This window comes from Ambystoma mexicanum, chromosome 13 (genome assembly GCF_040938575.1).
Source record: "Ambystoma mexicanum isolate Mex_15411 chromosome 13, UKY_AmexF1_1, whole genome shotgun sequence".
In the NCBI taxonomy this organism is placed as follows: Eukaryota; Metazoa; Chordata; class Amphibia; order Caudata; family Ambystomatidae; genus Ambystoma; species Ambystoma mexicanum.
Window position 1 is genome coordinate 833,203,115 of NC_090938.1, and position 523,669 is coordinate 833,726,783.

At 48.9% G+C, this 523,669-nt stretch overlaps 1 protein-coding gene across 3 annotated transcripts; it reads right to left on the bottom strand.

Annotated features, from left to right (window-relative positions):
• Nucleotides 1-166,060: 166,060 nt before the first annotated feature.
• On the bottom strand, nucleotides 166,061-467,095 carry LOC138522087 (major histocompatibility complex class I-related gene protein-like). 3 transcript variants are annotated; one of them, XM_069635333.1, is made up of 6 exons: nucleotides 466,923-467,095; nucleotides 406,779-407,022; nucleotides 363,046-363,309; nucleotides 361,268-361,531; nucleotides 177,734-178,000; nucleotides 166,061-167,051 (listed from the first exon to the last, which is right to left on the bottom strand). In XM_069635333.1, the coding sequence occupies exons 2-6, from the start codon at nucleotides 406,834-406,836 to the stop codon at nucleotides 166,846-166,848; spliced, it is 1,059 nt and encodes a 352-aa protein (XP_069491434.1). In that variant the 5' UTR covers nucleotides 406,837-407,022; nucleotides 466,923-467,095; the 3' UTR covers nucleotides 166,061-166,845. The 3 variants fall into 3 exon arrangements, with proteins under 3 accessions (XP_069491434.1, XP_069491433.1, XP_069491431.1); XM_069635332.1 differs by lacking the exon at nucleotides 466,923-467,095 and adding an exon at nucleotides 439,897-440,094; XM_069635330.1 differs by lacking the exon at nucleotides 466,923-467,095 and adding an exon at nucleotides 423,278-423,987.
• Nucleotides 467,096-523,669: the final 56,574 nt, after the last annotated feature.

Here is a 523,669-nt window from a genome sequence, read left to right on the forward strand (position 1 = left end):
AGGGGCCCAATTTGGACACCTGCAGAGTTGGGACTGCCAGCAGCACGACAACAGGAGACTGTGGGCCGTGTGCCTTTGATCCTTTTGAGGGGAGTAAAGTCCCCAGAAGTACCCAGAGGTACTGAGCTGTTGTGACAACTTCTAGGAAAGAGTTCCTTATAGGGTGATTGCGGGATCTTGGATCTGGTCATCTAACCCTAGGAGGGACACTATTTGGGCAGACCAAATGCCATCTGGGAAAAGACCCACACAGTCCAAGTACAATTTAAGAAGTACTAAGGGAATGGCGAAAGCCAGGAACTCACCAAGTGAGGAAGGTGAGATGGATAAACCTAAAAAGAAAGCCAAGAACGATATCCCAGCGGATCAAGGTATGATTACTGAGTTCTTTCCACAAAATCCGCCCCCTGAAATAAATTCTCCTACCATTGAGGAAATAATTGCACCGGGTGCATGTGATGATGGCCTATTGAGCTCCTCGAACTGTGAGGACATTGACAAGAACTCATTATTGGAACTATGTTTGAACAACCAAAGAAATATGATGCCCCCAATCAGACGTAATGACAATTAATAGTACTGGAACCCAAGAAGATAAGCAGATGAACATACCCCTTGGGACGTCCACCCCAGTGGAGGGAATGGGTAGACTGTCAGTCTCACCAGATTTGGCTATGGCCTCTATGGAGGAGACGTCCCAGACGCTGAAATGGACTGCTTGGGCAGTCTCTACCCAGGGGCAGTCGAGATTGCAGAGATCCAGTCATCAGTAGCATCCTTGCAATTTGTCCTCAAGATTTTATTGCAGATGTCTGGGCGGATATTGGCCAATACTAATGCTTTACCACTGGACAAGAACAGGAGGGAGAAAGCCTGTGAAGCAGCTGGATCCAACCTCTCAGAAGAGATTGAAGAACAGCAAAACCAGGATGATGAATCAAACCAGGAGAGGGTCGCACCATTCTTCTGACGTAAGCAGCGAAGAATGGCCAGAAGAGCTGGAAAGAATAAACGATCTAGTGTCGTGGTCTCACCTAGGTCTGATGCAGGACCCGTGGGGCTGCCTTCTAAGGAAGCCAAGAAGAGGGCAGCAAGAGCTAAGATAAAGAAGGCAACTGGAGAGGGCCGCCTGACTAGTTGGTTGATACCTGACCAAGCGAAGATGAACGAACTGCAGGTGGTAGAGGGAAGAAGGAAGGTGGAAGTGGTAGGGGCAAGAAGAAAGTGGAGGTGGTGGAGGGAACAAGGAAGGTTGAGGTGGTAGAGGGAAGAAGGAAAGTGGAGGTGGTAGGGGGAAGAAGGAAGGTGGAGGTGGTAGGGGAAAGAAGAAAGTGGAGGTGGTGGAGGGAAGAAGGAAGGTGGAGGTGGTAGGGGGAAGAAGAAAGTGGAGATGGTAGATGGGAGAAGCAAGGTGAAGGTGGTAGGAGGAAGAAGAAAGTGGAGGTGGTAGGGGGAAGAAGAAAGTGGAGGTGGTGGAGGGAAGAAGGAAGGTGGAGGTGGTAGGGGGAAGAAGAAAGTGGAGGTGGTGGAGGGAAGAAGGAAGGTTGAGGTGGTAGAGGGAAGAAGAAAGTGGAGGTGGTAGAGGGAAGAAGGAAGGTGAAGGTGGTAGGAGAAAGAAGAAAGTGGAGGTGGTGGAGGGAAGAAGGAAGGTGGAGGTGGTAGAGGGAAAGAAGAAAGTGGAGATGGTAGAGGGAAGAAGGAAGGTGGAGGTGGTAGAGGGAAGAAGAAAGTGGAGGTGGTAGAGGGAAGAAGGAAGGTGAAGGTGGTAGAGGGAAGAGGAAAATGGAGGTGGTAGAGGGAAGAGGGAAGGTGAAGGTGGTAGGGGAAAGAAGAAAGTGGAGGTGGTGTAGGGAAGAAGGAAGGTGGAGGTGGTAGAGGGAAAGAAGAAAGTGGAGATGGTAGATGGAAGAAGGAAGGTGGAGGTGGTAAGGGGAAGAAGAAAGTGGAGGTGGTGGAGGGAAGAAGGAAGATGGAGGTGGTAGGGGGAAGAAGAAAGTGGAGGTGGTGGAGGGAAGAAGGAAGGTTGAGGTGGTAGAGGGAACGAAGAAAGTGGAGATGGTAGAGGGAAGAAGGAAGGTGGAGGTGGTAGAGGGAAGAAGATAGTGGAGGTGGTAGAGGGAGGAAGGAAGAAGGAAGGTGAAGGTGGTAGGGGAAAGAAGAAAGTGGAGGTGGTAGAGTGAAGAAGGAAGGTGGGGGTGGTAGAGGGAAGAAGAAAATGGAGGTGGTAGAGGGAAGAAGGAAGGTGAATGTGGTAGGGGAAAGAAGAAAGTGGAGGTGGTAGAGGGAAGAAGAAGGTGGAGGTGGTATAGGGAAAGAAGACAGTGGAGGTGGTGGAGGGAAGAAGGAAGGTGGAGATGGTAGGGGGAAGAAGAAAGTGGAGGTGGTGGAGGGAAGAAGGAAGGTTGAGGTGGTAGAGGGAAAGAAGAAAGTGGAGATGGTAGAGGGAAGAAGGAAGGTGGAGGTGGTAGAGGGAAGAAGAAAGTGGAGGTGGTGGAGGGAAGAAGGAAGGTTGAGGTGGTAGAGGGAAGAAGAAAGTGGAGGTGGTGGAGGGAAGAAGGAAGGTTGAGGTGATAGAGGGAAGAAGAAAGTGGAGGTGGTAGAGGGAAGAAGGAAGGTGAAGGTGGTAGGGGGAAGAAGAAAGTGGAGGTGGTGGAGGGCAGAAGGAAGGTTGAGGTGGTAGAGGGAAAGAAGAAAGTGGAGATGGTAGAGCGAAGAAGGAAGGTGGAGGTGGTAGAGGGAAGAAGAAAGTGGAGGTGGTAGAGGGAAGAGGGAAGGTGGAGGTGGTAGGGGGAAGAAGAACGTGGAGGTGGTGGAGGAAAGAAGGAAGGTTGAGGTGGTAGAGGGAAAGAAGAAAGTGGAGATGGTAGAGCAAAGAAGGAAGGTGGAGGTGGTAGAGGGAAGAAGAAAGTGGAGGTGGTAGAGGGAAGAAGGAAGGTGAATGTGGTAGGGGAAAGAAGAAAGTGGAGGTGGTAGAGGGAAGAAGGAAGGTGGAGGTGGTAGGGGGAAGAAGAAAGTGGAGTTGGTGGAGGGAAGAAGGAAGGTTGAGGTGGTAGAGGGAAGAAGAAAGTGGAGGTGGTGGAAGGAAGAAGGAAGGTGGAGGTGGTAGAGGGAAGAAGAAAGTGGAGGTGGTGGAAGGAAGAAAGAAGGTTGAGGTGGTAGGGGAAAGAAGAAAGTGGAGGTGGTGGGGGGAAGAAGGAAGGTGGAGGTGGTAGGGAAAAGAAGAAAGTGGAGGTGGTGGAGGGAAGAAGGAAGGTTGAGGTGATAGGGGAAAGAAGAAAGTGGAGGTGGTGGAGGGAAGAAAGAAGGTTGAGGTGGTAGGGGAAAGAAGAAAGGGGAGGTGGTGGAGGGAAGAAGGAAGGTGGAGGTGGTAGGGGAAAGGAGAAAGTGGGGATGGTAGAGGGAAGAAGGAAGGTGGAGGTGGTAGATGGAAGAAGGAAGGTGGAGGTGGTAGGGGAAAGAAGAAAGTGGAGGTGGTGGAGGGAAGAAGGAAGGTTGAGGTGGTAGAGGGAAAGAAGAAAGTGGAGGTGGTAGAGGGAAGAAGGAAGGTGGAGGTGGTAGGGGGAAGAAGAAAGTGGAGGTGGTGGAAGGAAGAAGGAAGGTTGAGGTGGTAGGGGGAAGAAGAAAGTGGAGGTGGTGGAGGGAAGAAGGAAGGTTGAGGTGGTAGAGGGAAGAAGGAAGGCGGAGGTCGTAGGGGAAAGAAGAAAGTGGAGGTGGTGGAGGGAAGAAGGAAGGTTGAGGTGGTAGAGGGAAAGAAGAAAGTGGAGATGGTAGAGGGAAGAAGGAAGGTGTAGGTGGTAGAGGGAAGAAGAAAGTGGAGGTGGTGGAGGGAAGAAGGAAGGTGAAGGTGGTAGGGGGAAGAAGAAAGTGGAGGTGGTGGAGGGAAGAAGGAAGGTTGAGGTGGTAGGGGAAGAAGAAAATGGAGGTGGTGGAGGGAAGAAGGAAGGTTGAGGTGGTAGGGGGAAGAAGAAAGTGGAGGTGGTGGAGGGAAGAAGGAAGGTTGAGGTGGTAGAGGGAAGAAGGAAGGTGGAGGTGGTAGGGGAAAGAAGAAAGTGGAAGTGGTGGAGGGAAGAAGGAAGGTTGAGGTGGTAGAGGGAAGAAGAAACTGGAGATGGTAGAGGGAAGAAGGAAGGTGGAGGTGGTAGAGGGAAGAAGAAAGTGGAGGTGGTGGAAGGAAGAAGGAAGGTGGAGGTGGTAGAGGGAAGAAGAAAGTGGAGGTGGTGGAAGGAAGAAAGAAGGTTGAGGTGGTAGGGGAAAGAAGAAAGTGGAGGTGGTGGGGGGAAGAAGGAAGGTGGAGGTGGTAGGGAAAAGAAGAAAGTGGAGGTGGTGGAGGGAAGAAGGAAGGTTGAGGTGATAGGGGAAAGAAGAAAGTGGAGGTGGTGGAGGGAAGAAAGAAGGTTGAGGTGGTAGGGGAAAGAAGAAAGTGGAGGTGGTGGGGGGAAGAAGGAAGGTGGAGGTGGTAGGGAAAAGAAGAAAGTGGAGGTGGTGGAGGGAAGAAGGAAGGTTGAGGTGATAGGGGAAAGAAGAAAGTGGAGGTGGTGGAGGGAAGAAAGAAGGTTGAGGTGGTAGGGGAAAGAAGAAAGGGGAGGTGGTGGAGGGAAGAAGGAAGGTGGAGGTGGTAGGGGAAAGGAGAAAGTGGGGATGGTAGAGGGAAGAAGGAAGGTTGAGGTGGTAGAGGGAAGAAGAAAGTGGAGGTGGTGGAAGGAAGAAGGAAGGTGGAGGTGGTAGAGGGAAGAAGAAAGTGGAGGTGGTGGAAGGAAGAAAGAAGGTTGAGGTGGTAGGGGAAAGAAGAAAGTGGAGGTGGTGGGGGGAAGAAGGAAGGTGGAGGTGGTAGGGAAAAGAAGAAAGTGGAGGTGGTGGAGGGAAGAAGGAAGGTTGAGGTGATAGGGGAAAGAAGAAAGTGGAGGTGGTGGAGGGAAGAAAGAAGGTTGAGGTGGTAGGGGAAAGAAGAAAGGGGAGGTGGTGGAGGGAAGAAGGAAGGTGGAGGTGGTAGGGGAAAGGAGAAAGTGGGGATGGTAGAGGGAAGAAGGAAGGTGGAGGTGGTAGATGGAAGAAGGAAGGTGGAGGTGGTAGGGGAAAGAAGAAAGTGGAGGTGGTGGAGGGAAGAAGGAAGGTTGAGGTGGTAGAGGGAAAGAAGAAAGTGGAGGTGGTAGAGGGAAGAAGGAAGGTGGAGGTGGTAGAGGGAAGAAGGAAGGTGGAGGTGGTGGAAGGAAGAAGGAAGGTTGAGGTGGTAGGGGGAAGAAGAAAGTGGAGGTGGTGGAGGGAAGAAGGAAGGTTGAGGTGGTAGAGGGAAGAAGGAAGGCGGAGGTCGTAGGGGAAAGAAGAAAGTGGAGGTGGTGGAGGGAAGAAGGAAGGTTGAGGTGGTAGAGGGAAAGAAGAAAGTGGAGATGGTAGAGGGAAGAAGGAAGGTGTAGGTGGTAGAGGGAAGAAGAAAGTGGAGGTGGTGGAGGGAAGAAGGAAGGTGAAGGTGGTAGGGGGAAGAAGAAAGTGGAGGTGGTGGAGGGAAGAAGGAAGGTTGAGGTGGTAGGGGAAGAAGAAAATGGAGGTGGTGGAGGGAAGAAGGAAGGTTGAGGTGGTAGGGGGAAGAAGAAAGTGGAGGTGGTGGAGGGAAGAAGGAAGGTTGAGGTGGTAGAGGGAAGAAGGAAGGTGGAGGTGGTAGGGGAAAGAAGAAAGTGGAAGTGGTGGAGGGAAGAAGGAAGGTTGAGGTGGTAGAGGGAAGAAGAAACTGGAGATGGTAGAGGGAAGAAGGAAGGTGGAGGTGGTAGAGGGAAGAAGAAAGTGGAGGTGGTGGAGGGAAGAAGGAAGGTGGAGGTGGTAGGGGGAAGAAGAAAGTGGAGATGGTGGAGGGAAGAAGGAAGGTTGAGGTGGTAGTGGGAAGAAGAAAGTGGAGGTTGTGGAGGGAAGAAGGAAGTTTGAGGTGGTAGGGGGAAGAAGAAAGTGGAGGTGGTGGAGGGAAGAAGGAAGGTTGAGGTGGTAGAGGGAAGAAGGAAGGTGGAGGTGGTAGGGGAAAGAAGAAAGTGGAGGTGGTGGAGGGAAGAAGGAAGGTTGAGGTGGTAGAGGGAAGAAGAAAGTGGAGGTGGTAGGGGGAAGAAGAAAGGTTGAGGTGGTAGAGGGAAGAAGAAAGTGGAGGTGGTAGAGGGAAGAAGGAAGGTGAAGGTGGTAGGGGGAAGAAGAAAGTGGAGGTGGTGGAGGGAAGAAGGAAGGTTGAGGTGGTAGAGGGAAAGAAGAAAGTGGAGATGGTAGAGGGAAGAAGGAAGGTGAAGGTGGTAGGGGAAGAATAAAGTTGAGGTGGTAGAGGGAAGAAGGAAGGTTGAGGTGTTAGAGGGAAAGAAGAAAGTGGAGGTGGTAGAGGGAAGAAGGAAGGTGAAGGTGGTAGAGGGAAGAAGGAAGGTGAAGGTGGTAAAGGGAGGAAAAGGAAGGTGACGCATGAAGAGAGGGTAAAAGACAAAAGGAGGAGGGGAGAGAAAGTGAAGGAGTCAGGAGAGGCATGGAGGCAGGAAAGAAAGAGGAGAAGGTCAGTGGAAAGAATGTAGTGCAGGCTGTGATGAAGTCCCCTGCCTGAGGTGGGGACATTCAGTGGAGTGACCAAAGGGGCTGGTGCACCCGCAAACTAGAAGAAGGACCTCAGGAGCCACATGAGGAGGACCCCCTGGTCACTCCCTCCCCATCCTAGATCTATGGCAGATGGCAGTCACGCGACGGCAACACCCTGTACTGGCTCTTTAAGAGGAGGCAGTCCTCAGTGATGTTCGAAAAGATGCAGCTCACCTCCTGGCACCTGGATCTCACATGCAGGTGAAGTAGCGCGTGTTTGTTCCCATGTTAGATGATGACCGGGCGTGTAGTGCCTTGGTCCGGGCTATGGAATTAAGTCACGCGCAATCAGCCAAAACACCTGAATCATATAAACCCGTTACATTCAGTAAATACTCAAATGCCACTGATGAGTTCATGCAGCTGCAGGTCCTTACCCCCATTCCGGTGCAAAGGGCGGGGCCATCAAGTTATGAAAGGCCCACTCACAGAGGCAGTAGGGTGGGTGTTAGGATGTGAAGGAGGCTGGGATTTGCAGCAAGTTGGTGAAGTGAGAGCACGAAGGAGAAAGCTTTGAAGAAAGAGGATGGCATTTGTCATGTTGACGTATCCTGGATAACGGGGGCGGGAGGGACCCGGGCGGGAAGAGAGGGGAAGTGACGCGGGAGGGGCGGGGCTAGTTAGTTGATGTCGGAGCATGAATAAAGAAAGAAGTTTGCAGCACCGCTCTGTGTCGGCCTGTTATTGCCGCGACTTGCGCTCGCTCCCTTACCCCGGCCTGGGGATACCACAATGGCGACGAGGATGGGATCCTGAGAGGCAGAGTCCCCGGAAAGCGAGAGAGACGAGCGCCGTGCATCTGCACACAACAGCGACGAGAACGCTTGCCGACCGACGCCCACAGCAGCCCAGAAGCGCGGGGTGTCGCCGCAGCACCGGGGCGTCGCGGAACCTGGCAGACAGGACGGGCAGAGAACGAGCCCGTCTAAGCTCCTCTCCGCTCAAGATCGAGCCACGGAGGGAAGATCCGGGCCGCGACGGTGAGCACGGAGAAGCAGGTGAGCGCACGTGCGCGCAGTGATACGCGGCAGGATACGGGGCGGGCCCAAACACAAGTGGCCAAGTGCTTAGCCACGATCAAGCCCTGACCCACGCCAAGAGAGGGAGAAGGCCCTCGCGCAGCCACAACCCAGGGCCTAGGACCAGGCCCGGCCCACGCCAGAGCGCTTCAACAGGCGTGGTGCTCCTCGATGGTGCTCGTGCCTTCTAAGGAGGCCATCACACCACGACAGCGGAATCCCGCGTAGGGAAGCCACGCTCCCAGCACCATGTCTGATCAGGATGCAAACCAAGGTGCGGGAGCTGCAGGAAATGGGCCCCCAGCACCCCTAGATCAAATGCATGATCACGTGCCCTACCAACTGCCGGACACACTGGCTGCCCAGATGCCTGGAGCCTTTGACGTGACGGACACGAGCAACATGGGCCCCAGGTGGACCAAATGGATTCGGGACTTTGACCTGTACATGGGGGCCACGGGGCCAGTGGCGGATGCAAGGCAAGTGTGTCTACTAAAGCTAGCGGTCGGCTCCGCCACCCGAGACATCATAGACGAAATGCCCCAAGACTCCATAGACTCCATACAGAAACTAAAAGATGCCCTGGCAGCATACTTCGCGCCTCACACCAACGTCGATTACGAAAGGCACCTGTTCCACACCACAAAGCAGGCAAAGGGGGAGACCATGGACGCATATGTAATGCGAATCCGCACAAAGCTCAAACACTGTGACTTTGCAAATTATTCGAACACTGAAGCCCTCAGGTCGCAAATAATATCAGGTTGCGAGTCCCAAACATTCCGCAGGAAATTGCTCCAGAAGTCCCGCACGCTAGAGGAAATACTGGCACTGGCCAGGGCCGAAAGAGCCATTGACTGTCAGGTGGAAAGTTTCGGGAGCACACCGGTGGGCGAAAATTTGAACAGATTACACCTAGAGAAAAGGACAGAAGAACTATTCTGCTACAAGTGTGGATTCGAATATCCCCATGAAGGGACATGCCCGGCCGTAGGACAACGCTGCACCTCGTGCGGTGAAGAAGGCCATTTCAAAGCAGTATGCAAATTGTTCAGGGAGAGAGAGGCCCCGAGACAGCGCCACCCGCTCGAGGAATCGATATGGGGGAACACCGAGCACGCACTCAACCCCAAGTAACACCTCCAACCCTCCAAGTCAACACGGAAGTGACCAGAGAGACAAGGACTCCGGCGACGACCGCCAAAAGCGGAGAGAAAGGAGACGATTCGTGACAAGGGTCAAACCCGAAAGAAGATCAAGACGCCACGTCCGCTATCTGGTCGAACAATCCCCCACAGAATCAGACCCCAGTTCCTCCGGGAGTGATCACAAAAAGAAGGCGTACGTTTACGCTTTAGGAAATCCCACAGCCATCGCTCATAGCCCCACCCTCATCATCAAGCTGCAGGAAAGACCAACGGAATTCCTCGTCGATACTGGCGCCACCGTCAACGTGGTGAGTGAACAAGTGTATGCCGAACTAACCCCGAAACCAAAGCTCCAGCCAGCCACCGTTGATATCTACGCATATGGTGCGAAAACTCCCCTCAAGTGCGTAGGAAGATTCAGTGGGCTATGCCGATACAAGGGGCAAGAGATGAAGGTCCCAATCCACGTCCTGGCTACCGAAACGGACAGCGGATGTGTCCTGAGTTTCAAGGCCGCCGCAGACATGGGCCTGATACACATCTTATATAACATCATGGTTCACAAGCACATCGACCCGATTGACATGATCAACAACTTGTATCCAAAAATATTCAGAGGGATTGGGAAACTCAAGAACCGACAAGTGAAATTGCCTATAGACGACTCCATATGCCCAGTGGCTCAGCCATACCGAGGGATCCCTGTCAACATCCAACAAAAGGTGGAGGATGAGTTAAAGAAATTGCTGGAACAGGACATCATTGAAAAGGCCTCGGGAGCAACCACTTGGGTTTCCCCCATCGTCCCCGTCCCGAAGAAGGGATCTGAAACCATCAGGCTGTGCGCCGACATGAGACGTCCCAACCAAGCAATCCGCAGGGAAAGATACCCTGCGCCACGTACAACGGACATGATACATCTGCTAAACGGAGCCAAGGTTTTCTCAAAACTAGACCTCCAGAAGGGATACCATCAGCTGGTCTTATACCCCGAAAGTCGCAACATAACCACATTTGTCACCCACGTTGGGTTGTTCAGATATAAAAGACTGAGTTTTGGGGTGTCGTCAGCCGCAGAGATCTTTCAAGCCGAGGTCCATAACATCATAAAGCACATTCCCAACTGCCTCAACTACTCGGATGACATTCTGGTGTTTGGGACTGACGTAAAGAGCCATGACGAAACCCTCATGAGGGTGTGTAAAGCTCTACACGATGCAAACCTCACACTCAACAAGGACAAGTGCGAGTTCCGGAAGAGCACGCTAAAATTCTTTGGCCACGTGTTCTCAGAGGTGGGGATGACCCCAGATCCGGACAAAGTCTCAGCCCTGAATGACACAGCAGCGCCACTCAATGTGTCAGAACTTCGCTCGTTTCTAGGCCTAGCCAGCTACTGCAGCAGATACATTAAGGACTTCGCCTCGGTCAGTGAACCTTTGCGGAAACTAACGCACCAGAACGAGAAATTCGAGTGGACCGGTGCATGTCAAGAAGCTTTCAAAACCATCAGGGAGAGGGTTGCGAAAGCGGAAAATATGGCCTACTACGACTCCAACCGGAGAACAGAACTAACAGTGGACGCCAGCCCAGTGGGATTAGGGGCCATCCTGGCTCAATTTGATCCCAAAGACCCACAACAGAGACACGTGGTAGCCTATGCCAGCCGCAGCTTATCCGCCACTGAACAAGCCTACTCCCAGGCTGAAAAGGAAGGACTAGCGGTGGTGTGGGCATGCGAACACTTCCACTTATTCCTGTATGGAAAGCCGTTTCAGGTTGTCACCGATCACCAGGCGCTACTGTTTCTCTATGGAAATCCCCAAGCTAAGATGCCCCCTAGGATCGCCCGGTGGGGGTTACGTCTGCAAGACTACGCTTTCAACATCATTCACAGACCAGGGAAGGGTGAAAACCCTGCTGACTTCCTGTCCAGGAGACCGAGGGACGAGAGCAGACTGGAACCGTCGGTGGCAGACCGCTACCTCAGATACCTGGTTCACCAAACCACGCCGGAAGGGGTTAACACAGAGGAACTGGCAAGAGAAACTGAAAACGACCCGGCATGCCGCATCATATGTGAAGGTCTCACATCTGGACAATGGAGGAGGGCTAAGGAGAGAGGAAAAGCGGCAGGAGGCCAAACATGGGAAGACGTGGAACGACTTCTCCTCGTGAAAGAAGAGCTAGCCGTATCAGAAGACCATCTCCTACTCAAGGACTGCAAGCTAGTGATCCCAGCAACCATGCGGGAGAAAGTCATCAACCTTGCACACGAGACCCACCGAGGCATTGTCTCCACACAGCGCATGCTGCGCCAAAAGGTGTGGTTCCCACAAATGGATGCCCGAGTGGAGGCCGCCCTGAGAACATGCCCCACCTGTTGCATCATCACACCAAACCGACATCCGGAGCCACTACAAACGTCTGAACTTCCGCAGAACATATGGGAAGCGGTGGCCGCCGATTTCTTTGGACCCATCGAGGGGGGAAGATATGTCCTTGCAGTAATGGACGAGTACTCCCGATATCCAGAAGTACAGATGATCTCGTCCACGGCCACGCATCACGTCGTCCCAGCACTGGACCACATTTTCTCTGCCTATGGAGTTCCCAAAGTACTCAAGACCGATAATGGGGCCCCGTTCTGTGGACATCAGTTTGCCCGGTTTGCGGAATACTTGGGGTTCAGACATCGGAAGGTGACCCCGCTGTGGCCGCAAGCCAACGGGATGATCGAACGGTTCATGGCCAATCTCAAGCGGGCCTTGCAGATTGCTCGCCTCACGGAACAACCATACGAACAGGTACTCAACCAACTACTGCGGGACTACCGGGGAACGCCCCATAGCACAACAGGGAAGACCCCTGCCGAACTCATGTTTGGGCGCAACCCCCAATTCCCCAAGCAGAGGCAAGTGCACCACGCCCGGCGATGGATGCAGAAGTCCGAGAGCGGGATGAAGCCGCAAAGAATAAAATGAAAGAATACACCGACGCCCGCAGAAAAGCCCAGACATCCCAAATAACCATAGAGATGTGGTGGCCGTCCGACAACCTTCGACTCATAAGCATACGCCTGCCTTCCGGGAAGAGCCCCTTCTCGTTACCCAGAGGAAGGGGTCGATGATCACTGCACAAGGCTCCACAGGAGCGATAACCAGGAACTCGTTCCACTTCAAGGAACTCCCACCGCCTGGAACAAGACGCCTGAGCGGCAGGGTACAGGCCCCACCAGAAGAAGAATACAGTGATCAACACGGAGAGGATCCGTGGGACGCCGACGAATCGGATCAAGATCCAGAAGCCGAGACGGCCGTGAGCAGACCGTCGCCAAGGGCTGAGATGACACGACCACAGCGAGTCCGGACCAGACCTCGCCGGTGGATCGAGGAGATGGACTAGAGACTCGCCAGATCATCGCCTGTTGCGAAGAGTGTGGTAACAGTTTAAAAAGGGGGGAGATGTCATGTTGACGTATCCTGGACAACGGGGGCGGGAGGGACCCGGGCGGGAAGAGAGGGGAAGTGACGCGGGAGCGGCGGGGCTAGTTAGTTGATGTCGGAGCACGAATAAAGAAAGAAGTTTGCAGCACCGCTCTGTGTCGGCCTGTTATTGCCGCGACTTGCGCTCGCTCCCTTACCCCGGCCTGGGGATACCACAGCATTGAGTCAGGAGAGGTTGGTTGGCAGCAAGGAGGAGGTGAGAGAACAGTTGAAGGAGGAGCTTCAGGTTAAGGGAAGGGCTGCCTTCAAGGGGTGGAGGAAGACTCTCATATTGAGGTGGAGGACTTTGTTTTGAGGAGGATATATGATATGAGGAAGTTTGGAGGGAGGACAAATCTAGGCCAGTTGGCAAAAACAGGAAAGCATAAGAAAAGGTCTTTTGCGATCTGAAGGGGCAGTGGCCAAATTAGGTGACGACATGATCATGTGAGGTGGCGCCGAGGAGTGTAACGAAAAGAGCAGAAGAGAGGTGCGGCCAGGCCCCTAAGACAAGGATGTGGCCAGAGACCCGCCAGCCTGCCTTTGGGAAACCGAGGAAGGCCCCCTGCCGTTGGCTTCACTGTGGAGTGCAGCAGAAGCTGCTCCTGGACCGGAAACTTGTGGCAGGGTTCAGCCAAGCTTCACTGATGACAGGAGGTGGTTGTATCTCTAGCAGTGAACTGTGTCATGTTGACGTTCTAGTTCTGGGACAACGGGAGGCGGGAGGCAGAGAGGGAAGAGCTATTGGGAGGCGGGAGGCAGGGAGGGAAGTGATATTGGGAGGCGGGAGGCAGGGACGGAAGTGATATTGGGAGGCGGGAGGCAGGAAGGGAAGTGATATTGGGAGGCGGGAGGCAGGGACGGAAGTGATATTGGGAGGCGGGAGGCAGGGAGGGAAGTGATATTGGGAGGCGGGAGGCAGGGAGGGAAGTGATATTGGGAGGCGGGAGGTAGGGAGGCAAGTGATATTGGGAGGCGGGAGGCAGGAAGGGAAGTGATATTGGGAGGCGGGAGGCAGGGACGGAAGTGATATTGGGAGGCGGGAGGCAGGGAGGGAAGTGATATTGGGAGGCGGGAGGCAAGGAGGGAAGTGATATTGGGAGGCGGGAGGCAGGGAGAGAAGTGATATTGGGAGGCGGGAGGCAGCGAGGGAAGTGATATTGGGAGGCGGGAGGCAGGGAGGCAAGTGATATTGGGAGGCGGGAGGCAGGAAGGGAAGTGATATTGGGAGGCGGGAGGCATGGAGGGAAGTGATATTGGGAGGCGGGAGGCAGGGAGGGAAATGATATTGGGAGGCGGGAGGCAGGGAGGGAAGTGATATTGGGAGGCGGGTTCACGCAGTTGTTGGAGACTGAGGCGGGTTAATGGCCAGGACGGCCATTACACTGGTGACGAGGGGGAATGACTGTGCGGATGCCCACAGTGACACGGAATGGAGCGGGTGTTGGATACACGGCCGCCTAGCACGTGGAAGTGCATACTGCGTCACAAGCAGATCCCGGGCCGCATGTGGGGAAAAGGTGCCCGCTCACAGAGGAACGCTCGTCTGAGAAAATACACAGCCCGGGCTACAGCGGTGACATTCTGCACGCGGTGAGTGGAGAGAATGCTATCGGTGGTCGTTCCTGGTGGCGGCCATTAAAGGGACAATCTACCCTGGGAAGGGACCCAGAACACCCACGAAAACACGGTGCTCGTGCCTCACAGGTGGCAGTGGGGAACAATTAGGCTGTAGGAAGCATCCACAGGCAGAAGGATGTCTGCCCAGGACGGGGTGCAGGCCCAAGATAGGGGCTAAGGGGTACTGATCGAGGGGCCAGCAGCTCCACAAGAGCAGGCCCATTATATACTGCCGGATTCTTTAATAGCCCAAATGCCAGGGGCTTTTGATGTTGCAGACAGTAGCAACATGGGACCGAGGTGGTCCCAATGGATGAGGGATTTTGAGCTATACATGGGGGCCACTGGGCCCATCAAGGAGGACAGGCAGGAATGTCTGCTCAAATTAGTGGTTGGACCGGCTATGTGTGACATCTTCAATGAAATGCCTGCAACATCTATAGGCTCCTTATAGGAACGAAAAGCAGCACTATCAGCCTATTTCACTCCACACACTAACGTGGACTATGAGCGACACCTGTTCTACAGCACCAAACAAGCCAAGGGTGAGACGATGGACGCCTACGTCATGAGATTAGGAATCAAAATGAAGCATTGCGACTTCGCAAACTTCTCCAACAACGAGGTCCTAAGATCACAGATCATTGCAGGATGTGAATCCCAGACGTTTGAAGGAAGTTATTACAGAAAGCTCTCACTTTGGATCAAATATTAACGCTTGCAAGGGCAGAAAGGGCGGTGGACTCGCAAATTGAAAGCTTTAACACCGCAACAACTGGAGAGACGGTGCATCGACTGCAGCAGGAGAGAAGACCAGATGAACCCTGCTGTTTCAAATACGGGTTTGAATTTCCCCACGAAGGGTCCTGCCCTGCGAGTGGGCAGCGATGTGCCACGTGTGGCGAAAAAAGGACACTTCAAGGTAGTCTGCCGATTCAATAGAGACAAAGGTAGGGAGGGACACTCCTCCAAGATACAAACCAGAGCCTCCACCTTCAACATCCCAATCATCGGGGGCAATACCACATCCTTCAGTGAGACTGATGGACCCTGCACCCAAAGACCGGGAATCTGGGGATGAGAGAAACAGGAGAGAGGGAAGGGAGAGGGGAAGATGTATAACCTGAGTGCGACCAGAGCGACGATCCCGCCACCATGTGTGATACTTAGTTGAGCAATCTCCGTCAGAATATGAAGTTAGCTCCTTGGGGAGGGAACACTGAAAGAAGGCAAATGTGTTTGCTTTAGGCAATGCAGTGGCTACGGAACACAGTCCCACGTTAATCATAAAACTGAATGAAAAGCCGACTGAATTTCTCATTAACACTGGGCGACAGTGAACGTGATCAGTGAGCAAGTCTTCGAAGAACTACTACAACGTCCAAAGCCATTACGGAGCCACTACGCCCCTCAAGATCACTAGACAGTTCGAGGATTCATGCTGATACAAGGGTCACGTTTTAAGACAGCCATCGAAATGGGCCTAATACTACAAGATCATGGTCCAGAAATACATAGACCCGGTGCACATGATAAAGAACTTATACTCCAAAATATTCAAAGGCATTGGAAAGCTCTGCAACAGACTCATTAAGCTACACATTGATGAATCGGTGCCACCCGTAGCCCAACAATATTGGGGAATCCCAGTGAACATTCAGAAGAAGGTTGAGGACGATCTGCACAAGCTTTTGGAACAAGACATTATAGAGCCAGCAACAGGCTTCACCACGTGGGTCTCGCCCATTGTTCCGGTGCCAAAGAAGGGCTCTGATGCAATAAGGCTGTGCGTGGACATGAGACGGCCAAACCAGGCAATCTGAAAGGGAAAGACACATGCCTCCACGTATCACTGATATGATACATCTGTTAAACGGAGCCAAAGTCTTCTCAAAAGTTGGACCCAAAGAAGGGCTATCACCAGTTGGTCCCGAGTCCAGAAAGTCAGAACATTAGGACGTTTGTCACCCATTTGGGATTGTACCGATATAAAAGATTGAGCTTTGGGGTCTCACCGCTGCCTGAGATATTTCAGACAGAAGTCCACAACATAATTAAGCACATCACAAACTGTCTGAACTATAGTGACCACATATTGGTCTTCGGAACTGATGTGGGAAAGCACAACGAAACACTGGCTCAATTGTGCATGGCCCTCGAAGCTGCCAACCTCACTCTAAACCAAGAGAAGTGTGAGTTCAGGAAAAACACACTATGCTTCTTTGGCCATGTATTCTCTGAAAACGGCATTACACCCGATCCAGATAAGGCAGCAGCGCTCAACGAGACACCACCACCGACCATCATCTCGGAACTCAGGTCCTTTCTAGGCCTGGCAAGCTACTGTACTAGGTACATAAAATACTTTGCCACAGTCAGTGAGCCCCTCCAAGCACTGACCAAAAAAACGCAGTGTTCAACTGGTTGGAAGGATGCCAACATGCTTTCAAAGTCATTTGAGAAAGGGTGGCAAGAGCCGAAAATACGTCATATTATGACTGAGACCGAAAGTCAGAGCTCACGGTAGATGAAAGTCCAGTGGGACTGGGTGCCATTCGGGCTCAGATCGACGAGAAAGACCCAACACAAACACACATCGTTGCATACACCAGTAGGAGCCTCTCTGTCACAGAACATGCCTACTCTCAGGCAGAGAAGGAAAGTTGCAGTAGTGTGGGTGTGTGAACACTTTCATCTGTTCCTCAACGGTAAACCATTCCGGGTTGTGACAGATCATCAGGCACTCCTATTCCTCTAAGGTAACCCACAAGCCAAGCTGCCACTCTGCTTTGCAAGATTGGGTTTTAAGACTACAGGACTATGCATTTTAGATCATCCGTAGGCCGGCAAAGGCAGAAAACCTGGCAGACTTTCTATCTCGACATCCCTGAGAGGAGTGCACACCTGAACCTTCAGTTGCGGACCACTACCTGTGTTACCTGATCCAACAAGCAGTGCCTGAGGTCATCGAACCATTGTGTCTAGCGCAGGAAGTAGATTTGGATCAGGACTGCCAAATTGTGTGCGAAGGGCTTCCGATTCGGTCAATGGACGAGGGCCAAGGAACGAGGCCGTCTTGCTTCAGAGGAGGTATGTGAAGAGGTGGACAGGCTTCTGCAAGTGAAAGAGGAATTAGCCCTCTCTGAGGACAGTCTCCTGCTAAAAGGTCACAAGGTAGTGATAGCCACCTCGTTAAAAAAGAAAGTTATAGAATTGGCTCACGGGGGTCATCGTGGCATGATCTCCACGAAGCGGATGTTGCGCCAGAAAGTTTGGTTTCCACAGCTGGACCCTATAGTCGAGGTGCTCCTGAAGCAATGCTCCACCTGCTGTATTCTTACTCCAAATCGCCATCCAGAGCCACTAAGAATGTCTGAGCTCCCCGGAGGGGTATGGGAGGCAGTGGCTGCAGACTTCTTTGGGCCTATCGAAGGGGGGGAAGTACGTACTGGCTGTCATGGATGAATTCTCAAGATATCCCGAGGCCCAAATCCTATCATCAATGGCAGCCCACCATGGTATCACGGTGCTGGACTGCATCTTCACGGCTTATGGAGTCCCTCACCAGGTGGAAACGGACAATGGGCCTCCGTTCAGCGGGCATAGCTTTACCAGGTTCATTGAGTATATGGGGTTCCATCACCACAAGATCACCCCATTGTGGCCTCAGGCCTACGGCATGATTGAAAGGTTAATGGCCAATCTGAAGAGGGCACTACAGGTGGCATGACTCACTGGGCAACCCTATGAGCAGGTGCTACACCAGCTATTGAGATACTATGGCAGCACACCCCACAGCACCACAGGGAAAACCCCAGCAGAGATTATGTTTGGAAGAGACATAAGGACTCTGCTGCTCCAGGTTTATGGACAAGAGGACCAGCCGCCAGCGGACACTGGAGTGAAAAAAAGGGATCAGGCCGTGAAAGAGCGCATGAAGGAATATGCAGACGGTGGACAGAAGACTCGACCCCCCAACTGGAAGTAGGGGATGTGGTTTCAGTAAAACAACCCCAGACTCATAAGCACACAGCCGCGTTCCAAGAAGAACCACTCATTATAACCAAGAAGACGGGCTCCATGATGACGGCCCAAGGAGACCGAGGTCTGATCACGCGCAACTTGTCACATTGCAAGAAGGTCCCCCAGTCAGGATCACAGCGTCTCAGTGGACGAGTGGAGATGACCATTGACTATGTGTCCGATGACCCCTACCAAGGGGACCACGAGGACATCGAAGGTGTAAGCCTTGCCACCTCATAGAGGAAATGGGCTAGTGAACAATGTTCCTGTGTATTCTTATCCCTGTTGGGTAACTGTTTAAATTGGGGGGGATGTCATGTTGACATTCTGGTTCTGGGACAAGGGGTGGCGGGAGGCTGGGAGGGAAGTGACATTGGGAGGCGGGGTCAGGCAGTTGTTGAAGGAGAAGGAATAAGAAGACGTTCGTACATGCAGCTCTGTGTCGGATCATTATTTCAGTGCTGTGGTGCGGTGTACCCAGGTCGGCCATCACAAACTGGAAACCAAGAAGAATATCTATGGACTTTGCACATAGACTGTGAGTGACTGAGGGAGGTGGGGGGGAACCCTCCAATCCATGCAATCTTTTGACAGAGCGTGTCCAGCGTTAGGAGGTGGTTGTATCTCTCTGGCAGTGCATGTATGCCCCGAGGAGAACTTCAAAAGTGCAGTTGCTTAAGTCTATGGCCTCATTACGAGGCTAATAGCACCATGGCTATCCCCTTACCGCATTCCGAGTCTGGGTTCCCGAAATAGGGACATACTTTGTCATTCCAACCTTGGTGGACCCGGTAAGTCCCCATTCCGGGAACCATTCCCCATTCCCATTCGAGCACCCATAGGGCTCAATGGGAATGCGGATGGAGCTAATAACGGCACCGCAATTTGCGGTACCGTTATTAGCTCTGAAGTCCCTTAACGGGTCCCTTCCTTAACACCTGGTCAGACCAGGTGTTGAGGAAGAGACCCGCTAAGGGAACTCGGAATAGGGTGGTAAGGGATTACCGGCACCGGTGTCCTTGTCGGTGCCGGTAATCCCTTACCACCTACCTCATAATGAGGCCCTATGAGTCACGAAAACGGGGAGAGAAGACTCCTTCAACTTTTTTGGGAAAGAACTTTTCCTTTGTTGTTGTGTTGACCCTTTTTCTTGGAGACTTAGCCATGAGTGGAAGAATCAGGGTGAGTAGAGCCAGACCCCCCCCCCCCACACCCCTCCCCCCAGAGACTTGCCCAGGTCTCCTGTTTCCCTAAGTCCAGTTCGTCAGTCACTGTTCTGTACTAAAGGCTGACCCTTCAAAGCCACATTTGAGCTAGTGAGGACTTTTGATCCTTGTCTCCTTCCGACAAGGCCCAAAACCAAGTAAGATAACAAATAGCTGAAGTGGAGAGGAGAGCTCGGGGAGGTTGGGAAAGAAGGGGGAACTGCGGGGTGGTGAGGATCCAAAAAGGGGAAAGACGAGAAGAAGCAGAGAAAGTCAGAGAACAAAAAAAAAGGGCAAAGAGGAAGCAGAGGAGAAACGCAGGATGAAATGAGGGAGGAAGAAAGGGAGAAAGAATGTGCTGTGTGGCGGTGCAGCGAGGGGGCTAGAAAGTAGGAAGGAGGGAAGATGTAAAGTGTCAGAGAGCGGGAAGGGATCGTGCCAAGAAGATACGAGGAGACATTAAGGGAGATGGAGGGGAGGAGGCAGAGGGCAAAGGGAAAAGAGAAACCATCCCAAAAGCCTGACCCCAATAAAGTCATCCAGTGATGGAGAGATACCAGTGCCCAAGAAAAGAGTGGGGCACTTAAAACCCCAAAGACTGACCAGTGCCACCACGCAACGAAGGATGACCCGGGCTTCCACGACAAAAGAGTGGGGCACTTAAAACCCCAAAGACTGAGTGGCTGTTTTGCTGCCAAGAAAACAGAGGTTATTTGGGGAGGGGGGGGGGGGCGACACTCACAGCCCCAAGGGAAGTTGGTGCTGATAAATTTATACCAGAATGCCACCCCATGAGCTCAGTTGAACCTAAGCCCTTGGGGTTGTGTGGCACCTCCTCACTTCTCGCTCTCATGCTTATTACTCATTTATCCCTCTCAGACCTCACTCATCTGCCCTCACTCTTCGCTCCTTCCACTTACATCTCACTCTTCCTCATTAACCCTCCTGGGCACTCACCCCACACACTACATTTTAGGATGTTTTTCTTGGTTCCTCTTTCCGCCTCTGCAGCCTCCTACGAATCTATCTGTTTTTATATTGAACATCGACTCTTAATATGAACATTTACTCTCTCTATAGATTTAACATGTTACCTGCCTGAAAGGGTCCATTCACTCTTTCCGAGTCTCAGCTGAGAGGGCAAGCACTGACTGAGCATGGAACACTCTTTCCGAGTCTCAGCTGAGAGGGCAAGCACTGACTGAGCATGGAACACTCTTTCCGAGTCTCAGCTGAGAGGGCAAGCACTGACTGAGCATGGAACACTCTTTCCGAGTCTCAGCTGAGAGGGCAAGCACTGACTGAGCATGGAACACTCTTTCCGAGTCTCAGCTGAGAGGGCAAGCACTGACTGAGCATGGAACACTCTTTCCGAGTCTCAGCTGAGAGGGCAAGCAGTGACTGAGCATGGAACACTCTTTCCGAGTCTCAGCTGAGAGGGCAAGCACTGACTGAGCATGGAACACTCTTTCCGAGTCTCAGCTGAGAGGGCAAGCACTGACTGAGCATGGAACACTCTTTCCGAGTCTCAGCTGAGAGGGCAAGCAGTGACTGAGCATGGAACACTCTTTCCGAGTCTCAGCTGAGAGGGCAAGCACTGACTGAGCATGGAACACTCTTTCCGAGTCTCAGCTGAGAGGGCAAGCACTGACTGAGCATGGAACACTCTTTCCGAGTCTCAGCTGAGAGGGCAAGCACTGACTGAGCATGGAACACTCTTTCCGAGTCTCAGCTGAGAGGGCAAGCAGTGACTGTGACTGAGCATGGAACACTCTTTCCGAGTCTCAGCTGAGAGGGCAAGCAGTGACTGAGCATGGAACACTCTTTCCGAGTCTCAGCTGAGCGGGCAAGCACTGACTGAGCTTGGAACACTCTTTCCGAGTCTCAGCTGAGAGGGCAAGCAGTGACTGTGACTGAGCATGGAACACTCTTTCCGAGTCTCAGCTGAGCGGGCAAGCACTGACTGAGCATGGAACACTCTTTCCGAGTCTCAGCTGAGAGGGCAAGCAGTGACTGTGACTGAGCATGGAACACTCTTTCCGAGTCTCAGCTGAGAGGGCAAGCAGTGACTGAGCATGGAACACTCTTTCCGAGTCTCAGCTGAGAGGGCAAGCACTGACTGAGCATGGAACACTCTTTCCGAGTCTCAGCTGAGAGGGCAAGCAGTGACTGAGCATGGAACACTCTTTCCGAGTCTCAGCTGAGAGGGCAAGCACTGACTGAGCATGGAACACTCTTTCCGAGTCTCAGCTGAGAGGGCAAGCAGTGACTGAGCATGGAACACTCTTTCCGAGTCTCAGCTGAGCGGGCAAGCACTGACTGAGCTTGGAACACTCTTTCCGAGTCTCAGCTGAGAGGGCAAGCAGTGACTGTGACTGAGCATGGAACACTCTTTCCGAGTCTCAGCTGAGCGGGCAAGCACTGACTGAGCATGGAACACTCTTTCCGAGTCTCAGCTGAGAGGGCAAGCAGTGACTGTGACTGAGCATGGAACACTCTTTCCGAGTCTCAGCTGAGAGGGCAAGCAGTGACTGAGCATGGAACACTCTTTCCGAGTCTCAGCTGAGAGGGCAAGCACTGACTGAGCATGGAACACTCTTTCCGAGTCTCAGCTGAGAGGGCAAGCACTGACTGAGCATGAGAGGGCAAGCAGTGACTGAGCATGGAACACTCTTTCCGAGTCTCAGCTGAGAGGGCAAGCACTGACTGAGCATGGAACACTCTTTCCGAGTCTCAGCTGAGAGGGCAAGCACTGACTGAGCATGGAACACTCTTTCCGATAACCCCTGCAGCCGTCCATTAGCCTTTCCTGCCCATCATTCCTTGCGCATGTACCCCCATGCATTCTTCCTTATCCCCATAAGTTGGCATGACACAGAATTTCAAATGGCATACTTGGCCGCAGTTTTTTATTTCCTTGACAACAGAATTATTTGTACACATTTGTGAACTTCATTCTGCTCGTGTGGCGCTTGCTTGCCGGATTTCCTTTGCTTCCCCCTATCCTTGGTATAGTAGGCCCCCAACTCCCCCGACCCATTGTACCTGTTCCTATCCTGCCCGTGCAGGTGTCCGTGGGTGGGGAGAGCGCCGTTTGTTTTGGGGGAAGCTGAGCCTTAATTGTCCCTACCAGACGCCCCCGACGTTTTAGGCCCCCAAGAGGCGCTGGTCCGGAAGAGCGAAGACCCATTCCGTTTCCTTCTGGCTCGTCCGGAGTCTATCCTCTGTGCTTGGTTGCCCAAACACCGCCACGCCAACCGGTGGGTTCCCGCCCACCGTGGCTCCCCCTTTCCGCCACCTTCTCACAACTCAAGTAGTTTGGTACAAATGTTCCAGAAAAATAGCTCCGTTCCCTTCCTGGATAGGTGCACCCCATCCGCCAAGAAGTACTCGGGCGCCTTCCCGTCAATCAGGCCGTGTCTGACCTGATGGAAACCTCTGCCCCTGCAGAATTTAGCCATGGCACCGTTTAGTTTCCTTCTTGATTTCTCCACCGCCGAATGGCTCTCTGCACCTCTCCATTGAGCCCTGGCAATCACCTCCGACCAGATGATCTCTGTTTCCCCCATTTGTGCTGATATCTTTTGCAGCGAGTTTGTAATGTCCTTTAGCAAAACTCCCCTCCCCAGGCTGGTCAGGTCATTTCCTCCCAAATGTATCACCAAAGCGTCCGGCCACCGCCGCCCGCTCAGCAGCCTTTGTAATTGCCCCTCCAGCTGGGCCCATTTCATCCCTGGCACCCCGTGCCACTCGATTTTGAACTCTCCAGCCGTCAAGACCTCCTGCTGTTGCGCCCAGCTCGCTTTCGCCCTCGAAATGAATGAATGCCCCACCACCCACACTGTGCGTGGTTTCTTTCGATGTCCTGCTGGGAAATGACATGGAGGGAACGCCATTGTTAACTTCACATTTTTTCCGGTCTCACATACCGTTTGTAACATCCAGAAGACCATCTACCCAGCTTCTTGATGTCTTCCGCCCTTAACCCCCCGACTGCCGCGGTGGTGGCGGCCCCTATTCGGAACTAATGTGTCCCAAACCGGCCCTCTGCCGATCCCATGTTAACCAAACCCCGATCCATCCCTTTTCTGAACTGAAAGCGGCTCATTGCGGACCCATCATTGTGCATGAGCCACGGCGCCTCTGCCCCTGAAGGCCGCCGCTGTTCCATAAAGCTTGCCGCCGCCGCCACTGGGCAGTCACTTGCTTGCTTGAATTGCCTGTAGGGTCAGCGCCGTCCCTTTACATTTCTGGTCTGTCTTTGATCTCCTCACAAAAATGACCACCTGACCGCTGCCCACCTGGACGTCCCTGACGCGCAGGAACCCCTTGCCCTTGCCGGCCTTGTTCTCTGGCACCAATTCGCTGATCCTGAGGGCCCCAAAAAATGCTACCGTAAATGCTGCCGTGAAGAGCACTCTCTCCGCCTCCCCGCTACATACTGTACCCAGACTTTCCACCAACCGGTGCAATTTCCCAATATCGATAGGCCGCCTATCGTCCGGCACTGCTATGGTTTGCCTGGCCCAGCCTCTCATGGCTAGCATGACGTAGTGCTCCTTGGTGGGGTCCTTCTCCCCTTTCACTTTTGCATAGTGTGCTATGGCAGCCAAGTGGTAGCCCACCCACGCCCGGGTCTTCCCCTTCTTCCAGCACCATCCTATAAATGCCCTCACCGGGTTTTCCCCTTGGCCACGTGCCAGCACCTCCTCCTGGAACTCCATAAAACGGTCCCAACACGCTCTGTACCTTTTGGCTGTACCTGGGGCTAAGGCAGTCTCTACCAGCGAGGTCAGGTCGCCCCAATCATCCCCCACCACTCTTCCTTGAATGGGGTCATCTCTTCCCTCGCTTCGGGGCAGCTGTCTCGGAATCGGTCCCACTGTAAACGAGACAGAGAATCAGCTGCCGTATTTTTTACTCCTGGAATGTGCCGCGCCCTGACCTCGATGTTCAGTGTTAACAGGCTTCTTGTGAGTTCCCTGAGGAGCCTCAGAACCCTCAGGTTGCTGGATGCCCCTGCGTTGATAATTTGCACCGCCGCCAGGTTGTCTGACCACAGGGCGACCCTCGCATTCTGTAACTGCCTTCCCCACAACTTAAATGCGACCACTATGGGAAAAAGCTCTAGCAGCGTAATGTCTTTCGTGACCCCTTGCTTGTGCCACTCCTTTGGCCATGCCCTGCCGCACCAGCTGTCCCCCAGGATTGCCCCAAAACCCAGTGACCCAGATGAGTCTGTAAACAGTTTGAGCTTCTGGCTGCTGGCCCAATCCGCCCTCCAGATTGCCACCCCGTTGGATTCCACCAAGAAGCTCTCCCACATCCGGAGGTCTTCCTTAACCTCCAAACCCAATCGGACGTGCTGCAGGCCCACAGTTTTTAGCTCTACGCTCCTGGCCAATGCTCTCCCTGCCGGAATCACTCTGCCTGCAAAATTGAGGTTCCCTGCCAGCGACTGCAATTCTTGTAATGTTGCCTTCTTCCTCCCCAGTAGCTCCTGAATCATGCCTTTCAATTTTTGAACCTTGTCCTGTGGGAGCCTGCACTCTCCCTTGACCGAATCGATCTCAATCCCCAAAAAAGTCAATGTTGTTGCTGGACCCATGGTCTTCCCTGGTGCCAAGGGGACCCCTAGCTGTCTCATTCGTTTTTGGAATGTTTCCATCAGAACCCCACATTCGTCCGTCCCTCCCCTCCCAATGAAGAGAAAATCATCCAGGTAGTGCATTACCCCCCCTCCTTTCATCCCTAGTTTAACCGTAAACTCTAGAAAGGAACTAAACGCTTCGAAGTAAGAACAGGAAATCGCGCAGCCCATGGGCAAGCATTTGTCGTAATAGTACTTCTCCCCCACTTTAAAACCCAACAAGTGGAAACTCTCCCTGTGGATTGGTAGCAGTCGGAAGGCCGATTCTATGTCCGCCTTCCCCAACAATGCCCCTTCTCCTGTCGCCTTCACCATTTGAATTGCGTCCTCCAGTGAGGCGTAATGTACCCTGCATTTCTCTTCCGGGATGCCATCATTTACTGACTGACCCTCGGGGAAAGACAGGTGGTGTATTAGGCGGAATTGACCTTCTTCTTTTTTGGGCACCAATCCCAGGGGTGAAACAACCAGGTCGCTCATGGGGGGTCCGGCAAATGGGCCTGCCACTCTCCCTAGTCCCACCTCTTTGTTGACCTTTCTTTCCATCACTTCCGGATTCTCCATTGCAGACCGTAAATTGGCCGCCTCCATCCCCCCGGGGCGCCCTTCCCCAGGATCCTGAAGCCCCACCTGAAACCTTGCCACAACAATTTTGCGTCGGCTTTGTTGTGGTACATATTTAGGAATGGAGTCATGGCACGCAAGCTAACTGGTGTAGGCAAGGTCCCTTTAATCACACCGTTGTCAAACCCCATATCATCAACACCGCCTTGCTTTGCCGGCATATCCATCACCCTTTCCTTACTCCTTCGTTTTACCCCCACCCCCGGCCTTGTTCCCCCCTGGTGAGGTTTTGCGGGGGCCTGCGCCACCGCCTTTCTGGTGCTTGTATCTGCATGCTGTTCCGTATGAACAGTAACCTTCTGCGAACCTCCAGCAGATATCTTGCTCCCCCTGTTGAGCTGCTGCTCGGTATACCCAGGGGGAGGGCCCGCGAAAGTAACCTCTCCCTTGTTGCGAGAACCCGCCCCTGCCTCTCCCCCCCCGGGGTCTTTCCCCTTGGGGTTTATCCTGGGGTTCCCTGCAGGGGACCACTTTGTCCATATATCCCCCTACATCCATTTCATCCCATGACATTGCTGGCCATATCTGCATTTTCAACCTAAAACCCTGGTCATAATCCAACCAACCCTCGCCGCCATATTTCTGGTACAAGTCATGCACATATTGCTCGTACGCAATCATCGCCAGTGCATCCTGCGGGTACCTCTCTAACATGACTGACATATACATCCTGTACGCTTTCAACCAGTTGTTAATGGAGCGCTCTACCTTGGTGCACTCTCTTTCCCTTTTCTCTTTCTCTTTTTCAGACAACTCCTTCAGGCCCCCCCCCCGTGGGTACAATCCCCAATAGGTCAAAGATTTCAATAAATTCTTTCCTCCACAACCTCTCTTTAACCCCCCAGGGGATGTGCCACACCAATGAATTTACCGTAGCTCGCATTGGTGCGAACCCCGGCATTGGTCTCCCATACTGGGTTGTTTGGCCCCATACACCCCCTGCCCCCCAACTGCTCATGCCCACCGCCGGCAGCGGTCCTACACCTTTCTGAGTAGCCTGCGCCGCCGCTGGTACCCCTGCCGTCGTCTGCTGGACCATTTCCTCGTTCCCAGGTGCCTTTGGCCCTTGGCTCCACCAGTCCTGTCCCCACGGCGGCCCCATATTCTGCGTCAGTTGACCGCCCCCCATCGGTGGGCCCACACTAGGCAGCCCGACTGCTGTGAAACCCCCGGGTGGGATCCCACCCCTCTGTGGCAGCTGACCTAGCCTCCCTGGCTGTGACCAGCCCTGACTCATGTCTCCGCACCATGGCCCCCCCGGCCCTTGCGGTGCCCCTGTTTGCGTGGCTATAGCCCCTTGAGACACTGTTCCCCCCAACATGCTAGCATCGGAAATACTGTTTGGCATTTGCCCACTCTTCCCCCAGGCCTGTATGCATTCCAGCACCATACCTTTTACCGTCTCCAGGGATGTGTTTCCTCCGTCAGCGACCTCCACCGTTCTGGTCACAGGAGTGCTTGGTGGGCACACCTGGTTCCCTGGAGCCTCAGCAGGTGTAGGAGCCGTCAAGGCCGCATCCTCCTGCGCCCTCCCCTTTTGCTGCGGTCTTTTGTTGCTGTTGGCCTGCTCCTTGCTCGCCTTGGCCTTGGCCGTCATTGTCCTTTTCCTCTTGCCCGCTTGGCTCCCGTCGTCCTCTTCCTCCTCCACGCCGTGGATCTCCGCTTCGACCACCGTGATTTCATCGCTGTCTTGAAACATCAGGGGGGAGCTCTCTACCCCTTGACTGGGCCCTTCCAGGCTCGGTTGGGCCACCATCTTTGTCATCCAGTCCGGACCATAGGTTGCCGCCGCCACCCTGGCCATCTCCATGAATGCTGCCAGATCCATTGTAACTGCTCCGCTCCTCTCTTTAAGCGGGTTCTTCCTTGGGGGCAGTGTGCCTGTGCGCTGCGCTGCCTGGGCCCTTGACCTTTCCTTAGCGCTGGGGTTGTTCGCCTGCTCTGCCCCCCGGCCGGTCGCTGTGCTCGTTCCCCCTCGGCCTTCGTCGCGCTTCTTCTCCGTTGGGTCAGCTGGGCTCTCCTTCGAACGAAATTCCTTCCACTTGCGGGGCGGCGACCGGGTTCCAGTGCAGGAGCGTGGTGCCCGGCACCCCGGTCCTACCTGCTTAAATCCAGGTAGCCCCGCCCCTTTTCCTTTGTTCACCTTTCGCGGGCTTCTGGCCCATCAGACCTTTTGGCGCCGCTGCCCTTCGCCTTTTTGACCCCGGGGGGGGGTTCCAGATCCCGGCGGCATGACCCAGCAGGGGATACCCTGCTGCCTCCTCCATTTTGGGCTGATTTTCCGTCGTCAGCTCCAGTCTCAGCTGAGAGGGCAAGCACTGACTGAGCATGAGAGGGCAAGCAGTGACTGAGCATGGAACACTCTTTCCGAGTCTCAGCTGAGAGGGCAAGCACTGACTGAGCATGGAACACTCTTTCCGAGTCTCAGCTGAGAGGGCAAGCAGTGACTGAGCATAGAACACTCTTTCCGAGTCTCAGCTGAGAGGGCAAGCACTGACTGAGCATGGAACACTCTTTCCGAGTCTCAGCTGAGAGGGCAAGCACTGACTGAGCATGGAACACTCTTTCCGAGTCTCAGCTGAGAGGGCAAGCACTGACTGAGCATGGAACACTCTTTCCGAGTCTCAGCTGAGAGGGCAAGCACTGACTGAGCATGGAACACTCTTTCCGAGCTGAGAGGGCAAGCAGTGACTGAGCATGGAACACTCTTTCCGAGTCTCAGCGGAGAGGGCAAGCACTGACTGAGCATGGAACACTCTTTCCGAGTCTCAGCTGAGAGGGCAAGTAGTGACTGAGCATGGAACACTCTTTCCGAGTCTCAGCTGAGAGGGCAAGCACTGACTGAGCATGGAACACTCTTTCCGAGTCTCAGCTGAGAGGGCAAGCAGTGACTGAGCATGAGAGGGCAAGCAGTGACTGAGCATGGAACACTCTTTCCGAGTCTCAGCTGAGAGGGCAAGCACTGACTGAGCATGGAACACTCTTTCCGAGTCTCAGCTGAGAGGGCAAGCACTGACTGAGCATGGAACACTCTTTCCGAGTCTCAGCTGAGAGGGCAAGCACTGACTGAGCATGGAACACTCTTTCCGAGTCTCAGCTGAGAGGGCAAGCACTGACTGAGCATGGAACACTCTTTCCGAGTCTCAGCTGAGAGGGCAAGCAGTGACTGTGACTGAGCATGGAACACTCTTTCCGAGTCTCAGCTGAGAGGGCAAGCACTGACTGAGCATGGAATCTCAGCTGAGAGGGCAAGCACTGACTGAGCATGCATTCCATACTCCCATTGTGAGTCTACTACCAGGGCTCCTAACATGTGTGTGGCACAATGACCCCGTGTTCAGGCTCAGGAAGCCGGCTATAATTCCTAAGAGGCCCATTCTCTGCAAGCAGTTACACACTAATAAGATGAGCAGTGCCAGACCTTGTCACAACATCTGCATTTGTTTTTGCGTGTCAACATTTCCCAGCAGTGCGTAGCCGGATTCCTGTACCTCTTAATGTAACAGTGCACGCACTTAACAGAGGTGACCGGCTTAATGGCAGACTGCCACCACGTGCAGGCAGTCTCAGCAGTGAGTCCAAGCAATGAAGGAGCACAGTGTTTCATGTCTCTCCGTACACGCCTGGAGAAGTATGGCACACGTCGTAATAGAGGGAGGCAAGCTGTTACTGCTCTGGGAGACTTCGGGTTACAGGGCTTTCACGCAGGCACATATCCTGGCCCTTTTCACTATGCTGTTGCTGTTTGCGCCTTGGCCTGTTTGCAACTATGGGACAAAGCCAGCCCTATGCCAGGTGCACCTTATACGTCACTGACACTGCCCCACCCCAATAATCCTCCCAGCAACACCTGCCACTTAGGAAATATAGTCCTGTTGGTCGATGCACCCGTTGTACTCATGTATGTTCCATTTCTGGAACTATAGCTGGGTGGAGTTTGCGCATGCTGCCAACGCTGATTTAACCTCGAGCTCACTGGTTACTCCCAGCTGAGCTAGCAAGGCCTTCTTGTCATACAGGTGGCGCTAGGTTCAGGGGTGCAGCAAATTGCGCAGCCGCGCTACTTTCTTACTTTGGTTTTACATACACTCAGTGTTGACTGAGCAGCACAGTAATTCACTTTTCAAAAGAGTGAGTTTCTATATTGATAAACCATATCCAGGCAGGAATGAGACAGCAAAGGGTGGCAGGCATCGTCCAACCCAGGAGAAACAAGGATAACAACCTTAACATGGGAAACAAAAGAAATCTGGAAGTAAGCCAGGGCAGTTCCATATTGGCTTACCTCTGCTCCACTGGAAACTTGTTCCATTTTAAAGGGCTGTGGTCCTCAAAGGAACATTTCCTAAATCTCTTTTTATGACAGATGCCAGTATGGTGCATGATGACTTGCATGTGGGAGGCCATGTCTGTTGATCCCGTGTAATCCAAGAATCAAGAATACTGGAATCCTCTAAAATGCTGAACATGGGATCTAACTTGTGGAAAGGTCTCAAGCCAGCAAACGGCAAAGCATTGCAGGAGCAGTTATTCTGCCAGCAGGGAGAGGAAGATGCCAAGCCTGTTGTATCCAAAGCAGAGGGCAAGGAGAGACAGACGGCAGCTATCCACCCAGTTGGCAATCATACATGTGTTTCCTTCTACATCCAGCAAACATGCCTGTTCAGTGCCAGGGCTGAGACCAGATGGGATAAGACACAGCTGGAAGATGGCCACTTGGAAAGGGAGCGTCCTTGCAATCATGCCTTCTGGCACACTCAATAGGCTAAGATGGCAAAGGTGTCCAAAATACCAGGCATTTCATGGTGGAGGACAACTCCTTCTCTGCGGTTCTTGTACTCTTTTAAAGGGGCAGTAACGTTCTACATTTGATGACAGTGACTTGTTGTCAGTCTTCAAGCGCATGATGGTTGAATGGGCAGACATTTTAAGATACCCTCTTACACTTTTGTGCAGGAAGGATGCACAAATCCTGAAATTGTGGGAGGGATGCATTGTAATAAGATATTTTAAGCCATAGTCCTCTTAATCTGGGGACCTTTCATTAACATCCCTGCCACCATGCGTGGCAGGCGACTGATACTCACCCATACTCGTACAGACTGGCTAATACATCTCATCTCCACACAGGATAGTTTACTCAGACGCTTTAGTTAAGTAGGCCTTTCACGTGACTGGCACCAGCCTATCCACACGGGTCTTTCAAAAGCACTGGACTATTGGGTCTTATTGGCCAACCAGTCAAACGCCTTGCTGCCCAGATCAATGTTTACCGTGCACGATCCAGGTTCAGATACCACTGATATAGTGTTTTGGGTTAATATACTGCGGTGAGCTGAGTGATCTCCCCATCCTTGTATGTGATAAGGGTGAGCCGCTAAGGACCGGGTTGCTCCAGCCGCTGCCCGATGTGTCTCACCGAGTGTGGAAGGTGTGGGATCCCGCGTCACACCACTCTCTCCAACGATATTGTTATATTTCCAGGAGTGTTGCAGGCACCTTCCTCAAAGGCATGCAGAAACACACCACCAGGGAACCCTGAAAATCTCCCAGTACAAAAGTATCATACATATTTGCGTGAGAGGCCGTTGGAATCCAACATCTGGAGCATAAGGAGAGCAACCTTTGTTAGAAGTCTCTGCTGATCAAAGCACAGAGGACAGCAGGCAGGCCAGGCTTCATCTGGCTGGCCTAGACTTTCCAAACAATGCAAATCTTGCACAGCAGCAGAAAATAAGTCCCTCAACTTACCAAGTAAAAGATAGAGGCAAATGCAAACCCTGTGGTTGGGCAGAGAAACTCAGATGCTGAGGTTTGCTTTCCAGCACCCTCAGGATGTGCGGGCGGAGGACAGACACTTGAAGGATTATAAGCCTGTGGCAATCTTATAAACCACATATACACTGCAGGAACACAGATGAGGGAAATCATCCAATTATAGAACAGAGAGAACATCTTTCAGAGGAAACGCAATTAAAAAGAAAATCCAACCCCCCCCCCTCCCCAATAAATGCATCGCCGACCCAGTGAGTCCCAAGGACTGAGTCTTTAGAAAGAGCTCAGTGGAACTATTAGAAAAGGGCAACAAGAAAAGAGAACGAGGACGTTTAGCGAGAAATCACTGGAGGCCGCTCTCTGGGAGGAGGCAGTGCTTGCTTTGATAACCTTGCAGCTGCTTTTGAATGAGGCATCCCGGAGACCTGGCCCACAAGAGGGCAGGATGAACGCAGGAACGGATTAGAGGGGGTCGTGCAAGGCAGGCAGTAAGCTTGAATCTGAAAGCCGTCCTAAAGCGTCTTCCAAGGAGAGACCGCAGGCAGGAGGGTAGCACAACATTGTCTGCCTGAAAAGGACCATGAACTGGTGTTGAGGAGAACTCATTTTCACTCAAGTGAATCCCGCAAAACCCATGGTCTGGAAGAGATCTGAATTGAATATTGAGTACCCCAAGGTCTAGGACCTTGCCACCCGTTAGCCCCCCAGTCTCGTTTCCTTTACAGTCAGTGAGCAAGTGAAAGTGGATCTAGGTCATGTGGCCTTAACCCCACCCACCCCGCCCCTTCCTTTCTGCTCTTAACTTTTAGATCAAGGGCATGTCTCGCCCGGGCATCCAAATTGAAGGGCAGATGAAGAAAAGGGCCATTCTTGTTTGGACCCGTTATGACCAGGAGGACCCAGGCCCCGGACCCCTGCTCAGACAACAGGTAAGCACGCGCTGACATGTATTTTCTCCCTCTGTCCCCAGAAGCCATCCCCACCAACACCAGGCAACGCCAACGACATTGCCCCTCCAGTAAGGCATGGACTCCTCAATGCAGCAACCTCACCCACATCAGCCTCAAGCCCATCAACACCACCTCCCCGTCCACAACACGGAGGTTGATGCTCACCAACATCTGCTCAGCTATCACCCATGCAGCAGACATCGCCAACCACATCACTACACATGACCATGACACCATCTTCACCACCGAGACCTGTCTGACACCTACCTCCACCCACAATCTAGATGTCATTGTCCCTAACAGCTACAGCATTCAACACAGAGACTGGCCTAACAAGACAGGCAGAGGCCTCGCTGTCATCCTCAAGACCTTATGGCCATGCACCAGACTTGACGTGGACAACATTGGCTCCTTTGAAGTCCTATCCTGCCACTTTCCCCTCTCCACGATGGACAGTCACCTCCCACATCCTCTACAGACCACCCAAACCCAACACCACTTTTATCGGAGACTTCACCAACCTAGTCCCCACCATTCCCCTCACGCATGCCACCAACATCTTCCTAGGGGGCTTCAACCTCCCAGGCAACAATGCCACCAAACTGATGAAAGAAGGTCTCCTCAGCCTTCTCGATACCCTCAACCTCACACAGCACACGAAAGACCCAATGCACAAGAACGGTAACATCCTTGACCTATTCATCACTGCACTGCCTTCCCAAAAGAGTCATCAAGAAACAAGAGAAATACTTGTGCAGCTTCAGGACTGCATCCAACCTGGCGCTCCTCAAAGAACTCTGAGTGACCTGCCAACAACTAATCAACACAGCAAAGGCCGCCTACTATCAGAACACCATAGCAGAAGCTGACAAAAAAGCAGAGCCCTCTTCAAAATGTTCAAGCACTGCGTCAACCCGCTACCCGACCCTGCCATACCACACTCCATCGAAAAATCCACCATCATCAATACCTTCTTTATTGACCAAATCAGCAAGATTCCCCAGCACATGTACACCAGGTTTGCATCCACAGACCCACCTCATGAAATCACCACACCCTGGACAACATTCAAGACACACTCTACAGGCGACCTGGTAGAAACCCTACACACCCTCCAAGCCACATCATATACAGACAACATCCTCCCAGAATCCATCCTCAAGGCTTTCCTTGCAGAAGCTCTACTTCCCTACCTGGAGATCATCAACAGCTCCATAATAACTCAAGACGCCTTCCCATCGACCCTAGAGACAGGACAAATCCTCCCTCTATTAAAGAAACCCTCTCTGGATCCCATCAACCTAGGTAACTATCGCCCCATTACCCATCTTCCCTTCCTAGGTAAGATCATTGAGAAAGCGGTAGCCATGTAACTGCAGCAACACATCGACACCAACAATCTCCTCCAAGCCTACCATTCTGGGTTCAGACCCAGATGCAGCACAGAGACAGCCACCATACAGGTGGTCGACAATGCCCTCAACATCCTTGATGACAGACACCCCTCCCTGCTAGTTCTATTCGACCTCTCGGCCGCTTTCGACACAGTAGAACACCAGGCACTCCCAGGCACCCTACATCTGTGCATGGGGATCAGTGGCCTGGTCCTACGCTGGTTCAAGTCCTACCTCACCCAACGCCAGCAGTTTGTTCAGATGGACTCCTCGATTGCCAATGCTACCGTCACCTGTGGAGTCCAGCAGGGTTCCATCCTCTCCCCAGTGATCTTCAATCAATACATGAAGCAGCTGGGAACCATCCTAGCCACACACAACATCCACATCCACCAATACGCCAATGACACACAGCTCTACCTCAAGATCGACTCCATCAAGGACATCCACAGGCTAAAAAACCAGCCTCTTCCTGATCCATTCTTGGATGCCCAGTGCATACTTGAAGCTCAACCCCTCCAAGACTGAATTCAAACTCTTCACCAACAACACCAAACACCCAGACATACAGACCTGGCTACCAACCAGGAACCTTGAGGGCTTCACACCCGAGATCACCTCCGGCGCCAAGTCCCTTGGGTTCCATATCGACAAAGACCTTGTCTTCAAGACGCACATAGCTAAGAAAACTCAGACATCTTGGTATCAGCTCTCCCTCCTGCCGAAAGTCAATCCCTTCCTCCTTCCACACAGCTTTAGATTCACTGTTCAAGCACGGGCCCTACCCCACCTGGATCTGGGTAATGCACCCTTAAAAGGCCTCCCATTGTTCTCCCTTGTGCCCCATAGAAGTGTCCTACACATGGCCACAAGCCTCATCAAGGGTCTACGTAGCTACAACCACATCACCCCAGCCCTCATTGATCTTCACTGGCTCCCACTGCACACACAAAATCACCTTCAAGTCTTGCTGCAGCATCTATAAGGCAGTCGCCCTAAAGTCACCCAGCTACCCCGCTGAGAAACTTAGCATCTCTGGAGGACAGCCCACCACCAGAAGTCAGGATGCGTGCAGACTTCAAATCCGCCGCTGCAAAAAGGAAAGGACCAGAAAACAAGCCTTCTCTGCTTACGCCCCAACATGATGGAATCTCCTCACTGTCGGCGTCAGACTCGCCCCCGCGCTCCTACAATTCAGAAAATAACTCAAGGCCCCCCTCTTCAAGGAGTCTCTCCTCCTCAACACCTAGGCCATCACATCGCCCCACCTGACTCGCTAGACGCCGTCCGCCCCGCCCCTCTGTACAGCTGTACCCCTCCTCTGTGCCCCTTGTATCCTACCCCCCTCTCTATATCTGTTCTGTTGTTGTTTATTCATTGAGCATGTGTTAAGCGCCTATACAACAAAGTAGTGTTTCCAGGTGCTACAAGGCAAAGGTGGGGAGGGATGAAGAGGAGTAAATAACAGTGCCAACAACAGTAATATACAATTGCGGTCCTACTAGGCCATGTGGCTTTCGGACGTGCAAGTGTAGTGAAGAGAAGTGCAGGAGTGGTGCGGTGGGGGGGGGGGGGTGAGCAATGGGCAAGTGCTAATGGGAGCCCAGGAGGGAAGTGCCAAGGGGTGCCAGGGTGGAAGGCCGCTGGCTAAATGCTAGGGTAAGGGAATCTGAAAGGTGCAGATGCATGGCCGTCAGGTAGTGGGTCTGCAAGGGCAGTGCTGAGGGGGGAGGTCGCTGGTGTTGACTGGGTAGAGGCCTGGTAACCTGTGAGGTACATGAAGGACCAGGGCGCCAGGCTCAGTGGCAGTGGGGTGATTAGCAGGGAAGGGAGAGATGGTAAGAGGTAGAGAAGAGCAGCGTTTTGAGGAGCTTCCGGAACTTAAGGAGGTCCGTTTCAATTCTGAGAGGGACAGGGAGGGTGTTCCAAAGAGAATCAGCAGCTGAAGAGGGAGATCTGCCCCCCTCTCTATTTGGAGAAGCGTTTGACAAGCATATAGTTGGAGTTAGAGGGGCGGAGTGCAATAGCAGGGCAGTAGTTAGGGAGAGAAAGTTGGAGATAGTGTGGTTCCAGGCCCTAGAAAGCCTTGTGGGTGACGCAGAGGGTCTTGAATTTGATTCTTGTGGGCCACCGGGAGCCAGTGGAGAGATGTTAGGGCTTGAGGGATATGGTCCCTGGGCTTGAGGCCAGGGATAAGTCTTGCAGGCCAGATTCTGGATTAACTGAAGGGGGCATCGGGAGGAAGGGGGAAGGTTATGAAAGAGGCTGTTGCAGTAGTCCAGCCCAGAGAGTACCAAGGCTCTAGAGACATTGAGCTTCTGGGGGAAGGTGAGGAAAGGGAGAATGTCTTGAAGGAGGTGAAGCTGGAAGTGGGGCTTCTTGGCAAGGTCCAGGATGGGAGAGGTGAAGGAGAGAGGAGTCAAAGATGACCCCAAGGTTTTTGGCCTCACAGGATGGTGAGGGCCCAAGGAGGATGGCCAGAGGGTAACAGGTCGCTGTTGCATCTCAAAGCTAGGTCTGTGCTCAATAATTACCATAATAATAAGAGAGATCTGAAATGAATGCTGAGCATCCCCAGGTCTGAAGGGAATGCTACATGACCGAGGTGAAGCCTGAAAAAATCAAAGTAGAAACCTTGGAGAGATCTTGAGTCATCATGAGAGCAGAGAGACGGAAGAAGTGTCCAGATTATGAGTAACCCCTGGGAGAGCTTGCCCAGCAGAGCATTTCTGTTTTGTTGTGTGAGATTAGGGTGGACATTTCAGAACAGGGTGGGAGGCTAAGGACTTGCTAAAATTAGGATTTGGAACTTAGTGTTCACTAACTTGTTGGACATTACTTGTTGTCTAGGGTCTCCACTATGCAATAAAGGACTCTTGAATTAAAGTTTAGAACTTGATTTCTTAGTCATTCATCTTTGGGGGTGCAGAACACCTAGAGAAAAGCCCCAGTTAGCGTTGTCTCATCCCTGACCTTGCTTTTCTAGGACAATGCTTATTTGTTAGAGATAGTCCACTGGTTCCTGTAGGCGTTTGGATCAAACCTCTACCCTTCCAGAACACTGAATAAAGCCATCTTCTGCTAAATGTGTTGTGTGCCAATGCTCAGCCTTACCACAGTGGAGGAGGAGGATTCATGTGTGGCAATGAGTGCACCTATGTGTGTCTGTGTGAGCATCTTCTCTTTCACTCCTTCTTTTGTAAATCAGTTTAAAATTCCATCCTCGATGACTTAGGCTTCCACTTCTGATCCCAACGCCATCCATTTTGTAATGTGGTCACAATTTTCAGAAAGGCTGCAATGTTTTATGTGTAAAGGAACTCTCTAGTGTTTTGATTATATATCCACCAACATTGTCACAGTAGAGGGCTGAAAAGATAATACATTTTACACCTGCACTCTGGGGCGGGAGGATAGCTCAGGGGCAACAGGTTTGTCTTGGAAGCAGGACAACGCAGAGCAAAAAAGGGTTGAGTCCCGGTCTTGGGCTTTGAGACTGGTCTCCGGTATTAAGCATGTTATAAAAGAATATTATATTGTATTACAGTGAATTCCCTTCTCAGTGGGACTAATATAGATGTAATAACAGCATTGCACTTCTCAGCAAGGACTCTGTTTTAGAAGGACTGTACTGACTGTTCTTTGCAAAGTGCCTACTACTATGCTTCACATGAGGCCCTAAAACCTAGCAGCATTGCAACTAGACTTTACATTTGAATGTACCAGGACGCATACATAGGGTTGTGGTGAATTCAGTAGCACAGTGTTAATGACCTCTTATTATTCTCAGAAGAGAGACCAAATATTGAATCTGCATGGAATTTAAGCTCCCTGGAGCTCATAAAATGCTATTATGCGCACAGGTGTGGGGCACATAAATCACACTTCTTGTGTCCTCCTGTTTGATATTTAACTAACATTGCCACTTCATCAGCAGTATTTCAAAACATGTTTGTATGTAACATCACAAGGCAGATGTTTTCTCGATGATGTCATGTATCTGTGCACAGAAGGAGAGCTATGCTCCTTGTGTATACCATATGCATACTCTTCGAGTACAGAGAACAGAGTGATGAATGTTTCCATCTGCCAGGAATCTGCCGCACACAGACGTTCTGTACAACTGACCAATGAAAGCAAGTCCCTGTATATGCTCACACCGGAGTGAATACAACGCTCTAGAGATATACGCCAGGAAATAGCTTGCAAGGATAACAAGGCTTAATTGTACATAATACAAAATATCAGCAAAGGACTCTGCTGCTCGAGAATGTTCTGCCAGGGTCTGCATAAACAATCTGTTATAAGGGCACACAGCATCATCAGTGACGTCATTACATACCAGTCGAAATTTGCAAGACTATGCATCCACCAGAATTACAAAATGGCGTTTCTAGGGTTATGCATCTTTTGTTTGCGCTATATTATATTTGCTCCGAGTTTCATAGCACGGTCCTCTCCCTACTTGTACACTACACGATTTCATATGGGTAAGCCTCACACCAAAGCGCCTCAGGGGGTGGGACGGATTCTTTTGCATCCCAACATTCACCCCTCCCCCTTTTGTTACTTCTACAGTAATGAATTTTTCTCCATATTAGCGCTCATCTTCTTGTCTCACTGCATCCTCATAGGGGGGAGTTCCCTTTATCGGCATCCAGGACCTACACACACGTCTCGAGCTTTCTCCTGCTCGTGCACGCATGCTCCTCAGGTGTGCATGTCACACAAATGCAACCCCCATCCCCGGCCAGATCAACCCATACTTCCTTGTAATTGTCGGGGTCAGGGCAGGGACAATGGTTGTGTGATACAATCGGTCACTTATATCTCCCAGTGGAAACTAGTGGAGCATCAGGAGTCCAGACTGTTCCTAAACATGAAACGGTATGAACACACAAGACCCACCGGAACTTGGACCATGCATCATGCAAAACCAGATTCCCCCAACACGTGTAAACCAGGAAGTTGGGATCAGCCAAGACACAGACGTTAGCGTGACAAAACCAAGGGCCCAGGGCCCCCTTTTGTTGGGCTCCGTTCTCTGGAATGTGAGGAAAATCTCACTGAGGGCCCACCACTCCCCTGCTCTTCAGAAGACCCCAGAACATTGAGCTGAACTAGCAAGACTTTGACTGGTGACTGAGCTCACAGGAGGTGTTGGCTGAGGAACAGCAGAAATTAGGTGAACCCGACGCCCTTTCCAGACAACAGTTCCCTTAGACCAAAGACATGCATTCCATGCACACCTACACAGGATCTGCCTCCCTATCCCAGACCCCAAAGACCATCACATGAGACTGTAGAAGTATGCAGGGAGCGCATCCGCAGAACACACTCCTCCCTTGGTCCCACACAAGGAATGGGTTACCCCTGGAGTGCTACCCATCTCCCGACATGGACTCACACTAACAAGTTGCACCGTTTTATCAACACCAGAAGGGTGTCAAAAGAGACCTTGCATGTCTTTTGACCATAATGGCATTAATGGAGGTTACAGTGGGCAAGCGTTCTCCATTGATGTTGTAGTTCAGTGGTCTGCAACCTTTGGCTATGCAGACGTTTTGCACTACAAATCCCATTAGCCCTAACCAGCATAGTCAATGGTGAGGGATCCTATGAGTTGTAGTCCATTACACTAGAAAAGGCAAAGGTTGGCTATTAGGTGGTGCTTTAGCGCTACCTGAAACCCGCAATGATTGTGTTAGAGGATAGCTATGGAGAAATGGCATATGAGCAGGAACACATTGAACTTGAAGGTGGCATTTGTATATTTACCCACCCATTGACTTCCCATCGCCATGCTAATCCCTATGGCCATTCCCACCCAGTTCCTGCCCCTCCCTGCCCAAAACACATCCTACTGGGAACTCTTTGAGCTTGCATTAATAAAGGCTTACCATCAAACTTTGCACTCAAAGTGCCTGCCAGTGTTTTTTCAAAGTTCTCTTGAGAGAGCCCCCCAGGCAGCCCCCCCAGGCTCTGTGTGATGTGCAGACCACTGGGGTCTGAGTCAAGCAGACTGGCTTCAGATCTCACCACATCTCTTCACACCCCCCCACCCCTATTTGGAAAAATGTTTTTCCTCCCCTGCCTCTGTTCATTGCCGGATTATTGGCAGTGCCTGGAAGCCAACATTGCCCGGTATTGCATACTCTGAATGAACTCCTTGATGTCATCCGTGTCGTCACCGTGGCCACTTGCTGCTATTTTGCCACCACGTCCAGCATCTGCATGTCTGTGCCCCTCTTTCGGGTTATCTGCATACAGTGCCCTTGCCCCGGAAATGCAACCACAGAGGTCAGAGACACCCTGCGAGGGAGACGCCTCGGGGTGGAGAGGACACACCCGCTGTCTCTAGGCCCCACCAGGGTCGGACTGGGACAAGAAATAGGCCCGGACAACAAAAAAAAAGTGGCCCACCCCTCGCCTCAAAAAAGTGGCCCACCCCTCGCCTCAAAAAAAGTGGCCCCTTTCGGGATACCAATGCCCCTATGCCCTCGACAAAGACACTGTGGGGTGCTTCCGAACTGCACACAGTCAGCAACAAAGGCTAGCTATCATCCGGGGTCAGACTGGGCCATGCAATTATCTCAGGCACCAAAGATAAAGTGGCCCGCAGTTGCAAATGGCTTTTCATTCCTTTTGTGATACTGTTTGAATAGTACCCAGGCGGAGCTTTTTGATAAAGTGACATGCAAATTGTATATTTTAAAGAATATTTATTCAGCAAGCAACACTGGTCAAAACTACTAGTCGCAGTGTGAATTAACTCATCAAACTGGCCCACATGGGCCAACAAGGGTCCCACTTTGGCCAATAAAACGGTCCCACACCAGCATTTTGTGTTTTTGGTTGGCCCTGGGCCTATAGTCCTACAGGCCAGTCCGAGACTGCTCCCAGCTCAACTGACTTTTCAGTGCTGACACTTTTTCCCTCATCTTTTCCCCCAGTTGCAACCCCTACCCACAGAAAAAAGTCATGTTTTACCATGGGCAGGGCCACAATCCATCTCTATCAAGGAAGCCTAAATGCTTTGAGAGCAATGTAGCAGCATGCAATACTCTTTACCTAACTATTCATGCCAATGAACAGGTACAGCCAGCTTCCAAAACGGATACGGTTACATTTCGCTCATGCCCACATTGCCCAACAAATACAACCAGCTCTGATGCCCAAGGAGCCGTACAGCATAACTGGTACAGCCTGCTCCCAGCTATGGTAAAGCTAGTTCAAACACAATCGGCTCCTGATCATTCTCTGTGAACGTTGCTGCACCCATTTAGTGACAGGTAGAGGAGCGAATTCCCACATATGTCAGGCAATAGATAGCGCAAGGTAACACCATTTCCAGTAACAGGGACAGCGAGCTACTGCTCACGTCCAGTATCCTTTACAACCCAAACTCCCCGCACTCATCACCAGAACTGGTACAGCTATAGCCTTCAACATGCCCAGCCCCACCCCACCCCCCTTAGCTCACAATGTCCATACTATAGGCTCCGTTTCGAAAGGCATGTAACACTGGAAACTGATGCGGAAAGGTAGGGAGACTAAGCATGAAAGCATGGCAGTAGGGCAATACATTGGCCCATGGCTGTGCCACCTAATTCTGACTGCTGCCCTCACCAAGAACAGCTGAGCTCAGTCTTGCAATAGACCAGTGAAAAAATTATGACATACTTGTCGGATGGTGGAAAAATAAAGCTTGTAACTGGATCAGCCCCAGACAGGTCCCCAGAAGCATAGGCCCCTCTGGAGTGTTCCCAAGTTCCTTATGGGCCAGTCTGCCACTGTCGGCCTCACTATAAGTATGGTGGTAACAGGTGGCATTCCAGAGTAGCGCCTATCTTGCCGAAACACACAATAATGGCCTTTGCAGCCCATGCATATGCTGCCTGCTTGTTGCCTCATCTTCAATGGAGGTCTTGCCCCATGCAGTATTACCACATGTCCCCAATGCAGTTCAATTGGCCTCAAAAGCGGGCAATAACTTGTACTGCACCAACCCTAAATCAGTTGTAGTATTATCGTAGCCGCATGCAGTAAGAGGAATTCAGTTGAGCGGTATTACCATAGTTGATACCGCCAAACTTACAATGTGGCGCAGAATTACAGAAACAGCTTGTCACATGATGGAAACAGAGTGTAAACATAGCAGAGTCCATGCTGGACACACACAAACATACACAACATTTGAGGTGTACAGAGATAGAGCCTGCCCTGGGGCACGAGAGAGACCAACAAGGGCAGGAGGAGAGATGGAGCCTGGGGAGTTGGGCTGGGGCAAGGCAGGCCAATAAGGGCAGAACCTGAGATGCAGCCTAGGGAGGAGGGTAAGTTCTAGATGGGCAAACAAGTGCAAAAAGAGCGATTGATGGGCCCTGGTGGGGGCTGGGGAAGAACACAGGTATGCTTTTGGCACTCAGGCAGGAGGCAAAAAGAGAGTGGGTGTATGCAGGCAGAGGAAGTGTACAGTAAGGGTGGGGTCTAAAGAAAAATAAGTAGGGATATACACAATGAAAGGAAATGAAATCATAAACAAACACTTGGTGACTTAGCAGGGTAGGAAAATAGTTTGAAATTGATAAATATTAACACAAAAGAGAAGGTAAAATTCGAAAAATAAACGGAAACAGAAGTTTGCAAGATAGGTTAAGGACAAAAAAAGGTGAGTCTGAAGAGAGAGAAATTAAAAGACGATGGAAACTATAAAAGGCAGGTGTGCAGAGGAAACTGAGTAACATTTGATGAGAGAAAAGGAAGAATATTGAACATTTTAAAACAAATGGACAGAAAGCCTTTGGTCAAAGAAGAAGGAAAGATGGAAAGACTTGAGCTGGAATTGGGACCAGGACTGGGGAATTACCCGACTCGGGATTTGTTCGGTGAGAGGGTAATAGAGAGAGAGGGGGAAGGGAACAAGGAGGAAAGGGGGGCTCCGGTGTCGGGGAGAGCCCCTGGGGCAGAGGTACCACCCCGTGTCAGGCTGCAGGGGTCTACTCTCTACAGAAGGTATACACGCGTGAACCGAGGGAAGGAAAGGGTTTGAGAAAGGGGGCTCAGAGTATGGGGCGAGCCCAAGGGTCTGGGGGAGCCCCATCCGGCACTTCAGGTAACGTCATGCACCATTGAAAGGAATGCGCTGCTTACGCCTACACATATAATGGAATGGTGACTAAAGAAAGGTTTGCGAATCCCAGGCTAAATATTAAGCTAAAGATCTGGGCGTTATGCGTTGCAATGTGTTTGAAAAACAAGTTGCTTGGAGCTGGCACCCAGCAAGCAGATGCAGCCGCACGACCACACCACACTGGAGCAGTACGAGCTGCTCAAGCGGGGGTGCATCACATCATTCCTGAATTTGGGATTCATAAGCCAATCAGAAACCTGTGTTATGTCTTGTTCTACTGAGTTAATGGGATCCATGTGATCGCATGATAACGTTTGCCTTTGGTGCCACAGAGAGGTTAGTTGCCTTTCTGCAGAGGGCTTCACTGTCTGTCATAATGCACATCAGTATCTAATAATTATTAAACAGCGTAGATGCACATCTTTTAGGGAGTGCTAGTGGCCTACTAGAGTGCCATTTTGCTAGGGATTGGCAACTGACCATTGACCAACATGTTGGAAGTCATGAATTGGTTCTCCAATTGCTTTGATTCTCTGTGTCCAAACCGGAGGCCGCTATTATGCATTAATCTCCGTGGCACGAGGGTAATGAAGAGGGATGGGTCTGCGGGATGTGTGAGTGCCGAGTGTGTGTGCGCATCACTGGCACAGCAGACCTGCACGGTAAACCCAGGATCAGAGCATCAGAGGCAGCAAGTGGGCAGCAGCAGTGCCTCTCACCTTAGCAGGGAGGTGTCCGGCATTAAGTGCTATGTAATAATACACATCATTGCCCTGGTCAACGGCACAACCAAACTCTATTTGTATTATGGAGGACACTGGAATTAAACATTGTGCAAAATAAAATAAAATATAGCTAAACCGAACGTGAGGCGTCAGCCGACACAATTATGTATCTCACTGCACATATGGTGACCATTGCATACACATTTTATGAAACGGGTATTTGTAAATCAAACCACATCTGGCAGGGATGTCAACTCATGTAGGGGTTGCCAGGGGTCTGCCTGGTGACCCCTGAAGCCTCCCTTGCTACCCCTGTGGTCTCCCTTGCTACCCCTAATTTAAAATTGGGGCTCCTAGGCTGTGGTCAGCAGCATGTGGCTCTGTGTTTCTTAAGTGGCTAGTTTTCTGATAGCTATAGCCGGTAAGATAGCTCAGTGGGTTCAGCGCTCACTGCTGCAATGTGCGTGTGCTCTGCAGGTTGCAGGTTCAGCTCCCAGAGAGAGAGGTCAGGTCAACTCAGCCTTTTATCCTCCTGAGGTTGATAAGTGAGTACCAACACAGGTTGGGTGACTTTGTAGGTATATTTGGTCTATATGAAGCTCTTACAAGTAAGTGCTATATAATAACACAACATTATCATTTGGCCTTGGACATCTGCTTGCATTCACAGTAATTTGGTAAATTGGCCCTTATGCGCTGATATTAATGATACATATGGTGATCCATTCTTGTATGAAATGTATATCACTTCACAGCAGACCTGCATGCACCCCCCACCCCCCACCCCAGGCACACTCACATGGCATGGCATGGCAGGGAAAGCCCCTGGAAAGGGACGGTGTATAGAGGCAGCAAGTGGGCAGCAGCAGTGCCTCTCACCTTAGCAGGGAGGTGTCCGGCATGAAGTGCTATGTAATAATACACATCATTGCCCTGGTCAACGGCACAACCAAACTCTATTTGTATTATGGAGGACACTGGAATTAAACATTGTGCAAAATAAAATAAAATATAGCTAAACCGAACGTGAGGCGTCAGCCAACACAATTATGTATCTCACTGCACATATGGTGACCATTGCATACACATTTTATGAAACGCGTATTTGTAAATCAAACCACATCTGGCAGGGATGTCAACTCATGTAGGGGTTGCCAGGGGTCTGCCTGGTGACCCCTGAAGCCTCCCTTGCTACCCCTGTGGTCTCCCTTGCTACCCCTAATTTAAAATTGGGGCTCCTGGGCTGTGGTCAGCACCATGTGGCTGAGAGTCCCTGATTTCTTCATTATAAACCCAGGACTAAAAGACCCAAAATTCAAAGTTAACTTAACCCCTGGACTAGCATCTCCGCCTGGAACGGGGCACATCAGCATGCATTTGTAATCGGGTCGCAGCCCGTTGGCACGTCAGCGGCTGCATATCACATGCTTCTTTCTGTTTATTTGGCCCAGGTCATGTGACACCCTATACATTCCAATGTTTCAGACAGGCTACAATCTCGAACCGTCTATAGCTGGTGGATGTACTTGCAAACTCTGCCCGCAAAGCCTCAACCAGAATGGCAGACTAACGGGTGGCAGAAAACGTACTGCTTTACAGATTAACTGGTTGCACGCTGCTGTGCCCTTAACGGTGCCTAATGAGGCGCCAGTCAGCGGCCATAGCTACTAAACTCAACCGCTAGGCTAAATGAATGTCGTTGAGTGCTTGCACTTAAATTGCACCCCTGCCTATCCGGTGCTCGCAGAGTCAATGCTAAACAACTGCAAGCCATCAGCAAGGCGCTCTGTCCTCCATGCCCCCCTCATTAAAATGAGATTAGTGGTCAGGCACTTAGCTCTTCAGTATTTAGGCTCTGAGAAACGTTTTGAAGAAACAAAGTAGAGCAGTGATATCCCCTTGAAGCATCGCGGTTCTGCACCAATAATTGAGCAGTTGCCAGGGTCATTAACAGCGTGGCTCTGTGTTTCTTAAGTGGCTAGTTTTCTGATAGCTATAGCCGGTAAAATAACTCACTGGGTTCAGCGCTCACTGCTGCAATGTGCGTGTGCTCTGCAGGTTGCAGGTTCAGCTCCCAGAGAGAGAGGTCAGGTCAACTCAGCCTTTTATCCTCCTGAGGTTGATAAGTGAGTACCAACACAGGTTGGGTGACTTTGTAGGTATATTTGGTCTATATGAAGCTCTTACAAGTAAGTGCTATATAATAACACAACATTATCATTTGGCCTTGGACGTCTGCTTCATTCACAGTAATTTGGTAAATTGGCCCATATGCGCTGATATTAATGATACATATGGTGATCCATTCTTGTATGAAATGGATATCACTTCACAGCAGACCTGCATGCACCCCCCACCCCCACCCCAGGCACACTCACATGGCATGGCATGGCAGGGAAAGCCCCTGAAAAGGGACGGTGTGGCTGAGACACACAGGCACTTGTTAGACTCTGCCCTAATGTTTACGTTGCTCAATGCTCACAGTAGTCCCACTCCAGTCCAGTCCTTACCTCAGTTGGCTGGCTGTTGGCTGGGCTGCTGCCTGCTGTCTGTGTGGCCGGCACTGGCACTGGGCACTCCACTGTCTGTCTGCTGGCCGGCTGCCTCAGTGCTGCTGTGGTCCTCCTGTCCTGTCACTGTCGGTCTCGAGGTCCACTGCAGACGGTGTGTGCTTGTGGGGCACTGGGGCTCATATAGCAGCAGCCCAGCCAGTAGCATAATGTATGCATTGGCGATTTCGCCGATTTGGCGGCAAATTGGGTGGGCAGGCACTGCCTGCCCAGCCGAATTTTCATTGGGTCAATGGGTCCGATCCGTCCACGGCGCCGGCGGCCGGGGGCCCAGGCCAGCCAGCCCCCAGGCGCACAATTTGAAGACAGTTGCTTTCAACTTTGCAAAGAAGTGTTACTTACTTCCTGCAGCAAAGTTGAAAGCAAGTGTGAAATGTGTCACTGTGTTTTACAGTGCCAGGCTCGGCCCCAGCTCAGCGGAGCCCCCAGTCAGCCTGCAGGCAGGCTGCACCCCCCAGGGTCAGGAGGACTCGGAGGGGAAGAGGGAGGCAGGTGTTACAATTGCTTTGTGTTTGCAATTGCTTCAGCCTGCCTCCCTCCGGCTCCCGAGTCCCACCACAGATTAAACAACTAAACAAGTTGTTCTCTCTGTGGCCGCGCCCGCCGCAGCCGCAGGCCAGAGGCTCGTGAGCTGACGGCAGGCGCACCGGCCCCCTGCAGTGGCACTGGGCGGGCGGCGGCATGCCGCCGGCCTGGCCAGGCCCCAGGCCCACCGGCCTGTGAATTATGCACATGCATCTGCATCTGCATGCATCATAAATTATGATGCATGCATGATGCAGATGCACTCATCAAAGCAAGGTAACTGACTAGTGTTACCTTGCTATGATGATTGTGCAGAGCAGAGCAGACTCTCACTCCCCCTCCTGGCTCCCGCCTCCCGCCTCCCGCCCTCCACTGACTGGCTGGCTCGCCCAGCCCAGGGCAGGCGAGGCGACTCACTCCTCCAGCCCCGGCCCCCCCCCATCCGGCCATCCCCTGATTTGGCCGCAGGCCGCGAATACTCGCAACGCCGCGGCTCGGCACACTGCAGCGCACACACACACACTAGGCCGGGCCCGGGGGGGCGCTGGCCCGGCCTCCCAATAAAAAAAAAAAGACATTTTTTTTTTTTAAAAAAACGGCCCAGAGGTGGCTGCCGGAAAACCGGCCCCAGGGGACCCCAAAGTCGTTCGGCCACGGGCCGAAAGACCGAAAGGGCCAGTCCGACCCTGGGCCCCACTCCATCCCAGTGGCATGCATGCATATGGCATGAACTCGCCCCTGCAGGCTTGATTTCTGTACTGTGATTGTGTGTGTGTTATTTCTGTTTGGAGCACAGCTGGGTGCTAAGGTTTCAACATTGCCCGCACACTGGTTGTAGCCCCTGAGCTTCTATCCACGGCTACAGCTAAAAGGCCCAGGGTTATAACCCCCTACCCACCCAGCACCAACCTAGGGACACCTCTGCCTCGCCCCCTCCCACACTCTTGTGATTTTCACTGTAGGGCCCTGAGACATTGCTAAGCACCTAGATTCTGTTCTCTCAGAGATTGGCACTGTAGAAGGTAAGTGACTTACCAGCCAAGGTGCAGAGGAGCAGTGAAGTGCGAAGTTCCATTACTTGAAGGCGTAAAATAATTCTCCAGCAGATGACAGAGAGGACAGAGAAATGGAAGTCAAGCCCCACCGGACAGACAGCACCTCCGCTGCTGCAGGATGTGGCCAGCGGCGGCCTTTACTCTGTGACAGCCCATCCCTCCCTCCCCACCCACACGCCTTCTGTGTGAGTCAACAAGCACTGTGTATCCCACTCCTGAAAGAGTGACAGTGGCTTAATCCCCCTCACTAACGTGAGTGGGGATTTAGATTATATTAAAGACACAGAGGCGAGTATTATGCATTAATCTTCTTCATCTACTCCTCCAGCAGCAAAGAAAAAATACACTGTAAAAAACTTTGTTAAGAGTACCATTAATAATTTCCTAATGAGAACATAAATAGAGCTCCCCAGAGAGCCAGGGTCATGACACCCATAACAGCAAATCAGCACAGGTCCAAGCCTATACAACCCCCTGCAATCAGACTCTCTTCCTCCTTCTTTTAGTGCTCGGAAAGTAATTCCTTTAATGAAACACCGTTTCCAGGAGATGAGAATCAAAACATCCAATAGAAAGACCCAGCGTCTCCTCCAAACTCTGTAACATCTCGACAGGTTCAGAAAACTGAAAAGGAGAAAACAAAGTCTCTGGGCAGTAGCAGTGAAGCTATATAGACCTTCCTACTTTATTTTACTAACAATCTTATGTAGTATAACAGAAAGAAACATGAGCCTTTTTAAGAAACTTACAGGCCGATTCATGGAATTAATGTGCGCCGAAAATTCCGGCGCAGAGGAGCCAAAACGTGCGATTTGCAGTAAAAGTGCGAAAATCGCACTGCAACTGCGAAAATCGCAGGGAAAGCAGCGCACATCGATTCCGTCCGTGCGCGAGAAAAATATTGGATGTGCGCTGAAAATGTGCGCGGCGCACGCCGGCGCACAGGTCATCCAACGGCGTACGCCACGGCCGCTGCGAAATCGCACATAGCGCGGCGCACATTACAAAAGTAGGCGGAACACGGGGCGTAACACTCGGAATGGGGAACAACGCGTGAAAATATGGGCGTCACGGGGGAAGTACAGGAGGCAAGTGCGCGGAACGCCCACACGCTCGCCTACAACTCGCATTCATGGAATCGAATAGGGCAAACCAGCGCACGGTCAAAGACGCGCACAGGGCCAAACAAGTATGCCACAAGAAAGCAGGCGGTAGTGTCCCTGCGCCTGAAATAAATGTGCGCCAAAATGTGCGCTAACAAAAAGCACCCATATACAGCTGTGATGAATGATCCATACAGTGGCCCTCTAGGACAAATGAGGTGTAAAGGAGTACCGACAAACACGGACACCCGCTGTGTGAAAAATAGCGTGTGCGTGTTTTACGGGGTTCGCGGGAAGTTCCACACGCAATTGGCCTGGGCACGTGTATTCCGGGGTGCGCGTGAAGTTTCCCACGCGAATTAGCAGGGTACGTGTATTTCGGTGTGCGCATGAAGTTCCACACGCAATTTCAGCAGGGTACGTGTACTCCGGGTGCGCTGCAAATTCCACACGCGAATCCAGCAGCCTACGTGTATTTCGGGGGTGTCGGGGAGTCCCACACGTGAATTGGCCATGTGGGTCCTCCCAGCTGTTCCCTGTACACCCTCCACGGCCCCTGCAGGCGGCCCACAACACAGGGGACTACCCTGCACCCCTGCACGTGTCCCGCAGGCAGCCCATCCACCATGGCCATGCCCCCAGCCAACCCACATGTCACCTTGCACTACTGCCCACCAACGCATGTCTCCAGGCACCCCCACCCCCCAGCATCCAGGGGCACCCTCCACCAGGCCCCCACTCATGTCTCCCCGCACCCCCACCCCCCAGCACTGTAGGGCACCCTCCACCAGGCCCCCACTCCTGTCTCCCTGCACCCCCACACCCCAGCACTGTAGGGGACCCTCCACCAGGCCCCCACCCCTGTCTCCTTGCACCCCCACCCCCCAGCAGTGCAGGGCACCCTCCACCAGGCCCCCACTCATGTCCCCCTGCACCCCCACCACCCTGCATCTAGGGGCACCCTCCACCAGGCCCCAACTCATGTCCCCCTGCACCCCCACCCCCCTGCATCCAGGGGCACCCTCCACCAGGCCCCCACTCCTGTGTCCCAGCACCCCCACCCCCCAGCACTGTAGGGCACCCTCCACCAGGCCCCCATTCCTGTCCCCCTGCACCCCCACCCCCTGCATCCAGGGGCACCCTCCACCAGGCCCCCACTCATGTCCCCCTGCAACCCCACCCCCCTGCATCCAGGGGCACCCTCCACCAGGCCCCCACTCATGTCCCCCTGCACCCCCACCCCCCTGCATCCAGGGGCACCCTCCACCAGGCCCCCACTCATGTCCCCCTGCACCCCCACCCCCCTGCATCCAGGGGCACCCTCCACCAGGCCCCCACTCCTGTCTCCCAGCACCCCCACCCCCAGCACTGTAGGGCACCCTCCACCAGGCCCCCACTCCTGTCTCCCTGCACCCCCACCCCCTGCATCCAGGGGCACCCTCCACCAGGCCCCCACTCATGTCCCCCTGCACCCCCACCACCCTGCATCCAGGGGCACCCTCCACCAGGCCCAGAGTCATGTCCCCCTGCACCCCCACCCCCCTGCATCCAGGGGCGCCCTCCACCAGGCCCCCACTCATGTCCCCCTGCACCCCCACCCCCCTGCATCCAGGGGCACCCTCCACCAGGCCCCACTCCTGTCTCCCTGAACCCCCACCCCCCAGCAGTGCAGGGCACCCTCCAGCAGTCCCCCACTCATGTCCCCCTGCACCCCCACCCCCCAGCATTGAGGGGCACCCTCCACCAGGCCCCCACTCATGTCCCCCTGCACCCCCACCCCCCAGCACTGTAGGGCACCCTCCACCAGGCCCCCACTCCTGTCTCCCAGCACCCCCACCCCCCAGCCGTGCGATTTGCCTGGGTATGTGTATTCCAGGGATGCGCGGGTAGTCCCACACGCGATTCCATCAGGGTATGTGTATTATGGGTCCGCGTGAACTTCCACACGCGATACCAGCAGGGTACGTGTATTACGGTGTTCGCGGGAAGTTCCAAACGCGATTGCCCTGGGTACGTGTATTTCTGGGTGCGCGGGAAGTTTCACACGCAAATTTGCAGGGTACGTGTATTTCGGTGTGCGTGTGAAGTTCCACACGCGATTGGGCCTGTGAGAGTGGGGTACGTGTATTCCAGGGGTGGCCGGGAATATTTACTCGCGACTGGGCTTGGGAGAGCGTGTTATGTGTATTCCTGGGGTGGGCGGGAAGATTTACACGGTCGCCTACAACGCGCCAAAAAATAAAAGGTCCAATCCTGAAACACGTACGCCAGCATGAAGCAGGCGCACGTCCCGCGCAGCTTAAAAGAGTGCGCAAACAACAAACAAGCTTAGACGCCAGGATGAATATACCGTTCCTAGCAGCAGTGGCCGTGGGATGCCGCAGGAGGAGGAGAGGGATAGTCAGGGCCAGAATCTTCGCACCCAGAACCAGCCTATTTGGTATGCCTGATGACCAGGTGTATGGGAGGTACAGGTTTCCACCACACATAATACTCGACCTGGTCAGTGAGTGGGAGGATGACCTCACATCACCCACCCTGTGCTCTCAAGCACTCAGCCCCCTGGAGAAGGTCCTCAATGTACTGCACTTCTTGGCTACCGGATCATTTCAGCGGACAAGTGCCATAGTGGGGGGGGTGTCACAGGCCACGCAGTCACGGTGCCTACACCAAGTGTTGGCCATCATCACTGCACGACCATCAGGATTTCTACAGGGTGGTACAATTCCCCAAAGTGCTAGGTGCCATTGATTGCACCCATGTGGCTCTACGTCCCCCCAGGGCATCTGAGCACATCTATAGAAACCGCAAGCACTGGCATTCCATCAACGTCCAGGTAGTATGTGATGCCAAGGGAATCATCACCTCAGTATATGCCAACTATCCAGGGTCCACCCACGACAGCTTAATTTACAGGATGTCAACCCTAAACGGGGACATGGAAGCTGGGCGGCATGACGATGCATGGCTGCTTGGTGAGTAGAAATGCCACAGCACACGCATGCATGACAGATACAGAGTAATGCCAATACCCCACTAATGATCCCCATCACCAACTCCCCAGGGGACAGTGCCTACCCTCTGAGCACACACATGATGACGCCAATTTGGAACCCCATCACGCCTCCCGAGGTAAGATACAACACAGCCCATATTGCAACACGGGGCATAGTGGAGCGCACATTCGGAGTGCTCAAGTCACGCTTTCGCTCCCTTGACTGTTCTGGCGGGCAGCTGTTATATGCTCCCCCAGTAGTGTGCAGGATCATAGTGGCAGCATGTGTCCTGCACAATGTTGCAACACGCCGGGGCCTGGCTGTGGACATGGTGGTGCCCCCACATCCCCAACCACATGCACGCCCGCTGCGCATGGGAGGGGAAAGGGCACGGGGTGAGGCAGCCCGTACACAGTGGGTGGCTAATTACTTCACATAGAAAGCACACTCCTGTGGAGTGCACACAGCCCTGGCACATACCATCTGACAATCAATGATGACTCAATCTGACAATTCTGATGAATTAAGGGACAGTCAACTGTCAGAACCATGGCAGCCTGAGATTGTTTATCTGGAAGTGTCACAATGTGTGCATCCCTACCTACACAAACACCACCAATGCAGTGTCATCAAAAGACACACTTCCATGCTGCAAAAACGAATACCCACTTGCAAAATACAACATGAGAACAGTGCCATGTCACCCAACCCCTCCCCGGCATGGCCACACAACACAGCATGGCATGTCATGCAATGTGAGAGCAAACAAATTAATCCCCACAACATGACCCAAGTGTCACCAACTACAGTGTCCCTAATGGAAACTGGCCACACATGAAATGGTCACAGTAATGCAGGACCAACAACACACATTACCAAATACTTACCAATAATACTAATCACCTACACAACCTCCAAGCTACCATAAACATGACAGTACGGACTTAAAAAATTGGTAGCCTCACTACCTGATAATGCCAGCACTTCGAACACTTCCAACTGTACAGTGTTAGCGCCACGCAAAAGTGTAGGTGCACTGCTTACAACATGGACTCCAGTTCCAAAGTAGACCGCCTTGTGAAGACATGAGAAATCGACCTGCAAATTAGGAGGATGAGATGGATGCAGAGGCACATATCAATACACCATGCAGTGTACAATACAACAACAATATGCACTAGGAATGTATACACAGTATTGACTACAGACTGCCCACACATCAAATGGGAGTCCAACGTCACCGTGTAAGTCAATGTCACTTGGGCACACCCTTTGCAAGCCCATGGAAACGGGAAGCAGGAGGGGTGTGTGTCACACAAACCCAAGCATCTGACCCAAATTCAGGACAAGCCTGCATGTGCCCAGCCACAATACAGCGTATGCCCACGGGAACCACACAAGGCAACACACTGTCCAAAAAATCAATAATCAAAAATCAAAAAAAAAAAAAAAAATCAAAAAACTAAAATGGCCATGCATGGGCCCGGGGGGATGGGGGAGGCCACCCAGGAGGTCCGAGGACAGGGTGCACACCAAACCCACCTGTGTGGATCTTGCGGAAAAAAAACACCTCCATGGGCTCATGGCCTGCACGGCTACCCTATTGTGGGAGAATCGCTGCTGTCGCTCTCCTCACCCTCTGCAGCTGCATCAGGAGCTGGTGGCACTATGGGAGGCAGCCCACGCAAAGCCCTAGTCTGTTCCTCCATGGCAGCAAGCATGCGGGTGTGGAAGGTCTGGTTCTGGAGGATAATTGTGCGGAGGTCCCCATGCAACAACTCACGGGATGCCCGGACCTCCTGCCTAGTTGCCTGCATCTCAGCTGAAAGCGTACGTGTGAGCCGCTCCAGCTGCTGTTCTGTCCTCGTGTTAGCTGAAGCCTCAAGCTCAACCAGAGTTGCCCTGAGCTGACGGAGTTCCACCCTCAGGGCTTCCCTGTGGCCCTGGGACTCAATAGAAATGGCTTCCTGCAGAGTCTCCAGTGCCGCCAGCCTGTCCCTGTTGGACGCCAACATGTCCTTCCTGTGTGACTGGCTAATGGAGTCTGTTGCCTGCTGTAGTTGTTCAATTAGCCTTTCTTGGGGGACAATGGAAGTGGCCACCCTATCCATGGCCTGAGCCATCATCTCAGTTGATGCTGCCTGTTGGTTTGCCATACCGTATATGGATTGCTCCCATGCGGTATTGCCATGTGGCGTACGGCCACCGCGTCAGCGGGCACCAAACCTGTCTGGGGCAAGGCGAACTGCGCCTTGCTGTGCCGGCACTGCCTGAGGCTGGAGGACTGCATTCCCCCTCTGATCTGCTGGCCCAGGAACAGGATCAGATGTAGCAGAGTGTGACCCTGCATCCGTAACCACCAAAGGCGTACCTACCAACACTGACATCCCCATTGAGGGTTCTACCCCTGGTGCAGGTGGGTTGGACAGTACAGAATCCCTCCCAGAAATACTTACCTGCGACGGCACATAGGTCTCATCATCCGAATCGACACCTGAATAGAGCTCGGGGGGGGGTGCACCCAGAGACACCCCTTGAGATGACTGTCTGCAGCAAGTGTGGGTTCTCACCCACCACCACACCACGTCCCTCACTGGTGCCCGGTCGGGCCTGAGACCCCTCCTGGGTCTGCACCATCTCCACAACCCCAGCAGTATCAAGTGCGTCATCCCCTGCAAAGACATGAAAGAAAAGAAATGGGAACAGGCATTAGCACCATGGAACACAATTAGGGCTGAGAAGCAACAGAAACAGTACTTCATTGACACATGTCCCACATGACTATGACCCTCCCATGCATGCACTGTCACTGCGTATGAAGGGGAGGCAAATGGCACACATTGATGACACCAAGATGGAAGACCAACAAATTTGCTGCATGCTGCCTAGCAGTGCCATCACACATTGGCCTGTGATTGGCATGTCCAATACACATACATGACACATGCCATCACACAGATGGCATGTACCCTAGCCATGTCACACATGTGACAATAGGACTGAGAAATGCCTAGTGAAAGTGGTGGAATGCAGACAATCAGCCTGAATGAACACAGAATAACATGCAACTATGTTGTGGCAAGATGACACTTCAAGGGCAACTGGCGTGAGGTTGGGCTGAATGTCTACCGTTGCCAGAAGGGATACTGCAACACCCAAATCCTGGTGCGCAGAATGTATTGGATGAAGCACATGGGTGACCCAAACCACTCAGGCACACACCCCCTCACCTGGCACTCAATCAGAAGCACTCACACACACACCATGCACATGGATGACACACACATGCATGTGCACTCACCGGACAATGCCTCGTAATCTGGCAGGTCTCCCCCGCCTTGGATCTGTTCCTCCGTGACGTAGGTCCCACCAACATACTCATGTGGAGTGAGTTCTATGTCCTCTGCCGGAGACCCACCTCCAGTCACTAGAGTTGCGGCATGACTTGAGGCCAGCTTTTTCTTTGCCCTGCGCTTAAGGTCATTCCAGCGCTTGTAGCAATCATTAGCTGTGCGCCTCACAAATCCAAGGGCACTTATGAGTTCCGCAATGGTCTGCCAGTGTGCCTGACGTTGTGCAGGTGTGGTCTTGCATCCTGCAGTAATCACCATTTCGCTGTCATGTGCGGACACATACTCCACAAGTGCATCAAGTTCGGCCTGATTGAAGCTGGGCTTCCTTGGTGGGCCGGACTGTGTAGCCGTGTCTGGGGCATCAGCCTGTACTGGACGAGCACTCTTCTTCTTCCGCTTGGAAGGTGGTGGTGATACTGAGTGTCCTACACCGCTCTGGACACTAGGGGCAGGAGCCCCGGTGGACTGTGGACTAGGAGTGTGGGAATGAACACTCACCATGGGACTTGGTGCAGGCATTAGCTGAAGTGTGATGTAGTTAGGGGGAACGTCCGCAGGATGGACTAGGACCAACACTGTCCTGGCTGGGAGACTCAGAGCTGGGGTGGATGGAGCCGCAGCTGCCCCTGCAGCCTCCCCACCCTGCCTACTCGGGGCAGCAGATGACATAGCTGCCCCTGATCCACGTGGGCTGGTGACACCAACGTGCACCGCCACACGTAGCCTAGACCTGCTGACCTGGAAGTCATCCATGGAGTCACCCTGTGCCAGGTCTGGTGCCACAATGGGCTGGTCCAACAAGGGCTGAGCAGGGATGGTGTCAGCCACGTTACCCTCAACCAGGGGGGGGGGGCATGGGTGTCCCTGACTGGTCACCCACACATGGTGGGCTAGGGGCACCCTGCAAGTCCTGGCCACGTCCCCTACCGTATCCACCACGGCCACCTCTTGTGGCTCGCCCACCTTTGCCACCCTTACCGCGTGCTCGCCTCCCAACCATGGCACTGATGTTGTTGTGTGTATGGGAGTTGCAGTAAACTATTGTCCTGGGCAATTGGGGGTCAAAGAGGTAGGGTACTAGATGGAATTCGTACCCTAGTGCTCTAGCAAGGCTGTATGTGACCCCTGGGGGAAGATGACGGGTCACGCAACGCACAGGCACCCCGAAAAAGGGAGATAATGTGCATGCAACCCCTCCTAGACCACGTGCGTGGAAAAAAAACCTGCACTACGCTGTGACACCCAGAAACACAAAAATGAACGTATGCGTGTCACACGCAGCCTAGACTGACCTCTGAAGGGTAGGCAACACACGGGGCAAGCACAGATGTCAAATACGTGCGCGACTCACCGTCTGCCAGGAAATATCGCGTGAAAAATACGTGCGTGTGCGCGTTGGCAACACCCCCGCCAAAAGAAGAATTGTATGCTGTCTGAGGAGACAGGACAACAGGAGAAGTGAACGCTGTTTGAGGAAACAGGCCCAGGAAAAAGACAAGAAGAGAAAAAGCTGTCAGAAGTACAGATTTCACCCACTCGCTCTCCACGAAAAGCACGTACAAGGAAATGGCGTTCTACACGTACCTTTTAAAGATGCCCACACGTCCAGCGTCACTTCTGCGTGTACGTGCTAAGGCCCCATCCTCCAATTACACGAGCTGACACTCTGACGTGCAGTCATTGGATGTGTAACATGCACCCGTGTACAGGGAAACGTCCACGCACACACGTCACAGACGCGCATACGCGCTGGTGGCTTTTGGGCCAATGAATTTGCGTACGTGTGCTGACGCGCATTACGCGCTAAGGCCCTTTCCTCGAATTACACGCAGACGTGCTGGATTTTCACATGCCAAATCACTCCGTATCAAGCTGGCCACGCGTAAGCACACGGAAGACCACGCTCCTGCCCAGAAGGCCGAATTACTGCCCCCCAGTTCCCCGAGCATGCTCCCACCTGCCATCTGCTGCTGCCTGATTGCCTGCTGCCCACGTGCCCTGCCATTTGCTGCCTGCATATCAGCCAGGGGTGCTGTTGCTGCGAACACCCCTGCTGGAACCGAAGATTCCCGACTGGGATTCCATCGCTCCACAGACCAGCCCCAGGAACCAGTTGCCCACCCACTCCTGCCTCTGGGGTTGTCATGTCGGGCACTGCAACATCTGGCACCACTGACAACCCCCGGCCAGAGAGGCAGAGGCGCACCAGCTTCACTGCCACCGAAGTTGGTGTCCTGGTGGAGCAAGTCCTGGGGCAGTATGGAAGGACGGACTCGGATCTGGACGGACATCGTGACTGCCATCAACACGGAGGGGGTGGCAGTCCGACTATTCCATCATGTCAAGAAGCGCTGGGAGGACTTCAGGTCCAGGCCACTTGTCGGACGATCAGATGAGGGTCCTGGAACACATATCCCCAGCGCTCCACGTCCAGGTCCTTGAGAGGCAGGCCCGTCTGGAATCGAGCGGTAAGTGTACATGCATCATGATTGTGTGCTGTGCGTGTGGTGATGTGCCAGTAGTGTGCAGGTTGCACATGTCAAATGCAGTTGTGTGGGCACACATGTTTGGATGAATGTGTATGTAAGTAGGCATGTTCGTGATGTCACACATGGATGTTGTTTTCAGCTACATGTATCAGCACTGTGTACATGTGCGTGTGTGTGTATTTGACAAGGGTGCAACAGTGATGCAACATGGATGCATGTGACAGCGGGATGTGGAAGCCTGATTGGCAGATGTGACATGGATGCCAATCTGAACACTGCCACAGTTGGCAGAGGTGTACACATGCATGCAAGTGTGGTGGTGTGTGTGCATGTGTAGTGCACTCCCTGTGTTGCATGTGATGTCTGGCTCACCTTTGCCTGCTCATGCTGTTGTATGTGTATGGATGGTGCTGGCTGTTGTGATATGGCTGTGGTATGGCTCATGTGTGCGAGTTGAAATGACATGTGTGTTGGCGATTGTGATGCCATGTCTGAGGTTTGCCAATGCCACTCATGTACAACTGTCATGTGTGTATGTGTCCATTGTACAGTGCCCTGATGCCTGTGTTTTATTTCTCCCTGTCTGCAGCGTCAACTGATGAAGAGGGCGGGGAAGGTGCTGTTGAGCACAGCGGCGGGGATCGCACCGCCAGCCGGAGACGCAAGGCCCCGCTCCCCTCCCAGGTTGTGATCTCGTCGGGGAGTGAGCAGTCCGGTGCCGCGTCCCAGGCCGCAGCTGCCGGGGGGAGGTCCAAGAGGCGGAGGTCGGAGTTGGACACCTCGGCAGCAGAAGGGGCAGCTGGGACCCCACAGGGCCCAACGGGGGAAGATGGCACGGTGTCAGAAAACGCTCCAGGTCTTGTATCACCCCTGCGGTTCACGTGTCTCATCCTCACCAAAAGCTTCTGTCCCGTTATACCACCATACAGAAGGCGGGCTTGCGGTATCCACGCTCTACGCACGGAACACATTTGCGTCGGGAACTGCGTTCCCGACGCCTCACGTGGAAGTTGCCATGGAGACTACGTCAGTGGACGCAGCATCTTCCACGTGATAGAAAACGTGTTGGGTCACGTGACCATCTTGGTGCCGGTACTACGTGATAGAAAACGTGTTGGGTCACGTGACCATCTTGGTGCCGGTACTTCAAGTACTTAATGATCTGGCGCCCACTTCTCGCTGCTTCTGATCCAATAGTGACAGCGGTTTTTTCTTGCTCAGATTTTGTGGTTTTGTTTGATCTCGGATTACGTTTACTGGATTGCTCTTGGATTATCCTTACCTGTTCTTGTATCTTGACCTCGGATTGTTTATGGATTATTCTTGCCTAGTGATTTGGTTTTGTCGAAATCGGACCTCGAAGCTTGGGAGACCTCTTACCTTCGTTCTTTCCTTCCTTCCTTTTCCCTCTCCAATCCCTTCCCTGTCCTTCCCCAGGGTGCTGTAGGCGTCCTCGTGCCGGCGGGTACAGGCTTGGTGCTGGACTAGAGACTTCCTGAGCACCTTTTAGGCGTCCTCGTGCCGGCGGGAATAGGTGGTTGCTGGACTAGTGACTTCTTACACCTTGGATTGTTTGGTCCACCGAACAGAGGGCAGATACCATCACACTGTTCCTACAGGAAAGAAGAAGGACTTTGCCAGGGACGTTCACTTCCAGGGAAAAAAGGGTAAGAAACCTACCTTTCCTTACCATTTTTTCTTCCACTCATTCTCTGGTACTGATTGTCTTTTCTCTTCTTCTGGTCTCCAGAGTACCCCAGTATAGAGGACATTCTTGCATGAAACACTTCTGGTTAAACCGTTTTCTGCAGGTTAGTCTGTTGAGATTTTGTTACGTGTTCTCTTGAAAGGGGTGTATTTGATTGTAATCAGTATAATATTCTGCAGTCGTTGGCTGGAACCTGGAACCATCATCTACCGGGAAGTTGCGGGCCGCTCAGCTCTACGATCCCAACGACTCTACACCATCTTCCGATCAATTGGATTCTTAGACTGTCCTTTCGTACTCCTGAGAATCACATTGGTAGGAAGAAATATATTCTTCACGACGGGTCAACGCGGAACCAGGTTCCCGGAATTCTGACAGAATCAGAAGCCTTATTATGGATGCCGCGAATGACCCGTTGGCCGTTTTGGTTCAGTTAGTGGCCGACCTACGTGCCGATATGACGGCCACCCAGGCTGACACCCACCGGCGCATTGATGAAATGCAAGCTGGTATCAGGGAAGTGGTTACAGGAATACCATCTTTGGCCTCCGCTTCCGCTTCAGGTCAGGCAGGGCCTTCGGTCAGACCTGATTCTACGCATGTGTACATGGCCGCTCAGTTCCCGCTTGCTCCCCCAGAAAGGTTTACTGGGGATCCAAAATCCTTTCGGACATTCATTAACCAATGCAGACTGCATTTCTTGTGTCGGCCTACCTCGTTTCCTGATGCGACTACTAAAGCAGCCTTTGTCTTATCTAACCTTGGAGGTATGGCCGCGGTTTGGGCGAATCCTTTGTTGGAACAAGGCAGTCCGCTGTTGTTCGACTGCGATGCATTGATCAGTGCTATGACGAGGGTGTTTGATACTCGCTACAAGACTCAGGCCACGGATCTGGAATTGCTGAATCTCCGTCAGGGGGACACTCCTTTATTATCGTATTTGGCTAAGTTCAATCAGTTGGTGGCTGAAACTGGTTGGCCGGAAGATAAGAAAGCCGCTCTGTTCTATAAAGGACTGTCGGATACGTTAAAGGATACCATAGCTACGGTTCCGGTGGTTCCTACGTCCTTTTCTGATTTCTTGGATCTAGTACTCCAGATTGATGCCCGACGTACCGAAAGAAAGGGGGAGAAGAGAATGATTACGGTCAATACCACTATATCCCCAATCCCTGTTTCTGGCGGTGACGAGCCTATGCAAATTGGGGCAGTTAGGGGCCCGCTAACGACAGAAGAACGAGAACATCGTAGACGGAACAATCTGTGCTTTTATTGTGGTTCCTCTACTCATCTGCTTAGTGCATGTCCAAAGAGACCCCGCAAGTCGGGAAACGCCAAGGCCCGGTCGTAGAAGGAACCCCTACGCCGAGCTCTTCCCTGCAGGGTTCCTCGTTGTCCACGCCTTTTTACATTGACGTCATGTTGAGTTACGATCAGGTCACTCCTTGGAGTTCTGCAGCTGTTCTTGACTCAGGGGCAACCGGTAACTACATTGATGCCCAATACGTTCGGAAATGGGGTATTCCCTTGTTGTCAAAAAGTGTTCCGGAGGTAGTCAATGCGGTTGACGGTTCAACCCTACTTTCGGGGCTTGTTACTGAACATACCATTCCGTTGTTGTTAACTATTGGCGCCGAGCATTCGGAAATCATCACATTTGACGTCATTATGGCACCGCAATATAAACTCATCCTGGGTTTACCGTGGCTCAAGCTTCATAACCCGGTCGTTAACTGGGAGACCGGGGTTATCGCTTTCAGTGCTCAGCAACGCCCTCGATCCTGCAGTTCCCTAGAGTCCATGTATGAAGTACCTGAAGCTCCTAGTCGGGCGTTGTTGAACTCTGTGGTTACAATCGGAGCTGTTGTTAACACCGTATTACCTGTCGAATACACAAGTTATAAGGACGTCTTTGACAAGGGGAAAGCAGAGATCCTGCCGCCTCATCGGCCCTATGATTGCCCCATTGTTCTCAAACCGGATGCCAAGACACCTTCGGGACGTATCTATTCCCTTACACAAAAGGAAGAAGTCGTCCTTAAAGAATATTTGGATAAAGCCCTCGAGTTAGGTTTCATTCGGCCTTCTCACTCTCCATTTGCTTCACCGCTCTTTTTTGTACCCAAGAAGGAGGGGGACTTAAGACCTTGTATTGATTATCGGGAACTCAATGCAGGTACTATCCGTAATCAATACCCGATCCCGTTGATTTCTGTCTTGCTGGATCAGTTAGGGTCTTCAGAATTCTTCACCAAATTAGATCTAAGGGGTGCGTACAATTTGGTCCGGATACGTCGAGGGGATGAGTGGAAAACAGCCTTTAAGACACGATATGGCCTATTCGAGTATTTGGTGATGCCATTCGGGCTTTGCAATGCCCCGGCCACATTCCAGAATTTCATCAACGACGTTCTACGCGACATGATCGACAGATTCGTTATTGTCTATTTAGATGATATACTCATCTATTCTCCATCCATGGAAGATCATGTACGTCATGTTTCACAAGTCTTACAACGCTTGCGGGAGCATCGTCTTTTTGTCAAACTGGAAAAATGTGTATTCCATGCGAGTGAGGTCGAGTTCCTTGGATATGACATCACCAATAAAGGAGTGCAGATGAGTAGCAATAAGGTGAAAGCTGTCTTAAACTGGCCTGTACCAACTTCAAGGAAAGAGTTACAATCATTTCTGGGGTTTTCGAACTTTTACAGGCGGTTCATTAGACAATTCTCTTCGATTGCTGCACCCCTCACCGAATTGACCAGTAACAAGAAACCTTATTTATGGAACGATAACGCCCAAATAGCGTTTGAGTCTTTAAAAGCCGCGTTCACTACAGCCCCGGTGTTGCTACACCCAAATGTCAAACGTCCATTCGTTGTCGAAGCTGATGCTTCGGATGTTGCGGTAGGGGCTGTCTTGTCCCAAACCTGCGCTGATACCAAGGAGTTGCATCCAGTCGCCTACCATTCGCGCAAATTAACGCCCTATGAACGTAACTACACCGTTACTGAACGGGAATTGTTGGCCGTAAGAGACGCATTTATGATCTGGCGTCATCATCTCCTTGGGACGGAATTACCGGTCCAGGTTTTTACTGACCACAGAAACCTGTTGGCGTTGCAGTCCCTGACGTGCACCACTGCGAGACATGCCCGTTGGCATGAATTCTTTTCCATGTACAACTTTAGTTTGACTTACCGCCCAGGTGTCTTGAATTCCAAGGCGGACGCGCTATCCAGAAGCCTGGGTAATGATGGTTCACGTCCACAGGATGGGTCTTTGTTATTACCTACACAAGTGGTCTGTAGTTGTGTTCTACAACCCACTTTGAAGTCAACGCTCCAGAACTGGGTTGATAAAGAGCCCACAGAACTGGCAGACTATAACATGGATATTCTGCATGGTCTTCCTTATGTCCAGGGTCGAGTTTATATGCCTGATCAGGATACCCGGTGTACAGCTATTTCTTTGTGTCATGACGCTGCTATCGCAGCGCATCCTGGTTCCCAGAAAACTCTTGAACTCCTCAAACGCTGGTGTTGGTGGCCTTCCATGCGAAGAGACGTCTCGCAATATATCTTGACCTGCGCCATCTGTGCCCAGTGTAAGTCCCATTCAGCGAAACCTATGGGGTTATTACAACCATTACCAGTGCCAGCCAGACCTTGGGCGATGATTACCATGGACTTTGTGGTGGAGTTGCCTTTGATTGATGGGTTTGATACCATATGGGTGGTGGTTGACAGCTTTTCTAAAATGTCTCTCTTTGTGCCTTGCCAAGGCCTGCCATCAGCTGCTAAGCTGGCAGAGTTGTTCTTGCGACATGTTTTCAGGTTTTTTGGGTTGCCTGAGATTGTGGTTTCTGACAGGGGGTCCCAGTTCACGTCGCGTTTTTGGAGGCATCTAATGTTCTCTTTGGGGGTAGATGAACGGTGTTCCACAGCGTTCCATCCCCAGACGGATGGTCAAACAGAGCGGGTTAACGCTACCATGGAGCAGTACCTCAGGTGTCTCATCCTTCAACATCAGGAATCCTGGCTAGCAGTTCTTCCTTTGGCGGAATTCGCGTATAATAATTCCAGCCATTCATCAACGGGAACATCGCCATTCTATGCCTTGTATGGGCAACACCCACGCACCCTTCCTCTTGATTGGAATCTACCTGAGGATTGTCCGGCAGTTCAATCTTGTATCAAAGATTTGTCTCTGGTCCGTGATAGGGTGCTGGAACATCTGAAACAAGCACAAGAACAGGCGAAGAAGTACGCGGATCGGAATCGCCGTCCTGCACCCGTCTACATTCCAGGTACACGGGTATGGTTGTCCACTAAGAACCTACGCATTCCAGGTCGACGATGCTTGTTGCCACGTTTTGTAGGTCCTTATGTTATAAAGGACGTCTTGAGTCCATTGGTGGTCAAATTAGAACTTCCGCACTCTTGGAAGATACATCCGGTTTTCCATGTGTCCATGGTTAAGCCTTGTGTAGACAGCACCAGGATACCGGCTTCTCCGTCTCCGATATTGGTTCAAGGGGTGGAGGAGTATGAGGTCAATTCCATTCTTGATACCAGGGTTTCTCGTGGTACCAGGTATTTCTTAGTGGACTGGAAGGGTTACGGTCCGGAAGATCGGACATGGGAACCGGAGCAGAATGTGCATGCCCCGTTGTTGGTTTCCCAATTTTTGGCCTCTCGGGGGCATGGGGGTCCTTTGGGGGAGGATACTGTCAGAAAACGCTCCAGGTCTTGTATCACCCCTGCGGTTCACGTGTCTCATCCTCACCAAAAGCTTCTGTCCCGTTATACCACCATACAGAAGGCGGGCTTGCGGTATCCACGCTCTACGCACGGAACACATTTGCGTCGGGAACTGCGTTCCCGACGCCTCACGTGGAAGTTGCCATGGAGACTACGTCAGTGGACGCAGCATCTTCCACGTGATAGAAAACGTGTTGGGTCACGTGACCATCTTGGTGCCGGTACTACGTGATAGAAAACGTGTTGGGTCACGTGACCATCTTGGTGCCGGTACTTCAAGTACTTAATGATCTGGCGCCCACTTCTCGCTGCTTCTGATCCAATAGTGACAGCGGTTTTTTCTTGCTCAGATTTTGTGGTTTTGTTTGATCTCGGATTACGTTTACTGGATTGCTCTTGGATTATCCTTACCTGTTCTTGTATCTTGACCTCGGATTGTTTATGGATTATTCTTGCCTAGTGATTTGGTTTTGTCGAAATCGGACCTCGAAGCTTGGGAGACCTCTTACCTTCGTTCTTTCCTTCCTTCCTTTTCCCTCTCCAATCCCTTCCCTGTCCTTCCCCAGGGTGCTGTAGGCGTCCTCGTGCCGGCGGGTACAGGCTTGGTGCTGGACTAGAGACTTCCTGAGCACCTTTTAGGCGTCCTCGTGCCGGCGGGAATAGGTGGTTGCTGGACTAGTGACTTCTTACACCTTGGATTGTTTGGTCCACCGAACAGAGGGCAGATACCATCACACTGTTCCTACAGGAAAGAAGAAGGACTTTGCCAGGGACGTTCACTTCCAGGGAAAAAAGGGTAAGAAACCTACCTTTCCTTACCATTTTTTCTTCCACTCATTCTCTGGTACTGATTGTCTTTTCTCTTCTTCTGGTCTCCAGAGTACCCCAGTATAGAGGACATTCTTGCATGAAACACTTCTGGTTAAACCGTTTTCTGCAGGTTAGTCTGTTGAGATTTTGTTACGTGTTCTCTTGAAAGGGGTGTATTTGATTGTAATCAGTATAATATTCTGCAGTCGTTGGCTGGAACCTGGAACCATCATCTACCGGGAAGTTGCGGGCCGCTCAGCTCTACGATCCCAACGACTCTACACCATCTTCCGATCAATTGGATTCTTAGACTGTCCTTTCGTACTCCTGAGAATCACATTGGTAGGAAGAAATATATTCTTCACGACGGGTCAACGCGGAACCAGGTTCCCGGAATTCTGACACACGGAGTCATCCAGGTTGGTGGGGTGTTTGGTGGAGGAGGAGGCCGTGCAAGCGACAGAGACGGGGTCTGGAGGTGGGGATTCCACTGGTGCTAGTGGTGCAGTGCAGGACCAGGGACAGGAGGCAGCACAGGCCGCTGCGGAGGTGCCTGTGTGCAATCCTGTCCCTGATCCTGTCACTGCATCATCTTGCACCAGCAGGGATACCTACGTCCAGACCCGTTTTCAGGCAGGGGATGAGCTCACAACAACTGGCCTTCCTCTGCCTGCGGACGTGGCTATCCAGGTACGGGTTGAGCCTGTCCTGACTGGTGTGGCGTTGCGTCAACGGGACATGCGAGGTGACCTGCAGTCTTTTCATGAGGAGACTGCACGTCATCTCAAATGGCTCGTTGACCACATCGGCATACTGGGACAGGTCACCCAGGCCGGATTGCTCCATTTGCTACAGCTTGCTCTGACCCCCTCCTCAACTGAACACACTATGCGCCAGTCGTCCTCCGTGCCATCTTCCCACCCATTTGTCACCTGGGTGCCCTGTGGAGCTGCCTCCGACGGTGCGGCCAGGCTGGTGGATGAGGCATCCCTGCCACAGTCGGGAGTCGGACGTCCAGCAGGGGTGGCCACATCAACGACTGCACGCCAGCCGGTGGAGGATGTGCAGGCAGCAGGAGCCAGGGCACGGGCAGAGGCACAGCAGCAGCAGCAACGAGGTGGGAGCCATGATGGCTCGGGGCCTTCGACATCGGAGGGGGAGGCATCGGCCGGAGGGCAGGAAGACCCAGGACGGGAAGTGTCTTCCGTGTGGCAGTGGTTGGGCTACGCCATAGATGCGGAGCGGCAGCGGGCGGAAGAGGCACGGCTCATGATGGTCAGGGTGGAGAACTCCATGCGGCGGGCCCTGAGGCGGGCCGAGTGCCTCGAGGCAATCCGCAGGGATTTGGAGGTGAACATGTTGTCGGCCCTGCGGACCCTCTGGGCCATGGAGGAGGACCGCCTCCGGGACATTGAGCAGGAGTTTGATGATGCCCTGGCCCGGAACATCCCGAAGTGAGCCGTCGGACTAGCCCGCTGCCCTTGTAAATAGTTCTGTAGTTAGTGTTAGGTTTCCTTTGCTTTTGATATTTTTTGGACCTTTTGGACAATGGGCCACATTTTTGTATATAGTTCTTTTTTATTAGGTAGTCTTATTGGATAGGTTTCATTTCTTCTGTTGGGATCATGGACCCTGGATTGTTTATCTGTATATAGTTGACTGTTGGGATTTTTTTTTTTCATTTTGATTTTACCCATTGAACAATGGTTTTTGGTTTTAATTTTCCATTGGATTTACTTTTGTGAACTGTGACTTTGGACACCTTTCCTTTGGATTATGATTTGTGGTTTTACATTATTTTACGGACATGCTGCTTTTTGTTTTTAATTCACATTTTCGTTTGTTTCTTTTTGATTCCATTTATGTTGCTTTTAATACATATTTTTTCATCATACTTCAATGTGTAGTATCGTCTCATTGGTTTCATGCATGTCATGATATGGGTTTTGACATTCCCTGACACCCATTGTGTGTATGTGAGGCAGATGTGTTCATTTACATACTTGCCATTGGGGTTGTATCATGTAATTGGCATTTCTAAGTGGGTGGATGCAATACTTGGGTGGGTGTTTGGCATGTAGCATGGAGGCTGCCCATAAGGGCCAAGGATCTAGATTGTGATGACGTGTTGGCTGGGGGACATGTGTGGGGGCCTGCTGGCAGGTGCCCCTGACTGGTGGGGGGTGGGGGTGCAGGGGGACATGAGTTGGACATGAGTGGGGCCTGGTGGAGGGTGCCCCTGGATGCAGGGGGTGGGGGTGCAGGGGGACATGAGTGGGGGCCTGGTGGAGGGTGCCCCTGGATGCAGGGGGGTGGGGGTGCAGGGGGACATGAGTTGGACATGAGTGGGGCCTGGCCGAGGGTGCCCTGCACTGCTGGGGGGTGGGGGTGCAGGGAGACAGGAGTTGGACCTGAGTGGGGGCCTGCTGGCAGGTGCCCCTGACTGGTGGGGGGTGGGGTGCACGGGGACATGAGTTGGACATGAGTGGGGCAGGGGATTGGCCAGAGCGACGGAGCCTCACGCCACGCGCACTTGCGGTTGCTATGGACGCCGTATTCTTCTATAACGGCACCCAGCACCCATGCATTCACCTGCATTGTGCACTCGCGGCCGCTTTTTCTCCAGCCAGACGGGGAGTTTCACTGCGCGCAACTGGACGTTTTTGAGCCAATACGCGAGGTAAGCTTTCTGTCAGCAATTACAGAATGCCTGCTCTTCTACTAGCACACACAGGGTGTGAGAATTGATGTGCCCCTAGATCAATCAAGCCACAACTTTTGTTCCGCACTCACGGCCACGAGGGCTTCCCCTATTAACACACTAGGGGTACAAGAGGGAGGCCTCTATTCCCTCCACATCTCAGCTATACACGATGTCACCAACGGCACTAACCTTCATTGTTAGCCACCATCCAAGTGCGTGCCAGTAGACATCACCCCGTACTCCGCTCCAAGGTCCCACACATGGATTACGCATGTAGCCCACACGCCCTACCTCCCCTGACCCGGTTACTTGGCTCCCTACCTCACACTGGGCTGCTCTTCTTTTCCCTTGTCCAGGGTTCCCCTTAGGACCACTTGCAGTAACCACGCCTGTTGCTGATGAAGAATCTCTGCGCCACCACTCCTACTCATCAACTACCAAGTGAACTTTCACATGTCCACCTGCAGGTACCATTGTTTGCACTTTTTTTCTCTTCCCTGCATTGACACTTGCCCGCAAGCCACTGCAGCCAGTAGTGTGGTCCATACAACACCCATAGTAATTCTATACCTCCATTTTTGTCCCCTGTGCAGCACAACGCTTTACCCCACGACTACTGCCCTGGGCCAGCCCACCTTACAACAGGACCTACTTGAGTATCCTCCCTTGCCCAGCCCCATCTTTGCCCTCTGGTGATTTGGATACCAAGTTTTTGGGATCACAGCACCGGCAGGTAAGCCACAGCCTCGCTGCATGAGAGACCAAACTATCTGTAACATATGCCAAATGACTATTGGCATCCCTGTAAAATTACTTACTCAAGCTATCTATACGCACTGCAGGGTCGCCCCTACGGAGCCCTGATGAAGGTGGATGCTACCTTAATGCACTTCCGCCGAAACGTGCCCACCCGGGAACTGCTACATTCATCTGTTCCCGTCTGAATCAGACCCTGTTTATTCAGTCTCTGTCACGTTGGCCACCAAGATATCTTATTCTCCATAGGACCCTGGAAACACATTATGCTGGAAAGTAATACCTGACTGAGTAACTTTCCATTTACAAGGTTATTCATAAAGGAATTTCTAACCTTGGGATTTTTTCACAAAGGACCTGTGTGTCCACATCAATTGGTTCACTATTATGCAAGAAAATAGAAAAGAAACCTCTGCTTAAGATTGACCTGTATATTGATAATACAGTACTCCTTGTTCACTTTGTTGTAAATACTGTACTTTTGTTCCTTGTTATGAATTTTTATTGATGGTATTATATGTTGTATTAACCTTTCATTTATGTATGTTGCACTTTTTTCAACATCTGTTCTCAACTTTTATGTATTGAATACTTATCGATATAATTAGCAAATAAAACTTTTGTCTGCTACTCTCTGGTTTGTCTTAGCTCAGTGAGAAGGCAATACACCTTTGACCTTAGGTTTGGATCTACCACTTAATAGACCGACCTACATATCAATTTGTGGGCAGGACCACCCTCCTGTACCTGTGAAGTACTATAGCCTTGAGCTTGTCCACTAGGAAGGGTACCCCCCTCTTTTCTACAGGACATGAGTTGGACATGAGTGGGGGCCTGGTGGAGGGTGCCCCACAGTGCTGGGGGGTGGGGGTGCAGGGGGACAGGAGTTGGACCTGAGTGGGGGCCTGCTGGCAGGTGCCCCTGACTGGTGGGGGGTGGGGGTGCTGGGAGACATGAGTTGGACATGAGTGGGGGCCTGGTGAAGGGTGCCCCACAGTGCTGGGGGGTGGGGGTGCAGGGGGACATGAGTTGGACATGAGTGGGGGCCTGGTGGAGGGTGCCCAACAGTGCTGGGGGGTGGGGGTTCAGGGGGACATGAGTTGGACCTCAGTGGGCCTGGTGGAGAGTGCCCTGCACTGGTGGGGGGTGGGGGTGCAGGGAGACATGAGTTGGACCTGAGTGGGGGCCTGCTGGCAGGTGCCCCTGACTGGTGGGGGGTGGGGGTGCAGGGATACAGGAGTGGGGGCCTGGTGGAGGGTGCCCTGCACTGCTGAGGGGTGGGGTGCAGGGAGACAGGAGTGGGGGGCTGGTGGAGGGTGCCCCTGGATGCAGGGGTTGTGGGCGCAGGGGGACAGGAGTGGGGCCTGGTGGAGGGTGCCCCACAGTGCTGGGGGGTGGGGGTGCAGGGGGACATGAGTTGGACATGAGTGAGGGCCTGGTGGAGGGTGCCCCACTTTGCTGGGGGGTGGGGGTGCAGGGGGACATGAGTTGGACCTGAGTGGGGGCCTGCTGGCAGGTGCCCCTGACTGGTGGGGGGTGGGGGTGCAGGGAGACAGGAGTGGGGGCCTGGTGGAGGGTGCCCTGCACTGCTGGGGGGGTGGGGGTGCTGGGAGACTTGCGTTGGTGGGCAGTGGTACAAGGTGACATGTGGGTTGGCTGGGGGGCATGGCCATGGTGGATGGGCTGCCTGCGGGACATGTGCAAGGTAGTCCCCTGTGGTGTGGACCGCCTGCAGGGGCCGTGGAGGGTGTAGAGTGAACAGCTGGGAGGACCCACACGGCCGATTCACGTGTAGGACTCCACGGCACCCCCGGAATACACATAGGCTGCTGGATTCGCGTGTGGAATTTCCCGCGCACCTTGGAATACACGTACCCTGCTGAAATCGTGTGTGAAACTTCATGCGCAACCAGAAATACACGCACCACGGACAATCGCGTGTGGAATTTCCCGCGCACCTTGGAATACACGTACCGTGCTGAAATCGCGTGTGGAACTTCCCGCGCACCCCGAAATACACGTACACAGGGCAATCGTGTGTGGAACTTCCTGCGCACCCCGAAATACACGTAACCAGGGCAATCGCGTGTGGAACTTCCCGCGCACCCCGAAATACACGTAACCAGGGCAATCGCGTGTGGAACTTCCCGCGCACCCCGGAATACACGTACCCAGGGCAATCGCGTGTGAAACCTCACGCAAACCATATGTAAGGACCCAGACATGGGGAACTACACAACCCAGGAATATGGAAGGGAGACATACGGACCGGAAAAAGAATCAAACGGGACCTGTATGATAGGCGAGTGGTGGGAACACACAGGTAAACCCAATGTACCCCGAACAGAGGATCTAAATGAGTGGGAGAACACAACAACAGTGCTTGGTAAGAACCCCGAACAGCCGACCATGGGTCAGCCCGTAGAGACGAGGTTCCCGAAACGTCCTCGCGAGGACGAAAACCCTGACTACACGGGCCGAGAGACAGAGAGCTGTGTCCAGCCGGAAAGGTCCTGCCTCGCCAGAGCGACACTGACGGCAAGACGGAAGGATAGCCGTTCCCGCTGGAACGAAGCCCTCAAGTTCTCGGAGCGAGAAGCAGAACGCCGAGTCCAGCCGGGGAAGACTCGCCTTGTCAGAGCGGCACTGACGACCAGCAGGAGGGAGGAAGGAAACTGTAGCCGCGATGAAGAGCTGACTACAACCAGCCACCAGATAGAAGAAGCCCAGTCTCCGCATGGAGACGCGGTCCGCGTGTATTGCAACCGCGAGCAGGACACCAACCACGTGTCCCACAGACTGGAGGAAGCCGGTCCGCTTCAGCAAAGACACAGACCCACAGGGGGAGTCCTATTACCGGGGATACATAGCCCGAACATGGGGGCAACCAAAACAGCAGACACTTACGTGGGCGGCAGCAGGACATTCAGGGGAACAGGGTCAGGGAAAAACATGGAGGGTGGCTCACCAGGAAAAGGGGGCGGGGCCTATGGGGGTTTTTATGCTCCAAGACAGGAAGTAGATCCTGATTGGCCCATCCTTACCTGCCTATATAAAGAGCCAGATAGTTGGAAGAGAGGTGCTCATTCTTGTTCTCCTTGCAGAGCCGATCAGACCTGGATTCCGGAACGACAGGAAGCACCTGGGCGTATGAGGACTAAGTGGAAGAAGATTGTCAGAGGTCCTTATAGCGTGCCCTACAAGAAAACAGAGGAAAACATTTGCTCCACAAAACGAACACCCAGAAGGACTCTGGGAAAAGAAATTTAATTTCTGCTAACCAGCATTATTTGGTTAAATCTGAATAAAGACCAATATTTTTCTTTCCCTTTAACCGCCTATTTTGTCTCAAAAACACACCATAATACACGCACCCTGATGAATTCGCATGTCAGACTACATGCGCAGCCCTGAAATACACGTACCCATGCGGATCGCACTGCTGGGGGGTGGGGGGGTGGTAGACAGGAGTGGGTGCCTGGTGGAGGGTGTCCCTGGATGCTGGGGGGTGGGGGTGCAGGGAGACAGGAGTGGGGGCCTGGTGGAGGGTGCCCCTGGATGCTGGGGGGGTGGGGGTGCAGGGGGACATGAGTTGGACATGAGTGGGGCCTGGTGGAGGGTGCCCTGCACTGCGGGGGGGTGGGGGTGCTGGGAGACATGAGTGGGGGCCTGGTGGAGGGTGCCCCTGGATGCAGGGGGTGGGGGTGCAGGGAGACAGGGGTGGGGGCCTGGTGGAGGGTGCCCCACAGTGCTGGGGGGTGAGGGTGCTGGGAGACATGCGTTGTTGATCAGTGGTGCAAGGTGACTTGTGGGTTGGCTGAGGGGCATGCCCATGGTGGATGGGCTGCCTGCCGGACATGGGCAGGGGTGCAGGGTGGTCCCCTGTGGTGTGGGCTGCCTGCAAGGGCCGTGGAGGGTGTAGAGGGAACACCTGGGAGGACCCACACAGACAATTCACGTGTAGTACTCCCCGCGCACCCCTGAAATACACGTGCCCTGATGGAATCGCATGTGATACTTCCCGCGCACCCCGGAAATACACGTACCCTGCTGAATTTGCGTGTGATACTTACCGCGCACCCCTGGAATACACGTGCCCTGATGGATTTGCGTGTATTACTTCACGCACACCCCTGATGTACACGTACCCAGGACATTTGCGTGTGAAACTTCCCGCGAACCACTGAAATACACGTTCCCCGCTTGGCGTTTGCTGTTTAGCAGCCCTGTGGACTGGTCCAGGGTTAGCGCAGATATTTGCGATGAATTGGGAATTTTGATGGCTTTTCCTTGCGCGAGGGCGTTCTTGGGGGCGTAACTGGCGCTGCTGCAGGGTCGCTGCGCCACTCTGCGCCACGGCTGGTTTTGGAGGCTAAAATCCATGAATCCGCTGTGCGATGAAATGGATTTTTTCGCACACGGCTGGCGCAGTGTATCGCACGGGGACACTGTGCGCCAGCCGCGTGCGCCACTTTTGTGTGAAATTCTATGAATTACCCTGTTAGTATCTTTCCCCCCACAGGTATTGAGACATTTTCCATTAAGTGTCTTAGAAGTAGGAATGAATTGTAATTAGCCAATAATCCAGTCAAGTATGAATAATAAAATTGGAAATAGTCAGCATAGAAAAGTCATGTTACCATCTTGGAAACATCCAAATAATTGAACAATATATCTTCGTTATTCATAGGAAGAGCAAATACAAAAAATCTTAATTTCTGATGCAAAGAAAATGAAAAACCTTAAAAGTTGCCTCTAGGCAAACCATGCATGTATATATATATGTATATTAAACAAAAGTATAAAAGAACAAGACATATTGTGAATGGAAACCTTAACTAAGTAATATTTTACTTTGATGGCGTGCATTATTCCCTGCACAAGAATGGTGCGGAAAGGAGCTCCTTACACTAATGCCACAGTCTCCAGCGGATCAACCTCTTCTTTCAGCCAGGGGAAAGGGGACGATCTCTTATAAAGAAACTCTGATCTCGTGGTTCTGTGCCAGACTTGGGAGCCGAGCTCTTTAAATCATACGTTTATGCACCCCGAGGATCCCAAGGGCCTACAAGCCAGTCAGTCACTGAAGAACTAAAGTAGTATACTAGATCCATAGGCAGGAATATATAAGGCGTTCTCAAACTTCCTTCAAAGCATCAGAATAATGGTGCATGAGAACCTGTTAGGGAAGGGCACAGGCTTTACTTTTATTATTATACAACTTTACACATTCAATTCAACAACATTCAATGCAACAATCGAATCAATCAAATTTAAGAAAAATACATATATACTCAAAATTGCATAAAAACATACATAACTTAATCATAAAACAGAATAAGCCAGGTTCTAGTTTATTCATCAAATCAAAAAGGAATCCATCTTCCCTAATCAATAGCAACCAAGATCTAATACATCATTTGGAACTGAGCTGGTCCAATCATTAGGGCATTGCCTCTCTAGGCCCAATGTCTTAATACTTAGTTGTTGATCTACTTAAAGGGTCATCGATTTTTGTCCTCGCAGGCTGTGCAGCAAATGACATTTTAAGGCCTTTGATGGTAAATATTTGTTCAGCTTCCATCCAGATTCTAAAAAGGGCTAAATGCAATCCAGGATTGAGGGTATTAAGACATTGCTACCAAAACTCATTGTCTCTTATGTGTTCAAAACAATGTGCAAACTTGTCAAGATTTTTACCATAACTGATACTCATCTTCGGACACTGAGTAAGTATATGTCTCGCCGTTTCCAACTCAGAGTGATTCTCGCAGATTCTACAGAATCTCTCCGTTTTGGTCAAAGCTTGCCCCAATCTGATGTTCTCTAATGTTGGTAAATGGTTAATCTGCATCAACAGTATAAATCGCCTAAGTGCAGGAGATGGGCACAGATCCAAGTACATTCGAGCCTGTTTATACGTGTACAGTACAAATGTCACAAACTTATACGTTTTTAATGTTGCTAAATGTACATAATTATTCTGCCAATCCCATAAATATAGGCGTTTATGTAGATGGTAAAATATAGATTCATTGTCTTGTCCCCACTGGGGAGTCCAGCAAATCTGTATAAAAACAGTGCTTTCATATCTTTCCCGAATCGAGACTGGATATTACTCCCCATATTGTCCTTTACGGACATTAATAGGGGATTCGTGGGGTTATTTTGGATTTTAATATACAACTCCGCTCTTTTCCGGAGCACCATAGCCTTTAAAGAATTTACATTAGAGCTAAAGCAGACCTTGGGAGGCTGGAAATACATATGAGGACGTAGATGGATGCCTACAGAACCTTCCCGGGTACATAAAGTCCCAAGTTGAAAACTGGATAGGGAAAGAACGTGCAAAAGAACCCCTCCACTTGGATGCTCTCTTGGGCATGGTGTGGACATTTGGAAAAAAAGTTGATCATTCTTTCCATTGGAAATGTAAAGTTGAAGAGAACAAGGAGACCCCTTAATGCTCATTATGAGATGATGGGATAAATACATCTGGCCACTGTTCACAAATGAAAAAAGGGGGCATTATTCAACCTCCTTTGGCAGGGAATATTTCAGAATAAGGGATATAATATTGAAAAAGGAGACAATGGGAACATTTCCCCTAAATCCAGGAAACTCCAACGAGATGCCTGTCCATGATATGAGAGTTTGCATTTAACTTGCCTGTTCTTTGGAACTACCAGCTCAACTACTAAATAATTATCACTGGGTAACTGAGAAAATATAAATGGCTCATCATACATTGACATCGACACTCCCTCCCCTCAACATTCATTAGAGAAACAAGACGGACGGAAGGCATGATGGTTAAAGCAGAGGAATTTTAGTTAACGCCCTGCAATGTCAGGTACTAGGGACACATATGCGAAAAGAAAAACTTTTTTGAATAAATAAATAAATAATCACCTTACTATCACTGAGGAAAACTAAGGGCGTATTTCGCTGATACAAGTGTAATTGCAAAAACAGGGCAACTTCTACTCTTTTTGAATGTATTGGGGATATAAACTGAGCGACTTGAAGAGAACAGAAAGAACCCCCCCACCTCCATAGCCCCTTCACTAAGTATTATGAAGCAAAAACCTGGAAACGGGAGGGCCTGCTGTTTAGGAGAAACACCTCCAAAAATGCTATTCCTTGTTCTTGGCAATACCCCAGGTACTAACCAGTAAGGTAAACCAGGAGGGAGGGAGGGATAATACTCACCTCTGTGTCTTTAATAGAATCTTAACCCCCACTCACGTTAGTGAGGGGGATTCAGAGGTTCATATTATGCAAGTTTAAAGAGTTATTAAAATCCCCAAAGACTATAACGGTGAGATGGAGAAGCAACATTACAAGGAGGATAGACACCCTTTTGCTTTCAGACCCCATCCTGGATCTCTCTTCTGAGCAAATCCCAGATGGGGATCGGTGGTGAGGCTTTGATGCTTTGAGAGCACCAGCATGAATTTTGGAGAGAGCTGGGAACTGTGAGCTTAAGGAGTCCCTTTCTTGTACACTGAGAGTGGGCGTGCTGCGTGTTAACATACTGTTGTATCATAATGGGCGGGAAGCTTGTACGTAACTGGTTCAGCTCTTTATTGTGGCATCAGTATCAGCAATGCAGGGCACATGAATATAAAAGTCTTGTCCAAGGGCAACTGGCCCCCCACTGTGCTGGGTGCAGTATTGCCCTAAAATCTGTAGAAAAGGTTTATTTCATATCCTAAGAGGAGCGCCGGGAGCACGGCTAGCTCCTTGTCATCTGCTCTCGCTTCTGGCACTCCACGCTCGTTTCACCCGGCTCTGCCGGGTTCCTTGCGAGATCCCGCGAGACCTAGCGTCATGCGATATCTCTACACATACTTCTCTGCCATCTTGCGAGAAGTGTTTAGGCCTCGCTCGAGCTTGAAAGCGCCTCTTTCATTCGTCGGTACCCACCACGTGGCTGACCTATGCCCTTGCACATGGGCTTGAGAAAGGAATGCAAACAGGGGAGTGCTGGGAGGGCACACTTTTACTTTAATAGATTTATATAGCTCGACCGCTGAACTGGAGGCTTAAGGGCGCTAAACAAAAAGGACAGAGTACAGCAAGGACTCGTACAAACCAGAATGTAAACAGAGTTTAGCCACCCTTTCTTAAGACCATTGTGGAGGTTGCTTCTCTCAGGTTGTGGGGAGAATGCTCCAGGAAGCAGGTGCTACAACATAAAAGGCTCAATTTTTCACAAAGGAAAAGGGAAAAAGGGAAACTTGAGAAGCGTTTAGAAAAGACTTCCAGGCAGCACACCTTTATCAATATGACTGCAGTCAGCAATCCCGGAGGACTTGCGCATTACAAAGTACTCATCTGCTGTGAGGAGCAGCAAAGAAGGAAGAGAGGCTGATTCTATGACAAGACAGGAGGCTCATATTATGCATTTCAATCTTTACTCTGAAACCACAGCAGCAAAGAAAAATCTTTTACAAACAAAAAAGTTGCAAAGCACAGAACTAAATAGAGTTCAATGTCAATGTAAGGGAGCTCCCCAATCCATCATGGAGGACAGGTCATGCCCTGCTGGAGACCAATGAGCAGGGACCCTTCCTTATATAAGTCCATTACTCTAATCCCAATTCCTCTCTCTTTGCTGCTGAAATACACAGCTAAGTCACTCCTCCTAGTTCTTGCCTTAGTGTTGAATTTATGGAGTCTAGAGTATTCTTTTCTGTTATTTATGTATATTGAAAGTGATTTATGGCACTGGGCCAGTGAAAGAGTCATGTATTTTCTTGTAGTATGAGTAATTGGCTGAGTACAGTGGGCAGCGTTTTTCGCCGTGTTCAGTGTAATTACAGTCACTTCGCCTGCCACATAAAACTTAGGCGGCGACGCGTGGAATTCTTTTCCCCTCAGGGGAAGTTTTTTTATCTTTGCGCAGCTGCCTCCAGTCCCCGGAGCCAGCATACATTGCCCACATGTTCTTAACATTTTTAAAATTCTTTCCCCTCAAGGAAAGTTTGTCTTGGTGCGGCTGCCTCCAGTCCCCGGAGCCAGCGCGCATTGCCCACGTGTACTTGTAATTTTTTCCCCTCAGTGGAAGTTTGGTTTCTCCTTGTGCGGCTGCCTCCTGTCCCCGGAGCCAGCGCGCCCTGCCCACATGTTTTGTTAGTGTCGCGCGCGGTCTGTTTAAGAAGCTCAGCTTCTTACCGACGTGCATCACGGCTGTAATGCAGCTCCGTGTAGTTTCATTTTCACTTCACACGGGTCACATGTGTGTTTTCTTTTATACGCTGTTCGCGTTTGAGGTCAGATACACACAGGCCAGGCCTGTTCTTGGGACCCGGCTGGGAGGCAGTTCGCTACGCCATCATTTAGTTGGTGTAGCTCTTTAAGGAGCATTTCTACTACGTGCAGCTATCCTCTCTTTTAATTTGAACGCCTTCATGTTTTTCTTTGTTTTGGGGCGACATAGCTCAGGGGGAAGGTTGCAGGTTTACCATGCAGAGGGAGTGTACACATATGGATGTGTATTTATATGTATGTGTATATGTATTTACATGTGTATATATATATGTATTTATATATATATATCTATATATAGATATATATATATTTAAAAATTGATATTTTATTTGGTGTTTTAATTTTGATATTTTCAGCTTATATTAACACCAGTTCGTCTACTGAAGAGCCTCATACTCTGCCATTCTTCTGTTTATTTATTTATTTATTTATTTAAGAGCTGCTCAGGGCATGGGTGATTTGCCTTCACTGTAGGTGCCATAACCTGTTTCGGTTTCAGGTTCTGCCTGAGTTCTATTGTGAGGTTAACCCCTCGTCTACTGATGATTTCCACACCCTACTGGGGTGAGCAGTTTCAGGTACACTGGCTTACTGTATTCCTCCCTTAAACTTGGCAGTTTTGTTTAAGTGCGGCTGGTGACAGATGTCATTATCCTCCCTGGAAAGGTACCGTCACCTGCTCGGTGGCAGGTTTTGCCTGTGTTTTTTTGCTGCGAGGTGGCCCCTCGTTTACTGCTGGTTCCACACTCTGCTGGGGTGAACAGTTTGAGGTACACCTGCTCAGTGTATTCCTCGCTTAAAGTCGGCAACTTTGTTTATGTGCTGCATATGGCTGTTTGTGTGCCATTACCTGCTCGGTTTCAGGTTCTGCCTGAGTTCTACGGCGAGGTTTCCCCCTCGTGTACTGCTGGTTATCACGCCCTGCTCGGGCGAGCAGTTAGAGGTGCACTTGCTCAGTGTATTCCTCCCTTAAGGTCAGCAGCTTTGTTTAGGTGCTGCATATGGCAGATGTCATTGTTTTTTCTGTAAGCCTGCCATTACCTGCTCGGTTTCAGGTTCTGCCTGAGTTCTACTGCGAGGTTACCCCCTCGTGTACTGCTGGTTGCCACAACCTGCTAGGGTGAGCAGTTGTGACACACTTGCTCAGTGTACTTTTGCTAAACAATAGGTTTAAGTGATGACTGGAACACATTTGCATTTTCGGAATGGTCAGTAGCCTGCATAACTCAGTAGGTATCGGCTTATATAAGGGCCGGGGGGGGCCGGACCCCTGTGAGGGCGTAACCCCTCTTCTTTGGATATTTTATATATTTTATTTTATATATTTTATATTATTTATTTATTAAATACTTTAAAGAAAAGAGTGTGTGGAGGTTGTTGTAACAAACCCATGTGATGGGTTGTACCTTCCTCTCTAGCCATTGGGTTGACCTTCATCTTTTAGTTAAATTCTGTTGCCCTTTACCTTAGTTAGTTTCAGGACAACTCAGTCATTTCCTTAGGTTTTGCTTTCCCCCCGATATCAATTGCTCCACCCAATACCGGTGCTGGTTAAGCTGCAGTATTTTCTCTCAACATGAGGAAGAAAAGATGATGGGTTATGCCTCTACTGAGGTATGCAGGGCTTGAGGCTCTCTTTAGTGGGTGGCGTGTTTCCCTTACTATTTGTCCCTTTGGACATTTATTATTCTATTGGACTATTGGTGGAGTCAGGGTCAGCTCGAGGGTAACTGTTCAGTTTTGTTGCATGGCAAGTTGAGCAACCATGCTCTACTTGGAGGAGGTGTTTGGAAACACTTGTTGGTATCAGATAGACGAGTTGCCAAATAATAGCTTTATGGCGCCTGCCCCATGGTTTTCCTCCCAAAACTTGACCTGTGGTTCAACTAACCGTCTAACAGTGTGTTGCACTTTCTCCTCTGCTCGAGGAGTTCAAGCAGGCTTCTGTACCCTCAAGAGCTTTGCTTAACCTCTTTTGTTGTATATATATAGACATATATATTTTCTACAGTGCACCGAATAGAGTGCTGGTTTTCACCTCTGTGCTGACCCTACTGATACAGGTTCCTAATTTTGGAAAGGTCTAAATCAGTCTTTTATCCTGCTGAGATCGATAAGTGAACACCTCACGCCACACACCGTTCGTAGTAGTGATATGCACCACTCGTATACCTCAGGGTTCGTAGTATTGTATAAGTACTGTTTTGCTATGGACAATGTGCTTAATTTTTTCCTCCCCCTGATTCCCTTAGTGGCCAGTCAGCCTCACACGAATACAGAGACTCAGACCTCAGGGTTTGAGGGGACAGTGGTACCAGATTTCTTTCACAACCTGCATTTACAAGGCATTGATAATTTTCCCTGAGTTCTTTTCCCCCTCATTCCCATGCTCGTCATCCCTGGGGGAGATTGTACCATGATATACACCTCTTGGAGTATCTCCCGATGGTTTTCTGATTTTCCTTGTGCAGGAGTTCTGGCTCTGGGCCAGTGCAGACTCGCACTGAGCATTTCCCTCCCGTCAGTTACTTTCCTTTGCGCTAATTCCTGGTATTTCAATAAGTTAAGCAGAGCCTGTCCACGGTTAGGGGATTGGTTAGAGGTGCAAGAGTGTATTTATTTCTCTTAAGAGTGTAAAGCGGGGCTTTAATGTGGTCCTCAGGGTAGCCTTCGTCTGGGTTGCAAGGTTTCTCCCTTGGATAAGTGGGGGAGGGTTCTCCCCCTTTGGGAAGGCTCAATATCCCTTGGTGGGATAGAAGGGTCTGGGAGTTATACTAATCTCCCATCCAAGTTATTACGACCCTCTATCACGGTGCGTTCCAGCGTCTCTGCATTAACTATCAGAAGGTGTCTGCCACTACGATTCCCGAGGGCTGGGATATTTATATTTCGTTAATGATTTGATTCTCCTTTGGGCTTTCACAAGAGTTTGTTTTTACAATAAGGTGCCAGCTCAGGGTGCTGTGAGCTTCAAGGCTCTCCACATTGACTGAAATAGAAGTTATACCTCTTCTGATGTGCAACTTCAGTTTGATTGTTTAGTGATCAGTTCTTTGCAGTTCAGAGTCTGGCTAAGACTTTGGAATTTAGGAGTCCTCCTTCGGTTAGTTTTGATCCTCTAGGGGATTTATCACCAGGGAGGAGGGAACAAGGTCCAAGCACCGGGCACATCTACAAGGGGGTTTAGATATCACTATAATGGTGGCGATTGGATGTCGGATACATTTTTTCTCCTTGCCAAGTTGGCCTCTTAAGGATCTGGTTTGTAAATATCTGCCTCTTGTCATGGTAGCAGAGTCTTTCTTTAAGAGTTCGGGAGGTCTGAAGGTCTCCATGTTGGCGGTTTGACAGGTTTAGTTTCTCAGGTGGGGCCCCTCTCTTCCATTCTGCTTCTGCCTCCAGAAGACATCCCTCCTTAGTATACACATATGTCTGAAGACAATTGTCAGACCCTCCAGCTTATTGCGATTTTGCGATCCCGCAAAATGCCGCGAAAACGGCCGTTTTGCGCAAAATGCCGCAAAAATGGCCGTTTTGTGCAAAAACAGCATCTTTTAAAAAAAAAAAAATTTTTTTTTTTAGTAATCTGCAAAAATTACTGTTTTGAAAAAAAGAATCCTCAGGGTGGCAGGTGCTCAACTTTTTTTTTTTGTTTTTATTTACACAAGAAATTAAATCACCTGCGCCCCAAAAATTGCAGCCCAATCCACAAGGGACACATGAATGGGCACATTTTATATGCGCGCCCATTCAGATGGCCTTTTTCACCTCCTTGATCAAATAAAGTGGCGTTTCTGTCAATTTAAAAGCACATCCCTCATTTCCAAGCAAGATGCACTTTTAAATGTGCAGAAATTGTAGGCAACCCTACGCGCACGGGATGTGGGGCTGCCACTGCATGACAGGGTCTTTCCTGACCCTGTCATGCATTTCTTTTAAGGTATGAACCGCTGCTGAGTCGCTTGCATTTCTGTTCCTCAAACAGGATAAAAATGCATTTTTTGGGTCACATTTTACAGCGGCAGGCACCTAGAGTGCCTGTCCCTGTGAAAGGCGCTGGGAGCTTGCAGAACACTGTCGGGAGAGTGATTCTATTCAAAGTACTCCCCATTTTGATGACAAAAATCTATCGAATGTTACAATTTGACCAATTACGTGCAGTACTATTCGATCGATTTTTATAAATACTGAACATGTGTTGCGGGGGTGTCACCCGCTCCCCTTGTTTAGTATTTTTGGTCTAGGGTGGTTGCAGAAGTGTTTTCCCCTTTTTCCTCAAAATTGGAGGCGGGGACAGAAAAAAAAGGAAAATAACGAAAAAAAGGACCCTGCAGAGTCGGATCCGACCCGCGTTAGAGGGACGGATCTGACCCGCGTTAGAGGGACGGATCTGGCACCGCAGGGTTGCAGGGGAAGCTGCAGCGACCAAGCGGTTAAGTAGGGGAGGGGGTCGGGTGGTGGTGAAAGGTACATTTTGGGTTGTTTGGCTGAAGTGCAAATCAATTTGCAGCAAAATTGACTACGGTCAATTCCGCCGCAAATAATTACACTTCGGTCAAACAACCCAGAACACCATTCAAGGCAGCTGCCAGCGCACAATTTGCGCTACAGCTCAAGCCTGTGGAAATGCGCCGGTCACCTTTGAGAATAAGGTGACCTGCTCATTTCCAAAAATGGGTTGTCTAAAAATAGCATATCCTCCGTTCTTTTTTTAAATGCCCCCTCATTTGAGGAACTGGGACAAAATCTACATTAAAAAAAAAAAAATAAAAATGGTTACACTATGAGAGAGAGGGAGAGTGATGGGTGAGATGTGAAGTGATGGGCAAGAAAGCAGAGGAAGAGCAGTGGGTCAGAGGAGGAAGTGCTGCACAAGAGAGCAGAGGAAGCAGTGATGCGGTGGGCCAGAAATCTGAGAGCGAGCAGAGGTACAGAAAGTAGAGGAAGCGGTTGGCCAGAAAGAGGCAGTGAGCTGCAGATTGGGAAAAAGGATGAGGGAAGAATGTGATAGAATGGGAGAAAAGATGCAAAATGCAGAAGCAGCACAAAAGAATGAAGGACTGTATATTGAGGGAGGAATTGTAGAGTGTAAGGTGTGAGTTGGGAGTATGATTTGGAGTGTGGCAGGGGCTGGGCAGTGCAGATTGTGACTTGACAGTGTGACATAGCACGTGAGTATTTGTATGACAGAGTGAGAGGTTAAGGAATGTAAGTTATGATGGAGAGTTGGTGAGATGTTTGTGGGTGTTTGGGGGATTGGAGAACATAGAAGGGGAATATTTTCAGCATTACAATTGATAATGATCAATTTAGTTAATACTATTAAATAGGCATGAACATTAAACCAGAAATGTAGCCAAATCAAACACTGTTCTGCCAAGCCAGAGACATCTGGGACTCTTCCTATTAAATTAATACAAAAGACACATAATAATGATACCCTGGCTCTCTTCTAGCCTTGCACTCTACCTATTTCCTACAATGTGGCAATCTTACAACCTCCAGTTAATACAAAATGTCCCGCAAAAATGCCGCAATAAATAAAGGTTTGTGCCGCAAAATTTGCCATTTCATGCCGCAAAATTTGCGATTTAATGCCGCAAAATCCTGGAAGGTCTGAATTGTGGGTTAAGTCTATTGCTTTTCAGCTCCGCTCAGGATGAGTCGTCCGTCCTGTTACACATTTATAAAATTACTTTTTACTCCCATTTTACCTCTTTGAAGATTTGTCTTTCCCTCTTGGTTCCCCAGTGTAGTTATGTGACATGCCCTGTTTCTAATGCAATATCTTCCTTTAATGCATGGGATGGAACCTACAAGACTTTCACCCCTATGGGGTACTTTTCTTTATCTTCAGGAGAGCTAGGTGCTTATTTTTCTTTAGTTTGCTTTCTAGGTTCCCAAAGATGGTATGAATTTAAGTGTTTTAAATGTTTGATTGGACAACGGAGACGTTTATTTCAGATGAGTTTTGTCCTAACCTATTAGTATAGGAAAACTTTGTTCAAGGATTTTTCTCCTCTTTAACCAGTTGGCTTTGGCGGCCTGTAAGGAACGCTGGAATTGGCACAATTTCCTGTTTTTCTTGCAGTGGATTTCACGATGCCTTATAAGACAGTTTTTCGGGCAACCTAGTCTTGGGCAATTCTCTTGCGGTCAGCTGATTGATTTAGTGAAAGCATTTAAAAAAAAAATGTTTTTTCCTTTCCTATTATTTTATTATATTGTTTTATTATATTGGCTCTATTGTATGGATCATGTTGTACTAATGAGATGCAAGGCTTTGAACTTGCATAATATGAGCCTCCTGTCTTGTCATAGAATGGCTAATCCCCCCCACTAACGTGAGATGGGGGTTTAGATTCTTTTAAAGACAAGGAGGCGATTATTATCCCACCCACCATGGGTATGATATGATATGACAATTGTGACACGCATGTACACAGGTGGTTCAAGAGAAAACATTCTTTGGTTTGTTGTTTTTCCCAACCACCCACCCTTCTTGCTTGTTGTTCTTACAGCCACGAGTTGAGGTTCTGATCAGGAGTGTGGCTCGCAGTTACAAGTTATGGAGTGCGTGGTTCGAGAGCTTCGCTGGATTTGCCTTCATCGTTTATCATCTGATCTGTGCAGTGGACATCTGGTTCAAGACAGCTACAGAAAGAGGAATTGGGATTAGAGTAATGGACTTATATAAGGAAGGGTCCCTGCTCATTGGTCTCCTGCAGGGCATGACCTGTCCTCCATGATGGATTGGGGAGCTCCCTTACATTGACAATGAACTCTATTTAGTTCTGTGCTTTGCAACTTTTTTGTTTGTAAAAGTTTTTTCTTTTTTCTTTGCTGCTGTGGTTTCAGAGTAAAGATTGAAATGCATAATAATCAGCTCCTTGTCTTTAATAGAATCTAAACCCCCATCTCACGTTAGTGTGGGGTATTAGCCATTGCAGGGGGTGGGGGGCGGGGGTTATAGACTGGGACCTGTGCTAATTGGCTATTATGGGGGTCATGACCCTGGCTCTCTGGGGAGCTCTATTTATGTTCTCATTACGAAATAGTTAATGGTACTCTTAACAACATTTTTTAAGTGTATTTTTTCTTTGCTGCTGGAGGAGTATATCAAGATTAATGCATAATATGAAACCTCTGGTCTTGACATAGAATCAATACAGGGAGACCCTCATTATTCCCACTGCCACACCTTCTCCTTGTGTCTACAAGCACCGTGTATCCTACTCATGAAAGAGTGACACTCACTACAGGGAGACCCTCATTACTCCCACTGCCGCGCCCTCACTGTGTGTCTAAAAGCACCGTGTACCCCACTCATGAAAGAGTGACACTCACTACAGGGAGACCCTCATTACTCCCACTGCCGCGCCCTCACTGTGTGTCTAAAAGCACTGTGTACCCCACTCATGAAAGAGTGACACTCACTACAGGGAGACCCTCATTACTCCCACTGCCGCGCCCTCACTGTGTGTCTAAAAGCACCGTGTACCCCACTCATGAAAGAGTGACACTCACTACAGGGAGGCCCTCATTACTCCCACTGCCACGCCTTCACTGTGTGTCTACAAGCACCGTGTACCCCACTCATGAAAGAGTGACACTCACTACAGGGAGGCCCTCATTACTCCCACTGCCACGCCTTCACTGTGTGTCTACAAGCACCGTGTACCCCACTCATGAAAGAGTGACACTCACTACAGGGAGGCCCTCATTACTCCCACTGCCACGCCTTCACTGTGTGTCTAAAAGCACCGTGTATCCCACTCATGAAAGAGTGACACTCAATACAGGGAGGCCCTCATTACTCCCGTTGCCACGCCCTCACTGTGTGTCTAAAAGCACTCTGTATCCCACTCATGAAAGAGTGACAATCAATACAGGGAGACCCTCATGACTGCCACTGCCGCACCTTCACTGTGTGTCTACAAGCACCGTGTACCCCACTCATGAAAGAGTGACACTCAATACAGGGAGACCCTTATTACTCCCACTGCCACGCCTTCACTGTGCGTCTACAGGGCCTGTCTATTCCAGTCATCAAGAGGCGCCAACCATTATTGGGAGAGTGCATTGCTCCCACCTCCAATCTCTATCCATCTGAAGAGGTGACAGCCACTACATGGAGGACACACCACTCACACTGCCACGCCTTTACTCTGTGCCTACAAGCACTCTCTAGCAATCTCAAGAGACAACAGCCACTACAGGGAGGACGCATCAGTCCCACTGCCACGCCTTCTCTCTGTGCCTACAAGCACTCTCTAGCAATCTCAAGAGGCGATAGCCACTACAGGGAGGACGCATCAGTCCCACTGCCACGCCTTTACTCTGTGCCTGCAAGCACTCTCTATCCACTACACGCACTCTCTAGCCCTCCCACTGCCACTATTCCGTGCCTACAAGCACTCTCTAGCACTTACAAGAGGTGACAGCCACTACAGGGAGGACCCATCATTCCCACTGCCACACCTTTACTCTGTGCCTACCGTGGGGTACATTTAAGGCCCTGAGCAGGAATCCCCTTCACCTAAAAAATGCATTTAAACATTGCCACGAAAAACACCTGTGCTTTGCTTCCCTGGCACATGTGTGGCAAGCATTGAACACTGCAACCCAAAGAATGGGCCTTGCTTTCCTTTCATCTGAGTAATGAGAAGTCATGACCTGGATTCAGAACGGCTCTGCGTGTACTTTATTCCATCTGAATGCCAACAAGTTAGGCAATACATCCCACAAACAGCCTTGTCTTACTGTTCATTCACATGAGGGGCAAAGATTTCACATGGCAGCTGACACAGCTTTGTTTTCCCTTTCATGTGGACGGCAACACTCTGAAACACTGCAAATAAAAGAAACCGGTTTTTAATTTTTCATCCCGTGTCAAATCAAAGAAACCCTGTGCAGTATCCCTCTGTGTCCATGAACCAACAGTACATGCTAACCCACTCAAGAGGTCAAACTAAAAGAAAATCCTATGACCTACAGAACCGCATTTAAACATTGAATGAGAAATACGGCTGCACACTTGTGAATTTTAAACATGAAGAAAAAATGATGTTTAAAAGCCAATGTCATATGGTGGCTTTTGCTTGCACAGAAATGCCAGTGTGGGTGGGGGTTTGACTACACATGCACATTATGTTCTCCCCCACAAGACTTCAATCACCTTGAGGCCCAGAATACTAGAAAAAACAGTTTTAGGCTCAGGCACAAGATTCAATTGAAAGCCTGGCCTCTCACTGGAAGTCACATTAATCAGTGAATCATTCCACAATGGCATGTGAGGTGGGCGAGAGTATGAGGATTATCTGCCCAGACTAGCAGGCAGTACTGGAAGAGGGGACAATGGAAGCCAGTGTGGCTAGGCCTGACCAAGAAGTTCGATTTCCTCCAGCACCCACTCTGAAGGATAAACTGTAAAACTTCAAATGGCATCATAAAAGTCTTTTGTTGCAAGCCAAGCCAGGAGGAGACAGGTTGCTGTGGGGAAAATGACGCACCGCCCCACATGTGACAAATCCTCCACATTGACATTAAAGGACTTCTTCATTTTAAGACATTTTTCTCAGCACTCCGAATAAGTAATAATTTTGTTTTATGATATTTTTCCATCTGATTTGTAGGTGACCAAGAGACCAAGTGCATGTTTCTCGCACTTTGTGAACTGAAATGGCCAGGAAAGACGTGTTTCTGGTTGATTTATAAATGGTAAAAATATGAAACTTGGGGGAAAGATGCAAAATGTGATTATGAACATGTGTAATCATTGGCAGGATTTTAACTGTTATGCAGTTCATGAAAAGGGCCAAAATGTGCCAAAGGGCAATGCTACCTCTCACAGAGTCAGTGATCGGTTTGTCCAATTACCTGGGACCCATTGAATCCGCATATCTACTTCTTATGGCAGTGGCTAGTATAAGTGTGGAGTTATGATCCATAACTCATTTTGCTAAAAAGTGGACTTGAGAGAACAAAGAACTGTCATAAATGCCAAATGGACAGATAGTGATCCCTCCCCTTGAACCAATGACGCCAAGGGGCGGGGAAAGGAATGGTTGGCTGTCCTATCCCAGGGTAGGAGTAATTCTAGAACACTGCCCCCTAGATTGTAAAATGAATGATGTCATTTGGGCTATATAAGGGGGACACAGAGAGATACAAGGGATCCACAGCAAGAGACAGAGATTCCAGATCCAGACAGACACAAGAATCCAGGGATACAGGAGAGGAGGGAGCGGATCCCATCCAAGAGAGCGCAGTGACCATACCCTGGCATAGCTGTCCAGAATCCCATCCAAGAGAGTGCAGTGACCAGGCCCAAGGCCTAGCTGTCCAGAATCCCATCCAGGAGAGCGCAGTGACCAGATCCCTTGCCCGAGCTGTCCAGAGTGACCACAGACCTTGCTGGCTTTCCAGAATCCCAAACCCAAGCTTACATTGTAAGTAGCAAATAACCCCAGTCCCAAATTGCATACCCCTCTCTTTTGAATCTTGCATCCCATTGGAAATCCCATTGAAATTCCCAAATTGCCAATATCATTAATTCACCTTTCCTTAGTAGAATCTGCATTAGCCTGTGTATGTTAGTGTTTTCCTTTGATAAATCTTTCATTTGTCTGTATAAATCCTTAGCATTATTTGAAGTAAATCAATGAATTCCCCTATAAGGACATTCCTGGTGTAAGCTGGTTAAAATTCAAAATGAACCCCCTTGCGCTTAGTGTCTTTCTTTAATAACTATAGTCTTTAAAATATAGTCAATAGAATTAGTCTGTGTAACAAAAAACGAATTTGCCCGTGTACTGTGTGCTATACCCCTGAATTCCGGTTTGCATCTGTCCCATAGAAAAACCCAAACTGTAGTCCCATTGAGAGCAATCCCTTTCTGTTAGAATCCTATCCTTTATGTGTACCTGTCCTTATCCTTAAAACCGATTTCCGATTTTGACAGCTAAGCCCTTTCCTTGGCTGCTTGTCATCACAAATCCTGTGTAAAAACGAATTCCCATTTGCTGTGTGTTTTTCTTTTGCATTTGTTTTCTTTCCCAAAATCGAATTTCCTACCTTGTGCTCATGTTGCCTTGGTGCCCTGTTTAGTAGTCTGTAAGCTTTCTTATCTCCTCAAACGTAGCGACACAAACTTCCTTTCTAGCTGTCCCTAGCAGTTATGCGTAACCAGGCGAGTAGCAAGTAAAATCTGATTATACCGTTTTGCTCATAAAAATCAGGTTTTCCTTTTCTAATCTGGCCTCCCATCTTGGGATGGTGGGCTATATTCCCAATGTATTCGATTATTCTCTCTTTATCCTCCCTCCTTGCCACTGCCTTCCATCCAAAAAGAATTAAGTTAGCTGAGGTCTGGAGGTGAGTGTTGCAGGGGGAGTGCTTAACCGTGGTGCTATCACATGCCTTAAAATAATTGTTCCTGTATTGCCAGTAAAGATTAATGTGAATTGTGGGGATTTTGAACTAATGGTGTGGTAAGAATCTTTGCATTTGTATGGCCAGAACATTGGTGGCTGCTGTCAAATTGTTTGATTTTGCTTTTATTTTCATTAAACCATAAATTAATAAATATCCTATTGATACACACCGGCCTGGTTCCTAGTCCATTTTGACACAGGGTGTTTGTGAAGGTTGGGTGCAATATGGGTTGGGGCCTACTGTTACACTATGGCAGCAAAGAGCTTTCTTACGAAGAATTTCCCGACCATGGAATCCGCTTTGGCATTGTTACAAGTTGCCTTGGAAACTGTTCAGGTCACGTAAACGTGCTAGTCAGCTGATCGGACGTGCTTCACTTACACGGACGCCACGCCCCCTTGTTCCTTAAAGTCTTCATCCGCGGGAACTTCGTTGCTGCTAATTGTACGTTACTACGTGCCTTTTCGTAGCCCTCTACGGCTCTGTTTGCCTTGCTCGGATTACCCTCCGTGAACCTTTGACTCTGAACTCTCGTTACCAGACCTCGGCTTTGTACTCTGTTTCTGCTTATCTGGATTACCCTAAAGACTTGTTGCCACGGTAGTTTTCCTTTAATGCCGTTAAACCGCAGGAGCCTCCTCCCTGAACCTTCAGTTCTACGGGCTCTGCAGCTCTTCACTTCCGCTCAAAACTGAACTCCAGTTCTCATTCATCTTGCGCTTGCACGAACGCCTTTGCTTTCCATCTGAGTTCCGGCTCTTCGATCAAGATCTGCTGAGATCGGCTTCAGCGCAACGCTACTTGGTCCTTTTCTTCCTGTTCTATCTGAATCATCTATTTGGAATATAAGACCATTCCTACCAGTGCTGCTTATCAAGGACTGCCTTTGCTCCAACTATCTGGTTAACTGTGTTTGCATACTGGGAGACTGTTGTTTTTTTTCTACTGAAGTGCATTTACGAACGCTTTCCAGGACATGCACCAACCCAGCACTAGTGCGTCCCTTGTGCCGTTCAGGTTGTCCCCCTATACTAACTTTCCCATTTTATTATTTTGTCCTGTTGTTTTCATCAACCATTTGGATTTTGTATTCCTTATTGAAACTGGTCCAGGATTTCCTCTTAGGTCTACACATATACACTATCTCAGGTACCGGCAGTTCTATTGTGTTTAATAGAATTAATTAAAAAGAAACAAGTTAGGCATAATACTCAAAACCTTTCTGTATCTCTTGCAGCATTGGTCTGGCGGTGCGCTCAATCCCGCTCTTTTGCATTATAGACTACTCTGCCTGTTCTTACATAAATAGCAGAGTGGTACATCATGAAAAAGAGCCCCTCTCGAAGAGGAAGCCTGATTCTTGAAATCAGGGGAACTGGGTTTTCGGAGACGTCTACAGCTCATCCTACATCTCGATCCAGGTTGGGGTCACGCACACCTTCCGGCTCGGTGAGTAACACCTACTCAAATAAAAGAACCCGTGGCTGATTAAAGATAGAAAGCGTTTTTATTGTGTGCCGCATTCAGTCGGGGGAAGGAGTCACTGGCTGGAGTGTGCCATGTTATAAAACGGTTACACAGTGGGGGCTTGTGCCGTGATTGAGGTTACAGTTTCTACCCTTGACAGTCTAACACAGCAGTCTAACCCATTAAAGGTAGGGTTACTTTCAGTGGTTAGGAAGCAGTGTTACAACCCAAAAATGTATACCCTAAGTATACCCTACGTATCAGGCCTGTGTCTCAAAATAAAGTATTATAACAATAAACTAGGCAAGAGCAGGGAAGAGATTTTGTCCTTGCACAGATAACTAAACAAAGGAAGAACACTCTTCATAATGAGCACTGTGGAAATTAACATGGGTAGGCAGCACCTTCTGTCCAAATTATGCATTAGAGGAGAATGGCGAGAGCAGTGGCAGGAGGCCTGGCTATCCAGCATGGTGCACACAGGTCACCTCCATAAGCATGGATGTGTGGCAGGACAGTGGCCTGTTACATCAAGCCCTGACTGAGTTCTATATGACCCACAACATCAAAGAGGAGCAGATTAAGATGGTCCAACTCACTGCGTACATGCACTTCCAAGAAAGTGTAACCTCTGGGCGAAATAAGTCTGACCTGTTAAATCAAACCCAGAGTGATATGATATGATATGGCATTTATAACGCGCCTATACACAAGTGTTTCAAGGCACGACGAGGCAAGGGAGGGGGAACAGAGGGAAGACAGACAACGATCCTACTAGGCCAGGTGTCATTCAGATCGCACAAGTGCAAGGGAAGGGGGAAAAGGAAAAGTGTGGGGGGGAGTGCAGTACATGGGATAATAAATAAACAAGATAAATAAAAGAATGGCCAGCAGGTGGCAAGTGCAGGGTGAGTGCAGGCGAAGTTCGGGTGAGGGGACTGTGGCGATATAGACAACAGTCCCCAGTTGCAGGGGTTGCCAGGGAGGCAGTGCAGGCGAGCAACTGGCAGAGCTTGGGCCCGAGATCGGAAGGGTGGCCAGGTAACCAGTGCAGTCTCAGTATCAGATAGGAATTCAGCAGGGGAGAGAAAGCAGAAGCAAAGAGGAAGGTTTTAAGGTGCTTCTGGAACTGAAGGTGGTTCTCCTCAAGTTTCAGGGAGGCTGTTCCAGAGGGAGGCCCCAGCCGAAGAGAGAGATCTACCAGCAACTCGTTGCTTGGAAAAGCGACTGACCCTGAGGGAGTTGGAGGCGGATGAGCGAAGAGCTCGAGTAGGAAGATATTTAGGAAGAGAGGTTTGAAGGTATTGAGGCCCAGGCCCTAGAAGGACTTGTGGATGATGCAGAGTGTTTTGAACTTAATCCTCGCAGCCACTGGACGCCAGTGCAGAGATTTCAGTCCTGGAGGCCAAAGACAAGTCTTGCAGACCTGTTCTGGATGAGTTGCAGAGGGCAGAGAGTAGAAGCAGGCAAATTTAGAAAGAGGCTGTTGCAGTAATCCAGCTTAGAGAGAACCAGAGCTCTGGGGACAGTGAGCTTCTGGGGGAAGGAAAGAAAAGGAAGAACACCTCTGAGGAGGTGCAGCTGGTAGTGTGACTTCTTAGAGACAGCAGAGATGTGGGGAGAGAGAGAGAGTGTGGAGTCGAAGATGACCCCAAGGTTTTTAGCCTTGCAGGTGGGAGCAGGAAGAGGGCCAAGAGAGGCCGGCCACAGGGTTACAGGAAAGGAGGGAATGGGCGTGCCAATGAGGAGGATCTCAGTCTTACTGTCATAAAGGCAGAGGTCATTGGCAGCACACCACTCCTGGATTGCAGACAGACAGTCAGAGATGAGGGACTGAGAAGTGGTGGCCGAAGGAAGCCTGAAAATGAGCTGAGTGTCGTCTGCATAGCACTGGAAGTTGGGGCAGAGAGCCGCAATTCGGTGGGCAAGGAGTGCCAGGTATTATTTGAACAGCCAGGGAGAGAGGTTAGACCCCTGGGGGACACCACAGGTAGAGAAAAAGATATCATAGAGGAAGGACCCAAGTTGCACCTGGGAGGGTCGGTCAGAGAGGAAGGAAGTCGGCCCCACCAGGGCCTGACCGGTGATACCCAGGTTATCACGGAGACATTTTTGCAGGATGAAATGGTTGACAGTGTCAAAGGCAGAAGAGAGATTAAGCAAGATGAGGACACATGGGGTGTTAGAGTCGAGGTAGGAGAGCAGGTCTTCACGGATGTTCAGGAGAGCAGTTTCCATGCTTCTGGCAGCTCTGAAGCCAGACGGTTTGTCATGAATACAACCAACAGATTCAGTGTGGAGATTAAGCTGGGAGATGGCCAGTTTCTCCAGGAGCTTGCCCAGGAAGGGAGTGCTGGAGATTGGGCAATAGTTAGCGAGGCAGGAGGGATCGGCAGAGGGTTTCTTAAGAAGAGGGTGCACAAGGGAATGCTTTAGGGGGGGTGGGAAGACTCCAGTGGCGAAGGAGTGATTGCAGAAGTCAGCCATGGCAGGAGACAGGGTGCCAATGTGGTCCTTGATGGTTTTGAGGAACAGGGGTGAACCTGTTTTGATGAGATTTTTCATAGATCGGACCTGTCTAGAAACCTCGTCTGCGGAGAACAGGGGAACAGCAGAGAAGGAGGGAGGAGAGGTGGCTGCAGCAGGGCCAGAGGAAGAGCAGGGAGTAAAGGGAGGGAGGGGAGAGGAGGAGAGTGAGGACAGGATGTCCTGAGTTTTAGAGATGAAGTGAGATGCCAGTGCCATGTAGAGGGCTTGGGAAGGGACATGAGAGGTAGAGACTGCGGCAGGATTGTCCAGTTGCTTGCAGATTTTAAAGAGTTCAGCCGAGTTGTTAGATGCCGCCGAGACGCAGACTTGGATATGACCTCTCTTCTTGGTGAGAGACAGAGAGCCGGTATTGCCTTTGGAGCAGGCGGCAGGCCAGTTTGTCAGAGGATGCACAAGAAGCACGTCATTTCCTCTCACCCACCCTCCACTTGCGTTTAAGGGTGACAAGGTCTGAGTTGTACCATGAGTTGCACCTGGCTCTGGACTTTAGGCAAATCCTCATGACAGGGGCAAGGATGTCAAGAGTATCAGATATAGCAGAGTGGAGCGTGGAGAGGGCTGTGTCAGAGTGAGAGTCAGCCAAAGGGGGAGGGGGGAGAGAAAGTGGTGGCGAAAGGCTCAACTGATATGGGCTTCATGGGTTGGATGACCGAGAAGGCGGGTGGCAGTGATGGAAGTGGCTTGGGTAGAGAGGGTGAGATGGGAGGAAAGGAGAAAGTGATCACTCCAGGAGAGAGGAGTGGTGAGAGGGACAGAAAGGGGAAGGTCTGAGGAGATCAGAACATCCAGGGTGTGCCCTGCAGAGTGAGTCGGGCCAGAGGGGAGAAAAGTGAGTGAGAGAGAGTTGCAGAGGTCGCAAAAGAGTCAGAGGGAGGACAGGAGGCATCCAGGTGGATGTTGAAGTCTCCAAGAAGGAGGAGTTGAGTAGTTGAGGCCAGGAGTGAGGAGGAGAGGTCCGCCCACTCAGAGAGGAAGGAGGAAATCTGACCAGGTGGCCGATAGATAGTAGCCATAGTAAGGGAATGGCTGGGGGAGAGAGAGAGGCTGCAGACGAGGCAATCAAAAGAGGAGTAGGCCTGCGTAGGAATGACAGAGGCATGAATCCACTCAGGGAAGATCAGGGCTACGCCCCTTCTGGAGCGGTTGGGCCTGGGCGCAGAGAGGATCTTGTAGCCGTCAGGGAGGAGCGTGTCAAAGCTTGTGACAGAGCTGGCCGTGAACCATGTCTCGATGAGACCGAGGACATCAAGGTCAATTTCTTCCAGGAGGCAGCAGATATTGGAGGAGTGTTTGACAGCTGAGCGAGAGTTTAGAGTGGCAATATGGAGAAGGTTGCTGTCCTTGAAAGACTTCCAGGAAGGGGTACAGATCAGTGGTACGCCATGTGTAGGTGTAGAGGAAGCCAGAGGGGGGGCAGAAAGGGAAGGAGCAGAGGGCAAGGTAGCCAAGGAGGAGCCAGCAGAGGGAGGCAAGGAAACCGTAGGGAGAGGAGAGGGGACAGCAGGAGAAGAAAGGAAATTGATGAGGCACGGGAAACGTCGATCAAAGAGAAGCTTGGCCTGAGGGCCTTGGACCCAGACGGTACCATTCGCAAAGACATTAATGATGACCTAAGAGGAGTGGAAGGAGTTCAGGAGGGCCTACCACCGGGTGCCACCATTAATTGGAGAAGAAGAGAAGGCGGAGAGCACAGAGACCATATGTAGGGTCCATAGGTCTGGTGAGGGATTGACAAAGATGATGTCAGTGAAAGTCTGCCTGGAGGAGGCACTAGTATAGGTGTCAGTGATAGGGAGGCCTGGGTTGGAGACCAGGATGTCCTTTTTAAACTTCTTCCTACCAGATTTAGTGAAGAGAGCCGTGAATTAAGGCAGGTAGAAGAAAAAATGCGAGAGAGCCAAAATTCAGAGTTAGAGTTAGGAAATCTCATCAAGCAGTTAAAGGAGGAGTTGGCAGTACAGCAACAAACTAATTCAGAACAGGAGGCCCAATTGTCTGCACTGAAAGAGGAGTGTCAGGAAAGGGTTGATTCCCTGAAAAAGAGTCAACTAAAATTGACCCAAATGTAACATATAATAGAATCTGCTTAGAAGACATGAACACTTTACAAAATCAGAACAAGAAATTGGAAGAGAATAATAACCTAATCATTAAGTCCAGTCCCAAACAGATTATGACCAGGAACGCCAGAAGTTAGGTGCTATAAAACAACAGAGAGATAACCTGACTGAACAGATTGGCATCCTGTATCAGGAAAAAGATACCCTATGCCAGGAAGTGTGCAACTTAAAGGCAGACCTGGAGAGAAGTGAGTCAGGTCTTCAGGAACTGACTGACCTAAAAGCAGAGTATGAAAATGTAAGGGACATATAAGACAAATAGAAGGTGATCTAGAACATACCACCCAGACCAAAAATGCGCAGATCGAGGAGATGAATCTCCTGCAACAAATATGGTCTGAGTGTTCCCAGACAATAAAAGAAGCACAAAAGGAAAATGAGGCCCTTTGTGAGGAGAACAGGGGACTCTAGAGCCAGGTAGTAGCACAAGGGAAGGTCATAGAGGCCAGTCAAGCCCTAATAGCAGAGCACAAGCCTCAGGCCTGTGCCTACTGTCGATAGATAGGGGCTGAGAAGGAGAAACATGAGAGGTTAGAAAAAGAGTGTGCTAGGTTAAATCAAGACTTGAGGGACCTTGAACAGTTAGAGGGTGGCAGGGCAACCCCTGATCACAGTGTGATGTCCTCTGTACCAAGGGCCTCAAGCCAACTTACCACCCTGTATGCACAAGACGCTGCTAACTTCATGTCTACAAATTCCCAAGAATCAGGAGCCATGAGGCAGCCAGACTCAATTAAGCCCAGTGTGATTGAACCAACAAGTCGGCGTCAATCAGAGATTGATGGACGTGCATCCCTGTTCAGGTTCAAAAGTATTATGGCCAATGTATCTGACCAGGAAGAATCCTTTGAAAAGAAAATCAGGGAGTTAGACTGTCGGAAACATCAGCTACAAAGGAACTACTTGGTTCACTTTACAGATAAAAAGGAGTCTGGGTTGAGGCCCCAAAAGAGTATTCTGAAAACCTCCACCCATCCAGGGAGAGGGGGAGGAGTTTCCCACCAACCCCGGAACAAGGAAGGAGTCAGATGAGTACTCCCCTGTGCGAAAGAGGGAGTCCAATGGAAGTGACACAGAGAGACCAAGGTACAACAGGGCAGAAGAGACTAGGCCCCCTCATTCTGGGAGAGACTCCCAAGCTCAAAGAATCAGGGAGCGCCTAGAGGATAGCGATGGGACCTCAAATAGTAGCAGCTCTGAGTCTGAGGGCGAATGTACTTAGGTGCAGCTGAAAAAGAAGGCTGCCAAACAAAAGAGAACTCTGGTGAAAGACCCCATTAGACAGATAAAAACCATTAGAAGCTTCATGACCCTGTACCATAAAAATGCCAAATATTCAGTCTGGGAGAATCTGGAGCTGTCTGACCAGATGATGACATCTTTTGAGGTTAAAAATGATCAGCGATTCTATAGAGTTTGCCAAATGGACATTCTCCCCAGAATACTCCTGCTTCTTTGCTGGGCTGGAGGATCAGAACCATTCAAGGTGGTCTACCTACAAGACGGCCATCTTGAAGCACTTCTTCACGCACATGAACCCCCAGGAGGCTCGCAAGGCAGCCTACAACCTGCAGTGCAGAGAGGATCAGGCCCAGAGAGAATTCAAGCAGGCATTTGCACAAACCACTAGGCGAGTGCGCACGAACAGTAGGGAGTTCAGAAATACCCATTTTCATGCACTCCCCAAGTACATTATGACGCAGTTGGTAAGGGACTTCCATGATGAAAGCACCCTGGACTGGGTAATAGAGCAAGCTACTCGGATCAATGAGGTCCAAAAGCCTGTAGAAAACAAGAATCCCCCAAAAACTCCAAATAAAACCAACACCCTCGCTGCTGCCAATGTGGCAGAGGAGAAGATTGCCCCCATTTTGAACTTAGAAATGGGGGGGCCTAAAAATACACCTCCCCCTAACCAACCAAACCAGAGGCAGAGAAGATGCTCTGACCAGTCACAAACAGGTGGCAGTCAGGCAGGGTTCCCCCACAGATGTGTCACCTGACTCTGCCAATTACATCAGCCCTGGGTACAAGGGGAACAAACCCATCTTGGGGTATGTGTGGACTGCCCCGGCCCAGGGGGGATCCAAACAGGTGAGTACAGCCCTAGGGAACTTCCCTCCAAGCTTCCCTCAGGAGGGCAGTAATCTTCCATCCTCTAATTAAGTTTCTTCCCCAGGTACCCTCAAAACCCCAACATTCAGGACAACCCTCCTTACTCTCCCCGCTTTCAGGAGTCTAGACCACCAAATCAGGGAGCGGGGAGGCCAAGGATGGAGGGCTACCAGGGAAACCCTCAATACCCAGGTTACTCCGGGAGAAGGGACAGTTACAATTCCCGATAGCAACCCAGATTTGACTCAGGACCCCCGTATCAGCCAGAGAGGGTGCGCCAACTGGAGTGCCAGGTCCAGAGCTTGACCCGAGATCTGAGTTGCGTGTTGAGGGTTCAGCAGAACACTCAGATGAACATGGATGCTCAGAACAGCTTGAACCAAGGGCATGGAACCCCGGAACAATGACGGTGAGAGAACCCCGACAACCAACAGGTTCCAGGGGAGGAGGCCCGGGAGGAAGGGGGATGCAAAACCCTAGAAGAAGCTTCCTTCCTCACCTGTGAAAAGCCCCTAGAAACCCCGGAACCTGAACTCAAATCTCCTACCCCTGAAAAACTGCAACCTAGGGAACAGAGGGTAAGTAGGAGAAACATAGGGTCAAGGAAGACCCATTTTGTGGAGGAAGTCAGTGTCCTCCAGTTTGAAGAGGAATAATCCTTGGAGGATTCTGGGAAGAAAGTCTTCTTTCAAGGATGGGGGGTTCCTCCCAAAGAAAAATGGGTCCCAAAAGACCATCACTCAGACTGGGTAGGTATGGGTTCTGACCTGGAATCGCCTGTCCCTGAACCCCATAAATGTCCTCCTGAGAATTTAGCAATGACTGAGGGATTCTCCCCACAAACCGATTAAAGTGACTGTCCCCAGGAAAAGGGGACAGCACAGAATCAAGGGAAAAAGGGTTTCCAAAACCCCACCAATCTCAGGATGCCAAATTTTATTTACAGATTCCCGAACTCCAAAATGAACTGCTCAGCTGACCTAAAATGCCCATTTCCTTTGCCCCATGGAGGAGAAAGAAGGTAGGTTTTATGCCCCCGTCCGGGTGCAAGTGCAATGTGCAATTTTAGCACTGGTGGACACTGGATCCCAAGCCACTCTTCTATCCAAAAGGGCCTTTGAGCAACTTAATTCAGGAAGGGGGAGAGCCACCAAATTCCCCACACCCATCTTCCTGGACAACTCCAGAACTTCAACGGGAATGAAATTCTCATCAAGGGGAATGCAAATCTGCAGATCAAAATTGGGCGACACAAGGTGAAACACCCGGTTACAGTCATAACTCCAGAGGGGACACCCCTGTCTCTTAGGGAATTACCTCCTTTGGAGGTTGTCTCCACTAATAGACTGTGTGAAAAAGGCCCTCTGGACGCAGGCTAACCGGCCAATAAAATGTAAACAGAGCAACAACTATGTCAGTCTAAATGGCACATGCCACATGGTTAAGCTACGATCTGACAAAATTGATTTCCAATTTCAGAACAATCAATTACCCGACATTACTGCAATTGCTGTAGGGCAACAAACTGATGATGGGAACTCCTCTCCATTCCTGAAAACCAACCTTCTTTCCAATTCCAAGTGGCCTTCCACACTGGAAGGAAATACCCTGACATTTTAGAATGAACCATAATTTGAAAACCCAAGTCCCATGATAATAAGTGATGAAAAACCAACTCAAAGCTTGGCTGATATTCAGTAAAGGGTAAATGGCTGTTCCTCCCCCATTCAGTTAAATGAGGTGAGGGAGCCTATTCTCGCCAGAGTACGCCTGAATAATGGAAAAAGCTTAATCAGCGAAGCGTTGTTCAGGAAACTCCCAAAAGATCAGATCATTCCCACATTTAAATTGGTTGATAAGTGGAAAATGGGCCTGGAAACTCCCAATTCCAAACATCTCCTGCCTAGCAGGTGCATGCTAAGGATTTCCATTGGTGATAAAAGCATAGAGCATAATTGTTGGGTCGTGTGAGATGTCCCCTCTGCATTCTACTTGGGCAGTGACAATCTCAATCAGTTTGCAATTAATTTGGACCTCATAAATTATAAAGTCTGGTCCCGTCTGGGGTGCAACCCCATGGGCTTTGACAATCCCGAAAAGGCATTTTGGTCAGCTCAATTGCTACCGCATGCAGTTGAAATTCAAATTAGAGAGGAGATCACCATCCCAGGATGGACCCGACAATTCCCATTCTCCCTAAAAATCAAGAGAGGACAGAAACTCCAAAACCAGGACGCTTATGTACATTTAAATCACCATCTCCAACAGCAGGGGTTGGGTTTGAACCCGACACCATTAGTTGACTTAACACACAACACCATTCCAATATTGGTGGATAACAACAACCCTAGGAGTACCACTCTGGGCGCAGACACCTTTATTGGATTGGCGGTTGATGACCTGCATATCTCCATGGACTTAGGCAATAAAATCATAGGACAAATCCCCAATGACTGCTATGACTGTGATGATGACTTACCGCCAGAAAAGATCTTTACCCGGCAAGGGTGGAATTTCTTGGTGTACTCTTTCTGCCCTTACGGGGGGAGGTGACCTGTGATATCAGGATGGATGAGGTGATATTCCAGGTCCTCAATGACTGCCTCTCCTACCAGAAACCTCCTGTTCAGATAGCACAGCGAGTAGATCGCTCGCTTTGACATCAGTGCAGAGCCTGCTGACGCAAGTTTGAATCCCGGCAGGGCCGAACTCAGCCTTTCATCCTTCCGAGGTCGATAAATGAGCACCACACACGGTTGGAAATAAGCAGCACTCAGATGCCTGAGGGTTCATAGTGCTATAGAAATAACAAAAACCAAATAAACAAAAACACCCTAAACAGAGATCTCTCCACATAGTTGGAGGATACCGCTGAGACTGCCAAACCCAAGGTCTTTCCAGGCTTCAGACAGATGGTTGAGGAACGGGTCAACCTCGCTGATGCCTGTGAGACCGATGAGCAAACGCAAAAGCTAAAGCAGGTGTTTTTAGATTTTCAAGAAATATTTGCTGTGGACTCGTACGACTGTGGTCGCACCGAGATACATTCTACCTCTATTCCCACGGACCCTGTGATGACTCCCATATTCGTGAAGCAATATTTTTTTTTTTATAACACATTTTATTGTATTTTCCAATTTAACATCATAAAACATACATTCTTCTTATGAACAAACAGCCTGTATGACCAGTGGAACAGTCCTTGGTCAGGTAAAAAGAAAACGTGAGAGAAAAGAGGAGAGAGAAGAAAAGAAAGAAAAGGAGAAAAGGGTCTTGCAGTGTCCGTTGTTTCTCACGCTACATGCCAGATTAGAGTACTTTTGCACATTGCACATTGTGTCTCACCATCCATTACTCAGGTTGTTGCAGTCACTAGGCCTCCTCCCATTTGTTCCATATCTTATCTGCTTTCCTCGGACATCCCCTGGCTGCATATACTCTCCTTTCCATCGCAATGCATATATTGACGTCCGTCACCCATTGTTCGTACTGTGGCGTAGTTTCCGAACCCCATAGTTGTGCAATGTTCCTTTTAATAATTGCTGAGGCCGTCGATAAAAGCAACTTCTCATATTTAGATGCCTCTCCCTCCTCCTCTATCCCGAGCAGGCGTAGCTTTGGGTCTCTGTGTATCGTTCTCCCCAGTACCCGTGAGAGTTCATCGCAACATTTTTGCCAGTATTGTTGTATATGGTTGCAGTCCCATAGTATGTGAAAAAAGGTTCCCTCCTCCCTCTTGCATCGGAGACAATGTGGGTCAGATGTCTTCCACCAACGATATAATGCCACCCTGGGGTAGTAAATTCTATGCAGAATTTTTAGCTGTACAAGTCTAAGTCTGGCCGAAATGGCCACCTCCGGAGGTTACATGAGGGCCCCCACCCAGTCCTCTGGCTGTATGAGTCCTAAGTCTCTTTCCCATTTGCCCCTTAGGCTGGTCAGTTCAGTGGTGGCAAAGGAAGTGATGACGTTATACATGGTGGACATTACTTTGGCCTCTATGCTTGCCTCCACTAGGTTTCTTTCGAGGGGAGTGCTTTCGGCCATGTCTTTAAGTGCCGGGAGGTGGGCTTGTAGGGCATGTTGCATCTGCGCATATTGGAACCGTTCGGTGCCTGGGAGGTGAAATCTGGACTCTAGGGTTTCAAAGGACACCAATTTGCCCCCTTCTACGATATCGCCCACCGTATTGATATCACATTGTGACCATGTACGCCATCTCGGCAGTTTGTTTACCTCGGGTAGATTTCTGTTGTTCCATAGAGGCTGTAGTGGAGTGATCTTCCCCTCCCATCCCAGGAATTTGTGCACGTCTGTCCATACTCGGGCGATGTGCGATAGCATAGAGTGTGGGGCTGAGTGACGAATCGCTTTGTAAAGGAATTCAGTTTGGGGTCTAGCGCGTTCACCGGCACTCCCCAGTCTATTGTGTGGCAACATAGTGTCCCCGTGCAGCAAGTCGTTGACCACCGCCATTTGACTTGCCCAGTAGTAGGACTGTAGGCGGGGGAGCCCTATCCCTCCTTCCCAAATGGAGCGTTGCAGAGTACCCAGCGCAATACGTGGATGTCCGTTATTCCAGAGGAGCTTCCTCAGTGTGTTTATCTTTTTAAACTCTCTTGCCGGGATGTGCAGTGGGGCATTTTGTAGAATGTATAGGAAGCGTGGAAGAGCCATCATTTTAAACAAAGCTGCCCTTCCCAGTAGGGTCAATGGGAGGGAGACCCAGTGTCTAGCGTCTTCTGTAAATCTGGTCGCTATCGGGTGGAGATTATTGGCCACGTACCTGCTCAGGTCGTTAGTGATTTGTATGACAGCCACAACTAGGTACCACGAGCTGTGGAACGGACAAGACACAACTAATCACCACACAAACGGAAGTATGGACACTAGCAGCTGCGCTAGTCATGTGGGGGGGTGAGGAGCATGCAAAGTTATTAAGGGAGCGGGCGGAGGGGACAGCTAAATCCTCAAACGGCCTCGAATCGAGAAAAAAAAAAAACGAGCACGTACCTCCTGAGGCACAGGGTGTACAAGCATCCCGTCGTGTAAGATTATACGAGGCCAACCGGCTCAATCCAGGATAGAGATGCCAACTAACCAATACCACTAACAACTTCCTTCTCTGCATACACCTCTCAAACTCCAAACCAAACACAACCACAAACCTCCAGCACAGCAAACCGCACGAACTTCACTACACTGCAACAACAAAACAAAAACACACATAGACTCGCACATCAGCACACGACGACTACCGGCCGCATACACCCCAGGCCCAGCCGACGGAACCACCGGGCTGAGGCTGCCAACAGCACATCACTGCAATCTTGCACTTTTCCAGCCTCCACCCACTAACCCACCCCTCCCTCCCTCTTTCAGAGCCGCCAGAGCGCCAGGGGACCACTCCGGTGGTGATAGTGCGCGGTACAAATGACCTTTAACATTAACATTAACATTAACAAGGTATTTAAACTGCTCGGTTTCTAGGCAGAAGGGACAGTTGGCTGGTGGAATGAAAGTTGTGGTGCCTATTGGGAACAGTATTGATTTGGGCCAGTTTACTCTTAGCCCGCTGAAAGTACTGTAGCTGTCCAGTATGGCTACAATCGTGGAACAGGCTTGGTGTGGGTCTTTTAAGTAAAGGAGCAAGTCATCCGCATATAGGGAGACCCTATCCTCATGGCCATCTTCCCACTGGATACCACACCAGGCCGGTGACGTTCTCAGTGCCTCGGCCAGTGGTTCCACAGCCAGGGCAAATATCATGGCGGAGAGTGGACATCCCTGTCTAGTTCCCTTCCCGAGCTTAAAGGTGTGCGATGGCCCCCCATTCACTCTCATTTGTGCCTCAGGGGATTCATATAGGAGTTGCACCCAGCTCAGAAACTGGGGACCAAACCCCATCCGGCCCATTATTTCCCAAATTGCCTCCCAGTATACCGAGTCGAAAGCCTTTTCGAAATCAATCGCTAGTACCGCCAGGGGGCCTCGGGTGGAGTGCGCGTTCTCTATTACAGTGTGTAGCCTATGAATGTTCATGCGGGTCGACCGTTTCGGCATAAATCCGCACTGGTCGGGGTGAATTAGTGTTGTGATGACCTTTTGTAAGCGGTTGGCCAGTACTTTGGCTAGTATCTTGGTCTCACTGTTGATTAGTGAGATTGGTCGGTATGAGCTACAGAGGTCTGGCGGTTTGTCTGCTTTAGGAATCACTATTAACGTGGCTTTCTGTAGGTCCGCCGGTAGGCGTCCTCTCTCCTTGCATTGTAGGAACATTTGCAGTAGGTGGGGGGCAAATTCATTTGTACCGAGTTTACGCCACATCTCAATCGGGAAGCCATTTGGCCCTGGTGTCTTTCCCGTCTGGAGTTCCGACATGGCCGCTATCAGTTCCTCCTCTGTGATATCTTTCTCAAGTTGAGCCTGCTGTTCAGCTCTTAGAGTGGGGAGGGCTATGTCATCTAGCACCGATCTATTGATGGGCGATGTGGACGGCCTGTCAAGTTCCGTATAGTAGGCTGCAAAGCCCTCGGCTATGTCGCGGTCGGTACGTAGGGGTTCAGCTCCCTCTGAGCTTAACGCCCTGACCTGGCCGCTGCCTATTTCACGTTTCTCTAGCCATGCCAGCATTTTGCCGGCTTTATCACCGGTCTCATATATTCTAGCTCTCGTCGTCATATGTGCCTGTCTAACGTTGTCTAACGCAACATTATGTAAACGTTTTTAGGCAAGTGTTAGTGCTCGATTTGTTTCTGGTTGGTCTAGTGCTAGGTGGTTGAGTTCAGCCTGGGTCACTTGTGCTTCGGCTTCCACCAACACCTGTTGGTGTTTCTTTCGGTGTGCAGCGGACCATGCTAAGATCTCACCCCTCAGCACCGGTTTAAGTGCCTCCCACAGGGTCTCCGGATCATCTACTGATCCTGTGTTTAACTCAAAGTAAGTTTTTGTCGTTCGTTGTATTTGCTCCAGAAAATCTGGGAAGCCTAAGTAGTAGTTATTTAAGCGCCAGGAGGGGGGCGGACGTCGCTTAGCCATGTTAAGCTCGATTAGCAGGGGGGAGTGATCTGATATGCCGCGCGGCAGTAGAGTTGCCTTTGTGGCCCTGTGAGCCTCTGGCCCGGGCAGAAAGAAGTAGTCTAATCGCGATAAAGAGGCGTGTGCCCCCGAGTGGAAGGAGTATTCCCTTGTGTCTGGGTGTAGGTCGTGCCACACGTCCTGCAGTCCCATGGCTGTGGTAAACGTCGCTAATTTGGTGCGAACAGTGGGGTTTCTTCCTCTCAAGTGTGAGCGGTCCATCCCCACCTCCATGACTTCGTTGAAGTCACCCCCAATTACTAGTAAGTCTGAGTTATCTCCCGAGATCAGAGGTGTAATGTCCTGTAGCAGGGTGGTGAGCAGTGTCGGTGGCGAGTAGACCCCGAGTAGGGCTATCGTCTGGTTCTATAGTGTTCCAGTAATAAGTGTGTACCTGCCGCCGGTATCTTGAATCACCCGTGTCATGGTCAGGGGTAATCATTTGTGTATTAAGATAAGCACCCCGCGGGAGCCTGTGGTGAACCCAGCAATTCTGTAGTTGGTGCGTTTAAATAGGGTACATGTAGTGCCTGCTAAGTGGGTTTCTGTTAGGAAGGCTATGTCTGGTGTGTGGTGATTTAGGAGTTGTGTGATAAGTCGTCTCTTGATTCCAGCTCCCATCCCATTAACATTCCAGGTTAGGAGTCATAGGGTCCTGGCATCAGTGTTAGTGGAGGCCATCTGGTAAAGGGTGCGGGTTGATCATCGGCTGATAGCACCGTGTGCACATGCCGTTTGCTGATAGTGTTGTGGTGTAGCGTTCTAGGTTTAAACTTTGGACCCTTTTCTGAACAAAACCATTATTAGACAAACTTCCCATCCCCCACCCTATACTCCTTCTAACTCGAAGCATCTGTCGCCCGAACATTCAACGAAACAAACCTCAGCCAACGGTGGCTGAGTGCGCCCGCTAACAAGTGAACAATTAAACTATTCGGGGTTGTGTGGACTCCGGTCGTGTCCCGGTACGGTGTCACACCAGGTGGAAGGGGGGGGCTTCCATCTGGGCTGGCCGCTTAGCTGTGAGTCTCTTCGCGGCTAGTCTGTAAACGTGTTCAGTAAGTATAAGGTTGTTATACAGTACCTTAGGCCCCGCACGGTCGGGTCTCGAGTGTTTCTGTTCGCATCTTTTCCGGGAGTCGGTGCTGTTATCCCTGCAGTTGTGGTGCGATACCCGGTGCAGGCGGTTGTTGATCTGGCGGTTCAGGTCCCGGTCGGGCGTGGTGTGTTCTGTTTCTCTGTCTGTTGCCCCTCATTGCCGTCCAGTCTCCCTCAATGTGTTGTACCGCCCATCTCCTCGCCTTTCTGGGGTCGGTGAAGTGGACTGTTGTGCCTCGATGGTAGATTTTAAGTTGGGCAGGGAACATCAGGCCGTATTTCACTTTGAGGGATTGTAGTAGTTTTTTTAATGGGTCAAACGATTGTCTAGCCTTCTGCACTTCCCTTGTTTAATCTGGGAAGAATGCTATTTTGGATCCGTTATAGGTGAGGGTGCCTTTTGCGCTTGCGGACTGGATCAGCGCATCACGATAGTCCAAAAGTTTGGCGATCACTGTGCGAGGCGGGGCGCCCGGAATTGGATGACCCGTCGGCACCCGGTGGGCTCGTTCAATGGAAAAGAAATTGGAGAACGTATTGTCTTCAAACATGTCTGTAAGCCACTGTTCCAGAAATAGCTCCATATGTGGGCCTTCCGCTTTCTCCGGCAGCCCCAGGATCCTTACGTTATTTCGCCTGGATCTGCCCTCGCTCTCATCCACTCGCTCCTCCATGGTTTTCAATCGTGTTGTGACTCTAGCCAGCTGCTGTTCTATGTTCCTTATTCCATCCTCCGCACCGGAGATGCATTGTTCTGCCTCGCCGGTGCGCGATGTCAGCTTCTGGAGGTCGTGTCGCAGGAGGGAAACGTCCATGCTGATGCCATCCATCTTCTGCTCCATGGAGGCGCGCGAGTCGGCTATGGCCGCCATGATGTCCTTTAGGGAGATCGTGCCCTCTGTAACCGCCATGGCGTCTGTTTGGTCATGTTCTTGTTCTGGCTGGCCATTAGCTGTTGGCGTAGTAAATTGATCGATCCTGCTCTGGGATATCAATCTTCTGGACTTGTCTTTGCCCATGCCGAATGCCAATATGTATCGCAGTCCGGGCTGCTGTAGAGGGGTGGCGGCAATATTTTTCCACCAGTCTCGGCACCGGGGCAGTCCTCTATGCCTCACTCGGCGGGGCCGATTCTCCTCGTTCGCCCCGGTGTGTGGTGGGCAACCAGTTCGCCTTCCCAGCCAGTTCACGGGTCCCTCTCCACCGACCCTGGCCCTGCCGCGCCGTGTGGGTAGTTTCTCGCCTTCGTCGTCCAGAGCCTCCCCACAGACCACACGGGGCTGCCATCCAGCAGGTTATTGATTTATGTAGGCGTAGCGTACAGGGCGTTTTGCCGTGCGGTCTGCGGTGGACAGTCGCGGTTCCCTCTCTCAGACCGCCTTCCCGCCGTCCCGCTTCACTCCGGCGAGCGCGGCCATTTTGATCGTGCGAAGCCGCGAACGCAGTGTCTCCTTTCCGCTGCTCCGAACTCGCTCAAATCGGTGCGTTTCGGCCTGGAGCTTTCTTTGCGTGTGCTAGGGGCACTTGCCTTCAGGAGGGTATGTATTTTGGAGGATTTGCCACTCGTAGCAGGCTATTTATTCAGGCTATTTGCTGCGGCCGCCGGAGCGCCAGGGGCTCACGTCCTCATCGTCCCGTTGCTGACCACGCCCCCCTCGTGAAGCAATATTGATTGCGTCTATGGTGTCCCTTACAGAAATCATAAAGAACCTAGAGTCCCGTGGGATAATTCGTCCAGTCCACAGTACCTTTAACAATCCGGTACTGGGGATTCTAAAACCTAATGGCCAATGAGACTATGCTCAGACCTTAGGGAGCTGAACAAACGGTTCAACATGTCCCGATGGCCTCTTACCTACATTGACCAGGGACTGGCCCAGATCTATGGGTCAAAGGTGTACACCACCATTGACCTGACCAATGGATACTGGACAGTGCCCCTAAGTAGGGAAGACCAGTACAAGCTGGCAGCAGTACACATGGACCCGAACTCCCTTCGGATATATAAACTCTGGCAATTAATTTTACATCTTTCTGTATAAGGACACGTCCGACTTGGGTGAAAGTGGTAACCTGGCCTATGTGGATGATGTCCTAATTAAAAGCTCAACTGTGGAAGAAAACATAGCAGAGATCCGTTATTTTCTGACCCAGTTGAAGGTGTACAGTGATGTAGGAACCATGTGAACTTCTTAGGGCATAAAATCACCCCTGAGCGTCTCTGTCCCCAGGTGAAAAAAGTGGAAGCACTACTAAAACTAAAAGACCCCACAACTCTGCGTGAACTAAGGAGCCATCTTGGACTGACTAATTACGATAGGAAGTTCATTGAGGATTAAGCAGAGATCACAAGACCTCTGGTCCATTTGTTAAAGCCAGGAGTCAAGTGGGAGTGGGGTCCAGAACAAGCAGAGGCAGTGAAACAACTAAAGAGAAGCCTCTCACAAGCGCCTTGTCTAGCTTACCCCATCAAAAACAAGGAGTTCTTCTTGGAGACGGGGTTCTCGAATACGTACTTAACAGCAGTATTATACCAAAAGCATGACAAGGTCAATAAAGTAATCTCCTATGTAAGTAAGACTTTATCCTCTGTGGAGGAAAAATTCAACGATTGTGAGAAGGCACTCCTGGCAACGGTGCGGGGATTGAAAAATTACCGACTGTTCATCCAGGGGGAGAACATCATTGTTGAGACTCCTCACCAGCCTTTGAAATATCTCCAAATTGACAAAATCCGGGCAGGGAATGTGAGTAAGTCCAGAATTACTTCCTGGATTCTGTCCATACAAGTTTTTCCTGTGGAAGTCAGATATGGCCAAAACAAGAAGAGTCCACTCGCTCAAAGTTTGGCTGACTTGCATGATTGTGCAGAGAAAACTGTCTCGAGGACGAAATCAAAACCCAAGACAACATGGAGGCATACCTGAAGGCACATGCAAGGGGATGCCCACAGTTTGTGGACGGGTGCTACTACCATGTTGATAACAACAGGGAAAAGGAACTGGTGGCCGGCATTGGGAATGCCTGGGTGAAATGATACCCCAGAGCCCTCCGCTTGGTACAAGATCAGCCCCTGCAGTAGTCAGGTGGCAGAGTTCATGGCAGTTCACCAGGCCATCCTCACTGCCGTGCAACACCGACTTCAAGAACTGGTCATAATAACTGATTTAGATTATGTCTGGAATGGGTGCGTGGAGCACCTGATTAATTGGAAAACCATGTTTGCCATGCTTGTGTGCAACCAAGCATGGCAAACTAATACATATACAGAACATTGATGATCTGGTCAACTCTAATGGGATGACCATCTATTGGAAGAAGATCAAGGGTCATTCCAGAATAGACGGACCAGACAAAACCGGAAATGACCTGGCTGATCAGTTGGCCAAAACCGGAGGCATCCTTGTGGATCTCCTGGAGACTGAGTCCCTGTTGGGGGAATCCAGGTTGCTGCTGTCACCAGGTCCCAAACACTTGCCCAAAATGAACTCTCAACTGGCCAGTGGAGTAAGGAGACCCCAGATGCTGATTTTATCACAACACAAAAAGGGGGTCCGATTATTGGGAAATGTTACCAACACATTGAGGACCCCGTGAATTTTCCTCTGACGGAAACCTATTACATCAGGAAAGAGGATCTCCGGGTGTTGATGAAGTTTCACAAAATGTTCCGAATCCAAGACGGTTTGTTGGTAAGGAGATCCATTTCTGGATGTGACCAGTGGGTGGTACCTACTTCATTCCAAAGCCTGATGCTAAGTCATGCCCATAACGCGGCCACAGCAGGTCATCAGGGGTTTCATACTACTTTGGAAATCTTGCGAAAGGTCGCATACTGGCCACACATGGGTCCAAACCTAGACAAATATTTGAAGAGGTGTCTTGTGTGTGCACAATTTCAGCCAAGTTCACTCACACACCAAGCTCTCCTCCAGAAGAGGAGGATGACACTTCCTTGGTCAGATTTACAGGTAGATTTCATCGGGCCTGTGATTCGCTCCTCTAGGGGGAACAAGTACATGTTAACAGTAACATGCTTGTTTACCAAATGGTTGGAATGTGTCCCGGCCTCAAATTGCAAGACAGAAAGAGCAGCTGTCCTGATGATCAACAACATCTTCTTGTGTTTTGGCCTTCCCCAAAAGAATTGAGTCAGACCGAGGAAGTCACTTCACCAGCAAAGTGATGACAAAGATGTGGGAGATACTTGGGGTGAAGAGAAAACTCCATATTGCATACCAGCTATCCTCTAGTGGGGGAGTTGAGAGATAAAATAAAACCATTGTGAGCATTCTTAAGAAGTCTGTGGCAGACTCTGGGCCTAGTTGGGACATCAGATTACTGCTTGTCCTAATGGTCATCAGATCTACACCATCCTCTGCGACCAAAATGCCTCCATTTGAGCTAATGACTGGACGAAAAATAGTTCTACCCCAGCATCTGCTCTATAGAACACAAGAGCAGACACTGATTAACACCTCCACAACACAATATGTTGAGAGTATGAGAAAACACCTTCAGCATGCTTTTGTGTATGCTCATTGGAATCTGGAGAAATCAGCAGAGGGGATGAAAACCCACTACGACTTAAAGACAACCAAAAAAAGAAGTAGGAGACAGGGTCTACTTGTACAATTTTCAGAGGAACCCGACCAAGAGGCGGAAATTCCTCCCATCCTGGCACAGTCCCTTTGACATTGAAGACAAAATTTCACCTGTCGACTATAAGATTCGCATCCCCAAAGGAGCTCTGTCAGAAGAAAAATGGGTCCACATCAATCAGTTAAAAAGCTGTCAACACAGACACACTTTGCAGCCGATTGATGAGCCAAAGGAAAACCAAGCAGAGGAACCATCTGGAGAATGAGAAGAAAGGAAATGAATAAGCAGAGGGAATTATTTAGATGGATAGGTATATCTATATACCAGGGAGTATTTTAGTTGGTGTTATTGTAATAAGAAAAAGATGTTATGAAAGTCAAGTTGCTGTCCATGTTCTGTGAAGTAATTTATTTGGCGATGGTAAAAATTGAAAGGGATGCATATCTTGAAAATTGTAAACAAGTAATCATGGTTCCTCTGTTGTAAATCTTCGGCAAACAAGGTCAGTAAAATATCCTAAAACTTGTTTTTATCTATCTTCTATTAGATAATTAACTCCATTACCACCTAGCCTGGTGAGGACCACCCCAGGGACCTGGAAGGAAAGGTAGGAAGGAAAGAAGGAGGGTGCCGCCTCATACCCTCCAACCTAAAGATGGTAGGGGATCCTGGAGTGCCGCTCCATGATGAAGGAGAACTCCACCGAATGAACCCCACTCTGCCCGACTCTCCCTCAACAAAAAGTAATGGGAGAGCAGGGGGCAGGGGAATCTGTGGGGTACATTTAAGACCCTTACAGAAACCCCTTCAAACAAATACCGAATTGAAATAATGCCACCAAAAACACCAGTGCTTTTCTTTCCCTGGCGCATGTGTGGCAAGCTTTTGAACATTGCCACCCAAGAATAGCTCTGCATTATTTTACCTTCTTTTAAATCAGCTGAATATGACCAGCATTCAAGACGGCTTTGCCATTTGTTCGTGATTTTATTTTTAAACATCACTAAGTTGTGCGCTTCATGAAAACACACCCCTACATGCCTTATTTCTTCCAATGGCAAGAAGTGAGGCAAAACAAGTCAAGAACAGCATTGCTGTGCTGATAAAATTCTGTTTCATTTTCAACACAGCTTCTGCACCCTTTTTACTGTGACCCATCACGCTCAAATTGTAGCAAAGGAAAGAAATGACAGGGAATTTCTCTTTCCATGTCAAAGATCAAAGAAATCGTGTGCGCAGCCTTTTGTGTCCATAAAATCAACCGCATATGTAAAATTGAAATGAAACTGCAGGATGCAGAAACCGCATTTGGAACGTGATATGAAAGAAAATGAACTCGCATGTAAAACTGCACTTTTGCAAATCAGGAGAATGCCATTTAAAAGTGAAATGTCAAATCACAGCCTATGCTTACAGAAATGTGATTAAATGTATGTGTGGGGGTTTTGCTATAAAATGTACATTATACTTATTCCCAAAAGACTTGGGGCCTAATTCACAGAAGCGGTTTATAATGGCAAAAACCCATTGAAAAACGCTCTGTGAATTAGGCCCTTGGTTTCTGTTGGACAAAAAAACTCTGAGACCAGCAGAACTGGTTTGGCCAGGCACTGAATTTCAGGATGCCCTGCCTCCCACGAAAAAAATTGCATCCACAAGTGAACCAGCCCAATAGGACACCTGAAATGATAATAGTGTGAAAAGTTACTCCCCTGCCAGACTGGCCAGCATTCCTGTAGAAAGGAACAAAGAACACAGTATTTCACTGAGAAGTGCGATTTCCTTCCCCACCCAGTCCCAGGACAAACTGCACAGCTTCAAACGGGTGTCATAAAAGTCCTTTGTGCAGACTGACCCAGGCAGGGGCAATTTGGCTGTGGGGGTTTGTGGGAACGCTCACACATGTGACTAATCCAACCCATTGACTGTAAAGAACTTTTGTACATTAAGACATTTCTCCCAGTACCCTGAATAAGCAGTAATTTGATATTATGCCAGTATTTTATGTGATTTTTAGACAAACGGAAATAAACTAAGTGCATTTTTCCAGCATGTGATGAACTGAAATGGCATGAAAAATGCATTTTGGGGTGAATTATAAATGGCACAGATATGAAACTGGGTGAAAGGATGTGAAATGTTAGTGGGCATATGTGTAGTTAATGGCAGAATGTTAAATATTATTCTTTTCATAACTATGGTGAAATTGTGCCAAAGGCCGATGCAACGTCGCACAGAGTCGGTAATCGGACTGTTCAATTCCCTGTGATTTGGGGAATCCACATATCTGCTTATTATGATGGTGACTAGTATAAAATGTAAGTTTTGCTTTATTATTTATTTTTGGCAAAAATTAGCTTGGAGAGACAAAGGGAAGTCATAAATGCACACACACACCTGATGTCATTTCCCCTCAACCAATCGGCCCAGGGGGAGGAGGGTACCGTGGTAGGCTGCCCTATCCCAGGAGAGGGTTAAGTCCATAGTACCCCCCACCCCAGATTGTAAAACGATGAAGTCAATTTGGCTATATGAAGGGGAGACAGAGAAACAAGGGACTGACTTGCTTCCTGACTTATTTTCTTGCTGGCTGCCTGACAATCCACTCAGGACAGTAGAGATACATCCATGTATCCAGATCCAGACACATACACCAGAATCCGGGGAGAAAGGAGGGGAGGCAGCAGATCCAATTCAGGAGAGCCCATTGACCAGATCCTTTGCCCAGCTGTCCAGCTTCCATCAAGCTGTCCACAGTGACCCGATCTTGCCTAGCTGTCCAGCATCCAATCCAGGAGAGTCCAGTGACCAGATCCCTTGGCCTAGCTGTCCAGAGACATCGCTGGCTGTCCAGAAACCCCAAATTCAAGCTTACTTTGTAAGTATCACATCAACCAGTCCCAAATTGCATATCCCGCTCTTTTGACCCTTGCACCCTACCGATTTTCTCACCTGTGTTCACGTTGCTCTGGTGCCCTGCTCAGTAGTCTGTAAGCTTCCTTACTTCTTAAGTGCAGCCACATGAATTTCTGTCCTGCCTATGCCACCGCAATTGCAAACTGATGTACCAGTAACAAGTAAAATCTGAGTATGCCATTTTGCTCCTAAATAAGGTTTTCATTTTCGTTTTTTGGTCTCCCATCTGGGGGTGGTGGGCTGAATTCAAAATCAGATTTTTTCCTCTTTAGTCTGACTCCTTTCCACTGCTTTTCATCCACAAAGAATTTAGTTAGCCGGCGTTTGGGGGAAGTGTTGCAGGGGGAGTGCTTAACGTGAATGCCATCTGTTATTCTGAAAAACTATTTGGCTTCTGTTTTCTATTAAAGGTTTATGTACATTCTGTTAGGAGTTGTAGGATTTTCTTTGCATTGTACTGCCACACAGTGGTGGCTGCTGCCCTAATTGTTTGATTTGTCATTGAATCATAACATAAATAAATATTTCATTGTTACACACCGACCTGGTTCATAGTCCATTGCGACATGGTGTTGTATTTATTTATTTGTATTGCGCGCCTGGCCCTGGGGCATCTGGGCACATTTCTTAAGAAGGTACATGAGTAACATAGAAAGGTACATGCACATTGCTTGAGCAGGTACATGAGTAACATAGAAAGGTACATGCACATTACTTAAGCAGGTACATGAGTAACATAGAAAGGTACATGCACATTACTTAAGCAGATACATGAGTAACATAGAAAGGTACATGCACATTGCTTGAGCAGGTACATGAGTAACATAGAAAGGTACATGCACATTGCTTGAGCAGGTACATGAGTAACATAGAAAGGTACATGCACATTGCTTAAGCAGGTACATGAGTAACATAGAAAGGTACATGCACATTACTTAAGCAGGTACATGAGTAACATAGAAAGGTACATGCACATTACTTAAGCAGGTACATGAGTAACATAGAAAGGTACATGCACATTACTTAAGCAGGTACATGAGTAACATAGAAAGGTACATACACATTACTTAAGCAGGTACATGAGTAACATAGAAAGGTACATGCACATTACTTAAGCAGGTACATGAGTAACATAGAAAGGTACATGCACATTACTTAAGCAGGTACATGAGTAACATAGAAAGGTACATGCACATTGCTTGAGCAGGTACATGAGTAACATAGAAAGGTACATGCACATTGCTTGAGCAGGTACATGAGTAACATAGAAAGGTACATGCACATTACTTAAGCAGGTACATGAGTAACATAGAAAGGTACATGCACATTGCTTGAGCAGGTACATGAGTAACATAGAAAGGTACATGCACATTACTTAAGCAGATACATGAGTAACATAGAAAGGTACATGCACATTGCTTAAGCAGGTACATGAGTAACATAGAAAGGTACATGCACATTACTTAAGCAGGTACATGAGTAACATAGAAAGGTACATGCACATTACTTAAGCAGGTACATGAGTAACATAGAAAGGTACATGCACATTGCTTGAGCAGGTACATGAGTAACATAGAAAGGTACATACACATTACTTAAGCAGGTACATGAGTAACATAGAAAGGTACATACACATTACTTAAGCAGGTACATGAGTAACATAGAAAGGTACATGCACATTGCTTAAGCAGATACATGAGTAACATAGAAAGGTACATGCACATTACTTAAGCAGGTACATGAGTAACATAGAAAGGTACATGCACATTACTTAAGCAGGTACATGAGTAACATAGAAAGGTACATGCACATTGCTTGAGCAGGTACATGAGTAACATAGAAAGGTACATGCACATTGCTTGAGCAGGTACATGAGTAACATAGAAAGGTACATGCACATTACTTAAGCAGGTACATGAGTAACATAGAAAGGTACATGCACATTGCTTGAGCAGGTACATGAGTAACATAGAAAGGTACATACACATTACTTAAGCAGGTACATGAGTAACATAGAAAGGTACATGCACATTACTTAAGCAGGTACATGAGTAACATAGAAAGGTACATGCACATTGCTTGAGCAGGTACATGAGTAACATAGAAAGGTACATGCACATTGCTTGAGCAGGTACATGAGTAACATAGAAAGGTACATGCACATTGCTTGAGCAGGTACATGAGTAACATAGAAAGGTACATGCACATTGCTTGAGCAGGTACATGAGTAACATAGAAAGGTACATGCACATTACTTAAGCAGGTACATGAGTAACATAGAAAGGTACATGCACATTGCTTGAGCAGGTACATGAGTAACATAGAAAGGTACATGCACATTGCTTGAGCAGGTACATGAGTAACATAGAAAGGTACATACACATTACTTAAGCAGGTACATGAGTAACATAGAAAGGTACATGCACATTGCTTGAGCAGGTACATGAGTAACATAGAAAGGTACATGCACATTACTTAAGCAGGTACATGAGTAACATAGAAAGGTACATGCACATTACTTAAGCAGGTACATGAGTAACATAGAAAGGTACATGCACATTACTTAAGCAGGTACATGAGTAACATAGAAAGGTACATGCACATTGCTTGAGCAGGTACATGAGTAACATAGAAAGGTACATGCACATTACTTAAGCAGGTACATGAGTAACATAGAAAGGTACATGCACATTACTTAAGCAGGTACATGAGTAACATAGAAAGGTACATGCACATTACTTAAGCAGGTACATGAGTAACATAGAAAGGTACATGCACATTGCTTGAGCAGGTACATGAGTAACATAGAAAGGTACATGCACATTGCTTGAGCAGGTACATGAGTAACATAGAAAGGTACATGCACATTGCTTGAGCAGGTACATGAGTAACATAGAAAGGTACATGCACATTACTTAAGCAGGTACATGAGTAACATAGAAAGGTACATACACATTACTTAAGCAGGTACATGAGTAACATAGAAAGGTACATGCACATTGCTTAAGCAGATACATGAGTAACATAGAAAGGTACATGCACATTACTTAAGCAGGTACATGAGTAACATAGAAAGGTACATGCACATTACTTAAGCAGGTACATGAGTAACATAGAAAGGTACATGCACATTACTTAAGCAGGTACATGAGTAACATAGAAAGGTACATACACATTACTTAAGCAGGTACATGAGTAACATAGAAAGGTACATGCACATTGCTTGAGCAGGTACATGAGTAACATAGAAAGGTACATGCACATTACTTAAGCAGGTACATGAGTAACATAGAAAGGTACATGCACATTGCTTGAGCAGGTACATGAGTAACATAGAAAGGTACATGCACATTACTTAAGCAGGTACATGAGTAACATAGAAAGGTACATGCACATTGCTTGAGCAGGTACATGAGTAACATAGAAAGGTACATGCACATTACTTAAGCAGGTACATGAGTAACATAGAAAGGTACATGCACATTGCTTGAGCAGGTACATGAGTAACATAGAAAGGTACATGCACATTGCTTAAGCAGATACATGAGTAACATAGAAAGGTACATGCACATTACTTAAGCAGGTACATGAGTAACATAGAAAGGTACATGCACATTACTTAAGCAGGTACATGAGTAACATAGAAAGGTACATGCACATTGCTTGAGCAGGTACATGAGTAACATAGAAAGGTACATACACATTACTTAAGCAGGTACATGAGTAACATAGAAAGGTACATGCACATTGCTTGAGCAGGTACATGAGTAACATAGAAAGGTACATGCACATTACTTAAGCAGGTACATGAGTAACATAGAAAGGTACATGCACATTACTTAAGCAGGTACATGAGTAACATAGAAAGGTACATGCACATTACTTAAGCAGGTACATGAGTAACATAGAAAGGTACATGCACATTGCTTGAGCAGGTACATGAGTAACATAGAAAGGTACATGCACATTGCTTGAGCAGGTACATGAGTAACATAGAAAGGTACATGCACATTGCTTAAGCAGATACATGAGTAACATAGAAAGGTACATGCACATTACTTAAGCAGGTACATGAGTAACATAGAAAGGTACATGCACATTACTTAAGCAGGTACATGAGTAACATAGAAAGGTACATGCACATTGCTTGAGCAGGTACATGAGTAACATAGAAAGGTACATACACATTGCTTGAGCAGGTACATGAGTAACATAGAAAGGTACATACACATTACTTAAGCAGGTACATGAGTAACATAGAAAGGTACATGCACATTGCTTGAGCAGGTACATGAGTAACATAGAAAGGTACATGCACATTACTTAAGCAGGTACATGAGTAACATAGAAAGGTACATACACATTACTTAAGCAGGTACATGAGTAACATAGAAAGGTACATGCACATTGCTTAAGCAGATACATGAGTAACATAGAAAGGTACATGCACATTACTTAAGCAGGTACATGAGTAACATAGAAAGGTACATGCACATTACTTAAGCAGGTACATGAGTAACATAGAAAGGTACATGCACATTGCTTGAGCAGGTACATGAGTAACATAGAAAGGTACATACACATTGCTTGAGCAGGTACATGAGTAACATAGAAAGGTACATACACATTACTTAAGCAGGTACATGAGTAACATAGAAAGGTACATGCACATTGCTTGAGCAGGTACATGAGTAACATAGAAAGGTACATGCACATTACTTAAGCAGGTACATGAGTAACATAGAAAGGTACATGCACATTACTTAAGCAGGTACATGAGTAACATAGAAAGGTACATGCACATTACTTAAGCAGGTACATGAGTAACATAGAAAGGTACATGCACATTGCTTGAGCAGGTACATGAGTAACATAGAAAGGTACATGCACATTGCTTAAGCAGATACATGAGTAACATAGAAAGGTACATGCACATTACTTAAGCAGGTACATGAGTAACATAGAAAGGTACATGCACATTACTTAAGCAGGTACATGAGTAACATAGAAAGGTACATGCACATTACTTAAGCAGGTACATGAGTAACATAGAAAGGTACATGCACATTACTTAAGCAGGTACATGAGTAACATAGAAAGGTACATGCACATTGCTTGAGCAGGTACATGAGTAACATAGAAAGGTACATACACATTGCTTGAGCAGGTACATGAGTAACATAGAAAGGTACATACACATTACTTAAGCAGGTACATGAGTAACATAGAAAGGTACATGCACATTGCTTGAGCAGGTACATGAGTAACATAGAAAGGTACATGCACATTACTTAAGCAGGTACATGAGTAACATAGAAAGGTACATGCACATTACTTAAGCAGGTACATGAGTAACATAGAAAGGTACATGCACATTACTTAAGCAGGTACATGAGTAACATAGAAAGGTACATACACATTACTTAAGCAGGTACATGAGTAACATAGAAAGGTACATGCACATTGCTTGAGCAGGTACATGAGTAACATAGAAAGGTACATGCACATTGCTTGAGCAGGTACATGAGTAACATAGAAAGGTACATGCACATTGCTTGAGCAGGTACATGAGTAACATAGAAAGGTACATGCACATTGCTTGAGCAGGTACATGAGTAACATAGAAAGGTACATGCACATTGCTTGAGCAGGTACATGAGTAACATAGAAAGGTACATGCACATTGCTTGAGCAGGTACATGAGTAACATAGAAAGGTACATGCACATTGCTTGAGCAGGTACATGAGTAACATAGAAAGGTACATGCACATTGCTTGAGCAGGTACATGAGTAACATAGAAAGGTACATGCACATTGCTTGAGCAGGTACATGAGTAACATAGAAAGGTACATGCACATTGCTTGAGCAGGTACATGAGTAACATAGAAAGGTACATGCACATTACTTAAGCAGGTACATGAGTAACATAGAAAGGTACATGCACATTACTTAAGCAGGTACATGAGTAACATAGAAAGGTACATGCACATTACTTAAGCAGGTACATGAGTAACATAGAAAGGTACATGCACATTACTTAAGCAGGTACATGAGTAACATAGAAAGGTACATGCACATTGCTTGAGCAGGTACATGAGTAACATAGAAAGGTACATGCACATTACTTAAGCAGGTACATGAGTAACATAGAAAGGTACATGCACATTACTTAAGCAGGTACATGAGTAACATAGAAAGGTACATGCACATTGCTTGAGCAGGTACATGAGTAACATAGAAAGGTACATGCACATTACTTAAGCAGGTACATGAGTAACATAGAAAGGTACATGCACATTACTTAAGCAGGTACATGAGTAACATAGAAAGGTACATGCACATTGCTTGAGCAGGTACATGAGTAACATAGAAAGGTACATGCACATTGCTTGAGCAGGTACATGAGTAACATAGAAAGGTACATACACATTACTTAAGCAGGTACATGAGTAACATAGAAAGGTACATGCACATTGCTTAAGCAGATACATGAGTAACATAGAAAGGTACATGCACATTACTTAAGCAGGTACATGAGTAACATAGAAAGGTACATGCACATTACTTAAGCAGGTACATGAGTAACATAGAAAGGTACATGCACATTACTTAAGCAGGTACATGAGTAACATAGAAAGGTACATGCACATTACTTAAGCAGGTACATGAGTAACATAGAAAGGTACATGCACATTGCTTGAGCAGGTACATGAGTAACATAGAAAGGTACATGCACATTACTTAAGCAGGTACATGAGTAACATAGAAAGGTACATGCACATTACTTAAGCAGGTACATGAGTAACATAGAAAGGTACATGCACATTGCTTGAGCAGGTACATGAGTAACATAGAAAGGTACATGCACATTACTTAAGCAGGTACATGAGTAACATAGAAAGGTACATGCACATTGCTTAAGCAGGTACATGAGTAACATAGAAAGGTACATGCACATTGCTTGAGCAGGTACATGAGTAACATAGAAAGGTACATGCACATTGCTTGAGCAGGTACATGAGTAACATAGAAAGGTACATGCACATTACTTAAGCAGGTACATGAGTAACATAGAAAGGTACATGCACATTGCTTGAGCAGGTACATGAGTAACATAGAAAGGTACATGCACATTGCTTGAGCAGGTACATGAGTAACATAGAAAGGTACATGCACATTACTTAAGCAGGTACATGAGTAACATAGAAAGGTACATGCACATTGCTTGAGCAGGTACATGAGTAACATAGAAAGGTACATGCACATTGCTTGAGCAGGTACATGAGTAACATAGAAAGGTACATGCACATTACTTAAGCAGGTACATGAGTAACATAGAAAGGTACATGCACATTACTTAAGCAGGTACATGAGTAACATAGAAAGGTACATGCACATTACTTAAGCAGGTACATGAGTAACATAGAAAGGTACATGCACATTACTTAAGCAGGTACATGAGTAACATAGAAAGGTACATGCACATTACTTAAGCAGGTACATGAGTAACATAGAAAGGTACATGCACATTACTTAAGCAGGTACATGAGTAACATAGAAAGGTACATGCACATTGCTTGAGCAGGTACATGAGTAACATAGAAAGGTACATGCACATTGCTTGAGCAGGTACATGAGTAACATAGAAAGGTACATGCACATTACTTAAGCAGGTACATGAGTAACATAGAAAGGTACATGCACATTACTTAAGCAGGTACATGAGTAACATAGAAAGGTACATGCACATTACTTAAGCAGGTACATGAGTAACATAGAAAGGTACATGCACATTGCTTGAGCAGGTACATGAGTAACATAGAAAGGTACATACACATTACTTAAGCAGGTACATGAGTAACATAGAAAGGTACATGCACATTACTTAAGCAGGTACATGAGTAACATAGAAAGGTACATGCACATTACTTAAGCAGGTACATGAGTAACATAGAAAGGTACATGCACATTGCTTGAGCAGGTACATGAGTAACATAGAAAGGTACATGCACATTGCTTGAGCAGGTACATGAGTAACATAGAAAGGTACATGCACATTACTTAAGCAGGTACATGAGTAACATAGAAAGGTACATGCACATTACTTAAGCAGGTACATGAGTAACATAGAAAGGTACATGCACATTACTTAAGCAGGTACATGAGTAACATAGAAAGGTACATGCACATTGCTTGAGCAGGTACATGAGTAACATAGAAAGGTACATGCACATTGCTTGAGCAGGTACATGAGTAACATAGAAAGGTACATGCACATTGCTTGAGCAGGTACATGAGTAACATAGAAAGGTACATGCACATTACTTAAGCAGATACATGAGTAACATAGAAAGGTACATGCACATTACTTGAGCAGGTACATGAGTAACATAGAAAGGTACATGCACATTACTTAAGCAGATACATGAGTAACATAGAAAGGTACATGCACATTACTTGAGCAGGTACATGAGTAACATAGAAAGGTACATGCACATTACTTAAGCAGGTACATGAGTAACATAGAAAGGTACATGCACATTGCTTGAGCAGGTACATGAGTAACATAGAAAGGTACATGCACATTGCTTGAGCAGGTACATGAGTAACATAGAAAGGTACATGCACATTACTTAAGCAGGTACATGAGTAACATAGAAAGGTACATGCACATTACTTAAGCAGATACATGAGTAACATAGAAAGGTACATGCACATTACTTAAGCAGGTACATGAGTAACATAGAAAGGTACATGCACATTGCTTGAGCAGGTACATGAGTAACATAGAAAGGTACATGCACATTACTTAAGCAGGTACATGAGTAACATAGAAAGGTACATGCACATTGCTTGAGCAGGTACATGAGTAACATAGAAAGGTACATGCACATTGCTTAAGCAGATACATGAGTAACATAGAAAGGTACATGCACATTACTTAAGCAGGTACATGAGTAACATAGAAAGGTACATGCACATTACTTAAGCAGATACATGAGTAACATAGAAAGGTACATGCACATTACTTAAGCAGGTACATGAGTAACATAGAAAGGTACATGCACATTGCTTGAGCAGGTACATGAGTAACATAGAAAGGTACATGCACATTACTTAAGCAGGTACATGAGTAACATAGAAAGGTACATGCACATTGCTTGAGCAGGTACATGAGTAACATAGAAAGGTACATGCACATTACTTAAGCAGGTACATGAGTAACATAGAAAGGTACATGCACATTACTTAAGCAGGTACATGAGTAACATAGAAAGGTACATGCACATTGCTTGAGCAGGTACATGAGTAACATAGAAAGGTACATGCACATTACTTAAGCAGGTACATGAGTAACATAGAAAGGTACATGCACATTACTTAAGCAGGTACATGAGTAACATAGAAAGGTACATGCACATTGCTTGAGCAGGTACATGAGTAACATAGAAAGGTACATGCACATTGCTTGAGCAGGTACATGAGTAACATAGAAAGGTACATGCACATTGCTTGAGCAGGTACATGAGTAACATAGAAAGGTACATGCACATTACTTAAGCAGGTACATGAGTAACATAGAAAGGTACATGCACATTGCTTGAGCAGGTACATGAGTAACATAGAAAGGTACATGCACATTACTTAAGCAGATACATGAGTAACATAGAAAGGTACATGCACATTGCTTGAGCAGGTACATGAGTAACATAGAAAGGTACATGCACATTGCTTGAGCAGGTACATGAGTAACATAGAAAGGTACATGCACATTGCTTGAGCAGGTACATGAGTAACATAGAAAGGTACATGCACATTACTTAAGCAGGTACATGAGTAACATAGAAAGGTACATGCACATTGCTTGAGCAGGTACATGAGTAACATAGAAAGGTACATGCACATTACTTAAGCAGGTACATGAGTAACATAGAAAGGTACATGCACATTACTTAAGCAGGTACATGAGTAACATAGAAAGGTACATGCACATTACTTAAGCAGGTACATGAGTAACATAGAAAGGTACATGCACATTACTTAAGCAGGTACATGAGTAACATAGAAAGGTACATGCACATTACTTAAGCAGGTACATGAGTAACATAGAAAGGTACATGCACATTGCTTGAGCAGGTACATGAGTAACATAGAAAGGTACATGCACATTACTTAAGCAGGTACATGAGTAACATAGAAAGGTACATACACATTGCTTGAGCAGGTACATGAGTAACATAGAAAGGTACATGCACATTGCTTGAGCAGGTACATGAGTAACATAGAAAGGTACATGCACATTGCTTGAGCAGGTACATGAGTAACATAGAAAGGTACATGCACATTACTTAAGCAGGTACATGAGTAACATAGAAAGGTACATGCACATTACTTAAGCAGGTACATGAGTAACATAGAAAGGTACATGCACATTGCTTGAGCAGGTACATGAGTAACATAGAAAGGTACATGCACATTACTTAAGCAGGTACATGAGTAACATAGAAAGGTACATGCACATTACTTAAGCAGGTACATGAGTAACATAGAAAGGTACATGCACATTGCTTGAGCAGGTACATGAGTAACATAGAAAGGTACATACACATTACTTAAGCAGGTACATGAGTAACATAGAAAGGTACATGCACATTACTTAAGCAGGTACATGAGTAACATAGAAAGGTACATGCACATTGCTTGAGCAGGTACATGAGTAACATAGAAAGGTACATGCACATTACTTAAGCAGGTACATGAGTAACATAGAAAGGTACATGCACATTACTTAAGCAGGTACATGAGTAACATAGAAAGGTACATGCACATTACTTAAGCAGGTACATGAGTAACATAGAAAGGTACATGCACATTACTTAAGCAGGTACATGAGTAACATAGAAAGGTACATGCACATTACTTAAGCAGGTACATGAGTAACATAGAAAGGTACATGCACATTACTTAAGCAGGTACATGAGTAACATAGAAAGGTACATGCACATTACTTAAGCAGGTACATGAGTAACATAGAAAGGTACATGCACATTGCTTGAGCAGGTACATGAGTAACATAGAAAGGTACATGCACATTGCTTGAGCAGGTACATGAGTAACATAGAAAGGTACATGCACATTGCTTGAGCAGGTACATGAGTAACATAGAAAGGTACATGCACATTACTTAAGCAGGTACATGAGTAACATAGAAAGGTACATGCACATTGCTTGAGCAGGTACATGAGTAACATAGAAAGGTACATGCACATTGCTTGAGCAGGTACATGAGTAACATAGAAAGGTACATGCACATTGCTTGAGCAGGTACATGAGTAACATAGAAAGGTACATGCACATTACTTAAGCAGGTACATGAGTAACATAGAAAGGTACATACACATTACTTAAGCAGGTACATGAGTAACATAGAAAGGTACATGCACATTACTTAAGCAGGTACATGAGTAACATAGAAAGGTACATACACATTGCTTGAGCAGGTACATGAGTAACATAGAAAGGTACATGCACATTGCTTAAGCAGGTACATGAGTAACATAGAAAGGTACATACACATTACTTAAGCAGGTACATGAGTAACATAGAAAGGTACATGCACATTACTTAAGCAGGTACATGAGTAACATAGAAAGGTACATGCACATTGCTTGAGCAGGTACATGAGTAACATAGAAAGGTACATGCACATTACTTAAGCAGGTACATGAGTAACATAGAAAGGTACATGCACATTACTTAAGCAGGTACATGAGTAACATAGAAAGGTACATGCACATTGCTTGAGCAGGTACATGAGTAACATAGAAAGGTACATGCACATTACTTAAGCAGGTACATGAGTAACATAGAAAGGTACATGCACATTACTTAAGCAGGTACATGAGTAACATAGAAAGGTACATGCACATTACTTAAGCAGGTACATGAGTAACATAGAAAGGTACATGCACATTGCTTGAGCAGGTACATGAGTAACATAGAAAGGTACATGCACATTACTTAAGCAGGTACATGAGTAACATAGAAAGGTACATACACATTACTTAAGCAGGTACATGAGTAACATAGAAAGGTACATGCACATTACTTAAGCAGGTACATGAGTAACATAGAAAGGTACATACACATTGCTTGAGCAGGTACATGAGTAACATAGAAAGGTACATGCACATTGCTTAAGCAGGTACATGAGTAACATAGAAAGGTACATACACATTACTTAAGCAGGTACATGAGTAACATAGAAAGGTACATGCACATTACTTAAGCAGGTACATGAGTAACATAGAAAGGTACATGCACATTGCTTGAGCAGGTACATGAGTAACATAGAAAGGTACATGCACATTACTTAAGCAGGTACATGAGTAACATAGAAAGGTACATGCACATTACTTAAGCAGGTACATGAGTAACATAGAAAGGTACATGCACATTGCTTGAGCAGGTACATGAGTAACATAGAAAGGTACATGCACATTACTTAAGCAGGTACATGAGTAACATAGAAAGGTACATGCACATTACTTAAGCAGGTACATGAGTAACATAGAAAGGTACATGCACATTACTTAAGCAGGTACATGAGTAACATAGAAAGGTACATGCACATTGCTTGAGCAGGTACATGAGTAACATAGAAAGGTACATGCACATTACTTAAGCAGATACATGAGTAACATAGAAAGGTACATGCACATTACTTAAGCAGGTACATGAGTAACATAGAAAGGTACATGCACATTACTTGAGCAGGTACATGAGTAACATAGAAAGGTACATGCACATTGCTTGAGCAGGTACATGAGTAACATAGAAAGGTACATGCACATTGCTTGAGCAGGTACATGAGTAACATAGAAAGGTACATGCACATTACTTAAGCAGGTACATGAGTAACATAGAAAGGTACATGCACATTACTTAAGCAGGTACATGAGTAACATAGAAAGGTACATGCACATTACTTAAGCAGGTACATGAGTAACATAGAAAGGTACATGCACATTACTTAAGCAGGTACATGAGTAACATAGAAAGGTACATGCACATTGCTTGAGCAGGTACATGAGTAACATAGAAAGGTACATGCACATTGCTTGAGCAGGTACATGAGTAACATAGAAAGGTACATGCACATTACTTGAGCAGGTACATGAGTAACATAGAAAGGTACATGCACATTACTTGAGCAGGTACATGAGTAACATAGAAAGGTACATGCACATTACTTAAGCAGGTACATGAGTAACATAGAAAGGTACATGCACATTACTTAAGCAGGTACATGAGTAACATAGAAAGGTACATGCACATTACTTAAGCAGGTACATGAGTAACATAGAAAGGTACATGCACATTACTTAAGCAGGTACATGAGTAACATAGAAAGGTACATGCACATTGCTTGAGCAGGTACATGAGTAACATAGAAAGGTACATGCACATTACTTAAGCAGGTACATGAGTAACATAGAAAGGTACATGCACATTACTTAAGCAGGTACATGAGTAACATAGAAAGGTACATGCACATTGCTTGAGCAGGTACATGAGTAACATAGAAAGGTACATGCACATTACTTAAGCAGGTACATGAGTAACATAGAAAGGTACATGCACATTACTTAAGCAGGTACATGAGTAACATAGAAAGGTACATGCACATTGCTTGAGCAGGTACATGAGTAACATAGAAAGGTACATGCACATTACTTAAGCAGGTACATGAGTAACATAGAAAGGTACATGCACATTACTTAAGCAGGTACATGAGTAACATAGAAAGGTACATGCACATTGCTTGAGCAGGTACATGAGTAACATAGAAAGGTACATGCACATTGCTTGAGCAGGTACATGAGTAACATAGAAAGGTACATGCACATTACTTAAGCAGGTACATGAGTAACATAGAAAGGTACATACACATTACTTAAGCAGGTACATGAGTAACATAGAAAGGTACATGCACATTGCTTGAGCAGGTACATGAGTAACATAGAAAGGTACATGCACATTACTTAAGCAGGTACATGAGTAACATAGAAAGGTACATGCACATTACTTAAGCAGGTACATGAGTAACATAGAAAGGTACATACACATTACTTAAGCAGGTACATGAGTAACATAGAAAGGTACATGCACATTGCTTGAGCAGGTACATGAGTAACATAGAAAGGTACATGCACATTACTTAAGCAGGTACATGAGTAACATAGAAAGGTACATACACATTACTTAAGCAGGTACATGAGTAACATAGAAAGGTACATGCACATTGCTTGAGCAGGTACATGAGTAACATAGAAAGGTACATGCACATTACTTAAGCAGGTACATGAGTAACATAGAAAGGTACATGCACATTACTTAAGCAGGTACATGAGTAACATAGAAAGGTACATGCACATTACTTAAGCAGGTACATGAGTAACATAGAAAGGTACATGCACATTGCTTGAGCAGGTACATGAGTAACATAGAAAGGTACATGCACATTGCTTGAGCAGGTACATGAGTAACATAGAAAGGTACATGCACATTACTTAAGCAGGTACATGAGTAACATAGAAAGGTACATGCACATTACTTAAGCAGGTACATGAGTAACATAGAAAGGTACATGCACATTGCTTGAGCAGGTACATGAGTAACATAGAAAGGTACATGCACATTGCTTGAGCAGGTACATGAGTAACATAGAAAGGTACATGCACATTACTTAAGCAGGTACATGAGTAACATAGAAAGGTACATGCACATTGCTTGAGCAGGTACATGAGTAACATAGAAAGGTACATGCACATTGCTTGAGCAGGTACATGAGTAACATAGAAAGGTACATGCACATTGCTTGAGCAGGTACATGAGTAACATAGAAAGGTACATGCACATTGCTTGAGCAGGTACATGAGTAACATAGAAAGGTACATGCACATTACTTAAGCAGGTACATGAGTAACATAGAAAGGTACATGCACATTACTTAAGCAGGTACATGAGTAACATAGAAAGGTACATGCACATTACTTAAGCAGGTACATGAGTAACATAGAAAGGTACATGCACATTGCTTGAGCAGGTACATGAGTAACATAGAAAGGTACATGCACATTGCTTGAGCAGGTACATGAGTAACATAGAAAGGTACATGCACATTGCTTGAGCAGGTACATGAGTAACATAGAAAGGTACATGCACATTGCTTGAGCAGGTACATGAGTAACATAGAAAGGTACATGCACATTACTTAAGCAGGTACATGAGTAACATAGAAAGGTACATGCACATTGCTTGAGCAGGTACATGAGTAACATAGAAAGGTACATGCACATTGCTTGAGCAGGTACATGAGTAACATAGAAAGGTACATGCACATTACTTAAGCAGGTACATGAGTAACATAGAAAGGTACATGCACATTGCTTGAGCAGGTACATGAGTAACATAGAAAGGTACATGCACATTACTTAAGCAGGTACATGAGTAACATAGAAAGGTACATGCACATTGCTTGAGCAGGTACATGAGTAACATAGAAAGGTACATACACATTACTTAAGCAGGTACATGAGTAACATAGAAAGGTACATACGTTACTTAAGCAGGTACATGAGTAACATAGAAAGGTACATGCACATTACTTAAGCAGGTACATGAGTAACATAGAAAGGTACATGTACATTACTTAAGCAGGTACATGAGTAACATAGAAAGGTACATGCACATTGCTTGAGCAGGTACATGAGTAACATAGAAAGGTACATGCACATTACTTAAGCAGGTACATGAGTAACATAGAAAGGTACATACGTTACTTAAGCAGGTACATGAGTAACATAGAAAGGTACATACACATTGCTTGAGCAGGTACATGAGTAACATAGAAAGGTACATACGTTACTTAAGCAGGTACATGAGTAACATAGAAAGGTACATACACATTACTTAAGCAGGTACATGAGTAACATAGAAAGGTACATACGTTACTTAAGCAGGTACATGAGTAACATAGAAAGGTACATGCACATTACTTAAGCAGGTACATGAGTAACATAGAAAGGTACATGTACATTACTTAAGCAGGTACATGAGTAACATAGAAAGGTACATGCACATTGCTTGAGCAGGTACATGAGTAACATAGAAAGGTACATGCACATTGCTTGAGCAGGTACATGAGTAACATAGAAAGGTACATGCACATTACTTAAGCAGGTACATGAGTAACATAGAAAGGTACATGCACATTGCTTGAGCAGGTACATGAGTAACATAGAAAGGTACATGCACATTACTTAAGCAGGTACATGAGTAACATAGAAAGGTACATGCACATTGCTTGAGCAGGTACATGAGTAACATAGAAAGGTACATGCACATTGCTTGAGCAGGTACATGAGTAACATAGAAAGGTACATGCACATTGCTTGAGCAGGTACATGAGTAACATAGAAAGGTACATACACATTACTTAAGCAGGTACATGAGTAACATAGAAAGGTACATGCACATTGCTTGAGCAGGTACATGAGTAACATAGAAAGGTACATGCACATTACTTAAGCAGGTACATGAGTAACATAGAAAGGTACATGCACATTGCTTGAGCAGGTACATGAGTAACATAGAAAGGTACATGCACATTACTTAAGCAGGTACATGAGTAACATAGAAAGGTACATGCACATTGCTTGAGCAGGTACATGAGTAACATAGAAAGGTACATGCACATTACTTAAGCAGGTACATGAGTAACATAGAAAGGTACATGCACATTGCTTGAGCAGGTACATGAGTAACATAGAAAGGTACATACACATTACTTAAGCAGGTACATGAGTAACATAGAAAGGTACATACACATTACTTAAGCAGGTACATGAGTAACATAGAAAGGTACATGCACATTACTTAAGCAGGTACATGAGTAACATAGAAAGGTACATGCACATTACTTAAGCAGGTACATGAGTAACATAGAAAGGTACATGCACATTACTTAAGCAGGTACATGAGTAACATAGAAAGGTACATGCACATTACTTAAGCAGGTACATGAGTTATAAAGAAAGGTACATACGTTACAGTTGCAGTCAATATAGTTGCAGTAAGGTGAAAGAAGTGAAGTAGCGAGACCATTCAGTCGCAATTGCAGAGTAGAGTATACAGTATGTGCATGAAGCAGCCAAGTCCTGCTCGTGTAGCCAGAGTTTGGTTTTGCTCTTGAATGAATGATAAGATGGTTCAGATCTGAGTGTAATGGGTAGTGTGTTCCAGAGTTTAGCAGAAAGGACTGGGAAGCAAGATCCCCCAGCTTATTCTGGGTATAGATAGTGAGTGGGCTTGTGCAGATCTCAGAGGTCGGGTGAAGGTGTGGGCAGTGAACCGGTTGGCAAGGTGTACCTGGGCGAAGTTAGCCTGGGACTTGTGAGTCAGTGCAAGGGTTTTAAGGGATATTCTGTGCACAACAGGTAACCAATGTAAGTTATGTCGAATGTCCGATATGTGGAGTTTCCTCAGAATGTTAAGGGCAGCCCTAATGGCATTGTTCTGGGTTATTTGTAGCTTGCTGATGTTTCTTTGGCTAGTCCCTAGGTAGAGGGCATTGCAGTAGTCACGTTTGGCCATAACGATGGTTCTAGCAAGGATGATGCAGTTAGAGGCAGTGAGGAAAGCTCTACAAGTAGTAATAAGTTTGCAGGTATAGGCTGAAGCTGATACCACAGCATTGGTTTGTCTCGCGAGCGACAATGTGGGATCCAGGTAGATGCCCAGCGTTTTTGTATCATTAGAGACCTTGATGGTGTTCCCATCAATAATGAAGGATTTGAAGGCAGGGTCCAGTCTATTAAGTCTGAGGTGTGAGCCTAGGATAAGTAACTCAGTTTTTTCATCATTTAAGCAAAGCCCATGATGCGCCATCCAAGCCTGGATGACTGTGTAAACTTCGTTAAGTGCTTTCGAGTCGGTTGCGTAGTCACCAGTGATAGGGATGAGTATCTGGGTGTCGTCTACGTAGTTCATGTAGGTGACAACCAGATAGTCAAGAATATCAAAGAGTGGCTTCATGAACACATTATACAAAGTGGGGGAACACACAAGACCCTTGCGGCGCCCCACAAGGGACAGGTGATGGTTCAGCAGAAGCGGAAGGTGAGAAGACCCTCATAGTTCTATTTGCCAAGAAGGATCTGATCCAAGAGTTGGCTTCATCTGAAAAGTGGGCAGCGGTTTTAAGGTGATGGCAGAGAATTCAGTGGTTGACCTAATCAAAAGCTGCCGATAAGTCAAGCCAAAGTATGAAGGCCAGCATGCCCTTATCTTTTAGGTCCTCAATATGCGTTTTTAGGTCAATAAGGGCAGTTTCTGTACCGTGTCTGGGACAGAAGCCCGATTGTCGAAGGCCAAGGAGTTTGTTGGATTCTAAATAATCCTGGATTTGTAAATAAGCTGCACGGTCCAACATTTTTAATAGACAGGGCACCGTAGTTATAGGTCCATCGTTAGAAGGGTTACTAGGATCGAGGGTAGGTTTTTTGATTAAGGAGATGACCCACGCATCCTTGAGGTTTTCCCTGATTTAAAGGAAGCATTTATAAAGGTGGTAATGAAAGGAGAAAGGTCATGAGCGGCCTCCTTGATGACAGGTGCAGGGCAGGAGTCACCTTGGCAATTGGAAGGTTTGATCTTCTTGATAATATTTTCAACTTCCCGTGCAGACAGGGGTGCTCCGGAGCGGGGATGTTGTGAGCGGCGGAGTTAGATACTGGATCTGAGAGTAGGTTACATTTTTGAGTATTCATTTTGGTTTGCAGATGGGGTGTTTGTTAAGGTGGGTGTGAGATGGGTTGGGGGCCTTCTCAAAGAAGAACCCAAGATAGATTGAAGATAAAAAGCATTTTTATTGTGTGCCACATTCATCGTCAGTGGAGAGAGTCCCTGGCTGGAGTGTGCCGTGTCATAAAATCTGAGACAATTCCCACATATAATACTTAATACTCCCCTGTTCCTTTGGGAACGTGTTCACCTTTACATACAGTTGCATGTCATTTACGTTGTTCTCTTTACATTCCAGGTGGCTAAAAGAGAAATCATTGCATCGCACCTCTGGAAACACAACTGTACGGGAGCTACCATCTTAGTGACGTCCTTCTTCAGGGACCTTACCAGGTCATCTAAGATTGATAGTGTGTTAAAATTCATCAAGTAGTCCAACACCGGCTTTACTTACTTCCAACATCATGGCGTCTGTCCAGATTGGGGTTTGTAGGAGCAGGTTTAGACAGCCGCAGGGCGCCCCAGTTGCCGAAAACCTGGTGTTCACAAACAGCACTCCGCTTGGGATTGTTTGCCAGAGGTGTGGTGATTACTTCCCCTAGGGGCCGAATAGGCCCAGGATCTGAGGGGCCAAGGCCGGTGGGAATGGCAGGGCACTACAATGCTTGCGGAGCCCCGACACATAGTGCTGAGACCTCCTCTACATCAGGGAGGATAGCTCAGGGGCAACGCGCTCGCCTTGGAAGCAAGAGGTCACGGAGCAACACAGGTTCGATCCCTGGGTCCGCGCCTAGAAACCTCTGGGGATTAAGCATGTTATAAATAACCTATCATATATCCAGAGGCACCATGGCCACAACGCTTGCTGTAGAGGTGATCTGGCTCACAATGGTTTGCAGGCATTGACCAGTACCCGGGTGGACACAACCCCAACCCCCCCCCCCCGAGCTTCGTAGTTGCAGATATGTCCCCAGCTGCCCTGACCTGCTTGTCCAACTGCCCCACAACTTTTTCCAGATAGGAATCCAAAGTGGTGGGGGGGGTCTTAGCCCCCTTTTTTCCTTCTGGTGATGCTTTTTGGGGACATTGCCTGGCTTGGCCCCTTGAGTCACCAAGGGGCTGGTTGTAGCTTTTCTTTTGACCATAATCCAACCTCGAAACTGCAATTAAAAATGTATATATTGTGGCTTATGGCTGTCACTTGGATTACTTGGGGGATAAGTAGATTCAAGTGTCCCCCCTGCCCAGCGACCTTGCCAGCAGTTACTGCAGCCTCCAGACCTTCCACCTTCCAGAGGTGCCGTAAAGCGCCCCTCCCAAGGGATCCAATCGTGTGCCCAAGTGGATGAGACACCTTAAAGAAGAATTAAGGAAAACCTGGAAAAGTCCTGCACAGCCTACAGAGCCACACCACTGCCGCAGCTTCCAACCACAGCCCCCATAAGAACAGCAGCATGTGGGGGGCAGCCCCCTCCTTGTTGTAAAGCCTTATTCTAGACCTTCAGGATGCCTCACTGAATCACAGACCAGCTTTAGTCTAGATTAGTTTCCAGGTAGACTTTATTTCACACATATGTACAACCTGTACATTTATCCTGTTACTCTTGTAGGTATTTACAGCAACTTGTACACACTGACAGGAACATGGATAGGTGTAGACCTTACTGACAAAGGAGTAGACCCACCGGCCATCCAGCCATCCAGCCATCCTCAGCTCCGGCCCCAACTGACACTCACAGAACATTCACACACAGATCCACCCAACATTCTCCTGAGCTGCATTCCTGCACCAACATTCTTACAGCAAGCAGCCAGGCCAGTGGCAAGACAAGACTACACCACAACATCTACCTTTCATACCAGACTCCCCACAGACTCAGCACAACATCTCCCCATCACCGAAACCATGTGACCATAACAAACACCTCCCATGTGGACCTGCCACATCCAGATACAGACCCTGTCACACTCTGGCACACACCATACACAACCAAGGGAAATCAATAATACATCCAGGTGGGGAACAAACAGGGGGACCACGCATTTGCCCCACTACGGACCCGGTATCACCACAACCGTGACACCAAAGTGAACTATAGTCCATACAAGTCTAACCTTCTCACAAACAAAAAGAGGTGTTGCCAACCCAAAACAACATTTGCAGAAGGGGTAACTTTGACCGCACTTCTTCCTCTTTACACCCACGCGTCACATCCAAACACATATCGCTCCCACTTGACTCCCTACAGACATCCCACAGATTCAAACCGACATATTTAAGTTATCACCCAACTTGAAGCTAACTGCAACCAGCCTACAGTGAACACACACACCTCACTCAGCTCACGCATCATCCATTCCAAACACCAGAGCCATGCCAAGACACCATATAACAAATGAAATGCTCCTGCGACCATCAATTTAATTTTGAAAAACATAACTATCATAACTATAACCTAGGACAACTCAAAAACAATGGGTAGCCTATCAGCCTATACAATATATAAACACCCAGAATATTCTTTACATTTGCATTCATCAAAACCATGCTAAATGGCTTAAAATCCTCACACCTTACATTTCCACTATCTTAGTGCGCGACTCGTGCCGCGCCACCCAACCTAAAAATGTTGGATGTCCCCATTTAACTTATATGTGCGCAACTCGTAACGATTGCTGCACCATCCAACCCCAAAATATTGGTGGATGTCCCCTCTAAACATGATACCAGCCACACTCGCAAAAACATGCAGTGTGGCCCCCAAAACAAAAAAGCAAAAGAATGAAAACAGCGTCATGCATTAAATATATATGAATTCCACTTAACCTTTTCTGTATTTATACATCTCACTATTACCTTTCCAGTAGTCACTATGCTGACAAACATTATATTGTAACTATAACCCATTAATAGACTGCACTACTATAAACCATTTGAGCCACACCATATACACATGCACAAGACAACGGCCCATACACACCTTCGGGTATTACCAACATTATTAGTTTCACATTATGAATTAAATGCACATTGAACATTCATTCCACCAATGATTATACTATACTGCACATTATCCTCACATATTGAATTCTAAAACTTGAATCACCATATATGAAACCTATTGCCTTTAATGTTACATAACTACTCAATAGTTCAGTGCATCTCACCATAGCATTTTCATTTGCGTGTGTGACCTAAGTACCTAGACATTCCATGACTACAATTGAAAATGTCCACCTAAATAAAAAAAACCATTAGCAACATTTATTAAATGATCTTCTACTTCAAGACATTTCAGCGCTGAACACCATTGGGCAACTCCACTGCTCGGATGGCAGCAAAGCGTCCCTAATGTGCTTGCACTGAAACTGCAGAGGCCTTCCCCAGTGCCATAGAGGGTCCCCATCAGCATGGCGTCCATGATGCACCTTACCCACTTGCTGCCAGGACGTCTTGCCATGAACATCCCCACAGCAGGAACGTCCTACACTCCATACCAGCTGCCAAGCCCGGATCCAGGTGGGCCTCCTCACGCGGCAACTTCCAGGCCCTGCAGCAGTCCATTTAATCCAACTCTGGCAACATATATGCTCCAACTAACGTGCATAGACGCCCACACGGCTCACATTCCATGCACATTGGCAATCCTCACCACAAAGTCACATCTATGTTGTCACTGCACTTATTATCCCAAACCGCCCCGGGCATTCATGCCGGTGTATTCAGTTTTTTTTTTTTATATAACCAATACAATTCTGCTTTTACTTGATAGCGAACATGGGGCGTTGGCGCCATCTCGTGGATTTCTGCAGGCAGTGCCCATTTAAACCTAAAAGTCTTATTAAAATTAAAAATGTGCGCATCAATGCGATGCCGTTGCAAAAGGGAACACCCCTCAAATGCACTCATTTCCATCGTTCCACACGTTCCAATGTAAAACTTATTCTCACGTTCTGCTGGGCAGGATGGTTACATTCAAGGCTTTGGGGAAACATCCCCATGACATTTCATTTGTAGCAGTTCCATAACTCATTGGGCCTCATTCCGAGTATGGCGGTAAGGGATAGCGGCCACCGCTAACGAGAGCGGTGGCGGTAATCCCTTACCGCCATACTCCGAGTTCCCTTAGCGCCATGGTGCTTTTAACACCTGCTTTTAGCAGGCGTTAAATACCATGGCGCTAAGGGACCTTGATGTTAATTACGCCACCGTAATTTACGGTGGCGTAATTGACGCCTTCCCCACTCCCATTATGCCCTATGGGGCAGGAATGGGAATGGGGAAGGGTAAATGGGGATTGGGGAATTACCGCCCCGCCAACCTTGGAATGGGGCGGTAATTCCGCCAACCACCAAGGCGCTGCCGGTCCGGGTACGGCGTCAACCAAGGCGTTAATAGCGCCATTGGTTAGCGCCGTACTCGGAATGAGGCCCATTGTATATGTTCATCTTCCTCTGTAGCGCCTTCTTTAATGGCACACGCTTTGCCATAGAGATCTCTGGGGCATATTTCCTTACTGGGGATCTCACTCCCAGAGTCCAGTGTCATTATTTCTTATTCTCACGTTATGCTGGGCAGGATGGTTACATTCAAGGCTTTGGGGAAACATCCCCATGACATTTCATTTGTAGCAGTTCCATAACTCATTGCATATGTTCATCTTCCTCTGTAGCGCCTTGTTTAATGGCACACGCTTTGCCATAGAGATCTCTGGGGCATATTTCCTTACTGGGGATCTCACTCCCAGAGTCCAGTGTCATTATTTCTTATTCTCACGTTATGCTGGGCAGGATGGTTATGTTCAAGGCTTTGGGGAAACATCCCCATGACATTTCATTTGTAGCAGTTCCATAACTCATTGTATCTGTTCATCTTCCTCTGTAGCGCCTTCTTTAATGGCACACGCTTTGCCATAGAGATCTCTGGGGCATATTTCCTTACTGGGGATCTCACTCCCAGAGTCCAGTGTCATTATTTCTTATTCTCACGTTATGCTGGGCAGGATGGTTATGTTCAAGGCTTTGGGGAAACATCCCCATGACATTTCATTTGTAGCAGTTCCATAACTCATTGTATATGTTCATCTTCCTCTGTAGCGGCTTCTTTAATGGCACACGCTTTGCCATAGAGATCTCTGGGGCATATTTCCTTACTGGGGATCTCACTCCCAGAGTCCAGTGTCATTATTTCTTATTCTCACGTTATGCTGGGCAGGATGGTTATGTTCAAGGCTTTGGGGAAACATCCCCATGACATTTCATTTGTAGCAGTTCCATAACTCATTGTATCTGTTCATCTTCCTCTGTAGCGCCTTCTTTAATGGCACACGCTTTGCCATAGAGATCTCTGGGGCATATTTCCTTACTGGGGATCTCACTCCCAGAGTCCAGTGTCATTATTTCTTATTCTCACGTTATGCTGGACAGGATGGTTCTGTTCAAGGCTTTGGGGAAACATCCCCATGACATTTCATTTGTAGCAGTTCCATAACTCATTGTATCTGTTCATCTTCCTCTGTAGCGGCTTCTTTAATGGCACACGCTTTGCCATAGAGATCTCTGGGGCATATTTCCTTACTGGGGATCTCACTCCCAGAGTCCAGTGTCATTATTTCTTATTCTCACGTTATGCTGGGCAGGATGGTTACATTCAAGGCTTTGGGGAAACATCCCCATGACATTTCATTTGTAGCAGTTCCATAACTCATTGTATCTGTTCATCTTCCTCTGTAGCGGCTTCTTTAATGGCACACGCTTTGCCATAGAGATCTCTGGGGCATATTTCCTTACTGGGGATCTCACTCCCAGAGTCCAGTGTCATTATTTCTTATTCTCACGTTATGCTGGGCAGGATGGTTATGTTCAAGGCTTTGGGGAAACATCCCCATGACATTTCATTTGTAGCAGTTCCATAACTCATTGTATCTGTTCATCTTCCTCTGTAGCGGCTTCTTTAATGGCACACGCTTTGCCATAGAGATCTCTGGGGCATATTTCCTTACTGGGGATCTCACTCCCAGAGTCCAGTGTCATTATTTCTTATTCTCACGTTATGCTGGGCAGGATGGTTACATTCAAGGCTTTGGGGAAACATCCCCATGACATTTCATTTGTAGCAGTTCCATAACTCATTGTATATGTTCATCTTCCTCTGTAGCGGCTTCTTTAATGGCACACGCTTTGCCATAGAGATCTCTGGGGCATATTTCCTTACTGGGGATCTCACTCCCAGAGTCCAGTGTCATTATTTCTTATTCTCACGTTATGCTGGGCAGGATGGTTACGTTCAAGGCTTTGGGGAAACATCCCCATGACATTTCATTTGTAGCAGTTCCATAACTCATTGTATCTGTTCATCTTCCTCTGTAGCGGCTTCTTTAATGGCACACGCTTTGCCATAGAGATCTCTGCGGCATATTTCCTTACTGGGGATCTCACTCCCAGAGTCCAGTGTCATTATTTCTTATTCTCACGTTATGCTGGGCAGGATGGTTATGTTCAAGGCTTTGGGGAAACATCCCCATGACATTTCATTTGTAGCAGTTCCATAACTCATTGTATATGTTCATCTTCCTCTGTAGCGGCTTCTTTAATGGCACACGCTTTGCCATGGAGATCTCTGGGGCATATTTCCTTACTGGGGATCTCACTCCCAGAGTCCAGTGTCATTATTTCTTATTCTCACGTTATGCTGGGCAGGATGGTTACATTCAAGGCTTTGGGGAAACATCCCCATGACATTTCATTTGTAGCAGTTCCATAACTCATTGTATCTGTTCATCTTCCTCTGTAGCGGCTTCTTTAATGGCACACGCTTTGCCATAGAGATCTCTGGGGCATATTTCCTTACTGGGGATCTCACTCCCAGAGTCCAGTGTCATTATTTCTTATTCTCACGTTATGCTGGGCAGGATGGTTATGTTCAAGGCTTTGGGGAAACATCCCCATGACATTTCATTTGTAGCAGTTCCATAACTCATTGTATATGTTCATCTTCCTCTGTAGCGGCTTCTTTAATGGCACACGCTTTGCCATAGAGATCTCTGGGGCATATTTCCTTACTGGGGATCTCACTCCCAGAGTCCAGTGTCATTATTTCTTATTCTCACGTTATGCTGGGCAGGATGGTTATGTTCAAGGCTTTGGGGAAACATCCCCATGACATTTCATTTGTAGCAGTTCCATAACTCATTGTATCTGTTCATCTTCCTCTGTAGCGGCTTCTTTAATGGCACACGCTTTGCCATAGAGATCTCTGGGGCATATTTCCTTACTGGGGATCTCACTCCCAGAGTCCAGTGTCATTATTTCTTATTCTCACGTTATGCTGGGCAGGATGGTTATGTTCAAGGCTTTGGGGAAACATCCCCATGACATTTCATTTGTAGCAGTTCCATAACTCATTGTATCTGTTCATCTTCCTCTGTAGCGGCTTCTTTAATGGCACACGCTTTGCCATGGAGATCTCTGGGGCATATTTCCTTACTGGGGATCTCACTCCCAGAGTCCAGTGTCATTATTTCTTATTCTCACGTTCTGCTGGGCAGGATGGTTACATTCAAGGCTTTGGGGAAACATCCCCATGACATTTCATTTGTAGCAGTTCCATAACTCATTGTATATGTTCATCTTCCTCTGTAGCGGCTTGTTTAATGGCACACGCTTTGCCATAGAGATCTCTGGGGCATATTTCCTTACTGGGGATCTCACTCCCAGAGTCCAGTGTCATTATTTCTTATTCTCACGTTATGCTGGGCAGGATGGTTATGTTCAAGGCTTTGGGGAAACATCCCCATGACATTTCATTTGTAGCAGTTCCATAACTCATTGTATCTGTTCATCTTCCTCTGTAGCGCCTTGTTTAATGGCACACGCTTTGCCATGGAGATCTCTGGGGCATATTTCCTTACTGGGGATCTCACTCCCAGAGTCCAGTGTCATTATTTCTTATTCTCACGTTATGCTGGGCAGGATGGTTACATTCAAGGCTTTGGGGAAACATCCCCATGACATTTCATTTGTAGCAGTTCCATAACTCATTGTATCTGTTCATCTTCCTCTGTAGCGGCTTCTTTAATGGCACACGCTTTGCCATAGAGATCTCTGGGGCATATTTCCTTACTGGGGATCTCACTCCCAGAGTCCAGTGTCATTATTTCTTATTCTCACGTTCTGCTGGGCAGGATGGTTATGTTCAAGGCTTTGGGGAAACATCCCCATGACATTTCATTTGTAGCAGTTCCATAACTCATTGTATATGTTCATCTTCCTCTGTAGCGGCTTCTTTAATGGCACACGCTTTGCCATAGAGATCTCTGGGGCATATTTCCTTACTGGGGATCTCACTCCCAGAGTCCAGTGTCATTATTTCTTATTCTCACGTTATGCTGGGCAGGATGGTTCTGTTCAAGGCTTTGGGGAAACATCCCCATGACATTTCATTTGTAGCAGTTCCATAACTCATTGTATATGTTCATCTTCCTCTGTAGCGGCTTCTTTAATGGCACACGCTTTGCCATAGAGATCTCTGGGGCATATTTCCTTACTGGGGATCTCACTCCCAGAGTCCAGTGTCATTATTTCTTATTCTCACGTTATGCTGGGCAGGATGGTTATGTTCAAGGCTTTGGGGAAACATCCCCATGACATTTCATTTGTAGCAGTTCCATAACTCATTGTATCTGTTCATCTTCCTCTGTAGCGGCTTCTTTAATGGCACACGCTTTGCCATGGAGATCTCTGGGGCATATTTCCTTACTGGGGATCTCACTCCCAGAGTCCAGTGTCATTATTTCTTATTCTCACGTTATGCTGGGCAGGATGGTTACATTCAAGGCTTTGGGGAAACATCCCCATGACATTTCATTTGTAGCAGTTCCATAACTCATTGTATCTGTTCATCTTCCTCTGTAGCGGCTTCTTTAATGGCACACGCTTTGCCATGGAGATCTCTGGGGCATATTTCCTTACTGGGGATCTCACTCCCAGAGTCCAGTGTCATTATTTCTTATTCTCACGTTATGCTGGGCAGGATGGTTATGTTCAAGGCTTTGGGGAAACATCCCCATGACATTTCATTTGTAGCAGTTCCATAACTCATTGTATATGTTCATCTTCCTCTGTAGCGGCTTCTTTAATGGCACACGCTTTGCCATAGAGATCTCTGGGGCATATTTCCTTACTGGGGATCTCACTCCCAGAGTCCAGTGTCATTATTTCTTATTCTCACGTTATGCTGGGCAGGATGGTTATGTTCAAGGCTTTGGGGAAACATCCCCATGACATTTCATTTGTAGCAGTTCCATAACTCATTGTATATGTCCATCTTCCTCTGTAGCGGCTTCTTTAATGGCACACGCTTTGCCATAGAGATCTCTGGGGCATATTTCCTTACTGGGGATCTCACTCCCAGAGTCCAGTGTCATTATTTCTTATTCTCACGTTATGCTGGGCAGGATGGTTATGTTCAAGGCTTTGGGGAAACATCCCCATGACATTTCATTTGTAGCAGTTCCATAACTCATTGTATCTGTTCATCTTCCTCTGTAGCGGCTTCTTTAATGGCACACGCTTTGCCATAGAGATCTCTGGGGCATATTTCCTTACTGGGGATCTCACTCCCAGAGTCCAGTGTCATTATTTCTTATTCTCACGTTATGCTGGGCAGGATGGTTATGTTCAAGGCTTTGGGGAAACATCCCCATGACATTTCATTTGTAGCAGTTCCATAACTCATTGTATCTGTTCATCTTCCTCTGTAGCGGCTTCTTTAATGGCACACGCTTTGCCATAGAGATCTCTGGGGCATATTTCCTTACTGGGGATCTCACTCCCAGAGTCCAGTGTCATTATTTCTTATTCTCACGTTATGCTGGGCAGGATGGTTATGTTCAAGGCTTTGGGGAAACATCCCCATGACATTTCATTTGTAGCAGTTCCATAACTCATTGTATATGTTCATCTTCCTCTGTAGCGGCTTCTTCAATGGCACACGCTTTGCCATAGAGATCTCTGGGGCATATTTCCTTACTGGGGATCTCACTCCCAGAGTCCAGTGTCATTATTTCTTATTCTCACGTTATGCTGGGCAGGATGGTTATGTTCAAGGCTTTGGGGAAACATCCCCATGACATTTCATTTGTAGCAGTTCCATAACTCATTGTATCTGTTCATCTTCCTCTGTAGCGGCTTCTTTAATGGCACACGCTTTGCCATAGAGATCTCTGGGGCATATTTCCTTACTGGGGATCTCACTCCCAGAGTCCAGTGTCATTATTTCTTATTCTCACGTTATGCTGGGCAGGATGGTTATGTTCAAGGCTTTGGGGAAACATCCCCATGACATTTCATTTGTAGCAGTTCCATAACTCATTGTATCTGTTCATCTTCCTCTGTAGCGGCTTCTTTAATGGCACACGCTTTGCCATAGAGATCTCTGGGGCATATTTCCTTACTGGGGATCTCACTCCCAGAGTCCAGTGTCATTATTTCTTATTCTCACGTTATGCTGGGCAGGATGGTTATGTTCAAGGCTTTGGGGAAACATCCCCATGACATTTCATTTGTAGCAGTTCCATAACTCATTGTATCTGTTCATCTTCCTCTGTAGCGGCTTCTTTAATGGCACACGCTTTGCCATAGAGATCTCTGGGGCATATTTCCTTACTGGGGATCTCACTCCCAGAGTCCAGTGTCATTATTTCTTATTCTCACGTTATGCTGGGCAGGATGGTTACGTTCAAGGCTTTGGGGAAACATCCCCATGACATTTCATTTGTAGCAGTTCCATAACTCATTGTATCTGTTCATCTTCCTCTGTAGCGCCTTCTTTAATGGCACACGCTTTGCCATAGAGATCTCTGGGGCATATTTCCTTACTGGGGATCTCACTCCCAGAGTCCAGTGTCATTATTTCTTATTCTCACGTTCTGCTGGGCAGGATGGTTATGTTCAAGGCTTTGGGGAAACATCCCCATGACATTTCATTTGTAGTAGTTCCATAACTCATTGTATCTGTTCATCTTCCTCTGTAGCGGCTTCTTTAATGGCACACGCTTTGCCATGGAGATCTCTGGGGCATATTTCCTTACTGGGGATCTCACTCCCAGAGTCCAGTGTCATTATTTCTTATTCTCACGTTATGCTGGGCAGGATGGTTATGTTCAAGGCTTTGGGGAAACATCCCCATGACATTTCATTTGTAGCAGTTCCATAACTCATTGTATATGTTCATCTTCCTCTGTAGCGGCTTCTTTAATGGCACACGCTTTGCCATGGAGATCTCTGGGGCATATTTCCTTACTGGGGATCTCACTCCCAGAGTCCAGTGTCATTATTTCTTATTCTCACGTTATGCTGGGCAGGATGGTTATGTTCAAGGCTTTGGGGAAACATCCCCATGACATTTCATTTGTAGCAGTTCCATAACTCATTGTATATGTTCATCTTCCTCTGTAGCGGCTTCTTTAATGGCACACGCTTTGCCATGGAGATCTCTGGGGCATATTTCCTTACTGGGGATCTCACTCCCAGAGTCCAGTGTCATTATTTCTTATTCTCACGTTATGCTGGGCAGGATGGTTATGTTCAAGGCTTTGGGGAAACATCCCCATGACATTTCATTTGTAGCAGTTCCATAACTCATTGTATATGTTCATCTTCCTCTGTAGCGGCTTCTTTAATGGCACACGCTTTGCCATGGAGATCTCTGGGGCATATTTCCTTACTGGGGATCTCACTCCCAGAGTCCAGTGTCATTATTTCTTATTCTCACGTTATGCTGGGCAGGATGGTTACATTCAAGGCTTTGGGGAAACATCCCCATGACATTTCATTTGTAGCAGTTCCATAACTCATTGTATCTGTTCATCTTCCTCTGTAGCGGCTTCTTTAATGGCACACGCTTTGCCATAGAGATCTCTGGGGCATATTTCCTTACTGGGGATCTCACTCCCAGAGTCCAGTGTCATTATTTCTTATTCTCACGTTATGCTGGGCAGGATGGTTACATTCAAGGCTTTGGGGAAACATCCCCATGACATTTCATTTGTAGCAGTTCCATAACTCATTGTATATGTTCATCTTCCTCTGTAGCGGCTTCTTTAATGGCACACGCTTTGCCATGGAGATCTCTGGGGCATATTTCCTTACTGGGGATCTCACTCCCAGAGTCCAGTGTCATTATTTCTTATTCTCACGTTATGCTGGGCAGGATGGTTATGTTCAAGGCTTTGGGGAAACATCCCCATGACATTTCATTTGTAGCAGTTCCATAACTCATTGTATATGTTCATCTTCCTCTGTAGCGGCTTCTTTAATGGCACACGCTTTGCCATAGAGATCTCTGGGGCATATTTCCTTACTGGGGATCTCACTCCCAGAGTCCAGTGTCATTATTTCTTATTCTCACGTTATGCTGGGCAGGATGGTTATGTTCAAGGCTTTGGGGAAACATCCCCATGACATTTCATTTGTAGCAGTTCCATAACTCATTGTATATGTTCATCTTCCTCTGTAGCGGCTTCTTTAATGGCACACGCTTTGCCATAGAGATCTCTGGGGCATATTTCCTTACTGGGGATCTCACTACCAGAGTCCAGTGTCATTATTTCTTATTCTCACGTTATGCTGGGCAGGATGGTTACATTCAAGGCTTTGGGGAAACAGTGGGTCACTTTACATTTCATTTGTAGCAGTTCCATAACTCATTGTATATGTTCATCTTCCTCTGTAGCGGCTTCTTTAATGGCACACGCTTTGCCATAGAGATCTCTGGGGCATATTTCCTTACTGGGGATCTCACTACCAGAGTCCAGTGTCATTATTTCTTATTCTCACGTTATGCTGGGCAGGATGGTTATGTTCAAGGCTTTGGGGAAACATCCCCATGACATTTCATTTGTAGCAGTTCCATAACTCATTGTATATGTTCATCTTCCTCTGTAGCGGCTTCTTTAATGGCACACGCTTTGCCATAGAGATCTCTGGGGCATATTTCCTTACTGGGGATCTCACTCCCAGAGTCCAGTGTCATTATTTCTTATTCTCACGTTATGCTGGGCAGGATGGTTATGTTCAAGGCTTTGGGGAAACATCCCCATGACATTTCATTTGTAGCAGTTCCATAACTCATTGTATATGTTCATCTTCCTCTGTAGCGGCTTCTTTAATGGCACACGCTTTGCCATAGAGATCTCTGGGGCATCTTTCCTTACTGGGGATCTCACTCCCAGAGTCCAGTGTCATTATTTCTTATTCTCACGTTATGCTGGGCAGGATGGTTATGTTCAAGGCTTTGGGGAAACATCCCCATGACATTTCATTTGTAGCAGTTCCATAACTCATTGTATCTGTTCATCTTCCTCTGTAGCGGCTTCTTTAATGGCACACGCTTTGCCATAGAGATCTCTGGGGCATATTTCCTTACTGGGGATCTCACTCCCAGAGTCCAGTGTCATTATTTCTTATTCTGACGTTATGCTGGGCAGGATGGTTATGTTCAAGGCTTTGGGGAAACATCCCCATGACATTTCATTTGTAGCAGTTCCATAACTCATTGTATATGTTCATCTTCCTCTGTAGCGGCTTCTTTAATGGCACACGCTTTGCCATGGAGATCTCTGGGGCATATTTCCTTACTGGGGATCTCACTCCCAGAGTCCAGTGTCATTATTTCTTATTCTCACGTTATGCTGGGCAGGATGGTTACATTCAAGGCTTTGGGGAAACATCCCCATGACATTTCATTTGTAGCAGTTCCATAACTCATTGTATCTGTTCATCTTCCTCTGTAGCGGCTTCTTTAATGGCACACGCTTTGCCATAGAGATCTCTGGGGCATATTTCCTTACTGGGGATCTCACTCCCAGAGTCCAGTGTCATTATTTCTTATTCTCACGTTATGCTGGGCAGGATGGTTATGTTCAAGGCTTTGGGGAAACATCCCCATGACATTTCATTTGTAGCAGTTCCATAACTCATTGTATATGTTCATCTTCCTCTGTAGCGGCTTCTTTAATGGCACACGCTTTGCCATAGAGATCTCTGGGGCATATTTCCTTACTGGGGATCTCACTCCCAGAGTCCAGTGTCATTATTTCTTATTCTCACGTTATGCTGGGCAGGATGGTTATGTTCAAGGCTTTGGGGAAACATCCCCATGACATTTCATTTGTAGCAGTTCCATAACTCATTGTATATGTTCATCTTCCTCTGTAGCGGCTTCTTTAATGGCACACGCTTTGCCATAGAGATCTCTGGGGCATATTTCCTTACTGGGGATCTCACTCCCAGAGTCCAGTGTCCTTATTTCTTATTCTCACGTTATGCTGGGCAGGATGGTTATGTTCAAGGCTTTGGGGAAACATCCCCATGACATTTCATTTGTAGCAGTTCCATAACTCATTGTATATGTTCATCTTCCTCTGTAGCGGCTTCTTTAATGGCACACGCTTTGCCATAGAGATCTCTGGGGCATATTTCCTTACTGGGGATCTCACTCCCAGAGTCCAGTGTCATTATTTCTTATTCTCACGTTCTGCTGGGCAGGATGGTTATGTTCAAGGCTTTGGGGAAACAGTGGGTCACTTTACATTTCATTTGTAGCAGTTCCATAACTCATTGTATATGTTCATCTTCCTCTGTAGCGCCTTCTTTAATGGCACACGCTTTGCCATAGAGATCTCTGGGGCATATTTCCTTACTGGGGATCTCACTCCCAGAGTCCAGTGTCATTATTTCTTATTCTCACGTTATGCTGGGCAGGATGGTTCTGTTCAAGGCTTTGGGGAAACATCCCCATGACATTTCATTTGTAGCAGTTCCATAACTCATTGCATATGTTCATCTTCCTCTGTAGCGCCTTGTTTAATGGCACACGCTTTGCCATAGAGATCTCTGGGGCATATTTCCTTACTGGGGATCTCACTCCCAGAGTCCAGTGTCATTATTTCTTATTCTCACGTTATGCTGGGCAGGATGGTTACATTCAAGGCTTTGGGGGAACGGTGGGTCACTCAAACGCTGCTCCCTCCCTCCCTCCCCCCCCCCCCCAACAGCACTCCTTACTGTACTTTCTGTTGCTGTAGCTACTTTACATGCACGCCGTACAGTCCTTTTCTCCATGTCCTTTATTATTTCAAGTTTATCTCGTCGCCAATGTTGTAAAGCCTTATACCAGACATTAAGCATGCATCATTGAAGCACAGACCAGCTGTAGTCTAGATTAGTTTCCGGGTAGGCTTTATTTCACACATATGTACAATCTGTACATTTATCCTGTTACTCTTGTAGGTATTTACAGCAACTTGTACACACTGCCAGGAACATGGATAGGTATAGACATTACTGACAAAGGAGTAGACCCACCAGCCATCCCCAGCTCAGGCCCCAACTGACACTCACAGAACATTTGCACACAGATCCACCCAACATTCTCCTGAGCTGCATTCATGCACCAACATTCTTACAGCAAACACTCAGGCCAGTGGCAAGACAAGACTACACTACAACATCTACCTTTCATACCAGACTCAACACACACAACACTCTTCCTCCTCCTCCTCCAGACACACACAGCAGGCGAACAGGTGAGGGCAGCCCCTCTTCCTCCTGATCACAGCACCCGCAGCAGTGCGCAGAGGGGGGGCAGCCCCCCTCCTCCCGATCACAGCACACACAGCAGCGCACACATGTAGGGGCAGCCCCCCTCCTCCCGATCATGGCACACATACAGCATTCTGCAGGTGGGGGAGCAGCCCCCCTCTGATCACAGCACACAGCAGCGCGCACTGGTCGAGGCAGCCCCCTCCTCCTCCCTTCCACAGCACACACAGCAGCGCACAGGGGGCTGGCAGCCTCCTCCCGACCCCTGCACACACACAGCAGTGCGCACAGATGGGGGCATCCCCTCCCTATCACGGCAGACAAAGCAGTGCGCACAGTGTTATGTCCGTATTACAGGTGCGCATGCGCTAGCCTCTTTCTGGTGGCGCATGCGGGTAAGAAATAAAGACGGCCCGCGAGGCAGTTGCCGCCGGGACCTTGGAACGATCAGACGTGCGTGTCCGAGTCATATTGCATGCGCATGCTTTTGTTCTAGTACAGGACGGCCCGAGGCACGGGAAGCCCCATCACACACAGGTGGGGTTTGCCCCTCCCGATCACGGCAGACACAGCAACGCGCACAGGTGGGGGCAGCCACTCCCGAGCACTGCACACACAGCAGCACGCACAGGTTGGGGCAGCCACTCCCGATCACGGCATACACAGCAGCACGCACAGGTTGGGGCAGCCACTCCCGATCAAGGCACACACAGCGGCGCACACAGGTGGGGGCAGCCCCCTACTCCGGATCACTGCACACACAGCAGCGCACACATGTGGGGGCAGCCCCCCTCCTCCCAATCACAGCACACACAGCAGCACGCACGGGGGAGCAGAGACCACGGCGCACACATCAGTACGCACGGGGGACAGCCCCCTCCACCCGATCACAGCACACACAGCAGCCCGCACAGGTGGTTTTTTCTAGTGCAGCATTTGTTTGGACCTTAAACTTGCCCCCAGTGGCTACATAGATATAAGTGAACCATAGTCGTGGGTAAGGTGTCCCTTCCTGTCTGTAGTTTTCCCATTACCAAAGTCATAGTCCTCTGACTTAGTATCTAACTCTTTGGGGTGCAGGGAGCTGTGGGTGAGCAGGGGGGGGCTCTGCAGCTCCCTCCTGAACCATCTTCATGTTGCTCATGGCTAGGGTGAAATTGCCCCATAGGGCAGTTTTCCTGGGCTGCCGAGTCCCCCTCTTCCTTCCCCCATGCCCTGTAAGGGAGCTAGGGGTCAGTTCTATTCACACACAGAGCCTCCCTGAAGGGGGGCACAGTGAGGGTCGTTTCCCCACCATCCTTGAAGCACCCCAAGGATTCCTATCACAAAGAGTTTCTAATCAATATCTACAAAGCCAGGATTGAAAAACTCCCCAGGACTGAGCAGGTCTTTGGGAGTGTAGTCAGTGCCCAGTAAATGGTGATTTGCTTCTTTTAATGCCCAATGCCAAACTCCTTAAGCCTCTCTTTGCAGTTGTGGAGACCAAATTCCCCTGCGTGCAGTGGGAGATTCAGTGCATCACCGGGGCCCGGAGCATGGAGACCCTGTGGAGACCAAGTTCCCCTGCGTGCAGTGGGAGATTCAGTGCATCACCGGGGCCCAGAGCATGGAGACCCTGGGGAGACCAAGTTCCCCTGCGTGCAGTGGGAGATTCAGTGCATCACCGGGGCCCAGAGCATGGAGACCCTGGGGAGACCAAGTTCCCCTGCGTGCAGTGGGAGATTCAGTGCATCACAGGGGCCCAGAGCATGGAGACCGTGTGGAGATCCAGTGCATCACAGGGGCCCAGAGCATGGAGACCCTGTGGAGACCAAGTTCCCCTGCGTGCATTGGGAGATTCAGTGCATCACAGGGGCCCAGAGCATGGAGACCCTGGGAAGACCAAGTTCCCCTGCCTCCAGTGGGAGATTCAGTGCATCACCGGGACCCAGAGCATGGAGACCCTGGGGAGACCAAGTTCCCCTGCGTGCAGTGTGAGATCCAGTGCATCACAGGGGCCCAGAGCATGGAGACCGTGTGGAGATCCAGTGCATGACAGGGGCCCAGAGCATGTAGACCCTGTGGAGACCAAGTTCCCCTGCGTGTCAAGAAGTTCCCCCCTTTTCACCTGGGTCCGGAGTTTGCCGGTGTCTTTGATCACTGCCTTTTTGCGAACGCTTCTAGTTTTGAACAGCGCTGCTCGAGTCTCGTCTGGTTCCAGGTTGCGTTTAGTTTCGGGAGCGCGGAGTCCAGGAATCCGGGAGTCTGGGAAAGGCTAGAAATGCTCATAACCAGGAAGGGGGAAAGGGTCAGGAGCGGGTAATAGCACTGGGACAAAGGAAACAATACCACGAGCTACGAACACACGTCTGGGGCTACTCTGCAATAGCATTGAGACGCGCGGAGCTGCGGAAGGCGTGGTCTATAAATAGATCACGCCGCGTTCAGCGCATGGAGCGAGCAAGGGCTTTAGCTCCGGACGGCCATGTTGGAAGTAGTACAGAATGTAAGCCCCATTGAGACAAGGACCAGGAGGTCCAAAAGGGGCATGATCTGAAGTTCATGACAGCATGCCTCCTCCGAAGGCCTTCCCCTCCAGGTTTGCCTTGGTGTATTAGGGGAAATCTTCTGAGCAACCGAGGAACCTTGATATTTGAAACAGGTTCCCAGGTCCTTTCGCTAGCAGGATATCCTTTCCACTCCACTAGGTATTGAAGATGGCCCCGCTTATACCTGGAGTCACAAATCCGGGACACCTCATATTCCAGTTGGTTGTCAACCAGTAGAGGAGGAGGTCTACTGGATTTTCGAGAGGATTGGATGTAGGGCTTCAATAGGGATGTGTGAAAAACTGGATGAATTCTTTTCCAGGAGTCAGGTAGCTTGATTCGATATGAGACAGGATTGATAATCTCCTTGATGGGAAATGGACCATAGCAGCGGGGAGCCAGCTTGTTTGGTCGCAAGTGTCGGGGGAGTAGTTTTGATGACAACCACACTCGGTCACAGACCGTATAGGAAGGACCTGGTCTTCTCTTGGAATCCGCATACCTTTTGGTCTGTAATCTGGCTTTCTCTAAGTGTTCTTTAGCCTCCCATTGAATGTTGATAAGAGTTTCGATCCAGGAGTCAACAGTAGGTACTGGTGTAGGGTAAGGAAGAAACGAGGGTAAGACCGATGGATGGAACCCCTGGCTACAATAAAAGGGGCTGGTCTGTAGCGCTGAGTGTTCGGAGTTGTTGTAAGCGAATTGCGCAACGGGTATCAGGAGAGACCAGTCATCCTGGACCTTGGTGGCGAAACATCGGAGATATCGTTCCAGGGTCTGATTTGCACGTTCTGTGGCTCCGTTGGTTTGGGGGTGATATCCTGAAGAGAGGGCATGTTGGATTCCTAGTACCCGACAGAGGTGTTTCCAGAATTGTGAAATGTATTGGGGACCCCGGTCAGATATGATCTTGGAAGGAAGCCCATGTAGTCGGAATATGTGTTCCAGAAATATTCCCGCTAGCTCTGAAGAGGAGGGTAGTTTCATCAGTGGCATAAAATGGGCCATATGGGTAAACAAATCTATGGTGACCATGATGGTAGTATATCCTCGGGAAGGTGGTAACTCCACTATGAAGTCTGTAGCGATGATTTCCCATGGTTTAGAGGGTGGAGTGGGCTGCAGAAGAAGACCCGCCGGTCTTTTGTTATCATGTTTATTTTGGGCACAGGTTATACAAGCCTGGATGTATTGCTGTACGTCAGACTTCATTTTAGGCCACCAGAATTGTATAAGACGGAGGGTGTTGGTGATACCTCGGTGCCCAGAATGGAGTGTGTCATGACAAAGGTTTATTATTTTTTGCTGTAACTTCCATGTAGGAATGAGTAGTGCATTGTCCTTGAATAAGTAGCCTTCCTTGGCTCTTAATTTCCAGTGATTTCGTGTTGAGATATCCTTCCATATTTCCGAGGATTGAGTTTGCGATCCGACTTCTTCCAGGAGATCAACTGCTTGGGCTACGAAGATCGTGGGAGAGAACATTTTAGGAAATGCCTTATCTTCAGTGGTCACATAGTCAGGACGGCGAGACAAGGCGTCAGCGAACATTACCCATGTTCCTGGATCACAGAACCAGGAACATGGGTAATGTGGAACTGATACTGGGCAAAAAAGTAGGCCCAACGTGCCTGACGACTGTTCCTGCACTCCAGAGACTGTAGAGTCTGAAGGTTTCGAAGATCAGTACGGACTTGGACAGGATGTCTGGCTCCCAGAAGTAGGTGTCGCCATTCAATGAAGGCTTGGCGAATGGCTAAGAGTTCCTTTTCCAGGACGGAGTAGTGTGTTTCACTAGGAGTTAAGGTTCTTGAAAGATAAGCAACGAGGTGTTCCAATTCGTCCTCCATCTTCTGCTTCAACACTGCTCCTATAGCGTAATTGGAGGCATCCGTTTCCACTAAAAAAGGTCGACTTGTATCGGGCTCAGCCAAAATGGGAGCTTGTGTGAACTCGGTCTTCAAACGCTGGAATGCAGTTTCTTGTAATGTTGACTAGACAAATGGGGTGTCCTTCTTTAGCAGAGCCACTATGGGTTGTACAATCTTGGAAAAGGTGGCTATGAACTTTCGGTAGAAATTGGCTAGTCCTAGGAAGGATTGGATTTGTTTCACGGACGTGGGAGTAGGCCAGGCGAGAATGGCCTTTACTTTTGAAGGGTCCATGCCAATCCCCTCTGGACTAAGGATAAATCCCAGATAGTGCACAGAGGTAACGTGAAACAAACATTTCTCAGGCTTGGCTAAGAGATGATGTTCCCGGAGTCTTTGTAAAACTGCCTTAACATGTCCTTCATGCTTCAGAGGGTCTTTGGAAAAAAATCAATGTGTCATCCAGATAAACAATGACGAAGAGAAACAACATATCAGAGAACACCCTATCCATAAAATGTTGGAATACTGCTGGGGCATTGGCTAGTCCAAAGGGCATGACCAGGTACTCGTAGTGGCCAAAGGGTGTTCTAAAGGCAATCTTCCACTCGTCTGCTTCCCAGATACGGATCAAATGGTAGGCACTCCTGAGATCCAATTTGGTGAATATTACGGCTCCTCTCACAGCTTCCAGGATATCCGAGATCAGGGGCAGTGGGTACCGATCTTTGAGGGTGCATTGGTTTAAGCCTCAATAGTCGAGACAAGGTCTGAGTTCCTTGGTATCCTTCTTCGGAACGAAGAACAACAAAGCACCCGCTGGTGATTTCGAGGGTCTTATGGTGCCGTTTTCAAGATTGGTGTCTAGGTATTCCCGAAGGGCCTTTTTCTCAGGTTCGGAAAGAATGAACATTTCGCCGAAGGGAATTACAGCTGAGGGATCTGTATCTATGGCACAGTCTTCGGGCCTGTGAGGGGGTAAGGCTTGGACTATGGCAGTAGTAAATACATCAGCATATCCCTGATAGGCCTCTGGAACTTGTATGATATTGGAAACCATGAGTGGTGTTTCTTGGTCTCTTGGTGGTTCTTTAGGAGTTATCGAGGAGGGGTCCAGGGATAGACAGTGGGCCATACAGAACTCTGAGCACAGGAATAATGATCCTGCTGTCCAATTGATATACGGATTGTGCTTTTGTAACCAGGGCATTCCCAAAACCATGGGGTAATGGGCTGACTTAATGATGTCGAATGTAATCCGCTCTTGGTGATGATTTATGGAAAGTTGGATCTCTTTAGTCTGCAGGCTTATGGGCCCTGAAGAGAGGGGTCTTCCGTCAATTGCTTCCACCGGCTGCATGGTGTTTCGTGTCTCGTACGGAATATGACGACTAACAACCCAGTCTTGATTAATGAAAATTCCCATAGCTCTGCAGTCCACCAAGACCAGAATGGGATAGGTCTGGTCTTTGGAGGGCGACAGGAAGGCCTGTAGTATCACCAAACTGTTTTGTCCAGGAGAGTTCAAGGATGGAATTGATGTGGAGCAAACATCTCCCGAATCTCTGCTCCATTTAAGATCAGGCGCCGGCATTTCCCGAACGCCGAGGAGGTGCCAGAGGACATTCCCTGACCAAATGTTTGTCTGAAGCACAATACATACACAAACCCGTATGGATCCTTCTCAATCTTTCTTGAGGTGATATGGGTCCACGAAAGGCTCCAACTTGCATGGGTTCAGGTTCTGCGGCTGGACTTGGGTTTGCGTCCGTTCTAGCTGTGCTCTCAAAGGACGTCTTGGGTGGGTTTCCCTTGGATTTCTTCCTTTCAGCCTTCCTTTCCTGTATGCAAAAGTCTATTTGCAAGGCCAAGTCCATTAGTGTTTGGAATGAATTTGGTCTGCCCACGCTGGACAGTTCATCCTTGATCTCATCGTTCAGGCCTCTCCTGAACAGGGTAAAACTAGCCTCAGAGGACCAGTCTGCTCCCTTAGCCAATTGTTTAATTCTGGTCACATAAGTGAGCATATCTTGGGAGCCCTGTTGAAAGTCCAGCAAGCGTTCTTGGGCAGTATAGACCTGCTCTGGACGGCAAACAAGCCTTTAAGGGCCTGTATGAACCCATCATAGTCGTCTAGGAGGGCATCGCCGGATTTAACAAGGGGTCTTGCCCAAGTTATGGCGTTGCCGGAAAGGTGGGATATGATGAAACCCACCCTAGCCCTAGGAGTCGAGAAATAATAGGGCTTAAAGGTAAAGTGGACCAGGCATGAATCCAGGAATCCGCTAAGTGTTTTTGCCGAACCATCATACTTGTCAACAATACCGCCCAACAGGGCACCCTCCTTTGTAGCAGAATCCCGGGATAATACCAATTGTTTGAGCGCAGCGTTTTCCGCCTTAAGATTTTGAACCTCGGTTGATAATTCTTGCATGCATCGCATTAAGTCCTGCACGATGGCTTCCATCTCGTTTTTAGGTTTGATCGGGTGGCGTCTCAAACTGTCAAGGAGTTCCCCCCTTCTCACCTGGGTCCGGAGTTTGCCGGTGTCTTCAATTGCTGCCTTCTTGCGAACGCTCCTGGTCTTGAACAGCGCTGCTCGAGTCTCGTCTGGTTCCAGGTTGCGTTTAGTTTCGGAAGCGCAGAGTCCAGGAATCCGGGAGTCTGGGAAAGGCTAGAAATGTTCGGAACCAGGAAGGGGGAAAGGGTCAGGAGCGGGTAATAGCACTGGGACAAAGGAATCAATACTGCGTGCTACGAACACACGTCTGGGGCTACTCTGCAATAGCATTGAGACGCGCGGAGCCACGGAAGGCGTGGTCTATAAACAGATCACGCCGCATTCAGCGCATGGAGCGAGCAATGGCTTCAGCTCTGGACGGCCATGTTGGAAGTAGTACGGAATGTAAGCCCTGTTGAGACAAGGACCAGGAGGTCCAAAAGGGGCGTGATCTGAAGTTCATGACACTGCGTGCAGTGGGAGATTCAGTGCATCACAGGGGCCCAGAACATGGAGACCCTGTGGAGACCAAGTTCTCCTGCGTGCAGTGGGAGATCCAGTGCATCGCAGGGTCCCAGAGCAGGGAGACCCTGTGGTGAGAGATGTGTTTGCTGATGCGGTCTGCAGAACATCGACAACCCACACTTGTGTACATCTGCTCCCAATAATCCACACCAATCAAATAAGGGAGTAAACCAAGGTGCACGAAGAAACCAGCTTTATTAACAAATTCGGCCGGGAGAGGGTCCATGGACGGTCGGTCTCCTGTCAGCTCAAGGGTTATAAACTAAACAAATCCACATCGTCATAATCATAAAAAACGAAATTCACAAGCTACCATTGGCTGCTGCACTAAGTGCATATATTACTCTATGCATTGCTACTCTTAATCGGACGGTCCGTATCTTCAACCATGCCCGGGGTCCGTCCATTATGCAAGACGTCATATACCTGGCATCATCGGACCGCATTCTAATTGGTTGGCACCGCCGCCTGCTGACACCACTACAACACTGGTGGCTGTTACTGCTGTTTGTTATAAAAGTGTTTGGCCCTGAAGATGGATTTGCATCTGAACTGCATTGGCTAGTAGACACTGGGCCTGTTTTTGTACTGCCTTTTATAGAAAGAAAAAAAAGACTGAGTCAAGTACATTGTAATTGTAATATTTGTGTGAAACACTTTGGAATGCACAAAGCTTTTTTAAATATATGGTTTGACTTAAAACCTGTTGTCAGGTGATCTACAGCAATCATTCTGGTAGGCTTAGAGGTAACTGCACCTTTTCTGGTGTGGGGTGCAGTACATATATTTATTTGTATTGTTTAAAGTGCGGACCTACCTCGAGAGCAGCAGAGCACTGTACAGGGTGTGGGAGCAAGTGTTTGGTCTGGAATCTTTTATCATTCGAGCAATGCTACGATGTGCGGTCTGAACGTCCATTGTGATTGGTTCTTGGTCAGGTGTTGTTGAAAAAAACATATTTTGATAGATTTGAGAAATCAGAGAATTGTGGGGGCCTTCAGAGAAAATACTGGGATTGGGTTCCAGAGGGTGGGTGCGTGACAAGAGAAGGAAAGAGACTAGACAATATTTATATACAGGAGGGACAATGCCCTTTTGATCACAAAGGAACCTATAAATAGATCAGAAATCTAATTTGACGTGAAGCAGTGAGCCTCTTACAATGGGGTGAGTTTGAATGACACTCTGACCATGATGTGGAGGGGAGTAAAACCAGAGAGACAGTTGGACATTTTTATAGAGAGAGATCAGAGTCGAGTTCAGGAAAAGAGAAGAAGACTTGGGTGTCGACCGCAAAGAGTTGGTACGAGAACCCAAAGGAGGAGATTAGTGCCCCAAGAGCAGAGGTGTAAATAGGAAGACAGAGCCTAGAGGCACACCAACAGTTAGAGGAGTGAGTCGAGAGATGTAGTTGCTCCAGGAGACAGAGAATTGGCGATGTGCCAGATAGCATTCAATCCCGGCAAGGGCTCGATCGCGAATCCCAAGAAAAGAGCGAGTCTTAAGGAGAGCAGAGTGAGGGACGGTGTCAAAGGCAGCAGACCGCTCCAGGAGAATTAGGATAGAGGACGGGTTGGAGTGCTTAGAGGCAAGGAAGGTGGAGTCATTCCTGAGCAGTGGTGCAGTGGGAAGGAGAGTAGGATGGGGGGGGGGGGTAGGGCCTGTTGGAGCTTGACCTTTGGTGTCCAATAATGGCACTAGATTCATCCCTGACAGAAGTTGCTTTAGAAATAAATAAAAACATATTCATAAATAGAAACATTTGATACAACTGTGCATGCAAATTCAATAAGATACTATTTGACCGACATCTCTTTGGAACTTGTTTATTTGTGTTATCCATGAATCATCATTTACACTAAAAGGCACAATTAAAACATAATTTCAATACTTTGAGCAGTTTCTAAACTCAATACACTTTGTAGCTGCCACTAATCACCTGGCTACAGCCACTTTAATTGCATCCAAGCATTGGCAAAGACAACAGGTTTGGCTTTTGTGTAGGCATGGGATGGGCATTTGCCAGGAACTGCCATAATGGCACTACCTGGCAATAACATGCGAGAGCTGCTGGAATATGGTAGGATTATCTCGGCATACGAGTGTCTGGAATATGCCTATTGCAGACCTATACACAGGCCAACACTGCTGACATTGCCAATGTTTGTTTAGAAAGGACCTCAGTGCAAGGAACAGATATGAATCAAGCAGTTGAAGGCACACTTGTTTAAGACATTTATATTACACTTGGGGCACATTTGCAGCTGCTATTAAGCCGATAAATATCAACAGACAACTTCAGAATAACACTGTATGGTGAAGGTTTGATGCCAATGCTTGAAAGAGCGAGCAACACATCTCAGGACAATGCGTTTGGGCCAGGGAGGAGCAGGTCATGGTTGGGAATGGCCATAAGGATTAGCATTGCCAGGGGCAGTCAATGGGTTGGTAAATAACTAAACACCTCCCCACAAGCTGTGCATCCCTCCTCACAGGTCATTGCCCTCCTAGCGTTCCTCCAATGCAATGCTCTCGCATTGCAAGAACCACCTTGTGGCCGAACCTAAAATGGACTGGAGTAAACTTACGGTAAAATCAAAGCTCTGTAGTCAGTTGCCCCTCTGGTTAATGCCCTCCCCCCGTTTCTTGGCTGAGGAGTTACTCTCATCTGGTCCTTGGCTCCCTGGTGAGTCACTGGAAAAAACAAACAGAAGCCGAAGCAAAACGCTTCCATTTTCTGTATGTTGCTGCTCTTTAAAGTGCACTTTGAAAGCTTCAAATTCCCACTCTTGCATGGTGTGTCCATGCAATCAGGTTTGGCATTGATGAGAAATATATGGTAACAACAGGCACTTCAAGATCACCCTACCCCCACCTAACTGTCAATACACCCCAGCATACAACCTAACAAAACAGGACATACATCTGCACGCACACACATGCACTATAAAAGATGCAATAACAGAAGAACAGGACATAGAAAAGAGTGTCACTCATTCTCCTGTGGGGAGTAACGTAGCATAACAGGGCATAGCAGAGAGTGTCACTCATTCTCCTGTGGGGAGTAACGTAGCATAACAGGACGTAGCAAAGAGTGTCACTCATTCTCCTGTGGGGAATATTGAAGCATAACAGGACATAGCAAAGCGTTTCACTAATTCTCCTACGGGGAGTAACGTAGCATAACAGGACATAGCAGAGTGTCACTCATTCTCCTGTGGTGAGTAACGTAGCATAACAGGACATAGCAGAGTGTCACTCATTCTCCTGTGGGGGGTAACGTAGCATAACAGGGCATTGCAGAGTGTGTCACTCATTCTCCTGTGGGGAGTAATGTAGCATAACAGGACATAGCAGAGAGTGTCACTCATTCTCCTGTGGGGAGTAACGTAGAATAATACATTTTCATGACTGCTAATGATTCTCCGTCACAGGTAGGCCACAGATTGAATCTTAGACGCATGAAAGCAGTTCTGTGCAGAGGCGATGGACATTTCGCCAAGTAAGGTTCCAGTGTGCGATATTTTTTATTGTTAAAGGGATTGTTCCTGAAATCACTGTTAGACTGGCCTACTTCTCGTGTTTTAATCCAGTCAAATTGGAATTATTTCTGCTTTGTGCGTGTTGGATTGCCCAACAAAAGATCCAATTATATGTCCGCTGCCGCCGGTATGTTTACAATGGTTGTTTTCCACGTGGATACAAACCTGTGGCTCGATGAAAGTAGCTAATATGCTTAATAGCATGTCTGACGTCAGAGCTAAAAGGCATTGTCTGCCATAGTGCCATAGAGAGAGATCAGTCCCATGCAAATGTGATCATAGCCACTGGTAAACATCGAGGGAGATTCAAGACACGCCTCCAGAACGTCCCTTCGATTTTCTGCCAGATGTTTTCACGGAAAACACTTTTGGTTTCTGCACCATATAACAAGATTGGTACAGCCTATTGGTTAAAGTAGGTTAAGACTGGCACACAAGAGAATTTGCCATATTTGGCAAGTAGAACTCTAGCTTGGGAAATAGCTTTGCACAACTTGCCCTCCACATCGGCTGGGTATGGAATGTCATGATCTCGAGCATTGATATGTATACCTACATATGAGTAATAGTGAATCAGTTCAAGCTTCGTGTCACGTAAGGTCCAGCGGAGAGATTTACTTGCCCCCCCCCCCCGTGTTCTGCCACAGTGCATAACCCTGGTTTTATCCAGGTTGATTAATAACTGATTTTGCTCTGCATAGGAGGCAAGCGCATCTAGTGATCTCTGTAAACCCTTAGGGGTTTTGATAATAGCACCAAGTCATCTGCGTAAAGCAGCTAAAGTATGGATTGTGTTCCTATCTTTGGTGCATCTGTCATGATGTTTAAGAATGTCTCCTTCAGGTCTGATATAAAGGAATTAAAGAGCGCTGAGGCAGGAATATAGCCCTGCTTCAGACCTCTGTATATAGCAATGGGTGTAGATAGAACTCCCTCCAATGTCAATCGTATCTGTATGGAGGCATCAGTGTGTAATGATTCAATAAGTGAACTGATGGACAAAAGGCATACGGCTTTGCATAATTTGGCCATCAACAGTTCTCTGGAGACGGACTCAAACGCAGAACGAAAATACACAAAAGCCAGATACAGCGGTAGTTTTTGGGCAAAGGCATGTGTTTTTATGGCAGTAATGGTCATAAGGTTGATCGCTGTGCCCAACTCGGCCACAAAACCTGTCTGGAAAGGGTCACGACTCTGGGATCTTATTGTCCAGTCATTAAAGTCCCTCAAGATGAAGCGGGCAAATATTTTGCCAGGCGCATAGAGTAGGGCAGTAGGTCTGTAGTTGGTTGGAGAGTTGCGGTCTCCTTTCTTAAAAAGAGGTACAATTATGGATTTTAGCCATGTTTTTGGAAGAGAATTCATCTCCAGAACATAAGCAAAAATGTTGTCGGGAATAGTAGCCGGGCCTTTGGATGCTCCTTGAACATGGCATTGTTTAAGCCATCAGGGCCCGGGGCTCTCGACCCACTTGATCTTTGAATATAGTACAGAGTGTCTTCCGCAGACACTTGAAGATGTGAATTATTGGACGTTATTTTAGTGGGTCCAGTAGAGGAAGGACTAGGGAGAGCATATAGGGTAGCAAAGCGATTCACCCATTGTTGTTCCGAGACACCATTGATCTCAATGGGAGTCTGCATCACACGATTGGCTCGATTAAGTAAGGACCATGTTTGAGCAAAGTTCTTGGAAGTGATTGCCTCCAGCATGGCCTCACCATCTCTTTGAAATAACAGGGCTCTCCAGGCCTCACCATCTCTTCGAAATAACAGGGCTCTCTGGGCCTCACCATCACTTTGAAATAACGGGGCTCTCCGGGCCTCACCATCTCTTTGAAATAACAGGGCTCTCCGGGACCCACCATCTCTTTGAAATAAGAAGGCTCTCCAGGCCTCACCATCTCTTCGAAATAACAGGGCTCTCCGAGCCCTTATCCAATTTTTGTATTTGGATTTTATCATCCTCAGTGCCACTGATCTTTTACACACAGAGAGAAGAGAAGCAAGTCTCTTGTCTCCGCAAAATGCTGTTTTTTAAATCCTTGAATTCTGCATCAAAGAGATGTTTGTTTTTGTAAGTTGCTCTGATTATTGTAGAGGAATGAAGTCTAAAGACATGTAGAGCAACTGTGCAGTGCTCACCCATGTAATTAGTGTTTTCATCAGAAAAAGATTGGCCTTGGATGATGTGCTCATTTACCTGTTGCAAAGTTGAGTCAGACCCTCGGAAACGGTTTCTTCCACCATTGAGAGTGGCTTGTCCCTGGTTTCTGGTCATGGGAGAGTGAGGCGGCGTGGACAGCCAGGACCAACTTAAGGTTAACATTTCATGGTCGCCGTGGGTTTGCTTCACAACTTCAAATTTGGGCGCATTGGCAAATAGATCTCCATCTATATAGATGTAATCAATAATACCCTCCTGGGTACCCCTGGGCCAGGTGCTCTGCGGAGGTAAATCGCCAGGGCACGCTCCATTACTCATTATCAATTGTCTCTCCCTCATGAGGGTCATCCATTTCCGACACGCTAAGTTTTCAATTGAGGCGTGTTCTGACCAACAGTGAAGATTCAAATCCCCCCCTAGGATGGTATGGGTAATAGAAGGAGTTTGGATGACAAGATCTAAAATCATTTCGAGATCGGCAAATAATTTGTTATTGGTAATTCCAGTAGGGTTCCTATAAACGTTGGTACGTGCTATCACTCTGCCTGCCAATTCTATTTGAACTAATTGGGTAAATTGACTTGGAGCAGCCCATGGTTGAATGGTCAAACCCGAGCTGCAACCGGGAGACCTGAGGTCAGCCTTCCTTAGCAGGGTATTTGAGCAGGGTGCAAGATAACCTGATGATCATCCCGTAATGGAGTTTCCAAGAGCCATGTTTCTTGTAAGGCTATAATATCAAAGGTGTTAAGGAGGTTATTAGAACCATTCATCAGGTGAACAAAACCACAGGTGTTCCAGCTTGGCAAGCAAACACAACATGTGTATCTTTGCGTGAGTTGTTGTGCTTGCACGTTACACCAATTGCCGGATGGATGTGAGTTCTCAGGTTTAGTACTTGTATATTGCGTTATATGTCGTCGCGTGTGATTTTAAAGGGCAACGTCATTGCCGGAATTCAAGGGTGTGGGATTTTGAGCAATTACAAATCCCAAGGGAAAAAGATACATCTTTGCTTTCCCGATAGCAATCGACTGTCTCATCTACAAATTTAACTTGATGGAGATCTGAGGATGTTAAGTCCTTAAGACTTGGAATATCTCTGAATATACTAAGAACACTAGTTTTGTTGAGATCATAAATTGTATAGGGAGAAGGATGACATAACAGGATGAAATGATGGTAATGTTGTTGCACGCTTTGGTATAGCTGTGAGATTCTGTCCGGCTCTTGGTTTTAATGTATGATTGGGATGGAACAGTTGATAGATTTCTCTCTGCATGTTGAGAGACATTCATACTAGGCAGCCATTGGTTGGGTTCTGCATCCAAAATGTCATCATTCACGCGTATTTGCTTGTGTGTATTTAGGTCTTTAGATACGGAGGAGGTAAGTTTATATTGAGAGGCCAAATAGAGATCTATTGATTTTTGAATCTCCATTCGTCTCTGGTCAAGAGTCGAGCAATCTTGACTTGGTGGCAGAGACCTGAATGAGCATCACAGAATGTGAGTTGACTTCAGACTCCACTCATGCAGGTCCCACCCCAAGGGTGTGCCCACAACACACAGTTCCTGGGAAGGCTCCAGTCAGTCTGACAGGAGGCAGCCCCAGAGCCATACATGGCATTTCCACCCCACAGCCAGTCAGGGAGAAAGGGACAGAGTCAGGGCCTCCCAGGAGTTTGGGAAACAAGGGGTAAAGGCAATAGAAAGCAAGAGGCCACAGGGGCCATCTTGCCTTCCTTCAGCAATCCACTGATTCTTATGGCAGGGCCTGGGTGTCCCAAAAAGGGAGGACACTCAGAGCCGCTGTCAAGTCAGCTTGTCACTGCCACCAACCCATGCGCTGCTCCGTGGGCAACACAGATGCCCAAAGACACACACAAGTTGTACAAGGGTGCACCCCCACCGAGAGGTGCCATAAGGGTAGCCCATGGGTGGTGTTCACCAAAAGGTCAAATGAAGAGCTGCACTGTCGGGGGTCCAGGCGGGACCACAGTGGCATAAAACAAAGAACACACAGAAGTGGTAGGCGAAGGACTAGGAGACCCTGTCCCTCCATAAGGCATTTCCAGCCTCACTACCAGGCTCACACACTGTGGCTTAACAGTGAAGCAGGGATTTTAACCCACTCTACAAATGTTACCAAATACATTCCAAGCTTTACTTGCTACAGATGTTTAAGTTTTGGATTTCAAAGCAAACAATAATAATGTCCTATAGAGTTTACTTAGAAAGTACACAAATTGCATAGTAGAGTCACAGGACGGCATGCAAATTCCCGTAGCAACACGTTAAGCCACAGGAATATCATTGTAGTTTTATTTTCCACATCCTGAATTGTAAACTACAAGTCCCAGAAGGCAAGATAATTAAAGCTATTTAACCCCACTGTGCTTTCAGGGTTTTAAGATACAGAATACAATGTTGTGCCATAACTTTAGCTACAGACAAACCCCCAGCTCGTTTTTATGCAGGATGTTGAGAGCATTGGACCATCTACTTAATTATTTGCATGACCGGCTAGTAGTCATCACGGTTAAAGTGCGCTTTGTGTTGCTCACTTTAACCGTCAAGTGCAAGTACAAGCGCATTCAGGCCACACAAGTGGGGAAAGAGCGCTATATAAGTAACCAAATACAATACAATTCAATCACAGATGTGCAAGGTAAGCAGTGCTTTGTGAAGTCTTTTGGTTGGAAATGTTCCATCAGGCATATGAAAGGCTCTGCTGCTGACGGAATAAATGTGTTTGCAGGATCATCTGCAGAACACCGCAGAGTGAGTGCGAGTGAGTGAGTGAGTCTGTCGTGGGCAGCGCTTGATCATCTGAGCCGAGCCGACTAGATTCTATCTTTGGCTTGTGAGAAAGAAAAAGTGTCCAGGGCGTGTTTCGTGAGCCTTTGAACTAAAAAGTTAAGCTCTTTAAAAAGCAAATGAACTAGTGGACCAATAGTTTATCCGACACCTCCACCTCTGTTCTTGAGAGCAGTTTGCGTGGATTGACAGGAGCAGAAACCCGCATGTAGGGCGTCTCAAAGGTTGTAGAATCAGGCTCATAACTACTGTCCCCTTCCTACTTAAAATAATGCTTACCTCCAGATCCAGCAATATCTAGAGACTAATAATCTCTTAGGACTTCGACAATCAGGCTTTAGACCACTCCACGGAACTGAAACTGCCCAGATCGATCTGAAGATGCACATGGACCAACTGAAGGACAATAGACAATGGGGGTCAGTATGAGGTGCCCGGTAAGGGATTACCGGCACCGGTAAGGCCACCGGTGCCGGTAATCCCTTACCACCCTATTCCGAGGTCCCTTAGCGGGTTCCTCCAGTAACGCCTGGTCTGACCAGGCGTTATGGATGGGACCCATTAAGGGACTTCAGAGCTAATAACGGTACTGCAATTTGCAGTACCGTTATTAGCGCCTTCCCCATTGAGCCCTATGGGGGCTCAAATGGGAATGGGGAAGGGCTTTTTCAATGGGGACTTACCGGTCCCACAAAGGTCGGACTACACCGGTAAGTCCCCATTGAACCATACCAGTGCCGGACCCGTTATTGGAGGCAGTCATGGAGCAAATAGCGCCATGACTACCTCCAATCTCGGAATGAGGCCCAATGTGTTCTACTTCTACTAGACCTGCCAGATGCTTTTGAATTGGTGGACCACAATATCCTTTGCAAACACCTTTCATCAGCGGCTAACTTCTCGCAAGAGGCCGCAGACTGGATAAAATCCTTTCTACGCAATAGATCGATGAGTCTTTGCTCAGTCTGTTGCTGCGGAACACTGCCCCAATCACATGCAGAGTGCCACAAGGCTTGTGTGTCTCTCCAACCATGTACAATGCCTCTCTTTGACAAACTAGACCTTCTGGGTGTCATCTACACTAACTATGCAGATGACACACAGATACTCATCCCCCTCTCGGGCAACTACGACACAAACAGTGCCCTTCCAAACAAAGTCTACCTGATCATCCTGGCATGGCTGGCAGTCCACAGCCTCTGCCTGAATGATGAGAAGACTGAGTTACTAATCCTAGGTGCCACTACTAACCTGAATAAAACTTGATACCCAATACTCCTCATTCAATATAGATGGCAATATCATCAAAGTCGCCAAGGAGACTAAAACTCTAGGCTTGCACCTTGATTCCACCCTGAACTTACAAAGACAGGTGAATGCGACTGCTCCTGCTACTTCATACACTTGCAAGCTCACACGCGCTTGCAAACCGTAGCTCTCGACAAGTAGCTGCATCATCCTGGCAAGAGCTCTAATCTTATGGAAGCTGGATTACTGTAATGCACCTCACGCAGGAGAGAACACATATCTCCTAAATAAACTCCAAATATCACAACAGCTTTGAGCATCCAGAAGAAAGATCATATCTCTGAACTTAGAAAAAAGCCTAACTGGCTTTCTATTAAGAAAGGATTCACTTCAAAATATTCTCCATTACGCACAAATGCCGGAACCACGCTGCTCCACAATCAACTTAAGAAAGCTTCATCCCGACCAACTAGGTCCATCAACTCCTACTGCATTACCGTTCCTCGGCTTAATCTGAAAACAGCTGGTGGCAACCGCTTCCCGGTCCAAGCGGCTCAAGCGGGGAATGCCTGCGCTCTTCCTCTGCGCACTGATCAGCCATTCCAATGCTTCAGGCCCAATACCAAAAAATGGCTAGCTATGAACGACAGGTCATTCCTAGGCGCTTAGAGAACCCCGAACTCTCTCTGCTCCTCTTTTCCCATTACGCACTTGCTGCTTACAGGAGCACAGTCCCCCTCCCTGTCACTGTTGTAAATCATTTGTAAACTTCGTCCTGGTACTTATCACTCTTACTTTTCTTTTTTCTTCTTGTTTTATGACTGTTATGTATGCACACAATTTGTTATACATGTACTCAATATGTATACTATATGTAACTAAGCTGTCTCGCAAAGCGCCCAGGTACCCCAGGGTGTGGTGTGCTGTACAAATCAATAAAACAAACAAACAAACCAAAAAACAAAGAGGAAGAACAATTGGGATGAACGTGAGGGGAGATGGTTGCAGAAGTAGGGACGCGTGTTGGTAAGCTTGAGTGTGGGGCTCGGGAGAGTACAGCTCGGATTACAGCAGAGTTTAGACCTAGAACCAAAGCTTGTTACTAGATGCAGTTAGATGGAGTGTAGGGCTCAGGAGAGTACAGCTCGGATTAGAGCAGAGTTTAGACCTAGAACCAAAGCTTGGCACTAGATGCAGTTAGATGGAGTGTGGGGCTCAGGAGAGTACAGCTCAGATTAGAGCAGAGTTTAGACCTAGAACCGAAGCTTGGCACTAGATGCAGTTAGATGGAGTGTGGGGCTCAGGAGAGTACAGCTCGGATTAGAGCAGAGTTTAGATCTAGAACCGAAGCTTGGCACTAGATGCAGTCAGATGGAGTGTGGGGCTCAGGAGAGTACAGCTCGGATTAGAGCAGAGTTTAGACCTAGAACTGAAGCTTGGCACTAGATGCAGTTAGATGGAGTGTAGGGCTCAGGAGAGTACAGCTCGGATTAGAGCAGAGTTTAGACCTAGAACCGAAGCTTGGCACTAGATGCAGTTAGATGGAGTGTGGGGCTCAGGAGAGTACAGCTCGGATTAGAGCAGAGGAAGCTTGGCACTAGATGCAGTTAGATGGATTGTAGGGCTCAGGAGAGTACAGCTCGGATTAGAGCAGAGTTTAGACCTAGGACCGAAGCTTGGCACTAGATGCAGTTAGATGGATTGAAGGGCTCAGGAGAGTACAGCTCGGATTAGAGCAGAGTTTAGACCTAGAACCAAAGCTTGGCACTAGATGCAGTTAGATGGAGTGTGGGGCTCAGGAGAGTACAGCTCGGATTAGAGCAGAGTTTAGACCTAGAACCGAAGCTTGGCACTAGATGCAGTCAGATGGAGAGCAGTTGTGTGATGACTTCAGGAGGTGCTCAAGCGGGCCCTAAATGCATACAACAAATTTCATTAAAGCAAAGGTTGCGACCCTCCTGCTCTAGATTGGCATGGATTGGAATGGAGTGGACAGCTTTTCACTTAAAATCTTACATCCATTTTTCTACAACTCTGCCTTTTAGCGCGTGGTCTAGGCACTGTCCAGGCAGGGCTTGGATCCCCTTTCTGTAGTATTTGGTGATGGGTGGGTGGAGCGAGCTGCAGGAGCAGTAAAGTGCAAGACGGGCCTCACACAGAACGGGGCTAGTTTAGACCAGCTCATGGACTAGGGATGCGGGAAGAGGGCAGGGAACATCCAGGAGAGGGCCTTCCTTGACAGAGCATCCTACAACTGGAGGCACTTGAACTGAGAAGACAGAGGACCATTGTACAGTTCTGGGGGTGCAAAGGCCACGATTAGATTCCCGCGCTCTGTATTTTTTAGCAACCTGACCACGTGGCCCAGTCAGTCTTGCATCCTAAAGCAGGCAGCGTTCACAGGATCCCGGGCGCACCATTGTTCTGCTGTGCTGCCCACTGGACTGCCATCTCCACTTGAGCCTGTCCTCTTCCTGAAGCTCCTTTGCAGACATGCTGTTCCACCAGGCCACATTTCCAGACTAGGATTGCCATGGCTATGCCAGCAGCAGCAGCAGCAATGGAAACCAGAGCAAGGACCCACCAGTGCGTCCGACCACCACCTGGAACGACACAGATTATTAACGGCCTGCACGTGGCACAGCGCCAAACTGAACAATGACAACAGCGATTATTGTAGGTAATAGTAACAGGCGCTATTAATAACAAGCGTTGTAGAAAAGCAGGTTACTCCAGCACGGATGAGGATTGTATAGGGCATTACAAGGGGATAATCAACAGCAGACCAAATTACAAGTTCGAATCAAAAATCAATTATCTTACGATCGTGCCCGTAGAATGCCCATTAATGCTATTAACAGACCCTCTGGAAGCAGCAAACATGCAGGGCAGCCTGCTGTCTGAAATAATAATAAATACACTGCTATATGATATGATGTGGCATTTATAACGCGCCTATACACAAGTGTTTCAAAGCGCGAAGAGGCGGGGGGAGGGGGGGGGACAAGGGGACAACAGACAACGATCCTACTAGGCCAAGTGTCACTCAGATCGCGCAAGTCCATATGTACTGGCTAGTGGAATGCGTGTTCACATGTGGTGACCTCTGGCTTCAAAATCAGTATGCTGAAATGGCCAATCAGCATATGACATAGTAGTTCTGGGACAGCAGGCCTTTATCGCCAGTTACAGCCATCATTCTAAGCATTTTCATTGGTCAGTGGAGTGCAGCTCCAACGATGTTAAGCTTTGCTCTTCTGCCACCGAGTGGAAACAGGGTACATAATGAAGGGCATTTCTGACAGAAAAAGACCTCTGCTTGACAGCGGGGCCGGTTACAATTGCCCCCCAGCACCGGGGCATTCCCCCAGCGACAAGCTGACAGCTTCAGTGTGAAACCAAAAAGGCTAACGTCCCTCTCTCCATCCTAGAATTCTTCTCACTCAGAAAGACGAGCTGTCACAATCAAACCCAAAGGTCTCCAGCAGGCATGGGGGGGTTGTGAGGTGGCCGGGTGGGGCGGGGGTGGGCAGTCAGGCCAGGGCCGCAGCATCAGCTAGCCAATAATGGCTGAAGACCCAGGAGTGGCTGTTCAAGTGTGCTGTGTGCAGCCACATCCCTTGACAATCCCACATGGAAAGTGTCAGGGAAAGAAGACCCAGTGAAGCGCTGGGGCCCCAGAGTCCACAAACGTGGAGGGCCACAAGCTATGTTGTAGGCACCTCTAACACCAGTGGGAACCAGGTTTCCAAACGTAAAAATATGTGCCGTCAGATTCAAGAAAAGCTCTTCAGAACGAGTTGGCAGCAGGCCAGGTTGGACAGCCCCCTTAAAAACACATTGCCACTCATACAGAGAGAGAACGATGTACACAGAATTACACTGAGTTAACAGCTGTGAGAAACCTGAGGGTATTCTCACTCCTATTCCCCATGGCTCCTCTGCGCAGGTGGCCAGGGAAAGGCCATCGCTCTTGGATCCTGACCCGAGGGTGGACAAGTGAGGGAGGATCACCTGGGTGGAGGTTCCTTGGCGACTGGGGGGCCCTTGGGCGAGACATGGTATCCCCTGTTTCCTAATGACAACCCACTCAATCCTTAGAAACCTTTATGGGTTATTGTAAACCAGCTCGCCTTATTTGGTCTCAGTCATGCCACTCTAGTACTAGGACGAGGAAGAGCAGATTAGGAGTTATACACACCATCATGCAACAACACCACTTTGGTACGGAGACAAGGAAGAGAGCCTCAGAGGAATACCACTACAAAGACCAGGCATGGCTCACTAATAAGCCTAACTACATTCAGGCCATTGAAAGACAGGACTCGCACCTGCGGCTCATTAACAAACCACATGTGCATAAAAGGTGAGAAGCCAAAAGAGTAAGGGAGAAGGAAAGAAAGGCGAGACACTGCTGGGAGCCGTTTTATGCAGAGCTGGCGTGTGACAAGGGTCGGAATACCAGGGACTGTAGAAGTTGGCAGTCCCAACTGGGATGGCATGACAACACCAGTTCTCTGGCACAACTGCAAGGCAAGAGAAGGTGGCATACTGAAGGACTGGCCTTCTATCGAGAGGCAGAGTGCTCGTTCTCCCATGGCGCTGCGAGAGCGCAGGAGTGTCCCAGGGACAGAGGAGGTTATCCTGGAGGCAATGAAGTTGAAGAGAGTCCAGCGCGATATGCGGGGAGTCCGCAGAGGAAGCCGGTGAGTTTCAGAGACCAGGAAACCCAGTGTGAAACTGACCACGAGCGCCTTGAAGGAACCATCGATTGTGAAAGCATACATTGTAGCGGAGTGGTCGCGTGGGTCTGAAAGGAGTGGAACACGTTTTCGAAAGTCTCTGTTTGAACTGTTGATTGAATTAACAATCACGTAAAGTATTAAAGTGATTATGCACCTTAAGAAAGGAGAAGGAACGGTTCTGAAATGTTCCAATCTGGGAAAAAGACATTTCAATGGTGTCAAGAAGACAAAATGTTAATCGCTCAACTTTTGAAATTGTAATTGTTTATTTATAGAGCGCTTATACACAGGTGAACTGCTTCAAAGCGCTTCAAGGCGGGACAGGAACAGGGGAATACAGAGTCATTATTAGGCCTTGAAATTTCCGAATGATCTTGCAACAATGACTAGCAAACTTGGCCTGAGAGCCTTACTACAAGTGCAGGTGTAAGACAAAAAGTAAGGAGTGAAGGGGGATGAGGGGGAGGAGAGGGAGACGAACATACAGTCCTTAAGCTACTGTACCCGGCCAATGATATTCCAAATAGTGCAAGTGCGTGACAGATGGTAAGTTCAATGCCCTGGGTTAAGTGCCGAGAGGTTACCATTCTCGAGGAATGAGTAAAGAAGTGCAGAAATGGTGGGTGGAGTGCAGAGACCTGGGGGCAAGTGCGAGGACTGGCGGGGGAGCCCGAGACCTGTGTGGCTCTGGAAGGGCAGCAGGCGACCAGTCAGAACGGAGCCAAGTTAGGGAGAGAGGGAGGAGGACAGTAGGCAAGAATAGAGAGGGGGTTAACAAGGGAGAGGGAGAGAGGAGGAAGAGAAGAGGAAGGTCTTGAGGAGTTTCTGGAACTCTAGGTGATCAGGCTCTAGACAGAGAGAGGCAGGGAGGCTGTTCCAGAGCACATGTCGAGGGAAGAGATCAACCCCCAAATTTGAAAATCAGCTCACCCGTGAGAGTTGGAGGATGATGAGCAGAGGGCTCTAGAAGGAGAGTATTTAGGGTGGGAGAGTTGTAGATAGTGCAGGCCCGGCCCCAGAAAGCCTTGTGGACTATGCAGAGGGTCCTGAACTTGATCTGTGCAGTCACGGGGCACCAGTGGAGGGATTTCAGTGCTGGAGAGATGCGGTCCCTGGGCTTGAGGCCAAGGATGTCTTGCGGTTCTGTCCTGGAGTTGAAGAGGTCGGAGAGTGGAAGTAGGAAGATTGACAAAGAGACTGTTGCAATAGTCCAGTCTGGAAAGAACCAGGGCTCTGGAGATGGTAAGCCTCTGGGGGAAGGTGACAAAAGGTCCAAAACCTCTGAGGAGGTGCAGCTGGTAGTGGGATTTTTTGGAGATGTCCGAGATGTGAGAGGAGAAGGAGAGAGTAGAATCGAAGATGACCCTTAGATATTTTGCCTCACTAGTGGGTGAGGGTGCAGGGTCAAGGGAGGCATGCCATAGTGAGAGTGGGAAGGCGGGAGCAGGGGTCCCAATGAGGACAATCTGTCTTGCTGGCATTGAGGCAGAGATTGATTGCAGCACACCAGGACTGAATTGCGGTCAGTCGGGGATGAGCGAGGAGGAGGAGGCCGAGGGTTTCCTGAAAGAGAGCTGTGTCATCCGCATAACACAAAGTTGGAGGTGAAGGCAGAGATCATGCGGGCCAGAGGGCCCATGTAGACATTGAGGAACCAGGGGGATAGGTTAGATCCCTGGGGGACACCACAAGTAGAGAGTGTGATAGCGGAGAGAAAAGACCCCAGTTCCACCTGGGAATGATGGTCAGAGAGATAGGAGGCACGCCATGCCAGGGTCTGATCTGTGATCCCCAGGGTGTCTCAGAGATGAGAATCAGGATATTGTGGTTTACTGTGTCAAAAGTAGAGGAACGGTCGAGAAGACTGAGGACAGAGGGAGAGTTAAGAGTCAAGATTTGAGAGCAGGTTTTCACGGTGTTCAGCAGAGCAGTTTCCGTGCTTCCAGAGGGGGAGGGGAGAGGGCGGCCAACAGGAGCCCAAGAGATGTTGTTGCAAGAATGGGTTCAGAGGTGAGAGTGGTCAGAACGTCCTGTGTTTTGGCGGTGAAGTGAGCAGCCAGGGCCGAGCAAAAGGCTATTTAAACATCAAACTGAATCAAAACAAAGCAGATGGTTTTTTCGAAATACCAGAGTGAATGTAAATCAGCCAAATGTAAAACCAGAACTTTTGAATCTTTGAACCTAAAACTAAACAAGAATGGAAAAGAAATCAACTCAATATTGAATGGGATAAAACCAAGTCAGAGTATAATTGAATCACTAAAGAAAAGAAGTACTTCCATTGTGAACTATTTTTGAACTTGGGGGAGGGAAACCCCAGTACTTCCATTGTGAACTATTTAGAATTTGGTGAAGGGAGCACCAGTGCTTCTGTTGTGAACTGCCTTAAACTTGGGGAAGAGAACCCCGGGTCCTGATTCAGACTAATTTCCTTTTATTTTACGGAGGATGATTTTGAGACTTTGTTATGGAACTATTTCACATTTGGGGAAGGGGGCTGAGAAGAAGCTGCGAGCTGGAAGAAGCTCAGAACTTTGGGTTTGAACACTTTTCTTTTGGTTGCTGACATCCATGCACATTGTGTAGATTAGTCGTGAGGGCAAGTATAGGTTTTGGAAACCGATTCTGCAGTGGAACTCTTTGACTCAGACTTTCCTTGGTTTTCTTTAGGCAGGGACATCCCACCTTAGCATAGGGCAAGGTAGGCCTTTGTCCATCCTGACATTTGTGTTTGTTTTGACATTTGAATCTGTCGTCTGTGTCCTTCTTCATGATTCCTTCACACAGCCTACAAGTGACAGAGCTGTATATGGCCTGTGCACTGCAACCGCACAACAAAATGAAAATACAAGAAGTTGAACAAGTCTATTCCATCCTTAAAAGTATTTTTCTTCCTCCGATATTGACTTAGTGAGCTTCCCTCACAAAGCCAACACAGATATTGTCGAGTTGGTTCTAAAATCAAGACTGGGCCAAGAGACAATCTTGGGGGCTACAGAAGCGTGGGATCTGAGGGGCTTTTTGGTCTCTAAGATATGCCCTGGGTCCGAAGAAAAACAATCAATGAAAATCCCAAGCAAAATGAGTGCTGCGCCTACTGCTATGAATATGTGGGACATGGCTCCGGAGATTATCTCCCAAGTCCTCCTTAAGATGGTCCTCCCCAAAAGAGGCTCTAGTAAGCTCACAGCTGAGCTTTCTTTCTTGGAATACCAGGGGATACTCTTCTATCTTACATGACCCTAAAAAAGCTTGATTGTACAGAACTCTGATCTGATCTTATTCCAGGAAACCTGGTTGACCTCTATACTAGGAATCAATGGGTCCAGCAATGAGTCTTACTTCTTTTATTTCCACTTCTTTCACAGATGGATTTAAGGTTTCTGCACCACAGTAACGCACATTCATTGCTTCTCCATGTCTTCTTGTGATAGACGTGGTTGCAGGAGGACTGTGGGTGAGTAATTTAGGGAGTTCCTCTTCGGAACAGGAGTCCTAGTCCAAGGGGTTAGTGTCTCCCAGTGAGGTCCTGCTTGCTTCGACCCCTAGGAAGCGTATCCCCCTAGCGGGTTCACCTCCCTAGCCTCGCAGGGAAAGCCCCTCAGCATGGGGAGAAGTGTCTGAATCCCGCGATTCGTCACAATAGATAAAAGCATGTTTAATAGTAAGTGTTATGAAAATAGTCAATGTTCACATTTAAATTTACAATTCTCACTGCAACAACAATACATGGACACATTATTTTCTAAATGACAAGTTTTATAAAAAATAAAAAAAATCACATACAAAAGAAAGTGCCAGTGTGCATTGTGATAGTATAAAATCTAAGAATTCGAAGTCTGTTAATATACAACAAAAACTCAGTTACTTATGCTACATAGCCGGCTAACCCTCTGCAACTGGAGAGGACACACATGGTAGTGCAGACACTCGTTAAGACGCCGGGTGGACAGTTGCGCAAAGAGTCGCCTTTGTGGGCCTCTTTGCCAGCCTTCTTGTTTGCGCTTCTGTGTTGGTCTATCGCTTGGCTTAGCTCATGCTTGCCCTCTCTAGACTCTTAGCGATTGCGTGGGTGGGATAATACTTTGCCTCCGTGTCATTAATAGAATTATGACACTCCTGTAGTTAGTATGGAAAATCAGAATTTTATGTCAAGACTCTGAGACTCGTATTTATGCTCGTTTAAAGCTTACTTGCCACCAACGAGGATACCCAATCGATAGATTTAAAATAAAATGTCTTCAACGTGGATTAATTCGACCAATCTGTGGCTTTCATGATGTCTTGTAGCCTGGCACCGCTAGAAAATGCTTTGGAGGTCATGGCACCCAGTGCCAAGTGTGCCCCAAAATGGTCTATATCTATGCCGGCTTGGAGCATGACCCACTTGACCCAATGGGGCAGGGTGTCCACTGACACCGCCTTGAAAGGCTTGCAGAGTGCGATAAACAGTCTGCTCTTCCCTGCGGGCCTAAGGGGTGCAGTCCTTGCTTCATACTCTTTAAGGCATCTGACCGGACACAGCCTTGGTTGCTCCGTAAAGGAGGGAAAGGATACCGAGCCGATAGCTGTCTTGGTCCTTCTCCTCACATGAAAGGTGACCCCTTCTGGCAAAAAGGATTTAGGGCCTCATTACGACCCAGGCATTAAGGGTTAACGCCGTCGTTAACCCTTAACGCCTATTCTGATTTTAACGGCTGCTCTTAGCAGCCGTTAAAATCCATGGCGCTAACCTGCCATGATGCTAATTATGCCACCGTAATTTACGGTGGCGTAATTAGCGCCTTCCCCACTCCCATTATGCCCTATGGGGCAAAAATGGGAATGGGGAAGGGAAAATGGGAAATGGGGATTTACCGCCCCACTTACCTTGGAATGGGGCGGTAAATCCGCCATCCACCATGGTGTAAACGTAGTTTAAACCATGGTGGTAAAGTTGGCGCAATTAGCGCCTGGGTCGTAATGACCCCCTTAATGTCTATCTCCAGCGTTCCTATGTTGGACACTCACCACTAGATAAAATAGCATTGCTAGTTTAGCCAAGAGCTCCTTCCTGGATAGATCTGCACTGTCCGGTCATCTTTTAAAAAAACGGAGGACCACGTTCACGTCCCACAGACGTGAGTTTTTCGGGTTCGGCAGCTGAATGGCTTTCACTCCTCTGAGCAGCCTAGATATCGGAGCGTGTTCACTTATAGGAGCTCCCAGGACCTGCTTGTGCCTGTCGAGATAGCCAACCTGTAGGTGCTCACTGTTCTATATGCTTTACCTTGGGCCGCCAGGGCTGCTAGAAAATTGACGATATGGATGACATCTGCAGAAGCGGGGTGTATGCTCCTCTCCAGACCCCAACTGCACCACTTGGTCCAAGCTGCCCTGTAAGATCTAGCTGTCTTTGGCGCCCAGGATTCTCTGATAAACTGGTCAGCGTCTCCTGAAAGGCCTGGCTTTCTCCAAGTACTCCTGAAATCACCCAAGCTATTAGTCTGAGAGTTCCCAGAAGGACTAACGGGTGCGAGAGCCCTGTAAGATCCAGTAGTATCTCTGACCAGTTGCACAGCAGAACCGGACTGTCGCAGGAGAGGTCCAGAAGATCAGGGAACCAGACCTGACTCTTTCAAGCTGGCATTACCAGGACCAGCCTCACTCTTACGCCTTGCGTACGCCAAAGGCTTGGCAATCATCACACAGGGCCGGAAGGCATACTTCTTGCCAGTCCCCACTGCTGCAGGAAGGCGTCCGTGGCGGCAGCTTCCGGGTCCGGCCTCCAGCGGAAAAAACGCAGTAGTTGTCAGTTCAGCCTGAAGGCAAAAAGATCTGTTATGCATGGCCCTTTCAGTTTAAGACGAGAAAAATTATCCTGTCCTGCGCTGGAATCTCTGAGATAGCGGGAGTTCCCATCCACCACTTGGTTGGCTAACCCGGGCAGGTACTCTGCCGTGACGGTGAGTCAGTTGCTCAAACATAGGTGCCAGAACTCCTTGGCCAACTCCGCTAGCAATCTGGACTTAGTTCTGCCTAGCCGATTGATATAATGTATGGCTGAGGCCTGTCCATCTTTAGCAGAATGCAGCACTGCATTCTGTCCTGAGTCAGACTCTTGATCGCAAAAGAGCCCGTTAACAACTCCAGACAGTTGATGTGCTGACGGCTCTCCTCGGTCGAGATCTCCCCGCAGCGTGCTCCCCAGCCCCTGCAGCTGGCGTCTGACTCTGTGACTAGAACCGTGAGAGAGAAAAATATGACCTTCTCGTTCCAGGCCTGCATGTGCTGGACCCACCAGTGCAGCTCTATCTTCGTGTCTTGAGACAGCAGAACTTCCTGCTCGTAAGCCAGCCCCTCCCTGAGGTGTTGAACCTTCAACCGCTGCAGAGTTCTATAATGGAGGGGCGCTAGGAAGGTCGCCTGAATGGAAGAGGCGAGCCTCCCCACTATCCTCGCTAGCTCTCAGAGAAACCTGGTCCCTGGCCAGGACGGACCTGATCTCTTTTTTGATGTCGACTTTTTGCAACGGCAGACTCAGAACTCCTGTACCGAGTCTATAATGAAGTCCGGGAACTCCATCTTCTGGTTTGGACTGATCCCCAATTTTTCCAATAGTCCTGTTGGTTCCGCTATATGCTCTCGCAGGAGCTGGGCGTTCTGCGCCATGAGACATATATCGTCCAGGTATATGATAACAATCATGCCCCAGTGGCGTAACTCTGCCACTACTGGCTTTAGCACCTTGGTGAAACACCAAGGAGCCGAGGACAGCCCAAACGGAAGGCAGGTGAACTGCCACTTCCACCTTCCCAAAGGAACTGAAGGAAACGTTGGTGAGACTCGTCAAGGTGTGTATGAGATCTATGCGCGTTAGCCAGTCTCCCTCTTGCAGGATATCCCGCAAAAAAGGTGGATGCCCTCCATCTTGAAATGCCGGTAAATGAGGAACGCATTGAGGGCTCTGAGGTTTAGGACTGGTCTGACTTTTTCCTTCCTCTTCACTAGGAAAAGGTTGCTCACGAAACCGCCTGGTCCATCACCAACCTGAATGGTCACCCTCCCCACCCCCTTTTTTTTTTTTTTTAAATAAGCTTTGCGACCTCTTCTCCCCTAAGAATCTGGGCCTGTTCCGAGAGGACCAGCAGCCTGGGCAGCTCTGCCTGACTGGGTTCCTCGAAGAACTCTAGCTGGAAACCCCCGGCCCGCCTCAAAGACCCAGGTATCCCCAGTGATCTCTTGCCACCTGTCTAAGCATGTGGCTAATCTGCCGCCTATCGCAGGTATTGCAGCGCATGCGTTTGTAGCGGGAGCTCGCGCTCTCACCTGTGGTGGGGGTTGGAGTTCCACCAGTGCTTTTCCAGCCTCGCCCTCTACCTCTGCCTCACGTGGTGAAGGTGGTGTTGGTTTTCCTGGTATCTTGAGTGCGCCATGAGTCTCTGTAGAAAGGGCGTGGACGGCCTGCACGGCCGGCAGAGCGGCTTTGTTCTCTGCCGGGTTCCCCAAAAACTCTGGGGGCAAAGAGTTTCGTGAGGTATGCCTGTGCCTTGTCCAGGGTAGCGAACGTGTGCACAAACTTGGATATGTCCTTGACAAAAGCATCCCCGAAGAGGCAACCCTTCGGAGGGACAGCGGTCTCCGAAGATGCCAACTCTTTCAACTTCGGATTGCTTTTTTACAAGAATCGACCTCTGCTGTTTTACGGCGATAGCACAGTTAGCGTTCCCTATGAGGCATGCCGCCCGTTGACTTGCCCAACAACTCCATGACTCAACCCCTGGTCGACAGTCTGGAGGCATTCAACCTTACCCGGCATACCACAGGACCCACCCACACTGCAGGCCACACACTTGAAGCGATTTTCAGCTCCTCCAACTGCGTTTTGGCAGCCACCCCTAAACCCCTCGTCTGGGCAGACCGCTCAGCCATACTTTCCACTCTCCGCTAAACATACACTTCTAGCCAATACATCCAGAAAAATGTGTTATAGAATGAGCCTTTGGACATTGTTCCTTGGTGGTAGACCCTTTCCGGCCCCGCTTAAGGGGGTTACGTCAGCCCATATATTATCATATGGCACTAGAGACCGATATTAAAAATCTATCCTGGGCTGCATTTTAATGCAGTCCTCCTGCTTCCACCGCATCCTGAGGGAGGCATTTTTCCACATCACACCACGTTATCAATATTCATCAGGCTCCATCCCAACCCCCTCAAGTCACCACGCACTCCCGATCTGTTGAGTGACACCCCAACTACCTAAGGTCACCCTGCACCCCCGATCTATATAGTGACATGTACAACCCTCCCAGGCTGCCACGCACCCCTGCATCTGTATCGGGACATGTACAACTCCCCCCCACGTCACCATGCACCCAGTGGCATGCACAGCCCCCCGCAACCCGTCTAGTCACACTGCACCCCGATCTGTACAGTGACATATACAACCCCCCCCAGGTCAGGTACTTACCGTACACAACTGTCTCAATCCCCAGGAGGCTGCAGTACCCCCACCTAGTATACATGCACCCCCGATCTGCACAATGACATCTACTTACCGTACACCACTGTCACAATCTCTGGCAGGCTGATGTGCTCCACCTGACAGCTGTACATGTTATCATCTCCCTTCTGAAGTTCCACCGTCGTCTTGATCTGGAAAGTCCCGTCAGGATTGGGGAGGATTGGACTCTGCTCTGAGGGCATCTCGACTCCATTTCTGACCCATTTCACCTCGATTTCTCGGGGGTAGAATCCATACGAGTTGCAGATCAGGAGGGTGCGGTCGCCAGACTTCCTTCGGGAAACCTTTGTTGCAGGGGGGACTGGAAGAAAAAACACAACATCCACAGTTACACACCATTTCTATCCTAAAGCAACAGCTTCTGAAACTTCAGAGAGAGGGGACAGGATAAGGAGGAGCAGGACGGGTACATGAGGGGGGCTGGTCTCGGGCAATTATTCTGACTAGAGAGGGCTATCCTGGGCGAGATACTTCAGTTCCATTAAGTGTTTGGCATCTGTACCCAACATTCCGGTCTCTGTGCAAGCCCCACAATCTCCCTAAACTCCCAACACTGACTGCTCATGTCCTGCCTGTTCCTTTCCTGAAAATCCCAAATATATGTCTAGAAAAACTTGGGAGAACCCTGCATGTAGCAGCCCCCACGTGCTGCACGTCCTTGGGCCGCATGCAGGGGTCCAAGCGGGAGCAGCCCGTTGCAAGGGTGGGCCTGCCCGGGAGAGCAAGGGGGCGCAGTTATCACCGTAGGATGGGGGGACAATTCACATGTTGGGTTATTAACCTTTGCAATACCAATCCTCTTTCAATTCTAACTCGGGAGGATAGCTCAGGGGCAACGTGCTCGCCTTGGAAGCAAGACTACACGGAGCAATACAGGTTCGATCCTCGGGTCCACACTTGGAAACCTCTGGGGATTAAGTGCATTATAAATAACCTATCATATCAGGAAACTTCCCAAATCCCTGACCCCAGTTAAACTTCATGGACTCATCACTGCCACATTGACATCACTACTATAAACTGAAGCACTTTACTATAAATTGTAAAATACTTCCAGAGGCACCTAGACCCAGAGATGGGAACGCAATCAATATTAGTATCATGGGACAGCTTCTGAGCATGCGCATTGGCAAAAGAGCCATCACACCCCCCTCGAGGCCCGCACCAAGGGGGAGAAAGATGCCCCAGATTGCACATGCGTCTTTATCTATATAGCACTGCCAAGTCTGGCAAGAAGTGGCACAACTGCCGCACTGTTAACTCCCCTAAAAGCCCCTTCATACTGGAAGTGTGAGGCTAAAAGGAAAAGGACTAACCCTGCCCAGAAGAATGCCAGATGTAGAAAAGCACTAACCCTGCCCAGAGGAATGTCGGATGTAGAAAAGCACTAACCCTGCCCAGAGGAATGCCGGATGTAGAAAAGCACTAACCTTGCCCAGAGGAATGCCAGATGTAGAAAAGCACTAACCTGCCCAGAGGAATGCCGGATGTAGAAAAGCACTAACCCTGCCCAGAGGAATGCCGGATGTAGAAAAGCACTAACCCCGCTCAGAGGAATACCGGATGTAGAAAAGCGCTAACCCTGCCCAGAGGAATGCCGGATGTAGAAAAGCACTAACCCGGCCCAGAGGAATGCCGGATGTAGAAAAGCGCTAACCCTGCCCAGAGTAATGCCGGATGTAGAAAAGCGCTAACCTGGCCAGAGGAATGCCAGATGTAGAACAGCACTAACTCTGCCCAGAGGAATGCGGGATGTAGAAAAGCGCTAACCCTGCCCAGAGGAATGCCGGATGTAGAAAAGCGCTAACCCTGCCCAGAAGAATGCCGGATGTAGAAAAGCGCTAACCTGGCCAGAGGAATGCCGGATGTAGAAAAGCGCTAACCCTGCCCAGAAGAATGCCGGATGTAGAAAAGCGCTAACCCTGCCCGAGGAATGCGGGATGTAGAAAAGCGCTAACCGTGCCCAGAGGAATGCCGGATGCAGAAAAGCGCTAACCCTGCCCAGAGGAATGCAGGATGTAGAAAAGCACTAACCGTGCCCAGAGGAATGCCGGATGCAGAAAAGCGCTAACCCTGCCCAGAGGAATGCCGGATGTAGAAAAGCGCTAACCTGGCCAGAGGAATGCCGGATGTAGAAAAGCGCTAACCCTGCCCAGAAGAATGCCGGATGTAGAAAAGCGCTAACCCTGCCCAGAGGAATGCGGGATGTAGAAAAGCGCTAACCGTGCCCAGAGGAATGCCGGATGCAGAAAAGCGCTAACCCTGCCCAGAGGAATGCGGGATGTAGAAAAGCGCTGACCCTGCCCAGAGGAATGCCAGATGTAGAAAAGCGCTAACCCTGCACAGAGGAATGCCAGATGTAGAAAAGAACTAACCCTGCCCAAATGAATGCCAGATGTAGAACAGCACTAACCCTGCCCAGAGGAATGTCGGATGTAGAAAAGCACTAACCCTGCCCAGAGGAATGCCGGATGTAGAAAAGCACTAACCCTGCCCAGAGGAATGTCGGATGTAGAAAAGCACTAACCCTGCCCAGAGGAATGCCGGATGTAGAAAAGCACTAACCTTGCCCAGAGGAATGCCAGATGTAGAAAAGCACTAACCTGCCCAGAGGAATGCCGGATGTAGAAAAGCACTAACCCTGCCCAGAGGAATGCCGGATGTAGAAAAGCACTAACCCCGCTCAGAGGAATACCGGATGTAGAAAAGCGCTAACCCTGCCCAGAGGAATGCCGGATGTAGAAAAGCACTAACCCGGCCCAGAGGAATGCCGGATGTAGAAAAGCGCTAACCCTGCCCAGAGTAATGCCGGATGTAGAAAAGCGCTAACCTGGCCAGAGGAATGCCAGATGTAGAACAGCACTAACTCTGCCCAGAGGAATGCGGGATGTAGAAAAGCGCTAACCCTGCCCAGAGGAATGCCGGATGTAGAAAAGCGCTAACCCTGCCCAGAAGAATGCCGGATGTAGAAAAGCGCTAACCTGGCCAGAGGAATGCCGGATGTAGAAAAGCGCTAACCCTGCCCAGAAGAATGCCGGATGTAGAAAAGCGCTAACCCTGCCCGAGGAATGCGGGATGTAGAAAAGCGCTAACCGTGCCCAGAGGAATGCCGGATGCAGAAAAGCGCTAACCCTGCCCAGAGGAATGCAGGATGTAGAAAAGCACTAACCGTGCCCAGAGGAATGCCGGATGCAGAAAAGCGCTAACCCTGCCCAGAGGAATGCCGGATGTAGAAAAGCGCTAACCTGGCCAGAGGAATGCCGGATGTAGAAAAGCGCTAACCCTGCCCAGAAGAATGCCGGATGTAGAAAAGCGCTAACCCTGCCCAGAGGAATGCGGGATGTAGAAAAGCGCTAACCGTGCCCAGAGGAATGCCGGATGCAGAAAAGCGCTAACCCTGCCCAGAGGAATGCGGGATGTAGAAAAGCGCTGACCCTGCCCAGAGGAATGCCAGATGTAGAAAAGCGCTAACCCTGCACAGAGGAATGCCAGATGTAGAAAAGAACTAACCCTGCCCAAATGAATGCCAGATGTAGAACAGCACTAACCCTGCCCAGAGGAATGTCGGATGTAGAAAAGCACTAACCCTGCCCAGAGGAATGCCGGATGTAGAAAAGCACTAACCCTGCCCAGAGGAATGCCAGATGTAGAAAAGCACTAACCCTGCCCAGAGGAATGCCAGATGTAGAAAAGCAATAACCCTGCCCAGAGTAATGCCGGATGTAGAAAAGCGCTAACCTGGCCAGAGGAATGCCAGATGTAGAACAGCACTAACCCTGCCCAGAGTAATGCCAGATGTAGAAAAGCGCTAACCTGGCCAGAGGAATGCCGGATGTAGAAAAGCGCTAACCCTGCCCAAAGGAATGCCAGATGTAGAAAAGCGCTAACCCTGCCCAAAAGAATGCCGGATGTAGAAAAGCTCTAACCCTGCTCAGAGGAATGTCGGATGTAGAAAAGCAGTAACTCTGCCCAGAGGAATGCCAGATGTAGAAAAGCGCTAACCTGGCCAGAGGAATGCCAGATGTAGAAAAGCACTAACCCGGCCCAGAGGAATGCCGGATGTAGAAAAGCACTAACCCGGCCCAGAGGAATTCCGGATGTAGAAAAGCGCTAACCTGGCCAGAGGAATGCCAGATGTAGAAAAGCACTAACCCAGCCCAGAGGAATGCCGGATGTAGAAAAGCAGTAACTCTGCCCAGAGGAATGCCAGATGTAGAAAAGCGCTAACCTGGCCAGAGGAATGCCAGATGTAGAAAAGCACTAACCCGGCCCAGAGGAATGCCGGATGTAGAAAAGCACTAACGCTGCCTAGAGGAATGCCGGATGTAGAAAAGCACTAACCCTGCCCAGAGGAATGCCAGATGTAGAACAGCACTAACCCTGCCCAGAGGAATGTCGGATGTAGAAAAGCATTAACCCTGCCCAGAGGAATGCCGGATGTAGAAAAGCACTAACCCTGCCCAGAGGAATGCCAGATGTAGAAAAGCACTAACCCTGCCCAGAAGAATGCCAGATGTAGAAAAGCACTAACCCTGCCCAGAGTAATGCCAGATGTAGAAAAGCGCTAACCTGGCCAGAGGAATGCCGGATGTAGAAAAGCGCTAACCCTGCCCAAAGGAATGCCAGATGTAGAAAAGCGCTAACCCTGCCCAGAGGAATGCCAGATGTAGAAAAGCGCTAACCTGGCCAGAGGAATGCCAGATGTAGAAAAGCACTAACCCGGCCCAGAGGAATGCCGGATGTAGAAAAGCACTAACTCTGCCTAGAGGAATGCCGGATGTAGAAAAGCACTAACCCTGCCCAGAGGAATGCCGGATGTAGAAAAGCAACAATCCTGAGTAACTGTAACTGACTGGAAACATTAAGAAACGGGAAAAACAGCGTTAATATGAATTGAACACCTTTGGCTACAAGACCAAAAGCCCTGGTGAATCCTAGTGCTGATGCCGAGGACATCACAGAAGTCACACGGAGAGAGACCCTCAAACACTTTCAAAAGTGCTCATAATATATTGTATTTGTTGGTAGCGCCCAGACCCAGAGGTATCACAGCACTAGGGGAATGGTACATAATGGGTTACACATGATGGCTGGAAAAGTATGGTCATTACATTCTTTCATAAAGATGAATAGTCAGGTTCATCTTGGATAGACAGGCAGTAAAGGTTACACATTTGTTGAACAGGGTTGCTTTTACTTTCTTTCAGAATAGCGGGTAAGCATGTTCATCTTGGATATACTGGGGGAGGGCGTTCCAGAGGCCGGGAGCGATGGTAGTAAAACAGGGTCCCTCAGCTTTCTTTCTGGCGAACCTCTGCGAATCTTGACGGAGGCCTTCGAGGGACATCGACCAGTCGCCATCGACGCAGGATGCCCTCTTTCCGAACTATGAGGAATAGGTTGGAGGACACAATCCATTCATACGGATCACGCGCCACTTGCGCAGGAATGCAGATTTTCTCTGTATAAAGAAAACCTGTCTTATTTTGGCTGAGGTTATGCTATACTCCAGACCTGTGCGGTTATCGTGATGCGCTGGTTAACCTGTTGAGCCTGGAAGGAGGCAGGAGCCTGCCCTGCATTGTTTATGTAAAGAACTTGTTGGTAAAAGTGGGTGAAATAATTAAGCTCTGGGAAGACATCACCAAGGCTACTTCATACCGAGTTAAGAGGCTGTTCTTGGCAAGACCAGGAAGAATATGGAGGACGCCTGCTTGAGGCTAAAGACAGGTCTACCTCACTGATGAGGCCCAACAAGGCTGAAACACGTGTCTGGGGTTTCTGTTGGTACTCTTGCAAGAATGGAATTGCCATAGCATTTCGGTGCTGGACTGCCCATGTGGACGGGACAAAGACTGATATGCAAATGGATATTTCCCATCTGTGAAAGGTACCGTGAGCTAAAGTGTGGCTGCGGACTCTCGAGTGGGTACCGTCAACAGGTCATTTTGCAGTGTTCGTTCTCGCAGAGGGGCGCCTCAGACTATTTTTTTTATTCCTTTTAGACAGGTTAGGGGGGCCAAGTGCAATACCCCTTAGCTGAAAATGTGCAACACACTGACAGTATAAATCTCAGACACAATAACTAAAAAAGCAAAGTGTGATCCAGAAGGTGCACAGGAGAGATAATACAATGTCAGCCCTTCTCACAGAACTGTGCCACCCTTGACCAATGCTAGAGCGCTGTTAAAGGAACGCCAGACTTCCTTAGTCCGTCTCCCTCCCCCTTTGACCAGCTCCAAACAAAAAACAGACCAGAATGGCCCCAGCAAACAGTAGCCCAAAATAAAGACCCCTTGTTAATGGTGGTCGATTCTTCATTGCTGTCCCACCCTAGCAGTGTTAGAGCCCTGTGAGAGAATCACACAGGGACAGTTGACAAATCACCTGGCCACATCCAGTTACTGACCATAAGAGGCATTTAGGCAGAATAAGCCAGGTGGTTATCAGTTGATGGATTTCCTAAGGGTGGCGGAAATACACAAAAAAAAAGGCACTAAAAGGGTACGAGTATACAATACCTTTTTTTACTGATTGTAGGTCTGAACCGTTTGGGCTAAGAGCACAGCCAAGGAGTCCCCGCCCCTTCACCCTTAAGAGCGGCGCCCTTGGAGCGGTGGGCTTCGCCGCTAGGGTCTCCGGACTCAGCTTGTGTGCAGGCTCCGGCGCACAGTGGACAGCTTCCTGGGGGAATTGGGGAGGATTAATAGGAGGCGACCAGGAATGCAACGAGGAGCCTCAACAGCCGAGTCCTATATCTGCTGGTGCCAAATAGCGTAGAGAAGATGATTCCGAGCAGGGGCACAACAAAACCTATATTTTGGGGAGGCTAGCTGGTGATGGGAGGGGCCACTGTCTAAACTGGTCATGGCAAGCGTGGAGGCTCCGCCCCCTCTGTTTAACCCCAAGGGTTGTCTGGCATGGGGCGCAATAATCAAATGGTGGAAGTCCAGCATTACACATAGGTGCACACGCTATTACACATTCATTCACTTAAACATCCCATTCACCATACACTCACTCATTTACATGCGCACCCAGCCCCCTATACATCATACACTCAGTCACACACTTACTCATTCACACATACATTACATACACACTCCTTGCACACATCCAAAGAGCAAAAAACGCTGCAGCCAAACTGCTACTTGCGCTCGGCCCGAGAGACCACATCTCCCCAGCCCTTAAAACTCTTCACTGGCTTCCAGTAGCCCGAAGGGTGACTTTCAAAACCTTATGCATCTCTCATCGAGCATTGCATAAAACTGGACCTCATTATCTTCAAGACAAACTAAAACCCTATCACCCCCCTCGCACCCTAAGATCAAGCTCAGCCGGACTCCTAGTCATACCTAAGACAAACTCAGTCAGTTTAGGCGGATCATCATTCTCAGCCTTGGCCCCCACGCTGTGGAACGCACTCCCACCCCACATCCGCCTAACTGAAGATCTAATGTCTTTCCGCAAACTACTGAAAACTTGGCTCTTCCCCTAAAACCAACCCGTACGCAAACTAACCCAAACTGATTTACTGCATCTCAATGACACCAACCCAACAAACTACTAGATCTTGAATAACAATAAGACAAATAACAATACAACATCAATATCCATGCGAGACAACTAATAGCCGCTAATGTAAACTAAAAGGACAAACAGAATAGAACGGGTAAGGTAGATCAAAGCAGTGAAGCAGATAAAAAGAAGAAATGGTACGAAAACAGTAATGAGGTTTAAATTAATGAAGTGAATGTAAGGAGTGCAATGGACAAAATGGGCAAAACGAATAAAGACAGTTGACACCGACGGTGTGAGTGCATGGCATAAATAGAAAGCACAGAATAGACGATTCAAGTACATGAGACGAGTGTAGTGCATGAAACAGATAGAGAACACGGAACGGTTGACAAGTGAAATGGCCTGAAATCGATAATGCATGATGAAGGAACGAAGTGAATGGAGCGGTTGAAATCGTTAGAATGGATGAAGCGCGTAGAACGGATGAGTGCGCGGAGTGGATGAATGAGTTGAACAGATGAGTATTGAGCGGATGGGGTGTAGAGCGGATGAGCGTGTTGAGCGGATGGCGTGTAGAGCGGATGGCGTGTAGAGCGGATGAGTGTGTAGAGCGGACGAGTATGTAGGGTGGATGATTGCATAAGCGCGGAGAAGTATGTAGAACGCAGGAGAGCAGATGAATGAGCAGAGGGGATGAGTAGAGCAGATGAGTGTGTAGAACAGACGAGCGTGTGGAACAGATGAGCGTGTAGAACAGACGAGCGTGGAGAGCGGATGAATGCATAAGTATGGAGGGATGTGTAGAACACAAGTGCATAGAACAGATGAATGTGCAGAGCGGACGAGTGCCTAGAGCGGACGAGTACGTAGAGCCGTTGGATCGGAGTGCGTGAACGGATTGGAGTACGTAGAACAGATTGGCGTGCATGGCGTGGACTGGAGTACATAGAGCTGAATGGAATGCATGGAGCGGTCTGTGAGTGTATGGAGCGGACGGGAGTGCATGGAGCAGACTGAAGTACACAGAGCGGACCGGAGTGAATAGAATTGTGCGACTTACATGGAATGGTCTGGAATGCATGGAGCATTTGAAAGAGCATGTAACCCATCATATCACATCACCACGCTTACTCTCTTCTTTACACCACCACTCAACTAGAAAACAGAGATACTATGACACCATTCGGTATAGCTGTTCTCATACCAACATCTGCCTCATACTCCCCATCACTCTAACTAAACACAGCTGGTTACACACCCCCCAGCCAGGCGTTCTCCTCAGGCCTAATGCAGCCACAGTCAGTCTGGATAAATCCTGCCAGAACGAACACATACTCTTGATCTCTCAACCACCACACCTACCGTTAATAAGCAGCTTTTACACAAATGCCACACCAGCTGCACACATATCCGGTGCTCACACGGAGCTTTTTGACTCCCTCTACTCGCTCTACTGACTTTAACTTCGGTTCCCAAGGGTGTTCAACCTACCAGTGCCTTCAGACCATACCAATGGTACATAAGGCGCTATATAAATGCAAAGTAACATAACATAACATAATGAGATAAAACATAACACTTTTTAACACTGCTACTTTCCAAAAAGGCTTTCCTGACATCTCTGCCTAACAAAACGCAAGTGTGACATCAGCCCCTTCCCCTGAGATGTCAAAGGACATATCCTCAATGGCGTTGCGCGCCTGATTCCAAGAGTACATATGAATTTTGCTTTGAGTGTTTAAGTTATCTTCTAACACAAGTAATGTATCGACAACAAAAAAGATGCTTGTGTATTGGTTCATTATTCTATGCCATTGTAAGTCATTTAATATGTTCAATCAGTACACGGGGAGGGGTGGGGGGATTCGTCCTCCCTGAAAATCAGGAAGCTCAGAACGGGGGCTTTACCGCATGGTAAAACCCCTGCTCTGAATCTCCTCAGAAGCGGGGGGCTGCCATCTTCCCCACTGGTACGGAGGTAAGTGGGACCCCGTTTCCGCCATTCCCCCACCACAAGACCACAATTTCCGCATCTCCCACCGACCCCTTCCCACTTACCTTCCGCTCTTTTGCACCTCGCCGGTGCCGGGAACACCCTGTTCCCAGCGCAGCGCTGGTGCGACAATGGCCACCATGGAAAGGGAAAAGGGACTATGTGCCGTTCCCTTCTCCATGATCCAATGCAGCCATCTCGCTTTGTATTGTTGAGAAACTGCAAACATGCAGGTTCTTAACTTGAGAAAACAAATATCAGTCTCCCAGTGCAACGTGCCGGGATACTAATGGCAATAACACCTGCAGTCTGGGGCATTACCGAGGATTGCTAACTACTCCTTACTGTACTGAAAAGCCTTCTTAAACAGACCACGGCATGTTAACTGCATGGCTCCTGGCGTCTGTTAACACACAGGCACCATTTTAGATTCAATTTTATAGGTGAACGCGAAAGACAGAAACAACAGACTTTCCAATTTCATTCTCATCTAAAGACCTTTAGCTCATGCCAATTTCAATGTAATTCTGTGGCCTTATTGGACTATATATGTAGTGCCTTTAGTGTTTGTGTACATAGTAACTAACTTCCATATTAGCAATCCATTCATTGATCATTCTCAAACATAGGAAAGATTGATTCAAAAATCACCCCATCACCTTCTAAACTTGTATAGGGTCGTGAAATCCTTCACTTTTTTCCGATTGGATTGGGGAACATAATAAAACAATCATTCTTACTATGAAGCAAACCACACAGCCTGATAATGTAAGATCTATTATCCTCACACGTGTGCACATCATTTATAAGACCCCTACACTTCTGTGAGACAAACTCCATTGCATAAGCAATTCACTTCTATAATTCCACAAACAACATCTCATATGAAAATCATTCACACCTTTTTCATTTATATACTGTTTTATGAAACACCTTTAGGATTGTTGTCCACAATAATTTGTACCTGTAATATTTTGTAAAGAATGATCGTAAAATGATTTTAGTTCATGATCTTTATAAAGTCCACTGATGGTTGAGTCGAGGTGAAAGATTCTCCAGGTTCTAATGGATGAGGTTTTATCAATTACACAAATTTAAGATCCTCCACTTTTCCATTTCAATGTTCCATCATCCTGCGTTAGTCTTCCATCTCGAATTTACATGCTTGTAATTGTAATCGTCATTTGTATAGCGCCCTTTCCCCATTTGTAGGGCCTTGATGCGCTTTGTAGTTGCAACGTCCTTGGGACCGAAGGGCACGTATGGGACATTCTAAGAGTTAAGTTTAAGATGCTTGTGTGCATTCTGCCAGGTTAGGATTTAGGAGGGTTGGCTGGGCCCCGGTAAGCAGCCCAGAGGTCAGGCACGTGGGGTGTGCTGTTGCTGGATTAGGACAGAGTGCTAATACAGGAGATTCGATGTGTGCCCAGCAAGACACATTTTTCTTTCCATGGGTTGTCACTACATTCTAATGGCAGACAGAGTGCAATAGGAAATACATTAAATGAAATAAATCTTGTGACCTATGGCCGAGACCAGTATGGATCCCTTCCCAGATGGAAATAACCGTTTAAGTGCTTCTTAATGTGCCTCTCTTCCTACCCCCAAAGCTATTAAAGAGTGTTCCGTGCCCAATAGCCCCAGTTGAACTGGCGCATTTCCTCATTAGCCCCAGTGCGGAATATGGGTTAGCATTGTGTGTGCTTGTGCAAGTCCCTTGATAATTAGCGAGTGCGCGAATCATAGATGTCCCCCTGTTCAAACTGATCCTGCAACCGTTGCTATCTCTAGAGGTCCGTCTTAACAAGCCTGCTGTCCCAGCATCTTTAAGTTGCAGCATCCCAGTTACATCAGATTTATCGGTGCAGTTTAGGGACCAAATTGCACCGGTTATGCTGGTTCGGGACACTGCGAACGCTGCTGGCAATTCGCAATGGTATGGAAGTGTAGGTGTTTAGTTGGGTCTGGGCAAGTACTTGTGTGCGTGGGGCAGGAAGACAGTGCAAGCTTCTCATTGTGTGCCGCTGCGAACACTGGAGGCATCTGCAGTGGTTTGGAAGTAGGTTTTTAGCTTTGTCTTGGCATGTACTTGTGTTCTCGGGCAATCACAGTATAGAGTGGGCAAGTTTGAAGAGGAGGAAGGGAAAAGCCAGGCTTTGAGGGCATTTCTGAATGTGAGGCGATTGTCAATGCTGCAGATGTGGAGGGACATAGAGTTCCAGATGGTGGGCACTTGGACGGAGGAGGAGGAGGATTCCGCCAGCCTGGTGTAGTTATATTGGGGATAACTAGGAGAAAGGCTGCGCCGGATCCAAGTGTCCTTAAGGGGCAGTAGTGTGTTCGTTTGTCCCAGAGGAAATCCAGGCCTGAGTTGTGGATGGCACGGTGAGTAATGCACATGGCTTTAAAGGTAGTTTGTCGTCCAATAGAAAGACATTGGTGGACTCTCAGTGTGGGGCTGAAGTGTTCTCTGGGAGGGAGGCCGATGAGCAGGCGGGACGCAGCATTTTGAACTCTTTGTAGTTTCTTTAGTAGAACACTGGTGCGCCTAGATAAAGGCAGTTTGCGTAATCTAGGCAAGAGAGGATGATGATGGGGATGGGCAGAGATTCAGTGAGGATAGGTGAGGTATGGAAGATACGCCTGAGGATGCGTAGATGGAAGAAACAGGTTCTGAGTATGGAGTTGATGTGTTGGGAGAAGGTGTCAAGATCGCGTCTTACCTTAGAGCTTTGCAATGCCACCTGGTGACATGAGCGACTTCCTGTCCCCTGGCCAGCCACCATGACCCTGGACCAGGAACAGGAGTTCAGGCTCTGTCCAGGGGATGTGGAGTCAAGCAAATGCAGGAAAAACCCTCACCGGGAAAAACCTCCAGGTAATGGAGTGGAAGGTCCAGACTGGCTCCACCTAGTAGACAGCTGACTGGATCCACTTATGGGAAAAGTGTTTTTCTGCAGATATGGCTCAGAATGATAGAATTTCCAGGAAGGCAGAATGGCAGAAACGAGTAGGCTAGAGATGGTAGACAAGGAGGTGGGTAAGAAAGGCTCCAGGTGGTAATGATTCAAGTTGTCAGGAAGGCAGAGGCTGGCAGGCAAAGGAACAGGAGCGATGCAAGGAGGAGGGCCAGTGAAGGCGGAACAGGGATTTAGCGGCAAGGGAGGCAGATTGTTAGAAGGCAGCAACAGGGGAACAAGGAAGCAAGGAGAGAAGAAAAACAAAAGCATCCACGGAACGGGAAAAACAATATTGCAATGCAAGGCTTACCTCACGTTAGAGACTGAAAAAGGCACTCAACGCCTTCCGGGATGCAAGACGTGTGACGTCACTGTGTTATGCAACATGCCTATGCAACGTGGCCCTCCATGACGGGAGGGGAAGCGTCACCAACACTCCCATAGTGACCATGACGCAAGCCTGGGGCTGCAGCAGTGAATCATAACAGAGGGATAGATCTGTATCCAGCGTGCATCCAAGGTTTTTCCCTTTCGTGGAGGTTCCCGACGACTGGGGGGGCCTAGAGAGTGAGGCCAGGAGATAGGTTGGGTGAGGAGCACGGTTTTTCCACAGACCAGGATTTACCAGGATTGAGGATGAGGTGGTTGGTCGTCATCCAGTGGTCAATATCCGAGAGGCATGACGACAGATCTGCAGGGGTGGAGCCTGGTGATTTGGGGATTTTAAGGATGATCTGGGTATCGTCTGCCTAGTTGTAGCAGGTGAGATTGTGGGAGTGGATGAGTGTGGGAAGTGGGCTCAGATTTGATTCCTAAAGGGTGTAGCTTTTCTAGGAGAATTGTGTGGTCAATGGTATCAATGGTGGCAGAGGTCAAGGAGAATGAGTACAGCACATACTGGGAGGACTCAGTTCCTCTGATGGGTCTGAAGCCAGATTGTGCCCGGTCAAGGAGGTTTTTAGCTTCAGTGAAATGACCTAGTTGCTTGCTCGCTGTGCGGTCCACGAGTTTGGCCATTAAGCGGGTGTTGGAAATGGGCCAGTAGTTCTGGTGGGTCGAGCGTAGGTTTGAGGAAGGGTTTGAGGTGGGAGATTTTTAAGGCTTCTGGGAAAATTACAGATGTAAGGGATTGGTTAAGGATTGCGCGTGCAATACTGCATACATAGGTTGAGATTAGGATGTTTTTGAGGAGGGTGGGTGGGCAAGGGTCCTCAGGGGATTCTGATGGCTGGCTTTGTGCTAGGAGCGAGAGGAACTCCTGGTGTGAGATCGAGGGATTGGGGTTGGAAGCCAGCGGCTGAAATGTTTGAGGGAGAAAACAACTTTCGGTCTTCTCTCCCCTGAACATTTCAGCCTATGGCCTTGCCCCCACCGCCACCCCCTACTTACCTTGGGGCGGCGACGCGCTGTGTCCCTGCAACGCCTGTTCCCTTTCACTTCCATGATCGGGATCCAGTGCCGCAGGGTCCTTTCCTTTCTTAACTTTTTTTTAATTCTTTTTTTTTTACAGGACCGGCAGCGGGGGGGACATCCCTGCAACCCCCACTCACAATATAGTGAACAAGGGGGCGGGGGAACCCCTGCAGCCCCTGCCACCGAATGGGGGATTTGGTCAAAACTTTCGTCCATTTGGAATTTTCGAACGGCCGAAATCCGGCCAAATCTCCCAGTCAGTCTTTTTTTCTGGACTTTTTGGACGTTTATAGATCGAGGAGAAACAGGGGAAGGTTTGCATTGGGAGGGAGTTGGGACAGGGGACGGGAGGTGGGCGGGCAACAGACAGGGGCCTTATTTGTATTTTAGAGATGATGGCAGAATGTCTGTTGATGGCGATGTAATGGAAGTTCCGATAAGGCATCGCATAGGGATTGGGAGTTGGGTGGAGGAGGGGTTGAGCAACCTGGCGATTTGAATTCAGAGATGATTCTATGCAGTTCCTTCAATATTCTGTTCACACAGAATGCTTTTGTGTTTTATGATTTCCGATCTGTAGGCCCTTGTTAGTCTTACCAGGGGGGGTTTGTTTTGAAGGTTGGGTTGGATTTCCAGGACCGCCCCAGATGGTGCTTGATGGTTTTCAGCGATTTGAGGTGGGTGGTGTGCCACCTGGGTGTGGGGCCTGATCTCAGAGTTGTCCGTTTTGTTGGGGTGAGAGGTGTGAAGGCATCGGAGAGCCAGTAGCCAAAGAGTTTGATGGGGGAGCCTTCCTGGAGTGAGAATGCTTGGGAGTGGGTTGAGGGAGTTGGCTAGACCAGCGGTGATGACTTTGTTGCAGAGTGGAGTGAGAGGTGCAGAGGTTGGTGGTGGCCGGGTGCTTCGGCTCCTAGTGATGCTTCCATCATTATACCAAGGGTTTTAACTTTAACAAGGACCTTGATCGGTGTGTTGTCAATCTGAAAAGAATTATATTCTGGGGAAAGAGTTTGACCGGCTGGGAGCCAAAGACCATCAACTCAGTTTTTTTTCTCTTTAAACACATCCAATTCAGATCCATACACTGCTCAATGCTGGAGTAGATGTTAAGTAGATTTTCATTATCCTTCTTATGATCTCCACAAAGTTCCATCACTAACGGCGTATCCTCTGCGCAGTTCGTAAAAAAGTAGACTTTTAGCTGCTCTAATACAAGGCAGAGAAATCTGAGATGCAAGTTGTAGAGGAGGTCCCAAATATGGCCTGCACTCCAGCCACCCATGTCGAGGTGCCAGAAGCATACTCGCCAAGATATGTGACGTATAAGGAGCAAATGAACCAACACAGAGCCATGGTGGGGCTCTGACCAGTACCCATCAGAAGGACATGTATACCTATTGAAGCGCCAATGACCCTCTAGTACCTTGCAGCCCACGGTTGGGCTGCAAGCTACCCACTGTGGGCTGCAAGCTACCCACTGAGACAGCCAAATGGTGCCAACAAATGACACACAATGACAAAAAATAAAGAATAACGATGTAATGGACATATAAGAAGAAACAATGTTAGCGAACAGAAACTTAACCATGAAGATGAAAATATGCGACTAACTAAATGCATGTAAATAGGCTTGGAACGCAAGAAGCTAATAAAACGGTACTGCTTGCAATGCTTAGTAGAAGACTAAGGCGACATGCGCCAAGTATATATCTACCTTAATGAAGCACGCTATACAAATGCAACTCTATTTTGTAAAAGCAGAATTAAGCCCAGGCTGCAAGAGACTAACAAGGCCAAGATTTATATTCCAGCCAAAGCCAAAGGAAAGAGCGGAATCGATACTCAGTAAGAAGCAGCTCAATGCCTGGGAATTCAAGGTCAACTCCAGGAAGGGAGGAGAGCGGCAACTCTGAAGAATCAAAACTTCAGAGCTTAGCAGCCAGCCAGTGAAGGTCGAGATAAGGAGGCCCCATGCAGGTGGCGAGGCTATGGAATAATCAAACACACGAATAAGAGGGAAAATGAAGCAGATTCACGGTGAACAGACACGTGACCAGCCAAGGGCAAAGAGGTACCAACGTCTGATGTCACCCAGAACCCGAGGATGCCATAACTTTTCCTGATAAGAACTACAGTTTCGAGGCCATCCTCAGCCAACTAATTGACACATAGCCCTAAAGGTACTGATTGATGGACGGGAGGCAGGGTGAATCTTGGGGCACTCCGCATCTGGGTGTCTATTCTGCATGCTGCTAATTAAAGTGGAGATTTATGCCTAGGGGTGTAACCCACCCAATCACAATGGACCAAATAATCTAGGGTCTTATAGCTTGTAGAACCAATAAGATGTCGTAGTTGTAGTGACGTCTATCACGAGTGTTGTAGTGGGATGGGCGTAGACGCCCACCTGATAAGAGCTATCCAATCCGAATGCTCTGTTACCATATACAGATATAGCACCTATACTTAAGTTACCTTTCCGACCAACAGAATTGCATGACAAACTTATGAGTTTTGCACGTCACATGATGACGAATTTTGCCCATAAAAGTTGCTGTCTAAATGAAGAATTTGGGAGTTTAAGCGAGACAGGCGATCGCATCATTGATGATTACCATTTGTTGCCCCGTTTTTGTACTCGTCATTAAACGGACTTCCCTTTGCCAAACTATTGAGTTATCCTTATTGAAGTGTGTCTGAGTAAGTGAATCCTACACCCTAACCTCCTCAAGGTGCAGCTATCTTGTCTTACAGGTACTAGAGGGTGAGCTCTGACCTATGGGCCCATCAGAGAATGCTCCGCCCACCTGTACACTTGGTAGAAGAGGATGGTTCGCCATCAACTATTGATGAATTAATACTAAGACACCCATAGACCGACGGCATAAAGTAACTGTAGGCCTTCGGAAATATCACGAGTCCTTTGCCATTCGGCTGAGTAGACTGAGAAGCTTCCCGTGGACAATGATAGAAGTAAGTTCATCAAATCTGCAGTAGGTCTGAAGGAACCTGCCTTTCCAAGCATAACCCTTCTTCCCAGAGGCAGCGGATCGGAAGAAAAGACCGCAAGAGGCGGGAAAAGGAGGGGCAGTGATCCCAAAATTCCAGAGAGAAAAAGATGCGAGTGGTGAGTGAAACAAACTCATTACTTTGGCAAATGTCTTGTAGGCATTAGAACAAGTAAGGGAAAGGTAACGGAGGGTGGCGGAGAAAAATAAAAATAGTCAGAAGTAGAGAAGACTAACGCTTTAATACAGTGGTCAGAAGAAACGTGAACTCAGAGCCCACATAATAGGGGACGATTAGGCTATGGTGACGATTAAAGACGGCACTAATGGGGTTCGTTTAAACCCCATGTCGGGGTATTGATTAGAAGGCAGGTACATGTGTATCCAGCTGGTGTCCGTCTAGTCTGTCAAATGTCTGTCATACGTGTCCTGTTATATGTCAAAAGTAAAGAACTGTATCATTGATTGAAATTAAGTTTGGGCTTTACGTGATTCCGTATGTAAGAGGGAATCGCCAATGAATTGATGTTCTTGAGTAAAGTGATGATATACAGTTCTGGCGGGAAAGACTGGATTGGAGCTTGCGTATTTGGTGCTCGCTCATACTGTTGGACGTGTGAAAATTGCATAAAATAGTGTTGGTAACGAAAGTTGAGAATGGAGGAGGTTACCCTACTTGCCCATTTGTGCAAGCAATTACCCAAACACGCACCCAAGCTTAAGAAGTATAGTGCGAAGTGGGTTAAGGGTACCGCCTACAAAATGTTTATGCAGTGGCCACAGAACGGGTCTTTATCTAAAGCCGTTTTACAGCATATGACGACTTATCTGCATGCCACATACACAGGCAAGAAACTAGAGAAACGTCTTGCTGTTCTAGAACTGTGGAAAATGTTTGAACAGCCAAAGGAGGAAGAGCCTCCTGCAGACTGGATACTATACGTATGCACGGAGGGGGTGAGACGCCTACCGCGCCACCAGCCCCGCCTGAGCCAGAGATCGAGGGGAGTAAGTCAGAGGGACTCTACCCGTTAAGAGAGCTTAAGGCAGCTACGGGTACAGTAACCAGGCGTATGAGTCACCTACGTACAGTAGTGACAAAATCGAGAAGGAGCAGGAAATTAATCTTACCTCTGCAGTCCCGAGGGACAAGGAGAGACGCGATGAGCAAAGGAAAGATGAGGCACAGATCAGTGCACCTCTCATTAAGGAAAGAGAGAGAAAGAAAGGCAAGGGAAGGGAAGCGAAGGCAGAACTGATGAGGTAGCATGTGCAAAAGACGAATGGATGGGAGGACAGGTATTGCTGAAACTTGATGGTAAAGGAAGTGATGATATAAGGCAGAGAGAGAAGTATGATGAGGCACAGAGAAGGGAAAAGGAGACGGAAAAGGAAATGAGGGACGAGAGAATAAAAAAGAAAGATAGGCTGAGGCGAGAACAGCTTTATCGCGAGGAGCAAGGAAATCCGCTCAGTCACAAACAATGTGTAGCCTATGCACAGTGCAGACAGAACATGCAAAGGTTGGAAGAAGAGCAAAGAGTATGTGAAAAAAGAATAAGGAGACGGGAAGATGAGGACATTAGAAGGGCAAATGAACGTAGAAATGAGAGAAGAAGAGAAGATAAGACTAGATAAGAAGCGAGGAAGCGCAAGGAAGTCGATGAGGATATAGAATGCAAATATTCAAGATCCCGTAGACAGAGGGCACAGGATCTTGAATATTTGGAGCGGAAAGTTAAAAAACCCAATCCTGTTGTAGAATGGGAAGACATCGAAGAATTCTTCCCTGCAAATGAGTCAGTATCAGGCACGAATGGGGCAAACATTGAAGATGACTTCGACACCAGAAGCATCGGGGGAAACGATTGATAAAATATACGATGAAATGGGGCTGGAACAAATTTCCCAAGGGGGAAGGGAGGACGAGCGCTTGGAAAGCACTCATCTGGAGGACACTGAGGATGTCACCCGAAGTAGTGGGAGCAGGGGACTGTCCCTGGACAGGCTAGAAATGAGTAAGAATGAAGAAGATGCAAGGAGTTGCGTGAACTGGGAACAATTAGCGGCCAACTCCAGTGGGGAGACGGAGGACGAGACACACGAAGAAGGGAGACGGTGCGAGAAGCGGCTCCCAAGGGACCAAGGGGTACGATGGTCAGATGCTAGCGAGTCCCCACCTAGGGCATCAGAGTATGCCGCGCAGCCTGGCCGACATGAGGGAATACCCCGCGGTTAGAGGGGGGAGCCAGCACCTGCCTATGTAGACAGATTGAGGACATTGCCAGGTAGACGGCGATGCGGGAATGGGACCCCAGCGATAGAAAGGAGAGCTATGGGGAAAGAGAAGGAAGACTGCGCATTTCAGTTCCTGCTGCTAGAAAAGGGGGGCGCAAGACCACAATATATTCGATGGCCACACATGGATCGAGAGAACCTGAAAAACAAGCTTCCAATGCTGACATCGGGAGCGGGGAAATGGATACACGAGTTAGAAAAAATGACAGGGGGTGTCACGTTGGCTATAGGGGACATTAAAGGTCTCCTGATCGCCATACTGGGTGAGCGAGCAGACGATGTGTGGAAGCGGGCTGGGTACCCTGGGGTAACCATAATTAACACTACCCATGACAGAGCACCATTCAATAATTGTAGAGCAGCAGTGTGGAAAGCGCTCCGAGCGCTGTACCCAGACACTTCTGATATGGGAGCTATAATGACTCAAAAAATGAAAGTCAGTGGATCCATTGATTTATATCCAGAATTTTCAAGACGCGTGGGTGCTTGAAACGCATGAATCTTGGTCAAAATGTATCCCCGTATTCTACCATATATTGTGCCAAGGGTTGCCTGAACCAGTGCAGAAACAGCTCAAGAAATTGGTAGGAGTAGAAGCTAAACCATGGGCCGAAATACAGTTGACAATTGCACACTATTGTAGATTGTTGCAAGAAAAGAATCGAAAAAAGGAGGCAACTCGTAAAGGTGAGGAAGTGAAGTTGGTGCAAAAGAAACTCTCAAAGTATGCTCTCGAAGGAGCTATGCTGACCAGCCCAGCTGAATCAAGCGTACAACAGGTAACTAACCTGCCGCAGAACAACCAGGGTAACACAGGATTTTACCCAAGGGGAAGAGGATTCAGTGGAAGAGGATGGCAGAATAATCAGGGAGGGTTTCAAAGTAATCCGGGAGGTTTCCAGAATAATCTAGGGGGTTTTCAAAACATGCAGATGGGCAGTCCAGATATGCAAAATGGACAGGTGGCCGACCACCGCCAGTGTGTTGGCTGTGTGGAATGACAGGACATGTGGCACGCGCATGCAGAAGCCAAGGCGTGTGGCAAAACGGACAAGGAATGGGAACAGGCATGGTGAACCAGCCTGCTTTCCCGCAACAGGCCGGTGCACAGATCCCACAGTGCAGCGGCAAGTACCGGGCATGCAGCAAGGTGCGCAGCAAGGGGTACAACCTTCGAACATGGGGAACTTGCCACAGGGGCAATCCCAACAGGCACTGCCGCAAATATCACAGGGAACAAACTCCGGAGGGGGAAGTCAACCCTGGAAATGGAGGAGATCCCCAAGTATACAGTGGTCCTTACTTATACATGAAATAGGACAGCTCGCTGGGAACCCTGATGTGTTCTATCCTATCAGTGACACCAGACCCTAACAGGGAACCTAGGGTAAATGTCGTGATAAGGGGGAAAGAATATTCCTTCTTAGTTGACACGGGTGCAATACGCTCGTGCATACGAGAAGGCAAGTTTTCCTTGTCTGGCCAGGCCATAGATACTCAGAGTTTTACAGGAGCTCACAGCAGAGATCCCTTTACGGACAATCTCCCAGTCTCTGTGGGGGATTGTGAGATGAATGTACCTTTGTTATATTCACGCCAGACCCCAGTAAACATTTTGGGTCGAGATCTAATGACAAAGTTGAATATCACTATATCATTCACAGAGGAGGGTATAGTATGCTCCACTCCAGGAATGCATTATTCTAACGTGTGCAAAATGATCAGAGCGTACTCCAGACGCATAGCCACGAGCGCTATACCATTAGAACCGGAAGTCTTCGTATATGGTGTGCGTGTGCTTATGGCAGGATTGCCAGGCCTCGCAGATAGAGCTATGAGAACCCCTGATGAGTTTCTATTCAGACCAAGAATACCTATGCATGAAGAAGAGGGACAAGTATTTCCCTTATCGATACATATTGCAGCAGTACGAGGGAAGGTAGTAAGGGTCGAAGGGTACGATGATGAAGGCAGACAATGGTGTGCAATTATTGCCATTGAAGAAGGGTACAGAGTAACTGACGTCACAGATGATGATCTGTTCGAAGAACACGCTGACTTAGAAGAGACTAGGGTGGAGGTGAGCCTCATATTTTGGGTCAAAATGATCAAACAAGAAGTACCACAGAGAATGATGTTGACACTGATCCGCCCCACATACTTTGATGACGATATGGCCCAGGTGCCTGTCTCAGTATGGACTACAGGACCCTATGGCGTAGGCCTCCTAAAAGGGGCAGGAGAAGTGAAAATTAAATTGAACCAGGAGCAATTTTACCAAGGGCACGACAATATCCCATGTCCAGAGAAGCGATCGCAAAGACAATTTCCGCCATGCTGGAGCAGGGCATCCTTGTGACGTCAGAATCACCCTGCAATACGGTGATTTACCCCGTCAAGAAATAAAAGAGAGGGTTGTGGCATTTAATCCAAGATTTAAGAGCATTAAACAATATTGTTGAAGCCGAGTTCCCTATAGTGCCTTATTAATCTACGATCTTGTGTAACATACCGATCGAGGCAAAATACTTCACGGTGATTGATTTGAAAAATAGTTTCTTCTCAATCCCGCTGCACCGTGACCCACAAGATACGACGTCCTTCACGTTCAGACAAATGCGCCTAAAAACTACGAGGTTGCCGGAGGGGTACTGTGAGTCCCCATCCATTTTAAACAGAGTCTTGGAAATGGACTTAGGCAACATTACAGTAGACAGTGTTGTTTTGCAGTATGTGGATGACATTCTGATCTGCAGCACCACTGAAGAACAATGCAGGCGCGATTCTATCCAGCTACTGACTATATTGGCTGAGAAAGGATAAAAGGTTGACAAAGAAAAGTTACAATATTGTCAACAAGAGGTGCTGTACATAGGCCAGTGTCAAAGTCTTATACAAACTAATGGGGTTGAGTAGTGTCGACACTCTCCCCCAAAGCCGACCCTCCGCCCGTGGTTGGCACAGGTACCTGATATATACCAACAGGATACTATGTGGCAGCCAATGGGGGGGGAGAGGGTTAGGGAGAGGTTGTGGACGGGGAGGGGGTAATACGAATACCAGATAGAGGGTTAGGGAAATACCTAATGTGGATAGGATCAGGGAAGTAACAGGAAAAAACCCTACACTGTCTAAAATCTTGACACAGTAACATATATCATAATCCTACTTACAGCACGACCAGAAACCACTTAGAATAATTCCAGTGCTTCCATGTCTGTACTAGTACCCCTTGATACAGGCACTCATGAACAAACCATGGACTGAACTACATAGAAGCAAGCGAGATGAAACATACATAAGGGATATGCTCCCTAACATGATAAAACATTACACATGGCCCAATGGGCAAGCGTTTGCACACATGTCACAGAAACAGGTTTAAAGTCATAGCACAGGCACGGAACATGTAACATGAACTAAGTTTACCCCTAGCCTCTTTGGACTGTCCTTAATTGCCTCACTCTGCCATCCACAGTTACTTCACTGTGTTTTGCGTAGGACAATGCGCCCCACCAGAGCGCCTCATGCAGATGCCCCTACCCTCCAGGCGTTTTGTTCGTAACAGTACTTTTGTGCTGACTAAGCAACATGCGCCTCATGAAATACAGCGTGCACCAGAACTGCCATATCCTCTGGTGACATCAGAGTAACAAAAACAATAGCACTAGCATTGCAGTCGAGGAGTTCAAATAGCATAGAAGGAAAAACACTTAACTTGCGTCCAGGAAGCTCACAAGCCTTCCCGGACGTAATCTTTCATCGCACGTAGCTGCAGCTCGTGTTTTCCCTTGTCAGCTGCACCAAGACTCATACAGGACCCAGCCCCGACCTCCATATGTTTTGTCCGTCGCAGCAGTCCTCCAAGTCGACGTTCTCCTAACTCTCCGGCATGGCTACGCCCCGTAAACAAAATAAGCCACACCTGCCGTGCGCCGTTGGCCCCTGATAAGCTGTCCTAATTACTAACAGCTAGCCACACGCGCGCACGGGCAGAACTACAAAAAGTTCCCGGGGCTGCTGGGTAATGTAGTTTTATTGTCTCATAGGCCGTTTCCTGAGCCCTTGCACCTTCTTCCACCTCCTCCAACCCTGATTCCTAACAGCCAGCTAATCTCGCATGAGGGGAAAAAGGTCACCCCAGAAAGGGCTGAAGCTATCATGAACATGACTAAGCCGCTGACGATAAAACAAATGCAGAGCTTCCTAGGCCTGTGCAAATATGTTAGGGTATGGGTCTTCGATTACAGCTCATATACCAAGCCCTTGCTCCAGGCCCTGAAGAAGGCCCGAGCGACAAAAGAAAAAAATGGAATGGACTGAAGCGATGGAAGAGGGGTTCACAGAACTAAAGAGGAATTTGTGTGGCTCCAGTTTTCGGGATTCCTAATTATGCAGAGGAATTCTACCTGTTCTCGCACACGAATGGCAATGTTATGACGGCAGTACTCGCTCAAAAAAACCTTGTTGGGATACAAGCCCCTGGCGTGTTACAGTGGGAATCTGGGCCCAGTAATGAGAGGCCAGTTCCCATGCGAACAAAGCTTAGCTGCCGCAGCATGCGCCATAGAGAAGGCAACTACCATTGTAATGGGATGCTCCATGACGTTATATGTTGAACACTCATTATTCGCCATATTAGAGAAACCAAAAGGTACATTAACATCTCAAAGGGCCTCTGCCTATGAGGTGATCATATCAAATCCATCGATCAAAATAGTTCGATGAACAACAGTGAATCCAGCCACGTTTATAGCTGAACCAGTCACTGAAGGTGAGCCGATACATGACTGCGCAAACTACGAAGAATTCTATGATGAAATCCCCAAGGTAAAAGAAAATGCCCTGGCGGGAGGGGAGATCGTTTTCATTGATGGTTCTTCGAGAATCGACCAAGAAGACAGACAAAGATATACAGGCATTGCCGTAATAAAACACATAGCAAATGGAGAATTTAAAGTACTCGTTAGTGCACTAATACCATCTCATTATTCAGCACAGGCTGCAGAATTATTGGCGTGGATACTCGCCATTGAGAATCATGCAGACACGGAAGTAACGGTGTACAGTGACTCCGCCTATGTGACGTCCACAGTGCACGCAGGACTAGCGCGTTGGAAGAGGTGCTACCTCCGAGCAGACGGCACACCAGTGCAACACGCAGCCTTATTGGACAGGCTGATCAAGGCACTACAGCTCCCAGTGGGCATAGCAGTTGTGAAATGCGCCGCCCATACTCACGGGACAGATTTCATGTCACTTGGAAATCACACAGCAGACACGGAAGCCAAGCATATGGCATCCAAAAATGAGACAATCATGGTAGTAGAAGTGGCACGCACCCATGAGCTTATGATGATAGCTCGAGCCACACCAGAGGCCTATAGTAATATGGGGCAAACTCAATTGATGGAGCTACAAGTGGAGGCACCACAGGACGAAAAGGACCTGTGGAAGTGTCAAGGGTGTTCTTTAAACTCCTCGGATGGATTGTGGAGGCAAGACAGCACTGTTAAACCAGTAATGTCTGTAGCCCTACTAAAGATATCACTATAGCAAATTACACTACCCCTTCCATATGACAAGAAAATCTAGCCGCAACACTCGCAGAAGACTGGTTCATACCGAATTTAGCTGAGCAGGTTGCATTCTTTATAGTGAACTGCATAATTTGCCAGCAGTTCACCGCTGGGCACACATTAAAAGTAGTGAGAGGAGTCACCCCCCGGCCAAATGGGCCATTTCAGCACTTGCACGTCGATTATGTCGACATGATCCAAGTATGTAACGGGTACAGGTACTTAATTGTAGTGGTGTGTCCATTCTCTAGATGGATAGAAGCAGGTCCCTGTACACACCCAGACTCAACATGTGCTGCCAAATTCCTGGCGAGGGAAGTGTTCCCTAGATGGGGGGTGTGTGAGGTGATGAGATCAGATAATGGGGCTCATTTTGTAAATGCAGTTTTTGAACAGATTAGCTTGTTGCTTGGTATAAAGCACAAGTTCTCGACGGTGTATCATCCAAAAGGAAATGGTATTTGCGAGAGGCTCAACGGCTTGTTAAAGGAAAGGATAGCCAAGTTGAAGCTTACTCTAAAGAAGGGATGGCTGCACTGTCTACCACTGGCATTGTATGCACTTCGGAACCAACCAGGCTCCGACTATCTCGCGCTGCACGGGAAGGGAAGGAGAATGAGGACCCCCCTTTTCCCTCGAGATAGAGCTAGATGTTATGCCTTGTCTACCCGAGAGGTCCTGGGAACCGAGTTGTAGGAATATCTGAACTGCATGACATCAAGCCTCGCTGTCATTTCAGACCAACTGCAGCAATGACGAAAAGGGTGCAGCACAACACCAGACCTAGAGTGAGATGCTAAAACAGATACAGCTCAAGGTCTACGTGCGCCAATCATCTTCCCTGGTGACACAGTACTGGTGAGAAATAACACAAAGAAAAGGTGGGACGAGCCAAGATTCAACGGCCCATTCATCACAGAGGACTGCACTCCCTCAGCCGTGAAAATGCAAGGCAGGAGAGCTTGGATCTTCCTAAATGACATTAAATCTTATATCGGTGAGATCCCTTTAGCTGCACCCCACCGCGAAGAACCTACAGACAACGGGGAAGAACCTCAGCATGTGCAGACAAGAGCTATGACAAGGAAGAAGGACGCATGAGCAGGAAAAACCAAGACAAGAACCCGGATGCAAGTTGTGGCTTAAAACTGGACAGTCCCTCCAAGAAAAGGGGGATAAGGACATAAAGAACACTCTGTGCATTCTAATTGCAGGGTGAAGAAGAGAATCGTGCATCTAAGCCACAACACTGATAATACAAACTTTTAATCAGGCCATATCCAAGTATTTTTGGCAAACAAGACTTTGGTAGACTAAGAACAAAAGTTAAGAGCATCACACAGTCACCTGAATCAACCAACACCCAGACTTTGTTTTGCAGAACGTATGACATCCCCCAACAGGAATATCACAAGAGATGTGCTGTCCCGTTTTCAGTTGGTACTAGAGACATATCCATCGCTTGTAGGGAGAGTTACCAGCATTACAGACTTTATCCAAAATCCTGCCAACAAGAAGGTGATCTGGCAACTACTGACTGTCATCACGGAAGCCTTCATTGTACTGCCTGAGTACGGTAATATAGACACAGATGCTTCCTCCACAGGTGATAATAGATGAACTCACTTATACGCTTTTCTTTCGCATCATAGAGGAGCGCCCAGGACTCATCGGGAGAACTACGGATACTCTAAAATACATCAGAGATCCAAGAAACAATGAGTATCTGAACCAACTGTGGATCAAGCTAAATTACGTGGTCGCAATCCACGCAGCAGGAAAGTGCAGAGACTATTCACGTCAAAAGAAAGGCCTGTGATCCAGAACCCAGCAAAGCAGGACAAATGTCCCTGTCACCCGAGGCCTGGTGCATAATGTCCTGTTTCGTCTAGTCACTGACTATCCAGAAATGGTGGGAAGGCCTGCAGATGTTGAAGTCATCACCTTCCTCAGAGACCCACCAAATGTTATGTTATGTTATTTTGCACTTATATAGCGCCTTATATACCATTGGTATGGTCTGAAGGCACTGGTAGGTTGAACACCCTTGGGAACCGAAGTTCAGATCAGTAGAGAGACTAGAGAGAGTCAAAGGTGCATGTGAGCACCCGGTATGTGTGCAGCTCATGCGGTATTTGTGTAATAGCTGCTTCTTAGTGGTAGGTACAGTGGTTGATAGATCAGGAGAATGTGTTTGTTCTGACAGGTTTTATCCAGAACGGCTGCGGCTGCGTTAGGCCGGAGAACGCCTGGCTGGGGGGGTGAAACCAGCAGTGTTTACTTAGAATGATGTGGAGTAAGCGGCAGATGTTGGTATGAGAACGGTTATACCGAATGGAGTCATAGTATCTCTGTTTTCTAGTTGAGTGGTGATGTAAAGGAGAGAGTAAGCGTGGTGGTGTGATAGGATGGGTTATATGCTCTTTCAACGTTCTCTGCATTCCAAACCATACTATATATGTCACACAATTCTATGCGTTCCAGTCCGTAGCGTGCACTCCAATTCATTCAATGCACCCCAGTCTGGTCTAATACACTCCGGTCCAGCCCGCGTGCTCTAGTCCGCCCCGCGCATGCCCTCTAGTCCGCCCCACGCATGCCCTCCTGTCCGCCCCACGCATGCCCTCCTGTCCGCCCCATGCTCTACGGATTCAGTAGCTTTATGTATTCATCCATTCTTTGCACTCATCAGTACTGGATGCATCTCTGCTCGTTCGTTCTACGTATTCGTCTGCTCTACGCAACACGTCAGTTCACTCAGGCCATTCGATCGCTCCCTGCACTCGTGTGCTCCAGGCACTCATTCGCTTTGCTATGCATTCACCTGTTTTACACGATCGTCCCCTCTACGCACTCACCCCCTCTACGCACTCACCACCTCTCTGCATTCCTCCCCTCTACGCATTAATCTGCTCTACGCACTCATCGGTTCCACGCACTCATCCCCTCTCCGCACTCATCAGTTTTAGGCACTTGTGTTTTTCACGTATCCAACAGTAATATTCTGTTCTATATATTCATTTCTACACTTGTCTGTTTTAGACCTTCATCTGCTCTGCATATTCATCCGCTCCGTGCACCGATCCGCTCCGTGCACCCATCCGCGCCATACACCCATCCGCGCCATACACCCATCCGCGCCATACACTCATCTGTTCTATACAGATTCGCCAGGTCTGTGTATTCATCTGCTCCGACGATCTACACACTTTCCGCACTTCCGTGTTCATCCGCTATCCATAGTCATGGGCTCCACACACTCATCCCCTCCACGGACTCATCCGCTCTCCGCACTCATCCGCTCTCCGCACTCATCTGCTTTTCACGCATCCAACTGGAATATCTTGTTCTATAAATTCATCTCATACACTCATCTGTTCTATACCTTCATCTGCTCTGCGCACTCATCCTCTTCATGTATTCATGTACTCATCCGCTCCATACCCCCATCCGCTCCATACCCCCATCCGCTCTCTATGCTCATTGACTCCAAACACTCATCCGCTCCACACACACCTCCGCTCCACACACACCTCCGCTCCACACACACCTCCATCTCATACACTCATCCGCTCTATATACACATCTGTCCTATACACTCGTCTGCCCTATACACTCATGTGCTCTATACACTCATCCGTTTTATACACACATCCGTTCTATACATTCGCCAGGTCTGTACATTCATCTGCTCCGGCAATCTACACACTCTCCGCACTTGCGTATTCATCTGCTATCCACACTCGCGCACTCTACATACTCATCCGCTCCACATACTCATCTGTTCTACACACTGGATTACGCACATCCGTTCTGCACATTCATCAGGTTTACGCATTCCTGCGTTCTATTCGCTTCTCTGTATTTACGCACTCATCTGCGCTACACGTTCGTCTGCTCTACATACGCATCCGTTAAACATGATTATCGGTTCTATACACTCATCCGATCTACATATTTATTCGATTTCCACATTCATTCGAGCTATATAGTTATCTGTTCTTCCATTCATGCAATCTTTCTGATTCATCCATTCTAACTATTTCGTCCACGCCATTCGCTTCTTTCACTCCACATGCCTTCTGTCTATTTTTGGAGTTTAATTCTCGTTACTGATTCCGTATGATTTACTCTTATTAACCGTTTCACTGGTTTGATCTACTTTATTCGTTTAATTCTGATTGTCCTTCCAGTTTATATTAGGGGTTATTAGCTGTTAATTTCTTGCATCAGGTAGTTTGTTGGATTGGTGTCATTGAGATGCTGGGAGTCTGTTTGGGTTAGTTTGGTCCCGGTAGCTTTTAGGGAAAGAGCCAGGTTTTCAGCAGTTTGTGGAAAGACGCTAAATCCTCAGTTAGGCAGATGTGGGGTGGGAGTGAGTTCCACAGCGTGGGGGCCAAGGTTGAGAATGATGACCAACCTAACGGGAGTTTGTCTTAGGTATGACTAGGAGGCCGGCTAAGCTTGATCTTAGTGTGCGAGGGGGGTGGTGGGGTTTTAGCTTGTCTTGAAGATATTGAGGTCCGGTTTTATGCAGTGCTCGATGGGACATGCATAAGGTTTTGAAGGTCACCCTTTGGGCTACTGGCAGCCAGTGCAGCGTCTTAAGGGCTGGGGAGATGTGGTCTCTCGGGTCGAGTGCAAGTAGCAATTTGGCTGCCGCATTTTGTGCCCTTTGGAGTTTATTCAGTTGGTACGCGGGGACTCCGAGGTATAGGGGGTTTGCGTAGTCCTGTCTTGATATAACTATTGATTGGACTGCAGAGAGTCTGTTGGGAAAGGAGAGATATGGAATGATGCGCCTGAGGGTTTTAAGGTTGTAGTGGTAGGACTTTGAGACGCTGTTGACTTGGCGCAAGAGTGTTAGATCAGAGTCAAGGGTGCATCCAAGTTTTTCACTGAGTTGGAGGGGGTCGGTGAGTTGCCCATGGCGGGTGGCCAGGGTAGCGGGTGCGGAAGAAGTTCTGAGTTGCCACATACCATGATTTCCGTTTTGGAGGGGTTTAACAGGGGGTGGCTTTAGGACATCCAGAGTTCTATGTCAAGGAGGCAGGTCAGGTTGGGAGTTGGGTTTTGAGTTCAGGAGTTTTAGAATTAGTTGAGCGTCGGAGTAGTTGTAGTACAGGATGTTGTGTGAACGAATTATCGGTGGGAGGGTGATCAAGTAGAGATTGAATAGAAGGGCGGATAGGCATGCTCCTTGTGGGACTCCTGTGTCGACTGGTCTGGCTTGGGAGGCATAGGTGGAGAGTGTTGTTATTTGGTACCTATCTTTGACAAATGAAGCTATCTATTTAAGAGCCGTTCCAAGGATACCTAGGGAGTGGAGGCGGTCTAGGAGGATTGAGTGATTGATTGTGTCCAAGGCGGCGGATAGGTCAAGGATTAGCGCGGCGCATCCCGCAGAGTCTGCTGTCATTTTAAGGTCATCCCAGATTGAGGTTAGGGTGGTTTCAGTTCTGTGACGGGCTCAGAAACCTGATTGTGCGGGATCAAGGAGGTTGTTGGCTTCGACAAAGGCATTTAGTTGGGAGTAGGCGGTTCGGTCAATGAGTTTGGCAAGGAACCTGGTGTTTGAGATGGGGCGGTAGTTTTTGGGCTCAAGAGGGTCGAGCAAAGGTTTTTTAATTAGAGGTTTGACATGAACCGTTTTGAATGCGTCGGGAAAGATACCAGAGGATAAGGAGGCATTTATGATGGATCTTGCGTGTTCTCCTGCGTAGGTGGAAGCGAAAATTTCTTTGAGGGTTGTGGCTGGGCAAGGGTCCAGCGGAGAGCCAGATGGTTTACGGGCAGATAGAAGTTTGAGAAATTGCTCTGGGGATATTGGACTAAAGGATTTGAACATTGGTTGTGGAGTGGTTGCAGCCGATGGACTGGGTGGTATGGGGGGAGTATTGTCTGGTGGATGTAGGAGAGCTAGTTTGGTGGCTAGAGTATTTGTTCTTTCGAGAGCTGTGGTGTAAAAGTGGAGGGAGAGTGAGGCGCACAGTGATTGGGAGGGGGTCGGGATGGTCGTGGTGCAAGCGGGTTTTGGCAAATTCAGAGATGATTTTGTGGAGTTCTTTACTTGGATTTTTGCAGTTTAGGATTCGGGAGTTGTAGTGGGCTTTTTTTGCTTTCCGGATTTCGGCCTTGTATGGATAGAGGTGTCGGGCCAAGGTGGCATTGCTCTCCTGGGTTTTGTTATTCTGCCATTTGCATTCTAGGTATTTATATAGTTTAGCGGTCTTCAACTCCAGAGTGAACCATCTGGGGAAAAGGCCAAGGCGAGTTGATGGTTTGCAAGAGGGTGTGAGCCGCATCAGAGATGCGTTGAACTACGAGTCGAAAGCATCAAGGGTTAGTTGGTTATTTAGTTGGCAGGTAGGTGGTGGAGACTGGAGGAGGGCGTCGGCTAGGTCCGGCACAATTATTAGTTTTTTCCAGCATTTGCAAATATTTGGAGGTTCGGATTCAAGTACGGGAAGGGGGTCAGGTGAGTGAATGGTGAAGGAGAGAATGAAGTGATCGGACCAGATGATAGGGGTGGGTGTGTTTAAATGAATACGGGTGTTGGAGCTAAAGATGGCATCAAGAGTGTGTCCTTTATAGTGAGTCGGGCCATTTATGTGGGGTTGGAGGTTCACTGGGCCTCATTACACGGATGGCGGTAAGGGTTTACCGGTACTGGTATTTTGCCGGCAAATCCTTACCGCCTTACTACGAGGTCCCTTTGCGGGTTGGGGAATTTAACGCCTGCTTTTTGCAGGCGTTAAAAAACCAACCCGCAAAGGGACCAGGGAGCTAATTACGGTACCGCAATTTGCGGTACCGTAATTAGCGCCTTCCCCATTCCCATAGAGCCCTGTGGGGCAAAAATGGGAATGGGGAAGCGCAATGGTGGAAGGGGGAACTACCGCCCCGCCAACCTTGGAATAGGACGGTAATTCCCCTTTCCACCAAGGCGGTGCCGGTATTTTACCGGCATGAACCATGGCGCTGATAGCGCCATGGTTCACCGCCATCCGTGTAATGAGGCCCATTGCGTCTAAACAGTCAACCAGAGAGTGTGTCATAGGGTTGGTGGGGATATCGAGCCATTTGTTGAAGTCTCCAAGAAGGGTGAGATTGGGATGGTTTAGTTGAAGGGTGGCAATAGAGTCGCAGAGGTTGTTTGCGATTGGCTATCGTAGCCAGGGGGTCTGTAGATAATTAGGAAGCTATGTGAGAGCGACGGGGAGAGGGATAGTTTAACGAGGAGAGATTCGCAGGAAGGAATGGAAGGTTGGTTTTCGATGATTGAGGTGCGGAAGAGAGACTTGAAGACGAATGCTACTCCCCCTCCTCTAGCGGGACAGTTCAGTGGGATGAGGGAGTAGTCAGGGGGGAAGGCTTCATTGGCAATTGGGGCAAAGTCGTCAGAGAACCAAGTTTCGGTGATGAAAACCAGGTCTGGTTTGTCAGAGGCGAGGAGGTCAAAGATGCAGTGTCTGTTTTTGCTACGGATCGGGCATTAAATAGGATGCAGTTCACATCGGCAGGCGAGGCTGGTCTCGGAGCTGGAGCAGAAGGGGGTGGTGGCAGAGGGAGTGCAAGTTGGAGAGGGAGCTGGGTGGTGTGGGTGATGATCGTTGGGAATAGTGGACGCGCTGACAAATTAGTGTGCTTCGGGCCAGATTGGGTGATTGCGTGTGTTAGGATGATCGGGTTTGGCTCGGGGGATTTGAAGGTGGGTTGTGGGCGGTTAGGAGTTTCAGTTGCAGTTGATGAGAAGTCGAGGGAGAGGGGTTTCAGGAAGGGTGAAGCCATGGGGGAAGGAGGTGATTGGGGGAAAGAGGAGGTGGGTCGACACAGGGGAGGCGAAGAGTTTTGAGAGATTGAGGGGGACCAGGTACGTTTCCTCTTTAGTTTCTTTGTTGCGATTGGAGTGTGAGAGAGGGTGGGGGTGTCAGAGGGGGAGAGGGATGCGGCTTCGGTTCTTTCTAAGGCTAGGCGTGCAGTTTTTAGGGAGGGGAAAGGGTCTGGTTGGTGGTGGAAGGTGGCGGGGGTTTGTGGGCAAGGCGGGGGTGGATGGTTGCAGAGCAGGATGTTCCTAGTATGATAGTAAGGGGAGCGGGCATAGTTATCCTTGGCTGGTCGGTGGTGGGGTTCGCGGGAGGAGTGGTTTTAGGGTGGTTGGCACGCCATCGTGACCCTCTGGCTTGGTGTTTGGAGAGGGGAATGGTAGGGAATGCGAAGGAGGGTGGGTTGATTTGGGTAGGGGGCGGTGGGACGGGGGGGAGGCAGATCAGGAAGTGGGGGCGGTCCATGGTGCTGGTTTCCAGCAGACTTTGGTGGAGTAGGTGCACTCATGCTTAGTAGCTGTTAGGTGTAGTTTCAAGTATGACTTATGGTTTATTGGACTTTATAAATTCAGTGATATCACTGGCTGAGTGTGGCTATAATCAGCTTTCACGGAGAGGCTATTTAGCACACTTCTATAATCTGCCTTCACCGAGGGTATTGATCACTCTTCTAAATGCAACTTTCACTGGGAGGCTACTGGGCACACTTCTAAATTCGACTGTCACAGAGAGGTTATTGGGCACACGTCTAGATTCAACTGTCACAGATGGCTAATGGGCACACTTCTGATTGCACTTTCCAGAGTGGCCGTTAGGCACACTTCTAGATGCAGTTTTCACAGGGAAGCGATTGGGCACACTTCTAGGTGCAACTTTCACAGGGAGGCAATTGGGCACATTTCTATAGTCAACTTTCACAGAGGATATTGGGGAGACTTTCTAAATGCAACTTTTCACATTGGGGCTATTGGTCACACTTCTAAGTTCAACTGTCACGGAAGGGCTATTGAGCACATTTCTTTAGGCAACTCTAACAGAGGATATTGGGGACACTTCTATAGTCAACTTTTACAGAGGATTTCTAAATGCACCTTTTGACAGGGGCTATTGGGGACATTTCCAAGTGCAACTTTCACAGAGAGTGTACTGGGCGTACTTCTGATGCAATTTTCACAGAGGATATTGGACACACTACAAGGTCAGCTCTCACAGGGAAGCTACTCGGTACATTACTAAATGCAACTTTCCACAGGGGATGTTGTGTGAACTCCTAATTCAACTTTCACAGAGAGGCTATTGGGCACACTTCTAAATGCAACTCTCACAGAGAGGCTATTGGGCACACTTCTAAATGCAACTTTCACAGAGAGGCTATTGCGCACACTTCTAAATGCAACTTTCACGGAGAGGCTATTGGGCACACTTCTAAATGCACCTTTCACGGAGAGGCTATTGGGCACACTTTCTCAATTCAGTTTTCACAGTGAGGCTAATTCAATTTTCACAGAGAGGCTAATTGGTCACACTACTAAATTCAATTTTTCACAGTGAGGCTATTGGTCACACTTCTAAATTCAATTGTGACAGTGAGGCTAATTGGGCACACTTCTATAATCAACTTTCCGAAGAGGCTAATGAGCACACTTCTAAATGCAACTTTCGCAGAGGATATTGGGCACACTTTTAAATTCAACTTTCATAGAGGGGCAAATGGGGGACTAATGTCCCACATATGGGCACACTCCTCCACGGTATCATGCTCCAGGTGGAGCTGTCCAACGTTTAGCGAGATTATCTGAGGAGATTCCATTGAAACCTTCCGCTGTGGGACAGATCGAGGGAACAGAGGCGCAGTTCTTCATCTTTCCGCCATGGGACAGATCGAGAAGAGCAGGGAAGAGAAGGAACAAGTTACTTACCTGTAACTGTTGTTCTCCAGCATGGGTCTGGCATGGATTCACATGCTCATGAATATTCCCCGTCGTCAGGCTGGGAATCCTCGGTAAAGAAAAAATCAGTATCAGTTTCGTTTCTGATCTGTCTTTCCTAGTAGTAACCAATCACTGATCTCTGCGTCATACTGACCACAGCCAACGACTGCCCTCTACCTAAGCCCCGCCTCTGGCAGCCATCTTCAGATTTGGTAGCACGTGAAGTGGCAGTATGACCAAGTGAAGAGCCGCAGAGGGGTAGGCGGGAGGGTTCGCATGTGAATCCATGCCAGACCCATGCTGGAGAACAACAGTTACAGGTAAGTAACTTTTTCCTTCTCCAGCATGGGGTCTGGCATGGGTTCACATGCTCATGAATATAGGATTAAATAGCAGTACACACATGCACAACCATGGGGGGTGGTAAAAGGCTCAACATTAAGCAATACAAAAACTCAACATTAAGCATCTCTTACCTCCTCACCAGGCTCACCTTAAGCGAACAGGTTGCGCAGCACTGCTTGGCCGACCCTGGACTCCTCCCTGGAATCCCGATCGACACAGTAGAATCTCGTGAAGGTGTGCGTTGACTTCCACGTAGCAGCCCTGCAGATGTCCAGCAGGGGCACACCAGATAAGAACGCCATAGTAGCAGCGATCGCTCTGGTCGAATGGGCTCTCGGACGGCCTGGCAGCGGTCGGTTAGCCAACCGGTGACAGTGCATGATGCAGCCGGAGAGCCATCTGGAAATAGAAGACTTCGAGAGAGCCTTCCCTTGATTCACAGGTCCAAAGTTCACGAACAGCTGTGATGTCCTCCGGAAACTCTTCGTGCGGTCCACGTAGAACTTCAGCGCTCTAGCCACATCCAGCGAGTGCAAAGTCCTCTCGGCCGGCGACGGAGACGGGAAGAAAACAGGTAACACCAAGGGCTCGTTAAGATGGAAGTCTGAAGGCACCTTGGGCATAAAGGAGGGGTGCGTCCTAAGCACCACCCTCGAGGCATGGAAAGTCAAGTACGGTGCTTTGCAGGATAGGGCCTGAATCTCTCCCACTCGTCGTGCAGAGGTAATGGCCACCAGGAACGCAGTCTTCCACGACACAAACTTCATAGGTGCGGAGTGCATCGACTCGAATGGGGGCCCCCATGAGCCTGGTCAGCACCACGTTAAGTTCCCACGCCGGGGCCGGGGCCTTCACCGGCGGGAACGACCGTAACAGTCCTTTCATAAACTCTTTTACCAGTCGATGGGACCACAGGGACGTCCGTCCTGTGGTTCTGGTATATCTGGAGATCGCCGCCAGATGAATCTTAATGGAGGCATGGGCTAGCCCAGCCTTTGCCAGCGATAGCAGGTACGGCAGCGCTTGAGGGGCCGTAATCCGTAGAGGGTTGATCTTCTGTGCTCGGCACCAGATAGAGAACCTCTTCCACTTATGACTGTAGCATTTGAGAGTCGAGGACGCCCTGGCCTTTGCAAGAACCTCTCTGCAATCGGCCGGTATATCGTAGCCTCCAAACTCTAGCGCTGCAGGAGCCAAGCCTGCAGGTTCAGCGACGCCGGGTTGTGGTGGAAGATGGCGCCTCCTTCTCTGGAGAGAAGGTCCGCGTCCGCCGACAGCTTGATGGGAGGGGACGTTGACAAGTCCAGAAGGTCTGGGAACCAGATCTGCCTCGGCCACGCCGGTGCGACGAGGATCATCCTGCACCAGGACCTCTTGAGCTGGCTGATGAGTCGAAGCAGCAACGGCAATGGAGGGAACGCATACAGGTATAGGCCATCCAGGGGAACGAGAATGCATCGCCCATGCTTCTCGGCTGGGGAAACCTGCTGGCGAACCTCTTGCACTTCGAGTTCATCGCTGTAGCGAACAGGTCGATTTGAGGTTTGCCCCATCGTCGGAAGAGTTGATCCACCTGATCCTGGCGCAGCTCCCTGCTGAACGAGTCGGCGATGGTGTTGTTTTCTCCTGCCAGGTGGAAGGGAACCAGGAACATCCCCTGGGCGACCGCCCAGTGCCACAGATCCTGTGCCTCCTTGGATAGGGCTGGGGATCTGGTGCCTCCCTGCTTCCGTATGCAAGACTTGATGGACCTCACCCTGGCCACGTCCGTGGCTAGCAGGCGCTGCACTCTGCCTAGAATGGTCTTCGTCCGTTCTTCCGACGGGGCCGCCAGGCGCCTCACTGTATCGAGCTTTGCTCCCAGAAACAGGGCCACCTGCGACGGCACCAGGTGGGACATCGGGTAGTTTATGGCGAATCCCAGGTTTGTGAGTAGCTGGACGGTCCTCGCGGTGTGTTCGACGGCGAGTTCCCTCGTCCTTGAGCGGATGAGCCAGTCGTCCAGGTAGGGGTAGACGTGAATCCCCTGTAGGCGCAGCCGCGCCGCCACTGGTGCTAGACATTTGGTAAAGACCCTGGGGGCCGACTTCAATCCGAACGCCAGTGCTCTGAATTGGTAGTGGCGTCCCTGGACGACGAACCTGTGGAACTTTCGGTGACTTTTGAGGATGGGAACGTGGAAGTAAGCATCCTCCAGGTCGAACGACGATAGAAAGTCGCCTTCCTCCAGCTGTCCCAGTACGTGCTGGAGGGTGACCATCCTGAACTTTTGTGATCTGATATATTTGTTCAAACGACGAAGGTCCAGGATGGGGCGCCAGCCGCCCGTCTTCTTCCTGACGAGGAAGTATCTTGAGTACACCCCGGAGCCTCTTCGGGACAAGCTCGATGGCGCCTTTCCTGAGCATCGCCCGTACTTCCAACAGCAGTTGCGGGATGTGATTTTCCTTCCTGGCCACAGGTGGAACATGAGGGCACTTCTTCAGGAATTCGATAGAGTGTCCTCTTGCCAGGGTATCCAGCACCCAACGGTCGGTGGAGATGGACTTCCACACGTCGACGAAATTCGTCAGCCGGCCTCCCACCGGGGTGCTTCGGTGGGGGCCCGAGACCACGGCCTGTTCAGTCCTGCTTGGAAGTGGTGGCCTTGCCGCCCTGGCCACCACCTTGCCGGCGAGGTGCTCCCTGCTTGCCGCGACCCCTGTAGGCCTCCTGAGACGAGGAGCGTGCCGCCTGGCGGTAGGACGACGAGCCACCGCTGGATCCCTTGGAGGCACCCTGTCTGCCTCTGGAGCTCCGAAAGGGGCGTCGTTGCTGAAGGGGTCCTGGGGCGCGGGCCGTCTCTGTGTCCGTTTTTATGGCTTGGAGGGACTCGTCCACCGCCTCCCCGAACAAGTTGCTGCCGTCGAACGGCATTTCCAACACCCTGGTCTGGACGTCCTGACGGAAGTCGGTCGCCCGGAGCCAACCCCGTCGTCGTAGGCAAACAGAGTTGCCCAGCTGGCGGAACCCGGTATCGGCAATATCGGTTGCCACCGTTATGGCGTGGTCCGACGCCACCTCGCCCTCTTGCAGTATTTCCAGGGCCTCGGACCTCTTGTCGTCCGGCAGGAAGTCCAATATGGGGGCCAGCTTAAACCAGAGCTCCCTGTCGTAACGGGCCACGATCGCCAGGGCGTTGGCCGCTTTGATCGTCGTCGCGGCCGATGAAATGACGCGCCGCCCCATGGCGTCCAACTTCTTTCCCTCGCCGTCCGGCGGGGAATTCGACGTCGAGGCTCCTGACCCCGCCGCTTTCTTCTTCGCCGCCGCCGAGACGACCGAGTCTGGCGTTGGCTGGGCCCTGAGGCACAGGGGAGCGGTTTCGGGGACCCGGTACTTCTTCTCATACCGGTCCCGTTTGGCTGGTGCCGTGGAGGGGTTTTTGAGAACCGACAGGCCCTCCTCCCAGATGTCATCGATTAGGGGCATCGCGATGACCGTCTTCCTCTTGGCCTCCCGGCGCTGATAGAGGAAACCTTCCTTTTTCTGGTCCTCTGGGCAGAGCTGGAACAATTCGGAAGCCCTGGCGATCATGGCGTGGAATGAGCCAATCTCGTCGGGCGGCGAGGCCCGTGCGACGGGAGACGGGAGACCCGTTCCGTCGTCGTTGCCCTAAGAACCCGTCGTCAAGCCCAACGCACAGTCATCTCCCGACTCGTGGGAGGATGAGGAGGGAACTGTAGGCCTTACGGGGGCGAGCGGAGGAGAGGTCCTCTGTCGTTTGTTCTGAGGACTTCCCGACGGGCCAGGTTGCGGGTCCTCCGGCCTGGGCCGTGGGAATCTCGTCCTTATCTCAGAGCATAAGGACTGGATGGCAGACAAAATGGCCGCCAAGCCATCCTGAGGCCTAGGATCCGGCTGCGCCGGAAGGGAAGGCCGCTCTTCCTCACCATCGTCGTCTTCCTCGGTTATCTCCCGAGGATCTTCCTGACGGGATCGAACCTTCTCGAAAGCCACCCGTTGGACTTCGAGGTTCCTTACGGCCTCGGTCAGTTCCTCCTCCGAGGCTGACTCCGAGCTCGAGGAGGGCACCGTGCCCCCCCCTCGCTTCTTCCACCATGGCGGCCACGACGATGGGCTGAAAAGAGGATTCCCTCCTTGGCGGCAGGGAAACTCTAGTCCCGGAGGCAGTCTCCGCTGGCGGTGTCTCTGCCGGCTTGGCAAGAGTCGCCACGATAGCCTCGATAGAGTCCTTCGCCTGCTGGGTAGGGGCCTTCACCACCTTAGGTGCGTCCCGGGCCTTCTCCTTCGGGGGAGGGGCGACGCCTCGCTCCCCCTCTTCCGAGATCGGATGGGGCTTCTCCCGAAGCTTACCCGGCGTCTCGGACTTTCTCTTCCCCGAACCGGAGCGTTGGCTCGTGCTTGACGGTGCCGGGGAAGGTGCGCCCTGCCTGGCGACCGAAGAGCCCGACCTTTCGGCGCTCCCAGAGCCAGCGGACTCGCGGCGCTTGGCCTGGTGTTGGGCCCCCGTCGCCGGGGCGCCCGCACAGGACTTAGAAGCCCGCTCGGACCCTTTCTTCTTCTCACCCGTCGAGCCCTTCTCCAACCGGCTTGCGAGACGGGATCGACGGTCCCTCATGGTCTGCTCCGACAAGTTCTTGCAGACCTGGCAGTCCTTCTCTTCATGAGTCTAGTCCCCATGAAAACAGTAGAGGCATTGCGAATGTTCCTCTTCCTTAAACACATTCTGCAGCCCGCATCCAGGGCAGCTGCGAAACAGCTTGGGTCCGGGCGACAAACTCGCATCCTGGGCCATCTCGAAGTAGGCCGCGAATCTTCTGGAATCCTCCAAGAAGATGATTCGACGAAATCTTCACCCTTGAGGGGCGTAGGAAAATCCCACAACGGGTAGCCGTTAACGGGAGTAGAAACGGTGGAGCTTGAGGCTCGATTAACCGGAAAAAATGTGAAATTTCACCTGAAAAAGCGCGAAACACGCAGTAAAAGCTCGAGAGCTAAGCACGAGGACTCCCAACACTTGAACGTGTGTTAAAAATCTGAAGATGGCTGCCAGAGGCGGGCCTTAGGTAGAGGGCAGTCATTGGCTGTGGTCAGCATGACGCAGAGATCAGTGATTGGTTACTACTAGGAAAGACAGATCAGAAACTAAACTGATACTGATTTTTTCTTTACCGAGGATTCCCAGCCTGACGACGGGGAATATTCATGAGCATGTGAATCCATGCCAGACCCCATGCTGGAGAACTTCACTGCTTGTTTTGTTTTTTATTTTTCATTTTTATCATATTTCTGATGTGATTTTGAATGGTACCATATTTCAATTTTTTCCATTTATACCATTTTCCACTTTCAATTTTTCCACATATGAACAATATCCAGCATGTCTTCAGGACTAAAGCAAATTCGGGGGGTGGACTGGGAATTTACCTATTTTGAATATGCATAATGAATGTGACTCACCAAAGAGGCTAGTCTAACCTTTTTTCAGCAACGGAACAGTAACCCGTATCCAGAGAATCGTCACCCGCAAGAGAGGGGACCCCTACGAAGCAATTGACACTTTTATGTTACAAACTTTCTGAAAGACAATAACGAAGTCAGCGAAAAGAATTAAAACTGACACTTGACTCATGATCGAAATGGGGGCCCAGAACAGTAACCTAGTCCTCCCGCAATCAGAATGGGCGCCCACACTTCCCAGGATGAAAATGCTGCAAATTGTCCTTTCGAACGATAATGTGCATATGTATAGTGATTATTATTGTTTTTCTGTCACTCACTATAAGAACTGCATTCTTTATTGGTGCACGAAGCGTTCCAATTTCAGTACACCCACCAGATAATGTACGTACGAATCCCACAAAAGCACCCAGACTCTATATAGTCATTCCGGTTCCTAGAAAATCTGATGATAAAGTAAAGGAACTAAAATTGAATGTAATTAGCAGTGATTCATACACACCTGAGGTAACTAATTAAGAGAAAAGCGGGAGACAAGGTCAGCGCGGAATGAATGAAAAAATAGCACCGACCACCGCGCGCGCGCGCACACACACACACACACACACACACACACACACACACACACACACACACACACACACACACACACACACACACACACACACACACACACACACACACACACACACACACACACACACACACACACACACACACACACACACACACACACACACACACACACACACACACACACACACACACACACACACACACACACACACACACACACACACACACACACACACACACACACACACACACACACACACACACACACACACACACACGTGTCAATGGCTACAGAACCTCGAATGATGGCAACAGAAAGTAAGAGACTGCCTACCAAACAACCAGTTCCAGAAAATAGTGTAAGTGACCAAAAGGAAGCAAGCCAAAGGCCAACTAAAGCAGATCTAACCAAAGCACTCAAGAAGACAGACAGCTACACGAGAATTCACTGCAAAAATGTTGATAGACCATTTGTTCCCGTTTATAGCAAGAGCAAAGAAACTGCATGAGGAACTGAAAAATAGAACCACATTGACTATCGCAGTAAGCACATCAGTTCCTACGAGCACCAGGCACACGATGAGGCCACACGTAGGACAGACGATACACAGATGGTGGTTAAAGGAGCCCTATGGGAGAATGCAAGAGGAGAAGAAGACACGCAAAACCTTCTCCTACCACAGCGATACAGGTAATGAGGCCTGCTCCTCCAACAAACATGCCCGAGAATCCTCCAGCAAGAAAAAGTCACACAGACGCATTCAGAGACGTAGTTATAGCTAAGTACAAAAGGACATTGAGGATCAAGAGAAACCCACATGAAGACCACAATGAACTAAACGACTACCTAGACAGCACAGCACATCTAGGAAATAACATTTGGTACCAACACATGAAAGAGGTCGGAAGAAGAAAAGCTGAAGGAGAATTCTACGTCCCCGCACTCCTACCGTACAGCATGGGAAAATCAAAGATCTTCGTGGCTGTAGAAATTGATGTCCTGACAGCACACTGTTTGTCACACATAACAATGTGCAACACCGGAGGACAATTCATGGGGAGAGATGCCTCACTGATATGGGCAACAGAAACAGCATACCCTGATGAAGATGACTATATACAAGACAAGAAACAGAGCTCACACCAGGAATCACGTGATTAGGTATGCAAAGCCAGAAGCACAAGGAGCAGGAACAAGATGGGAGATAAAGCAGAGACTGAACATCCAAGGAAAAACTCCAAATTAAGCGCAAATTTGGAGAAATAGAGGACAGATGCAGATTTGGGGAACAGTGCTTTCCCCAGATGGATGGGAAGCAGGAGTAGTGCTATACCGGGCATGGATGGTCCTCGGAGCCTGTAAGGAAGCAATAGAAAACTCTCAAAAACTGTGCAAACCCCTATGGCCAAAATTGGTGAAGTTACTAACATGGGTCGAAGATAGAGGAGGACCCCTGCAGATAGTGCCGCTGGAAAGCCCAAAATTATGCTTTAGGAATAATGGCACAAGGAAGATGGGAGAGAATCAGAACTGCGGATGGATTTTTGAAGCTCCAGTATGATTCACGGAACCGCAGAAATTATGGATCATTACTGGGCGTGTGGATCCAAAGCATACATAAGGTTGCCGAAAAACTGGGGAGGTATATGCACGATGGTGAACGTCCATGTTCCAGCACTGGTGATCCCAAAAAGTGACTTGAGCATTGACAGCTTCCCAAAGGCATATGCTCACGGGAGAAAGGTCGTCTGTGAAACTGGTATCCCGAATGAAGAGAGAGAATTACTTTTCTGCCAAATCAGAAGAAGCATTTCATGCAATGCCATATGAGCACAGGCTGTTTAGCCTCACCTCAACAGTATTCACAATATTGCTCTTGCCCCACATCCAAGTTGGAGTAAATACGAAATGGTTGCAGTTAACCAGATGGGAGTAATTGCAGACCATCAACACCACCATAAAAGGATTCAATGCAATCAAAGAAGAATTAAGAGCAATCCGATTGATGACCCTCCAGAACAGATATGTACTCAACATGATCACTGCGATGGATGGAGGTGTTTGCACAAAAATAGTAGAATCATGTTGCACGTTTATACCTTCACATGAAGAAAATGGAACCTTAACAGAAGCCATAAGTATGCTGACAGATCTGCAGAATCGGGTGATCAAGGAAACTGACGAAGTTGATGACAGCGGGTTTGGAACACTGTTTCTATGGGTCCCACAATGGATGGCAGACATATTCAAAATTCTGGGAGCCCTGCTAGTATGATACTACTACGATTTTGTATCATCAAGATAATCGTAACACAATGCCAGAAAACTGCGAAGAAAGCCATTGGAATGAAAATTATGGTCGATATCGAACCAGGATGGAGGCCCAGAGACCTAACGTATGAAGAAATAATAAACTTTGTGTAGGCCAGTGAATTTGCGCCAGAAGGAACAAAGTTTGCATACCCCAGAACACGAAGAAGGTATGAAGGGAAATGGATTTACTGCAGCCCAAAATGGGCAATGCCAGCTAATGACCTGGAAGAAAGACGAACACGTAAAAACAACAGGACATTTGAAAGGAGTGATAAAGATATGGACTCCAAAGATGCACACATTCACACCATCATGTACAAACCCAGAAGACAAAGAATTGGATATAGAAGAACCAAGCAAAAATAATCTAAAGGAAGAAGAAAAGGTGGTCGATAAACCTAACAGAGGGGTGTGTGTAGAGGAGGTCCCAAATATGGCTTGCACTCCAGCCACCCATGTCGAGGTGACAGAAGCATAATCGCCAAGATATGTGACGTATAAGGAGCAAATGAACAAACACAGAGCCCCGGTGGGGCTCTGTCCAGTACCCATCAGAAGAACATGTATACCTATTGAAGCGCCAATAACCAGACAACCGTGGGCTGCAAGGTACTCACTGAGACAGCCATACAAGCAGCTGATACGAAATGAAGATTACTTACAAACGGTCACTGAAGAGACCCAGAGAGCCTTATTGGAGGGCAAATGGTGACAACAAATGACACACAAGGACGAAAAATAAAGAATAACAATGTAATGGACATATAAGAAGAAATGATGTTAACGAACAGAAACGTAACTATGAAGTAAGATGAAAATATGCGACTAACTGAATGCATGTAAATAGGCTTGGAACGCAAGAAGCTAAGACAACGGTACTGCTTGCAATGCTTAGTAGAAGAATAGGGCAAAATAATCTAGGGTCTTATAGCTTGTAGACCCAATAAGACGTCGTAGTTGTAGTGACGTCTATCACGAGTGTTGTAGCGGGATGTGCGTAGACGCCCACCCGATAAGAGCTATCCAATCCGCATGCTCTGTTACCATATACAGATATAGCACCTATACTAAAGTTACCTTTCCGACCAATAGAATTTCATGACAAACTGAGTTTTGCACGTCAAATGATGACAAATTTTACCTACAAAAATTGCTGTCTAAATGAAGAATTTGGGAGTTGAAGCGAGACAGGCGATCGCATCATTGATGATTACCATTTGTTTCCCAGTTTTTTGTACTTGTCATTAAACAGACTTCCCTTTGCCAAACTATTGAGTTGTCCTTATTGAAGTGTGTCGGAGTAAGTGAATCCTGCACCCTAACCTCCTCAAGATGCAGCTATCTTGTCTTACTGGTACTAGAGGGTGAGCTCTGACCTATGGGCCCGTCAGAGGATGCCCCGCCTTCCTGTACAAAGTTAAACAACAGGGGAGACATATTGGCTCCCTGGGGAACCCCACAGAGGATTTCTCTTTCTGACGAGAATGTGTCACCCCAGTGGACCCGAGATGTCCTGTACTTTAGAAATGACATTATCCACCCCTTAGCTGCCTTAGAGCAGTTGGCTCTTTTTACTCAAAACCACTTCGAGAAGGTCATGGTCAAGAAGATCGAAGGCCGCAATGAGGTCCAATAATACCAAGAGGCTTGCTTTCCCATTGTCCATAATACTGAGCATCTTTGTTTGAAGGTCTAACATCGCCGTTTTAGTACTATGGGACGGCCAAAAGCCTGACTGTTGGGGATGAAGAGATTCAAATGCTTCTACATGCGCCTGTAATTGTTGGGTGGCTATCCTCTTTTACAGTAAGTAATTGGCCTGAGATTACCAGGGTTTCTGGGATCCAGACCTGGGTTCTTAACCAGTGGAGTAAAGTAGCCCTTTTTATGTCCAAAGGGACTATTTGGTCCCTAAAAGAAGCGTTAATAATTTTGGATAGTATAGGTGAAAAAAGATCAGAGTTGTCCAAGATCATTTTTGCTGGAACAATATTTTCAGCGCAGGAGGTTGGCTTCATGGTAGCAAGTGTTTTTTCATCCCCTCTGACGTAATATTGGAGAAATTGAAAATGTTAACTTTGTCAATGGCTTCTTCCCTAGGTAGATTTGATTTTTTAGGTTTATCTAATTGGGATTTGACAATTAACTCTCTGGCAGCTTCGATTTTCGTGAAAAATGTTTGTTGTGTGTTCTCACACTCTTGTTGGGATGGAATGAAGGGAGGTGTGAAATAGTCTTAGGCTTTTCAATAGACTTCAGAATACTGAATAATTTGCCTGTGGCATTACCCGCGGAAGTAATTCGTCGCCGTCGCGAGTAGATCGATTTGGGGTTCGCCCCATCGTCGGAAGAGTCGATCCACTTGATCCTGGCGTAGTTCCCACTCGTGGCACGAGCGCAGCTCCCTGCTGAGTGAGTCGGCAATCGTGTTTTTTATTCCTGCCAGATGAAGAGGCACCAGAAACGGCCCAATGCCACAGATCCTGGGCTTCCTTGGATAGGGCCAGGTACCTGGTTCCGCCCTGCTTCCGGATGTAGAACATCGTGGTGGTGTTGTCGGTGAAGATCCTCACCACCTTGCCCTTGAGGGACGGAAGAAAGGACCTGAGGGCCCAGAACACCGCGCGGAGCTCCAAGATGTTGATGTGTAGACACTTCTCCTCCGGGAGCCAAAGGCCTCTCGCGTGAAGATCTCCGGAGTGTGCTCCCCAACCTTCCAGGGAGGCGTCCGTCATCACCGTCACCTGGTGAGCTGGGGTCTGAAAGTCTGTGCACGCCAACAGATGGGTGCGGGTACTCCACCACCGGATCGCCTGACGGAACGTCTCGTTGAGAGGGATCCTGTCCTCGAAGCTGCCCGTCGACTGGATCCAGTGGGCGTCGAGGAACTCCTGTAAGGGTCTCATCCGAAGGCTGCAAAGGCGCACCAGATAAATGCAGGAGGACATCATCCTGATGAGGGACTTGATAGATCTTACCCTGGCCATGTCCGTGGCTAGCAGCCGCTGCACCTTGCCCAAAATGGTCCTGGTCCTTTCCTCCGACGGCGAGGCCAGCCGCGCCACTGTGTCGAGCTTGGCTCCCAGAAACAGGGCGACTTGCGACGGAACCAGGTGGGATTTTGAAAAGTTGATGGAGAATCCCAGGTCTGTGAGCAGCTGGACGGTCTTGGCAGTGTGCTCCACGGCGAGCTCCCTTGTCCTTGCCCGGATGAGCCAGTCGTCCAGGTAGGGGTAGACGTGGATCCCCTGTAGGCGCAGCCTCGCCGCCACCGGTGCGAGGCACTTGGTGAACACCCTGGGTGCCGACTTCAATCCGAACGGGAGGGCCTTGAACTGGTAGTGCCGCCCTTGGACCACGAACCTGAGGAACTTTCGGTGTCTTTTTAGAATGGGGATGTGGAAGTACGCATCCTCCAAGTCCGACGACAACAGGAAATCGCCCTCCTCCAGCTGTCCCAGCACATGCTGGAGGGTGGCCTTGATGTACTTGTTCAGTCGTCTTAGGTCCAGGATGGGGCGCCATCCTCCTGTCTTCTTTTTTACGAGAAAGTACCTTGAGTAAACTCCGGAGCCCCGAAGCCTCTTTGGGACGAGCTCGATGGCACCCTTCTTGAGAATCGCCCTTACTTCCAGCAGTAGTTGAGGGACGTGATTTTCCTTCCTGGCCACGGGTGGAACGCGAGGGCACTTCTTCTGAAACTCGAGGACGTGCCCTTGGGCCAGGGCGTCCAGCACCCAACGGTCGGTGGAGATGGACTCCCACACGCTGACGAACCTCGCCAGCCGGCCTCCCACCGGGGTGCTTCGGCGGGGGCCCGACCCCACGGTCGGTTCAATCTTGTTTGGAGGCTGCCTTGCCTCCTTGACCTCCTTGTCGACGATGACAGGCACCACCTGACTTGCCGCGTCCCCTGTAGGCTTCCTGGGATGAAGATCTTGCCGCTTGGCGGTAAGTGGAGGAGCCACTGCCGGATCCCTTGGAGGCACCTTGTCTGCCTCTGGAGCTCCGAAAGGACGGCCGTCGTTTTTGTTGCACTCCCAGTGCCCGGGCAGTCTCTGTGTCTTTCTTGATGGCCTGAAGGGACTCATCAACCGCCTTCCCAAACAGGTTGTTCCTGTCGAAGGGCATGTCCAAAACCTTGGTTTGTACGTCCTGGCGGAAATCCGTGGCCTTGAGCCATCCTCGTCATCTCAAGCAAACGCCGTTGCCCAACTGATGGAAACCGGTGTCGGCGATGTCCGTTGCCACCGTGATGGCGTGGTCCGAAGCAATCTCCCCCTCCTGTAGGATTTCAAGGGCCTCAGCCCTTATGGCGTCTGGAAGGAAGTCTAACAGAGGGGCGATTTTGAACCACAACTCCCTGTCGTAGTAGGCTACGATAGCCAGTGCGTTGGCCGCCTTAATAGTCGTCGCTGCGGAGGAGATGACCCGTCGTCCCATCGTGTCCAACTTCCTGCCCTCGGCGTCCGGCGGGGAAGATGATGTCGAGGCCGATGCCCCCCAGCTTTCTTCTTTGCCGCCGCCGAGACGACCGAATACGGGGTAGGTTGTGCCCGAAGGCACAAGGGGGCAGCGTCGGGGACCCGGTACTTCTTCTCGTACCGGTCCCTCTTTCCCGGCGCCATGGCAGAGTTCTTGAGGAGGGCGAACCCCTCATCCCAGATGTCATCAAGAAGCGGTACGGCGAGGACCGTCTTCCTTTTAGCCTCGCACTGCTGGTATAGGAACCCCTCTTTCTTTTTTTCTTCTGGGCAGAGCTGGAAAAGCTCGGATGCCCTGGAGATCATGGCATGAAAGGACCCAATCTCGTCGGGCGGGGACGCCCGAGCAGGGGGCGACGGGGGACACGTCCCGTCGTCGCCTCTGTCGTCATCTGTACCTGTCGTAGCCGTGTCCGTGCCTGTATCATCCCCGTGGGTAGTAGACCGGGGGGGAAGGCAGAGCAGGCCGCAGAGGTGGGAGAGGTGGCATAGGATGCGTCCTCCTCCTCTTATGCGGTGGACTCCCCGAAGGTCCTGGCTCCGGTTCCCCCGTCGGGTCTGGCTCAGGTACCTCCGTCGGGGGAAGGGGCAATCTTGTCTTATCTCCGAGCATAAGGACTGAATCGCTGACAAAATGGTCGCTGAGGTGTCCTGCGGCGCCGGAAACTACGGGCGCGAGGGCTCTTGAGGAGCCTTGTCGCCGACACCGTCGCTCTCGTCGTCGCCCTCGTCGGGATCCCTCCCAATGGGCTGGGCCTCTTCCACGATGAGCTCTTCTTCAGAGGTCGTGTCCGTATCCACGATGGCCACCAGCCCCTCCCCCACCTTTTCCAAAGAGGACTTTGTCGGGGTCTTCTCAATGGGCCTGAAAGACGACTCCCTCTGCGGCGGCAGGGAGACTCTCGGTCCTGAGGGTGCCTCCACTGGTGTAGCCTCCACAGGCCGAGCCAGGGCCGCGGCGACATCCTCAATCGAGGTCTTAGCAGGGTGAATTAAGGCCATCGTCACCTTCTGGACACCTGGGGCCTTCACCTTGGGGGGAGGGTCTGAGCCTCGCTCTCCCTCTGCCGGAATCTTCGAGATCGACCGGGGCCTCTCCAGAAGCTTCGCCGGGTTCTCGGACTTCCTCTTACCCGAGCCAGTCTGGAATCCTCCAAAAGCGTAACTCGACGAAATCTTCACCCTTGAGGGGCGTAGAAAACTCCAAAACGGATCCCCGTTGATCGGATGTAGAAACGGTGGAGCTTGAGGCTCTATTTAACCGAAAAATTAGAAAAATCTCCTGAAAAAGCGCGAAAACGCAGCAAAAGCTCGAGAGCTACAGCACGAGGACTCCCAACACTTGAACGTGCGGTAAAAATCTGAGGATGGCTGCCAGAGGCGGGGCTTAGGGAGAGGGCAGTCATTGGCTGGGGGCAGTATGACCCAGAGACCAGTGATTGGTTACTACTAAGAAAGACAGATCAGAAACGAAACTGATACTGATTTTTTTCTATACCGAGGATTCCCGGCCTGACGACGGGGAATATTCATGAGCATGTGAATCCATGCCAGACCCCATGCTGGAGAAGTGTGCATTCCTCCTAGTCGCCTCTTCCTTGTCCCAGTCTTAAAAAGGGACCTGAATGGGATATGTGTGGAATATGTAGCAGTGAGGAAGAGTAGTAACCTATTTTAGTAGGGGAAAGGAAGGATGTATTTTGACAATTTCCTGATTCAACCAGAGGAGGGGAATGTGGATCTACTCTGCCCATATAAGGAGGCTTTCGCATTGTTGTTCTCTTCCCTGTCCCTCTATACCGATGATTTACCGGAGGGTTACTTTGAACGGGAAAAAGGGAGGAGGCTTGGCAGTACCCTATAAAGGCTTTAGGGATTGATAGTTAATTGTGAAACAGAAACGGGGAATACCGCAGCTCGCCTGTGGACATCTTCTCCCCAATCACCAAGGACCCTCCACTCATGTGATCCTCCATCGCCCTCCACCCCCAAGGTCAGGATACAAAAGCAATGGACTTTACCTGGCCTCCTGAGAAGAGGATCCAAGGGGAGAAGGTGTGAGGATGCCCTCAGGTTTCTCACTTGTTAGAGGGAGAAACGCCTAAAATGGGGACACAACAGTAAATGATACAAAATTAAGTGATTGGTGCACAGCAGTGATGGGACTATTACTTACTAGACGGATAACATTGGGGTGCTAGGTTATGTAGGTGTGAATAGTGGAAGGGTATTGGGAATACGGTAATTGCTGCACTCCCCACCCTGAGCACACGGGCCTGGTTAGTCGCTGCTGGTTGCTGAATAGCCAGATTCACAGGCGAACACGGGCAAACACGGACTGAGACTGCCTCTTCAAGAGCTGCCCTTTGCCTGGGGCCCTTAGCCGACAGGCTGCCCCGGCGGGATGCTGTCCTGGATATTTGACTCAAAAGGGGGCAACGGACCAATCAGGGGGCTGGGCCGGAGCGGGAGATGGGATCCAGGAAGAGGACTCCGGGGAAGGGGGGCAGGGGGGAAAAGCGAGCGCACACGCCGCAAAAGCAGCTAAAAGCAAGTTTTACCGACCAGTAAAACAATAGATGGGCAAAAAGGGCATGAGCTCCAACACACAGGCACACTTACCAGGGCTCAGGCAGCTGCTGGACAATGCTTCTTAAAATGTTCTTGTATTCTATTCTGAAGTGGTCTCATTGTACTACCAAAATGCACTTCTTTTCTCCCTTTATTTATTTATTTTTTTAACTTTGTTTATTTTAAATCAAGGCAGAATGATAAGTACAGACATTATATGCAGTGGTTATATCAGCAAGTTGACCCCCAGTCCATTATCCCCCCTGTGTCCTCTCCTTCCACCCTCCCCCTGGTCCATCCGTCCCAAAGGCTCTGTGAGCGGGCTCCTCCCTCCCGGGCAGACTGGATTGAGCCTCAGCGATTATGTGTCTTCCTCCGGGCTCTCCTGGTTTTTTAAGATCCAGTGGGCCCTGGTGGGTTTGTAGGTCAGGGAGGGGAAGCGCTGGTCGAATTCCAGCACTGGAGCCCAGATGTTCTGGAAGCGATGTAGGGTTCCCACTTGTGCTGCCGTCACCTTCTCCGCTATCAGAATGTCCCATAGTTTGGTCCACCATTGGGCGATGTGGGGGCCTTCTGGGGTTTTCCAGGTTCGGGCCACCACCGTTTTCCGTGCTAGTAGGCAGTGAGTTAGTAGTTTCGCTCTGGGTCCGGAGCGCGGGTAAATCCTGGGGATTGGAGCTCCTAGCAAGATCGGTTCTGGTTTCAAGGGAATCATTGTTCCGGTAATTTGTGAGATGGACCCCAGGCAAGCCTTCCAGAATGATTGGATCTTCGGGCAGTCCCACCACATGTGGAAGAAAGAGCCTGGGTGGCCGCGTCCTCTCCAGCAAGAGTGGTCCACCTGGGGGTTCATATGGTGAAGTCTGAGGGGTGGATAGTACCACCGCAGCGTGATCTTGTACGCGCATTCCCTGTTGGTGATGCAGGTGGATGAGGTATGTGTTCGGGTCCATATGTCCACCCAGGTTTGATCCTCTATCGGGTGACCCAGGTCCGCTTCCGATTGGGCCATGCACCGGGTTCTTGTGGTCAGGAAGTCGCTTAGAAAGCGTCTGTATAGGGTGGATACACTGCCGCGGGTTGGAAGGTCTCCTAGGGTGAGTTCTAGGGCAGTGGGAGGGCGTGTTGCTGCTTGCAAGGTTTGGGGATGCGAGCACCAGTGGCGTAGTTGGATATATGTGAATCCATCCCGTTCCTGGAGTTGGAACTTCTCCTTGCATTGGGCGAATGTGAGCGGTCTCTCCTCTATATATAGCTGGTCTATGGTCTCCAGCCCACTTTGATCCAATTATGAAAGTTGCGAGGATTCGTACCCGGTGTGAACATTAGATTATGAAAGACCGGGGAATGTGGGCTCAGTCCTCTTGGCACTCCCTTTCGTTTTAGCGCCCAGTCCCAAGTGCTAAGGGTGTGTTTAGTTGAAAGCAGGAGCTCTCCCCAATGGGCCCTCAGGGGGGGCGGGATGTGTGGTAGGAATCGCAGGGGTAGGGGTGCCCGTGATTGTTCCAGCTCCACCCATCTGGGGCGGTTTGTCGTATTCTGCCAGGCCTGGACCCGGGCCAGTTGGGCTGCCACTCTGTAGGCCTGTAGGTCTGGGACCCCCAGCCCTCCCAATTTGGGACTCCCCAGCATAGTTGAGAGGGATTCTCGCTTTCTTACCTCTCCAGATGAAGCTCAGCATTTTCCTCTGGATCCCTCGGAGAGTTGGCGTGGGAATTGCCACCGGTAATGAGGCGCATGTGTATAGAAATCTCGGAAGGAGGTTCATCTTGCATGCGGAGATGCGCCCGAGCAGCGAGATCTCTTGGGTCTCCCATCGCTTCAAGTCGCCTTCCAGTTCCTTGAAGAGTCGGGGAAAGTTAGCCTTGTATGTCTCCCTTGGATCAGCCGGGATGTAGACCCCCAAATAGGGGCTGGCGCTCCTTTCCCATGTTATCGGGCACATCTTAGTCAACGGTTCTCGTTCTGCTGGGGTGAGGCCAATACCCAAGGCGGATGATTTATCAAAGTTTATGGTGAGGCCTGAGACTTCGCCATAGCTGGTGATTTCGCGTATCGCATGTTCGAGGGATGAGTGGACCTCCGAAATCGTAAGCAAAATGTCATCCGCGTATAGGGCGAGTTTATGGTGTGTAGGGCCACTTTGTATGCCCTTGATTTGGTCATTCCGCCTAATTTTTTGTGCGAAGGGCTCCATGGTGAGTGCAAAGAGCAAGGGCGACAGTGGACAGCCTTGCCGGGTTCCGCATGATAAGGGGTTTGGGGCCGAGTTGTGGCCATTGATCCTCAGGCTTGTTTTAGGGCAATCATAGTTAGCTAGAACCATCGTTTGGAAAGCCGGTCCGAAGCCGAAGGCCCCTAGGATGAGTCTCATAAACGTCCAATCCACCTTATCAAACGCTTTAGCTGCGTCGAGAGCCACCAAGACTAGTTTTTGGGAGTTCCGGGAGGCGAGGTCCACCAGGTTCAGAGTTCTCCGGATATTATCACCTGCTGTCCGGTGCAGGATAAAACCAGCCTGGTCGGGGTGGATGATCTTCGGCAAGATGCGATTCAAACGGGTTGCCAGAATTTTTGAGTATATGTTCGCATCGATATTCAAGAGTGCGATTGGTCTGTAAGAAGTTATGCTTCTTGGGTCTTTTCCAGGTTTGGGTAGGAGGATGGTGGTTGATTCCTGCATCGATGGGGTCACCGCCCCCGTTTCCCTGAAGGAGTTGAATAGGGTAGTTAGATGGGGGGGTCAGTTGTGCCCTGAATAGCTTATAGAACCTGGTTGAGAAGCCACCCGGGCCTGGGGCCCGTGTTTTGAGTGATTTGATGGCCTCCTCAATTTCCTCCCCCGTGATGGGCTCCTCCAGTTCGTCTCTCGTTGCGTCGGAGAGCCGGGGCACTTCTGCCTGCTGCAGGTATTCCTTCTGTTGTGATAGGTTTCGTGGGGTTGCCTTCATGATTTGGGCCAAGTAATCAATTGCGAGGCGTTGCTTCTCGGGCTCTGAGTATAGTATGACCCCGTTGGCGTCACGCAGGCCCATGATCGCGTTGATGCGTCTTTGCTTGGCTAATTTGGCCACCAGGAACTTGTTCGCCTTGTTGCCCTTCGCATAATATGACTGTTTGGCCTTCGCCATTAGTTGGGCGGTTTGTTCCGCATAGTGGGCTTCCAGTTTTTTCCGTGCCGTGCGGATGATCCGTTGTGTTTTGGGGGACCAGCCTTTCTCCTTGTGGAGTGTCTCGGCCTCTCTTAATTCGTGCTCTAGGGCCATCCGGGTATGTCGTCTATCTCGATGGTAGGCCGCACCTTGGGCTATCAGGGAGCCCCTGATTACTGCCTTCATGGCATCCCAGTTGTTCGCTAATGAGGTATCTGAGGCTGGGTTTTCCTTAAAGAAGTTACTTATTCCTGTTGCGATCTTGTCTCTGGTGGCCATGTCGTTGAGGATCGGGTCGTACAGCATCCATTTACGCGGGATGTTGGAGTTAGGGTTATGAACCCGGAGTTCCAGGAGCACTGGGGCATGGTCGGAGATTGCTCTTGTGCCGATGGTGACCTTTTTGACTGAGGGGAACGTATGCGGGAAGATCAGGAACAAATCGATCCTTGAGAAGGTGCGGTGGACAAGAGAGTAAAAGGAGAAATCTTTTTCGTCAGGGTGAAACACCCGCCATGAGTCTATTATCTCCAGGGTCCTGAAGAATCGAAGGAGGCTGAGTGCTTGGGCGAAGTCGCCTGGAGTTGGGGTGTGTGATCAGTCTTTGGTGGGGTCGGGAACCCCGTTGAAGTCCCCGCCGACGATTGTTTGGCCCTCCACAAAGCTGGCGAGAGATGTGCCCAAGGCGTCGTAGAAGTGTGACTGTCCCGTGTTGGGAGCGTATACTGAGATTAGGGTGTACAAGTCTCCCATCAGGAGGCATTTAACCGCTGTAAATCGGCCTTCTGGGCATATTTTCGTTTCCAGAATCTGTGGGTTCAAGTCTTTCCTGAAGAGAATCGCCGTGCCTCCTTTTTTACTTGTGCCAGAGGCGAAGAATTGGAGCGGAAATAGCCGGTATCGAAGGCGGGATACATCTGCGGCAGCAGATGGGTCTCTTGGAGCATAGCTATCGCTGCCTCTTCGTCGCGAAGTTTTAGTAGAATTGCCTTTCGCTTATTGGGGGAGTTCAGGCCATTGACATTCAGGGAGAGGATCCGAAGCGACTGAAGGTCCTCTGGAGGCTCACTCTCCTTTCCTTGTGTTAGGGGGGGGTCCTGGGGTGGAGGTTCAACTGCCATGTCTGTTAGGGGAGCTCTTGGTATCATTCTGCACTTGGGGTTTTAACGCGAAGTCCCAACGGGGGACCGCAAGTTTAACAGGGAGGTAGACCGACATTGTCAGTACGGTCATACCTAAGGCCAACAGGGCCAACTGTCCCATCACGTATCGAGTACTGTGGGTTCCCAAGGAACAAGAGATGGAAAGTATCCTTGGGGTGGGTATGAACCATGGGTGTGGCCGGCCGCCACCGTGTTTAAAGATGTCATTTAGGTGGCGGGTCCTGCTTCGAGCAGGGGTATCTGAGTCCCGGCTTACTTGCTGATGGAGCCTGGGACCATGGAGGCGTCCCCGTTCATCTCTTTCTATTATTCCGCTGGGTCGACGACCAAGGCGTGCCTTTTGGGTTTTGGAGAGGGAGGCGGTCCAGAGTCTTCGGTCCCCTCCAGGATTGGCGTGGAAGGATCTCGGGGTGAGGTCGGGTGCAAGATTTTCTCTGCGTCTTCCAAGTGGCTGATTCGGCGTAAGGTGCCATTGTATGTGAACTGGAGCCAGCCATCTGTAACGGATCTGTTGCTCCTGGAGAAACAATGTCAGAGGCCGAAGTGCTCTTCTTTTCTGGAGAGTGAGTGGTGAGAGGTCCTGGTAGATTTGAAGTGGAGTGCTCTGAAAAGTGATCTCTTCTCCTTGGCGACTGATCGCTGATATCGCCTCTTTCGTCGTGAAGAAGTGGACCCTGGTGATCACATCTGGAAGGGGGTCCGAATCTGTCCCAAGGCGCGGTCGGAGTCTGTGGGTGCGGTCTAGTAGGAGCTGTGATTTGTCCAGATCCGGGAGTAAAGCCTCAAAGAAGCTTCCCACGTAGTCCGCTAGCTTGTTTTCGGGGATAGAGGACGGGATGCCCCGGATGCGGAGGTTATTTCGACGCGCCCTATTTTCAAGGTCTTCATGTTTGAATTCCAGGATCTCGCATTTGTGATGCAGGGAATCGATAGATTTTTGCATTTCCTCCAGTGTGGTAGCGTGATCCTGGGAATGGTCATCGATCTCTCCGAACCTTTGTTCGAGTTCCGTGACCCTTTGGTCCGTTTGGTCAACTTTAGCGGTGAGTTCCGAGAGGCAGGCGCGGAACTCAGATTTGATGTCCGCCATGAAGGCTATCAGGTCTCCTTTGGTGGCGAGGGCGCCCCTATCCTCTTGTGGCTTCTGTGGGGTCAGTTTAGGAGGATCCTGTTTCTTGGGTTTCTCTGGAGCCGTGAACATGGCGGAGATATCTGTGCCCTTGCTCACCTTCGTCTGCCTCGACATGCTGCTCGTGTCAGGCGGTTCTAATTAAGAACGTAGCAGCGAGGCCCAGGACGGCGGGGGACTGCAGTTGGAGAGCTTCGCCCCCTCGGTCCCCGCTCTCTCCCTTTATTTATTAAACAAACAAAAAAAAAAACACACTAAAGCCTCAGTCCTGCCATTAATGAATCTTCAATTCTGGCACAATTGCCGTTTTCATTTTGAGACGTACTCCTGCTATTACATGCACATTTACATAAACTTTGAAAAAAAAATGCTTTTGGTTTATTCGGCCAACACTTTAGTTGTTTACATTTCAACTATCCCTTCAGAAAGGTTTGCGACAATAGATTTTGTAAGGTTTTTTTTCCTTTTTGTATATCAGTCGTGGTTTAGTATCTATGTAACATTTTAATTCCTGATATGATAGAAGGTTCCCATTTTTTCCAATCAGATTAAAAACCATATGACTATGAGAATTATATTTAGTAATATAAAGACACAGTTTGTTCTTTCCTATTTTGTTTTGGTATCATATACATTCCTGGTTGCAATTTCTTGTTTTGCTTTGCGTACTAGATCTTTGCTGTACCCTGACCTTTGTATAGATCATTTGAGCTGCAATTTCTTTGGGCTCGAATAAAAAAAGTTGCAATGTTTGAACATATTAAATTACCTACAAAGGCATGGAATAATGAACCAATACATAAGGATCTTTTTAATTTCAATAGCTTGCTTGGGTTAGAAGATAACTTCAATTAAACTTAAATAGCGCAAAGAGAATTCCAAGGGTACATTTGAATTTTTGGAGTTGGCAACCAGAGTATGTTTTATCACCTTACCATTACAAACATTTCTTATGTTCTTGCTGCTATGTGGTCCCCTCGAAGCTGTCCGATTGGTTTGCCATATGTGCCTGTCTGCCCCTGTGGCAAACCAGAAGGAAACTAATCTAAGGGTTCTTGTCCGGCGTACAAACAAAAATAGTACTCTGGACAAAAATCACTGCTATCTTGCCCCTCCACTAGAGAAAACAACCTAAAAAGCCAGAGCCATTTGCTTGCAGCTATGGCTTCCATAGCCAACCTCAATGGGCTTCCTTCTGTAATACACTACTCATAGCGAATGCTGCTTCCAGTAATCGTTTTTCCTGCTTTGTGGTCCTGGTACTGCGCCTTTAACAAAATCTACATTACACCAAACGAGGCACGATGCGCCTGCGTGGAGTCCAGTCACTCGCCAGTCCCGAGCCCGGCTTCCAGGGCTCCTCTGCTTCCTATACTGCAGGAGCTATACAAGACACAGGACCAAGTCATCAAAGACAAGGTTAAGACTCAGCTATACTGCCCGGTAACCACAATGCTGTAAGCCAAAAGCACAGCTTTATCATCCACCAGGTTTGTTTTCCCAGAGATCACAATCGAGCCAGTTACGCCCATTGCTGGTAACTGGAGGGATAGCCCGACTATGGCAGAACAAAGGGCTAAATATACTAGATCAACAGTGGGGGGCTGTTCTGTCGTATAACATTTTTAGGGCCTATTATTTGACTTAAGTAGGCCTGTGTTATTTTTATTATGTCAGGAAAGATACACACTATAAATGTGAGAATGTACCAACGTGAGTTTCAGACACACATAGATAGCAATTTTACAGCTTTTTAAAAAAAAAATATTTTGCTGCTGGATGCAATTGGTAATCCTGCATCAGTAGTTTTTTTTAAATAAAAGAAAAGAAGGGGAAAACATTTGTTGAAAGAACACAATCAGAAAATGCACAGAGGGTTCATTTAAAAAATACAGAGTTTATAAGGAGATTAATTATTAATCTTAACTTTTCCTTAAGCATCTGTTTATGACAAGGTACATTTTCAAAACATGACAAAATGGTGTTTAAGAAGAAACACTGTGAAACCACCACCTTAGTGACAAGTGATTAGCATGTAGTCTATACATGACATCCAAGACACAAGCACTTAATGAGAAAGCTCTTGGGTAGGTGTAGCCAGGCTGGAGGGTGACCTAACAAGTGGTCGACGTCTAGATATTGATCTAAAAAGAAATAGGGACCAGAAGGAATTTAGAGGTGCTGGTCGATGAGACGTTTCGGCTGGATGCCTTCATCTTGGGCCTGGGGTAGGTCTCCCTAAAAGGAGAAGCAGCGGGTCTCTATTAGTGACTGGGTTGAGAGGTATAAAAACGTTTTGGTTAAAACAAGATGTAACGCTCACCTGATTCCCACGGAGGCGCAGGTCTGGCTTCGAGTGCTGATGCTTCTTCAATGGTGAAGCGCAGGACTCTGAAGTGGACAGGAAGGGCCCCTCTACTCTGGCTTCTACGGCTCGCAGGAATATTCCCCTGTGCGTGAAAAGGGAGTATTACCTATTGACTGAGTTATGCTCAAGCCTCCCACTCTCTTCCAACCCTCCACGATACCCTTCCACGATTCCCCGTGAAGTCTCACCTTAGGGCCAGGAAGGATGAGCTCTCCATCCTGCTTCTGATGCAGGGGCGCGTTGAAAACCAGTTACTTCACTGGATTGAGGATTGGTGGGAGTTCAGGTAAGCTTGACTATTCAGGTAAGGCTCTGTAAAAGTTCTGTTGCAAGTTCAAAAGTCCAAGCTTAATAATAATGTTCATTGAGTTTTGCAGCAAGCGCTAATGCTTATGTCTTTTTTCCCCTTAGGGGCCGGGGTTCAGAATGCCGGAGATATGGCACCGACCCGAAGTGAAACGTGCAGTTCCAGTAAATGGCAGGTTAGATCTGGATGAGCGCTCGGGAACTGTCTTTGCATACGCTCATTCAATGTCTTTGTCTTTTTTCCCCATAGGGGCCGGGGTCCGGAAAATGCCGGGAAGCGGCAAGACCCGAAATGAAAAGGGAATGACCCAATAGGTAAGTCTTATTCCCTTCCTTCTCTCACCTCTTATTCTTGTCTTTTTCTCTAGGCTCTGGGAAGTGGCTGTGTATCCGGATGATCGCTGCTGAAGATGGAGGAACCCAGGAAAGGTGAGTGAAATGCAGCGCTGCAGCGATCGTAACAAAATGCTTTTAAAAAATAATGTCTTTCCTTTCAGGATCGTCTGTGATGTCTCTGTGGTGCAGATTTAGCTGGTAAGGTCTCTTGTCTCCCTTTGCAGGTGACCCAGGATGCTGACAGGCGTGGCTGAAGTCCAGATGCAGGAGCTGACACGGTGAGCGTCCAGCTGCGAGGAGCAGAACAACGCGAAGCGTGAGTTGCTGATCGGGTGTGGTTTAAATAGCTTTGGAAGAAGTTCCCAGTGTGTATCCTTCCACCGATCAGGTATGTATCCTTCCCCGACCACACCCGGGTGGAAAGTAGTCCCACAGGTAAAGTAGTTCCATTCAGGCCTCAAGAGGGCCTGGATGTAGCAGCATGGTCTGCATCAGGTAAGTGCACATTAAAACACTTGAACACATGCCTAGCTTTATGAGCCTGGCGCCTAAGGCGCCAGGACAGGGGTCCTACATGAGCCTGGCGCCTAAGGCGCCAGGACTGCGTCCAAAGGGCCCCAGCTTGGGCCCGCTGGCACTCTCCTGGGGGAAATGATGCCTGCCTCTGGGGTTGCTGGGTCGGACCTGGATCCTTGGAGGTAGGCATCATGACAGTACCCCCCTCAAGGCCCCACCCAAGGTTCTTCCCTCCGGGGGTTTGGGCTTGTTCGGAAATCTCCGGTGAAACCTTTGCACTAATCGAGGTGCGTGGACATGGTTACTAGGCTCCCACGATCTCTCCTGAGGTCCATATCCCTTCCAGTCAACAAGAAAGAAGAGTTTCGACTTTACCACCTTGGAGTCTAAAATGTCTTTAACTTCGAATTCTAATTCCCCTTCAATTTGAACTGGATCTGGAGGCTTCGACAATCGGGTTCCTGGTTGTACTGGCTTCAAAAGTGATGCATGAAAAACTGGATGAATACGCATGTTGGACGGTAGATCCAGTTTAAAGGCCACTGGGTTGATTATAGCTTTGATGGGATAAGGTCCTATGAATCTGGGATTGAAGGTTCGCGGGCCCTTGAGGGGTAAATGTTTAGTTGCTAGCCATACCTGGTCTCCTACTTGGTAAGGAGGAGTTTTACTTCGGTGCAAATCAGCGTTTTCTTTGTACTTTTTCTTGGCTTGCTGTAAATGAGTTGCAGCTTCTTTGAAGGCTGGGGTTATTGTGGAATGCAGATGATTTACTGCGGGCATTTCCAGGGTCAGAGGTGGATCTAGGTGAGAGGTCCGAGGATGGTGACCATACAAAGTATAAAAGGGGGTTTGTCCGGTTCCAGAATGCACTGAATTGTTGTATGCATATTCTGCGATCCAAAGGATGTCTTTCCAATTTAACTCGGATTGGTGTAACATGCACCGAAGATATTGCTCGAGAGTCTGATTGGTTCTCTCGGTTTGTCGTCGGTCTGGGGGTGGTGGCTGGTGGATAACCGCACATCTATTTGTGCTAGTTGGCAACACTTCTTCCAAAAATGTGAGATAAATTGACTTCCACGATCCGAGACTAATATGGAAGGGAAACCATGTATGCAAACTATATTCTCCAGGAATTCCTTGGCCAAGGTGGAAGCTGAAGGCAAACCCTTTAAAGGGATAAAGTGGGCCATTTTGGAGAATAGGTCCACAATTACAAGGATTGTGTTGTAACCAGCACAAGGAGGCAGATCTGTTATAAAGTCCATTGACAGGGTGTGCCATGGTGCCGGTGGAATATCCAAGGGTTGAAGTAGGCCAGCTGGCCTTTTCTTTTGAGCCTTGTTTTGGGCGCAAATTCCACAAGACAGTACAAAAGACTTTATGTCTTTTCTCCAAGAAGGCCACCAGAAGTGGCGTTTGATTTTTTCCTCCGTTTTAGTGATACCAGGGTGTCCTTCCATTAAAGATTCATGATGATGGGCAATAACAAGTTCTTGCAATTCTTTACTTGGCAGAAACAACCGCTCCTGGAAGTAGGGTAAGTCATCCTTAAAGGTGTAATGAGGACCCATTTGACTCCATTCCAGTAAGGTTGAAGAGTCTAGAAGTTGTTTTACTTCAGTTTGGATATCCTCAATAGTTTGCAATGAAGTTAAGCCTAAGATTCTTTGCTCAGGTTTGATGGGCACAGGTTCTAAGCTCGAATTAGGTTCTTCCATGCCAATCCGGGATAAGGCGTCCGCTTTTCCATTCTTGCAGCCAGGGCGATAGGTAATTACAAAATCAAATTCTGCAAAGAATAGAGCCCATCGGAGTTGTCGTGAAGATTGAGCTTTGGCTGTTTTTAAATACTGTAAGTTTCTGTGGTCCGTAATTACGGTGATGGTGTGTCTTGCCCCGAGAAGATAGTGACGCCAAGCCTTGAAAGCAGATTTGATGGCCAGTAACTCTTTATCGGTAATTGCATAGTTGATTTCAGGAGGAGAAAATTTTCTGGACCAAAAGGCCACTGGGTGTAGTTGGTTAGTTTTTGGGTCTCTTTGCGACAGGACAGCTCCCATGGCCGAACTGGATGCATCGGTTTCCACTATGTACGGGAGATCTGGGTGCGGGTGCTTCAATACAGGTGCAGAGGTGAATTTGGTTTTCAGGTCCTGGAAGGCTTGTTCGGCCTCAAGAGTTCATTCAAAGCGTTTATTTTTCTTTAGGAGAGCGGTGATGGGTTGGACTGTTCGGGAAAATTCCGGGATGAATCTTCGATAGAAATTGGCAAAGCCGAGCATGCTCTGAACTGCCTTCACCGAGCTTGGAGATGGCCATTTGAGGATGGCGTCCACCTTTTGCGAGTCCATTCGGACTCCTTGAGGTGTCAGGATGAATCCGAGAAACTCAACTTCTGTGGTATGAAAAACACATTTTTCGAGTTTTGCAAATAATCTGTGCTGGCGCAGTTTCTCAAGAACAGCCCTAACATGTTTTCTGTGATCAGATTCTGAAGAAGAGTACACCAGGATGTCGTCAATGTAAACAATGACACAGACATCGATAAGTTCCCGAAGAACATCATTCATAAAGTACTGAAAGGCGGCAGGTGCATTGCACAAAGCGAAGGGCATCACCTGATATTCGAAGAGCCCAAACTTGGTGCGGAATGCAGTCTTCCATTCGTCGCCTTCTTTTATGCGCACCAGGTGGTAAGCTCCTCGGAGATCTAACTTGGTGTACACACAAGCGTCTTTCACCTGGTCGATAAGCTCAGGGATCAAGGGCAGAGGATAACGATTCTTAATCGTTATTTGATTTAGGGCGCAATAGTCTATACACGTTCTAAGGTCGCCTTCTTTTTTCGGCACGAAGAACAGAGCTGAAGAGACAGGAGACTTGGACGGGCGAATAAAACCATTGGCTAGGTACTGATCTAAATACTGACGCAAATGCAGGTTCTCAGGTTCCGTAAGAGCATAAATCCTACTACAAGGTAGTTGAGCATTGGGTACCAGATCGATTTGGCAATCATAAGACCGATGGGGAGGTAACGTGTTAGCCTGTTCTTTCTGAAAAACGTCTTGGAATTCTTGGTATTCTGACGGTAGCTGTACAGGGGTGGAAGTTGCTGAGGCTAGACCCATAGCTGGATTTCTTGGATAACAAGTTGGTTCACAATCAGGAAAACTTATCTTCTTTGCTCGCCAGTCAATTCTGGGATTATGTGTTTCTAACCAAGGAATGCCAAGAATTAATTGAAATTGTGGGGCCTTGATCACATCAAACACGATTGCTGCCCGATGTCCATCCTGACCCACCAGTGTCACTTCAACAGTGGAACGCGTTACAGGCCCTGAGGCTATTTCGGTTCCATCTACTGTAGTAATGACATCTTGGGTTACTTTCGGGCGGAGAGGAAGCTTAATCCTGGAAGCCAATTCACGGGCTATGTAATTTCCAATAGCTCCACTGTCGATTTATGCTTTTATAGCATGCAACTGCTGAGGCTGTTTTGGGTCCACGAGCACCATTGGCATGACAAAATGCGAGGTCAAAGAGTTAGTTTTCAAGCTCGGCAAGCGGACCCCTACGCTTGCCGGGCTAGGTCGTTTCCCGAATCAGGTGTCACTAATTCGTTATCAGTAGCTCCAACCACCTTCTTAAGTGGTTTAACTGGACAATTTCGAAGAAAGTGACCGGAAGTCCCGCAATACAGACAAAGTTGCATTTGCCGCCTTCTCTCTCGTTCTTTCTGCGTTAATGGTCCTTTAACACCACCGAATTGCATAGGTTCAGATAAGTCGGTACTCTTGGAGTTAGCGTGGGTTTTGATCGGTGCTCGGTTTTCATACTTGAACCGATCTGCTTTTCTATTTTGAAGTCTGTGATCAAGTTGAACCACCAAGTCAATGTAGTCTGCGCAGACCTGGGGTGGGTTTACTATCTGAGCTAGAACATCCTTAAGCTCTCCGCGCAGGCCTCGATGAAACAATGTGATCCTTTTGCTTTCTGGCCATCCAGTTTCCACAACCAGTCTGTTAAAGGTGGCTATGTAGGACAGAAGATCCTGATTACCTTGTCGTAAGGATAGCAGTTCGTTATCAAGGGCCTGTCCTTGAGAGTGTCGAGCGAACAATCTTTCCATGCTGGCCTGGAAGCCCTCAAAATTCCGGAGAATGGGATCATCCTGATTTACCAATGGAATAGACCAATCGGCAGCACTGCCACTGAGGTAAGATAGTATAAAGGCTACCTTGGTCTGGTCGTTAGGGAAGGCTCCGGGTCTGCATAGAAAGTGTAAACGACATTGGTTCATAAAGACGGCATATTTCTTGGGATCCCCCGCAAAACGTTCAGGCGGGGCCAAAGGCATGTGTCCAGGTAGATTCATTTGTACCGGGTTACTCAAACCCATTGATGTGGAAATGTCTCCGGAATTAGGTAAAGGAGAGTGCCCTGCCTGGGCCTGTAATAACCTTTTGGCTAGGTCATCAGTTCTTTCCTTGGATAAGATCAGTTCTCTTTTGAGAGCGTTAGTCTCCTGGCGGGCTGAGTGCACCTCTGCCCGTAATTCCCCCAAAAGCTGGGCCAGCTGGTCAGTCTCGCAAGTCTCCATAGCGCCCGGGTGGGAAATTGTGGGTAGGCTTCGCGTTCTGTAACGCTCACCTGATTCCCACGGAGGCGCAGGTCTGGCTTCGAGTGCTGATGCTTCTTCAATGGTGAAGCGCAGGACTCTGAAGATGGACAGGAAGGGCCCTCTACTCTGGCTTCTCCGGCTCGCAGGAATATTCCCCTGTGCGTGAAAAGGGAGTATTACCTATTGACTGAGTTATGCTCAAGCCTCCCACTCTCTTCCAACCCTCCACGATACCCTTCCACGATTCCCCGTGAAGTCTCACCTTAGGGCCAGGAAGGATGTGCTCTCCATCCTGCTTCTGATGCAGGGGCGCGTTGAAAACCAGTTACTTCACTGGATTGAGGATTGGTGGGAGTTCAGGTAAGCTTGACTATTCAGGTAAGGCTCTGTAAAAGTTCTGTTGCAAGTTCAAAAGTCCAAGCTTAATAATAATGTTCATTGTCTTTTGCAGCAAGCGCTAATGCTTATGTCTTTTTTCCCCTTAGGGGCCGGGGTTCGGAATGCCGGAGATATGGCACCGACCCGAAGTGAAACGTGCAGTTCCAGTTCCAGTAAATGGCAGGTTAGTTCTGGATGAGCGCTCGGGAACTGCCTTTGCATACGCTCATTCAATGTCTTTGTCTTTTTTCCCCATAGGGGCCGGGGTCCGGAAAATGCCTGGAAGCGGCAAGACCCGAAATGAAAAGGGAATGACCCAATAGGTAAGTCTTATTCCCTTCCTTCTCTCACCTCTTATTCTTGTCTTTTTCTCTAGGCTCTGGGAAGTGGCTGTGTATCCGGATGATCGCTGCTGAAGATGGAGGAACCCAGGAAAGGTGAGTGAAATGCAGCGCTGCAGCGATCGTAACAAAATGCTTTTAAAAAATAATGTCTTTCCTTTCAGGATCGTCTGTGATGTCTCTGTGGTGCAGATTTAGCTGGTAAGGTCTCTTGTCTCCCTTTGCAGGTGACCCAGGATGCTAACAGGCGTGGCTGAAGTCCAGATGCAGGAGCTGACACGGTGAGCGTCCAGCTGCGAGGAGCAGAACAACGCGAAGCGTGAGTTGCAGATCGGGTGTGGTTTAAATAGCTTTGGAAGAAGTTCCCAGTGTGTATCCTTCCACCGATCAGGTATGTATCCTTCCCCGACCACACCCGGGTGGAAAGTAGTCCCACAGGTAAAGTAGTTCCATTCAGGCCTCAAGAGGGCCTGGATGTAGCAGCATGGTCTGCATCAGGTAAGTGCACATTAAAACACTTGAACACATGCCTAGCTTTATGAGCCTGGCACCTAAGGCGCCAGGACAGGGGTCCTACATGAGCCTGGCGCCTAAGGCGCCAGGACTGCGTCCAAAGGGCCCCAGCTTGGGCCCGCTGGCACTCTCCTGGGGGAAATGATGCCTGCCTCTGGGGTTGCTGGGTCGGACCTGGCTCCTTGGAGGTAGGCATCATGACACAAGACATAATAAATCCATAATTGTGGTACACCACTGAAAAATAAGGGACAACAGGTACACGGGACTGACCTTGGGGGCTGCAGGACTCCCTTGGTCTGGAATAGCTGTGGCCTGCTGTGATGCCAAATGATTTCGTTTTCTGTTTTCCGGCTGTAGGTGACTGCAGGAATTAGAGAACATAGTGTTCTGTGTAAGGATGCTGTTAGTGACGGTTAAAAAACAGCACAGGAATGAGCTAAGACTAGGCAAAAAAGTAACAGGCGCTCACCTTTGTGCGTTGTAACTGAGCGGTGAGGCACAGGAAAAAACGTGCGGGGTTCCGGTGAGATGACTGCTCACGAGCACATGGAACAGCACGTAATGTAGGCTGGATGGGTATTAGTTACCATGATTGCCTAACACGAACCTGTGAGGAGAACGAGATGCATGCGCCTCGTTAGAAAGAGTGGTGGAAATAAAGATTGTATGAACAGGCAAGTACAGGAGGAGTATTTACCTTGAAAATGAAGATATAGGCTCACTGCATGCTGGCGAGTGTAATCGCGTTTCGAGGCTGCGACTGGAGCACTCTATTGAGGCTGGGAAGTAATGGTGCCAAGATGTGCACGGCTGCCCTGACTGCGCATGCGCGCCGAGAGTAGTGTTAGGATTGTTGTTCTTCGCGGGTGCGCATGCGTGGGCCCGCTTGTCTGTAGTGTTGCTGTGTGTAAGTAATTCAGCGAGACACTATTCTGGGGTCATGCTCACAGCATTGCTATATGACAATTGTAATATATTGCGATTATTTTTGTAATGAGCCGCAGACCTTTGTGAGCTGTGTGTCGGTCTGATGTAAATAGCTAGTTGCAATTGGGCGCAATATATATAGAGAAAATTAAGCTGTGGCTGTGTACAGATGTAGGCAAGTGCCAGAGGGCCCTATATTGTGGATGGGATCCCCATGAAGGAGGTGCAGAGCCTCACAGGGACGGCATGGGGCGCAACTACTATCAAAATGGTATCGGTAAATTGAGAGGGGCCCTGATTGGTGGGATCTCAAGGGGGCATGAGAACCCTAAATGGGGGAATAATAACCTTGCAGGAGAGAACAACTTTGATAAAGGTTTATTATCTGCTGAAGTGCGAGGGGTCTATCTCGTTAAGCCCAGTGGTTGTGCTTTTCAATTTAAAAATCCACCGTGCTTCTTTATGGTTAAGTGAGTTGGTGGTGTTACTCGTATTTGGTACTGCATCTGCTATCCACCATAGGATATCGTCAGGGCCGTGATGGTTTTCAATGTAATGTTGTACCATTGGGGCAGTGGCAGATTTGCATCGGATACGGGATCTATGTTCTCCTATCCTTTTGTGGATCTGTCTGGTTGTTTTTCCAACATAGCGTAACCCACAAGGACATTCAATTATGTAAATTACATTGGCCGTTTTGCAGTTAGTGAACTGCCCAAGTTCCCAGTCTTTTTCGCCAATCTTAAAAGAAGACATTTTTCTGGTAAAGCGACAGACTGTGCAGGTGCAACAGGGGTGGTGCCCTCTTATTTCCCGCATGTTCCAAAGTGATGATCTTTGTGTTTTCTTCTCCAATCTTGCATGTGTTAGTATGTCTTTCAAGTTTTTGGATCGTTTTAACGCCATTCTAGGTGTTTTCTCTTCTGGCAGGCTTAATTGAATCAGGGGCCAAAATTTCTTCAGAAGTCCTTTAAGTTTGGTTGTGTCAGGGCCGAAGGTGGAGACAAAAGTGATGGTATCCTCTTGGACCGGATTTCTTGTTTTGGGTGTTAATAAACTTTCCCTGGGAGTATATTTGGCTCTTTTAGTAGTCCGGCTGACAAGTTTTTTGGGGTATCCTCTGTCTTGTAGTTTGTTTTTGAATTTTTTTGCATGTTCTTGAAATGTGTTCATTTCAGTGCAATTTCGCCTTAATCTTAAAAATTGGCCATATGGGAGGTTATCCCTTAGGTTTTTTGGGTGATGGCTTTTGTAATGAAGTAAGGTATTCCTCTCAGTCTCCTTTGTGAAAAGGTCGCATTGCAGTACACCATTCTTAACTAAGATAGTTAAGTCCAAAAAGTTAATGGCACTTCTGCTATTTTGCATAGTGAATTTTATCTCCTGGGTCTGGATATTAATCCACTCAAAAAATGAGGTAAGGCTACTTTCATCCCCTTTCCATACAAGAATGACATCGTCGATGTACCTAAACCAAGAGGAGATTTTATCTTGGAACGCGTTGGATGTATTTATGACATGTAGCCTCTCAAAATCTGCCATGAAAATTATAGCCAGACTTGGAGCAAATGCAGCTCCCATTGCCGTGCCACTGATTTGGAGATAGTATTCATCATCAAAAGTGAAAAAGTTGTTGGTAAGAGCAATTTCAAGTAGTTCCACTATAAAATTAGTTGGAACTCTTGTTTGGATCATGAAGTGAGTAAGATGTTGTCGGATGCACTCCACCGCTGCTTCTTGAGGGATGTTAGTATACAGACTGACTACGTCCATAGTGACCAGAAGTTCCTGCTCGTTATTGAATTGTCGTCCTTCAAATTTAGAGATGGTGGACATCGTATCTCTGAGATACGTAGGTGTTTTTTGGCTCATGGGTTTCAGAAAGTAATGCTCAAGAATTGAGCCACAGCCAGACACAATAGGTCTACCTGTGGGTTTTTGGCTGTTTTTATGAAGTTTTGGAAGAGCATAGAAGGCTGGTATTCTATTTTCTGAAGTATTCAGGAAAGTTTCTTCACGTTCTGTAATCCACTCATGCTCGAATGCAAATCTGGTTGTTTCCTGGATTTTTTGTTTAATGGTGGCTGAGGGGTCCTTCCTTAGTTTTTTGTAGTTGCTTTCTTCATTTAGTAAAAGCATCACCATTTCTTTGTATTGTGATATATTCTGAATCACAATTCCGCCTCCTTTGTCGGCGGATTTTATAATCAAATCTTTATTTTTGGCTAAGGTGGTTAAAGCCTTGCGTTCACCTGTGGTCAAGTTCTGTCTCAGCTGCTGATGATTGGTTTGGAGTTCCTTATTTCTTTAGTAATGCATTTTCCAAAAGTAAGCAAAGAACTTGGTACTTCATTGTCCGTGGGGTTAAATGTGGATTTTGTTCTTAGTCCAGTGTCATTTAGTTCTGGGTAAAGATCTTTATCTTGAAGTACACTTTCCTTCTGATACTTCTGAACAGATTGGATAATTCAGAGTCCAGTTTGAACCAATCAGTATGTTCTGTTGGAACAAAAGATAGGCCTTTTGTAAGGATGGAGATTTCTTCTTATGAAAGCACATGTCCAGATAGATTGAATATTGGTATATCGGTTAGGGTAGATGTAATGATGAGTCCGAGCTTGAGGTATCTGAGAAGGAGACCCATTTGCATCTATTTCTGTTGGCCGAGGTTTGATTAGTCAGTCTCTCCTTTTCCTTCTTATCCTTGTATTCTGCTGAAAGATAGGGATAAATTAGTTCTATTTTGAAATTGCTTATGTCCTTTGCTAATTTTTTATGTTTTTTCTCCAATGTGGTAGCAGTAAATTGGTCAAAGGCTTTGTTAATTACCTCAAGCTCGGACTCCTCATCAGGAGACTCCAGCCAAAAAAACAGACAACAAAGACAATATCAACCTCCAAATCAGATGCCTTTTTTAGGGCAAATGGCCCCCAGAGGCGCATACTGGGGGCCACCTCCGCACCCACAGGCAATGGCGTTTTACAACTACCCACAGTGGGGACCACGCAACCCGAGGAGGAGGACCAATCGCAGGTTCTAACCGATATACCAATATTCAATCTATCTGGACATGTGCTTTCATAAGAAGAAATCTCCATCCTTACAAAAGGCCTATCTTTTGTTCCAACAGAACATACTGATTGGTTCAAACTGGACTCTGAATTATCCAATCTGTTCAGAAGTATCAGAAGGAAAGTGTACTTCAAGGATAAAGATCTTTACCCAGAACTAAATGACACTGGACTAAGAACAAAATCCACATTTAACCCCACGGACAATGAAGTACCAAGTTCTTTGCTTACTTTTGGAAAATGCATTACTAAAGAAATAAGGAAACTCCAAACCAATCATCAGCAGCTGAGACAGAACTTGACCACAGGTGAACGCAAGGCTTTAACCACCTTAGCCAAAAATAAAGATTTGATTATAAAATCCGCCGACAAAGGAGGCGGAATTGTGATTCAGAATATATCACAATACAAAGAAATGGTGATGCTTTTACTAAATGAAGAAAGCAACTACAAAAAACTAAGGAAGGACCCCTCAGCCACCATTAAACAAAAAATCCAGGAAACAACCAGATTTGCATTCGAGCATGAGTGGATTACAGAACGTGAAGAAACTTTCCTGAATACTTCAGAAAATAGAATACCAGCCTTCTATGCTCTTCCAAAACTTCATAAAAACAGCCAAAAACCCACAGGTAGACCTATTGTGTCTGGCTGTGGCTCAATTCTTGAGCATTACTTTCTGAAACCCATGAGCCAAAAAACACCTACGTATCTCAGAGATACGATGTCCACCATCTCTAAATTTGAAGGACGACAATTCAATAACGAGCAGGAACTTCTGGTCACTATGGACGTAGTCAGTCTGTATACTAACATCCCTCAAGAAGCAGCGGTGGAGTGCATCCGACAACATCTTACTCACTTCATGACCCAAACAAGAGTTCCAACTAATTTTATAGTGGAACTACTTGAAATTGCTCTTACCAACAACTTTTTCACTTTTGATGATGAATACTATCTCCAAATCAGTGGCACGGCAATGGGAGCTGCATTTGCTCCAAGTCTGGCTATAATTTTCATGGCAGATTTTGAGAGGCTACATGTCATAAATACATCCAACCCGTTCCAAGATAAAATCTCCTCTTGGTTTAGGTACATCGACGATGTCATTCTTGTATGGAAAGGGGATGAAAGTAGCCTTACCTCATTTTTTGAGTGGATTAATATCCAGACCCAGGAGATAAAATTCACTATGCAAAATAGCAGAAGTGCCATTAACTTTTTGGACTTAACTATCTTAGTTAAGAATGGTGTACTGCAATGTGACCTTTTCACAAAGGAGACTGAGAGGAATACCTTACTTCATTACAAAAGCCATCACCCAAAAAACCTAAGGGATAACCTCCCATATGGCCAATTTTTAAGATTATGGCGAAATTGCACTAAAATGAACACATTTCAAGAACATGCAAAAAAACTAAAAAACAAACTACAAGACAGATGATACCCCAAAAAACTTGTCAGCCGGACGACTAAAAGAGCCAAATATACTCCCAGGGAAAGTTTATTAACACCCAAAACAAGAAATCCGATCCAAGAGGATACCATCACTTTTGTCTCCACCTTCGGCCCTGACACAACCAAACTTAAAGGACTTCTGAAGAAATTTTGGCCCCTGGTTCAAATAAGCCTGCCAAAAGAGAAAACACCTAGAATGGCGTTAAAATGATCCAAAAACTTGAAAGACATATTAACACATGCAAGATTGGAGAAGAAAACACAAAGATCATCACTTTGGAACATGCAGGAAATAAGAGGGCACCACCCCTGTGGCACCTGCACAGTCGGTCGCTTTACCAGAAAAATGTCTTCTTTTAAGATTGGAGAAAAAGACTGGGAACTTAGGCAGTTCACTAACTGCAAAACGGCCAATGTAATTTACATCATTGAATGTCCTTGTGGGTTACGCTATGTTGGAAAAACAACCAGACAGATCCACAAAAGGATAGGAGAACATAGATCCCGTATCCGATGCAAATCTGCCACTGCCCCAATGGTACAACATTACATTGAAAACCATCACGGCCCTGACGATATCCTATGGTGGATAGCAGATGCAGTACCAAATACGAGTAACACCACCAACTCACTTAACCATAAAGAAGTACGGTGGATTTTTAAATTGAAAAGCACAACCACTGGGCTTAACGAGATAGACCCCTCGCACTTCAGCAGATAATAAACCTTTATCAAAGTTGTTCTCTCCTGCCAGGTTATTATTCCCCCATTTAGGGTTCTCATGCCCCCTTGAGATCCCACCAATCAGGGCCCCTCTCAATTTACCGATACCATTTTGATAGTAGTTGCGCCCCATGCAGTCCCTGTGAGGCTCTGCACCTCCTTCATGGGGATCCCATCCACAATATAGGGCCCTCTGGCACTTGCCTACATCTGTACACAGCCACAGCTTAATTTTCTCTATATATATTGCGCCCAATTGCAACTAGCTATTTACATCAGACCGACACACAGCTCACAAAGGTCTGCGGCTCATTACAAAAATAATCGCAATATATTACAATTGTCATATAGCAATGCTGTGAGCATGACCCCAGAATAGTGTCTCGCTGAATTACTTACACACAGCAACACTACAGACAAGCGGGCCCACGCATGCGCACCCGCGAAGAACAACAATCCTAACACTACTCTCGGCGCGCATGCGCAGTCAGGGCAGCCGTGCACATCTCGGCACCATTACTTCCCAGCCTCAACAGAGTGCTCCAGTCGCAGCCTCGAAACGCGATTACACTCGCCAGCATGCAGTGAGCCTATATCTTCATTTTCAAGGTAAATACTCCTCCTGTACTTGCCTGTTCATACAATCTTTATTTCCACCAATCTTTCTAACGAGGCGCATGCATCTCGTTCTCCTCACAGGTTCGTGTTAGGCAATCATGGTAACTAATACCCATCCAGCCTACATTACGTGCTGTTCCATGTGCTCGTGAGCAGTCATCTCACCGGAACCCCGCATGTTTTTTCCTGTGCCTCACCGCTCAGTTACAACGCACAAAAGGTGAGCGCCTGTTACTTTTTTGCCTAGTCTTAGCTCATTCCTGTGCTGTTTTTTAACCGTCACTAACAGCATCCTTACGCAGAACACTATGTTCTCCAATTCCTGCAGTCACCTACAGCCGGAAAACAGAAAACGAAATCATTTGGCATCACAGCAGGCCACAGCTATTCCAGACCAAGGGAGTCCTGCAGCCCCCAAGGTCAGTCCCGTGTACATCTTGTCCCTTATTTTTCAGTGGTGTACCACAATTATGGATTTATTATGTCTTGTTTTAACCAAAACGTTTTTATACCTCTCAACCCAGTCACTAATAGAGACCCCCTGCTTCTCCTTTTAGGGAGACCTACCCCAGGCCCAAGATGAAGGCATCCAGCCGAAACGTCTCATCGACCAGCACCTCTAAATTCCTTCTGGTCCCTATTTCTTTTTAGATCAATATCTAGACGTCGACCACTTGTTAGGTCACCCTCCAGCCTGGCTACACCTACCCAAGAGCTCTCTTACTAAGTGCTTGTGTCTTGGATGTCATGTATAGACTACATGCTAATCACTTGTCACTAAGGTGGTGGTTTCACAGTGTTTCTTCTTAAACACCATTTTGTCATGTTTTGAAAATGTACCTTGTCATAAACAGATGCTTAAGGAAAAGTTAAGATTAATAATTAATCTCCTTATAAACTCTGTATTTTTTAAATGAACCCTCTGTGCATTTTCTGATTGTGTTCTTTCAACAAATGTTTTCCCCTTCTTTTCTTTTATTTAAAAAAAACTACTGATGCAGGATTACCAATTGCATCCAGCAGCAAAATATTTTTTTTTAAAAAGCTGTAAAATTGCTATCTATGTGTGTCTGAAACTCACGTTGGTACATTCTCACATTTAAAGTGTTTGTGTATCTTTCCTGACATAATAAAAATAACACAGGCCTACTTAAGTCAAATAATAGGCCCTAAAAATGTTATACGACAGAACAGCCCCCCACTGTTGATCTAGTTACGCCCATTGCGGCAGGCATGGAGGCGGCTGAAACAAACAATCTCACCAGGACTCTTACAACTTGCTACAGGAATGGAAATTAGTCCTTGAACCACTCTGTGGAGGCAGACGCCACCAGTCTGAGGACACCACACCAGAGTCGTCCACCTTTACCCGACCTGCTCCCTGAATATATACTGAAACCCAAAGGCAATTGAGGAAGATTGTATATTAAAAACCACAAGAAAGGCCATTGATGACACCTACTGCTGGGAGAATGTAGCCATCTTCCTATGTGAGGACCTAAACTCATCGATTGATGAGGTGTCTAGAGAAGCTGGAGACGAAATGTGTCCCACCATGGCGGCAAAACTAAAAATAGGCTCTGTGTGGAATAACAATGCAATCAAGCGATCTATACTGTCTAAATGGTGCCTTTGAAAAAAGTAAGAAATGTACTGCAACTTGGCACCGTGGCTCGCAAGCATCCGTAATTGATTACATCTTTGCTTACAGAAACTTGATTGGAAGACTCAATATCCTGAAGGTCCATCAAACAAACCAAAGTGATGACCTCTTAAATGTTGCCGGGACCTCAGATATTCCTGTCACACTCACCTGTCTCTCTGCAGGAGCGATGGACGCGCCTCCCTTGACCCAGAGTTCTCACTTCCCCCGTTTCACCCGGAGGGATACCTATTAAATACAGGATGTACACTCAGACCTGAATTCACCTGATTTCCTTGGGCCCTTCCCTCCTCTTTACTGTGCGCTGTGAAGTCCCCTAAGAGCTTACCTTGATTTTTAATAGGGTGTGCACTCCATCCTGCATTCGCAGGGGAGCGATTCACTCGTAGAGGTGGTGCCAATATCTGTTGGCTGAGTTCTGATGCCACACACTGTTATGTACCTTCACAGCGGGGCAGAGTGTCCAATGTGCCAGTTTCTTCACTAGCTAATAGTCCTTCCACAAAGTGACTGTTGCGCGGTGGATGTTGAGTGTCCGGAATTGCCCGTATTGTCCTTTTTTGCCAAGGTATGTTTTGGGTGAGTAGCGCTGCGTGTAGAAGTCAACCGCTGGTAGGTATGCCCAGCATCACTGGTTCAAGCGCACCCGTTAATGCCTCTCCTATCCATTGCAGGAATGGTTTATGGAGTGCTAGCGCCTCGAGACTGGGTTCAGCGCTTCTGGAGACTTGGTGGTCTGGTAAGTAGAAACTGTGGTGAGTATGCACAGCGTTATTGGAGAGTGCGCAGTGAATAATGTCCCAGCGTTATTGGGCGAGCGCAAATAATAATGTCTCTTCTTTCTTTTGCAGGGATTTGCGCGCTCGGACCACTGACCTAGATTCCAGCGTAGCGAGAAGATTCGGTGAGTATGCGCAGCGTTATGGAAGTGCGCTCACTAACAAAGTTGGTGCCGGTGTAGGATTCTCCAATCCTCTTGACCGGAGAAGGCTGAAGCGAGGAGAAAGCACAAGGGTAGAACCGGAGCAGGTAAGCAGAAGCAGGATGATCCGGAGCAGGTAAAGAGAAGCGGGATGATCTGAAGCACGGCGAGTGTGTTACTGATGCAGCTCACAGTAAGCAACACGAAGCACTGGAACAATCTTGGGTTTGGCTTATATAGCCAGCCACACCCAAACAGAAAGCTCATGATTTGTCATGCACTTCCTGTTTGGCAACAGGAACTGGTAACCAGGAAGTTCCTACAAACACTAGGAAGGAATTAAAAGGAGGTATCTGATATGGGTCTTTTGTGTGCCTATGCCAGTCCTACCAAGCCTCCACCCAGCTTGCCCCAACTACCTGCCTGGTACCCATGACAATTCCTCGATCGAGGGTCTTCTATAGTAGCCCCCTAGAATTTGAGAATAATGGCTGGAGACTAAGATTTAGGAAGAAGGACATGGCTAAAATGGGAAAAATTCTCCAAGCATAGTCGACCCAGAGAGATACAAAGTCAGCAATTTCTTCACTAAACTACTTGAGCCTGCTGATGGTACAGCAACAACCTAACATGGGTACGCAGAGTAGGCAAACTCTGCATAGACCCAACTCCAACCTCCTACTTGCCACGAAAAAAGTCCACCTTGAGAAAATAAATTAAAACACACAAAAAGGAGGATACAGAAGAGGCAATTGCAGAACTAAAGAAAAATACAAAAAAAGTGTAAAAAACCATGAGATTGAACTAATCCGAAAAGACGCTCAAATAATGCTAAGAACGATGGAACAAAAGAACACCACAAGAGTTGTGGTCAATCATCAACTCGACTGGTTGTAATCAAAAACTCCCTTTGATCCATGGAGTCGCAGAAGATTGTTGGATGAAGTATCTTGTAACTTTATTCTCAGACTTGATCGACAATAGCTATGAGCACAAACCTCAACACAGATGGGTTCTGAACTAGAACCAGATGGATTTAATACACTTAATCTCAAAAATCAAATCATCGAGGGCCCCGGGTCTGGATGGCTTATCTAACGTGATGCTAAAAGATAACCCTGAAGAATGGGCAGGAGTTTTTAAACAACATTTTCCAAATCATCATTGCCACCCAAAAAATTCCACCGTCTTGGAAGGGCTCCATCGTGATCCCCATTTATAAAAGCAGAGACAGAGAAGACCCAGGAAATTATCGCCCGATAGCACTATTGGACGTCCTCAACAAATTGTACGCGTCACCTCTCTTAAGTCAACTGAAAGAATGGGCAGCGGCCAATGGCCATTTTGATCATCTCCAATTTGGCTTTGCTAAAGGCCTTGGAACCTCTACACCCCTCTTCATACTGTCGCTCCTACAAAAACAGGTCTCTAAATTCTTCACAAAATCTATTGCTGGCTTTCATAGACTTCTTGAAAGCCTTTGACAGTATCTGCAGATCTAAGCTGTGGGAAAAATTGAGATCCTGGAACTGCCCAAAGGACCTACTGGATCAGATCAGAGAACTTCATACAGATACATTCATCAGGGTCCGTCTAAATTCAGCCGGTCTCCTCAATGATAAAATTCCAATCAACAGAGGTGTAAAACAGGGTTGCCCTTTGGCATTGTACATTTTTAACCGCTTCATTTCCGGTTTAGCAGCTTTAATGAGCACCTGCAGTTCCTTCCTACCAAAAATTGTAAGGTTGGAAATTTCTCATCTCTGTCATGATGCCTACCCCCGGAGCACCAGGCCAGGCCCAGCACCCCCGGAAGCAGGCATCATGCCCTCGGGTAAAGGCTCAGCGGCCCCTTATAGGGGCTCTTTGGACTCAGTCCTGGCGCCTTTGGCGCCAGGCTCATGTTGGACATCAGTCCTGGCGCCATAGGCGCCAGGCTCATAAAGGGAGGTGTTTTGTGCACTTACCTGATGCAGACCATGCTGCACGCTTCAGGCCTCCCTGAAACCTGAAAGGGACTATTTTTTCATAGGGACTATTTTTTCACTCGGGCGTGGCCAGGGAAGGATACATCCCTAGTTGGGGAAGGATACATACCTGGGACTTCTTTGGAGGCTATTTAAGCCACGCCCAGACAGCAGCTCATGCTTCGCGTTGTTCTGCTTCCTGCAGCTTAACGCTCACCTTGTCTGCTCCTGCTCCTGGACTCCAGCCACGCCCGCCTCGAACCTGGAAGACCTGCAAGGAAGGAAGAGAAGAGAAAGGTGAAAACCAAGGACTATTTCAAACTTCTTACCTGCATCCGGAATCTTCTCGCCAGCATCCCTGAAGAAAGACTTCCATTTAAAAGCATCACGTTGCTCGCTGCAGCGCCACGCTTCACTCACCTGTCCTCGAGACATCTCCCGGCTCCATCGCGGCTGTCAGCATTGGACGCCACATCTCTGCACCTAGGGGAGAGAGGAAGAAACAAAAGGTGAGCAGAAGGAACACAGAAGGAAAGCCTGATTAACAGCCATAATACTTACTGGCTTTTCTTCCACATTTCGGGTCGGCGCCGCCCCGTTGGCAGGTACCGTACCCCGGCCCCTATGGGGAAAGGACAAGAGACATTTCTGGGGAATGATAAGGACATTTAGAGGGATCGCCCTCATCACTACTCACCTCGACAGTTTAACCCCTCGACGCATCGCCTTCATTCTGCACCTGAAATAAAGGACAGATCACAGGTTAGAAAGACAACATAAAGGGGGCCTCACTTGAACTTTGAACTTTCATACTTACGGCGCATCGCTCAGGAAAGTCAAGTGGATTTTGCCAGCGCTATTCTGAAAACCAGTGAAGTAACTGGACGAACATGCGCCCCTGCACCAGAAGCAGGATGGAGAGTTCACCCTTCCAAACCATAAGGTGAGCTCAAACCGGGGTTTGGAGGAAGTTAGAGAGGAACGAAGGGGGAAGGGGAAAAGGGGGGAGCTAGCACACTATTCTGCAGACTGTTAATCCCCTTTCTCATCTGCAGAAGGATATTCCTACGGGCCAGGCAAGCACGATTTGGAGGTCCTGTCCAATCGGTGTTCCGGGTCCTGCGCATCACGCTAGAAGAGGCCACAGCAATCCAGACTAGACCAGCGCCCCCGTGGGAACTAGGTGAGCGTTACATCTCCTATATGCAGATGATCTAGTATTGCTGGATAATACTCAAAATCGGTCTTGAAAGACAGCTCACAAGACTAGGAGAGTACATAAAGCAGAACAATTTAGCAATCAACATTAACAAAACAAAGATCATCAAGTTCCGGAAACACAAGAAACACCAAACCTTCAATTGATTTATTGATTACAAAAAACTGGATTGTGTACCCATCATTAAGTATCTGGGAATTCTGATCTCTGCAAAAGGCACAGACGAAGAAAACCTTCTTGCTATGAAAGGAAAAATTAAGACGCGTCTAATGAAGCAATAATTCTGAAAAGAAGATTGTCGTTTTACGTTACAACCAGTGATTGAATTTTATCGAGCCAAAGTGGTCCCCATCATAATCTACGGTTCAGAGGCAATGCTCCAAACTCAAGACAAGCTTTGGCCTCTGCATGAAGGTCATTTTTAGAATAGGGTGTTCAGGCTGCCCAGATCCACCTCGATCTCCATAATAATAAGAGACCTTGGCTTGCTGTCCTTAAAGGCAGCAGTGGACTGGAAGAGACTATCTTTCTATCAGAAATATGAAAGCCCTGAGGCAAAGGCCATTTATGGTTTAATCAAATCAGAAATAACAAAAGGACAAAAAAAAAATTCAACAGGAAAAATATGGTACCAATTATGTAAAAGCCTCCTAAAAAAATCTTGTGTATCAGCTGACTATCTGATTTGAAATCCTGATCGTATTAAGAAAAAACGGGAAAAAGATTTGATTGACACTCGCGAACTAGCAAACAAATATAAACTTTTCCAACAACTTACTAAGGAAACTAGACCCTATGGTAGTCCAATACCTTACATCTTGAAATTCCCCGACGCCGGGCATAGAGCAAACTTTATGAGATGAAGGTTTCATTTATTTCCAACAATGGAGATCATAATGGCAAGATCGAAGAGGGAAATTCTATACTGCTGAAGTGCAGGTTCTGCAGATCAAAAGACCCTGGAGAGACCTTACAACACCTGTTCACCCTTTGTCCAGTTCTCACAGAAATGAGATCAAAACACTTTACTGAGTCGGTAAAATCTACTACATCCCTCTGTGCAGATGAATGGTGGTGATCGTGTTGAGAGGGGATTGCCTGGGCCTGACGATAGCAGCAATATGTATTTTGAGGTCGCCAAGTAAATCTGTGCCCAAAAATCGAAACCCCGACTTTCTGTATCAACGATGGTCCCAAATCTTGACTTTTCTTAAAGACCCGCAGACCGGTTAGTGTAACTGAAAGAAACCTGCCATATGAGGAGATACTTCTCTTCTGCTAAATATTTTCTAAAAGTTTTGTTTTAAACTAAAGATACACAAAAAACTTGTTTTTTTTAAAATACAGTACTCAGTTCAAAGAAAAATAATGTGCCCATGAAAAGTCACCAAGAAAGTTCTTTACTTTTCGTTTCTTAATTCTTGCTTGCATGTTCAGTGGGATGCCGAAATGCCCTTCGCCGCCTGTTCATCGGCGCGCAAAAGGAGGGCCTTTTTATATGCGGTGTCCGAACCGACCTTTGTTTTTGGGTACTGCCATGAAGCGAAAGCATGCACGATGGCCCAGAGGACAGTGAGGAACCTCAGGCTTTATCCCTGGTCACTCCATGGGCCTCCACGCTGTGGCCGAGCGTCGGAGGTGAGGTATGTCCTAAGTGTGTTTGCCTTTGTGTGCGCCCTGGCCGCCGGGGGTCATCTCCATCACAGGCGCCGGCCTGCTTCTCGGAGTCGGGGGCCAGCACTTGGGGTTCCGACGGACCCCGTTCGCCCTCAGCGTCACTCATGCCCAAGATTGCCCTCGCTGGAGTCTTCCGTCACATCTATGGAGGCCTCGGTCTGCATGGCGTGAGCGCCCCATCGTTTAGTCCGACGATCCTTTAAGGTCTTAGGCCGGAAAAGCTGACCAGATTTACAATGCTTTTCGGCGCGATCCCTCGGGAGACAGTGATTGCACACTCGATGTGTGTCCTTCCACAGGAATTTACGGTTGCATGAGGGGCAACATTTAAATGGGTTTTGTCCTTTATATTTTAAAAGGGTAGATGGGTGAAAATACAAGAAAGGGGATGATGGGATAAACATTCTCTAAAAGAGGTCAGTATAAGAAATGTCCCCCCTCTCTCCGTACTGTGATGGGCCGAGGCCTGTAAAGGCTTCGTCTGGTCGATCAGCCGTTGATGTGGGTGTTCGTCAGGAGCTGTCGAGTGGTTGAGCAGTCGTGCGGCGAGGCGAACAACAAAGGAAAGGAAGAAAGTCTTCAAGTACAACTTTAGTTAAAAGGCATCAGCCTTTAAGAGAACTCTGCATTTGCGACCGACTTCGATGGCGGGAAAAAAAATAAACATTTCAGAGGGACCTGGACACGTGAAAGACCATAGGTACAGTACACGTCACTTTTGGAACTCTGTTCTCTGCGTTTTACCTTTATTATGGAGTCTACTTTCCTTCATATCTCTTTTAAGTCATCTGTGTTTAAAGTTTGCAGCATACAGCTCCTTACAGGCAGTGTTGCTGGGAACTCTTTGGGTTCTCCTTTGAGATACTTTCTTTATTCTCGAGTATCTATAGTCTCTCCTAAAACATTGTACTATGAGAGATTAGCACACATCACCTTATGTGGACTGCCAAAGGGATACTTGGTATACCGCTTCTCTCTGCTCCTGTGACTTTAGTCACATAGACAACCTTCAAGTTATGGCTGGTGGCAGTGGACGTGTTATTCACAGTCTCGGTTGTGCACAATAGGGGCACCTATGTTCAAACATGGTGGCTTCTTACTTTTGTGGCCATTTCTAATGTGGTTGTTCTTTATTAGCTCTTCTACCATTCTGGTAGGGGGGTGTGGGTGTGTGTGTGTTGCCTTTGGCAGGAAACCTTGGGTGTCTGTGCCAAGGCTTCAGTGGTTCTGGGCAGGCAGGAAGTGGGGAAGGAGTTTCACTCCCCTATTCTTGGTCTTCCCGAGAGCCTGAATGGAACCAGCTCCCACTCGGGGTCAGGCTGTCCTGATTGGACAGCCACCCGCCCCTTTCTGTTGACTTCACAGAGAGATTGCAGAGGAGTGGGTGCTGAAACTGAATAAAAGGTGAGGTTCCTGAGCTGAAAGGCAAGTAGAACACTAGAAACTGAAGTACCTGAAGAAGACAACCAAAGATGCCTGCAGACCCTTTGCATCACTGTGAAGCGACCACTGCTGTCCGGACCCAGTTTACAATGTGACCGAGGAGCTCCGAAGAGGACGACTCCTTTCCTTTGGCTGGTGGGACCAACCAGCCCTGATACGATCTACAATCTGAGCCATTTCCCGAGGTACTGTGCCTCTCCAGAGATGCAGACAGCTAATACCAGGAGACGTCTGACCCAACTGAAGTGCAGTGTCTTTGAAAGGCCAAATCCGTCTAAGTCTTTGCTGAGCTCCAGGTGAACCTCCAGAGACACAATCTGACTCATCCAAGTCCCCTCACCACAGCGCAGGATTCCAGGAATCAAAGAAGATCGATCGAGCAAATCCTGACCTTTGTTTGTGCTGCTGAAAAGGCACCAAAACTGCAGACTAACCAGAGAAGCTGAAGAAATCTGTGCCAGTGGTTCTCTCTCGAGATTGTTGTTGAGATATCCCGATCATCGTCCTGTCTTTCGTCACCAGACCAAGGAATCCGGAGACTGGGTTGATCGCTGCTACATAGAGGAGAATCCAGCCACAAACATTTCTTCTAACCTATGGTACTGTGGGGAAAAAGGTATTGCTTACCTTAATCCAAGAAGTTGCTCCAGAGCATTGGAGTGTTTTAGGGGAGTTTTCCTAAAGTTCACTTGTGGTAAGACTTCATAAAACTATCCCAATGGTATGCAGGTCCCCAACTCTTAGTATCAGTCTGTACTACTCATGGAACCTTGGTAGTGTGGCAGAGCAGTCAGGCTCATCATAAGAGGAAGATATGAGCTGTAGGCAAGTATACTGAACCCAGTTAGTAATGCAATTCAAAGAAACACTTACACAAATGTATCTAATATATATTTACCCAAGAGATGTTTTAAAATACTTCGCACATTAAACCAAAACACATAAGATTACTTGTGGATACTTTACAAAGGCCACTGCTTAGTTTGTAGTTGCGCGCAGTTACAATTGTTACAGCGTTCGACACCGACAGTATAACATATTATCAGTACTACAGCACACTTGCGTAAGACAGAAGAAATACAGTAATTACATTTATTTAGCAAAACCACATAAGATGACATGCATTACTCACCGTAATAGCATATCTGATGTTTGTATCTGCTTAGATTTACATGCTGTGCATATGGTCCAACATCCAGTGGTAACCACAGAGTATTGCATCTCGTCTTTCGGGGACCAAAATGGGACATCGGCATAGGCGGGTCTGTAACACTATCCCTATCGTGACGTGCAGTGTACCCAAAATCCCTCACACACCAAGGTCCCTCCGATTGCATTTCTTCTGCCATGAGGGAGCCCAAGGCTATTGTGAGTCAGTACATGAAGAGAGAAAGTAGTAAGACGTCTATGTTCCTTACACCCCAAGCGGGAGGTAGGGAGGGCGCATGTGAATCTAAGCAGATACAATCATCAGAAATGCTATTACGGTGAGTAATGCATATCTTCTGATGCTTGTTAATCTGCTTAGAATTACATGCTGTGCATAGACTAGCAAGCAGTACCCAGAGTTGGAGGTGGGTTGTGAGAAGGAACAGTAGAGAAGAACAAGTTACTTTCTTACCGGTAACGTTCTTTCGATGGGATGGTCCGACGACATATTCCATATCTATGACATGTAATCACCACAGCTGTGCTGCTTCGGAAACTTTTTTCGGTGTCTGCGTCCTGCGTCGATGACGTCAATGCGCCGTCGTCGAGGACCTCGTCCGACGTCATCCGATGTGATAAGTAGGACGCACGACGCCCGTAGCCTCAGTTGTAGTTTTTTCCCCCAGAACGTGTAACATAAGTCAACTGCCAGTCAGACACAAAGCCTTGCGGAACGTAAGCTGCAATCGCAAAAGAAATTCTGCAGCGGGGAAGGCAGGGCGGGAGCGATATGGAATACGTCGTCGGACCATCCCATCGAAAGAACGTTACCAGGTAAGAAAGTAACTTGTCCTTCGAGGGGATTGGGTCCTCCGACGTATTCCATATCTATGACAGACTCCCAGAGCAAGGAGGAGGGAAAGAATTTAGAATCAAAATTTAGAATAGCCAATCAATAGCAGAGCAAAGGACCGCCTTGCCAAAGGCCAGATCCTGCCCTCGGATGGAATCGAGGGAATAGTGACGTACAAATGTATGTACTGAAGCCCAGGTGGCTGCATCACAGATGTTGCGAATAGGAACATCCCTCTGCAGGGCAGTAGATGCAGCCACACCCCTGGTAGAATGGGCCCGCAAGCCAGCCGGTGGGTCCTTACCCGCCAAGCGGTAACACTCCGAGATGGCTAAAATAATCCAGCGAGACAAAGTCTGTTTCGTCACAACTTGCCCCAAACGCTTTCCAGCGTAACCAATAAAGAGTTGATCGTCCACTCTGACCCGGGACATGCGTGAAACATAAAAGCTTAAAGCTCTCCTAGGATCAAGCCTATGGAGCCTCTCCTCTTCCTTACCAGGATGCGGAGGAGGATAGAATGCCGGAAGAACAACCTTCTGGGCCAAATGAAATTCCGTCACTACATTCGGAAGAAAAGAAGGACGAACTCGAAGGACAACCCTGTCCTTGTGAAATACAGTGAAGGGTGGCTTAACTGAAAGTGCCTGTAACTCACTCACTCACTCACTCTGCGAGCGGAAGTAACCGCAACTAAAAACACAGTTTTCAGGGTTAACAGCCTCAAAGGGCAAGAATGTAAAGGCTCAAACGGAGCACCCATAAGAAACCTAAGAACAAGGTTTAAATCCCAACCGGGCACCAGGAAAGGGACGGAGGGAACACATTAGTGAGCCCTGTCAGAAACTGTGAAATTAAAGGGATTTTAAAGTAAGAACACTCTTCAGACGAGCGCTTAAAGATGGACAGCGCCGCCAGGTAACCTTTAATGGTACCCACTTGCAAGCCCCTGTGGGCCAAAGAAAGTAAAAAGGACAGAACCATGGGGATGTCACATGCAAAAGGATCCACATTCTGAACTCTGCACCAGTCGCAGAACTTACGCCAACGGTACAGAGACTTAGGGCCGAAAGCAACACCTCCATCACGTCTTCAGGGAAGTCCCAATCCTTATACCTCAACCTTTCAGAAGCCAAGCATGAAGGTTGAGGGATCTGACCTCTGGATGGAGAACCTGACCCCCCTCCCGTGAGAGCAGATTGTCTCGGTAGGGAAGACGACGTGGAGGGCAGATGGACAAGTCGACAAGGTCCGGGTACCACGTCCTCCGAGCCCACGCCGGAGCAATGAGGATCATCCGGAAACCGAACTTCCGTAACCTCCGCAGCACTTGCGGGATGACGGGGACTGGAGGAAACGCGTACAGCAGCGGGAATGACCACTCCACCACAAACGCGTCTCCTAAGGCTCCTTTTGGAGGAAATTCCCGCGAGCAAAACCTTTCGCACTTCCGGTTGACACTGGAGGTGAAGAGATCCACATGAGGGGTCCCCCAAAGGGCGAAGATCTCCAGGAGAATCTCCTGAGCCAACTCCCACTCGGGAGAGATCGCGCTCTGCCTGCTCAGAGCGTCCGCCGTCACGTTTTCGTCTCCGGCCAGATGAACTGCCGAGATTGAAACTTCCTGCTGGATGGCCCAGAACTCGAGCTGCATCGCCTCCCTGCACAGAGGAAGTGACCCTGCCCCCCCTTTTTGTTGAGGTAGTGCATGGCCACTGTGTTGTCCGTCAGGATCAGGACATTCTTTCCTCGCACAGTCGGCAGAAAAGCCTTCAGGGCTAGCCTGACGGCCCTCAGCTCCAACAGATTGATATGGAGTCTGGACTCCGACGGAGACCAACGACCGCTGACTGTCAGCCCGTTGGCATGAGCTCCCCATCCCGTGAGGGATGCATCCGTCACGATCGTCACCTCCGGCCAGGGAAGCCAAAATGGAGCCCCCTACATCAAGTTGCCTTCGACGGCCCACCACAGAAGGTCCCGGGCGACCGAGGGCGGCACCTGAACCGAGTCCGACATCCTGCCGGAGGACTGCGACCATTGCGTCTTGAGCGCCCACTGCAAAGATCTCATCCGCAGGCGAGCCTCTGGCACCAGAAGAATGCAGGATGCCATGAGGCCGAGCAACCTCAAGAACTCGAACGCCGGGAGCGTCTGGGCATGCTGAAACTTGTGCACCATCTGCTGAATGTGAAGAGCCCTCACCTGGGGAGGAAAACACTGCCCCAGGGAAGTGTCGAGCACTGCTCCGAAGTACTGGAGCCGCTGTGTTGGCGTCAAATGGGACTTCTTTAAATTGAGGGAGAAGCCCAGCCTGTGAAGGGAGTGGCAGGTGACGGATAGATGATCCAGGACTTGCTCGGGAGAGCGCCCCCTGATCAATCAATCGTCCGGGTAGAGGTAGACGTGAATCCCCCCTTGCCTGAAATGCGCTGCCACCACCACCATGAGCTTGGTGAAAACCCTCGGGGCGGAGGTCAATCCGAACGGCAGGACCCGAAACTGAAAGTGCGAGTCGCCAACCGCGAACCTCAGGTACTTCTTGTGCTTGGGATGGATCGGCACATGGAAGTAAGCATCCTTGAGGTCGAGTGACACCAGCAAGTGCTAAAGCTGAAGGGCCTGGAGGACTTGAGAGAGAGTAACCATCTTGAACTTGTCCTTCCTGAGGAGTTTGTTCAAACCGCGCAAGTCCATGATGGGTCTCAATCCCCCGTCTTTCTTGGAAATCAAAAAATAAGGGGAATACCATCCCTTGTTCCTCTCCGCTACAGGCACCAGTTCTATGGCGCCTTTATCCAGCAGGGCTTGAATTTCGTGCGCAAGGAGACGATCGGGACTCTGCAAAGAGAGGTTCCCCGGTGGATTGTCACCTAGGACGAAAAGGCGGGGGTTGGCGAACTGCAGCGCCCAACGACTTCGCTGCAACTTTTGAGGTCTGCAACCTCTCAAGGCTCTCGTCAGCCTTGCTGCCAAAAAGGTGTTCACCGTCAAAGGGCATGTTGAGGAGCCGGGACTGCACATCAGGAGCAAACCCCGACTTCCGCAACCACACAAACCTGCGTATCACGGTGCTCGCCGCCATGGACCTACTGACGCATTCAGCTAAGTCCAAACCCGACTGAACGGACTCACACATGGCATCCTTACCATCCTGGACCATAGCAAGGAAACCATCCCGTTCGTCCCCTTCGGGAATATGTTCAGCCGCTAACGCAACACAGTTCCACAGAGTGTGCGTGAAACGAGACAAGGCACAAATGGAGTTGGCCGCCTGAAGCGCCATACCACCAGAAGAAAACACTTTCTTCGCCCAGCCATCAAAACGTTTGTCGTCCCTATCAGGAGGGATGGTAGGGTACGACGCCTGCTTTGCCGGGGCCGTGGCCGCCTGCACCACCAAACTCTCCGGAGTGGGGTGCCTGGTCAAGTAGCAGGGGTCGCTACTGGCTGGACGGTATTTTCGCGACAAGGATCTGCCCACCGCCGGGAGACTCTCCGGAGCAGTCCAAGCCGCCGCAACCCTCTGTAAAGCCATATGGAACGGCAGTACCGGGTCAGTTGGGGGACCAACATCAAGGATGTCCGTCAGATCATCCTGCACAAACTCCCCTGGGGGAGCAGACCATCCCAAGTACTCAGAAACCCTAGCCATAAGGTGCCGGTACGAGGAATCGGCATGAGAGCCAGGCTCAGGCCTACAAAACTCCACCTCCGGAGAGGTGTCCAGTCCACTGGCATCATGCAGTGACTGCCTCAAATCGTCAACTGACTATGGCCCGAGACAATTTCATCTGGAACCTGACTAGGAACCAGGCCATCAGAATCCTCATCCGCCTCTGAAATATACTCCAGGAGGCGATAAGAAGGCACCCGAGAGTGCTTGCTCTTAACCGGAGCCTTCCTAGGGGGTTCTCCCATGCCACAGGGTACCTCCGACACGAAAGGCGTCGATGGCGTCGAACGAATCGGCGCCGGCGTCAAGAGAACCGGCATCGGCGCCGAGAGGATCGGCGGCGTCGACACAGCCCTCGAAGCCGGAGCCCCGAGCGTGTCCCTCGACGACCTGAGCGTCGACGGCTTGGATGACTTCCTCGGAGCCGGAGCCTCGAGAAAGCCAGTCGATGCCCTCGACGCCTCAGACGTCGATGTCTTCCTCGAAGACCTCACAGGTGCACACGGTCTCGAACGCGTCGAGGACCGGGACCTGGAACGGGTATGTCGAGAACGAGTCTCCTTGTCCGAACGGGACCTCTCCCGTGACTCGTGCCGACCACTCATGCGAGCGGTGTCTCTTGACCTCTCACGGCCGACCCCACTCGGGGGCGCGGACGGCTTAGTACCCTGCGACTCAAGAATCGCCAGCATTTTCTTCCCGAAGGAAGCCCATTCCTCCGGCGTCGCACGGCTGGTGGGGTAAGCGACGTGCCGGGTAGAGTCCTCCGAAGAGGACCCGGAAGACGACCGGTGTCGGCGCTTCCGAGAATGCCTCGAAGAGGCTGAGGAGTGGCGAGACCGACTCCTAGAAGGAGACCCACGAGACTTCCGACGATGACACGGAGAGTCACCCCTCGAATCATCCGTCGAAAGCCCCACAGACTTCGACTTCCGGGGCTTGGACACCCGACCTACCGACAACTTCTTCTTACGTTCGCGTAAGGCTTTGGACGTGAGCGACTGGCAGTCGATACAGTCATCCGTGTCGTGGGCCTCCCCGAGGCACCAGAGGCAGGTGTCGTGCGAGTCCGTCACCGACATCTTGGACCCACACTCCCCGCACTTCTTGAAGCCCGGACGCGGGGTCGAAGAAGAAGACATCTTCACACGAAGGATTTTCACAAAACGAACAGGTTCGAAGAACCGAGAAGAACAGAACTCCAAAGAGTCGAGGCGTTTAACCGAGAAACACGAAGCAACACGTTCGCGGAAAAAACGGAACTGAGGCTACAGGCATCGTGCGTCCTACTTATCACATCGGATGACGTCGGACGTCGGAGGAGGTCCTCGACGATGGCGCATCGACGCAGGACGCAGAAAAAAGTTTCCGAAGCAGCACAGCTGTGGTGATTACATGTCATAGATATGGAATACGTCCGAGGACCCAATCCCCTCGAAAAGATGTCTTAAAATTGCTTGTCCCACCTGAGAATCAGATCTAGAATGAGTGTCTAGGCAATAGTGTTTTGTAAAAGGTGTGTACAGAACTCTAGGTTGCCGCTTTGCAAATGGACTCTAGGGGAACAATTGCAATGAATGCTATGGAAGCCCCAGTGCCCCGAGTAGAGTGTTCTCTAGGCTTGAAGGGCAGTTCTCTCTTAGCAAGAGCGTAACACAGTGTGATGCATTTAACAATCCACCTTGAAATAGCGGATTTAGAGACAGGATCTCCTTCTCTACCAGCTGCCACTGAAATGAAAAACTGGTTTGTCTTCCTCCGTGGTTTCGTTAATTCCAGGTAAAACATGACTGCCCTGCACACATCTAGTGTGTGTAGGCTTCGTTCTGCCATGCTAGTGGGATTCTGGAAGAAAGTGGGTAGTTCGATCGATTCACATGGAACTTTGAGATGAATTTAGGTGCAAATCTGGGATGAGTGCGCAGAACTAACTTATCCCTGTGGACTGTAACAAAAGGGTCTAGAACAGAAAGGGCCTGTAGTTCGCTAACCCTTCTAATAGAAGTGATAGCCACTAGGAAGGCCGTCTTGTAAGTAAGGTCTTTTTGACTTGCTTTATGTAGTGGCTCAAAGGGAGATCCCATGAGTCTGGTGAAAACCACGTTTAGATCCCATCCAGGAGCTGGGTGAGAAAGCGGGGGATGGATTCTCTTAACCCCTTCCATAAAGGCCTTAATAAGCAGTATTGTCCACCATGACACTTTGTTGTGAAGTGGCGTAGGCTTAGGGAGCAGCAAGGTGAACCTTTAGAGAATTGAAGACCAGTCCTGTGTCTAACAAATGGGTTAGGTACAGCACAATATGAGTGGGTGAGCCATCAATGGGATTGACACCCTTGGTATTATACCAGATGACAAAGCGTTTCCATTTACTGGATTAGCAATATCGGGTGTTAGGTTTTCTAGCTTCCCTGAGTATGTCCATGCATCTCTGAGGGAGCTGTAGGTGTCCAAACTCTATGACTTCACGAGCCAGACTGTTTGTGGGCATGGGTGTAGGGTCTCCCCACTGTCCTGCGACAACATGTTGTACGGGCAGGGTAGTCACTGGAAGGGAGAGGGACATTTCAATTAGATGAGCGAACCAGGGTTGGCGGGCCCACATGGGAGCTACCAATATCATGATGACTGATTCCTGGTGCATCTTGTGCACTATCTTGTTGAGTAGGGGAGTCGGGTGCGGCTGGGGAGGGGGGGGAGGAAGCATAGAAAAATGTCCCTGACCATGTTATCCAGAGTCTGTTCCCCTTGGAGCAGTTCTGGGGTTACTTGGAGGCGTAGTCTAGGCATGGGGCATTCTGAGTAGCGAACATGTCGATCTCTGAGAAGCCCCATTCCGTGAAGACGTTGGAGATGATTTCTTCGTGCAGACGCCATTCGTATTCTTCGGGTAGTGGGAAATCTCTGCTGAGCACGTCTGCCAGAAGATTGAGTTCCCCTGGAACATGTTGGGACAATAGAAACATCTTGTGTTTGAGAGCCCATATCCAAATGTTTTGGGACAGCTTGGATCGCCCTGGAGAGTGTGTGTCCCCCTGTTTAGGTAATACATGGCCGTGGTGCTGTCTGTCAGGACCAGGACTGTCTTCCCCTGTAGCTGTGTTTGAAAGGCCTTCAGTGCATTGAACTCCGTTAGCAGTTCTAACAGATTTATATGGTTGAATGATACCTGAGGGGACCACACTCCATGTGCTGTCTGCTGAAGCAGGTGAGCCCCTACCCCGTGAGAGATGCGTCTGTTGTGAGAGTGGCTTCTACTGCGGGGGTGGTGAAGGACTTCCCCTTCAAGAGGTTTTCCCTCGACCACTGCAGAGAGAGAACGAGGGCTGGCGAGACAACTACCAGATCTTCCCATTGTCCACTGGCCTGACACCAATGGCTGTTGAGCCACTCTTGCATGGGACGTATACGCAGGCGCACGTGGGGAACCAAGTATATGCATGACGTCATCATACCTAGCAGCCGCATGGCCTTGCGTACCGTCACCTCGCGACTGGCTACATAGCGAGAGATCTGAAAAATCATGTTCTGAACCCTGTAGTTGGAGGGGAAGAAGAGGTTGTCTATCGTCCGGATTAGAGCCCCCAGAAATTGTTTTACTTGACTGGGGACTAGACTGGACTTCTTGTTGATAGAGAATCCCAGACTGAACAGAAGGTCTACCGTCTTCTGGGTGTTCAAAAAACATGTGTCGTAGGAGTCCCCCGTTATGAGCCAGTCGTCGAGGTAAGGGTAAACCGGGACGGATAGTCTGTGCAGGTGTGCTACCACTACTGCCAGGACCTTTGTAAATACCCTTGGTGCCGAGGCGATGCCGAAGGGGATTACCTTGAATTGGTAATGCCTGTCCTCTATCATGAACATTGGATATTTCCTGTGCGCTGGCAACATTGAAATATGAAAGTATGCATCTTTCATGTCCAATGTTGCCATGTGATCCCCCTGTTTCAACAGTGGGATCACTTCCTGTAGTGTTACCAAAAAAAACTTTTGAGGTTTTATAAACTTGTTCGCTGGGCGCAGGTCTAGAACAGGGCGCATGGTAAGGTCCTTTTTGGGTACAAGGAAGTACACTGAATTGTTTAATTGTTTAAACAGGTACCCTTGTTTACCTGAAGAATAGGGACGGCTTCTATGCCGTCCTTTCCCAGCAGCGCTTCCACCTCTTGATTCAGGATCTGCAGATGGTCCGGCAAGAGGTGCTGTGAGCGTGGCGGTCTGAACTGTGGTGGTCGGGCGAATTCCACGTAGTACCCGTGGGCGACCGTCTTTATAACCCACTGGTCTGAAGTCATCCCCTCCGATGCCGCAAGAAAAGATGTTAAACGCCCCCCGAGCGGGGTGACATGGGAGGGGACCTGGACTTGTTGGTCATTTCTGACCAGAGGCTGCGTCTCCTCTGGTGTTGCTGCCTCTGCCTCTGCTGCGTCGTTGACACCTAGGTGGGTAGTTGGCAGGGCTTCCGAAGTTTGTCCATGGTTCCAGTTTCCCGTATTGTAATTGTTTTGACTTGCACAGGATTGCCCTCGAAAGGACCGACGAGAACCGCCTCCCCTTTGAGGGGGAAGGCTTCTGAGTTATTTGCTGCAAGGCCTTAAGAGTCTCATGCTCTTTCTTGGCCGTCTTCAGGGCATCGTCGACCACTTTCCAGATTGATCTCTTTTATGGGTTTGTTAAGAGCAGCCTGTGTTTCAGGCTTGAACCCCGAGTTGCGAAGCCAAGCGTGCCGCTTGAGTAGAGTGCCCTGACCCAGAGACCTGCCTGCTGTTTCAGCAGTGTCCAGAGTGTTCTTGATTATATTCTGGTTTACCTGCCTGCCCTCGGCCACGATGGTGAGAAGCCTGGACCTAGCGGGTTCAGGAACCTCCTGAAGACCTTCTTGTAGAGGGTTCCATTGTGCGTCTGCATAAGGAACAAGTTAGTTACCTGTAACTGTTGTTCTCCAGCATGAATCTGGCATGGATTCACATGCTCATGAATATTCCCCGTCGTCAGGCTGGGAATCCTAGGTAAAGAAAAAATCAGTATCAGTTTCGTTTCTGATCTGTCTTTCGTAGTAGTAACCAATCACTGATCTCTGCGTCATACTGACCACAGCCAATGACTGCCCTCTACCTAAGCCCCGCCTCTGGCAGCCATCTTCAGATTTGGTAGCACGTGAAGTGGCAGTATGACCAAGTGAAGAGCCGCAGAGGGGTAGGCGGGAGGGTTCGCATGTGAATCCATGCCAGACCCATGCTGGAGAACAACAGTTACAGGTAAGTAACTTGTTCCTTCTCCAGCATGGGGTCTGGCATGGATTCACATGCTCATGAATAAAGAATACATAGCAGTACACACATGCACAACCACGGGAGGTGGCAAAGGCTCAACATTAAGCATTACATCAAACTCAACATTAAGCAATTCTTACCTCCTCACCAGGCTCACCTTAGGCGAACAGATTGCGCAGCACTGCTTGGCCGACCCTGGACTCCTCCAGGGAATCCCGATCGACGCAGTAGAATTTCGTGAAGGTGTGCGTCGACCTCCACGTAGAAGCCCTGCAGATGTCCAGCAAGGGCACACCAGATAGGAACGCCGTGGTAGCTGCGATCGCTCTGGTGGAATGGGCTCTCGGACGGCGAGGCAGTGGTCGGTTTGCCAACCGATGACAGTACATGATACAGCCGGTGAGCCATCTGGAAATGGAGGCCTTTGAGAGAGCCTTCCCCCGATTGACAGGTCCAAAGTTCACAAAAAGTTGTGACGTCTTCCGAAAACACTTCGTGCGGTCCACGTAAAGCTTCAGCGCTCTAGCCACATCCAGCGAGTGCAAAGTCCTTTCGGCCAGCGACGAAGGCGACGGGAAGAAAACAGGCAACACCAAGGGTTCGTTGAGGTGGAAGTCCGACGGCACCTTAGGCATGAAGGAGGGGTGCGTCCTGAGCACTACCCTCGTGTCGTGAAAAGTCAAGTACGGGGGTTTGCAGGAAAGGGCCTGGATCTCTCCCACTCTTCGTGCGGAGGTGATGGCCACAAGAAATGCTGTTTTCCACGACAAGAACTTCAACGGAGCCGAGTGCAGAGGCTCGAACGGAGGTCCCATGAGCTTGGTCAGCACCACGTTGAGCTCCCACGCTGGGGCCGGAGCCTTCACCGGCGGGAACTATCTGAACAGTCCCTTCATGAATTCTTTCACCAAACGATGAGACCACAAAGACGTCCGCCCCGTGGTTCTGGTGTATCGGGAGATCGCAGCAAGATGAATCTTGATGGACACGTGCGCCAGTCCAGCCTTGGCCAGCGTCAGAAGGTACGGCAGTACCTGGGGAGCCGTAATCCGTAGAGGGTTAATCTTCTGTGCGTGGCACCAGACAGAGAACCTCTTCCATTTGTGTCCATAGCATTTAAGAGTTGAGGACGCCCTGGCCTTTGCAAGAACCTCTCTGCAGTCAGCCGGTATGTCGTATCCTCCAAACTCTAACGCTGCAGGAGCCAGGCCTGCAAGTTCAGCGACTACGGGTCGTGATGGCACCTCCTTCCCTGGAGAGAAGATCCGCGTCCACTGGCAGCTTGATTGACGGGGACGCTGACAAGTCCAGAGGGTCCGGGAACCATATCTGCCTCGGCCACGCAGGTGCGACGAGGATCATCCTGCACCGTGACCTCTTGAGCTGGTTGATGAGCCGGATCAGCAATGGCAATGGAGGGAACGCGTATAGAAACAGGCCCTCCCAGGGGATCGAGAAAGCATCGCCCATGCTCCTCGGCTGAGAAAACCTGCTGGCGAACCTCCGGCACTTGGAGTTCGTCGCCGTCGCGAACAGATCGATCTGGGGTGTGCCCCACCGTCGGAAGAGGCGGTCCACGAGATCCTGTCGTAGTTCCCACTCGTGGCACGAGCGCAGCTCTCTGCTAAGTGAGTCGGCAATGGTGTTTTTTATCCCTGCCAGATGAAACGGCACCAGAAACATCCCTTGGGCGACGGCCCAATGCCACAGATCCTGCGCCTCCTTGGACAGGGCTGGGGATCTGGTACCGCCCTGCTTCCTGATGTAGAACATGGTGGTGGTGTTGTCGGTGAAGATCCGCACCACCTTGCCCTTGAGGGATGGAAGAAAGGACCTGAGGGCCCAAAACACTGCACGGAGCTCCAGGACGTTGATATGGAGGGACTTCTCCGTCGGAAGCCAAAGGCCTCTCGCGTGCATATTTTCGGTGTGCGCTCCCCACCCTTCCAGGGAGGCATCTGTGGTCACTGTTTCCTGGTGGCCGGGGGTCTGGAAGTCCATGCCCGCCGTCAGATGCGCGCGGGTGCCCCACCACCGGATCGCTCGTCGGAAACTCTCGTCGAGTGTGATCTCTCCTCGAAGCTGCCCGTCGTCTGGATCCAGCGCGCGTCCAGGAACTCCTGCAATGGGCGCATCCGGAGCCTGCACAGGCGGATGAGATAAATGCAAGAAGACATCATTCCGAGGAGGGACTTGATGGACCTCACCCTGGCCGCGTCCGCAACCAGCATCCGCTGCACCTTGCCCAAGATGGCCCTCGTCCTTTCCTCCGACGGAGAGGCCAGAAGGGACACTGTGTTGAGCTTCGCTCCCAGAAACAGAGCGTCTTGCGCGGGCACCAGGTGGGACTTGGCGTAGTTTATGGAGAATCCCAGGGCCGTGAGTAGTTGGACGGTCCTTGCCGTGTGCTCCACGGCGAGCTCCTTTGTCTTTGCTCGGATGAGCCAGTCGTCCAGGTAGGGGTAGACGTGGATCCCCTCTCGGTGCAGCTGCGCCGCCACCGGTGCGAGGCACTTGGTGAACACCCTGGGTGCCGACCTCAATCAGAAGGGAAGGGCTCTGAACTGGTAGTGACGCCCTTGGACCACGAACCTGAGAAACTTTCGGTGTCCCTTTAGGATGGGAATATGGAAGTAGGCATCCTCCAAATCCAACGACGACAGGAAATCGCCCTCCTCCAGTTGACCCAGGACGTGTTGGAGGGTGACCATCCGGAACTTCTGTGCCTTGATGAATTTGTTCAGTCGTCGTAGGTCCAGGATGGGACGCCATCCTCCCGTCTTCTTCTTCACGAGGAAGTATCTTGAGTAAACTCCGGAGCCCCGAAGCCTCTTTGGGACGAGCTCGATGGCGCCCTTCTTGAGCATCGCCTTTACCTCCAAGAGAAGTTGAGGGACGTGATGTTCTTTCCTGGCCACAGGGGGGACGCGCGGGCACCTCTTTAGAAACTCGAGCGTGTGACCCTGAGCTAGGGCGTCCAGCACCCAACGGTCGGTGGAGATGGACTCCCACACGCTGACGAAGCTCGCCAGCCGGCCTCCCACCGGGGTGCTTCGGTGGGGGCCCGACCCCACGGCCAGTTCAGTCCTGCTTCGACGAGGCTTTGCCGCCTTGTCCTCCTTGGCGACGACGGCGGGGTCCGCCTGACTTGCCTCGTCCCCTGTAAGCTTCCTGTGACGACGAACGGGCCGCTTGACGGTAGGTGGAAAATCCGCCGCTGGAACCTTTGGAGGCACCCTGTTTGCCTCCGCCGCTCCGAAAGGGCGGCCGCCGTTGCTGGAGAACCCCAAGAGCCCGGGCCGTCCCCGTGTCCGCCTTGATGGCTTGAAGGGAATCGTCCACTGTTTTCCCAAACAGGTTGTTTCCGTCGAACGGCATGTCGAAGACTCTGGTTTGCACGTCCTGACGGAAGTCAGTAGCCTTGAGCCATCCACGCCGCCTATGGCACACGCCGTTGGCCAACTGGCAAAATCCAGTGTCAGCGATGTCCGTCGCAATCGTAACGGCGTGGTCCGACGCCACCTCTCCTTCCTGCAAGATCTCTAGGGCTTCCGCCCTCTTTTCGTCTGGTAGGAAGTCCAGCAGGGGGGCCAGTTTGTACCACAACTCCCTGTCGTAGCGGGCTACGATAGCCAAGGCGTTGGCCGCCTTAATCGTCGTCGCTGCCGACGAGATGACTCTGCGTCCCATCGTGTCTAATTTCTTTCCCTCGCCGTCCGGCAGGGAGGTTGACGTAGAGGCCGCGCCCCCCCCCGCTTTCTTCCTGGCCGCCGCGGAGACGACCGAGTCTGGGGTCGGCTGTGCCCAAAAGGCACAAGGGGGCCGCGTCCGGGACCCGGTACTTCTTCTCGTACCGATCCCTTCTAGCCGGCGTCGTGGATGGGTTCTTGAGAAGGGCGAGGCCCTCATCCCAAATATCGTCTAGTAGAGGTACAGCGAGGACTGTCTTCCTCTTGGTCTCGCGCCGTTGATAAAGGAAACCTTCCTTCTCTTCCGGGCAGAGCTGGAAAAGCTCGGATGCCCTGGCGATCATGGAGTGAAACGATCCAATCTCGTCGGGCGGGGAAGCCCGGGTGGGAGGTGACGACGGGAGATCCTCGTCGTAAACCTCGTCGTCTGTACCCGTCGCGGCCGTGTCAGTCCCCGTATCATCCCCACGTGTCGTGGACGGGGAGGAGGGCTGAACAGGGCGCGATGGCTGAAAAGGAGGTGGAGGATGAATCCTTCTTCTCTTAGGGGGAGGCCTCCCAGAAGGGCCTGGCTCCGGGTCCCCCGTCGGGAGCGGTTCCTCCGTTGGTGGTAACGGCAGTCTCGTCCTTATCTCCGAGCATAAGGACTGTATATCCAACAAAATGGCCGCCGAGTTGTCTTGCGGCACTGGTTGAGGGAGATCCGACGGGCGATCAGGAGCCCCGTCGGCATCGGGGTCCCTCCCGACAGGATGGCCTTCTTCCACGCCAGAGCCGTGGCCTAAGACTTCGATCAGCTCCTCCTCAGAGGTTGAGGCCGAGTCCACGACGACCTCCTGCCCCCCCTTTTTCTTCTCCGTCGGAGGTTTCACGGGGGTCCTGTCGATGGGCATGAAAGAGGACTCCTTCCGCGGTGGCAGGGAGATTCTGGGCCCCGGGGTCGCCATCACTGGTGTAGCCTCCACAGGCTGAGCCAGGGCCGCCGCGACTGTCTCGATAGAGGCCTTGGCCGGATGGATCAAGGCTTTCACCACCTTAGGTGCGCTCACCGCCTTCTCCTTGGGGGGAGGGTCACCACCTCGCTCCCCCTCCGATGGGGCCTTAGGGCACGACCGGGGTCTCTCCAGGAGTTTCGCCGGGTGCTCAGCCTTCCTCTTACCCGAGCCAGAGCGTTGGCTCGTGGTTGATGGTGCCGGGGAGGATGCGCCCTGCCTGGCGCCCGTAGAGCCCGACCGTTCGGCGCTCCCGGTGCCAGCGGACTCGCGGTGCTTGGTTTTCTGTTGGACCCCCGTCGCCGGGGCGCCCTCAAAGGTCTTAGAAGACCGCTCGGACGACTTCTTCTTCTCGCCTGATGGGCTCTTTCCTTCCAGCCAGTTGGCGAGACGTTGATGGCGGTCCTTCATGGTCCGCTCCGACATATTGCCGCAAAACGCACAGTCCTTCTCCACGTGCGTCTTGTCCTCATGTAGGCAGTAAAGTCAAAGGGAGTGTTCGTCCTCCTTAAAGACAGTCTGAAGCTGGCATCCAGGGCAGACCCTGAACAGCTTTCCGGGCGTCGAGCTTCCCTTCTCCTGGGCCATATTCGAGATGGGCCTGAGAAACTTCTGGAGTCCTCCAAAAGCGTGGCTTGACGAAATCTTCACCCTTGAGGGGCATAGACGAATCCGACACGGGTCCCCGTTGATCGGATGAAGAAACGGTGGAGCTTGAGGCTCTTTTGACCGAAAAAAAGAGAAATTTTTCTGAGAAAAAAAACGTGAAAAATAGCACTAACGCTCGAGAGCAATAGCACGAGGATCCCAACACTTGAACGTGCGGAAAAATCTGAAGATGGCTGCCAGAGGCGGGGCTTAGGTAGAGGGCAGTCATTGGCTGTGGTCAGTATGACACAGAGATCAGTGATTGGTTACTACTACGAAAGACAGATCAGAAACGAAACTGATACTGATTTTTTCTTTACCGAGGATTCCCAGCCTGACGACAGGGAATATTCATGAGCATGTGAATCCATGCCAGACCCCATGCTGGAGAACTGGCTAGCAGCGTGGTGTTATTCGCTATGCGTGTGGTGTATGCAGCTGCCGAGTTAACACGCTTACCTAAGGAGTACAACCTTTTGGATTCCTTATACGGAGGTGCCGCCCCCATAGCAAGGGGTACCCCTGCCCGTTTTCGGGTGGTAGTGACTACCAAGGAGTCGGGGGCGGAGTGGCCTTTAATATATTGAGGGTCCGAAGGAGCTGGCCGAAAAAGTTTTTCCACTCTTGGGTTCACTGCCCGGGTCTGAGCTGGCATGACTAGGGAGGGGACCAATCTTCTGTTAACAGAGTTTAGGAGGGGAATGGCTTGGCTTGAGAGGGGTTTCTCCTTGAGAATGTCCTCCACAAAGTGTTGCTCGGGTACCGCCTGCTGGGTGGTGATCTGAAAGTGCTCTGCTGCCTTCCTTAAGATTGCATTGAAGGCCATTTGATCGTCTACAGGCAAGGCCTGGAGAGCCGGAGTGGTCAGGGGAGAATCCAGGCATAGAACATCAGTGTCCTGATCTTGCGTGGGGAGCGTCCATGGCTCAGTTTCCACTTGCTGGGTTTCCTCCTAGTTGTCCATGGCATCCGCCTGGTCCTCAGGGTAGTCCTGCAGGAAAGACGGTTCGTCTTCTTCGCTGTAGAGGTCCTGGTAAGTGTCCATCTGGACCACATCTTCATGGTGGACAAAAGCCGAAGGCTGAGAGTCAAGATTTTCCTGAAAACGTTAAGCTGATCTCAAAAGAGGGTCTTCACGAGATCTCTTAGGGGAAGGATGTTCAGAAAGCGAAACTATCCTTTCAAGACGTTCCATGCACCCTTCGAATTTCTCCCTTGTCCACTTTGAGGAACCAGAAGGGCCAAAAGGTGGAAAAACATCATCCTATGCTCTTTGGTGTCGGAATTTGTCTGAGGGTGTTGGACAGAGGCTCCCGACTGTCCTCGTAGGTTTCGCAAGTACTGGGGCACCATGGCGTGTCTTTAGACTTGTCCGCGGCATGCTCCTTGTGTTTCGACTGTGTCTTAGGTACCAGCCTAGCCGCCAAAGTGATCCTCGCGATACTTTTTTCAATCTATGTCGAAACGGCATGAGTGAATGGGTCAGAAGGCCCATCGGTAGATTTACCACCTACCACGGCATCAGAGGGCCTAGCAGTAGATTTTTCGCCTGTGGAAAGGCTAGAAGGCCTGGTAGTAGGTTTCGGGTCCACCGGGCCCTTAGGGGGCGCCGGAGCATTAAATGACTGCGCTTCTGCGTGCAAACCGATTTAGAAGTAGCACCCTTGTTTTTGGAGTGCACAGTCGCAAGACGCTGCTGCGGACGCAGGGAAGGCTGCTGATCTACTCGATCAGGGAAATCTGCCGAAATTTTCGGCAGCCCTGTTGGTGCTTTCACCTTTTCGATGAAATAGTCGAAATCGGTGGTGGGGTTATGTGTTTAGTGTTTTGTGGTTTCTGTAAGCCCCTGTCGCCGGGTGTTGTCCCTGAAGCGAGACTTGCGTCAGGCCTTGAGGGGTCAGGGACGGGCGTGGCGGACATAGAAGTGTCTGCCTCAAGGTCTATGACATCAGATATGGATGTTTGGTCATCGTCAGTGCCCCTGTCACTTTCGGTGGGTATGGCGTTGGGGGAAGAGGGTTCAGCCCGCAACATACCGTACCCGGCCCACCGCTTTACACAGAGCTCCTTAAGGGTCTTAGGCCGAAGGAGCTTACAAGCCGCACACTGCCTCTCGTCGTGATCTAAGGGGAGACAAGAATTACATGTTCTGTGCTCGTCTTTCCACGGGTACCTGACCCTACACTTAGGGCAGAACCTAAATGGTGTCCTTTCAATAGCGAAAGGTATAAACAAAGATGACCAGACCTAGAGGGCAAAGAGGTGGAAAGAGGAAAGACATAAAAGACATGGCCACCTCAACCCCTCTCTCCCTACTGTGTAGGCCGGCCAGAGGGCCCAGCCATGTGGATGCCTCAGCCGCCGGATCTTAGGCGCCGAAATCCACTGCCGTCGAAACTTCCAGTAGTCTCCATCGAGGTTGCTGAATTGCTGTTGAAGTGACTTAAGGGGAAATAACCGACAAAGTTGAAATAAAGATAAACAATGGGCCTCATTACGAGGTAGGAGGTAGCCATGGTGCCATTAGCACTATGGCTACCCCCTTACCGCATACCAGGTCCGGGTTCTCAGTATGGGGACTTACCAAGGTTGGAATGACCCGGAGGACCCGGTAAATCCCCATTCTGAGAACCATTCCCCATTTCCATTTGAGCCCCCATAGGGCTCAATGGGAATGGGGAAGGAGCTAATAACGGTACCGCAATTTGCTGTACCGTTATTAGCTCTGAAGTCCCTTAGCGGGTCCCGTCCTTAACACCTGGTCAGACCAGGCGTTAAGGAAGGGACCTCGGAATATGGAGGTAAGGGATTATCGGCACCGGCAACCTTACAGCTGCCGGTAATCCCTTACCTCCTACCTCGTAATGAGGCCCAATGTCTCTTATGAAGAGCTTTGCTATAGGGCGACCAGTATCTGGGCGGAAAAAAACAATCTGAGGGACCTCAGCGCATGAGGGATTTTGGGTACTGCACGTCACGATAGGGATAGTGTTACAGACACGCCCATGCCGACGTCCCCTTTCGGTCCCCGAAAGACAAGATGCAATACTCTGCGGTTACCACTGGATGTCAGACCACATGCACAGCATGCGATTCTAAGCAGATTAACAAGCATCATAAATAGTATTTTTTGGAAGGAAACAGTTGTTTAGTCAAACAGTAGCTAAGCTTGAGGTTCTAGAGGCAGTTTTAGCGCAAGTTAAGTCCGATCCCTAACTATATGGAAAGGTCAGTGTGGAGAGGGTTCAAAGTCTCACGAAGAAGCAGAACAGCAAAAGTTCCTTTGGATACTTTCCGTCTCTAGGCCAGGATACTAGAAGAATAACAACGGTGGAGATCCTGTTAAAGGACTCTCAAAAGGGACACAAGCTGGCAGCTTGGGCCAGAAGCAAGAGTGGACACCGTGGACACCTCTACGTGCACTCTATTAGAGAGATCTATCGTTTGTATGCTTCATCCCCTCTCCTAGTGAGACCCCCAGCACTTGCTGCTGGTCTTCTGGACCTTTTTCTTTATATCCTGAATGAGTGGAGCCTTTAACCCCCCCTCAATCATTCCTATGGGTCTACCTTTTGGAACTTTGTTCTCTGTGTTTTACCTTTACTATGGAGTCTACTTTCCTCCATATCTCTTTAAAGGCATCTGTGTTTTACTTTTGCAGCACACAGCTCCTTATGGGCTCCTTAGAGGCAGCAGTGCTGCTGGGAACCCTTTGGGTTCTTCTTTGAGATTCTCTCTCCTTCATTACTAGCAGGGCCGAAACTTGATAACACAATACAATTTAATGTATCTTAACATCATACCTCTAATAGCAATACCACATAGGTTTTTGGCCCATCACAATTTTCTTTTTTTAAAACCTATGACAACGAGGGGTGCTGTTGCACGGACTGCCAAGATGATGTACCGCGTCTGAGCTCTGCATCGTGTGGAGGACCTGAATCGAATCCCTGCAGCCATAGTGGATGAAGTCTGCCAAAAAAAATCAGGTTCCGACTAATCCTTAATGGGTGCACAATTGCTGTGAATCTCAGGAGAGACTGGCCTGCTGGAGCAGAGCACGGAGAGGCACAGAGGGACGGCCTCCCGGTGGGTGCCTGGGGATGGCTGCGGACTCAGATTGCTGAGCTGCAAGCCCACGCCAGCGGGTGGCCACAGCGGTGCCCCGACCGGCGGTGTACTTGGTTGGGACAGCGATTGTCCATACCGTGGATGTGAGTACATCACCCCGGGGTGGTGGGGCGTGATGAGGAGTGTGCGGGCAGTGGAGGAGGACCCCCCATGCACCACCCCGCCTTCAGTTGGGCGTGCTCGCCCCACTGGGGGCCACGACGGAGTGAGCCGCTGAAGTTTGGAAAAGGGCCTGGCTTCCGTGTGGTTGCTGCCCGCCATCCTGCTTATTTATTAGGCGGCTGGGAGATCATTACTTAAGCGGACCCCTCTGCTTTGTTGGGGGGCAGGCTCCTGGCGCTAATCTTGAGAGAACATACCTTGCTCAGCTCTGGCCGCACATGCCCTGCAGTCCTGAACGGGACACTGGGATAAGCAGCACACCCGGGGCATACCACGCGGCTGTCCTGGACTTAAAAGAGCCCCAGCAATACTGTCTTGACACCGGCTGATCTCCCTGCTGGACGCTCACCTTCTCTACTTACTACACCGACTCATATGGATTCAGTAGCTGTATAAAGATCAAATGGGGCGTCTAAAGAAGGGTGGTTTCTTTTTTTTGGGGGGAATTATTATTGCTGCATTATTACCCTACCTTTTAAGTCAGGCTACTTGGCACACGTGAATAGCCCATACAGAATTGGAAAAAGGGGCTCATCCCCCTATTCCAAGCAAACCTGCAAGTGTGCTGACTTTAATGAACCAGGGCAAGGGAATAGTTTCTTACCTGTAACTCCATTTCTCCAGTATTGGTATCTTTCATGGATTCACATGCTTAGAATATTCCCCGTCGTCAGACTGGGACCCTCGGTACACATATATAGCCTTTTCCTATAGGAAAACTTCTGACACTTTTGTGTCCTATCTACATCCTTTTAGGACCCGTCTACGCATGCTCCGTAGGCCGTCCCAGTATAAAGAGGCCCGCCCCCGCGGCTCCCCTTCAGATTTCGGCCCCTCCAAAGTAGGAAGGGTTAAACTTATCATGCAAATGCATTGCATTCCGGGGAGGTTGGCGGGCGCATGTGAATCCATGAAAGATACCAATGCTGGAGAAATGGAGTTACAGGTAAGAAACTATTCCCTTCTCCAGCATTGGATCTTTCATGGATTCACATGCTTAGAATAGATTGTATAGCAGTAACACCTGAAACGGCGGTGAGAATGTAATGTAATATACCCTCACCATAATACACAATGCATATGTACAGCAGGAATAGGTTTACTCATATAACCTTACCCACATAAAGTATACTGTCATCAAAAGGTAAAAAAACAGACTCTCCACAGCGTGGAGCTTACCTTACTGAAACAGATGGCGCAGGACAGCTCTTCCCATCTGCACCTCGTCCGCATGCTGCCTGGCAAGGCAGTAGTGGCGGGTAAACGTGTGGGGCACTGACCATGCCGCAGCCTGGCATATATTCGTTAGCGGAATTCCTGCCCATAATGCTGCTGAGGAGGACGTTGATCTTGTAGAATGGGCTCTAGGATGCCCTTGCAGCGGCCTTCCGGCCTTGGAGTGGCAAAACGCAATCGTCGATGAGACCCATCGAGCCAATCCTTGTTTAGAGATCGCTTTTCCCCTCGTCGACGGACCATATGCGATGAACAGTTGTCGAGTAGACCTGAGTTCCTGTGTACGATGTAGGTAAAATTTCAGAGCCCTCTTAACGTCCAAGGTATGAAGAGCCTTTTCTGCTGCCGATGATGGGGTCGCAAAGAAAGTAGGGAGAACAATGGACGAGTGTTTGTGATACACTGTCGGAACCTTTGGGACGAACGTAGGATTAGTTGCCAAGACCACCTTGTCCTTAAAGAATCTTAAGTATGGCGGGTCTATGACCAGCGCTTGCAGTTCCGAGATTCGCCTAGCTGATGTGATAGCAATTAAGAATGCCAACTTCCACAATATGAATTTCATGTCCGACGTGGCCATAGGCTCAAAGGGCGGTTTCATTAAGCCTGCCAACACTGTGTTGAGACTCCAAGTTGGAGGGAAACGTTTTACCGGGGGTAAAGTTCGAAATAAACCCCTCATGAAGTGTTTCACAAGTCTGTTGCTGAATAGAGGAGACAACTGTCTCTTCCTCGTGAACCTCGAGATGGCCGCCAGGTGCACCTTTATCGATGTGAAGGATAAACCCCTCTCCGCCAAGAGAGGCAGGTAAGGTAGAACTTGTTCTGGCGTCACCATCAACGGTTGTAGGCCTTGCTGTCCTCGACACCATTCACAGAACCTCCGCCACTTATAGGTGTAGGATTTGTTGTAGAAGGAGGTCGAGCCGCCTGCAGAATTTTTTGACAATCCTCCGAAACGTCTAACGCACCGAACTCCGAAAAGTCAGGAGCCAGGCTGCAAGGTTGAGACTGTCCGGGTCGTGATGCCACACCGTGCCTTTGTCCTGGGATAGTAAGTTCGGGACTCTCGGAAACGCTATTGGATGTTCCAGCGACAGGTGAAGCAGGTCGGAGAACCACGGTTGCCGCGGCCAGTACGGTGCCACTAGAATTACACGGCAACTGTATCTGCGTATCCACTGTACTGTCCTCCGTATGAGGGGGAATGGAGGAAAAGCATAAAGGAACAGGTCCGTCCATGGGAAGGAGAATGCCTCCCGCATGGAACACTCCTGAGGCCATCTGCTTGCGAATTGCTCGCATTTCTTGTTGTCCTTGGTTGCGAAAGCGTCCAGAGGGGGGTGACCCCATTTCTCAAACACTTTCATCAGCTGAACTGTGTCCATTTCCCATTCGTGTATCTGGGCCATGCTTCTGCTGAGGGAATCTGCTTGCAAATTCCTCACTCCCGGGAGATGGAAATCTCGTGCTTTAATGCCCAATGCCATGTTTTCTGGGCTTCCATGGAAAGAGTTTTTGATCGCGTCCCTCCTTGTTTTCTCAAGTAAAACATGGCTGTCGTATTGTCGGTCAGTACTCGTACTCGCGATCCCTTGATGTGTGGTAGGAATGCCTTCAAGGCCCATCGTACTGCTCTGAGCTCTAATACGTTTATGTGTAGGAGTGACTCCGATGGAGACCAGCAACCTTGCGTTTGAAGAGTGCCCATGTGAGCTCCCCATCCGGTCAGGGACGAATCCGTGACTATGGTTCGCTGAGACTCCGGTTCCTGTAGGGGTACACCGTTGTTCAGATTGTGGAAACTCTGCCACCACTGAAGAGTCCGAAGCAGCTTGTCGTCGTCGATGGTTATCTTGTCTGACCACGATCCGTGGGCCTGCGTCCATCGGTCCGCGAGGAATTCCTGGACTGGCCTCAAATAGGCGACAGTTTGCCACTAGATGGATGCAGGATGCCATGGCCCCTAGGACGGAAACTTATTTCCTCACTGAGAGCCTGTTGGTTTGTCGTAATCGGCTCGCCAGCTGATTGAGTTTCGAGGTTCTGTCGAGAGAAGGCTTCACTAGCCCTAGCTGGGTCTCGAACTGTGCCCCCAGGAACACCAACGTTCTCGATGGCCGCAGAGGGGATTTTTCGAAGTTTATGGCAAATCCCAGCTGTTGTAGAAGCTGCATGGTGGCTTGCAAACTTGTGTTGGTCGACGCTGGGGAGGATCCCCTTACCAGCCAGTCGTCGAGGTATGGGTATACGTGGTGGCCTTGCTTCCTTAGCCAGGCCGCTACTGGGGCCAGGCATTTTGTGAACGTTCTGGGGGAGGTCTTGAGCCCAAAGGGAAGAACCGTGAACTGGTAGTGAGTCCGCCCTATTACAAATCTCAGGAATTTCCTGTGTTTCCGACACATTGGAATATGGAAGTACGCGTCCTGTAAATCCAGGGACGCTAGAAAATCCCCTTCTTGAACGGCACGGATCACTTCCTGCAGCGTGAGCATTTTGAATTTTAGGCTCTTTAAAGACTTGTTGAGATCGCGTAAGTCTAAAATGGGACGCCATTTGCCGTTCGGCTTTTTTACGACGAAGTATCTTGAGTAGACTCCTTGACCTCTCTGTGATGTTGGAACTAATTCTATCACGCCCTTTGCTAACATGAGAGTTACCTCTTGTTGCAGTATCCTCAGATGGGAATGAGCGGTGAACGCAGGTGGAATGTGAGGAGGGCTGTGCTTGAATTGTAGAGAGTGCCCGTTCCTTATAGTGTCCAGCACCCATTGATCCGTCGTTATTTGTTCCCATTCGTCGACCTATGCTGACACTCTTCCCCCCAGAACGGTGTGTTGTCTGTCACTGCTGATCTTTATTTTGCTTGTCTCTCGACAACGACGGATAGGATAGTCTCTTCCTGGACGTCTGGAAGTTCCGGCGTCGGTTTGCCGTTTGGGAAGCACACCTGTATCCCTGGGAGGGGTGAGCCGACCTGCCAAAGGATCTGTCTCCAGATGCAGAGAATCTGGAATTACCTGAAGCCCCTCTAAAGGGACGAAAAGACTTGTAGCTTCGGCCACTCTGGAGGGCACCCGTGCCGTGTCCGAGTCCTCTTTCATTCCCTTTAGGGCCTCGTCTACCTTCTCTCAGAATAGAAGGTCTCCCTCAAAAGGCATATCTAAAACTTTGTATTGTACCTCTGGTCTGAAGTAGGTACACTTAAGCCATGACTATCGTCGTAATACGACCCCATTATTGACTTGCTTGAAGCCTGACTCAGCGAGGTCCACCGCGATGTTTATTGCGTGATTGGAGGCTTCCTCACCTTCTCGGACAAGTAACATCGCTGCCTTCCTATGCTCTTCCGGAAGATGATCCAGCAACGGTGCTAGCCTGTGCCACATCTCTCTGTCGTATCTGGCTACAATAGCCAGAGAGTTTGCGGCCTTTACTGTGGTTGCTCCCACGGAGAGCACTTTTTTGCCAAAGGCATCCTGGCATCTTGCTTCGTTTTCGGCGGAGTTTTCGGCGGAGTCGTGCACTTGTGCTGGGCCTTCGCCTTCCTCGCCGCTGCAGCCGACACCACCGATTCCGGCGTTGGTTGGGAGGACAAACACTTGGGGGTAGACTCTGGAGCCTTAAACTTTTTCTCGAGAAGTCCCTTCACTGCCGGATTCGAAAAAGGGGTGAAGCACTGTCTGCAACCCCTCCTTCCACACGTGGTCTAGTATTGGTATGGAGAACACAGACCTCCTTCTCTTACCCATGTGGTCGAACAAAAAATAGTCCTTTTTCTGTTCTTCCTAGGACAAACCAAATTCCTTACACGCCTTCTCCATCATAGAATGGAATGATGCAATGTCGTCCGGAGGGGACGGGTGAGCTGGGCTTCTTGGGGTTTCTAACTCCACCTCTGACTCCCAGGTTGGATCCCTGGAGGGGGATGAGGAGATATCCGACATGGCTCCGAAGGGGGGTATGCCCCCGCTCCATCATTCAGCCATGGCACCAGCCGACGATTTCGGTCTTTGAGGGTCTTTTGAGAAAACCCTTTGCATATGTCGCAGTTATCAGCCGAATGGTGAGGGTGGGGGCAGTATATACAATCCATATGTCCGTCCCCCTCGTAAACTTTTTTCAAGCCGCATGGCCCGAACAGCGCTTTTCCTGCCATGGAGGAAAAATGTCCTCGAACTCCAACTCCAGGTACACAACCTTGTACAAAATAGTAAGACGACGCGAGGAGATCCCACTACTTTGGAGACGGTTGAAATCTGAAGGGGAGCCGCGGGGGCGGGCCTCTTATACTGGGACGGCCTACGGAGCATGCGTAGGCGGGTCCTAAAAGGATGTAGATAGGACACAAAAGTGTCGGAAGTTTTCCTATAGGAAAAGGCTATATATGTGTACCGAGGGTCCCAGTCGGACGACGGGGGATATTCTAAGCATGTGAATCCATAAAAGATCCAATGCTCGAGAAGTAAGCTGCCGACAGCACGTCCGAGGGAATCACGACAAAAGGAGCAGCACATAAGAAGAGCGACACGATTCATAAAGCTCGCTCTTAAGTCTGCAACAATGTCAGGTGCGGGTCGTAGCAACTTGACATCAGGGGAGGAACCACAAACCACACCTCCTATAGATCTACAGGGTGTCATGGACACTATGCAATGTGGGTTTGCAGCAATAAACGACAAGTTAGACAGAATCACGTCCAATGTCGCATCAATCCGTACACAATTGGAAAAAGTCAACGCATAACTGAGGCCGAGAACCGAATTAGTGGCACCGAAGACGCAGGGACAGCCCTGCAGGGTAAGGTGACAATGCTAGCCAAAGATATGAGCGCAATGAAGGCTAAATGTAACGAGGTCACGGAGGAACAATGTACGTATTATAGGGGTACCTGAAGACGCTCTCCCTGGCCCAATGGAAAAGGCTGTGGAAGAGCTACTAAGAGAACTCCTGGGAGATCCCGGTTGGTCACCAATGTTCATGATAGAACATGCACACAGGGCACTGATGGCGAAACCCAGACCAGGAGGATACCCGAGACCAATCATTGCGCACCCGATGAACTCACAAGACAGGGATCTGGCATTGAGGGCGGCTCGAAAAAAATAAGAGTTGAAGCTAGGATTTAATACTGTGTGTATGTTCCCCAACTACACTACAGCCGCACAGCAGGAAAGGTGAACATTTGTTGGAGTTAAGTGTTAGGCAGAATCCTGTGCAGTTCCCTTGGGGAACACTGCAAGAAGATTAAGACTACAGAGTAAGCAGTAAACCCAATTGGTAGCAGTCTGCACCACCTAGCTTTACCTGGTAGCTGTGGTTGAGCAGTCAGACTTCTCTCAAGAAGAGTTAGGCAGTATGTAGAGTATACACAATAGGGCCAAAAACACAGTAGGGCAAACAAACACTGACCAGAGCTTTGTATCAAAAGTATAGATTTATTTATTCAAAACTCACTTTAGGCAATACACTAGCACTCTCTATAAAAAGTAAGTTAAAACACAGTCAGGTAAAGTACACACACCTCGTTTGGTAACTATCAGACAAGTCAGGGTTAAAGCACTACTATTTGCTAAGACAGATGTGAGCGCGTAACCTAGATGGCACTCCAATAGTTAAGTTTAAAAGGGAGAGAAAAGGCAGAGCATAGAATAAAACAGTTCCCAACACTTTTAAGAGTTCAGAGCAAGGGAATAAAGGCAGGTTATACTGTAGAGCCAAAGTTCATAGGCCAGGCCCACTTTAAATGGAGCAAAGCGAAATGTGCCCAGGATCACACGATTTAAAGTGCACTAGAAGTCTTTTGCTGAATGTTCAAAAGAGGTTGGGGTGATTCAAAAGATATAGTTAGAAGGACTGGAGCCAACCCAGTTTAGAAAGCCAAAGATTTAAGGGTCACCTTTAGCAATCTGTAGAAAGGGAGACCAGGAAGGACACAGTACCTTAAAGAGAGAGGAAGCTCCAGCGGGGGCAGTTGTTCCTGGCAGTGGTTGAAGTTAATGGTTCCGACCAGAAGAGAAGATCTCATCGAGGAGGAAACTTGGAGTTGTTCCACTGCACAGGGATGAAACCAGCCGCGGAGTTCCCGATTAAAAGGTGCAGGACTTTTATTCACGGTCAAAAGTGTTCAGCTTGGCTATCCAGCCGCCGGGGTGCTTGGCACGGACGATTCAACCAAGAGACGTCTTTGAAAGGCGAAAAGGGCAAACTGGTTGATCTTACCAGCTCAAAGGAAGAAGACTCTCCAGAAGAAGATCTTCTCTTGTCGTCGGGAAAGTGGTGAGTTTGTTGCAGCAGGGCTCCACTGGTGGTGTCGTCGGTTGCAGGTGGCTCAACTTGTTCCCTCTTCGGATTCTCAGGTCCTGTGGCGACTTCTGAAGTTCCAGTCCCCAAAGGCCCTGCTTTTATGCAGAAAAACCCCCATTCATCAGCCTAGTTGTCAATCACACATGCTAAGTGGTGAGCCGGGCGGCTCACCGCTGGGCCAATCAGAGTAGAGTGCGACTTGGGTTGCCGAGGCAATGCAGTCCAGGGTGCCTAATCCCCCCTCCACCCCTCCTAAGGAACCCAGACAGAGTGGCACCATTTGGAGGGCTTCTGTGGAGAAGCCCGCCAAAATAGTGGAACAAAGGGCTCGACCTTGGACAGAGTTACAGAGACGGATACAAACACCATTTTAGAAAAGAGTTCTGGCAAAAAGACCCAACCGGGGATTTAATATTAGATAAATAAACCAGCGGTATCTTTAACATTGCACCAAAAAGTGGTGCGTTTAAAACCAATGGGAAAATCCCATAGAGAATATTTCGGTGGAATATTTTGCGTGGTAACCACTGCCACCAGCCAGAAACTAAACAAGGGGGGACTGGACAGCGCCCCCTTGGAAACAGACCCAGGGGCAATCTAATTACCCCTTCCAGTACTTCCACACTATGATGGTTTGTACTGGTTCTGTTCACAATTAGAGACTAGTAAAGTCAATGGTGACTTTACATGCCCTGGGAGACAGTAGTCCGTCCCAGGGTATGGAGTCTGTTTGGGGGTCACTATGACACCCCTGTGTTACTGCACTGAGGGTGCTGTGTAACACACATAGGACAACAGATGATACCCTATGGAGTAACAAGGCTACCCCATAGCCCATGAACACATACTAAGTCAAAGACATACCTCAAATCATGCCTAAGAGGGACGGAAGGAATGACTTGAGGGCCCAGAACACTGCCCGCAGCTCCAGGACGTTGATGTGGCGATCCCTCTCCTCCGGAAGCCACAGGCCGTTGGCATGGAGCCGTCCAGTGTGGGCTCCCTAGCCCTCCAGGGAAACGTCCGTGGTGACCGTCTCCTGTTACGGGGGGCTCTGGAAGTCCTTGTCATGATGCCTACCTCCAAGGAGCCAGACAGGGCCCGGCACCCTCAGAGGCAGGCAACATGTATACTAGGGAAGTCCCAGCCACCCCAGATAGGGGCTCTTTGGACTCAGTCCTGGCGCCGTTGGCGTCAGGCTCATAAGGGATAACAGTCCTGGCACCATCGGCGCCAGGCTCATACAAGATATGGAAGGAATAGTGTTTGGTGCAAACTTACCTGGCAGACCATGCTGCAATTTCCTTACCTGGCAGATCATTCTACAACTTCCAGATGAAAAAGGAACTACTTAACCACACGGGTGTGGCTGGTGGCAGGATACATACCTTCAGTGGAAGGATACATACCTGGGACTACTTGAAAGGCTATTTAAGCCACGCCCAGACAGCAAACCACGCTTCGCGTTGTTCTGCTCATAGCAGCTGGACGCTCACCGTGCCTGCTCCTGCTCCAGTCCTCGACCACGCCTGCCAGCAATCCTGGAAACACCTAAGGATAGAAAAGGGAAGAAGAAACAGGTGAAAACAAACCTTACCTGTTAAAGCTGCATTCCGGAGTCAGCGCGCCAACGCTCCTGCAAAAAGACATCATTTTAAATACTCACTCTTCGCATACATCTCGGCGCACTTCTCTTACCTGCACGTGGCGCCTTCGGCTCTGCGACGCCCATCCGGATCTCCTGCAGCATTCCAGCACCTACGGGGAGACGAAGGGAAGAAAGCAAGGTGAGAAGAGGAAAATAACCAAGAAGCATTTACCCGCCAAGCTAATTCTTCTTACCTTCGGGTCGATGCCATTCCTTGGGCATTTCAGCACCCCGGCCCCTATGGGGAAAAAGCAAACATCACATTAGTGAATGCAAGAACCGTAGCAAACAAACTATTCTAAACTTTCCTGCTTACAGGTCGGACTCAGCTTCTGCTTCGTACCGGCTCCATTTCTTCGGCATTCTCTAACTCCGGCCCCTAAGGAAAGAGAGACAGGAAAAGACAGTAGTGGGCCTACACCAAAACTCACCTGAAATCAGGTTTTCGACGGAAACCGCCCTCAGCCCGGAGTCTTCCATTACCTGCAAAAGAGAAGAGGAACAGTTTAGACTCAAGCTTGCCATAAACATTTACGGTACTTACCGGAACAGACAAGCGAACTCGAACTTACTATCCAGTGACGTAACTGGATCCCAACGCGCCCCTGCATCAGAAGCAGGATGGAGAGCTCGCCTTTTCAATCCCTAAGGTGAGTCTCCACAGGGAATTACAGAAGGGTTGCAAGGAGGGTGAGAAGGGGAACGGGAGATCAACACAAAACCCTCAGAGTATTAACCCTTCCTTTTCGCTCACAGAAGGGTATTCATCCGAGCCAGACAAGCCGGATTTGGGAACCCAGCCCACTCCATCTTCAGGGTGCTGAACATCTCCTTTGAAGAGGCCACTGCCGTCCAGACCACGCCCGCGCCTCCGTGGGAAGCAGGTGAGCGTTACAGAACGCGAAGCCTACCCACAATTGCCTACCCACAATTACCCACCCAGGCGCCATGGAGACTTCCGAAACAGACCAACTGGCCCAACTATTGGGGGAATTACGGGCGGAAGTTCACGCCGCCCGCCAAGAAACCAACGTTCTTCAAAGAGAACTGATCTTGTCCAAAGAACGAACCGATGACCTGGCTAAACAGCTTTTGCAGAATCAGGCTGGACAAACGCCATTACCTGCTTCCGGGAGAGAGTCCACTCCTATGGCTTCCACTAACCCGGTGCAAATTAACCTGCCGGGAAACATGCCTTTGGCCCCACCTGAACGTTTTGCGGGGGACCCCAAGAAATACGCTGTATTCATGAACCAATGTCGTTTACACTTTATGTAGACCTGGGGCCTTCCCTAATGACCAAAGTAGGGTGGCTTTTGTTTTATCGTATCTCAGCGGCTGTGCAGCCGATTGGTCTATTCCGTTGGTAAATCAAGACGATCCTATCCTTCGTGACTTACAACGCTTCCAGGCTAGTATGGAGAGATTATTTGCCCGGCACGCCCAGGGTGAGGCCTTGGATAACGAACTTCTGTCTTTGCGTCAAGGGAACCAAGACCTCCTATCTTATATCGCCACATTTAACAGACTGATCGTGTAAACTGGGTGGCCTGAGAATAAAAGAATCACCTTGTTTCATCGAGGACTTCGTGGAGAGCTAAAAGACGTTCTGGCTCAAATTGTGAATCCACCCCAACTCTGTGAGGAATACATTGATTTAGTGATCCAACTTGATCATAGACTCCAGAATAGAAAGACTAGATTTGAAACTCGGGCTTTGGTAAAAACCCACCCAAACCCCAAGAGTACCGACACTTCGGAGCCAATGCAAATTGGGGGAGTAAAAGGACCCCTAACGCAGAAAGAACGAGAAAGAAGACAGTCTCTATTGCAGAGAAAATGGACACTTTCTACGAAATTGCCCGGTAAAACCACCCAAGAAGGTGGTTGGAGCCACAGACCAAAACCTTCCAAAATCTGATTCGGGAAACGATCAAGCCCGACAAGCGTAGAGGTCCGCTTGCCGAACGTGAAGACAAACTCTTTGACCTCGCATTTCATCATGCCAATGACCCTCGTGGATCCAAAGCAGCCTCAACGATTACATGGCATAAAGGCCTATCTCGACAGTGGGGCTATTGGGAACTATGTTGATCTTGAATTGGCTTCCAGGATTGGTCTCCCTCTCCGACCAAAAATCACCAAAGATGTCATTACCACGGTTGATGGGACCGAAATTGCCTCTGGGCCGGTAACACATTCTACCACAGAAATGACACTGGTTGGCCAAGATAGTCATAGGGAAACCATAGTGTTCGACGTAATCAAGGCTCCACAATTTCAGGTAATCTTGGGGATCCCTTGGTTAGAAGCACATAATCCTCGAATTGACTGCCGAGCAAAGAGTATCACCTTTCCTAACTGCAGACAAACTTGTTATTCCGGAAATCCACAAGTGGGTCTAGCCTCAGTAACCTCTGCGTCAGCACAACTACCACTTGAGTATCAGGACTTTCAGGACGTTTTTCAAAAAGAACAGGCCAACACCTTACCACTTCACCGGCCATACGATTGTCAAATTGATCTGGTACCCAATGCTCAACCGCCTTGTAGTAGGATTTATGCCCTTACCGAACCAGAGAATCTTCATTTACGCCAGTATTTGGATCAGTATCTTGCCAATGGGTTTATTCGCCCGTCAAAGTCATCGGCTTCTTCAGCTTTGTTCTTCGTGCCGAAAAAGGAAGGCGACCTTAGAACATGTATTGACTATCGCGCCTTAAATCAGATAACGGTTAAGAATCGTTACCCCCTGCCTCTGATCCCTGAACTCCTCGACCAGGTGAAAGATGCCTGCATCTTTACCAAGCTGGATTTAAGAGGGGCTTACCATCTGGTGCGCGTCAGAGAAGGCGATGAATGTAAAACGGCCTTCCGCACCAAATACGGACTCTTTGAATACCAAGTGATGCCCTTCGGGTTGTGCAACGCACCTGCTGCCTTCCAGTATTTTATGAATGACATCTTTCGAGAACTCATAGATGTTTGTGTCATCATATATATTGACGACATCCTAGTGTACTCTTCCTCGGAATCTGATCACCGAAAACATGTTAAAGCCGTCCTGGAGAAACTACACCAGCACAAACTATTTGCAAAGCTCGAAAAGTGCATTTTTCACGTCACGGAGATTGAGTTTCTTAGTTTCGTCCTAACGCCAAAGGGAGTTTGAATGGACTCACGGAAAGTGGACGCGATCCTCAGATGGCCATCTCCTAGTTCTGTGAAAGGGGTTCAGAGCATGCTTGGTTTTGCCAATTTCTATCGAAGGTTTATCCCGGAGTTTTCTCGAGTGGTTCAACCCATCACAGCCCTCTTACGGAAAAACAAACGCTTCGAATGGACTACGGAAGCAGAACAAGCATTTCAGGAACTAAAAACTTAATTCACCTGCGCACCTGTGTTAAAACATCCCCGTCCAGATCTCCCTTACGTTGTGGAAACTGACGCATCTAGTTTAGCCATGGGAGCGGTTCTATCACAGAGGGACCCAGTCTCGAACCAACTGCATCCTGTGGCCTTTTGGTCCAGAAAATTCTCAGCTCCAGAAGTTAACTACGCAATCACAGATAAAGAACTATTAGCTATCAAGTCAGCTTTCAAGGCTTGGCGTCATTACCTTCTCGGCGCAAGACATACTGTTACCGTAATTACAGACCACAGGAATTTGCAATACTTAAAAACGGCCAAAGCTCAATCCTCACGCCAACTCCGTTGGGCCCTGTTCTTTGCAGAATTTGACTTTGTGATCACCTATCGCCCCGGATGCAAGAATTGCAAGGCGGACGCACTATCTCGAATAGGAATGGGCGATTCTACCCCAATCCTAGATCCAGTTCCGATTTTTCCCGAACAGAGAATTTTGGGGGTGATCTCCTCACAAACCCTAGAGGATATTCAAACTAGAGTTAAATTGCTTTTCGACGCTGCAGCCTTGCAAGAATGGAGCCTGAAAGATCCCAGATTTTCAATTAATAACGATTTACCTTATTTCCAGGGGCAACTGTTCTTGCCTCAAAAGGATTTGCAAGATCTCGTTATTGCCCATCATCATGAGACACTAATGGAAGGACACCCGGGCATCGCTAAAACTGAAGAAAAAATTAAAAGGCATTTCTGGTGGCCCTCCTGGCGAAAGGATATAAAATCTTTCGTGATGACATGCACAGTGTGCGCCCAAAATAAAAGTCAAAAGCAAAAACCAGCCGGTCCGTTACGACCTCTGGACATCCCACCGGCACCTTGGCACACTTTATCGCTGGATTTTATAACTGACCTACCTCCTTGTCATGGATTTAATACTATACTGGTAATTGTAGACCTCTTCTCCTAGATAGCCCATTTTATTCCCTTGAAAGGGCTGCCTTCAGCCTCCACCCTAGCCAAGGAATTTCTTGAGAACGTCGTTCGTCTACATGGTTTTCCATCCATATTAATCTCCGATCGGGGAAGCCAGTTTATTTCTCGGTTCTGGAAGAGATGTTGCCAAATGGCACAAGTTGATGTGCGTTTATCTACCAGCCACCATCCTCAGACCGACGGCCAAACCGAGAGAACAAACCAGACATTGGAACAGTACTTACGGTGCATGTTGCATCAATCAGAATATAATTGGAAAGACATTTTATGGATTGCTGAATACGCGTACAACAATTCTGTGCATTCAGGAATTGGCCAGACTCCTTTTTATACCTTATTTGGCCACCATCCCAGAACTTCAGATCTTGAACCACCTCAAGACCTTGAAATGCCCGCCGTGGATAACTTACATGCCACCATAACCCGAGCCTTCAAAGAAGCCAAGACTCATTTACAGCAGGCCAAGGACAAATATAAGGAAAATGCTGACTTACATCGGAGCAAAGTACCTCCTTACCAAGTTGGAGATCAAGTGTGGCTGGCGACTAGACATCTACCACTTAAAGGCCCACAAACTTTTAACCCAAGATATATAGGGCCTTATCCAATCAAGGCTGTAATCAACCCGGTAGCCTTCAAACTCGATCTGCCCCCCAACATGCGAATCCATCCGGTTTTCCACGTATCACTGTTGAAACCTGTACAACCCGGAACCAGGCTACTCAAGCCACCAGAACCAATCCCAGTAGATGGGGAACTGGAATTCGAAGTTAAAGACATATTAGATTCTAAGATGTCCAAGTCAAAGGTTTTTTACCTAATTGATTGGAAAGGATATGGACCTCAGGAGAGATCTTGGGAACCGAGCGATCATATACATGCACCTCGTCTAATACAAAAATGTCATCGTAGGTTTCCACACAAACCAAAGCCTCCGGACAGTACATCCTTGGGAGGGGCCTTGGGGGGAGGTATTGTCATGATGCCTACCTCCATGGAGCCAGACAGGGCCCGGCACCCTCAGAGGCAGGCAACATGTATACCGAGGGAAGAACCAGCCACCCCAGATAGGGGCTCTTTGGACTCAGTCCTGGCGCCGTTGGCGTCAGGCTCATAAGGGATAACAGTCCTGGCACCATCGGCGCCAGGCTCATACAAGATATGGAAGGAATAGTGTTTGGTGCAAACTTACCTGGCAGACCATGCTGCAATTTCCTTACCTGGCAGATCATTCTACAACTTCCAGATGAAAATGGAACTACTTAACCACACGGGTGTGGCTGGTGGCAGGATACATACCTTCAGTGGAAGGATACATACCTGGGACTACTTGAAAGGCTATTTAAGCCACGCCCAGACAGCAAACCACGCTTCGGGTTGTTCTGCTCATAGCAGCTGGACGCTCACCGTGCCTGCTCCTGCTCCAGTCCTCGACCACGCCTGCCAGCATCCTGGAAACACCCAAGGATAGAAAAGGGAAGAAGAAACAGGTGAAAACAAACCTTACCTGTTAAAGCTGCATTCCGGATTCAGCGCGCCAACGTTCCTGCAAAAAGACATCATTTTAAATACTCACCGCGTCGCATACATCTCGGCGCACTTCTCTTACCTGCACGTGGCGCCTTCGGCTCTGCGACGCCCATCCGGATCTCCTGCAGCATTCCAGCACCTACGGGGAGACGAAGAGAAGAAAGCAAGGTGAGAAGGGGAAAATAACCAAGAAGCACTTACCCGGCAAGCTAATTCTTCTTACCTTCGGGTCGATGCCATTCCTTGGGCATTTCAGCACCCCGGCCCCTATGGGGAAAAAGCAAACATCACATTAGTGAATGCAAGAACCGTAGCAAACGAACTATTCTAAACTTCCCTGCTTACAGGTCGGACTCAGCTTCTGCTTCGTACCGGCTCCATTTCTTCGGCATTCTCGAACTCCGGCCCTTAAGGAAAGAGACAGGAAAAGACAGTAGTGGGCCTACACCAAAACTCACCTGAAATCAGGTTTTCGACAGAAACCGCCCTCAGCCCAGAGTCTTCCATTACCTGCAAAAGAGAAGAGGAACAGTTTAGACTCAAGCTTGCCATAAACATTTACGGTACTTACCGGAACAGACAAGCGAACTCGAACTTACTATCCAGTGACGGAACTGGATCCCAACGCGCCCCTGCATCAGAAGCAGGATGGAGAGCTCGCCTTTTCAATCCCTAAGGTGAGTCTCCACAGGGAATTACAGAAGGGTTGTGAGAAGGGGAACGGGAGATCAACACAAAACACGCAGAGTATTAACCCTTCCTTTTCGCTCACAGAAGGGTATTCATCCGAGCCAGACAAGCCGTATTTGGGAACCCAGCCCACTCCATCTTCAGGGTGCTGAACATCTCCTTCGAAGAGGCCACTGCCGTCCAGACCACGCCCGTGCCTCCGTGGGAACCAGGTGAGCGTTACAGACCTTGCCACCAGAGATGTTGGAGCGCATGACTCACCATCTTATTGCTCAACGGAACTTCCTCATCGAGAGTAATCTTGTCTGCAAAGCTCCCGGATACCTGAATCTACGAGCATCCAGGAATTCCTGAAGGGGTCGCATCCGCAACCTGCAGAGTCAGAGCAGGTAAATGCACAACGACATCATGCAGAGTAGAGACTTGATGGTCCGCACCGTGGTGGTATTCAGTGTCAACAGCTGTTGCACCTTGCCTAGCAGGGCCGCCATCCGCTCGTCCGAGGGAGCCGCCAGGCAGGAGACCGTGTTGAGTCTGGCCCCCAGGAACAGTGTATTCTGTGAAGGTATCAAGCAGGACTTTGGATAATTGACGGAAAACGCCAGATCTGACAGCAGCCGAACGGTCCTCTGTGTGTTCGACGGCCAGTTCCCTTGACCTAGCCCGGATGAGCCAGTCATCGAGGTAAGGGTACCTGTGTATCCCCTGTAGACACAGGTGGGCCGGTGCCAGGCACTTTGTAAACACCCTGGGTGCTGACTTCAGTCTGAAGGGGAGGGCCTTGGATTGATAGTGCTTTCCCTGCACTACGAAGCGCAGGAATTTTCAGTGTTTTTCGTGAATAGGGACTTGGAAGTAAGCATCCTCCAGATCCAGCGACGTCAGGAAGTCTCCTTCCTCCAGTTGGCTGAGCATCTGCTGCAACGTTACAATCCTGAATTTCTGGGACATGAGGTATTTGTTGAGGCAATGCAGGTCTAGAATGGGCTTCTAGCCCCGGTCTTCTTTACCAAGAAGTATCTGGAGTAGACTCTGGAGCCCCAGAGCCGCTTTGGAACCAGCTCTATCGCCAGTTTTCTCATCATGGCCCATACTTCCTGCAGGAGCTGAGCGATGTGCTGCTCCTGCAGGGCCACCGGCAGCATCCGCTGACACTTTTGTTGGAATTCCAGAGTGTCCGTGGGCGAGAGCATCCAACACCCATCGGTCGGTGGTGATTTTTTCCCCACTCGTTGATGAAACCTGCCAGCCGGCCTCCCACTGGGGGGCAAGGGTGGGGGCCCGATGTCCTGGCCAGTTCAATCGTGCTTCGGGGCCTGCGTGCCAACTCGGGAGTGACAACGATGTCAGCTACCTCCTCCGAAAGCCTTGGAGCGGTCCCTGTTGGGCTCCTGGGTCGTGGATCGGGAGGGCTTGCGGTACGAAGAGGATCCCAGCTGAAGCCCTTTGAAGACCTGCCGGATTTTCCTCCTGAGGCACAAAAAGAAGGACAATGTTGCTGAAACGCGTTCAGGGCACAAGCTGTCTCTGTGTCGGCTTTAATGGCCTGCAACGATTTGGCGACAACCTTCCCAAAGAGGTTGTTCCCGTCAAAAGGCATGTCCAGCACCCTTGTCTGGACCTCCTGTTGGAAGTTGGTGGCTTTCAACCAGCCACGATGACGGAGGCAGTCACCGTTCCCCATCTGGCGGAACCCTGTGTCCACGATGTCCAGGGCCACAGTGATGGCATGGTCCAATGCCACCTCGCCCTGCTGGAGGATCTCCAGTGCCTCGACCCGTTTGTCAGGCAGAAACTCCAGCAGCGTGGGCATCTTATACCACAGCTCCCCGTCGTATCTGGCCAGGATTGCAAGAGCATTAGCTGCCTTGGTTGTCGCTGTCGAGTAGATCACTTTCCTACCCATGGCATCTAACTTCTTCCCTTTGCTGTCAGGAGGGATGGAGGCTTAAGACGAGGAGTTTGATGACTTCTTTCTTGCAGCTGCTGAGACCGAGTCCGTAGAAGGCTTTGAACGTAGGCCCTTGGGTGAAGACTCCGGCACCCAGTACTTTTTTCTCCAGCCTTTCCCTCTTCCCTTGCTTCTTGGTCTCTTCTGGCGTCAGCTGGAAGAGATCAGACGCTTTGGCCACCATGGCATGGAACAACCCCACTTCATCTGGGGGAGAAGCCCTCCACGGCGGGGAAACGCTGCCATCATCGTGTCTGTCCCCCTGGGGGGGGGAGGGGCATGTGCAGAGGTTGATGGCCTGGTATCGCCGGTGCCATTGGCATCCTCTTCTGGATTTCTGACACCAGTGTGTGGAGGATCGAGAGGATGTCCAGTGATATGTCCCTTGGAGGTGTCGGGGGGGGGGGTGGAGGGGTAGGTTTGCTGGGCCCAGCGCCTTTGTCAGCATTTTTGCCGCTGCTCCCCTCAGCGTTCCTGTCGTCGTCGTTCGCCCCCACGTCCTCCGTGACCATGTCAACAGACACCAAGAAATAGCCCTGGAGCACGGTTGAGGCCTCCTCTGCCCCCGCCCCTTTTGCATCCCGAGGGGTCGGTCTCGGGTTTAGAGATGGCATCCTCTTCTCTGTCTTTTCCACCGGCTTCGCCAAGGCCTCCCACCTCAGGGGAAGGGATACCCTAGGCACCACTGGGGCCCCCTGGACTGGGTCAGCCCCTTTCGACTTCGAGAGGGTGGCCGCCACAAGCTCGATCGCTGAGGACGACTTTGCTTGGGTCACCTGGGCCCTCAGTGGTAGGTCATACACCTTTCCCTGCACCTTGTTCTTCTCCGGCTTCTCCTGCAGCTTTCCTGGGTTAGCCGACTTCCTCTTCTGGAACTGGAGCGATGACTGGAGATGGAGGCAGACTGTGAAGATTATCGCTCCCTGCCTGTCGCGGGACCCGCTGGCGCAAAGACCCTGACAGAAGTGGAATCACGGTGCTTGTCCTTTTCTTGGGCCCCCCTCAAAGGACTTAGAAGCCCGCTCTTCGGACCGGGCGGTGTTGGGAGAGCCATGCCCCTGCTTGCAGCACGGGGCAGAGGCCCTGCCGCTGAGCCACGCCGCCAACCTACTGTGACGATCCTTGACGGTTTACTTGGAAAAACCAAGGCAGATTTTACAATCTGCTTCCCTGTGGTCCGGATGGAGACAGAGACACTGGAGGCGTTTGTCTTCTACAAACACGTATCTCAATCCACAGCTGGAGCAGAGCTTGAAGAGGGAGCCTCCCTCCTTCTCCTCCGACGTGGTCCGGCTTGCAGTGAAGGACCAAAAGGCCTTCTGGAATCTTCTATGAAACTCTGACGATTCTTGCCCTTGAGGGGAAACAGATCCCCGCTTGCCGGTCAAAGGAGAGAAAGAGCACATGGGCTCAATTGACTAAAAACGTATCGAAAAAAAGAGCGAAACCGTAGAAAAGCTCACAGAGCAAAACACGAGGACATGCAGTAAAAATGTGAAGATGGCATGCCGTAGGCGGGGCTTAGGGAGAGGGCAGTCATTGGCTGGGGGCAGTATGACCCAGAGCTCAGTGATTGGTTTAAAGGAGAAAGGCAGTTTGTAAGTGAGAGTGAAACCGTGTTTTCTTCTACTGAGGATTCCCGGCCTGACAACATGGAATATTCATGAGAATGTGAATCCATGCCAGACCCCATGCTGGAGAAATATGATTACTGATGTTGTCGAAGTGTATTGTAACCATGTGCAATAAATAAAATGTAAAAACAAAAGAAAAATAAACTATAGAAACAATTGATTGACCTATGCACCACTATAATGGATCAAATAAAACCACACAGGGTATAAACAGACTTTGGAAAGGCAATAACAAGTATCATTCAAGGGAATATGGGGGTGGGAGTATGTGGGGGGGGGGGGGGGGAGGCGGCGCCATTTTTAATTTTGTGTTTACAGTTTATCAAACCGTTAACACAAAACAATCAAAGCATCAATTGAATCACATCAAATATCATAACAACTCCCATACAAAAGTTAGTATAACACTCTACAGACCATCTTAACAATTATTTTTATAAATATTTTCTCTCAACAGTTCATGGATCCTTATTAACACCTGTACAAGTGCATTAGTTTGTTTTATTGAATTGCTACTCATCAGTCTGGACCAAATGTTATCGCTAGCCATACACTCTGGGTTGTTCACAAATGGATGAAATGCTGCACTACGCATTCCAGCATTAGCAAGGCAAAATGTTAACAGATGTTTTAATAATTCCAAAGATCCTCCCTCCCCACATAATTGACAAAACTGTGCACGCTCTCTTTCCCTTGTCTCCTTTCCTTCAATGGCTTTCAACACATTTGACTTTCAATATTCACTGTTCTGTTCTCTTTCAAGAAGTCTTTAACAATGTGCCTTTTCATACGGCACAGGTCTGTTACTTTGTTTCTCATCGGCTCCCTCGCCGGCTAAAAACATTCAAGCTTTCAGTTCAATGGCCTTATCCTTCGACACATAGCCTTGCGTGTAACACTGTAGCTTTCCACAATTGCGTGTATCAGAAACCAGGCTTTCACTTCCTTTGAACTCACCGGGTTATAATGGATTTTGCGCATCCTGCTTTCAGCTCGTCGAGGTCAGGGTCTTGCACGCCTGCTCCTCAGACACTCCAAGGCGGCCTCCCGGCACAGGTGAGGAAACGAGCAGTCTTCTGGTGCATGGAGGAAAGGGACTAGCCAGCCCCTCGGCTCGCTTCTGGCTTTTTGGATACACAGCTCCCTTGCCACGCTTTCTCCTTCCTCAACTCGCAGCCTGTCAGCATCTCAGCCTCCCATTCTCCCTGGCCTGGTTCTCGCCAGCCCTCTCTCAGCTGCTGCTTCTCCGTCTCGCCATCCAGCTTGCCTTCCTTCTTGGCCCCTGCCTCGCTCTGTGTCTTTTGATGTTCCACCTTTTAATTTCAAGTGTGTGTGATCGTGACAGTACCTGACCTTGCCTGGCCTTTTTAGTGGGACAAGGCCAGTACATGTTACTAGTGGTAATCTTTCTCATCTCAGTAGTTGGGCTGATTAGTAAAGGAGGGGAGTTATGGAGTTGTAGTATCCCATTACGGTAGAGCGAATATAAGGTAAATAACTAATGGGGGATACCATGTCTCACCTTCCTGTGTCTCCTCCCCACTCCACGAGGACCCCCCAACTCAGGTGATATTCCCTTGCTTGTCCACCCCCAGGGTCGGGATCCAATAGCGATGGCCCTTCCCTGGCCACCTGAATAAGGGATCCCTAGCGACTAAGTCGGGAGACACGTTTAGGATTTTCACAGATGGATAAGCATGATCACAGGTAGAACATGATTGTACCTTAAGCATGTTTGGCAATAAGTCTTCAGATACAAAAATGTAATCTATAAGTGACATTCTTTCTCCTCTCCACCAGGTTGGGTTACTAATGCCCCCATAAGTATTGCCATGCAGTTTATGAAGGGATCAAGATTGCATGATTTAAGACAGCACTTGTTCAACACATTAACATTTGTTGGAAATTCGTGTACAAAACCACGGTCTATAAAATTCCAGAATTAAGCAGTTTAGGTCCCCCATCAACATAATTCCATCTGGACTAAACTGACCAAACCATTCCATCAATATTGCATTAAAATAACCAATACATTCCTGTGAAAATGTCTTATATAAGTTACACCTGTTTCATTGTTTACAGCCGGCCAATTCAGTTGAACAATCAACATATCTTTAGATTTAGACCCCCGTCCCCCACCCAACCGACCCTTATGATGTGTGGACAAATGAACAAGAGGCCTCCCAAGGGACGGCCCATAGGTCTCCTTTTTGGATGGTTACTTTATATTTTTAAATAAGTCAAACATGGGTCCTTGGTTAACCACACCTCTTGAAGTTCTATAGCCCAGGAAAATAATAATGGCTGTTGACAAAACATGGGAATCCTCTACTGTTCCAAGAGAGGAATTTAGATGGGAGACCACTAAAGGTTACTGTTCAATTCTGCTAGTCAGACCTAAAGATGCCGCAAGCCAAGACCCATCGACTGGAATTTCCTAGGTATTTGGATGACATGTGCCTACGAAAACACCATCCCTATTGCCCGCACACAGGATCATGCATTTTATCTCATTGCTGGTCGCGATAGGTAACAAAATACATCTCTTTTGCACCGGGATGGTCCAACTGTTCTAGAGAAACACCTCAAGTCTGAAAAAGGATTGAGACTCACTCAGTGTCAAATTTGGAATCAATCTTGATTTACATGAACCACTGCAAAGTCCAGCCTACGTTCATCTACAGATTCAACTTGGGCCAAATCCCCAGATTCAATGAGTCGACGAGCAGGGATCTCTGAGAACAGTGATCAAACAGGTGATCTATTCAAAGTAAGATCTCTAGAAATCTCAAATACTGCAGTTATGGCAATTTAATGTGAGTTCAGCGCTTGAAATTATGTCTTCGTGGTGTTTTGTGCCTGTACTTTGTTAGACCGTATTGTCTACTTCTGATAAAAGATCTTCTAGCGCCATCGTTGGGTCCTTACAGTTGTCCACTAGTCCCACAACTGAGCCCGACGTTTGGACAGGCATGGGTGTTTTAGCAGCACCATCCAATCAGGAGACAAGGTAGAAGGGTTTTGTCTTTCAATATATGCCTGGGCCCTTTAAAAATGCTGGGTTTAGTGGCTGGCCCCTTCCTGAAACTGACAGTTCATGACCAATGGAACATTGTGCACAGCCTCTGCCAACCCAGCCCCAGTCACTTGCGGCATCCCCCAGGGCTCCTGCGTCTCCCCCACTCTATACAATGTGTTCACGAAACCCCTCTTTGACATATTGGACCGTTTGGGTGTCATCTACACCAACTACGCAGATGACACCCAAATACTAATCCCTCTAACAGGCGACTACTCGACCGACCTCACCACTCTCAACAACATTTACTCCATTATCCAAGAATGGATGGCCAAGCATGGCATATGCCTCAACGACGACAAGACAGAGCTTCTTCTCCTAGCATCCCAACCCAGACTTAATAAACTAGACAAACTATCAGGCATTCACTATAGACGGTAATAACATCAGCGTCTCTAACAGCGTCAAAACCTTAGGAATCTACCTCGATTCCTCCCTCACACTGACAAGACAGATTAACTCCATCTCATCCGCCACTGCTTACACCTGTAAACTCATCAATGCCAGCAGACCTTACCTCACACCAGGTATAATAATGGGTACTCCCAAATATTTTTTGTTAACGGGGGGACAAGTCTGTAGACAGGGAGGGTAAGGGAAATAAGAACAAGGTTACAGACTGACTACCCCTCTCTCTAAGGTCTGACGGCGCACCTGGTAGAGGTGCTGCAGGGCTGGTGTGTCAATCCACAGCAGATACCTTGGGGAAGAGACAGTTTATAAACAGAGCCGTAGTAATTATAACAATAAATCTCTTTAATAGGTTCTATAAAAAGTTTGTTGTAGAAAAATATATATGTTCATAGGCTTTATCATATCTCACTCATACCATTCATATCGGTGCAAACATTCTGTGACAATTAGGTGCAAAAGTTAACAATTTCTTCAAACATATCAGTTGTTGTTGATATGGGAAAACAATGAGAAAAAACACAATCGAATTTTCTATAGGTCGACATATGTTTCGGCCCCTTTTAATAGTCCCATCGTTGTCTGCGGTGGTCTACGTGGTTAATGCTGGGCCATCTTCAGGACAATGATGATTTAATACAAGCTTAACGTCTTCACCCTATTTCTGTAGGACAAGCCAAATCAGTGGCCGAGAAAATAGTAGAAGACCACGGAGAAGAAATTAGGGGGTATCTTCAATATTCCCCTGATCTATGGCCTAGGGTCCCTTGAGCGGTGAGTGGCGCTTGAGAGGACTGCGGCTCCGTCATGGACCAGTTCCAATGTCGGGAGGCTTTTTTGCTTTTATTCTTTTTTTCACCCTCGACCTCGTAGTGTCTTGTTGGAACGTTTTAGCGATGCGGCGTAGTAACTCGAGCGGCGTCTGCTTGCTTCTGAATGAAACGAAAGTTTCATTCAGAAGCAAGCAGACGCCGCTCGAGTTACTAGAAACGAAAGTTTCATTCAGAAGCAAGCAGACGCCGCTCGAGTTACTACGCCGCATCGCTAAAACGTTCCAACAAGACACTACGAGGTCGAGGGTGAAAAAAAGAATAAAAGCAAAAAAGCCTCCCGACATTGGAACTGGTCCATGACGGAGCCGCAGTCCTCTAAAGCGCCACTCACCGCTCAAGGGACCCTAGGCCATAGATCAGGGGAATATTGAAGATACCCCCTAATTTCTTCTCCGTGGTCTTCTACTATTTTCTCGGCCACTGATTTGGCTTGTCATACAGAAATAGGGTGAAGACGTTAAGCTTGTATTAAATCATCATTGTCCTGAAGATGGACCAGCATTAACCACGTAGACCACCGCAGACAACGATGGGACTATTAAAAGGGGCCGAAACATATGTCGACCTATAGAAAATTCGATTGTGTTTTTTCTCATTGTTTTCCCATATCAACAACAACTGATATGTTTGAAGAAATTGTTAACTTTTGCACCTAATTGTCACAGAATGTTTGCACCGATATGAATGGTATGAGTGAGATATGATAAAGCCTATGAACATATATATTTTTCTACAACAAACTTTTTATAGAACCTATTAAAGAGATTTATTGTTATAATTACTACGGCTCTGTTTATAAACTGTCTCTTCCCCAAGGTATCTGCTGTGGATTGACACACCAGCCCTGCAGCACCTCTACCAGGTGCGCCGTCAGACCTTAGAGAGAGGGGTAGTCAGTCTGTAACCTTGTTCTTATTTCCCTTACCTCACACCATCCAACTGCACCACCTTAGCCAGAGCGCTAGTCCTCTCCAAAGTCAACTGCTGCAATGCTCTATACCTGGGCACCAGTCAGAAGGGAATAGTTTCTTACCTGTAACTCCATTTCTCCAGCATTTGTATCTTTCATGGATTCACATGCTTAGAATATTCCCCGTCGTCAGACTGGGACCCTCGGTACACATATATAGCCTTTTCCTATAGGAAAAACTTCCGACACTTTTGTGTCCTATCTACGTCCTTTTAGGACGTGCCTACGCATGCTCCGTAGGCCGTCCCAGTATAAGAGGCCCGCCCCCGCGGCTCCCCTTCAGATTTCAGCCCCTCCAAAGTAGGAAGGGTTAAACCTATCAAGCAAATACATTGCATTCCGGGGAGGCTGGCGGGCGCATGTGAATCCATGAAAGATACCAATGCTGGAGAAATGGAGTTACAGGTAAGAAACTATTCCCTTCTCCAGCATTGGATCTTTCATGGATTCACATGCTTAGAATAGATTGTATAGCAGTAACACCTGAAAACGGTGGTGAGAATGTAATGTAATATACCCTCACCATAATACACAATGCATATGTACAGCAGGAATAAGTTTACTCATATACCCTTACCCACATAAAGTATACTGTCATCAAAAGGTAGAAAACATACTCTCCACAGCGTGGAGCTTACCTTACTGAAACAGATGGCGCAGGACAGCTCTTCCCATCTGCACCTCATCCGCATGCTGCCTGGCAAGGCAGTAGTGGCGGGTAAACGTGTGGGGCACTGACCATGCCGCAGCCTGGCATATGTCTGTTAGCGGAATTCCTGCCCATAATGCTGCTGAGGAGGACGTTGATCTTGTAGAATGGGCTCTAGGATGCCCTTGCAGCGGCCTTCCGGCCTTGGAGTGGCAAAACGCAATCGTCGATGAGACCCATCGAGCCAATCCTTGTTGATTGCTTTTCCCCTCGTCGACGGACCATATGCGATGAACAGTTGTCAAGTAAACCTATGTTCCTGTGTGCGATGTAGGTAAAATTTCAGAGCCCTCTTAACGTACAAGGTATGAAGAGCTTTTTCTGCTGCCGATGATGGGGTCGCGAAGAAAGTAGGGAGAACAATGGACGAGTGTTTGTGATACACTGTCGGAACCTTTGGGACGAACGTAGGATTAGTTGCCAGGACCACCTTGTCCTTAAAGAATCTTAAGTATGGCGGGTCTACGACCAGCGCTTGCAGTTCCGAGATTCTCCTAGCTGATGTGATAGCAATTAAAAATGCCAACTTCCACAATATGAACTTCATGTCCGACGTGGCCATAGGCTCAAAGGGCGGTTTCATTAAGCCTGCCAACACTGTGTTGAGACTCCAAGTTGGAGGGAAACGTTTTACCAGGGGAAAAGTTTGAAATAAACCCCTCATGAAGTGTTTCACAAGTCTGTCGCTGAATAGAGGAGACGACTGTCTCTTCCTCGAGAACCTCGAGATGGACGCCAGGTGCACCTTTATCGATGTGAAGGATAAACCCCTCTTCGCCAAGAGAAGCAGGTAAGGTAGAACTTGTTCCGGCGTCACCGTCAACGGTTATAGGCCTTGCTGTCCTCGACACCATTCACAGAACCTCCGCCACTTATAGGTGTAAGATTTGTTGGTAGAAGGGGCTCGAGACACCTGCAGAATTTTTTGACAATCCTCCGAAACGTCTAAAGCACCGAACTCCGAAAAGTCAGGAGCCAGGTTGCAAGGTTGAGACTGTCCGGGTCGTGATGCCACACCGTGCCTTTGTCCTGGGATAGTAGGTTCAGGACTCTCGGAAACGCTATTGGATGTTTCAGAGACAGGTGAAGCAGGTCGGAGAACCACGGTTGCCGCGGCCAGTACGGTGTCACTAGAATTACCCGGCAACTGTATCTGCGTATCCACTGTACTGTCCTCCGTATGAGGGGGAACGGAGGAAAAGCATAAAGGAACATGTCCGTCCATGGGAAGGAGAATGCCTCCCCCATGGAACCCTCCTGAGGCCATCTGCTTGCGAATTGCTCGCATTTCTTGTTGTCCTTGGTTGCGAAAGCGTCCAGAGGGGGGTGATCCCATTTCTCGAACACTTTCATCAGCTGAACTGTGTCCATTTCCCATTCGTGTATCTGGGCCATGCTTCTGCTGAGGGAATCTGCATGCAAATTCCTCACTCCCGGGATATGGTGAGCCACGATGGAAATCTCGTGCTTTAATGCCCAATGCCATGTTTTCTGGGCCTCTATGGAAAGAGTTCTTGATCACGTCCCGCCCTGTTTTCTCAAATAAAACATGGCCGTCGTATTGTCGGTCAGTACTCGTACTTGCGATCCCTTGATGTGTGGTAGGAATGCCTTCAAGGCCCATCATACTGCTCTGAGCTCTAACACGTTTATGTGTAGGAGTGACTCCGTTGGAGACCAGCAACCTTGCGTTTGAAGAGTACCCATGTAAGCTCCCCATCCGGTTAGGGACGCATCCGTGACTATGGTTCGCTGAAACTCCGGTTCCTGTAGGGGTACATCGTTGTTCAGATTGTGGAAACTCTGCCACCACTGAAGGGTCCGAAGCAGCTTGTCGTCGTCGATGGTTATCTTGTCTGACCACGATCCTTGGGCCTGTGTCCATCGGTCCGCGAGGAATTCCTGGACTGGCCTCATGAATAGGCGACAGTTTGCCACCAGATGGATGCAGGATGCCATGGCCCCTAGGACCGAAATGTATTTCCTCACTGAGAGCCTGGTGGTTTGTTGTAGTCGGCTCGCCAGCTGATTGAGTTTTGAGGTTCTGTCGAGAGAAGGCTTCACTAGCTCTAACTGGGTCTCGAACTGTGCCCCCAGGAACACCAACGTTCTCGATGGCCGCAGAGAGGATTTTTCGAAGTTTATGGCAAATCCCAGCTGTTGTAGAAGCTGCATGGTGGCTTGCAAACTTGTGTTGGTCGACGCTGGGGAGGATCCCCTTACCAGCCAGTCGTCGAGGTATGGGTATACGTGGTGGCCTTGCTTCCTTAGCCAGGCCGCTACTGGGGCCAGGTATTTCGTGAACGATCTGGGAGAGGTCTTGAGCCCAAAGGGAAGAACCGTGAACTGGTAGTGAGTCCGCCCTATTACAAATCTCAGGAATTTCCTGTTTCTCCGACACATTGGAATATGGAAGTACGCGTCTTGTAAATCCAGGGACGCTAGAAAATACCCTTCTTGAACGGCGCGGATCACTTCTTGCAGCGTGAGCATTTTGAATTTCAGGCTCTTTAAAGACTTGTTGATATCGCGTAAGTCTAAAATGGGACGCCATTTGCCGTTCGGCTTTTTTACGACGAAGTATCTTGAGTAGACTCCTTGACCTCTCTGTGATGTTGGAACTAATTCTATCACGCCCTTTGCTAACATGAGTGTTACCTCTTGTTGCAGTATCCTCAGATGGGAATGAGCGGTGAACGCAGGTGGAATGTGCGGAGGGCTGTGCTTGAATTGTAGAGAGTGATATGATATGATAAGATATGGCATTTGTAACGCGCCTATACACAAGTGTTTCAAGGCGCGATGAGGCAGGGAGGGGGGAACAAAGGGAAGACAGACAACGATCCTACTAGGCCAGGTGTCATTCAGACCGCGCAAGTGCAGGGGTAGGGGGAAGGGAAAAATGCAAGGGGAGGGGGGGAGTGCAATACAAATAGTAGAATAGAAATAAAATAATAAATAAATAGGGCCAGCTGGTGGCAAGTGCAAGGTAAGTGCAGACAAGTGCTGGGGAGGGGGTGGGGGGGCTGTAGTGATACAGAGACAGTCCCGCAGTGCAGGGGTTGCCAGGGAGGCAGTGCAAGTGAAGAGTGACTGGGTCCAGGACCGAGGTCGGTGAGAGTGGCCCAGTTGCAGGATCAGTGCAGTTTTGGTGAAGAATTTAGCAGGGGAGAGGGAGAGAGAAAGCAGAAGCGAAGAGGAAGGTTTTGAGGTGCTTCCGGAACCGGAGATGGTTCTCCTCAAGTTTCAGGGAGGCAGGAAGGCTGTTCCAGAGGGAGGCACCTGCCGCGGAGAGAGATCTACCTCCAGCTCGTTGCTTCGAGAAGCGGCTGACCCTGAGGGAGTTGGAGACGGATGAGCGTAGGGCTCGGGAAGGAAGATATTTAGGAAGAGAGAGTTGAAGGTATTTAGGCCCCAGGCCCCAGAAGGCCTTGTGGACAATGCAGAGGGTTTTGAACTTAATCCTCGCAGCCACTGGGAGCCAGTGTAGAGATTTCAGTCCTGGAGAGATACGGTCCCTGGGCTTGAGGCCAAGGACAAGTCTCGCAGTTCTGTTCTGGATGAGTTGCAGAGGGCGGAGAGTGGAGGCAGGCAGATTAAGATAGAGGCTGTTACAGTAGTCCAGCTTCGAGAGAACCAGAGAGACAGTGAGCTTCTGGGGGAAGGAGAGGAAGGGAAGAATACCTCTGAGGAGGTGCAGCTGGTAATGTGACTTCTTAGAGACGTCAGATATATGAGGAGAGAAGGAGAGTGTGGAGTCGAAGATGACCCCGAGGTTTTTTGCCTTGCAGGTAGGAGCAGGAAGAGGGCCAAGAGAGGCCGGCCAGAGAGCTGCAGGGAAGGAGGGAGTGGGTGTGCCGATGAGTAGGATCTCAGTCTTACTAGCATTAAGGCAGAGGTCATTGGCAGCACACCAATCCTGGATAGCAGACAGTCAGAGATGAGGGAGGGAGAGGAGGAGGCCGAGGGTAGCCTGAAAATGAGCTGGGTATCATCCGCATAGCACTGAAAGTTGGGGCAGAGGGCGGCGATGCGGTGGGCAAGGAGTGCCAGATACTGGTTGAACAGCCAGGGAGAGAGATTAGATCCCTGGGGAACGCCACAGGTGGAGAAAAAGATGTCAGAGAGGAAGGACCCAAGTTGGACCTGGGAGGGTCGATTGGAAAGGAAAGAGGTCAGCCACGCCAGAGCCTGACCAGTGATACCCAGGTTATCACGGAGACGTTTGAGCAGGATGGCATGGTTGACAGTGTCAAAGGCAGAAGAGAGATCGAGCAGAATGAGAACACACGGAGTGTTGGAGTCGGGGTTTAAGAGCAGATCCTCACGGATGTTCAGGAGAGCAGTTTCCGTGCTTCTGGCCGCTCTGAAGCCAGATTGATGGTCATGGAGACTGTCAACAGCTTCAGCATGGAGGTTAAGCTGGGAGATGGCCAGTTTCTCCAGGAGCTTGCCCAGGAAGGGAGTGATGGAGATTGGGCGATAGTTAGCCGGACAGGAGGGGTCGGCAGAGGGTTTCTTAAGGAGAGGGTGCACAAGGGAGTGCTTGAGGGGGGATGGGAAGACTCCAGAGGCGAAGGAATGGTTGCAAAAGTCAGCCAGGGCAGGAGCCAGGGAGTCGATGTGGTCCTTGATAGTTTTGGAGGAACAGGGGTGAATCTGTTTAGACGAGACTTTCATAGATCGGACTTGTCTGGAAACCTCGTCAGCAGAAAAAAGGGGAAAGGCAGAGAAGGAGGGAGGAGGGGTGGCTGCAGAAGGGCCAGAGGAGGAGCAGGGAAGAGAGGGGGGAAAGGTGATAGGAGGAGAGTGAGGACAGGATGTCCTGAGTTTTAGAGATGAAGTGGGAGGCCAGTGCAGTGCAGACGGCCTGGGAGGGGACGGGAGAGGTAGAGACTGCAGCAGGGTTGGCAAGCTCCTTGCAGATTTTAAAGAGCTCAGCCGAGTTGTTAGATGCCGCAGAGATGCGTGCTTGGATAAGGGCTCTCTTCTTGGTGAGAACAGAGAGACGGTATTGCCTTTGGAGCAGGCGGCAGGCCAGTTTGTCAGAGGATGAACATGAAGCACGCCATTTCCTCTCTGCCACCCTGCACTTGCGTTTTAGGGTGACGATATCCGAATCATACCAGGAGTTACATTTGGCTTTGGGCTTCAGGCGGATTTTCATGACAGGGGCAAGGATATCAAGAGTATCAGATATAGCAGAGTGGAGCAAGGAGAGGGCTGTGTCAGGGTGGGAGTCAGCCGAAGGGGGAGGGGGGGCGAGAAGGTGGCAGCGAAAGCCGCGACTGACACGCGCTTCATGGGTCGAATGACCGAGAAGGTGGGTGGCAATGATGAGGGTGGCTTTGCCTGTGGGGTAGGGAGGGTGAGGTTGGAGGATAGGAGAAAGTGATCCCTCCAGGAGAGAGGAGTGGAGAGAGGGACAGAGAGGGGAAGGTCAGAAGAGATCAGAGCATCAAGAGTGTGCCCTGCAGAATGAGTAGGCCCAGACGGGAGAATAGAGAGTGAGAGAGAGTCGCAGAGGTCACGAAAGAGTCCAGTGGGGGGAGAGGAGGCATCCAGGTGGATGTTGAAGTCAGCAAGAAAGAGGAGTTGAGTGGTCGAGGACAGGAGTGAGGAGGAGAGGTCAGCCCACTCAGAGAGGAAGGAGGAAAGTTGACCAGGTGGCCGATAGATAGTAGCCACGGTAAGGGAATGGCTAGGAGAGAGAGTCGGCAGACAAGACATTCAAAAGAGGAGTAGGTCTGCGTAGGAGTGACAGTGGCAGGAATCCACTCCGGGAAGATAAGGGCTACCCCCCCCGCACGGTTGGGTCTTGGCAGGGAGAGGATCTTGTAGCCATCAGGTAGGAGTGTGTCAAAGCTGGTGACAGAGCTGGCCGTGAACCATGTCTCAGTTAGACCGAGGACGTCAATGTCCAGTTCCTCAAGAGGCGGCAGATATCAGAGGAATGCCTGATGGCAGAGCGAGCGTTGAGTGTGGCAATGTGGAGAAGGTTGCCATCCTTGAAGGATTTCCGGGGAGGGGTACAGATCAGAGGTACGCCCTGCGGCGGTGTAGGAGATGGAGGTGAAGAAGGAGCAAGAGAGGGGGCAGGCAGGGAGGGTAGAGGCAAGGTAGCCGAGGACAGATGAGGGGGGACAGCAGGAGATGAAAGTAAGTTGATGAGGCGTGGGAAGCGTCTATCAAAGAGGTGAAGGTTGGCCTGAGGACCTTGGACCAGGACAGTCCCATTAGCGTAGACATTAATGATGGCCTTAGAGGAGAGGAAGGAGGCCAAGAGGACATCCCAACGGGTGCCACCATTAATGGGAGAAGAGGAGAAAGGAGAGAGCACAGAGACCATATGAAGGGTCCATAGGTCAGGCGAGGGCGCGAAAAAGAGGATGTCGGTAAGAGTTTCCTTGGAGCAGGCACTAGTGTAGGTGTCAGCGATAGGGAGGCCTGGGTTGGAGACCAGGATGTCCTTTTTAAACGTTTTCCTACCAGATTTAGTGAGGAGAGCAGGATAGTCAATAGAGAAGCAGTTAGAGAAGATGGGCGAGATAGAGAGCACCATGGAGTAGGGGGGAAGGGGCGGGGGAGACAGACGAGACAAGAGCTCGCAGGCAGGAAGTGAGCGGCAAGCCCAGGTTTATCACATTTAGACAGTGAGTGCGTATTAGGTACAAATGCCACCTAAGTTTAAGAGACCTTACGAGGGGGAAGAAACCAATGTTACCTCATTGAACAGTGAGTGCGTATTAGGTACAAATGCCACCTAAGTTTGAGAGTCCTGCGAGGGGAAAGAAACCAAGTTTACCACATTAGACAGTGAGTGCGTATTAGGTACAAATGCCACCTAAGTTTGAGAGTCCTGCGAGGGGGAAGAAACCAAGTTTACCACTTTTGGACAGTGAGTGCGTATTAGGTACAAATGCCACCTAAGTTTGAGAGTCCTGCGAGGGGGAAGAAACCAAGTTTGCCCGTTCCTTATAGTGTCCAGCACCCATTGATCCGTCGTTATTCGTTCCCATTCGTCGACCTATGCTGACACTCTTCCCCCCAGAACGGTGTGTTGTCTGTCACTGCTGATCTTTATTTTGCTTGTCTCTCGATGACGACGGATAGGATGGTCTCTTCCTGGACGTCTGGAAGTTCCGGCGTCGGTTTGCCGTTTGGGAAGCACGCCTGTATCCCTGGGAGGGGTAAGCCGACCTACCAAAGGTCGGTCTCCAGACGCAGAGAATCTGGAATTACCTGAAGCCCCTCTAAAGGGACGAAAAGACTTGTAGCTTCGGCCACTCTGGAGGGCACCCAATGAACGTGCCGTGTCCGAGTCCCCTTTCATTCCCTTTAGGGCCTCGTCTACCTTCTCTCCGAATAGAAGGTCTCCCTCAAAAGGCATATCTAAAACTTTGTATTGTACATCTGGTCTGAAGTAGGTACACTTATGATATGATATGATATGATATGGTATTTGTAACGCGCCTATACACAAGTGTTTCAAGGCGCGACGAGGCAGGGAGGGGGGGACAAGGGGAGACAGACAACGATCCTACTAGGCCAGGTGTCATTCAGATCGCGCAAGTGCAGGGGTAGGGGAGGGGGAAAAAGTGCAAGGGGAAGGGGAGGGGGAAAAGTGCAGTACAAGGTAAGTGGCGTACGTAATAAATAAATAAATAGGGCCAGCTGGTGGCAAGTGTGAGGTAAGTGCAGAACAAGTGCTGGGGGAGGGGGGGGCTGTAGGGATACAGAGACAGTCCCGCAGTGCAAAGGGGTTCCAGGGCATCAGTGCAAGTGGAGAGTGGCAGGGCCCAGGACCGAGGCCGTTTAGAGTGGTCCAGTTGCAGGATCAGTGCAGTTTCAGTGAAAATTAATTAGCAGTTCAGCAGGGGAGAGGGAGAGGGAAAGCAGAAGCAAAGAGGAAGGTTTTGAGGTGCTTCCGGAACCGGAGATGGTTCTCCTCAAGTTTCAGGGAGGCAGGAAGGCTGTTCCAGAGGGAGGCCCCTGCCGCGGAGAGAGATCTACCCCCAGCTCGTTGCTTCGAGAAGCGGCTAACCCTGAGGGAGTTGGAGGCGGATGAGTGAAGGGCTCGGGAAGGAAGATATTTGGGAAGAGAGAGTTGAAGGTATTTAGGACCCAGGCCCCAGAAGGCCTTGTGGACAATGCAGAGGGTTTTGAACTTTATCCTCGCAGCCACTGGGAGCCAGTGTAGAGATTTCAGTCCTGGAGAGATACGGTCCCCGGGCTTGAGGCCAAGGACAAGTCTCGCAGTTCTGTTCTGGATGAGTTGCAGAGGGCGGGGAGTGGAGGCAGGCAGATTAAGATAGAGGCTGTTACAGTAGTCCAGCTTCGAGAGAACCAGGGCTCGGGAGACAGTGAGCTTCTGGGGGAAGGAGAGGAAGGGAAGAATACCTCTGAGGAGGTGCAGCTGGTAGTGTGACCTCTTGGCGACGTCAGAAATATGAGGAGAGAAGGAGAGTGTGGAGTCGAAGATGACCCCAAGGTTTTTTGCCTTGCAGGTAGGAGCAGGGAGGGGGCCAAGAGAGGCAGGCCAGAGAGCTACAGGGAAGGAGGGAGTGGGAGTACCGATGAGTAGAATCTCAGTCTTACTGGCATTAAGGCAGAGGTCATTGGTGGCACACCATTCTTGGATAGTAGACAGACAGTCAGAGATGAGGGAAGGAGAGGGGGAGGCTGAGGGTAGCCTGCAAATGAGCTGGGTATCGTCCGCATAGCACTGGAAATTAGGGCAGAGAGCGGCGATGCGGTGGGCAAGGAGTGCCAGATACTGGTTGAACAGCCAGGGAGAGAGATTAGATCCCTGGGGGACACCACAGGTGGAGAAAAAGATGCCATGACTGTCGTAATACGACCCCATTATTGACTTGCTTGAAGCCTGCCTCAGCGAGGTCCACCGGGATGTTCATTGCGTGATTGGAGGCTTCCTCACCCTCTCGGACAAGTAACATCGCTGCCTTCCTATGCTCTTCCGGAAGATGATCCAGCAACGGCGCTAGCCTGTGCCACATCTCTCTGTCGTATCTGGCTATAATAGCCAGAGAGTTTGCGGCCTTTACTGTGGTTGCTGCCACGGATAGCACTTTTTTGCCAAAGGCATCCTGGCGTCTTGCTTCGTTTTCAGGCGGAGTCGTGCACTTGTGCTGGGCCTTCGCCTTCCTCGCCGCTGCCGCCGACACCACCGATTCTGGCGTTGGTTGGGAGGATAAACACTTGGGGGTAGACTCTGGAGCCTTAAACTTTTTCTCGAGGCGTCCTTTCACTGCCGGCTCCGAAAAGGGGTGACGCATTGTCTGCAACCCCTCCTTCCACACGTGGTCTAGTATTGGAATTGAGAACACAGACCTCCTTCTCTTACCCATGTGGTCGAACAAAAAACAGTCCTTTTTCTGTTCTTCCTGGGACAAACCAAATTCTTTACAAGCCTTCTCCATCATAGAATGGAATGATGCAATGTCGTCCGGAGGGGACGGGTGAGCTGGGCTTCTTGGGGTTTCTAACTCCACCTCTGACTCCCAGGTTGGATCCCTGGAGGGGGATGATAAGATATCTGACATGGCTCCCCTGTCAGACTCCGAATCTGACAGCTCACCTTCCTCTTGGGGTGCCAGTGCTGAGATTGGCGTGCGTAAGTGCGTCGGTGGACGGGACGGGCCCGGCTCGTCGACAGGTGACTGTGGCAGGTTTACCTGAGGTAGTCTCTGGTCCAACGACTGTACCAAAGACTGAAGCGTGGACAGAATTTCCAACGACAAAACAGATTGAGGATTGAGAAGAGGGGCAGATAGCGGTATACCGGATCCCCTCGTCAACGACTTGTCAACCACTCGTAGCACGAGGTCTGCCGGGCCAGCTATTCTCCCGCTCTCGTCCTCCCCCGAGGACAGCGACACAGCCTGTTCTTGCAGTAAAGTATCCGGGGGGATCGGATCAAAAACTTCAGGCTTCCTGTAGAACCCCCGTTGACGAGGCCACCGTCGCAGTCCTTGTCGGTGGGACGGTGGATACCACATGCGTCAATGGCAGGGTGGAGGCCGAGGACTGGACCGCCGTCGACGACGATGACTTAGCAGGTGGTTTAGGCGGTCCCGCCTTTTCCACACTTGGCCTGCCTTTACTCGACTCGAAGTCGATCTATGGTGATCGCCCGAGGAGGATTTCGGCCTTTCTTTGTCATGCTTTTTTGATGAAGATGACGATTTTTTCGACGAGGATTCTCTAGCTGAATGACTCCGAGATGACTCTTTTTCCGTCGGTCGAGATTACTTCGCCGGTGGTTCCGACGAGGCAGCGTGGTGTGATGTTTTCGCCGATTGTGTGGAGCCTACCTCCGAAGGGGGGTATGCCCCCGCTCCATCATTCAGCCATGCCACCAGCCGTCGATTTCGGTCTTTGAGGGTCTTTTGAGAAAACCCTTTGCATATGTCGCAGTTATCAGCCGAAGGATGAGGGTGGAGGCAGTATATACAATCCATATGTCCGTCCCCCTCGTAAACATTTTTCAAGCCGCACGTCGCGCACGGACGGAACAGCGCTTTTCCTGACATGGAGGAAAAATTTCCTCGAACTCCAACTCCAGGTACACAACCTTGTACATAATAGTAAGATGACGCGAGGAGATCCCACTACTTTGGAGACGGTTGAAATCTGAAGGGGAGCCGCGGGGGTGGGCCTCTTATACTGGGACGGCCTACAGAGCATGCGTAGGCGGGTCCTAAAAGGACGTAGATAGGACACAAAAGTGTCGGAAGTTTTTCCTATAGGAAAAGGCTATATATGTGTACCGAGGGTCCCAGTCTGACGACGGGGAATATTCTAAGCATGTGAATCCATGAAAGATCCAATGCTGGAGAAAAACATTAACAAACTACAAGTCATCCAAAACAACGCCCTGCGAGCAGCCCTGAACATACCGAAACATGAACACATTTCGGACGCCAGACGCTCCTGCCAATGGCTATCCATACCACAAAGAATTGAATATAAAACCCTCTCACTCGCACACAAATGCCTAGCTAACCAAGCACCCAGATACCTGAAAACCTCACTCACTACACCCCAGCACGCCCTACTAGATCAGCGCAAACACACTGCTTAAATATCCCAAGATATAAGCTCCAAAAAGCAGGTGGCTCTAATTTCCCCGTGCTTGCCTCCAAACTTTGGAATTCACTTCCACTCGAGCTGAGATCAGAACCGTCCTTTTACAGATTTAGACACAGCACCAAAACATGGCTTCTGTCCAAAGAAACGTTAACTGCATAGCTTTACCTACTAGCATGCACTTAGACTGTAAACTTGTACATTTGTAAATCGACCTGTACATTACCTGCAACTGTTTGATAATGTCCTTAATGTATTGTTTTCATCCACTTTGGATCGTGTTATACCACATATGTAACTATCTGTAATTGCAACTGAGTGAGAACTACCTCAACCTCTGTTACTGGTCCCCTATGACCATATTTTATCATATTGATTTGTTGTATTAATCTTGTTGTATTCATCTCAAGCGCCTGGATGCCCCAGGGCCAGGCGGCGCTATACAAATAATAAACTAAACTATAAACTAAACTAAAGAGGTCGACCGCCGGAAAGGGTCCCACAGCAGGGAGACCATACAAAGCAGGAACCGCTGCTGACAGGCAGGGCCAAGATCGCCTGGAGGCAGGACGATACATACGTAATGGGCAGAGAGCACGAGCAGCTCTGCCGACTCCAGGAACGCTGGGGATTCCCGAGGTCTCGAGAGATAAACCGTGCCATGACTGAAGCGGCAGAGCAACGGGGCCAAACGGCTGCATCCAGGTATCTTGGATTGGTGAAATCACTTCCTGCAGCCATCTTGGATCACCCCCCATCTCCAGCTGAAGGCCACAAGAGGCTCCTCTGGGAACATCAATAAGGAAGAAAACACCTCATCCCAGCAACACCAGGGACAATATCAGAGAGACTAACCACTGATGGACTAGGCGATCCGGTGACGAGAGCGTGCATCATCCCTTCTGAACCCCTTGTGGGCGTTCAGCCATGGGGGTCCCATTTAAGGGCGGAATAGTGAAGGGTAAAGACCAGCCTGTATCTATGAGCCTTTGCTTTGCTGTGTGCCGCTATTTGTCTGCAAGTACCCTTAATTGACAAATTTCCCTGACCAGGTTTTATCCAGAGACCTTTCCCCTTGGATCTGTTCTGCAGGTACCTGGAGGCATAATCTGGGCATTGTGCGTTCTCCAGAGTTGCTAACAAGTCGATCTCTGGAAAGCCCCAGTCTGCAAACAACAATGTCTTTGTGTAATTGCCACTCGTACTCTATGGGCAATGGGAAGTCTCTGCTGAGCACGTCTGCCAAAAGATGAGTTCCCCTGGAACATGTTGTGACAGGAGGAACATGTGTTTGAGAGCCCATTTCCATTTCCCGTTTCAGCAGCATCTAGTGTGTTCTCGAGAATGTTGTGGGTCACCTGTCTACCATCAGAGACGACCACCAGCAGGCGTTAACACGTGGGTTCAGAGACCTCTTGGAGGCCTTCTTGGAGCAGGACCCATTGCACGCGTCGTAACTAGCAAGAAGGGTCATATTATTCGCAATTCTGGTAGAATAGGCTGCAGTCCTCATCAGGGGGAGCCTCTGCTGTAGACATGGCACCGCAGCCCTTTTTCTGGTGGTTGTAACGACAAGAGATTCTTGTGTGGCATGACCTTGAATGTACATAGGGTCAGATGCAGAGGGGCCAAACAGTTTCTCAACCTGAGGGTTGACAACCGTTGCAAGGGAAGGAGACAGGAAGGAGTTCAGCAGAGGATTAGCCTGACTTGTGGGAGTTTATTTTTTAAGACTGTACTCAACAAAATCAGAGTCCTGAACAGCCTCCTTTGTGGCGATCTGAAAGTGGTCTGCTGCCCTCTTTAGGATGGCATTAAATAGCATTTGGTCATCTATTGGCGATGGCTGCCTTTGTTGAGGTGAGGAAGGCAGGTCCAGACAAATAATGTCTGGGGTAGGAGTGGGAGAGAGCCAAGGCCCTTGATCTGCTGGTTGAACTTGTCCCCAGTCTGGGCACTGGTCAGTTGTGTCCTGACCAAAAGGATTACCCTCATGAGTAAAAGAATTCTCAGATTTCTTCTGGCTCAGAATACTCCAGTAGCTCCTCCTGGCGAGTGTGTTGAATAGGAAGCTTCTGCAGCTTTTGTAGAATGGGGCAGGGGCCCTCCTCCCTAGGTCTCTCGGGAGTAATGTATCTTTAAGAAAAGTCTATGAACAGGGACATCTTAGCCATATCATTGTCAAACCTCTGCCTAGTCCACAGGGATGAAGCAGAGGGGTCTGGAGGAGAGAGAGGGGCGAGGTGGGAGGGGGGGGGATTTACCAGCTAGAGCCCTGGAGGGGGTGCTTCTGGGCTGTTCCGCTGGCGAAATAGCCGCATGACTCTCACGTAATTTCGGCGGCTGTATGATAGAATTCGACGTGCCTGTAGGTGCCACCACAGTTGTCGACTCAGACGAAGCCTTAGGAGCTGAGGCGCTCTTGGACGGCATGTCGGCACTCATGTGCTTTTCAGTGGGAACACCCTTATGAGTAGAATGACCAGTCGCATGTCGAGAAGCCGGTTGCGGGGAGGGCGCCGGACCTCAAGGTTCGGCAGGCACTGTTGAAGTCTTCGGCAGGCCTGTTGGCGTTTGGTGCTTCTTCGACGTATCATCGAGGAAGCTCTGGGGGTTGTGTGCTTTTCCTTTGGTGGTGAGTGTGTGCCCCAGTCGCCTGGGTGTGAACTCTCCATAACAGTACCGGTGGTCGGTCTGTCGGGGACGGGCATCTGGGAACTGGAGGGTTCCACCGAAAGGTCTATGGCCTCCAGGTTGGAGCCATGGCTGCTGCTAGAGTCCTCGTCATCCGAGACGACGGTGCCCACGTCCACGGGGGAACTTTCAGCCTGCATTGTGTAGGCCACCCACCGCTTTGTCCGCCTATCTTTTAATGTCTTAGGACAAAAGAGTTTGCATGACTTACAGGTCCGTTCGTCGTGGTCACGAGGTAAGCACCTAATGCATTTGTGATAGGTGTCTTTCCATGGTTATTTTCCATTGCATGACGGACAAAATTTAAATGGAGGCCTCTCCATAGTAGAAGTAAAAGGCAGCGAGACCAGACATCGATCGATGCACCAGTGGCCGAACATCAGTGGATGTCTTTGGAGTAGGGGTCCACGAAGCAGTCGAAGAGAAATACTCAAAGACTAGACGACCATCGGTCGTGGAACAATGAAGTATTTATTGAGCAATATAAACTCTTGCGAGCTCCACATAAGGTGACCAACTAGTTGGGTGGAAAAAAACAATCTGAGGGATCTCGATGCGTGAGGGATTTTGGGTACACTAAACGTCACGTTAGGGATAGTGTTACAGTCACGCCCATGTCAATGTCCCCTTTCCATCCTTGAAAGAAAGATGCAATACTCTGGGATTACCACTACATGTCGGTCTATATGCACAGCATGTGATTCCAAGCAGATTAACAAGCATCAGAAATTATATTCATCTCTTCTTCTCAATCCTCCCAACCTATGCACCTCCAAAAAAAAAATATATATATATGGGATACATTACTGACCGTAATCGTATTTCTGATGTTTGTATCTGCTTAGATTCACATGCTGTGCATAGGCCGACATCTAGTGGAAGCTGTGGAGTATTACAGTTTGTTTTTTGAAACTCGAAAATGGGCGTCGACACAGGGCGTGCCAGTAATACTATCCCTAGTGTGACGTCCACTGTACCCATGATCTCTCACGCGTGTAGGACCCTCAGATTGTATTTTTTCTGACATGAGGTAGCATGAGGAGAAGCGTGAGTACAGATGATCCAAGCAGATATAAAGAAAGGTAAGACTACAAGCATCCATGCGTCTTCTCTCAGAGGGCAGGAAGGGTGGGTCACATGTGAATCTAAGCAGATACAAGCATCAGAAATATGATTACGGTGAGTAATGCATCTCTTCTGAAGCTTATTGAATCAGCTTAGATCACATGCTGTGCATAGATCAGCGAGCAGTGTTAGAAGGAGGTGGGATGTGAGAAGGGTCATGAGCAAATAAATGTCTTAGAACCGCTTGTCCCACTTGTGTATCTGTCTTGGAATGGGTGTCAATGCAGTAGTGCTGAGTAAAAGTGTGAATAGAGCTCCAAGTAGCTGCTTTGCAAATGGTGTCAAGGGGTACATTTGCAATGAAAGCCAGAGTGGCCCCAATGCCTCTTGTAGAGTGGGCTCTTGGCGTGAAAGGCAAAGTTTTTTCAGAAAGGGAGTAACAGAGCTGGATACAGTTAATAATCCATTTAGAGATGGCACCTTTAGAGACGCGATCCCCCTCTCTGCCTGTAGCTAAGGAGATAAACAGTTGGTCTGTTTTCCTTAGCGGTCTGGTCTTGTTTACATAGTAGAGGACCGCTCTATGCACATCTAGGGTGTGTAGTTTCAACTCAGCCGAGCTCTTTGGGTCTTGGAAGCAAGCCGGGAGCTCGATGGACTGGTTCACGTGGAATTTAGAAATAAACTTAGGTGAGAACCTAGGGTGTGTGCGTAAAACCAGTTTATCTTTATGGACAGTAAAGAAAGGATCTTGCACTGACAGAGCCTGAATTTCACTGACCCTTCTTATAGATGTAATAGCTACTAAGACGGCCGTCTTATAAGTCAGGTGTTTGAGACTGCTTTTATGCATGGGCTCGAATGGGGGCCCCATGAGTTTAGATAGCACCACGTTAAGGTCCCAGCCTGGTGGTGGTGAGATATAGGAGGGTGAAGTCTCTTTACTCCTTCCATGAAGGCTTTAAATACTGGTACTTTCCACCACAACACCTTGTTATGGGAAGTGGTGTATGCCGACAGGGCTGCCAGGTGTACCTTCAGTGAGTTAAAGACCAGTCCTGCATCCAGCAGGTGGAGCATGTATGTAACAATAGTGGAAGGAGTGCAATCAACTGGGTTGATTTGTTTATTCTGGCACCAGACAACGAATCTCTTCCATTTGTCAAAGTAGCAGTGCCTCGTGTTTGACTTCCTAGATTCTTTTAGGATGTCCATACACCTCTGAGGTAAATTGAGATGTCCGAACTCTATGACCTCAGGAGCCATGCTGCCAGATTCATTGAGTTGGGTTAAGGATGCACTGTTTGACCTTGGTGCTGGGACAGTAGGTTGTACCAGGCCGGAAGTTTGATCGGTTCGCACACGGCTAATCTGCGTAAGTGTGGGAACCACAGTTGTCTCGCTCACATGTGAGCAACCAGGACAAGCGTCATCGACTCTCTGTTCATCTTGTTGACCACCTTCCTGATGAGGAGTTGGTGGAAAAGCGTACGCAAACATTCCTGACCAGTTCATCCACAGGGCGTTTCCCTCGGAGTCTGGTTGGGGGAACCTGGATGCATATCCTGGGCATTGTCTGCTTTCGCTTGTGGCGAATAGGTCTACAGTGGGGAAACCCCACTAAGAGAAGATATCTGTGTAGACACCATTCGTGTTCCTCTGGGAGGGGGTCTCTGCTTAGAGCATCCGCTAGAGAATTGAGATCCCCTGAAACATGTTGCAATGACAGGAAGATGTTCCGTCTGAGTGCCCATATCCAAATTTTCTGGGCAAGCTTGGACAAATTTGGCGAACAAGTCCCTCCTTGCTTGTTCAGGTAAAACATGGCTGTAGTGCTGTCCGTCCAGATTTGCACTGACAGATTTAGCAGGTAGGGCTCGAACGCTTGAAGCGCTCAGAATACTGCCAGAAGTTCTAGCAGGTTGATGTGATTCTTGGCCACTGAGTGAGACCAGAGACCCCGAGCTGTATGGTGGAGATGGTGAGCTCCCCACCCTGTCAGCCATGCATCGGTTGTGACTACCGCCTGTATCTCGGGATCGTAAAAGGGTTTCCGCTTGGACAGATTTTCTCTTGTCCACCAGTTTAGGCTTTGTACAAGTGTTGGCGAAACGACCACTAGATGGTCCCACTGACCACTTGCCTGAGACCACTGTTTCACCAACCATTCCTGCATGGGACGCATGCGCAGGCACGCGTGGGGGGCCAGGTAAATACATGACGCCATCATGCCCAGCAACCGCATTGCTTTGCGTACCGTTATCTGGCGACCGGACTGATATTGCGAAATTTGCTGCAGTATATTCCGAATTCTTTCCTCAGAAGGAAAGGTCAACCCCTCTTGAGTGTCTAGGATAGCTCCTAGGAACTATTTGGAGGTGCTTGGCACCAGACTTGACTTTTTCTCGTTTATTGAGAAGCCCAATTCGAAGAGGAGGTCGATTGTCCTTTCAAAGTTTGTTCTGCAAATTACTGGGGTCTCCCCCGTGATGAGCCAGTCGTCCATGTAAGGGTACACCGGGATTGCCTCCCTGCGTAGGTGTGCTGCCGCCACCGCCAGTACCTTGGTGAATACCCTTGGAGCTGAAGCTATGCCGAAGGGCAGTACCTTGAACTGGTAGTGCCGATTGTCCACCTTGAAGCGCAAGTACTTTCTGTGCGCTGGGAACATGGAAATATGAAAATAGGCATCTTTCATGTCTAATGTTGCCATGTAGTGCCCCTTTTTTAGGAGGGGGATTACCTCTTGGAGAGTAGTCATGCAAAATTTTTGGGGCTTGACATACTTGTTTGCAGGCCGTAAGTCCAATACTGGGCGCATTGTCAAATCTTTTTTTGGCACAAGGAAGTAAGTTGAATAAATACCCTTGTTTACCTGGTGTACCGGGACGAGTTCTATCGCGTCCTTTGCTAGCAGATTGACGATCTCCTCGAGGAGGATCTTCTAGCGTTCCAAAGAATGTATTCTTTGTCGTGGAGGATGGTTCCGGGGACACTCACAGTTCTATGCAGTACCCAGCGGATACTGTGGACAGCACCCATCTGTCTGATGTGATTCCTTCTCAAACTTTGGTGAAGTTGGAAATGCGTCCCCCTACTGGGGTTGCGTGAGACGGGACCCTGAACGTGCCGCCTCCTTTACTGGGACTGCCTCTACCCTTACCACGTCCTCTTTTGTTACCCCTGCCGTAACCCTGGGTAGACTGTTGGTTATTATTGTTCCACAGTGTAGCCTGCCCCTGCGAATAGTTAGATCCTCTCTGGGAATTTTGGCCACGTGGGCGACAAAAATTGCCATTCCTCTCTGATTAGGGGGTTTGTTGGTTAGTTGGCCTAGGGATTTGAGTGTCTCATACTCGTCCTTGGCATTTTTCAGCGCGTCCTCGACCGCTTTACCAAACAGATCCGGTTCCACCGGTTTATCTAACAAAAATGCTTGGGTTTCAGCTTTGAAACCAGACTGCCGTAACCAAGCGTGTCTCTTGATAACAGTTCCTTCTGCTATCAATCTACCGGCGTAATCTGTGGCATCAAAGGTTGCTTTTAAAATGCAGCCAGACACGGCTCTTCTCTCCGCCGCAACTCGTGCAAACTGGCTCTTTAAGGGTTCTGGGGCAGAGTCTATGAGTGCCGCGACTTCTTCCCATCGATGGCAGTTGTAGCTGGCCAACAGGGTGGTGGAGTTGGCAATCCTTGCCTGGAAGGCGGAAGCGGAGGCTACTTTCCTGCCCAAACCATACAGTTTCTTGCTCTCCTTGTCGGGAGGAGCTTCAGACGATGACAAGGGTGTTCCAGCCCTTTTATGGGTGTTAGTAACAACCAGGGAGTCCGGTTTCAGATGCCCCCTTATATACAGTGGGTCTGATGGGCTGCCCTGAAAAGTTTTTCAATCCTGGGGTTCACTGCCCTGGTGAGGTTAGGATTTAAGGTGTGTGAGGAGGCTGAGACTGCTTCCTCTGTTGTTTTCCCCCCTTCTCGTGGGCGGAAGAGTGTTTTCCTTGTTTTTTCGCCCCTTCGGAGCCTTCTGACGCCTGGTGTCGAGGTTCGGGGGTAGTGTCCCTATCTTTAGAATGTGGAGGTAGGGACTCGGGAGCCGCCGTTATGCGGTCTGTGGGCGCCGACTCCTGGAGTGCGGTCTGGGGATGGAAGTCGGCTTCGTCTTCAGACGATCGAACTTCCGTTACCTTGGGGAGCGAGGCACTCTTGGCAACAGTGGATGATTGCCTGGAGTCATGCGGCGATCTAGATCGAGAACGCCCAGAGGACACCGATTCGGACCGTTCTCTATATGCCTCTTTCCGAGAACTCGACGTGCGCGTCGAGTCTCGGTTTGGACTTCATGTGCTTTGTAGAAGTGTTGTGGGTAGCGCTTGTGTCACCGGGGGTCTTCCCCATAGCCGCCCTGCTGGACGACCTTCCGAGGTCGGGGACTTACGCTCGGCTGTCTCTTGATGCCACATTGCCCTCGCCGTCTGAAAGCCCGGCGTCGCTGCCATCGCTGAAGGCGCCCTCCGCTGCCATGGCCTCTTGACGCCTGGCGTGGTGGGCCCAACGCTTGATCGAACGGTCCTTAAGTGTTTTCGGTTTAAACCTACTACACGCTCTGCAGTTCGCCTCGGGGTGGTCCCTCGGCAAGCAGAGATTGCACGTGGCGTGCCGGTCGACCCAAGGGTACTTGCGGTTGCACTTGGGGCAGAATTGGAAAGGGGTACCCTCCATATGCACCTTGTGGCAGCGGGCTAGTAAGTGTAGGAATATATAAGAATGTACCTATATACTAAAAAGAGTGTAGAGTATGTCCACCCCCCACTCTCCCTACTTGCAGGACCGAGGCCAGAGGCCTTCCAAGGCCCGGGCCGAGGCCGGAGGCTTTCCGAGGCCCAAATCTGTCATGCAGCTGTCGACGTTCGAATTCTTCTCCGGACCGGCGTCGAGTGTGGAAGTTCGGTGACTCGACGTTGGGGTGGAGAAATGGGTAAATATAACAATATTTAGCAAAAGTATGGCTAAGGTGAGGGATCATGGGTACAGTTGACGTCACACTCGGGATAATATTACTGGCACGCCCTGTGTCGACTCTCATTTTCGAGTTTCGAAAAACAAACTGTAATACTCTGCAGCTTACACTAGATGTCGGCCTATGCACAGCATGTGATCTAAGCAGATTCCACAAGCCTCAGAAATATTATATATCAACTCCTGAACCCACCTCTATTTCTGCTAATTATCTTAATCTCTGCTTTGCGTCAAAAATGTCTACCATTCACAATACCCTCACCAATTACCTTTTATCCCCTCCTCCTGCTCACTTTTCTCCACGACTCCTACCCTCCTCTCATGCTACTATGTCTTCCTTTACCCCACCAACCCTGATAAGATAATTACCCTACTCCTCAAGGCTAACCCTTCCTGCGCTCCCACAGTCCACGCCCATTTTGAAGTACATATCTCCACATCTTACTTCTCACTTCAGCGCCTCTTCAGAATGCCACTTTTCCCTCATTCTATTAGACAGCTGCCGTCATCCCTCACCTCAAGAAACCTAGTCTAGGACTATCCAGTCAACTTTTGCCTTGTCTCTCTTCTACCACACTATTCCAAAATCCTACAGCGAGTAGTGTTCAATCGACTCACTGAGTTCCTTGATAGTCACAGTCTCCGGGACCCTCTTCAATCTTGTTTCCGGCCTCTGCCTTCTACCGAGACAGCTCTCCTCAATGTCAGCAACTACATCTCTTTCGCTCGTCATGCAAACCCTTCATCTATTCTTATTCTTCTTGACCTCTCTGCTGCCTTCGATACGGTCGACCATTCAGACCTTCTCTCTAAATTATATCATACTTTGCCCCAGACACGTTCAGGTGTCCTGGAACAGTCATACCACCCTAATCACCCCCTAACTGTTGGAGTCGCCCAAGGGTCTGCCCATGGTCCACTTCTCTTCACTCTCTGCACTTCAGCTCTTGGTGCCCTGCTCTCCTCTTTAGGCTTCTCCTACCAACTCTTCGCTGACGACACTCAGACAAGTAGACAAGTAAACACTTACACACTTGGGGGCGTGGCTAAGCAGCCATGCTGTGAGGACGTTTACTCCGTGAGCTCCCGATGATCCGAGACTATCCTGGCCTGAAATGGTGGACCCAGCACGCAGGGGTCCACAAACAACATTGCATCCGACGTCGGAGGGGAGCTGGCACAATTGTGCGCAGACACACTGCAGGCAGGTGATGCTGTAGCAGAATACAAGTCAGCATAGTTGGGAGCCCCGCAGGGACACAAAGAACAACATGGCAGCCACTGCAAAGCACAGATAAATAAGCAACAACACAGCACCAGAGGTCAGAGATGTTTGACCAAGCAGCGCATTGCAGTGGGCGCAGTTCTAGGGGCTCGTAGGAGTCCGGCCCAAGCAAAGACAGCAGGCGACTTTGCAAGGATTTAAGCGGTGCGCGGAGGACTGGATAAAAGCTAAAACTGTGAAGACCACCTGTTTCCACTGCGGTCTGTCCGTGGCCGAAAGCAAAATGACAAAGGAAGCCGCGGCAGTGTAGTGAGCCCTGCGTGTGAGGAAGGACAATTAAGACACAAACACACTGCCGTAGCGAGGGTCTGGGTGCCAGTTTTGCCGTTGTCTGGCCCACGAAGACCATCTAGCAAGTGTGGGCCCAGTCTTCACAGAGGTCCGGTCGGAGCAGGAAAGTGACTTGTTAAAATCCCAGCGGATAAGGACTGCCTGTTTCCGCTGCAGTCCGCTAGCATCAGATGGCTGATACATACACGGAACCGCCATAAGGTAAAGGCCCTGGCCCGGTGGAGACAGAGCTGAGCGGAGAACCAGTTCCCCCTAGGGTCCACCCTCAGTGCATGCAAGGCGGGAGGAGAAACAGCTGCGAGGTGCAGGCAGCATTATTTATAAGCATAAAGCGAACATCCAGCTCCCGACACGGTCTGCCCGTATGCACAAAGGCCAGTGTGTAGGGGAGGATTGGGAACACATGCACGCTGGGAACAATAGATCTGACGCAGTGGTCCATTTGCCTGGTCCCGCTGTGGTCCAGCCCACAAAGTAACATTAAGGATATAAGCAGCGTCACTGTAGTAGACGCTAGAACGTTGATACTCGGTTTGAGACACTGGAGGAATCTGCCACGCTGCAGGCAATGGCGCCGCATTGAGGGGAAGCCATTTCAACAGTCACACAGGGTGAGCACACGCTGGATATTCGTAGGCCGCTGCAAGTCCTGAGGAGGCAGAGGGGCACATATGGGAGGGGCCTAACCAATCAGCTACGAACAGAACGGCTAATACAGATGTCATGAGGAAGGCTAAGGTGGTTCACATAATATAAGCTGGGCTGGAACAGAGCCCTGTGCCCGTCTTCCGGTGTTCATTCCCTGAGCCATATGTTGGAGCAGTAGAAGGAATTACAGCCCGAGGGAAGGGCAAGTGGGTTGTGATTAAGGGCAGCATGTAGCCCCTGGCCATCAACAACAGCTAAGATAGACGAGAGGGGTCTGGCCACAGCGGTGCAGAGTAGCTGCGATATTTGTAATTGCACACAAGAGGCACAGAGGAGGGCACAGCATCACTTCCTACATAAGCCAAATAATTACAACACAAGGCTCTGGTTGGAGCCTTCTGGCATAACCCAGCCTCAGCACCGGAGGAAGAGAGGTACCACAGCTGGTCCCTTGACCTGCTCAGCAGGTAGTACCTGGCTGGAAGTGGTGCGAAGGAGCCTGGTTGAACCAAGCACCAGAGCATGCCAGTAATCCAATGCATTGACTTGTTACAACAGCAGAGACTGTCACCCTCAGTGAATGGAAGTGGCCTGGAGGAGCAGTGTTGGGAGGGCGTAAACCAGGTGAATGCACAGGAGTGGAAGGAAATATTGACACGCTGAGACCAGACAGAAAGAGGCTGCTTCGTCTGCGGCATAATAACAATAAGCACACGGTTGAGACACAACATCAGTATAATGAATGCCCACCAGTGAGCGAGCCGCTTAGACGTCATAGCCTCAGTGGGTGGAATCGTGACACCTAGTGGGGGCGAGCAGCAAAGGTGGCATTGAGCCAACACTAGACCCTGGACACATGGTGATAACCCTCAAACTAGTTATTAATCGAGGGAAGGCCTGCACGTATAGGGCAGCTCAAGGAGACCAGTACAACAACAAAGGAGAGCAGTCATGGCATCCAGGACTCAGGTAAAACCCGACAACCCACTCTGGACAACTTCACCAAGTCTGCAAATCCAGCGGAAATAGATGGCTCACGAGATTAGACCCCACAAGAAGAATCAACACACGAAGAGAGACTGACAGGTACTGGAGGCCATTGCGGTACTGGAGATTGCACTGGAGTCCAAAACGGATGCCATTACCCTGGATGTAAACCTCCTACGGCAAGATGTTCAATCACTGGCGGAACGCATAGGGGTGCTTGAGAAAGAAGTCGCGACGCATGCAACCAGTCTTCGGGATACCTCAAGTGATGTCAAAATCTTACAACAGCAAGTGCAAAACCTAATTGGAAGAGTTGAAGATGTAGAAGGGCGAGCCGGATGTAATAACGTACGTACACATAAATGGACGTCCGGAAGGCAAAGGCGGCTTCAACCCCACTAATTTTATTGAAAACATGCTGCTTCAGGAAATTGGCCCAGGCAACCTCGCTCAAGGCTTCACGGTGGAGAGGGCACACAGATTCCTGGCAAGAAGACCGCCACCGGGTGCCCCACCGTGACCAATAATAGCCTGCATCCTGAATTATAAGGACAGAGAAAAAATCCTGGAATACTTCCGGAAGGGGGGGTACGATACAGAAGGAGTCCGCGAGCATCACAGCATATCCAGATTACGCGCTGCAGGCGCAACGACAAAGAATTAACTTTACGGCGGTCAAGATTACGTGAAGGAAACTTCAAGTATATGTTACTATATCAGGCAAAGCTGAAAGTGGTACACAAAGGCAGGAGTGTCTTGTTTGATAATCATGATGAGGCGCATAAATGGATGGATGCCGACAACGTACCGACTGAAGCGAAATACCTGTCTGTCACAACAGATAACACTGAGTAATGCAAGCGAAATCAGAAGAGAGGCAATCAGCTGAAGACGTCTGATGACTATGTGAGGGATCCTCATTCAGGCATTATTACGGTGGGGAACTAGGGAGTTTACAGTGGGACCCATTCGGGAGGCACACTATGGAGGGACGTCCTACGCCCACGTGTGGATTTATCCACTGATACCGTTGTTGGAGTATCCACCTGCTGCACTTCTAGCGGACTATACATCAAGGCAGGAGTTAGAAGCAGGAATGCCTGAGCACGAGGTATTGAGCTGGGCAATTGTTGGGAGGGGGTGAGTTGGAGTTTTTAAGGGGAAGTTAGCCTATAGAACCGCACACAGGATATATACTATTCACACCGGACTGTCAAGACAAACTACATCCATAATTTGGGATGGGGGACCTTAAAATAGTCTCTTGGAATGTTAGAGGGTTCAATAGTTTTATTAAACGAAATAGGGTCATGCAATTTTTAAGGCGCCAAAACATAGATATTGCAATACTCCAAGTAACGCACTTAACTATGGACAGAAAAGCCACATTGGCTAGAAAATGGAGTGGGTGGACCTGATCTTGTCGTACTCAACATTTGCAAGAGGAGTTTTGATATGGGTGGCACCGCCAGTCCCATTTAAAGTACTGCAAACCGTTAAGGATGCAGAGGGTAGAATGGTTATAGTACAAGGGATGGTGGAGAGGAGAGAGCTTTGCATTGTTGACACGTACGTACCGAACCAAGGTACGGCCAACTACTTTAGGTCACTGTACCCGCGACTAGCCAGGTATAGGGATGGCATGCTGATATGGGGTGGGGTCTTTAATTGTACTCTGAACAGCAAGTTATGCAGGTCTGATGACAAGGTGGTGCAACCTGCACCGGCAGCCAAAGCCTTGAATACAATACTGCAAGCATTTACGTTGTCAGATGTATGGAGAGCCTTATACCCACAGGCTCTGGGATATTCGCACTACACTGCCCTTAAACAATTGTATACCAGATTAGATTATTTCTTCACTGGGGCGGTGACACTAGGAGAGTTTACAACAGCGGAATATAAGAGTATTGTCGGATCATGCCCCCTTATTTGTCATTTGGCAGTATTCCCCTCCACCCCCCCCCCCCTCCCAAGAGCACACATCCCAACGTGGAAACAGACGTGAATCTCTTAAAGATGCTATATTTAGGAACGCTTAAGGAAGAGGCGGGGGGTCAAAGACTACTTCAGGAATAACACGAGTAGTGTGATTTCAGATGGCACATTGCGGGAAGCATTCAAGGTGGTGATTAGAGGGACAGCGATAGCCACGGCCCGGGGTACGCAGGCTACAGTGGAGGGATTTCAGCAGGGCAGAGGCCAAACTTGAGGCCTTGGGCAGTAAGGAGGAGACAACCACAGAACGGGCCCAGGAAGAAGACAGATATGCAGAAAAAATGTATGGATTATTGGGGTAGACTAGGTAACTTAAACTATAGCAAATGCATAGAAAGGCAACACGCAGAAAGTGATGAGCTGAGACTGTTGCTGGCCTGGCTTTATAAGAGCAAGTTTAAAAGGGACCGGATACGGGAGGTTAAAGGGAGCAACAGAAATACCTACACGATGCAAGAAGGTATTAATAGATGTTTTTATGATTATTATAAGGAGCTAAATGCAGAGACATCGATGACGCAGCAAGCAGAGATTGATGAAGTGATGGAAGAGAGACCTTCTCAAACTAGGGGGCAGCGGCAGTGAGCAGGCTTGAAGCACCTATAATGGCAGAACTAGAATACACCATAAGGGGGTTGCCAACTGGCAAAGCTCCAGTAGCAGATGGATTACCCAGCAAATTTTATAAAGAGTGTATTGCGGATGTGGTACCCTCGCTGTTGTAAATGCTTAATGAAGCGTTGGAAACAGGCATGTTGCCAGCGTCACTAAGGGAATCTATAATTGTCCCATTGCTGAAGCCCAACAAGCCTGGGGACTAGTGTGACTCTTATAGGCCCCTATCGTTGCTGAACCAGGATGGGAAGATACTCACAGCCCTACTGGCCAATAGGCTCAATCCGGAAATATCTAAACGTATTCATCCGGACCAGTCTGGATATGTTCCAAATAGAAATATTACATGTAACATCAGGAGGCTGCACCAGATCATAGACTACACCCAGGGTAGTATGAATCAATATGTGGTGGCTTCACTGGATGCAGTTAAAGCATTTGATTTGGTCAGGTGGCCATGGCTGCTGACAGCACTGAAGGGCTTCGGTATGGGGCCAACATACATAGTGGGTGCAGCTTCTTTACAGTAGTCCGATGGCCAGGGTGAAGACCAGCGGGTGTATCTCGGATCAATGGCAACTAAGTAAAGGTGCCAGGCAGGGGTGTCCGTTGTCTCCTATGCTAATTACACTGGCCTTGGAGCCGCTGGCTATATATCTTCGTAAAGAATATCAAGACGCTGGCATAACTATACAGGGTACTGGCCATCTGCTCTCCCTGTATGCCGATGATATGCTCCTATTTTTACAACACCCTGAAATTAATCTCCAGTATATTCTAGACGTGTTGGAACGTTACGCAGGCACTATCAGGTATTACAATTAATGCTCAGAAGTACAAAAGGGAAACCCCTGGACAGGTTGCCAACACTGCCAATGAAATGGGAGATAGCCACATTTAGATATTTAGGGGTAGATATTTATCATGACCCTAAGACAGAACACTTGCAAAATACGTCGAAGGCGGTGGACAACATAGAGCAATACATGTGGGGAAGCTGCCGCTTTCGCTGATGGGGAGAGTAGCGTTAAAGATGGTGCTGCTTCCAAGGCTACTCCATTTCTTCAAAAATGTGCCATACAATATACCCCGAAGCTTCTTCAGGAGGTTAGACACAATAGGTCATAGCTTCCTATGGCGTAACTCGAGATGCCGTATGGCCCTTGCTAAACTGCAAAAAACTTATGCCCAGGGTGGAATCAGTGCTCCGCACTTTGAGGCTTAATTTCTAGCGTGTCAGTTACAATTCGTGACAAAGTGGTAGTCGGATGTGCAGTCTCAAGACACCTTGCTATTGCAGCCATAGTGTGCCCCATTCTTTTTGAAGGAAGCACTATGAACCGTTGAGTCACCCACCCTTGATCCCCCGTTACTTATGAACCTGGGCAGAGACATGGGGAGAGTGGTCCGCTTTCTGGATATAGATTTGCCGTCTTCCCCCTGCAGCCCCCCCTCCCAAGTACCATTGGTGTCGCTAAAATGCAAAGATTCACAACTGAGATTAAAGATAAGGAAATACTGGGAACCGATGGGGGTGGTGACGGTGGAAGACCTACTGCAGGAGGGAAAATGTAAGGATTTTGTTACACTTGCCTCTGAAACAGGCATACATGCCAGTCAGATCACACATGCAGCATTACTCCATTGGGTGCAGAGTAGATGGCCCACCCTCGATGGGATATTACAAGAGGATGAGATCATAGAAACATTGTACGATATTTCAGAAGTGGGGCACGAGGTGTCACAGCTATATGAGCTGCTAATGTCACGACCAGAAGACATGTTGGCGCAGATCAAGCTTAGATGTGAGGCACACCCGCAGGTGCAACCGACAGATACGTTATGAGGTGGAGCCCTAACATACCATAAAAAGGTTTCTTGAAACGCTAAGCTCCAGTTGATCCAACTATGTCACCATAGGGCGTACCTGACGCTGGGGAAAATTGCCAAGTTTAGCAGGGCGACGGAGCAAGCTGGTCCAAAATGTGGGACGATTGATGCAGATTTAATACATATGTGTTGGTGTGTACAGAGATTAGGCAATTTTGGGAGGAGATAGCTTGTACCCTTGCGGGGTATAACATTAGATGCGAGTTCGCCAGCAGCTTGTATGCTGGGTATTTTTGCACGTCCGAAGAGGGAGAGACATGTTAGTAAATTGAAGAACCTAGCATATATACTGGCGAAACGTAGAATTGCTGTGGGCTGGAAAGCGCGCAAAGGACCAGCGATATGTCTATGGTGGAGGGCCCTTCAGAAATGGTCAAGGGTAGAAACCGCATTATGGCATGAAGCGGCACGTAGCGTGCAAGATGAACAAAGTGCATCCCTAGATTCCTGGAAGCAACTGGTGCAGAGTTTCGAAATAGGGATTGCCTTCCTGCCACAGGTTCTACAGGCTAAATATAATGGAACAATAAAAATGTACCTGGGCGAAATGAGATCAGAACATCTGTACACATTTAAACAATACCAAGTATTGTCAAAAAATATATATTTATTTATAAGCAATTTACACAAATATTTATTGTTCTGAACATCCACATTTAAACACCACCATTCATTCCATCATTCATTCACAATCTCACTATACATGTGAATATTCCACACTTTTAGTACTAAGACCACCTAGAACCAATATATTAACATACATTTCAACACCTTTTGGTGATTACAGTAAGTGTTAATACAAAAACAAATAGCATATTGCTTATTTGCTGTAACTCAACATATGTTTCGGTCGTCACAATAGGCCCCTAATAAGCCAGTAAATATAAGCGACGTTCAGGAGATGGATGGTTCTGTTGCAACCACTCCGAAATGTCAAAAGGTGGAGGATGTCATCAAACCTCAATCTACAAACAAACAATATACATAACATCAGAATTCCGATCTCTTATTTGTTTAGACACAGATATTTCTTGTGTGTATATCTCAGTTTATGTGTATACAGATTGGCACTCACCTCCACGTGAATTAATGGAGACGCGCGTCAACGATGGACTAAATCCTGCAGTGGTGCTAGATAACTCTGCGCCTATACTGCAACGTAAGAGGAGGACAAAGCATCTTAGTAAGCCTGCCCTATAAACAATACACCATTATATATATGGTATGGACACACTATCTTACCTGATCAAAAATTCAGGTATGGGGGTGTCTTGCGTCTTTAGTCAATAAATTCAAAGAGGAAAAATCCCTGTTCTCGCCTGAAATGCAACACAGAGACTCAATACTCAAATATTTTCATCTTGACAACACTGGAGGTAATCAAAACCTCCTATCAATTCGCCTCACCTCATGTGGCCGAGTCCAGATATGTTCTTATTCTGGTACCCCAGTTTTTTCTCACTGCGCGATGGTTCCAGTTCAATGTTCCTGAAGGGATACATGGAACTAAACGTCATGCTCATATATCTAACTCAGAACATTGTCAAGGTTTTTTTAATGCTGCTGTCTCACTCCCCTGCCCCTCCCTACATAAAGTGTTGTGGAGGAAACAGATAAAAATTCCCTTCATGAACCTTTGTACAATCATGCTGGAGGTCTATAACGACCCCACTCTCATATTAGGCTTTTCTGACCCTAAAAATAATAATAATAATAATGGGTTGGCGTGCACAGTGACTGCCAAACAGCTTATAATGCTGATAAAAAACACACAACTGCAGCCTTAGCTGGGCCGCTGCCTTAGCTGGGCTCCATGGCTGTTCAAACACCTTTATACGCGTGAAAAAGGGAAAAGCAGACACATCCCGCATCTATTCGCATGCACTGTGCACGCTGATTGTCAGCAGAAATGGAATTGAAAGGGTCGAGTTTACCCTCGCACTCTCTCTCTCTTCAAAACCTCAAACAAACTGTGTGAATTTAAACACTCAAACACGCACACACATTTTACTTACCCTGGGTTCCTTCTCTCTTGTCCTGCACACACACCAAATTTCGTGCTGGTTCCTGGGCGTGGCTTCCTTAAATACGCCATCAACATGGTGAAAGGACTCTTGTGCCCTAGTTCCCAGAGACCTCTGGACCATGTAGTCCCTCCGTGTGTAAAACATTTTGTAAAGCATTTTCTTTTTTTTTTTTCTTTTTTGAACCAAATAGTGTTTGTTTGATAAATCTGGGGAAACAATGCAGCGTGAAGGATGAATTACCTAACCCTATGGCGTGCTTGCAAACAATAAATGCTGCTAAACTCTGATTGTTTCTGTTGGTGGATAAGACTGTTAAGCCCCAGCTCCCAGTGACTTTGGGCATTGTAGGCCCTTCATAGACAAAAGTTTTTTACATAAACAAACAATTTGGATTTTAATACCAGTACAGCATGAGGGATGTTACAAAAATGCATTACCTCACCCTCTTTCGTGCATAGACCAATGGGTGCTTATGCTGCATAATTGTTACTGTTGGTGTATGCAGCTCATTACAACATCCGAGGTGATCCTTGGGTATAGTTAGCTATTCTGGGTCATGGCCACTCCCCCTCAGTTCATCCTGGATCATGGTGTGATCTAATGTGCAGGTTACTTCCATGACTCACTATTAGACACAAACGCCCTTCCCCCTTAAAGTGGCAGGAGGCGCATTCACCAAAACCAATATTGTAATATTCAAATATGGGTAATCCAGAGTCCAAATGTATGTGCTGACATGCCATGCCCTTCATATATATTTATCAGATGGCATGTATATCCAAAGTTCACCAGATAACTGATATAAAACAGAGCTCAACCAATAAGAGAAGAGACCATGTCTCTTATCCAGTTACCAGTTTGTTCCATTCTATGGAAATATTCAAACCATTTTTAACTGAGTCCAAAGAGTGAATCCATCTTTGTTCCAGTCTGTGCAACATAGTGGACATGTCGCCTCCTCTCATGGGGGTCTTGATGGTTTGAAGTACAAACCACCTAATGTCCTTGTCTGTGTGCCCCAATTTAGAGAAATGTTCAACTAAAGGTTTGTCTTGCAATTTGTTCCTTATGCAGGAAAGATGTTCCGATATTCTCTGGCGTACCTCTCTCATAGTTTTTCCTACATATACAAGATCACATGGACATTGGATAATGTATATGACATGTTTGCTCAAGCAATTGGTGTGATTTTTAAAAAACCACTCATTCTTGTTGCCATATTCAAATGATTTTTCCGTAGAGGTAAATTGACACGCCACACAATGGCCACATTTGTGATGTCCCATAATGGGTTTCAAATCCCATTGGTTCATCACTGTTTTGTTATCTTCTTGTTCTTTGTATGTGTGGACCAGTTTTTGTCTGAGATTCATGTTGCGTTTAAACGCGAACATTGGTTTCTATGCCAAACTCCCTGTGCATTACACCAGATGGCAATTCTTTTTAACACTCCTCTTGATCAGATTGCTTATTGGGGAAAATGTAGACACACAGATCAATCTGTTATTCTTTTCTTTGGTCTTCGTTAATAAACAGATCTCCCGATGTGTGTTGAGGGCTCGTTTATAGTGTTGTTTCACCAGCTTTTTTGGACACCCTCTATCCATTAGTCTGTCCTTCAATTTCACGGAGTGGTTCACAAACTCGTTTTTTTGTGTGCAATTTCTCCTAATACGGAGAAATTGACCATATGGTAGATTTTGTTTGAGGCCTCCGGGGTGAAAACTCGAGTAATGTAGGAGTGTGTTTTTGTCAGTGCTTTTCCTATGTAATGTTGTTTCCAAGTGATCTTCTTTCTTTTGGATCACTAGCTCCAGAAAACTTACACTCGCTTTGTTCCACTCCATTGTGAACTTGATGTGGGGATCACATGCATTAACCCACATTTGGAAGGCCACCAGAGATTCGATAGAACCTCTCCACACAAAGAACACATCGTCTATGAACCGTTTCCACACTCTCAAGTATCCCCCAAACGGCTGTTGTTTCAAAGCACATGAGGGTCCCAGTACAAAATTATGTTCAAAATCAGCCATATATAAATTTGCCACGTCAGGTGCAAAGGTGGCATAATACTTACCCCTCTGAGTTGTTTGCATAAACTTTTCTTAAAAAGAAAAAAGTTTTCACACATGGCCAAACGCGCACATTCAAGTATGAATCCCGTTGGTGGATTTAATGGTGTTTCTCTTGTATCGAGGATCTTTCTTAACACCTCCAAACTCTGCATCTGAGGGATGGACGTATACAATGATTCGACGTCCATCGTCACTAAAATGTCATCTGGTTCCATGGTGATACTTTCCAGAATGAGGAGCATATGGCTCGTATCCTTTATATATGCAGGCATTAATTCAACAAATGATTTCAAAAAGAACTCTGTATATATAGATAGGGGCTCTAACAATGAGTCAATGGTGGGTGCTCTGCATTTTTATGCACTTTTGGAAGTACATAAAATGCCCCTTTTCTTGGGTGAACCTTACATAGGAATTGTTGTTCTTCCTCACTGATCCATTCTTCATTCACTGCGTGTCTCATCAGATTTCTAATTTCCTCTTGTAGAGCTTGCGTAGGGTCACAATCTAATTTTCTGTATGCATCCCTGTCTCCAAAGAGCCTCAAACATTCATCTTTGTACTTCTGAATATCCATCAACACGATGCCACCCCCTTTATCGGAAGGTTTAATAATTCTAAGGGGATCTTCACAGAGCATTTTCAATGCTTCTCGTTCGTCTTTATTCAGGTTATCTTGATGGAAATTTTTCTTCTTGATAGCCTCCTGCACTTGTTTCCTCACAATGTTTTCAAAGGCCAAGATTTTGGGGGGGCACACGTGTATGGGAGGTGAAAAATGTGATTTAGGTTTGAGCCCTGTGACGTTTTTTACTTCTTCACGTTCTTTCCGCCCATCTTTGTTGCCTGTTGATGTACTCGGTAAAAATACCTCAAAATAATGTTTTAATCTGATTTTTTGAAAGAAACCTTGTAATTCCATTTCACACTTGAATGGATCCACTCTCGCTACTGGGACGTAGGATAAACCCTTAGACAGTAGTTTGAGTTCAATATCAGTCAAGTAAAGGACAGACTAATGGATAGAGGGTATCCAAAAAAGCTGGTGAAACAACACTATAAACGAGCCCTCAACACACATCGGGAGATCTGTTTATTAACGAAGACCAAAGAAAAGAATAACAGATTGATCTGTGTGTCTACATGTTCCCCAATAAGCAATCTGATCAAGAGGAGTGTTAATAAGAATTGCCATCTGGTGAAATTCCCAGGGAGTCTGGCATGGAAACCAATGTTCGCGTTTAAACGCAACATGAATCTCAGACAAAAACTGGTCCACACATACAAAGAACAAGAAGATAACAAAACAGTGATGAACCAATGGGGTTTGAAACCCATTATGGGACATCACATATGTGGCCATTGTGTGGCGTGTCAATTTACCTCTACGAAAAAATCATTTGAATATGGCAACAAGAATGAGTGGTTTTTTAAAAATCACACCAATTGCTTGAGCAAAAATGTCATATACATTATCCAATGTCCATGTGATCTTGTATATGTAGGAAAAACTAAGAGAGGTACGCCAGAGAATATCGGAACATCGTTCCTGCATAAGGAACAAATTGCAAGACAAACCTTTAGTTGAACATTTCTCTTAATTGGGGCACACAGACAAGGACATTAGGTGGTTTGTACTTCAAACCATCAAGACCCCCATGAGAGGAGGCGACATGTCCACTATGTTACACAGACTGGAACAAAGATGGATTCACTCTTTGGACTCAATTAAAAATGGTTTGAATATTTCCATAGAGTGGAACAAAGAGACATGGTCTCTACTCTTATTGGTTGAGCTCTATTTTATATCAGTTATCTGGTAAACTTCGGATATGGAACGAGTTACTTACCTGTAACTGTTGTTCTCCAGCATGGGTCTGGCATGGATTCACATGCTCATGAATATTCCCTGTCGTCAGGCTGGGAATCCTCGGTAAAGAAAAAATCAGTATCAGTTTAGTTTCTGATCTGTCTTTCGTAGTAGTAACCAATCACTGATCTCTGCGTCATACTGACCACAGCCAATGACTGCCCTCTACCTAAGCCCCGCCTCTGGCAGCCATCTTCAGATTTGGTAGCACGTGAAGTGGCAGTATGACCAAGTGAAGAGCCGCAGAGGGGTAGGCGGGAGGGTTTGCATGTGAATCCATGCCAGACCCATGCTGGAGAACAACAGTTACAGGTAAGTAACTTGTTCCTTCTCCAGCATGGGGTCTGGCATGGATTCACATGCTCATGAATATAAGAATAAATAGCAGTACACACATGCACAACCACGGGGGGTGGCAAAAGGCTCAACATTAAGCAATACAAAAAACTCAACATTAAGCATCTCTTACCTCCTCACCAGGCTCACCTTAAGCGAACAGGTTGCGCAGCACTGCTTGGCCGACCCTGGACTCCTCCCTGGAATCCCGATCGACGCAGTAGAATCTCGTGAAGGTGTGCGTCGACCTCCACGTAGCAGCCCTGCAGATGTCCAGCAGGGGCACACCAGATAAGAACGCCATAGTAGCAGCGATCGCTCTGGTCGAATGGGCTCTCGGACGGCCTGGCAGCGGTCGGTTAGCCAACCGGTGACAGTGCATGATGCAGCCGGAGAGCCATCTGGAAATAGAAGACTTCGAGAGAGCCTTCCCTTGATTCACACGTCCAAAGTTCACGAACAGCTGTGATGTCCTCCGGAAATTCTTTGTGCGGTCCACGTAGAACTTCAGCGCTCTAGCCACATCCAGCGAGTGCAAAGTCCTCTCGGCCGGCGACGAAGGAGACGGGAAGAAAACAGGTAACATCAAGGGCTCGTTAAGATGGAAGTCCGACGGCACCTTGGGCATAAAGGAGGGGTGCGTCCTAAGCACCACCCTCGAGGCATGGAAAGTCAAGTACGGTGCTTTGCAGGATAGGGCCTGGATCTCTCCCACTCATCGTGCGGAGGTAATGGCCACCAGGAACGCAGCCTTCCACGACACAAACTTCATAGGTGCGGAGTGCATCGGCTCGAATGGGGGCCCCATGAGCCTGGTCAGCACCACGTTCAGTTCCCACGCCGGGGCCGGGGCCTTCACCGGCGGGAACGACCGGAACAGTCCTTTCATAAACTCTTACCAGTCGATGGGACCACATGGACGTCCGTCCTGTGGTTCTGGTATATCTGGAGATCGCCGCCAGATGAATCTTAATGGAGGCATGGGCTAGCCCAGCCTTTGCCAGCGATAGCAGGTACGGCAGCACTTGAGGGGCCGTAATCCGTAGGGGGTTGATCTTCTGTGCTCGTCACCAGATAGAGAACCTCTTCCACTTATGACTGTAGCATTTGAGAGTCGAGGACGCCCTGGCCTTTGCAAGAACCTCTCTGCAATCGGCCGGTATATCGTAGCCTCCAAACTCTAGCGCTGCAGGAGCCAAGCCTGCAGGTTCAGCGACGCCGGGTCGTGGTGGAAGATGGCGCCTCCTTCTCTGGAGAGAAGGTCCGCGTCCGCCGACAGCTTGATGGGAGGGGACGTTGACAAGTCCAGAAGGTCCGGGAACCAGATCTGCCTCGGCCACGCCGGTGCGACGAGGATCATCCTGCACCGGGACCTCTTGAGCTGGCTGATGAGTCGAAGCAGCAACGGCACCGGAGGGAACGCATACAGGTATAGGCCGTCCCAGGGGAACGAGAACGCATCGCCCATGCTTCTCGGCTGGGGAAACCAGCTGGCGAACCTCTTGCACTTCGAGTTGGTCGCTGTTGCGAACAGGTCGATTTGGGGTTTGCCCCATCGTCGGAAGAGTTGATCCACCTGATCCTGGCGCAGTTCCCACTCGTGACACGCGCGCAGCTCCCTGCTGAGCGAGTCGGCGATGGTGTTTCTTTCTCCTGCCAGGTGGAAGGGAACCAGGAACATCCCCTGGGCGACCGCCCAGTGCCACAGATCCTGTGCCTCCTTGGATAGGGCTGGGGATCTGGTGCCTCCCTGCTTCCGTATGTAAAACATTGTCGTGGTGTTGTCCGTGAAGATCCGCACCACCATGCCCTTGAGCGACGGGAGGAACGATTTGAGAGCTCAGAACACCGCTCGGAGTTCCAGGACGTTGATGTGCAGGAGCCTCTCCTCCGGGAGCCAGAGGCCTCTTGCGTGGAGATCTCCAGTGTGGGCGCCCCAACCTTCCAGGGAGGCGTCCGTCGTCAACGTCTCCTGGTACGCCGGCGTCTGAAAGTCCTTGCCCGCCGTGAGGTGCGCTGGAACGCCCCACCACTGAATCGCCCGCCGGAACACCTCGTTGAGGGGGACCCTGTCTTCGAAGGTGCCCGTCGCCTGCATCCAACGGGCGTCGAGAAATTCTTGAAGAGGGCGCATCCGTAGTCTGCAGAGGCGCACCAGGTAGATGCAAGAGGACATCATCCCCAGGAGGGACTTGATGGACCTCACCCCTGGCCACGTCCGTGGCAAGCAGGTGCTGCACTTTGCCTAGAATGGTCTTCGTCCGTTCCTCCGATGGGGCCGCCAGGCGCCTCACTGTATCGAGCTTTGCTCCCAGAAACAGGGCCACCTGCGACGGCACCAGGTGGGACTTTGGGCAGTTTATGGCGAATCCCAGGTCTGTGAGTAGCTGGACGGTCCTCGGAGTGTGTTCGACGGCGAGTTCCCTCGTCCTTGAGCAGATGAGCCAGTCGTCCAGGTAGGGGTAGACGTGAATCCCCTGCAGGCGCAGCCACGCCGCCACTGGTGCTAGGCACTTGGTAAAGACCCTGGGGGCCGACTTCAATCCGAACGGCAGTGCTCTGAATTGGTAGTGGCGTCCCTGGACGACGAACCTGAGGAACTTTCAGTGACTTGAGGATGGGAACGTGGAAGTATGCATCCTCCAGGTCCAACGACGATAGAAAGTCACCTTCCTCCAGCTGTCCCAGTACGTGCTGGAGGGTGACCATCCTGAACTTTTGTGATCTGATGTATCTGTTCAAACGACAAAGGTCCAGGATGGGGCGCCAGCCGCCTGTCTTCTTCCTGACGAGGAAGTACCTTGAGTATACCCCGGAGCCCCGGAGCATCTTCGGGACAAGCTCGATGGCGCCTTTCCTGAGCATCGCCCGTACTTCCAACAGCAGTTGCGGGACGTGATTTTCCTTCATGGCCACAGGTGGAACGTGAGAGCACTTCTTCAGGAATTCGATAGAGTGTCCTCTTGCCAGGGTATCCAGCACCCAACGGTCGGTGGAGATGGACTTCCACACGCCGACGAAGTTCGTCAGCCGCCTCCCACCGGGGTGCTTCGGTGGGGGCCCGAGACCACGGCCGGTTCAGTCCTGCTTGGAGGTGGTGGCCTTGCCGCCCTGGCCACCGTGCCGACAGCGGCGAGGCGCTCCCTGCTTGCCGCGACCCCTGTAGGCCTCCTGAGATGAGGAGCGTGCCGCCTGGCGGTAGGACGACGAGCCACTGCTGGATCCCTTGGAGGCACCCTGTCTGCCTCCGGAGCTCCGAAAGGGCTGTCGTTGCTGAAGGGCTCCTAGGGCACGGGCCGTCTCCGTGTCCGTTTTTATGGCTTGGAGGGATTCGTCCACCGCCTTCCCGAACAAGTTGCTGCTGTCGAACGGCATGTCCAACACTCTGGTCTGGACGTCCTGACGGAAGTCGGTCGCCCGGAGCCAACCCCGTCGTCGTAGACAAACACCAGTGCCCAGCTGGCGGAACCCGGTATCAGCAATATCGGTTGTCACCGTTATGGCGTGGTCCGACGCCACCTCGCCCTCTTGCAGTATTTCCAGAGCCTCGGACCTCTTGTCGTCCGGCAGGAAGTCCAATATGGGGGCCAGCTTAAACCAGAGCTCCCTGTCGTAACGGGCCACGATCGTCAGGGCGTTGGCCGCTTTGATCGTCGTCGCCGCCGACGAAATGACCTGCCGCCCCATGGCGCCCAACTTCTTTCCCTCGCCGTCTGGTGGGGAATTCGACTTCGAGACTCCTGACCCCGCCGCTTTCTTCTTCGCCGCCGCCGAGACGACCGAGTCTGGCGTTGGCTGGGCCCTGAGGCACAGGGGAGCGGTTTCGGGGACCCGGTACTTCTTCTCGTACCGGTCCCGTTTGGCTGGTGCCGTGGAGGGGTTCTTGAGAACCGACAGGCCCTCCTCCCAGAAGTCATCGATTAGGGGCACCGCGATGACCGTCTTCCTCTTGGCCTCCCGGCGCTGGTTGAGGAAACCTTCCTTTTTCTGCTCCTCCGGGCAGAGCTGGAACGATTCGGACGCCCTGGCGATCATGGCGTGGAATGAGCCAATCTCGTCGGGCGGCGAGGCCCGTGCGACGGGAGACGGGAGACCCGTTCCGTCGTCGTCGCCGTCGCCCTCAGAACCCGTCGTCGAGCCCAACGCACCGTCATCTCCCGACTCGTGGGAGGATGAGGAGGGAACTGTAGGCCTTACGGGGGCGAGCGGAGGAGAGGGTTGGGTCCTCCGTCGTTTGTTCTGAGGACTTCCCGACGGGCCAGGTTGCGGGTCCTCCGGCCTGGGCCGTGGGAATCTCGTCCTTATCTCAGAGCATAACGACTGGATGGCAGACAAAATGGCCGCCGAGCCATCCTGAGGCCTAGGATCCGGCTGCGCCGGAAGGGAAGGCCGCTCTTCCTCACCATTGTCGTCTTCCTCCGTTATCTCCCGAGGATCTTCCTGACGGGATCGAACCTTCTCGAATTGGACTTCGAGGTTCCTCACGGCCTCGGTCAGTTCCTCCTCCGAGGCTGACTCCGAGCTCGAGGAGGGCACCGTGCCCCCCCTCGCTTCTTCCATCATGGCGGCCACGACGATCGGCTGAAAAGAGGATTCCCTCCTTGGCGGCAGGGAAACTCTAGTCCCGGAGGCGGTCTCCGCTGGCGGTGTCTCTGCCGGCTTGGCCAGAGTCGCCGCGATAGCCTCAATAGAGGCCTTCGCCTGCTGGGTAGGGGCCTTCACCACCTTAGGTGCGTCCCAGGCCCTCTCCTTCGGGGGAGGGGTGACGCCTCGCTCCCCCTCTTCCGAGATCGGACGGGGCTTCTTCCGAAGCTTACCCGGGGTCTCGGACTTCCTCTTCCCCGAACCGGAGCGTTGGCTCGTGGTTGACGGTGCCGGGGAAGGTGCGCCCTGCCTTGCGACCGAAGAGCCCGACCTTTCGGCGCTCCCGGAGCCAGCGGACTCGCGGCGCTTGGCCTGGTGTTGGGCCCCCGTCGCCGGGGCGCCCGCACATGACTTAGAAGCCCGCTCGGACCCTTTCTTCTTCTTCTCACCCGTCGAGCCCTTCTCCAACCAGCTTGCGAGACGGGATCGACGGTCCCTCATTGTCCGCTCCGACAAGTTCTTGCAGAACTGGTAGTCCTTCTCTACATGAGTCTTGTCCCCATGAAGACAGTAGAGGCATCGCGAATGTTCGTCTTCCTTAAACACATTCTGCAGCCCGCATCCAGGGCAGCTGCGAAACAGCTTGGGTCCGGGTGACGAACTCGCATCCTGGGCCATCTCGAAATAGGCCGCGAATCTTCTGGAATCCCCCAAGAAGTTGATTAGATGAAATCTTCACCCTTGAGGGGCGTAGGAAAATCCCGCAACGGGTAGCCGTTAACGGGAGTAGAAACGGTGGAGCTTGAGGCTCGATTAACCGAAAAAATGTGAAAATTCACCTGAAAAAGCGCGAAACACGCAGTAAAAGCTCGAGAGCTAAGCACGAGGACTCCCAACACTTGAACGTGCGGTAAAAATCTGAAGATGGCTGCCAGAGGCAGGGCTTAGGTAGAGGGCAGTCATTGGCTGTGGTCAGTATGACGCAGAGATTAGGGATTGGTTACTACTACGAAAGACAGATCAGAAACGAAACTGATACTGATTTTTTCTTTACCGAGGATTCCCAGCCTGACGACGGGGAATATTCATGAGCATGTGAATCCATGCCAGACCCCATGCTGGAGAAACATGCCATCTGATACATATATATGAAGGGCATGGCATGTCAGCACATACATTTGGACTCTGGATTACCCATATTTGAATTTTACAATATTGGTTTTGGTGAATGCGCCTCCTGCCACTGTAAGGGGGAAGGGCGTTTGTGTCTAATAGTGAGTCATGGAAGTAAACTGCACATTAGATCACACCATGATACAGGATGAACTGAGGGGGAGTGGCCATGACTCAGAATAGCTAGCTATACCCAAGGATCACCTCTGATGTTGTAATGAGCTGCATACACCAACAGTAACAATTATGCAGCATAAGCACCCATTGGTCTATGCACGAAAGAGGGTGAGGTAATGCATTTTTGTAACATCCCTCATGCTGCACTGGTATTACAATCCAAATTGTTTGTTTATGTAAAAATCTTTTGTCTATGAAGGGCCTACAATGCCCAAAGTCACTGGGAGCCGGGGCTTAACAGTCTTATCCACCAACAGAAACAATCAGAATTTAGCAGCATTTATTGTTTGCAAGCACGCCATAGGGTTAGGTAATTCATCCTTCACGCTGCATTGTTTCCCCAGATTTATCAAACAAACACTATTTGGTTCAAAAAAGAAAAAAGAAAAAAATGCTTTACAAAATGTTTTACACACGGAGGGACTACATGGCCCAGAAGTCTCTGGGAACTGGGGTTCAAGAGTCCTTTCACCATGTTGATGGTGTATTTAAGGAAGCCACGCCCAGGAACCAGCACGAAATTTGGTGTGTGTGCAAGACAAGAGAGAAGGAACCCAGGGTAAGTAAAATGTGCGTGTGTGTTTGAGTGTTTAAATTCACACAGTTTGTTTGAGGTTTTGAAGAGAGAGAGAGTGCGAGGGTAAACTCGGCCCTTTCAATTCCATTTCTGCTGACAATCAGCGTGCACAGCGCATGTGTCTGCTTTTCCCTTTTTCACGCATATAAAAGTGTTTGAACAGCCATGGAGCCCAGCTAAGGCAGCAGCCCAGCTAAGGCTGCAGTTGTGTGTTTTCTATCAGCATTATAAGCTGTTTGGCAGTCACTGTGCACGCCGACCCATTATTATTATTATTATTTTTAGGGTCAGAAAAGCCTAATATGAGAGTGGGGTCGTTATAGACCTCCAGCATGATTGTACAAAGGTTCATGAAGGGAATTTTTATCCGTTTCCTCCACAAAACTTTATGTAGGGAGGGGCAGGGGAGTGAGACAGCAGCATTAAAAAAACCTTGACAATGTTCTGAGTTAGATATATGAGCATGACGTTTGGTTCCATGTATCCCTTCAGGAACATTGAACTGGAACCATCGCACAGTGAGAAAAAACTGGGGTACCAGAATAAGAACATATCTGGACTCGGCCACATGAGGTGAGGCGAATTGATAGGAGGTTTTGATTACCTCCAGTGTTGTCAAGATGAAAATATTTGAGTATTGAGTCTCTGTGTTGCATTTCAGGCGAGAAAAGGGATTTTTCCTCTTTGGATTTATTGACTAAAGACGCAAGACACTCCCATACCTGAATTTTTGATCAGGTAAGATAGTGTGTCCATACCATATATATATAATGGTGTATTGTTTATAGGGCAGGCTTACTAAGATGCTTTGTCCTCCTCTTACGTTGCAGTATAGGCGCAGAGTTATCTAGCACCACTGCAGGATTTAGTCCATCGTTGACACGCGTCTCCATTAATTCACGTGGAGGTGAGTGCCAATCTGTATACACATAAACTGAGATATACACACAAGATATATCTCTGTCTACACAAATAAGAGATCGGAATTCTGATGTTATGTATATTGTTTGTTTGTAGATTGAGGTTTGATGACATCCTCCACCTTTTGACATTTCGGAGTGGTTGCAACAGAACCATCCGTCTCCTGAAGAAGGTCGCTTATATTTGCCGGCTTTAATTAGGGGCCTATTGTGACGACCGAAACATATGTTGAGTTACAGCAAATAAGCAATATGCTATTTGTTTTTGTATTAACACTTACTGTAATCACCAAAAGGTGTTGAAATGTATGTTAATATATTGGTTCTAGGTGGTCTTAGTACCACAAGTGTGGAATATTGACATGTATAGTGAGATTGTGAATGAATGAATGGTGGTGTTTAAATGTGGATGTTCAGAACAATACATATTTGTGTAAATTGCTTATAAATAAATATATATATTTTTTGACAAGACTTGGTATTGTTTAAATGTGTACAGATGTTCTGATTTCATTTCGCCCAGCAACTGGCACAGGACTTGTTGGTGTCTGGCATGGGGTGCAGCCCGGGAGGGGCGGGGGAGGGAGTGTCCCACCCAGTGAAAAAAAGTTATTGCAATGCATAGTTTGGGACAGACGGTCGAATAGGATGAAATACAGTGGGTGGGATAGGCTGGAGTGGGGGGGGGGGTAGACAGACACTATTGATGCACAATGTTATGGATTATTGATGTCTAAGTTATTTTGTTGTTTGAAAATCAATACAAATACATTTTTTTTAAAACACTTTAAACGTTACATCAACATTATTCATTTATATATACAAAAAAACAAATGAATCACACTAGGTTATGCAGCAACTAATCGTAATATCAAGCACAATTTCAGAATCAGGTCATTCAAGCAGCAATAATGCAGGTAAGTACATTCTTTTTGTACTAAAACATTTCCAGCACACAGAGTGACAACAGTTAAGGTCAGAAGTAGAACTTATGGTTCACCATACAATACTGAGTTACGAGGGGAAAAGTGTTAGAGTAAGATAGGACACTGTAGCACTGTAACAATGGTCTTTTCTCCAAGAGGGATTTAGGAAGTATTTTCCCCAGCAAGAAGAGTAAAACATTTAAAAGCTTCATAGGGCACAAGCACTGCCAAAGCCAGTAGGGTTCAGAAGGGATGGCCTTAGGAAGCCAGGACAGCCAGTGTCAATAGGACAGTTCTACTTCTGATGCAATCGTCTTAGAAAAAGTTAGTTGAACAGCATTGAAGAAAAATTCAGGAGCTCAAGTGAGCCTACCTGACGTGCACAAGCTGTTAGGCCTGCACAAGGGAATTGCAGTAATTCAAAAGGATAGAAAGGAGCACTCCCCAAGCTAGGAAGCTCTAGATTTAGCTAAAGGTGGTTAAACCCAAAGCCCCCACACTACCTTAGAATTGAAGCAGATGTTCCAGCTGAACTCCTTGATGCAGCGATGCAGACCCTTGTTCCCGGACCGTGGTGGTGGGGACATAAGGGACGACATCTGGCAGGCTTCTGCAGCAGCACTCTCGAGAGGGACTCTGGAGTAATGGATTCCAATAGCTCTAGTTGGAGTTTCCTTGGTCCCTCGTTCCTGGACTCTGGGGAGGGGACTCTGGATGAGGAATTCCTGCTTCTGGAGGTCCTTGAAGATGCCCACAAAGTTTTGACTGGATTTGTTCTCGGGAAGACACTGCACTCGTCAGTGGTCCAAGTACCCCGGGTATTGGGAAATTGAAGCCCAGTAAGGTCGCAGCAACACAAGGGTTGGCCCAGAATGAAGCAGGTCTTTAGGCTAGTTGGTCCCACCAGCCTAAGGGACGAAGTCGTCCTTGGCAGAGCTTCCCTGTCGATGGGATAACAGGGTCAGCACAGCTGCAAGGCTTCACCAGAGCTTTCACGGTCATGGAAGGTGCGGCTGGCTTCTCTCTGCGTCTTTTTCGGATTTGATGTTCCAGTGGTCGACTCTGCCTGTAGTTCCAAAACACTCACCTTCTATGCAAAATCCAATTCATTCACAGCATTAAGCCGTCAATCGTACGGGGGCTTGGGGGTCATCCTCTAGGACAGCCACCTGCCAGCTGGAACTGGTTTCGGCCAGGCATGCCTACAAACACAGGTCAGTGAAGTTTTGGGCTCCTCCCTCACTTCTTGCCTTCCCAGGCACACTGGAGCCTGGGAGGGCTTCAGGGCTGAAGCCCATCAAAGGCAAAACACACAATGGACTCAAACCTGCTCTAAAAACGAGAGTAAAAGCCCAGAAGGGACTAACAAACAAGAAATGGCTAAAAAAGAAGACGGGGCCATTTTGGTAAAATGGTCACCCATGGGTGCTGTACTGCAGCTGAAAGAAAGAAAAAAAAAAAGCGAACAAAAAAAAAAATCAGCCTCCAGATACATTGCACAAGCAGTAAAAAGAAACCACTGCCACCAGCCATTCAAATTAGTGAGAGAGAAGTGGGATAAGGATATGCAACTCCCCCCCCACCCAGCACTGCACATAAGGTGGTGTGTGCTGGACCCACAAAGGGAAAATGTAAGTAAGGCAAACGTTGTCCTACTATTCTTGGCAACTGTAGTTCACACAAGAAAATTTATTCAACCATTTAGAGGATTCCAAGGTGCTGTGTGCCACTAAATAAAAAACGCCACTGCTTCTGAATCTGACACAAGTGTGTGGAGGGTCAAGAGAATATCATGTGACAGATCTCTGGAGGTGCCTGGGAAATAGGGTTGCTGTACCCAGCGCCTATGTCGTCCCTGCCCATGTCGTCGGGACCCACATCATCTACGCCTGTAGATGAAATATTCGCGTCTTGGACTTCTTCCACTCCCCCGAACCCTTTTGTTTGGGTCCTGAGGTGTCGACCTGGGGCTAAGGGACAGCATCCTAGTTGCCTGGGAGGAAGAGCCACTGACCGCCTTCGGGCCACCCTGGGGCAGGTCAGCCCCTTTCACCTTCAAAAGGGTGGCCGCCACCAGCTTGACAGATGCAGACGTTTTAGCCTATATCACCTGGGCCTTCATGGGCAGGTCGCCCACCTTTTCCTGTTGCTTGGCCTACTCCGGTTTCTCCCGTAGCTTCCCCGGGGTAGCTGACTTTCTCTTCGACAAAGAGCTGGAACGATGGCTGGAGATTGAGACCACTGGAGATGATGAACGCGCCCTGACCGTCGCGGGACCACCTTGCGCGGCGACCCCGACGGAACCAGACGCGCAGTGCTTGGCCTTGTCTTGGACTCCTAAGGATGGGGCACCCTCAAAGGACTAAGAAGCCCGCTCTGGCTGGCTGGATCCGGAGGAGGCATGCCCCTGTGAACCACACGGGGCAGGGGCCTTGGACTTGAGCCATGCAGCCAGCCTGCTGTGCCGATCCTTCATTGTGCGCTTGGTAAAGCCATGGCAGATCTCGCAATCTTCCTCCTTGTGCATCGGGTGAAGACAAAGGCACTGGGAATTCTTGTCCTCCATGAAAACATTCTGTTAACCGCAACTGGTGCAGAGCCTGAAGAGAGAAGCCCCGTCTTTCTCCTCCGACATGGTCCGTTGTGTGGTGTAGGCCAGATGGCCTTCTGGAAACTTCGAATTAGAAACACTCGACGATTCTGCCTTTGAGGGGCATTGAAAGATGCCGAAAAACGGATCCTTGTTAGTCGGATGAAGAAACGATAGAGCACCGGGGCTCGATAAAACAAATAAGAATTCTCTAGCAAAAAAGTGTGAAAAACGCAAACATCTCTAAGAGCGAAACAAGAGGACTCCGAACACTTGGATGTGCAGTAAAAATCTGAAGGTTGCTGCCAGAGGAGGGGCTTAGGGAGAGGGCAGTCATTGGCTGGGGGCAGTATGACCCAGAGCTCAGCAATTGGTTTATAGGAGAAAGGCAGTTTGTAAACGAAGTTGAAACTATCTTTTCTTTTACCAAGGATTCCCGGCATGACAACAGGGAATATTCATGAGCATGTGAATCCATGCCAAACCTCATGCTGGAGAAACGGGTTTAGTTAGCATACACATATAACAGTGATTTATTGGAAGGAAAACAGTTGGTTAGAGTTATACAAGTAGAGCTTCGAGTTTTAGAGGTAGTTTCAACAAAAAGCAAGTCTTTTAAAGTCCAATTTGCAACCCTAGCTAAAGGCAGTTCAGAGAGGTGTAAAACGTCTTGCAAAGTGGTAGAAGTCAAAGGTCCTGAGGATACTTTCTAGTCTCTAGGAAGGAAGATACAACAAGGCTAAACCAACGTCGGAGACCCTGTAAAAGGACTCGTTAAGGTGACACAAGCAGCGGCTTGAGGAGGAGGTAAGGTTCCATGTGTTTATAATGACAATATTTTAAACAATACTTTAATAATGAAAAAAATACTAATTATTTTTTAGTTGGGTTCCCTCCCGCCCCCAAGTACCCAGTTTCTACAGCCTTTTTACCCTCCCCCCAACCCTTTTAATCCCTTACCCCACACCCCATATATACTTATTAAATAAGTCATTTTTTTCCCCGTTATTCAGCTGTCGTTTAAAATGTTTTAATTATTTTCCGTTATTAAACACTGCATACCGTAGGTAAGAGGGGGTTGTTCTGGGCACCTCTATCTGCACTCCAACGCTCTGGAGCGACTTCACGGATCAAGGTAAGCAATACCTTCTTCCGCACAGTACCTTTGGTTAGAAGAAAGTGTTCATACTGGATGCTCCGCGATGTTGTCGCTCTGGACCAGACCTCCGGATTCTTTGTTCTGATGATGGAAGGGGGGACAATGCAAGGGACCACTCAGCAGCATTCTCGAGGGAGGACCTCTGGCACAGCTTTCATCAACTTCTCTGGTCACTCTGTGATTTTGCCACCTTTTCTGCAGCACCAACAATGGATGCGATTCGCCCGATCAATCTTCTTCAGATCCTCCAGTCCCACACTCTGATGAGAGGGTCTGGGCAAGGTAGATTGAGTCTCTGGAGTGCCCTTGAAGGCTCAGCAAAGTCTTCGACGGATTTGGCCTTTCCACGACAGTGCACTTGGAATGGGCACCTACTACAATAACAGAATTAATAATGCACGCTCCAATACCAGCAAACTGTTTAAAATCTTAGCAGACTTTCAGGATACACCACCTACCAACCATGATCTAATAGAAGACTCTACGTGGAGTAAGGAAATCCATAATGGATTCCGTGCTAAAACTGCAGGGCACAGACAGACCATTAGTAACATCCAGTCCACATCACAAGGATGCAACATTCAAGTTAACACCTCCCAGGACTTGCCCCCTGGATCCGACAACATTCCCCATCTTCTTTTCTCTCACTACTCAGAGGAACACGTCCTCAAGATCATACGTGACCTGAAACCTACCTCATGTCTTGACGATTGTTGTCCAGCAGATGTCTTTAAAGATTCCCTGGAGCTATTAGTCCCTTGGATAACAAACTCATAAATCATCATTTGACGAAGGTGTGGTTCTGTCCTCCCTCAAGGAGGCATGGATTGCACCCCCCATTAAAAAAGGCTAAAGCAGATCCATGCATTACCAGTAATTATCGATCCATTACCAATGTGCTATTTGTCTTTAAGATCATGGACAAACTAGCGTACCTACAGCTACTGAAGCACATTGAAGATTATCATATCTTGGATTTCCGCCAGCATGGCACTGAAACCGCCATACTCGACCTTAAATCCACCTTGGATGACAGAGGTCATCCCGCCCTATTGATGCTTCTCGATCTCTCCACGGCCTCCGATCTGGTGGATCATTCTCTACTAGTGACAAGGCTCAAGGAGATCGCACATTGCTCCCACCAGGCATCTTGCTGGAAGGCATAATTTCTTGGCCCCCGGAGTGCCTGGATGGCAGTTGGTGGTGAAAGCTCCGTACCCGTTCCTCAAACATGTGGCGTCACCCACCTTATTCAATATTTACATCAGACCCCTGCTTGACTTATTTGACGCCCTGGGTGTAGAGGACAAGAATTATGCTGATGACACCCAAGTCGTCCTTGAGCTAAGCGGGATGTATGAACAGGACCTGGCCGCCATAAATAAAATCTAAGACGCAGTCCAAGCATGGATGGCAAACAACTCCCTTGCCTTGAACTGTGACAAGACCGAGCTCTTGATTGTGGCCCTTCAAATTCATCTTAACAGACTGCCCCAGCCTACACCAATTTCTGCTTTGCGGGTAACATCATCAATGTGTCCAAGAAAGTCAAAACACCAGGGGTTATTCTTGATGACAAGCTCACTATGGGACTCCATGTCTCTTATATTCGATCTTCCTGCGGTCCCATCTCCAAGCTAATTACATCCGCCCATTCCTCACCATCAAGAACTGCGCACTACTTACAACTGTGCTTATAAATTCCAGACTGGACTATTGTAACAGCCTTCTAGCTGGTACAACGCGATCAAACATTCAAGATCTCCAAGTTGCACAGAATAGTGCAGTGCAGGCTATTCATGGGATTCCATGCACTCACATGTCCGATGCACGAAGGACGTCTGACTGCCTGTACAACATAGGATCACGCACAAGATCCTGACATTATCATTCAAATGCCATACCAACGCCTGTCCCACATACCCAAAGGATCGGGTAAAGACACATATCAGGGAGACAGCAGCCAAGATACACGCTGGTGCATTTTTTTGGAGGTACATCATTTGACGTTCAGGCTCCCCTTCTTTGGAATGCACTCCCCCCGGGCTTATACGCCTGTCTGGGAACTTGCCATTATTCAAGAAGCAGATGAAAACTATCTGTTCAACCTTATTCCAGGTTACATCCTGTACCTCTCTTTATCCGGCCTAATCGCTTAGCCTGCCCACTGATCTTTGGCGTCTTGTTTGTTTGTTTTGTGTGCGCTCTGAGGCCCAAGGGCGTGTGGCGTGCAATAAAAATGTAAATAAATAAAAATACCACGTGATTCATGACTTGGAAGAACGAGGTGTGGCTTGACACGTTCACGTTCGTGCAATGTGCTTTCCTCTGAGCCTGTTTGCCTGCTGCAGCAGACGTGCGGAGGCAATGAGTTGTCACGAAGGTGCTAGTCAATCACAGAGAGCGCCAGGAGAGAGAAGAGCCGCAGGTGAGCTGCTGCCGCCGCAGGTGAGAAAGCCTGTGGGGGAAACCCGCGCATTTGGAACTTGAGCACTGAGCTCTATTTTGCTCTGTTGACTCCGTTGTTCAGCCTGCCGCAGACCTGCTCTAAGGAGTCAGCGAGCGCGGCGAGGAGCAGGTCTTGGAGTAACTCAGTCGCAAGACTTTACAAGACTATTCAGACCACCAGGCATATTGCCAGTTGCTAGCCAGTTGCTAGGTATATCGGACAGTAATGTGTAAACAGCAGCTGGGGAACGGAATAATATCTAATTTATCTAGTTTGTTTGCTGCTCATTGTGTCTCAACGTGAGCAATATTATAGCAGCATTGTGGAGCCACAGTGGAATCCCTAAATTCAGAGGAACTTTTGAGGGATAAATCGGGTCATAGGAGGGTAAGATAATGGTTAAAGAAGTAAAACGCTGCCCTCTGCTCTGTTGTCACATCAAATACAAGACTATAGGGATGACGATCTTACATTTTGAGGATCTTTCCCCACGGTCTTATATAGGGGCTGGGGACGTGCGTTGCTGATATTGGGATATACACACTGCATTTGCGTGCAAGAGGCTGCTGGGGGCTGCTCCGTTGATCTCACATGCACCTCTCTTCACAACATTGCCTAACGCTATATGCGTAGAATATTTAGTGCTTTGCGAAAAAAATAGCAACTGTAGCTCTGCCGTCCCGCGGCTTTTGTTACTATTACGCAAGCGAGAGACTGCAGGGGTTTTGGCCCCTTTGATCTCATGAACAACGAATTCCCAGCCCATTGATTCTGCTCAGAATCCTCCTCGCTGGGCAATACTTATCCAACGATCTCAGACTCATCCCCGGCGTCAGTTTCCTACGGGGGCCTTTTCTTGAATACTACAACCAGCGCCCCGCTTGTGACACGAAACAGCTTGTTGGTATTGCAACAACGATCGACGATGGCAAATTCAGCCAGACCTCGAACCAGATTGCGTGGGAAAACAGAACTCAACCCTATTACCTCTCCACCTCTTGTAGCGCAATTAACCATTGAACAAGCTAGGTTTACCCACAAACAGAGAAAATCTGGAACTCTGACACCACAGGAAATAAGCATAAACGGCTCCAAACACCAACATATAAAGCCAAGAAAAGCATTGGAAAGTCGTCTCTCAGTACAACTGAGACAGAACGGGAGACCTTGCAAAGCGACAGAGAACTGATAAAGTCACCAATTACAGCGCCTGCTTGCCCACCTGCTGTAGGATTAATCGAGGCACCTAAAAGCCTCCAACAACACAGCGTCTCCACCTTTATTACGCCAAGTCGATAGATGGGGGCTGAAGATCCTACCACCAGATGTTGTAGTAAGCAGTCAATGACACCTAATGAAGATGAAAGCCGGAACCCCCAGTGATTGCAACAGAAGGAACAATGCTTCCTGAACAGCATAATCATGCACAACCCAAAGCTAATCACACTGAAAAGTTGAATGCGGACATAAAAGAGAATGTAAACACTGATGTCTCAGAGTGCACCCCACTAGAGCCTTCCCCACGTTCCAAGTGCAGTGAGCTCACCAACCTAGATCGGGTAGCGGCTCCAGATGAAAAGAATTTCCAAATGTATCCAATCCCAGACCTAGAATTGGATAGTTCAATACCACATCCTTACAAAACCTCCACTCAGGCAGTGGCTCCAGATGAAAAGAATTCTCAAATCGATACACCACCAGACCTAGAACAGGATCGCATAGTAACACACCAGGACAAAACTTGCTCCTATAAACCACCTTTCCAGGACAACATTTCTCAAACAATCTTATGAGGAAAACGCAAAGACAGAAAACACGTGCCAGACAGATCTTGCAATTCCACAGAATTTGGCCTTCTTGGCCAACTCAGCACAATCAACCGATAACACAAAAGTCCAATATATCACCACACTGGAGATCAAAGAAAGAAAAAGCTTGGTTGGACAAACTGAGATGGCAACAACAATGTGACTCACGAATGAAAATACAAGACTTTTCACTACGATGCCAGCACCTACCAAACAGAGCAGCCAGACTATCCCTGGATATCACAGAAATTGAGTCTCTGGTGAGCTGCATGGAAAAAAGGAAGGAAGTATTTGGAGACCTATGTGATATAAGAAAAAAGGATAATCAAGTAACTTCGACACCAGTGAATAGAAGGACTCAAAGGAACCCATTTGTTTCTCTCCCTGCTAACCCAGACATAAAAGGTACCTGCGAGTCAACAGGGCAAGCTACAGCAACAACTCAACCCTAATATCGATCATCTTCAAGATATTTACGTGAAAGGAGGCAAACAAAAGGAATAAAATCTTCCTTATCAACAGACAAAGATAATGAAAACAGATGCCAATGTGAAGACGCTGGTCAATGTCAAAACCAATATTTACCGACCAACATGACAAAGCTGCAAAACATGTTGATTACGGTTACATCCCAGTCCATGATTCCTTTCTTAAAATTACAAGAATCCACCAATGACAACATTAAAGCTCAAGCAACTTTACTTGTTCCGATACACACTAAGCAAATCCATATTAGAAATGTTATCTCTAGTATTGAGAAAAGGCTTGATATGGAAGCTGAAGAAACAAGGATGTGGCAGGCGAAATTATTCGACTTGGCTAGGTCTGATCGTGCAGATAAATCTCAAATGACCGCTGACCTCCTGACCTGGATGAAAGATGTATCACAAAACCGACTGCGTTCACAGATTGGAAAAGCGAACATGAAAGACATCATCCCATCTATCCCTTAAATACATACGGATAGCGCCATAACCAATACCTCTATGAGGAAGGATAATAGTCAATCAGTAGTAAACCCTAGTGCTATGCCGGTCGCCTCCACAAGCGCCAAACACATTTATAATAAACAGCATGTGAAACAGGTAGACCCTATTTACATTTTCACACATTCAAAGAACAACCCAAGCACTCAAACAAATAAGACCACAGGGAAGAAAACAAAGAAAACAGAATAAACAGACAGGATCAAGAGTGTTCCTCAGGAACCTATCAATGCCTCAACAGAACCAACCTAAAATACCCACTAAAAAAGATCTTACCGCTTCAAACCAAGGAAATTTGAACACAAAGACAAAAGAATGTCCTTCCAAACAACCCCAGTTAACACCACCGGTACCAGATAATCAGGAACATTCTATAAAATTAGAAGATTTACTAAATGTAACGACTCATATGGAGGACCCAACAGTAATGTCTTTCGACTTATCAACTCATCACTAAAAATCATAGATCAATATGATATGGACCTATCGGTTCAATCAATTTCGGCATCTCTCTCATGTGAAAAGTTTCAGACAGAATCTCTTATTTGGCTGAGAATAGCAATTCAAGAATTGAGATATCATTAGTCAGTGATACAGTTCCCCCTCATCGAAGGACGGAAACACTAAGCAACAAAGATCCTAAGAAAAAAGTACCTTCATGTCAGATGGTCGATACTCAAAATTGTAATCTAGCTGAGTTGAGTTGCCCTCGGAGAGAGACTTCCCACGATCTTAAGTTGCCGATATTTATAGATCCACGGCATCCAAAGGATAAATATTGCATCAATCTGTTTCGCTACTAACATCGAAATGACCCGTTGATACTCAACAGGACAAATGTATTGCACCAATTCCACGCAATACCTCAGTTGAAAGCAATATGTTCGAAGGATATCAAGGTGGTCTCATTCGTTGACGACAATGCTTTAGACAGAGCACAGTTTGAACTACATACTTAACAAGTAAAGAGTCAAATCCTATCTATGAAACAAATACTACACTGCTTGGGATTTCAATGTAACGAGGCTTCTAACCTTTTGCTGTATGATGCAGATATCGGGCAATTTACAAAACAAGAACCCCGAGACAATGAGGATGATTGGGCCAGACGCCCACATCAAAGAACAGTCTCGGCAATTGGCAAAATGGAAAATGCACCATCATCTCAGATTAATCCATGAACAGACCAAGAACTAATTACACCAAACATTTTATATGAGGAGATTCGACGGACCAAAGATAATGTTGAACCAACAAACTCATAACCACCAGTAACAGTAATTAACAAGTACTGGTCCCTCTGTTCCTGGAATACCAGAGGTCATTCGCATTTATACGATCAAATAACCCCTGATTTTGAGAACTTCCATATAATATGCTTACAGGAAACTTGGATCACGCACACCCCCCTTGCTGTGATGGATACATAACCCTCATCAATCCTGCTATTCAGAGATCTCAAGTTCGACCCTCTTCTGGTATGCTAACCCTGCTTAAAATCGAAAAAATGGTCATTAATCACCATGATCAATCTGAACTAATGGGTCCAAGGCTCCATTATACAAATCTTAGAAGACACAGCATTACCAGAACAACAGCAATTGAGGTCCGCCCTCTCCAAATTCCTAACGATTATTAATATCTACTGGAATCCGCCAGCCATTAACGGTGGAACATTCATTGACAGTGTATTTTCATACACTGACGAAACCATCGCCAAATACACCAGTGTTGAAATGATTCTGTGTGGTGACCTTAATATTCACCTATTTGATGTAAAAGGGCGCACTCTCAAACAGGATGCTCTTTCCCTGCGTGCCCGCAGATGGAAAACAGAAACCTCAATAAGTAATTTGGTACCTCGACAGATGACCAAGATCAACTAATCCCTACCTGGAGTCGGGGGAATTCTAGAGCCATCATAGACTATATCTGTGTCTCCTCTGGGCTACAAGACCTGATACTTAACACCGAAAATATTCCAACGCAGAATCACGATCACCCCAAACTTCCATTTTGTGTTTGGGATCCCACCAGCTGAGAAAGAAGTATCAGGCCCCTCCTCTAGAAGTACATGGTACAACGACGAGACTACGGCTAACTCAGACCCAGGTGAATAGTTTAGCAACCCAATTTAAAGAGTCACATTTGGATGATAACAACAAACTACACTATGAGTGGCTGTTAATACCGTTTAAACAAACTGTGTGCTGGAAAGGAACAAATACAAAGACTCATACTCACACATACAATAGGGAAATCACCAAAAAAAAGAAAACTACGAAAAAACCTCAAATTCTTACAGAGAATGATGAATTATGATAACATCAAAAAGATGAAAACAGCCAAACAAACATACCATAACCAGCTAAAATCTCAAAAATGTATCATATTACAATTGGATGCAGTGGAAATGCTCGCAACATTCAAGAACACAAATTTAAGAGCTGTGGAATCTACTAAATAACAACTCACAACATCAGAATCAACAGCTAGAGGGAAAGCAGTGTAGCAGAGTGCAGTACCACACACTAGAGGGAACGCGGTGTAGCAGAGTGCAGTACCACAGACTAGATGGAACGCGGTGTAGCAGCGTGCAGTACCACAGACTAGAGGGAACGTGCAGTGTAGCAAAATGCAATACCACAGACAGAGGGAAAGCAGAGTGCAATACCACAGACTAGAGGGAACGTGCAGTGTAGCAAAATGCAGTATCAGAGCTAGAGGGAAAGCAGTGTAGCAGAGTGCAGTACCACAGACTAGAGGGAAAGCAGTGTAGCAGAGTGCAGTATCACAGACTAGAGGGAACATGCAGTGTAGTAAAATGCAGTACCACAGACTAGAGGGAACGTGCAGTGTAGCAGAATGCAGTAGCACAGACTAGAGGGGATGCGGCATAGCAGAGTGCAGTATCAAAGACTAGAGGGAAAGCAGTGTAGCAAAATGCAGTATCACAGCTAGAGGGAAAGCAGTGTAGCAAAATGCAGTATCACAGCTAGAGGGAAAGCAGTGTAGCAGAGTGCAGTATCAAAGACTAGAGGGAAAGCAGTGTAGCAGTGTGCAGTACCACAGACTAGAGGGAAAGCGGTGTAGCAGAGTGCAGTATCACCAGTGTTACTAGAGGACGGACTGTATGGTAGAGTAGAGGACCATAGGACTTTTCTCAGCAGAGTTGGCAGCAGGACTCTGTGCTGTTTATCACCTACCATTACACAGGCTTCTACGTTCTTGCTGCTATGTGGTCCCTTGGGCGGTATCTGATTCGTTGCCTTACTCTCCCGTTTGCATGCCCAAACGCACAGCTTTATTGAATTTAGTGATGTCTGCCACATGCACAGCTCCCCACCTCTCCTGTGCAGCCCATGCACAGCTTCTCAACCCTCCATGCATAGCTCCTCACCTAACCTGTGTCCCATACACAGCTCCCTGCCGCTCCATGCACAGCTCTCACCGCTCCAGACTCCATGCACAGGTCCCACCTCCCCTGCATGCCCCATGCACAGCTCCCCACCCATCCACATCTCCCCACCCTGTCTGTAGGGCCCATGCATAGCTCCCCACCCATCCATGCACAGCTCCCCACCCTGTCTGTAGGGCCCATGCATAGCTCCCCACTCATCCACAGCTCCCCACCCTGTCTGTAGGGCCCATGCATAGCTCCCCCACACCCATGCACAGCTCCCCACCCTGTCTGTAGGGCCCATGCATAGCTCCCCACTCATCCACAGCTCCCCACCCTGTCTGTAGGGCCCATGCATAGCTCCTCCACACCCATGCATAGCTCCCCACCATGTCTGTAGGGCCCATGTATAGCTCCCCACCCACCCATGCATGCATAGCTGCCCACCTTCCTGTGGCCCCTGCACAGCTCCCCACCTCCCCTGTGCAGCCCATGCACAGCTTCTCAACCCTCCATGCATAGCTCCTCACCTAGCCTGTGTCCCATGCACAGCTCCTCACTGCTCCGGACTCCATGCACAGGTCCCACCTCTCCTGCATGCCCGATGCACTGCTCCCCACCGCATCTGTAGGGCCCATGCATTGTTCCCCACCCATCCATGCAGAGCTCCCCACCTCGTCTGTAGGGCCCATGCAGAGCTCCCCACCCATCCATGCAGAGCTCCCCACCTTCCTGTGTCCCATACACAGCTCCTCACCGCTCCAGACTCCTCCATGCACAGGTCCCACCTCCCCTGCATGCCCCATGCACAGCTCTCCACCCTGCTTGTAGGGACAATGCATAGCTCCCCACCCTCTCTGTAGGGCCCATGCATAGCTCCCCCCCACCCATGCAGAGCTCCCCATCCAGTCTGTAGGGCACATGCATAGCTCCCCACCCATCCATGCACAGCTCTCCACCCTGCCTGTAGGCCCATGCATAGCTCCCCACCCATCCATCCATGCACAGCTCCCCACCCTGTCTGTAGGGCCCATTCATAGCACCCCACCCATCCATGCAGAGCTCCCCACCCTGTCTGTAGGGCCCATGCATAGCTCCCCACTCATCCACAGCGCCCCACCCTGTCTGTAGGGCCCATGCATAGCTCCTCCACACCCATGCATAGCTCCCCACCATGTCTGTAGGGCCCATGTATAGCTCCCCACCCACCCATGCATGCATAGCTGCCCACCTTCCTGTGGCCCCTGCACAGCTCCCCACCTCCCCTGTGCAGCCCATGCACATCAACCCTCCATGCATAGCTCCTCACCTAGCCTGTGTCCCATGCACAGCTCCTCACTGCTCCAGACTCCATGCACAGGTCCCACCTCTCCTGCATGCCCGATGCACTGCTCCCCACCGCATCTGTAGGGCCCATGCATTGTTCCCCACCCATCCATGCAGAGCTCCCCACCTCGTCTGTAGGGCCCATGCAGAGCTCCCCACCCATCCATGTAGAGCTCCCCACCTTCCTGTGTCCCATACACAGCTCCTCACCGCTCCAGACTCCTCCATGCACAGGTCCCACCTCCCCTGCATGCCCCATGCACAGCTCTCCACCCTGCTTGTAGGGACAATGCATAGCTCCCCACCCTGTCTGTAGGGCCCATGCATAGCTCCCCCCCACCCATGCACAGCTCCCCATCCAGTCTGTAGGGCACATGCATAGCTCCCCACCCATCCATGCACAGCTCTCCACCCTGCCTGTAGGCCCATGCATAGCTCGCCACCCATCCATCCATCCATGCACAGCTCCCCACCCTGTCTGTAGGGCCCATGCATAGCTCCCCACTCATCCACAGCTCCCACCCTGTCTGTAGGGCCCATGCATAGCTCCCCACCCATCCATGCACAGCTCCCCACCCTGTCTGTAGGGCCCCATGCATAGCTCCCCATCCATGCACAGCTCCCCACCCTGTCTGTAGGGCCCATGCATAGCTCCCCATCCACCTGTGCATAGCTCCCCACCTTCCTGTGGCTCCTGTGGCCCCTGCACAGCTCCCCACCTCCCCTGTGCAGCTCATGCACAGCTTCTCAACCCTCCATGCAGAGCTCCTCACCTAGCCTGTCTCTCATGCACAGCTTCTCAACCCTCCATGCAGAGCTCCCCACCTTCCTGGGGCCCATGCACAGTTCCTTACCCCTCCTCAGCAGTCTTTCCTTGTCATTCTTCAGGAGTTTCTGCAGACTCTCGGTGCACTCCTTCTCCAAGTATTCAGCCTTATCTTGGCTAAAGGCACTGTGCTGGTACTTCCACTGGTAATGGCTGCTCTCATACAGAGGCACCCCTCCCTTGCCCTTCTTGAAGCCGAGGAGGTCCTCACCATCGTAGGCGACCTGCAGAAATCCCTTTGTGACGTTATTCAGGAGCGTACACCCGGTCACCGTCTGGATGGTGTGCAGACCTGGGGAAGAGAAGGCCATCAATCAAAGGACCCAGAGTAAAGGTGGTGGGAAATAAAGTGTGGGTGAGGGTTAAGCCTTGGACAGCCACCCAGGACTGCCATTACTAACCCACGGTGTATGCATGTTCTCCTGTGTGGCAGTGTCAGGGACCCAAGACTGTTAACAGGGATTGGGGATTCCCCACCCCCTAGTAGGAGACCTACCAGAGTTTGCCAGAGCCAGTCCTGCCTCAGAGGTGGGGTTTACGAGTTGGGAAGGATTCAGTCTCTGTACTTTGTACCTGTGCCTGTCTAACTACCAACTTTCCATGCCCCCTACTATTGTGCACAATGCTCACCAGTATTCTTCTCTTTTTCCCTTTGACCTACAATACCCAGAAGTCCTGGCGGTAGAGGCTAAAGAGAGCAACCCAACTGGGAAAGAGCCAAAGTGAAACTCAGGACCATGGATCGATCTGCATAACAATCCAGCATTTCAGACGCTCCATGCGACATGGACAAGAACTGTGAAATTGACTATGGCTTTAGTGGGCCGCCATTATCATGGACAAGAACTGGGAAACTGACTATGCCTTTAGTGGGCCGCCATTATCAAATGCTGGCAGACCCGCGTAAGAGAAAGGGAAAGGGTTAAAGCCAGTTATGTACTTTTTGCTATACCTGTAACCAGGTCCCTGTGGAGAACGAAGCCAGCGGTTAACCCGGGGAACAGGCTGGGAGAGAGAACCAATGCAAGGAGAGGGGGTCTCAAACATCAAGGCAGTGTGGGTAGTTTGGGTGACGTCAAGAGAGGAGAACCGACCAAGCGGAGGAAGGACGTGCAGAGGAGTTTGGAGGAGGATTGCTAAAGGAGCGTGCAAGGTTTTAGGTGTGGGTGGAGAGGGGGAGAGTAGTAGAGCGAGGGAGGATAGAGAAAGTAGTAGCAAGCAAAGGACCATCAGAGAAGAGAAGAGGGGGAGACAGGCGAGAGGGAAGAAGAGAGAGTAGAAGAAAGGGAGAGAAAGGATAGATCCAGGTGAGGAGTATAAGAGCATGTAAAGAGACGTCTCAGGGGGACGTGGGTTAGTGGAAGGCACCACCTCCTGATAACATTCAGATTGAGGGGGGACCAGATGAGGATCCACCTAAAAGGTCCCAGAGATATGAGGCGTTTGCATTTAGGCCATCCCAACCAGCCAGTCAGTTATTAGGCAATAATGGTCCGGTGATCATTTTGGGGGTTAGGGATGCCTGGACTTGGATAGGGTCCACCCAGAGGAGATGAGGACTTAGTGAGAACCTTGGCACTTATATTACACTTTAGTAAAAACCCTTGAACTGTCTTGGAGAGTTGGTGTGTTCTTGTGGCTGTCGCACCTATGACCCTTCCCACACTCTGGTCTGTGCGTGTTCCACTAAATGCCCCCTTCAGGTCTGTGCATGTTATAGTTATGCATGTGTACCTCTACCACACACCCCCTCCACGTCTGTGCATGATTTATCATCACTCACCTTCGAGCTCAGATCTCACCCACCTCTGGTTTGGTTGAGTTGGATTCCGATGGTGAGGAGTTCAGCTCTGATCACCCGCTCTGCTTCTTCTGCGAGGTCTGTGTACTTCCCCCAGTACTGCAGATCCACAGCCTTCTCCACCCAGGGGGCCTGAGGCTCCAGCCTCCGGTTCTCACTGCTGTAGCCCTCGATGGGGATATCATCAATGTACCCCACTATGGAGAAGCGGGGGATCCCGGGGACCTCCTCCGAGAGGCTGCAGGCAAAGTAGCGCAGAGAGTGCGAGTCTGGGAGAGAGGAGGAAGTAAAGTGGTGGTGAGGGGGGGGCAGTCGTTTGCATCCTGGGCAGCAGGTAAGGCAAGCAGGAATAAGGTTGGACCCAGGAGGTTTTAAATCCCAGAGTAAAAAGGTGTGCGGTGTCCAGGACGGGGTACATGGTGCAAATTTGTCACTTGAATCGAGCATACATTCAAAATAGGTTTCTTTCTCCGGGTTAACCCATGACAGGTCAGGGGAGTAAATTACGATGGAGTCTTCGGGCCATGATATCTTGCATTCCCACAAAAAGGGGTTTAGGGGTACCAAGGAAGGAGCTGTTTAGTGTCGGTTGATTGCTTGGGTGCAGAGTAAATCTAAAATGGGATTATCTGGAATCTTACTGTGGGTTGGTATGGTATTGTTTATTTATATAGCACCTACACACAATCAAGTGTTTCAAAGCACTCAAGGAGGGCGGTAACATGGGGAAAAAACCAACAGTCGCTCAGAGCCCTTGAAATTCTGCGTGAAAAATACATGTAATAGTTTGGGAGACAGCAAATAGGCCATGCGGCGATTCTGCAGTTTTAACAGAGCAATTTCAAGGGCGAACAGACAGACGATCTTCAGGCGTGGTCCGTACGGATTGTGCAAGTGCATAGACGGTAACAGAGAGGGGGAGAATCAAGTGCACCAGGTCGGTTCAGACTGGGGTTAGTGCAGAGAGCCACTCTTCAGTTAATTTCTCAAGTGCATTGGGTGGGGTGTAGAGCCCTGGGGTAAGTGCGAGAGAGGACTGGCGGGGGTGCTGGGGACCAGTGAGACTCTGAGGTACACCCGGCGGCCAGTCAGCAAGCTGTAAGGAAGATGAGGGAGAGAGGGGAAGAGAAGAGAACTAGGTTAGCAGGGTAGAGGGAGAGAGAAGGAAGGGGAGAAGAGGAAAGTCTTGAGAAGTTTCCGGAATTTAAGGAGAGCCGGCTCAAGACAAAGGATGGCAGGGAGGCTATTCCAGAGGGAGGCGCCTGCTGAGGATAAGGATCTCCCTCCAAATCTCTGCTTGGAGAACCTGCTCACTCGCAGAAGGTTGGAGGTAGATGAGCAGAGGGCTCGGGAAGGACAGTATTTAGGTAGGCAGCGTTGCAGGTGGGTATGTCGCAGGCCCCAGAAAGCCTTGTGAACAATACAAAGGGTCTTGAATTTGATCCTTGCAGCCACGGGGAGGCAGTGAAGGGATTTCAACGCGAGAGGGATGCAGCCCCTGGGCTTGAGGCCAAGGATAAGTCTTGCAGTTCTGTGTTAGATGAGTTTCAGGGGCGCAGGGTAGAAGAAGGGAGGTTGAGGAAGAGACTGATACAATAGTCCAGCCTGGAGAGAACCAGGGCTCTGGAGACAGTGAGCCTCTGGGGGAAAGTGAGAAAAGGTAGAGTACCTTTGAGGTGATAGTTAGACTTTTTAGAGATGTCTGAAATGTGAGAGGAGAAGGAGAGAGTGGAGTCAAAGATGACCCCAAGGTTTCTTGCTTCGCAGGTGGGTGTGGGTGCAGGGCCAAAGGCGGCCGGCCAGACCAAATATGGGAAGGCGGGAACAGCAGTCCCAATGCAAACCATCTCAGTCTTATTGGCATTGAGGCATAGGTCGTTTGCAGCACACCAAGACTGAACAGCAGACAGTCAGATATGAGCGAGGCGGCGGCGGCTGGGGGTAGCCTGAAAGATAGTTGCGTGTCATCCGCGTAGCACTGGAAGTTAGAGGTGAAAGTGGCAATCGCACATGCCAGGGCAGCCATATAGATGTTGAAGAACCAGGGGGATAGGTTAGATCTCTGGGAAATGCCACGGGTTGAGAAAGTGATTGTCGAGTGAAAGGCTCTTGATTTACACCTGGGATGGGCGGTCGGAGAGGAAGGAGGTTAATCACGCCAGAGGCTGATCCGTGATTCCCAGGGTGTCACGAAGACGTGCAATCAGGATGTTGTGGTTAACCGTGTCGAAGGCAGAGGAGAGGTCAAGGAGAATGAGGATAGAGGGGGTGTTGGTGTCAAGATTAGAGAGCAGGTCTTCACAGGTGTTCAGAAGAGAAGTTTCTGTGCCTCTGGATGCTCTAAAGCCAGATTGATGGTCGTGGAAGGAGCCAATAGATTCAGTGTGGAGGGTAAGCTGAGAGCTAGCCAGTTTCTCCAGGAGTTTGCCCAAGAAAGGAGTGATGGAGATAGGGCGGTAGTTTGCCGGAACGGAGGGTTTGGCAGAGGGTTTTTTGAGCAGAGGGTGCACAAGGGAGTGCTTCAGGGCAGTTGGGAATGCTGCAGTGGAAAAGGAGAGAATGCAGAGATCAGCCAAGTCTGGGGTGAGGGAGTCGATGTTGTCTTTAATGGTTTTGGAGGGGCAGTGGTCTACCTGTTTGGATGAAGCTTTCATAGATCAGACTTATCTGGTGACCTCATTCGGTGTGACGGGCGAGAGAGAAGAGAGGGTAAGAGGAGAGGGGCCAAGGGAGGCTCAGGTGTTGGTGTATGCTGTGGTGTGGAAGAGAGGGTGGACAGGATGTCTTGGGTTTCTGTGGTGAAGTGTGCAGCCGGGGCCGAGCAAATGTCCTGGGTGGGTGTAACAGAAGAGGCTGCTGCAGGATTGGCCAGTTCCTTGCAGACTTTCAAGAGTTTGGCCGTTATCCTTGAATTACCGTGGGAGCGTTCAGGTCAGGATAGTTTGCATCCCCACAGTAAAAAAGGGTGATGGTGCATATCAACTGCTTGGAACCAGAGTAAATTTAAAAACAGGGGTTGGGTGCATAGGCATTATAGACTGGTAATGAGAAACCTGAAGGTGTCTCCCTCGCTAGTCCCGGAGATCGGTCATCCAGGTGGCCAGGACACGGCCATCGCTATTGGATCCAGTTCCTGGGGTGGACCAGTGGGGAAGGATCACCTGGATGCAGGGTCTTCGGGGAGTGGAAGTGGGACACCGAAGGGTGAGACGTGGTACCCCCTTCCTTATGACACCTTCCCCCCCCATCTTACCCCATAGGGTATCTAGAAACTCTACCCCCACCCCCTTTCCAACACAAACACTTTCTTACACTGTGTGAAACAACAGACTAACATCATAGCCATTTACCGGACATGTCCCAACACAAGGATCAGGCAGAGTCAGGCAATTGCCGATAATTACACACACACCGGACTGCCCTTTCCCTTTCCCACAGGGCTAAAAGGCTGAGCACGAGAGCACCCTGAGCAAGGCCGAACGCACGAGGAAGCAGTTATTCCAGAACGGCAGTTCAGACAGAGGAGAAAGGCGGCGAGACCTGAAGGGGCGACAAGGAGGGAATTGCCCTTGCCAACCCAGACCCACAAAGCCTCTGAAAAGGGAGTCGTGAGACTGACAAGTTCAGCTGGCGTGTGGTGAGACAGATGTCAACGGTACACAGGGCCCTCCCGCACGGATAGCCAGGGTGGGGAGAAGCATTTGCCGCCCTGGTGCTCTCCTTGACTCATGAGGCAAGAAACTCCAACAAGTTCAGCACAGCCTGTGAGTCGGAGAGAACTGATAGTGTTAGTCCAGAAACAACCCTAATCATGTATAGTATGTATATTATGTTGGGCAGAAACCAATTGCATCATGTGACAAACATCGCAAACACAGAATCGCCAGTATAACCAGAGGGTGTCCATTTTGTGTAATATCCGCCATTTGCTTTTTTTCATTTTCTGTCAAATGCTTTGCAAAATGTATTTTATTCTGAAAGCTCCTACATGGTGCGAGGCCACAGACTGCATGTTGAAAGATCAACCCAGACAGGAATGTCAAACAGTACAGAAATGCATTGTTTTCCTCCCTCACAAAGTCCTTGCAGGCAAGCAGAAACGGCATTTAATCAGCAGCCCAGGTGCCGACCTGTCTTACCGAAGCTGTAGCTTAGGCAGTTAAAGCAAGAATTATATTCTTTTCGCGGATCTGCCTCAGAACAGTCTGACCCCTAGTTCACAAATAGAAACGGGTAGATAATGTTTGATGGAATGTGTCTCTTATGAACATGATATCCTTGCTGAACAAGTGCTTTATTTTCTCCATAACAAAGAACTGTCTCTGCAACTGTTGCTAAAATAAGTATAAGTAGATTGAATAAGAAACTTGTCATAAATGTGTCATGATTATCAATCACCGAACCCTAGCCCTAGAAGATACATTATGGGCGGTTTGATTTGTCTTCAAAGATTGCATGTTTGTATATATGTTGCCGCTTGAGCGATGCTCGCTCTCTTGTGTCTCACGAGGTCTGGGTGACACACGTTGCGAGACGTTAGACCCCAGTCGGCCAACTGAGCATACATTGAAATAAACCATATTACTTGGAAAATCGAACCTTGTGCCTCTCGTATCACTAGTATATGGTGATTGTGCCTTAGTTTCCATATGCGGGGTGTCTTTACGGCCTAGCAAAAATAGCGCCCGAATAGGGATCCTCCCCCTTTTGCTCCATCGTATACGTTGAGTTTGAAGAAGGCAAAAACGAATCGAGGACAAAGCTGTCGAGCCGGGATCGAATGGTGTTTGGGGCGCCCCTGTAGAAGTGATGAGACTCCTTTGCAGATCTGTACACAGCCGGTCCCTGATCGACGAGTAGCGTCCAGAGAGCATCGAGGCGAGGGTCCTGAAACGAAGAAGATTTAGCCAGATACACAGTCAGAACGATTCTTGGTTGTGTCTGTATACGGACGAATTGCGTCCTGAGTGACGAATAGATGGATCAGGTGAGTCGTGCCCCGATTCTTAAACGCCCTGATATTGATTCAGAGTTGCTATTGCAAGATCAAACGCCCAGGGTAAGAAAAGGGTAAGGATGAATTATGCCCGGGAAATGGCCTTCCTGCCTAGTGGAATTTTTCCACTGCGGTAGACAATCTTTGGAAACTGGCCAGGTTGCGCCACCCGCAGGGTCGCCAGCATTTGAAATGTTTGTGAAATACGGAGTAGGGGCAATAATGTTTAATGCGATTTGGCATAAGCAGACCAGACATGTAGAAGACTTGCAGTGGCCTAATGATGGGAGTTTTGAATTAACACGTATAGAACACTTAGAATCAGTATTGCTACGCAAGAAGGCACGCCCAGCGGCATTCGATGTAGTGAGAGATTGGAGGAAAGAAGCTAATCTCTGTTTAAGAAGTAGAGAGAAACATGCGCGCAGACATAAATCAAATGTAGAGAAAGTGCTAGAAGTTGATGAGCATCAACAGACACAGGATCTTAGAAGAATGGACAGGGCTTTCCAATTAGGCGTACAAAAAATATATCCACAACAAGATTTGCATACATCAGATGAGCTAATAAACAAAATCCTGAATGAGCGAAGAAATGAACGTCCTCAAAGTAGTACTAATCCTATTGCTTCTCCACCTTATCTGCCTCCCCCCACTCCTGTTGTTCCATCTGCACCATCTCCCCCTGTGCCCGTGACATAATTTCCTCCATTGCCGTCAGCGTGAATTAGCAGCCGCTTTGGCAGGCAGTTCTGCAGAGAAGGGGCCTGCGCCACAAGGAAGTACTAGAGTTACTCGATATCCGGTTAGTAAAGAAAGGAAAGGGGAGCTGAAAGCCTGGGCAGAAACGTATATTGAAGGCGATGAGGGAGCCGTGCAGAATTCCATGTGTGACTTTAGAAGGGTTGGCAAACAGCAGTTATTGTTAGAATGCATGGCGGAGTATCGTGTGGGAAAATGGAGTAAATTAACTGGTACATTGACACCGCAAGAGTTGCGTGATCCAAATGTTTTTTCTCGTTTGCGGTATAATGCGTCAGAGGTACAAGAACATGTAGACCGGCTATTTGTGTTTAGAAACAAGCTTGATCAATTGAATGAAGAAATAACGAAAAAAGGTAAACAACTTGTTTCATATGTTCAGCAATGATTCTTGTCGACGTTAAAACCTGTTATTGAAGAGATGAGAATTTGTACGCGAGAGGCGCTTAGATGGATTACGGATGTCACCATTTCCCCGATAGAAGTGCATGATACATTTAGTCAGTATACACTATAGATGCAGAGAAAGGTATTGCAGGTCATGGTTGAGTATTTGCAAGATGAGTATTTGAAGAAGAATGCATGTTGTACCGCTGATTTAATGACAATATACAAAAGAGCATTTTCGCCTGAAACTGTAATGACTGCTTTTTCTCTCGATTTAGCTTTATTGCTTAGCAAACGAGCAGATGTAGAATCGCCTAGTTTGCAATTGCCTATGAGAGAAGTGCCCCCAACATTTGTCCCGAAAGTAGAGATTGCTGCCACTGAAACAACTGAAGCGAGCACGATAGAAGCCCATTACACAGCGCAGTTTGTACATGTCCCTTTTTCTAGACAGGAGGTAAACATCAGGCAGACAATCCCTGATTTTAGGGACAATCCGTTGGGATTCTATAAGGAAATTGAGTCCGTCTTGAATTCCTCTGTTTTTACATTGAGTGATACTGATCTACTGTTTCCTGTGATTCTTCCTGTAGACATATGGAAACAGGTTAGGAATATAAATGACGCAACTATATTGGGTGATACATGGGAGAATTTGACTAGAATTGATGGCGAGAGAAAAGCTGGAGAAAAACCGCTGCCGGTCATGTTGGCCTTACTAGCATGAATAGTACAGAAATTGAAAATTTTAATACCCGAGAAAAGAATAGTTTGGGATAAATTAACGGCTTGTTTACAGGGCAAAGATGAAGCTGCGACAGATTATTTTAATCGATTTGAAGAAGTATTTGCAGATTTCAGTGGCCAAGATTTGAGTACTGAACCCGGGAAGAGGTGGTTTGTTGATAAGTTCGTGCAAGGGTTGTTACCGAAAATTCAAAATTTAATAACGACATCTGAAAGTGCATGGCAAGCGAAAACACAGAGTGAAGTATTACACATGGCCCAATATTACGAGAACAGAGTAAATGCAGAGAAGGAGAAAGAAATAAGGGACAAAGGAAATTTAAGAACAAGGGTATTAATGCAGCAAGTAGCAAACAATAATAGAGGTGGCGGAAACGCACAAGCCAGAGCCCAATTCTCCAACATGCAAGATGGTCCAATAGGGATTAATCAATGTGCCCATTGTAAACAAGAAGGTCACTGGTGAGCACAGTGCCCACAGATACAGAATCGGAATGGGACTTTCCCGAGAAGGCAGAATAGAGGTCGCCCGGGAACACAAGGACAGAATAGAAACCCAAGAGCGCCACAATTTCAGAACAACCAGGGGAATCACAATCAGAACCAGAACCAGCAACCTCAGAATAGCACAGGAGATGGAAATGTTTTTGATAATCAGTCCAATGCATATTACTCTGGCGACTTTACACCGGATGATGTATTGTTTTACTAGGACAGCCCAAGACAGGGGTTGGAACCAGTATCTATTCCCGTAGACCAGAAAGGGCCCTACGTAGAAATGAAGGTTGGGAACAGGGAACACATTTTTCCAGTGGACACAGGTGCGCATGTTCAATTGACCATCAGCAGGGTCCAGAAATACCACTGTCAGGGCAAAATAATGTCTCAGTAGGGTTCTCAGGTACACCAGTAATTAGTCCAGTGTCACAGTCAGTTCCTATAACACTAGGTCCATTCACAGAGTCTTGCCCATTTCTTTTGACAAAAAATACTGGTGCAAATTTGTTGGGTTTAAATTTGCTGAAGAAGTTGAATGCGGTTATTTATTGTTCTCCTGATGGGGTGTATTTGACAATATCACCACAAAAGACTCCTGTATCACAATTTTTTTATCTAAACCATTACTGACTGAATTGAGTAAAGTACCAACTTTTATATGGGCAGTAAATGATAACGATGTTGGTTTTTGAAAGTAGAGCCAGTAAAAATTGTTTTGAAAGAAGGAATTACATTGCCGCGTATTCCACAATATAACATTTTGGCAGAAGGGGAGAAAGCATTGAAATGCATTGTGTCAGATTTAATTAAAAGAAACGTAATTGAAGAGATTTCAGGTAGCACTTGCAATAGTCCAATTCTTCCGGTTTATAAGAAAGGAGGTAACGACATACCGTATTGTTTCATAATTGATTTGCGCGGATTGAATAATGTTGTTGATCCACAATTTCCATTAGTCCCGGATGTGACTACAATTTTAACTATGATTCCAGCTTCTGCATCGCATTTTAGTGTTATAGATTTGAAAAATTCTTTTTTCAGCATTCCAGTACATCCAGATAGCAGATATTTATTTGCCTTTGCCCTAGGAGGACGTTAATTTACATTTGCACAAATTCCGTAGGGATATACTGAAAGTCAGAGTATTTATAGTAGAGCATTAAAAGAAGAACTAGACATGCTAGAGCTACCAACAGGTTGTGTATTGTTACAGTACATTGACGATTTACTGATAGCAGCAGACACAGAAGAAATTTGTAAAGAAAGTACAGTTACACTATTGACACATTTAACTACTGACACATTTAGCAGCACATGGACACAAAGCTTTGTTAAAAAAATTCCAGTATTGTCAAAAGGAAGTGGCCTACTTGGGCTACCTCCTTTCGAAGAAGGGAAGAAGATTGACACCACAAAGGATATAAAGCATCTCTGGTATGCCTATTCCAAATGCACAGAAAGAAGTCAGGGCTTTAATTGGCATGGCTTCATACTGTAGGCATTGGATCGCGAATTTCGCCCTGATTGTGAAACCAATAGTGGCAGTCACAAAGAAGGATGTTGCCCTGCCTTTGCCATGGAGCATGGCATGTCAAGAAGCATTTGACCTGCTCAAAGCTGCATTGTGTTCAGCTCCAGTTTTGGGCACACCAAAGTATGACAAGAGTTTCAAGTTATTTGTGCATGAAAACAATGGTTGTGCTTTGGCTGTTTTGACCCAGGAACAAGGAGGGAGAAATAGACCATGCAGTTATTTTTCTTCCACGCTGGATCATGTTTCATGTGCTTTGCCGCGCTGTTTGCGAGCTGTTGCTGCGGCTGCCATGTCAGTAAAACAAACCGAGGGTATGGTTTTAGGTCACACTTTAACCGTCATGGTGCCCCACGCAGTAGACGTTTTTTAAATAGAACGCAGACACCTCACATCAGCTAGGCTGACGAGGTATGAAATAGTTCTATTTGCACTGCATATTCAAATTATGAGGTGTTGCGCTTTGAATCCGGCTGAGTTAATGCCTCCTCCCAATGAAAAAGCGGGTGAAAAAGAATTCCCCCATGATTGTTTAATGGTTACTGAACAAGAAACGAAAGGAAGGATTGATCTAACAGATACCCCACAAAAAGAGCCAGATGGAGAACTGTTTTGTGACGGTTCTTGTTTTAAATTACCTGATGGCACATCAACGGCTGCATATGCCATCACAACACTGAAGAGTATTGTAGAAAGCAAAAGAATCCCATACAATTCAGCACAGGCTGCAGAGATAATAGCGTTAACCAGAGCATGTGAAATTTCTGAAAGCCTATATGTAAACATATATACTGACAGTCAGTACGCATTTGGGGTGGTACACAATTTTGGTCGACTATGGGCTGAAAGGGGTTTTCTGACATCACATGGAACTAAGATCCAACATGGCACTTTGATAGTAAGATTGTTGTCCGCACTTGTACTACCCAAACGATTAGCAATAATGAAATGGGAAGCGCATAAAAAGGTAACATGTAACGCTGGAAAGGGAAACGCATTTGCGGACAGAATTGCGAAACAAACTGCCACTGATTTGCACACAAAAATGTATTTTGAAAAGTTGAAAGAGGTACCATGCATGGTAGAAAATGGAATTGCCACAGTTAAGTAAATGCAAACAGAAGCAACTACAGACTAAATAAAAGCATGGTCTGAGGGTCCAGCAGAGTTAGACATAGAAGGTTGCTGGGTGGACAAAGAATAAAAAATGGATGTTGCCAAATGCCTATGTAACAGTGATGGTCACTATGGCTCATAGCCCAACACACATATGTGCTAAGAAAATGATCCAACATCTAGACACAGTATGGCAGAACCCACACATTAGAAAAACTGCTGACAGGCTGGTTCAGAACTGCATAACATTGGGCAAGGAACAGCGACTCCAGTAGGTAGTTTTGGCCCCCTCTCAATGCCATTTGAAGTAATCCATTTTGATTTTATAGAAATGGAAAGGTGTCAAAATTACAAATACGTCCTTGTAGTGGTCTGTGCATTTAGCAAATGGTTGGCGGCCTATCCCCTAAAAGACTGTACAGCAATGAGCACAGTGAAAGTGATGCTAAAAGAGTATTTTTCACATTTCGGCTTGCCACGTGTCATATGGTCAGATAACGGCCCGCATTTTATTGCAGCCGTGATACTGCAGATTTGCGCAGGCCTTCAGATTGATAAGATTCCATTCGGCCAGACACCCGATGAGTGCTGGTTTGGTAGAACGCCAGAACGGTATTTTAAAGAATAAAATTAGCAAGATCTGTGAAGGGAGTCAGTTGAAGTGGCCTACCGCATTGCCATTAGCTTTGTTGTGCATGCGAACCTCTGTGCAGGCCAAGACTGGACTCTCCCCCAATGAAATCGTCATGGGGAGACCAGCAAATGTTTGGAGTGCCCCACATCCTAAGCGTTTGAAAGAGATTGAACACCCTTTGCTCATTACTTACTGTAAAATGTTAACTCAAAACTTGCATTTAATTCATCAGCATGTGCAGGAGGCTCTTCCTGTCAGATATACCGGCCCAGGGCATTGTCTGCAGCCTGGAGAATGGATCCTCGTTAAGAACTTTGAAAGAAAATCTTCACTTGCACCACGGTGGAAGGGGCCTTATCAGATACTCCTGGCAACACAGACTGCAGTCCGAGTGGATGGCCGCAAATCATGGATACATGCCACGCATACGAAAAGAATTCTGTTTCCTTTGAAAGAGCTGCCGGATTCGAATGTCGAAAGAGAAACAGCTGCACTCGATCACAAAGATATCATCGCCAGTTCTCTGCCAGATGTGCTTCCTAAGCCAAAGAAAGGTCCTGGGGAGATTGCAACAAAGATCGAAAGGCCAAAGGTGCCGCAACTTTGTCCGAATACTGCAGCATCATCACTAATTGCATCACAGGCTGGCGCTGATCCGGTATCAGGAAATGAGAGTGCATTGTTCAGTGATCATACAGTACCTGGAGCCATAAGGTACAACCTACATTCTCAAAGTCGGAAGTGATTGGCGTGTTTGTTCTGCCTCTGTTCCCAACACAGATGGAATGGGAAACGGAGGCCTAGTGAAATGGAGCGTATGAGCTGTATCAATACGCATAAAATTGAAAGCTCTGAAACGCGGTTTCGCGGTGCTACCTTTGAAAAGTGAAGGACCAGTGTGAGCCTGTGCAGACAAGCGGGAGACACATGGTACCGACAATTGATGCTTGTTCCTGCCTTTTGTGGAGCTCTGTACAAATCAACATCAGCCTGCTGCCATTTATTAAGCAGGCTAGCCTGAATTGGCTCGAACGCTTTGCTGCTATTTGAACGCTTTGCTGTTTAACGTGTGTTGCTGTGGAGAACCTTTCTGCAACGAACATTGCCGAGATAAACATTGCAGACAATGCCTACACTTACTCCTGCTCCCTCCTGGACCGATGCTGTCGACATTGAAGACAAAGAGACTAAACGAGTCCCCAAAAGAATTTGTTTCGGAAGAAATATGCTAATAATTATGATATCACTTTGCATCTTGATTACATTGGTCCCAATATTTTGGTATCTGGAAACTGTGCATCCTTTGAGCTTTCTTTCACCTGCTACCAATGCTCCTGCCACAAGCAGCCCAGTACATGTGCTCTCTTATACTCTCCCCTCACAAGAAGAGAGACACAGAAGAGGGTATGATAATAACACATTGCTTTTGATTATGAATATGACTCATGCTATTCTGAATAGGTCCAACCGCTGGGTCTGCTCCCATTTACCCCAGCATGGTGGAAAAGGAATGGGTTGGTATGTACAGCCATTACCGCTTAATACTGCATGCTATATATCATCGAGTGCCATTATTTTACGGAAAGTGGAATTACAGTGATACTGGTCAATTGGATGGAACAAACATGGATGAGTTCGAAAAAGTGGTAATGGAACCAGTGGGTTGTTTCATATTTAACAGGGCGAGAATAATTAAACCGATGGCAAACCCAGTAGATAGGCTCTTTGTGCCTTCCAAATCTTCTGTAATCACTTTCCACATGGCTCCCGTAGGGAATAAGGATGTTGTGCCTCCCTCCTATACTATTAATTACAGTCCACGTACTGTCCCATTTTGCTTGCGAAAAAAGGGTTCCTATTCGGTAGGAACGTTTACTAGATGTATGAATATTGCAGTGCTTGAAAAAGAAGAGGAACCAATATATGTAGACGATCCTGTTTATTTTATATGTGGAGAGCAGGCCTATCCCTGGTTACCTAGAAATTGGGGAGGGACCTGTTACTTAGGAATACTTTTCCCTGGTGTATTCCTTTCCAAAACTTCAGACATATCTAAACTATCCAGCACTAGGCCACGGCGGGATGATACAAGACTGATTGCAGGCGATATAGCAAAGTAATTTATACCATTTTGGGGACAAGCAATAAATTCATGGAATATAAGGAAATTGTCTAGGGTGTTAGAAAGGACGATAAATGGAACTACCGATATACTCTATAACATGACACTAGAAGAGAAAGCAGTTAGATTAATGACACTTCAGAATAGAATGGCTCTTGATATAATTTTGGCTGATCGTGGGGGTGTGTGCAAAATCGTGGGGTCGGCGTGCTGTGTATTCGTAAGTGACTCCTCCCCTACGATTTTTGGAAGCGATCAAGAAATTGCACGTCCTGAGTTCTGATATTCATGTCCCCACAGGCGGTTGGAATCTAAACATAAGCACATGGTTTTGGGAACTACTGCGTTCATGGGGATGGAAACTAATTGCAATTTTAGTAACGGTACTTGGGATCCTCATGTTCTGCTGTTGTTGCATACACTGCCTGCCAATCTTTTGTTCTGAAATTACAAATGAATGTCTACACACAATAAAAGCAAAACCCACTCACATATTAAATGAAGGTGCAAATCACGAAATTGAAACAATGAAGGAATTCATGTCAATGAATGTTGAAGATGACGATTATAGTAGCATGCATAGTTCAGAATTAGATACATGGTCAGATGAAGATGAGATGTATGGATGATGCTCTTGGCTTACGGCCAAAAGGAGGGTGTGCTAGTCCAGAAACTACCCTAATCATGTATATTATGTATATTATGTTGGCCAGAAACCAATCGCATCATGTGACAAACATCGCAAACACAGAATCGTCAGTATAACCAGAGGGCGTACATTTTGTGTAATATCCGCCATTTGCTTTTTTCATTTTCTATCAAATGCTTTGAAAAATGTATTTTATTCTGAAAGCTCATACACGGTGCGAGGCCACAGACTGCATGTTGAAAGATCAACCCAGACAGGAATGCCAAACAGTACAGAAATACATTGTTTTCCTCCCTCACAAAGTCCTTGGAGGCAAGCAGAAACGGCATTTAATCAGTGGCCCAGGGCCGGCCTGTCTTACCGAAGCTGTAGCTTAGGCAGTTAAAGCATGAATTATATTCTTTTAGCGGTCCTCCTTTGTGGATCTGCCTCAGAACAGTCTAACCCCTAGTTCATGAATAGAAACGGGTAGATAACGTTCGATGGAATGTGTCTCTTACGAACATGATATCCTTGCTGAACAAGTGCTTTATGTTCTCCATAACAAAGAACTGTCTCTGCAACTTTTGCTAAAATAAGTATAAGTAGATTGAATAAAAAACTTGTCATAATTGTCATGATTGTAAATCAGCGAACCCTAGCCCTAGAAGATACATTATGGGTGGTTTGATTTGTCTTCAAAGATTGCATTTTTGTATATGTTGCCGCTTGAGCGATGCTGGCTCTCTTGCGTCTTAGACCCCAGTCGGACGACTGAGCATACTTTGAAATAAACCATATTACTTGGAAAATCGAACCTCGTGTCTGTCGTATCACTAGTATATGGTGATTGTGCCTTAGTTTCCATATGCGGGGGTCTTTACGGCCTAGCAATAGTGGACCGAACTGTGCTGGGCCCAAGGTTGCAAGACGCAACATTGTATGAACAAAGAACTTATGTGTATTGAACTTTAAAGAAAACCCAGTAACGGTCCAGATACAAAGTGGTCCGGCGCCAAGTAGACGCTCATTCGAAGGACTCTGGCTGCAGCCTTTTGTTGAAACTACAAGAACCAAGGGGCCTTAGGGGAGGCCGGCGTAAGGTGTCAAAGTGATATGATATAGGATATGGCATTTATAATGTGCCTATACACAAGTGTTTCAAGGCACGACGCGGCAGGAGGGTGGGGGGGACAGAGAGAAGAAAGAGACAACGATCCTACTAGGCCAGGTGTCATTCAGATCCTGCAAGTGCAGGGGAGAGGGGAAGGGGAAAAGTACGGGCGGGAGGGGGTAGGGGCCAGTGCAGTACATGGGATAAATAGAATAAATCAATAAGAGAAGTACGGCCAGCTGGTGGCAAGTGCAAGGGTACTGTGCAAGGGCAAGTGCAGACATCAGGTGTCAAGTGCTGGTGGGGGAATGTAGGTATACAGATAACAGTCGCCAAGTGCAGCGGTTGCCAGGGAGGCAGTGCAGGTGTGCAACTGGTGAGGGAGGGGACCTGGGCCCGAGATCAGAGGGTGGCCAGGTAACCAGTGCAGTTTCAGCCAGGAGTTCAGCAGGGGAGAGGAGGAGAGAAAGTAGAAGCAAAGGAGAAGGTTTTGAGGTGCTTCCGGAACCCGAGATGGTTCTCCTTAAGTTTCAGGGAGACAGAGGCCCCACCTGAAGAAAGAGATCTGCCACCAACCCGTTGCTTGGAGAAGCCTCAGACCCTGAGGGAGTTGGAGGCGGATGAGCGAAGAGCTCGAGAAGGAAGATATTTAGGAAGAGAGAGTTGAAGGTATTGAGGCCACATAAGAAGGACTTGTGGATAATCCAGAGGGTTTTGAACTTAATCCTCACATCCACAGGGAGCCAGTGCCGGGATTTCAGTCCTAGAGAGATGCGATCCCTGGGCTTGAGGCCAAGGACAAGTCTTGCAGTCCTGTTCTGGATGAGTTGCAGAGTAGAAGCAGGCAGATCAAGAAAGAGGATGTTGTAATAGACTAGCCTAGGGAGAAGAAAAGGAGGTGCAGCTGGTAGTGTGACTTTTTTGAGACGTTAGAGATGTGAGGAGAGAAGGAGAGAGTGGAGTCAAAGATTAACAAGGTTTTTAGCTTTGCAGGTGGGAGCAGGACGAGGGCCAAGAGAAGCTGCCCCGAGAGTGACAGGAAAGGAGGGAGCGGGTGTGCCAATGAGGAGAATCTCTGTGTTACTGGCATTAAGGCAGAGATTGTTGGCAGCACACCACTCCTGGATAGCAGACAGACAGTCGGAAATGAGAGAAGGAGAAGAGGTGGTCATACAAGGGTCATGAATACACTTGTACAGTTGAAAGTCTTTGACACGTCGAGGAAGCAAAGTAAACTGTGATACTGGGAAATGTGAACCAGACTGGGGGATGCCTGCAAATTGGGGTGAACAGTGATATATCCGTGAACATTGTGACAACAAGTGTGAACCCGACTGAGAGATGTTCACAGTGAATGATTACAAAGACATTGGGCCTCATTACAACCTGCCAGTCCGGGACCGTGCAAAATCCGTGACGGCGGTAAAAACGTTTCCGTGTCCGCAAGGGTGCGGAAAAACCGTCCGATTACACGCTGTCGGTCGCGCGCACCACACGGACTCGGAAACGTTGTTACCGCCGTCACGGAAAACCCCACGGAAATGGAAATAACAAAGCCACAAGTGGCGCAAAACCCGTTTCCGCCTCCGCCGCCACGGACACGGAACCGGAAATACCATGATCGCCAAAACAGGAAACAGAGAGGCGGCCATCATATAAAAGCACAATCCATTGCCATCCAGAGCCAGCACAAGCACAATCCTAACTCTGAGAAGCCAAAAGGGACCACCAGCATGTCTGCCAGGATTCCTGCTCAGAGGCAGCGCAAACAGCGCTTTAGCGAGGCGGAGCTAACCGTCTTGGTGGAGCACATTGTGGACAATGCTGAGATGCTGTTCAGCGCCGACCAACGGCGTGCCACACAGCAGCGGAGGAAGGAGGTGTGGGCGAAAGCTGCACGCAAGTGCACCGCCGTGGGCGTGGCAGTGAGGAGCGTGAAGGACTGCCACAAGCGTTGGGACGACCTGAGGCTGAGGGTACGCAACCTCATTTCCACGCACCGCCAACGCAGCAGTGGGACAGGCGGAGGACCCCCTTCCCCACTGAGGCTGCAAGCATGGGAGGAGCGTTGCAGCAGCGTCCTCCACCTAGAGGGAATCCATGGGATTGGGCATGCTGAGGCAGGAGTGAGCCCACCTGCAGATGCCGGTAAGTGCCCAAACATGAATGCCACATGTAAATATGCAGTTGTGAGTACTGGGCCAAAGGACCCATTAACAACCCCCCCACCCCCCAGGCAGTGCATGTGTGGGCCAAAGGACCCATTAACAACCCCCCCCCCAGGCAGTGCATGTGTGGGCCAAAGGACCCATTAACAACCCCCCCCCCCCCCAGGCAGTGCATGTGTGGGCCAAAGGACCCATCATGATCCGTATGGCAACCAATATCACTGAATGCAGACACCAGCAATCAGATGCATGTGACTAACACTATTCAATGTACAATCTTAATGACGCATGTGATGCACCCATCTGCCACCACAACAACACTAATTGCATGCCCTTTGGTGTCCCCACAGCCGTTTCAAGTGACAGTGATACTGCACAACAGGCCAGCCAATCAGCATCGGCAAGTACACTAGCCACCGCCACCACACAGGAGGATGCTGCCGGCAGTTCTGCACCTCTGGCCACATTACCAGCCACTACAGATGTGCGGCACACCACCACCACCAACATCCCCACCGTCTCCACACCTGCCGAGTCCAGATAGGTGCCAAGGGAACCTATCATGGCCACCCAACACAACACTGAAGCCAGCAGCACTGCAGAGGGGGCGGCCTGCAGTGATAACAGTGCCCCGCAAGAGCACTCGGAAACGGGGCCACAGGGGGAGATGCCCACATTGGAAGACCTGGGCTCCTTCCATGAGCTGGGGTTCAGCCCCACTTCACTGGGGAGTCCCATAAGGTCGCCCACCCCATCCATGGCCGAACTGAATGCCCGCATGCAGCGGATGGAGGACCAGCAGGCTACCCTCACCCAGCTGGTGGAGAGGCAGCTAGAGGAATCCAGGCTGCAGAGGGAGAGCTACAGCGCCTCAGTGCGTCGCCTGTCGAGGTCCATTGGACGCTTTGCGAGCACCATAGTAACCCTTGCACGCCATGTGCGGAAGGGCAACGACCACACCTCCAGGCTTGTAGAGGCCATGTTGGTTGGCCAACAGGCAAATCTGGCACGGATGCCCTCAATCCCTGATTCTGGCCAATCAAACACTACCACCCCATCCAGCTCCACTACTGCCAGTCCGAGGAGGCGCTCGAGTAGGCTAACGGGTCCCTCGGGCAAGGTTGCACAGAAGCGCACACGGAAGTGATGGCATGTGTGTGGGGCAGTGCAGGACACATGTGGACTACAAGGGTGTGAGAGGGGTGGGCACGTTTGGGTGGTGGGGTAGGTAGTTTTGGGGGTTTGGAAAATGGGCTCTGGGTGGGGGTGGGCACGTTTGGGTGGTGGGTGGCCCCGGGTGTACAGCTTCCCTAACCAATGCACCTTCTTCCCTGTTGTTATTACATCAATACATCACCATTTCAAATCAAGACATACATGTGTGGACATTGATCATTTATTTTGCAGTGCAACTATTAATTCATTGTCGTCACCATGTTTGTGCATTTCTGTGAATGTGCTGTGACTCAAAAGTAGATGCGAATCAGGGCATCCCGTGCTCTCTGGCCATCATGTGGACCCCCAGGGGGAGGCGGTGCCATCCCATCCCCATCTCCATCCCCATCCCCATCTCCATCCCCATCCCCATCCCCATCTTCCTCATCTGCGTCTGGTGGCATTGGGATGTTCCTGCGCAGGCATATATTGTGCAGCATGGCACATACGAGCGTGATTTTGCCCGTCTTCACTGGGCTGTACAGCAGTGATCCGCCAGATCTGCTCAGACAGCGGAAACGGGCCTTCAGCAGTCCAAATGTCCTCTCAATCATTCCACGTGTGCGGATATGTGCCCTATTGTATGCCTCTTCATGCCTGTTCCTTGGTCTCCGTACAGGTGTCATCATCCATGGCGTGAGTGCATATCCCGCATCACCTACATGGGATGTAGATGGGGGAACATGTCAGTGTTTGTGGCATCATGTCCTCATCTGCTGCTGTGCATTCTTGTATCATCATTCATTCATGCATATGTACCATGCAGTGTCTGGAGGTATGTTTTGGCCATCACGAGGTATGTCGCTGACTGCATATGGGCCTACACATTAACTTGCATGTTTACTGTGCCCTGCGGGTGACATTTGATTGTGTGCATGTCATGGTGCAGTGCTGTCCACACATGGCAGAGTGACTCCACGGTACGGAAGTAGTAAATACACGTCGTTTCATTTACACACCTCTCGTGCTTTTTGGGGCAGTGTTTCAATTGAGGGTGGGTGTCTGCAGTGGCACAGGGTTCATGGGACAGTGACGGGATTGGCTGTGGCAGCGTGTGCACGGGCACATTGTGGTGCCCTGTCATGTCTTCCTTCATGATGTTTGCCATCCGCTGTGTATTTGGTAGATGGAAGGGGGGTGATGCATGTGCGGTCACAGCGGCACACTCACAATGCTCATTGCCCTGGACACACACACACCACTCCAACAGGGTTGTAGCATCGTCAGCTGTACTCACCCAATAGCCATGTGCTTTGTCCGGCATAGCGTTCCATGTACCGTGGCAACGTGGAATTCCGCAGTACCATTGAGTCATGTGATGAGCCTGGGAAACGTGCACAGCAGCGTGTAATCAGTTGCATGGCATCACAAACCATCTGGACATTTAAAGAGTGATACTGTTTCCTATTGCGGAACACCGCCTCAATTGCATGTGGTACTGTCAGCTCGACGTGGGTGCAGTCAACTGCGCCTATGCAATTTGGCATGCCTGCTATGGCATGGAAGGCCAACTTGGTGGCAATGACCTCGGGGAGGGTGCGGGGTAGGGCTATGTGTTCCGACACATGGCGCAACAGGGCATCCAGTACCTGTACCAGGATTTTTGAGAAACACGGTTGTGATATGCCGTGCAGCTCACCAACCGTGTGTTGATAGGTGCCAGTGCCAAGGAAATGCAGAACTGAGACAACCATCAAGAGGGGGGGGGGTGGCGGTGGGGGTGTCAATTAGGCTGCTGATGTTGTCCTCAATCATGGCGGTGATGTGCAGGATTGTTGCACGGTCCAGCCGGTATAGGGTGTGGATCTGTCCTGGGGTGAGGTTCCAGGGTGAGGCCCTGATGCGTGGTATTGGTGGCTGGCGGCGGGGTCGGGCTGGCTGGGCAATGGGGTTTGCCATAGCTGCAGGGTTGGCTGGTTGCCGCCTGCGCCTCCTCCGCCTACGCCTCCTCCTCTGCGCCATTACTGCCACCATGTGCAGTGCTGCCTGTTGGTTGAGTAGGCCCAATCCCAGTGCTACTAGACCTGCTGCCTGCATGGTTCTGTGTTGCGTTGGGCTGGGTGTGGCCCTTTTGTAGGCTCCCAGTGGCCTGCTAGGTCCAGCTGGGCTGATTTGGTGCACCTGTGCCCCGATTCAGTTCAGCAGGCAGTGTATAACGCCATGTTCGCGGTGGCGGCGGTTCCGCCACCGTGATCACGGTGTTTCCGCCATTTTTTTCCCGGTATTTCCGTGTCCGCGCTAGTTGTGATGCTCACGGTGTTTCGTGTTGCCGGTAACGGAGGGGTTTCCGTGCAGACGGACTTAAGGGGAACCCTATTTCCGTGGTGGCGGTTTAGGGTGGTGCTATTACCGGGGCCGCGGGTCATGATTGCGCGGACATGGAAACGGTGCCGGTATGGTTTTACCGGCAGTGTTAATTCCGGACCGGAGTACTTGTAATGAGGCCCATTGAGTCTCTTGAATAGTACAATTTGAAGATATTCTGAATGAAAGGCCGCAGTGAACCCGACTGAGGGAGGCCAACAGTGAGAGAAGGATTGGAGTCCAGCTGAGGGGGGTCCAAGGGTGAAGGGAAATCACCTGATGTGAAGATTACAGAAGGAATCAGGCCCTCTGAAGCAAGAGACTTTGCATGAAAGGGACTTGGCCACAGTAGGCCCTGATATTGTTGAAAGGAACTGTGAGCTCGTGCTGGAGAAGTCCAGTAGTGTGCTGTACTCAAGAGATCCGTCTTGTCCCGTGGTTGAAACGTGGGTAAGGGAGACCCCGGCCATACCACCCCGACATATCATTTTGTGAACACTTCTTTCTTTTCTTGTGAACATTATCCCACAGTTTTTTGTATCATAGCGGTAAGGATTGGCAATAGGTTTTCTTAGTATATCCCCTTTTTATTTGACTAAGACACCACTAGGACTATTATTATTTGATGGTCATAGCTTGCTCCCATCTTAGATTTAGGTTAGCCGTTTATCTCACCCATTTTTACAGTTTAATAAACAACCTTGAACTGTGATCACTTGTGTCTGTCTTACTTTGATGCCATGCCTTCCTTACAGTTGTAAAATACGTGTGATTTCGTGACACATCATCTACTGGAATTTTTCATGTATATTTTTTGGGTTACACTATCTGCAGAACCTATACTAAAAGGTGTGGTTTTCATTAAAACAAATCAATTAACAATTGTGTGCTATAAATGCATTTAACCTTTTATTTATATTAAAATAAATTAAATGTAGTATCCTCTAGCTTCCTCTTTTATACCACAGAATCACTACTAGGCTAGATTTTCTCAAATCCAGAAATGTTGCATCCGGGAAAATCCAATATCCCTTGTCCAGGGCCCGACATGCACACTGTGCGGATGGGGCGTGTCTGCGAGCTGGCGGGTGTGAGGTGCGTGAGCCTGAGAGCGAGGGGTGTGGGACTCTACATGTGTGTGTGTACATGCATGTGTGCCTATGTTTATGTGGTGGGGGGCATGGCAAGATGGGGTCGGGTCCCAACACAAAGCAATGGGCAGTGATTTAAAGTGGCAGTGGGCTCCTATACTGGTAGCAACATCATAAGAAAGTGATTTAATGTGGGGGTCCTGCTGACAGCAATGTTCGGGAGTAGGGGTGGCAGGAGTAACATCCCCCCCCCCCCCCCCATCTCCCCAGCCCTCCGTCGCTGTCAATCATTTATTTCCAGCAATGGATAGGAGTGTTGAGGCATGTGCCAATATAAAAGCAGTGTGCGACTAGGAATTTATAAATGTACTCCATTTTAAGCAGACATTGCACTCTGTGTGCACCAGAATACTGATAAAGTGAGCAAACAATGCAAGTCATTATTACATTACCAATTACTAATAAATAAGTACAATTATAAACAAAGAAACAGAAAGTGGAACATATTTCACACTCGCCTATGGTTTTCATGTGAACTATGGCTAGAAATTCAATAGCATCATGGTTAAATGCATTACACTTGTGTTGAATGGTTAGCGGCTAGATTCTGCCATTAGTCATTTTCTCAGTGTTATATACATTACTCACCGTAACCGTATTTCTGATGCTTGTATCTGCTTAGATTCACATGCTATGCATAGGCTGACATCTAGTGGAAGCTGCAGAGTATTACAGTTGTTGTTTTAGAAACTCAAAAAAGGACGTCGACAGGGCGTACCAGTAATACTATCCCTACTGTGACGTCCTGTACCCACGGTCCTTCACGCGTCAAGGTCCCTCAGATTGTTTTGTTTCTGACATGAGGAAGCATGATGTAGCGTGAGTACAGGTGTATTAAAGAAGATATGTATCAGATAAGCTCATATAAACATCCATGCACCTTCTCTCCAAAGGCAAGAAGGGTGGGCGCATATGAATCTAAGCAGATACAAGCATCAGAAATACGATTACAGTGAGTAACGTATCCCTTCTGAGGCTTGTGGAATCTGCTTAGATCACATGCTATGCATAGATTCGCGAGCAGTGTTACGAGAAGGTGGTGGGTTGTGAGAAGGTGTAGTGGCAAACAGATGTTTTAGAACTGCTTGTCCCACCTGTGTATCTGCTTTGGAATATGTGTCAATGCAGTAGTGCGGAGTGAAAGTATGTACTGAGCTACATGTAGCTGCTATGCAAATGGTGTCTAGCGGGACATTTGTGAGAAAGGCCAAGGTAGCTCCTGTACCCCTTGTGGGGTGAGCTCTTAGGCAGTGTTTTACTTGATAATGAGTAACAGAGCTGTATGCATCCGACTCTCCTCCTGGCGATGGCATTTTTGGAAATGCGGTCTCCTTCTCTGCCTGGTGCTACAGAGACAAACAGTTGGTCTGTTTTGCTAAGCGGTGTGGCCTTGTTTACATAGTAAAGGACCGCCCTCCTTACATCTAGCGTATGGAGTTTGTTCTCAGCTGAGCTTGTTGGATTCTGGAAGAAGGCCAGTAGCTCAATGGATTGGTTCACGGGAAATTTGGAAATAAATTTAGGTGAAAACCTAGGGTGCGTACGTAAAACCAATTTGTCCTTGTGTATGCCAAAGAGTGGGTCCTGCACTGACAATGCTTGCAGTTCACCAACTCTTCTTATGGAAGTAATAGCCACTAAGAAGGCAGTCTTGTATGTCAGGTGTTTAGGACTTGACTTATGCATATGCTCAAAGGGAGGTCCCATGAGCTTTGCGAGTACTACATTGAGATCCCAGACAGGCAGTGGGTTTGAAATTGGAGGGTGGAGTCTTAACTCCCTCCATGAACACCTTGATAACTGGAACTTTCCACCACAATACTTTACTTTGAGAGGTAGTGTAAGCGGATAAAGTCGCCAGGTGGACCTTTATAGAGTTGAATACTAACCCAGAGTCTAACAAGTGGAGCATATAGGTAAGAATGTGTGATGGAGTAAATTCTATGGGGTTTATTTGTTTAGACTGGCACCAAATTACATATCTCTTCCACTTGTCGAATTAACAGTGTCTGGTGTTTGGTTTACGTGCCTCTTTGAGGATATCCATACACCATTGTGGAAGATTTAGATGACCAAACTATGACCTCAGGAGCCATGCTGCCAAGTTAATTGTGTGCGGTTGAGGGGGAACTGTTATCTCCCCATGTTGGGTCAGCAAGTTGGTCTGGCACGGGAGTTTGATGGGATCGTACATCGCCAGTTTGCACAGATGTGGATACCATGGCTGTCTTGCCCACATGGGAGCAACTAGAATGAGCGTCATCTGCTCTCTGTGAATCTTGTTCACCCCCTGCTCATTAGAGGAGTTGGAGGAAAAGCGTAAGCAAATTTCCCTGACCAGCTCATCCATAGGGCGTTCCCCCTTGGAGTCTGGTTGGGGAAACCTGGACGCAAAATCTGGGCATTGCTTGTTTTCTCTTGTAGCGAACAAGTCTAGCGTGGTGTAACCCCACTGTGAAAAGATGTGGTCTACGACATTAGAGTCTAGTTGCCACTTGTGTTCTTCTGGTAGGGGATCTCTGCTCAGAGAGTCTGCTAAAGTGTTGAGTTCCCCTGGAACGTGTTGGGAAGATAGAAACATCCCACGTCTGAGTGCCCATTTCCATAGTTTCTGTGCTAGTTTGGACAGATTTGGAGAATGTGTGCCCCCCTGCTTGTTGATGTAGAACATTGCAGTGGTGCTGTCGGTGAGGATCTGTAACAACTGATTTGTTAGCTGTGCTTCGAATGCTTGCAGCATTTTGAATACCGCCAAAAGTTCCAGCAGATTGATGGGGTTCTGTGCTGTGATGCAAGTCCACAGACCAAGTGATGTGTGGTGACGGTGATGTGCCCGGAGAGTGACGCGTCTGTTGGTGAGGGCAGGAATAAAGGAAAGGAAGATATAGAAGGTACAACAGCCCGGCCCCATCCAGAAGCACAAGCACGACACAGGCTCGGACGCCTGTGCAGGCGTCACCCTAGACAACCTTAGAGGAAAACACCCAGTCGGCACAGGCTCTAGCGCCAGTGCAGCAGACAGACCTGCCCACAACCGGAATGTATGCTTTAAAACCTGCAACGGGGTATACCAACCCCAGATACAAACCCCGCTCCCCCCCACCTATACAGAAACAAATGCAATAACAGAAAATAAAGCATGTAAGGATTTAGAAGTAGCGATACGCAAAACAGAAGAGGAATTACGAAGGGCAGCGAGGAAGAGGGGGGGCTCTTGCCCTATGGTAGACGATCACATTTGGGCAGCAGGAGAGATATTACTAAGATTAAACAAAGCAGTAATAAAAGATGTGAAGGTAGAAACAGACGAGCCAGAGCAACAGGAGGTATAATATGAATCAGAGGTGTTCGAAAGTGAAGACGAGCAGGAAGGGAGTGAGAATTGGGAAACCGAAGAGGATCAATAGAAGGGGACTCCATGGGAGAGAAGATACGAGACCTCGCCCCAGAACAATGGCAGTACTAAGAGGGAAGAAAAAGGTTAAGACACATCATACCATGGCCCCATATGGACAACATAATTTAATAAAGACTCTACCACCTCTTACAAGAGGGGCGAATAAATGGATCGAGGCATTAGAGAAACACACAGCAGGAGGCAGTTTAGCTGTATGAGATATGAAAAGTGTATTAGCAAATACAATAGTGGACCAGATGTACACCATTTGGAAAGAGCAGGATACCAAGATAAACCCGATGTAGGCTCCATCATGGCCCATACAATGAAACACGATGAGAACCCAGCTTTATTTATTCAGTTTTTCTTAAGAGATGTGGCGAGAGGAGACAGGGGAGACATGGGAAAAAAATATACCGTTCTTCTACCACATACTGCAAAAGGGTCTTCCCACAGAGGTACAAGCAGTATTAGACAGAATAGTAGGCATGGAAGCGAACGGGTGAGGTGAAATACAGGTGCACGTAGCACATTTCTGTAAATGCAATAGCAGCAGAGGAAAAGGCACAGTGAAAGGAGTACAGAAGAAATCAGTATGGAAGGCGCAGTAGTAACCATTCCCACAGATGCCCAACAGCAGTTCGGGCCAGCACAAGAGTGGGCTAATAACGCAGATAATCGAAGAGACAGGGGTGGGGTCCAAGGAGCAATTCACAAAAAGGGCGAGGGGGAGAATTTGGGGGATTACGACCACGATTTGAAGGAGCATGTTGGACATGTGGAAAGGTGGGGCACAAGTAGTGTCGAAGCAGACCTCCCATGCAATACCACCCAGGAGCACCCCCAACTCAGTTGCACCAGACCCCTCCTATGCGGACCAGTACACTGAGTTTATATCCCAAACCAAGCCATAGCCCCAGGACCCATGTATGCCCCAGGATCTGTACAACCCCAGAACGTAGGCCCAGTGCAAGTAACTGCACCTATACAGGGACAACCCATACAATGACCCAACTCCAAACATCATGTAGAACGTCGTACAGCAGGCTCCATCCCAAGCACTTGCAGTACCATGGGACTGAAATGCCTTTCCACAAGGAACACTGACACATTACACTGGAGCCAGTGCCCTAGGGAGCAATGCTTTTCGCCCATCCAGGGTCAACCATGTATACACAATAGGACAGCCCACAGCGAGCCACGACATGCCCAGTCCTCTCAATCGCCCAGAAAAGGAAACTAAAGTGGGAGCGAAGATAGGGGACAGAATGTTTAACCTCATGGTGGATACAGGAGCTACCAGATCCTGTATAAGGGAAGGATGGTTTCCATTGACCAATCAAAGTATGGAAACGCAGGGATTCTTTGGGGTTATTGTAAAGGTTCCTTTTACAGAAGAATGACCCCTTACTATAGGGACTCAAGAGCTAGTAGCACCATTACTCTACAGCACAGAGACACCAGTGAACGTGTTAGGTAGGGTACCGCCTTCAGAAGTGAAATAGGACCATTTAGTTTGACAAAGGAATCCTGTGTTCTACACCAGGCATGCATTACAACTGAGTAGCCACAGTAATACAGGCACTCTAGAGCACCAACACAATCCAAGCCCTACCATTACATGAGACTATTCACATATGCAGTAACCATTTTGATTGGCTGGTTACCAGGTGTGCACAATGTAATATTCCGACTAGCAGCAGAATTCCTATTCAGACCAGTAGTACCACACGAGACAGCACCACAGGCCCGTATCTCTCCAGGACTGAAATCTCTGCACTGGCTCCCAGTGGCTGCGAGGATTAAGTTCAAAACCCTCTGCATTGTCCACAAGGCCTTCTGGGGCCTGGGACCTAAATACCTTCAACTTTCTCTTCCTAAATATCTTCCTTCACGAGCCCTTCGCTCATCCGTCTCCAACTCCCTCATGGTCAGCCGCTTCTCGAAGCAACGAGCTGGGGGTAGATCTCTCTCCGCAGCAGGGGCCTCCCTCTGGAACAGCCTTCCTGCCTCCCTGAAACTTGAGGAGAACCATCTCCGGTTCCGGAAGCACCTCAAAACCTTCCTCTTCGCTTCTGCCTTCTCTCGCCCTCTCCCCTGCTAAACCTGCTTAACCCCCCACTGAATTCAGCACTAAACCTGCATCTGGGCCACTCTCAGCAACCTCGGTCCAGGGCCCAGCCACTCTCCACCTGCACTGCCTCCCTGGCTCCCCCTGCACTGTGGGACTGTCACTGTATCCCTACAGCCCCCTTCCCTGCACTTGCTCTGCACTTACCTCGCACTTGCCACCAGCTGGCCCTTTTATTTATTATTTATCATTTTTTTACGCTACTTACCTTGTACTGCACTTTCCCCCCCCTCCCCCTGCACTTTCCCCTTTTTTCCCCTTACCTCTGCACTTGCGCGATCTGAATGACACCTGGCCTAGTAGGATCGTTTGTCTGTCTTCCCCTTGTTTCCCTCCCTCCCTGCCTCGTCGCGCCTTGAAACACTTGTGTATAGGCGCGTTACAAATATCATATCATATCATATCATATCATTTTCACACCGCACAGAGGCAGTAATCATGAGAAAAGACAGTCAACCTACCAGGCACATATGAGGAAGGAATGGATAAGGGAACTACTCTGGGGTTCAGCTAGGCACAGGCTGTCTCTGGCCACGCTGATGCTGCTGTACAAAGCAGGCAGGGTTCAATTGCCAGATCTCGAGAAATATTACCTGGCGGCACAGATCAGTCATGCAGCTAAGTGGCTAGCAGATGAGACCACCTCGGAAACGAGGCTGATAAAGCAACTAGTAGCACCTTCACACCTGAAGGAAATACTCTGGGTTCCGACGGGGTGCCTAGGTGTCCTCCCAATGCTGGTGATACTGGGGAGGAAGGTTTGGGACAGGGCCCTACAATTACTGAAACAGGATCACCCATACTCACCTGAGACCCCTATTGCAGCTGATGACTGTGTGGTTAAGGAAGACCTGATACATATCAGATTTTGGAAAGATTTAGTGTCTATACATAGGGGGACCTATACGAAGATGGGGCCTTCAGAGAATTTGAGTCCCTGGGAGAGAGAGAAGGGCTTCCTAAAGGCCAGTTTTTATGGTTCCAAAGGGTCAGGAAAACAGCAAAGGGGAAATGGAAAGAATGGCCAGAAGAACCGGAAGCAGACCCAGTACTAACGCTACTCCACAACCTCGAGGATGGGTGGAGGCCAGTGCCCAGACTCTACAACCATCTAGTAGACAGACCCAACCTCAAAAGTGCAGCTCTGAAACAGCGGTGAGAAACCGACCTGGGCATCAGCATAACAGAAAAGGAATGGGAAAGGATTTTGATGCACCCTAGGGAGGTCTCGAGGAATGCTAGATTCAGGTTGATCCAGCTGAATGTGCCGTACAGGACTTATATGACACCAAATAGAATCGCCAAGTTCAGCAGCAGTGCACACCCGCTATGCCCATGGTGCCGGTCAGAAGGAGCAGGGATGGCACACATGTTGTAGGGGTGCCCGAGTGTACGATGTTTTTGGAATAAAATAGAACAGGCCTGCAGGCAGGCGGGAATGGTAAAATATGCATGGACACCAGTAGAATGCCTCCTGGGGGCCTACCCGAGAATCAGCAAGTATAGACACATAGTCAAACTCATGGACATGGCATGCATACTGGCTAAAAGATCCATTGCAATGGCATGGAAGTCAGTGAGCGGACCGCAATATAGCCGATGGTACAGGGAGCGGGAGCACTGGGCAGGCGCTGAAACAAGGGTGTGGGGTGAAGGGGTGTCCAGAGCAGGGGATGAAGTGAGCCTGACATACGAGGTCTGGAAAACACTGATCTGGGACATGTTTCACCCATCGGATGATAAGCCCTCATGAACAAGCAGGTCCCCGACCACAGTTTTTTATTTTTTATTTTTTCCACTTCAACAGTTACATAACAACCACACCCACAGATGGGTGCAACAACAGTGCGCCTTAAAAAAAAAGAAAAACTCCCCCCGCTCCCCTCCTCCGAACTCATCGATATGTTGTCTCCTCCTTTGCATATATCAATTAGGGTGTCAGACCCTGTACTTGGGTGGGTGGGGTTAACTCTCTCTTGGCTACTTCGCCTTGTTGGGGTCGATGCTGTGGACTCATCTGAGTTATTGATTAAATACGCAACCAGTGGACCCCATATATCAGGGGGGCGTGCGTGTTGTGGTAGCGTTCTGATGAATTCTGTCTCGACGTGCTGGCAGTAGAGAACGTCTTTTTGCCAGTTTGCCACCGTCGGGACTGGTCCTCGACCCCAGGACATGGCAATTCTCCTACGCGCCAGTGTCATTAGGACTCCCGCCAGTTTCCTTATTGCAGGTGATAGTTGTTTGGTCATCCCGAGTAGTGCCACCATCGGGATGGGTCATAGCTCTTCCCCCACCATTGCCGATGCAGTCTGCAGGACCTTCGTCCAGAAAGGGGTCAGCGCGGGGGAGTCCCAGGCAAGGTGAAAACAGTCAGCTGCCGAGGCACCACATCTCTCACATGCCGCTTTCGACTCTGGTTGTTGTAGGCACTTCTTAGCAGGGGTGTAGTACGTTTGATGCAGAAAATTAAATGAATTTGCTTAAAATGTGAGTTCAGAGCTATTTTTTGCGTTTGCCTCAGGATATATGTCCATTCATCGTCCAGGACTGAGGTGTGGAGAGACCTTTCCCATCTTATTTTCGTTCGTGTGTTGACGGGCACGGTGTCTGCTAATAACGATTTGTAGATTGTTGAAACTAGTCTACCCTCGCCCTGTGCTTGGATCACATTTTGTAATAGTTGCCATGTTGGTGGCTGTTGTAGGAATCTGGGGAAGATTGCTTGCAGAGTGTAGCGGAGTCTGAAGTATAGGAAAGTATCTAGGGAAGAGACGCTCCCTTTCTCAATTGCTTGTTGGGGTATTATAAAGGTTCCTTCGCTAAACACATCTCCAAGTGTGCTTATCTGTAGTTTCTCGACCCATCGATGGAAGACCTTTTCCGATCTTAGGGGAATCCCTGGTATGAATTTGATTGGGAGGAGAGGGGAGAATCTAACCTGCACTTTGTATTTTTGAGCTAGACTTTTCCAGATTTCGTAGGTCGTGAGAACTATGTTCAGCGTGGTGTGGGGTACTGGGAGCTGACTGATAATGACAGCTCTCAGTAGATTGGGTGTCGCTAGCGCTCGCTCAATTTGCACGAGGTCTGACAAAGTGTGTGGAATACCAGTAACTGAGGAATTGTGCCTGGGCTGCCCAATAATATTGTTCTAGATCGGGGAGTGCTAGGCCTCCATTGGACAATGGTAGTATTAAAGTTGCGTGGGCCACCCTCGCTGGTTTGCCTGCCCATAGTAGTTCGAGGATTAGACTTTTAACTCTCTTCAGGAAGGATTGTAGTACTAGAATCGGTATGTTTGCAAATAAGTATAGGAGTTTTGGTAGAATCACCATCTTGACCAGTGAGGCCCTCCCCCATAGGGTCAGTGGAAGCGTCTTCCATCGGTTTACTTTCTCCTGCAGTGTCTTAAACACTGTTTCGTAATTGTCACGAAATGTGTCTTGGAAAAATTCTGTGACATCAGTATCCCCAGATATCGTACATGGGAGTTCTCCCATGCAAATTGATAGTCGTCCTTGAATACCCTTGTGGCTGGGGTCAGTGGGAAAATTATTGATTTAGTATGATTGATTTTCAGGCCAGATACTGCGCAAATTTGATTACCTCACTCATGATCGCGTTTAGGTTTTCAGTGGGGTCGTCGATGAATAACGCTACATCATCCGCGTAAAGGGATATTATTAGCTTGTGTGGGCCAATAGTAAGTCCCCTATGTAGTTGCTTAGAAAGCAGATTCGAAGCCAGGGGTTCCATTATTAGTGCAAATATTAGCGCCGAAAGCGGACAGCCCTGTCTGGTTCCCCGTTGTAGCTTAATGCGGGCGGACTTTGTTGATCCCAAGATGATGGAGGATTGGGGGTCGGTGTACAAAAGGGAGACTAGTTTAATGAAATGGGCTCCCAAGCCTAGCTGTGTGAGCACCGCAAAGAGAAAGGGCCATTCGACCGAGTCGAAGGGCTTCTCGGCATCGAGTAGGACTGCGACAGCCTGGTGGGATGGATCGAGCGCTCCCATGACTCCAAACAACCTTCTGATGCCGAAGGTTGTGCTGAGCCCAGGCACAAAGCCTGTCTGGTCAGCCAGCACCAGTCCCGGCATCAAGGAGAGCAGCCTATTTGCCAGTATTTTTGCTAGGATCTTATTGACAAGATTTAGTAGTGAGATCGGTCTATATGATGCATTCTTCGGGGGGGGGGTTGCCTGCTTTGTGCAGAAGGATTACATTGGCTTCACGTAGAGTTTGTGGGAGGGACCCGGTTTTCAGCGCCTTACCATATACTTCGGCGAGGAGAGGAGCTAATGTGATTGCAAAGGATTTGTAAAATTCCACTGTTAGGCCATCGGGCCCAGGGGCTTTGGTGTTTGGAAGGGTTTTAATGGCTTGCACTATCTCTTCCGCCGTAATAAGTTCGTTAAGAGGTTTCATGTAGTTCCCTCTCCACCCAGTAGAGTTCAGTGTCATTCAGGTACGTACGTAGTGATTCAGAGTTGGAGTTATGTCTAGAGGTATATAGTTCTTGATAGAAGGCTCTAAATTCCTCCACTATTTCCTCTTCCATGTGTACTATCAAGCCTAGTTTGGTGCGCACTCTTTCAACCAGAGTTGGCTTCCTGTCTGCAGAAATCAGTCTGGCGAGGAGGGTCCGTAGCTTTTGGCCTTCCCCATATTGGTGGATCTGTTGCTCTTGACCTAGGAATTTTAGTTCCCGTTCTGCAGTGGCTCTGAATTTCAGGAGTTCCTCTTTGAGTGCGGCTTGGGCGAGTGAATCGTTTGTGGTGGAGCACTGGAGCTTGAGACTTTTCAATCGCTCTTCACTGGTGGCCAGTTCACGTCTGATTAGTTTAAGGATGCCGTTCTCCTTGGCCAGACATACCCCCCTGACAAAGAACTTCAGCGCTTCCCAGAGCGTGCCTGGCGAGGAAACTGTGCCCTGGTTGGTCTCTAAAAACATTGTTATTTCGTCACGCAACTCTGATGCAAACACCTGGTCCTGTAGTGAACTTGGCTTAAATCGCCATTGGAGCATATTCCCTTTGGCTACGAGAGGATTACAGTCGAGGGCGACAGTGGCGTGGTCTGAGAAGGTTTTTGGGAGAATTCGGCAGGTTCCCCATTGGAATGGACCTCTGGTGGAGACTAGTAGGTAGTCGATCCTGGAGCTCGTATTGTGCACTGCTGAGTAGAAGGTGTAGTCGCGCTCCTCCCAGTTATTATGTCTCCACACGTCTACAAGATCGTATGCTCTGCAAATTTCTTGCACCTGAAGGCTAGCCTTGGGCATCGGACTGAATGTGTCCCGTGACCTATCTTTTTGTGAGTCCATGGTTGTATTCAAATTGCCCCCTCCCCCCCCATATAATTGTTGCCGAGCCTGTCTCTGTGAGGTGTGTGAGGACCCAGTTGAAGTTATTCGCTCCATCCACATTGGGGGCATAGGAGTTCACAAATACGATTTCTTTGCCCGCGAGGACTGCCCTTACCAGAAGAGCTCTACCCTCAGTGTCCTTTTCAGTTTTTATCAGGCGAAAACAGGCTCTTTGACTGCTCAGAATAGCCACTCCCCTGGCATATGACGATTGTAAGGAGAAATACCTGTGGCAGCCCCAGTTTCGGGCCCAATGGTGTTCATTTCCCGGGAGTAGATGCGTTTCTTGAATCATTGCCACATCTACCTCATGCCTTTTTAAATATTGTAGGATTTTCCTTGTTTTGGATGGGAGATTGCCTCCTCTAATGTTCCATGTGGCTACTTTGAATTGTGCATCCGGGTTTCCTGTTTAAGCCCATTTTGTATGATTCGTCCTGAGGGACTGAAGTATTGTGGAGGGTGTTCATGGAGGACTGCTGGCGTTCTTATTAGCGTGCAGAGGTGGCCTGGTATATTGTGACTACACAGAGGGCTGGCGGAGGGGGAGTGGCGGGCAGCGCTTTTCCCCCCACTTTTTTCCCTTGATCATCGTTCCACGGGCAACCCCCAACTCGCCCGTTTGGTTACCCATTTTGAGTGCGAACCGCATTGCTGCATGCTCATCCCACTTTTTCTCTTCCCTTTAACAGTTAACTATTGAGGTAACTTTTGCTGTGCAAGGGGCACTAGGGGCCACCCAAGTTGCGCGACCCTGGAATGTGAACTCCAATGCTTTTTCCGGTTGGATTGCTGTTTCTTATGATTCGTTTTAGCGGTTGGCTTTGGTTGGCTATGTTGGGTTTCTTTGGTTTCTTTCTCTCTGCGCGCGTGCATGGCCGGAGTTTGACGCGCCACATCCTGCCTGATCCAGGTACGCGCCTGTTTCTTCACGTGACTGAAAGAAGTGAACTTTCCCACCATGTTGTATTCTGAGCCGTGCTGGAAAGAGCATGGAGTAGGAGATTTGGTTATCTCTGAGCCTTTGTCTGATATCTACGAAGGATCTCCTCTGGGCCTGAACTGCCGGCGAGAAGTTTGGATAAAAGTGAATTCTGTCGCCGTCATGGTGCAGCTCTCCTTTTTCCCTGGCGAGTCTGAGAATTGTATCACGGTCTTTGTAATTGAGCAGTTTTGCGATTATTGGTCGGAGAGGGGCACCTGGAATGGGCTTGGTTGTTGGGATTCTGTGGGCTCCCTCGACGACGAATATGTGCGAAAGAGCCTCGCGTCCGAAGAGGGTGGCACACAACGCTTCCACAAAGTTGATGAGCGTGGTTATTCTCACCCGCTTTGCAGTTGCGGCTTATAACAGTTATCTGCTAATTGCCCTCCTCAGCGCGCGCTATACCTGCTCATGATGGTGTGCTCCCTGACACGGCTATGGGTGTTCGGAGCCGCCGCTGCTGGAGTGCCGCTGGGGCCGACCTGCCTCTGATCCTCAGCTCACCGTGTCGTGCCAGGTCCTCCTCATCGGGTTCGGGGGGGGGGGGGGCGCTCTCCACCTCATCCTCTGGGTCCGGCCCGGCAATGCTGCTCTCCGCTCCAATTCGGGGGGGGAGGGGGCAGGGATATGGGGGGCACCTGCAGCCGGGTCTACCCGCCTCACCCCCAGGGCTCGGTCCGGGTGCCTCTGCAATCGCCTTGGGTGACACAGCTGCCTGATGACTTCGGCCGCAGCGGCCACAGGTCCGTGGGGCAGATCAGCCGTGCCGCGTGGGAAGCCCCTGCTCACTGCTGTGGGTCCCTTCACGCGCAGGCGGGTCCGAGGGTCTTTAGTCCGCTCACGTCTGGGGGGTGCGCCGATGATGCAATTCCTCCCTGCCGCCGCAGGCCAGAGCGGGCCGGGCTGCTTATCATGGCTCAGCCGCTGCACGGCCCCGGGACAGTACCCAGGCGCTTGGCGGCTCGCCGGGCCTCACTGGCTGAATCGGCTCACTGGATCGCAGGGTGGGATTTGTGGGGTCGGGTCTACCAATTTTGCTTCTGGTTATCCCGTCATGACAGCCGCGACCTCGCCAACGCAGCTTGTTGCAGGGTTAGGGCAGCATCTTACGAAATGCCCAGGATTAATCAGGATTCCCATCGGGCCGCGTGAGAGCTCCCAGTAATGAGGCCATCTTGGGTGGCTCTCTAGCGCCCTCTCTGTCCCCGACCAGAGTTATATAAAACCCGCTGGGTGCTGAGTCACCATAACGAAGAGGACTGGATTAACACCCACTTGCCCCACAGCAAGAAGTACAACGGCCTACAAACTAGCGCACCACTACGGATCACCTAGATAACCAACGATGTGAACCAAGATGTGAAGACTGGTTGTTGTTATTATGTTCTCTGTTTATGTTGATGCTCAATTATACATGCACAAAATAATACTGGACAATTGTGTTGCACAATGTACTAATAACCATAAATGCCAATAAAAATATTTTAAAATAAAAACAACAAAAAAAAGGAGGAAGGAATGGAATGGAGGACAGTACTATGCATAGACCCCACACTGTCATTAAAGGACATCACAAAAGAACAATTGTTTGCAGACATGGAAACCGACTGAGAAATACTATTCAAAATCAGCATACCCTGCCACATGGTAGTGCAACACAGAAGTACCACAGATGACATGGACAGCCACAGCAACAGCATCTCAATTGCAGGAGGACTTGGCACAAGTGCCCAGTCGTTTATGGACAAGCAACATACACAACCTAGGGCAACTGAACAGTACTGGGGCAGTAAAATTCAAACTCAAACCAGGAGCAATACTACCCACAGTAAAACAATACCTGCTATCCAAAGAGGCAGATGAGGGAGTCAGTACACCATCAAAGTGCTTGACCAGGGTGTTATAGTGTCCTCAGAATCACCATGCAACACAGTCATATACCCCCTGAAGAAAGCAAAAGGGTCATCATGGAGATTCATCCGGGATCTCCACCCTCTGAACGATATAGTAGAAGCAGAATATCCACCAAATAGGTGCAGAACATACATGCATGTAATAATAGTTGTGTGCCCATATTCCCGGTGGATTGAAGCAGGACCCTGTGTGAATGTAAATGCCAAATCTGCTGCCACATTCTTCGTAAGGATAATGGCCCTCATTTTGTAAAGGAGTTCTTCATTGAGGTAACAAGATTGCTAGGCATTAAACAGGCTGTGCACAGCCTATCACCCCTAAGCAAATGGGGTGGTAGAACGTTTGAACTGCCTCCTTAAGATAACTGGCCAAAATGTGTGACACACTAAAGAAGAGCTGGCTGTTTTACCTGCCTCTAGCACTGTTCAGTCTGTGCAACCAGCCAAGCAAACACCTCCACTTGTGCCCTCATGAGGTGGTGTCAGGAAGGAGGATGCATGCCCTGGCTGCGCCCACACGACCAGCATCTGGTGCGCATAGAAGTGCTGATTTGTTGGGGGAAGAGTTTAATGTATATCTCAAAAACATGGCAACCTGTGCAAAGCTTATATCGTCCTAGATAATCAAAGTGCACCAACAAGTTCGAACAGACCAACAAGAACCCCTTCAGCTACAGCAAAGTGACAGTCTAGGTATAGTTTACAGGACCAAACGAGGTGGAAAAGGCTACAGCAACTGCAGCAACTGCAGTAAAGTTGAAGAACAGTCATGCTTGGGTGCACCTGACCGATCTACACAAGGACACCAGCACATCATTACAGCATTACAGAATTGATCTACAACAGACATCAAACCCAGGACAAGAATCAGCTACCAAAGTTGAGTTAAAACGTCTAGACTGCAAAAGTACCCTAAGAGTGTGCAAACTTTTGGTCAAAGCAGAGCTAAAACAAAACATTCAGGAAGCAATTATAGAAATGTCAATGTTTTAAGGGATATGCTGTCTATTCTTTTCACAATTAAATTAATGAGTTTAGGTCTTAGAAGTAAAGGAAACAAATTAATAAATGTAACCACCATTAGAAGTAACCTCGTGACCAAACACAAAGTACAATTGAATACAGGTGTAAATACTAACTCATTAGATGAGCATCATTCTAATGGTACTAACATTTGGTATGACACAATATAAGCAGTCAGTGGGGCCCAAATAAATGAGTCATGTTACATATGTGGGATCATCCCACATGTGGTTGGCACCCCCCAGACTGTCCTTATCTAACTAAGTACCGACTTTAGAGGCACAGTGCTTGGCACACTTCGAAATTTGCAAGGTGTAAGGAACTCATGGTGGCAACAGTAAAGACAGACAAAAGTGATCACAGTTCAAGGGTGTTTATTGAACTTTATACTGGGTGAGATAAACACCTAATCTAAACATAAATCTAAGATCTAAGATAGGAGCAAGCTACGACCATCAAATAATAATAAGGCAGTCCTAGTGGCGTCTTGTCAAATAAAAAGGGCCTATACTAAAAACAAACTATTGCCAATCCTTACCACTAAGTTACAAAAAGGGTTTGGGATAATGTTCACCAGAAAAAAAAAAAAAAAGTGTTCACAAAATGATAAGTCAGGATGTTATGGTTGGGTGTCCCTTCCCCACGTTTTAAGCACAATACAACGCAGGACTTCTGAGCACAGCACACACCTGGGCCTCTCCAGCATGAGGTTCACAATTCCAGTTCAACAATACCAGAACCGTCAGGGGCCAAGTGTCTTCTCTGCAAAGTCTCTTGCCTTAGAAGGCCTGATGGATCAAAACAACAAACAAAAGGTTCCTTTGGTAATCTTGGACCATGGGCGATTGCTCTTCGCCGCTTGGATCTCCCTCCGCCGGGCTCGGATCCTTCTTGCAATTTGGGCCTCCCTCTGTCCAGTTCACTGTGGCCTTTCAAATGCAGGTTACAATTTTCAAGAGCCGTAGTGTCTCTTTAAACAACTTCCCACTCCAGACAACCCTCGGCTGGGTTCACTCTTGTCGACACAGTGTTCACGGGTGTATTACTTTTCACCCCAACTCACAGGCATCCCTCAAACCCGGTTCACGTTTGCCAAATATACAGTTCACTTTACGTTCTCACGATGCAGGATTCAATTCCCTTAGCTTTCTCTTGGCAACGGGTCAGAGACTTTCGAGTGTACAAGGGATTTGAGTGACCCTTGTAGGACCACGCCGATACCTCACGCCACCCTTTCCTAGGGCCTTCTGTACTTGCAGGTTCAAATGCAAAAGGGCCAGCAAGAGTCCTTCGAATTAGCACTCCTGTGGCACTTGACCACTCTGCAGCTGGCCCTTCTCTGGGCTGCCCCCAAAAGTTCAAACACACCCAAGTTCTTTGTTCACAAGTTCTTGCGTTCATCTAATGTTGCCACTTGCAACCTTGGGCTCAATACGATTCAGTTCACCATCAGCTTCCTCTGACTCACCAATTATGTCGGGTCTGCTGGCTTGGCTTTCTTCTGGCGTCAAGGATGGTACCACGGTAACCAGCGGGCCTCCCCGCCTGTGTTATCAATGCGGGAGGCCCCTTTGCACCATCTTGTAATTCCCTTTTCGGAGGCTTTGCGGGTCCAGGGTGAAAAGGGCATGGGCAGTTCCCCCTGCAGGTCTCGTTACGCTTCTCTGCTTGAACTGCTGTTTCAGTGTAGCCGTTTCCTTGTGTGTTCGCCCTTGCTCGAAGTGTGCTCCGCCTTTAACCCTGTGGGGAATGTAAAGGGCCGTTAGGTGTGTGCGATTATTGTCAATTGCCCGACTCTGCCTGACCCTTGTGTTGGGACATGTCAGGTAAACGGCTATGGTGTTAGTCTGTTGTCTGTTACGGAGTAGGAAAGTGTTCATGTCGGAAAAAGAGGGGGATAGAGCTTCTAAATATCCTACAGGGTAGGATGGTGAAAAGGTGTTACAAGGAAGGGGGTACTGCATCTCAACCGTCGGAGTCTCACATCCACTCCCCGGACACCCCTCATCCAGGTGAACCTTCCCCACTGGTCCACCCCCAGGAACTGGATCCAATAGTGATGGCTGTATCTTGGCCACCTGGACGACAGATCTCTGGGGACTAGCGGGTGAGACACATTCAGGTTTCTCACAAAGGGCAGTTTCAGGAACACACAGTACAAATGAAAATGGAAGAAAGATCCAAAGAATCCGAAAGAAAGGGGAACAATGGAGGTGTACAATGTCTTGCAAAACCACGGATGCTGATAGAGGGAGCAATTTATTGGAATAAAAAGGGGGTGAGGGGTCAAGCAATATTCAATGCATAAGGACTTATGGGATTTCCAGAACAAGCTATAAAGAAAACAGATGAGTTGGAGAAATGTATGGGCAGCTTATGTGAATAAAATGACCAATCTGCATCAACATGAGCAACCTGTAACAGTAGAGAACCTCACTCTATCTTCACTCCGTTTCAGGGCAAAGGAAGTGTGCCAGAACAGTAAATGTAACGAAACCTATGTGATCCCAGCCTTGGATGAGGGGACTGCCACAATCATGGACTTCCTGCGTCAATGTGGCACGAAAGGATATTTTTTATTGACCTCACACATGGAACAGAGTATGTTCCTTAGTGATCCTGCATGCCCCTCCCTATACCGCGGATCCCTGAAAGTCATGTAGAATTGTCCAGGACACAGTCCCAGTCCCCTGAAGTGCCCCCAATGGTCATAGGACAAACAAGCTCACATGCAGCAAGACAAACGAAAAGATCCAACTAGTTCTCAAAAGAAGCAGACGAGGCTCTTGAGAAGATACCAACACAATATAGACTTCACCAAAACAGAGATGTTTTTCCGGCCCCCTCCTGGTCCCTGGAATACAAACAGCTGCAAAGGAAATGTGGATTCAAATAGTCTGCTGGAACTTGATGAAACTGTCAAACGCCACTGAGCATGGGCTCAACGCAATCCGTGAAGAACTGCGTGCGCTATGGCTATTGGCGCTGCAAAACAGAATTGTATTAGATTTAATAACAGCAATGGAATGGGCGGGCACCGACAAATCAGCAGCACGTGCTGCACGTACGCGCCTCCTCACGATTCAGATAATGGCACACTGACGACTGCAATAAAGCAGATGGCAAAACAAAAAATGGATATGGAAGAAGCAGGGGGGGAATTCATAATGATGAGAATTGGTTGTCAATCATTACTTCCTGGATGCCACAATGGCTCACCAATTATTTCTCCTTTTCTTGATAATAATCTGGTGTGTTTACCAAATAATCATGACCGATTGTATGTCCCATGGAAATAAAACAACTCTCCTTGCAGTAATGGTAGGTGATGCCTCTCCTCCTTGGAAAGACGAAAAGCTGTCAGGCCAGGAAGAAGGCTAAAAGACAAGATGGCCAAAGGAGAAGCAAAAAACCTTGTGGAATGGCAATGTTTGACGAATAGCCACAGTTAGTAGCCAAACGCAGCAAGGCTAAAACAAAATGGACAAAACAATTGGCAAAAGTCACTGCTGCCACCAGCTTTCTATTTAGCACACCTACAGTAAACAAAATGTGTCCGAGTGTTAGTCTAGTGCAAAACAAAAAGTGTACCCCATTGTACTGCATTGTCAGATGATAAACATTACAAGTGGTAACATGTTACTAAAAATAGTAACAAAGTAACAAGACTAAGGGAAACAATGTTTCCCAGTACTGGCAGCCTGAAGGACATGTCAGTTTCCCCATGACTGATGAGCAAAAGACAGTGCAGTGAAGCTTAAGGCTTCAATGTACTGCAAAAAGAACAGGTCAGATAACAAAAAGGGGTCCATAGAAATAGAAGGAAAGGTGCAGTAAAGAGGAATCTTTCCTAACAGATAGCTTTTGGGGAGGGAGGACAAAGGTCAGGTGTTACTCCCCACCTCTCAGAATATGTTGCTAGCCAGGTGGCACAGGTCACACGACATTACTGAGATGGTCTCTTGCCTCACCTACAAGGTTCAGGAACGAGATAAGAGTCGAGATGCTTTTCTTATATCACGTTAACGAGCTGAAAGCCTGACAAATCAGAGATTCTGGCATTTAATGAGAACACAAGGGAGATTCCCCTAGCTACCCATGTCTATGAGGAGTCGCCATGCCCCCCCCCTTCATGGTGAGGAAGGATATCTCAGGGGAAACACGTTTGTCTTGGAAGCAAGACAACTCAGCGCAACACAGGTTTGAATCCCGATCCTGTGCTTAGAAACCAATCATTGGCATTAAGCGCATTAGAAAAGAACAATTATAAAGATATCCAGAGACAAGGAACTGGCAGAACTACTCGGCAGATATCCAAATGTCTTCCCCTCTAATCCAGGAAGGGTACAGGTGGTGTATAAGAATAAACACCACCCAGAAGGGAAAGCAGACTAAAATCCTACCGGCTACCAGAGGCCAGAAAGATTCTTAGAAAATAAGGCAACAAGAAGATACTGCAGCTGGGTGTAAATCAAAGATCCTTCAGCGAGTGGTCTTCTCCAATTGCCTCAATCCCAAAGCCCGACAGAGCTGGAGGTTTTGCATTGACTTCTGAGGCTCAACGCGATTTAGAAGTTCAATGGATACTCAATGCCTTGAATTGATGAGACGGAGGGGACTGCCAAGTACATTACCACACTAGACCTCGCCAAGGGTTATTGGCAGGTGCCCCTGGATAAAGATGCCAAATTGAAAAAGACGTAATCATCTAAAGGCTGGTTTCAATTCATGGTTCTACTCTTTGGATTGCGTAGGGCCCCGGCTACAGTACAACGATTGATGGGTAGCCTCCGAACTCCATGTCAGACCTTTGCTGTGGCCCATCTAGATGACATGGCCGTCCACAGCAAGACTTGGGAGGGTGACATAAGACACCAGAGCATACATCAGTCTATAACCAACAAAGGAAGGCCCCAACCAGTGAAATGTCACCGGGCCCAGTCATACGTCAAATACCTCAGGTTACAGGTGGGAAACTGACTTACCTTGGCATAGTAAGGTGACAATAGTTAGGAGTGTCCCTTTCAAACATAATATAGAAGGACCATTTTTCAGAACTCTTAGCACCATGGATAGATGAGCTCGTTAAGGCACAGAAGGGCAAGTGGCGTAAAAATGTACCACAATTGTCAGCAGATCTGCTGAGGCTCTAACAAATCGAGGCGGGAAAAGCCGCAAAAAGGAAGATTCGCTAACACAGGATATGAATCAGTGACCTTTAGGCCGCAGAGATCCATTAATCTACTGGTGTGTTGGGCTGCAGGTTCCATAGAGATGCCAATGCATTTAGTATTAATCTTGACCAATATATGCCAGCAAGGTCAATTTGGAAAAACAAGCTGATGCTCTTCCATTATGCCCCTCCCTGCGCCACACGGATCTGCATAACTTTAGAAAAGACTGACATCACCTAGTAGTTTCACATTTTTTAGATCATTAAACCTGCTTTTGTGATTGTACTTCATTTGTATAGCGCCAATTTTACCATTATTATATTTTCAATGCAATGTTAGTGGGAACGCCCTCGGAAGACCGAAGTCCACAGTGCTGGAGGTCCCGAGGCATGATTATGATGCATGTGTGCATTTGGCCGAAAAAGGTTTAGCAGGGCTGGCCGGGCTCCGGTAGAAAAGCAACCCATGTAGTCAGGCATGTGGATGGGTGCCGAAAAGAACAGGGGTGGCGTAAGTGCTAGTGACTTGCTATGTGTTCAGAGTGGCCAAATTTACTGTAGGACTGCACCGCATTATGCCGTCAAGAGGTGTTGAGGCGTAGTCCGGTGGAGAATTTATGTCAACAGTACGACCACACATTTTTGACGTGGTCCTTGCTGTATACTGATGTGTATGGTTAGCCGTGCCAGCGGCCAGTGGAGTGGTGTATTATACGGTGTCCAGTCAAAGGATCTAAAACAAAAGGATCGAATGCAATAGGGTCGAGTCAATAGGATCGACAAAAAAAAAAAAGGTCGAAGGCCTTTTTTTAAATGTATTTTTTTTTTTGGGTTTCCATATAGGAAAAAAAAGTGGTTTTTACACCAACAACAGGGGTTTGGAGGGGGGACGCCCCCCCCCAAAAAAAACATTCAACCTTTTATTTTTGGTCCTTTTGATTCGACCCTATTGCATTTCGATCCTTTTGATTCAATCCTTTGACCTACAACCGTATTATACATACCATTGCCGCCAATTAGGGACCCCTTTGATGTTAGGGTGCCCTCTCAGGTATTTGGCTTCTTCTGTTGGTTCTTGCAGCTGTGATTGAAAGTTAGAGGCAACCACAGTCTATGTTCCAACTAATCGCCACAGGAGGCCAGATTCTTCTATCTGGGTTAGATGGTCGATTGTGGTGGAGGACGTAATGGTTCTATTACAACCACTGTGCCTCCACTACCATGGTTGTGATTAGTCCGTATTTTTCAGTTTGCCTGGTGCATGTGTTCCTGAATTCTGTGACACTACATGCGAGTGCTGTGAATCAGCTAGTGGCGCTTGAGAGAAGGCGGGGTCGTGACAGGTGTACGAGTGTGGGGGTCCGGGCTGCCCCGAACACAGTCGGCAATCAGGTGTTTGGAGCAAAAAGGTTGGAGATGCCGCGAATGCAGCCAACCCCACCTGGGGAGACAGTTTATATACTTCGGGTTAATGGGATTTTCAGGATAGAGCAGTAAAGAGCCAGGTTTTGAGGGCTTTTTTGATTCGGTGCAGCGGATGTGTAGAGGAATAGTGTTCCAGATGGTGGGCGCTAGGATAGAGAAAGCCCAGCCGCCAACTCTAGTGGAGTGGTGTGGTGGAATAGCCAGGAGGTGATCTGAGCCCGATCAGAGGTTTTTGGGGGGCTGGTAGTGGACGATTGTTTACTGAATGTACTCTGGTCCTGAATGGAGAGCTCAGTGTGAGATGCACATGTCTTTGAAGGTTGCTCTTAGGCTAACTGGAAGCCAGTGCAGGATTCCGAGTGTGTACAGGGAGGTGAAGCCTCCAGATCCACACCCCTGGCATTATGCTCATTTTGCCAAGGGGAAACCGATCAACCCCTCAGACTATCAGTACTGTCTTTTTGGTTACTATTTGACAGTGCACAAAGCATCTTACAGTGGGGTTACTTTTGTATCACCCTAGTGATGCCTTTGTGTGTGGGCCAGGAAGTGGGTGGTACTGCCTGGTCCCACTCCACATCTGTGGTGCCTAAAAGTCTAGGTGTGTGGCACGAGTGAAAGCTACAGTGGTCCCGGATTGCACCACTGCTGACCGAATGGTGGGCTTGGACTTGCTTCTAGACAGAATCTTGGATAAGAGGACTTCTGCAGCCATTTATTCATATCAGTTTGGAGCAAGTATCTTGACAAACAAGCTCCCTTTACCCGTTTTGTTTTTGAAAGCACACACCAATCTCCTAAAACTAGGCCGAAAGGGGGTTGGGTCTCAGACCCTGCATAAGAGGTGTATGCAGATCAATACTGACAGGTCAGCTCCTGGAGCTACTTCCAGGAATTTTATTCTGACCAATGGCATAGTTCTTCTATACAATTTGAACATGGATACCTTGGCACTCGAGCCCGATGCAGGAGATCACAAGGAAAATCACCAAAGCTATACACATGCTCGTCCGATCACTGGCCAATTGCTTTGCTCCTTAGATGACTGCCACGGGAAGGACCAAAAGGGATTGATATGCAACAGCAGCAGAATAGCAGCAGCATTAAACAATGGCAAGATAGCAGCAGCGGAACCCAGCAGCGCAAGCAGACTCCATCCAGCGCAGATCACCAGTGAACTCTGTGCAAATCTGCAGAAAAAAGGAGAACAATCACGTAAATATTGAAGTTTCTGTGGGACAGGAAAAAGAAATATGAAGAGAAAAGCTCAACCAAAACACTGAAAACGAACATAATTATTACTCTATTAAAGGCAAAAAATACAGAAAGTAAAATTCACCTTGTATTTGTTTTTCAACGAAGTAAAATGGACCTCCCCTCTGTATCCCACCCCCCTAAGTACATCTGTTCTATTACCTCTGAAAAGCTTCTCGAAGCTAGGTTAGCGCTCAATAAATACCATACAATTAATAATTAAGGAATGTATTTATTTCATTACCAGTTTTTGGAACACGCAGCATGTTACCTCACGAGTGCTTGAGTGCACAAGATCGCCTTATCATAGATGGCGTGGTGCAAGTTTCAATGTGGCCTCACGGTTAAGGGACTTCTGGAGCAAGGGGGTCAGCGTGCAAAAGGTCTGGTAGAAAGACAAGCGCCTAGGATTCCACGTATCAAGTTGCGCGCTGAATGACTAATTCGCCCATGATGGTAGGCGCCATGTTGTGCGATTTAATTCAATAATGCACTCGTATCTACCAAAGATAAGCAACATTGAGGCTACTTGCCCATTTCAAAAGACCTTTCATTTTTTATTTGTTGTTTAAGGGCACCACCATGATTGTGAGGGCAGCTGCCTATTTAGATGCCAAAAACCGAAAAAGCTGCGATTGCCTACAATTCACAAAGTATCGCACCCGATTATATAGGTCTGATAAAAAGGAACCCGATTGGTGCATAGCTTTCGATACATAACACGATGTAACAATTGTGACTAGCACTTGCCCAAGGTATACAGTTGCATTCAAATAATTGATAGCAGAGTTTTCTAATTTAAATGTTCTTGGCTAGCAAACAAACCAATCTGATTAGCAATATTGTATTATTATTTTTAATGTCACCAGAAGTTATTTGTACCCAAGATATAAAATGAGCAACAATGCAGCCGTTTTGTGTACCGCAAAACTAAGACAGTGCGAGGAGTTGAGCCTTGCAAATTCTTTAAAATTCCAAGAGACCTGCAGGTCAAGTAACTTAGTTTACCTACTTGACCTAAGAGAAATGCACTCAACCCATGGCAACGGATGACAACAAATTTAAATGCGGTTTCTCTAAAATTAAGCAAGTCACCACAAACCCACTACGTTTGGAACACCGCTGCCACCCAGAGTCCAGCCATTCACAGTGAAACCTTTGGCATTTACTGCAAAGTAAATGTTAAATAAAAGTTTCAAACACCCCCCACGAATGGACACAATTAAATAGATATGATAGAAAGCGTTTGGCCAGTTCTCTCCCATAGGTGCTAATATATAATGCAATAATTTATCATAGAGCAAAGCAAGCTCTGGAGGCTAACTACAGTGTGTGGTAGTGCAGTAGATCTGTAGATGTACAGACTGGATCAGGGTCAGACTAGGCCATAAAATTGTCTCTGGCACCAATGAACAAAGTGGCCCACCGTTGCAAATGGCTATTCATTCCTTCTGTGACTGTTTCACTAGCAACCAAGGGGGATTTTTTTGATAAAGTGTGATGAAAATTGTGCATTTTAAAGAATATTTATTCAGCAACATGAATTAAATGAAACGGGGCCAAATTGGCCAAGAGACTGGCCCACTATGACCAAAAAAGAACTGGCCCAGACCAGCATTTTGTGTTTTTGGTTCAGTCATGGGCCTATTGCCCTGTAGGCCAGTCCGAGCCTGGACTGAATAGAACTATTGATCACTACTATGTGTTAACATCTATCTTGTTAGCCTTGTGTATTCATTATGTAAGAGAAAAGACAGTAAGAGACTAAGCAAAGTGAATGGCGTAGCAGGCAAATAACTGGGCAAACTAGGTGGAATAATGTAGAGATTGCAGCCATCTCACTTTCAGGATAGCTGATATAAAGACAGATTGATAAGATAGAATGTCAAGGAGTATAGGATCAGCTCATGGGTTGAACACCAGTTCCACAGATGTAGAAGTATGCAACCAGCAGGTTACAGAACTAGGCTTATTGAAAGAATTTGGCCATGAACATTCCCAAAAGTCACTCATCTTCCACAACAAAATTAAATATAGGCAACACAGATTTAGATACACAAACCGAAACTGTACTGGAAAGCATGGAGACAATGCAGGTTTTTACAGTAGCAATTCTGTAAATATGCATTATGCAACAATAAATTGGGCCTCATTACGAGTTTGGCGGTAGCCATGCCAGTAAAACAGGTGCGGCTGCTGCCAAACTTGTGATTTTACCGGTACCCGGCAATGAGGAATCACTGGTGATTCCGAGTTAACCGGACCCGGTAATTCTGTCATTACCGGGTGCCGGTGCCTGTCAGTCCCCATTCCCATTTGAGCCCTATAGGGCTCAATGGGAATGGGGACGTCGTATGCACCGGCACCGTTAACAACGGTGCCGGTGCAACCGACTTGCTGCGTTTGCTGGTGCCGCTCTGCCCGCCAGGTCCGACCTGGCGGGCAGTGTGGGAGCCGCAAGCACAACTCGTAGTATGGCGGTCCGGATACAACGGCACCGGTAAGCTTAGCTGTGCCGTTGTATCCGGACCGCCATACTTATAATGAGGCCCATTGTTTTAGGAATGGAATTGCATGACTGTCTTAAAAAAAACAAATAAAGTTAACACATACCTGACTTTGCCAAACAGGATTTAGTTAGCTTAATACAAGTATCCGCCCCAACCCCTCCCCCTCCACCCCCGATTACTTCTTGTTTGCAATGATTTGAAAAAGAAAAGAAAATGTTGCTTAGCACTCCCACACAGGCCTTTGGCACTTAGCGCGGAGGAGAGGATAACTGCTGCACTCCTTCTCCATTAGCCCCATTGAACTTGCAGTAAACAGAGAAAAGAGCAGAGAGCCCTGAAGGCAAGAGCAGAATGCAGGCCGAGCTGTGCTTTCATTGAACAGGGCAACTTAATAGCTAGCTTTGCTACATAAGTGCCAATTTAATTAGCAAACCTGCAGAATTGCATAGCAAAGTGCTCTGCAACACTGCTTATTGTATACCTTGCTTGCCCAGTGTGTCCAATTCAAGGTATGGTAAAGTTACCAACAACGGCAATCCAAATAGCAAGTGGGAAAACCAACCTGGTAGACTGTTAATCCATTATTCCCGATTGCTTAAGCCTCTAACATGACAGAGTATGGTACATCCACCATAGTTCACGTTGGCAGATGTGTTCATTCATTAGTACCATAAAAGGTTTCAATTGCCCCCCATTTGAAATTGTCAGGGCCATGTCTCTCAGCCAAAAAGTGGGTAACCAATGGTGACATTAGAATCTGCCTCCTAATCCTAGACCTGTGTTCAGTAATCCTCATTTTCACAGGCCTGGACGTTTGCCCAATAAAAGTCTTCGCACAGGGACATGTCAACGCATAAAGAACGTTGCTACTATTACATGTAGTATGGCCTCTAAGTCCATGTCTAGTAATTAATGATGATGGAAGTGCACAGAGATGTTGATCTACTACAACTACCACATGGAAAAATGCCAGTCACTGGTTCCATCGCCCACATGGAGGTGATCAACGGTCTAGATTTAGAGACTAGCTGAACAGGACAGCCATTCCTTCAAAGTCCTTCCTTTTTTGTATACAAACAAAGGATCAGGTAGAGTTTTCCCACTGCAATAGGTGGCAAAGTTTGGAAATTGCTTTCCTGAACTCATTATGGCGAGTATTGTAGGTCATGGCACATACCAGACGATCATTCACCTTATCTTTCACAGTATTTTTGCACACAATGTCTCTAGGTTTATTTTTAGCTCTTTTTTAGACTGTCTTAACAGTCTCATAGGGTAGCCCCTCTTGGATAGACAGGCTCGAATGAGATTAGATTGTAAAGGGAAATCATTCACGATAGTGCAATTCCGTCTGGCGCTTCGAAATGGACCATAAGGAATATTATTCTGTAATGCTTGTGGATGGAAACAATCGTAGCATCAAATAGTATTTTTATCAGTTTCCTTATGGAATAGAACTACGACTAAATGGCATACTTCTTTATTAAGAGATCCAGAAATGTGATCCGTCGTTATCAGAATGCATTGTGAATCTCAAGTTAGAATTCAATTAATGAATCCAGTCATGAAAAATACCAATATCTCCCTTTGCTGGTGTCCCAGATGATATCATCGATATAGCTGTTGTCGAATTCAAGAGCCAGTTTGTATGGTATGTTGTCAACCAGAATTAATAGTTGTTGGTGATGAATCCTGCAGAATCCTCACAGAATCCCTGCCTAAATTCTCCTTCCAGGTGGCCAAGGGAAGGAAGATGCCACCTGATCCTGTCCCTGGGGGTGGTATTAGCTGGTGGAGGAGGAGGCCCCAAGGGAACAGGAGGATTCTGCTGAGAGATGTATTTGTCTTATTCAGAGAGGGAGATTTCTATGGTGCCAGAATATTCAATGGCTTGTTGTCAGAGTAAGACTTCCCTTCACAAAGTTACCCCCATTGAGGGTAGTGAAAACTCCTGTGATCAACAGGAAAACAAAACATGTGGGAATCAGAACCTTAAAACTCCCTGATGAACATAATTCCTTCTTAAATCTGGACCAACCATTAACCCCTCTAAAACCCTTCCCTAGGAGTCTATTCAATAAACAATGTAAATCCAATAAAGTGGATATTTACAGTCGTGAAGAAAGGGGTAATAAGAACATTGGGGATATCAAGCCCCACAATACTCCCCCCTCCGCCCCCAAGTACTGGGACTAACAAGAGTGAGTCAGAGGCATTAAACTGCAACATGCAGTCTAGTTGTTCTAATGACCCACACGCGAGTGGGACTTAATATATAAGGCCCACTCAGGTGCAGGCCATGAAGAAACAGAAGGTGGAGTTGCAGGCCATGAAGAAACAGAAGGTGGAGTTGCAGAGACTATCTGTTGCAGTTGCAGCACAAGAGAAAAGAACCGGAGCAGCCGGTATCTTTGAAGCGGATGTCGGTCCTGAGAGGGTCTCCAAGGTTGATAACCTTAATTGCAGAGGTTGCACAGCGGGAAGCAGTGTTGCAACTAGCTTTCCCACTGGAGAGAGACGCTCTCCTGATTGTGAGCTGTGTCCTGGTGGGTGGCGAGCACTGGTGTACACTAGGAGCGAGAAAGGCTCCTATCCCGATTGGCACAGGTCGCAGGAAAATAGAGGCAGTCTGCCGTGCAGGAGGTGGCAGGGGAGACAGAACGAGCAGTGGCAGCAGATCGAACGGACGCATGTGCAAAAACCGAGTTTTCCATTGTCGGGTAATCCTGGTACACTCCGTAATCGACCGCTAGCTACTGATAATTTTGAATACCAAACTGAAATAAGGAAGTCATATTGGCGCAATAAGAACTTTGGAAAAAGACAAGAAGAGAACGGTCGCAAACCATTGCCAAAGTACAGATGGGGCAATACTGAAACAAGCCAACTATAACCACCATTGCCAAAGTAAAGATGGGGCAATAACTCACAAATCATTTAAGTCCCAGTGGCAAAATAACAAGAAAGCATTATTGCAGAAAGATTTTAACCATTATTGCAAGAGAGATGAAGAGGCAATATTTAAGCAAGACATCAACAAGCATTGTCCAAGTCAAAGAGGATAGTCTCGGGAGGATAGCTCAGAGGCAACATGCTCGCCTTGGAAGCCAGACGACACGGCGCACACAGGTTTGATCCCCGGGTCCGCGCTTAGAAACCTCTGGGTATTAAGCGCGTTATAAATACCTTATCATATCATATCAAAGAGGGTCAAGTGTAATAAAGAAAGATTGTCAGCAGTTATAAGTGGGAAAACAAAAGTGGCAGGAGAGAAACCCTCCTGGTAGAGGAGAATCAAGGAGGAGAGGGGCATAACCTGCATTGCGAGGGGAAAATACACATTGGTGCCGTTTGTTCCACTGTTGTATCATGTTTTCCTAGAAGTTGTGAATTTTGAAGCTGTTGAAAGTCAAAGACTTTTCTAAAAGGTTTGAAGCAAACCTCACCACAGAGTACTTGTAGTAGTGTTAGGAGCTTTTGTCCTGGCAGGCGAGTATACCAGGATAGGGACCTTTTAGTGGTAGTCCTCGCAGGTTAGTGGCAAGCAAGACATTATTGAAGCACTGCATTGTGGTTAAAGGTTGTGAAGAAGAAGTGGCAAGACCACTAAAGTGTTTCATGAACAGAGGTTGAATCATCCTGCTAAAAAAACATTGTTGATACAGAAGAATTGTTAAAGTGTTCGTTTCTTAAGAAGACGTTGGACTCTATTCTATAAGTGGAGACATAAAGACTTCTCATCTCTTTGAACTGTTGGTTAAAGTCCAAGTGAAAGACTTTTGGAATAAGAACTTTATGATCAGAAATTGGCTATCTGAACCTTTGATTGAAAATCCTGCTTTGAATCTGGGGGAGGAGATCCAAACCTGGTTGCAAGGATACACAGTTATTAGTTTTATGTTGAACATAACTTATGTCTGTTACATTTGAATTGCCATATATTCCCTTTATGAGTTTGATGTATGTATGGGTGTGAGGGACAGATTCGTTTTGTTAGCGTTTTCCTTTAGTTTATTTTGATAGGCATGGAAATCCTCTTCAGGGTAGGGTCAGTGAGGCGTTTATCAAACCCCTATGAGTTAATAAAATGGCTTCTTGTGAAAAACCTTTACCAAATTGTCCGTCTCACATTTCTGACCCCACACACTGCATAGAATATGAATTTTTAAACCAGAAAAATATTTTGGTTAGCGCAATCTCCAACAACTCAATCAATAGATTGCTTGGCACCTGGATAGGTCTCTTTCTAAAAAAATCTTTCATGATGGACAATGATTCTCTTTGAGCAATGTTAGAATATAGAGATTCTACATCTAAAGTAATATTGACGTCAATCGTAGGATCAAACGGTACTCCTTCCACTTGGTTTATTACGTCTGTGGTGTCTGCCAGGTATGTAAGTGACTTCATCGCTATTGGTTCAAGGAGAAAAGGTTAGTGGTGCCATAGCCACATGGAAGATGGGCCTGTCGGTTACAAAACCTACCAAGTGGAGTTGTGCAGTGGACAGCACCAGGCCACTGGGGTCTTCCCAAGAGCAAGCAGCCCATGTAGGACTGACGGAAAGGAGACATGGGCCATTACCAGGAACAAAGAAAAGATAGGCCCCTTGGAGCCCTCTCAGTGAGGCTTATGGATGAGTGATGGCCAACAGAAGCTGGCAGAGAGGGAAAAGGTAGAGGGATGCACCCAGGTGCCTGGAGCAGTCATACACATGCCTCCTCCCACACAACACCCCCCATGTGAACCTGACTTGAAAGATTGTGCAGGGTGTACTTTCTCCACAGAACAGTAAGGCAGGAGGCTGGTAGGACATGGTGTACTTCAGAAAGCCAGACAGTGTATGTCAGCATTTGCCCGCATGTATCAGGATGCTGGTAGGATATGGTGTACTTCAGAAAGCTGTACAGCGTATGGCAGCAACTGACTGCCATTATCACGAGGTGGACCGGGAACTGGGGCAAAAATAACTAGAGTAACAAGTAGAGACTACTGCAGGTAGGCACAGGAGGGAGTTACCACAGCTTTTACATAAACGCGCCTAGGTTCCGATTATCAGTGTCTCCCGACTCACTGGAATATCTAGGCTGAGAAAGAGATGCGACATAGAAGAGTCGAAGTAGAAGACCACAAATTAATTAACTGTGGTTGATGCAAGCACTGCATATCATTTCATTACATGGTTAAGTTGCTCAACCCATATGAAGGGCAGTTTTTGGCCAGCTTATAACTTTGGTGCCGTTTGACGAATCCTCATCAAAATTTGCAAAATAAGTATATGGCTACCTCTGAGTGATTTCGCGAAGTTTGTTGAGGTTTCGTCAAGCGGGACCGGGGTGCGGGGACAATGTAATAGGGAGGGGTCCAAAACGTGTAATCCTCATAGCCGGGGAAAAATTGCTCACGCCTACAGGCCAAACCGCTGGACGGATTTGCACCAAACTTGCGCAAGGAGCTGCGGCTTGGTCCCGAAAGAGTGCTTTTGCAAATTTGGTGTACATTTTTGAATTTGGGGCAGGGGTCGCAAACAATTTGTGAGATCGGCTTCCTCATTCGGTGTCTGCAGATGTCTATGGACCAATCTGAGACATCACGCCAGCTGATTGGGCAAAAATGTGAGGAGCGTCAAAACGTTTGAAACGGACGCCATGTTGAATTTGCAAACTGTGCCCGAAAATCTCTGGGGTGATGAGGATGCAATCCTGAAAAAGCCCCCCCACCCCCTGTCCACCAAAAAACAAAACAATTATAACAATTTGGGTTTTTTCTGTGAGCATCTCAGATATTCGTGGCCATTGCTGGGATGTTCGTGAACTTGACAAACGTTTGAGGACATCCATGCATATTTCTGCATTATAGGGTTGGTGAAAGGCAGTTTTTGGATGGCTTATAACTTTGGCGCCATTCAATGAAAAGTTGCAATATAATTTTAGACGCAACATTGAATGTTTTTGCAAAGTTTGGTGGGATTTTGTCAAAAGAGGGCAAAAGTAGAGGGGGGGCACCACAATTATTGAACGGCTTATTAATTTGGTGCCGTTTGACAAATCTGCACACAAGTTTGCAAATAGATTATAGACCTAACCTTAAGTTTGGATGGATTTTGTCAAGTGGGGGCCAAGTTATATCACTATTCTTTGTACCCATGTGTTGGCACTTCAAAAAATAAAACATGGACAGATTTGCAGCAAACTTGCGCAAGGAGCATTAGCAAGGACCCAAAAGTATGGTTTCACAAATGTGTCCGTGTTTTATTTTTTGAAGTGTCATAATGTAGGTACAGAAAATAGTGATATATCTTTGATGAATGAGGTATAGCCAGTGGTCATATTGTCCGGGTCGTGGCCGAGCGACCTGAACAATCTGGCCACTGGCCATGGCCACCAGGGAGCGGCTACGTGGTAAAGGTTTTTGAAATCGGGATTAGTAATACTGGGAAAAGAAATTCTGCTTGCAGCTACAGCCCGAAGTGCTGGACAGGATTGCAGCAAATCTGCGCATGGAACATCAGCAAGGAAATGAAACCATGGTTTTGCAAATCTGTCCTGTGTTTTATTTTTTCCAAAGTGTCGGTGCCTGGCCCTCTCCAAGGACAAATGTCTACTCTGATTTACTTATTGGGGAATGCCAAAGCCCATGCCCCATGGATTGTGGAGACTGGCCATGGCTGCAAGCCATGAGCACTGGCCGTTGGTCACATTATTCGGGTATAGTGGACACTGAGCTAGGATGCAGGGTAGGTGCAGTGGATAACGGGGTGGTTTGGTAGGGCTGGGGTCATGGTCGAGCCTCATGCCCTAGGCAATTCACCGATGACTTGCATCTTCAGCATGCACTGCTGATAATGACACATCAGTATGCACTGCAAAAAATATGTTTGTTAAAGGAGGTTTACAGTTCTTTCATATATTCTTTCAAAAGCGACCGCAAACATAAATACAACGTTTTTAAAGCTGCAGTTTTATTTCTAAGTTTTCCAGGCTCCTCCAGCCCGGAAAACTTAGAAAAAAAAAACCAGCTAGTGCTTATTTTTAAAAATAAATAAATAGCACTTACCGAGATTCAGCTGCAGCTTTCCTGCTCTGGTCTCCGGTCCCCGTCCTCCGCGTCCAGCACTAATGAAGGGAAAGCCATCGAGCGGTAGCTTTTGTTTACTACAGCTGGCTGGCTTTTCCTTCATTAGTGCCGCAAAAGCAAAAGCCAGCACAGGAGGGCATCCATTTCACAAAATGGATGCGCCCATGTGCTTGCTTTTGTGAATTTTGAGCTTGAATAGCTCAAAATTTTACATAGGAAGTTTTAAAAAAGAGAATTCTAGTATTTTTTTTTATATTGCCTATCTATTTTTTAAATAACATTTTTTACTAGACCATGCCTTTAATGCCTTGAAAATACACGTGGTGTTGACACCATCATAGTAGTAAGCTATGGATGTTTGTTGGCAAATAGCATGCATTCACACAAAATGTGAGCTTAGCTTTCAAAGGACAAAATCAAACACTGGCTGTAGACTCACAGACACGTGCCGTTAGGGTCAGCTAAAAGGCGAACAGTTCCCCTTTTCAACAGAAGAAAGCCAACCACAAGTGGCAGCTTCCTGTTTTAGATGAGCTCGTAGCAGAGTCGAGAGATGCTTCTGCGCTGATAAGCAGCCAGGGACAGGAAGTATGGTACCAGAATACACGTGTGCGGTTAAAGTATCCAAGAGCAAGTGTCGCGCTTAAACCCCTTCAGAAAATGCATTCGATATAATGGCAGTTGAAGTAGGCCAGGAAAGAACATTGCGCCTTGCTTGCTCGTCAAGCCGGAAACACATTCATACTAATGGAAATAATCAAGGGTCAATAGCAGCACGTCAGTTGAATGTTTGCATAAATGCCCCATATAAGCAATGCAAACCTAAGCACAAAGCAGTTTCAGACTCTAGACTTTCGTTCCAGGCCTAGGAAATGACGCACATAGTGTATGTAGATTAAGTCGTGCTTTTAATATAAAAAGCACAGACTAGAAAAATGCAGCAGGCAGCAGAGAGCAGACCACGAGATTGTGGGGGGTTGGGAGGAGCCTTCCATCGAAGGTGCCGGAGCAGCAGGCCCCATCGACAGGCAGTCGTGGTAACTTTGCAAGGCGCCCGGCAAGGCATGACAAACGTGAGTTTAAGTGTGCTGGTTGAACCGTTTGCATATATGAGACTGAAGGCGTGTTTTATTATGTCACTCCACTCCTGATCATACCATAGCATTGCTTAGACAACATAACATGAACTCCATGATTGCTCAAGCTGGTATTTTAAAAATGATGAATTGTACTTGATCTTTGTTAAAACGCAAATCATGTTTTTAGCTTATGCAATAACGCTCTTTTTATACATGACAGTATGATACGTTTTTATTGCTCTTATCATAGCAGGTTTAATGATGATCAAAGCTGGTAAGAACAGAAGTGAAATTAAATATATTGACTTGCTACCTTCAAGTGTCAGCTTCATATTTTTGAGTAATGCTTCATAAGAAGGTCTCTGAGTCAAAACGAACTACACAACTTTTTCTGGCTCTATTCTCGTCAAAACGCTAGGCCGAACTCCTGCGGCGCCTCTCATCATAAATTAAGACTGTTGATTCTGTGCCCACTCCACACAGCCCTACCTATGGTCGAGGGGGGGCGGGCAGGGAATCACACCCTAGGGGCAATTAAGTCAACCTGCCATCATTCACAACTCTGACCGGGCCCGGCGCATGCCTATGTCCACAACTCAGTTCAAGTGTGGCAACTGCTAACATTCACACAACTCGATCCAAGTATGGTACCTGGTAGCGTTCATGGAGTGGGTGAGGTTGTTGGATGGAGTTGGGCTGGGATGCTAATTCCGTCCTTATGGGGTGTGGCGTGTGTCCTATTCGACCTAGCGTCGTCTCTCTTGTTAATGTAGGAGTTTCCCGTCGGTTCTGGGTGTTGTCAGTGTCATCCTGAAATCTGTTATCCTGTTCTTTCCTGTTTCCTGTTTAATTGTTTCAATTTGGATCTACGGTGTTGAAGAGCCAGGTTTTTAGTAGTTTTCTGAATTGTAGGTGGTCTTTGGTATTTGTTATTTCTTTTGGGATGTTGTTCCAGTTTTTTCCAGCTAGGTGGGAGAAGGGGGATTCCCCCTAGTTTTTTCTTGAGGTATAGTTTTGGTTCCAGGCAGATTTCGTTGCTTGATTTGAGGAGTCTGGTTGGTTTGTAGATTGTTATTTTCTTTTGTAGGAATTCAGCTCCCTGTCCGCCGATTGCCCTGTGTGTTATGCACATTGTTTGGAAGGTGATGCGATGTTTGACTGGGACCCAATGCAGTGTTTTTAGGGCTGGAGTGATGTGGTCTCTTCTGGATAGTTTTAGGAGGAGTATGGCTGCAGCATTTTGGGTGCGTTATAGTTTCTTCAGGAGGTATTCTGGCATCCCGAGGTAGAGGCTGTTTGCATAGTCGATTCTTGACATGATGAGGGCGACGATTGTGAGTGTTCTGTGAGTGAAGGAGAGGAAAGGTGGGACTCTTTCTGATGTGTGAAGGAGGAAGAGGCATTTCTTGATTATTGCATTTATTTGTGGTTCTAAGGTTAGGGTGTTGTCCATCAGGACTCCCAGATTTTTTACTACCTTAGATGGTGGTGGTGCGGTTACCATTTACGTTGGCCAGGGAATGTAGGTGCTGTTCTCTTGGTTTTTGGATATAATCATGATTTCTGTCTTTCCTGGGTTGATTTTCAAGTTGGTGGCATTCATCCAGTTAAAGACGTCTTTTAGACACTCAGTTAGGTATGGGTAAGGTCCAGTGTTCGGGTTAGTTAGTTGAAAGTGTGTGTTGCTTGTATTGGTTTTATTAGTGTATACGTTTGTTAGAGTAGTGGGCGTGTATAGTTTTTGGGTGGTGCGTTTGAGCAGGTAGAAGTGGGTGGTTAGTGCTTTGGCTATTCGCTAAGTTTTTCTATGTGGCTAATGTAAACAGTCCTACTTGATGTGGCAAATGACTAATCTCCATAATTCTTCTGAGTTTGATGCATGGCTAAACTTCACCTGGACAGAGTGTGAACTCCTAAATTGGAGGCACAACAATATGTGCAAGACACCTAGACTTGAGGTATTTGGATAAAGGGAGAACACCCAAGAATGGGACACAACAGTAAATAACACCACTGAACGGTTGGTATAGAGCTGTGATAGGGGTACTCTTTACTAGCGGACTAATTTTGGTAGGCTATGCTGTGTAGGTAATAAAAGAGGCAGGGCTGTTTGGCGTACAGTGATTGATGTAATGCCCACCCAGACCACACTTATCTTGTCAGTCGGTGCTGGTTGACGACTGGTTACTAGCTTCTCAGGCAAACATGGGCAAACCACGGTCTGGAGCTGCTACTTTAGGAGCTGCCCTTTGCTTTGGGGCCCTTAGCCGGATAGACTGCACAGGCAGTGGGCTGCCCTACGGGGTGTGGTTAAGAGGCTATCTCCTGAGATAGCCAATGAATGGCACAGGCCGGGGACAGGAGAAAGGTCACACAGTTGCGCAGAATTTCTTTTTTAAATGTTGAGAAGGCAAATGGAAATGGCTGCCAGGAACAGAAGCAGAGACACCCCTGACTGTTTCAACCAATTTCAAGGTGGAGGGTGGGGACAGGAAGAAAGCCAGAAAGAAACAAAGGATTACACCCCAGGGACTGCACACTGTAGATACAGGCCACCTCAGAAGATGGGCTGGGAAGGCATGGAAACACAAGATAAAGCCACCAGAAAAGCACAAATGAGTCGATGAGTCAATAAACTATTGGGAAAAAAAGCACACCCCTCTCCAAAGGATCACACGAAACAACAATCAATGTACAACTACTCAGTGAGCAGTGGTTTCCTTAAAGGATGCTTCTGGGTGAGGGAGACTGTATTGCCTCGATTGGTAAACTTTGTGAGACTTGGAAAAAGGATATGTGATTAAGCCTGGAAACTCATTGTGGTCAAGGACTTCTACTCAGCACACATACCCTCGATAGGGCTAACAGATACGTTTGTGTGCTTTCTCTAATACATATAAAGCACGGTCAAACAGATGATCTGTCTTTTAGGGAAGCAGGGCTAATGCAGTGTTGAATGCAGGGTGTGATACTAATCTAAACATAGTACAGTATGGTGGAGGCCTGGCAGCATGCTTGTCCATATTTGAAAGTGAAACACGTGGAGATCTGTGTCACTGGAATGCCATGCCCACATGTTTGCACTGGTATGCCTATGTTTGCAAGGCCACACCCACATGCTTTTCTCTTCGCACATATTATATTTTAAGAAATAAAAACGGTCAAAAACATTTATAGACATCGGATTATAAGACATGGAAGGGAACTAGTTGGCTGTGATGTGTGTGATTTTGTAGTGTCACTGTTTCTGGTACTGAGTGATGCTCGTTTATTTACCCTCGTTTTTTGTTTGTGTGTGATGCTGGAAATGCATCGGAGGGACAGGGCCTCCGTATCCTTGAGATACCCCTATGGCACCCATGGGAGGGAGTACAACCCTGTACTCCTAGTGTATGTTTTAGGGCACCTGTGTGTGGCCCACAGAGCAGGGTATGGGCTGGTGGCAGCTCTGTGCTGAATTGACAGGGCTCGTGAGCATCCTCCATTTTGGGATGCCCAGGCCCTGTCATTGGAATCAGTTGATTCCTGATGGAGACAAGTATGTTGTGGGTACGCCCGTGGGGTGTGACCTGGGTGAATGGAGTGTGTGGTGAATACGCATTGTCTGTTATGGGTGTCTAGAATCTGGTGTGTGACACAAAGACTGAGACAGCCCTGCCCGAAACCGGTATGAATGCAGTGTGGAGTGTTGAATGGCTGGGTACTTGTCCCAATACAAATTACTTGTTGTGAGTGTCTGGAGGGAAGTAAATGGCCTGAATGCTCTGTGCGCCTGATTGGCGGCCTGACTGCCCTTCTGAGTGATTGGTTGCCTGAGTGTGACCCAGCAGAATCAATGGGAGACCAACTAGTATATCCGGGGGCCTCTCACTGCTAGAATTTGTTCAGAAGCTGAAGTTGAAACTGACGCTTAACTTTGAAGCCCACTGGAAGAACTGCTGCTTTTGTCTTTTGCTAATCTGAAAGCTGCTGTGCCTTCAAGGAACTGATCCAAGAGAGGACCTAGCTAGGAGACCTGTCCCCGAGCTACGAGGGACCATCGTGCACCAGCTGATCTTTGCCAAAGCTCCCTGGTAGACAGACATATGAAAGGCTGCCGACCAGAGACGGGGACTGTCGCGGAATTACGAAGAGAAGCACCGGACATTCCGTCCATCACCGTCAACGACCGGAGCCGCCGTGCTCCTTTGCCTAAGAACATTTGATCCAAGGACTCTGTTGCTCATCCTCGTAGACTGCTTCCCTCCTGCCGGAGAAAGTCAAGGTCGTTGACGACAGAGGAGAATACACCAGTGGGTTTCCCGCCACCGAAGACCTCAAAAGACGCCAGAGAATACCCAGACGCCAGCCGTGGTCACCTCCCGATCGCCGACGACTCGACACCCTTGCTGGGCCAAAGTTTTTCCTTGACGCTTTGTGGCAACGAACCATCGTCGTCTAAGGTGCACCGCACGCCTCATCTGTTGCAGGGTGTTTTCGATCGATCGTCAATGACCAACGCAAGGAGTGAAGCTGCTGCCTCAACAACAATGTTCACCTCTTCTTCATTGCCGGAAGCTCGACGACCTGTGGCTCCTGACTTAAAGGGAGTGCACTCAAGAAGGGCCCATCGATTCCCTGACGAAGAATGCTACAACACCAGGTACATTAGAGACTATATTAAGCATATCTGGACTGGGCTTGTCAATACGCTTTATTTACAGGTTGCCCAGGTGGGGGGGGGGGGATCCTTACACTGAACGGTCTCTTAAACGTGGCATAGACTGTTCGGCCACTGCTTGATTTAACCTTGATCTCTTACTATATCTATTGTTGGTTCACTGTACTTATTGATTTGTGTTACATTTAACCCGAGTACAGTTAATGCACTTTAAAGGAATCAAAGTATAATCGTGGTACCACCTAGAACCTGTAGATATTTGCTATTGTAGATTAACTGAGCACAAAGTGAGTTATTGTGATTGTGTATATAACCTTGAACCTTAATTATATAAAGAATGTGTTTTCACTAATAGTGTGTGGATATTCCTTTGTGGGTGCTTGGGCACTACACTGTACTTAAGAACTAGCCTGCATCACCTCGAGACCTTAAACCTTGATTGCTCGTCCAAGTTTACCATATAGAGAATCTTGGCTGGGGTCCTCTGTGCCTCTCCTCTGCCATATAGAGCAGGAGTACAGATACCCCCTCCAGTCTTTACATGTGGGCCTTTGTTTTTAATTAACATTATTTCAATAGGTCCTTTGATGTAAAATGTTTTACATCATTTTCCTGCAAGAGGCGTTAGTGTACCCGTAAACTCGGTCTCAGGAGGATAGCGCAGGAGCAACGCGATTGCCTTGGAAGCAAGACAACACGGAGCAACACAGGTTTGATCAGAAAACTCTGGCTAGGTTTGATCCCCGGGTCCACGCTTCGAAACCTCTGGGTATTAAGCACGTTATAAATAACCAATCATATAACGGCGATGGCTGGGTGCTTTCTTTGGCTTGGTAAAGGGGTGTGTTACTTGTATAATAGTTACCTTGTGTGTGTGGAGTATTGCAGACGGTACTCGCCCAGGTAGTGTGCTGGGGTCGCTGCTGGTAATTCAGTGATCACAGGGAGGCGGCTGGTGGATGTGGCTGGATGATCTGGAAGGCTCCACGCTCTTCCCTGGAGACACACGAAGAAGAGCGTGAAAAGCGGGAGGTCAGGCGGGGACGTCACTCAGTCAGTCAGTCAGAGGATTCGCAGTGAAGTTCGTGCATTTGGGGGCAGCAAGAGATGGAAAAGGGGTTGAAGGTGTGGAGAGCTCGAGTCTCTGCCGTTGCCTCCTGTAGCCGAGTCTGTCAGGCGGCAACTTCACGCAGTGGCGCATCGAGAGCCTTTCCCTCAGCACACGGGCAGATCCTCTTCCTCAGAGCGTGTGAAGTAGGGTGAGGTGGTGGCGGTGGTAGCGGCAGCAGCAGGGTAGAGGCCTCTACGCGTCTCTGAATGAAGCAGCGGCGGCGGCCACTGTGGTACGTGTTTGGCCGCAGGCACCGGGTCGGGCTCCCTTCAGAAGTGGCGCGAAAAGCTCAGCCTAGCGACAACCCTCGCTCGCAGCCACGTCCATCTATCCTCGCTACCAATGGGAATAGAGGATCGACTTAGAGGGCCCCTCCCCTTCCTCGCTGCCACGCCCTACAGCTCCGACAGGCACAGGCAGCGGGGGCAATGAGCGCGATGCCAGTGACTCCGCCCCTCCCCCGCGACACGTGACCCGAGGGGCGGGGCTGGAGCACGAGCACCTCAGCGGCGCGCACTTTCCTGTTACTCAGAGAGGGCGACTGTAGTATGTTACTGTGTGCGCACAACCGCAACACAGGCCTCCCTTCCTGACATCTCAGAGGAAGGGGCTGATGTCGCACTTGCTTCTTGTTAAGCAGAGACGTGAGGGAAGCCTTTCCTGAAAGTAGCAATGCATAGGCATGTGTGAGTGAGTGTGTACAAATGAGTATATGATGCTCATGTGTGAATGCCATGTTTAATAAATGAGTGAGTGAACATGTCATTGTCTGTGCCCTATGTGTAATACTGGGCTTCTACCATTTAATACTTGGGACCCATGCCAGACGACGCTTGAGGTACAACAGAGGGGGCGCAGCCTCCAACTTCAGTAGGGGTAAGAGACGAATTTGGCATGTGACACGTGCCACCGCATGCCACTACTGCAAGTGACATGTGCCACCGAAACATTTCATCATTGAGAAAAAAAGACTCAAATGTGCATGTCACTACATACCAAATAATGTCACAAAAGAAAAAACAACCTTTGATCTATCGTTTTAAAATGGATATGAAAATACATGAATGAGTTCACAAACTCGTGTCTATTTCCTTAACCACCGAACCTCCACATTGCTGCACCAAAGAATCTGTCAGTTTCCTTAAAACCCACTTCCTTCGTGCACTGTTATGTACTTCAATGTTAATCCCTTTTCTGTTTTAAGTCAAATCTTATTCTACAGTACTAAATTTAAAGACGTTTAATACAAAATCTGTTACAGCCTAATGCTTAAAATGTCCAATTGTATTGTTTATATGTTTTCCAAAACAGTATGTAACAATATTGAAGTGTGTGTTTGTGTGTGTAGATAGATTAATTCATACTTTTTACAGTTGTAATGTTGTTATCAAAGGACATGTAGAAATGGTCTAAAACATAAGAAATGATAATAAAATAGTTAAAAAGTGTGTGATCCTAGCCCTATTGAATATAGTGAGCGAAGAGATGTAAGTCGACACCTTACCTAATGATACTTCAAGGCGTCTTGGGACGGAATAAAATGTATCCACCGTCACATATACAGAAGGATGGTCTGCAAAAACTGCAGAAGTGCATAGATCATTTAGCTTTAGGCTGGGTGATTTGTTACCGAATAACTGAATTTAGTAGAGATTATGAAAAACAAGATTTTTTAAATTACCTTGAAATGGAGCTTTTTTCAGACAAAAAGGGGTGCAGCATTGCACTTGAATGCCATTTTCGATATGTAGATGCAGGATGGCATACAGAGCCAGACCCCGCAGGCTGATTGAAGAAATGGGGTAAAGTTATATGGTTTCTAGTGTTGTTGCCATCAAATTGGGGGGTGGGGTGTAGCATTGGGAGTTGTAATCCGGGAGGGGAGCTGCGGGACCAGGGTGTAGGGAAGGAAGTGAAGTAAGGGCAAGGAGAAGTTAGGCTGTACACAAAGGACTATGAATACAGATGTATCGAGTTCAGCTCTGTCTCCGCCTCTGTTCCTGCGATGCGAGCTGCATGCAGGCCTGTACTTGAGATCGGAGGACCCGGTCGAGATCTGGGGGACAGATACAAGTATTAGCGACTTTAGTTGTACATGTAAATAAGAGATATCTTGTGATGGAGAGGGTTGCCGCCAAAATGCAAAGTAAATGGAGTTATAAAACATTGACCTTTATAGTACGGGAGGACAGTTTCCTTACCGCAATGTTTGGGGTGTGGAGGATAGCTCAAGTCAGAAAATCTTGGCATAGCGCTGGAGTAGTTTAAGACAATACCTTTCATCAGCAAAAAAGCTTGACTGGGGGGGAAACGCCAATAACCCGGATTCCGTTGCACAGGTGAGTGGGGCTCTGTAATCAACCTCTCCCCATTCCCCTTCCGTGTTTCCTCTGCCTTCCCTCCCTCCTCCCAGACTGCCCCCTCCCCTGATAGGTTCTTTCCTTTGTGCATCGGCTTAAGACGCCGTTGGACCGTGCAGACACCATTCCACCAGGCGCTGCACAGGTCAGTGGGGCTCTGTAATCAACCCTCCTGGGCCAGTAATTTTGCATTTGAGGCCATATGTGCCGGCGCCCACGTGGTTCCTCTCCCCGTTCCCCTTCTGTGTTTTCTCTGCCTTCCCTCCCTCCTCCCACCTCCCAGACCACCCCTCTCCCCTGACTGGCTCATCTCTGGTCTTAACTGACCTTCCCTGGGCAGCCCCCGGCCCGGCAATTCCTGTGACTAAGGGCTCCCAGTCAAAGGCCAGCTCCTACAGTGGCAGCTCCAGCTAGTGTCTGCAAGTGTCAGCAGGGGAAGCCAGTGTCCAGCCGTCAGCCAGCAGCTACTATGTTAGGTAGGAGTGGCCCCGGTCAGGAGTGGAGCCTTCACGCTACCCTGAATACCTGGACACAGAGAAGACTACCAGACTTGGTGAGTTTACTCCTGGTCAAAATTGCATTGTTTAAAATTGCACTGTGAAACCTGGGCCTTTTCCCCTATACAGGACTCTCAGACTTAGGTGTGGTTTTCTCCTGGTTTAAAAAATACATCGTGAAAGTAGTGCCGTTCTGTGGTTTTGACTTCCTAGCAAAGCATTCATTGACCAAACTTCTACCATTGTCTGAGCGCCCACCGTCTTGTCCATTTGTCTACTATTGTCTCGTCTCTCTCTGTCTTGTCTGCTTGCACCCCTCCCTAGTGTTCTCCCCTCCCTTCCTCTTCTCTCCCCTCCTACCTCCCCCTTCCTCTTCTCTCCTCTCCCCTCCCCTCCTACTCCATGGAGCCCTCTGTCTCTCCTATCTTTTCTAACTGCTTCTCTATCGACTATCCTGCTCTCCTCACTAAATCTGGTAGGAAGAAGTTTAAAAAGGACATCCTGGTTTCCAACCCAGGCCTCCCTATCGCTGACACCTATACCAGTGCCTCCTCTAGGCAAACTTTCACTGACATCCTCTTTGTCGTTCCCTCACCAGTCCTATGGACCCTTCATATGGTGTCTGTGCTCTCTCCTCTCTCTTCTTCTCCCATTAATGGTGGCATCTGGTGGGAGGCCCGCGTGGCCTCCTTTGTCTCCTCTAAGGTCATCATACATGTTTACTTGAATGGTACCATCTTGGTCCAAAGCCCTCAGGCCAACCTTCTCCTCTTTGATAGACGCTTCCTGCATCTCATCAATTTCCTTCCTTCTCCTACTGTCCCCTCTCCCCCTCCACGGCTTCCTTGCCTCCCCCTCCTGTCTCCTCCTTGGCTACCTTGACCTCTCCTCCTTCTTCTGGCCCCCCCTCAGCTTCTTCTACACCTCCGCAGGGCGTACCTCTGATTTATACCCCTCCCCGGAATTCCTTCAAGGATGGCAACCTTTTCCATATTGCCACTCTAAACTCTGGCTCAGCTGTCAAACACTCCTCTGACATCTGCCACCTCCTGGAGTAACTTGACCTCGATGTCCTCGGTCTCAACGAGATACGGTTTATGGCCAGCTCTGTCACAAGCTTTGACACTCTGCTTACTAATGGCTGCAAGATCCTCTCCACGCCCAGGTCCAACTGTTCCGGAGGGGGTGTAGCCCTGATCTTCCCCGAGTGGATTCCTGCCTCCGTCATTCCTACGCAGGCCTACTCCTCTTTCGAATGCCTCGTCTGCAGGCTTTCTCTCTCTCTCTCCTGGCCATTCCCTTACTGTGGCTACCATCTATCGGCCACCTGGTCAGATCTCCTCCTTCCTCTCTGAGTGGGCTGACTTTTCCTCCTCCCACCTGGCCTCGACCACTCAACTCCTCCTTTTTGGAGACTTCAACATCCACCTGGATGCTTCCTGTCCTTCCTCTGGACTTTTTCGCGACCACTGCGACTCTCTCTCACTCTCTATCCTCCTCTCACTCTGCAGGGCACACTCTGGATGTTCTGATCTCCTCAGACCTTCCCCTTTCTACCCCTCTCGCCACTCCTCTCTCCTGGAGTGATCAATTTCTCCTTTCCTCACTGCTCACTCTCTCCACCCCTCAGGCCAAGCCAATTCCAGCACTGCCACCCACCTTCTCGGTTATCCGACCCATGAAGTGTGTGTCAGTTGAGGCTTTCAGCGCCACTTTCTCACCCTCTCCCCCTTTGGCTAACTCACACCCTGACACAGCCCTCTCCATGCTCCACTCTACTATATCTGATACTCTCGATGTTCTTGCCCAGGTCATGAGGATTCGCTTGAAGCCCAAAGATAAGTGCAACTCCTGGTATGATCCAGACCTCGTCACCCTTAAACGCAAGTGCAGGGTGGCTGAGAGGAAATGGAGTGCTTCCGGTACATCCTCTGACAAACTGGCCTGCCGCCTGCTCCAAAGGAAATACCAGCTCTCTGTCTGCACCAAGAAGGGAGCCCACATCCAAGTCTGCGTCTCTGTAGCATCCAACAACTCTGCCGAACTCTTTAAAATCTGCAAGGAGCTAGCCAATCCTGCTGCAGTCTCTACCTCTCCCGTCCCCTCCCAGGCCCTCTGCATGGCCCTGGCTTCTCACTTCATCTCAAAAACCCAGGACATCCTGTCCTCTCACTCTTCCTCTCCTCCTGCCCCCTCTACTCCCTGCTCTTCCTCTGGCCCTTCTTCAGCCACCCCTCCTTCCTCCTTCTCTACTTTTCCCTTGTTCCCCCCAGACTAGGTTTCTACACAAGTCCGATATATGAAAGTCTCGTCAAAACAGGTTCACCCCTGTTCTTCCAAAACCATCAAGGACCACATTGACACCTTGGCCCCTGCTCTGTCTGACTTCTGCAACCCCTCCTTCGCCACTTGTGTCTTCCCTCCCCCACCTGAAGCACTCCCTTGTGCACCCTCTTCTTAAGAAACCCACTGCGGACCCTTACTGCTCAGCTAACTATCGCCCAATCTCCATCACTTCTTTCCTGGGCAAACTCCTGGAAAAGCTGGCCATCACCCAGCTTAATCTTCACACTGAATCTGTTGGTTGTCTCAATGACCATCAGTCTGTCTTCAGAGCTGTCAGAAGCACGGAAACTGCTCTCCTGAACATCCGTGAAGACCTGCTCTTCAACCTCGATTCCAACACCCCCTGTGTCCTCATCTTACTTGATCTCTCTTCTACCTTTGACATGGTCAACCAGGCCATCCTGTTTAATCGTCTCCGGGATAACGTGGGTATCACCGATCAGGCCTTGACTAGGTTGCCCTGTTTCCTCTCCGATCGATTCTCTCAGGTCCAACTTGGGTCCTTCCTCTATCTCTACCTGTGGTGTTCCTCAGGGGTCTAACATCCCTCCCTGGCTGTTCAAACAATAACTGGCACTTCTTGCCCACTGCATTGCCGCTCTCTGCCTCAACTTTCAGTAGTGGGAAGAAGGTCATGGAATCCGGCCGTAGTTGGTCTCGAGAACCAAGTATACGTATTTTACAGAAATAAGGCGGGAGGGTGGGGGGGAGGGGGAAGAGTGCCTCTGGCCAGTAGCCTTATGGTGATAGGTTGGGGCACATTGCATTGAAGTGAGCTTTAAGGCTCAACTTTTTGGATCACTGGAAGGGAGGTGTGTTGCTGATTTACGTTATGGTTCTAGGTTTGGCATAGAATGGTGAGGTGTCATGCTAAGGGCTCAGAGTGGTTATTATCAGGTTGGGTGGTGCGGGTGTGGTTAGTTTAGGGGGTCAAATATTTATTTCCAGTGTGCCCTGGAGTGTGGGGGAGGATGGCAACGCTATTACCCCACAGTTGTACGTTAATGACATAATTGTTGAAATAACTATGGCGTAACAATGTTTGGTGATGTGATGCACGTATATAGAGGTTAGATGTCCCCACACAAGCACGTTCGCTCCTCCCTCGTAGTCCACAGTTAGCCCTTCTGACATTTGAAGGGTTAGTTACCCCCCCTTGCCCCCTAACGTGTGCCTAGTTGCACACGTGACTTGCACACAAACGCAGAAACACTTTAACACACTGCACAAAGATAACCTTATTGCCACCTCTTGTGCTGGTTTCCGTCTGAGTGCTGCGAGTGAAGGCACCCTGCCTGGCAGTGGGCAGCACACCGCAGCAGCAGGTGCAGCAACCTGGCAGGCAGTGGATGGCTGAGCCACGCGGGATCCCGGTGCGGGGCGCACGCGGGGTAATGTGTCAGTGACGCGGGGGAACTAACACACATGCCCCCCTTCTCTTCTCTCTCTCAGACTATTAAACTGTGGTCGATCTGTGCCCCAATGGGAGGGAGTGCGGCATTTCATAGCGTAAAATGCGAGGCTTGCACTGAGGTCGTTACAGTTCATTAATGCCCAGCTGCGCCCCAAGTTACAGCTCATGATGAAATGTCTCCTAGGGCTCCCTCGATTCTTCTTTAGTGGCGAAGAATATCCTACTGCCCAGTCAGGAGAGTATCCAGCATTGCAAAGGGGGGGCAGCATTCCCCCCAAATACAGTGCTTGCAATTGCATACCGTCTCAATCGCGCCAACAAACCGCCCACCCCTCCCCCATCTACCTTCTTATTAACACAACAAAAAAATAAGAGTGTCAGTGTTACGTTCTGGATCCGCGCTGCGGCGCCTGGGGAGACAGAATGTTGGAGGCTTCAGCAGTAGGCCTCAGTGGCGCAGCTCCGTCAGGAGCGAAATAATACACGCCACACGTCGTTGGTATCTCGGCCCGGACTGCCTCCCAATTGCGGGGGCGGGGCTTTTATTTAGACGCCCTGCATCACCGCGTTGCGGGACGCAGGGCGAATACAACAGTCCTCCTTTATTTTAACTTAACTCAACAAAACATGTCATACATATCTGCAAATACTTCAGCTACAAACCGGGTGCCTCCCCCCTTCCATAGTTCTCATGGGGCTGACTACCACGCATAGTCTTTGAGCCGAACTGGCGGCTTGGTGGCGGTTCTCAAACCATATCTCCCACCCCTGGAGCCGGGCTCCACTGTCTCATTGGGTGTCTCACCTTCCATGTCTGGCTCACCCATGTCAGGTCGCTCCACTGCTCCCACGTTCTGTCACTCACTTCCTCTTCTCCATGAAGGTGAGCGGGTTCTCCTTCGTCCTGCTGGGGGGGTCTTCATCTTCTTGGAGACACTCTCCGTCAGTCCATAGGTTGCGTGGCACAGCCTTGAACCACGACGCATTTCGTGTCAGCTGTCGGTGTCCTCTTTGTACAGTTATCATGGTCCCTTGTTTCTCACTGACAGTCCATGTGAGAGACTCATAGCGGGAGTCCAGCTTGGACTTAGTCGGGTTTTGCAGCATGACCACCTGGTCGCCCACCTGGTGGTTGGATGATTTCGACCTCCTCTTGGCACTCGTGTGCATTGGCTCCCGTTCTCCTTCTTTCGGTGCGCTCATTGTCAAATCTGTCCGGGCTTCTGCTGGGGTGATGTGGAATGGACGACTTTATGACTGTGCCAAACATCAGGTCGGCTGGCGGGACACCAGTCGTGCAGTGAGGGGTGACCCTGTAGTTTCACAGAAAACGATAGAGGTCAATTTTCCACGGACTGGCATTTGCTCTTGATAACCTCAACACTTTGTTGAGGGTTCTCATAAACCGTTCCACATCTCCATTCGCCTGGGGCCACCTTGGCATGATGTGATGGTAACGTAAGTTTAGTTCTTGCAGGTATTGTCTGAACTCCTCCCCTTGGAATGGTGGGCCATTGTCACTCTTGATTCTTGTGGGCAGTCCATGCGTTGCAAACATCTTCTCCATGGCAGGGATGACCACTTCCGCTGCCGTGGATTCAACTATCTCGACTTCGGGATATCGGGAGTGGTCATCAATGGCCACCAGGAGGTACAGGCCATCTTGCAGTTTGCAAAAAAATCGATGCTTATTGCTTCCCATCTGCCATGTCCTCATTCTGCTGACTGGATTGGTTCTGGGTCAGGTGGAGCTCTGGTTATCTGGCATGGTAGACAGGTGTTGATTAGTCTCTCGACCTTCTCATCTATCTGCGGAAACCACACTCGGTGCCCGATTCAAGCTTTCATCCGGGCCATTCCTTGGTGGCCTTTGTGAGCTAGCGCCACTATTCTGTCCTGAAGGCTCGGCTGGATGATGATGCGATTTCCCCTGAGTCGTAACCCTTGTTCCGTGATCGATAGGTCCTGCCATATGGTGAACATCCCAGTGAGAAACGTCTTTGCTTCCGCTGTCCTGTTGTGGGTGTTCCTCATGAAGGACTTCCAATCACCTGAGATGATAGTGTCCTTTACCAGGTCACAACACGGGTCTTTGTGTGTTTCATCTGTAATGTCATCGATGCTGACGGCCTTTGGTCTCATGGCATGCACCACCTGGCAGATATGTTCCTCAGTCTCTTCGGCTACTTGAACTTCCTGTGGAGTCGCCCCTCGAGGGTGTCTGGAGAGGAAGTCTGCCGGGTTTCCACTTCCCGGCTGATAGGCCAACTGAAAATTGTACTGTTGGAGATGTAACAGCCATTTGGCTATTCTGGCCGGCGGGTGGGAGGATGTGCCCATGAAGATTGGCAGCAGGGGTTTATGATCGGTAAATGTTGTGAACCTTCTGCCATACAGATAGAGGTGGAAATGACGACACCCCCAAAGTATGGCAATTGCCTCCTTCTCAATGTGGGAGTATTGTTGCTCCGTCATTGTGAGAGCTCTTGACGCGTATGCAATTGGCCTCTTCTCGCCCTCTTTGGTGACTTGCATGAGGATGGCCCCTAGGCCTACGGGGCTGGCATCCACTTATAGTTCCATTGGGAGCGCGGTGTCATAGTACGCCATTTTCGTGTCCGCCGACAGTGACTCTTTGATGTTTTCAAAGGCTTCCTGACACGCTTGCCCCCATTCCCACTTCATGTTGAGCTTGGTAAGCTCTCGAAGGGGTTCATTCCCAAAAAACTGCGAACTTCAGTGGGTGTCATGGGTGGACTTGCAGCCTGGATGTCTGCAACTTTCTGGGGATCCGGTGAGATGCCAGTGCTGCTGAACCTGTAGCCAAAGAACGATATTTCCGTTTTAAAGAATTCACATTTTTCTTTGTGAATGGTTAGTCCAGCTCCTTCTAGCCTGCCCATGAGCATCTGTAGTCTCCTAAAGTGTTCTTCTCTGTCCTGAGCATGGGCCAGGATGTCGTCACTCACATTTAGGACACCTGGTATGCCCCGGATGACCTTGTGAATTGTCTGTTGAAAAACTTCAGCAGCTGAAGAGATCCCAAAAGTCAAGCGCTTATATTTTCGCAAACCCATGTGTGTCGAAAAAGTGGTTATGTGTCGAGATTCCCTATGCAGCTTTAACTGGTGGTATCCTGCTTTCAAATCAACTTTGGAGAAAACTTTAGACCCTGTGAGATCAGCCACAATTTCGTCCAGGGTAGGCGTGATGTGGCACTCCCGCTTGATGGCAGCGTTCGGGAGACGCATGTCTATAGAAATCCGGACTTTTCCAGGCTGTTTGGTTTTTTTGTGACTACCATCGGGGAAACCCATGGCGTGGGTCCCGTTACTTCTTCTATTATGCCGGCTTCTTCCAGCGCTTTGAGTTCTTTTTCCACTTGTTTGCGCATCTGGAATGGGGTCCTCCTGTGTCCTACGGCCTTTGGCTGGACCGACTCGTCAATGTGGAGTTTGATTGCCTTTCCTTTTAAGCACCCTATTCCTTTTTGCAGGTTGGGATACTGTGCCAGGATCTTCTCGACTTCTTGTGCCTCCTTTACATGACAGATGAACTTTACTAGCCCTAGGTCTTCAGCCGCATCACCACTTAGAAGGCATTCGATGCCCACATTTACCACGTAGACTTTTGACGGTAACAAGTTTTCACCATGGCTGAGGGTAGTGCGGAATCTGCCAACCACCGGTAGGGATTACCTGCATCCATATGCAAACAGCAAAATGTCCGTGTCTTTCAGGACTGGTTGTGGCTGCAGTGTTTGAAATGTGCTTGTGGGCATAACATTTACGGATGCTCCCGTGTCTATGGTCATCCATACCTGTTGGTTTTAGAGTCTAACCTGGCATTTGCGCCTCCTGAGCCCTTTTTTCAGTGTGGCATGTCCATGATTCAGGGCTGACACCAGGTAGACCTTTCTCCCTTTCTTCCACTGTTCTCTGCCAGGTTCCTGTTGGGTCCCGGACATGTCATCCCCTTCTTCCTCAGTCGAAGAGTTTGTCGTTTCCACTCGCCGTGCACTTGCTTGCTTCTTTTTCTTGGTCCCACCCTTCTCTTGAGGAGTTTGTGGTGGCGGCTGTGGGGTACTCGATGACCGGCACACCTTGGCATAGTGGTCCTTTCTGCCACATGCACCGCATGTTGTCCCTTGCGCCGGGCAGTTCCGCCGTCCATGCCGCGGTCCACCACACCATCCGCACTCCATGGGTCCCGGGATTCGTGGCTGCCATCTGGCATGTATGTAATTTCCGCCAGTCTCATCCCTTGTCGACTGTCTATTGGTGACTTGGGCTACCATGGCTGTCATGAGGGCAGGCTGTAGTTTTTGAAGAGACGTGCCCATGTGAGCGGCCCTAGAATGTGCCAGTTCTGTTTGATGACCCAATTCCAGAATGTGTGTCAGGGAGATACCTTTTTCACTCAGCACCATCCTTCTCAGTTTCTCAGATTGGATGCCGTTGATGAGCTGTCTCCGGATTTCTTTCTCAACATCCGTGAACTGGCACGATATTGCCAGCTTCCTGAGTCGGGTGTGGTAGGCATCTAAGGTCTCCTCTTCTGCTTGAAATGTGGTGCAGAATATAAAGGTTTCATAGTCCGGGTTGAGTTGTGGGAGAAAATGAGCCGTCAAAGCATCCTTCGCTTGCTGGTAAATGTCCTGGACATCATCAATAGTTAGCGAGTTAAAAATACGTAGCACTTCGTCCCCCACATTTAGCAATAGGTGTGATCTCATTTTCCTGGCAGTAGTTATGTCCTTGCATTCCATTGCCATTTCAAATTTTTGGATCCATAGTTGCCACCTGGGGCCAACTGATGATGGATCCGTGAATGGGTCGAATGGCTGCATCATTGCAGAGTAGCCCCCTTGTGGGTGAGCTTGAGGTGATGACATCGACAGATTAGCCGCAAGTCTAGAAGGCGTACCGGGCCTGGGGGTGGATGTGCCGGTCGCCATAGCAGGGCCTCACTGTCCCTTGATGGGGTTTATTCGCCTCACCTTGGTGCGTAGCTTCAGGCGTCTGTGGTCCCCTCTGCGTCTGACTTCTCGAGCTGTGGTGGATGGGTCGCTGCCTTGATCCAGGTGCTCATAATGTCTTGTTGCCGTGATCACACGTGCATGCCACGTGTGTGATGTCTTCCCACGTTGTGCCACGTTGCAGTTCCTTGTGGCCATGAATTGAGACTGTATCTCGGCCAGCAACTGGTGCTCGTGTGGAGAACGATATGATGCAGCGAGAAGAAAAAAACATTTTTTTTTTGGGCGGGGGGTTTTGTGTGCCCCCCCCCCACCGGGTGTCCAAAAATTCTGCACGTCGCTGCTAGTGTAAACAGCTGACAGGACGTTGACCGCGTGTGCATGGTCCCGTTTCCCTCGTCGCCAGTGTTACGTTCTGGATCCGCGCTGCGGGGCCTGGGGAGGCAGAACGTTGGAGGCCTCAGTGGCACAGCTCCGGCAGGAGCGAAATAATACACGCCACACGTCGTTGGTATCTCGGCCCGGAACTGCCTCCCATCCGCGCGGGTGGGGCTTTTATTTAGACGCCTTGTGTCACCGCGTTGCGGGACGCAGGGCGGATACAACAGTCGGATCATTGCAGATGCGGGAACTCGTGTATTAGTGCTGTGTGCAGGCGCTGTGGGGCGACATACGTGCACACCTCCTAATGTGCACATGCGTTGCACCATCAGAAGGGACTAGTCTCTGACACTTGGAGGCGCCATGCAAGGGCCTTTAGAATGCGTTGCCATGAGTGGGTCAAGTGGCGCTAGAGGCCTACAGGGCGTGTGGGGGGGCTGTTGGGGGCCCAGGACAGTGCTGCTGACACGTCTTCTGCCCCCTTCCTCTGGTGATCCCCTCGGCGCTGCTTCCTGGGCGTTTGCCCCCTTGGCACTGCAGTAAAGTTGAGCCGCGCCGTGTGCAGAGACTTTGGAAGGTGCAGCGGAGTGGGTTTAGAACCCCAAGACCTGTGAGTCCATGCAGGGGGGGGCGCAGTCTCAGAATGCATTTTACATGTCTGAATAAGCACAGAGAAGGGGGTGCAAATAAGCCGCCTGGCGGAGCTTGCCTTATTTCCCCCTCGCCCCTACCCCTCGCTCGTTCTATCTACCTTTCCCCGTGCAAGTGGCAGCCTGGTGGGTTTAAGCGCAGGAGTCCGTATTACCAATGTCCGTACATTGGACACACAGCGGCACGTCTAGTATGTTTATTAAGCAGCAGCAACTCCTCGGGGGGCCCGTGCGGAAGCTGGGGTGACTGTCGCTCTGAGAAAGCCGCGGAGCCTGGACACGTTAGACGAAGACCCCGCCATCTTCTCAAGGCGCTAATGCTGGAAGATGCAATGTTTATAGGTTTATGCCCTCCTAGGATCGCCGATGCTCAGAGCGCAGGATCGTTAAGCATTACACGGCATCAGGTGCTTTTTGAGGTTCATTCTGGCCTTTTCATTCCTTTTGGGGCTCCGTTTTCGATATTAGAAGCTTCTTTGGCAAAGGGAGGGCTGTGTTGGGTGAGTCTTATTGAGGGTGTTCTCCCCTCTGAGTTTCAATAATCGGAGCAAGATTCTATATGCTGCTATATAGTCAATTAAATGGTTTTATATTTTAACAGATTTGAGGGAGTTGCACTAATTGTGTAAAAACTATCTTTGGGGAAGGAATATTAAATATTGAATTTACTGTTTCCTTATTTCGCAGGAGGCCGCTGTACTGGGAACTATTTTCCAACTTCTTGTTCTCTCCGGGGAGTCTCTCCCTCCGGCGAGTCTTTATTTTGCCCACACGCCTCCCGTCTTTTGCCTGTTTCTGTTCCGAGTGGGACCGCGGCCCACTCTCTAGGAGGAGGTTTCCCGACAGGCAGGAGTGTGGCGGCAGCAGCAGGGGGAGGAAGTGTGTTCCCGGTGCCATGGCCTGCTGCTGGGAGCCCTGGGACTGTACAGGGGAAAGGACTGGACTTTCTCGGACTAATTTGGCTGCAGGTTTGTCAACGTGGGAAAGGGGACCTAGTGTCTAGCGCCCTGATTCACCAGGTGCTCCTCGTGGCACTCTACGTCCATTTGATAGCCGCTATTTTGGGAGCACCTGCTGTTGTGGTTTGCCTACTGCAGCCTCTTGCTCCCGCTCCCACCCAACGCCCTTTGAGTGTGTTTTGAGACATAAGTGGACAATTCTTGGACTAATGTTGATTTTTTTTTCGTTTTTATTTTTTTCCTTCATAATGTTTTAATATACATGTTTCACTTTACTGAACATCGAGTTCATTGAGATCACTTTGTATTAAATGTTTTCTCGCTCTGTTTGTATCCCTTCTTTTTAACGTTTTATCATTTTAATTTTTATAAGTTTTGCTATTCGATTTTTAACACGAGCTATTGCCAAACTGTACATTTTGCACTGCCTACTCTGCACCTCACTGTGTTTGTTGGAATTCTAGTTGTGTAGTTAGGAAGGTGTGAGTTGCCTGCCATATACTAAAATTTTAGTGCACAATATAATTTTGGCATTTTTTCGTTTTTACACTACTACATATTTCTACATTTACATCCTTGCACCTTGGCATTTTTGCACGCATTGGTCTGTGTGGGCCGCCCTGCACTTTGTATCTATCTGCATATTTATACATTAGCATATTTTTGCGCGTAGTAGCGGTACTGTGCGGTATATTTGCGCGACAGCGGTTTATTGTGCGGAGGTGGCCAGTTACTGCTGCTCTCCTTTCTTACGTCGGGCAAACAATAGTCTGAGAACTAGGATTAGAGTTTTGAGTTTTACCGTAATCTGCAGCCCCATCGCTGTCTTTGTTGTCCTGGATTTTTTCCCCTATAGGAATTAGGTTTCTATCTCAGTTCCTTATAGACCTGCATATTCCATATTGTGGGGTTAATTGAGTTTTTGTAAAGTTGATTCTCTGTTGAAGAAACATAATGCGCAGCGGTTTGAGGAGCTAATTCATAACCGTTGCTCCCTTGACTGTGAACCCTCAGGAGTTGCCCGGGAAGCCGGGACCGGCTTTTAGGGGAAGCAGAGGGGGTAAAGCACAAATGTCTCTGGGGAGGGCGCCAAACTCTAAAAGTCGAGGCGGTTACGGCCAGCCCCTCGTTAGACCCTCCCCTTGCAACCAGGATTACCTGCGGTAGTTTGGAAGTCACAGCTGGAAACGGGGTGAATTTAGCAGAGAATCAACCTTTGATGAGGTCGAGTGGGAATCTAATGGGTTTGAAAACTCCAAAACGTCCTTGTTGTCGGAAGGGAATTCTGGTGAACCAAACCTTGACGCAGTCCCCTATTGCAGGCCAACGTATAATTGATTCCTATTTTGGTAAAAAGGTGGAAACTCGTACCGAAATCAAAACAATTGCCCCCACTAAAGCCATGGCTTTTATTCATCATTCACTTATGAATCCTGTGAATGACAAGGCTGATTTTGGAGAGACGCATGACCTAAGGATTATTGAATTTGCAGATTTGGCGATGGAGGGAACGTTGGGAAGGGGGTCAGGCGGCAACCCAACAAGTGTGATTCAGCAGTCATGTGATGCTTCAATGCTTAACACCCACGGTTCAATGCCCGATTCCCCCACACCTCCAACTGATCTGATTGAGAAAGAAAATGCTATGTCAGAAAGTCCATCACATCCCCCTAGGACCAATGCCTCAGGTTCATTGGGTGAGGGTGGGATGCATCATACTTTGAGGGAGGTTGACGAGGGAATTTGTTTAACCCATCCAACTGTTTCGGCTCTAAACATGGTGTTGAGCTCGTTCGTCAACCTCTACGACAATATTTGGCATGAATTAAAGGAGCATAGTTTGTTATTGGTTCAGTTGGGTGAGAAGATTGAAAACTTGACTAGAATTAAATTGTCAACAGTGATGGATCCCTTCCCGATTGGGGCAAACCCCCTATTTATCCCCAGGGAGGTTTCCCCGCTTATTACAAGGGAGGAAACATTGCTTCCACCTAGGTGTTTGGTGAACCCGGATCCAATAGTTATTAGCGATGACTCCAATAATTATAGTTCTTTGGTTGGTCCAGGAAAAAGCTTGCCAATGGTTCAAATGTTTAAAGGTTCCATAAACCCTAAAGCCCGGGAATGGGAGGCGGGGTGGCTCCATTTTGTAAACCTTTAGAGGTGGATTCATTTGTAGAAATTTTAAGGGGGCAGCAAAAGCGGGGTTTGTTAACGAGGAGGAATCAAATTGATTCAGCTCCCTTCATTTTCAAAGCTAAAAAAACGCTTAGGAAGAAGGATCAAAAGAAAAATAATTGAGGAACGCTTCGTAGGGCAGACAAAGTGGAGGTCAAGGCTGATACGCCTAAGTTGATTAACAAGGGGTGTCCTGGGAGTCCCTCTGCCAGACATTAGTCCTGGTTACGAGAGACTTACCCAGAGTCTTTAGCTCACTATCTTTCACAGAGAAGAAATATCCCAAACATCAGGTTTTGTCCTGCCCTCGGGCAGTCCAGCACCGAAATGCTAGGCAATTCTCTGAACAAGAGTACCAACAGCATCCCCAGACACGTGTTTCGGTCTGGTTGGACCTCATCAGTAGGGAGGAGCTGTGCCTCTCTAAGAATAGTGAGCAAGGGTACGCCTAAGTTAACTCAGTGTGGTAAAAGAAAATTAAGTTCTACGCAGTCACTGCTGGGGGCAGTACAGAACACAGAAGGGGATGCTCCAACAGACAAGCTTCTGGAATTTTGTGTTCCCCGACTTTGCCCCGGAGGTAACCACACAAGGAAAAAGTGGAACAAACCTAGATTCATCGGACATTTCATTGTTAAGGATATCACGCTGTCTGCCGTCAAATTGCATGGTAGGCGAGCTTGGATCTTCTTGGGAGACGTGAAACTGTTCGCTGGAGAGACACCTCTGCCCTCACCCCAACACGAAGAGACTACAGACGATGGGGCAGAACCACAGCACGTGCAGACGAGATCTATGAAGGATGCATAACCTGTCAAGAAGAGAAGCCAAGGAACTTTTGAGTTTTAACTGTGGCTTAGTCCTGGACATTCCCTTTTGAGCAAAAATATAAGGGGAAAAGGACATATTTCGAACACTCTGTGCATCCTAGTTGTGGGGTTAAGAGACGATCTGCATTCATAGAGCCACAATAACTTATTGACTTTGGACTGAGGCATACTTAAAGCCTTGATAAGAAATTATGCCAGACTGTGACCGTGGATATACAAATTGGAAGAGAATACAGTATCCAGATTTATTTAATACAGAGTTTTTGTTTGGACTTACTCATGATATCACACAATAGTGACTTCACCAGAAATATACTCACCTACTTTGAACTAGTACTATGTTCTTATCCATCTTTAGTGTGGAGAACCACTAGCATACCAGAAGTTCTTCAATATCCTGACAACGAAAACATTATATTAGGATTGCTTCCAGTCATCACAGAGCAATTCTTACTGCTGCCAGAGTACAGTGAAGAAAAGACAAATGCCCCTATCCGACGAAGCAGCTCATAGACTGGTTAGTGAACTGGTTCCAGATACAAGAGACAGTTGTTCCGTTATCCAACCAAAGGACAATTGATCCAGAAAAATTCATTGAGTCGACACAGCTGCTTCCAAGAGCAATAATGTAACAATAAAACCATGTTTTTGCTTCCTTAGGTGATTGAGATGGGCAACCTTAGTAGCAATATCGTGCTACCACAAGAAAGGCGTCCATATTGTCCTAGAAGTAAATGCTGTAGGCTTATATACCACTGTATTATCTATACAAGTATTATATTCATAATCGTGTTGCTTTCACTCACTGTTAGAACTGCTTTCTACTTCGGAGCAAATGGAACCCAGACTCCTATGCACTCACCTGACAGTAAGGAGAGTGTACGTGTGGTAGCTACAAAACAACCTAGACCCTATATAGTCATCCCAGTTCCATAAAAGGAGGTTGGATTGTCTGAGCTTGAAATGGATGGTGTGAGTAATGATACACACACCCTTGTCTTAGCAAATGTGTTTAAACACTGGAGACAGGGTCGGCAATACAGACATGGTAAGGGGTTGATAAAGGTTGTACCTAGACAAATAATGAGTACTAACACACCTGGTCTAGTGTCAATGAACCAAGAACTAACTTCTAGAAGAAGAGGGTTATTCGAACAAATACTGATGAGAGGTTTTATGCCTGAAGGAGCTGCTAGGCAAATGAGAAAAGCTGACCTTTCGCATACACAAGAGGTACCTGCAAGCGCATCCCGCCCACTGATGGATGTGCTTATGATTCCTCCAGACAGAAGAAGCTATACAGATGTACTTCGTGATATGATTTTGGAAGCTCACGTTAAAAGAATAAGATCCAGAAGAAGTACACAAGAAGACAACTATGAACTAAATGATTACCTGGACAGCACCGCACATTTGGGAAATAACATGATACCAACCTATGAAAGAAGTTGGGAGACAAACTTCAGATGAGGGATGCTTTGTATGTGCACTTCTGCCATACAGCATGGGAAAGTCAAAAATCTGCATAGCTATTGAAATAGATGTCCAGACAGCACACTGTCTGTCGCATGTGGCAATGTGCAAGACCAGAGGTCAGTTCATGGGTCGTGATGCCTAGCTCAAGTGGGCAACTGAAGACAGATTCAGAGGAAGACAATTATGTGCAAGATACAAAGACAAGAGACAGAGAACAAACAAAGAATCATGTGATCAGATACGAGAAGCCTGGAATGAAAGGAGCAGAAATTAGAAGAGAAGTGAACAAGAAACTCAATGTCATAGGGAAATCTGCAGATTAAATTCGAAGATGGAAGAACAGAGGACAGATGCAGATCTGGGGATCAGTGCTTACTCCAAAAGGATGGGAAGAAGGAGTGGTGATCTGCAGAGCATGCGTAATCCTCGGGTGCTATGAACCTGTAATTGACATAGTACAAAATGGATATAAACCATTATGGCCAAGACTTGCTTAATTACTGACATGGGTCGAACACAGAGGGGGACCCTTGCAGATAATTCCACAGGAAACTTCTAAGTTTTGCTTCAGAATTACTAGCACAAGAAAACTGGGAGAGAACCAAAACCGTGGCCGAATCTTTGATGCTCCAGGAATGGTACACGGTACTGCAGTGATCATGGACCACTATTGAGCTTGCCGATCCAAGGCATACATGAGACTACTGTATGGGAGGAAGGGTCTCCAGGAACACCCTCCCCCACATTTTTCCCCCACGTGGCGCTTATGACTCGCCGGCAGCCATCTATGCACCTGGGTCCGGGCTGTGGGATGGCTGCGGGCTGACGCATGAGACTGCACGACTCATCCTGCAGCATGATACAGACTCCATTTTGTAATGCACCTAGATTCCATTTTGAACATAACAATCTGCGCCTCAGTGGCACAAGCCGCCTGCAGGGCTGCAGCTCTTCCCCACCCGACCACGCACAGCGAGCCAGCACTCCCCTCATCCTCCGCCCCATGGCGGTTCAGCTAGAGGCCTGTTCTCACGAGAGACTAGGCACGAACAAGCAACAGTATAAATACTGTATCTTTCACCTTCCGCAGTACATCATTGACCTGACGACAGGGGAGTTGCTAGGTCTGGAAAAGACCCGGGGCTAAGCTGATGTCGGAACTGTTGGGACTGGGGGCTAGCTAGTCTTTTGGCTGTAGCTCCTGAGATTCTATCCGGGGCTACAACCAAAAGATCAGGGGCTATAGCCCCCTTAGCCCCCCCCTAGCAACGCCCCTGCCTGACCAGACCTTAAGCTGGGGTCTGAGAAAACCAAAGCTGCCTCTATGAAACACGTCCTGTCTCCTCGCAGACCCCTGCATCTATAATATATGTTGTGAATAACCCCCAACCCTGATCCCCGTTTGAAGTGTCGACCATGAATGTTAAGCCCGTGTGCCACCCAGCTTTATCTGTGCTGCTAAGACATTTGTATGAAATAGCCTCAAGTCCATAAGGCTGCTGGCTCATATTAAAATGGTACAACCTCTGCCCATCCCAGAGCACCCGCATGTAAAGTTATCAAACAAATGTAATTCCGAACTTGCCATCACTAATCAAAGGTTAGGGTTGCTGCACAATATTTTGAAAGCAATGTGTAAGATCCTTATGCACAATATGATTTCCCATGAATACACAAGTTTGCAAGTGGACAAATAGGTGTTGCAATACGCACAAGTCTTTTTGAAGTAATGAGCATCGCCTTTATTAACGGAATGTCATTTGTAGTAATTGTTTAACCTTTTAGCATGTACACAAGTCTGATTATAAGCAGAATGTTACAGACTGTCCCTGATGCTGATGTATACGCCAACCTGGTTCTACCTCGCGTTTTTATGCTAGCTTTTCCCATGTGTCCCCGCACCCCGATACAAAACTATAGCCCAGCGAATGATGTGATGTTAATGAAACCTCTGTTGATTCTGTAAATACAGCATCCATGCAATTGTACTGCTATAACTCCGTTTTTCATTTATAATGATGTGCATGCAACCCTGTAACGTAGAAGCGCGTGAAGGTACAGGGCCATCTCCCCCTTCTCCTGGAGAGCCACATACTCGGCCCCCACCATTCTCCCTCTAAGGCCCGGCTGGTGGTTGAAGGTCCTTAGTTTATTGATGTTAGAATAACACAGATAAACCTCCTTGCCTTCCTGCTGAACCCGCACAAGGTATTTGCCTTCCCCACATGCCCCCTGACACCCGATGCCGCCATAAAATCACTGTGTACCTCCACGTTCTGGCTAGAAGAATTATGAGCAGCAAGACCCCACATGCCGCCACCTTTTGATGTGCCCCCCCTGACCTATTGGTATTCCAGTTCACCCCAACCTCGACTGGTCATGGTGGCAGTTATTCACTCTTGTACTAACATACTATAAAAACATCGCTTACTACATCTAACAAGGCAGAATGATAAAGGTGCCCCACCCAATGCCCCCTGATAAGACACCTGGACTCATGATACTGCACCTTCTGCTAACGATGATTCTTATGATGATGTATTGAGAAGACCCAGGGTTATATGCTATTTCCTTTGTGATGTTAGATTAACCACTTGTAGGATGTATATGATAGATTGAAGCAGGAGTTAGTAATGAATGTGTCTGTGTGGCCACAAGGGCAACATGTTAGTGCAGATGTGATGTATCAACTCAAACAGCTCCTGACCTGATACTCCACCCTGAGGAGCCCAGCTGACCCAAGCACCCCGTGGATCTCTGCCAATCATGGAGCATCGCCCCTACACCATCCATAGTAGCAAGTCTTCACCACCCAATCCCCACGACTCTGTGCCCCCTATAGCTCACCTCACCGATGACGTGTTTTTGTAATAAATATGAATGTCTTTCTATTATCTGGCAGAGCACTCTTGGAGTTTGCAGAGTCCTCTGCATGCCCTATATTGATTTAGATAAAACGTTTTATACTTCACCCGCACTTTGTCTTGGTCTCATTCCCTGCTGGGGTGTGTCCATTATTTACTCCCATTGTAGAGTTTTAAATGCCTTTTTAGGGGACGCTCACTTTCACAACCGAAAGATTGGGGAGGAATATGCACACTGGCGAATGTTCATGTTCCAGCGTTGGTGATTCCGAAAAGTGATCTAAATATTGACAATTTCCTGAAAGCAGATGCTCACCTGAGGAAGAAGAGATTTTTGGAGATTGTGAAAAGGAAGAAAAGGGAGAATTACTTTTCTGCAAAATCAATAGAAGCTTTTGATGCCATTGCGTATGAACACAGACTGTTCAATCAGACCGCTTCAGTATTCACATTGATCTTTTTACCCGTAGTACAGGTTGGAGCAAATACTAAAAGGTTGCAGATAACAAGATGGGAGTTGCTGCAGACCATTAACACAACCATAAAGGGATTCAATGCAATCAGAGAAGAATTGAGAGCTGTAAGACTGATGACTCTCCAGAACAGATATGTCCTAGACATGATCACCGCTATGGATGGAGGTGTGTGTGCAAAAATCAGAGAATCATGTTGCACGTTCATACCTTCTCATGATGACGAGAATGGAACTTTGACGGAGGCCATAGACATGCTGACGAAGCTTCAGGGCCAGATGATAGATGAAGTGGAAGACATTGCTAATGACAGCTGGTTCGGAGCACTGTTCTCATGGGTTCCACAATGGATGGCAGGCGCTTTCAAGTTTCTTGGAGTCCTGTTAGTGATGATATTGCTTGGATTCTGTGTGATCAAGATAATAATCTCACAATACAAGAAGACAGCAAAGAAAGCCATAGGGATGAAGATTATGATCGATGTTGAACAGGGATGGAAGCCCAAAGATCTGACTGATGAAGAAATCAGGGACTTTATGAAGACCAGCATTCATGCACCTGAGGGAATGAAGTTCCTGTATCCAAAGGGCCATAGAAAGTACGTGGGAGATGGATCTATTGCAGTCCAAGTGGACAATGCATGCCTATGACATGGAATAAAGATGAACATGTAAAATCAGCGGGATGCCTGAAGGGAGTCAAAGATATGGATCCCTAAGAAGCATTTTTTCAGACCAGGATGTTTGGATACAAAGGATGATGTGAGAGTGGTCGATGAATCGCCCAGAGGGGAGAGTGTAGAGGAGGAGCCAAGTACCCTCACTCCTGTTACCCCTCTTGTAGTATCTACTGATTTTGTGCCTAAGTATGTGTCATATTCTGAACAGTTGATCCACCAGAGGGCAGAGCATGGGCTCTGTGCAGTACCCATAAGAATACCAATACCGGGGGCGTGGCTAACCGCCATGTAGAGTGGACGCGTCTCCGGTGAGCTCCGCTCGAAGGGTATCGATAAGCTGCTCTACGGGACACTAAAGCCTCACTTGAGCCCGCAGAAACATCGAAAGAGCCGCAGAAGCCTGCGAGAGGCCCCTGGACTTCCCACACACGAAAATTGCAGCCCTAAAAGACCTAAACGCGGCTCGTGGAAAACTGCGTAATTTGGGGCCAAGATGGCGGCCGCCTCCTGCTAAGTCCGAGGAGCCTCGCGCTGGCCCAGCGATCCGCGGTAGGGGCGGACCCCCATCGCACGTCGGGGAGAAGAGGCATCGGAGGGCGATCGAGAGACTGATCCTGCGAGGAAGACATAGCGGCGGCACCGCCCGGGTCACTGGTGCGCGCCAGTGACCAAAGCGACTGGAGACGCCGGTCGGCCCCGCGACGGAGTCCGGCGGAGACTGGGGATCGAACCGGGCCCACCTGCTGAGGTGAGAGAAGAGCGCAAGCGAGGGGCTCGCCCCGCCGAGGTGTCCGCCTGCCCCGCCTGGCCGGCACGGCCCTCCCGCCAAGGAACTACAAGAATGGCTGGCCTGGATAGATCAACGGGCAGGGGGGCCAAGTCCAAGCAGCGACAGACCACCCTAGATGCGTATGCGGCCAACGAACACCCTGCCCCCGGATGCCCCGAAGTGGCAACGGTTAGCAAGGAGCCAGACCCCGCCGCGGCGCTGACTGAACCCAGCAACACCCAACTTATGGAGGCCATCACTTTATTCCAAGCAACGATGGTGAACAAGATAGACGCAGTGGCCATCGACCTAGGACTCCTACGCCAAGACGTCCGCGCGCTAGCGGGCAGAACCGAGGCATTGGAGACCCAAGTACGAGAAAACACCGAAGCAAAGGCTCAACTCCTGCACGATGTAGATGGCCTAAGGCAGAGGGTTAAGAATCTGGAGGACAGGGCGGAGGAGGCCGAAGGGAGGGCCCGCCGAAACAACATCCGGCTGCTTGGCCTGCCCGAGGGCATAGAGGGCTCAGACCCCACCAACTACATAGAAAACCTCCTGCTACAAGAGATCGGAGCGGAGAAACTATCACAGGGTTTCTCCATAGAAAGGGCCCACAGGTCACTTGCTAGGAAACCACCGCCAGGCGGCCCACCCAGGCCCATGATAGCGAAAGTACTAAATTACAGAGACCGCGAGATCATCCTGGCCTTCTCGCGCTCAGGAGGACAGATCCAGAGGAACTCGGCCAAGATCGCGATCTACCCCGATTATACGTTCCAAGTACAGATGAACAGAGCCCAGTTCATATACACTAAGACTAGACTGAAAGCGGCCGGTGTGAAATACATGCTCCTGTACCCCTCCAGGCTGAAGGTGATACATAAAAACAGAGCCCTCCTGTTCGACACCCCGGCACTGGCTCGTGACTGGATGGATGAGCAACAACTGCCAGACATTGAAGATAAGAGACGTAAGCCGAATTGAATCATCCACCGTAACTGTAACGAAAAGGGTTCTTACCCCAGATGCACAGCAATACTGAATCGAACCCTACAAGCAACTGAATAGATCACACCACGCGGAACACCGAAGCAACAGCTCCCTCAACCCCCCGGAGTCTTATTCTTTCTCTTTTCAGGGTACGTTTACCCGCCCGTAGGGCACCCGACGGCCATGTTTGGTCCTAAGGAGCGGAAACGGGACAGTCATGACGGGGTCCCCCCCGTTAGACCAGTTCTATGTTGGGGAAGTTTATTAGGGGGGAGGGAATCACAGGGGAGTTGCACCCATGTTGGGACTTTCGAAAGGGAAACACCGAGACCCCAGGACAACTTGCTACAGGTACATTGCCAACTAAAACCCTGCCCGAGGCAGCGGGGGAACATTGGACTCAACCACGCTCATGGCTGAAACGATTAAAATAATGACGTGGAACGTCAGAGGCATGAACAGTTACGTGAAACAATGCAGGATACACACATATCTACGACGCTGTAGGGTCAGGATTGCCATGATCCAGGAAACACACCTAACGGAGGAGAAACTGAAAGCCCTAGCCAAGACATGGCGGGGGACCCTGATCGGATCCTCCTACTCCTCGTACGCAAGGGGGGTCCTGATATGGATCGACCCGACTGTCCCCTTCAGGGTAACGGACACCAAGACGGATGATGAAGGTAGGATGGTGCTGGTGCAGGGTACAGTTGAGGGGAGAGATTTGTGCCTGATTAGCACCTATGCCCCAAACCATGACGCCACCCCCTTCTTCCACTCCCTACACACCAGACTAGGCCCATATGCAAATTCCACAGTGATCTGGGGTGGGGACCACAATTGCACCCTTGAACCACTCAAGGACAGATCTGATGCCAAACACTCCCGCCCGTCCCCCCCAGCCAAAGTATTGCTTAAACTAATGACCCAACTCTCGCTTTGCGACTTGTGGAGGGAGCTGGGCCCGGAGCGGCGTGAGTACTCCTTCTACTCCCCACCACACAAAATCTACACTAGGCTAGACTACATGCTAGTCAGTTGTGAGCAGCAGGCCACTTTCAGCGACGCACAGTACCTGCCTAGGGTACTGTCGGACCACTCCCCCTTAATGGTCACTTGGGAGGTGTACCCGCCCAGACCCCCGGTTCCCACGTGGAGACTACGAGCTGAGGCTCTGCTAGATGCAGCCTTCCGAGACCATATACAAGACAGCACAGATGAATACTGGCAGGTCAACCTAGGCAGCGTAGACAGCATTGGCACCGCATGGGAGGCATATAAGGTGGTCATGAGAGGGGACATGCTGATGACGGTGGGAGGGGCCCAGAGAACCATCGCGAACTCCCTGGCAGACGCAGAAAGGAAACTGGGCGAACTAGAAAGCAAAGTAGACGTAACCCCCGAGTGCCTACAGGAAATAATTCAACTGCGACAAGCTTGCCTGTCCCATTGGGAGACACTCGGGAAACTGAATTATACTAAGCACTTAGAAAGGTCACACGCCCTAGGAGACAAACCCGGCAAACTCCTAGCCTGGCTATATAAAAGGGAGACCCACAGCACCCCTATTTGTCACGTGCGTAAACCTGACGGCAGCACCGCGCACACACAGGCAGAGATTAACGAGGTCTTTTCCGAGTTCTACCGCGACCTTTACTCCCAGACCCCCCTTTCGTCTGCCACCGGGATTGAAGATGCCCTAGATTGCATAGAGTTACCCAGACTAGATCCACAATTGGCGGAAACCCTAGATGACCCTATTACCCCAGATGAGGTGAAGGTAATAATTAGAACACTACCCTCAGGTAAAACGCCGGGTATGGACGGCCTCCCCGGGGAATTCTATAAGACATACGAGGAGACCCTTGCCCCTCTGCTTGCACAGGTATACAACGAGGCTTTCGAGCGGGGCTCCCTCCCGAATTCCATGAGTGAGGCAATAATAATTCCTGTACTAAAGCCTGGCAAAGATGGGATGGAGTGCGGAGCATATAGACCGCTCTCTATGCTAAATGTCGACAGCAAAATACTTGCGGCACTGCTAGCCAGCAGACTGCGCAGATTAGTCCCCCTTCTGATCCACCAAGATCAAACGGGATACGTGCCCGGACGCTCAATCACCGAAAATCTACGTAGATTACACCACATCATACATAGCACCGAAGGGAAACCCCAGAAATACGCTGTGGCGTCCCTCGACGCCACTAAGGCGTTTGATTCGATCAGATGGGAATGGTTATACGCCACCATGGTCAAGATGGGGGTTGGACCCGCCTTCCTTAAATGCACCCAATTGATCTACACTCACCCCACCGCCAGGGTCCGTACCAACAGGACCTACTCTGATAAATGGCCCCTCCACAGAGGCACACGGCAGGGATGCCCCTTGTCCCCCATGCTCTATATCATAGCCGCAGAACCGGTGGCCGCATACCTCCGCCAGGAGTACGGGGACGGAGGCATTGAGCTAGACGGGGTGTCACACCTAATCTCTATGTACGCAGACGACATGTTGCTCTACCTGCATGATCCTGAACTCCGCCTGCCCTACATCCTAGAGACATTAGACTGCTTCCACGCACTCACAGGCATACAGATAAATAGGGATAAGTCCTGTCTCTACCCCCTCGCTGCCCTGCACAGTGAGGAGTATGGCTCCCTGCCCCCGCTAGACCTCCAGTGGCAAGCTACGTCCTTTAGGTACCTGGGGATTACCATTCATCGCCGCCCAAACACTGAACACATCCTTAACACGGTCAGAGCGAAGGACGCGCTTGAGAAATCCATGGGGTTCTGGAGGAAGCTCCCTCTTTCAATGGCTGGGCGAGCGGGACTCCTCAAAATGGTAGCACTCCCACGCCTACTGCATTGCTTTACTAATGTACCCTTTAACATCCCCTCCGCTTTCTTCAAGGACCTGTCCAAGCTCTGTAGGGGATTCCTGTGGCAGGGTAGCAGGCATAGGGTGGCGCTAGACATTCTCCAGAGGCCTTACGAGAAGGGAGGACTAAAAATCCCCAACTTTGAGCTGTACTACTTGGCTAGCCAACTAAGGCACGTAATGCACTGGATGGCAGATGAAGCCACCACTGACACTCGACTCCTCCAGCCGGCCCTGCCGCGACTGCTACTCAGGGACCTACTCTGGGTCGAGAGGGGGACCCTGCAACGTCTCCCTTACCTGATCAAACTCGGGACTGAGCTTTGGAGAAGAGCCTGCAAGGCAATGGAGGTAGCGGACCCGTATTCCCCACAGATCCCCATTGCAGCTGTTATGGCGAAATCCTCATGGGGATATACGGACACGCGCACTCTGTGGGAACCATATGGAGTAGCAGTACTCGGGGACCTCATCCAAGAGCAAGAACTCGTGTCTTTCAGCGACCTCTGCGAGTCTACTGGCCTGCCATCGGGCCAGTTCTTGCTATATCGAGCAGTAACGACAGCTCTGAAGCAGAGATGGCCAGAGGCCGCCAACCGGTTTCAGGAAAACGAAGCCATCGAACTGTTACTAAACACTGCCGAAGGAGGCCACGAAACCTCCAGAATATACGAAACCCTCCTACAGAGCACGACGAACGATGCGCTGAAATGCAAGAGCAGATGGGAGAGCGAAATGGGGCTCGAATTTGAGGACAAATCATGGGGGAAAATAACCCACTATCATAAGAAAATTTCTAGAAATGCCCGCCTCCAACTTATACAACTGTATGTCACCAACAGAGCCTACCTCACGCCCGAAGCTATATCAAACTTCAAGGGAGCCACAATTCAGACATGCCCCAAATGCCACGAGCCTAGGGCGGGAATGACCCACATGTTTTGGAGCTGCCCGATAGTCCAGCAGTTCTGGAGCCGTGTGAGGGAAAAAATGGTGGCTGCTGAAATCGAACTGATGGTCAATGAGCCGGCAGCCTGCATATTGGGATGCTACAAACGAAACAGCAGGAATAAGCCTTTAAATAAACTCAAGGACTTGGCGTATATAACAGCGAAAAGACGCATTGCCATGAGTTGGAAGAGCGCAAGGAGACCGAGCGAGGCCCTCTGGTGGAACGACCTCAAAAGATGGATAGCTGCTGAGACGGCGGCTTGGGAAACGGCAATCCAAACACAGAGACTAGACTCTAGCGCAGACTTGATCCGATGGGTGGCACTAACGACGCCACTACTCCACCCAGTGTCACTGGATGGCACCCCGAACAGCCCGAGTGGTCCTGACGAGACACGCGCCTAAGACATTTTGAGAACTCTAACGGGGTCTCGGTGGGAGGGGGGAGGGATGGGACGGTTGGGATAGTTATGACATGTTGCTCAGGTTTATACATATTGCATTGTCTAATTATGGATTTTTTATGTTGTAAAACCAATAAAGAAATTAAAAAAAAAAAAAAAAAAAAGAATACCAATACCTAAGAGAATCTGGGAAGCAAGATATCCATTAAGGAAACCATACCTATATTCGAGACAATATGATGGCCATTTGAATAAAATACCTGAAGAAGCAAAGAAGATAAAGGAAGATGAATGGTGACGTCATGAAGAATCGAACTGACGTCCATATAAGAGATATAGTGACCAGAGAATGCAATAAGTGAGGAAACACTAAGAAGGTACCAAGGATAAGTGACATCTTGGGATCAAGGTGAAGAAGCTTATGCCACAGACAGGATGAAGATACTTAGTTATTGTAAACGTGTACAGATGCAGCAAGTAACCGCAAGCGGCAAAGCATTTATGAAGCTAGCTACATGCTTTAAAAAGATATAGTGCGGCAAACGCCAATATATACATACATATATATATACACCTCAAAGACACGTATACGAATGAATGGTTCCACTACGCATTATTAGCAGTATTGAACAAAGTCAGAGGCCTCAATGTTCAAGAGTGGCGCAGCAAGAAAAGCAATTGAATGAAACAGAATGAAGCTCAGCTAAGGTTGGCCGTGCCAGGAAAGCCAAGGTCTTAACAAGCTGGAATGGACTGACATTGGATACAATTAAGGAGAAAGGAACAGAGGATCCTGTTCAGAAAGGTGAAGATAAACAACAGACGTCAGAGGACTGGTAGAATTAAAATCTAATACACGAAAAGGCTTGATTTTGTGGTGTCCAGTCACGTGATGGAGCAGGTTGGAAGGGTGAGATGGTCACACCCACGCATGGAAGGCCAGCTGTACCCAGACTCCCTAAAAATTCTCAGAGCACAGTACAAATTCAAGGCCAATCTTCAAAGCACTATTTGACACAAGACCATTGAGGTGATGATTCATTGAGATAAAATTGATGGGAAGCTGGTGTAGAGACGAGCTCATCTGCACCTGGCTGTTCTTTCTGCGAGCTGCTAGACGTAGGTGGAAAAGTATGAATGGGGTTGAAGCCAAACCAATTATAGAGGACCGCATAATTAAGGGTCCTATAGTGTGTAGAGGCAATGGGATGTTGTACTTTCAGTGACTTTCATAGTGGCCATTTTGAAGGGAGGGCGTAGTTGCCCCACCTGATGTTAATTGTCCAATCCCCTCTCCCCGTTACTCTATACAGATATAGTCCCTATGTTAAGTTACCTTCCTAGAACCAATCCCACCTCCTGTTAGGTTTTTCAGTTTGCCACGTAGGATGACGTTAATGCATGCGCAGGTCATACGACAGTGATGACACATTCATTATAAGAATTCTTGATGTTCGTTGTGCTTCCCGTTTTATAAACTTGGGCCCACTTTGCGAAACTATTGAGTCGTCTTAATTAATGATGCACGAGTATTAATCTGCATCCCCATCCATCTCAAGGGTAATGCTACTCATCTTAAAGGGCTGCTTGGATTACATCCAGCTCAACAGGTTGGGCTAGAACTGCCCACTGGTTGACCTCAGACGGCGAGGGAGCACACAGGGTGTTGTCTGGCACATTAGTAGCAGGTGTGGGGTTGGCGAGGGAGCCACTGGGCAGTGCAAGAGGGTCTGGGTAGTGCTACGTGACGGTTCGTGGCTGTCTGGTTATTGTGTTTGCGGGTCAAGCATGTGATTTGTTAAATCGTTTTTTTTTACATTTCTAGGTGGCACCCAATGACAGGGGGGGGTGACCCCGGGCATCATGGCCAGTGACCGGCCATCAATACAGCAAGGGTACTGCTTCGGGTGATGGTAACTGACGTCTGCGGGCCACACAGAGGTGAAGAAGTACATAGTGGTCGACCCAATTCGGAGGAAGAAACAGGAATTCCCAGGTGGCTTCCACCACGGGCTGCTAAAAAGTGCTGCAAGGTGTTTTTGTATATGTAGGTGCAATTGAAGTGCTGATTAATGTCGGAGAGAGGATGCAGGTCGGGTGGTGCTTTTTTTCAGGGATGCAGTGGGAAGAAGGTCATGGAGTCCGGCCGTAGTCGGTCTCGAGAACCAAGCATAAGTATTGTTTTAGGAACAGGGGGGGGAGAGTGCGCCTAGCCAGTAGGCCAGTGGCCCTACGGCAGTAGGGTGGGGCACATTGCATCGAAGTGAGCTAGAGGCTCAAGCATTTGGGTCACTGACAGGGAGGTGTGTTGCTGATTTAGGTTATGGTCCTAGGTTTGACATAGAATGGTGAGGTGTCATGGTAGGGGCTTAGAGCGGTCATTACTGGGTTGGGGGGAGGAAGCAGGTGTGGTCAGTTTAGGGGGTCACATTTCCCTGCAGCCCACGCTGGAGCGTGGGGGAGGATGGGTAATGCCACTCACCACACTAGTACGTACATGACAGAATTGTAGAAATAACTATGACGTAACAATGTTTGGTGATGTCATTCATGTATGTCTTGATTATGTAGTAAACGCGGCCGTTTTGCCTTGCAAAGAATATTCGTGTCTGGTTGTTTCTGGTGTCTCTCACCGGCCGCTGCATGCGCCGCTCAATGCCCCTTGAGCCAAATGGCCGGCGCCGAGTCGGCTGCCGCGCCGAAAGGGCGATGTTGTCCTAGATGTGCGCAATATGGTGCACCCTGAAAAGGTGGCATAGCGGGTGCTGACGATCAGCAGCTGGGCTTACATTGCCGTGACGCCAAACGGGCATAATCCTGGTATATAGTGTGTGCTTCAGACAAGGGGAGAGTTAATTGCATGTAACATTCAAGTTGTACTAGAGTCTTGTCCAGGACTTTAAGTGGGGTAAGTACTCGAGGAGGGGCCCTTGTTTTGGGTCGTGGCTTGTGGGATGGGCGTCGCCTAAAAAAGTACACAAACCATAGTAAGACACGTAAATAAATATATAAATGCATGTAAGCATTCATATATTTGTATGCGTACCTTACTATGGTTTGTGTAGTATGCAAGCCATCTTTTTTAAAATATTTTTCCGTTTATTTTTTATTTTCTAAACTTTTTATTTAGTTCATTACAAACTTTTAAAAAGAAAGGAAAAAAAAGAAAAAATGGAATCCGAAGTCCATTGAGAGGAGAAAAAACAAAAAGAGAGCCTGCCATTAGACGCGCATCTCGTTTTCCTCTAGTTTTTTCACCAGGTCCCTCAAGTATGCAGTTAGGGCAAATAGCAACTGTCTGTTAGACCCTTCGTACATCAAACTCCACACGTCCTTTGTGTTTCGGCATGACTTTATAATGTTCACTCTTCCTAGATGAATTGTTTGTAGTTGCTGTAAATGTGTGCAAACCAGGACCAGATGTTTTAAGGTTTCATCTTTGTTTGAACAAAGGCGGCACAACATATCGCTGCCATCCTTCTTCCAGAGATTCTGGACTTCTTTGGTGCAGAACATAATGAAGCTTCTTCTTATGGAGCAGGGAAATCTCTCTAGATATTTCGGGAGCATGTTAAGCGCCCTTGCTTTCGGTGGAGCATTTTTCATCCGCCTGTAGTTTACTCTCTGGTCAGCAGTATCGCACCAATCTAGTTCCCATAGTTTCTTTTTTACTTTATTAGGATTTTGTAGAAGTGTATCGGCATTTGTTTCGAGTTGTCGGAGCAGGTTTTCGCAGTTTGCCTTCCACTGAGTAAATATGGTGTCATTTATATATTTGTGTGTATATTTTATGGTTTGCGTACTTTTCAAACCATCTTTTTTAAAATATTTCTCCGTTTATAAAAGATGGCTTAAAAAGTATTCAATTCAAGCCATCTTTTATAAAGCTTTGTCGACAGACAAAGCCTGGGGCGTCATTGTCCGTTGGCAAAGCTTTATAAAAGATGGATTGAATTGTTTACTTTTCAACCCATCTTTTATAAATACAGAAACACCTGGGGAAACAAAGGGACTGTAACTTCCTCTGGTGACCCCTCGTGCGAGGGGTCACCAGAGGAATTTACAGTGACTGGCAGAAGTGCCAGCCAGTCATAGCAACGCTGTGCCTGGCTGGTACTTCTGTCAGCTTGCCTGACATTAAAATGAAGCTGACGACGGAATATAAATGCAAAATGGAGGAGGCGGCCCGTTAACCCGTGCAGGGTTCTCCTCTGCCACCCCTCCCCCCTGGGTAAGGGGGAGGGCTCCGGCCCAAAAAACAGCGCCAAAATCACAAAAGCCTTCGATGGGCGAACAATGCAAAGGGGCGTGGTAACCCCTTTATAATGAGCGTGCTTCCTACGACAGGCAGCTTCCAGCCGCTGCAATCAGACGCCCGCCCCGCCGGAGAGGAGAAGATTTTCGTTTTGTTCACGAGTTCATCGCGAAGTGCTGCCCAGGAGTGAATGCAGCCCAGGAGGTAAGGAAGCGCAGGAGCCGGATCGATACATGTGGTATACTTGTGCCACGGGTCCTGGATCGTGAGGAGAGGCGTCGGAGCCGAGCTACCTGCAGTATCCGAGGAGTGGGCAGTGCAGCGGGGAGCAGGAAGGAACGCCCAGCAACAGCGTCAGCTGGGCTGCCAGGAAGAGCGAGAGGCGCCAGAACCCGGAAGCGGCGGCCGAAGCCAGCACCCCAGAAGCAGAGCGCGAGAGCAGCGAGGGCGGTGAGATCAGGAGAGGCGTCGCAGACGGACAGACGGACGCCGAGGGAGAGAAGCAATGCCGAACGACAAAGCGGAAGAAGGTGCGGCCTACGGGTAAGGAGCAGCGAGGGGCACAGGGTCACGCAGCACCTACCCTAAGCAAACCCGGCCCGCCGATAGGGGTGAAATACTTTGAAATTCGCGGTTGAAACTTTGTGAACCCGTCCGCTAAAAAATGGGTGTTATACTGTTAAAAATCGTGGCAATTTAACCCGGGCTGCCCAGGGCTGAAAGCATTGAAACTTTGTGGAGTGTAAACCCGAGTTCAAGGGGTTTTACAAGTGTTCGGGCTGCCTAAAAGGGGCTGAGGAGTTGGGAAGAGACACATTTAGGGTGGAATCCCTCCGTGCTGCAGGAAGTGGCGAGCAGCTTTACACACTTAATTAAGGAACCAGGCAGCAGTGAGGAACCAGCAGCAACAAGAGCTGGGTTTTTGTGGCTCATAAAGAGAGGATCAACAACAGAGTAACAGGGAACGGTTACTCAGCGTACAGAGGGATGGAACTGGAGGCCTTCCTGGAGATGGCAAGACTGGCTGCAGCAACTCATGGGCCTGATTGGATGAGCACAATGGTGGTTCAATTGGGACGGGACACACCTGGGCCCAGCCAGGGAGGGGGCTCGCCCTTAATGTTCCAAGACAATGCCAGCGAGGGGGCACGGGCGGAGGTTGAAATACGGGGTGAAGAAGAAGAGGAGGAAGATCGCGAGGAAGAAGAGGTCCAGACGAAAAAAAGAAAAAGGACCATGACGGCGAACGCCAAGGAAAACAACGATCAGTCCAATGCCAGCAAAAAAACTAAAGGGAGAGGGAGGGCGCAGCTGGATGCAGCCTTACCGGCACCTATACCTGCTGAGGCTCCAGGGAATCGTGGTGGCACACTCAGCACTCCTATAACCAAACCGGTGGAAGTAGCTGCGGAGGGACCCACATCCCTAGAGATGGTCAAAGGTATGTTCCTGCAGTGCATGCAGGATTGGGGGAAATGTGGGCATGGTCAGACATTGAACGCTAATGATGATGTGAATAGAAATGTGGTTAATTTTAGTGGCATGCCAAATCAACAGACCATGACTCAAGGCTCAGGGGAGCTTGGGAGGGGAATGGATCATGCTTTTTCTCCCATGGGTGTGATGGGGCAGGTATCCCACGTAGGGGTAATTCCACCTGGTGGTTTTCAGTCAGTTGGTTTGCCTAGCACTGGCCCGGTGGGGGGGGGGGAGAAGCCAGCTGTCTCAAATGTCCTCCCCACCTGGAACCCAACAGGGGTGGACATAGTGGGGGCAAGGGCCTGGGGTCCACAGCGTCAGCAAGGGAAACCAGGCAAAACCAATTTCAATGGTCCCACCCACTGAGGGGGCGGGAGGAGATTGGGGACAGGTAACCCAATATGGAAGACCAATGCCAGGGTTTGCGCATCCCCTGGGTCACTAAGGAAAGGCTATGGAGAAAGGAGTTTGTTGACATTTTTGATCTGTTGGGGATTGTACCGTTGGGTGAGGGTTTGAAAGATCTGTCGGAGAAGGAGAAAGAGAAAAGGGAAAGGGCCAAGGTTGAACCCACTATTCACAATTGGCTCAAAGCATTTAGAATTTACATGTCTGTGATGCTGGAAAAATATCTGCATGATGCATTATCAATGGTGGCTTATGAGCAATACATCCATGACCTATACCTGAAGTATGAGGGGGTGGGGGGGGATGGCTGGACTATGATCGGGGTTTCAGGCTAAATATGCAAGTGTGGCTCGCTATGGCTTGGGATGAGGTGGATGTCGGGGGATACATTGATAAAATGGTGCCTGCCAGAGAGTCCGGGGACAAGCAGCAGGGGGAGAAGTGCCAGGTTTGGAGAGGTAGAGGGGGTTACTCACAGCGAGGTAGGGCGTCCTTTCGCAGGCCCTCCTCCTGGGTTATTCGGGCAGCCAGCTACCAGGGGGAGCGAGCAGATTGCTGGAGGTTTGCAGAAGGGGACTTTCCCTTTGGTAAGACATGTTGCTTCAGGCACCCAAGAGGTGGAAGCTCGGTGGCTCGCAGCTCCTCCTCAGGCGAAGCAAATCATAAGAGCAATGGCAAGCCTAAAGAGAGGTCAAAGCGAGAGTGAGGGATTACCAGACGTGATTGAGTTTGTCAATCCAGTGAGAGTCAAGAATACGATTAAAACCAAGTTACCCACGCCGGTTAACCTCCTTGCCATGACTCCGTTTCTTAATATATATCACAACAGGGTTGATGCAAAGTTGTTGTGGCAAGGGTTCAGGTGGGGTTTCAAGATCCCTGGTACAGGAAACAGGGGTATCAAGGAAGCAACCAACCTATGGTCAGCACTTGAAATGCTGGAGATTGTGGCACAAAAAGGTGGAGAAGGAAATCAAGCTTGGGAGAGTGGCAGGCCCCTTCCCCCCCCCTTGGACAATCTGGTGGTATCACCATTAGGGCTAGTGCCCAAAAAAAGAGGAGGGCCAGTATCGCTTGATTCATCACCTCTCTTTCCCAGAAGGGCAATCTGTGAACGATGGCATCCCAGAGGAGCTGTGTAGGGTGCAGAATGCCTCCCTGGATGAGGAAATACAGATGGTAAAAGCCGCAGGGAGGGGGGCACTAATGGGAAAGTCAGATATTGAATCAGCTTTCAGGCTGTTGCTGATTCATAAAGAGAGCCATCACTTGCTGGGGTTCAAAGTGGACAACAGGTATTTTTATGACAAATGTCTGCCGATGGGCTGTGCCATTTCATGTTCATACTTTGAAGCATTCAGCACCTTTCTCGAGTTCGCACTGAGGGAAAAAGTGAGGAAGGGTGGGGTCTTGCACTATCTTGACGATTTTTTATTCATTGGTAAAGAGGGGACCGAGGAGTGCAGGGCTCTCATGGTGGCTTTTCAGGGCTTGATGGGGAGCATGGGGGTGCCTTTAGCAGAAGGGAAGACGGTAGGCCCAGCCACAACACTGACATTTCTGGGGATTGAAATCGACTCAATCAAAGGCGAATGCAGGCTCCCGCAAGACAAGGTGCAGAGATTGAAGGAGATCATGAGGGTGCTGAAGGGTAAGAACAAAGCAACCTTGAGGGAGCTGCAGTCTCTGGCAGGTAACCTCAATTTCGCTGGGAGAGTAATACACACAGGGAGAGTGTTTGCCAGACGTATAGAGCTAAAGACAGTGGGGCTACAGCATGCTGCCCAACATGTCCGTTTGGGATCTGAGGTGAAAGAGGACCTACGGATGTGGGAGAAAAGTCTGGATCAATGAAATGGGGTACTACTTTGGAGGGAGGAATGGGCCAGCAGCGAAAGGCTCAAACTGTTCACTGATTCTTCTGGGTCTCACAGTTTCAGGGCGATCCTGGGGGACAGGTGGTGCGGTAAGGCATGGCCGACAGAGTGGCATCTGAAGGGAATCACAAAGGACATCACGCTGCTGGAGCTGTTTCCCATTGTGGTTGCATTTAAGCTATGGGGGGCCCAACTGGAGAACAAAAAGGTGTCTTTATGGTCAGACACTTTGGCGGTGGTTCAGATTATTAATCTGGGGTCATCCAACAATGTAAGGGTGTTGAAATTACTCAGGGAACTCACTAAGAGCCTGCTGGCTTTGAACATCGAGGTCAGGGCACGGCATATCCCCGGCGTAAAAAACACAGCCGCTGATTCTCTGTCTCGTTTGCAGTGGGAGAAGTTCCGAGGCAACTTTCCAGAAGCAAGGAAGGTGATGTCCCCATTCAACGAGCACTGGTGGGGGATGATTGGGGTGATCTGAGCTCTCTGACACAGCTCTGGCGCCAAGCACAGCAAAAAGGTACAGGGCTTGCTGGGAACGGTTCACAGCATTTCAAAGGAACGTACTGTCAGAAGGGCAGAGAGAACTACCAGTGTGGGCCTTTGTGGGCTGGTGCTGGAAGATGGGAAAAACCAGAGCCTGGATGACATATCACTTGGCAGCGATAGCCCATTATGCCAAGCTTCAGGGTGAAAGGGACCCCACCAAGGAACATTACATCGCATTGGCCATGAGAGGCTGGGCCAAGCAAACTGTACTGAAGCCTGATGATAGGCGGCCCATCGACGTAATGAAACTGAATCGAGAGGAGGAAGAGGCGCTCCGTTTGGGTGGTGGAGCACTCGTTTATTTCAAGGGCCGGGGCAAGCTGGACACCGCAGCAGGAGGAGCTGACGGTCGGCGAGTACCGGACCTGGTGGCATGGGGTGCCGGGGATGAAATGGGCACAGCTGCAGGGGCTGATACAGAAGTTGCTGGGTAAGCAGCAGAGGCCAGATGTGCTGGTCATCCACTTGGGGGGGGGGCTTGACGAACTTGGGGAGGGGGGGGTCTTGTTGAGGGACATGATGCTCTCATTACAGGAGATATCAGCGCAGCTAGGAGAGACAGAGATCGTGTGGTCGGAGATAATTCCCAGGCCAGAATGGAGGGGAGCTGAGAACCACACGGCAGTTGAAAGATCAAGGAAGAAGTTGAATTGCGCCATGTCTAAATTCTGCAGGGGCAGAGGCTTCCAACATATCAGACATGGCCTGAACAACTTAAAATCCCCCGACTACTTTCTAAAAGATGGTGTTCATCTGGGAATGGAACTCTTTTACTGGAATATATGTACAAAGCTCTTGGAGCTATAAAAAGGAAACAGGAGAAAGGGGGAGCCACGGTGGACGGTAACCCACCAAGTGGCGTGGCGGTGTTTGGGGCGACCAAGCACAAAAGACAGATTCTGAATGAGCCAGGAGGAAGCCGGATGGGTCTTTGCTCTTCTCGGACCAGCGCCTCTTGGGAGCCTAACGGCAGGGCCGTCTGGTGGTAACAACAAGGGCTCAGCTTCCCCCAAAAGAAACAGCGCTCTCCCCGCCCACGGACACCTGCAAGGGCAGGGTAGGCTCATGCACAAAGGGTTGGGAGAGTTGGGCCTACTATGGACTTGGTGCAAAGGAATAGGGAGAAGCAGGTGGATTGGACACGGAGCAGGCGCCACACTTACAGACTGAATTTCACTAAATGTGTGCAGTGATTCTTTTGTTGTGAAAATAAAACTGCGGCCAAGTTTGCAATTTTGAAGAACTGTCTCATTCCAGCAAATTTTCTTAAAAGGGGAAATAAAGGGAAACGGAAGAATGAGCAAAATATGGCTTATTGGCTATGGGTACAAATGGTCAAATGCAGGGGTTATGGCGGGCGCATCCCCCGCAACGGGATAGTGCCTCCTGCCAATGTTGTGTGGCACCGGGGCCCCCGGCAGTGTCCCGGCTCAGCCCTACTTTTTGAAGACTCCCGGGCCCGATTGTAGTACAACTTGAATGTTACACGCAATTAACTCTCCTTTCCCTGGTAGTCTACAGTTAGATCCTCTCACATTTGAAGGGCTAGTCGTTGCCCCCCTGCCCCCTCCCAGTTGCACACCTGAGCTGCATAGGAACGCAGAAACACTTAACACAATGCACAAAAATAACCTTAGTGCTGTCTCTTCTGCTGGCTTCCGTCTATAGCGCTGTGAAGCCGGCGAGTGACGCTCTGCGATTCTGGACGCTGCCACTGAAGCCACCCTGCCAGGCAGCAGGTGCAGGAACCTGACAGGCAGTGGATGGCTGAGCCGCGCGGGACCCGGCCCCGAATAGGGGGGAGCGGGGCGCAGGCTGGGTAACTACACCGGTGACCACCGTACCTGCCCAACCGTGGCTGCTACTCCGCTCCGCCCGCCCCCTTGGCTACAGTAGACCGCTGCTGGCAGGCAATCGAGTGATGGGGTGCAGGCGTGACTCAGTAGCGCTACAGCTGCAGTCATGGAGCCGGGCGCCTTCCTTCTCTGAATAGATTTGTAATTGTGGTGGAGCTGCTGCCCGGGCTCCTTGTCCCGTCACCCGAGGGCAGTGATTTCTCCTTCTTGCTTTCCGGAGGCCAAGTTACAAAGGGACAACACAGGTCACATGTGCCATTTGCGAGGGAGGAGTGGCGTGCTTGCATCTTCGACATTAAATGAAGCTGTCGACGGAAAAGAAACAAAGAAAAATGGAGGAGGCGGCCCGGTAACCCTTGCAGGGTCCACTGCTACCGCTCCTGCCCCTCCCCCTGGGCGAGGGGAGGGCTCAGGCGCGAAACAGCGCCAAAGACTCCAAAAAGTCTGCGAAGGGCGAACAAGGAAAGGGGCGGGGGAAACCCTGTTATAATGAGCGGGCGTCCTACGGCAGGTAGCATCCAGCCTCTGCAGTAGGACGCCCGCCCCACCGACAGAGGAGAAGGTTTTCGTTTCCCACCCTCCCACCCCACAAAGAAGAATAAGGAGGACAACACCTGGTCGTTGCTGTCGCAGGACGGTCAGGCGAGGTCATGGCGGTGTTTGGGCGACCAAGCACAAAAAACAGACTCCGAATGAGCCAGGAGGAAGCCGGAAGGGTGTTCGCTCTTCTCGGACCAGCGCCTCTTGGGAGCCTAACAGCAGGGGCGTCTGGTGGTAACAACAAGGGCTCAGCTTCCCCCATAAGAAACGGCGCTCTCCCCGCCCACGGACACCTGCAAGGGCAGGGTAGGCTCAGGCACAAAGGGTTGGGAGAGTTGGGCCTACTATGAACTTGGTGCAAAGGAATAGGGGGAAGCAGGTGGATTGGACATGGAGCAGGCGCCACACTTACAGACTGAATTTCACTAAATGTGTGCAGTGATTCTTGTGTGAAAATAAAACTGCGGCCAAGTTTGCCATTTTGAAAAACAACTGTCTCATTCCAGCTCTTTTTCTGAGAAGGGAAATAAAGGGTAACGGAAGAATGAGCAATAAATGGCTTATTGGCTATGGGTACAAATGGACAAATGCAAGGGTTATGCAATGAATTACACTGAATATAGACATAGTAGAAAGACTTCAGTTCACCTCCATGAACTAAAGTCTTTTTCAGAAGTCTATGCTTAATGTCAGTGTGCAAATCCTACCTTGCACATGGGTTTCAGCATTCAAAAGGGTATTTCTTATGTAGTTTACAGCCTTAATGTAAGTACAAATTACAGCGCCTTATGAGAAGGTGATAACAGAGTACTTAGAAATGTTGAATTGTTAGGAGGGATTTTTGAGAACCAGCCATGTGGGAGGGTTCTAAGAGGCAAGCCTAAGTCATGAGCAAGAGCTTTACACACTTGGTCTCAACTCTCCCGAAGTAGCGAGGCTGAGCAGTAAGGCAGACCTAGGAGATCGGGATGGAGTCCCAGTACAGTTAACACTTGGAATCGCCAAGAAATAGAATTCAACACAGAAGCATAAAAATATACTATTTATTAGACAAGAAGCATAAAAATATACTATTTATTAGATCAGAAGCATAATAATATGTTATTTATTAGGCCGTGCCATGCATGATTTATGGAGACCCATGGATGCGCGGAGAGCACCAATCTATAATATTTAGGAATAAGGATAGCCAGGGAACTGGACACGTTGGATACTTTGAACGATGGAGCTGAGCAAACCTTACGTTGTCACTGCGTGGGTTGATGACCGCAGGGACGATGACCAAGACCCCTCTTTCTTTCTATGAGGCCCCCAAACCATAGGGCCAGAGAACTTTTATTAAAGTGAATAATCCTAAGATATGAAAATTGCTTTGGTGGGGGTGGGGGGCAGGCCGCAAGGGTCAGGAGGAAAGTGTTCTGGATACCCTTTTTTTAGTATTTTAAACTTGCCCTGTTAAAGGTTTTCTTGGAACACATGAGGGATGACTTTAGGGTGCATCAGCCATGTCTGGAAGATTGCACAACACACTGAGAAAAGTGAGAGAACTCCTTTGGTCCCCGAGTAGGTATGTACCCCAAAGAATGAGGGGGAATGTGGAAGTTATGGGAGGATAACAATTCTAATGACTACCTTTCCACGTGGCCCTCCTCTGGGAGTTCAGTATGGCGCCATCCTTTGGTTCGGGGAAATGGGGTGCTGTAATGACCCGGAGTGGGTCTGATGCAGGTCTTGAAAAGGTGGGGCAACTCTTGTCAGGGGGTAGCAGCAGTTGGGGGTTTTCAATACCCTAGTCTTAAAGAAACAATAGTGAGAGCTTGCGCCAATGGAGACGGGGGTGTATAATTCTGACCGGAGCAGAAAGGTTCCGATACCCAAGCTACACGAGGCAACCTTGATTAGTGGATTGGAGGACAAAGCCAAGTGTATGGCTTTCTGGGAAAGGGCCTTGATAAGGGGACTTCCGAAGGAAGTATGGGATAGAATTTGTAGGTTAACTTGCGTGGTCTCTTGGCGCTCTGGCGATTCAAATACGGAAAGAGGGCTGCAGGGGGGCTTGTTAATGGGATATTGAGGGAAAAGTGCACGAGCTTTGATGTGCTGTTAGTCGCTTCAGTTCAGAGAAACCGGCCACTGTGTGCGGGTTTGTGGTCTTTGGATGGTAGTTATCTAGTGGTCGGTGTGGGCGTGTGTGTAGTTTGTGTCTTAGTTTTTGTTAAGTGATGTTTGTAGTTTGTGATTTACATAGCGCCATTTCCCTATTTGTATGGCCTCAACATGCTTTCTGGTTGGAACCCCCTCAGTGACCGAAGTCCAGGTATGGGAACATTCTAAGAGTTTGCTATAAGATGTGTGTGCATTCTGCCGGGATTAAGACTTAAGAGGGCTGGCTAGGCTTCAGTAAGCAACCCAGAGGTCGGGCACGTGGGTGGGTGTTGTCGGTGGTTAAGAGAGAGTGCAAGAGCAGGAGACTATGTGTACCCAGCTAGACTGAATTTGTCGTAGGTTGTTGCTGTATACTAGTGGCAGAGGTGCTGAGGCACGTCAGGGGTTTCAGTATGGACGGCTATGCGTGCAGCTAGACCGAATTGGACATATCCATAGCTGCATGCTAGAGTGCATGGATGGGAAGCCGTGCCTGCGGCATGTGTCCACAGACGTGGTGCGATTTATACTGATCTTAAACTGGGATGGAGTTTATCTTCGATATCGCTTTCCTAGATCTCCCAAAGCGATAGGTTGGTCGTTTGAGTGCATCTTGTGGTGGGGTTAGCATACTACCATTGGGAAGTACCTGTCTGGTGGCATTCTTGGAGTGCAATGGGCAAATAAATTAGACATTGCCACCTATGGCCTAAGACCAATGGTATTGTTTCCCATTCCCAAAGAAAGAACCGTCTAAGTGCGTCATGTTTGCTTTTTCCCCCTGGGGCATCTTAGTGCATCGCCATTCCTACCCCCAAAAGCCATTTAAGTGCATACCGTGTCCTATAGCCCAAGTTGAACTGGCCCATTTCCTCTCGACCTCCAGTGAAACCTATTAGTTGAGCGTTCCGATTGCTTGGGTAAGCCCCCTGATAATTAGGCAGGGTGGTCCAACTGAGTGCGTGACATGGCCTGTCCCTAATTCAAGGTGAGAGCGCTACAGTTGCTACCAATAGTGGTCTGTCTAATCGAGCGTTCTGTCCAGGCACTTGGCAACGTTCAAGGTACAATCAGATTTTCAGGTGTTTTTGGCAACCAGTTTGCACCAGTTATAGAGTGTGTGGTCCAGGTAGGGGAGGGGTTGGGAGGGATTGATGTATGATCGTCTGTGGGGGCTTGGCCTAGAGTGGTGAGATTTAGGGGGTCACATATTTCCCTCCAGCCCGCCCTGGAGTGTGGTTAATGCCACCCCTCGACCACTAGTACGTAAATGACATTATTTTTGAAGTAACTATGACGTAACAATGTTTGGTGATGTCATTCATGTATGTCTTGGTTATGTAGTAAACGCGGCCGTTTTGCCTTGCAAAGAATATTCGTGTCTGGTTGTTTCTGGTGTCTCTCACCGGCCGCTGCATGCGCCGCTCAATGCCCCTTGAGCCAAATGGCCGGCGCCGAGTCGGCTGCCGCGCCTCGTGGTCGCCGAAAGGGGCGCTGTCGCTCTAGATGTGCGCAATATGGTGCACCCTGAAAAGGTGGCATAGCGCGCCTACATCGCACTCATCCCAAATGGCCACAATCCTGGCACATAGTGTCTGCTTCATACAAGGGGGAGTTAATTGCTTGTAACAGTTAAGTTGTAGGTTAGAGGCCCCGATCCAAGTAAGTTCGTCCCTCCAAGGGTTAGCGCCCGCCCCCCACATAATGTGTGCCTAGTTACACACTTGACCTTCATACAAACGCAGGAACACTTTAAGACACTAACCTTGGTGCCGCCTCTTGTCCTAGTTTCCGTCTATAGCGGTGTGAGGCCGGCGAGCGGCGCTCTGCGAGTATGGGCGCTGCCAGTGAAGCCACCCTGCCTTAGCAGCAGGTGCAGCAACCTGGCAGGCAGCCACTAGCAGGGTGAGAGGCTGACCGGGGGGTACGGGGGGGCACGGGATCCAGGTCTCAAATATTGGGGTGCGGGGCTCAGCCCACGCCTCCACCCGATTGGTAGAAAAGACCGCTGCTGGCATCCAATCGGGTGGAGGCATGGGCGAGGCATGTGCAGGATGGGGGCGAGGTGGGGTGAACCCATCCGTGCCAGTGACGGGTGGAGATTGAGCTAATGTTGGTAATAGCAAAAGAAAGTATTGCGGCGCCACCGCAGACCGATGAGAAAGGGTGTGACCCAGAGCGAGAAGGGCGCCTGCACTCACCTGGGCGGCTTCGCGGCGCTACAGCTGCAGTCATGTGCCCGATCGCCTTCCTTCTCTGAATAGCTGCTGCCTGGGCTCCTTGCCCCGTCACCTGCCGCCAGTGAGGGGTCCGCCCTGCTTTCTGGAGGCCAAGTTGCAAAGAGACACCCCAGGTCACATGCTCCACTCCCATGGGGGGGGTGGGGGTCAGGAAACCAAGGGAGAAGCATGCCCCACAAAGACACAGCGGTCTTCCTCGGTTCCCTGCCCCGTCGGATCATCGTTTTTGTGCAGTTCCAGGAAGGGGAAGTGGTCTGGGGTTCCTGTGGCAGGAGTTAATGTTAATGTTAATGTTAATGTTAAAGGTCATTTGTACCGCGCACTATCACCACCGGAGTGGTCCCCTGGCGCTCTGGCGGCTCTGAAAGAGGGGAGGGGGGGTGGGTTAGTGGATGGAGGCTGGAAAAGTGCAAGATTGCAGTGATGTGCTGTTGGCAGCCTCAGCCCGGTGGTTCCGTCGGCTGGGCCTGGGGTGTATGCGGCCGGTAGTCGTCGTGTGCTGATGTGCGAGTCTATGTGTTTTTTTTTTTTTTTTTTTTTTTGCAGTGTAGTGAAGTTCGTGCGGTTTGCTGCACTGGAGGTTTGTGGTTGTGTTTGATTTGGAGTTTGAGAGGTGTATGCAGAGAGGGAAATTGTTAATGGTATTCGTTAGTCATCTCTATCTTGGACTGAGCCGTTTGGGCTCGTGTAATCTTACCCGACGGGATGCTTGTACACCCTGAGCCTCAGGAGGTATGTGCCCGGTTTTCCATTCGAGTCCGTTTGAGGATCTAGCTGTCCTCTCCACCCGCTCCCTTAATAACCTTTGAAAGGAAGCGCCCCCAATATAGCACGATCCTCCCCGCAATGAGAGACAATGAAGGACTCTCCCGTAATGGGAATAAGGCCAAGACAGAGTGCGGGTGAGCGTAAGTGGGAGTTTATCAATCAGAATATGGCATGCAAAGAACTCTGCAACCTCCGAGAGCGCTCTGTCTGACAATAGCAAAGACAGGCGTATTTCTAATACAAAAAACGTCATCAGAACCTACACACTATAGGGGGCACAAGTTAATTGGGATTGGGTGGCGTCGACTAACTATAGGTGTTGCTGCAGCGTGGTTGGTCTTGGCGGGAGGACGTCACTGGTCAGCCTCGTGGGTTGGGCTGGGCCTGGTAGGCCGGCTTGAGGTCATCCGGGCGGTGTTGGTATGCTGGGGCAGCCTGTGACAAAGATGAATACCTTCCCTGACTTGTTTGCCCTAGGCCATGCACATTGCAGTTACTTAAAAAACGACATTTAACTTCTACAGTAAATCTTTCAGTAGGTTATCTTACGAATAACTACAACACATGAGGAATGCACCTTGTGAGGGGTCTGGTGGTCGTCTGTCGGGGTGAGATTTACCTGTGTCCTAGTGACCGGCATTTCAGGTCGAGGGCCTGGGCTCTGGGGCCTGGGACGGGTGGTACATGTCTGTCTGCTTGCGTTAGAAGTTGTTATAAATGGGCCGCTATGTCTTGTCCCAGTGTTGGGGGTCGCCCTTGCACGGGGCCATGATTCTTGGGGTGGTCTGGAGGGGGTTGTGGGATTTACGAGAGGGTGCTGGTAGATCTGTGGATTCGAACGTGGGTTTATTACCGTGCTGTAAATAACGCAGGTGGCGGGCTGTGGCCTTGGATGCTGTAACGGGGCTTACAAATCTCTGAAGCGGCTCCAGCTTGGTTGGGGGAGGTGGGGGAGCGCGGCACAGGCCTTAGCTTTCTTGTCTGGCGGGCTTCGTAGGGTGGGAGGGAGAATGTCCTTGCGCATATTCACAAAGGTATTTTCCTCGTGCGTTGTCGACTTTTGGGTGCAGAACTTTTATAACGTCTGCCTCATTTTAACCTACTTGAACACACATATATTTCAACTTCATTAACATTTCTTTAATACATTCAATCTGAGTACCTTTTCATTGTAGAGCATTCTATTCATTACAGTATTTGATTATTTATGTACATTTGGCCTTGCGTGAGGTAGTACTAGTTTATGGAACACAGAGATTGATGCTCGCCACTACGGGTGACTAAGAGGACATAAAGGGGTTAAGATTTCTACATAAGACTAAGGACACTTATACATATATGAGTTATAAGTTTCGTTGTATAACTGTGTACATCCTTCTCTGTGATATAGCAGCATTAGTCCAGTTACGGGGTGAGGTCATATAAACGTTACACTTTTCATGGTTAATTCACAGTATGCTGGTTCTGTTTAAGAGAAGTAATTCTTTAACACCAATACTTGAATTCTTTTCTGCTTTCTTCAGATAGCTATGCTACAGTTTTCCCCGTCGCCCCGGCCTTGCTGACCAGGTCACGCGGGGCGCAGTATTACATTGTGAACGGTGAAGTGTTACAGTGTTAACATTTCATGTTAGTTCATACCTAACTTTCTCATGGGAACGCGCTCGCAGCGGATCTGCCATGGTGCTGCGGCGGCAGGGATGCTTGAGAGCCCTCCAAAGGTGGGGGCCGCGCTACAGTGCGCTAAACTCACGCCATCTTTGCTAGACAAGATGGCTTCTAGGCCTGTCTAAACTTTAGTACATGTGGGCAATGGATACGTGTGGGCAATGTCGTCGGCGGGTGAACCCTCCTCCACCTGGGCCCGGGTGGCATGAGGGGGCGCCCACCGAGTCATGATCCTCACCTGGGGAGAATGATGCAGGTGAGGGGGGCCTCCAAGGCCAGTCCTCCCCTACATTTCCCCCCTTTCGTTACTAAAGTAACAAATTCTTTAGCTCTTCTATCCTTCTACATTCTTGCTCTTCTATCACTGCATCATCCCATGCGGGTGTTCCTTTTATGGGCATCCATGCCCTGCACACCCCCCTCAAGCTCTCACCTCTCCTGGCATATTCATCTGGTGTGCAGGTTAAATATATACAGTCACCAGTTTCTTCCAAATCTACCCAGACCTCCTCATACCATTCCAGATCCCGGGGTTCTTTGATAGTGGTGTGCCATAGTTTGTCTACTATATCCTTGTCACGGTATATGGGCACTAACTGGTACCTGGGAGTGTTATCCGTCCCTGTCTGTACATGTACTTCTTGTGTTGCTCTAATTGTACCACCAGAGTTGCCCATTGTCACCATCATCATTGCACCGTTAGGGACTGCGTTAGCACAACATCGGAGGCCCACCTGGCACAGGCAGAAGACTACGAGGAGGAACACCACAGCTGGAACCAAAAATTTCATTGCCATTCCAAGCCATGAGGGAACCCAGGAGAAGATATTGTCGAACCACGTGCTGTCTTCTGCTCCACCCTCCATCTTCATCTTCTCTCCCAGGTTGTGCACTGCTTCGATCACGTGCGACAAGGATCCATTTTCCGCGTCTTCAGAAGGTACGAAAGTGCAGCAGGCACTTCCTATTTTTCGGCAAACACCTCCGTCCATTGCTGTTAACAGGTCCAAGACATACCTGTTCTGCATGGTCATTAGTCGCAGAGCTCGCAGTTCCACTTTTATTATGCTGAACCCTTCTTCAGTGTCATTGGCTAGCTGAATCAGTTCCCACCGTGTTATCTGGAGCCATTTTGCATTTGCCCTTGCTTGGACACTTGAGACTAGTGAAGCAAAGAATGTTTCTACGGAGCTGAACAGTCGATACCTGTCTGGGATCTGTGCCAATAAATCGGATGATGCTTTTGATATGTAGTTCGATGCTCGTCTGTTCCGGGATAGCTCTTCTCCCTTTCCTCCGGAGGACAGGACATAGAGGTGTGATTTTGCAGTTGGAGAGGGCGCACCCTGGTGCACGTTCCCTGGTGTTTGTTTATTTTCGTCGACGTGGCTTTCTGGGATCACCATTAGGGCCGAGTGCAAAGTGGCCATTGAGCAGCTGCCACTCCATGCCTGGGGAAGGTGCAGGTAGGCCTGATTCCCACATACCCAGTATGTGTCCATTAGTGCGGCTGTTCCTTTCTTCATGTCTGGGATGGTGAGAGTTTTGTTACAGTTCTTGTTAGTTCCCATTGCCACCTTCCCTTCTCCCTTGAAACATAGTTTGTTGTTTATTTCACTCTGTAGCTTGAAGGGTTTCTCCATCGCTGTTACCCAAGTCAGTTTGGAGATGTGTTCCTTCCATACTGATGTGCACGTTTCTTCTATCCGTTGCAGCTTGTCTGGTTGGACACCTCTCAGTGCTTCCGCTTTACACAGTACTTCTTCATCTTTCCATTTGTTTTCAAAAAACAGTGTCCCTTGTATAGCGAAAAATGGTTCTTTAAGGCATACCACTCCAGCTGCTTTTGGGTAGCAGGTTTTCTCATTCTGTATCATTTTAAAAGTGACGTCATGTGCCTGGAAGGTGTTCTTTATTCTGCATAGTGTGAGATGAAGGAGACACTGGGCATCTACAATGGGCAATTCTTTAGGTAACAACACTTTGGGTGTGCCTGATGCATGGGGGATGAGGGAGCAGACATAACAGCTCTCATTTGTTGTTTGTTTAGCTGTTGCACTCATATCTGCATACCATTTATTGGCTTGGTGGGGGTGTCGTGGGTCTTCCATCTTATCTAGTCCCAACCCATAGTACTCATCATACCCCCTCCTGCTTGTCTCCCTTCTTCGCCTACTATTCTTGCTCCTTGTATTTCTTTTGCTTTCAATAGATGGAAAAGTAGGCCCCCCTTCCTCCTTTCCACCCCCCTTTTCCAATTCCTCATATAACTCCTTATGTTCAGTCATCGTTATTACCTTCCCATCTTTTTCAATAAATAACAGATCATTGTTTTCCATGGGGGCGGGTTGGGTAGTGGGGCTGTTATACATTTCAGGTAGGGACATCGTGTCATTTTCCATTTCTTTTTGTAAACGTTTTGATTTTGACAGGGCAGCAGTGGGCAGTGTGGTATAGTAACCCCATACAAGGTTTGATCCATCCCACACCAAAAAATCACCTTCTTTGGTATACACACTTGTAGTTGAATTGATCCCAGGGGCTAGGGTGATGTTACTCCCCCCTCCCCCCTCGTTCATCTCGATAGAGATGAACGCTATAAACCAATATGTCACCAGGCAGAACATTGATATAAAAAACACTATAACACACATTGATAGTCCACATTCGTATGAGTACCTACATCTATCTATTATCATTTGTCTAATTCCAACAAATCTATCCGTTGCAGGCTGCCCATTAGATGCCATGGTAGCTCCTGTTTGAGATACAAAAGTGCATTAAGTGCAGGCATGTAAACATTTCCAGCAGTGTCAACGTTATTTTGACATGGTATGGAAGTGGGTGGGGGAAGGGGTTGTATCCACAGACAAGGGTATTTATAGTCAATAACATCAGTGCATCATCTCATATATAGAGAACTCCTTCAAAACACGAAAACAAAAACACATTTTTTTTTTAATGTATCAATATAATCGCCATGTCGTCAGTAATATTCATCATCATTCACTGTACATACACAAATTCGTGTTCATTCATTCTGCTCAACTTCACTGTTCGCTGTTGTCTGTGCCTCGTCCTGCACTTCGCCTTCCACTGTGCTATATGCCCTGCGTACATCTGTCAAATGCACCCAGTATCTAAGGCCCTTTACCTTTACTGCCGTGGGCGTGCAAAACACTACTTCATAAGGGCCATGGAAACGTGGTGCATTCCACCTTCGCACAAAACTTCTGACATATATAAAGTCGCCTGGCATTAGCTGTGACTGTTCGCCTGGCTGTGTCATTCTCTCTGTTGTATTTCCTTCCTCTCTTGTGAAGGGCGGGGCAAGCTGTTTCCCTATTACGCGCGCTGCCTGTGTTAATTTTTTCAAATAGTCTGTGAACTCCTCACCCAATACCGCAGCACTTCTGTGTGCATCAGAACGTTCACGGAGAGGCGAATGTGTTGTGTGCATTCTCCTCCCCGTGACAATCTCATGTGGGGACAAATGGTGGTCTTTGCTTGGCTGATTGCGTAATTCGAACAGGGCCAGAGGTAGGCAGTATATCCAGTTCTTTTTTAGTGAAAAACATAGTTTTGACAACCTGCCTTTCAACAGGCCGTTCATCTTCTCCACTACGCCATTACTTTGAGGATGATAAATCGAACATAATTTGTGTTTTATACCCAATAACGTAGTCACTTCCTTGAATAGTTCATTAACAAAATGAGTGCCGTTGTCTGAGCGAATCACGTCGCAAATTCCCCAGCGCGGGAATACTTCCCTCACTAAGAACTTCGCGGCGCTTTTCGCATCAGGACGCGCACAGGGGCCTGCCTCCACCCACCTCGAGAAGGGACACACAACCACAATCATGTAGCGTGCCCCATTGCACCTTTCTCCCATATCGACATAATCGATGTGGAGCTCTTTAAATGGGCCAGTGGGTTTCGGTATTGTACCTCTCAGTGTGCGTAATGTCATTCCTGAGTTGTAAATTTGACATGTTGTGCAGTCCAATGCCAGCCTAGTGATGTGTTCCTGGAGGCAAGGTGCAAACCAATCTTCTTGTATCTCTGCCACTATGTGTTGCTTTGCATTGTGTGCAGGGAAGTGTAGTTGTTGAAATGCAATTTCTAACAATTTGACTGGCATTACCACTTTTCCTGAACTTTCCTGTCGCCATAATAAATCTGTTGGTGATTTGCTGCATCCTCTCTTAGTCCATAGCAATTTTTCTTCTGCACTAGCTCCCTCTTGTAACTCTATTATTTCTTGTGTAAGCATCATATTGTATCCTGTGGGGACCTCTTGGCTTGCCGTATGGTGTAACACGTACTCCCCTACCTCACCTTTCTGAAAATATGAAGCTTCCTTGGCGGCGGCGTCTCCTGCCGCGTTTCCCAAAGACACGACATCTGTATTTGAAGTATGGGCCTGGCATTTTACAATTGCCACTGCTGTAGGGTCTTGCAGTGCCTCAATTAATTCTTTCAACAATTCTGCATGTTGAACAGGGGTTCCATCTGCTCGTCGGAACCCTCTCCGCCCCCATCGTGCCAGACCTCCGTGTACCGTTGTCGTCATGTAGGCTGGGTCCGTGTATATTGTTACTGCGCATCCCTTAGCTGCATGCAATGTTTCTATTAGTGCGATTAGTTCTGCTGCTTGGGCTGAATAGTGTGATGGGAGGCGGTGTTGCACTAGTGTTTCATATTCGCCGTCCTCTAATCTCACCACTGCCATTCCCACATGTTTCTCTCCTGTTTCCATGTCAATTGATGCTGATCCGTCCACAAAATACACCTCCCCCTCGTTTAGGGCATTCTCAAAAACCACCTGATCCTCACCTTTGTAACCCGTGTATGTTGCACAATTATGGTTCTGCATGTCCTCTACCGTGCACGCTTCTGTGATAAATGTGGCTGGGTTCACTGTTCTACATCTCACTATATGGATGTTTGCGCTGGACAGTATTATTTCATACGCTGTGGCGCGTTGTGTTGTCAGCGTGCTCTTTGATCGCTCCAATATTGCAAATAGTGAGTGTTCCACAAACAATGTTACTGGACATCCCATTACTATTGTGGCACTCTTTTCAATGGCGAACGCTGCTGCAGCGAGTGATTGCTCGCACGCGAAATGTCCTTGCATCACCGCGTCCAGAGTGCCGCTATAGTAAGCCAGGGGCTTGTGGCCCAACAATGTCTTTTGTGTCAGCACCGCTGTCATCAGTGTTCCTTTGCAGTGAGAAAATAGGTAAAATTCGCGTCCATAATCTGGATTTGCCAAGACTGGAGCGCTTGATATTAGCTCTTTTAGTGAATTAAATGATGTGCTCATTTCATCTGTCCATTCTATGTGTCTGTTTTCCTGTTGGGCCTCTTTTAGTGCCTGCAATAAGGGCCTTGTGTATGCTGCATAGTCTAATATCCATGCTCGGCAGTAGTTGCACATTCCCAGGAATTTCTGCATCTCTTTTACTGTTTTGGGCTCTCCTACTGCTCTTATTGCCTCTGCTCTGTCTGGTATGATCCGTTTTCCGTCCTTTGATATTAGCTGCCCCAAGTATAAGACCTCCGTTAGGCAGTATTGTAGCTTACCCTTGTCTACTTTGTACCCTTTATTGGCCAGTAATGTCAGGAGTGTTATTGAATCTTGTCTACACTCTTCCTCGTTTTGTGCACAGACCAATAAATCGTCAACGTACTGAATCACTGTACTTTCTACAGATAAGTTCCCCAGATCTTCATGTAGTATCCTGTTGAAGATGCTTGGGCTTTCGCAATATCCTTGTGGTAATCTGCAGTGTTCAAATCTCTTCCCCCCTAGTGTGAATGCTGTTAAGTACCTGCTCTCCTCTGCTAAGGGAATTGAGAAAAATGCATTTTTCAAGTCAACAACTGTGAAGTAAGATGCTGTTTTTGGGATGTTGCATAATATTGTCGCCGGGTTCGGCACTAAAGGGAACTCTTTCTGAATCACATCATTGAGTGGGCGTAAATCTTGTATCATCCTCCATGAACCTCCCTTTGCCTTTTTGATTGGGTAAATACATGTGTTACATGGGGAGTTTGAGGGCACTATTATTCCTTGTGCTAGCAGTGCGTCGATCGTTTCTTTTATGCCTTCTTCTGCCTCGCGCGACAATGGATATTGCTTTACACGGGGTAAAATTGCTCCTTGTTTTAATTTTATTACCACAGGTTGAACTCCATGTAGTAGCCCTACATCATGGGGGCCGTTCGTCCATAAGTTATTGGGTACAAGCCTCATGTCATCATCGAAAAATGGCTGTGGTGCTCCTACCACTGCCATTAGTTGTACTGGAATTTCTCTTGCTGTAATTATGATGTCGCATGGCATTGCTAGCTCCATTACTATCTCGCCGTCTGCTTCGGCGTCTGAAAAGAGCTCTTCATCTGTCAGTTCCCGCAGTGGGATGTTTGCATTTGTACACAGTACTGTACGCCATTCGCATCCTTCCATGTCAATCCCGATTACACATATCCTTTTTGCTGATACATGTACTGCGTGCAAATCCAATGATAGTCTTGACCCTGGAGCCGTGTCGGGGCACACTATGGGGCGAAAGAGGAATTCTGCTGGAATTCTCCAATCCATTCTTTTCAATTCTGGGATTATGAGAGCCAGTGTTCGTATGCCCTCAATAAACAGCTCCTCGTTTTCTGGCAACCCTCTAATCTCTTGCATAAGTGTATGGGCCTGTATTACTGCCATTACGCGTAGTGGGCATATTCCGGGTGTTGAACACACTATACCACTTCCTGTGAATGATATTGTCATATTTAGTTTGCTTAAGAGATCCCTCCCCAGTAAATTAATTGGAGAGCGTTCATAGTACAGTAAGGGTGCCTTCACTGTTTTACCCCCCACAGTTACATCCAATTCTTCTGTGTAAGGAACTTCAATTACAGCCCCAGAGAACCCCTGCGTCTCTAACGTCCTGTTAGATAACGGGAACCGGCCCTCTTTAATACATGATTTCTCCGCTCCCGAATCCACCATGAATATGAATTGCTTGTCTCCTATCTGCGCCCCTATCAATGGTTCCTCTGATGCATTGTGGGTCGTAGAAAGAACTGGACACGCAAGTGTTCTCTGTGGGCTGTCCTATGCGGGGTGTCTCATTGTCCCCCCCTGATTGAAAACGCTCCCCGAAACCACTGACACGCCGCCATAGGGCGCGGGGGCGGGAGCTCCGTTTGCTACCGTGGCGAAGGGGTTACCTGGCGTGTACTGTATAGTGTCATTATTCTGTGGGTGGTTCTGTGTTCTGTACTGATGTCCTTGTAGTTGTGCATTACCTCTTTGCCCTGCGTTCCCTTGTTGTTGGTGCTGTCCCATGGGGAGGCCATATGGGCTCCCTGGGTGGGGATGACCATACTGTTCTACCTCCTGAAACCCATTGTTTGGTCTGTTTCTGCACTCCCTTGAGTAATGTCCCCACTTCCCACAATTCCAGCAGCTCCCCTGTGGACCTCTGGGACCCTGCCACCCATTTCCTCCCATTCCCCCATACCCTTGTCCGCCTCTTCGGCCCCTGTACCCACCTCTTCCCCCTCGTGGGGCCCACTCTTGCCACATTGGACCTCCGTTCTGCTCCTGTTCGTTCCACTGTCGCTGTCCTTGTCCTGCCCAGTTTGCTGCTATTCTCCCTTGTATTGCTATCTGCCCCTCCTCTCCTTCATCTCCCTCCCTAATGAGTGGGAGCCCGGCTACCGCTGCTGCGACCTTCACCAGTTTGGACTGCACTAGCTTCTGCCAACCTTTTCTGGGCTACTTCCTTCTCTCTTTCTTTTATCCTCTTGCAATGGTGCACTATTATACTTTGGATCTCTGGCCACCCCTTTGCCTCAATGCCTGCTATTTTATCAAGTGCCTTCTGCACCTCTTTTGGGAGCCCTCTCTTGATGATGAAATAAAATAAAGATGTTGACTGGTACCAGGGCGTACCCGTTTCCGCTCTCCACATCTCCTGCACCCTGAAAATGTAATCCATAGCTTCCTCCCCATCATTCATTGTACATTGCATTACTGACTGTAAATCTGGAGTATCTGGGAACGTCTCCCGCAGAGCGTCCCACACCCTTGCCCGCACTGTGTTAAAGGAAGCCCCATCATGACGATCACAATCTAATGTCACTCCCGGGAAACCAGCCTTAGCCCATACTCTGTCTGCTTGGTCTCCCACTGCTGACACCAGTAGGCTTTTCACATCGCCTATTGCCAGAGGTATGCCGGCAGTATGTTTCTCGAATGCATATATCCACTTGCTCGCCCCTCCTGACAACGGGGGCAATAACTTCAATAAATTGGCCTTATCCATCTGAGCCCATGGTATGTAGTTTGGTCTCCCTCCTCCCCTGTGTATCAGCGGAAGTTGTAACTTCCCTTTCGAAGTTACACCCTCGTCCACTCTAGTCGTTGCTGACCCCAATGATGCCATCTTCCCCACCCTATTTCTTAATCGTCCCATCCATTCGTCATCTACTGTTCCTAGTGAGCATGCACCGTCTAGCTCCTCACTTTCCCCTCCTACTGCCATACTCAACCTATCGCTCTCTTCCATATCGCCCCTGATATCACATAGCAGGTCCTCTCTGATCCCTGTTTGCCGCGCTACATCACCAGTACTCCCCTCCAATGCTCCCACCTCTATGATTCGTGTTGGTTCTTCTTCAATTCTGAACAATATTTCACCCTTTTTCCATCCCTCCTCAATTTGTCTACTTTCGCTTGATGCTCTAGACACGCGTCCTGATCGTGCTGGAGTTTATGCTGTGCGCTCGCATATGTCCTTTATTCTTGAAAGTTCATCTTTTGCTATTGAAAGCCTTGATTCTAAATCATTCGTTAGTTTTTCTATGTCCACTCTTTGCGTACCTGCCTGGGCACGCTCCCTAGTACTCTCGTATGGTGGGGGGGCCGTTGGTCTTTGGGGGGTAGTGGTTGTAGGGGGAGGCACATAAGTAGGATCACTATACCCTGCTGCGGGGGCTGGCTTATTCAATATCGGATACAAACTAATCACCTCCGCAGGTTGTTCTGTATTTGGCTGTTCCTTTTCCTCTCTTGGGATCATGAGCGGGTTGTCTGTGGTGGATGGTAGATCAGTGTTCGCTACCGGAGCTTTGGGTGGGGGTATTTCCTCAAACAGTCTCCAAAGATCTAGTATCTCCTTCCTGTTGTGCCACTGTTTTCCTTTATATTTGATACGAATGCATGTTAATACCATATCTAGAATGCTTTTGTCAAATGACCCCCCCTCGGGCCAGATCTGGGGCAATCCCTCCCCTTTCAATTCTGTTACCCATTGGTCGTGATATTTCTTAATTCGCTCAGCGTACCCTGGTAAGCTCTTACAAATATGCGACAAGGGAGTTTCTGCCCCCATACTCTAAATCAATAACAATGATTGCGCACAATTCCTTTAGTTTGGATAGATACAAATCTATATATATATGTATATTCTCTGGCACAGACAAGAGCGGACTATCAACGATATTGTCCAAATTAATTCACTAATCAAATACTTTCTCACTCACCACACCTCGTTTTCCTCTTATTTCTGTGCGATCTCATACAATCACACTCACAATGGCCATCCACTAGTTATACCCAACACTCTCTTGCACACCCTCACGGCCAGTCCTCCTTCTCCAGCACTCACACGATGTGCGCACACCTCACAATGCCTTTCCACTCACACCTCACTCTTTTCTCCCTTTCCTCCCTGTCCAGCTGTCCCTGTCGTTCTACTCAAATTACTATGTTCACATCTGTATGCGTCACTATTTGATCCCCACTCCTACAGTTGTGTTCCCTATTTTATTTTTCTCTATTCGCAAATTTATCTTATACTCCCTCTTAGTTCCGACCCCTGCCCCTTGAAGAAAAGAATAGAAAGAGTAGCAGTTACTAAAAATGTTCTCCGTGTCTCCCTTTGCCAGACACCTTTAACTTATTTTTCACCTCTTCATATGTTCCCAGTACTAGCCAAGATAGCACTATGCGGCGCCGCCTTCCACCCCCTTTCGGAGCTAGGTTCCCGTCACTTTTATCTCTTTATTCACTTCTTACTCCTAATGGCCATATGCAAAGAAAAGATAAGGAAAGTTTTAAGACCTGTCTTTAGTAGACCCCCGTAGTTCCCTCTTCTATCTGTCCACGTTCTCCTACCCACAATTTCCTCTCCCACTCCCTTTATGATCGCTCGCACTCGGTACTCACGTGCCCGTCTTGAACCGATAGTCTCCGAAACTGGGTCCGTCCAGGCGGTGTTGCCGTCTGCTCAACAGTCAGCCCCGGCTCCGGCGAGCGGTACTCAAAGGGGATTTTTCAACGGGGATCCCGTACCCCCTTTCGTTTGAGTGCGCACTTCTAAGTGTACCGGTCGCCGTTGGCGGGTGGCTTCCCGGAGCCGGTCCACCGTGCGTTTCCCTTTTCGACCGGAGATTCTTGTGCCAAAAGGGGACCGTTATAAGGAGTTGGGAAGAAATAACTTAGAGAAATCACGCTATCGGGGTCACCACTGAAAGGAAGCGCCCCCAATATAGCACGATCCTCCCCGCAATGAGAGACAATGAAGGACTCTCCCGTAATGGGAATAAGGCCAAGACAGAGTGCGGGTGAGCGTAAGTGGGAGTTTATCAATCAGAATATGGCATGCAAAGAACTCTGCAACCTCCGAGAGCGCTCTGTCTGACAATAGCAAAGACAGGCGTATTTCTAATACAAAAAACGTCATCAGAACCTACACACTATAGGGGGCACAAGTTAATTGGGATTGGGTGGCGTCGACTAACTATAGGTGTTGCTGCAGCGTGGTTGGTCTTGGCGGGAGGACGTCACTGGTCAGCCTCGTGGGTTGGGCTGGGCCTGGTAGGCCGGCTTGAGGTCATCCGGGCGGTGTTGGTATGCTGGGGCAGCCTGTGACAAAGATGATGTTAAGGTTTGATTATAGACTGTAATAGACTTTTAATGACACCAAATAAAAGGATACTGATGTAAAAGGATACAAGTCGAATTTCCGGGATATCTTCCTATTCCTATTCAAGTATCTTCTAAATGGGTTTGATGATTGAAAACCTTCCAACCAATGTCACTCTCAGACTGTAGCAAAAACACAGCCTGAGAGAGTAATTAGTGGAAAGGTCCGTGTTGATAGATACCAGTCTGTAGAATAAGAATGATAAGTTTTAGACACTATTCAAATAAACTAAGGAAATGTAATTTGGAACTAAGAATAAACACTAACCTGTGTTTGTGTGGACAGGAGGAATAAATGGAGTTCCAGATAAGTTCCAGGTAAGTTCCAATTAACAAAACAACGAAAAGGAAAGGAGTAGTTAGTAAGGGAACTAACCCGAACGGAACGAGGGCCGCACTAGGGACGAGTCGGTGCACACCGGATAGCGTCCATAAAGTTCAGTGCACAGTTCCTTAAGGTGTAAATGGAATGAAGAATTGGATGAAGAGATAACCTGCAACATGAATGTCCAAATACTTGAGACTGGTTGGGACCTTGGAAAGAACAGGAGACCAAAAAGACAATTGGTGCAGATCAGATGGCAGACAGGGAGGTAGTCTGGGAACCACCAAAATTAGCAAGCTGATCCGACTAGTAGAGGGTAGGTTGGTTGAACTTCTAGAAGAAGAGCAGGAACAGGCTCCAGGACGTGGATCAAAAGAACAACGATCAGAAGCGCCGAATAGCGGGAGACTTCTGTTTAAATAGGTATCAGCTGACAATGCGTGAGTGACGCTGTGACGTAACAAGCGTGAGTAGCGCTGTGACGTCCAGTCATGTGATACTCACGCATACTTGTCGAGTGGAACGATAATGTATTCAGTGTGTTAAATCCGCCATGATTTAGCGGAAATGAAGGCGTTTACCAGGAATTCTTCCCCAAAGTCGCCACCGAGTATAGAATGGTCTGGCAGATCTCCGTGCTGTAGATGTATAATGCTGGACTCGGGGACGAGAAGGCCTAGCAGGCATGACAGTGCCATCCCCCAAAGGGCACGCCACCCCCCTGGAAGCGTGGAACCGGCGTAGAAGAGCGGGTGCATGGATATTACCAATAGGTTCCCAAGAACGGTCCTCCGGGCCGTAGCCCTTCCAATCAATGAGGTAATGTGGAACCCCCGCACGCATCTTCATGTCCAAAATAGCCTGTACTTCGTACTCCTCAGAACCCTTTACAGAAAGAGCAACAGGCCTAACAGGTAACCGAGTACCGGCCACGAAAGGTTTCACTAAGGACACATGAAACACAGGGTGTACTCTCCAATGTGAGGGTAATTTCAAACGGAGTGCCACCGGATTCAATACTTTGATGATTTCATAAGGCCCGACAAAACGTGGCAATAGCTTTCTTTTTCCCGGCATTCTCAGGTTCTTGGTGGATAACCACACCAACATACCCACTTTGTACAGTGGGGATGGACGCCTGTTTTGGTCAGCATACAGTTTGGAACGAGCCTGTGCCTTCTCCAGATTCTTTTTAATGGAAGAATGTAAAGACGACAACTCCTTCAATTTATCGTCAGCTTTAGGAACAAGGCCGAAAGACTCTATTTCCACAGGAATGGACCTGGGATGCTGACCGTATAATGTGTAGAATGGAGAAGACCCTGTTGAGGAATGTACCGAATTATTATAGGCAAATTCGGCTGCTGGCAGGACTTCCAGCCATGAAGATTGGTACTGTAAGGTCAAACACCGTAGAAACTGTTCCATAGTACCATTAACCCGTTCCGTCTGACCATCTGTCTGAGGGTGGTAGGAACTAGACATGCGCTCATCCATTAGAAGAGCTGTTGACAATGCTTTCCAGAAGCGAGACGCAAACTGTGATCCTCTATCGGTGATAACCACAGAGGGTAAACCAAAAAACCGGAACACATGTTTCAAGAATAGATCTGCTAGAATGGCCGCAGAAGGTATACCCTGACAAGGCAAAAACAAGGCCATTTTCGTGAAATAGTCCACCACGACCCATATCGTGTCAAACCCCTGGATAGGAGGCAATTCTACCACAAAATCCATGGATATCATGAACCAGGGTTTATGGGGTACTGGTAAAGGATGTAAGAGCCCCATAGGTTTCTGAAGCGATCCCTTACTTTGGATACAAATTGAGCATGTATTGACATAATCAATGACATTCTTGGACATGTCCGGCCACCAAGCCCACCTCCGTATTGATTCCAGTGTTTTCTTCTGACCAGGATGGGCAGCGATCAAAGAATCATGACCCCAGTTTAATGCCTTGGCCCGAGTCTTTTCTGAAGGTAGATACAAAAGACCATTATAGTATGGGAGTCCGCCCCGAATAACTAGATTCAGACGTTGTACCTCTTGAGGATTCTGAGATACCCAATCTATAATTTCTTGTTTCAGAGAGGGTTGAACGAAGCAACTACATATCACTTTATCAGCCAATAAAGTTGGTTTGCTTGATTCTGTGGTTACAACAGTATGGAGTCGGGATAAAGCATCGGCTTTAGTGTGTTCTCTGGCAGGACGATATGAGATCCGAAAATCGAATTGAGCAAAGAATGAATGCCATCGGGCCTGCCGTGCAGTCAAACACTTCATTGTTTTAATGGCTTGAAGGTTCCTGTGATCTGAATAAACACAAACCGGATATTTAGCCCCGAGTAGATGATGCCGCCATGTCAGGAAAGCATCTTTGATGGCCAAAAGTTCTTTCTCTGTGACTGTATAGTTTCGTTCATAAGGAGCCAATTTACGGGAGAAGAAAGCTACCGGATGTTCTGCTCCAGTGGATTCACAAACTTGAGAAAGAATAGCACCAATGGCCAAGTTAGAGGCATCTGCTTCTACTATAAAAGGCAAGTCAGGATCTGGATGAAGTAAAACCGGTGCAGTGGTGAAGGATTCTTTTAGCATGTCAAAAGCCTTTTGAGCCTCTTTTGTCCAACGAAACTCCACCTTGGAACTAGTTAGAGCAGTGAGCGGTGCTACAGTTTTGGAAAAACCATGTATAAACCGCCTATAGAAATTCGCAAAACCCAAAAATGATTGTAAGGATTTGACAGAGGCGGGTACCGGCCAGTCCAAAATAGCCCTGACTTTGGATTTGCTCATTCTGACTCCCTGGCTGGTGATATCGTAACCCAGGAACTCAACCTCAGAAGTGTGAAAAATGCATTTTTCAGTTTTTACAAACAGATGATTTTCTCTCAGTCTTTGAAGAACCTTGATGACATGTGAAATGTGATCCTGGATAGAGGTTGAATATATCAGTATGTCGTCAAGATAAATAACTACAAACTGATCGATATAATCACTGAAAATGTCATTCATAAAATATTGAAATGTTGCGGGGGCGTTGCATAGACCAAATGGCATAACGAGGTATTCGAAAAGACCGTACCGAGTCTTAAAGGCGGTCTTCCATTCATCGCCTTGTCGAATACGCACGAGATTGTATGCCCCCCGCAAATCCAACTTGGTAAAGATAACGGAAGCACCCAATTGGTCCAGAAGGACATTGATTAGAGGCAAAGGGTACTGGTTTTTAATGGTTATAGCATTGAGGGCCCTGTAATCAATGCAAGGCCTGAGGTCCCCCTCTTTCTTTGGAACAAAGAACAAAGGGGAGGCCGCTGGAGATTGAGAAGGGCGGATGAATCCATTGGCGAGAGCCTGGTCAATGTATTCTTTCAGGACTGCATCTTCCTTTGGAGTGAGTGAATAAACTCGTCCAGTTGGTATCTTGGCTCCCTCCACTAAATCAATGGGGCAGTCGTATTGACGATGCGGTGGTAATATCTCAGCTTTTCCCTTATCGAAAACATCAGAATACGCATTGTATTCAGAAGGCACAAGGACTGTGGTAGGTCGGAGTGCCCCAATACTGGGAGGATTGTCAAGAAAAGCCAACACAGGAGTGGACATCACATCCGACTCCAAAAAATAATTCTTATTGCAATAGGCCGATGGATACTGAATGTGACCGGTTACCCAGTCCACATGGGGATTATGTAATCTGAGCCAGGATAAACCCAAAATCAATGGAAACTGAGGAGCAGCTATCACATCGAAGACCAAATGTTCAGTGTGACCATTAGGCAATGTTACTTTAATGGGAATTGTTTCTTCCGTAACCAGCCCAGAAGACAACGCTGAGCCGTCAACTGTATTAACAGCTTCAGGTACTTTTTTAATAACAATGGGAATGCCTGATTGTGTGGCGAACGTGTTGTCAATGTATCTGTTGGAAGCACCTGAGTCTAACATTGCTTTAGAGCTAATAACGTTTCCGTTGAATTCCAAGGAGACTGCTACCTCAATGGAGGAAGCAACGTTTACAGCGGGGTTCTGTTTAGTACTCGGCAAAGGAACCCCTGCTATTGCCGAGCTCTGGCGTTTCCCGATTTCTTGAGTGGTTTTTTAGGACAAGAAGCCAATAAATGCTCGGCTGAACCACAATACATACATAAGTTATTCTTACGGCGGTTTTCACGTTCCGTGGATGACAAACGTCCACGTATAACGCCAATCTGCATGGGTTCAGGTTCACTTGAAATGTTTTGAGTCACACCAGATTGACTGGGTATTGACGTAAAGGTTCTTTTTTCCCCTTTTCTTGCAGATCGTCGTGCATCGATCTGGAGGACTAAATCCAAAAACTCTGAAAAACCGGCAGGAACCACAGGAACTGTTGACAAGGCGTCCTTTAGTTCTTCTGATAGTCCTTTATAAAACACTGCCGTTTTCTTATCTTCCGGCCATTGGGTCTCTGCTGCTAATTGATTGAAACGGGCAAGGTATGACAAGAGTGTCTGACTACCCTGTTGTAAATTCAGAATTTCCAAATCCGTCGCCTGATGAGCATATCGCATATCAAAAACTTTACTCATGGCAGATAGCAGTGCATCACAGTCATATAGTAGAGGACTGTTTGACTCTAATAACGGATTTGCCCAGGCTGCAGCAGAGCCACCTAAATGAGACAGTACAAAAGCTGCTTTAGTAGTTAAATCCGGAAAAGAACTGGGTCTACAGAGAAAATGCAACCGACATTGATTAATAAATGTACGATAGCATTTAGGATCTCCCATGAATCTTTCAGGTGGAGCCAAAGGAAACTGTGTAGGCATCAAGACTTGCACTTCCCTGGAGGGAGGTGGAAAGCCCGAACCGGAAGCCACTGGTTCACCGCTTGTTGCTCCCTGTGGTGCGGATCGTATGGCGTCCTGCATTACGTCCATGCGATGACGGAGAGTATCCTGAGCGGATATCAACTCATGTCTTAAATCGGCTATGAGTTGCGTAAGGACTTGTAAAGGATCGGTACTCTCCATTTTTATTTATTGGCTTCTGATTCTGTTAAGGTTTGATTATAGACTGTAATAGACTTTTAATGACACCAAATAAAAGGATACTGATGTAAAAGGATACAAGTCGAATTTCCGGGATATCTTCCTATTCCTATTCAAGTATCTTCTAAATGGGTTTGATGATTGAAAACCTTCCAACCAATGTCACTCTCAGACTGTAGCAAAAACACAGCCTGAGAGAGTAATTAGTGGAAAGGTCCGTGTTGATAGATACCAGTCTGTAGAATAAGAATGATAAGTTTTAGACACTATTCAAATAAACTAAGGAAATGTAATTTGGAGCTAAGAATAAACACTAACCTGTGTTTGTGTGGACAGGAGGAATAAATGGAGTTCCAGATAAGTTCCAGGTAAGTTCCAATTAACAAAACAACGAAAAGGAAAGGAGTAGTTAGTAAGGGAACTAACCCGAACGGAACGAGGGCCGCACTAGGGACGAGTCGGTGCACACCGGATAGCGTCCATAAAGTTCAGTGCACAGTTCCTTAAGGTGTAAATGGAATGAAGAATTGGATGAAGAGATAACCTGGAACATGAATGTCCAAATACTTGAGACTGGTTGGGACCTTGGAAAGAACAGGAGACCAAAAAGACAATTGGTGCAGATCAGATGGCAGACAGGGAGGTAGTCTGGGAACCACCAAAATTAGCAAGCTGATCCGACTAGTAGAGGGTAGGTTGGTTGAACTTCTAGAAGAAGAGCAGGAACAGGCTCCAGGACGTGGATCAAAAGAACAACGATCAGAAGCGCCGAATAGCGGGAGACTTCTGTTTAAATAGGTATCAGCTGACAATGCGTGAGTGACGCTGTGACGTAACAAGCGTGAGTAGCGCTGTGACGTCCAGTCATGTGATACTCACGCATACTTGTCGAGTGGAACGATAATGTATTCAGTGTGTTAAATCCGCCATGATTTAGCGGAAATGAAGGCGTTTACCAGGAATTCTTCCCCAAAGTCGCCACCGAGTATAGAATGGTCTGGCAGATCTCCGTGCTGTAGATGTATAATGCTGGACTCGGGGACGAGAAGGCCTAGCAGGCATGACAGATGAATACCTTCCCTGACTTGTTTGCCCTAGGCCATGCACATTGCAGTTACTTAAAAAACGACATTTAACTTCTACAGTAAATCTTTCAGTAGGTTATCTTACGAATAACTACAACACATGAGGAATGCACCTTGTGAGGGGTCTGGTGGTCGTCTGTCGGGGTGAGATTTACCTGTGTCCTAGTGACCGGCATTTCAGGTCGAGGGCCTGGGCTCTGGGGCCTGGGACGGGTGGTACATGTCTGTCTGCTTGCGTTAGAAGTTGTTATAAATGGGCCGCTATGTCTTGTCCCAGTGTTGGGGGTCGCCCTTGCACGGGGCCATGATTCTTGGGGTGGTCTGGAGGGGGTTGTGGGATTTATGAGAGGGTGCTGGTAGATCTGTGGATTCGAACGTGGGTTTATTACCGTGCTGTAAATAACGCAGGTGGCGGGCTGTGGCCTTGGATGCTGTAACGGGGCTTACAAATCTCTGAAGCGGCTCCAGCTTGGTTGGGGGAGGTGGGGGAGCGCGGCACAGGCCTTAGCTTTCTTGTCTGGCGGGCTTCGCAGGGTGGGAGGGAGAATGTCCTTGCGCATATTCACAAAGGTATTTTCCTCGTGCGTTGTCGACTTTTGGGTGCAGAACTTTTATAACGTCTGCCTCATTTTAACCTACTTGAACACACATATATTTCAACTTCATTAACATTTCTTTAATACATTCAATCTGAGTACCTTTTCATTGTAGAGCATTCTATTCATTACAGTATTTGATTATTTATGTACATTTGGCCTTGCGTGAGGTAGTACTAGTTTATGGAACACAGAGATTGATGCTCGCCACTACGGGTGACTAAGAGGACATATAGGGGTTAAGATTTCTACATAAGACTAAGGACACTTATACATATATGAGTTATAAGTTTCGTTGTATAACTGTGTACATCCTTCTCTGTGATATAGCAGCATTAGTCCAGTTACGGGGTGAGGTCATATAAACGTTACACTTTTCATGGTTAATTCACAGTATGCTGGTTCTGTTTAAGAGAAGTAATTCTTTAACACCAATACTTGAATTCTTTTCTGCTTTCTTCAGATAGCTATGCTACAGTTTTCCCCGTCGCCCCGGCCTTGCTGACCAGGTCACGCGGGGCGCAGTATTACATTGTGAACGGTGAAGTGTTACAGTGTTAACATTTCATGTTAGTTCATACCCAACTTTCTCATGGGAACGCGCTCGCAGCGGATCTGCCATGGTGCTGCGGCGGCAGGGATGCTTGAGAGCCCTCCAAAGGTGGGGGCCGCGCTACAGTGCGCTAAACTCACGCCATCTTTGCTAGACAAGATGGCTTCTAGGCCTGTCTAAACTTTAGTACATGTGGGCAATGGATACGTGTGGGCAATGTCGTCGGCGGGTGAACCCTCCTCCACCTGGGCCCGGGTGGCATGAGGGGGCGCCCACCGAGTCATGATCCTCACCTGGGGAGAATGATGCAGGTGAGGGGGGCCTCCAAGGCCAGTCCTCCCCTACATTTTGCATGCTCCTCAACCCCTCCACATGACTAGCACCGTTGCTAGTGTCCATACACCCGGTTGTGTGGTGATTGGTGGTATCATGTCCGTTCCACTGCCTCGAGGGACCTAGTTGTGGCTGTACGGGCGGTGGGGGATGGTAATGGTTGGCTGGAGTAGTTGTATTCATTTCTCTGGGTATCGCGGGTGGACCCCTGTGTCCAGTGTCAGCCCTACTGGTGCCCAGGGTACTTCTGTCGGTTCTAGCGGTTTGTCAATGTCCTTTTTTGATGATTCGTTTGTCTTATTGTTGTTTCGGTTTTAGTCTCCGGTGTTGAAGAGGTAGGTTTTTAGTAATTTTCTGAATTTAAGGTGGTCTTTGGTGTTCCTTATTAATTTTGGGATGTTGTTCCAGGTTTTCGCGGCTAAGTGGTAGAAAGCGGTGCCTCCGAGTTTCTTCTTGATATAAGGTTTTTGTTCCAGTCGGATTTCGTTGGTTGACCTGAGCGGTCTCGTTGGCTTGTAGATTGTTATTTTTTTTTGTAGGAATTCTGCTCCTTGTCCGCTGATTGCCCTGTGCGTTATGCACATTGTTTTGAAGATGATACGCTGTTTTACTGGGAGCCAGTGTAGTGTTTTTAGGGCCGGGGTGATGCGGTCTCTTCTGGATAGTTTGAGGAGTAGTCTGGCTGCAGTGTTTTGGATCCGTTGCAGCTTCTTCAGTAGGTATTCCGGTATACCGAGGTAGAGGCTGTTTGCATAGTCGATAGTTGACATGATGAGGCCGACGATGGTGAGTGTTTTGTGTGTGAAGGAAAGGAAAGGTAGTATTTTTCTTGCCGTGTGGAGGAGGAAGAAGCAGGGAGGAGTAGCGGGGTTCCTGAGGAACGTGCAGAAAGGAGGGATTGTGATCTCGGGAGTGGGAGTTGAAGGGGTGGTGTGTCTTTGTTCTGGGAGAGCGGCGGTAGGTGGCGGTAGGTAGCGTCGGGAGAAGGAGCGTCGTTGGCGTCGGGCCCTGAAATACACTTGAATGCAGCTACTTTTTTATGTTAATGAAAATGAAATTCTGTCAAGCTACAAAAGTCCCTGATTTACTGGCCAAAAGCTGGAACCACTTCACAGGTGTGCACAGTGGGGTTAAAAGGGGGCCCACGAGGACTCTGGGCGTGAGGCATACATTACAGTAAAGCCTTGTTTGAAAAGCCCTCCCTCCCGTGCTTAAAGTGGGCCGGGGCCTGGCAGGGCCGGGCCCCGGCAGTCTCCAGAAAGTGGGGCTGAGCCGGGGCCCAGCCGGGGCCCCCCTCCCACACAACATTGGCGGGATGCATTATCCCGCCGCGGCCGCAGCCGCGACGGGAGATGCGCCCGTCATTATGTAGGCCAAGCTGACAGAAGTGCCAGCCAGCCACAGCGACGCTGAGGCTGGCGGCACTTCTGTCAGTTAGTGTAACTCCCTCTGATGACGTCATCAGAGGAAGTTACTGTCCCTTTGTTTTCCCTCCCCAGGTCACTGACCCCCGCTGGCTCCGTGATCTAATATGCAGATTAGATCACGGAGCCCGCGGGTTCGCAGAGGGTGAAAGACGCCTCGGGCTCAGTGATCTATGTGCTCTGAGCAGAGATCACAGAGCCAGAGGTGCCTTTCTCCGTCGGCAAAGCTTTATAAAAGATGCCTTGAACTGTGTACGTTTCAAGCCATCTTTTAGAAAGGTAGACATATTTCTATGTTTATAAAAGACGGCTTGAAACGTGCACAATTCAAGGCATCTTTTATAAAGCTTTTGCTTTATAAAAGATGCCTTGAATTGTTTACGTGTCAAGCCATATTTTAGAAACATAGAAACATGTTACAAATATCTATGTTTATAAAAGGTGGCTTGAAATGTACACAAACCATAGTAAGGTAAGCACACAAGTGCGCGTAAAATACTATGGTTTGTGCACTTTTCAAGCCACCTTTTATAAACATAGAAATATTTAACATTGCTACGTTTATAAAATATGGTTTGAAAAGTACACACACCATAGTAGTACGCATACAAACATATAAATGCTCACATACATTTATATATTTGTTTGCACACCTTACTATGATTTGTGCACTTTAGGCCACGCCCACAATGAAAGCCACGCCCCCAAACGAGGGCCCCCCCTCAATTTCTTACCCCACTTAAAGCACTGCCTCCCTCCCACCTTGTCAGCCGTCTCCTCCCTCGTGTAACTTCCATACAGATGGCTTCAAAAGCAGCAGCTAATGGGGCCACCTGAAGAAGGGGCCATGTCTGTGGCGGCGCCACCTGTTCCCCGAGGTCTTAGTCAGATATTTAGAGGTTACTGTCTTGCTCCCTGCCTAAGTTTTCCGCACTTTTAAGAATAAAAAATGTCCGTGCACGAGAAACGGCCCGCGTGCACCAGACATTGCACGGCAGGAAATGCCATGGCCTTTGCTACATTGGGGCCAGGCATCACCGACTAATACAAAATGGAGCTAGAGCAATGGACAAAATGCCCCCCCCCACCCCCTAACGTGTTAGTGTGGGCCAATTTGTCTGGGTCATGTTAGGCGCGTTTGAGGTGTAGTGTTGTAGATGTGACCAAGGTTAACGACCAAATATGGTTTCAAGTCCACTATTTGGAACTTATTCTACCAGCAGCCCCCTTGCCTATTACCTTAACAATCTGGGATGAATTATAATGACCTGCCTTTTGTCATGGTGTGTTGCGAACCCCTTTTCCAATGGTACTTGACCCGATTTTATGTTATGTGAGTGCGTTATTATTTATTTTTTTTTGCGACACTTTTCATGGGGTAAAGAATGCGTGCCGGTGACGTTTCCTTAATTACCACATGAGTTCTATGCATTTTAGGGAATAATTTGCAGAGTACAGCAACAATACGGCGTAGTTTGGGCATCCGCATCGGCAACACTTGTCGATGACGCAAAAATGGCGCTCAGCTGTCGGCAAGCAAAATGATCAGTCTGTTACTTTCAATGAAGCTTTTCCGATAGTCTTTTATTCTGATAGAGAGAAGCTGCTGGCGAACTAAAAAAAAATAAAAAAATCAGGAAACTAAAAACAGTTCAGACTTTAAGCCATTGACCCAAACTCCGGCCTTGCCGTTTTCAGTCCATCTCCCTCACCCCCTCCGCCATTAACCACGTGGGGTCAGGAGGCCATGGAAAGTTGCATGGAAAGTTTCTGTTATGTGCGGCCAGGGGGCCTTCATTTGCGCGTTGGAAGGAGAAGGGGGTAGTGGGGATCACACACTTAAATCGCCAGGTGCGGGCGTCTAGTGTCATGTAGGGGTTGGAAAGGTGGGATGGGGGTGGCGCCATGGGGGCGACAGTTGATGTTGGGTTGCTTTCGACCATTGGAGACGGAAGGTTGCGGTGTAAAAGTTACTAAATTTAAATAACCCAGCAGAGGGGCCAATGAAAAGAATGGGTGAATGGATGCACAGGGAGAGTTGGGCAAACCGGTATAATTTTGCGTTGCAGTAATGTGGTTTTGTGGCACAGACATAGGGTGAAGGGTTAGGAGGCCGCCGTGCCAGGTGCAGGGAGATGTGGGTCGTGATGTTGGTGGTCGTCGCGCCGTCTTAGGGAAGTACGGTTTGTTGGTCACAATGCTGGCTGTGGTTCGGGGGGAACGTGATGGTTGGGGCCGCCGCGCAACTGAGAATTGCGCTGGAAGACAGTAGGGTGTTCCCATAAACTCATGGCATGGTGAAGATGGCTTGCAGGGAATGCCCCTAAACATGCCATGACATAGTCAATTGATTGGTCTTTTCACAGTCGGGTGAACTGGCCTATGGGGAGGCCTCTGCGCCCCGGGCTTTTGTGTGGTCACTTATTTTAATTTCACATTTTCTCATTGGATAAGGTTGGGGCTTACTGAAAATGTGTAATATGGGCCACTTTGAACATTAGTTCCAGGGCCTCTTTTGGTACCAAGTCCACCGGTGTTCACAGTATAAAGTCAATGTGTGTTGTGTATTAAGATATAATACTACTCTTTAGAGCGGAAACTGTTTGAACCGCATTATGGGAGCCGTAGTTTCCTAGTGGCTACTTCCTATTGCTGGAATCAAAAGGGCGGCAGAGAAGGACAGGTCACGGGAACGGTGAGAAAGGTTAATATGTTAGAAATTCGGGATTCCTTTCACTCGCTCTTGCTGCGGTGAGGCCCAATGTTAATATTTTAGAACGCGAAAGTGGTTGGGAACGCGCGGTTGAAAGAGGACAGCTTTGTATGGGCAGCGCATGGTCGGGCACTCTTACATAAGTTGTTGCAATGGGCAAGCTTGGAACCCACCGCACCGTGCATGCTGCGTCTGGTGTGTTCGCATCATGGAGAACAGTAGGTTAACATGCCTTCAATTCATGCAGAAATGCAGCAGATCGTGCCTATGGTAAAGGAGTACTGGGGGGGGTGTCTGCATGTAGCACGATCACAAATAGATCAGGCCTTCATTGCATCAATAGCATAATTGATTGAGCCTGTAGAGAGAAGTGTGTTCGTCTATGCATATGTTCAGTAGAGTGTGCCTGTGTTGCCGGTGGTGAACTACAATACTGTAGGTTGAATGTACTGCACGCTTTAGACAGTGGACGGCACTACACTAGATTGTGCCTGCTTGGCAGGAAGAGAACGGTATGACATTAGGCAGAGTTTTGGTAAGTTTATAACCATGTGAGGTCAATTAAGGGAGTGGTAATTCGGGTAACGGTCAACTAAGGGAGAGGTCATTCGGGGTATGGTTATAAGTGGTACGCTGTGGCAAGGTAAGAATGCGCGGCGTGGTGTGGACGGGCATCGTCCAGGCATTTATTTTGTGAGGCAAGGTTCGCTAGTAAACGCCACATGAGTCTATGCAATAGGGAATTTATAACACGCGTATACACAAGTGGCAGTATGTTTAGTGTGGAAGCCGATGGTTCAGGTTGCGTGGTACGGAACGCTCAATGTTAGCAACAAACCGTGGGAAGGAACGAGGAGGAGGGATGTTAACGGAATGGCGAGCGCCGTTTAGACCACGGCTGGCGGGCGCTTTGCCCCTGTTCGAAGCAAAGACCACACACTACGAGCCCCCTCACCCTGAGCAGAGAGTCGCTGGGGAGTGGGGTGCTCGGGGGGCCAAGCCGGGGGCACATAATAGTGTGCACGCGCCGGGGGGCTACAAGCCACCGTGGCCGGGGGGCAAGACCACACGGAGCACCACACATTCGCTTCTAGTCCCCTCACCCCGAGCAGAAAGTGGCTGGGGATGGGGGTGCTCGGTCTGGGGAAACAGGGAGTAAGGGGGCCATAATATTAAGGGGTACAGATCCTGACACAGCGAAGTGGAGGGGGGGGCAAGGGTTAGGGCACAAATAACACTACCGAGCATGATCTGTTGTTGCCCCCCTCCCACCTCTCATCTCTCCCAAACAGCCACACGAATGAACAAAAGGGGAGATGGGGGGCCATGCTAGGGCAAAACCAATACTAAAGGGGAAGTGCCCTGTGCCGGCTGGGGGGAACTCTCTGCCGCCGGCAGCCAGCAGAGAGTCTTGGAGGTGTCACAGGCCAATCCCAGAACGAAGCACTGGCAGACCCATAGGGGAATGATCAGCCAACAGATTAGTTGTATGGCGCCTCAAGAGTAATAGGCTCGGGGGATGCCCTGGGAAAAAGGGGAGGGATGTAGGGGACTTGGGAGCCAATTCCAAGCCCAAAATTGTGGGGGGGGGTGAATAACAAACTCACAAACAAGACCATCAAGGGAAGTCGGTCGGGGGGGGACAAGAGGAGACTATGGGGGGGCAGGTAACGGTGACTAAATAACAGCAAGGGGAAGTCTTCACAGAAGGAGGAGGGCAGGAAGGGGAGGGAGGTGGGGGATCCAAGACAGGGGAGGGAGGTGGGGGATCCAAGACAGGGGCGGCAAGGTGAATAGAGGGAACAGGGGGGAGGAAGCCAGTTCCAAGGCAAGGGAGGGGGGCAAGGACCAAAACTGGGGGGACTGGAGACGGGGTACGGAAGAACTGTGCTGGGAAGGCGGCCTATGGGGGGGAATGAAGGACCTGGGGAGCGGAGGAGCAAGCTTGGGATAGGAAGGATGGAGAAGGGATAGGGCACCCGTTAGAGACATTACGCGGGCAGGGGGGCACTGGGCCAGGCTTCACAGGGAGGCCCTGGGGGAGAGGGAACTGGGGAAGTTCTTAGGGGCTCGGCAAGACAGAATGGAGACATAGGGGGCGGCATAGCATAGATAGGAGTGGGCTTCCAGTACAAGCGGCAATTGGGGGACGCCGGGGGGGGCAGAGGAGAGTAGAAAGGACAAAATAATAGACGGGCGTCGCAAAGCGACGACCATATAGGCAGGCAGAAAGGGGGGCCGACATCGGAGGTCGGTGTCGGCCTCAACAACGGATGTGCGATATGTGTAACGTTGGGGCACTTGTGGTGGTGCCGGTATAGGAACCTGAACACTAGCGAGGCACCGCGTGGCTGCCGGTTTTATCTAGGACACAGGGGAAGTGTCAGGGGGAAGGGGGGGTAGGGCATTCCCAACCAAGACCTAGTGAAAATCGGGGGGACATTGACAACACGGTCATGGGAACTTTACAAACGGCCGGGGGTAGAGAGAGGTTATTAGCAAGGGCCGGGCTCAACCCGAGGCGTCCATCGGACAAAGACGGTAAGGGAGAGGGGGGGAGGGCAAGGGATACCTAGGTAGCCGCACACAGAGTAGCGTACCTGTGGTGGTGAATTACGGATTGCCTGTAAGATAACTCCAAGACTTTATGCAAAATAAAGCTGCTGTGGCATTTTTTTTTTTTTAATTTGTTTTTATTGAGTTTTCAAAATAAACATTCACATGAACAAGGAAGTACAGAATGAGATTATCGTTTGGAATAACAACGAGTACCTGTTCAGGTCAAGTTCTTCCTATTGTTTGGAAGGTACAACTAAAGAGCATACATGATCAGAAGAACGTAGAGTGACCAACAATATAAACAACTATGTCCTCCCTTTTCCCCCAACAAGTTTAGAATTGATACCCCCTCCCCCCGGGAATGGAAGACTGGTCATTTGGAGATTTTTGGCGTCGTGGTCAAGGTATAAGTTGTGGATCAGGGTTAGGTCAATGGAGTTCAGTTATGGGCACTCCCATGAGGAGGGTGTAGTTGTGTGCCTGAGGTGGCTTCGTCTAGCGGAGTGGGGGGAGATGTATGGTAGAATGATGGGAGGTTAGGCCCTGGAAGGGGGGGTGCTCCGGTCCGGCCCTCTTCAGGGCAGAGACCCATCTTCGCTCTGGGTTGGTTCTGCAGTGGACGTATATGCGCTCAGAAAGTCGGACCATAACAGTTCACATTGTGACGCTCTACCATGGAGTGATGCAGTTATCTTTTCCATCGTGCAGAGATTTAGGGCGACATTGATCCATTCTTTCTTATTTGGGGTCAACAATGATTTCCATTTGGTCGCTATTAGTGCCCTTGCCGCAAGTAATAGGTGGGGGACTACTCCTTGGACCTTCGTCCATTCGCCGTCCTCCGCCTCAAGACTAAACAACACCAGTTGCGGGGTCAGAGTTCTATGGATCCCATCCGTGTGCCTTATCCAGCCAAGCACCTCATCCCAAAAAATCTGGACCTTAGGGCAGTCCCACCACATATGCCAATAATCAGCTATTTGACCACAATCGCGCCAGCAGTGGGGGGATGATGATTGATACATCTTTGACAGTCTATGTGGATCGTATTGCCAGCGGTGGAGGAGTTTGATGGAGTGTAGTTTGTATTGGCTTGATATTGAGGTGCGTGTGGCCATGGTGCACATTTTGTCCCACAGTTCGTCTACAATTTCAATCCCCATATCGTTTTCCCATCGTGTTCGGAGAGTGTGTGTCGACCCAATACCGCCCTCCAACAGCAACTTATACATTATAGAGATCAATCCCTTCCTATCAGTTTTGGAATCTAGCATTTTTTCAAATGGGGTGAGTTCTCTGCTCAATTTATCCTTCCACATTGCTCTCGTCAGGACTCCTTTGATTTGGAGGTAGTGAAAAGCTGAAAGAGTTCCTATGTTTAAGGTCTCCGTTAGGGCTGGCAAGGTAATGAAGGAGTCGGTGCGTACAAGTTGGCCTACCCGCTCAAGTCCCGCCTCGTACCAGGTCTGGAATCTTTCTACGTTGGGGATATGGTTGTTAATACCTGGTGACCATAAGTGGCTTAGTGGGGACGGCCACGTTGTAATGCGTATCATTTCTGTTCCCGCTCTCCAGATTTCCCACAGGGCTGCAAATAGTGGGTGGTCTCTCGTTCTTCTCATCACCCATTTCCGTGGTGCCCACATCCATTCTCCAAGTGTTGCAGGCGCTAGATAGTGGTTGTCCATTGCTACCCATTGTGGTTCACTGTAGTTGCGTAGGTGTGGGACACGTAGACGGAGCTGGGCGGCTGCATGGTATTTTCTCAAGTCAGGTAGTCCTACCCCTCCCTTATCTTTGGGCAGTGTGAGGGTGGTATATGCTATTCGGGGCTTCTTTCCTTGCCAGAGAAATTTTAGAATTTCCCTCTTGACATCTATGTAGTACCGCTGTGGGATCCGGATTGGGAGCATCTGGAATGGGTAAAGGAACCTCGGGAGGCAAGTCATTTTTATCGCATTGAGCCTGCCCAACCACGAAATCGTGAGTTTATCCCACCTGGCGAGGTCTGATCGGAGTTTCGTTAGGAGCTGGGGAAAATTTGCTTCGTAGAGAGAGTCAATATTTTTGGTGATTCGTATTCCTAGGTATTGTAATGTGTGGTGTTCGATCGTTAGCCCCAGGGAGGAGTATCTTACCACATTCGTAGATGGGTCACCTTGTAGGGGGAAGAGGACAGACTTGGCACGGTTGATCTTGAACCCTGACAGGCGGCCGTATTCCTCGAGTAGGAAGATGGCTTGAGGGATGGAGGTCTCTGGGTTGACTACGTGTAGTAGTATGTCGTCAGCATATATCGCTAACTTGTACTCTACGCCTCCCAAACATATGCCCTCTACACCAAGGTCTTTTCTGATTTTGCATGCCACTGGTTCCAGCGATAGGGCGAACAAAATGGCTGAGAGGGGGCATCCCTGCCTGGTACCACGCGTTAATCGGAACCACCTAGAATATTCTCCATTCACATGGACCGATGCCGAGGGAGCTGAATAAATTGCTTGTATTCCCTTTCTCAAGTTGGGGCCGAGTCCTATTTTCTGAAGGACCTTTATTAGGAAGTCCCACTCTACCCTATCAAACGCCTTTTCCGCGTCAATAGAAAGCAGTGCAGGGTTGGTGTGGAGAGTATGGGAGGTGTGTAACAAGTGGAGGGTTTTGCGCATAGTGTCTGCGCCTTGACGGCCTAATATGAATCCTACTTGGTCAGCGTGAATGAGACGGGGGAGGAACGATTCGATCCTAGCGGCTAAGACCCTGGCGTATATTTTCGCGTCCAAGTTTAGTAGGGAAATAGGGCGATATGAACCACATCTCGCGGGGTCTCTCCCTTCTTTTGGAATGACCACAATGATCGCCTTCGTAAATGAATCGGGGGGGGGGTTTCCCTGTCTCCAAGATCTGATTGAAGAGATCGGTGAGGAAGGGAGTGAGTTGCGTTGCGAATGTTTTATAAAATCCTGCCGAATACCCATCCTCCCCCGGGGATTTACCTGGTGTAAGTCTCTTTATGGCTTCATGGATCTCCTCACTCGTTATGGGGCTGTCAAGGGATTCCACCTCTGTGACTGTAATTTTGGGCATGTCAATATCGTTTAAATATGTTTGGATACCTGGTGTGTCGGGTTCTCCGTCGGGGGTATATAAGGCTTCAAAGAAATCGGCAAATTTTTCAGGGATGGTGGTTTGGGCCCCTTCCGGGGTGTTTTCTGAATCAGATAGTTCGTGAACCCTTCTGTCGGCTTGCTGCGCCCGTAGTCTGGCTGCCAATAACGCGTCCGCTTTGTCCCCTTTCTCGTAAAACTTCTGCTTCAAGAGGAGAAGTTTGCGGACTATTAGGTCATGTTCTAGGAGACGGAGTTCCTCCCTTTTTTTCCTGGCTTCTAAGACCTGTTCAGAGTCAGTAACCCCACTTTTGATTGTTCCCGTCTCTAGTTGGGTAATTTCCCTGCGGAGTCTGTTTTCAATCAAAGCTCTCTCCCTTTTTTTACTGGCCCCTTCTCTCATTAAGACCCCTCTCCATGTGGCTTTGGCCGCCTCCCAGACACCCTGTTTGGAAACCTCACCATTATCGTTCAGTTGGAAGTAGTCCTCAATTGCGGTTTGCATTTCTTGTTTAAAAACTGCATCTTTCCAGAGCGATTCATTACACCGCCATCTACCCCTCCCTATTGGGAGGGAACCCATACCAAATCGGCTCGTACCATATCGTGGTCTGACCATGAGATTGTAACGATATCTGAGCAGGAGGCTGTATCACATAGATCTCTCGAGGAGAAGAGGTAATCAATGCGGGTGTGTGTGTTGTGTGGGGCTGAAAAGAAGGTGTACCGCCTATCTGTGGGGTGCATACAACGCCACACGTCCATCAAGCCATACAATTCCATCATCCTATTAAATTGGGTGTAGTCCCCAGTGGGTTTGTCCCTTGTTTGCGGATTGCCAATCCATATCGGGGTCCGCCCAAATGTTGAAGTCCCCGCCTAGTATTACATGGCCGGTCGCTTCTAGCATGATTTTGGGTATTGTTTTGGAGAGGTATCGGATCTGACCTACATTTGGGGAGTAAATCGTGGCCACCGTGATAGCTAGTTTACCTATGGTACCTGTGACAAGTAGCGCTTGGCCCTCTACGTCCGCCCAAACCTTCGTGACCATCAGGTTTATTCCTTTTCTGACCAGGATCCCCACCCCACCTTTGCGCAGTGGGCCCGATCCCCAGAACTCCAGCCCTGTTCGCTTCCCCAAGATTACTCTTTCTTCGCCTCTCACATATTTAGTCTCCTGTAGGAGAAGGATATCAAATCTCGACCTCCGGAACTCTCTATAGACAAGGGACCTTTTCGTTGGCGAGTTCAGGCCTTTCACATTCAATGTGCCCACCCTCATGGTGCCCTTGGAGCATGCCTCAGCCGTCATCACGACGGTGGTGTCTTAGGTCATAAGGACGCCCTGACCTTTCCATTGTTTCCCCATGATGACCGGGGGACCACAAGCCCATCTCCCCATATGAGCTATTCATCCAAATCGCTGACGCGAAGTCAGCCTCCATTCCCTTTCCCCTTCCTTCCCTCCCCCTCCCCCCGTGTGTTCGGTGGCGTTCGATTGAGCCGAATTGAAAGCACTGGCTCATAACCGAACCACCAGTGGAGACCGTTACTTCACAGTCCCCTTGCAGTATATACATCAATATAAACTTTAGAGCCCCCTGGAACCCCCCCTCCAGGTGTACATGTTAACTGTGCGCGGGTAGGGTCGAGACACCCTCCATGTGAGATGTCCTTCAATCTTATTTTCTCGGCATGTAAATTAGCTGAGTAGAGCTGCGAGGAGATATGGTCAACTCAATCCTTCTGGTGAGCCATTTCCTCTACGGTATTTTCTTGAGCCTTTAACTCTCCTCCTCTTCGGGCCTTGTATTCGCCATTCCCTGTCTTCGCGGGGGGCATGATCGGTCGATTCTTCTTGAGATTGGTGACCTAATAGGTCAAGGATGCAGGCCTTAATTTCTCTCTCCGAGTTCAGTCTGATTCTCGATCCTTCGTGATCGAAGGAGAGGGAGAAGGGGTATCCCCATCTGTATCTTATGTCACGAGATTTAAGCCATGTGGTGAGCGGTTTGCACATTTTCCTCAATGCGAGGGTTAAAGAGGAGAGATCCTGATAGATCGTTATTTGTGCCCCGCTCAGGGTGATGGTGCTTCCGCTCCTCGCCTTTTCTAGTACCCTCGATCTATCCTGGTAATGGTGGAATCGGGCGAGGACGGACCGGGGTCCCCCGGGTGGTCCCCCAGCCCTGTGGATGCGTTCCGTTTTGGGTTCATCAATATTGTCGTCAGCAACGAGGCGCTTTATGATATCATGTAGGGTCGTTTTCAGGTCCTCTTCAGTTTCCCCCTCTTTTTCTGGGATGCCGAAAAATCGCAAGTTATTTCTTCTTTCTCGATTCTCCAAATCATCCATCTTCAACTTGCACTCTTGTTCCTTCTTCTCTATCTCGCTTATCCTTAGAGTCAGCTGGGTTTCAAGCGTATCAATTGAGGCCTGGTTATTTTCTATCCCTTCGACCCTGTCCTCAATGTTGTCAATCCGCTGTGTAAGTTTATCAATTTTTCCGCCAATGCTGGCACCCATGTTCCTGATCTCTGCGAGCAAGCCTGCAATATCGCCTTTCGTTGCCGCTGTGTCCCCATCCGGGGTCGGGTTTATCGGAGACGCCATCTTCAGGTCGTCGCTGGGATTGGGATTTGCGTTGTAGGCGTAAATGGCGAGCTTCTGTCGGGGGTTCATGCGCTTGTGAGGATCTGTCCTAAACTTTTAGGTGATTTCGCTCGTTAGGACTGCGGACACCACTGAGGAGGCACACGCCCCTGTATCTTTCTTGGTATCGTTGGTGTGTCCGAGAGGACAATGGTGAGTCAGGGGGCCATTCCCCCAGCGGTGTGTGACAAAGCAGTTCTCCAGTATGTTTGGGGAGAGTTGAGTCTGGAAAGCACTCCCAATGTGAAGCGTTGAGGGTTCTACTCCTCTTCTATAGTGCCTTGGAGTCGCAACGTTCAGTGGATCTGTGCAGCATGTGTGTCTCGGGATCACCCTCTTCTTGCGGGCCCCGCAGTGCTTGGATAGTCCCAACGGACCGTGCGGGCCTTTCCGGTCACCCTCGGCAACCCGCACTCCGTCCGACCTCCCAGGGGGCACTTGATGGTGGGTGAACTGTTTGGGCTTTACCCGCTTCTCTTCCTGGGTCCCTCTCCCTGTGACTCTGTGGTCAGAGCCTATATTCTTTGGCTTTGGGTGCGTGGATAGAGCTTTCCGCGGGGCCCGGGGCAGTGGGGTCCTAACAGGAGCGATAGGTTGTGTCCAATCTATGAGGCCGTGTTCTTCGTGTTGTCCGGGTGCACCGGGGGCCACGGTCCGTCCACCACGTGCGGCGTAGGGAAGCCGCGGGTACCCCGCGACGAAACTGCCACCCGTAGGCCTGGGAGAGCAGGGCCAAGCCTGTGGAGGTCTATGTGGTTGGGGGTTCCGGTGGAGTCGGGCGCAGCAGGGTTCCCGGGGTCTACGCTGCCTCGTGTGGGGCCCCAACCCACAGCATTGGGCTGGTTCGTTCCTCGGTGGGGGGGCGGATTGCAAGTGTCCGTGTGGAGTCAGGCGAGAGCAGGCGGGGAGTGCTAGTAAGCGCACTTACTTGGTGCCTCAGCGGGGTCCGCTGCAGCCGCGTCGTGAGGAGGGCTGCCTTGCAGCTGGGGGAGGGAGGCCAACGCTCCCAGCGCCGCGCGGTCCTCGGCAGTGTTCACAGCGCAGGGCACGACTGGCTTCGTTGGGTGCTGCAGATCACGGATTCCACCAGTGGGTCGTTCCTGTGAGGGTGGGGTGCATGGGTGTTTGTTTGTTTGTTTGTTTGTTTGTTTTATTCACTTATAATGCGCACCAAACCCGCAGGTAGCCGGGCGCAGCAGTACAGAAAATGCGAAGCTTAAGTTGCAGGGAGGGGTCATGGGATATATACACTGTACAAATACAAAATACAAAATATAGACTGCAAAATATTACAGGAAGGCAGCAGTTGCGATTTACATGCAGAATAAATACAAAATATGATCAGGACAGTCTATGTACAGGTACTGTATGGGCGAAAGCTCATTGGTCAGGTGGGCAAAGTGAGTGGGACCATGGGATCATGATGAAGTGTATATTCTAGGGTGGGGTGGGGGATAAGTGGGCGCCGATAGGCTATTCATTGGTAGTCCTTAGCAGATTGATGTAGTTAATTCTGAATTTATGGAAGGGCTGTGCCTCGCGTAGAGGATTAGGCAATGAGTTCCATAATTGAGCTGCTTGCACCGAGAAGCTACTGGCCCCCGCCTTAGATAACCTGAATCTGGGAATATTGAGGCTGTTGGCATTAGCAGATCTGGCAGGGCGTAAATGATTTCTTTTAGTGAGTTTATTGCAGAGATAGCTTGGTGCTGCATTGTTCAGGGCTTTATGAACCAGGGATGCTACTTTAAGGTGGATTTTGTTTTGGGAGGACAACCAATTGTTTTGGCGCCTGATGTTTGAGATATGTGATCTTTTGGGTACACCAAGGGCGGCTCGTAAGGCATTGTTTTGAAGAATTTGGAGTTGGTGGGTGATGGATTTGTTTGCTCCGATGTAGAGGGCATTACAATAATCAAGCCTCGAAAGGATTAATGCTCTCGCTAAGATAAGGCAGTTGTTATCGGAGAGAAAATGCTTGCCTGCTCTAATGAGCTTGCATGTGTAGGCGGTGGCAGATGCCAATGACTTCACCTGCTTGTCAAAAGAGAGGGTGGCATCCAGATAGAAGCCAAGTGTCTTCACATCTTTGGAAACCTTGATAATGTTCCCGTCAATTTCAAATGAAGTATAGTCCTGACTGAGTTTCTTCATATTAGAATGTGTCCCTAGGATGAGCAACTCTGTTTTGTCATCGTTCAGGCATAGTCCGTGGGTTGCCATCCATGCCTGGACGATGATGTACACCCTATTCACCAAGGCCAAATCCTTGTTGTAGTCCCCGGAAAGTGGGAGGAGAATCTGGGTATCATCTGCATAGTTGGTGTAGGTGATACCAAGATGGTCCAGATCATCAAAAAGGGGCTTAGTGAATATGTTGTAGAGAGTCGGGGAGACGCATGAGCCCTGAGGGACTCCACATCGGATGGGGATTGGGTCCGCCGCTGCTGAAGGGGAGAACACCCTCATGGTCCTGTCACTAAGGAAGGATTCAATCCAAGATATGGCCTCCTTGGAGAAATGTGCGGCTGAGTCTAAATGGCTGCAAAGTACCCCATGGTCTACAAGGTCGAATGCCGCCGAGAGGTCCAGCAGCAAGAGGAGAGCCATTTTGCCTTTGTCTCTTATTTCATCTATTTGTGCCTTTAGGTCGATAAGGGCAGTCTCAGTACCATGTTGTGGGCGGAATCCTGATTGGCGCTCTCCTAAGAGTTTATGTTGTTCCAGGAAACTTTGGATTTGATTGTAGGCGATCTTATCCAGGATTTTGAGCAGGAAGGGGACTGTTGTAATGGGGCGGTAGTTAGTGGGTATAAGGGGGTCTAATGTTTGCTTTTTGAGCAATGGTAGTACCCAGGATTGTTTTAAATTGGTGGGTACTGTGCCGGACGAGAATGAGGAGTTGACGAGTTTGGCAATAAACGGGGAGAGATCTCTAGCTGCGTCTTTTATAAGCTGGGCAGGGCAAGAATCGCCCTGGCAGTTAGACGGCTTAAGGGAGAGGATGACTTTCTCCACCTCAAGAATCGATGTTTTGGAAAACATGAACCGTGTGGCTGTGTCCTGGGTCTTTGGGGTAGTGACTGTGATGAGGTTGTGAGTCTTGGAGTGATGAGTAAGGGAAGCTTTCTTTTTGGTTATTTTCGTTTGGAGTAGGGAGATTTTATTGGATAGGGCTAGCTGAATGTTGGAGCACCAAGTTTTATCTTTGGTGCATGTATCCGGAATGGGGATAGGTGACTCTAGTTCTTTGAGGATGGTGAATAGTTCCCTCATGCTTGAATTGGCGCTGGAGATCCGCTTATTAAAGGAGTTCTGTTTGGCCAGATGAATTTCTTTTTTATATTGGGAGGAGATTTCTGTTAGTTTCCTTTTATGGTCTGCTGAGGGGGTGAGTCTCCATGCTGTTTCGCAGCTCCTCTTAAGTAGTCGCAAATCCTTTAGTTCGGGGGTAAACCATTTATTTAGGTGAGATTTGGGTTTACTTTTTCTGAGTTTCAAGGGTGCGATGTTGTCAAGGGTGGTTAGCATAATTTTGTTGTACTCGTTGACAAGTGTTTCTGGATCTAGATGATCTGCTAATCCGTTGAGTGTAGGTAGAATGGCTGGGATCACTTTGTCTCTGGTGATGCTCTTTTTGTTTCTTGTTGGGCAAGGCGGGGCCGTAATGGAGGCTGGTGGAGGTGGTCTGAGCGCTGCCCCCTCGCCGCGGGCCGAAGCGCGCGAAGATTGCCGGGGTCTCTAGGCACCGCAGCGTGGTGCCCGTTCTGGGCAGGGTTGGTTTTGTTTTCGGCGCGAAGCGCCTAAGCCTCTTTCTCCCGGAATTCTTGTCCGATTTTGGACGGGATTTCGCTGTGTTGCGGGGGGGACCTTCCGACACCTCAGCGCCAACTTTGAGTCCGGGGGGGTCCCTAGAAACGGGGGCTCAATCCGATTTAGGGGACCGTGTGACGGGAGCTCACGCGGACAGGGTCTGCATCCGCGCGCCCCCTGGTGGCCACTCTGCTGTGGCATTTTAATCTTCCAACTTTACAAACGTGTTCGAGTGGTTCTTTCCAACGTACGATGTATGACATATGTATGCCGGGTCGCAAGAGGGGTGGAGAGGGGGGGTAGGAGGGGGGGCAGAGCATGGAGGAGGGGGGAGGACAAGGCACTGGGATGCCCACGCTATGGGGCAACATCCATGCACCATCAGAAGGGACTTCCCAGAAACGGACACCGCAAGGCGCATCATCAGTCTGTGATACTTGGAGGCGCCATGGAAGCGACTTTACAATAAGTTGCCATAATAAAGCCAAGTGGCAAAGAACGTTATGCGGGAAAATCCCTACAGGCCTACAGGCCGTGTGGGAAGCGGCTGTTGGTGCATCAGGACGCTGCGGCTCCTCACCTCTTACGCTCCTCTGGCGGCTTCTCGGCACGAAGTGCACTTGAGCCGCGCCGTGTGCAGAGACTTTTGAAGGTGCAGCGGTGTGGGTTCAGGGTCAAGACCCCGAGAGCCTGTGAGTCCATGAGCCTGAGTGCTGTGCAGGGGGGCGGGGGACGCTGCCGCACAATGCATTTTACTGAATAAGCACCGAGGAGGGGGCTGAGCTGTCCTCCTTTTCCCCTTGCCTTCTCACCCCTCCACTGTACAGTCAGTCTCGTTGCACCTGCCTTTCACCGCGCAAGTGGCAGCCTGGTGGGTTTAAGCGCACGACCCCATACTGCCAATTTCGTTGTAATATTGTAATAGGTTATCCATAACAGGCTCAATACCCAGAGGTTTCAAAGCGCGGACCCGGGGAACGAACTCATGTTGGTCCACTTCGTTTTGCTTCCAAGATGAGCGCGTTGCACCTGAGCTATCCTCCTGAGACATTACACTGGAATAGCGGCACGTTTAGTATTTCTGTGAATCTGCCTCGTAAGCAGCAGCAACTCCTCGGGGGGCCCGTGCGGAAGCTGGGGTGACTGTCGCTCTGAGAAAGCCGTGGAGCCTGGACACGTTAGACGAAGACCCCGCCATCTTCTCAAGGCGCTAATGCTGGAAGATGCAATGTTTATAGTAGGGCTGTACCGAATAGCATATTTAGTATTCGGCCGGATACCGAATAGTTTGTCAACTATTCGGCCGGAGCCGAATAGTGAGCCGAATAGTTTTTTTTTTAGGCAAACATATTCTAGGGCATAAAAAATCAGCATTTCAATGAATAAACTAAGGAGGCATTCTATTGCATGGGTACATATTTATTAATTGGACACATCTCTGCAAGCTTATGACAAAAGACAAAGAAAAAAAAACAAAAGTTACGGGAAAAGCCCTCACTCTTAGTAAGAGTAACCTGTAAGGGGAAGGTTGTATTTTAGGAAAACAAGCCTTTCAACATTTTCAGCTAAGAGGCTACTTCTGTGTTCGGAATAAATATCTCCAGCTGAACTGAACACTCTCTCGCTGTCCACACTGGTAGGAGGAGGTGCCAAGTACACACGCGCAACTTTTGCCAACCCTGGAAACCGAACACTGTTCATGTCCCACCACTCCAGCGGGTTTGCAGTTTTAGGGAGCAGCGGCTCTCTCAAAAAGACAGTGAGCTCAGTGTCCAGGGAACTTATGGACTGACTCACACCAGCCGTGGACTACTGTCCCAGAATGCCCATATGCCACATGGTGGAACGCTCTTCTTGGGTGGTGGCTCATCCTCTTGTGGGTCAGGGTCTGCAGGTTGCCCCTCAGGAGGGGAGGACTGCTCACAGGGGGCTAAGGCAGTAGAGTGCATAGAACATTTCACATTGTTGGCCACAACATCATTGCTGAAAAATGTTAATTTGAACCGCGGATCGATGCCTGTTGCCACACAGTAGATAGATATAGCCTCAATGTCTTTGAATCTTGCCTCTACAGCCTTCAATAACTCTGCTTTCCCTAGCTTCACACCAGTGTCCCTAACCTCGCCAGAGCTCAGGTAGGCCCTTAAAGCTTTCACAGCAGGAACCACCAAGGAGATGCTTGATGCATGAGACCAAATCTCCTTTGTGAGCTCTGCAAAGGGTGCCAACAAAGATAAAACATTTTCTGCCAAAAGCCACTGGCAGGCAAAAAGATTTGACACTTTATCGTCCTCCGCACAGTACAAACTTACTGGCCGCCTCTGCCCTACCAGTCGCCCTAGCATCAAAAAGGACAAGTTCCACAGTGTAGATACATCTTGAATCAACTGCAATTCAGGCAACCCTAGATCTTTTTTCAGTGCGTGCAGGCGGGACGTGGCCTAACTAGAATGTTTGAAGTGACCTACAAGTTTTCTTGCATGTGCCATCATGTCCGACACAGATCTTTGCACATAAAGGCCATCATGGATGCAAAGCTGTAGGGTGTGAGCAAAACACCCCACACTAGCTAAGTCTGCTTCTCTGAAGGCCTTGCACATGTTAGCGGCATTATCCCGAAGAATGACGTGCACTTTGGAATGGCTAATTTGCCACCTTTCTAGCATTTCTTGAAATGCTAATCCTATTTTGGCACCAGTATGGCTTCCGTCAAAAGCCTCGCACTGCAACAAAACTCCATGCCTTTTCATGTTGCTGGCCAGCCAATGCCTTGTTAAGCTCATAAAAGATTTCACAGTGTTATCAGATGTCCAAATGTCCACAGTAAATGCAATTTTCTCTGCCCTCTGAAGCAATAAACTGGCTCACTTTCTCATACAGGTCGGGGATGATGCGTGTTGAAAAATATTTACGTGATGGTACCTTGTACCTAGGCTCCAATTTATGGAGTAAACGCACAAAACCGACATCCTCAACAACAGAAAATGGTTGCAAGGCTAGCGCTATCATTTCGCCAATACTGCGATGCACTGCATGTGCGGAAGGGCTGTCCAGAGGCCACGCTTGTTTTTTGTCCAGACAATCTTTAATGGACAGCTGTGACAATGCCCTCTTGCACTTTGCGAGAGACACATTGCTATTGATTCTCCCAACAACTGCCTCTTTTTTCCTTTCATATTGGACATATTCATTGTGATGTTTGGACCGCAGATGGTTGGTCAGTGCTGATGTGCTGCACTGTCTCGAGTTTGCAGATCCACAAGACAAAACCGCAAGGCACACAGAACACACTGCCTTGGAGTTATCATCCATTTTAATGGTAAAGTAATCCCACACAGGGCTGGTTTTCTCCTTGGTGCTACTCATGCCGACAACAAAGGGGGTTCTGCAGCTCTGGGCGAGGGATAGGGTTTCTGCTGGGCACGTCTCCTAGCTCTTGCTTGTGGGCCTTTAGGTAAATCAGAAGCTCGTACTGGTGACAAAGAAATGTAAAGCAAAAGTCAAACTTAATTTTTTGGCAGGGCAGTACTGCATGATGGCTCTGGGCTCTGAAGTGGTATCGGGGTTCCCTTTAAAAAAGTTTTTGAAAAAACCTTTTATCAAAAATAACTATGTAAAAAAACGAAATATGAACGACAAAAACCTCACTTGAAATTGCCAGGAGTTGGAGTCATTATGTACATCCATTGACGGCAGCCTTGCATACACCCGCAAAATACCGTACCCCGCTTGCGCCAGTCAAACCACGTGAAAAGGGCCTCATAACCCGCTCTCGTCAGCCAAATCACGTGGAAAGGGCTGTGCGTGTTGTGACAGGTGTTGAGGGGGTCCCCTGTGGTGTGGGCTGCCTGTGGGGCATGGTCATGGGTGCTGGGGCGGGGGTCCCCTGTGGTGTGGGCTGCTGTCATGCCCTTAGGTAGGTGGAAAGTCTGGGAATGATGGAAGAGGTGCCTCCATTGAAGTTCCCCACTACATTCATTGTGCCGGTCTAGTTGTTTTCTGCTACGTGACCGCCGCCAGAAGTATTTCACCAGTTCCTTCCTGACAGCGGACGCGTTGCAACTGCTTGGATTTCTCCTGTGTTGTATCGCTCCCGATTATTTCTCCTTAGCGGTGATCCGCTCGCTTTCACTCTTGTTTCTCTGCTACGTCCTTGTGTCTCTTTCCTTCCTCGTTGTTGTTCCGGACTTTTGTTTGGAACGCACCTCCTGTCTTCAGTTCCTCCCTCTTTTGTCTTCCTCTCGCCTGCCAGAGTTTGCCTCCCTATTTTCTTTCTCTACGCTTTCTCTGTTGCCGGTTATCCTGCCTTCGTTTCCTTTGTTACGTTTCCTTTCGGTTTCCATTCCTCTCCATTGTTGTTCAGGCGCCATTGCCAATTCTTTGTTACTCCCTCATTGCCTAATCATACCTTGCAGATACTTACTTGTGACCACTCATCCTTTCTGAAGAGTTTACCAGCTTCATTCCGAGAATACTTCAGCCACTAAACGGTTCTACCGTTCATTGGGGTTTTTTGTGCCTAAGGCTTTTTCCCCTCTCTCCAGGCGGTCACGGAGGATAGGCCATAGTCCCACTGACTCTAGTGGCCACTGTGGCTTCCTTCCGTGGCAGGCCCTATCTATATAAAAAAAGGAGAAACCGGTCCCGAGAGGGAGGAAGAAGCCGAACCCTAAGTGGAAACCTACAGGTGAGGAGGAAGGGGAGACGGACTCTTCATTAGAAGAAGAGGATATATCTGACCCTAGTGACAGCTTGCAACGCCAAGAAACCAGTTTAGCAACACCCCAGCAGGTACAAGAATTGGTAGCTGCAGTTCAGAATCTGAATCTAGAAGTACAAAACCTTAAAAATGCCAATTCAGCTCTTCAACAGAGAATGACCATGAGAGAACAACCCACTACAGACCTTCCCCCCCTTACCGTTCGTGTCGGGCAAATTTGATGGTTCACCCAACAGGGTCAAAAAATTACTGGATGCCTGTAACCTTCACTTTGCCTTTCGAGCAGGTACTTTCCCCTCCGACCATGCCAAGGAGGGATTTATGATCACCCACGTGACAGGCAATGCCCTGGGATGGGCCACACCTTTGGGGAACCAGTCTGACCCGGTACTTCAGGACTACAGTGCCTTTAAAACTCTTTTGCAACAGACCTTCCTGAGAACCGAAAGCACACATCTAGCATCAGAAGATCTTTTGGATATCCGACAAGGGAACTCCGATCTACTGTCATATATAACGACATTCAAACAATTGGCTTCGGAAGCAGGATGGCAGGAACAGGTTCAATACACGATCTTTCGCAGAGTCTTAAGAGAAGATCTCAAAGACTAGCTTGCCCGCATAGCCCGACCTTCGAAGACCTCTTAACAGCGGTACTCCGTATAGATTTCCGAAATGACGGAACGTCGCACAAAAAGGAAGAAGACAAAGAGCTTTGGATCTCTCTCAGATGCCATACCTCCACCTTCCTCACCTACTACACGGCAATCCAAAGAGGAACCAATGCAAATAGGAACCACTTGTGCTCCTCTTACTCCAGAGGAACCTAAGAGATGAAGAGAAGGGAGCCTCTGCATGTATTGTGGAGCCTCAACACATTTGCTAAGAGACTGTCCGGATATACAGCCCTGACGATCGGGAAACGAGCGCCCTCAGTAAGTGTTAGGACAAACTTCCGAGGGGCTCATGCAAGTCCTTATATCACACTTTCTGTGACCTCCTCTATGACGGCTGAAGATTCCAGTCTTATGGTAGTGCTTGTAAAATTGAAGGTAGGAGATACCAAAATAGAGTCACAAGCACTGTTAGATTGTGGAGCCGCCGGGAATTTTATTGATACTCAATGGGCTGACAAGATGGGTTTACCCAGAGTCGCCAAGAAGGAAGATCATAAAATAGAAGGCGTGGACGGTGAACTTCTAAGCTCCGGTTCAATTACTCATACTACTGAGGAACTCGCGATGTACATCCAACAACATTCAGAAAGACTCACCCTTTGACATAATCCGTGCTGCTCATTTCCCTCTTATTCTCGGCATCAGCTGGCTTCGGAAGCATAACCCCACCATCAACTGGACCAAGAACACCTTAAGTTTCTATTCTTCCTACTGTAAAACAAACTAACTGTCTTCTTGAACCGAGGTTTGAAACCATAAAGACAGTCTGTAGTGCTGAGTCCAGTACTATCCATTGCTTACCAAGTTATCTGAGGGAATATTCCAGAGTAGTCATGGAAAAGAGCCTGTTGGAATTGCCCCCCACATAGGGCTGAAGATTGTTGCATTGATCTCACACCTGGAGCTTTAGTACCCTTTGGCAGAATGTTTCCCCGGTCATTGAAAGGAAGTTCCTTAAAGATTACCTGGATAGTAATCTTACCAACAAATGAATCAGACCTTCCAAGTCCCCTGCAGGGGCATCCCTATTCTTCATACCTAAAAGAGATTCAAAAGAGTCGAGACCCTGCATAGACTACCGAGGCTTAAATAAAGTAACCATTAAAGATTGGTACCCCATGCCACTCATAACCGAGATAATCCAGGCCGTCCAGGGATCCACAATCTTCACCAAATTAGAGCTACGGAATGCATACCATCTGCTCCGAGTCAAGAAGGGTGACGAGTGGAAGACGGCCTTCCGCACCCCTTTTGGGCTTTTTGAATACCAAGTAATGCCCCTCGGACTCGTAAACGCCCGATCCAAATTTCAAAGATTCATGGATCGTCTATTTTCTGACCTGCTTTGCCAAACAACCATTGACTACCTAGATGACATATTGATTTTTTCTCGCACACGAAGTGAACATGAGGAACACGTCAAGGAGGTCTTTAGCAGACTACAATTCAATCATCTCTCTGTCAAATTGGAAAAGTGTAACTTTTCAGCCACATCCATTGCTTACTTGGGCTTTATCCTTTCCGATCATGGCATCTCGATGGATCCTCAGAAAGTGGCCGCCATTCTCGAATGGCCTTCTCCAACTACGGTGAAAGAGGTTCAGAGGAGGCCACCAGGGGGCGCACAGGCAATGGCTGCCTGAGTGCACAGCTCCTGTCTTGACTGGGTTATCGCAGGGGATTGAGCCCACCCCCTGACCCCCCCAGCAGGCCCACCTCGATGGATCCGCCTGGGACTCCCCCGGGCACCAGCCAGGCGAAAGAGCGGCGCTCGGGGTCCCCGGAGAACCGTAGATCGGGACGCGGGCCTTCTGAGCGATTTGCAGGGCGGCCGCGGACCCGGAGGAGAGGCGGTCCCCTCTCGCGACCTTCTGGTCCCTTGACTTGGCCTGCCCCCACCCCGCAGCCAACCTCGACGGGAGCGGAGGACCGGCCTGGACAGAGACCGGCCCCCTGAAGGCCAGGAGACACCGCGGCGGCCAGGGGGATGGTACCCCCCTGCCCTCCGCCCCTCCTCCCGACCCGGAAAGCACCACACAAGGATCCCCCAGCGAGTTGGAGGACGGGGACTCCCTTAGCACCTGAAGGCCCGACACGGCGGGTCCAGGGCCCGGTGCCCCCCTCGATCCACGTGGGCAGCGCAGATCTGCCCCCCCCCCCCACGGGGACCTCGATCGCAGGCCGGCGCGGCCCTGTGGAGTGATGTGGCGGCTGGGTCACGGGGTGCCCGAGACCCCTGGAGGGCTTTGGTGTGGGCCGCAGAACATCAGCAGAACGCGCTGCCCCCCCCCCCCCCGGACACGGAAACTGGGGCACAGGCCCCTGGAATTACCTGGGAGCGAGGCCCCCACCTGCAGAGGGTGGGGCGTGTGCCCACCCGGAGGTGGCCCCCCCACCCTCCTACTTTCTGGAGAACAGGGTTCGGCCGGGTTGCTGGCCCCCCGCGGGCCGGGTGCGGGAGTTGAGGCACCTTTCCCCCCCTGTCTGCTTGGACGCCCCTGCCGCCCCCCCCTTTTTCCTGGAGACACGAAGCCAGCGCACCTCAACGTGGGGGATACCCGGGTGTGAGGCCCCCGCCGGCCGCAGGTGGGGCGTGCGCCCGCCCGGGGGTGGACCCTCCCACCCCCCATCTTCATATCTAGTGTCCACTGGCTGAGGGTGGGGGCCTCGGACCCTCTCCCCGCACCCAACGAGAAAAATCCACCTGACCAGGCCACGGGGGCCCTCCAGGGGCCATCACCCCTTCTCAGGGAGACCAGAGGAGGCCCAAATCGGGCACGACGAACTTGACCAGGGTGTGAGGCCCCCGCCGGCGGACAGGCGGGGCGTGTGCCCGCCCTCCCGGACTACAAGACTCCCCAGGGGGCATCGGTGAAGACCCCAACTGGGCGAGGGGTGACCGGACCGCGCCTCCTCTTCCCCAGCACGCCCCCCTAACCCCCCGAGACAGCCCGAGTGGGCGACCAAGGACTGGGCCGGGGGGGACCCCCCCACCCCCGCTTGGGACCGTGGAGCTTTGGCCTGCAGAGCACAGGGAAGCGTCAGATGAGCTGGAGGGAAGCCCTACAGGGATACCGCTTCCAGGACACCGCAAGGGGCAGCTGGGGCACGAGCCTCAAGAGGACCATGGCCCATTCGGAGGGTGCAGCCCCATCCTCGGCTGCAATGGAAAGGGGCTTTGCCTCGTTTTAAAGGAAATCAGGGACATGCGGTCCGACATAGCCCAGAAATTTCAGAAAATGGACCAAAGGGTGGACAAGGTCGAGGACAGACTGCTGCAGGTCGAGACCAACCAATCGTCTTCAGCAGCCCAGGACGTACAAACATACATGAGGCTGGCGGCCCTGGAGAAGAGGGACGAGAAAAGAGCTCGGCAAATGGACGATTTCGAGAACAGAATTTTCGGTGTGCCCAAGACAGAAGGGGAAACGGAGAGGGACATCACCCGAGTGGTGCGCGAGATCATCACCCTCTTGTTCGCAGAAGAGATGACAACCAAACCCACCTTCGACAGGGTACACAGAGCGGGAGCCCCCAGATCGATTTTGGTCCGGTTCCACTACTACACAGAGAAAATGAAAGTGCTGGAGGAGGCCAGAAAGGCTAGAGAAATCACCTACAATAACGCCCAGGTCTCCATATACCAGGACCTCTCGGCCTACACGCTGGCTAAGCGTAGAATGTGCCGTCCCCTCCCGCAACTGCTCAAGGAAAAGGGCATACGCTATAGATGGGGCTATCCGTTCTCCCTAACTTTTGAATACATGGGCCAACGCTCGACCCTGACCACGGAAAAGGATATAAGGGGGGCTATTCAGGAGTACACAGTGGACTCGAACCCCAGGAGGGGCCCAACGGGGCCGGAGCATGGCAGACCTAATGGCCCTGATCCGTCCAGTGAAAGAAGAAAGCGCACCGGCGCGAGGAAATACATGAACACCCCTTCCCCAGCGAAAGACGGAGAACGGAATGACTCAGAGGACTGAACCGGGGACGACCGATCGGGTCCTTGACAGATGTGCGCAGATCCTGAGATTTCACTATTTACATCGTCCTACTGAACAGCAAGAATGATGGGTTCACACGCGGGACGCAGCTGAGGGGGGGTTCTGGGGGGCTCAAGGGGATGAGCATCTTACGTGGATTTCCTGGCCGAGGTGGGCAGGCTGGTGGTTCGGCCAAAAGCCAGTGATGGCAGAACTAATTGGCTGGACGCCGGGGTGGGGGGGTACACAAAAGTTGGGGTTGTTCAGTTAGGGTTTGGGGAAGGGGGGCAGTTGGGGTTTCGTTCTAGGCCCACCCGAGGGGTAGGGGAAGGGGGCGCAGGGGAACAAAATACTATCCAATGGGAGCATGCAGGCAAGAGCTATGGGAAGGAGTTGACCGAGAGAGGGGAAATTCTAGATCATGGCTGATAGTCTGCCCGCCCTGGGGGTGGGCTCCCTTAACGTACGAGGCTTGAACACCCCTACGAAAAGATCCCTGGTTTGCAGGGAATTTAGACGGGCAAATCTCGATTTTCTCTTCGTTCAAGAGACTCACTGGCCACGGGGGAAGGAGCCCAAGATGCGGGGAGGAGGGATCGGGGAGGTCTTCAGCGCTTCCCACAAATGCAAAAAGAGGGGGGTCGCCATCTTAGTAGCGAGGAACGTGGGTTTCGAGAACGAGGCCACGCTGAAAGACCCAGGGGGCCGCTATCTGCTAGTGCGAGGATCCCTGCAGGGGGACCCACTCACCCTTGCCGTTATTTACGGCCCCAACGAGGGCCAAGCGCAATTCTGGGAGGAGGTGAGCGATAAACTCAAGCATTTTGTCCAGGGCACGGTAGTGGTGGGGGGTGGAAAAGACTTCAACATGGTCCTGGACCCTGTCCGAGATAGGAAACGTGCGGGACCCCAGCCCTCCAGAGCAGCAGACGAGATCATGGCTCGTAACTTCCAAAGGGTCAACTCAGAACTGGGCCTGATGGACACGATTCCGACCCCCAGAACAGACGCACCCTCTTTCACATATTATTCAGCGGTCCACATGTCTTTTTCCAGGATAGACTACATTCTGGCAGACGAGATCCTGCACCCATTCATTTCGGGCCACAGGGTTGACCCGGTCCCCTGGTCCGACCATGATCTGGTCCGCATCACTATAGCGAGGGGAGGGCTAAGCGATCGCAGGGGGAGGTGGAAGTGCAATGACTCCTTGTTGAAAGACGAGGTCCTAGCCCAGGAGGTTCGAGGTCATCACTGACTTTTTCGAAATCAACGATAATGGGGAGGTAGGTTTGCATACCTTATGGGACGCCTTCAAGAGTCCTGATCAAAATGGAAGCCCAGAAAAAAAAGGGAAAGGGAGACCCAGGAAAGGGTTTTGAGGGCGAAGATTGCCCAACTCCAACCGGGTGGCCCTCCCACGGCCCCCTTGGACCGTGCTCAGGTGGCCGCTCTGGCCTACTACAAGCTCCAGCTGAGGGATCTCCTCCTCCACAAGACGGAGAGAAGTCTCGAACTGGTCAAACAAAAGTATTACGAAAAGGGGGACAGGGCGGACAGGATCCTGGCTTGGAAACTGAGGGAGGTTCAGAGAAGTAGATTGGTGAAGGCAGTGAAGAACGAGGCGGGTGTGGTGGGCCACGATACGCCCCACATTGGCGAGGCCTTCCGCCGATACTACGAGAAGTTATACTCTTCGGAATACAATGGGGGTGAGGCGGAGACTGAGGGGTTCCTAAACTCTTTACAGGTCCCGGCCCTGTTCAGAGAGATGGTGGAGGGGTTGGAGGGTCCGGTGACAGAGGACGAGGTGAAACGGGCGATCCGAGGTATGAAAGTGGGCACTTCCCCGGGGGAAGATGGTTATTCGGTCTACTTCTATAAGAGGTTCCGCTTGACCCTTTCCCCCCACTTGGTGAAGGTGTTCAACGCGGTGCTGGAGGGGGGCTCCCTCCCGGACTCCATGATGGAGGCAATCATAGTGGTTCTCACCAAGGAGGGCAGGGACCCCGCGGAGTGTTCCTCTTACCGCCCAATTTCTTTGTTGAATATTGACGTAAAAATCCTGGCCAAGGTGATAGGGGGGCGGGTGGAGGGGATCCTGCTGAAACTGATACATGGTGACCAGGTGGGATTCATCAGGGGGAAGACAGGGCTCAGATAACATCCGTAAAACTATTGATCTACTCCACTATGCCCAGGTGTCGGACCTAGACGCAAATGTCCTGTCTCTCGATTCGGAAAAGGTGTTCGACAGGGTGGAGTGGAGATTCATGGAACTCACCGTCCGGAAAATGGGCTTTGGGTCACACATTAGAGAATGGGTGGCGGCGTTATATAGGGCCCCAAGGGCTAGGGTCCAAGTGAACGGCAAGTTGTCAGAACCATTCCCCCTCTCGCGGGGAACAAGGCAGGGTTGCCCATTGTCCCCTTTGATCTACGTCCTCTCCATGAAACCCCTGGTCATTGCGGTCAGAGCTCACCGAGGCTAAGGCGAGGCGAAGTGGAATTCAAACTCTCCCTGTTCGCGGACGATATCCTGGCCTACCTGGTGGACCCGGTGTCCTCGCTTCCCCCCCTCCTGTCCCTGATGGTAGCCTTTGGTCGCCTCTCAGGCCTTAAAATGAATGCCTCTAAATCAGTTCTGCTCCCCATGAGATCCCTGTACCCGGTCTTGGATCCGCTGGCCATCCTGGAAGGGATAACAATAGGGAAGGTCTCCATTCGATACCTGGGAGTCCTTCTCACCCGGGACCTGTCCAACCTCGCCCAGGCCAATTATGATCCCGTTGTATCAAGGGTCACTGCAGAGTTTAGGAGGTGGGGGGCAATGATTCTGTCATGGTACGGTTGGATGACGGCAGTGAAGATGAACATACTTCCGCGCTTACTATACCTCTTTACCGCCCTCCCAACTAAAGTCCCCGACCAAACCTTCAGGGTCCTCCAGAACGCAGTGCGGGAATTTATATGGCAGGGTAGGACCCCGAGAACCGCAAAGGCCGTCCTGACCTTGCCGATGGAGGAGGAAGGGTTTGGGCTGCCAGACTTTCAACTCTACTTCCGTGCTGCCCAGCTGCGCGTACTTTTGGAACATATGAAAGAGGGGATGGGCACATACTGGTCGTACCTAGAGGACATGGATGCTCACCCGCTTAAGGTTCGGGACCTCCTTTGGGCCCCAAGCATATTCATCCCAAATAGACTCAAATCACACCCAACTTTGGGAGTCCTCTGGGCGATCTGGAAGGAAGGCCCCCAGACGGCCCACTTAACGACATGGCCGTCACCGATGTCCTCGCTCTGGGGTCATCCCCTCAAACTGGGAAGCAGGGGGTTCCGCAACGCAGTCCTGGTCCGACTCGGGGTTGGAGTGGGCGGGGCAAGTGTTTAGGGAAGGAGAGTTTCTGCCCTATGAGGATTTGAGAGAGGCCCTGGGGCAGGGGTCCCTCACCATATTTGAATATCTCCGCTTGAAGGGAATCCTATGCGACCAATCCTGGGGACAGAATTTGAAAAGACCGCTGACCACCTTTGAGAAATTCCTGGATACAGCGACCACCAGGAAGGGGGCGGTCTCAGGGATGTACAGAATACTGAACACTGTTAACCTGGGGGAAAGGAGGAGATTCCGTGCTTTTTGGAATGACTTGGAGGGGGAGGAGATCTCTGAAGACGCCTGGGCAAGGATATTTAAAATAGCCTTCCATGGGAGCTTATTCACAGCGGACATGGAACACAACCTCAAGATCCTTCAGGGGTGGCATAGAGATCCCGCAGAATTGTCGAAGATGTTTACGGGAGTGTCCCCCGCATGCCCTTGGGGTTGCGACCAGGTCGGTACAAGAGGGCACATGTGGTGGCACTGCCCGAAAGCACAGGCGTACTGGGTGGAGGTTAGAGGCTGGATCGCTAAGTCTCGGAGGAACTGCTCCCCCTAAACCCTCTAACAATGCTACTGGGCCTCCCCCCTGAGGACGCAGACATAGCCAGATACCCAAGAATGTGGGAAACAATGCTCAGGGCGGGAAGGGTGGCCCTGGCCCAGAAATGGAAGAGCCCGGAGACCCCCTCAAAGGAGGACTGGTTAAAAAAAGTTAAAAACATGTTCCTGATGGATAAACTCACGGCAATGATCAACAATAGCCTGGGCACATTCCAAGCCAACTGGTACGGGGTACAGCAGAAAAGGGGATGGGACGTTCACTGATCCACAGGGTAGAGTCACGGAAGGAACGGGCGCCCACGCCCCGGGAGACGGCGGACATTACACAGCCACACATGGTCAACGCTCAGGCTCTTTCTCAAGCTCCGGATACATTGAGCTCTCTATGCGTCTCCTTAAAAGAAGCAGGCGTAAAGGGGACTAAGTTTGTTTGGGGGGGGGGGTCACCGGGCCTGTTACAAGTATAATTTTTTATCTATGCTGAAAAGGTTTCATGCCCGTTTGTTCTATTATGAAAATGCTAATAAAACAAAGTTTAAAGAAAAAAAAAGAAAGAGGTTCAGAGATTTCTTGGTCTCGCGAATTTTTACCAAAAGTTCATACCCGGATTTTCTCAGACAGTTTTGCCAATCACTTCTCTTCTCAAAAAGGCCTCAGCTCCCTTCAGATGGTCCCAAGCCGCCGAAGACAGTTTCAATCATCTCAAGCGTTCTTTTTGTTCGGCGCCTGTGTTACATCAGCCAGACCAAGGTCTACCCTTTATTTTGGAAACGGATGCCTCCTCTGCTGCTGTAGGAGCTGCCCTTCTGCAGAAGTATCAAGACAAGGAACATCCCATAGCCTATTTCTTGAAGACGCTTAATGCTAGTCAAAAGAACTATTCAGTAATCGAACGAGAACTTTTAGCTATGAAGATGGCTTGCTTGGAATGGTGACATTTACTCCAAGGAGGGGAGCATCCATTTACTATCCGCACTGACCACAAAAATCTGCAAGTCCTGAGGCAATTTGAGTGCTATAACACCCGGCAGGCAAGATGGGCACATTTCTTTGCCCAATTTGACTTCAGTATCACCTACATACCCGGATCTCAGAATCTATTGGCCGACGCCCTCTCTCGGCGCAGTGACTACATTTCCAGTACAGATCCATTAAAGGAACTTGTTTCCCCATACCAAGAAGATCCGTTTACTCTCTTCTGTTCTACAACAAGTAAAAGAAGCTTCGTGCAACGCTTTTGGAGGTAGAAAAACTTCCCAAGAACACTCATTATGACGGCAAGGATGGACTCTACGTGGTGGAAGGGAAGCTGTACTTACCCACTCGGTCCTTGGGAAAATTGGCATTTACCTGGTGTCACGATTCCAGAATCGCCGGACATCGTGGTCTCAAGGGAACGATGGATCTTCTCCAAAGATCTTTCTACTGGCCTAACATGAAGAAAGATACCTCTCAATATCTGCAGTCCTGTACAACTTGTCTTCGTAACAAGTATCAAACACAAAGACCTTTGGGACTGCTGGAGCCCAGCTCAATAGCATCTAGCCCTTGGAACACAATCTCTACAGACTTTATCGTCGACCTACCAGTGTCTCAGGGGTGCACCTGTATAATGGTGACAGTAGATTCCTTTTCTAAATTGGCTCACTTTTCCCCTTTACCCGGGGTTCCCACCGCAGCTGAAATGGCAGAAGTCTTTTTCAAAGAGGTGTTTCGTCTCCACGGTATCCCTACAAAAATAATCTCAGACCGTGGGAGCCAATACACTTCTCGTTTTTGGAAGGCTTTCTGTGGAAAGCTGGGTATCGAGAGGGCTCTGTCACCGGGCTTCCATACCCAGACCAATGGGCAGACGGAGCGCCTCAATGGCACTCTAGAACAATACCTCCGTTGTTTTATAAACCAACAAGACAACTGGGTGGCGCTTTTACCTACTGCAGAATTTTCTTATAATAACTATTCACACAGCACTGGGGATCAGTCCATTCTTCTGCACTTATGGTTACCACCCACGCTCTCTTACCTCTCACCAAGTAAGCTTCTGAGGTCCCATCTGTCGAATCCTCCCTGGCTCTCATTCAGGAAGCTCATGGTAAATCCAAAATAAGTCTCCAAGAGGCCTGTGATCGTAATAAATTCCAGGCCGACAAACGCCGCAGGCCAGTACCCGATTGGGAAGCTGGTTCCAAAGTGATGCTCTCCACCAAATATTTGCCCAGATGGATACACCCATCTAAGCTGTCCCCTAGATACATAGGGCCCTATGAAATAACACACAAGATAAATCCTGTAGCTTTCCGACTTAAGCTTTCAAATTGCCTGTGGCTTGTTCATCCTGTGTTTCACTCCTCTCAGCTACGAACTTTCCAGCCCGATATGTGGGGGCGCACCTCTAAGAAGGTAAAGGTACCTTCAGACCCTTTAGGAGAGTATGAGGTGGGCCAAATATGTGATTCCAGGTACCATCAGGGGAGGTTGGAATATCTAGTTAATTGGAAAGGTTATCCTTGGTCGGAGAACTCATTTGAGCCTAAATCTAATATACACGCCCCTCTCTTGGTGCAGAAAGTTCACCGATGTCATCCAGGCAAGCCGGTGGGGGAAAGGGGGGGTGGGGGTGAGCCTCAGGAGGGGCATACTGTCATGCCCTTAGGTAGGTGGCAAGTCTGGGACAGATGGAAGAGGTGCCTCCATTGAAGTTCCCCACTACATTTTGCCGGTCTAGTTGTTTTCTGCTACACGACCACCGCCGGAAGTATTTCATCAGTTCCTTCCTGACGGCGGACGCGTTGCAACTGCTTGGATTTCTCCTGTGTTGTTTCGCTCCCAATTATTTCTCCTTAGCGGTGATCCGCTCGCTTTCCCTCTTGTTTCTTTCACTCTCGTTTCTCTGCTACGTCCTTGTGTCTCTTTCCTTCCTTGTTGTTGTTCCGGACTTTTGCTTGGAACGTACCTCCCGTCTTCAGCTCCTCCCTCTTTTGTCTTCCTCTCGCCTGCCAGAGTTTGCCTCCCTATTTTCTTTCTCTACGCTTTCTCTGTTGCCAGTTATCCTGCCTTTGTTTCCTTCGTTACGTTTCCTTTCTGTTTCCATTCCTCTCCGTTGTTGTTCAGGCGCCATTGCCAATTCTTTGTTACTCCCTCATTGCCTAATCATACCATGCAGATACTTACTTGTGACCAGTCATCCTTTCTGAAGAGTTTACCAGCTTCATTCGGAGAATTCTTCAGCCACTAAACGGTTCTACCGTTCATTGGGGTTTTTTGTGCCTAAGGCTTTTTCCCCTCTCTCCAGGCGGTCACGGAGGATAGGCCACAGTCCCACTGACTAGTGGCCACTGTGGCTTCCTTCCGTGGCAGTCCCCATCTCCATAAAAAAAGGAGAAACCACCGGTCCCGAGAGGGAGGAAGAAGCCGAACCCTAAGTGGAAACCTACAGGTGAGGAGGAAGGGGAGACAGAGTCTTCTTTAGAAGAAGAGGATATATATGATCCTAGTGACAGTTGCCTGCGGGGCATGGTCATGGGTGCTGGGGGTACCTGTGGTGTGGGCTGCCTGCGAGTCATGGTGACGGGTGCTGGGGGGGTCCCCTGTGGTGTGGGCTGCCTGTGGGGCATGGTCACAGGTGTTGGGGGCTCCCCTGTGGTATCGGCTGCCTGTGGGGTATGGTCATGGGTGCTGGTCAGTGAATAATCTACTCTATGGGCACTGAGTCCCAGCATCAGTAGCTCCCCTGTGGCGCACCTCTGAGCCCTTCATCCACTCAAGAGGTGCTCGACTGTGCACTGGTGGAACTGGATCTCACCGCTCTGGTGGCGGGATCCCACTCCCCCCCGCTCCCTCACCTACGTGACATCCTACTCATTCCAGCTGTGATGAAGTCCCTGCCAGGTAATCAGAGCATGAGATAGTCATAGGGCACCAAAGCAGGAGACTTTCCTGAAGAGAAGGTATTCCCTCATCAGCCATGGAGCTACCCCTCTGTGGTACCAAAGTAGAACCAATCGAAGTAAGAGGTAGGGTCCCCTAGGGGACTTGAGCAGTGGCCCCATAGCGCTAGAGAGGCTGCACATTCGGCTTCCCTCACGCCATTGCAGAAAGTGCTCATAAACCTACAAAAGAGAGCCCCCAACTCCCACTTCCTAAACGGAAGCCACTGTCAGGAGAAGGCCATACCAGCCAACTCCTTTACCAGTTACCCCAAGTAGCAGTTTAGAGAACCCAGCCAGGCCGCCCCAGAGAACTACAACACCAAAGTTCCCGATAGCAAGACTGCACACCCAAGTTCCCTTCTTTGAAAGAGGCAGCAAGTCGGGTCCAACGCCTTATAAAAGCATCAAGCGCTCAGCCACTTGGTGTGGGTGTTTGGGAGGAGGTTGTCGTTTGCAGCTGGCAACTGTGATGGAGCTGTGTTGAGAGCAAGTAGGAGTTTGGAGGCTAAAGGGGGCACTTCCCTGGAGAGGGTTGGCGAGTTTAAGGAGCTGGTTGGCATCACAGAGGATAGTGGGGCGCAAGATCAGGAGACTGTCAGGGCAAAGTTAAGGACGCGATTAGTGTGTGGTTGGAGAGTTTAAAGGTAGCAGTGACCTTGTCAGAAGAGGCCATCAGAGTCACGTAGATGGTCAGGAGGCTGTTGGAGGGTGTGGGCAAGTTGGAGAATTGGAGAAGGTGTTTATGATTACAGAGGCAGGCGAGGGCCCGCTGAAAGAGTCTTTTTGGGGAGAGGAGGGAAGTGGGGGGGGGAGGAGGGGACAGACAGTGAAGTTAAAGAGGTTATGAGTGCACATCCTAAGGAGGTGGGCATAGATCTGGAAGCAGCATTGGGAGACAGGAAGTTGAAGAGATTAGAGAGTGCGTTGTAAACATCCAAGTGAAGAGGTTGAGGAATATTTTGAGGGGAGGCAGTTAGGGAAAATATCACTATGGGGTGCGAGAAGAGGGTCAGAGCCCATCAGTTGCAGATAAGAGATTGAGTACACATTTGAAAAGGTTTTGCCATAGGCAGATATTAGCGGTGGGAGCAAAGAGCTGGTGGCATTACAACTTGCAGGGACATGTATGGCAGATGTAGGTGAGGGAAGCCTAAATATTAAAACGGGGGCCTGAAAGGGTCCACTTGATAGCATCTGTAAAAAATCAGGAGGATGGAGTTGGGGTAGAGGTCACCCCACCCAGCACCTGCCCAACCAGAAGCTACTCCTCCCTCTCAAACGTCTATGAGAGACTCAAAAACAGAATGACCAGTTAAAGGAGAAGACCAGAACTGGAATCCAGAATACCATGAGCCTCCCAAGGAAAGACCAAAAGGGGAGACACTCATTGGCACCTCCAGAAAGGGTTCCATCTCCAAAGGACAGACTGTATCTTCAACTCTTGGAACATGACTTTGGGCTCATCCTGTATGTGGAGAGTTGTTGCTACCATCCTTAACCTTTGGGACAAATTAGATCCCTAGAAACACATTAGCTAAACCTTATCTTTGGTCTGGTGATCCCAGCCACCTACGTGACAGTGATTTGATGAAAATGGACTCCGTTTGGGAAGCCAATGACCCAAATGTTCAATATTTAAACATTCAGCCACCCTCATCAGTTACGCAGCAGCCACTGGGTAACAAGAGAATAGACGGGGAGGGGTGACGTCAGTGAGTATCCCAGGTCCGGAGACTGGACATGACACCAATATGGGGCCCTTCAAGGTGTGTGATTTCACCCATTGTTGGCATTTGAAAAGACAGTGGTGACTCA

Bases quoted from the DNA above. Each gene is read 5' to 3' on its own strand.
- LOC138522087 (XM_069635333.1), bottom strand. From the start codon at position 406,836: ATGTGTATAGCTTTGGTGATTTTCCTTGTGATCTCCTGCATCGGGCTC. The intron at 363,310-406,778 runs GTATCCATGTTC...CCTCTCTCCCAG, and splicing joins CATCGGGCTCGAGTGCCAAG to ACTCGCACTCTCTGCGCTAC. The intron at 361,532-363,045 runs GTGGGTGAGATC...TCTCTTCCCCAG, and splicing joins CCAACTCAACCAAACCAGAG to GTCTGCACACCATCCAGACG.